The sequence below is a fragment of the Melopsittacus undulatus genome, chromosome 11 (assembly GCF_012275295.1).
Source record: "Melopsittacus undulatus isolate bMelUnd1 chromosome 11, bMelUnd1.mat.Z, whole genome shotgun sequence".
NCBI lineage: Eukaryota > Metazoa > Chordata > Aves > Psittaciformes > Psittaculidae > Melopsittacus > Melopsittacus undulatus.
Window position 1 is genome coordinate 5619008 of NC_047537.1, and position 500397 is coordinate 6119404.

Here is a 500397-nt window from a genome sequence, read left to right on the forward strand (position 1 = left end):
CCAAAGGAGTGATGCAGATCAGCCAATGAGCAGCTTCCCTTGCCGCCAGCGCTTGGCCAGTCAGCTGGCGCGGGGGGCTGAGGCAGGGGCTTGGTGACCGGTACAATGGCGGCCGCTGCCCCCACAGCCCCGCTCCGGGCCCACAGGCAGCAGTGCCCATGACGAGCCCTCCTCACCCGGCCTGGCAGCGGCGGTGTGGGGCTGGTGCTGGAGGAGCTGCTTCGTCCCCCTCACCCGCTGGCAGTGAAAGAACAAAATGCCCTTGTGTCCTGTCACCCTTTAAAGGGGGTTGTTTGAAGAGAATCTTTCATTTTATAAACGGTGTTACCACACGATAGGATTCTTGCGTAGCTTAAGCCCGTTTCTTAACACACAGGTGATGATTTTCAATTTATAACCTCTCCAAAAATGAAAATGCCCTTTTTTTATCCTTTTTTTAATAGTCACATCTCCTTTATAGCTTTGTGAAGATCCAGAGATGTGCACACGTGAAAATGCTGAAGTAAAGTCCTGGCAGAAAAAAAAGTACACCCTTCAAAAGGCATTGCAAAGACCAGGCACCACCTGGTCTGAAGGTAACAACCTTTTGTCCCCTCTCCAACTAACTTTGACCACTGCAATCAGACACTTTGAAGACCAAATTGAAATCAATGCGAGCCCAGAGGGTAATACTTACCTGAGGAGCCCAAACCACCAGAACACAAACTGCAGCACTCTACAAGTGAGATCCAGGAGCAGCATCGCACAGGAAAGGTTGCAGAAGGCAAATTCACCTTTACGTGAGCACATCAAATGGTTTTATAAAGTAAAACTTATGGGGTGTTCCTGTCAGAATAATAGGCAAGAGCAGCACAAGTGATGAATATAAGGGGGTGCCTTTAATCTGTATATGTCAGGAAAGGGTTTCTATCCCCTAACACATTCACGCAAACAGGGAGAAAACTCCTTTTCCTGCAGTTGTAAAATACCTTATTTTAGATAGCAATGATGAATATGTCCCATTAATTCCAACAGGTTCTTCACAGCTGACACATTTCCCCCCATTGCAGGAACTAAAATAGCAAGAAAGTCTTATTATTTGGAGAGAAAGAGCAAATATTTACTGCAGAAGTGGAGTTCGTTGCAGCAGGCTGCTGCGAGGTAGCATGAGTGATTTGCTGCTTTCATAGTCGAGTTAAATAAATCTCCTCCTTCCCAAGCTATTGAATATAGAGTTATGCTGGCAGAGTGGATTACATTTGATCTATGTACCATGACAAGTACTGAAAATTGTGGGCTTCATTGCTATATTCACCCACTCCTTCCTGAACAGAAGAAGAAAGTGTCAATACACAGCGCAGCCTTTGCTCTGTTCCTTCAGCATAAGAAAGCACAAAGCTGCTGTAGGAGATGGAATGAATATACAGTCTGACACCATGGAAACCGAGACAAACTCCTTTTAACTCTTCCAACCAACGTTCAGGGTGTGGCACGAGACAGAAACCTTCCTATTCATGAAGGTTTTATTTGCATATAGCCTAGTTCATGACAGACTTGCACTAATGCTAACTGGGACTGGTTTGTATTAAGTGTATGGATGGAATCTTAATCGCTGTGGAAGCAAGGAGCCTGCCTGCTTCAGTCTGGTTTCTGCACCATTCGAAAAGGAAAGTATTTAAACACGCTATGATTGAGATGAGTTTCCTGCGTTGCTTAGCAGATGGGCACCTCTGATACCAGCCCACAGGCTTTAGCTGGGTTTCTTTCACACCACTTAGGAGGCTGGTAAGAATGCTACAAGAACTTGGACAGTGTTGAAGAGATTCTGCTCCTCGCTAGGATTTCTGTTATCACTTTATCAGAGCCTGCTGGCCTGCCCACATCACACCCAAACACAACTGAACCGCCACAGAGCCAGAAACAGCTCAGAAATGAAAGCCTAGCATTCAACCACTGCTCAACATGAAATGAACTGTCTTGGTTTAGAACCTGCTTCATCCAGACTTGTCTTCACCAGAAGCAGCAAGAGTCCCCATGCAAACAAACCCCACAGACCAAGAAAACCTACGTTTAGCACATTGACTCCAGGAAGAGTGAGCCTTGTTTGAAACCATCACTAACACCAGAAATGTCACACAACTGCCACCTAAATCAGCAACCAGAGACCAAGTTTCTAGCCAAGTTTTGCCAGGGAATTTAGAAACAAAAGCCACACTCATGAAGGAAAGTTTTATTTGACATGGAATGCCCACAGCCTAAGATTAAAGGTATTTAAAAAAACAGCTGCAAAGAAAAAAAAGAAAGCAGCAAAACAAGAGATTTGTACACCTTCAGGAAATCAAGCAAAAATAGGCACAAGTTTACATTCATTAGTTTCAGATACAGCAAAGGAATGTTCTACTGAAGAGGGGTGATATCCTGCTTTCCCATTTCCTTCTATGAGACAGCACAGGTCCTGCTCTTCAAAGACATTATAGTCCTGTAGATAACAAGGCAGATTTTTCTTCTTAGTTATTAATGTATTTGTGCTTTAAGGATCATAAAGACCCTCCTAGAGCCATTTGGTGCAGTCTCTATATACATGCTAAAGCACCGAGGGTGTACTTTAACCACTGGTGAAGCTTGTTACAACCCCCACATAATAAACAAAAACCATGCATATCTGAAGGTCTGTTGAAGCATCAGAAACTACTGAAGGATTTTATTTCATAGCTGCAAAGCCACTTCAAATCCTGATCAGTGTTAAAATCGTGCAAGGGTCAGCCCAGAATGATTTAACTCCTTGAGAATAAGGGTTCATTATAAAAAAGGTAAATGTTTATCTCTAGAGATTCTGCCTGAATGCCTATCTCATCTGCTACTAACACTGAAGAATTGCCTTTACTAAACAGAGTATGCCAGGGAGAGGATTTCCTTGTGAACTCTTACAAAGCCAGAGAGCAGGAGGTCATCACCTTTTACTCTATCCTGCAAACCTGAGTATGTGGTTGCCATTTGGGCCAAGCCCTGCTCTTGCTGGGATCAGTGGAAGCAGCCCAAGTCTCTGCTCATGGTTACATCCAAAGGAGCTGAAGGCAGCAGGTCACTGATCACCACCCCTCAGGTCAGGGAGAGCCTCTTCCATGGGAACAGTTCCTCTGACTGCACTGATCTCAACAGTATCCTTCAGGAGGCTGCAAACACCTTTTTCTCAGGCTACACAGGGATTAGGGAGGGAGAAAGAGCAGCAATGAAACAGCAGGGACAGGCAGGGCGTGCAGAGTTTAACATCCTCCCATGTAAAGAGAAAATCAGTGTGTCTCTGCAGACATACACTCAAGAAGCTGCAGAGGTTCTCAGGGAAGACTCTTTACCTTCTCTGGAAGGGCAGTGTACCCTATTTGCAATAAGAGCTAAGGAAAAGCATAAAGCTGTAAAAATCACTGTCTTTCTTCCATTTAATTGATTGTGAATTTACAATTTCTTAGCTTAAAAAGCTGCAGTGCAAGTTAGTGTTGCTTCATGGGACCCTGTTTCACTGCCCTTTTCCCACCACAGTGTGAAAAGACCAAAGTCCACACAGCCAGTGTTGTTCTCTGTACACAACATGCTGCCTCATGCACTGAGGCCAAAAGACACTCAAAGTAGCAAATAAATACACATAAAACAACTCTAAAAATGAGAAATTAACAGCATTGATTCTTTAGAATTACAATCCGTATTATTACATTAATCTTCACATTTTAGCATCTTTTTAACCATTATACAAAGCTGCTGAAGCTACTCGTTCTTCTAAGCCAGCCACACAAGAGCACAAAGTACTATAAACTGCCCCCCCCAGGTAACTTGCTTTCAGAATAAAACACATTTTTGAATCACATTTACACAGAGCAGGTGTGTCATGCGAACACAACATCCACTGTTCCTTCTCTCACGTCACGCTGCCAGTAGCAAAACACCTCAGAGACCTTTCCTAGATTCAATTGCTGCCTCTTAAATCCTCCTCATAATAGCTTATTTCATGCAGCCCCACTTGGGTCAGCTGCTCCTCACCTCTGCCTCAGCACTGTCTTGTTTACGGCATTAATCTGGTCTTCAGGATAAGCCACATCAGTCTGGAGTGCTTATAAAGCAACAGATGTTACATGCTCTACACTTACCCTCTTGCAAGCATCTCAGGAGCATTTATCTACTCTTTTGACTTCCTCCTGTTTACTTTTTCCCTGCTTACCTCCTTCCTGCTTTTACCAGCAGGACCCTTTTACATTAGATATCCTAGGAGGAAGACAGAAGACATTTGTATTCTCCAAGCCCATGCACTGACTTGCTACTCACATGGAATCTCCAGATTCTTACATTTTTTGGTTCCCCTTATAAAGACATGGCTAGATAACACTTATGCCTTTTACCTAGAACAGACAGAAGGGATAACTAATCAGGTCTGGAGAACAAACAATGAAGCCCATATTTTTTGTGAAAGTTCTCATTTTCTTCTCCCTGAATACCTCCTTGTTCTGAGGCTGGGACTTGGAGCTGTCTGTGGATTAAACCAGGAGAAAGCACAGGCTGGACCTTCGACCTTCATCCGCAGCACTGCATTCAGAGAGGATGCAGTAAATCACTAAACCTCACACAAGCCAGGACTCCACAAGTCCAGCACGCAACACTGGTGCTATCCTATGCTGGCATCCAACTCGGCACACATCCCAGAGCAGCAAGATTTCAGGTGCTGGCTATGCATTCAGGATCACATCATTTGAGAAGAGCCTGTCCCAGCATTACAAGGGCACACATACACATTCATTTGATCTATACCTAAAACCATGCTATGTTTCTTAGGACTGACAGACTATCGTGACTCATTTCCTCTCCACCAGCTTGATCCCAGCTCTCCAGCTGCCTGCACACATAACCCCTTTCATACATCACATCCACCATCTACAGCTCTTACTACATTGTACATGAAGGAATAAGCAGCACAGTACATCAGTTCCCTCTGCTTGTGTACACCCCACACCTCCTACCTAGCAAAACCTGCTAATGGCTCATTCTGAAACACAGCAAGGCACTTTGATGGACATTAAAGACTTTGTGCATGCACAGGCAGAATGCAAGTCCATCCCTTCCTCACAATATCTTGCCTTAGGGGCAAACAGACCTCAGCAGTTTCCTAAGGGAGGATGACCACGGCACAGAGCCTGTCATCTGGCCTGCAAACAGCAGCAACATCGAGGGAACAGACCAACTTCCTTAGAGCTTCAGACTTGTTACAGAAGTCTGCATTTTACTTCAGTGCTTTACAGAAGTATTTCTTCCTCCTTGGGAAAGAAACCTTTGCTAGTCACATTGCATGTATTAAAACACCTACAGGTAAAAATCAGCAGTAATGTCTGTAGCAACACAGCAGAGAAGAACAATAATTAAAACCCCAAAGCAAATAAAGCCTCTTTGAGAAGCTAATGGTCAAGTGCAGAATTTACCAATGATGTTCCTGTTCCCACACACAACCGTAAACATCAGGGATTACCTCCCAGAGAACACACAGGTGAATGGGTGTGTGTATGTTGCCCCTATCCAAGGGAATTGTGCAAAAATCTGGGCCCAGGCAGTTCATGGTTCATATGACACGTTAAAAATAACAAGAACAGACAGGTGGAACAAACAAGAAATTCAAACCATAAGCTGGCAAGTGGTCCTGGATCCATCCCAGCAAACACTACCGGCTACACAAAGCAGAAGGTCCCACCAGGTTGCTGTGTGTGAAGTCTCGCTGCCACCACAGCACATTGCAGGTAGTTTTATCCATCTCTGGAAGGAGAAAGGTCCTTGTACAAAACTGTTTTCCTCCCCTGACAGATCAGATGAGCTCCTTCAGCGGCTCATTTTCACCAGGAAGCATGCCGTTCATCTCCGGGGAAGTCTCAGTGCCCAGATATCCCAAGAGGATCTCACTGCGCCGCCGCGAGAGCTGCAGAATGTCTTCTGCCAGCGACTGCACTGTTGTGTATCTCACGTTGTCCAAATCAAACATGTCCTTTAGGTATTGTACTATCTGGTGCTGCAAAGGCAAAGGAAGGTTTAGAGTAACGAGATCTCCCCCCACCTGCCACACAAGCTCTGGGGCACCCAACACAAGGAGGACATGGACCTGTTAGACCAAGTCCAGAGGAGGCCATGAAGATGCTCAGAGGTCTGCAGCACCTCTCCTATAGAGAACAGGCTGAGAGAGCTGGGGTTGTTCAGCCTAGAGAAGAGAAGGCTTTGGGGAGACCTTAAAGCAGCCTTCCAATACCTAAACAGTGCCTACAAGAAATCTGGAGAGGAACTTTCGACAGTTTCAAAGAGGCAGGACAAGGGGGAATGGCTTTAAGATGAAAGAGAGGAGCTTTAGATTAGGTATTAGGCAGAAGCTCTTCCCTTTGAGGGTTCTGAGGTGCTGGCACAGGGTGCCCAGAGAAGCTGTGGCTGCCCCATCCCTGGCAGTGCTCAAGGCCAGGTTGGACACAGGGGCTTGGAGCAACCTGCTCCGGTGAAAGGTGTCCCTGCCTGTGGCAGGGGGTTGGAACTGGATCAGCTTTAAAGGTTCCTTCCAACTAAAACCAATCTGTGATTCTATAACCTCACATTTTCACTATCAGTTATGGTAAATTGTGCTGTGGGACTCTTGCCAACCCAAATTCAGTGACCTGCATCTCAAAAAAAGTGATTTCTAGAAGGCTTTTGTACAGAGCCAAGTTTCTCTAATGCCAAATCAGTCATCAAAAGCACACATCTGCAGCCTTAGGACAGGGGACAGCAGGAGTCCCACAACAAAATTAGGTACAAAAAAGCCACCTTACCTTGAAGAAACTGCAGACTTCAGATAGCTGCTGCTTGGGCCCCAGAAAACCAAAGGCTAGAACAGGACTGACATGCTCCGATACGGAGTAGAAATGAGAGATAAAACCATCTGGTACCTGTCACAAGGAAAGGAAGAGTTCTTCATGCTCAGAATTAGCAGCTTATTCCATATCAGCTACCAAATTCCCTACCAGAAAACACCATGCTGCAATAACTGTAGTTAAGAGCTACTTAAAAACATCTCTTCCTGCAGGATTACATTTATCTTTCAGAACCCTTAAATGATGACTGGAGCTTTCTGTCTTCATGTTGCTAAACTACCATTACAGGAGGAAAACAAACAGAAGAAAATCTGGACCAAGCCAGGAAAGGGCATGTAAATATCCAAGACAGAGCTACTGCATGGCAGCAGCAATACAACTCTCAACGCTCTCATTTCAGTTTGTACCATCTCATCAGGCAAACCTTGTACCAGCTGGCTGTGGGATAGGAGTTGAAAACTTGCCAGAGGCCACAGACCCTGTGGCAGAACTGAGGTTGTGAAGTTGCAGCTTCCTGTTCCACAGGTCCATGAACTCATCTGCTGTGAAACTTCAGAAAGCCACAGATTTAAGGGAAATAAGTCAAGTAAAAGCTACTCAGCAATCAGTGCTGAGAAGCAAAGAAGTGCAGGAGTCATTCATTCCAGCACAGAAACTAAAATTCAAGCGCAGCCCCTTGTTGCTTGGTGCCTGTGACCATTCCTATGGTATTGTGAGCAGGGAGAGGGAACACAGACAGGAAACGTTATCTTTTGAATCCTCACATTAAGAAAATGGGAGTATAAGCTCTGGCTGATTCAGTAAAATACTGGCATGGCAATACTGGAGCAACAACCACACGACCCGAGCGCTCTAAAGCATCACAGAGAATGTGATTCAGTCTTACACCCCTTTAGTTTTGTATTTTGTCAAGAGTTGGGTGTTTGCAGCTTCAAATACATTTGATTCTTTCCCTTTTCATTTTACTTACCATCAGAAGCCTCCTTTTGGCTTTCAGAACTGACCAGCAGGCAGTTGCTAGAGCCTGTGATTAACAGAGAGAGAGACCATCTCAACCAAGCAGATTTAACCACTCCAAGAAAAGCCAAAGTATAACCTGATTTGGCTACCAAACCCCCCAGCATGCAGACTGGAAGCAGACAGCTGTTGAAAGGTGCCTCCCCACCACTCTATGAAACTAATCAGTCTTAAATACACAGCTAGAGGCATAGTGAAAAGCACTGTCACTGGAGCCACAGGATCTGCTGAGGTACCACCAGAATTAATGGCCAAGTGCACAAACCACACACGGTTTTCCCTACTTTTGGATTTTCTCATTTTCATCCACAAAAACATGCATTGTCATCATTTAGCATCACTGATAAGAGCCATTAGAGAAGTACATCTATTGGAGCTTTCAAAATAGGGAAAGCTTTCCTGTAAACAGTTTACATGTACAAGATCGCTGTTTAGAGCTTCAGGAAAGCATGGTATTTCTAAGGAGAGAATTCAGCTCAGCCAGGACAGCTGAGGTTCTACTCTTACCTAACATTGGCCCTGTAATCTCACACTCAGCACAAGTTTAAACCCTGTTTACTCACTGTCTCCTTGAAGCTGTCAGAGAGCCAGCGGTTGCGCAGCACAGCCAGCACAGAGGAGGGGGGGTTCTCCAGATCCTCAAAAGCATCCATGAGGATGAAGTCCAGCACAATATCAAAGAAACTCATGCACACCACCTGTCAGAGAGAAGAACAGTCTGTAAAGGGAACAGGGTTAAAGAAAAGAGATGGACTTTACTATTTGGTTTGAAATAACAAAATGCAATGAGCCGAAGCACACAATGTAATAGTATTTCAGCAGCGGTTCCTTCACTCCTGGGTTGCTCCTACATATCCATTATCTTCCAACTCCTCTGCAAGTTTGTAGAGATAATGTCTTTTACCAACCCCTCTTCCCTCCAGCTCCAGCTGAGTGGTCGGCCAGGTCTCTTGCTTCAGTGCATAATGCAGCATCTCCTCGTAGCTTTCCAGAAAAGCTTTGGGATTCTGGGAGAGCAGGGAAACAAAGCACTTCAGAAGGTACAACAGCTATGTAGGCACCAAAGTTTGTCTACTCTATTTTGAGCTTACATCAACACAAATGCATGTGACTTCATAAAGCTTTTAGCCAAAACACTCTTTATGCAGAAAGAGATCATTTACTTCTAGGATGTGTGGATGGCCCCAGGCTCAGCTGTGGCTCAAAGCACCTACACACCTACACTGCTCCACTTTCTAGTAGCTAAAGACCTGTCACCTATATGAAACTGAGCCACTAAGGGACTAATCCTGTGCAAGCAACAATCTCCCTGTTCAGGGGGTGACCAAGAGACTAAGCCAGCAATCTCAACTGCTACATGATATATACTGCTACAAAACCTGATGCAAAGGTTTTATTATCTCTTCCCTTCCCAATATCACTCAAGATGATGCCATTGCTGTTGCACACACTGTACCCTCTCCAGTGAGGCACAGCATCAAATTCTGGATAGGAGATGCACAGAACAGCTCTTTCCAGAGAATTTGGTTAAACAAGATTAAAAGCACAGGTATTTATCACTAGTCACCAGCATACAGATGAAAGTTTTCTTCTTCCAACACACTGTTCAAACTCTGGTTGGGATGGAGGAACAAGTGTCTCTGTGCTCACGATGTAGCTTAGCTGTTATATAGACTTCTTACCTTCTCAGCTTTTGTCATCAGTCCTATCACCATTTGTTTTCCAACCTCCCCAAAAAACAATTGATTGCTTTCATCCTCCAGCAGCTCCTGCAAAGGGAACAGAAGAAGTCTCATGTGAGCACATACACCTACATGAATTCTGAGCTGGGATCAAGAAAGGACACGACATGAAGCAGTGAATGCTGCAGACACTGTATCATCAACCTTTAATAAGCTGGAGTGCAGAAAACAAAACTGCTCTCTCCAGGAAGAGAGTTAAAAATCAGGCTGAAAGACTGGAAGACATAAAAAGGGAGGCACAGGGGCCACAGCCTGGCAGTGGGGCCAGGGTTCAAAAGCTGCCTTTCAGGCTCTAGGTATACATTGCCAGGAAAAGGATTGTGGTAAGGAGACAGAAATCATCCTGCCCCACCTCAGAGGTTTGACTGCAGCCCAGTGAAAAGCTCTTAAGTAAGAGCACCAGCTTCTGGGCAGCTCTGAAATTCCCAGATCTTTGATTCCCAGAACTAAGTTGACATCAGCAGCTACATAACCACTGCTCTCCAGGCCAAACTGCTCAGGATGGGATTGCTTAATTCCCCTGCAGAATTAAGCAAAGGAAGCTTAGGTTGCTGCTTTGATTTGCTTTAGAGAGGCAAAGCCTTCACCCCTGTGCTGGCGGAGGAGAACACACTGCTGACAGGAGCCATTCTCACCTGGAAGGCCTGCCTGACGCAGTGCAGCTTTGCCAGGAAATCCTGGTCACTGTAGCAGCCAAGGAGCTCTGTCCTAGAGGAAAAGGAGAAGGACTGCATAAATTCCAGCTCTCCTGATGTCTGTGCTCATATCAACTACAATCCCCAAAGCAAAAAGTAAACCCCCAGTCTGTGCCTAGGAGAAAGTAACAACATTCCCTTTGTACAGCTCCCTGGGGGAGCAGAGCACCTCTGCAAAGGCTGTTACAGCACAGGATTCTGCCCTACCAGCCTCCCACAACACTCACATCTCCCATTACTAATTTCCTGGGACAATCACTCTTTCTTAACCTGTGTCCTAAAATCTGGGGCTACTCCCCTGGGAAGCCTGAATGAGCAGAAAGGATGCTCAGAGTTTCTGACCACACAGGGTTATTCTGGTTAAAGAGCTGCTCAGAGGCAAATGATGTATTCACACTACTCAAAGGAGCCTCGACACAAACACCCACAACTCCAGCTGTGTTCACCTCAGTGTCCGGCACGCAACCTTCCCTTCTTTCACTAACTGCAAAGCTTCTTCATATGCTGCTACTGGCTTAGAGAGGTGGAATGGCATTTCCTCAAAGTGGAGAGAGTCAAAGAGCTGTAGAGGTGGCAAGAGACATGGGAAGAACAAAATGATCTCATTAATATTTGCACATACTCAGAGCCTGCACACAAGCACGATGTGCCTTCCTCAGCCAGCAATTTCATGCCAATTCTGCCAATTATTTCATGCAAAATACTTCTTTTCCCACCAGTTTCAAAGCTGTCCCAGCTCTGACAGCTCAATATCCCCTAAAATTCAGGTAATCAAGCCACATTACATTAGATTTACAGTACTTCCCTGTTATGGCAGGTTTTCTAGAATAGATAGGAGGATGACACAGAAATGCCAGTTGGAAAGGGCTGCCCCATGCCCCTAACTAAAAAGGGTTTTCCTAACGTCCATCAGGAACTTCCCAGCTTGGGGCTGTTGCTCCATGTTTTATCATTTTCCTCTACCAAGATGCATTTGGCTCCTTCATGGCTCGCCTCCAAGTAGCTGGACTGTGACACAGCTGAAACTTCAGTCACCTCTGCTGCAGAGAAGAAGGAGTCATCCGAGGCTGAGCTGTCTTCATCATCCGTCCGCAGCCGCAGTGACCCATCCGTTAATGGAAGCATTAAAGTCTTCTCTGAAGGAAAGAAAGAAGCTGCATGTGTGGGAGGTTATGAATTACCATGCCTCTTAGCTCCTGTGCTGTCCCTCTCCCCCACCTCACAAACAGCCCTTTGCCTAGCTTACAGAAAAGCCATACATCCAGATGGAAACTGGCCCTTCCGTGCATTTCCAACCCAGCTCCCATACCCAGGTCCAGCAGCATGCTGTCTGAGGGAAGCGAAGACCCAAACTCTTCCTGGAGGTGGTAGGCTCGGTGCAAGAGGGATTCCAGCTTCTCGGCGAACTCCCTTTTCTGGGACTCCTCCTTGAACACACAGAAAAGCCACCCTCAGTTAGCCAGGGCAGACATGGACAGACAGCACAGACATGGCAGGAAGCTGTCAGGAAAATGGGATTTGCAGTTTGCAAATTAAATGATCAAAAAACAAAGAAAGAAACAAGAGAGGACTCCTTAATCCTACAGTGCAGCTAATAACGCAAGCAGAGGGAAGTTTCTACACAGCCTGTTCAAGCCATCTGGCTTTTTAGCTTGGCAATTCCATTTTCCTGTTAGGAAAAGGAAGAAAGGACTTAAGAACTTTAACCTGCCATCCAGAATAACAGGTATTTTAACGAGTTATGTCTCACTGAGCTCTCATGACTTGTGATTTTAGCCTAGTTTCAAGAGGGAATTGCGCCAGAAAAGCTGTGTTGAATACAAGAGAGGATCCAGGACTGTACAACTGACTAAGAGTCCTTGGATTAAGATGCTAGGCATAAGCAAACTTGACTGTAAGCAGCACAGGAGGATAAAGAAGAAAAAGGAGAAAAGTAAGACTTGCCTTCATGGCCCTGTGTCTGCATGAGTATCGCACCCAGATGACAGAAGCATTAACAAGAAGCGTGAAATCTATTTTGATAATGAACCAACTGGTTTTAAGTCAGCTTTAGAAATACCTTATAGGACTCTTCAAAGAGAGACAACAAGAGAATCCAGATTTGACTTAGATAAATATTATCCAGCACAAAAGACAAACATCTCGCATGCTTCCTACACCTGGAACTCTTTTTGCCAGCAAGAACTGGAGAGTTGGGAGTTTCACAGTCCTGAGCTACAGCTGCACTTCTGAGCTTCATGGTTGTCACTAAGCCATTCTAGTTTGGATCTCCTCTTATCAGAGGTCTTCCCTGCATAGAAGGTGCTGTCCTAAAGTACTGGGGTTCATAGCTGTAACTGAACAAGTTACACACCTCCCTACCCCTCCTGCTTACTTAACTCCTTCCGAATTCCCGCTCTGCCTTACTCATGCAGTCAGATGGCCTCTTATTCTCCACCCAGCTCCCTAGCAAGTGATAGCTACGATCATGATCACCACTTTCAAATGCACTCAAAAGCTGCAGACACAACACTGTCACACAAAAGCTATTCCCTCCTCTCGGATGCTGTATCGTTACAGCCTTTCCTACCGCAGCCTCTGCTGCTGGAGGACTTGCCTGACAGTGACTGACACCGTGCTGGAGGGTGGGTAGAAAAGCTGGTGAATGAGGGGGCGAGACTTATTAAAAAGAAAAAGACATTAAAAACACCCACTCTCATTGCATAAAGAAGCTGCAGCTACAGACAGGTCTTAAACAGAGTCTGGCCCAACTCTACCCTTCATTTGCTCTTCTTTAACCTCCTACTAACTTACTGCTTCCAGCAAAGAGGCTGCCATTCAGCATGCTCCCCAGCAAGGGAAAAGTGAGGACCTACCTCTGAGATGGTCTCAGATATGCTCTCTTGCTGTTTCTTGCTGTCCCAGGGCACAGGAGTGCTGGTACTAGCACTGTCCCTCTGCCTGATGGTCAGTGCCTGCTCCCACTTCTGCAGGGCCTCCTCAAACAGCTCCATGCCTGGTAATGCAACCAAATACAAGCTGTTGAGCCTCAGGCCACTTGAGACTAAAGCAATACAGCATGAGTATTTGCTCTTTCAGACAATACAGTGAAAAGGGAAGTTCTCCTCAACTGGTAAGAAAGAATAAATGTCTTCTATTTCTTTCCCTTGTAACTGCTAATCCAAATTAAGCTGTATTTAAGAACATTCCCAAACTGGTTAAAACATCAGCCATGTTACTTTTAAAGTACTGTTCACTACACAAGGTGATCCTGTTGCTCAAGCACAGTATTTTGGAAATAAATTATTCCCTGAGAAATGTTTCTTTAGGAGAAGATGGGATTTTTGTAACTAACAAGTGATGGAGTTTAAGCTCAGAATGGGATAGAGTTTCCTATTAGAGAGCTGCTGATGCTGTGTCAATTTGCATGCTGTTTTGAATGACAGTGATAAACATCCCCCCCAGGGCAATGCTACCCTTGTGCCTCTTTACCTTGAATGTAGAGGCTTTCTGCACTGGAATCACCAATGGCTCCAGCATCTCCCATCACCTGGGCCTCCCACATCCCCGCTGATGCTGGTATTGGACTTGAGGAATTGACTGCTACCATCTGCAGGAAGGGAGAAGAGAGCAGCAAACACCTTTTGCATTCTCTCCAGGGGTAGCAACGTTCAGACCACACAAACATCACCACCAGTTATTTAGTCCATTCCCCCATGCCCCCCTGTACTAGTTCTCCCTGCCCTGGGAAGGGGAAGGCATCAAGGGTTACCAGCCCCTTCCTGCTTGGGTTAACACTACACTGTCAACTGTGACAGCCCCACCATGCTGACAGTGGAGGCAAGGTGAGAAGTTCTCCCCTTCTCCACCCAGCACCACAGGGGGGTCTTGGGAAGCACAGGAAGTTGTGTGGGAATTACCTTCCCAAGCAATTTACACTGAAGCCTCATTAGGAAACCAAGTACAAAGGGAAGCACTAGCAGGAGAGTACTGATGGAGGTGACAGCCTGAGAAAGCTCCAAAGTAGTCACAACAAAGGCATAAGGATTTTGCTAGGAAGTTCATGGCAGCTCCAGGTATCCATACACAAAACACTGGAAGTGGAAGGGAAGTGACCACAGTCCAAACAACAGAACAGGTTACCAGCAGGAATACAGCTGAGGGCTTTGGCCAGGGGGATCCTCACTCTCCTCTTTGTAACCAAAGCTTCTCCTGGGACAGCCAAGCACTAAGAGCTATACAGCAAACTGTCACCTTTCTCCAGTTTCATACTAGCTCATAAATGTCTTTTAAAGTCCCACCCAATAAAGTGCTGGGTTCAGACACCATCAATGACCAGTGCTTTCATACGGCTCAGAAAAAGGTGTCCAAATGTGAGTCTGATTGTAGAAAAAAACCCTACTGTAATAATCTGATCACTGACTTCTTGCCCTGCCTCTGCTGGTTGATCTCTGGAGTGTTAATAAATCACCTCGAGATCCAGAACTGCAAATCATCAGTTCACTGCTGCTGACTTACTTATTAGACGGCAAAGAAGAACCCCAGAAAGCAGATGAGAGGCAGAAACTGCAGCTGTGCGAAGGATGAGCTGTTTCTCCATCAACTAACATGAAAGCAGTGAGTACAGTGTCACAGACACTCAGCTCCCACATCACGGAGGGGATACGGGAACAGATCCCTCTCTGTGTCAATATCCCCACCCATGCACCAGCAGTGAAAAAGGGGTTTAGGCAGCTCTTTATCTAAAGAGAAACTGACTTCAAGGATACAAATCCTGGACGGCATCTGTGGGAAGGGAGAAGCCGCAGGGGAATTAAATGGATGTGAGAGTCCCCAAAGGGAGAGGGAGGCCAGAGCTGGACACAGCTTGGTGCTGACTGACACGTCCCATCATGTCCCAGTTATTCCATGACAATTCCAGTGCACACTCATCGCTGGGCCGACACTGCCGCCTGCTGGAGACACACTGTACCCAGCACAGAGCTTGGCAGCTTTCTGCTGCTTTAACTGGGAAGAACAAGTTAAAACCCAGCAATGCCTGGGTGGGGGGGACTGCAATAAATCACAGTGCACAAAGCTGCAGAGGTTCACTTGGGCTGCCTGATGCTCCAACAGCAGCACACAAGGCTTTGGGCAATGGAGATATAAAACGGGTCTTGAAATCACAAATGCTCCCCAGTAATTTTGTGTCTGATCTCACAAGAGGTGGATACAAGCAGCGATGTCATCTCCTGCCTGGTTATGCCTGAATTACCTGTATTTAAAGGCTGCTTTTGGCTTTGGAGGAGGTAGAACGCCTGGGCTGTGTTCTCACCCTGCGCTGTTTCCTGAACAGAACTATCAGACTTCAGTAGTTACCTTGGTTTTAACAACCAAGCAACCTGTGAGCAGCCACAGGAGGGGAAAATGCTGTTCTGATTTCATGCAGGCAACTCCAGACAATCACTGCAACGTTAATATCAGAACTCACCCTACAATTAGGCTGTAACCTGTCCTGCTCCAAGAGCCTTGGCATTATCCATGGGCCAGCCCAAGCCCAAGGACTTGGTGCCCTTGTTACAGGTAGGTGCACCCACATCTCCCATCTTACCGAGGTGATGCTGTGGGAAGAACTGGAATGTTTGCTGGGCTCAATGGAGGAAATCCCGCTGAGTGTGTCATTGCTCTTGCTGCCAGGACTCTGCACTCTCCTGCTGGAGTATCCTGCAAGGAAAGGTCTCATAAACCCAGGATTTTTAGGCTGAATTCACTGCAGCTGTGAACAGAGAGGGGAACATTGCCCTGGGAAGTGTGATTGTGAATGGGCAAAGCAGCATCCAATACATAGAAATAAGTCAAGGATCTCCTGCATGCTCTATTTTGCCCTGAGACATTAATAAAGCTGTTATCAGTGGGGATCCGAGGCTGAGGAATTAACGTTTATTCACCACTCATGGACAGCAGGAGGCAAGTGGGAAGCATCAAGAAGGAACTCCTCCAGCTTCCCTCAGGCCAGGCAGAGCACAGATGGCCCTCCTCTGGTTCTTATTAAAACTGTTAAGATATTTTCATGTTTCACAAAACAAATACTTAATCCCGCAAGTGCTTTGCTGAGGACTTGAGTCAGTCTTGCCCCCCATAATCAATACAATCAGGTGCAGGAGCTGCCTCAGAGCTGGATGAACTCACAACTCCCCAGTCTGCCCGAGGCCAACTTCCCCTCTATCATCCCGACCTCACCAGTGTGGCTGCACAAGGGACCCCTGGGTCAGGCCTCATATTGGCATCACCAAGATCAATACATAACCAGGTCACTGTGTGCCCTGGGCTGTTACTGGCAGGGGCACACAGCATAACAGGTCCACGGTCTTCCTATAGGAAGAGGGATGGAAACTGCAGACCTTGGTGAAAACCTCAGTGTCACTTTTGTCTTGCTTCTTTCAAAGCAAGGGCTTTGAGCTCAGGGTCTTTCCCTTTCCTGCACTAACCCTATGTTCATGGCACTGTGCTTCAGGCTTCCAATTTCATTCTGCATTGATGGACTGTACAAACAGCTTCACTTTCCTCTCCCCCATCACTCCCTGTACACCCTCTTTGCTCCCTCACAAAAGGCTTTTGGGGGCATTTCCCTTTATGCAAGGCCAACCTTTCTTCACAGAGGAAACCCTTCTGGTTGGCAAGATGGGCACCGTGATCCCGCCAGGCTTAAAGCCACACTTCTCTGGAGCAATCTGCTTCTTTCGACGCCGACGCCGCTTCAGCTGATGAGCTGCAAGAGCCAACGCAACTGTCCCGAGAGCTGTAGCAAACAGCACCTTACGCAGGCCTGGAGAGAGCCGCAGCTGAGAGAAGACAGACTTTAAACACAAAAGATACGAAAGAGCAACAATGAAAAACCAATTCCACCACCCTTGGTTTATGTTCAAAGCAGTTTTAAATGTAAACACCTTTGGCATTCCCCCTCCCACCTGCAAAACACAGCCCCTGCTACACAACTAAGACTTAGCAGGGGAGAAACTGTGGAGCATCACTTTGACAGAGCCTGGAGAACTTGGTCTCAATCTTCATTACTAAAACACACTGCATATTTGCACATAGCCTGTAAGAGATGCAGTCCAGGCTATCCAAATTCAGCTCTGAAACCCTGGTATGTAGCTCAGCTTTATTGCTCCAAGTGTTGTGTTACAAGTGGGAAATACATTACTCTTCTCTAAAACAAAAGTCTTTTTCTAGTACCTCTGATGAAGAGAAGGGTTGAATCCATGCATTCTCCCAGGGAGGGATGTGGGAAACCCTTCTATCCCCCCTCCAAGCTCACCAACAGCAGATCTCCCACCACCCCAACTCTCTATGCAGCTCTTACCAACCCTCAAACCACCCAGGTCCCTCAGCATCACCCTGTCATGCCTCTGTTCCTCACAACTATCACAAAGAAAACCCAAGGAATGAGACAGAAAAACCCTTCCCACTTACTGTACCTGCCCAAATGTGGTGTAAACAAACACGGGGATCTCTGCCACAGTCATTGCCAAGGCCTGGATGATGGACATTCCCTCTGTCCTTCTAAATGCCATGTCTGCACAAAGATGCTGGCACCTCCAGGAGCCAGCAAGGGGAAGGGTACTTGTTGTGGATGCTGCGTGAGCTGCTCACAAAGAAATCCAAGTTTCCTCTGACACCTGGCTCAAAGTCCTGGGTTCAGCCTTCATCCAGCAATGCTCCTCCTGCAGGAAGAGGAAAATCAGGTGAGTGAAGGGAACACACAGCCTGCACCTCCTTGTACTGCAGTTCACAAACCAGATACCACATTGGAACAGCAGTGCCACTAAAGCCAAGCAGATCCAAAGCATCTTCTCACCACCACCAGCAGCAATGGCTTTGCTTGTCCTACCAACCACGGGGGCAGGCTCCTACACTGCTCTGTAGCAGCAGCGGCCTCGGATTTGATGGCTGCCAGAGGTTTCTACATGCACCAGAACCGGTAGCGTGTGGTTGGAGGGATTTTGTTTGCAGCACCATTATAAAAGAATACATATAAATAGATTACAAATAATCACGGCTGTTTTCATGGTCAAAAATCTGCTTTTGTAGCTTTCTGTGCACCGCAGACCTGCTCAAGAGCCAGCACCAAAGGTGTTTGCTCCAGAGGTTTCAACACCGAATTTACCCAGTGTAGCTGGGGAAGAGACACATGCTTCACATCAAGCGCAGAGCTACAGAAACTGAAACCTCATCTTTTAAACACCACAATGTTACAAACCCTTTGGCCCCGCTCTCTGCCAGGCCACACTGCTCTTAACCTCATGTGCAGCCAACACCGGGCTCTGGTGTCCCCCTGCACCCCCAGGCTAAACCCACCCGTGGTGTTCCAGCTGCATGAGGACCCCCCCGCTCCTGCCTGCCCGCAGGCAGGTAACCCCTCTGGGAGACGCTAGGAAATAGTCTCAAGGTGGCCGGAGCCGCAGGGCCCGCACATGAGTGATGCGTTCTCCTCACAAGGTTAAACCCAACGCTTTGGCCAGCGCAGGGATGCAGGCAGTGAGGTGCAGGCGGTTCGGGTACAGGAACACCCCGGGGGGGTTACGCCTGGCTGGGGAGCCCACGCTGCAAGGACCCGAGGCAACGCCTCTGCCTGGGGCACCGCTCCGCACCGGGGGCTCTCATGCCGAGGCCCTGTGGGAGCGGTGAACCCCCCGGCCAGGCAACCCGGGCCATGCGAACGGGAGTCCCCGGCCCTTCGCACCCCGGCAGCGTCCCGCACACGTGCAGCCCGTGGGCTCCCGCACCTCAGGCCGCCCCCAGGCCCGACTTCCACTGCAGGGGTCCCCGGCTCCGCTTCTCCCCCCCCCCCCACTCCCCAGCGATGGGGGGGCCCTACGGGTCCCCGGAGCCCTTGCGGCCGGTACCACTCACCGCGGCGGGGGGGAGAGGCGCGCGGCCCCACTCGGCGCCCTCTCCCCGCGCTGCGCGCCATGGCCGCGGAAGGGCAGCGTCTCCTTCCCCCGCTCCGCAGCCTACCCTGGAAGGGGCAGCACCGCCCACCGGCACCCGTCCAGCCAATAAGAGTGGAGAACCGCCTGCCTGCTCACCAATCAGAACGCATCCCACGGACCAGCTCGAGGATGAGTGCGGCTGAGCAGCGAGGGGAAGGGGCGGGGAGGCGGAGCCAGCGCCCATTGGTCAGCGGATGACAGCTCCCCCCGCTGCCGCGCTCGGCTTAAAGGGGCCGCGGCCCCATCTCGCCCCCCGGCCCGCTGAGGCGCTCCCAGGGGAAGCCAGGCACCGACGGATCCGCTCCGGTTCGGCTGTCCCGTCCATCCGCAGTGCCGCCGGCCCGCTCTGCTGGAGCAGCTCCGGTGAAGGCCCCTCCGGTGACACGAGTCCCTTTTAAGAGTCCGCGGAGCGGCTCCAGGAGGACATCGATCGGGGCTATAAAGGGCGGAGGCGCGGCGGCCTCGGTGACAGCGGGGGCGCGGCGGAGGCGGCGGCAGGGACCGGAGCCGCCATGGACTTCAACGTGAAGAAGCTGGCGTCGGACGCGGGGGTCTTCTTCTCCCGAGCCATGCAGGTGAGCGGGCTGGGCCGTAACGCGTCGCCATGGGCCCCGGGGCTCCGGGCCTGCCCCGGCCGCAGCCGGGAGAGGCCGGGGAATGAGCCTGGTGCCGGGTAGGTCTGAGCCACAGCATCAGCAACGTGAGCGGTGCTGCGTGATCGTGGGGCGGCTGCTGTGGGAAAGGTGGATGAGAAGAGCCCCAGAGAGGCTGGTAACCTGTGGGGTGTGGAGGGGACGTTGTTGTGCTTATGGTCAAGCTTATGTTGTAAAGAGCTGTTGTTAGCTGTTCCCAGGCCCATGGGGGCTGTTGCCTTGGGTAAGGGCATGTGGCAGAGGTGGCCTTGAGGGGGTCTGCACCGCAGCACCCTGCCCGAACACAGTGCTGTAAAGTGATAGGAAGGAGCTGCTGAGGCTGAGCAAGCAGTGTCTGTCTCAGTAGGGTAATGTGGCATCAGGCCTGTCCCTCACCAGCAAGATCAGGAGCTCCTGGGGGATGCAGAGACCTCCTGGAGCTGTGAAGAAATAAGCTTATCCATGAGGAGCAAAGCAGAAGGTGATGGGATGTAGTGGCTGAGCCTGCTTCTTGGGCACAACAACTGGAAAACCGCTCCTGGCTGGGCAGGAGAGCAGAGAGACCAGAGCTCGTTGGGATCCTGCCTGCAAAGTGAACTCCCCCCAGTGACTCCGGGACTGGGCTGTTGCTACTCGTTGTAGAAGACAACGCTGTTGTGTGGGGGTTGATAAACAGAGCAGCGTTGTCTTGTTCCAAACCTTCTGCGCAGCGGAGTCATTCCGGCTCTTTTAGGAACCCAGTAAACAGATATCACCTCCCGCGACCGTGCGATGAGTCATGTGTTATGAACAAGAGAGATATTAACTACAGGTGCAAAAGAGGGAGCAGATGGAAAGCTTGAAGATGCTGTTCTCATGTAAATGACCCTGGTTGCAGGAGAAAGAAAGAAACAAGAAATCTTATGTTAAGCCTTGTTGTAAATCTCTGATAAGTGGTTTTTAGCTGCAAGGCGTAGGAAGGAGACAGGCATGAGCACAGTGTCTGCACGCAGTGATTCCAGAGAAAGGAGGCGTTTATAAATAGTGGCTGCTGCCTGCGACACCTACTCCACATAATCTCGTATATGAATATTCATACGTCTCATTACAGTAGTAATTTCTTGGAACAAAATGGGCACTGGGACTTGTGGACAGCATTCAGGTGTTTGTGTGAGGAGGGGAGACCGCAAGGAAAGGGTTACTGAGGCTGAAAACCACCTTCTGAAATGTAATCGTGGGGGGGATTTGGCCTGTTTGGGCTGTCCCCATGGAGTCCTGGTGTGGGTGAGCGCTGCCCTGTCTATACCAAGAGCCACAAGTGACAGTTGGGGTCTGTGGTTAGCAGTAAGGATTGGGTTTATAGCACTCCTCAACACAGCAGATCCTCCAGGAGGGGAATAAGTCCTGCCTAGAATAAGCTTCCTTTTCTGTAGCATTGGAGATGCTTTCTTCAGCTCCAGGCATTTAACAAAGTGATGTTTTACTGGAACTGCAGCGACTGGGAGATAAATGGACTGGCCATTACGTGCTGTGCTGCTCAGACAGCATTAGCTCCTGCTGTCTGGCTGAGATGTCTGACCAACACGGAAGAGCTGAACCCCGACTGAAGAAGGGCTTTAACGTTGCTCAGCGAAGGGGAAGGGGTGGTCAGCACACCACTTCTGGGGTGGCTTCCCAAAGGCTGAGGGCAGGAGCAGTCCTGGTTTCAACCCTATCAAATACAACCTAATGTATGTTCCAGATGAAGTATTTTGGGCTAGGCTTGACCTCTCTCATGCCAAAACACTAACTCAGAAACCTACTGCTGCCTTTACATGGCTCTTCCTAGCTCAAGCAGCAGTTAGCAGGACACCTACCTGAGGAGAAGCTGGGCAGCTTCCTGGGTGGGCAATCCTGTCCTCATCTCCAGCAGGAGCACAACAGAGGTGGCTGTGGCAAAAGCCGTGTGGTATCTCCCCAAAGCTGTATAAGACCTGTCTTAGCAGGCCTGTGTACACAGCTCTGACCAGACAATGTTCTGTGGCTATCATGGCATCTCTTATAATCTCCTTCAGAAAAGCAAAGCAGGGAGTAAAAGCTGGGCTAGGAAGGTGGTGGTCAGCTTTGCTACCCTGGGAGTAAAGAACAAGATTAATAAGCTTCTAGGCTTGGGCAGCTGCAAGGATATAGAGCTTTTGTAGGGTTCAGCATCTCCCTTGAGGTTGTAACTGTACTGGCACACAGCCTGTACAGTTCAATCACAGCCATCAAGTTGCGTCCTCAAATGGGATGCAGCACCTGCAGACAGGCTTCAAACAGGTCATCTCCTCTTCACTGAAGAGGAATAAGGCCTTTCTGTGTGACCAGATGCACCTTCCAGGTATCAGTAAGTGGTCTGATCCCAAACCTCTGTGCCAACAGCTCCAGCTTCCCTACAGAGCTGGCATCCCTCCTTCCAAAGGTAACACTGGATGTCTCTGTTCTAGACAGGCTGAAAGCCAGGCTCTCTCTGGGATGTCTGGAAATAATTGTAGGTGTCTGTCTTTTGTCATTTCTCATATAAACTGGCTCTGGGTGAAATTGCCCAAGCGTGAGTACAGCTTTTGGGTGCTTATCCCACTGCTAATGTAATTACTACCAGCAGCTAGAGGTTGACTCTATCTCAAAGCTCCTGCAGACAGACTCCCACATCTCCCTGAACTCTGGTGATAAAATAGACTTTATTATCTATAATAGATAAAAGAGACTCTGCTGACCTTACTGCGGTTGATACCTTGGTTGCTGGACATGTTAAGAGAGCAACGGGTGACTTAAGTAGAAGGGTTTTAAGGCAAGAGGTACAAGACAGAGCATGTTTCCATTTGAAACGCACCTATGAATCTGTGAGGGCAGTTGTAATGGGTCTGGCTGAGATGGAGTTAACTTCCCCATAGCAGCTCTCATGGTACTGTGTGTTGGTAGCTAGAAGGGTGTTGATAACAGCAGTGTTTTGGCTACAGCTGAGGAGTGCTAGCACAGCATCCAGGCTGCCTCTCCAACATTCCCCCTCACCAACAGGCTGGGAGTAGATAAGATCCTGGGGAAGGGTATAGCCAGAACAGCAGACCCCAGCTAACCAAAGGGATATTCCATACCATATGATGTCTGCTCAGCAATCTAAGCTAAGAGAAAAGAGGGGCATTGGTTATTTATGATGTTTGTCTTCTGGAGCAACTACCCTATGTCCCAGGAAGTGGCCAGCCATGGCCTGCTGGTGGGAAGTACATGATCAGATCTCTTGTTTTCCTTTGCTTCTGCACATGACCTCTGATTTTGCTTTATCAAACTCCCTTTTATCTTGCTATACAAGGGGTTTTCCCATCTTATTTTCTTCCCCCCTGCCCTGCTGAAGAGGTGAGTGACAGAGGAGTGTGGTGGGCACCTGGAACCCAGAGAAGGTAAACCCACCACAGCAGTATCTTCTTCCTCTCCTAAATGTCTTGCTCATGAGTTAAAGCAAGCTGGCCTGTTTACAGCTTCCTTCTGTCCTCTAGCACAGTTTCACTTGGCTCACAGCCTAGCTCTCCTGACTCCTGGTGACCAAAGACTTGAAGCATGTTCTGTATCCTGTCCAGAGCTGCTGAAATTCAGGTAGTTTTGAGATGCTGTCTGTGTGGCTGTGGCTTCTGTACAAGGTGGGAGGTAGATTTGCCTCAGCTAATTCTGTCATGCCTCTGATCACCCAAAGAACAAATGTTACCATAGCCTGGGCTATGTCTGGGGGCTTCAGAAATCCCAACAGCCCAAATCTGCTGGCAGATGCAGGAGACTCTTCGTGGTTTAAGACTCCTGGTCCTGGTTTGATCTTTGTGATTTAAAGTGGAAAATCATAAGTAACATCCACCTGGAACATTACTGAGGATGCTGCATTGCAAGGGCCTGAACCCTGCCACCAGATCCTCTGCAAGGGGGCTGCAGCTACCCTGGCAGAGGTCACATACAGCCTGGGCCAGCTGGAGGGGACAGGGATGGAAAAATCACACAAGCCTGGAAGAGACACGAGTTGATTTGTGCTGCATTGTGCAAAGCAGCTGTGGTGTTGGCATAGCTCAGTGGGAGCACTGGGGTTTTATTGCGCTCGCTTTTATGGGGATTTTAGCAAAGAAAACAATTCATGTGCTATTCTATAGCCTAATCTTGATGGTTAGGCTGTATGTGAATGTAGCACTAGGGATACTGGCAGAGCCTTTTTGATGATGTAGCTGTAGCTACAGAGGGACCCATCGAGTTCAGCTCTACTTGCTGACCCTCCTCCTGATGTGCCACTAGTGTCTCTATCAACTCTCTTAGGGAAAGGGGAGTTGTGAATGCAGGCAGCTGCCCTAACTGCAGCCCAGCACGGTCTTGTTTCTCTTGGGGCTGTCACCCAAGTGCTGCTCAGCCTGCTTGCCCTCATGGGCCTTGATAATGCGTCCAGCATTCGTGCTGGCCAGCCAAGCCTCCCAGAGGAAACCCAACCTTTGGCTGAATTATTGATGCCCTGGAATGCAGCAGTTCTCTTCCTGGAGAGCCAGAGTGGCACTTGACAAAAGGCTGCTCTGCATTATTAATCATGTCACCAGCTTCCCTGCAGAGCCACGGGGCTGGCGCTCAGCTGGGTCAGCTGCAGGGACACTTCCTGCAGGGCAGGATCACTGGAGCCTCTGGGCACTGGTATGTGATCCCAGGATGCAGATCCTGGAACTGGTTCAGGGCAGGGCTGGTGATCTATCAGGTTCTGGAAAACAACTGTAGTAGTTCTGCTACAGCAGGATGGAGTTGCTCAGTGTTCTCCCCAGACATTGCAGTTGGATGCGCTCTGCCTGCCTCTCTCCCAGGTGGATATGCACCAAGTCAACTGGATAAAACCAAATAACGCTCCCATTTGTAGCAGTCTGGAGTATTCAGTGCTGCAGAAGACAGTGATGCCTTTAGGAAAACACTTCTAATCTGTCTTTCAACAGTCAGGAGGCTGAGTATGTGTGGGATTAGTTCATCTGTGCTGCTGCATCTCTTGGCCTCACAGTGAAATCTTATGTCTGTTCAATGGGAAGGAGGAACAATGAAATCTGTGTTATGAAAACAAATTCCTGGGAATAAAAATCCTTCATGGGGGAGTTCTTCTGGAAGTGTTTGAGTAGCCAGACTTCATAAACTGCTGTTGTTCTACCCTGCTTTGCACTGAGAACACTGACTTGGGCAGCCAGTTAAGAGGGGATCAGCAGCTGAGACCTGTTGCTATCTGAAAGCTCAGATCCCCACTTCCATCAGACAAGAACCAGCTCATAACAAGGGGGTGTGACTTCCCTGTCATCTCCTTTGCTGGCTGTGTTTTCCTGAGACCTTTCACCTGTTCTCACTGCACACTGCCAAAGGTGGTCCTGCTCTCCCCTGTACCTGATGCCATATCCCCAGCAGTGCTGTGAAGTTGGGTGAGATCTTTGATCCGTCTAAGTCACATTTGAGGCCAAGTTGAGCCGAATCAGTGGCTTCCTGTGCACAGACAAGACCAAAGTGTGCTGCAGAGGACTAGAGCACCTGCAGCAGCCTGCAGTGAGAGGTACCAACTGCCCCAGGCTGGGCAGGGCTCTGCAGCACAGCTGATTCCTGGGCAGGGGTCAGGGAGAGACATCAAGGGAATTAAGTGTAAATGGAGTAACAGCCTCCCCTGCCCTTGCACCCACTTCATGACATTCATGCCCTGCTTCCCTCCAGCTGAAAGCCTGAATAAGGAATTGTTTTCTGGTCTGACCCTTTGGAGCCACAGGCTGTAGCTGAGACTCTGCCCATCCTCCACTTCTGGCATAGCCCCCAGGCTTGCAGTGATTGTGGCGCATGTCCTCAGCATTGCAAGACAAACACATTTATTGCCTATCTTGAGATAAGAACTGAGTTTGAGTCCTGGCTGATGCCTGGCCAAGTGCTGTGCAAGTTGTTCCACTGCACTAGGTGAAGGGGTAGGTTACACAAAAGAGCTGCAAAGGACATTGATGCTTGGAGATGCTGCTTGTGAATAGAGCAAAGGATCCCAGAGCTGGAGTGATTCAAGAGGCTGGCAGTAGCACTGGGGATGCTGGAGGGCCTCAGCAGTGATCTGACTGCAGCAATGCTGTAAGAAGCTAACTAAATTCAGCTGATAAGAAACTAGGTTTAGGCTTGACAGCCCCAGGGCAGATGCTGGTGCAGGATGATGCTGAACTGCAGGAAGAAGAGCTGGACTTGAAAGTGAGATGAGATCTGAAAAAGCTGTCTGGGAAAGGGGGGCAAGAGAGGCTGTTATGCTTGCATCAAAGAGTTATAGCTCTTAAACAGATGACTCGAGAATTGATGCCAAATACCTGGGAAGTCCCAGTTTGCTGCATGGCAGTGACTCAGCCCAGCCTGGCAGAGTCGGAAAACAGCCCTGGGCTTCCAACAGCGACAGAGGAAGAGAGCCCCAGCCGCTCACACATGGCTGATGGTCCTCAAAGACAATCATAGACATTAGGTACAATGCAGCACAAACACCCTCTCACCTTGAATCTGCTTCTAGCCATGTCCAGCAGTAACCATGGGGGCAAGACTGGGCTGAAATTAAGCACTAGTAACCAAGGGCTACTGATGCTGAGGAAGTGAGCAGTAAAGCGATGCCTGATCATGTATGGCTGCGACTCCTCCATCCCCACTGGGCTGCAGGAGGGAGTGTGACTGTCCTTGCACATCAGTATGTGTCACCACAGACATCTGGCAAAGCACTTCACTGGCTCTAGCTGGAATCTCACCCAAACAGGTCACTGTGTAAACATACCTGCAGGGCTTGTATATCTCTGACATCTAGGAACATTTGCACAGGGCTGGTAACAGGACTCCTAAGGGCTGGTTGCTTGCCTCCCGTGCTGGTTCTGGGCTTGCTCCTTATCTCATTTTGTTCCCAGCATTGTACTGGATGTGCACTGGGCTGTTGGGCAGCCAGAGCTTGGCAGAAAGCCATTCAGGAGGCAGCAGACACCAGACTGAAACCCCGTGAAGAGAGCATCTCCTCAGAGCTGTGGGATAAGGGAGGGGAGAGAAGGTACAAGTGGAAGCTCAGACAGGAGTTGTATTTCATCTAAGTTTCTCTTGGCACCCTAGTGTACCAGATATTTTATAGTACCACATCCTGGTAACTCAACAGTGGTAGCAGAAGCCAGCAACAAGGGTCAAAAGGACAACTGCAACCTCAGCTGTCCAAAGGGATCTTTTGGGATGATCCAACAAGATGCTGGTTCTGTCAAAACCAGGAATTATGCTTAAAGACACACTAAGGTTGGCATCTTCACTGAGAGAAGCAAGTGGAAAGTGGGGCTGGGATGAGAGGGAGCAGGCCCTTCTGTCAAACATCCCCCAAGGAAGCAATGGGGGGTGTCCAGGCCACCTGATGCTGCACCTCCAGACTGACCAACCTGCTTGTGTCAGGTGCCACTGCCCAGGATGTGAACACTGAAGCCTTGCACAGCCTGCTTCTCCCTGCTGTGGAATTTCAACTCAAAAGGAATCACAGAGGGAGGGAGGGAGAATCCATTGCCAGTATGAATCCAGGTGCTAAGAGAAGCCAGACATCGTTCTATTCCTCTCAGTACCCTGCCTCAGAGCATGTCCTAGGGGAAGAGTCACTTGCTAGAAGTATTATCTAAATCCTGAGCTTGAGCCTCTTTAAACGCCAGATGCTGAGGTTGCAGCTCACTGCCAGCAAGGTAGGAGAGCTGGGATGCACTGCTCAGACCCTGCAGTGGGATGGCTGTTAGAAGGCACTCACAGGCCCTGTAACAAAACCAGGTGTACATGCTTGTCCGATAAGATGAGAAGAAAGCTTGACTCCCAAGGTGGTAATGACATCCCCAATCCTGTTGGGTTTGCAGGACATAGAGCTGATTAGGAAGAGGTGAAGGGAGATGGCCCCTTCCCTTACATGAAGGATGTCTGTTGCTCTTCTGCATTTGGTTCTTCACATTTTAAATGGATTCCTCACAACTAGAGTATTTTTGTACCAGAGCTTATTAAAAGTTACTGATTCTGGAGCACCTCTCAACCCTGCACTCTGTTTTTAGCTCAATCCTTCTTCCACTCTTGGGCAGAATTTGTTCTCTCCCCATGAAAGAGGCCTAGGAATAAAGAATGACACCTTGAAGGCCTTTTAGCTCTACTCTAGGATAAATGCATGAGACAGAAGAAGCTTCAGTGTCTCTTAATAGTCCTGTAGCACACTGCTGGTTTGCTTTAGTAGAACAGACCTAACAACTGCCTCCTTGTCGCAGTTTACTGAAGAAAAGCTGGGTCAGGCTGAGAAGACTGAACTAGATGCCCACTTTGAAAACCTTATGGCCAGGGCAGACTGCACAAAGAACTGGACAGAGAAGATCTTGCGTCAGACTGAAGTTCTGCTACAGCCAAACCTTAGTAAGTTTAGTTTCTTTTAATGCTTGAAGGACAACTGCCACTTACAGGTGTTAAAGACGTCCTCTGGCAGAGAGCCCTCCTGCACTGAGTTTGGGTGGGTTGGAAGGGACACCTTGTCCTGGTGCTTGCTATCCAGTGCATTACTGAGGCTTGTATGGGGGGGGCTACCCTGAATGCCAGCTCTGGGGGTCCCTCCTTCATCCTCCATCCTGTAACCACCAGTGGTATCCTCATTCCAGGTGCCAGAGTAGAAGAATTCCTCTATGAGAAGCTTGACAGGAAGGTGCCTTCCCGGGTCACCAACGGGGAGCTGCTGGCACAGTACATGACAGAAGCAGCTAATGACTTTGGGCCAGGGACACCTTATGGTAAGTTAGCCCTTCCTGAGGGAGCATCCCCTTGGCTGTTTTGGGTTAAGACACCTGCAGCATGCCTCTTGAAGGGGGAACAGTGGCCTGCTACCCCCTATGGCAACCTGCCTGTTAGTGTCAAAGCTGAGGCCAGAGAAGGGTCTTCTCTAGCACAGAAGCAAACAGCCCATCTGGAGTAGGAAGTCAACACTTACTCTACAGCAAAGCATGCTCCATGCTGTGTGGGGAAGGGGTTCTCCCCATTCTCAATACTCAAGTCTGGCAGAGCTAGCAAAGAAGTAAAGACACATGGATCCAGGGTAGGTAATGGAACTGCTTACGGAACACAAACTATTCTGTGCTATTTCTATGGCTTTTAAAGCAGCCTGGACAGAGAATTGCAGTGAATGGCTTTAGCTTTGAGCAGTTTAAGTATATCTTGAACTGAGGTGGTATCCATTTGCAGAGTTCCTATAGGCTCTGAACAGGAGAACCAGCCTTTAACTGTGTCCTATAAGTGGAGCATGTAAATCTTTCTCCAGCAGAAAGAGAACAGGAAAATAGACTTGAAAAGGTTGGTGCTTGTCTACAAGGCTCAGCAAGCCCCTTCCTGACCACACAGAGCATCTTTCTGTTCTTAAATCCTAACAGTTGGCCCTTTCTGAAGGAATTTGGTACTCCTTTGAGCAGTAGACATGTACAGAAGACCTTAAATTCCATCTGTCCTTGCCTCTGCCATGAGCTTTGTTACTGCTCTCCAAATCGATAGCTGTTCAATAGCCAGTTCTGTTACAGGCAGACCAGCTGTAACTGCACCTACAGCCAGCACTGCCTCATCAACTCATTCTTTCTGCTCTGGTGCTTTTTAATTTGCTGTTCTGTTCCTGGGCCTCTTTTATGAGGCAAACAGCATTCATTCTGTGCAAGCAGGTGGAGCAGTAAAAGGACATCAGTGGAGTTAGTGCCTCAGTAGATAGATAATATCAAAGCTGCCTTGCAAGCAGCTGGGAAGAGGCCTCAAGCTAAAAGCAGACTGTAGGCAGGGCTGAAGCTGGTGTGCTACAGGCATGGTCACCTTGCCCAGGCAGGATACACTGTGCCTTTGACCCCCAACGCTGGTGGCTTTGGATGAGTTGGCTGAAGCCAACACAATGTGAATGAATTCTCATGGAGTTGAGGTCTCCTGTTATTGCAGGGAAGACTTTGATAAAAGTTGGAGAGACTCAAAGGCGCTTAGGTGCAGCGGAACGGGACTTCATCCAGTCTGCATCCATCAACTTCCTGACCCCCCTGCGTAACTTCCTGGAAGGGGACTGGCGAACCATAACTGTAAGTGTGCAGCAGGGAAGGTTTCAGCTCACTGGACATGAGAAGGGTGGGGGGAGAGGGAAACAGCACTGGAAGAATTTTCCTTCCCTATAGGAAGGGACTTTCTACCTCTCCCCTTAAAGAATGCAAGGATGGGGGAATACCAGTGCTGGATCTCCTTGGGGTTCCCTCTGTGGCAGGGAAGGGTTGCCAGTTGGTGTGCATGAGGAAGGTAATTCCTTTCCTGACTCCTGCACCTTAGAGAGCACCATCCACCCATAGTCTGCCCTATTCCCAGGAAGCAAGCCTGTATCCCTGGCAGCCAGGCTCAGAACCCCTGCTAGTGAGATGAACATAGCAGATGCTTCTTTCTCTCTAGCATTTTTTAGAAGGAAACAGATTCCTAGATGTTACCTTGTCCCCTTCCTTCCCCAAAAGCTCCTAAGTCTGCTCTTACCCATTTTCTATCCCTTCCAGAAAGAGAGGAGGACCCTCCAGAACTGCCGCTTAGACCTGGATGCCTGCAAAGCCAGGTTGAAGAAAGCCAAAGCTGCCGAGGCCAAAGCAGCGGTAACTGTCTCCCTCCTTCCCCTCTCTGTCCTTTTGGCCCAGGGCTTGGCTCACATGGACAAAATTAGGCTGCTCCATCATGTCCTGGCTCTGCAGGCATGGGGGGGCAAGGAATTCCTTGTCTAGTGCACAACGGAATTGCAAGCAGGAACCATGGACCTGTCCATGAGATGTCCTCCCTTGGGGGAGCTGCTGAAACAAATAGTTGAGCTTCCAGAGTCTGGAAAGTTCTATTTGACACAGGTTTCTGCCTCCTGACTGATAGCGATTGCTGGATGATTTGTGCTAGTAACTAAGGGCTGCATCTTCTGAGGACTAAGTTTTCCTGGGGATCTTAAAGCAAGCCAAGAGAGTGCTGAGCTGGGAAGTGTGCAAGGGAAATACCTGCTGAGGCTCTGCAGCAGCCCCAGGCCTTCACATGAGTTAGGATTCTGCCAACTCAGTCTTCCGCAGGCAGGAGTGCTGCAGGAGCCTATGAGGCATGGCCAGGGGTCAGAATAGCCACCAAGAGGTCCTTCCTTCAGCCTCTGCATTCAATTCATTGTGCTGTTGAGTTCCAGGCTAGTCCTGTCCTCTATCTTTGGGACACCATGGCAAGTAAACTACCAAAGGTCCCAGGTCAGAGCAGTGCAGAAGGGGCTGGTAAATCAGTCAGTGCCACTGTCCACAGGCCTGAGCAATGGGGGCAAGCACTGCAAAGTGCCTTTCTGAGGCTGACACCACCTCAGGGTGTTCCTGAGCCTAAAGCATCTCCTAAGTTTGGCTCTTCCTGGGCAGGGGCGGTGTAGAGGAGGCAGAGAGGATGTAGCTGGGCACTGCTGGGTTCCCTGGAGGACCCTGTTGAAGCAGCTTGCCATCCCATAGTGCTCTGGCTGTTGGCACAAGGACATGCCAAGTTCTGCTTCTAGCCTGGGGCCAGGAGCTCAGCTACCAAACATGCAATCAGAGTAGGCAGGAATCCGTGTCAGTCTCTGGGATAGCAGCCTAGGAGCCCTGCCAGGAACCTGTTTCGTAGCCATCTGCTCAGCTGGGCCTCTGGCCCTGCAGCTCCCTGCAGGACCAGTTCCCAGGTGTTTTCCCCTTTCTCCAGCTCTAATTGCACACATGCCATATGGGGAAGCTGCGCTAGGCTCAGCAGCCTCCATGAGCAGATCTAACAGGGTGCTTAGGCCTCTGTGGGGAAAACACCAAATGAAGCTTTGGGTGAATAAAAGTCATAGCTGCCCTTTTAAAAGAAGAAAAGCTTCAGTCAGGTCACTCAGATACATTGAAGGTAACTTCAGGGATCACAGATTCCCTTCTGAAGTGCCCCCAGTCTCAGTGGTGACCACTACTTTATCTTAAGCTCTAATCAGAGCAGGAATTCAGATACCTCCTGTACTTCCTCCGATGTCACCCCTACATGAAGTGATCCCAAGGCCTCTCACCTGCACCCAAACCCTTGGGTGAAGGACTTCTCTGGAAAAGAAAAGCATAGTTTCCCACTGGATCTGCAGGGCTGGGGTGCCCCAAGCAGGATCAGACTCACTCCAGGCTTTCCAAGGTGTTTCAGCCACTCTACTTTGAAGCAGATATGACACAACAGAAGATAACCTCAGCTGCTGTTGTGGGCACCCATATCCTACCCAGCCTAGCTTAAATGTGGGGTCCCTGGCTGCTTCACTTAACTGCTAGAGGACAAGGCATAGGTAGAACACAGCAGGGGACAACTGCTGCCTCTGCTTCAGGCACATGAACTCATCTTTAGAGCACAGCAGTTCCCTGTGCCACACCTCTCCATTCAAGCTGGCCTCAAGTAGGGCACCTCTCCCAGCTCACCACTCTCTTGCTGCTCTTCCCCTCTGTAGTGCAAACTTGCATTCCCACAGCTTCTGTGTCGTGACTGACCCTCCATGTGTGCTGCTGCCCAGGCCTGTGAGCTGCTCTGTGGGTGTCTGGGCTTGTGCCTTTCCTTTGGACTCTGTGCTTTGTCCTTCCTGTTGATGCTGTTTTGTTCACTAACCTTTTTGTTTTGTTTCTTTGTGATTTGCTCAGTGTGAGGGAGATGTGAGTATTGACTGTGCTAACAGTGCTGTGATGGGTTGGTTTTCTTTGCCACCTCTCATTGTCTCTTTCCTATTTTAAATGAAAATTCCTATCTCCCTTATCTCATTGGGACTGGCCCTGGAGCATGTACTGAGTGTGATCAGGGCTGTGGCTGCCTGGGGAGGATGCTCCAGAAAGATGGGAGAATCCATCAGCTGCTTGCAGCCCCTCTGGAGCATGCACTGGTTCCATCACCACTGCTTGCAAGCAGTGCTCAAGAGAGGCAGAGGCTCCCATTAAAGACCCACTCGAGCTCCTCTGGCTGCAAGCAGGAGGAGGTTGGGCTGGGGAGCAAGTCCCTTCCCTGGAAGGGAGGCAGCCAGAGACAATGACAGGCAGGTTGAACTGGTTGTGGTGCTGTTCTGTCCTCCTGGCTCTAGGGCTTTGCCCATTTTCCCCATTACAAGAGTGAAAAGGGGGGGGAGGTGGATCCCTTTTGACCACTGCTTGCAAATAACAACTTCTCCATGCACAGGCGTGCAAGAGCAGCTTGCCTCCTTCATCCCATGTGCTGTGACTAGTTGTGGGACTCCCTGGAGACCAGGGAATGGGAGGAGATGGCTCTTAACCTTAAAAGACAAAGCCTAAGAAGCTATTCCTGTGAAAGATCTCTTCTCCCCACAGGGAGGAGCCAAGCCTACTTGCTGTGCTGGCCTCAAATCTCACTGGTACATTTTTCTCCCTGTATTCAGGTTTGACTTGTAATAGGAATCCTCCTTATTCCTTCCTCCAGCCATCCCCAAACCTTCCAGATGGTTTACAAAAGCTCTCCTCTTGTTGGGACTGCCTGAGTGCTCTGCCACACACTGCTCACTCATCCCAGCAAGCTGCTTGGGGCCCAGCAAACCGGGTCAGGGGGTATAAGTAGATGTGGGTGAGCTGCAAAGAGATTAACCTGGGAGAGGAAACATGGGGCCTGAGAGCATTAAAACATAGCTGAGTTACAGCTGGATTGTGTGCCAGCCTTGCAGCCCAACCACTGCAGGTAAAGGCTGCGCAAGGAGGATACCCTGATCCATAGAACCAGTGCAATGGTCTTGATGTAAGCTAGCTCACTGGCTTATCTTTTTGGGTAATGCTACAGCCAAAGGCCATCCTAGGAGGAGGCCTAGCCTTAGCTTAGCTGAATAGAGACCATGTTATGTGCTGGTTAGTGAGCCCACACCTGCCTGCAAGGGGACTGGATCCCTTATGTTCCCAAGGAGAAAAACTTCCAGAGTGCTTAAGTCTTCTTGCCCCAGGGCAGAGGTTTAGCTATGGAGAAGGTGGCTTGAAGGTTTTCTGACCTCCAAGATGAAAACTTACGCTACCTTTGGCAACAGCAAGGCTTTGGCCTGGATCTGCTTTGGCTAAGCCTTGCCCCTTACTGAAAACAGCAGATCTGGTAGTAGGAAACATGCCCAGAGGCTTGGGGAGAGTAAGAACAAGATGTTTGTTTAACAGGCACTGTGGAAAGGATGCTCTGGGGGTAATAAACATGCTCACCTTAAGGATAAGGCCCTGCACAGGGACACTTCTAGGACAGTGGGTGGGAAGCATGGGGAAGGAAGGTCCTGCCCACTGGACTGAGCCAACATGACATAAGCAGCCTGCTGGCTGCAAGGGAAGGGGAAACACATCTGAGGTTGTGCTGTCCCATGTCCACTCCAAGTGGCTGCTGTACAAGCAGATAGCTGTAAGGGCAGGCAGTTTTAACAGCAGAAATACCTGCTGGCTGAGTGACTGCATGAGCCAGTCCACCTCCTCTTGCATAAGCCTGGCTTCCACACACCACTGCCCAGACTGCTGGGACACCTCCCTCCTCCATCCATAAGAACTTGAGCTAAGCTCCCAGCACAGACAGGAGAAAGATACTGGTCCCTTCTGTCGTCCATTGCCCGAGTGACTCCTGTGGCCTCCTGTGACTTGTATATGAAACTCTATTCCCCCACTAGGCTGTGCCTGACTTTCAGGAGACTAGACCTCGTAATTACGTTCTCTCCGCCAGCGCCTCAGCGGTAAGATTGCCTCCCCATAGATGTTGCCTCTCCAAACTCTTCCTGCCCCTCTCTCCACCTGACTTACAAATCAGACCCAATGCTCTGCTGTTTTCAACATTTTAATGTGACATGGGCTGCCCAGGCTTCCCCTGACTCCACCTGAAGGATGCACATCACCCCCCGAGGGGTGCGTGGTCAAGGCCTGGCACTTTCCCTCCTTGGTTTGCTTCCCAGTTTCTCTGCCAATCCTTTCCTATGTTTCTAGTGTGGATATTCTGATTTTATTGCTAGTAGAGAAATTGAAAGGAAAAAACCTCAAAGGTGAGCCTCTGTGGGTGGCTGCAGCTGTACACAGGCAATGTACATGCTTGACATCCTGATCAGTACTTGGAGGCTTTGTGTCTGGTCAAGAGAAGCAAAGGTGGAGGAATCTCTCTGCCACCCCTCATGTCAGAAACACAGTCTGACAGCTTGGACTTGCCTACTCTGCATAGAGAGGTCATTTTTTTTCCTTTCATCTTGGGGCCTGTTGGTGGCTGTTCTGCAGGCAGATGCTCTGGGGGTGGAGGAACAGCCCATTGCATCTCTACTGTGTTGCACTGAATGGTTGTGGTCAATTGACTTTCCGTGCTGTGTTCATAGCTCCCCATTGCACAATGTCACATTGCTCCTTAAAATGTTGAAAACTGATCATCTTGCTTCCTAAATAGCATTCATAACAACACTGATGCCTGGTCATAGAGTAATCTGGGGGTGGAAGGGCTGGGAAGTGGGATCTATAGGGAAAAAAAAGGATAGCCCAAGCCTTCTACAAACAAAAACATCATGGAAACAAGTTGGGTTTGGTTGATGGGAAACTCTTCCCATTTGAAGAAAGAGGTAGGTCTGAGCTGATAGCATCAGTGTTAGTTCCCAGGGGGATCTGACCTGACCTTCTTGGAGAGTGATGCTGGGATCAGAAATAGCTTTGCACTGTAGCTAGAAAACTATTTCCATAGTAACAGACCTGGTGATAGGATTCCTTAGGAAGAAGCTGGTACTGGTGATTCTGTAGTAGTTGCTCAGCTTTTATCTACTACAGCAACTAGCAGTGAGCCTGTGGTGCTGGCTTCCCCCTTGGAAAGGTTTGTTCCAAGGACAGCAGAATAATGGACTAAAACTGATCTCCAGGAGAACTGGAGGAGAGAAACTGGGCTTTCCTGCCTCTGAATAGCTCTGATTGGACCAGGGTATCCTGATCATTCCCAGAGGCTTTCTAAAGCAGACCTGAAGGCAAGCATTTGCATAATACAACTCAGCATCTTGCTGAGCACCCAGATGCTCAGCAGAACATGTCCAGTCCTCACCACACTGGGAGCTGCTCTGCTTTTGCTGTATTGCAGAGTTGTTCTAGGGAGCAGATGCTAAGTACAGTAACACAACAGATGAAGTAGATTTTTGTGGGGGTTCTAAGCCCATAGGTGTTGACCCTGCCACATCTGTGCCTAGTTCAGTGGTCCCCCTTCAGAGCTCTGCTAGAGAAGCTCTGACAGCAGCAATGATGATACAGGGCAGCTAGAGCAGGGCTTCAGGAAACAGGCTTGCTCTAGGTGAGCAGCCAGCACTGACCTTCATCACTGTTGATGGTTGCAGAGCAAGGCCTTGCACCATGAATCTGCTGTGGTCCTTGTGGCTTCCATACCATCTGTTTCAGAGGTTGCAGTTGGTGGTTAAGTGCCACCTGAACTCCAGCCTGGAATAACAATTGGCATCTCTAGTTAGCAAACATGTGCTGAGCCCAGGCTGCTCCCCAGCTCCATGCAGGCAGCACCACTGTGCAAGCAGCTCTCTAATCCCAGCACTCACACCCCGAGGGGTCAGGCACCATGAAGGTAGGAGCTCTTCATACTCTTGCTCTGCTTCTCTTCCAGGCCAGAGTCCTTGTGCTGCTTTAGTCTCGGTGTGTACTGGCAATATAGAGCAGTGCTTGCTGCTCAGCTTGCTGTTGAGCTCTGCTCCTTTCTGGAGGAAGGGATGGCTTCCTATGCCCAGGTAACAGCTTTGTCTCAGAGGAGAAGACAGGTCAGCTCTCCCCTGGACCATATGCCCTCTACAGGGCTTTGATTGGGATTCTAAAGTGATGTTGGGTTTTGGAAAGCTGGATAACATGGTGCTTTGGCTTCTTCCCCTCCCATAACAGGAGAGATTAGATGGAATTAGATCCATCTGCATACAAGCACCTCCCTTGTTTGTATGTGTGGGAGGCTGAGGAACCATTTCTCCTCTCTCCCACACTGACCTTTTGGTTTTGTGTAATGTTTACATGGGCAGCATGAACCTCAATATCCCTTTTTCTCAGACCCTGCCACTTCCATGTGATGTGCTCCTAGGAATGATTCCAAGAACAACACATTGAGTACCTTAAAGAGGGTTCCTCTGGCTTGAGCTGGGGTGGAGGAAGAGGGGTGCAGATCATGGCCTTTTCTGCTCCCTGGGCTGCTTGGGTCACACAGTGCCTTAGTCCAGGGACAGAGCTGGGCAAAGCTGCCCCAGAGCAGCACAGGGGCAGGGCTGGGGATCACACAGCAAGGCCAATAGAAGAGAAACAAATCTGGCTATGAAGTCAGGTTACTGCAGGGATTAAATGGGCCTGAAATGGCCTCAGTACCATCCTCAGCCTCCAAGGAGGCAGACCTGTGGTTGGAGTGAATGGTTCCCATTGCCCCTATAGTAAACCTTGCTCCAAAAACACAAGGAGGTGCCTGCAGAGGCCTTGTACCAGAGCAGCAGCTCAAGCTAGGACCTGCCTACAGAGATCTCCCCACCATCTGCCTTCCAGAGCCCTTAGCCGGAGAAGGGGAAGGGATTTGTGTCCCCATGGCTGGGATTGCCCAGGCACTATTTAAACCAGCTCCCCATTTGCAGTAACAAAACATCCTCCTAAAGCTCCGAGCAAACACCCAGCCTCAGAGCACCGAGTGCTCCACAGAAACACCCTCTGATAACAAGGGGACCAGCCAAAAGGATTCTACTCTGCTAAGAGGAGATGCCATTGGGGGTACATACCATGGAACAGGAGCTAACAGCAAGCTGAGGAGCCAGGTGTAACATCTTCCTCCTTCACCAGCATGGGCAGCTCCCGCAGCTCCTCCTTATACTGGCTGGTGAAGTCATCTCCTCCCCTGGAGCTACCACAGCCCACCTGAGGCAGCTGATGGTGAACAAACCTCTACAGGGTTCAGCTGGGAGACGTTGGGTTTACACAGATCATGTTCCCCCTCTGGCACCACAGCATCCAGTACAAGGCTCCCATGTGCCTGCAGTGCATTTCAGCCATGCCGTGGTGAACATCCCTGATGTGCAATGGTGACGTTAGAGGGTGAAGCTGAGGTCCTCAGAGACCATCTCCCCCAGCCCCACTGATGTGGGTGTTGCTGGTGTGCTCCCAGTTGATCCAGGCTGATTCATGTTGTCAGAGCCAAGGGAGCAGTTGTCTGCTGAGGAAAGGCCAAGCCAAGGACCTCTGGGAAGGATCAATGTGTTTTTCTATCTCTTCTCTCCCTTTCCCATTGCTGTGTGTAACTTCTGTTGTCAACTGTTTCACGTCCTGGAGCCAGATCCCAGCAAGCAGCTGGCAGTGTTGTGCTGCCCCAGATGTGCCCCCATGGGTAAGGAGAGGAGGAGGGAGTAGCGTAATGTTGTGCCTGTCTCAAAGGCAGCATCCTGCTGCTTCTTCCTCCTTGCTGTACCTAAACACACCTGTTGGTAGCACAGATTTGGCTGGATTATGATCCCATTCACCTCAGCTCTCTGGACCAGCGGGTGAGGAACACTGGCCTCTGTCTGCCTTGAGCTCCTGGCATCTCCCAGGCCCTGTCTGTGGGCTCAAGCAGCTCACTTGCCTCTCACAATCCTAAAGGAAGGGCTGTGCTCAACACCAACCCCTGCAGGCTGCAGCAGAATTGCTCTTCAGAGGGCTCTGCTGCTTGATCCTGCTGGAGCCCTCTGAGAGCAGCTGCTGTGACAGCCCTGCAGGGAGCATCCTGCGCTGGCTCTGGTGGTGTGGACTCGGTCCCCCATCATAAAACTGAGCTCAGGGATGCAGGAGTGAGGGGAAGGGGCATCAATGTGGCAGCTGCTGCTGGGTGAAGGGCGAGCTTGTCCTGGAGTTGGCTCCTGTGTCCACGGAGCATCCTTCCCCATTGGTGTTAATGCCGAGTGCTTCCCGACGTCTCCAACACTGATCTCCTTTCCTGTTGCTCTGTGGCCCCTACAGCTTTGGAGCGACGAGGTGGAAAAAGTAAGTACCCAGCGCCAAGTACTTGTGCTCGAAGCTTCCGGGGGTGATGCTGGGTTCAGGGGTGGGGGTGCTGTGGACTCCTTCCCTGCGTGCAGCAGGATCAGTGGGATGTTCCTGTCATCAGCCCCATCCTGCTCCTGCAGCCCTATGGTTCAGTGCAGCAGTGACTTGGGAAGAGCCTGCTCTGTGGGCTGGTGGTGGTACCCAGTGTGAGAGCAGCCTGGGTGGGTGTGTGTGTGAGAAGAGGCAGCTCTGAGGACCCTGCACCGGTGTCACAGAGCAGAGGTGACTGATGCGCTGTGACTCAGCTCTGCTCACAAAGGCCCTGCCCGCTCCAGTTTTGCATGTGCCATGAATCAGCCTCTGGTAGCCCCTTGCCTGTGTGTTCTGGGGTCCGAGCAGGAGCTCTGAGCAGAGCTGAAGCAAGGACAGAGGCATCCCATGAGCTGCCAAAGGGAGCAGTTCTGTCAGGGCAGGGGGGAGGTTTGGAGCCTCTCGTGGGTTGTGTCTGCCTGGGTGAGCTGTGCTGACCCTGCTGAGCTGAGCCATGGGGGCAGAGTCCCAGCCCCTGTGTTCTGGGCTCTGCATGGGGGGTGAGGCTTGTCCATGGAGATGGATGGAGGGCTGTTAGCGGACTGGAGCCCAGGGTGAGCTCTGTGTGCAGCTCCAGCATGGTGTGGAGCTTCCAGAGCCACCTTCTGGGATCCCATTGCCTTTCCTACCTCAAACAACCCCGGCTGATGGTAGCCTGAAGCCTGAGCTGTGAGGTGTAGATGGCATGTTCCTGCATGCTGTGCATGACAGCAACCCCAGCTCATCTGCACCTGAAATCCTTCAGTCCCTCAAACAAACAAGCTGACTAAGCATGAAGGCTCTGTTCCTCTCTCTGTCCTGGTTGGATAGACCTATGTCAGTAAGCGTCAATGTCCTCCATGTCTTGGAGGAGCACAAGGCTGTGACCTCCAGGCCACAGACCACTGCTGCCTTTATGGGAAACTACGTCCTACAACTGCTCAGAGCTGGCAGGGAGAGGGTCACATCCAGGCAGTGCCAAGTGGAACTGGGTCTGCCTGACACAAGTTTCAAATAGCTCTGCTGCCACTGGAGTCAGGAATCTCTTGGTGCTTAGGAAGGCATTGCACTGGTATTGCACTGGCATTCCCCGCTACATTCCACCTTCTCCTTTAAATAATCCCTTTCATCCAGAGGATGCAAGAAAATAGATCAGTTGTAGCTTAAAATAGACGAATCTGATTAAAAAGCAGTGAAAGCATTTCTTTGTTCTCACTTAGCTGTACCCTGGTAGCGCTGCTGACAGATGAGGGATGCCATGGGCAGCAGCAGCTCCTCCAGCCTGCTCTGCTGAGCAGGCTGGGTCTCCTCTGGGGTGCCCAGCGATGGGACCACTGCTCTGAGAGCACCAGCCTGGCTGCATTAATGCTCTGGGGTCCGTTCCAGAGTAGCTGCTTCTTCCAGTAAGCTGTGGCTGAGTGAGCATCACTTCTGTGCTTGGGTCCCTGCACAGATTGAGGGGGACCTGGCCTGTTCCTCTTGGTGTTACAGAGCGATGCATGCCAGAGAGAGCACTGCCTGCTTGTCACCTCTGGCAGCGGGAGGAGAGAGCAGGCACCAGAGCTCCTGATGGCTCCAACACTTCTGGAGCTCTGCTCTTTGCAAGGCTTCCCCTGGGTGTTCTGGCACTGCAGAACTGCCCCAGGGTAAATGTGCTGCTTGGTGATGGGAGACACAAGTTCTGTCTGGTACAGTCTCCAGGATCAATCTGTCTGAATTCCCAATGTCTGCTGCATAGCTGCCTTCTGTCAACCATTGTTCAGTTCCTCCTAGCTCAGCATAAGCAACTAGCTTCAAAGGAGAGCCTTGGTTAGTGGTTGGATTGGGATGTTCATCTCCATTACAGAGAGATCCAGTAATAGCAATTTGGTAAATGCTCCCTGGCCTCAGCCTCTGCTTTGTGGTGATCAAGAGGGTACCAGCAAAAGCTGCACCTTCCTGTGCCCATAGGCTTAGAAAGAGGGGGTTAAAAGCACAGGTGCTGGCATGGGACTGACTTTCCACATACCCCAGCATTAACAGGGCCCCTCCTTGTGGGAGTAGGGGCTTCCTGGATGCATCAGTCTTGAGCTGCACTGATCCAATGCAGGATCAAGCAGGAATCAAGGCAAAGCACAGCCAGAGGCCTCTGGGATCCTCACCCAGGTCATGATGCTCAGTGTCAGAGGTGCAGGTGGGCCCTGCTGGGCCAGCAGCACACTTGTCTCAGTGCAAAGGGGGGTTGGAGAGGAGGAGGTGGCTGTTCCCCTCTGCAAGAGGCAGAACAGGGTCCTTGCCTTGTGCTGTCTTGAGCACCCGGTCCTGTTTTGCAGGCAGAGCACGAGCTGAGGCTCACACAGACCGAGTTTGATCGTCAGGCAGAGGTGACACGGCTGCTCCTGGAGGGCATCAGCAGCACACACGTGAGTAACAGGGGGTGATGGAGACTACAGGGACTCTTGGCTCCTTCCTAGAAGGAAGCCAAGAGGATCCTGGAGCCCTGCACTGGGAGCAGAGGTAGGAGAGGTCCTAAGTTTGGATGCTACCTCCTCATAAGAACTGGAATGCTCAAACTAGAAACACAATGAAGCAGGCACAGGCAGTGCCACTGTGGCATCTGCAGTTCTGTGGTCCTCAAAATGCTCCCAAGCCAGAAAAACCTTGTTCTGTCCCTAGAGCTGGGAATTAGGCACAGGGACATGGCTGCAGTGCCAGGAGCAGCCTCCTCTCCAAGATCCCCCAGTGCCTATGCAACATTCCCAGACTTAGATTATTGTATTCAAGCAAAACCAAGTCACTCTTTTAAATACTGGCCTGCAGGAGTTTGCTTCCCTTGGGGCAGGCGGGAGCTGCAGGAAGAGTTCCTGTGCCTGGCAACCAGACTCAGAGCCCAAACTCCTTCTCCCTCCAGGTGAATCACCTTCGCTGTCTCCATGAGTTTGTGGAGTCTCAGACCAACTACTACGCTCAGTGCTACCAGTACATGCTGGACCTGCAGAAGCAACTGGGCAGGTGAGACGAGAAATAGCTTTTACTTCTCTGAGGGTTACCCCCAGCTCTGGCCTCCTTCCCCATCTCACATCACAGAAGTTACAAACCCCCTCCAAGCTCTTCCAGAGCTTCTGAGCACACAGACTGGAGGCCAATCCTGGCACTACTGCATCGAGAGCAGACTTTGCCATTGGATTCATCTGGGGTTTGTACATTCATCTCTCATGGTGGCCATGAGAGTTTGAACATCCTTCCTCTAAATTAGTTAAATCACAGGGGAGCAGATTCCTGTTGCCAAGCAGCAAGCCTGAGCATGCTCAGCTGCAGCAGGAGCCAGGTCTGTGCTGCTGGCTGCACATCCCATGGGCACAGCAGGGATGTTTTGTCTGTTACCTGTCTCATCAGCCTGACCCAGGAGGGGCTGTTGTTGCCTCTGTGTGATCACTCACTACTCCTGTTCCATTCTTTTCCATGCTGCCAGCTCCAAAGGAGAAATGTAAGTAAGATGTTGCACACAATGACCTCTAAGAGCTCTCCAGTCACCCTTCACCTTATTGCAAAGGCTGGAGCTGCATTCCCCTAGTGCAGAGTGGGTAAATGAGATCAATGAGACTGAGCTCCGTTGCTGACTCTCTCCAGCTGTGCCATCCAGTTTAACAGCAACAATGAGGGACAAGCAGACTAAACAGATAGCACAGAGCATGTGAGAGCAGGGCAAGGACACAGCACCATGGAGCAGTAAAGCAGCCACAGAGCCTGCTTTAGTGCCACACTTCAATCTCATACTCTGCAAGTTGGTGCCAGTCCTGTAAGAGGACACTGGCATCAACATAAACAAATACATTATCTGTTGCATGGCCTCAGCACCTGAGAAGTGCATTTCCCCACTCGAAGGGCAGCATGGATACAGTGCAGGTGGAGCTCTTGAGCATCATCTCTGCACTGGAACCACCACAAGCAGCTCGCTCTTGGCTCCTCATCCTGGAGCCTCACTGAACTCTCCTTCTCCTGTGTCAGATTTTCAGGCACGTTCGTAGGCAATGCAGAATCCACCTCTCCTCCCGCAGCCACTGCCTCTCCTCCGGCTGCTGCTGCCACCCTCCCTGCTGTGCCCACCATCCCCGTTGTGCCCACCATTGTTGGGGTGCCCAGTGCCGTGGCAGAGGGGGTGCTGAACCCAAATGAAGTCAAGCCTCCAGCCAGCGGCACACGGAAAGCCAGAGTCCTCTATGACTATGAAGCAGCTGACAGCACCGAGCTGGCGCTCCTTGCAGATGAGGTTGGTAATTTCCCTTTGGGTTCAGTGTTGCTGTAACTGTTTAACAGCCCCTTTGTGTGCTCAGCATGGTCTTGGTTACTTTTCCTGCCCCTAAGCCCCATTTTATGGTCTTGATCCACTGAGTTGCAGTGAGCTCAAGGCTGTCTGCTATCAAACAATGTCACCTCAATAGCTCCTTTATTCCTATTGCAGTGCAGCTGTAGCGAGCTAACCAACTACCCCAATACTTAGTCTCTTCATTGGCACCCTCAAATGCAGCTTCCTTACCTGAGAGCTGCCAACAGGTCCAGGGAAGGGGCACTGGTGCCTGCTGAATGAGCTTCAGGAGTTGCTGTTCTCTGAGCATCCACCTGGCTGAACTCAGCTCTCTCAGCAGTCAGGTCCTGTCTAACGCTGTCTTCTCTCCCCAGATGATCACTGTGTACAGCCTGCCAGGCATGGATCCAGACTGGCTCATAGGGGAAAGAGGGAACCAGAAAGGGAAAGTTCCTGTCACTTACTTGGAACTGTTAAGTTAAATGTTTCCAGGAAGAAGAATGTACAAGCAGAATGCACCCCTCATCTCCTGGCACTCCTAATGCGGACTTCTTCATCTGAGACCATTGCTCTCTTCAGGGTTGATGCTTCATTGCTAGTATGGGAATTGTGGGAAAGGAGTGGTAGAACTGTTACAGTAAGGTTTTGGGAAGGGGCTGGTGGCACCCAGGACTGGATTCATTCACTACCAGTGCAGCTGCTTTGGGGTTAGTCTTGATGGTGCAAGATTCCTTGATCTCTTGTTTCTTTTCCTGCCCTACCCCAGTGTCATTTATCATAGTGGCTTTCCCAGGGCGAGCAAGCTGTACCCCTCAGCTCATGGAGTTTCAGTTACACTTCCCTTGTGCCTGGTGTGGGTTTAGCGCCTGTCTGCCCCTCCTGTCCTCCTTCAGCAGTACAATTCCCCAAGTCAAACCATCAAGCATTCCAGTGGGAAGTGTCCCACACCAACCCCCTGATGGTCCTAGCTCTTAAGGCAAGGAAGCTGAATTTAAGAGCCCATTAAACACATCCACCTTGCTCAAGTGGGAGAACAGGATCATGAGGCTCTCCAAGAGCTATGCTTACTGTTGTGGTGCCTGATGGCTTTCATCCAGAACTGGCCAGTGAAGCTGGGAGTTTCTTGTGGAGACAAGCCTAATAACATAGGGCCTGTATGTCAGACATCAAACCTCAGTGCAAGGGACCATGCATCTTGCTTGCATTTCCTCTGAGAAACTGCTCACGGATTGCAAAGAGTTTACAAGCTTTTTTACAAGCTTTGCTCCCTGTGGTGCTTGTCCAGGCTTTTTCTTTCAGTGCATCTGGTCCAGGCATGTTTTAGCCTGACTTTATTTCCCTCTGGATCACTGATTTCAGTAACGCTTTCCCTCCCATCACAGCAGTGAACAGACTTGGTGCATCCTAGGACAGAAAGGGACAGTCCCACTTGCTGTTATCTCCAACCACGAGCTACTCTTGGCCATACACACACTAACCAAGCCAGGCTGCCCGTGGTGGTTTAGCTCTGAGGGAGTGCTCAGGTGTGTATGCCTTTTAATCCTATAATGAGCTTTTGAGCTAGAGCTCACCTTCAGGACTCCTGCTGCTGTGTATCTGGTTTGCCCCTCAAGCTGGATGGAAGAGAATCTCACCTGCACCAAGCGCTCTGTTCACAGCCCTCCCCTCGGTGTGACAGAACTCACTTTGCTTGTTGATTGACTTTTGCACTTTCCCCAATGGTATCGTGACCACTCTGATGTAACAGGGCACCGAGCACCTCTTGGGGGGGGGCTTATGGGTTTCAGCACTTATTTGCCAATAAACAACCTGCCTGAGCTCCTGCCTCAGTGTCTGCTGCGGGGTCAGGCCTGTCCCTGCTCTCCAAGCAAGGGGTGCAAGGGTGGGAGCAGTGCCCTTCTGCTACCCCAGCCCTGGGAGCTGCTCATCCTTCCTGTCCCAGCTGGAACTCTCAGCACGGTGCTCATGTCTTGTAGTTCCCTTCCCAGATGATGCAGCTCTGTTGTTCTACATACTCGGGAGCAATGGCTCCTCCTTAACCTGAAGAAAAGCAGAGCAGCAGCATGGCTTTATGTGCTGCGAGACTGGAAATGCTGTTCTAGAGCTAACAGGCTTTGTTGGTGCTATGGAAACTAGCTCAAAAATCGTAAAGCCTTGTCCCTAGCACCCAGCTCGGAGAGAACTCCTGGGGAAAGCAGCTGTTGAAGGGCTCTGCAGTGCAGCAATGGTGTGCAGGTTTTCCAGGTAAGCTCAGATGGAAGGAAGGTTCATTTACATTTCATTTACAATTTACATTTGGATTGTACAACTTTGTTAGTTTTACAATTGCCCTGATTACAGCTGCCACAGTTCTGTTCCCCTTCCAGCTTCCAGTGTCTGTGCCTTTCCTTAGGCCAGTGACATCCCCCTTTCCATGTCACTCATCTTGGGTTGTTAAAGAGGAGGAACAGTTAAAACCAGCTTCAGCTCAATGATGCAGGAAATGGTGTCTCTTCCCTCAGAACAGCCAGCGGGAATGCTGCTCCTGGCACCAGCACTCCCTTCCCTCTCCATTAGCAAACAGCACATCTGTTCCTACTCCTAATGGGCTCTCTACAACAAGCTTACGCTCCTGTGCTGCTCATTGCAGTTCAGGGTGAGCTACCCTTGGCCAAAGCTGTTCCATGCCCCTCTGTGGCTGCGGGGCAGTAAAGGTACAGCTCAGGGCTGAACTGCTGCTGTCTGAAGTGAAGCTGCAGCTCTAAAACACAGCTGTAACCAACAGCATCCACTGCTGTCATCTGGTGCCAAGGACCTGCCTTAAACTCTCACTCTAGTGCATGAGGAAGTAGCTAAAATAATGTAGCACTTCTCCCTAAACTCATTCTGTTCTTGTTGCACACTGACAGAGATCAGCACACCCTGACTTCAAAAGCTGTAACAGAAGGGAAGATGCCTACCACAGCTGTAACAGCCCTAAGCAACACTGAACTTGCTTACGTGTCCTGGATTCCAGCTTTACTTCCCCTCCCCATTGCTACCTGGCACCAGTTTGCTACCTCCTCTGCCCTGTTCTTCACCTTCAAACCTCCACGTTCACACTGGGAGCTCCCCTGGGGCAGAATGTGTTCTAGGTTCCAGGTAACCCCACCTGAACACCGTCAGCCTTAGCCCTGTAGCAACACCTCCCTCACTGGCCCGTGCAGGTGTTGGAAGATAATCAAACCCCTCTCCTACTTTAAGACCACTTTGCTCCAGCCACCTCATTCAGAGATCTTCAAAGCCTGCAGGGCAAGTGAAAGCAGATCAAACACATGTACCAGAACATTGCCATCACTTTAGCTCACAACAGATACCAAAGTCAAAGCAAAATAAGCTCATTTGCTTCCTCTAGTCTCTTAAAACCACTGAGATTAAAAGGTTCTGACTGGTGAAGCAACTGAGTGTCTCTTTAGGAATGAGCTGGTGGGTCACCGGCTCACAGCTACATGGAAATGGGATTTCTTACCTTAGAAAAGCCTTAGATTTCAGGCTTTGTTTTAAGCAATAATCACTGACCTTCTATTACTGCCTCCATCACATGTTGGGCCTTAGAACCTTGAAGAGTTTGTTGATCTATTGAGAGCTACAACAGGATGATTCAACTCCCCTGTGGACAGTGTCTTCTAGCTTGAGCTTGTGCCTTCCCCTGCTGCTGCAACAGGCACAGGAGCACCTTGGACCTGACCACAGTGTAATCTGTGTGCATCGGCTACCCCACTGTGTGCAGGAGTATCTTATAGTGATGCTCCTTTAAAACATCCCCAACATGAGAGTGAGAAGGGAATGGGTATGGGAAAGCCACAGGAATCAACCTTTGCTTATAAATGACTTAGAGAGGTACCTAGATTGTCACCCCCAAGCCACAACTCACCCCACTATTAGCTGGGACTTCAGCCAGCAGAACTGCTACACAGAAGCTGCAGAATTGCTCCAACTGAAAGCCACGAATCCAGCTGCTGTCTATAAACGTTTTAATATCAGTATAAATAGGGCACAGTTACAAAAAAACTGCAAGACTGGAGCAATGGAATTGTGCCTTAAAAACTGTGGAGTGAGGCCTTGCTCTTCCAAAACACACAACACACAGCCCGCAGGGGGAAGGGGAGGCGTGAGCACACATACACCATCCTGCCGTGACCCATTCCATATAAAAATAGCAGTAGAAAGATGGTCTCTGAATTGCTGGCTGATCCCTTGGCTGTGCCTCAGCCAGGCTCTGGCTGGGAGAGGCAGACTGCACCTTGTGGTAAGAGCAGAGCTAAAGCCCAGCAGAGAGTTCGTCTCCTCTCCCCATCCAGCCCCAACCTTCCCAGCTGAGGTACAAGCTATAAAAATAAAGGTTTTGAGTGCTCAGCCCTTGCCCCCAGCTCAGCAGCTGGAGCGGGCAGGCTGCGCACATCCTGACCCCAAAGCTCTTGCCTTTCCTTACATTCACTCTGCTACTGGATCTCAAGAGTTCAATGGGATCTCGCTGCTGCTGTTACAGCTCCGTTTCCAGCCTCCCTCCCTCACCCAGTCCTTGTTACGAGCTCTCTGCCAGAGGTGCTGCCGTCTGTGGTGGATGTGAATCGTTCTGCTGCAAGTCCTGACGAGGGAGGCAGGGGCAGGACTGCATCTATCTCTGCACGTGCCGGACAAAGGCCTGTACGAGCTGAATCAAAGGCTCCTGCCCTTCAGGACCCAGCTTGGAGGAGGATTTGCCTTGGGGAGAGGGTAGGACCCCGCTGGCGGGGGAAGAGGGACCACCCCGGCGGAAGTAACGGGACAGGCTGGAGAGCAGAGTACTCTGGAAGCAGAAGCACAGAGCAAATGAGCCTCTATGAGACACAGGCCCCCTCCCTCCCCAGGATGCCCCAAGCCATTACATGGGCAGCCAAAGACAACCTTCTCCCACCGATCCCATTGACACTGAACAGGGAGTAAGGAGGGTCCAAGCTGCTCTCACCAGCTCAGAGCTGAGCTCCTGTTTCATGCGCTGCTTATCACGGGGATGCACCGCTGGGTCTCTCAAGTACCGAACAGCCTGGGAGATGAGCAGGTAGAAACAGTTCTCCATTGTAAACATGAGCAGAGACCTGTGCAAAGAAACACACGAGCAGGAGCCCAAAAGGTCAGCACACTCTGGTTGCGTGGTCAAATACTCTTAATTCTTCATACGCTGGGTACATAGGAGGGAACAGTTCCTGTTCGTTCCTCTCAAACGCTGGCCATCAGGGAAAGCTGACTAAAATCTGCTGGTAAGTAAGCATCAACCAACTCTTTATCTACATGTTCAGTGGCTGACTTAGGATGGGATGTGTGGCTTCACACACCCTCCCCCCAAAATACCCTACTTGCTTTGGGGAGCTTCTGATGGGTTAGCTAAGCTCCTTGGAGTCAGAGTGAGAAGCTCTGAAGCTACACAAATGCCTCTAAACCTCAGTTCTGACCCGAGGAGCATTAAGTTTTGTTTCTTGGCTATGACTAAATCAAAGAGCTAAAAACTTACTTGAGGGTTTTGGTTCCCTCTTGCATATTCAGCCCTGCAGCCTGAGGGAAAGGTTCCTTCTTCTTATCCAGCTCGGAGGAAAAGAAGATCGGCGTTAGAAACAGGAGATACGAAAGAAGGAATACTCCTACCCTTCAAAGCTCAATGAGCACTCTGAGATCACTGCAACTGCTGTGCTCTCTCAGACAGAGAAATGGCCAGTACCTCTCCCAGCATGTTAAGGGCCACGTTGACTGTGGCAAGGAGGGTCCCAAAGGAAGGTGCAACATCGGAATCAAAGGCTGGTGTGGTGAAACTCAAAACGAAGAGCATGTTGTACTCAGCAAGGTCCAGAGACTGTGGAGAAAGGAAAGAGGAGGGAGTGACCTTTGAGGTCATGAGTATGCTCTTGTCATGGTGTTGGCATGGTAACAGGGATACCCAGACCCTGCATCCTGCTTTTTGTATGGAGAACTAGCAGCACCGAGATAATTTCCCAGATCTCAGGTAAAGAGCAGCAGAGTGTGCTGTACAGCAGTGCTCAGTCAGACTGAATGGCTCTCCTCACACAGATGAACCTTCTCCAGGTCCCAAGCCATACAGTAATGACTGGTTCCAGATTGTTTCCAAACACCAGGCATATGTGCCTACAAGCACAGAAAATGAAGTTAACTGCCTGTTAGCAAAGAGAAGGCTTAAACCTTCCTTTTCTGAACTTGGAGAGCAGGCACTGGGTCACACTGACACAGGAGGATAACAGGAGGACGTCTCTTCAGAGTGGCACCCTGAGGATACAAGTTGTTAGCCTGCGTTATCAGGCTGCAAGGTCACACAAACACAGCATCGTGCAGATCACACAAAAGCTCAGCCAAGCCTTCCTTCCACACTGATCAGTGCCTGATTCCTAAGGAAAACACCTTGTGTCCTGCTCTGTCCTCACTACACACACCCAGAACATCACCTGAATTGCTGGGAACTCCCCCCTTCAGGGAACAGCTCCTCTCCTCTTTCCCTACCTGATCAAGGAGGATCTGGCAGACATCAGGGGTGAAATGGCGCAGGGCAGCAAGACACTTGCTGAGGATCTTCAAGAGGCTGTACTGCACTGTTAGCAGTGCTTTCTGCTCTGCTGCCTCTGACTCAGGGCTCGGGTGTTTGGAGGGAGCTTGGGGGTTTCGCTGCACTCGTGGGGTCACACTTGCTGGAAGGGAATCACCATTTTTTGTCTGTGGAGAGAAAAAAAACCCCAAAGTCTTCAAAATCTTGACTACAAAAATAATTATTTTGCACTAAGATGAATACTTCAAGGGGAAAAAAGTGCTGTGAACAAAAGGAATGTGGGAATAAGGCACCCGAAGTTCTGTCACTTGCTGGAGGCACAAAGATCTACACTTAGTGTGCGCTGGGGGAGGCTCTGCATTGCAGGGAGGCAGCTGCAGAGGCTATTTAGATTCCACGTCCTGGAAAAAGCATTTCTAATCAACACAGCAATTTCAGCAATGCTGAAATAACACATTATGAGAGCAATGCATCCTCTCCACCCCGTGAATCTCAGGATTCCCCAAGAATAAGAGCTCTTTCTCTTGAACAAATTAAATCAGATCAAGGACACCAGCTCAACAGTAGCTTAATTAATGGCACTACAGAGTACTACAGCAATGCACCCTTCTTACTGCAGTGTAGGCAGCTCTGAAATGGTAACAGCACCATTCAAACACTGGTTGCTGCTTCTCTAGGACTGGTTTTACATAGTCCAGCGTTTTTCAAGTCCAGACTGCTCTTTGCACACGAGAAATGCAAATCCTCACTCCTGATGATTGTCAATAATCTCCACTGGGATTACTGACAGTCAATTCAATAGCCAAGAGCCTGGATACCGAGTAGTATTTGCCTTTTAACCAGGTGCATGAGCATGCAACACTCCTGATGTACAGTTTGGTTCATGGTCCCCGTCCTCACCTGCAGGTAATGCTGGAGCATTTTGCGGCTGTGCAGGAGGGAGGTACAGGCTTGGCATAGGTAACACAGATTCACCTGGAATAAATAAGGGAGAAAGCTCATAAAAACTCAAAGCCCATCTGTTCTCTGCCACAGAAAATCCACTTAAACAGAACACTGTGATCATAAAGGATCAATGCAGCGTCTTGATTTCCTGATACTGAGAACTGAGACTAAGCCATTGAATTCCCCAAGCTATCATTTCCCCAGCCCCCACAGTCATCTTTCCTCACTCAATTCAGACAAGGTACTGACAGAACAGACATCTAAATATTAACCTCAGCAACAGTTCCTGCTAAGAGCAGTAACAAAAAGGTGATAAAGGGCCATTTTCTCTTAACACATCCACACTCCTGCACCCCAAGGCAATGTATGATCTACAGCAATATCCTCATTCCCACCTGCGTGTCCTTCATAAGCTGTGGCAGGTGGAAATGCCATTCCTTTGTGAAATTTGAGAGCTGAAGAATGAACCCAACAGTGTGATCAGCCTCTTCCAGGCAGGCCAAGCTCTGCACTGTCCGCACTGCATTGAGGCACTGAAGAGGAGAGAGAAGGAAATCAGGGCAATGAGAGTTAAATCACAAAACTCCCATTCCTTCCTCTAGAAGAGAAAGCTGAAGATGCAAAGGATCTGCCCTTAGGGACAGAGAACACATTCATGAAAGTGGCTGCACAGGACATGGATCAGAATCACAGAACTTAAAATTCTTAGTCAGAGGTCAACGCACTTCACACTCTGTGAAATGAGGAGAGAGCTGCTTCTCTAGGGAGCATGTTCATAAACAGGACTCTTCAGCACATCTGCACTGACACAACCTGCTATTTGCTGACTCAAAGGGTGACTGTACCCTGGCAGTGTTCAAGGCCAGGTTGGATGAAGCCTTGGGTGATATGGTTTAGTGTGAGGAGTCCCTCCCCATGGCAGGGGGGTTGGAACTGGGTGATCTTAAGGTCCTTTCCAACCCTAACTATTCTATGATTCTATGACCACAGCATTCTCATAATCTAAGCAAGGCTGAGCTGAAGCCACCTTCAAAAACAGCTCCTATTCTTTTCTCTCCAGAACAGCCAGACACAAGGTGAGTTCCCATCAAACTCCCACGTCTCTCACTGTGTTGAGCAGGCCTATGAAACACTTATAGCAAAGTTCATCTCAACAGGGTGAACAGATGGTGACTGCCCAGCTCTCACAAGTACCATAACAATCATCCCTGCCTGACCGCATGGCCTGGATATTCCATCCTCCTCCCACTCCTGAACTATTTCCCCTCTAACCCTTTCTGAGGCAGGAACCTCTTTTCAATGCTTCTGCACTTTCTGACACGTTCTCACTGCTGTTGCAACACAGAAGCCAAGTGAACCACCCCAGAGGAAGGACGTGATGTACCTGAAGAATCCTCTCTTGATGGACACCAACAAAGTCCAGTGCTTCCGTCAGGAAGTTGTATCTGAGTGTTTTAAGGAGGCGTTCCATCAGTGACATGGAGAGACGATAGACCCCAGGCCAGGAGGGGGCATCCAGAGACTTGCGTGAGGCAGATGTCTGAACAGAGCACATACAAAGGTACGTGACTGACTTACACTGTGCCCAGGGTGGCACTTGCCACACACCCTCCACACCACCTTAGCAGTCTCTAGGGGTGGCTGCTCCAACCACCAGCAAGGCAGGGCATGGCAAGCTCTCCTGGCACATCCCCACACAAAAGGATGGAGCACCCACCTGAATGGCTCCATTAGTGCTGAGCTGGTACACGCTAAGCAGGGGCAGGCAGACACTCTGTGTGACACCAGCTCCAGCCACAGCTGCTGCTCCCTGCAAGGCACACAACCAACTGCTGTTAAAATGCAACCGTACCTCTGCTCTCTGAGACTAGAGACTTATTTTGCATTAGATAGTTCTGCTTCCATCTACACACACTTGTGTGTTGGTAACAATTCAGTATCCAGAAAAGCAATGTTATTCTTACAGTAAAATCTAACCTGCACAACTGCACTGTGAATTCCATCTCCATACCACTTGGTTTGGTACATACATAATCTTTGGAAAGGGCTGGCTCTGGGATGCCCTGGCTTTTACCTAAAGCTGAATTTGTAATCAAAAAATAAGGCTTTATTGCAACTAATGAGAAAGCAGGATCCAATACTTAATGCTGCTTTAACCAGAGTGGCATAATTTGCATTGTGAAGAACACATTCAGTGAAAGCTCCTGCTCTAAATTACAGGTCTTCCATCCAGGACATCCCATTATCAAGAACAAGGCTAACAAAGCACACACACACACAGGACCTACTGCTTGCAGCCTGTAAAAAAACCCTTTATCTACACATCATTATCCAGCTGAATTGCAAACAGAACAACAAGCTATATGGTTCCTATTAAAAATGTATGGCTATATGCCCTCATTTTCACTGCATCTCTCACCTGTTGAGTCCTTGCTAAGGCCAGCAGTAAATGTAATGAGGCCTCTGTGAAGTGCAGGTTTTGTTTAACTCTCAGGCTGATCTCCAACGCAGCAAAGATAGTGGGAAGCACAGGGACTTTCCTAGTAATCTGCAGCCAGTAGTCTCCATCATCATCAACCTCACAGAGCTCTTTAGCCAGATGCAGACCCAGAACACACACCTGCTGTGACAACCAAAGGACAAGGAGGTATAAGCTTGAAATGGGTACCAAGAAAATCTTGAAAGCATTTACTAATGCAACCTAAAGTTCAATCATATTCAGAATCATAAATTAAAGGACCTGATATCCCTCACAGGCAGCAGGCTGCAAGGGAAAGTTATTCCAAATATGGAGCTTTTGTCTAGAGAAGAAACATGACTGCAAAGCAGCTGAAAGCTCCTTTACCCCATCTCGCTGGTCTTTGTGTTTAACTCGAGAAGAGTCATCTGTTTCCATGCTGTCCTTGTCATCTGTGGCATCTCCCAAGGTCAGGCTGTGTCGAGTCTGATCGAAGAGCGCAATGACCTCATCTTGGAGTGTTTCACACACACTCAGCACCAGCTGGGAGTACTGTGGGATCTCGTTCACTGTGACACACAGAGAACAGACCACAGTTAACACACAATCCTGGTACTCAGGGCTCCAGTTTAACTGGTAACATCACCAGGCCACATTTCTTGGAGTTAGTATTTATCCCGTTTTCACTTCAAAACCTACAAAACAGAATGCGAGGAGCTGTGACTAAGTTAAATGATTAAGTCTAGGAGTAGGTACTAAGGGGTTAGATGCCCATCTGGCTAACAAGAACATGTGGTTTTACCAAGAAATCATATAAACTCGTGACATCTCAAAGCACAAATCAAGCACTACCATGGACAGAATACTCCGTAACTCCTCACTACAGTATTTCCTACCCACTTCTCCAGATTGCTGGTACTGGCCCATGCAGACTGGGTGCAGTGTATACTCATTGTGTCCATATAAATATCACATTCTTATCAAAACCATTATAATAAATTGCACCACCTTTTACCAGCATGACTGGAAACTCAAATTCAACAAAGAAAAACATTTAGAAGGAACCCAACCCTTCACTTTCTCTTCACTATCTAAAACATGTGGGCTTGCAGGCCCCAAGCAGTGGGTCCAGGAATACAAAGGAAGGTGAACTGATATATTCTCAGCACCACAGTTGCCTTTGTATGGCTTTCAATTCTAAACCTCATATCTTGCTAAAATGAGTTATAAGAAGTAAGTAAAAAGCAGAGAAGTCCCATAGGTTGGTGACTATATCCAGCATCCTTTACTCCTACTAACACCATGTATGTCTTTATCGTAGAAACACCAGAGTGTTAGGCTGTATTCAGCCCTGGCAGCCCTAGTCTTGACACCTGTACACACACCACCTCACCTTTCATCTCCTTCATTTGCAGAACAGTGGTAAGAGCTGAGAACACTTTGGCTTTGGTTTTCTCCATCATCTGCTGATCTGCCTGGAGCACCCCCTCCAGAATCTGCGTCAAGGAGTTTATGATTTTATCCACAGATCCCAGCTCGCTGACAACAAAAAGTAAGAGCTCTTCAGATCAGACAAGATCCCTCAGTAAATTCATCACTTGACTGAGCTGTGTGGATCATAATTTATATGATCCACACAAATAAAAGCAGCTCTCCAAGTTAAGTCACCGCCTGAATCTCACTAAAGACATTCCACAGCACAGTGAGAATACAGGACTATCTAAAAAGGCTTTTCTGATATACTTTTCACCAGCAAACAAAAGCCAAACCATAAATGTATTGCTACAAGAGATTTCAGCAACAACCCACAGACATGAGCCATCCATAGAGAATTCTATGATAAGGCTCCAGTTTCCTCCCCAGTCACTGAAGGAATCTCTCTAGAGCAAAACACTTCAATACCATCTCCCAAGTTTTTATATTGAGCAGTGACAAATAACTGTAGAAACAAAATACCTACCTCTTCCACTGTTTGAGCAGGATCAGAAGAAGGGTGCATAGCATAGACCCCAGCTGCAGACAGGATACTGACGTGGGAACTAGGAGCTACAAAGAAATACTACAAGAGTTACAGTCACAGTAGTTATGTGTAACAACACTTCAGAAATCCTCAGCCCAAGCACCACCACCAAATGACCAGGTTTGTTCTTCAGCAGCTACCAGCATTGAAGGAAGCAGAGTCAGGGTCACTCAGTGATGACAAGAATGGCCCAAATTAAAACTGTGTAATTTATAAGATTTATGAGAAGCTCATCAATTCAGAGCCTTTGTTTCAGCCCAAATTCACAAGATCTAAAATAACCCCACTATGGCAAGCAGCTGCAGAAGCAGAATTCCTCATGGTACAGAGAAGATGAGCAACTGGGAAATAAAAGAACTGACAGGAAGTGCCACCTACCAAAACTCTGGTGCCATTTAGCACATCCAGAAACAATTGCTGATGAACTCCAGAATCAGTCAGGTGCATTATATCTGCCTAAAATCCACAGAAACAGAGATCAGTCAAACACCACAAAAGATGCAACTTGTTAGCACTCTAACATCAGCCTGCTGGTTTCATTTGTTACTTTAAAAAGGCACTAAATTTATAGCTGCTGGAGGATGCGGTTTTACAGAAATCACTGAAGTACAACAGTAACAGCTGACAAGAAGTCAGCAATGACTGATGTCCCTAATGGTGCATCCCCACCTCACTCAGATCAGCAAAATCTCTTCGGGATTCCAGAATTACTTAGCATTGGTATTCAAATTATTTATTACCTCCTTTCTCTGCTCAGAAAGACAACATGCTTGTTTTGAGCATACAGCAAAACACCACCTACTTTACCCTCTCGTATCATGCTTATAGCAACTTGTGTTGTAAACATATATACAACAAAACAGGAAGAGAAACCATGAGCTCTTCATTAGGGTTTAGCTGGCCCTAAGAAGTTGATATCATCTAATTCAAAAGGTCAGTTTCAGTTTACAATGAGAGACAAAAGGTAGTTCTTACGTGGCTCGTAGAGATTATGAGCAGCATCCGCCAGGCTGAGATGAGCATCTGATACTCTGTCACGAAGGCACAGCTGCTGCCCTCTGTCTCTGCCACATGATCTGCCAGTAACTTCACATACTCTGACCAGTAGGCAAAGCGCTTTTTGGTGGAGAAGTTCTTCAACGTGTCCTTCAGGGACTGATCCAGGGAGCCCCTGACCAAAACCAAGGCAAGAGGAAAAGTTACCTTCACTTATTCTTTAGTCAGAAAATACACATAGGAAAGCCAAGGACACAGCTCGCAAGTGAAGGTTATTCCACATTAGACCTGCGCAGGAAATCCCACTTTTTTGCATTAAATGTGAAGGAAAAACATGATCCCTGAAGAAAATCTGTGATTTATTTTTTTTTCAGTGGAGATTTTAGGCAATCCTGACTTTCCAACATTTTAAAGGGCAGTTCTGTTCAGTAAAACAAAATGAGTGCGAGAAAACTACTAAGATGTTATTCAGCAGTCACTATGAGGGGTACTTAGCTTAGCTTATCATTAGTTTTAAGAAACACTGTATATTCTCATCCCAGGATACAAGGAAAACACTAATACAAACATTCTCAGCTACAGGCTGCAGAAAGACTGTAACATCTCTTCTGCAAGTGGCAACTGCAAGAATCTTAAATATATGTCTGCAGTTTGCTTATATATCACTGTTTCTCCCACATTTTTACAGGATTACATGTACTTTGTCCCTCAAAACCTGCATGGTCTATTGAGATTTAATATACACAGTTTAGGTAAAATACAGGGATGAAGGAGAGACTACCAAAGACTCACTTGACAACATAGTAGATCTCCAAACAGATTATTTTCATGATTAAGGCACAGGTATCCAAGACACTGAGCTATAAAGACAAAAAGAAAAGCAAAATATGAACACCAAGCACCCTGCAAAGCCAGAAAGCCTTCACTTCCTCTCCTGCTTGTCTTTAAACCACTTAGAATCATAGAATAGTTAGGGTTGGAAAGGACCTTAAGATCATCTAGTTCCAACCCCCCTGCCATGGGCAGGGACACCTCACACTAAACCATATAACCCAAGGCTTCATCCAACCTGGCCTTGAACACTGTCAGGGATGGAGCATTCACAACCTCCCTGGGCAACCCATTCCAGTACCTCACCACCCTCACAGTAAAGAATTTCTTCCTTATATCCAATCTAAACCTCTGTTAAGTTTCAACCCGTTACCCCTTGTCCTATCACTACAGTCCCTAATGAGGAGTCCCTCACCAGCCTCCACTTGATCACACCTGCTCTTAGAAAACTGCAAGCAGAGAAAAAAGCCTCATATACCACGTAGAAACTTCTGAGAAGGACACAACTGCCTCCACTTGTCTGGAGGTAACTCACCTCTGATGATTCTGAAGGCGGAGGGAGGGTCCCAAAGAGGGGATTAGTTAAATTTTCCCAAAACTTTGGCCTAAAAGATACATAGAGAAGTAACATCAGTTCTCCCCTCCATGCCACGTGCTTAGCAGCATTTTGACTTACATGAGTTTATATAGCTTTTTATAAAAGAAACAGAAGGAAACACATTTGCTCCTGAACGCACACATAAGGGCTTCCTGAGAGATTAAGTTCAAAGCCCACACACTGCACAGACTTACAAAGCACACAAAACCCAAGAGGTAAATGTCCCTGCAAAGTCTGATGAACCAAAGAAAATGTGTTTTAGGAAAAAAGACAGGAAAATGCATTGTAGAAAACCAACTCACTTTGTCCTCAGCACCAGCATGGCGCTGTCGCGACGGTCTTGCCACAGAGCATGCAGGAAGGCAATAGCAGCACGGTGCAAGAGGGGAGGACACCAGTACCTCTCCTGTTGTTTGGTATCTATCAGTTGTAACACTACTTGGAGGCAACTCCACTCCCCTAAGCTGAATTCCTAAAGCAAAAGGAAACAAGAGAGGTTACATCACCACAGAACCACTATGTAGGCACCTACTGAAGCAGAATGTGCTTGATTCCACTTGCACAATACACTGAGAAATAAATCTTGCCTACATGATGCTATCATATGTTTTGTATATGACTATAAGGAATGTAATCATACATAGGGGAGTAAGAAGTTAGCTAAGCTATGATTTCATATGACCAAGTGCCTTCAAAAGGTCCCAGCTCAAGAGGACCTTGAACCATGAAGCACCAAAGTGGGTATTCTGGAAAACTGATACTGTCCATTGTACCTCAATCTTCAGCTTTCTCCCTGACTGGCCATTGCCAGAGTGAAAACTGGGCCACAGGGATCTTTGGTCTGACCCAGCAGATGTTCTTATGTTAACGCAGTATCTGCCTTGAAATACTGAGGAATTCCTACCTTTGACCCATCACTGCCATCCTTCACTTCCAAGTTCAGGAAGAGCTCGATGAGCCCAGGTTGTGTCTCCACTGCAACGGTGAGGAACTCCAGTATCATGACCTTAATACGCATGTCCTCCATCTTGCTCTGCAGGTGGATGAGGAAGGCATCACGGATGGCAGCAGCATCACTACCGAGGCAGGCATAAACAGACATGGGAGCAACCTGCAAAAGGAAAGCAACATCAGAAATAACCAAACTCTCCAGGGTGCTTCTTGTCCATATCAAAGGTGATTTTCATTTCAAATTGGAGCTCCAAAATATTTGGTATTCAATCTATGAACACAGGTGAGGGAACTCAAAACTAAGCTGTTGTTGTTAAGCAGGAAGGAACCTACAAAGTGATCCAAATTGTCCTCTTTGGCAATTCTGTTCTATCCCTCACCTGTTCCTCAAGGGTTATGACAATACAGCATAAAACAAAGAGGAAAATAAGGTTTGGAATAATGTTTCCTGAAATAAATAAACCCAGAGCTGGATTTGCATGCCCTAATAAAACTGCAAACACATACTCACAAGTTTAGTAGCTGAAAAGAGCAAATTAAGGGACAAAGCTGAAAGATCCCAATAATAACTTAAATAGGACACTCTTCTTAGTAAGATGCTAGAGTTCCAGTTAAGAAGGTGCAGAAATTGTATTGAAGAGTGTGACTTGAGACTGTTGCTCAAAAAAGTGGAAAGAGATCAACTGGAAGTGCAAATTCTTTATAGAAAACACCCCACTAATGTGAAGCCTCTCAGTGAGATGCTGGGTGACTTCTGAAATGATCTTGAAATAATTTCAGTGATGGGATCAGCCACTGAAAGGCACTGAAGGGCAAAGCAGCAACTGTGTGAGTCTCATCTTACCGTAGCCAGCCGTTTGAGCAGTTGGATGGCCAGGCGTGGAAGCGCAGGGTCATGCCTGTGGTAGATGTATTTGGCCAAGACCGCAATAAGATTGTTTCCATGAGCACCTGGAGAGAATGCAATTAAAATCAAAGAGAAGAGAATGTAGCAGGATGTAACTATTTACCAAATAATGATCTCCACAGCAGAAAGTGAGAACCAAGTCAGGCTTCCAACATTACAAAGCAGTAAACAAGCCATATCTGCTTAATACTTTAGAAGCTGTCCCAGAGGAGAAGAATGCCCTTAGAGGAGGGAGAACAAGCTTTCTCCCGTCACTATAAACCTCTTTCTGGAACCTCGAAATTTTAACTACTGTTTGTAATGAGACACACACTGACTACATTGAAATTACACGGAAGCATAGCTGCCCAGGCTGTCCCCAGTGAAGAATACCTACCGTGCTGAGTAAGTGCCTGTTCTAACGGAGATACCACGCTAGACGGGGGTTTCAACCTGATGACATTATTGGTAACTGAGAACGCCAGTTTAACTGTTTGGATGAGCAGCTGACCGTGGCCTTGTGACTCATCACTGTTCACAAAGAGAAACCAAAGTGAGCAACTGTTGACAACCAACATTTTGTTATTCACACAACACTGGAAGAGGAAGCCCTATGCTCTGTCAGTCAGGGTTGTGAGACGTTTGTATTCAGCCACATCACCACGTACAGGCTGCTGAAATACAAACCCTCACATATCCCCAAAAAACAGTGGATACCCAACCCCAAGTTTTCAGCACCAAATATGACAAAGAGCCTGAGCCTGTTTATTGCCATGGGGGCTTTTTTTCCCCCTTTTTAGGATACACAGATTTAAAATGTACAAAGACGGAGGGAGAAACATTTACAGAAACAATCTCACTGAAATTATAGCAAACCAAAACTGGATGGAGAGACAAAACTGATGGGTTGGGCTTTTTTTTTTTCCTATGATTTTCCTTATCAGCTAAATATTCTCGGGAGACACTGAAGCCAAGGCTTCTGAGACAGGTCTCACTTTCTTCTCAGCAAATCTGGACTCTTTCCAGACTTGTTTTGAAAGAGAAAACCATCAGACTTCATCAGAAACAACGTGCCTGCAAGTTTGGCTGGCTATGTGTCAAGTAAAATTGGCCAGGAAAAGAGAACAGAGGAAAGGAATGAGAATCAACCATAGCTAAAGCAGATCAAGCCTTCAGAAAGCCACATAAGGAAGTGAAGGTGCTCAACACTGAAGTTACCTTCTATACTTCCAGAGTACTTCAAGCCACCTTCAGAACCATCCTGAATAGACTGCTCATCCCTACCACTTCCAAATTACAGTTCAAGCTGTATTACGATTTATTCATGACCACAGTGTGATTTGAACTCTGGCATTACCCAAAGACACAGAACTACTAATACTGGCTCTAATTCTCTTGCTTCTAATTCATCTTATAAACTTGAGTTCAAGTGAATTCTGTATTAAAAAACTGTAACTGCACACAAACCTTTAACAACTGAGCACATTTACACCCACCAGCAGCTCCAAATGGCATTTAGAAATAGAAAACTACTGCATGAAATGGAGAGTGTACAGCAAAGAGTACATACAGACCTGGAACAAACAAGGCTTGTTCCTCAGGCTGTACACAGGCAGGCTGCAATGGCTTGCTGCTACACTGATCCCTTGTTAAATGCATCCAGTCAAAGCTACATTTCAAATATGATTTGCTTCTTTCCTCACACTACAGAATTGAAACACACAACTCACCTGTTACACTGGGAGGTCATTACCATATCAATAGTGTCCACACCAATTCCCATGATGTTAATGACAGCTTGCCCTGCTTCAGTGTTGGCCAGGCTGAAGATGCACAGGGACTGAAGGCTGGGGGCATTGCTGTGAGACACAAACAGCACAGGACATATCACTAGGAGCACTTGCAGTATTTTACCACACGGCACTTGGAAAACTACCACAAAGTAACCTCTCAATCTCTACACCCCCATTGACCCCTACTTTATTGTCCTCCTTTTCTTCAGAGAGCACACACCAAATAGGAAAGTGGATGGCAGTGTCTCAGGAAATCTATTTATTACTTTCTCTCTCTTCATCAGGTATTCTAGAAACCAATGTGGCTTTCTCTGTCTTCAGTCTTTTTCTACCCTTCCTGTATTTGGTAACCCAGAAAAGAGCTGAAACCAGCACTGCACAACTGTTAACAGTTCACTCCTCTACGTTTGCATTCAAAACCTGAAACAAAGTGATAGTGATTCCTGCACTGCAAGCCAGGCTAGCTCAGGTCTGAAATCCATCACTTGCCTTACCTACTGCGAGGATCCATTTCAGGGCACAAATTCAGTATAGCATGGATCAACTGCAGAATCAGGCACCCTAAAACAGAGATGAAATGGACTACTGAGGTTTTGGGAAGATCTGCTGCCTAGTTCCTACTATTTTCATGCACATCACAGTATCTAGCAATACTGTTAGATGTACAAATACTAATGTTAGATGTACAAAGCAAATCCCAAATGGCTGCTAGGAAAGGTATGATGAAAAAACGAAGGAAAAATTCACACATTCTGTCTGGGAAGGCAGAAGACCCTTTTCATCCCCTCCTCCTCCTTCTGCCTGTCCCCACCCCTCCCAGTATCCTCACCAATTTTCTCCCTCACTCCATGAGAGTTGTAACGCCATTTGTGGTAATTTGGTAACATCTCCTTCAGGACAAACACAATGCAGGGCACGAGTCCTTGGCTCTGGGTGCTACCAAGTTGTCCCTAGGAGAAACAGAAATGTTATGGTCCCATTTCTCATTCAGAAGAAACCTTCTGCAGGAAGATATGCCATATGTCTTTGAAGTGTGAGAAATCAAGCATGGGGACATAGATTCACAAGTGACTTATATTATCTTGTAGATCAAATGAATCCAAACAGGGTTTTTGGAAGAATCAGACTGCAGAGAAAACCCACAGAGTAGCACAGAAGGAAGTGTCAACCAATGATCCCTTCACAGAGACTGGCTGAACAGGAGATGGATCTCAGGCACGGCTGTATTTCACCTTCCTATTGTAACAGCTTATAAATGATTTCCCATACAGGCCATTCCAGAAGCACTCACCCGGACAAGAGTTGTTATCAGGTTCAGGAAGGAGATGGTAACGTTGTACTCGCCCTGAGGTTGTTCTATGCTCATCAGTAGGTTTCCATAGGCCCCAGCATTCATTCCCTCTGCACTGTGATATGAGCAAGAGAGTTTAATGAACAGCAGGATTCTGAGTGAGACATATCAGATATTTCAAACTGGCAGAAAGTTCTTATGACATGTTAGGAATAGGTTGCACACCAAAAAGAGACAGTGGAAGGGGTGATGAATACCTAATAACATGATTCATACTGGACACTGGATTGGCAACAAATGGCAAGAAACCCGTATGGTGAAGGTCAGTCCAAACCTGCAAGAGAATAAGTACAGCTATTCCCTCTCATTCACATATATACATCCACTAGTTCTCAAACCCACAAACCCAGAAGGTCATCTCCTCACCTTGGCTGGCATGCGAGCAGCCAGTACTGTCAAACAATTGACACAAGAAGCAATAACATCCACAGGGGGAGAGATGACAGTTGTTAGCCTACAGAAGAGAAACAGTGTCAATCAAATGCACTGTAGTCTAGCATATATACTGTTTTGTTAACCAAAAAAGCTTCTCTCACCGAGGTACATATGTATAAAACCTAAGCAGGTAAATACAGACACCAAAGTCTGCACTTTCAGTCTAGACTTGCTACCTCCCCCTCACACCTGAGTCAGACAAATTTACTGCAACAGACAAAGCTGGCAAGACAGCACTGTCACAGCAAACAGTAATTATGCAGCAGCACATCAACTCCCAGGCAGTTAATGCTAGAGAAGAGTTAATAAGTACAACTGTTTTAACACCTGGAAGTTACTGCTCTAATGATATGTTTTATTCCCCTTTCATGTCAATATAGCTACTAATAAAATATGCCTTTAAATGGATAAATTGCACAACATTCAGGAAAGAAGAGGCCATTCTGCTGCATCAAAGCATTAAACAGTGTGTAGCCACAACAGCCTTGAGAACTGAACACCAGTCTTGGGGAGCTCCAGCACTGACACTTCTTACAAAGCTCTTGGCAAAATGAGTAATGAACCATTCTTCCAGCTCACTTTATCTTCTCAGGTGTCAGTAACTTCATGCCAGTTGGTGACTTACCTCTGCAGGAGCATGTAAATTCGTGACGTGATGGGCAGAAGGCAATCTGCTATTGATACATCAGTGCTGATGACTTTATGAACCAGGTCAATTATTGGCTTGACCCTCTGGCAATGCTGAATCACATCTGGGTAGAGAAAACTAACACTAGAATGCAAAATCATCCTTAAGCAGAAATCAGCTCTGGAACAATGCACATTAACCTCATCACACAGCCCTATGAGCATTCCCCATGCCAAAACCCATTTATTTTATCTAAACTTTTCCCTCACCTAAAATTTATCTCATCTTTGCCTTTCACAGTGAATTATACAGTATTGTAATAATAATTAAGAAGTCAGGTTTCTGGGCAAGTATTTAATGCTCTTTTGAAAGTATTCAGAACTGTTCAATCCTACTATTAACCCCAAATTGATACCAATTAATAATTACTTCTTCTCTTTTATACTCCAAACCTATATTACCTGCTGTCGATACAACATGAAGCAGCATCTCAATCTCACAGGTAAACAGTGTCCAGCTGCTGTAGGAATACTCCCATCGTACCATATAAGCCCTATCATCCAGCACCACTTGGCCCACTGTTCCCTGAGGTATCCGCAGGTTTGTTTGACCCAGTCCTTAGGATTGAAGAAGCAGGTGAAATACAGTCACAAATTTACCCATGGATTATATCCCAATTTCCCCATAGTATTTCCATTAGAAAAGGTTAAGTGTTTACCAAGAGGATAGAGGAGCTTTGGAGTCTGTCTGCGCCAAAGCGTGCCATCTTCATGAGAGATCACATCCGGAGGTTTATGCTTGTACAGTTCCATGTAGAAGGACATTTTATCCAGGAAACTGTATACCTGTGTGCAGAGAGAGCTTAAACAATACAGCCAAGGAGCTGGACCTTAAAAATTAATCAACCAGGCCATTTCCAGGAATAGGCAAGTTCTCTTGGCTTGTACAATACCTTTCTAACACATGAATCATTACTAGACAGCCCACATGTCCAGACATATCTCATCTAGTGAATCAGGAACTTCTTATGAGTAAAGTAAAACCTGAAAAACTAGGCAGCAATTTAACCTTCATAAGTAAAGTTTTCCAGCAGCCTGCAACAGCACAGAACTAAAAAGTATTCCTGACCACTGTTCTTTGACAAAAGCTTAATGTCTGTAAAACAGCAGTTGAGATAAGCACATGTGATGGAAAGAATCACACAGCATTATCACACAGCATGGTATCCCTGTCCTGAAATACATATTCTCCTGAACACCAAGAGAGATCCTGTACCTTTTTTGCAGTAGATTTATCAGACACAAGGGCTTGGAGCAGCTGAAGGAGAGGAGTAAGCTGAATGGGAAACAATCCACACACGCTGTCCAGGATAATACCCAGACCTGCAGTAGGTTCCTGGTGGTGAAAACAGAAAACAAGTATCGTATCACTAAAAAGAAATGCTAAAATGGTCTCAGTAGAGCATAAGGAAACAGTTCTTTTTTAAGTCGTACATTTCACATTAATCATGCACAAAAGCATCACTCCAGTCCTTGAACAGACTAAAGCACGAGGCAGTGTGCAAGTATAAGGCAGGAAGTAAGACTGTAACGCATTACATATCCTAATTCTGTGGCAACAGAAAAATAAGCATGATGCTTTTGCCAGCAGTTAGTTCAATCTTTGCAATCCCAGCCCTGGTTTCAGCTATCACCTATATTAAAACTTGCTCCAGTATCCTTCAAGAGTAAAGCCAAGTCTGTACCTAAAAGGCAGGAAAGGGCAAAAGTAAATCAAAGACAGAAACAAATGAACACTAGCTCCTCAGGCCCTCCTAGAAACTAAATGTTCCTTTCCTAAAGAGGATCTTTTATTGAGTTTCACTTATAAGAAAGGTGGGTCAAAGAAGTTGCCAACAAACTCACCGTCTTCCAGAATAGCTGAGGGATGCTGGTAACTGTCAGAACTTCACATGCAACATCAATTATATCCTTCAAAAGAAGAGAGGATGGAGAAAAGAAGTTACTTTACACATGGGAATTTCATCCCAATCGAGCTCTGGCACATCTTTGGAATTTAAGTTTCCATGTTTACCAGCCAAGATGTAACCACCTCCTCTAGTCAAAATAGAAAGGAACACCCAACATATCCAAACCCAGAAGATTCCACCTGCCTAAAGCCATCCATCATGAGTGGACTGGCCAGGACAAGTATGTCCACTATGTTTGCAAAGGGCAGATGATGTCTTCTCAAACTTGGAAATGGAGTATGGATTATTTCCATTGCTTTGGAAATAACACATCCACAATTAGTTTCAAACCCATAGGACTTTAAGTGCAAGATATGCTCTTTCATTATTAATCAACCAGTCTGCAGAGGTGTTTACTAGGTTTGCATGGTGTAAATGCAGCAGGAAAACCAGCAAAACACTCTTCTAGATCTAACTCACAAAGTTTGCAGTCTCAAATGCAGGATTATGATTTAACAAAGGCAGTTAGCATCAGTTATGACAGGTTATTTTAAATTAGGTAACAGAGGCAATGAGCCTTGCATGCTTACCTGCTGATTGCCCAATGTATGCAATTCCAGTGATGTCAGGACAAAGGAAGTAAGTCCATAAATACACAAGCAAGCAGTGCTGGTGGCACACTGGAAAGAAAGAATACACACTCAGTGTTCATGGATGTCAAAAGGATTTGCTTTCACTGGTTTCTACCTATAAAATAGTTTTCTCTCATACATGGTATTGTCTAATGAGACCATATACAGAGAAAATAGTGCAGAGTTAAGTCATCTAATACTCAAAACGCACAATGGCAGCACACTAGAGAGGCAAATCAACCAATGTGATGAAATGCAGTCTATTCTGCTCAAAAGAGAGGTAGTTCCTCAACTTCCAGAAGCTTTTTCTTATTCTTTGGGCGTAAAAATCTGTTTCATTTCCAGTTGAGTTCTGATCTTCACTGAAAGAAGATGTAAAACCTGCTTTACTGCAGAGTCTGCTTCAAACCAGATTTACTTCAAAAGAACATTGGTTCAAAATCATCCACTTCCCATCAGACCTTTACATCAATAGCAGTTAAAAACCTTCAAGAGCTTACATATAGATTCTAAGAAACTCACATTCTTCCCCCCACTGTTCAGTGATCGCAGAAGCTTTGTCAGATACTGGAAAACATTCAGCTGGATGGCAGTGCTGCCCATTCTTCTGATAACATTTGTTGACTCCTCTGGGTTTAGAGTGTGACGGAGCAGAGCCCAGGCCAAAAGCACAGGAGCATGATGTGAGACATCCCCTAACTGCAGCAGCTGATTGTCCATCTCCTGCACAGACAGGACAAAAGCAACATAACTGAGATCTTCTGAAAGAAGTTCATACTTCACAAGAATACAGCTCATTGCATCTTCTTGCTGACTGTCACCATTCCCTTGCAGATAATTACTGCACACATGCAACTGACTAAATTATATACCTGCAGCCATGGTTTGTTTTCCTGAACAGTTTAATGCCTTACAGTTAGTCTAAACTTAGCTGTTCTCTGTCCTAAAAGCACAGACAGTGTAGATTCTTTGCTTCATTCCCATCTGGAAGTGTCACAATCCTTATTTCTTTGTACACATCTGTTTTTAGAGAAAGGCCCAGGATAACCAAGGAAGTATAAGGGGAGAGGAATTAATTTTGTTCTTATTTGCCCCAGAGTGTTATGCAGATGCTGGTTCCTACACTTGGTCAGCAAACTGAAGGATCGGAAACTTACAGACATACTCTTCACACAGCACTGCTTGGGTAATCACAGCACATTCTGTATCGTTAGGCCAGACAAGGGGTTACTCTGACAGTGCTTTACCTGGTGGATGCACTTATTCGCTAATTTGTGCCTGTCAGTCCTGCCATCCAAAGCACGCTTATGGAGGGAGTCGATTTCCATGCCTTCCACCAGAATAAGAGCACTAAAGTAGCTACAAACAGGAGAAGAATAAAAGCAAGGAGGTCAGAAACTTTATTGAAGAATTTTTATTTCTTTTTATTGATAAGTGGTCAAAACCCAACCTGTACTTTGCTTTTGTTCAGCTGTTCTTTAAAGCAGAAAGAAATTACATGAGATTAACAGCAGGTAATCCAAATGTCTTGAAATTCTAGCATATGACTGATTACAATCTTCAGAACTACCATTTCATGTTGAAAAGACAAAGAAAAGGTCACTGAAATTTGAGGATAGCTTTTCCCCCTTTGTAACTCTCTGACACCTGGCAGAGTTTTCATTCTCCTTGGCTATGACTTGACTTGTATTGCATGCAGCAAAATGAAGACACTGCTGCCATTTGTAAGCAAACCCATCAAAGCTTGACCTGAGACAACACCGTTTACAACAGAGGTCAGGGAGGGCTAGCCTCCATGTAGGCAGCAGGCAGAGTACCAGCACAGGACTGTCTTCACTGCCATTCTTACAAGAAGCAAGATTATATACTAAAGTGAATGTACAGATACCTCTCTACTTCACAGTCACATCTTCACTTTGCCACAAACCTCCAAGGTGACCAGAAAAGCTATTTTGCCTTCATCACAATAAGCTTAGCTTGAAATAGTGGTTATTTTAAGAGGCAGCAGCAAGAATTATAAATGCTTTTTTTCCCCCTGAGGAAAACAATTATTTTGCTCTGTACTCACCCACAAATACACAGGATACTTACCCGATGCGATCCACCAGGTGATCCATGCTCTCGTCTACCAAATGTCTGTTGGTTTGTCTAGTGCCAAATCCCTGTTCTTTGAACTTCTTTGCAAATGCCAGAAGATCATCAGGTGACATCTCAAAGTATGCATGGTAGAGGAAGATGACTTCCAGGAGCATGGCCTGTTCACGGAGGCATTGCACAAACCAACGGGAGACCTGGCGTTCTGTCTGCACAAGGAAAAGTTCTACCATCACATGCTGAAGGTCACAGGTCAAGCAGTTGGAAACTGAGAAGTGTTGAAGGATTTCAATGGCTTGTGTAGCCAGCAATTAGTATGAGTGGCAGAGAAGGCCACTGTAAATACAGTGTGCTGATGCAGAGAGATTGTGGACAACTACACATAAATGGATCTGTTAGCTATCAATGGATTTATTACAAGGAACAAGATGTGCCATGCAAGTGTTTCTGAGCAAAAGTGTGTTCTGTTAGAAAAATCTTAGGTTTCTTGGACCAAGAGAAACATCATTTTTAACTGGATCTGCACATACACACTTTCCAATACACTATATAGAAGACTATAATAGTTAGGGTAGGAAAGGACCTCAAGATCATCTAGTTCCAACCCCCCTGTTATGGGCAGGGACACCTCACACTAAACCATATAATACCAATAATAGCAAGAAATAAAATACCATGAGATTTCCATGTGTTTCCCATGTAGGAGCTTCTGCTTTGTACAGTGCTTCAAACTGTTTCCAGTAATTAGGAACTAGTTCCTTGCCCAACTTTTCAACACACTGGAAGTATTGAGCCTTGAATAAACCAATAGATAAATTAACTTCTCACATGCACAGTCAACTGTCTTTTACAATCACAAGTGCACAAGGTTACTCTACTCACCATGTAAGGGTGCCTCTCATCCTGAAAATAAGTGAGTAGTTGGAGGACACAGCGCAGAATGCAGATCCTCTCATCATAGTAATAGTCAGCAAGCTGTGAATATATAGTGTCATTAGTAACAATTTGGTACTGTGTTTAACACTTTCCTCCCCCATACACTGCCAAGGCCTTCATCACAAGAACACAGAGTGCCCAAACATTACTACAGGTGGAGTTTCAACTAAGCAGTTTTTAAGTTACTGGGGTGGGGAAAATACTCAATTAGCTTTACAGAACTCAATATAACATGCCCATAGGGACACAGCTGTAATTACACTGCTAAGTGAGAAAACTTGCAAAAGAAAGGGAAAAAGACAGAGACAGATGATGTCTCCTCCTCATCCCAATTGTCCTCTGTCAGATATGATCAGTGGTCACCATTTCAGAGTTACCACTTCAGACAGTAACATATATATCTACAATCTTTGGAAAACTTGGGAGCATACATTTGCCCAGCTAAATTCCTGATATTAAGCCTAAAATCTTCTTTCTGTAGCAACTATTAACACTGTTCAGATCAATCAAAGCATTTTCTAAAACTTGTTCCTTAAAGAAGGAATACTTCAATTATTCTAAGATTTTCTGGATCCATACAAACAAGTTGGTTCTCTGGCAACAGATCTTTTCAACAGATACAAATGGAAATGACTAACCTTCAACATCAGAGCCTGACTCTGCCTTTCATCCTGAGAAACTGTCTGTAAGCAAAACATGAAAGAACAGAGAAATATTTAAATACCTACTGACAAAATAGATATTCACAAAGAAAAGGACTGAAATACACAAAAGCCAATTTTTCTTTCACTTTCTTTTGGGAAGATAGATTCCAAAAGCACAAAGCCAAAACACACACTTTTAACAACACATTTATGCTTCATCTTCACTCTCCTCCACAATCTGTAGCTTTCCTGTGTTCCTGTAATAGAGAGAGGAGCTGAGTTCCTGCAGAGAGATTCAAGCAGGTACTAGAAAAGTAAGTTCTGGATATCTCCTATGACATTTCCTTAGAGCAGCACTGGAGCATTGTAGGTTCAGAGAAGAAAAGCTACAAAGGCATTTCCAAATCAGAACTCAGACTCACGTATGACCGTGTGCATCAACAAACTACTGGTATTAAGGAAAGATGTGGATTAAGTAGGACATAAATGGGAGCTACGGACCGGCAGGGAGTCCCTTGCTCCTCTATAATCTTCTTGGAGATAACACTGTAACAAACGCACGCTCTGCTCTTCATCCAGACCCTGGAAAAACAGAAGGAAAATAGAGATTCTCTGAAATAGATAAAAGGCAACTGAATTCGTTCAAGATAAAGATTATCTCCAAATATTCAGGCAGCTCTTCTCTTCAAAACAAGTAATTTCCAAAACATGCCAAAAGACAATATCTGTACCAGGCAAATACTTTAGTCACACTTCTGCTTAAAGCAATATAGAAAAGCTTTGATGTCACTTAGATGTAGCCAGTTTAACTTCAGAAAAAGGAGCATAACTTTCATTTAAATAAAGGTACCACCTTTATTCAACATCAAGAGGATGATTTAAATATCAGAATCCTACTAACAATGCATTCCAAGAGCAGGGATAAAAAACATAACCAGACAGCACCTTTACTCACCAAAAACTTGCTGGCTCTCAGGCCCAGCTCTTTCAGTGGAGCACTTACAGTTTTATCAGCTTTCACTTTTTCTGCTGAGGATGTGCTAAAGAAAAAAAAAAAAGAAATTTTAGTCACTAAAATTGCAGCAATGCCAAGAAATGCTCCCAGTTTTACCAGTTCCCAGTTTTACCAGTTCCCAGTTTTACCAGTTCCCAGTTTTACCAGTTCCCAGTTTAACCAGTTTAAACTGGACATTTGCTTTTTCCTCAATGGCCTTTCGATATTTGATACACAGTATTTTGTAACCTTCCCACCACATAAAACTCAGCATTGTTCACAATCTTATTACTATAATAAATGCAGGCTATATTAATTCGATCTTTTCCAATGAGGGACTCTGGATATCCTTTCGGGATGACTGAGTGTCAAGAGGAGTCACTTCTCCACAGGCTGCACACTTGCACATGATAGCAGCTCAGCAAGGGTACAGGTTAAGAGCTACCTAACAGGAATAATGACAGCAGAAACTTGCTGGTACTTCTTTCTGGTCTGTATTTCATGCCCCAGACTGTTACGGAGTTAAGTGCTTTCTCTTGTTACTCCTCTCCTGAAATCTCAAGTCATGCAAGAGGGCAACAATCTACTTTTATGTAATCAGAAAAAAATATTCCACATGTTCCCCATTTTTGAGGTTAATTCCTAAAATCAGGCAATCACTATACCTTGGAAGCTTATAGTATGAAAGTCCCTCTGACAATCTCTGCAGGTGGTTGTTCAACTCTGACTCAATCTGTGCCTAAAACAAAGAGAGAACCAGATACTACTGAACAGCTTCCTCAATGTACATTATTGAGAATCAGATCTGTTAAATTTAAGTGAAGCAAAGAAATTCCACCACCACAAAGAGACAGGAACAACACAAGACAAGCATCTATGATTCAGACTGATTCAAGGTGCATAACTGCACCAGGCAGCTCACTGCCTTGCCTAATCCCAGGAAGGGAGAGGAAATAGGAGGCAATGGATTCAGAAATATCTGGATCTCCAACCTCTGGGCAAATTCTTCAAAGAACAGGCTCCATCCCTGAAAACAAAGAAGGAAGCTGTACCATTCATCAACAGCCCAGGCCAGCCAGTCTTGTCTCAGCTCCAGAAAGGGAACCACTTTTTCACACACACCCTTCCAGGTAGGTCATGAAATAGCTATACACAAGGAGTGGAAGAATCAACAAGTAGCAAAGATTGAGGACAAAACTTGCACTAAGGAAGAGAGGGAAGCAGCAAAGCATATTTTCACTGGTATCCAAAGAGAAGTACAAGTGATGTATTTGGCCACAGAGTCTATTCAGTGATGGGCAAAGCTGCTTAGCACAGCAAGGACTTACTGGTTCTCTTAAAGATGATTTACCCAGAAGAACTCTCCATAATTGTCTGCTGCTCCTGCAAACAAAGGGAAAAGTTGGAGTATTTGAATGATGAGCACTGGTTCAAGCTTCCATTCAACTTACACCTTTTCAAAGCTGCAGCTACCTCAGAGCACATCACGCTGCAAGATAAGATACAACAAAAAGTATTTAAGGAACATTATTGTGAATGCCCCATCCATGGCAATATTCAAGGCCAGGTTGGATGGAGCCCTGGGTGCCATGGTTTAGTGTGAGGTGTCCCTGCCCATGGCAGAGGGTTGGAACTGGATGAACTTAAGGTGCTTTCCAACCTAAGCCATTCTATGAGTCTATGATTAGTTTTTACCTGACCAGTTTCAGATGCCCTGAGAAAACCCAGGAAAGATCCAAAGAAGGCAACAACTGATACAGCAAGGCTTGCAAACTTGTATCAAATCATGTGTGCTGCATATCAAAGCTCAATTTGATTTTGCTAGTTGGACATCTGAGGTTAGTAAGAAGAAACCTAATGAAAGTACAGAGCAATATTTGATTCAGTTACATTCAATGCCTTCCTCCAAACAAATTCTTTCATAACAGTTTCATCCTTCACTCTAAGTGCAACATAAAACTGGGTGAAGTGAAAGATTCCAACACCTTCACACAAGGTAGAATGATTTGCTACAGATCTGATTTACCCTTGAGTCCTGTTTCTCCCTGAGCACTCCACAGAAAAGCCAACCTGCCCTATGAGGTATGACAAACCAAATCCTGGCACACAGATCCAAAGGAGTCTCCTGCAACACCTCTAAAAGACGTTTGCCAAGAAAAAGAGCATTTCAGGAATTCAGACAAATGATGACTTGTCAGCAACACACCACATGTCAGAGCTAAACCCAGCTCCCCAGGCAGAGACTGTCTAAGAAAGCACGATCCCTCAGTAACTTTATTTATAGAACACCATCATCAGAATAACTGACTGTGGCAGTGAGAGGCATCTGCAGCGTGTGACACATGGTGCCACCTAACTGCATGCCAAGACCTATGGTTTCTAGTGCACCTATCAACATAACTTGGACCTAGTTCCTCGACAGTCGGGCGCAGCTCCCCGTGCAGGAGCTAAGTAACCTCTCTGGGCTCGGTCAGGCACCAGCTGCGGGTGCAGCCTCACAGCCCACACACAGAACCCAAAAGCTATAGGGTTTTGCCAAGAGAAGACCTGAGCACCAGCCCTGTGAAGCCAACCCTCCACTTGTCATCCCTCTTACCCTCTGCTGGGAATTAAACAGACTGGGATGTGCGGCCAGTTCACTTATTAGCCTCCAGCCAAGGAAGGAAAGCTCTTCCTATGTGATCACATCTAACTGTGGTGTTCTTGTCCCAATTAGGGCTTACGGATACTCATTTAATAAAACTCACGGCTCTAGGGACGCTACAATAACCATCCAGAAAGTGCTCAAGACAAACGTGACCACTGAAAGTGATCAATGAACCGGGATTCATTGAATCGCTTCACTATACACCTTCCCACTTTCAGACCTGTGCAGTTGTCCGCAAGGTGAAAACCACCCCTGAACGCTCCGCTCTTCACGAGCGCAGCTCCGGGAGGTGTGGGGAGCCCTGACCCCCCCTCCGGCACCGGAGCCCACACCGGGACTCAGCCCCACAGACACAACCGCTCTCACAGTCGCTCTATGGCAGGTTCCATCTTGCAGGGCACTGGGAGCGAGGCCGGAACCGCGGAGCAGCCGCTGCTCCCTGGGGCCGCCTCAGCGAGGGGCGTGGCCCCGCTGCCGTTACCGCTCCCGCCGCCCCCCCCCCCGGCCCCGCCGGCCGGGCCCCGCCCCCCCCCCAGCCCCGCCACAGCCGCCGCGGCCCGCACCTCGCGCGCGGCGCGCCCGCCGCCATCTTCGCTCCGTTCTCACGTGACACCGCCGCGCGAAACCGCCGTCGCCTCCTCCCTCCGCGGCGCCGCTCTGCCCTCCCGCCCCCTCCGCGGCGGGTTGGGTCATGTGACAGGCGGCAGAGCCAAGATGGCTGCGTCCTGCGAGGTGGGTGCGCTGTCGGACTCCGGGCGGCGGTCGGGGCAGGCCGCAGGTCCTCGGCGGGGCCTGGGGCTCACCCGGGCGGCGGCTCCGACACCCTCGGGGGGGGTTACGGCCGCTGTCCCCGCTTGGCTCCGCCGCGGCTTCTCAGCTGCGAAGGGTGGGCTGGGGGATGTGCGGCTGAGGGGAGAGGAGGGCGAGGAAGGACAGGGCAAAGGGAGCCCGCGGCGCTGCGAGCACACGGGGAGGAGAGGAAGGACACAGGGAAGAAAGGGAGGAGGCAAGTGCTGCAACGAGGGGGGAGGCTGCTGGGGGTTTGGGATCACGTCAATGCCCGTTGCAGCCGGCATGCGAATAACGGAACAGGCAGAACACACTTAGTCCGGCTTGAAATTGAGATAGTGAGTCCCGTTCGATGTCTGAGTGCGATAGTGCTGAGGTGCTTCACGCTACCTAAGGAGGGGGTGGAGGAGAGAACTGCAATAGGTAAATTAAATAATTCAGCAGTGAAATACATTGTGTTGCAAACTCTCAGGTCAGCAGCTTTTGAACCTGCTGCATTAGAGGAGGAGACTTGCGTTTCGTATAGTGAAATTCATCCTTGTCTTATAGCCGAGCTGGCAGGGTGCCTGCTGGGGGAAGCTGTCATGTATCATTATTGATGCAAGAGCTGGGTTGCAACTTAAAGTTGCCAGACTGAGTGGGAGATCATTTTCAGTCTGACTGGCATGTAGTATTTACCCTGCTTCTTCTCAAATAACCCTTAAGCTTCTCGCTCCCCTGGGCTCAGAAACGACAACTGGGACCCAAAATCCATTATTGGTTGTCAGTAGATATTGCCCAAGCCAGTTCTGTTTCATTAATTATGTGATTAATTCTTCTCTCATGCTGTTTAAAAATTAATTGTGATGGCAAAAAGATTACATTTGGCCTGATCTAGCTGCATAGCAACAGTAAACATAATGAAGTCGTTTGGCAAGAAAGTATTTCACGCTATACACATGAGGATGCCAGAAAACTATCTATTAATAATTTAGAGTTTTTAGTACAAAGTCATAAATAACCAAACACTCCAGACACACACTGTCTCTTTGACTGTTCAAATTTTAATAGTTACCCAGTAATAGTACTTCTAAAATCTCTCAGATCAGATTTATAACCTGGTGACACCATTCAACACTGAATGAAACTCACACAAGAACTTCAAATAAACTTCCAGCCTTCCATGAAGGAGCTAATCTCTGATTTAGCCTATCTTGGCAGTTCTGGTAACAGATCAAAGTTAGATAAAGTATGCCCTTTGACAATGACTTTGCTTTTCATCACTGTGATGTTTTCTACTTCTGTTGTAAACACCATGCAGCATTGTAAAACACCTGCTGCAGTAGTGGAATTGTTCAATCATAACACTAGAGGCAGAAGAAGAAGTACACAGGAGTTTTTGCACAGCAGTGGAAGGAGAAATAGTTAGTAAAAGGAAGAACACTCTGTAAAAGTACTGGCAAAAGTATGTACAAAATTAGGTTCTAAAACTACCTTTAAACTTTCAACTATATTTCAGATTCACACCATCATAATGAAGCCTCCTGGGTATGGTTATGGCTTCACAGCACAATTCAGAGACACTGCAACAGAAACATTTAAAACTATCTGAATAGCCCAGCGTTCAGTGTTCATTTCTGTTACTTTAGGCTGACTTCTCTGGTTTTGGGGGGCAGATACCAGTTTTGGCTGAGCCATTACCTGTCTTTCTTAGCCTCTGTGTTGACAGTTGACACAGAAGCTCAATTTAAATGGACAGTTAAGAACAAAACAGCTGTGCAAAAGCTTTAGTTTTCCTAGTAATTTCTTCAATTGTGTGTTTTTTGTTGTTGATAGGGATTGCAGTAACATGAAAAGGAATTCTTCCTAATGGACAACTACTGAACAGATTGGGACTCCTGAGAAAGATTTTGACAGCTTGAGCCACATTGGGCTGGAATCATGTTAAAGAAGCCAGTGCTGGTGGAATCCCTGATCGTGTTCATCATCGTTCTCTTTGTGCATGCAGTGGTGTGGGACCGGTATTCCTGGTGCGCCGTCGCTCTCGCCATCCAGGCCTTTTATGTCCAGTTCAAATGGGACCGTCTGCTCCAGCTGGGTGGGGCTGTATTCCAGTTCCGTACAGCAGCAAACAGTGGCCTCCTGCCAGCTAGCATGGTCATCCCCTTGCTGGGGATAGTGATGAAGGAGAGGTGCAAGGCTGCTGGCATTGTGTACTTTGAACGCTTTGGCATAGTTGTGGCTTCCACTGGCATGCTGGTTGCTCTCTTCCTGTCAGTAATAGCGGTTGGCATCACAAAACCTGTGCCAACCAACACTTGCATACTTACTGGTATTGCTGGCAGTATAATTATCTATACCATGAAGCACTCTTTGACTGTTTCAGAAGTGATAGAGGTCCTAGAAGTGCTGCTAATTTTTGTCTACCTCAGTATGATCTTGCTGTACTTGTTGCCTCGATGTTTTACGCCTGGAGAAGCATTGCTGGTTCTTGGAGGTGTAAGTTTTGTTCTCAATCAGCTCATTAAACGCTCACTGAATGTAGTGGAGGGCAGAGGTGATCCCATAGACTTTTTCCTTCTGGTAGCAGTTGTTGGAGTTGTTCTTCTTGGGCTTTTTTTCACTGTGCTCTTCATTTTCATGGATTCGGGTACATGGATCTCCTCCATGTTTTTCCACATGATGACAGCAGTGCTAGGCTTAGGGGTCATCATGCCTTGGCTGTACCGACTGATCCAGAGGAACCCTTTGTTCTGGCTACTCCAGTTTCTGTTTCAGACACAGACAAGAGTTTACCTTCTTGTATACTGGACCTTTTTGGCTGCTTCAGCATGTGGCATAGTTTTTTACCAGAATGCTAAGAGATCATCTGAATCTAAAAAACACCAGGCCTCGACCATAACCAGGAAATATTTCCATTTCATTGTTGTAGCTACTTATGTTCCTGGACTAATTTATGACTGCCAGCTTCTCTACGTTGCTGCAGTACTGTGTCTGGCAGTGTTTATCTTCTTGGAGTATATTCGGTACTTCAGGATCAAGCCATTTGGCCAAACCCTTAGGCATCTGTTGTCTCTCTTCTTGGATGAAAGAGACAGTGGACCTCTGATCTTGACTCATATTTATCTCCTCCTTGGTATGTCCCTCCCAGTATGGTTGTTTCCCAGAGCTTGTGCTCCTAAAGGTACCTTGTCCGGGGCGGGAGCACTGGTCCCCTACTCTGGGGTGCTGGCAGTAGGGGTAGGAGACACTATTGCCTCTGTTTTTGGCAGTACAATGGGGGAAATCAAATGGCCAGGAACAAAGAAGACCTTTGAAGGGACAATGACATCTATTTTTGCTCAGATCATTGCTGTGGCTCTTATTCTGATCTTTGACAGTAATGTGAATCTGAACTCCAGCTATGCCTGGATTTTGGCATCTGTGAGCTTAGTTTCTCTTTTAGAAGCTTATACGACCCAAATTGATAATCTTTTGTTGCCTCTCTACCTCCAGATAATGTTTATGGCATAGAAGTGCTTCCAGGAACAGAGGTTTCTCCCTTTCTAAAGAGAAGTGGTAATAGAATATGCACTGTAATGAGAACTCAAAGCTGATCTGAACACTGTTTCTGATACAGCAGATAAAACTGTTAAAAACAGAAATGATGGACCAATTTTAAATAAAGGCTGTGGTTTGATCTAGGTTTATTGCCTTTAAAACAGCATGAGCTGCTTTGTGTTGCCACCAGAACACAAACATGACAGACAAAAATAGCATGTGTGTTTAATAATCCAATTTAGGTTTCTTCTGGATGCCCAGAGGAAAAGGAAGTAGAGGAAGAAGAGGTAAGTCAATTAGAGGAACAAAGAAAGTAAGGAATAAGCAAACCTCTCAGGTGCTGCCACCTCTGTACTGTATCAGAATCAAAACATTTTGCTGTACTGAGTCCTGCTGTCTTGTATTACTGAACATGTGAATTCCTTCCTTCTGTCTAAGCATGATTTAAAGCATGTGTTATAACAAGGGTGGCCACACAGAGCGAGTACAACTGTCCCAATGTATCCAGTCACCATCAACAAGAGCCACACTAGTGCACTGCAATGCACGAACACAACTTCAAACTCAGTAGCTGTAATAGCTGAGTTTATCCAGGGTGGGTGGGGAGGTTTGAGAATGCAAGTGACTGTTTATTCCAATAAGTACTAACAAGAGGGTTGCAGTTTTAGCCCTGGCGGTTTACGCAACAAGAAGAATGTTATATCTTTAGCAAGATTTTAATGTCTCAATTCATTTGGATTAATATTCAATGAGGGGAGGAGAACTAAGCCAAGTCACAGATGAAAACTAATCACACATTGATCACAATAGCAGAAAACCTGTTAAAATCAATAAACTTTTCTAATGCTATTGAAGTTTTCTACTTTGCACATTTTTTCTGCTGAGTGTTTCATCATTTATAAAAATGCTTCTATCAACAAATTGAGTAAAGCCATTTAATTAAAATTGTAATTCCCATTTTATGGCCAAAAAAACCCATTCATTTTTATGTATTAAACACTTCTGTACCAACAATCTTAGTTCACCAAGCATCCATTAGAACAGAACACAGCAGCACATGCCCTCCCTGCCTTTCTGCTTCCCCTGAGAAGGATCCAAGCAGAAGATTTGCATTCCAGTATTCTTGTTTGAAGGATGACGTTAACTTCTGACACTTCTTTTATTCACTTTTGGGAACAGTTTTGTGGGAGTCCAACATACCTCACACAATAGTGTCCTGCAGTCCTAACCCTGAGACTGTGTCTTGAGTGAGAATAGGACTGGGGTGGAGTGAAAGCAGTCCTCTGGGCCAGCAAAATATGCCCCAGGATCTCATACTGTGTTTGTCCCTGCAATAAGCCAGGACTCAAACAGCTGAAAGGCAGCATTGACCAATATAACATCTCCCTGAGCTCTTGAGATTCTATATGGCTTTTCCTGAGGATGTCAAAAGATTCTTCAGAGTTGGTTTTGGTTAATAACACATAATTTCAACATGATTCTTTTAAGAACTGTAGGGTTTTTAATCAACACACCCAGAGATCCAACACTCAGCTACAGTTTACTAGGAATACTTAGAAGATTGATTATAGAAGCAGACTTCTTATTTCATTTTGCCCACAATAGGATTATTTTTAATCACTGTTATTCAAACAATAGGACAAAGACCTAAGGATAAAAATCAGCCGTCTTCACATGACACGTTCACCTGCATTGCTGGGATTGACACAGCAAAGAATTGCACTAGACAAGCTCTTGACCTCAACAGAAAGGAATACAGAGTGTCTGCAAGAAGAAATACTTAACTGGTCCCAGTCAAGGTGCAGTGGTCTTTAATGGTCTATTCTCAACACTGAAGAGGTTTCCTTACCAAAAGAACTGGGTGCCTATGCTTATACTAATAGGGCTCATACTGCAGTAGAAACTTGTCTAATGCAGGGGTATTTGGCCATGTCATGGTTCCTTGTTCTGAGAAGAGGATAAATTAATCTCAAGAGCTGACCTAGTGAAAGGTGTATTTAAAAGGAACGAATGATCAGAAAGGAATATTGATCAGCTATTGTCTCCAAAAGCCAATCACTAGCTTCAAGTGTAGAGCGATGGAAAAGGCAGTTCAGGAGTCGGCTGGAGCCTGGGAAGTAAGGAAGAGGTAAAAACAAAACTTCAGAGATTGTTCCAGTTCTGTGGATGTGAAATCAATGCTGAGATACTGCCAACAGAAACTATGACATGCAAAACCACCAGTAAGTTTATCCTGGCTGTTGCATTGAAAAAGCTCTAGTTTCCTCAGCTGCTTGTTGGGATGGTGACCTTACCAGTTCTCTTTGCTCCAGCTGGTGTCTTTGGCTTCCATCACATGGAAGGTGAATGCGTGGCGAGAAGACTCTGAGCTGTTCGGTTCACTCTTATGGACAACTTCACCGTGGATGAGAATGAGTCCTCCTGTTTGAAAGAAACATCTGTATTGCTCTTTTTCACATTGAGAGTGCTAACTTTAAAATACAAGGGAAGTTGCAAGTGTTAAAATACATTTTTAGCTCTCTTATTTCTTGAGCTGTAAAGCAGATGTGTTTGGGGGTTGTTTGTACCTTTACTTATAGGCAGAGGTGTGAACTGGTTGTCATCATAGGCTGGATCTGAACCTACAAACTCTACACACGTTGAGCTACCTGAAGCTGCACGGACCATTCTCCGGGTAATTCCTCCTGCAAATCCACAGAATGAGCAAACACACATAAAAATTAAACAGCTGGCTATATTCTGCCCAGCAAGGAACACTAGCTGTGGTTTCTCTTGGCAATGATAGGAACATTATCACAGTATATTCAGTCTTTTGCTTAGTAACTTGGGTGGGTTTTTTCATCAAGCAAAGATACAGAATTTTCCAGCTGTGGCAGAAACTGATGAAACAATTCCCTTTTTGCCTTTCTAGCTCTTTCTGTGCATTGCAACACAGCACTTTAAGAACATAAATAGTTATACACTTCAGCAAAGCCAACCTTTTGTCCATTTTTCTTTTCTGTAAGAGCATAAATTGCAATCAGAGCACAGTTGACTCCAGAATTTATGAGGGAGGAGTACCTTAAGGTTAAGAGCATTATGATTACTGAGTAAATGCTTAAGTGAGCAATAGTTTAAAGCTCATTAGTGTGCCCTAGAGGCAGTGAAAAACAGAAAACTGTGCTTATGATCCAACAGTGGTCACACACACAGAGCAACAACCACCAGTCACAACCACCAGTACACAAGTCTGTGCTGTCTGGTTTTGTGTGTGTTCCCCTAGGACACTGACTGTTCTCCAATGGCTTCGATGGTATCCAAGTGATCCTTGCATAGACTTGAAGGCTTTCCTTGTTCACTGAAATTCAGACCAATATTTGACAGTTGTGTGTGTGTAAGAGCATTTTTATCCCCATTACATAGGGTGTAAGGACTAAACAGTTTTGTAAGGGGGGACGGGGCAGAAAGAATGATTTCTCAGTGTATCCCTACTCTGGAGGGCAAAAGGAAGATTATTACCATTTGCAGTCCAGATCAAACTTGATGAACTACAATCAAAATTGAGGACAGAGCACCAACATATTGCAATGACCTGTTTTACTACAGGGAAAAAGCCCAGTAATGTAAAGAAGGTCTTAACCTAAAGTCTTAACATTCAGTGGCCTGGTAGGTGAAAAGATACAGGAGCCTCACCTTAACAGATTCTGGCTTAAATAAATGATCAGGATGACTCCTTCCTTTCCCAGTGCCCTGATTTCTTTGTTTCTGGGTTAGATATCAATTTAAAACTAAACAGTGTCAGGCACGTGCAGCACCCTTTTTTGACTAAAAAAATACTGTTATATTAGACTCATCTGGTGGACTAGTAGGCAAGAGCAAAGTGAAGCAGCTCATAACCTGCTGATAAACGTGGCTGTAGATTTGACAACAGCACAGGAGATCTTTGTCGTAAATAAAGTTGTTCTTTTGACAAACAAGGACATCATGTGCTTCTGCAGGCACTGTGCAATGCAGAGAACACAACACAGTCTGTGTCACTCTCCACTCTTTAGCAAGGAGATGGCATGTGTTTCCCAGCACACACCAAAGGCTACAACTCTTACTGGTGTGAGAGCCAGGAATGAACCACAAGCATCCATTCTCCTGCGTGGCATCCTCCAGGGCGATCCAGAACCCCAGGATCCTGCCCAGGGGCTCTGTGTACAGGAAGGTGGCATCCTGGTGTGGTGTCACTGCAACAAGAGACAGGCATTAGAGTCCTTTAATGCCTGAGGAATTCAGTGCCATTAGAAGGACAACAGGCTTGCATCCCCCTGAATTCTTGACCTACCCCTGCCCACCCATCTATCATACACATTAAGTCTATCATAGAAATACCACTTTTCAGCCTGTTGGAAATGTAAAAGTAGCTCTTTGTTCAAGTTGCATACAATGTGGAAACATTTCTGTAAAACATGGATGCTTTTTAATCACTGTAATAAGATTTGGACCACAAACCTCACAGGCTTAACCCTGATTCTGAGCATTTTTCCTAGTAATATTATTTTCCTAAAGCAGTATTATCTTCAGTGTGATATAGAGACAATACAACTCTTACCTTCACCACCAATGCCAGGTTGCTGCAAGGAAAGAAAGATGATGTGTGAAGAGTTTCACAGCTTCCCACCTAACAGGGTCTTACTTCTTGAGTGACAAGACAACTTGAATTACCATACCTTGAAGATATACATGCTTTGCACAACTACTGGTCTCTCAAGGCCTAATTTTCTTCCCAATTCCTGCAAGAAAACTTTCCAAGATTTACATTTGCTGTTTCCTGCACACTTTAAAGCCTTCTTCTTTCAAGATATTTACATTTTCTTTCACAGACAAAATTGCTATCCTTGGGAGTCGAGAAAATTCACTGCTCCATAATTTATTCCCCCTCCCAGACCATTCTAGTTAACAGTAACAGCTCACCTGCACCTTGGAGGAGTGGGTGACTTGCTTGAAGACAGGATCATAAGCATGTAAAGCTGAGGGGAAATAAAAGTCTCATACTGAAGATTTCATTAACTGAAGGGACTTGGCAGCTAACAGTGGATGTGTTGCAGGGCTGACAGCCAAGTGAGACAAAGTGCAGCCAGCAACTTTCATCCCTCCTAAGAGTTGTTATACATGGCTTATCACACCTAAGGTGGTATGACACTTGTAGAGTTCTACAATCTACTTTAAAGACCAAGGATATGATCACTCACTGGCCACAAACTGCAACCATCTAAGAATAGTATATAGCAGTGAATAAAACCTGAACGTTATGTGATTAAGCATTACATTATGCAAATTCTAACATGACAACTAGTATATATGACCCTGAGGGTGAATTCACCTTTTAAAAACACAGTTCTTAAAACCTACCAAAGAAAGTAATTACTATAAAAAAGAACTAAGGCTCAGCTTTGATGCCCTTTAACCCTTGTAGCTCACAGGTCAGAGCTGTTTGCATATAGATGCTTGTTACAGCCCAGCTGTGACAAAACCATCAAGCAAAACCTTGGGATCATGCCTCCATCTCATCCCAATCGTATTTGCCATAAGGACACAGAAGTGGGTCCAGCAGGGGCTGCTCCTGAGCAAGGGATGAGACCGGCCTCAATCAAATGCAGTCATTACAGAAAATAAGTCTAGAGAAGCCTTTTGAATGGTTAAGTTGCTGAGTCAGCATCTACAGTTGTTCTCAGTTCCCCTGGGGAAAAGCTGAAGTGTAAGAGAATGGCAGGGGCTGGGAAGGGGAGAGTGGTTTTTTCTGAGAAAACCACAGAACCAAGAACTCTCAGTGCTGAATTTCCAAGTTCAGTCACGTTTAATCTGTTTGTGCATTAGGAGATGCGTGAGTTCTGCTCTCATTTTCCAGGTACTGTTCGAAAACAAAAAGGGATCAGAACAGACGTTCAGTAGTAGGGAGAGAGGAAGTAGGTTAAACTGAAACCAGTAAGGGTAAAGAAAAGGTTCTGGTGACACCAAAGGAAGGAGGACAGCTTCAGCCTTGACAACCCACCACTGCACAGGACACAGAAGACAGTTTGATCTGTACTGAATGTGACAGTCTTAGTAAATCTTTTAGAGCAATGTCTTACATAAAAGAGACAAGGGCTGAAGTCCAAACTTTCACGTGTCAGTGACCCTGAGCTATGCACAGCTGAAAAATCTCTTAAAGGAGTTTTCCTGAAAAGGATCATAACAGGATATCTTTAAGTCTTTTGACAGCAGAGAGAGAGGGGCAACACAGAGAATTACAGAGACAGTGACAGAGTGATGTGGGGAAAAGCAGAGTGACATGCAGAAATCACACTGGAGAATTTAATGCAGAAATAGAGTAAAACAGCCCTGGGCTGCAAAGACAGGAGCTGCGTGGCAACAATGGTAAGAGGAGAGTGAAGTTTGTGGTGTTTGATGCAGTTGTTCCCAGGAGGCACAAAGAGGCAACAGAAGAACAGAAGAGGGAAGTCACTTCCATGCTCAGAAAGGTTTTAGCTCATATGGCCAGGGTTATTTATAGAGAGTAGGTCTGGAGAAAGCATCATATCTGAAAACCACTTCCCTCTTCTCTGTCCCTCTCAGAACCCCAACCTTTAAACATACCATGGCCAATCTTGCTGACAGATTTCTCCTTTGGAATCAGAAAGTTACCTATGAAACAAAAGTAGAATTTAACATTGTTTGCAGAGCAGGAATCATCCCTAGAGCTGGAGACTGGCCCCAAGCCCTCACTCCAGCTTGTGTTCCCTCCCTGTGGCTAACAGGGCTTACCTTTCTCATCCAAAACACCTTTCTCAAAGAAGAATCTAATCTTGTCTCCACTGGTTAGGAAATAATCCGAGCTACCCTGCCAGGGATGAGAGCCCAGTAAAGACAGTGTTCTTGTAAAAACACAAACAAGCCTTCGATCAAAGCATTTATACTCACCTGCATCTTCATCCCATCAAGATGCAGCATAAACAAAGCACAGTCAATAAGATCACTCATAAAAAGGCTTACCACAATGCTAAATGTCTTGGCATTGATTAGGACTTTACAATAACCTCTCACATAGAGGCTACCCTTGTTTTTCTTTTGCTGGCTGCCTGGAAAAGAGACTATTTTCTGTCAGCAAAACAAATACAAAGTGATCTGTGAGAGCTGCATGTGGCTACAGGGGCAGTAGTTGTGAGGGCTGGAAGCACACATCCTCCCCTCCTTTGCCATCCAGTAAGTTCATCACCAAATATATAGAAATCAGGAGAGTAAACGTCTCCCCCAGTGTTACATTCAGTTAGAAGAAGGAGTCCTGTTCCCCCACAGTGAATCCTGAGCAGCAGTTGGCCTCTTCCCTTCTTTTTTTCCAGTGCTCCAATGGGGACTGCCCTACCCTTCTCGGTACCTGTGCCTGGAGCTGCTCCTTTTCCTTGGTGGAGAACTCAGTGCGGCAGTGTGGTGGCACTTCCATCTCCGCTATGATTCTCTGAATCTGGTTCCTCATGCTGTCACACTCCTCTGTGGTAAAGAAATGCTCTAGGACAAGGAAGCCATCCTCATGGAACTGGAAGAGATGGGGTGACTACTTTCCTCCTGAGCGTACTGGAGAAGCAGCACAGAGCAAGAGAAAACAGTTCTGTCTCTTTGTTGTGCCTCAGCTCAGTGTGAAAACCAACCCAACTTCAGCCCTGCAGCTGCACAATATGCTTTTAAGTTTCAGTTTCAGGAGGGGTTTCTATTGTAAAAAAGATTGTTCACTACCAGATTCAGATTCTATAGAGTTAAGAACAACTTATCTCGGCTCCTCAGTTCACAAAGCAGAGAAGGCATCATGGCTAGAGCCATTGTGGTTTAAGATGTGTAGCCAGCAACTATTAACTTACAACACCTGCTAGCACGAACAGAGCAGTCACACCTGTATGCCAAATAAGATTCCTTTACAAGCTGGAAAGTATTGTTTTCTCTAAGGGAATAATCCCTGGGTAATTTCTCATGGTTGACTACACAGTGCCTTACAAAACAAAGTGAACTCTGTTGGCATTACTGTTTCTTTATATAGAATACCCTGGAGATTATCCTTTGACAGGCAGATTTCGAGTTCATGCCTGAGAGCTGAGCAGCAGACAGCAGGGCACAAGAGAGATTCCTCCAAGACCTCTGTGGGACAAGCTGCCCTCTGGAAGAGCCTGGATCCATGGCAGGGTCCTCACACATTCAAAGTGGATGTAATGCAAGAAGCTGAGAAGAATATAGTGTGTTTGTAAAGCAGATCTTTGCTAGACCTGACCACAGGTTAACTAGGAATGACCATATCTTACAGGTATTGTCATCTGCCTGCACTACAGACACGCTCCTTCCCCAGGGTGTTGTCCTTACCTTCTGGATCTGATGCTGGCTTACAAATGCCATCAGGGGCAGAGGCTCCCAGGATCCCACCAGCAAACCACAATACCACCAGGCTCTGCAGGGCTGACTCCCCGCCTCTTCACGTGATCCTTGTCCCAGCATGTGATAAAAGCAAGCACTGGGCAGCCAGGCTGTTGCGCAGCCAGCGGAGCTGCCTCTCAAGGAATTCTGTCCCATCTCCGACTGTTCCTGGTGGGGACTTTTGGGGTTGCAGAGTTTTGCTTTGGCTCTTGGTGCTGACATGAAGTGCAAACAGATTTTGCTCAGATGCAATCATAAACTTGATTCACTTCTTAACTCCAAAGGGGAATCATTTAACAAATACAGCAGTTACAATGGTAAATACAGTGGTAAAATAACATAAAGGAGGTAAAATAAGATTCAAGTGGGATGAAAAGAGTTAAAAGGCTTTAACCACATTTAAAGTAGCAATTCAGGCTCCTTACAGAGTCCTTTTTTGCTCGGCCAGGGAGTCCTGCCTGCGCTTAAGCATGCTGAACCTAAGAGGGATTCCAGCAAGCCAAGAGATGACAAGTGTCAGCCCAAAGGGTGTTAAAGAGCTCTGACTGAGGGTCTGACGGCACTCTCAGGGGATATCTCTGCTATCTTCACTCACAGCCGCTCTCTGGCCATTTACACCTTCACTTGCTCAGTTCACTCTCCTGCAGCTCCAAATGTGCATGTAAATCAGTAAACCCAAAGCCACAGCTCAAACCAGAGAAAACGCAGAAGTTAGGTTTAAAACGCAGAGGGAAGAGCAGATGCCAGCCCAGCGGTGGCGCTCCCCACCAACACATCCTTCCCATGGCACAGGAATCCATGGGGAGGATTTTTCTCTCCAGAGAAAAGTACCTTTGGCTTTTGCAGGAAATGCAAAAAAACCCCATTATTTAAGCAGCACTCCACAATACAATAACATCATGGGGGCAGGTTTAGGCATCACTCGTCTAGCCAGAAGAAAACACAGCAAAATGGAGTGCAAAATGCACATGGGAAGGTGTTTACTTCCAAATACATTTGCAAGCACCTGAAAATCCATCTTAGAGATGTTGCTCGAAAAAAACAATTCTCTCTTCTGTGAGGGTAACAGCTCCAGATAAAAATCCCTCAATATCTTGTTCAAGTATTTATCCTTCACACACACACACCCCCTGGAAGGGGAATTCAGTGTTTTCACTGGAAAAGCTCTGGTTTTGAGCATGTACAGTCTGTTCCCAAGCTTTTCTCTGCACACAAGAGGATATGAATTGGGTAGTTTAAAAGACAACATTTTGCCAGGGACTTTGATCACCAGGCTACAAACGTGGAAAGGACACAAACAGCTTCCTCCTCCTTCCTGTTAACAGACTCCCACCAACTCATGGAGCCAAAATGGTTTTTTGGGAAGACATGTAACCAGTGGAAAAGAACCCTGCCTGTAAGTCAGTTTGGTGAGCACCCACCTCACCCCTTACTGGGATGTAGCAACCCTGGGGAAACATGCCTTCTACACACACTCCCGTGCCACTCCTTGGTCCCTCTTCTTTACCTCTGTCATTCATCATGTACTTCTCATGCCCTGGCATTTCTTTTTCCAGCAATTTAGCACGTCATCTTCTCCACTCCCCAGCTTACACACACGATGATTTCAGAAGCTGATTCAGCTCACATGCAGTGACAACCACAGCTTTCCTGTTCTATGGATTGCTTTGAGCAAATCAAACAGCAGATTGCAGCATGCAATGCAGCAAGTACCAGAAAACAACTGACTACATACACCAGGAAAGGCAACCCATTTCAGTTACAGGAACACTCATCAGTGTTTGTCCTTAGGAGTCCTCCAGATCTTCACACAACTCCATACATGTTCCTATTTTGAGGCTCAGAATTACATTTTCAGCAAGAGGAAAACCACCCCCACCATATAATGCCCAAAAAAAGTCAAAGCAAAGGATGTCACCTTTGTAAATACCTTCTCTTCCAGTAAGTTCAAACAAGGAAGGTAGAAAATTCTTGGACAAAGCTAGGAAATGGCCCCTTTTTCCTTCCCCTTGGAGAGCTCTTTTGCAGACCAGTTAAACAACATTTTCGCCTGCCAGCTCCACAAGAAAACTGCACTTCGAGCAAAATCCATTTGAGGCTGACAAAGCCCATCCCATGTCTGTATGAAAGGTACAGGAGCCAGTGACACGTGGAACATGGACAACCCTGCAGCAAAGCGCAAGTGTTCCAAATACCCTTTTGACTAATACCCTAATTTCCTCCTCAGTAAGTGTTCTTATTGACACCACTTGGAGCCAAGCCAGCTTGCCAGTTCAGGCAGCTCAGCACTCTCACTGAAACTGCTGCTGCTGGAGCTGCCAGGGTTATTAGGTGAGGAAAACTTTCAGTTAAGTTTCTTGTCACCTCTCCTGAAGCCTTTGATACCATTGGCAACAAGGGACAGAACACTAAATGAGAAACAAGGAGCACGGGAACTATAATTAGTATTTAATTGTGATAAATAGCTTATTAGTATTTAAAATTGCATAGATACTTGAATGCTTTTGGGTTTCCTTCACGTTATCAGAAGCCTCAGAAATGCAGTAATTTTCCATCAAGAGAATTCTCACTTCCATCCACAGGTAAAACCAAGACAGCTACTTAAAAAAGTCAGCAAGGTAAAAAGCTTACCATGAATAGGAATAGAGGGCTTTACCAGAACAAACCTAAGTATAGTTCCAGCTGCCCCTATTGCATCTTTACTCTATGCTTTTTAGTAAGCTACATAGAAAATTTGGAATTATCAGTGTTAAAAGTCTTTTTGCAACAACAACAGATGAGTTCTTCACCCTTGTACTCCTTCCCTATCACTGTATTTAAGCCCTGCAAAAACCAGTGTTCTTTGATGATACCTTTCATTCTTTCCTTTTGCTCAGCTACTCAAAGAGGTGGTAAATCCTTTGCTGAAAGGAACTGCAGTCCAAGTGAGCCTTAGATGACAAAAAGCATTTTGTCCTTTCCTTTCTTGGTACAGTCCTGTCAAGCATTTCATTAAAACACATCAGTGCAGCATCACAGACCACCACCTTCCACCCATCTCACAGCCTGCTCACACTTTTTGTCCCTGAAGTGGGGCCAATGTCACTGTGGTCAAGTAGTCTCAGACAAAGGAAACACGTGAAGCCAAAACACAAGAGACATACCTTTGCATACAGTCAATGAGCTGCACAGAAACTCAAAACTGCCTTTGAAAGTTAAAGGCTGATTCTCTGTACCACATCATGGACATGCTCAATCAGGAAAGATGCTCTCTGCCAGCATTTTCAGTTGAAGTAGTGCGTGGGGGTAGGCAGACAGCTAGGAAACACTCTTAAGTAATTTGTTACCAGTAGTTGGCTGAAGACAATTTTTATGGCAACAGGCAGTTTTCTCCATTGATTTCAGTCCCTCTCCCTTTCCTAAGGAAGAAGAGCACAATATGCATTTCAAAAACCCAACTGAGCTTCTATAGGACTTCAGACAACACTCAAAAGTATCTTACATTGGGCAACATGAACTGTTTTAGCCATTTGTTAAAGTGATGGTGAAATATGTAAGGCAGTCCAGGCTTGTCACTGAGCAGGACCTCCTGCTGCGCATCTACTTTCTGCTGATTCATAAAGGAACATTATAATCCACAAGGACTCATACAATGAGTAAAAACACCCAACAATCCTACAGAATAGCTGGAATTATTAACATGTCTTCTGAAAGGCAAGATCATGGAAAGACAAATGCCTTTGCAGATAGAAAACTTAAAAGAAAGCAGACATAAAAGGAAAATGCAAATGAAAAAGTAAAACTTTTATTCTGTTAAAGTGTCCAGTCTTACAAGTCTTTCAGAGAACACAATAGCAGCCTTCAGTGCTCAAGGTGGAGGTGCTGTTGATCAGCTGCCCAAACAATCCCACACACAAAGTGAATGTCATGATTCTGAAATGTTACATCAAGTTGCGGGTCTCGGATGCCAAACCACAACCCTGCTCATGCATTTACAAAATGGGAGTGAACAATGTTTAAGCCATGAGTAGTGTCTTAAATGGACACATTTGTCAGCTATAGAAGATGACTCAGGCTCATTAGCCCCCTTCTCATTAAGTCTCCTCTAGAAATATTTCCCCTTTGTTCAATAAAATTCCTTTAAAGGAGACTGAGAGGGAGGAAGTGAAGGGCAAGCCCAGAAATCCTAAGTTAAGCCTTTCTTTGTGTGAATTCACCTTTGCTGCTGGGGGTCCAGCAATTAAAGTACAGCTACTTTTGAAACAGGATTTCATGGCAGAGATACCTGGAGGATTTCATGCTGCAGAAGCATTTAAGACTAACCTGCCACTGCAGCTGGAGGGATGAAGGGAGATAGGTCTGAGTCAAGCCATACTCTAGTGCAGACCCCAGCTCTGCTTCAAGCCCTGTAAGAATGCAGGTAGGACAGAAAAGAGTTTGCTTTGGCACATACTCAGTGAAACTACAGGATCCATTCTGTGGTCAAACAGTGGGGAAAAGAATTTCCTTTTAAAATGCAAAGAGAAAAAAAGAAGCGAAGTTCAAGCACCAGTTGTACTAGTTACCATTCAAACAGCCTTACCTTAGGTAACATTTTGAAGTAGGTGACTACTGTTTATGAAAAGACAACACTTTTTGTTAGGGAGAAGTCAGGCCAAAAGTTAGGAAATCTCTCCACAGTTGAGAGAAAAAGGAGAGGGAAGAGCCGGCTTCAGGCAGGGACTAGTCGAAATGCACTTGAAGGAGCCAGTACCTCTGTGGATAGGTTACATTAATGTCTCCCTAGACAAGGCACAGCTATTAATGAGGAAGAAAAGTTACTCCTCCTCTGAAGGACGACTAAAATGTTAACCATCCAAAGAACTCAAACCATGAGAGTCCCTTTCCAAAGGAGACAAAAGGTAAGGAAAGGAAACTATGTCACAGCTGCTGAATCAATAATAGTTGTAATTTCTTTCCATACACCTCATCTTCTGAAAAGGATGTGTTATTGTTCTCAGAATTCCTAGAATCATTTGTTAGAGAGAAATAAAAAGTAAAGAGGACCTCAGTGTGGTTGAGCAACAGAAAGCCACTTAATACTATTTATGGTAATAAACACCAAAAACTTGAAGTGAGCTAAATGGTGTATAAATGGTAATTAACATAAAAAATGAGGTAGGATATTACTGGGAAGTGATAATTCATATGGAAGAAACCACATCATGAAAGATACCTGTAACCGTTCAGACTGGCAGAGAAAATTCCTTCCAGCTGCTGAATTAACTGGGGACCACATAATAAAAGCAGAAAATAAGCTTAAGCAAAGAACAACTTCAGCTAATATTTCAGTGCATAGTTTTAGAGATTTAACACTTTTACTAGGTTTGGTATTCTCTGCCTTTCAGCTAGCTCAAAATAATTAGTTGCTATTTATTACTTTTGGGGATATTTAGCAGGAAGAATAGAATTCCATTTTATTAACCTTCAGTCCTAACATGGGATGATCATGCTTGTGATCTACAGGGGCTCCAAGAACTCCAAGAACTCATTCAGCTCAGAAGTGCTATTAAGGAAACAGTTGGTTTTAATTCAAGTTGTTGTCTGGTTTAGCAGCTAATAAATAATGTGGTTTGCTAGAACTAGAGTGCTTTGAAAAGGCTGTCAGAAGAACAAGACACTGACCAGACAGTTGATTGTCTGCTAAAGTTGGAACATTTTCCCTACACACAGATCAGTGTCAGAAATGAAACCCCTAAACTTCAGTTTGATGGAAACTTAAAGGAAAAAACATAATATACACTGATTGGATACTTGCAAGTGAGGAAGGATTGTTGATGCGAGTTCATCCCTCAAAGACTGAACAATCCAGATGTATGGGAAGCAGATGACTCACTCTGCTGTGGGTTGTTTTGCAGCAGTCCTGAGCAGTAAACACATTCAGGACCTCACGGTTTAGACCCTATCCTTGAAGTTTTAAAGCTTCTTCCATCTTATGAGACTGATATGCTGGAATCTGTATCTATTTGAGGGAAGACCAAGAAGAACATATCAGGAGTAAGTAATACATATTGCTGTCTTGCAGAGCAGCCATGGATTTGTGTGCCACCCAATACAGGAAGTTATGAGCCTGCTCATCCCAATTTTGCCACACAGGAAGCTGTCTCTAGCTTTAGCAGCCATGACTGAAAAAACTGAGCTTGGAATATTGTAAGAGCAGCAAAAAGCTAGTGTTTTCATGCATGCTCAGTGCTGGCTTGTCTTACAATTGCTTTGCAGACCTCAGGCGTAGGGCAGTCTACACAGCAAGCAGCAGCAGTATAGCTCTGTTATTTGATCAGAAGAGATGGTCTCTCACTTCTAGCAGAATAGCCTGTTGTCCACTTGTCCTGTGGACATACATGGCAGTTCAGGAGGCTTGCAAGCTTCTAAAAGCAGTGCAGCAGACTTTCAGGAGCTGCTTATAGAAGCTTCTAATCTAGCTGTGTAAAGTTTAGTTTGTATAACTAAGACCACACCTGGAATCAAGAGTCAATGCATTTATCTATTATCTAGACATACAGAAGAATGTCTGCTCCTGTAAGCTAGGGGAAAATCCTGTGAAGTGCTTTGCCCTTCCTAGTGTCCTGCCTAGTGTAAAACACATTTTGTAAACTAGTTACCCAGTAGTCTTGAATACTTTCAAGAGGAGAGTTCAAGCCTCTATTCAGTAGCCATTACTCTCCAGCCCTATCTTTTGTCACAGAGAACCAGGAGGAGGGAAGATGTTTCCTTCACCATCCAAACAGCCCCAACACCCACCAGAAGGAACTGGCTGGAAAACAGTAGCACTGTAGTTAAGCCTGATGCCATTCCTGGTTTATTTCAGAAGCGCTAAGCCCATCTAGCAATTTCTGTCCTCCCTGTTGATCCAAAATGCTCATGCAAATAGAACAGGTACAATCCAATAAGCATCAGCATCAATACTTCCCCATCCTTTCAGCAGTGGCCCCATCTCTAACACAATTTCAAGACGCTAACCCTGTTAGAAACAAAAAGAGCTTTTACAGTACCCTGCCTCCCAGATACATAGATTCAATTATATTTTTCCCTGGCCTGTTTAAACTTCTCATAATGAATGGACTAAGGAAAGCAAAATTTACATCTTTCTTAAAAGCAGTTTTATAAACAGATCTTCTGGATTTTAATGTAGCTTTATTTAAGCATCTGAACATCAACAAATCCAGAACCCAGTTAACATTGTTCATGGTTTCAGCATGTTTTGTATATATATATATATATTTCATATCTTACATCTGATGAAGAAAGCCACAGTGTGCCTTATTGCCCCAGCATTCAAGGGATCACCACAATTTGCCAAGCCAGGGCACTTGCTGGCAGCTTGTCCAGGAGCCACTCTGGAGATGGCTGCAGTTTCCCCCCTTTTGTACACACAGGAGGCCTCCAAACTTCTCGTGCCTCAGCTTGCAGCACTCCACCTTGGAGCCAACCTGTTGTTCTGATGCAGAGTATTACAACCAGGACCTGCAAGTCCATGAGCCTCCTCTTCCTTCTGATGGAAAAGAGCAGACTTACGGTGTATTGTAGGCACACCTTAACCACTCCACCTTAAGGACATGATTATCAGTAGCTATTACAAGTTATCTACCTCTGCAAGTGCAGAAGCTTGGGGGTTTTTTTGGTCAGACAATACCAAACAGGTCAGACTTGTTTCAATAAAGACTGCTCTGTCCCAGGGATCTAGAAGAGCTCAGCCCACAGAGGATTCTCATACCACTCCTTAACACTTCAGGGAATGAAAAGGGGAAGAAATAGGAGGGCAGGTTTCTTTTCCAGCACCAGGTTCAATCAGCATTAGCCTCTTATTTAGGCCAAGAGATGTCATAGGACCTGACAGCTGTTGAAGTGAGGAAGACAACAATAAAGAACAATCAAGCAGATCTGTAGACTGCATTAATGAAAAACACTGGCAAAGCCTCTAACAACTTCAGAGGAGGAAGAGGGGGCAAGAGGTGCAGAGAAACCTGGGTGTCCCTCTTTACTAACACCACCAACCCCAGGAGAGACCCCAGCACACTGGCCAGTCCTATGTTCATATTTGATATGTGACAAAATACCAGGAATTTAAAAGTAGCTTAAAAACCTTAAAAGCCAGGTCCTGAAGCAACTCAGTGCTCTGGGGAGAACAGATCAGACAGTCCAACTGCTTTTTACCCAGATCTTCTCCCACTTGCACTATAACCATCCACTTCAGAACAGGATAAAGCTCTGGAATTATGTCAGTTAGTGCCTCCAGCACATCAGCTGAAGAATGGAGCATGATCCACTCATCAGCACAAGTGACTTGAAAGTGTTAAAATAGTGCAATCTTACATTTAAGATGGAGTTTGGGGTGTCTGGTTCCTTCTCCAGAGGCAAAGGAGAAGGTGGGGAGTGCAAAGGGGAAAGAATCCATTAAAAAAAAAAGAAAGAAAAAGAAAAAAGAAAAAAGAAAATATCCTGCATTCAAGCTCATGTCCAAGTGAAACTTAGCCCCCAAATCCTAATGCCAGCATCAAGATCAAGTGAGCTGTCTGCATCCCATTCCACCCCACTGCAGGGCCTCACTGACTGAATCATTGAGTCAGAAGGGGACAGTACCAAGTGTCACAGAGATGGAGGTTCAGGAGGTTTCCTAATCTCTTGATCTTTGCTTGCAAGACACTGAACACTCAGTCCCTGACATGTATAAGCCCTATCTAGACCAATGCAGCAATCCCCACATTTCATTTTCTCCTCCATTCAAAGGTCATTTCTTCTCAACAGCATCATCCACCTCATCCCACTTCCTGTCCAGAAGAACACCTCCTGTTCCCACTGGCCTTTGCTCAGAGGCCAACTAATCTGTCTTGATCCTCATCCTGATCCCAAGCTTCCCCCATCCTGCATCTGAGGCAAGAAGCAGCCTCAGAGTCATGTTTATTCAGGGACTCCTTGGCTAGTCTGGTAGCGATCAGAGGGGAGAAAGGGAAGGATCTGGGGAAAAGGGGACTGGAATGGCCTTTTGTTTCCTTCTAGTTGGTCAGAGGCTTTTCCCTTTTTTTCAGGGGTTCAAGCTTGCTCTTTGTCTGCCCTCCACAGACGCTCTTTGACTTCCAAGGGCAGTGTGTTGAACAGGTCCTCCTCTACCACAAGCCCACTACGTTTCAGCAGAGGACATTCTCCCAGCTCCACAGGCAGGCACTCCAAGCGGTTCCCTCGTAGTTCTATCTGTGACAGGTTTGTCAGCTCTCCAACCCGGGATGGAAGTGACTGCAACACATTGTTTCCCAGGTTCAATGTTCTCAGCTTCCTGCACTGGAACAGCTCTGGTGGGAGACTCTCAATCTGGAAAAAATCAAATCAATCAATCAATCAATCATAGGCAAAGTCACGAGCAAAAGACATGCCCATGAAAGACCCAGAAGCCCATGCAAAGCTTAAGGTTTACAGAGCACTTGGTTTTGATCATCCACTTCTCCCTCAAGTGAGCTCCTGCTTTCAACTATCAGGACTGTTCCTACACCATGTCACTACACCATGACTGTACAGATTCCTCTTTCAGACACTGCATTACAGATCACCAATGATGGTGGATAAAGCAGAAGACATCACTAAGGACAGAACTAGACAACCAGAAACCTGCTCACAGCTGGCTGATACTGTCACATGCTCTTTCCATCCCAAACCCTTTATACCATTATTAGATTGTAGCTCCTTTGCTTTAAACAGCCATAGCACATTATACTGAACACTGGATTTAGTCAGGGCTCTTAGTTTGGCTGTAATAACAACAAAGGCTACATGGGTACAATCTCCAGGCCCTGAGAACTGGGACTATTCTTCCATCATTTCTTTCAGGCTTTGAAATGTTGCAAAGCTCCAAAGGGGTCTTTTTCACAAAATGCAACAAAAACCCACGAGGGCACCACCACCTTCCTGTATGCATGAGTCACTAATTTAGTAAGGCTTATTTTAATAATCCAATCCTCCCAAAGAATTTCTAGGAAAACAATATGGTTTAACCAACACCAGACTAGAAGCTACATGTAGCAATTCAGTATTCTCCCCTTAATTCCAAGTCTCAACTTGGAGGCTATCATTTGCCTTTAAATGCAACCATGTCCTTTTTAAAGACTTAAATTACACATGATATCATTCAGGGCTAAATTAGACTGTAATGAGTTCTGAATGAGATGGACTGCAAGGAAAAGCCAAAATGAAACCAGACCAATGAAAGACATTTCAATTCAGTCATTGTTACTGTTACTGTTGAGTGTTTTGCAAATAGCAACATGCAATCAAATGATCACAGACTCTTGAAAATAATGGTGTTATTTACGGGACAAGTATTGGTTTAGGAAGGAAGCAACGTGCTATAATACAGCCTGCTTCCCAGAATGGTACACACCAGTACCAGCCAACTACAGAGGTCTCTATTTGCTAAGACTGCTGACAGAGGAAAGGACATTGGCAATGCCAGTCCTACCAGTGCTGGCGTTTCTTGCTGTCACCGTTTACTGTAAGCAACCAGGCTGCTAGAGCCACTCGGCAATTGTGGCACCTGCTTAACTGTTTAACTGGGTCCTCACCCCCTTCTGCTTCAGAACAGACTGGAGAGAAGGCTGCTGCAGCCTTCCTGTTGCATTAGCATCTTTTTCAGAAATGGGTGGTGCCACACACTATGCTGCAGAAAATGGAGATGCCTCTAACTCCTTTCATCCAAGAGATGCTCCACCCCAAAACTGCAGAGGATACACTGCAGATTAACCCTCAAAAAAACTCTGCAATGAAGGTTGCCAGAAGATAAATGGTACAGAATTGCCTGCATTCTGAACAGTATCTTAAGAATCTTTAAGACTCCCTCATCTTCGGTTAATGCCATCCTCAGAAACTGCCCCTTCTCAGCCCCACTTGTCCCGGGAAAGCAGTTTGGTTTTTTACTTAATAGGAAACCATGTGTGCATACCAGGAAGTTTACCAGAGCTTCAGGCACCCATACAAACAAAGGCACAGTCATCCAGTGTGTTAGTGCTGGGAAAGCCAAGTGAGCAGTTATTAGACTGGGATAGCCAAATGGCTGCTGCTTGTCTGACACTACTTTTCAGGGGTGTAACACAGAACTGAACTTCCAGACACTAACTTCAAAACGTTGGTTGGAGTTTTAGTAACTCTGTAACACTGAACTGCATTAACAATTAAATCCCTCATCTGAGAGCATTTCCCCTGTGAAAAGCCAATTCATACTGCAGCTGCTCCGTCTGCCTCTTACAGGCAATTTGACAATGTTCAGTTACTAATACACCTTGCCAACACCACTAAGGATGTTGATATATGGCAGTGAAAATCAGGACTGCTCCAGGACAATTCTATTGCATGTTCCCAGAAGAACCCAAAAGCCACTAATTAGATCTGTCTGTAATTTGCAGTTACATTACAGCCTTTTGCAACTCCAGGTGGTAATAAACTCCAAGAGAAAAAGAGCCTCCCAGGAATTTGCAGTCAGAATGAATAAAAGCTTTGACAAGCCAGTCAGCTCAGAACATCTGTGCAAGTCACAGAGTGACCTCTGTGATATACATGGTAAATGAAGTCTCCTTAATCCCAAACACAGGCAAAGATTCAGGAAAAAACACGGGTACAGTTTACTTTAAGCAAATAAACACCCTCCAACACAGGTCAAGAAATAACTTGTGGTCATCAGGCAGCATAGCACACTTGGTCATCCCCTCTAACCTGCCCTGTGCTTAGACAGTTAAGGCTCAGACTTAACCTATCTGGGATTACACAAGAAAATCCACAGCCATCATGCTGAGGCACAGCTTATTATACTTCCTGCCTTCTGCAAAATCAAGGAATTGCCACAATTGACACACATCCTGATAAACCTGGTTTAGCTCAATCTGCCTCTAAGAAGGACACTGCAGAAGCTTGTTTTGCTCTCTCCAAAGTCACATTAAGTCACACACATACTGCCCTAGATGGCTGATGCCACGGTGTATGTACATGGCTGAAGTACGTTGGCTCAACTGCCTAGTTCTAGATTGACTACAGTTTCTAAGATCTCCATTTTAAACCCAAAACTGATGTCAGTCTAGAGACTACAAGCTTCCAACTGCAGAGGAACAACTGACAGCCACGATTTCCAAAGTCTCCAAAGGCACTTCAAAGAAATGCTACGGGAGCAAGGGCTGCTCAAAGACCCTGGGGTTATTTGCAATGTTTTGCCTTAGATAAACCCCTCAGAAAGAAACAAAAGCTTGAGAATTTAAATAGAATAGCAGTGCCAGGAGGATTTCACACAGCATTGCAGCATGTTTAAACACACAGGTAACAAGTGCCAGAGTTGCTTTTACTCACACAGGAGCACTCAGCTCCTTGCTCACTCACCCTGTTGGCCGTCACAGCCAGATTCTGCAGGTTTTGGAGAAGTCCAACATCTGGTGGTATAAAAGTCAAGTTGTTGTGGCTGAGATCCAAATAGCGAAGTTTCCGGCAATAGAAGAGCTGGGTGGGGATCTTCTCTATCTTGTTACGGTTCAGGTAAAGGCGTTCTAAGTTGGTTAGGTTGCCTATCTGCATGGGGATGTAGGCAATGTGGTTGTACCACAATTTAAGGCAAGTGAGACGATGTAAGTGCTGGAAGCTGATGATTTCCTCAATGGTCTTTAGGTTATTGTCCTTCAGGTCTATCTCCTGCAGATTGTGGAGGCTAAAGATAGAGTGAGGAATGCGTTCCAAGTCACAACGGATCAGCTCAAGCTCTGTCAAGTTGACCATTTTCTTAAGGCTGTTGAGAACAATAAGCTTGGTGCCTTCATTGTTGATGGAAAGCTTCTGAAGATGTACACCAACATCTGTCACCACCTGCGGCAGCTTGGTGAGGTTACTCTTCAACCTCAACACCTTCAGCCTCTTCAGTTCCCTCAAGCCATCTATCACAATGTACCGGTTGTTTTCAGCACTCAGATTCCCTGTCAAATGAAGCTCCTCTAGTGTCTTCAGGCTATAGATCCAAAGAGGAATCTCCTTAATGTCTGTGAACTTGATGTGGAGAGATTTCAAATTCTCCCTTAAGAAGGCAAGTGCTGGAGCCTCAATTTTGGCAGCTGTGTGGTAGAGCCACAGTTCCTTAAGGCTGGTGAGCTGAGCAATGCTTGGGGGAATAGTGACATCAGGGATAAGCTCCAGCTTCAAGACCTCTAATTCAATGAGGTCAAAAACTGTGTCAGGGATGCCACTCAACATGAAAAGATGCAGTTCCAGTTTATCCTGGGAGTTCTTGGTGATCCTCTGGCGCAGCTTCTCCAAAGTCCACTCATTGTTGAGGTTCAGCTGCCGCAGTTTGTTCTCACTCACCTCTGACAGAAAGACAGCAAAGCGCTTGGAGTAGAGGGGGTCATACTGATCAATCAGATGGAGCATAAAAGCAAAGTCATTTTTCACATCAGGGATGTCACTGTAACTGCTCTCCTCCCGGATGGACTCAAAGGAGTATTTCTTGAGCGATCTCCTCAACATCCACCAGAGTGTGTACATACAGATCAAGCCATAGAATATCACCAGGCTGATGTAGAAAGAGGCCAGAATCTTGAAGAGCGTGGCCAAAGGATGAGCACAGCGGTACATCCTGTAGCCAGTCAAGCTCTCAATGTCCACTTTACAGTCAACATCAAAGGTTATGTTGTTAACATAGTAAACAGTATAGCAGATGATCAGAATGAACTTGATCACTTTGATGATGGTCTGTCTCATGTACAGGCGATAAACTATATCTCCCTCTTCCACATGCGTGCGGAACTTCTTCACTTTCTCAAAGAGTGCTTTAGCCTGTTCACCCTCCTTCTTGTCTAAGACACCAGTCTCAGATCGGTCCACAATCCCTTGCTCAATTCGAGACTTTGTTCTCTGCAGCATGGGAACGGTGGCTTCCACATCCTCACTGACTGTGGAGGATTTCTTGTCCATTGAGCCATTCATTTTCCCAAATGCTGGCTTGGTATCACTCTCTTCCACCACTGTCTCAGATAATGCCCTTGTTGTCCATGGAGAGTCAAAACACTTAAGCAAAATAGACACAAAGTGCTCCAGCTTGGAGCTGGTCCTTGGGAATTTGAACCAGAAGTTGCTACATGCCAGAAATATGAGAGTATGTAGCAGCACCAGGTAAGGAAAATACTTGGCAAACCAGTGAAGACGGTTTTCATAACACACCGCATCCACATAGTTATACTGGTGCCGGTCCAAATCGTATCGTATCCCCGTGGGCCCTATATCAGTAGAGGGAACAAGACTAGAGTTATAGTAGGTACGCTCTGGGGTTGCAGCTGTCCAGCCTCTGACCGAGTCATTGCAAGTGTCTTTGGTAATCCATTTACAGGGCAGACAAATCATTTTGTCCTGGGTGACCTGAAGTGTTCCTCCAAACACTGCAATCATCAGCATCACTATGGAGATGTAGTCGGTGAAGACGTCCCACCATGGCTTCAAGATGCGGTATGCGGGCTGAGTATCAGCAAAGTAGCGCAATTCAGTGACTGGAATCATGATTCACCTGAAAGGAAATCAGAAGCAGCATTACAAGCTTGAACTGTTTTGTTCTGCTTTTCAAGAGAGCATCCAGAAAATCATGGTAAGTGCTGGCACAGCAAGACTGGAATTAGATGAGACCCAATTTCAAGTCACTTAGAGACAAATAAATGAGGCTTCTTGCGAGTAATTTGTTACAGCCAAGGGTGGTTTGTTGCTGTCTTCCCTGACAGATGAATTGTCTCAAAACATCAGAACTGGTACTTATCAGTCTGTGAGGCAAGACATCCACACTTAGAGAAAAGCTCATAGGACAGACTTAAGCTACCTTGGCCAGACCAGTATTTGATAGTTTTCTAGTTTTTTATCTAGGGATTTTATTTCAGGGATGAAGGAGTTTGCCAACACTGATAGAAGTGATAAAAGAGCTAGAAAATAAGTCTGTATGTGTGTGGTTCTCAAACTCCAGGGGCAAGGAAGAGCATTTACTTGCAATAGGTGTATTTCCTAGAACCACTTCACTGGTGCAACTCAACATTACACTGAAAAGGGAACAAAGTTGCCTGATATGACTTTTCCTTCCATGTAAGTAGTTTTGGCTTTCCTCCTTTGCATTCTCCAAGGAAAAACTAGTTACATGTCCTCTGACAGATTCAGTACTGAAATCCTGACAGCTGCTCTTTGCCTTATTTACTTCAGAATTAGAGGAAAGGGGACACAGACTTGAAAAAAATTGACTTCCCTGACCAACCACTCCCACCCTGAGATCATCTCAGCTGGGATTTAAGTGTCAAAGGAAATCAAAAGGTTCTGGGAAGCAGAGGCCTTCTGGCAGTGCTTGTTCTGTCCTTCAGACTTTCAGATGAAACCAAGCACATTGTTCAGCAAGCCAGAGAAAGCCCAGAAGCCAGACTGATCCATGGATAACTGGGCTCACAAAATTCCCCTACCTGACAGGCAACATAAGCAAAGAACATGAAGTCATGATAACTTGTTCTAACGATAGTGAAAAAGAGGTAATACTTACTTCATACTTACATCATACTTACTAACAAAGTTTAGAAGTAGGACAACATTCAATCATGTTTCCCCAACCCACAAGATATCATTTGTACAGAGAGTGTCAACAAGTCCTGGGGATTCTGGAGGGTTGACAGCAGCTTTCTACATAGCACTGGATGGGAGAAAGCTTCCTCTAACAATTTCCTACACCACCTACTTTGGTAGAAATTCAAGTTTGCACATAAAATGAACTTCCAGCACAGAACTACAAAGGAAGCCCTACCTAATATGAACTCAAAAAGCACCACATTCCCCAGAGACACTAAATACAGAACTGCAGTCCCTGGTTTGCTGCTTACAACAATGAGTGGTAAAATGCCAGATTTGACCTAGTGCTACTTGCTAAGGCTGCAAGCAACTAGAGGTGGTAGATTGAAAGACAACAGTGATCTCTGAAGTAGTGTTTGCCCTTCTGCCCATCCAGTTCCAACACTACATTAACCCAAAAGACAGACTGGGGTAACTCGACAAGCAAATTATTACTTTGGGGTTTTTTTGGAGTAAGGAATTGAGAGGGGAAAAGGCATTACCTGTTCTAGCACCTCAGAAAAACAAGCAGAATAGCAAATCTACTGATTTATCAACCAGTGAACAACAAACAACAAACCTGGTACAAGATGCAGAAACAAGGGATGAAAATGGCCATAAACAGCACTGTCAGAAGAAACTACTGTCCCGGCTGCAGAGCACTAGTGAGGTGGCTGGCATGTCTCTGCAGAACAGATTGCATTGAGTAGATTAGGGCAGGAGGATTTACACATTCACAAGGAGAGGGAAGAACAGGCAAAACTTCTGAACAGCACCTGAGTAGCGAGAATAGGAGGAGCAAAGATGTTCAGGGTACCCCTTCAAGTCCTGATGCTTGTTTGCTGCAAGCCATGCCCCAGCTTCCTTCTCTGAATACCTCCACCTCAGGGAGAAGAGAATCTATTTGCAAGATACACTTGAGAAGATCTGCCTGTGCATACTACAGAAATACTGATTTCAGGATAAACAGTACAGCCCCTGCACTCCAGAACACTGCAAATGAAGTCAGCAGTTAAACAGTTTCCTGAATTTCAGCTCCTGGTGACATACATCTCCTTAGTTTGTCTACACAGACAAGAAAATTCAAAGTCAGAACCCATTTCATATCTGTGTCTTTTGCAGGAGAGTTTAAAGCTCTGACATATGCCTTTAATCAATACTGACAGCAGCTCTTCAGAGGCACCAAACCAGGTGCTTTCTTGTGTGTGCACTTTGTTTTGTTAAGACCCTATTACATCGGGCTAGGAAAACAAGACAATTCATAGAGAAACTAGGAAGTTCAGCTACTGGAAAGTTTCAGAGCCAGGGGAAGATCACTGACATACTGCCGGACTACAAGGAAAAACAAACAAGACAAGAACAACTTGCCCTCTCTGTCACCCTCTGCATCCCTCTCACCATAACCAGACTGAGGGAGCAGAGTCCCACACTTCTACAGTCCAAATAAGAGAAAGCCTGGAGAGCTTTGCAAAAAGGCTACTGCAGTTATCTGCTGGAACAGTTAACTTTGATATGGCTTAGCTTCTGAAATCCAACTGTGCTTGCAGGTCAGCATGGTTTCAGCTTCACCAGACTCATAACCCAGGGGAGGCTTTGAGAGCAGAGGTCTTGCAATGCAGGACCTTAAGGCTCCATGAGAATCCAACCGCAGTCTCCCAGCAAGTACACATCTTTCTTACACACTCTTGCCAGATATGATGGAAAGCTTTTGTAGTGACTCCTTCTAAACTACATCTAAGAGGTAACAAATGCTTCCATACCATCTACTGCCCTCCATAAACACTGTGCAAGATCCTCTTTTGAGGAACACGCAGTGAAAACACCAATGTTGTTTGTAAAAACTGGTCCCTATTTAAACAACTCCTTACTCCTCCTCCTCCACACTGATGAAGAAAATACATGTATATTTATCTCTTTCCTCCTCCCTCCAGAACTTCATCACTCTTGGGAGGGAAACTTCTGCAGGAATTGTCAAGGACTTTCATAGTTACTCCTAGAAGCAACTGAAATAGAGAAGATCTCTTCAGGAATTGGATCTCTTCAGGACTTGAGCCGTAGTGCTGGGTTGCTAGTTTTGTCCAATCCAGGAAATGCCTGATTTCTTTTCACAAGAAATCAACCTTGTGCTTACTTTGATTTGTATCTCAAGATAGCTAGGAAGGAAACCAGACAGAAACCAGCACAGCAAGCTCCCCAATTCTATTTAATAGTTGCATGGGTAGGAAATTTTCCTTTGCATTGTGGAACTCCAAGACAGCTAAAAAAAAAATAAAGTCATCCAAGAGTCCCATGATGGTCTAGTACAGCTCAGTGTCAGCACTTAAACCCCGGTAGGGTGGAGCAGGAAATCTGCCTTCCACTAACAATGACAGGGTCACTGGAAGAAGAAAGGGATATTCACATCAAAGTCCCCACTCCTGCTGGTAACAGTGGAGACCCTGTTCAAGTCCCAAAAAAAGAACAATTAAACTGGGGCCACTTCTACAGAAGCTGGAATTTGCCATGTCTGCCCTAGTCCCAGAATCTGCAATAAAAAGGAAAACTGCCCACCAAAAACTTAAGAAGGCAGGTGGGAAAGTTGTATCCTTCCTCATCCAGATTTCCCATGCATGCAATTCATTTCTAGATCCTGAAAGACTGCTCTTCATCAAAATGCAAACGTCATCTTGATTTTGTGGACACCATTTTGCAATCATTTTAGAATGTGATTCTTGTTGCAACACTCTCCCTTCTGGATTAGAGCAAGCAGTTTTGCTAATGGGGCTGATGACAACATCAGACTCACTGCAAGAAGTCAAATTCTCAGGTGCCATCTCTGTCACTTGACACTATCCTGCATGGTGGGATTCTTCCCATCAAGTGTGCAGTTCTGGTGTCCTCAACATCAAAAGGACATGCAGCTGTTGGAACAAGTCCAGAGGAGGCCACGAGGATGATCAGGGGACTGGAGCACCTCCCATATGAAGACAGGCTGAGAAAGTTGGGGCTGTTCAGCCTGGAGAAGAGAAGGCTGCACGGAGACCTCAGAGCAGCCTTCCAGTATCTGAAGGGGGCCTACAGGGATGCTGGTGAGGGACTATTCATTAGGGACTGTAGTGATAGGACAAGGCATAACGGGTTGAAACTTAAACAGCAGAGGCTTAGACTGGATATAAGGAAGAAATTCTTTACTGTTAGGGTAGTGAGGCACTGGAATGGGTTGCCCATGGAGGTAGTGAATGCTCCATCCCTGGCAGTGTTCAAGGCCAGGTTGGATGAAGCCTTGGGTGATATGGTTTAATGTGAGGTGTCCCTGCCCATGGCAGGGGGGTTGGAACTGGATGATCTTCAGGTTCTTTCCAACCCTAACTATTCTATGATTCTATGACTGTGATCCCAACCACTATACAGAAACCAAGCAGGTAGCTGGAACACAGACTCTCCCAACAAGCACAAAGGCAGCAGAACAGAACAATTTACATGGAGGATATCATTCTGGCATACAACTAGGAATAAACCTTGCATGAAGAGAGCTGGCCAAGAATAAAGTTACTTTCCTTGTGACCAAGACCAGACCAAGCTCCACAGGACCAGAAGGCATACTGCAGAGGATCCAAGCTTCTGCTTGAACTCAGGAGTTGAACTCCAGCATGCTTTGTCAGCAGGGAAGTGTTTACAGTGACAAAGCTTCATTTGCTAAGATACTTCTGTCACGCAGCCTCAGTAAAGGTGGAGCACATGAACTGAGTGAACAATTTCATGGACAGGAACAGATGTAACTGTAAAAGAAGTATGGTGCCAGAACAATCATGATGAAGAAGGATCCAAGGTCTTCCTTGTACACCTCATGTTGCAGAACTTCTCAGCTGGTGCTCAGAAACAGGCAATTTACTTATGATACAGTCAACTGTTGCATGGAAGGCATCAATACTTAGATTTTGAAAGAGTGCTTTGTTCAAGTTTAAAGGCAAGTTGATTTCACAAAATTTGCATAAGCTGACAGGAACATCCCTGCCTAACCTCCTGTCAACTTATCAGGAGCATAAGGAAGCTTTCCAAAGGTATAATTAAACAGGCAGACTTTAGGTATCACACAGAGGGGGAAATAAAACAGTATTAAAGTGTTTGTCTCAGAGGGGTTTCAGCTTCTGCATTCCACAGTACTCTCCCAGCTACCAAACAGTCCCTGAGCAGTCCCTCACATCCAAGAAATTACTTTATCTTCGAGGGTTTCACCTAAACCAAAGCAGCAGTACTTCAAGCACTGTAATTCGTACCAAATATAAAAAAAACGTTAAATAAACCCATCCTTTATAGCAGCAACATCCGAGATTGTACAGGGAAAGATCTGTATGCCAAAGCTTCATTATCATATAGCATGATCAATGCAGCCTAAATAAATATGCTCCTGAAATCTCTGCACATTCTATGTATAGATACTAAATACCTCTTCAATCCCTGAAGATTCACCTGCATCCAGGTCTACATCCCACCATAAACTCCTATTGCCTGATGACCATCCCTGCCTTAGCCTGCTGGGTACCCACCTACAACGTGCAGCTCAGCCTCACCATTAATGCTGAACAGGCTGATACAACTGAAGAAACAGCAGTTTCAGACTTACATAACCAGCCTGCCAAATCTACCCAGACTTCAGCCAACCATAAACATCACCAAGTACTAATCCTATGTTTTACTAGACACACCTGGAGGAGAAAGATAATCATGCATGTTAGAAGAACAGGGACATTCTGAGCACACCACACCTAAATACTAAAGCCGGTCAGAAACAAGATTACACGTATCTGTCTGACAGAGACATCATAAAGCAACATGTACCTTACTAGATAAAGGCTGAGAGAGCCAAGAGTATGAATGCCTTCCACAAATCTTAGGACCCCTGTGATAGTTACCAAGTTTAAGGTACTAACAGAATAACTGCTGCAGGAGCAAACATCCTCCAATTTGGAGGATTCCTCTATATCCTAAACCATCCAACCTAAACAAGTGAAGATTGACTTCTTGACAGACATCTGGCTTAGTGCTTGAAATCCTGCCTGCAACAGCTGGCCAGCATATCCAGCTAGGGGCAAAGTGAACAGAAACAACATTACTGTTCTGTTTCACTGGCTAGTTTGTCAGCTTGACTCATCACTTGCTGAATACTTTAATCAGCCTCCTTCTTTCTGTTGGCCATCCTGTTACTAATGGAGCTACTGGCAAAATAGGACTACGCGCAAGATCTCATAACATGCACAAGAATTTCAGTTTCCAGCCTTGCTTCCAGGACCTTCCCAAAATCAGGGAAGTCCTCCTCACCTTTAGAGGCATGCAGCTTTCAAGTGAGGCAGTGTCATAATACAGCTTTAGACAAGTAGACATGGATGTTGGAGGTAGACATTTTGTGTTGGATCTTGCAACTCTTTAGCTTCCACTACACATACTCTTAATTTTCATTGGATTTCCCTCTAAGGTTGGGGACTGCAAAGCAGAAGTCAAGCACTGCTATGGTAATTTCTTACCTCTCAGAAGCACAGAGAATGAGGGAGTTGTTCATGTGCTGACAGCATCGGAGGTAGATAACAGCATCAAGGTTTTTCTTTCCCTTAAGACTATAGCCCTGATTATTGACGAGCTACAACACGTTGCAGGACGTTTTCAACAGAACAGAGCTTCCCTCCCCAGCATGCTGCCACCTGAAATCCTAAAGAAGGGCAGGACACAGAGCTCTTTGTTCAAAAACCAGGAAATACAAGAGCTTTACTGGTCAGAAGTGGGACTGGGAATTTGTGTCTCCACAGCCATGTTTATTACACACAGAATTAAAAGGAAAAAACATGAGGCTGAAACAGAACTGCTTTCAGGCACCCCTCAGAAAACTTTCCAAGCACAAGGACAGCCACGTGATCAATTAGAAAAGTCCAAGACATGAGGTGGAAAACCTCAAGTGATTTTGTCCTTGCTGTTTAGAAATAAACAGCAGTGAAGCCAGATGCCAAATCCCTGACCAACCAACCGTTATCACTACATCAGGCCCTTTCTGCACTAAAAATACATAAATAAATCCCTTGTGGGACTACACATTTTCCGAGATAGAGAAGTGAAGATGTGAAGTTCAAAGGGTCATTTACCACTTAGACTAGTGGATAAAGCTGTGGAACAGCAGCTGCCAAGCTTATGCTGTTCATTTGGTGGAACAACCAGTGAACTCAACACTGAGAGCCAGATAAGTTGGTTTGCACACAACCATCTAGCAGGTGTTGGTTCATTCAGCCCTTCAAGCCACAAGATACATAAGATGAAGTGAACTGACTGAGTCACATCTTTACTCATGAAAAAGAATAATCCACTTACATTATGGATAGTGCTTTATCATCTTTAATCCAGCTACCTATTATTTGACTTTTTCTGTCAGATTCAAGACAGACATTCTTAACAGCCTAGTGCAATAGCTTCTGTTTGCCATCACACCAGCAAGCATGTCCTAACAGGCACAGGGAAGAACATCTGCACTATCACAACAATCCATGCTGGAGATCTGGCATGACCTGCCACATTTTTTGACTTCTGACATTATTTTGCCCCAGCTGCACAGAACTGTACATGGTCTGAATTTACCAGCATCACTGACAATTGGAGCAGGGGCTTTATGTCAGTGTCATACAGCTATGTAAATTTAAATGCTATCAGATGACTTGCAACAGTGATACAAAACAGAGGAAAATGTCTGTGTCAGCTGTTAAATTATGAATGTACAGGGTCACAGGCTTCTATCCAAAATTCATTTTCTCTTTGCCATTATAAAGATGCTTCAAGGACAGAGCTATGGAGCTTGTCTTGGAGAAGCACAACTGCCTTATTTCAACAGGACACTATGAAACACTCCCTTGTACTGACTAATGCAAGTAATTGAATTAATTTTATTAGTAACTACTTAAGATACAGACAGCAACAGCGTTAACTTGTAACAACCAGACCTCAGAGGCTGCAGGAGAGAGCTCTTGAGCATTTAATTCCAGCATTGGGAAGTCATACAGGAAAATGTAACCAACTATTTTCAGATAAAGACAAATGGTGGACAGAGCAGAGCTTTGATGTATCTAACAGACTAAGAAATCAAGACACTAGATTCAAAGTGAACTAAAACTTTTGAGGATCTCAACTAATGACAGACTGTCACAACATGCACAAATCCACGGGTGTTACCACAGCTGTTTTCAAGCTCAAAGAAATGAGCCAGTTAAGATGAAAGAAGACACAGATAAGAGCAAAGCAAGATAAACAAGACATCAGCTATCAGCACAATTATATTTAGCTTCAATCTGAAGAAAGAAAATGAATAAGCCCCTATTCACATATTCACCAGACCCTTTAAGCCTTGCCTTGGGAACCACAAGCTTCAAAACAGGGACTGTGACTCTCAGCTGACAACATTTTCTGACTATATTAGTTGATTAATAATGGACAGGCCATCTAACCTCTCACCACCAAGATCTTATAAAACCCCAAATTCTAAAGGAGAACCTGTTAACTAACCCAGTACACACCTTCACTGTGCACAAAGGCAGACTGCAGCTAGAGAAGCAGCTTGCAAACATGTCACAAGAGGAGCTTTGTGAATAGCTATGGTAATTTTATAGTAAATATTAACAATGTGACGTACAAAGGAGAAGGAAGCACTATTATATCAACAGGGAGGTCATGACTGAATAGCTTTAGTTTCAAATGCAGTTTCATAGCAGCAGGAGGGGCACCAGCTACATCAACTGGATTTCAATCCCAATACAAAATACATGTGCCACATCAACAGTTTAAGGAAAAAGCTGCTTGGAAGCATTCAAGATATACTCTTTGAAGCACAAAGACTGTTGAATGCCTATTCAGTATTAGTGTACACATCCTAACCTAAGGCTATTTCTGAAGACTGTTGAAAAAAATGCTCAGAGGAAGCTCACCACATCACAGCTAAATACATTAATTTTTAATCATTACCAAAAACATAGTTCTGCACACACAAACCCCATTAAGGAGCCTCACACCAAACTCCTAAACCCTTCTCCTCCATGCTCCACCACCTCTCACCTGACATTGCAGCTCCATTTTCCTAGACACTGGTTAGGCTCAATTTAAAAGGAAATGAAACTCACTTGTGCTGTTAAGTACTGAACAAAATCCTTCTTTAGAATGGGAAGAATTACAATGAAGGCCTCTGAGAAGCCTGCTCCAATCCCAAAACAATAACATAATATCCATTCGACCTCCACTGCTTATTTAAAAGCATTCAGTAAGTCAACACTGGAATGTTTCAGCCACTCCACATTTCAAACATGGAAATACTAGCTTCCAACACATGGCTTCGAGTATACTTTAAGGAAATGTTTATGTATATCATCTTTGAGCTACATGAATAAAGCTAGGGCTTCCAAATACCATGAGAGGATCAGTGTGAAAAACAAATCTGTGAACTGCCCGAACACTAACCAGAACATCAGACAAGTCTTAGGGATACTTGCGTTCTGGAAGCGACATGCTGCACAGCTAGCTGATCAGAACATGGCAAATCTGGAGAGCATTTCTCCTCTTGAAAATAAGCACAGAATTGTGCAATACTTTTCATCACCATCCTAGGGAACGTGATGAAGGAAGAGAGTTTCTTTTAACTAGTTTCTGTCATTGCCTAATTGACACTCATGTGGATGACTCTCCAGCATGCTCCTGAGAGGTCACTGTGAAAGACTGCCTAGGATACACTTATACAGCAACAAAAACACCACCCTGCAGGAAACAGAAAAGCTCCTACACCAAGCTGAACAGTTGTTGCTACTTCTCAGCTACATTCCTTTTAGACAGCAGTCCCCAAACCATTTATTGGACAGCCTTCATTTACCATTTAGTTACATAGGGTTTATGTAGGCAAGAGTTAGATGTATGGGTGAATATGTAACAGTTACATTTACTTTGGACAACACCCAACTTCTTTTTCATTCTCAAGCTGACGAAGAGCTCACAGAACTTAATTAGCACATCACCACTCTCTCCATATCACCCTCTGATCAACCACCTTTCCTTCTTGCTCCTTATCAGTCATCTCATCATTGCCCTGTACTCTGCAACTAGGTTTAAGTAGTATCCTGGTCATTTTTTTGGCCTTACCACTCCAGAGGTGGCCTGTAGCCCTTACCTTGCAGCTGGGTTCTGCTATCTGCACTTCAGTTCTCTGTGCTGGACATGGATGATATTCCTGTGTGCTGAATCCTGAGCGGGTGCTGAACCGTTGCATTCCCCACACGCCATGGGAACAGCTTCCCTGAAATGAAATGGAGACTGTCAGCAAAGAAGAGGGAATCAAGTTTACAGAGGGACCATGTCATGTAAAAGCTTGGTAAAGGCTATCTAAGAAGCAAGGAACAACTCAAGAGGGTCACCAGGAGACTCCCTGATACCTGACAGATGGTGAGAGCTCTAACAGCTAAGTAAAACTCATAGGAAGGAATCTTTTTGGAGTAACAGATGTCATTCCAAAACGAGTTACCAAAAAGCAGGTGTTAAAGACCCAGCCAAAGGAGATGCTGACTATTCATGTTATAACTAAGACTAAACTAGTACAGATAGACAAACCTTCTGGAAGAACAATTTCTTTTAGATAGCAAAAAGGATGAATGGTTTTACTATTTCCTACTCTGAAAAGCCTGATTTTTTAATGTTACCATCGGGAGTACTTGAAAATGTAGCTCATGTTCCTAACCATTCTGGATTCAAGCAACTGTCCCCTTTCCCTCTCAACACACATCCACCAACACATATCCTTTTAAAGTGGCAGCAGTTTAGCACCACCATCAAGAATTACAACAGCTTTTTTTTCCCCTTCTTGCTTCCTGAATGTAAGCACAGGGCATGGGAAAACTGACAAGGGAGCAGCCCGGAGCTCCAAGGGATCTCTCAAGCGTCCATCCTCCTATCTATGGAGGAAAGGACTGCAGAACATCAGCATTTTGTCAACAATGGAGAAACGGAAAGGAAGAAAAATCACTGGGGAAAGAAACCCACCTCAATACTGGTGAAGATGCTCAAGACGACATGCCTCCTGATCCCAGAGTTACCATTAGGGCTGACAGATTCTGAAGCAGCACTGTCATACTCAAAGCTATTTTAGCGGTGACAGACTGCTGCAAAGGAAGCGTTTAAGGGAGAGGACTCTCTGACCTTCTCCCCCAGCTCCTCTGAGGGCCTCAGCACCAGCCCGAAGCCCAAACAGCCCAGCACCACCCGCCAGCCCCACCTGCCCACAAGCCTGCCACACCACCTCACACTTCCAGAAGTGGAAAAGACATCCTCTGTAAGAGACACATTAAAACCCTGCCAGCTTCCCTCCCCGGCACCGCTCCCAGGCATAACGAAAGGACTTCACCCGGTTGCCGGAGCTCGAAGGTGCCCTGAGAGGACACTCAGCACACGGGACAGCCCAGCCTCGCCCCACAGACTCGGAGGAACCCACCTACCCCCAGCCCCGGCTTGGCCGCCGGCTGCCCCTCCGCCTGACAGGGCACGGATGGCGGCGACAAGGAGGGAAGGAATGACTGCCACTTAGTCAGCAAATCCTCCCCTCCGGCGCTGAGGGGGCAGCGCTCAGGCCCCTCCGGCCGCTGCCGTCCCCTCAGGGCTGCGCCCCTCACCACCACCAGACCCCGGCCACAGCCCTGGTACCGCGGGGTCCGGTTCCCCTCACAGCCGGCCCAAGGGGGGAACTCACCCTCACCGCCCGCCTGCCCGCACCGGGGCCGCAGCCCCCGCCACCCGCTCGCACCCACCTGGCCGCAGCAGCCCCCACCCTCCCTCACGCCGGCTCCGGCTCCTTTTGTTCGGCCCTGACCGCACCGCGGCGGCCACACCCCGGAACTGACCTCACCCACCCGCCATGGCAGTATCTGCCCGTCCCGCTGCTGCTACAGAGGAGGGAAGCAACCCGCCGCCATGTTGGGAGCGGGCATGACGAGCACGAACCGCCATCTTTGTGCAGGGCGGCATTTATGGTGGCGGGGGTTAGTGAAGGGAGACAGGGGCGGGGTGGGGAAAGTGAGGGCGCGGCCGCCATCTTGGTGCAGGGCAGCGCGCAAGATGGTGGGCGTCTTAAAGGAGCCTCAGAGCCGAGCAGGAGGAGGGGAAGGTGGCATCGAGATTTGCAATCCAGAATTGATTATTTTTTTTGTCAAAAAGTCCACATTTACCTCATTATTAAAGTTTATGGCTCACTCATGATCAAGCCTTGTGAAGCCACGTTTGGAGTACTGTGACCAGCTCCGGGCTCCTCAGTTCAAGACAGACAAGGAACTAGTGGAGAGGGTCCAGTGATCACCACAAGGATAATCAGGGATCTGAAGCACCTCTCTTATGTGAAGAGATTGCGGGAGCTGGGCCTGGTCAGTCTAGAGAAGACTGAGAGGGGATCTCGTAAATGCATATAAATACCTCAAAGGCAGGTGCCAGGAGGATGGTGCCAGACTTTGGTCACAGTAGTGCCTGGTGACAGAACGAGTAGCAAAGGCCATAAACTAAACCCCAGGAAGTTTCACCTCAACATGAGTAAGAACTTCTCTACATTAGGGCACTGAACAGGCTGCCTGGGGGGTTATGGAGTCTCCCTCTCTGGAGACATCCCAAACCCACCTGGACACATCCCTGTGTAACCTGCTCTGAGTGTCCCTGCTTTGGCAGGGGGATTGGACTAGATGATCTCCAGAGGTCCTTTCCAACCCTAACAATTCCATGAACCTGTGATTTAATGTAATGCCACATACAGCAACACTGTTCGACAGTCCGCGTGCTGAGGGATGGCAGCCTCTTGTCCCTCAGGAAGAACAGGGAGGAAAGCCAGGCCTGCTTTAGGCCCTGATCCAAGCTGTGTCACCACTGTGAGAACAGAGAAGGGTAAGAAGCCATAGCTGCCATGCCCTGTGCAGGAGGAGGGATGATGCCAAGCCCAGGCTCAACCACCTGGTGCCCCTCTCACACACCCACAGCAGCACAACACTCAGATGGACACCTGGTTCCCACTCTTCAAACCAGCAAGCATTAACCAAGAACACGGGAATCGTTCATATTTAGAGGTGTGGCAAACATGGTCCAGGCTGGTGGAGGAAATGTGGTAAACGTCTCACTGGATACCTCAGGAAACAGCATCAACACCAAGGGTAGGTAACAATAAAAGAATGAAAATCATGTCAGTTGTAGCTCTTACCACTGGTTCCTCAAGGACCACCCTCTGGGACGTTTCTGAAGTGGAATATTTTGAAACCCCTGTTCCATTTCTCTACCAACAGCTCACTGAACAAAGGCCACTGAGAAATACAGCACCAGGAATAGCAACACCGGTGTGTTAGGAGGCTATATCCAACAGCAGTTCTGTGGTATCTGGAAAGAGCAGACTGATTCACCGCTGCTTTTTTGCCTCTGGCTGACTCATTGGGAGATACTGGGCATAACTCTTTTAAAAATTCATAAAGGATGGTTCAAAGGCATTCATTATAATTTCATTAGCGTACACGAGGCAGTCCTGAGGGGTTAAGTGCAGTGAATCCTAACTTGTGTGCAGCAGTGATCACAGTGACAGTAAAATAAGCGTATCTCTGGCTTTCTAGGAATGTTATAGGTCTTAGCATCCTCCTGTAGCCATAGGCACAAGACCTGTAACAGAGGAGATGTGATCCTCCCTGCCAGCAGACAGTGGTTTAGACACTCACCAGTGTGATAGCTAGATTTAAAAAAGCAAATATCAATAAGAAGACTTGTTCATGTCTAGATGCAGTTGTTAAATTAAAATGCCCTGAAGACAGAGAAGGCCCTATTTTCCCTTGCGTTTTACTCAAGAAGGTTGGATGTGTGTTTTTCCACACTGGCCACTTGCGTATTATCCAGCAATTCCTGCTGGATTAAGGTGAAGTTACGTGTTACAGTTGCACCAATATAAAGGCCAAAAACCAGGGAGGGTGCAAGGTTGGCAGGGGAGCGGGCAAAGAAAGCATAGTGAGGGCATCAGGAGGGAGAGGATAAATGGCATTGAGCTATTAGATGGCTCAGAATGTGCCGTGTACACTCTTACAGAAGCAAACACAAGGGTTTTTTTCCATCTGTTTCAGTGTTTAACAGGAGTTTAGAAAACAAACAGTTCCTATCTCAGACATTCCCTCCTGCTTAGTCAGGGCAGGGATGCTGTAAATCCAGTGGCTGGACACCGGGTTAGGATTTGTGGACCTTTGGCACAGCGGATGTCAGCCACTTCCTTTCCCTGTGGCTCACTTTTTCCTACTGTGAAAGGGAGACAGCAATTACTCACTCAGGAGACCTACATGACCTGATTCATCACTGCCTGTCACAAAAGGAAGAAGGAAGCTGAAAGGACAATTTGCTCTCTACACCTCCTTGCAGCAATTACCACCTCTCGTGACTGATGGAGAATTCAGCTCCTGCATCCGTGCGCTGTAATCCCGTTCTGCGGCTGCTGTCTCCTGCTCACCCACAGCCCAGCGGTTAGACAATGCTGCAGGACCCTGCTTTAGGCTGTATCATGACAGTAGGTGATTATCCCCTGATGAACGTAACACTGATGCCTTCACCTTCTGTGCTGTGAGCCATTCTCTTCTCCAATTATATTAAGTCTGCAGGATGGAATATTTGAGAGGTTTAACTGACTTTAAAATTCATTCTTCAAAATGACTGAAGGCTTCACTCAAAGGGAAATTCCCTGTCATTGCCATGCCAAAGCAATTACGGCTCTACCACAAAAATTATCCCACTATAATTAAGCCGGTATGAGCTTCCATCAGAACAATATCCTGGAATGTTTTCCCAAGCAGCCAAAATCCTCTGTCAGCTCTGGTTCCAAGCCTCTGGGAGGAAAGGATCTGCTCCCAAAAGCCCTTTTCTTCCTCACCCTGGTGACTCAGAGAGCAACCCAAGATTTGCTTTTCCCCGGTACGAGTTTTCCTATCGGAGCTTTGTAGCTCGACTGGTACCTTCCTGCAGCCTCCCCGACTCCTCCCAGGAAGTCCCAGCTACGGATGAAGCATTTCAGAGGCAGGGAGAGGGCAGCATGTGTGGAAAGGCAGCCTGGGCGGCTGTGTCAGACTTCCAGAGCGTCAGGCAGCATGGCCCAGCTTGATTGATGTAAGTTGGTTTTACCCCCCTCCCCCCATCCCTCTGGGAGCTGCCCTGCACCTACATGTGTGTGCTTGCTGGCTATTGCTGCTGCATTCACCATGTGTAGCGCCCCATGGTGTGATGGGTTCAGGGGTGCCCTTGTCCCCAAAGCCTTGTGGGTGCATCTGCAAGCAGGAGGGCTGGTTCAGCACAGTGGAGGTGTTTGGGGAGCACTGTGACAGAGTTGGTGCCTGCAGGCTGGAGGGTGGGAGGAGAGGAGTGACCAGTCCCTGCAGTGACCTTTCAGCTGTCACCTCCGAAATCCTTAGTGTGCTCTGTCCTGGGCACCTGCCAGGGTTCCCCAGATCCCTTGCAGGGCATGTATGTACAGCACAGCCTGAAATGGCCAACCTTGTGGGTGGCTCTCTGAGCTTTTCCCAGGCTTTTTGTGCAGCTGACCCACTCTGAAACGTTCTCCAGGCCTGGGGAGGAAAGGCAGAGTCCTCTGCCCTCACCCTGCTCAGCTGCTCCCACTGGCAACAGCACTGTAACTCTGGTGATGCCTCTAGCTCTTTGCAGGAGCCTCGAGCACATCTCTTACAGCAGCTTTGTAGTTTTACGTAGTCTGTTGAAGCCCTTTTTACTGCCAAGCTTTCATTTTGTCACCTGCAGGGTTAGCCCCTCATTTCAGTACTTTGCATCCCAAAGCAGTGCCCCCCACATCTCAGTGCCCATCCCTGACATGCTACTGTCCTGCACGCAGGGACAAGGTGGATATTTCACAGTCATGAGCAATAGTATGCTGTGGCTTCTGGTTTTCCATTAATTGTGCTGGACCTGCCTTGTCCCGAGGTCCACAGAGTGTTTGCTTTACCCCTGCAGCTGTGGAGTGCTTCTCACCCCTCTGCTTTGTGTCTGGGGGAAATGCAGGTCCGTGCCCACAGGAGTGAGACAGCAGGAGCCGTGGCATGCTCCGGAGAGCGAGATCGTCCCTGCGTCACTTCTTGCTGGAGAGAAAGAGCAGCACTGGATATAGCTCCTGCTTCAGTGAGGTATTGAATGCCCAGCAGCACTGTTTCTGGCTGGCAGCCTGGTCCCTGGCTTGGGCTGCAGTGGTGTGGAGCCCAGGGGAGCTCACTGCCCAGGAGCCAGTCTTGGCAGTGATGGCAGGTAGGGCACACCAGAATAAGCCACACTGGTGCAATCTCTGTACCTGGTAGGCTGTTTAAAGGTAATATCTATAAGCAAGAAAATCTCCTTCATACCGAAGAAAGCTCATTATTTGTGGGGTTGCCTTGTCTCACAGTCTCTTCTACTAAAGCCCCTTGGGTTGCAAAGGACTTGGGAAATAACAGTATCCCTCTCGGAGATACAAATGTGCAGAGTCAGGAAACCACATGCAGCAGGGAGTCAGTGGTGGAAGGTTGTGGCCCTTAAGTCTTCTAGGTTTTTACTCACCTATCCTGTCTGGCTGACAGGCAAATTGGAGCTGAAGAAACACATCATTCGGTTTGGGAAGCAGAGCAGGCTGAAAGAGATTTGGGGGCTGTGTGGTCCCAAGAATGTTGCTCTCTAGCCTGATGGGCAGCCACCCTTGGCAGCATCATGCAGGCTGGGGACAGGATGGGAAAGACATCAAAAGAAGAAAGTATTTGTCATTTTCCTTCCTGTAAGGGCTGGAGTAAACAAGGCCTTTCTTCAGAACCAGGAATTTCTAGGCTTAAAGCACCCTCTTTGCACTGACACCATCACACTTGCCAATGCTGTTTTCTGACCTGTGACCAGCAACAGCCCCACCACAAGAGAGCAGGGCTGGAGCTGTTAATATTTCACCTTTTTCATTTAAGTTGGAAGTTTTACTTCCTGAGCCATGAATCCTTCTACTCCCACCAGAATCAGCTCAGGCACTGGGTCTTACTGACCATAATATCCATGAGCTTGTGCAGGTAAAGAGCAAAGCAGGGAACAGAGGGAGAGAAGTAAGGAGGCAGTGACTTCTCCTCACGCTTGGCTGCCTGCCTGGCACCACAGGGGAGCACAGAGTCCACCCAGTGCCCTCTGAAACACAGGCCTCCTCAGCAAGGTATTTACAAAGGTCCTTAGTGAGGGCTGACACTGTATAAAAGTCTAAAGTCCTCAACACAAGACAGTTTTGGGCCACTTCTCAAATTCTGGTGCAGCCCTCTGGGAACAGCAGAGGTGAGCAGGTAAGTGAAGAATTACTGCTACAGCCGAGCCTGGGGAGGGGGCTGAACTGGTATCCCCACCACCACCTTGGCACAGCAGAGCATAGACCCATCCCCTCACATCTCAGCTGCTTTCACATGCCCTCTTCAGTCTTATTCAAATGTATTTTACTTGCTGGTGGTGATGATTGTTTTCTTGGCTTATTGCTTCAGAGACATCCCCCTTGCATCCCCACGCTGGCTTTTTTTGGTGCATTGAGCATCATTTGTCTCTGGTCTGCAGTCCCTTTGCTGTCTGGTTACCTTTTTCCTGCACCATTAAGTTAGTAAATTCTGCCTCTGCCTCTTTTCATCATCCTCACAATAATTCCCCATCAAGCACTCTGACTTTCTCCCACTTCCAGCTTATCCAACTGGAAGAAGGGTTTTGCTCTCAATGTTTCCTGCTGTCCTTCTCACCCCCCCAGCCATGACGCATGTGGAAATTAGGTACCAGTCAGGTGAATGGCACCTTGGTGTCTCTGTACATCAGACAGATCATGTGCTGTGCTCTCCACTTGCCCATACCCACTTGCTGCCTGGTTTTGCCATTAACTTTAGAAGCAAAAGCCAGCACATCATTTAGGATCTGTAGCAACTCCCTTCACCAAGCACTCCAGCAGAACAAGGAGTAAATATTTCTGCTACTCTGTAGAAAAATATGGAATAAAAGAAGTTTGCTCTTTAGGAAAAGGGGATATTTTGTGGCCTGTAGAGAATAAGACAAGAGATGCTATGGAAAGCCTGAGGTCTGGGGTCATTGGCCTGGCAGTGACAATATGGCCAAGCTCATCTGACACAAATGAAAATGAGGTTTCAGGCATTGCCTGCTCCCCAGTGAGTGTACACACACTTCTTTTGTTCATCTGTTTTTTCAATTCTTGTTGAAACTTGTCAATGAAACCTCCTCCTCTGCCAGTTCTCGTCTGCTTGATCTTTCATTAAAAGTGTGTGAAGCTGTTTCCAGAACCCACTGCAGCATCATTTACTGCTCTAAGGTCAGTCAGCAGCAGCCCATGAAGCAATACTAAAAGGACACACCTTCTATTAGGAAAAACCTACCTGGGGAGGCCATGTCCCCTTCACATGTGGCCCCATTGCCATTAGGAAAAAGCTTAAACTCTTTTTTTGTCTCCCTTTGCAGTCAAAAATGTCAAGGCCAGTGCAATCTCAGAGGCTGGAGGGAATTGATAAGAATATCTGGTGAGTTAAGAGACTATCTGGTTTACCCTGATGGTAGATGTAGTTTTAGGCAGCTTAACAACAGACAGAAACTGCCACAGCCACACAGCACAGAGCAGCAGTCTCCCTCAGCTGCTTTGCATTTGTTCAGTTTGTACCAGGCTCAGTTCTGTACCTTCTGCTCACACTTTATGCCATATCAGGTGCTCTGCATCATCCTGCAGGAAGGCAATTGGGAGCACCTTGCAGTGCACTGCACTCATCCAGCCCATCCATCAAAATGATCCCAGCAGCACCAAATCTGAGCCAAGGGGTTGCAGCACACTGGCTGCAGCCTGGCATCTGCTTCAAGCCCATCCTAGGGCACTGCAAAGAGACAGGCAAGTGAAGGGATGCTGAAATGAGGTTCCCAGCCTGCCAGGCACAATATGCTATTTGGAAAGCCATGTGCTTGAAGAATAGATTTAAATGATCTTTCCCCAAAGTCCAGCTGTGCCTGGTTTCAAACTGCACAATGCCATTGAGCTGGCTTCTTTTTGAGACTAGTGCTGAGTTCAGGCTGCCTTTCCCTTTGCAGAGGCCTTCATGGTGTCTAGCTGCTAAATTTTGCACAACTGGCATGAGCTTGAAAACCTCCAAGTCCTGTGTGTGGTGTGAGGCTTCAGCTGCAGCCACACACCCAGACAGCACAATGGCTGTTTCCTTCAAGAACATATTAAAACCACTCCTCATTGCAATAGCGTTTCAACCTCAGTTTAATTGAAACAGGTCTGAAATGACCTGTGCTTGATCCTGTCCACCTGTGAGCAGCAGGATGGCTCTGCAGGAGGGATGCCAGTCTCACTCACTTCCAAAGGGATACTGGCAAGCAGAGCTGGTGCCAGTGCACTGCCCGGACCCTCTGTCAATACTTGTCTTTCTCTCCCTTTTTCTCTCCAGGGTGGAGTTTGTAAAACTGGCTGCCACCTACTCCACAGTGAACCTGGGCCAGGGCTTCCCTGACTTCCCTCCACCGGCCTTTCTGAAGGAGGCGTTAGTGACAGCCCTCAGCGGGGAGAACAGCATGCTGCACCAGTACACCCGTGCCTTTGTGTGTGGACAGACCCCTTCCTCAGCCATATCCCCTCAGTTCCTCTTAGCCTTGGCTGCTTCAGGGCTTATCACGCAGCAGTACACAGGGCAAACCACATGAGGCAAAACATGCATCCAGCCTCAGCTCAAGTGCCCTGCACCCAGGCTGTAAAACCCTGCTTTACCAGGGTGTTTCAAGCAGCCAGGATGGAAGATGCCCTGCACATTCAGTCACTGGGTGCTTGGCCCCTTTCCATGGGCTCTTCCATATTTCAGGAGGTTTCTGCAACTCAAGTCCCACCCATCTTCTCTCCCCACAGGGACACCCACCTCTGGTGAAGGTCCTAGCCCAGTTTTTTGGGAAGCTGCTTGGACAGGACCTGGATCCTATGACCAATGTGATGGTGACTGTTGGGGCATACCAGGCCCTTTTCTGCTGCTTCCAGGCTTTTGTTGATGAAGGCGATGAGGTAACCCAAGATTTGGGCTTGTACCAGCAGTCTTCCCTCAGCAGAGCCCTTCCTGGCTTTGGGTCTGCCAGCAGCTGCAAACTGGTTTTCATTGTCCTTTTCCAAAGCAGAAATGGGTTTCTCCCCATTCTCCAGTATTTGAGCTTCTAAAGGAAAAAATTACCTGCTGCATAGCACTGTCTCATTTCTGCATAAGGCAGAATAACCCTTTTGCCCTAAGTGGTGGTGTTCTTCCCTGACACTTGCCCACAGGCAATACAGATTCTCCATTACAGCAGTTCACTGATTAACATTTCCTGTACCCCCACTGCTGTCTGTACTCATTGTCTGAGCAATGACATATCCCTTCCTTCCAGGTGATAATTATTGAGCCCTTCTTTGACTGCTATGAGCCGATGGTGACAATGGCTGGTGGGACACCGGTGTTTGTCCCACTGAGACCGGTGAGTGGGACGGAGCAAAGCTGAGGAGGGAAGAGTCACAGTAAAGTGAGCAAAGAGATGAGAGGTAAGCAAAGCACAGAGGTAGCAAAGCAAGCCAAGATTCCCCTCTGTTCTCTCTAGAAAGCTCCAGAAAATGGAAAAATGATGTCTAGTGCAGACTGGAAGCTGGACTCGGCTGAACTGGCTTCTAAATTCAATGAACGGACAAAAGCCATTGTCCTGAACTCACCCAACAACCCTCTGGGCAAGGTAATACCTCTGGCCTTGCTGTGGCTGGCCCTGAAAGCTGCTGGGCTGCTACAGCTCACCCAGCCACGTTTGTAGTGGCTCAATCTTCCTTGACACAAGGGAAATGGGTGCTTTGGGAGCCCCACATTCTGCACTCACTATTCTGCTGGTTTTAAGCCCAATCTTTTGTGCCAGCATGGCTTTGCCCTGTTAGCCCATTGCAGCCAGCTCCTGCCCACCCAGGCTTGGGAGAAGGCAGGGACAGGCAGGGGCTCAGAAATGTTCCTGCTGCATCCTTGCTCCATTCCCTGCCTGCTGCAGGTATTCAGCCGAGAGGAGCTGGGACTCATTGCAGACCTGTGTGTGAAGCATGATGTCCTGTGCATCAGTGATGAGGTGTACGAGTGGCTGGTCTATGACGGGAAGCAGCACATCCGCATCGGTAGGGAGAACAGCTTGGCTGAGCCTGGCATCTTCGCTGGGTCTCTGGGGAAGGCTCTGGTGATTTAGCTGGGGTGCCTGCATGTACAGCTCTGCTGGGAATGTATCCCCAGTAGAGGAATTTTGCTGCACTTCAGTCTCAGCCTCCCAGCCAGGTCTAGCCCTGACTTCCAGAGCTAGTCAGAGGAAACAGAGAGGTACCTTCACAGCACAAGATCTAGAGCAAAGAGCCTTTGGCTCCAGTGAAACTGAAACTTTTCCTATACTTTGTAAAAACACATTTTTCTGAGTTTCTCTAGTTTTGGGACATCCTTTTCAGCATGATTTCAGAGGCCTGTTCTTCCTGTTGCAGTCACATGCAATCACCTTGTTGCAGGGTGGTGGTGCTTGGCATATTTGGGAACCCCTGGGGCTGGGTACATGTGTGTGAACACAGTTACAAAGAACTGCTCTTGAGAAGCCAGACTGTCTGCTTGGATGTGCTTTGAGGCTCATCCAGATGAAGGATGTGCTGTGATCAGAGGCCACCATGGTTATGGTAGTTAAAGAGCTCTCACCCTGTCGTTAATGTAGCTCAGCAGCGAGCATGCTCAGCGCTGCCATTGGAGTTTCTCTCTTGTTTCATTGCCAGCCAGCTTGCCAGGGATGTGGGATCGCACAGTGATCATTGGGAGTGCTGGGAAGACCTTCAGTGCCACTGGTTGGAAGGTGAGTTCCCTCGTGCAGCACCTCATTGTGTCCCTATCCCTGTCCCTTTGCTACAGGGCATGAGTCCTATTGCCATAGCATGGCACTGGGGACCCTGCTGCCACACACTCAGCTTTGATCCTCAGAATCTGAAAGTACTAAAGCTGCTTGATGATAACCCTGGTTGGAAAATACAGTGAAGCCAGTGCAGGCAAATAAAGGGGAGCCCAAGCAGGTACCCAGAGACTTACTACCTTCCTCCTCCATTCCTGGCTGCAGGTAGGCTGGACAGTGGGACCCAACAGGCTGCTGCAGCACATCCGTACCGTGCACCAAAACTCAGTGTACCACTGTGCCACAGCTGCCCAGGTAAGGCAGATCCCTGCAATTCCAAACCACTGAAGCTAGGGTGAGAGAGGGTCCTTCTGCCCACAGCTGACCTCAAAGGCACAGAGAGGTGGTGCACAGTGCCACGGAAAAGCTCCTTCCCCTCTCCCTGCAGTTGTTCCATGTCTGGCAGGAAGGGGAGAGCCCAGCTCACCTGAGGTATAGTCCTTATCTTGCAATGACAAATCTAAGGGGCCATTTGAAGGTGCTGGAGGCAGAGAGCTCCCTAATCACCTGTGAATTGCATTGGAGCATAGATTCCTCTCCCAAGCAAGTCTTGACCATCTTCCCATTGGTTACTGGCTCCTATCTCCTTACAGGAGGCTGTGGCTCAGGGTTTCCAGAGGGAGCTCATGCTCTATGGGAAACCAGACAGCTACTTTGTCCAACTGCCCAAGGAGCTGCAGAAGAAGAGAGATCAGTTGGTCCAGAGCCTGGATGCTGCAGGGATGAAACCCATCATCCCCGAGGGCACCTACTTCTTGTTGGCAGACATCTCCAACTTCAGTGAGTCACCTGCAGGTTTGCTCAGGCAGGACTGAGTGCAGGGTCCAGCTCGGAGCGGTACCATTAGCAGGGACAAGAACCTACATAAACCACCACCAAAGCAAGGATGGACAACAGCAACCCCATCCAAGCTCCCAGAAGCTGTGGGTTTGAGGGTTGCCTATAGCACCTGGCAGTAGCCCCAGCCTTTGTGCTGCTGTGCTTCTCCTACAGAATCTGATGTCCCTGATGTCCCTAATTCTGATGAGCCCTACGACTCCAGATTTGCAAAGTGGATGGTCAAGAACAAGGTAAATGCATCTGGCCCCTTCCACTGTGTGCTCTCCTTGCTGGAAGCACAGCACACCACCACTGCCGGGTCTGGCAGCTCATGGCAAGGGGTGTCTGCAGTGAATAAACTGGGGCATGGCAGGCTGCATGCCAGCTCACGAGTAGTAATCTCAGATCCATGTTTCCCTTTCCTAGGGACTTGCTGCCATTCCACTCTCTGCTTTCTACTGTGGGGCCCACAAGAACAACTACAGCCATTTCATCCGGTTCTGCTTCGCAAAGGTGAGATGTGTGGCAGGTGAGATTAGGAGTAATAATCAGAGATGGTTTAATGATGTAAATGCCAAGAAGAGATGGAAAGTGCCTTGAGTATTAGAGCCTGAGCATAGCACCATGGCCTGCCTGACCCCCTCCTGCAGATACATGAGCCGAGCCAGGGCAGCATCCTACATTTCTTGGTCAAGACAGTCTTCTGGGTGCCTGTTTAACTGCCCAGAGGCTATGCCTGCCCCAGAGATGGCTGTGCCTATCTCATACTGAACATGCAGCATTTGCAGTGTTCCAGTATGAGAAAGTGATTCTTATATGAATGATGACTGCAGTGAAGGGAAAGGGGATTTGGCTGGAAACCACTGCCTGAACCTGTGGTATTTGTTTAGGAGGAAGCTACACTGAAAGCAGCAAATGACATATTGCAGAAATGGAAACAGGAGAAAACCAGCTCCTGAGTGCACTGAGAGAGAACCAGGCTCTCCTTGGCCCTCACCTGCCCCAACTGCTTTTCCTTCCTCTTACTTCGGTTGGCTCCATACTTTGATATGTTCTTATTGTCCACATTTTCTGTCAGACATATGGGCAGAGATCTGACAGGCCCAGGGTCTGGGGGACACTTGCTGTCACTGTGAGATGATTGCACTGTTACTGTAAGAAGCAAGTCTTTGTGTGCCCTGACAGTAAAACATCAAATGATGTTTTTCTTAAGTTTAAAGACTTTGCTGATCAGTTCTGGGCTCCTGGGGGCTTTTCCACCACCAAATTCTGAAAAGGCATCTCAGGACCTACCTTTAAGGCCATGCTGGGGCCTTACCATGTACCCCAGGGCACAGGACACCATTTCCACCAGCACCACGTTCCCATGGGATAATGCAGTATCACCACTCATCAGTAGGTTGATTCCTATGATCCTGAAAATTATAAACCCAGTGAAATGCTGTTTCCTAGAATTAACATTATTTAGTTTTCCCATTATTCTTTTCTGTGCATCTCTGGGAAAGCTGAGATGGGTCACTGGTTACTCCCAGGGAAACAGGCTTTCATAAGTAGCCTGGCTACTGCCAAACCTTCCCTGTGCCTCCCCCAGACTACTCCTGGCACTGTCAGGGCTCAGCAGCATCATCCAGGCTGATGAACGCACGCAGTGGCTGGGGAGGATGGGTACAGAGGCCTTGGGCTGCTCCTGTTGCTGGTGGCCCCCACAGCCTCCCACCCACCAGACTGATGAGCCATGGGGTAACATGAGCAGCATTTTGTAAGGTCATTCTTGCATCATTGTCGATTTCAACCTGGATAAAGATGTAAACCAGCGTCATCCATCATGCAACAGACTGTGCAATAAGTATTTGTAGCAGTTAAATTATTAAAGCAGAATTACTGCAATTACTGAAGAGTCAATGGCTCTGTAATGATCACAGGGCTGACGCAGCCCTCCTGGAGAGCTGCCGTCACGCGTGCTACATCCACATTGCATCCTATGGTGGTGGCTGCTCATCCCACACTGGCCGGCGGGTAGTGGCTCCACAGGTTTTGTGTTGGGGTGCAGCTGGTGGCCCTGATCCCCTGGGAGCAGGAGAAGGCAAACACCCACCTGCCTTCAGCCGGAGACGAGGTAACATAACCCATCCTGTCTGCACGGCCTGGATGGGTGAGGGTGCTGCTGAAGGCCCTTTTGCACCCATATACCTGTCAAATGCTGGGAGCTACAACCCCTAGAACAGACGAAGAGCCGTGACATACAACACCCCGTACGCTTGGGCTCCTGCTCTAAGCCATGGCACCCCCGGCAAGGGGCAGGGTCCATCTCCCCATCCTTTGCAGATGAGGGTGTCCGGATGCCCCCGGGTCCCCCCTTCCCCCACAGAATAGAACAATTTCCGCTCAGCCCCACTGCGCCCGCCGGCGGCTTAAACACCGCCCCAAGCCTGGCCCCTGAATCACGTGACACCGGCATCCTCCCCTAGTGGGCGGGCACTGGCGCCCTCCAACCAATCAGCACCGCGGGGGGTGGAGCACGGCCGGGGAGGGAGGCAGAACATGGCGGACGGCAGCGGTGCGGCCAAGCGGCCCCGAGGCGTGCAGGTGGGGCGGGGGGAGCGGGGTTGGCCCGGTCACCGCCGGCCCGGTCACCGCGGGGGGCCCGGGGGGAGCCCGGCGGTGACGGCCGCGTCTGTGTCCGCAGGCCGAGGACCGGAGGGTGGACTGGCGGCGGTGGAAGCAGGAGAGTGAGTCCGGCCTCGTGTGGGGGCTGCGGGTCGGGATCCCTCGCACCGGGAGCCCCTCGGGCCTGCCCCGGCGGCCCCGGCGCTCTGCTTGCAGCGAGGCGATGTTTGTGCGTTCCAGGGAAAGCCGAGAAGAAGAAATGGAAGGAAATGAAGCTGCTGAAGAAGCTGGAGAAGCAGCGGATGCGGGAGCTGGAGGAGAAACGGGCCGAGGAGCGAGAGGAGCAGCAGGAGGACAGAGGTGATGCTGCCGGGACCCATGGGGAGGCGTGGGTTGAAAGGGCTGAGAGAGCTCGGTCAGTCAGCTGTGGGGATAGATCTGCTCACCAGGCATGAGCCCGATGCACTGAGAAACCTTTACTAAGGGCAAACCTGTGATTAAGGAACAGAAGTTGCTTCCCCCCCCCCAGTAACCAGAACACTGCCTGGAGCCGTCACCCTATGGCTCTCCTCCGCTCCCCAGGGCGGCACTACACGCTGAGCGTGGCCCTGCCGGGCTCCATCCTCAACAACGCGCAGTCGCTGGAGCTGCGGACATACCTCGCGGGACAGATTGCTCGGGCCTGTGCCATCTTCTGCGTGGACGAGATCGTGGTGTTCGACGAGCACGGAGAAGATGTGAAGTAAGATCCGTTGTGCAGGAGGAGCTTTGTGTCAGTGCCAAATGGAAGGAGATACATGGCCTGTAGAGAGGGGTCCAAACGTGATCTGGTGGCAGGCTCTGCCTCTGGAGCAGCCCTTTCATAAGGAGCTGGTTTCAGGTTAAGGAGCAAGGATGGATCCTCTGCAGACCTGACCCATCTCACACTGAGCTCAGGAGCTGCTTTCTTTCACTTACAGGAGCGTGGAGGGGGACTTTGAAGGAATTGGAAGGAGAGGCAAGGCTTGTGTGCAGCTGGCTCGGATCCTGCAGTACTTGGAGTGCCCTCAGTAAGTTCCCCATAGCTGAACTGATCAGACCTGACTGCTGTGGGTGCCTCATGTAAGAGGCTATGGGAGCAGGAGGCAAATCCTGTTTATAATGTCTAATTATACAGGAACACAGGAGCTCATTGCTTCACATGTCTGGTTCAGGAGTTCAATTAAAAGAGCAATGACTGCAGGCTTAGAACCTGCATGATGGAGGTTACATCTGGGACTTGAGGGAGCCAAACAAGCTCTTCTCTGTACTCAGCTCCTTTAAGGCAGAAAGGACTAGAACTGAAGCTGAGATTCAATAGAAAGGCTGGGTTTACATTTCAACCTTCTCTCCCAAACAGGTACTTGAGGAAATCCTTTTTCCCAAAGCATGAGGATCTGCAGTTTGCAGGTAATGATTCACTTGTGTCCTGCCCCAGCTGCTGGCTCCCTCTTCCTGAGCTCTTCTCATTTTACATGGAATACACAGAACTGAGTAACTCTTATCCAGTTCAGAGCGCAGGCTGTGATGTGCTGGACCAGAGAGGGAGGGGGTAGCAGAGCAGTTGTACTTACCCTTCTCTTTGCTTTCTTGTGCTGCTTTAGGGCTGCTCAACCCCCTGGACAGCCCCCACCACATGCGGGTGGATGAGGACTCGGAATACCGGGAAGGTGTGGTGTTGGATCGGCCAACCAAGGCGGGCAGAGGCTCTTTTGTTAACTGTGGGATGAGGAAGGTGTGTGTTACCCCCGGAGCCCAGAACCATTTCCCCTGTGTCTCTGGCAGACTTGAAGGAGGCAGGGTGGGTACTGTGGGTTTCTGAAGGCCATGCTGGACTCGCACAGGGTTTAATGCTCGTTGCCATCTTGTCCTTTCTGGCTCCTCAGTGTTTGTAGCTTCCCAAGTTCTGGCAGGTTTGCCTGTTCAGCACTTAATTGCTTCACTGCTGGAGCACTTTGAGCAGTAACATAGGCCTCAGACTGCTGACCAGGGCACCCTGAGCCTGCTCTGCACTGCATGAGCCACACAGTCCCTGACTGCAGAGCTCCTCATTGCAGCCCCAGGCCAGAATAGACCTTGCTGAGAGGGCTCCCTTCCTTCCCCACCTTTCCCAGTACCTCCAGCCATGCCTGATGCTGATCCTGACTGTCACTGCAGGAGGTGCAGATCGACAAACAGCTGAACCCTGGCCTGCGAGTCACTGTGCGCCTGGAGGAGCCCCAGAAACCAGGTAATCCCCTGCTCCATTAGCACCTGTGAGCTGCAGTCCTGAAGGAGTTGGTCCCTTCCACACCAGCTTCGTATCACTGGTGTCTGAAGGTACCAAACAGCTCTGCATGTTCCTTTGCTCCACACAGTTTTAATAACCCCCTTACCACACCTCCCTGGTGAGCTGGAAAGAGCTATCAGCTCTTTCACCAGTAATAAACAGCCCAAACATACTTGCAGAATGCACTCAGAAGGGTGGCTCTTTGCTCTACACCGAGTCAGTGCCTTGCTCCAGGAGAAACTGCTGTGTGTGGCTGCTCACATCCAGCCCTCACTGAAGGTGCTGATCTCTGCTTCCCTTTCAGAAGCTAAAGTGCGGAAAGGCACCGTGGTGTCCTCACAGCACCCTCGGACGGTCTCGGGCTTGTACTGGGGTTACAGCGTCCGCCTTGCCTCCTGCCTGAGTGAGTATCTGCAGGGATTGCCTGCTCTCAGTCCTGTCACATGTAAAGGCTGAAGCCAGGGGCATGAATCACCCCACTCACCCCCCAGTCTGCCCTGTACCTCCACACACCATTGCTCCAGATGTCCACATTGTAGCAGTGGTGCTCTCCATCTCCAGCCACTGCATCTGCATTTCCACTGTAACTGCCTCCCATTTACTCACATCAAAGCCAGCGGTGACATCTGAGCCCTGCAGAATCCTTTTCCTGTCTTCTGGTTGATTAGACCCCTAGGAATATCATAAGCTGTTAGGGATGGAATTGTTCCTGGCACCCGTTTGAGCTTTGAGGAAAGGTGCTGCAGCTGAGAAGGGTGCCAGACACTCCTGCAGCGAGGGAACTGTCAGCAAGAATCATTCTTCTGTCTCCTCATGCACTGAAAAGCAATTCCTTCTGCTGCCACCCATGGAGTGCTCCAGCCTGTCCAGAAGGCATAGAGCAAGAGAACCACACAAATAGCCCCATATTGTGTCTGTGTCCCAGGTGCTGTGTTTTCAGAGTGCCCATTCAAGGAAGGCTACGATCTCTCCATCGGGACCTCAGAGCGGGGCAGCTCCGTGGATGAGGCCACTCTCCCTTCCTTCAGGTTTGTGTCCTGCCCTCTTGGCCCCACTCAAGCCTGCAGTGAGGCCTGGTGCAGGCAGCAGAGCTGCACTGTGGTCTTGGTGTTCTCCCAGATGGGAATGCTCCTAGATACAAGAGCAGGACTCACCTGCAAGTTCCATCCTGTGCTCTGCTGCTCCCTTTTACACCAAGGCATGTTCCTTTGCATTGCATAGCACTGTACCCAATGGGAAGTACCCAAGGATAAGGCCAATTCCTTTCCTGTTTCTCTAGAGTTGGTAGAAGGGACAGTCACATTGGTGAAGTGCTGCGGGGCTTTGTTAGGGTGGCAGCTGTATTGGGAATCATCAGCAGGGACACAGTTCCCTGCTGCAGCAGCATGGGCTCAAACACAGACCCACATACTTGAGCAAAAGAAATGAGTATTTCTTGCAGATCGAGTTAAGAGAACTGCTTATGTGAAGCTAATTCTTAATCCACTCAAAGCATCTCACTTGGTGCAGGGGTAAGAGCCAATCTCCCCTCTCACCCTGCCCTTCTGCTCTCCCCTAGACATGCCCTTGTCGTGTTTGGAGGTCTGGAGGGCTTGGAAGCTGGGGTTGACGTGGACCCAAACCTGGAGGTCACTGACCCCAGCGTCCTGTTTGACTTCTACCTGAACACGTGTCCCAGCCAGGGCAGCAGAACCATCCGGACAGAGGTAGGGCAGGTGGCAGTGGTGTGGTGGGGTCAGGGCCTGTGGGCACAGAGCAGTGACATGGCCCACGTGGTGCTCCCCATGGTGGCACCTCCGCTTGCCTGGTGCTCCTCAGGGTGAGCTGACCCCCGGCTCTGTTCCAGGAAGCTCTGCTCATCTCCCTGTCTGCGCTGAGGCCCCACATTGATGAGGCTGTGAAGACACCAGTGCCAGCTGAGGGCAGGGAAACCACAGACCCTGCTGGCAGCTGAGGACCGCCTGGGGCAGAGGCTGTTGAGATGTGGGGTGCTGGGCATGTCACTCTGAGAGCCTGCGGGGGAGCCAAGGCACCGTGACTGAAGCTGGAGGTGCTGCTGTTGGGAGCAGCAAGTCTGCATCCTCCTACCTGTAGGGTCCTACCAAGGGCTGGTTGCTGCCCTTCCACAGCTGAGAGGAGCCTGGCAGCAGGATCTCAGCCATTCAGACATCTGGGGTGGGGAATAAAGCAATATGGAACCTCAGCTGCCTCGAAGTCCATGCGTGAGTGTCTTGGTGTAGAGGATGGGCACTCAGTGTCCAGAGCTCCTGCATGCTCAGTGCCTCTGGGGCCCTGTGGCCCTCACACTTAAAGGAAGGCAAAACTTAACCCCTATGCCAGGAAGCTGTTCCTGTCTCAGCCTGACTTCCCCCCATCCTTTCAGCTCAAGGCTTCATCCTTCCCAACAGCAGGAAGGGCTGCAGCTTCAGTTGGATCTCAGTGCTAAAGCATGTCAGCACAGCTCATTACAGTTTGGCTCCATCTGCGAGGCCTTAAAGCTCTGCCTACAGTGAGCTCAAACAGGAAAGCAGCTGGAAAAGTTGGCTCTGTCCTCCCCTCCTCCTGCTGAGATCCTTGGACCTTTGGTGAGAGCAGATAAGAAACAACCAATACTGTGGGTGTTCAAAGCTTTACTGCTAAAAACATCTGACAGAAAACAATCATAATCCTTTGGCCACAGAAAGGCAGGAACCTCTCCCTTCCTCCCCTGCATCCATCTTGCTCCTGTCCTTCCCTGCTAAATAGCAGCAATGGAGTAACTTCCTTTTGTGCCTCAATGAGCCACACACAGGAGTAACCTCTGTACTGCAGCTCAGGGGCAAGCTCTAGAGCCCTGCTGCAGGACCTGCCCTGCAGCCTGGCTGCGTGTGCACATTTGTTACCTGCAAGGAGGGGAAGGGTAAAGGGAACATTGGTTTCATTTTCGTTTCCCACATTTAAAACTGCACAAGGAACTACTATTCCTGTGTAGATGTGACTGCCGCCAGTCCCTTCCCCAGGAGTACCTGCATGTGCTTAGCTGGGGTTCAATGCTTGCTTCCAGCTGTGATGGCTTTCAAGTGACTTGTTCTCTTCAAGATGTTTGGGACAAAGAGGAGCCCTGAGGCTCGCTCAATGCTCTCAATGGGGACCAGAAACCGTTCCAGGGGGATTTTGTCATCCACAGGGCTGTTGGGCATCACATAGGAGCGCAGCTCAATCTCCCCACTCTCCTTTTCCAAGATGAGCACCTTGAAGAAGTGGGTGGGAACAGCCACGTTGTTCTTCCCAATCACCTGGTACTTGACGTACATCTTCCCATCAGCCTCCATCCTGCATCAACAGCAACATCCCTGCGTTACCTCCTAGTCTGGTGCCACATCCCCCTCCCTCAGCACCCCACCAACCCTTCAAAGTAAGCCCCCACCCCATGGGGCACAGAGCAACCTGAAACAGAGCCTACATGAGGTGAGGCTGCGCTGCATGAGCACTGCTCTGCCCCAACCCCTTCCTGCTGTCTCAGCCCTTCCAAGCTGTTTCCTGCCTCTAAAGAGATGTCAGCATCAGACAGCTGCTCCTTAGCACTGTGTGAAGATCTCTGCAAACAAAGTCACGCTTTGAAGTGGAGAAATACCCCAGAAAATAAAACCTTGGAGCTTTAATCTGCAGGGAACGGGGCTGCAGTTTCCTCTGTTAATATAATAATCTATTACTTGGATTATTAAGGACTGCAAAGAGAAGGGACTTGGTGATGTTGTAGCTCAAGAAACCCATCAACTGCATGGGAAATAATACAAACTGATCCCGAAAGTACCTGCTGAGCAGGGCCTTAGGGAGCAGCTGGGAGGCTGCACCCCTCCCTTAGGCTCTGTCCTTGCCCAGCACAACAGATCCCAGCTCAGACCTTGTGCTTACCTGGGCAGGAAAAGGGGTCCTGTGCAGACATAGACGTTCTTGTTGTTCCTCGCCAAGCTCCTGCTGTACTTCTCAAGGTTATTCCAGGCATTCTGGTTCAAATGAGGATTCTAGAGACACAGCCAAGTGACAGGGACAGCGGTCAGTGCTGGGGAGCATCCTCTGTTCAGTGTGTAAAACACCTCAGCATCCCGAGCACCTTCCCGAGATCTCCACCATCACTCCCACTTGGGAAGCCGCAGACAGTGAGGTCCTGGTTTGCACACCCAGGAACAGCCCCGCTCGCCTCAGCCCACCCTTTCCCAAGCATCCTTCCGCCTGTTTAACCGAGCTCCTGGCCTGAGGGAAGCGGGCACAGGGGCTGCAGTATCCCCGAGCGGAACCACGGCAGCACCGAGAGACTTCGGTCCCTCCGGACCCAGACCCCCCCAGGACCCCCCTCTGCCCGCCCCGCTCCGCAGGGAAGAGCGCCCGGAAGCGGTTCCCAGCCCGGAGCAGCGCCTGCCCTTGAGCCCGGAGCGGGTCCCACCTGCGGGGCGATGTTGCTGAGGTAGAACGTGTCCCTCATGGCCTTCTGGCTCCACTTGTGGTTGGCGGCGGCCGCCAGGTGCCCGCGGTCGAAGCCGCTGCCGCGGTAGTCGGCGTTGGTGGCTCGGTGGTACTCGTGCACCGAGTCGTCCTCCTGGAAGTCGCAGGCGGAGCGCTCCGAGGCCCCGCTCAGGGTGTCCCGGTTGAGCTGCTCGATGACCCAGAGCGCGCTGCGGCTCCGCGGGTCATAGCACAGCACGTATGACTCCCGGCTCCGCAGCTGCGCCAGCCCCGGCAGCCCGTACTTGGTCAGCTCCGCGCCCGGCAGCGCGGGCGGCCCGGCCGCTGCCACCGCCGGTACCACGGGCAGGCGGCCCAGCAGCCCCTCGGCCGCATCGGGCCCGGCCTGGCGCCGGCTGAGGGCCGCCCCCAGCCCCGCGCCCAGCGCAAGCGCGGCCCCCGGCAGCAGCCACCGGCTCCGCAGCATGGCTGCCCCTGAGCCTGCGATCGACGCTTAAAGGGGCCGCGGCTTCCTATGGACGGTATCATCCGGCACGGGAGCGCCGCCCCTTTAAGGCGCTGCCCTCGGGGACACCGCGACCCCGGGGCTCACCGGCGGCGATGGAACCGAGAGCGGCGTGCGGGGGAACGGCATCGAAGCGGAGCCGAGAGCGGAGCTCCCCGAGGCAGCGTCCGCGCCTGCAGCAGCGAGAACCCCGAGCTCGGCACCAGCCCCAGGTGTCTGCACAAAGGCACCCGGTTAGGTGAAGGAAGCGTTATAAAAACAGCGTTCAAAAGGAAGGGTAAAAGATGGAGGGCCCTCTGCAGCCGGCTCTGGCCCTTTCTGACAGGGTTGCTCCTTTCTGACAGGGAAAGGGCAGGTTGGAAGAGTGCTCCAGACAGCTACAACTCACTGACATTCATCCAGGGAAATGCTTTCCCAAACACCCAAAGCAACCCCAGGCCTTCATTCCGCTCACTGCCAACGTGTATTTAGGTCACATAATGCAAACTCCAATCAATGCTCTGCTTGAGCACCACCAACAACATCTCCAGCATCCTGCTGGTTCTACCCTCCCTGCCGAAGCCTCAAGGATTCCCAAAGCCTGACTGCAGCAGGTGCAGGCAGAGCAGGCAGAACTCCTCCAGGGTGCGCTCATCCCTCCCCACATCCCTCTTTTCCCACCCAGGTGAGGGTGGGTTCCGCTGCCTGGCCGCAGTCCTGCCTGCGAGGAGCACAGAACGAGAGCTATTGAAACATCTTGTTTAGGCCCCTATGAAACAAGGGGGCCCCAAGGCACCCCAGATTAACGTCTCCCATCCCAAAGAACTGCTGCTTCAGCCAACCCCCTGCTCCTGCAGCAGATCAGGACTGGAATGAATCAGAAGTGGAAGCACCTCAAGGGTGGAGTTGTTGTTAGTTGGCCACAAAAGCAAGGAACCGGTAAATACCACCCGACCTCAACAACAGCAAAACATCACTAGAAGCCTTTGAGAAATGAAGCCAGGAGGAGATGCAAAAGCTGGTAACAAGTTAAGACTTTGTTTTCTCCACTCAGAAAACCAGGTTTTGTTCTTAAAGAAAGGAGAAAGGCTTGGAATAAGGAACTGGATGTCCCAAGACATTGAAAAGTACAGCTCCTTTCAACAGTCTTACCACACAGGAGGGGACAAGGAGGATTATAAAACAACTTTTCATGTAAGGTCCAGCCTCTCTGGGAGTATCAAAGTTGTTACAAGTGCTCCCCAAAGAAGTCCTTAATCAGTCCTCCATCAGTTGAATCCATAGCCTGGATAAAGCTAGAGAATTCATCCAAAAGAACCTTTCCAGCAGCCAAAGCTCTCATCGCATCCCATTAAACCACTGCAGACTCCTTTTAAAAGCATGTACCATCACCCCTAAGCTCTTCAACACCTAGGAAAGGAGAAGACAGCACAATACCAGTACCCAGCCAGCCACCTACATCTACACCTCCCCAGTGTCTTCCTCTAGGTCAGCCTCAGGGACCAGATGCTGCTCTGAAAACATCAGAAGTTCATCTCCAAATAATGCTTTAATCCCGATTTGCTTGCAGCCTTCTCAGGTTATTTTAAGGAGACTTCTAGTTGTTCAGAGCAGGAACCCTCAAGGATGACCCTGTTAGTGAGAGAATACAGTGTAAGGGACCCCTGCCCTTGCCAGGGCAACCTGAAATGGACAGGCCAAGTATTCAGGGAGGTGAGAGCAGAGCTTGTGTGTGCAAAAACACAATGTGAGAAACAGAATGGGAGAAAGCAACAGCACATTTAGAGCATTTCTGAGGCAGAAGTGTTTGGAGGGGGTCAAATTTTGCCTAAAGCTTGACCTTTTCGTTCTACATTTGTGCCTGTCACCTAGCTCTTTGGCCACATGAGGTCTGACTGCTGGCCCCTCTAGTGTGGGCTACCTATGAGCTGAGACCATGAGACCCCCTGGAATAGCTCAGCAATACAAGGCAGAAAGATCCATCCAGTGGTTAGAGCAGGCAGGATGCTTCATCACACAGCTGTGCTGGCCTATTGGTTCCATATTTCTTGGAGGAAAACTCTACCTTCTAAGAAAGAAGTGCAGCAGAGAGGGATAGTGTTAGCCATAGGTATTAATTACAGATTGTTTTAAGTCTTCAGTTGCTTTTGCTCCACCACAGCAGCAACACTGGGCTGCCACAGGGTTACTTGAGCATCTCCTCAAGAGGCAGAGCTTGCTTACAGATTGCCAGTAAGAACAGAGGTACGTGCATCAGCCTGTCCCCCAGCCTCCCCACACACCTCTGTGACAATTATAGGAGCCTGTAAAGAACTGGCCTTCAGTGAAGGAAATAACACCAGTATAAAAGCTGCAGGCTGACAGCATCCCTCCTGCTAGGGCAATTCTAGGCCATCAGCAGCTTAAGCAGATCTTACAAAGACTGACCTTTAACAAATCAATACCCATAAATACCAAAACCTGCAGTGTCAAACAGCTATGCAGAGGTGAGGCAGCACAGCACGGAAAGGAAGGGGAAAGCACGCTGGATTAGTGTTCACTCAAGAGCTTCTGCTCCACCCAGGCACTCGGGTGCTGGCAGTTTCTCCCTCCAAGGATTAGAGTTTCTGATCAGCTCAACATTCCTACAGGTTAGCAGCTCTCTCCATGGTTTGTCTCAGTCGCTGTTCACCTCCTCCACTGTACTGGAAATGCAGTAGTTTCCCCTCTCAAGAGGGACCAGTGTCCAGCTCAGGACTGTGACTCCACCAGGACCTCGTGTGATGCCTGTATGTCTACTGGATTACACCAGGAAAGCACTCTTACTTGTAGCTCAGACCTGTACCATGTCTCTTCCTGGCAAGATGTACTGTGAGACAATATCAAGGTCCCTGTGACCAGAGCTTCTGCAGGGTAATATTATGCAAGCCACTGAGGCAGAACAGCCCAGTGCCATGCCTGTATAAGACTCTATATACATCTGTCTTCATTGCACATGTCTAGATGCCCATTTCTTGTGTTTCAGAATCCGGATTGTAGCTGGATATGCTCCAGTTCAGAGCCAGGAAAGCAGCACAAAGCCTCCCTGCAGCAACATGCTCCTGCTCTAAGGCTGTGCATAATAAGGCTTGAGTTCAAACTGCACTTGACTCATCAGTTAAAACCACCACAGTCTGGCTGTCAAGGAGACCGTGTTGATAAGGCGATTCTGGATTCAGGCAGTTTCAGTGCATGAAGCCACCAGCTGTAATTGTGTCCTCCCATCTTAGCACATCAAGGTCCCTTTCGAAGGCAAAGGGGTCCAAACTGCAGGATGCCAGGTGACAATTACCAAAACCTGATGCAATCTTCTTCTTTACACACCCCAGGGATGGCCAAGCACAGACACAAGGGAGAAGAATCCAGAAGCTACTTGAATGGCAGGAGGTGTGATTTCATTGGAGTACATTCTATTCACAGGAGGAAGATCCTTCTATACTCACTCACCAAAATCCACTGGACCCTGCCTGTCCCTTCCCAATCAGGAGTTACTCCATGCATTACTTCTATGATACAGGAGTCCATCCCTTCAGGGATATGCAGACAGGTGGCTTCTTTCTCCTCAAACTTAAAAGTCATAAAAAAGATACAAAGAACTGCTTTTGGCAGCACAGAAAAAAATCTGGAGTGCAGGACCCAAGTAGATGGGGAAGCAATCAGTCCTTGACCTAATAAATAGAGTAGGAGGAAGTCTTCAAGATGGCCAGTAGCCCAAACATGAAACCTGAAGTCCTGCAGAGACCCCAGGGAGCTTTAATGCTCTGTGCTGTATGGGGGCATCTCCTGGGATCTGCTGCCACACAGTTTCTGTGACACCTTTTGTTAGGCTCATGGACTATTTGGAATCTTGAAGTTCTTTTGCCTTCTTCAAAATCAGATGAACATCAGAGATAGGATAATCCTGTGTCAAGGAAACAAAGTGATGTAAGTGACTGCCCAGCATTTCTGGTACCCATTGTTTCACTTAAGTAGGACAAACCTTGGCAAGAGCATTTTGGGCCCATTATAACATATAATGCCTTGTTGTTACCCTCTTAACAGCTAATAGTTCCCTGTTTTATAACTGATCAAGCTCAATACCCTTCAAGAAGGTTTTGTTTGTTTTCCTTTTAATTTGTCCTCCAAGGGTACAGCAAGCTGGCCTGCTACAAGGACTATCTTCATGCCAGAAAGTTTTATCAAAGCCAGTATCTTGCACAGCCCAAAGCAAGAACTGGCAGAAACAAAGATCTCCTACTGTGCAGTGCAGGTGTTTTCAACCTTGGCTTCTCACAGAGCTCAGAAGTAAACAAAAGCCTCTGGCCAACAAATTTAGCATTGTCATGTAGAGTTTCACATCTTTGCTTCCATCTTTTGGGAACCAAAAGGAACCTCTAATCTATGATAATTTCTCTGTAGGACAGAATGAGTGCACAAGCAAAAGATTAGCACTTCCAGTAATGAGCATGTTGTGAGACTCCTCAAGATTTTTCTGCATGCAAATATCAGCAATCTGTATTTCTTTTCAGCCAGGCAAACCCTCCCTCACACCATCATCCTCTCACAGGACTACTTTAAGACTCTAAATTGACACCTATGCCCACTATATTCAATCCTTACCTGTAGCAGCCTCATGTTCAGAGTGAAGTCTCCTTCCAGCAACTGATCCCGGATTAGTCTGAAAGATGGAAATTATTCCAGCTACTTCTGACTCCACAAAGGAACTTTAAGGACAGATCACACTGTGCCCTTACAGGGGCTTTCGAAAACACTTCTGCTACCATTATGAACAGTGACTATCACCTATTCACCGGCTGACTTAACATACAGCTATGGAAGACTCCTGGATCCACAGATTTAGGTAAAGGGAGAGAATAGCAGGAATGCTACCAATATACTTACGTCAACATGGCACAACAGACGAGAAGAAGAAAATCGAAGCGCTTGTCGTCAGCAAAGAGGGAGTCCCAGATGCGGATGACATCTGGCAGCAAGAACTCTTGGGACAAGAGCAGCGTCAGCCAGCGGAAGGCAAAGAACTGGGGTTTGATGTTCTGTTCTTGCTGTCAGACATGCATCAGGCAAACAATGAATATGTGCCCCCAGCCAGACCCCTACAAGTAAGAGATGCAACCCATGTTTCCATCCCCATCTCCACCCTGGTATTGCTCTAAGCTGAGAACTCACCCCGCAACATCAGCAAACCCACTGCCTCCTTGAAGGCTTTCACATTCAAGACAGAGAGAGGTTTTCAATGTAGCCATGCCCCATGTCTACAGCCAAGCCAGAAAATGCTCCTCTGACCACAACATGAGGCAGAGGAAGCTTTTCTTCCTAAAGGCACCAGTTGTGTTAGTTCCGTTAAACTTGCCAAGTAATTCCCATTTGAACAGCATTTTATCTGCAAAGCCACAACCCTCCCCCTCTAGCAGAGCACTGTTTTGTCAGGATTTCCTCTCCTTCCCAGAAGCCCTGTATTTAGCAAAAGTTTTACTATTCACAAAAAGAAACAAGGATGGAACAGAGTTCACACTGATGGTCACTAAAGCCTAGTGTAAACACTTCCTGCCTGAAGCTTTCTTGTTTTCTACTGTTAAATCCCAGGGACTGTAGGTTTAATCAAGATCAAATAAGTTCATGATCCTGCTGATATTTTTAAGGACCAGCTCTGCACAGCCAAGGTCAGCTCCTGACAGCCAAATAGAAAGAGTTTATTTTTTCCCCACTGAATCAGTCAACACTGTGGATCATGTCACTGCGTTGACAAAGCATCTTTTGGACTGTAAAAGAAATATATCCTGGTTTTTCTCTACAGGCAAAAGAGATCAAAATGTGAACTGGTGAAGGCTGGAGTAAAAAGAACAGCTCTCCCTTCCAAATTCTCCTTGGGCTTTCACACCAAATGGACAATATGACCTGAAGATGTTTTCAACAAAAGCTGCCTTCTACTTATCTCACACTAAGGCACTCAGGGAACATTGGATAAAGGAGAATGATAGAATTAGGTAGGTGAGAGGGTCCAGCTTGCTGGATTTCACTTCTGGAATGAGCTCCATGCAGTCTAAGTTAGTGCTATCAGGGCAGTGTGGGCATAGACCGAGGGCTGGTTTTTGTTGGAACCCTACCACCAAATTCATGTTTTGTGTATAAGTAGAAGAGAGTAAAGACTCCAGCAACGCCTCCCAGGGATCATGGCCAAGTCACTTTGGACTCACAGCTGGCAGCTCTGCAACAACTATTGTTTGCATTCAGTCAGGCAGGGGAGGAAAGCTGTGTCAGCTCGCTCTAGGCTTACTCCAAGGAGAGGTTGTTTTGGCTCATAGATAAGGGTCTCCATGCCTTATAGGCAAAGCCCTTCCCACACTCTCTCAGCCTTTCTGTTCAAGCACAGTAACAGTTTAACACAATTGGTTGATATTTAAATGTCCTAGTGAGCTCCACTCCCCACATTCCAACCAAGACTCAGAGAATCACTTAGCTCCTCACAAGTTTCAAATACAGCTCCACATCTTTTTCCTTCAGGGTGGAGTAGACCTTCTCCATTTTGTAGGTAATACCACACTGAGAATCATCCAGGCTCTTAATGAAGTTGTCCCGAATTTCAGCCATTAGATTGGTAAAGCAGAAAAATGTGTCTGCTTCAGCATGTTCTGGAAAAAGAATTGATTAAAAAAACCCCATAGAATCACAGGGGAATAAAGGAAGCAGCACTGACAAAGCACACAGAAATATTCTTGCTCCATAACCTGGCAGCTGTAATGGACTTAAGTAGCAGATCCCACAAGATCTTGGCTTGCTTGGTTTGGGACAAGACAAGATACTTCTTTTTTTATCCCCAACTGGAAATGTCTACAGAGCCACTGCAGATTCAGACCCTGTATGTAACACAAGGTCTTCGTGACACTGGCTCACAAACCAGTTATCTATGCCTAAGAACATCATCTGCTCTCCCCACCATCAGCCCAGGCCCTCAGTGCTCCTGTGAAGTGATGGGCAAAGTACTCCCATTCTATTCTTATCAGTTGTTTTAACAGTCTCATTCCCAAAGCAGTTCTTTATGTAGAGGGCACACAGTACAACAGCCACTACCGAACAGACAAGTCTCTCACCTTTCCATTCACTATTAGGATCTGTAGCAAAGGTGTAGTAAAGAGGCCCCACAATTTCATTCATCCCTTGCACATATGCTATCCCGGGGTTCAGCTTGGCATAGATGAACAGGATTCGCTCCACCACTTCCCAGTGAGCTTCACAGCCATTGGGCAGAACTTCGTACTCACTCAGAGCATTAGGTGTTGTTTTAAGAGGGGAGCTCACCTGAAAGCAAGATGAGACTGGGGCTGACTCAGGATAACCAGCTGGCACAGACATGTGACAAGCTTGGCTTTTAATATACATTGGCCCCCAGAAGGCTTTGGCAGCTTATACCAAGCAGGGAAGTGTTCACATAAACCAAGACAAGCAACTTGGGAAGCACAAAGGCAGTGAAGTCCTAGAGCTGGGTACCCCTGAAGAACAATGCAATCTGTGCAGCAACAGAGAGCTCCCCTCAATCATTGCACCACCTGATCCCATGCAGCAAGAAGCCACAGCAATTCCACTTCTTTGTTAGTAGAATGAGGAAAAGCATAGATCTGTTGTGGTAACAAGCCACCTTCCCCAACAGCATGTGGCACTTGTGCTGTAAGGCTCAGGAAAGAGACAACATGTATTTCAGAAGATTCAGCTCCAATAAATTACCCCTCCAGTGTTTTGTTCCCATACAGAAAGACACATATCAAGCATAAAATAGTTAAATTTTTCTGCAACTCCAACTTTCTCCGGGAGTCAGGAAAAAATAATCTTTAACATTAAATACACCTGTAATTCCTTACTGTCAGGCACATCAACTGGTTCTGCAAAGCTGTCCAGCCACCAGAACACACAGTGCCTGCTGGGGTATTTGTGTAATTGCACTGCACAAGCAGAGAGAAAAACTGCCCTCCCTTATCAGCTAAGATGCTTTGCTCCCTGGACAGCCTCCCCGTATCTCACATTTGTGACCCCGCTGCGGTTCCGTGCCACCGTCTGGGACTTGAGTGTCGTCTGCTCCACCCGCTTGCGCAGTGTCTCAAACTCATTCTGGGGGTCCAGGATTAAAAGGCAGGGGTAGTCTGTTGGGCGCTGGAAGAAAGCCATGTCAGGGTACAGCCTCCTAGGATGGACACAGAAGGAAAGCAGGCATAAGAAAAGGAAGTCTGAGCCCCACGAGGCTGGGTTTAATATTAAACTTTGTTTTCAAAGTACAATGTGTTAACCAAAGCACTGGGGTTCAGAGACCTGAGTCATTGTTCCTCACACACCTGACATCTTTATCTATCTGGAGAAGCACTTCGTTATCCTTGAAGTAAGTATTCCATCGGCTGTCAGGATTTGGATTGAGGGGCTGAAGAAACAAACAACAGAACAAGCACATTTCATGTGTATCTGAAACCTCAGTAAATACCCAGTGATTGAACATTCCTGCTGTCCCTCTGTCATATAGCATCAGCACATTCTTAACACATCAGGTTTAACTTTTCACTAGCTGTGTTTAATGTTCTTCACACAGTTTGCAGGGAGTGGACTAGAGCTTGTGAAACAAGTGGGCATGCAGGTTCACTTACAGAGGCAGAAGCCAACATTTCCAATCGCTTTGAACCTGTCTCTTAATGACTTTGTTCCAAAATCACACTCCCTGTCCCCTTGCAGGAGATGGTCTTTGTAGCTAGGCTGAGTTACCCACCCATTACTTGGGCACTGGGGTTAGTAGTTACAAACATTCCTCTATCTCAGTTCCAAGAAGGCTGATTAAACATCACTATCATGGCCAAGAAAAAGGAAATACGTATTACTATGAACAACCTTTCCTGTACCTGACCAGTTTTGCAATACAAGAAGCACAGATAACAACAAAACAAGAAGATTCAAAGATCACTGTAACCTGCCAGAGTTTACAGACATTAGTTTTACAGCACCAAGGCCTCCAGAGATGACAGCCACACAGATGACTGCACGCTAGCAGAGAAGTTAATGTTCAAGACTGGTCATGGAAGCGCTTGTATCTTTTTACAGTCTCTTCTGATCAGTCACCTAATTCCCCCCCCCCACACATACACTGTTCAGAGCTTTCAGAGAAGGAAAAGGCCAAGGGATGCAGGAGATGGGTCACTAAAACAAAAGCCAAGCAGCAGAACTAGGAGTGAGTCTCCTACCTTCCATGCCACAGCCCAACTTGCCTCTCCTGTCACTTTCATATCCTCTGTTCAGATTATCTGCTCTGAGGCCACCATGAACCTGACTTCCCAGGAGAGTGTTTTTTTGCCAGAGGTACGTCTTGTGAGCCTCTCCCTGGGAGACCCTAGAGCAGCTAGCCCCAGAAGAGGCTAGAAGGGACATGCATAGCTGAAAACAGCTCTCTTCAGAACTATTGCTGCTTTGCCAGTAATTCACACAGAAGGCTACTAAGACACAAGTGCCAGGCTGGTACTTAGGAGCAGTCTCTCCTGTTTTTAGCAAGGCAAACCAGTTGAGAACAGAGCCAAAACCAGCCCAGTGGTCCAGAACCCAGAACAACTGTTTATAACACTGAGTAGTTTTCTGCAGCACAAAGGCTTAACAACACTTACATGATCTTCTAAGGTCACATCTTCCCTTGAAACACCCAGGTTGGCTTTGGCAATCCCAGGCTGGATAATCATTTCCTTGAGGAACTGGGAATACAGATCCCTTTAGAGGAAAAGAGGAAGTTGCAATGAAGCAGAAGATTACGTCAGTGAAGCACCAGACTGAGGTCAAACAGATCTCTCTGTGCCACTCTGCTCAGCCAGAGGGCATTTGATTTTCTCTTCAGTTGAGTTTAGCTGAAGAGATCAATCCACCCATCAGTCCACAGAACAGCACATTCCACACAAGAACAATTCTTTCTGTGAAGGTACTTAATTATTTAAGGAACTATTCTCCTTCTCTGCAGATATCTTTAGAAACAAAGGGGCAAGCAGCAACGTTCTCACCTCTGTTTCTTCAGCAAAGAGCTCCATAAGGCTTTCTCTAAAGGGAGGTAGTTCAGGAGTATCTGTACAGAAGACAGACAGGCACAGAAATAAGTGTTTGGAGACCGAGCTGCTGTTATACCTGAGAGATGAGCAAACCAAACACAGTGGCTACAACTGGCTCTTTGAAAACATTGTCAGCTTTCTCCAGAAAGCCCAATACTTTGCCAAGAAACAGCCAAGGATATTTCAGGGACTGGTTTTCAACACAGACCCATCTGTAGGGTTGATCAATAGCTAACCTGACCAAAATGCACTCCTAGCTTAATACTGAGAGCTGTTCTCATGCAAAAGAGCCGACAGCTGCTTTCTGTCATCCAAAGCGATGGCAGCCCTGTGTCAGTAAATGCTGCTGTGAGTGTGTCAGCGCTGAGCTCCACAAATTACTCTTGATTTTTGTGGTTTTTCAGCTCTAGATTGCTTCGTTCATAATTGCAAGCACCAACAAAACACTTTGTGTACTTCAGCAACCCAATGCCCCACTCACATGAAACAGAAGCACCCCAAGCAAAACCCACCTTCCAGCACAGGCAGCGCAGCCCACCATCAAAGGGAATTCCTGTGGAACATCAGGCAAAGAGACAGCTCCGTTAACCCCGGTCTGCTGGCGGCGGTTTGCTGATGCCACCACGCAAACAGGCCAAGGCAGCACCTTCCCTTCCCGGGGGGCAAGAAGTTTCCACAGGGACGCGATGGGGCTTTACACGGTGCCCCACTGCCGGGGCCTCCCACGGGGTTGGGAGCAGAACGATGGGGACGCGCAGGTGACGGCCAGAAGCGATGGAACCCACAAGTACCTCAGCGAAAGGGAAGGGAGGGTTTGCCTGGAAGTCTGTGGCTGTGTTCAGAGGCCGGGTGGGGACCGCTGCGGCCTGACTGGAGCTTGGGCTTGGAAACACACCTACAGCCGCGGTTTGCAACCCCCGCCGCCTCACGCTGGCGATGGGAGCCGGTTAACTCGCGGTAGCTGAGGGAGCCATCACCCACCACACACTCTGGGGCCTGACAACCCGTTCCGAGCCCCGCGGGGACGGCTCCAGCCCCGGGCCACCACCGGAGGGACCCTCCCCAAGGCTGAGGCCGTGCCCTCGCCCCCCTCCCCCGGCCGGGCCGCTCACCGCTGAAGCACAGGTCGCGAAGCTTGGCCAACGCCACCGTGGGTTCGCCGAGCACCTCCTGGAAGTCCGCGATCCTGAGGGAAACGGAGCCACAGCCGCTATAACGCGTGCTACAGACACCCCCCCCGGGCACCCACCGACCCCACAGCCCCGGCAGGGGCAGAGCCCCGACACACACCTGCTCCTGTGCAACCGCGACATGGCGGCCCCCGCTCCCTCGGCCCGCGCGCCGCATAAGCGCTCCGGCTGGAAACCCTGCCCGCGGGGGGGGGGGGTGGGACCGGGACACACCACACCCCCGACCCCTCCCACCGCCCCACGGTGCTCCCGCCCATGTGGGGAGGGGCCGTGACCGTGAGCCCTGAGCCCCGCCCCGCGGCGCGATCGTGCCCGGGGCTCCGGGTGCCCCCGGCGGTCCCGGTTCCCCCAGCGGGCAGCGGCTTTGCCGCGGGCCGTGCCCTCTCACAAGGCCCAGTGGGCAGGGCTGAGGTCCCGTCCCTGCGGTGTCAGCCCCAGAAACGACCCCGTGGGCAGGTGCTGAGGTACCGAGGTCAAAGCTCGGTGCCCGTGTCCCGGTTGACGCACGAGGAACCCCCGGACGGCCTCAGCCACACGGGGCAGTGGGGACCGGGGAGCCCCGGGCCGCAGCCGCCACTGTCCCGTGTGGTGACGCCCCCGCGCTCACGCCATGCAGCGGCGCAGTGATGTCACCGCAGTGCGTGCCGCTGCCGTGACGTCCTCACCGTCGCGCCCCGTGAGGTCACGGTGCGTGAGGCAGAGCCGGGGCTGCCCGGGCACCGGAGGGCACGGCCCGAGCGTTCCGGGCTGGCCGCGGTTTCCGGGAGGGGAAACCGGCGGCGCTTCCGGCACGGGAGGTCCCGGCTGGCGGAAGTGACGCCGGGGTTTGTTGACAGCGGAGGCCGCGGCGGGGGGAGTGGGCCCCAGCTGAACGCGGACACCCCCGTGCCCGCCCCGGGAGCGGCCCCGGGCCGAGCCGCGGCTCCCGCCGCCGTTCACCGGCCGCGCCGGGGCCTGGCGCCAGGTGAGTGCCGGCGTCCCCCTCCCCAGCCCGACCCGCGGGGCTCCCCCCGCCGGGGACACGGGGCCTGCTCGGCGAGGCGGCGCCGACCCACGCGGAACCGCCGCCCCCGGCAGCGCCGACCGGTGCCCCCCGGAGAGGCTCCCGACCTCTCCCCGGGACCGTGGGGGCAGCCGGGGCCTGGGCCGCGGCAGCCGGTCCGGGACGAGCCCCGGCGCTGCTGGAGAGGTGACCTCTTGTGCTCGGCAAGGGAAGGTCGCCCCACGGAGCGGGGCCGGCGCCCCGAATCGGGGAGCGAGGGAGGTTTGGGTTGGCGACCTGCCCGCGGACGAGTCAAGGGGCTCCTAGGGCTGTCAGAGCCCATTGCACCCAAGGAGTGGGAACCCCAGGGGTTCCAAGGGTGTCCTCCTGGGCAGGTGACCTTTTGGAAAGAGAACCCGTGCTGTGATTCAGGGAGCTGAAGGAGCATCTTTACTGCAGGCAGGTACAAAGATCAACATGTTTCTCAGCTAGCATGAGTCGTCTCATTTACAGTGTCAGTCTTGGCAGGCTGACAGGTTTGGGAATCGCAGGCTTTGCTGGGCCATGGAATAGTTCAGCCTACTCCTGCTTCAGTTTCGCTGCTGTAAGAAAGGGATGGTATTTCCCCACGCAAACTGTGATGACCCATCCATTAATGAAATCTCAGTGATTTACAGCTGCAAGACGCCAGCTAAAATGACAGTGCGGTTTTCATTCAAGGTGTAACCTGTGCCAAATTCTGCACTTACATTATATTTGTTATTCTAAAGTCACTGCGATCACTTCCTGTCAGTGCATATTGTTTGCCCTCTCCTTGGACAAATCCCTGATGCTGGAAAAGTCGCTTTGCAATCATTTTTGTAGCAGCAGCAGCACAAACGTTATGTTGTTGGCGTGCAGCCATGGTGAGTCAGGCTTGGCTTGGGCAGCTGCCTGGAGAGAGACTGGGAGAGAAGATAAGTCTGGAGTCCAAGGTAGAGGATATTGGCATGAGCAGCCCCAGGAGTGCCAGGAGCAGTCCCAAGGCTCTGCCTGAAGTGCCGTAACAATGAGGATGAAGCCGACACATAAGCAATATTTGCCAGATTTGCTGGCTGGGCCTGGAAGGTTGGTGGTGGAAGAGAGTGAAGCTGCATGTGCTGCAGCTTCCTTTGGGTCTGTAAATGATGGGAGGGTGGTGATGCTCCGCAGCGAGGGCTAGTTGTGTCTATATGTCTTTATATCTCCTGCATCTCCAGTGGACCCAATTCCTTCATGCATTAAGATGGAGGCAAACCTATTGGAAAAATAAATTGGAAAAATCCTGGCAGCTGTAGTTCTGGTCACGTTTTGGTTCTTGTACTTGAATTTTCAGCATCTTTAACAGTTCTGTCTTTGACCCTTCAAAACCACACGTGCAGTAGGCAGCTCATTGCCCATCGTTGAAAGTGCTGGTGACAGTGTGCTGGGCTGGCAGCGTGCTGCTCTGTTGCCTGGGGAAAAGCTGCCTGAGAATAATGATTAAATGTTAATTTGTCAGCAGCTCTAGTTCATTTGCTTTTATCAACAAGTTAGGTTTAGAACTATAGACACTATTGATCAGGGCAGCTATGGACACTTCCATTTCCCCCTGCCCATATGTCATGTCTTGAGTCTGATGAGGGAAAGGCTGGCTTGTACTGTGCCCCATACAGAAGGTCACAGCAGGAGCTCTGGGTAGTGCTCAGATATCCATAATAAATCACGAGGATGAATGCATTTCTTTGGTGTTATTTTCCTGGGATGCTTTAACCACTTGTCTTTATATCCACCTTCCATGTGGGATTTTGTTGGTGGGTCACATGGAGCTCAGAAGTTAAAGGGCAGCTGATTTCTCCAGGGCTGGGATCAACCAGCTACATTGTGCTGGTCTCAGCAGAGAGGGAATAGAGGATTGTCAAAGCCACAGGAAGGCAATCCTTGCCCTTTAGTGCTTAAAGCTGCTTGGACAAGTCCCAAGCACTGGCTGTTTCCAGCTGCACGTGATAATAGATTGTCAATGGGAATCTGTTTTCGAGTTCTCTGGCCATCGGTAGTAAACAGTGGAAGAACAGTGGCTGCAGGGACCTCCTGTCTGATGGCACAAGGGGAACTGGTAGGGATAGCAGAACACGTTTCCCGGCTGGTTCAGATCTTCCTGTTGATCTTGCCTTTCTGGAAAGATTCTCTCAAGCAAGCTCCAGGCAAAATCTGCGAGGGACTCGTTCTGGAGGTGAAGCAGATTCATCTCCAACACAGACACAGCAGAGAACACAGGACAAGTTCCTCCCACCTGCATTTCCATAGCCAGGACCTCGCAGCCCATGAGATGATGCTCTGCACCCCGTGGTCCATTTCATCCTTGACTTCTCCCTGATTTAACTACAAAGGAGGGGGTGCTGGATTAGGCATTTCCTTCTTTTTCAAAGATGAAGACCAAACACTTCCCTCATTTATTTTTTGTACCACATGAATCTCAAAAGGTCTCCAAGCTATTAAGGCACCCTGGAGAAGTCACAGTTTTATGTTATTGTGAACCCAGCTCAGGACTCTGACCCAGCAGAGCAGGATACACCCTTCAAACTGTCTATAATCAGGCTGTTAAGTACAGTTTCTGTGATTGCTGGTTTTGGGTTTTTTTTAGCCCAGTATCTGCTTTTGCTTTTCTCTCTTAAGCCAAAACAAGAAGAGAACCTGAGATCTGCACTGGAAAGGCTGTTGTAAACTGTAGGTCAGAACAAGTGGCTCAGAAATAGTTTGGGATTGGAACATGAACCTGCTGGTTGCCTGCAAATAGAGTTCCCAAAAATGCTTACAGGAAGGAGAAACTATAGATCAAATTCAGGTAAAGCCAAAAGGCAGTTCAAGCTCAGTACCAGGCTTCTCCCTGTGCTGGGTTAATTCCTTGGCCAGATCTTTGTCCCTGACATTGAAGCACGCCCTCAGAAAAAGAATTAATGAAACTGAGTAGGAAGGAAGAAAAGAGCTTTGATTTCCAACTTGTGCTGCATCCATGTTTGCATGGAAATCCATTCTGCAGGGAGGGATCAGAAGGCTGGTAGCCCAGGCTGCCAGGCAGGCTCAGTCAGAGCTGTGTTCTTATCATCCAGAGAGACCATTTGGTGCCTGAATTCCAAAGATTACCTCATCCACAGCCTTGACTGATCCTTTTTTTGGGTGTCATCACCAGGCAGAGCTGAACAGAGCATCTGAAAGTGAGGAGGGAAGGTGCCTGATCCAGCCCAGATGCCTCTGGGGATATGGACTGAGGTGAGAAAAAGGAATTAAACTCTTCTGTCTTGTACTGATAGTGCAGGAAGAAGGAAAGAGCAAACAAGTGCAGGGAGATAACAGACACAGGTTTTACATTAAAAATAAACATTTCAACAGTTTTTGCATGCCCATGGAAATATATAGAAGTCCCATTAGGGTTGTTTCTAATGTGATTTGACTCTTCGGTCTTCAGTCACTTCTGCTAAACACCTCCAGAGCTCCAGCAAGCCCTTCTCCAGTGCCACTGAGTGAGGCTTCTTATTTCAAATAAGAAGTGAGACAGGAATAGCTTCCCCCAGTTGTTTTCCTCCTCATCTTTCTTCATCCTGTACTAAAAATGAAGGACAAAAGTGTCCTTTCCAGGTTAGTCACTCATACTTTTTTTGGTGACAGATTTGGAACAGTTTGAGCGAGTGTGTCCCAGTTTGCTGGATGTGTAGATGTCCAACATGTGCATAAACCTGGCTTTACATTACAAAGAGACGCCAAACCAGTCTGTATGTTTTCCTTTGGTTTCTAATCCACTTCACAGTCTAGTTCAAGGACTTGCATGAAGCTTCTGGCTTGAGAGAAACATGCAGCTTGAACATGAAATTTGACTTTGAATGGTGACAAACAATTACAGGCACAAGATATGGAGCCATACTTCTGTTGGCATCATCCCAACAGTAGCTTTTCTTCTGGTTTATCCAGCTCACTCAGAAGGAAATGAAGCAGTGTGGTTTCTTCCACTTCCTTTTCAGAGGGCCTTGTCAGCCAGATAACCCCTGCAATAAGAAAACCATTTTCTTGCTGTGTAGCCTCATTTCCAAACTTGGTTTGTGTTAACTCATTCCTGCAGTGTCCCCTGGGGGTAGGGATACCAAGGAATTAAGGGCATACTGCCAGAGAGGCCAAAATGCAGCAGGTTCTTTTGAGGTCAGCAAGTGATGGGCTGTAAATACAACGATCAACATCCTGCTGGTACAACAGCTTTGCAGGACACCTGCCGATGTGCCTTTCTCATGCATCTTTTTCTCCCTTCTGTTCATAGTTGTCCTGATGCCCCTGTAAATTCATCCTGGAACTTCATTTGAGGAAAGGATCTCCTGACTCAAAAGCTTCCTTCTGCTCTTCCCCTTCCCATAACTTCCCTCAAGATGGCATCCGATAGCCCTGAGTCACTGATGGCCCTGTGCACTGATTACTGCCTTCGCAACCTGGAGGGGACTCTCTGCTACCTGCTGGACAATGAAACTCTCCGGCTCCATCCTGACATATTCTTGCCAAGCGAGATTTGTGACAAGCTTGTCAATGAGTATGTTTCAGGCCTGTGGAGAAGCTGGTTTGGGAAGGAGCCCAAAGGGAATGGAGGGTGTAGTTCTCTGAAAAGAGTGATGGGAAAGGGTTGCAAAAAAAGGAAGAATTCATAGGGCTGGGGTGGTTTCCAATTGATGCTCATATTGGAAATAAGGAGCTGCATTGATTTGAGCAGGAAGTGTCCCCAAGGGTTATTGTACTGCTGTGCATCATTCTAGTTTCTGTGGTAGTCACCGTTTCCACATAAGTAAACCCAGAGTGAAACAGTTCCTGCTCCTTCCAAGAACATCAGTAATGAAGGAGCCTTCCCATTTCCCACCACTGAAGCATTACAGCTCTCTCATATCAAAGAAATAAGAGTGCAAAGTGCTAACAGATGTTAAATTTTAAGGCTGCTGCTCCCACAGCTTTACAAAGCAACCTATTTCCAGGGATTCATATAATTTGGCTGTCGCAGTCTCTCCTGGCTGAACTCCTATCCTCAAAGTCTGGCAGAGAACTTTGGCCATCTAATGTTCTGAATCATGAAAAAATAACCAAATTACTATCATTAAACAGCTATTGGGGAAAAACCCTGGAGTCTGGGCTTGCCAGAATCCAGTCTGATCACTCACACATTTGAGCATGCCTGAGATTTTCCTAAGGATCATTAGTTCTGTGCAAGACGTAACAGGCCAGCTCCCATTGCCCCAAAGGCTGAAGATCAGGAGGGGACTCTGCATGTGCTTATGCCCTTGCTCATATTTTCTTGTAACCAGGGAAGGTGCTAGAGCTGAGGCTGAGCCTTTGTGTCATACTGTGCTAACACCATTGCCCAAATACAGGTACGTGGAGCTGGTGAAGACAGACAGCATCTTTGAACCCCATGAGAGTTTCTTCACCCTGTTCTCAGATCCCCGGAGCACCAGGCTAGCTCGGATCCACTTGCGGGAACATATTGTGCAGGACCAGGACCTGGAGGCCATCAGGAAGCAGGTATTGTACTGACAGTCTCCAGCTGCCACTTTGTATGGCAGCATTGCTGCAAGGGCACCAGCTAGAATACCAGGCACCCAGAAATTCCCAAGACTCCATCCTTCACTGTCCAAATCTTACTTGGGAAACTCAGCTTCTCCCTTCTCATCTCCCAGAGCCACTGTATGGGATGGGGTAGGAATACTGGTCAAATTAGGCAATATATGGTCTCAGGCTTTTCCAGCGGGAGGTGGTGCAGCAAACTATTTCTACCTGTGAAATAGTTCTAACTTTGATTTCCCATCTTCCAGGATCTTGTTGAGCTTTACCTGACTAACTGTGAGAAGCTGACAGCCAAGAGCCTACAAACGTTGGTGAGCTTCAGCCACACACTTATCTCCCTTAGCCTCTTTGGCTGCTGCAATATCTTCTATGAGGAGGAGAACCCTGGAGGCTGTGAAGATGACTGTTTGGTGAACCCAACTCGCCAGGTCTTGGTGAAGGACTTTACTTTTGAAGGCTTCAGCCGCTTGCGCTTCCTGAACCTGGGCCGCTTGATCGAGGGGGTAAATGTGGAGACATTGCTTCGGCCTTTGGCCTCCCTTGCAGCTCTTGATCTCTCTGGGATCCAGCTGAATGATGTGGGATTTCTGACCCAGTGGAAGGACAGTCTGGTTTCCTTAGTGCTTTACAACATGGACCTTTCAGAGGAGCACATCCAGGTGATCGCACAGCTTCGCAAGCTCAGGTCAGCACATCCGTTCTTCCTTGTTTATCCTTTTCCCACTGATAGGGAAAGCTCATTTAGGTGCTAACAATTTAGAGAGCCACCCACTGCTGGTTGCAAGTTGTAAACCCTCATGCGAACAGGCTTGCTCAGTGGCTCACTACATATATCTGACATGTCTAAAGCCAGCCTGCATTTTGCTTGTCACTTAGCAGAAATTCCTCTTAGAAAACCAAAAACCAACACACACCCCTCAAAAAAAACCTTATGCAGCAAAGAAAGAATAAACTAAACCAACCACTTCCCACTCAAATAAAACCCAACAGCTGAATACCTGAGAGATGGCAAAAAAAATTACTGTTGATGTGTAGACAAGCTACTATAGCGATAATCACACTGTGAAACTCAGTCCTCCAAACTGCTTGTCAAACAGGAATGTCCAAAATTTAAGCCTAACTGAGATAAACCTAGGAAAAACTCTGAGCTCAGGCTGTCTGCTGTACCGTGTGAAAGCACACCGCCTGGATGGTGCAACCAGGGAACAAGCAGTGTAAATAAATAGGCACTCCTGACCCCACAATGTTGGCAGTGAAAGGACTTCCTGAAACAGAGCCGAGACAATTGCTGTTCAATTGCAGTGGTGTTAAGAAATGGAGCCAGGACTTTCCAAGCCAAAGAGAAGGGTCATAGTATGCGTGTGAAGGATGCTCTGCAATGGCTTTAGTATCGTCTCTACTGAGTACAGACACTAGGGGGTACCACATTAACACATGACCTGGAATCTCAGGGAGCCTCCTGGATAACATTTTATAAATCCAAGAACTTTTAACTCCCAGTGACTTGAAATTAAATTTACTTTATAACACGTGGAAAAGAGTTTTGTGAGTGAGATGTTGGCTCCTGTCTTATAAAAAAGTCTCTCCCAAGGGTCTCAGGTACTGCTACCCTGTCCTATAAGGGACCCCACCAGCATATGATGGCTTGTCAGTCTGTCCCACCACTCCACATAGCATCAGGGTTTCCCCAGAGCTTAAGCATTTAAATAGCTGAATAAAATCAGGGCAGTGTAATAGCCTGGGGTGATAAAAATGCAAGACTGGGGAAGCAGACAAAAACTGTGTGACAATTTGTGGGATGAGGCAACATGTTTGAGGATGCAAAGATCCTCTGGTGCATTATAGTCACCAGGCAGAAATGCTCAGGTGGCTGCTGGGATGGAGTTTGGGAAAGGCAGCTCCTGAGCCTGGAGCAATTTCCGTTGTGATGTGTGGCCAGATAATTCATTGTGCTCTATTCTGAGTAGACCTCTACCAGATATCTGTGTGCTTCAGTTAGACAGGGCCAGATCCTGTTGCCAGCTCCCACACAGCCACATTCCTGTATCCTGTGAAGGAAATTATAGTAGTAAAAGATAAATAAAAAATATAATACTCACCCTTGGCTTGTCATCTTCCTCTGGCAGAGAGGCAGAAGCCACAGCCAATGCTTTCCGGGCGCTGAGATGCTCTCTGTCATTTGCAGGCACTTGGATATCTCCCGAGACCATCTGTCCAGTTACTACAAATTCAAGCTGACCCGGCGGGTTCTAAACCTGTTTGTGGAAAATTTGGTAAACCTCACATCGCTCGATATCTCAGGGCACACCATGCTGGAGAACTGCACTATCCCAAGCATGGAGGAGAAGATGGGCCAGACAAGGTAAGCAAACAGCAATTACTGAGGTCTGCTAGCGTAGATAGACCAGTCAAAATCAAACTGAATTAAGAACAGTTTCCTCTAGGTTTCCAGATTCTGGAGATCTAGTTAATACTAAAAAGCAGGATATAACTCTTGCTAGATTCCCCATAACAGTAAAGGCTGGTACGTGAAGCAGCTGTGATTCCTGTATGTGACACATATAAGGACTTTAAGAGTAATAAAGAACTCATCCTATCTTCCTGCCATGCATATCTGAAGAAGTATTTCAGTTCTTTGCCACACACATTTTCCAGGGATCTCTTGCAGTATTTTATACTTTTCCTGAAAGTAACCCAAACCCCTTTAATACACATTTTCCGTACATGACATTCTTACCCTCACTTGACATTCAGACTTTTCTGAGACAAAACATTTCTACACTGAGTCATTATATCAGTGTTCATAGGAGGGCTGAGTGGTTTAGAACTCAGAATCTAAAGGTATATTTTCAGATTTGACCTGGATACTGAGCAGATCAACCTTTGAGGATCCTGGTGCACCTCAGTAGAGGCATACCCAGATGTCTGGTCTTCCAGATCAGCCAAGAACTCTGCCTGCCTATACCCCAAGCACTTACTGAACAAAAGCAAATGAGTGGGACAGTACTGGCTCCACCAGAGCTGATGAAGAAATAGTGGCTTTTGGTCGCTAAGGAACATGGTCCCTTCCAATCCATACCAGTCTGCGATTGTATGACATGCAATCCAGTTTGTAAATACCTTGGATTAGCAAAATCCACAGCCCTTTTCTAAGAGGAAACATTCACCCCAGCTAGTGAATTTCCAGGACAATTTCTACCTGGGAAAGCTGCATTCTGTCTGCATGAATTCTTACTGCTGTTTCTGTTCAACACATTTAGCCCTTCACTCAGTCATCTGGAATGAATGTCTGGTGTTACATTCAGGAGCAGCTGGCTTATGTAGCTATTATCACTCTGGTTATGTAGCAGTACAGTCAGAGTGACTGCAGAGCAGATAAGTGTTTCTATGGCAGGAGACACCTGAAGAAACATGGTACCAACATGAGTGATCTCTATTTTTTCCTGTCAGTATTGAGCCAGCAAAGAGCAGCATCGCTCCCTTCCGGGGTCTGAAACGACCGCTCCAGTTCTTGGGTCTTTTTGAAACATCTCTCTGCCGCCTGACGCATATTCCAGCCTACAAGGTAATGAGGCCACAATAATACTGGCAGTAGAAGCTTGGTAGAATTTGAAAGGACATAAAAATGGAATTCTTCAGGTCTCATGTGTGACAACTGAGCTCTGATCTTTCAGTAGGTTCTTAATAAAGCAAGACCTGTACCCCATATGGTTTTTAGAAGGGTTAAAAAATATGTCTCTTAAAGAAGAGCATGAAAGAATCATCCTGCCTGATAAACCAGGATGTTTGTGACTAAGGTAAAAGAATTTAAGACAATAGGAGTCTTACTTGTGAATATCATCATGCCCCAAAGGTCCCATTTCTTTTTCACCTGGGCTGAGAAGTGATTCAACCTCTTTGCTGTCATCCTGGGCCCAGTCCTATCAGCAGGGCAGAGGAAAATGGTACCCTTTGGCCTTTCAGAGTTCCCTTCACATGTTGGTCTTACTCCTTCATAAATTATGCCTTTTGTTCCTCCCAGGTGAGTGGAGACAAGAACGAAGAGCAAGTCCTGAATGCAATTGAGGCTTACACTGAACACCGGCCAGAAATCACATCCCGGGCCATCAACCTCCTTTTTGACATAGCCCGTATCGAACGCTGCAGCCAACTGCTGCGAGCCCTTCAGGTAAGCTCCATGCTAGCATTTACCTCACCATAACAAGGGAAATTTTGCAACCCCAGTCTTTTCTTGACCCTGAGACACCATATCAGGCCACTTTGGAGAAAGTTCCAGTCATGCAGTGAAACTGGGTACCTTCAATTCACAAGCATGTTCCACAATGCCTGGGCCACACATTCCTTGCAGGCTTGTAACAGTCACTCCAAGACTCAGCAGCAAGTCAGTGGCACTGAAACTTCATGTTGCTTCTCTGCAGCTGGTGATCACAGCCCTCAAGTGCCACAAGGATGACAAGAACATCCAGGTGACAGGCAGTGCAGCACTGTTCTACTTGACCAACTCCGAGTATCGCATGGAGCAGAGCGTAAAGCTGCGGCGCCAGGTCATCCAGGTGGTGCTGAATGGCATGGAGTCCTACCAGGAAGTCACAGTAAGAGCAGTCCTGTCTCCTTCAGCTCCCATAGTCCCCTTTCCTGTATTAGGATCTGGGATTATTTTCTGGTGTTAGCATCTGGGTCTTCTGAGCCTCCAGGATGTGAACCAAGGCAGACACCAGAGAAGCTACTGCCCAGATCTGCTGCTTGCCTTCACTCAATGATGGGCATTACCTGCAGGGTGCTCCTTATCGTAGATTCATAGAATGGTTTGAGTTGGAAGTGACCTTAAAGATCATCCCATTCCAACCCCCTTGCCATGTGATATTCTCCAGGACAAGGGGAAGACAGTAATGATAGCAAGTCTCCTTCTTATCTGATGGTAGAGGTGTTTAAAAGGGTGTATATGACACACAGCATAGAAATCCAGCACTGACTGTGGGGTGAAAAGGGTGTAGGCGTTGGGGGTGTTGAGCCAACAGAAAGAAACATTATCCCAGTACACTGTATCAGAAGCTGGCTGACATTATAATGCCACTGGACTGCAGAATGGGGACTGCTGCATAGAGAGTTCACAGGCAGCAAGGAAAGGGCTTGAAAGTGATGGGCATTGGGTGACTGTATGGTCCTGTGAGACTACGTTGTAGTCAAGCAAGAAGATGGCTTCAGTTCCAAGCAGCAAGGAAACATGAGGTGATGGGGTTCATGTTTTCATAGCCACTTAGCCCAGCATTTGCTTCCTTCTGACCCAGGTACAGCGGAACTGCTGCCTGACACTGTGCAACTTCAGCATTCCTGAGGAACTGGAGTTCCAGTATCGCCGGGTCAATGAGCTGCTGCTGAACATCCTCAACCAGAGCCGGCAGGATGAGTCCATCCAGCGCATCGCTGTGCACCTCTGTAATGCTCTGGTCTGCCAGGTGGACAATGATCATAAAGAAGCTGTGGGCAAGATGGGGTTTGTCATGGTTGGTATGGTCCCATGGTGCCTACTTATCCTTAACCCAGGCTACCACAATTCTCTTGCAGCAGTCCACCAAATAAATGCATGAGCCAGTGATCCAGCCTTGCAGTATCACAGGAGGAAACTAGTGTCCTATGAATGATAACCTTTCCTGGCCTATCCCTACTTGCCTACGAGCACTGGATGGGATCTGCTTAGATACAAGCAATCTATGAGAGCAGGAAAGCAATATAACCTCTTTATCATATCATATAATTTCCAGAATGAAAATGATACCTTCTGACTAGCTCCTTCTGCATCTTCATGAGTTTGCATTATCTTCCCAACTCATATCAACCCATCTACCTTACACCTTTTCAAAGAGCTGCAGAAGCTACTGCTTTGGTGCAGTTATATCACATTCTAGACTTTGTAATACAGATCAAAACTGACTTGACTGCAAATTCAACAGCTCAGGGACTACGCCACAGTTTAGTTCTGTCAATACCTGCAACATTGAACATAACCACATCCCACGTGTTTAAAGAAAGAGATACCAAGTAGGTTCTCTACAGAGGATCAAAATTGCACATGCGTGCAAATTGGCTGTAGCCAGCCCTGCAGTACTACAGCAGTTAATTTTAGCTCTGTGGTTCTGGAACTGTTTCTCACTCTTCCCCTTCCTCTGCCCACAGACAATGCTGAAGTTGATTCAGAAGAAGTTGGCTGATAAAACGGTGAGTGTTTCCCCCAGAACATACACATACAGTGTTTTCTCTCCAGTCTGACTTGGGCATGGAGATCAGCCCAAAGCACCAGCTCAGCTTCATTAACAAACACAAGGTATTTCAGTTGATGCTGCAGAATTTCCTGTCCCAGAGGGCAGGAGAATGTGACAAAAAACCCACTTGCTGATAAGTTGAAAATGAATAACAAGGTTTTCTTACCTCTGGAGTCATCTAAGGTGATACCAGAGAGGAAACACAAGGAGTTGGTTTGCACTGGGCACACACATCAGCAAAGCTCTGTTTCAGTTCCTTTCTCTTCTGCTCTGTAGTGTGATCAGGTGATGGAGTTCTCCTGGAGTGCCCTCTGGAACATCACTGATGAGACTCCCGATAACTGCGAGATGTTCCTTAACTACAGTGGCATGAAACTGTTCTTAGAGTGCTTGAAAGTGAGTACATCTGGTTCCTTCCAAAGGAATGCTGACATCAGCAGTAGAGATGCAGGTGCCTGGGCAGGATCCCTGGCTATGCTCATCTATAAGCAGTACTTCCTATATTGCACAAACAGAAAAGAAAAAGCTTGCATATTTTCTTCTTCTCACATCTACCCAACCAACCATAAGAAGAATAGAGACACTTACACCCATCTTCCTCTTTCCCCATCCTGTGTGCAGTCCCCCTTAAGCAGAGCAGCATTGAATCATTTCACATGTATCTGTAACACTAGAGATCCATTTGGGCATCTGCTAAGAGCCATTGCTGACTCCCTAAAAGTACTCAGTCCTTTCTAGACATACTGTACAATCTTTCTTCCAGGTTGCATGTTCTCAGCACCACCATAACTCCACTTTGTATAATCCTGTTCTTTGCTTGCGTAGGAGTTCCCAGAGAAGCAGGAGCTACACCGGAACATGTTGGGCCTCCTGGGCAATGTAGCAGAGGTGAAGGAGCTCCGCCCCCAGCTCATGACCTCCCAGTTCATCAGTGTGTTCAGGTGAGTGCCTTGCTAACAAACTGCTGGGCTGGAGTAGAGTGAATGCTCTGGAGCTCTTCTCCTGGGTCACCTGGAGACTTTTAAACCTTTGGTGTGTCAGCTTCTGAATAATCTCTTCTTCCTTGTCAGTAACTTGCTGGAAAGCAAAGCAGATGGGATTGAGGTATCCTATAATGCCTGTGGTGTGCTCTCCCATATCATGTTTGATGGTCCAGAGGCTTGGGGTATATGTGAGCCCCACCGAGAGGAAGTTGTAAAGAGGATGTGGGCAGCAATCCAAAGCTGGGATATCAACTCCAGGAGAAATATCAATTACAGGTGAGGAATAGCAACGTTTGACCTGCTCCCCCTAGGAGCCAGGATTGTCACAGGAAGCAAACACAACAGAGAGGAGGGAAGAGGTACAACCCAGCAGGGAGGCTCTGTTGAGAATAAAGGAGAAGGATCCTCAGGGACATACTCTGTAGTGAGGGTTTTACACCTTCCTTTGAAATGTGTTACACAAGCTGCTGAAATTAAGACACCTGGCCTGGCACTTCCTATGAGAGAAGTGTGGGAGCCCAAAAGAGTTTCTCCTGTGTGTTTCTGGTGAAATTACATAGCCCAGGAAACATGATCTGTTTGTCTGGGACTGCTTAAGTATTTTTCTGCTAGGCTGTTGTCATTTGTGCCTTCTTAAAGTCTGTTTGCTTCTGAAAGTCACATGGATTGCTGTTAGCTTTCACTGTTCTCTGGGAGACACAGTTCCCAGAAATCCCTTCAAGGGTTAATACAACTGGTAGAATCCTCCAAAGTCCTTCCTGTAAGAGGGTATCAGGTACTCTGAATTGCCTTTAGTGCCTGGCAGGGATCCAGAACAAATGGCATTCCAATGCCTGCTCTACAGTATCAACACATTATTGTGGTCAGAAAAACCACAGCAACTACTGCATGCAAGCAGCCCCTCTACAGATCAGTGCTGGTGAGCTTCAGCTGTTGTGAGGAAATAACTCACAGAGGATAGAAATCAGGTCTTGCAGCTATTTATCCAGGCAGCATGTTTATGCTAAAGAAGTAGAGCCTGTAAGCCAGCCAGTATTGCCATGTGACACAGACCTCATCATCAATGCCAGAATCTTTGACATGCCAGTGGATTTATTGCTATGGTGTCTGTGAACACCCAAGTTTTTGTTGCTTGAAGTATCAGGAGTGCTGACAGAAGCAGCTCTTGGTATTTCTAACAACTTCTGCGATATTTCTGTGCAGGTCTTTTGAACCAATCCTTCGACTTCTTCCACAAGGGATCTCCCCAGTCAGCCAGCACTGGGCTACCTGGGCACTGTATAACCTGGTCTCTGTCTACCGTAAGTTCCCTTTTTGAAATCACATCCACTGCACTGGAAGAGCTGAGGGTTTGGATCTGAGCTTGTTAGAAAAGGTCTTCCCACTTCAGTGATGTCAGTAGAGAGAACAGTCTTTGAATGATGCAGGAATGTCCAGGCAGAACAAAGCCAAACAAGAAACAATGAGACTTAGTGTGTAGGAAATTCCTTCAATATTTCGATCCTTCTGGTCATGCTCTTACATTCTCAGCCATTTTTTGTCTGTTGTTTTGCACCTCTAGCAGGCTAGCTCCATGATAAAGAAGTTTTATATGTTCTTGGGCCACAGGTTTTCCCTTTCCCTCCTGCCACCCTTTTACTACTTTTGTGAAGGTTCACAATGACCAGTTTTATTCTTTTCTCTGCAGCTGACAAGTACTGCCCACTGCTGATCAAAGAAGGTGGGATCCCTCTTCTGAAGGACATGATTAAAATGGCCTCAGCACGGCAAGAGACCAAGGAAATGGCCCGGTAGGAAACCAGTGTGCTACTATCAGACATTCACTTTAGCTAGGCTTTTTTCTTCCACATCAAGTAAGGCTACCAAAGAATGGCCTATATTGATGTGTGCGAGGGGCAAGAAGTGAACACAAGAGAAGGGTAGGGGAAAGAGGATGAAAACAGAAGACTAGAGAGGTGTTTGTAGATGGGAAATACACACAGATTGTACCAGGCAAATTTGTTATAGGAGTGGCTTGTCAGACAGTGGAGCCCCAGAGCTAATAGCATCTCTTACACCAATGGTCTCCAGCCGTCACTACTCACCATACTTGTGTGGGCTCCATGTATCCAGAATCATGCATGGATCTGGCCACTGAACTTCCAAAGGGAGGAACTGGGAGCTCTGAGCTACATTTGTGGAGTACACTGGGTTTGACACAGATGTTGTTTGATGGGTAGCCTAGAAGAGACTGCCTGCTGCAAATCATACACATTACATAGAGATGGAGTTGTGGGACAGCAGTGTAAGAACTGTCCCACAACTGTCATGCAATAAGCTTTAAACTAAACCCTCTCTCCCTGTCCTTTTTTTTATCCATAGGAAAGTTATAGAGCACTGCAGTAACTTTAAGGAGGAGAACATGGACACTTCCAGATAGAGGCAATCCTCTAACGCCTCATGCCAGCACTGTATCCAGCTTCTCTCTAATTCACTGTATATAGGGAGGACTCTTTCTTACCAACACACCTGTTGGAAGGAAACTTTATGTGTGTGTGTGAGACCCTCAGTAGATGAAGGTGAACTGGGGAGGGGGGGGAGGGACTTTTTGCACAACAAAATGCTTTCCTTAAATTAGTCGACTTTTTTTTGTTATGAAGTTTCAGGTTGAAGTTCTGTGTGTATGATTTCTGTACAAAAAGAAAACGACAAAAAAAAGCAAAGACAACTACACTATGTATCTTTTAACCTTTTTATTTTAGACCACACAGAGCCTCAGATGACCATGAGCTTGAAGACCTACTTGTGTGATCACTAGTGTGACGTTTTTATTTCCCTCTTTTTAGAAAATTCCCTTTTGCTGTATTGCATGAGGTCCTGTCATGTCTGCAAGAACACCAGTCCCGAATTGGCACTGGCTGCTCAGTGGGGCTGCAGGCAGCAATGAGTTACTTATTTGGTTAGAGATGTTGGGGGACACAGTATCAGAGAATTATAGTAAAAGAACAGACCTTTGTAGTGTTAATTATAAAGGGAGGAAATGAAGATCTTTCAAGTTAATTCACTCCCTTAAGGGTTTTTACAGAAGACTCACATTAATGGAAGCATTGCTAACTGTATGTGGGTCATTCGAAGTAAAACATTCCCATTAAAGTCAAGAGGCCTGGTTTGTCCCCTCTGGCAGTACAGTGGGATCTGCCAGCCCAGCTAGCCTCAAGACCAGGAATGACCAGTAAAACCATTTAGATATTCTTGACTACACAGAGCTTTTCTCTCTAAGGGAGCCTGTGCAACAAGGAACAAGGTTTGTTCACAAAGGGCTACACATCTTCATTCAGGTCCTTCACCACCTTTTTACTTCTGTTCTGTTTTATAGGGAAGGGCTACAAATGCCAGAGACAGTATTTCCGCTCTGCATGATAAGATCTACTAGTCCAGAGTGGTATGAACCACTTGTGCAAGTCCTAGTAATGTACTGGAGCTCTGCTCTCCCTCAGTCTGCATCAGTGCAAGTTATCTCCCTTTATAGGAAGCTTACTGCAGCACAGAGGGTGTAACTGGAGGTGCCAAACAACCCTCCAGAGACTGGAGAGTCTCCAGGCACCCTAAGGAGAATAGTCCCATGAAATAGCACCTCTTGTTGCACCCCAACATATTTCTCCTATTCTGGGAAGCAGAAGGCTCTATCCTTACCTGACTATCACTTACCAGCGCAGTCCCGCTCGCATCAGCAGCATTATTCCAACTGATACAGTGTAGGTGAGAGGAGAGTCCCGCTGAGGTTGTCTTCACCCAGCAGGCTCTGTATCTCTAAAGGCTCAAGAAACCACAGGCTGAGGCTTGTCTTGCAGCTGGGCACTCAACAACACACTCAACAAAGGGCAATCTCTGACTAGAGCCTTCCGCTTGCCACAGTTCTCTCATGAATCTTCTCTTAGGAAAGATTCAGGAAAGAGCCCATGTCTGGCAGCAGTAAGAGGAGGCCACAGCCACACATGTTCAGACATTTCAGGCCTCAGCACAGTAACCTTCGCTGCTCTCTTCCCTTGTATACATTGCTCTCAGATTTGACTCGCTGCTATGAGGTTCTTCTAATGCTCAGAGTTAATGTTGTCATTGCTGAGCACGTTATAGACAGATCCTAGATACACAAACTGACACTTTAAATGACACAACACAGCTGCCCTGGACAGGTTTACTTTTTCTGCCAATATGGTGTTATTCAATGTCTTTTTAACCATACGTCATTTGTTTTGGTATTGTGAGATCTGTACTTTTTTCTTTTAAGTATTTTTCAAACTTATATATATTTTTGTGTCACTTTGGAATTGTTTTCATATGGTTTGCAAAACTTGACAAATTATACTTTGTTTTTTTGCATTTGTTTGAATGAAATGTATTTTCCTCTCTGTCATTCCTGTTCCCCAAGGATTTGTGTCCCTGTGAGCTTTGAGACAGGGAAGCTTATTTCAAGGTCTGTTTTCTGTGTAACATTTACTAATCTTCCTTCTAGATGCAAACCTAAGAGGGGAGTCAGGCTTTGCTCATTCTCCATTTAGTGCTGCTGACCTTCTGAAGTTGCTTCATGTGACAGTGCCACCCACTAAGCCTTCCTCCTTTCTAATGCCCATATAGTGAAAGCTCCTACCATTAAAGTCTTGAATCACTTGACAAAACCCGTGGAGATTAATGGAGTCAGGTCAGGCTGACAGAAAAGCTTAGTTTTCTGAATTCTGCCACTGAGCCCAGGGGAAGGGGGAGGTGTAACTGCTCTGTAATAGCCAGCGACACATAAGATTTTGAGTCAGGCCACCAGCAAAATAAGTTCCTGAGATAGCATTTTAAATGAAATAGCATCCCTGTTATAGTCAGGTGAGCTTTGGCTACAAGCTTCCATGTCTTCAAGCCAAAGGACTTTGTGAGATGAAAAACAACATTTCCCTTTCAGTAAGGAGGAAAGGAGAGAAAGGTATCCTCTGAATAGCTGAGCATAATCCAAGAATTCCTAGAATTGGAAGTTTAAAACTAGTTTGTACCTCAGTTTTTCTAACTGAAAGCACAGGAGCTGTTGCACCCTGGGCATATTGCATGTACCATGATCCAAAAGCACTTTTTGGAGGCAAAGAGGTGTTAATTACTCAGGGCAGAACAGGGTAATTATCTGCAGCCATCACACCAATATTCTGTAAAGGATGGGAGGGCAAAGTGGCTGATTTTTTTATGAAGGTCTAATGTAAAAGAGAAAGTTGCATACCCTGAAATGTTTGACTGTTAGAGAAGCCTCTCAGGCCTTCTGGCTTTGCTGGAGCAAAGGAATGAACCTGGAGACTTCAACTCCATGCAGAATTACAGAGCCAAGAACCAACCCTGCCTAGAAAACTAGAACAAAATCTCTGTCAAATGAGAATTCAGCTGCAGAGAAGTTCACAGTGTGTAAACATGTGGCAGAGGAGCTCCTCATGCTCTGTAGCTGTTGTCCTGTTCTGCCTATTCTTCATGTTCTCACTACATTTCCTTTAATATTCAGAAGCATGGCAAACAGAGCACAAACACAACTCAGTAGCTCTCTGCAGAGACAATGCCATCAAAGGAACCCTCTACCTTGATTGTATGTAGTTTCTATCCCGGTTGGAGGATGCCTTCATGGTTCAGTAGCCCAAGTCAATGACTTGGCCAAGTCAAAGTCCTCAACATGCAGAGTGTCAAGTGTCTGCTGTTTTCTCTGCAATAGATAAGAAAGCAAATTAGTGGGCAGCCTTCCACAAGTGCTTCCATTTTACAGGATCTGTGGGAGGAACTGCTTATAAGGATTGGCATCTACTTGTAGAAAGTTGAGCACTCAGCAGCACTTTCTTATTTAGTCCAAGCCAAGAGAGTTTAGCCCTGATTCTTGTGGCAATTAGTAACATTGCAGATAATTCATCTGCCCCATCTGTATGATGGCTGCTATCACCTTGCACCTGCTAGATGAAATGATCTGTTCAGCACAATCCTATCCAGCTTATCCCTTTGGTTGGAGTTCTGCTGCAGGCACTTTAGTCTCTATGAAAGATAAGGGGAAAGAAAAGTCTTGGAGCTCTGAGCTTAGTCCCCTCTCATCACTTGAACGCAATAATTACCCACAGGAGAAGAGCTGTATGGGCACTGCATTCAGGCATTGCTCCATAGAAATGACTTTTTCTTGAGACTGTGTAGGGAGGAGCTGCAGCAGCTCAGGTGTTAGAGGGGAGCTTGTGCTAGAAAAAGAGAATTAAAAGTAGGGAAATAGCTGGTCTCCACAACAGCCATCTGTAAGAAGCATAGAGGGTAACAGTAGTCAGGAATGGATGAAAAGCAACATGGGGGCTGAATGAGAAGACAGCACTTAAAAGGAATGAGGGAGATCTGCTGACCTGAAACACTTCTTTAGCAGACTATGTTTTGATTTCATCAAATTGTCACTGGTTCTCTCTCTAATTCTTTTCTTGTTTAAAAAGAAAAAAAATTTTTAAGCTAACCAAATGTGTATTTCCTTGTTTTGCTTCAAGAAAGTAACCTCAGTTATAATGAGCAAGTGTCTGCTTTTACTCTATCCATTGACCTGCCTGATGTTGAAAGGCCTGGTTCAAATGTTTGTACATGGTGAAACCAAGCAAAAAAATAATAATGCACAACTGTTGCTTCCTTACAATTCTGAATGAATTAACTTTTCTGTTGTATCCATTGGATACCCGCTGTGTATTAAACCTAGTGCTTAACAATGTCTTCTTCTTTTGGTCTATGAATGTGGTTCATTTAGGTATGTTACTGCTCCATTTGCTGTCATGTGTTTAATTGCAAATGAAAGGAACTGCCATGTGTTGATGATGCAGTTCAGTGCCTTTTCCTTTCATCACTCCAAGGGTACAATAACTGTTTGTCCATAGAAAACAGGCATGGAGGGAGTATTGTTATGAAATACGGGAGAGAAGGAAAAAAATCAGAACAATATTTGTCCGTGCATATTGCCTCTGAACTCTGGAACAGATTTGTGGCTTGCATTCCACAGCCTAAGCTTTGTAAGTGGGCAGAAGCTGAGTACTTAAGACTGCGACTTAAAACAATCAATCAGCTTTAAGGCTGGTGTGAATTTCTTCTTATGGCTCTGGTCCTGCAAGGGATCAACTACCAGTTAATTCAATGGTCAATGTAAACTCTAAAGGATCACACTCTGGCTGGCTGAAGGAGGAATCATGTGAAACTGAACTGCCTCTGGAAGCTGATAACGTACCATGTTGTAAGAGTAGAAAGAGATGCTTCCAGCTTCCAGGAGCATGAAATTCCTACCTGGAATGCCGCAAGAACCTAGATTCTCCACTCAAACTGACTAGTAGAGACTTTCTGGAGCTAAGCCTGATTTCAACTGGTCATTTAGGTTGAAACCCTTAAGGCAGAGGTGAGCTCTGATCTCTGTAAGCCAGAACTCTAACATGCACCAAATTGTTTTAATCACAAAGAGAGAGAATACATTCCTTAGGACAGAGCTTTCTAGAACATAAGAATGTTTCTACTTTCAAGTGGGTAATATTGTTACTACGCAAACTGCCTTCACTATGCTTTAAAATTTTCACCTCTCTGCAAAGAACAGAAAGACGCTACCCACCTTCTCTTGGTGTTTGTAGATGGAGCCTGATGGTGCTGTTCTGAGCTTCCTACTGTTTTGCAAGGTTTCCTTTGCAACTCAAGGAAGGGAAAGGTTTTCAGGATATTTAAAGCAGGCAGAGAGTAGCAGGGCCACCTCACATACAAAGTGAGGTTTGACAAGCCCTGATGCAGTCTATGAGGTGTCTGAGGGAGGATTTTTGTATGGTTTGCATTTACCTAGAACAAAAAAAGAAAGCAAAAGGATTTGAATGACTGTTGGAAATGTAAACTACGTTTTTCATTAACATTTCAACACAGCTGTCTTGCCTAAACCATTTTAAGCCAGGTGCTTTCCTGGAATCAGCAGGTGGCCACTGACTCAAAAAGACCAAATCAAGAATACCCCCCTTGTGGTCAAACAATACCAAGGAGTCTGATAGGTTTTAAGTTTAAATGTGCAAATAATGTGATTTTTCTCTCAAAAATTTTACTGGGAAAGAAGGTAACAACCTCAGCAAGATAGATCTGCATTAAAACTGAAGAGTTTATGGAGAAAAATCCTGATTTCAGAACTTCTAGAGGCATGTGATGAGATTCATCTTCATATGTACATTTAAGCTATCATCTTTGCTTTCCTTACTGTTAGCAAGAGATTAAAACCAACACATCTGGGGTGCAATTCAGCTGCTTTCAGATGAGATGGACCATTCTCTAGACAAGCTGGCTTCCCTCTGTTGCTGTCAGGTGAGTCTGCAGACATAGGAATTTAGATCTGCTCCCACCCCAGCAGCCTCCTGCTGAAAGTACGACAAACATTTTACCAGCTAAATGCATTAATCCAGGGAGAACCTCTGTGTTTCTTCCTAGGGGATAGAAATCAACGCGTGAAATAAAGTGGCACGACCAGAGTTCACCCAGACAGCCCCTTGACCCCTTGCCTTTGAGCAGCACACCTCTGTGAGCCTCCTTCTATTGCTCCTATCTGCATCGAGCAGTGTTTGCCTCGGGTTTAACTGTGAGTGCAGGGGAGTTCAAGCAGCGTCACTGCCCTCAAGGGCAGGCCCTGCGCTCCTCGTAGTACTTACAGTCACAACACCCGGCTGGGGACAGAGGGACTGCGCGGATCCCGGGGTTCAGGGTGGGAGGACAGGAGCGAAGGGAGCTGAAGGAGGTGGAGGGCCAGAGTACAGGCCTGTGAGGGGAAGGAAGGCGGCCGGGAGGCTGCAAGTGCAAGGGGGAGGAAACAGACCCTGCTTCCCATTCAGGGGAGCCGAGTTCGAGGTGCCGGTAACGGCCCAGGCCACCTCAGAGCACGCTGGGAGGACAGCACCGGCTCCGCAGCGGAGGCCCGGTCCTCGGGGCAGTGCCTGCCGCAGGCACCGCCCTCGGGAGCCGCCCGCCCGTCCGGGCCTGCGGGCGCCATGGGAGCCGGGCGGCTGTGGGTGCGGGTGGCACACACGGCCCTCAGCAGTGCAATGGCGCTGGGGCTGCTCCTGCACCGCACAGGTGAGGCGGGGCCGCCGCGGCCCTCCCGTAGCCGGGCCCGGGGCGCTGCCGGCCGAGGGCTGGGCCAGGCCCGCCCCTGAGCGGAGGAGGCTGCGGCCTGGGCTCGGGCTGCGCCCGGGGGTGTGTGGGTGTTCTCTGCCCTGCCTCGGTCTCTGGGCCCTCGGGCGGCCCTGAGGGCAGAGAGGAACCCGTGGAGCTCTCGGGAGCCCCTACCGTTACGGGCCTGTTCCATTCCTCCTCCCGTAGGGGTGCGGGAAGCCTTTGTTAAGGGCAGAGAGAAGAGCCCTAAAGGGTTCACAAGGAAGCTCTGCTCTCCTTTTCAGATCTGCAAAAGCAAGAGGAGCGCGGGGAGCTGCTGCAGCCGCTGATCTTCCTGTCGCTGGTTTTGTGCTCGATCCTGCTGTACTTCAGGGTGTCTCTCATGGACCCAGGTTTTGTTAAGGCTGAAGAAGAAGAGAAGGTATAGCACTTCGTGAATTGAAGAAAGTGGTGAGGCTGTAACATCTATAGGCTTTTCTTTTGTTTCCTCACTCTATTAGCTAAGAACAATGTTTCTGTTGCACTTGGCTTAAAGGAAACATACATGGACCACTGGGGATCAGGATGGATAGTGTCCAAATCATATTCTGTGACAGCAGTAGGGTTCATAGGCTGTAGGTGTGTCTTTTACACCACATCCCGGTTCTAAATGCACTGTGCCATTTGAGCACAAGTACTCTCACATCAGAGGCTGCAGTACTCTACGGAATGTATACATGATCTGGTTTATGCAAACTACTGCTAAGTGGTACAAGTGCAAAAAACCAAATGGCAGGCTTGGAAGAAAGTGTTCTCTGCAGCTCTGTTGAACTGTGTATAGATTTGTTGGCCTCTCAGCAGACATGTACAAGTTACAATAAAGTAAAAAAGATGCAAAGTTTCAGTAACAGAGATAGTCCTACAAATCATGTAGGACAAAAGCATTGTAGGTTTTAATCATTCATCATTGAAGTACATGTTGGCTGTGCTAAGAATAAGTAGCACTGCTTATATTGAAAAGATACCATTATTGTGTTTGAAAGCAAAGTCGAACCTTGTTTTTGTCCTGAAGCATAGCCTCGGGATCAGTGTGGTATCTCACCCACAGTTATTTCTGCCTGTGAGAACATTCTTTTGATGGTTACAGTAGCCTGTTTTCTCTCTCTGTACCTTAACTGTCTGCAGCTCCTGTAGGGACTTGAAGAAATTACTGTTTAACCTTCTTAAAGACAGAGAGAACCAGCACTGCTTAACTATTAACTAAAAGGATACAGACAGCTCAGTCATGCCACAGCAGCAGCACACAAAGCCTCCTTAGTCTCTTTCTCTTTTTTTTTGCAGGCAGACGAGTGAAGAGCAAAGCGTGGTCATACCCCTGGATCCAAGTAATGTTAAGCTGCGGCGCTGTGGTTACTGCATGGTGAAGGTAGGTGTTCATGGGGAAAGCAGGCATTTGTAACACACTAGAAGAGGACGGGATGAGCAATTCTCAAGCTTACGTGTTTTGGCAACCTCTTTGTTCAGCAGGTGTTGCTTTTGTACCATTGCTGCTCACTGCTCAGCGGTTTGGAGGCATGGCAGATCTGATTGATTCTATCAAACGGTCACCTTTCTGCTGAAAAACAGAAAAAATAAACACAACAAGCAAATTGAATTCCAATACAGTTCTGAATTGCAGTGATCCAAAGGAACTGTGTAGCTAAAGATGTAGTCATAGACATTGGCATGTGTGCTGGTTTTCCAAGGCTGAAACAATTCCCTGCTGGCTTACAGAAACAAGGGTCTTCTTTTGCAACATTCTTACTGCCATGTCAGTCAGACCTTACAGTATTGTCAAACAGGTTATTTCGAAGATACTGTGATAAAGGCAGCCAAGCATGACATACAAAAACTGTTGCTATCTCTATTGTTTGGAGACCTAAACACAGCAAAACGTTAGTCTGAGTTGTAAAAGACAGCATGAAGGAAAAATTAGAGCAATTAGATTAGCTCTTAAAATAGTTTGCCTAAAGCCTAGAAAGGCCTGTTTTCACAGTGATGCTTATCAGTTTAATAAAGTCAAGCATTAACCTAGCTTCCATGAATTCCTGAAGAATATCTACCAGGAGAAGTGAGCTTATTACAAGAGGAAAAACTGTCAAGACCCAATTCCCCAGTGCCTTGGGGAACAAATCCTAGGGGGTACTACTTTCATATTCCCTATTCCTAGCACTCGAGTCACTTTCTTGTATGTGTCTTGTGTTCCCCCCAGAAGCAGAGACATTGCAGTCCCATAAGAACATCCCATCCCTGCCCACTTTATTCTACAGTTGTGGTCCTAGCTTTCCACATCAATCCTGAATAAACTGATCAGCTCTAGCTCCCTCTGTTACACACTGAACTTCCTGTAAATAAGTAGATTAAAAAAAAACAGAAAGTATAGCTAGAAGTAGTATGGGAGAATAATTTAATTTGGAACTCACTCATTTGGATCTTTACCAGGGAGATCACAATCCCCTTTAGTTGTCTTAACAGTGTATGTTGTGATGTTATCTCAAAAAAGAGTGCTTCTGGGACAGCACTGCTGTGGAGGAAGGGAGTTTTGCATGATATTCTCTTCTAGCACACTAGCACAACCACAGGAACAGGCGACTGCTAGTGGTTTTCTTCTGTGTTTGTTGGTTTGTGTTTTGCAGCAGCCGATGCGAGCCAGGCACTGCCAGCTGTGCCAGCACTGCGTGCGGCGCTACGACCATCACTGTCCCTGGATTGAGAACTGCATAGGAGAAAAGAATCACCCCTTCTTTATAGTCTACCTGAGCGTGCAGCTTGTCGTGCTGCTGTGGGGAGGTCAGGTTGCTTGGTAAGGCCTTGAGGCAGCAGTCTAACCTCTGAGATGGCTAAATGTTCTGAGGCTCCTAGAGTCCCACTGAAGGGGTTATGGAGAGCAAAGCATTAATTGTAGGCTTTGGATGTTCACCCTCTTTTGCACCCTGGAGCCCTCTAATCTGCCAAGGGACAACACAGCTAAGCAGTAGTTGGCAGCATCTGATAATTTAGGTTTCATATTCATCATTAAGATTTAATTACCAGAATTCATAGCAGTACAAAAGCTGATTTTGCTTAAATTACTCTAATAAGACCTGGGTTTACAAATCCAAGTACTGGAAACACCAACAGGGTTTCAGCCTGTTCAGAAGTTAACCAAAGATGATTGTCTCAGCTGTCAGGGGAACCAGTATCTTTTAAACTTCTTAGATACTAAGTCACTATTGGTGCAGTCTCTTAAGAGTTTATTAACTCTTAAGTAACAGTATATTAACAGTATAATTATAACAGTATATTAACTCTCTGTAGAACACGATTATCAGGAGTTCAGTAGTTATGAACCAACTTATATGTTCCATCAAGGTCGCTTGGCTTATGGAACTAGCTCAACATTTTTAACCATGAATTTATTGCTGTTTGAATTGACAGGTCAGGCCTGTACTTTGAACTGTCCTGGGAGTGGCTGAATCACAACATTTTCCTCCTCACATCCTTTCTCCTGATAGTTGTATTCACCATTGTTGTTGTGCTGCTGCTCATTTCACACCTCTATCTGATCTCATGCAACACTACCACCTGGGAATTCATGTCACATCATCGCATCTCCTACCTGCGACACTCTGAGTTGGAGAATCCCTTTGACCAAGGGGTCATCCTCAATCTCTGGAGATTCTTCTGTTCGTGCCACCTGACTGCATGGGAGAAAATCTATTTTCACAGGAACAATGAGCCTGTCTAGTCACAGCAGCACCTACCTAGTAGAGGGCCAACACATTTCCTGGGTAAAGCTTTGCTAATGCAATTGCTGCTCTTGCCTTCGATGGAACTTCAGTACATCATGAACTGTGCAGCTTATTCCACAACCTGTTCATCCTGCAGATTACACTTCAAGGATAAGTCAGAGTTATTTTTTTTTTACATATGAATAACACTGTTAAGTACTGGTTCTGGGAAGGGCAGCAGAGCTGAGTTCTGGATGGAGCAAAGGTCTCCCTTTAAATTTACTTCCTTTTGTAACTGCATCCATATCTCCCCAGAAGAGACAAATGAACAGTGTGATCATCCACATTCACTTCCCCAAAGCTTTCCTCTTCTTTTGCTGCCAAGGAACAGCAATTACAGCCAAAAACAGCCAGGATCAATATAATTCCTGTGGCCTTTCTTCAGCCTAGTTCTCACTGGGAGAACTGCAGTGCCTTTTGTCAGTAGTGTTAGGCACGTGATAGAAATACTTGAGTCAATATTTGGACAGTCAAAGGCAAATTTCATTTTGACCACATGCCTCAACTTAATGTTTTTTTACAAAGATCTGAGGCTTGAAGAGTGTTAATGTGCATGAGAAACTGCTGTAGAACAGTACATTCAGATTAAGAGATAATTAGCCTGTACTTTTTGATGCCCTGACCAGCTTCCTGAGGGCTTTTTCTCTAAGCTGATGGTGCTGCTAACAACTCACAGACTATTTTTGAATCAACTCAGCAAAGAATGATACCAACATACTTACATACAGAATTCTTTCTGCAGATAACTTCATGCTCAGGCCTTTACTGTAGCTTGTGGGGAAAGAATCAGTAGCAGAGGTGGGTACTTCTTGTCTAGCTCCTGTAACACTGTTGGCAATATTACTACCTCAACATATTAATAAAAATTTATAAAAGAATACCAAGTTTCAGTGCAAGAGGAAAGATTGTAGGTCCTGTGTGTTTCACTGCAGTGAAGGAGTGCTGATTGACAGCCTTTTAGGATAGCAGCAAGCTTACTTGTGTTCCAGTAGAATAAAAGGTCAGACTTCCATAATGTACTAAAGAAAGTATGGGATGACCAATTTTAGCTTTAAAAGTAGAAAAGGCTGTGGTGTGAAGTTTAGTCCTGAGCCTTTTCTGTAAGAAAAACCCCAACAAACCAAAACCAACAACAAAAACAAGCAGCAAAATAGACTTTAACATTAAAATAATTTTGTGCCTTAATTGCCTTGGCTCAGGAAATGCACCAGCTCAAGAGCACATCTCGTGAGCTGGTAGAATGCACTCAGGATTTAAAGGTGATGAGCACTCATGGAAGGACAGTGTAATCACTAACACAGCATGGTAGTCACTAACACAGCATGATAGTCCAAAGGCAGAACAGCATCTCTTTTTTTACTAACTCCAATGCTTCTGATCTGTTTCCAGTCTGGTTAGTTCAGGGTAGAAACTCTTATCAGAGGGAAATCAGAACACTAAGAATTATTTTCATAACAATGGCACATCATCCAGAGAACATCCTGCAGTTTGTGTCAGTGTGGCTCATTGGCCACATCACAATCTCTGGTTCTTCAGGTATCAGTCAGATAAAAGCTCCTCAGCAGATACCACAACTCAGAACACACGGTTTCGCTCTGCTTGGTAATTCTTTTTAGAATGCAACAGGATGGTAATTTACTGTCTTTTTTACTGGATTAAAAAATTAAATATGCCATTTTTGGTTATGCCTCCTTCTTTGAAGCCAAGTTCTAGATTTCACTGTGCTAACAATCCACTTTACTGATCACTTTAGAAAGGCTTTGACCTTAAGAAAAGTCACAAAACACACTGTAGGGGCCAACAGCAAGCCAGGCAGTACTGTTCAAACAAAGGGCAGGAAAATGCATATCCTGCTTTAAAAGGGTCATTAGACTGCAAGGCAGAGCAGGAGGATGAAGGATATTTGAACACGGGGATTTCAGATGCAGTTATAATTGGCTCTGAAAAGATTAAATCTATATTCAGCATGAATTACCTGTTTTGTACAAACATAGCTCTTACCTCTCTGAATTCTTGACCAGCCTTGGCGTAACAGTGACTCTTGATCAGCCTTGACGTGACAACTTACTACCTGCACTGAGCCTTATGTCCATATACAGTACAATCACATTGCTTCAACTTCTACCTCTGTTGGAGACAAACTGAAAGAATAATAGCTGTGTGTTCCCTGTTTGTGATCAATACGATGCTTCATTTCTAGATACTCTTGTGCTACTTTTTTTTTGCCCAACAAGCTAATATTATGAATTTAAGAGGAAAAAAGTATCTTACCAAGCATAATTACAACACATGTTACCAGGCAAAGAAAATCACCTTTAACTTACTGATTTTCCAGTATTCACCCTGTAATTATTTGACTATCCCAACAAAAGATACAGGATACCTATTGATAACATCTGTGGAGAGACAATTTGACTACAGTCATTCGTCTGTGACAGTGGATGACACCATGCAACATGTACACAGACAACTTGATTGAGAAGGAGGGAGGGAGGAAGGAAGGAAGGAAATGCTACTATTAACGTTTACAGAGAAAAACAAAAGCCTGCCTGTTGGACAGCGTATGGTTAGCCCTGACCTGAAACGTTCAGCTAACACAAAGGAGATGAAAAGCTGAAATTTCATTATAAGGAATGGTTTATTTTCAAGAATAAAATGTGCAAAGCTGTGGCTTGTGCATATCATTAAAAACAATATTTGAGATTTAGCATCCTCAAAAAAGTAGAAAGAGACTCATTTTCCTCGAGATAAATCACTCGGATCATTGTCAAACCCAAACATCATTGTCTTGGTTGTGCTAAAATCCAGTCCTTCTCTGGCACACACATAATTAGGAGTGGGGATGATCTTAAAATCACTACAAAGAGGTAATGCTGTATGTATCTTTTCTAGACAACAGTTGAGAAGTGTCCATTCCCTCTGCTACTATGCAACTTAAAAAAGCTGTGCTACTTACTTAGGCTTTTTGTGAAGAGTAACCTGGGTTGCAGAGATTATTTGATTTCATTAAATTAAGTCCATCTTAAATTCCACATTTCCATCTATATTTAATGGCAGCAAAAGATATATCCAGTCAGAGTCTAATTGCTCCTTAAAAATAACTGACATCCAGTATCCCTCCAGCAAAGGAGTCTGAAAAAAACCCACAGCAGGTTAACTCAGCTTGTGGGTCGCTCTCATCCCAGGGTCATCAGCACAACTACCAGATCTAGTAGATCTGTTGACTTTTCCATTGCTCACGCCAAGTCCTCTGCTCCCTCTCTCAAGGTGGTAACAATCTGTTCATGTTTTTTATAGCTCAAGAGTCAAACATCTAAAAGGTGTCTGGAGACAAAGTCAAAGTCCTTGAAGACATTCTGCTCCTTACGGGTTAGGAGAGCAACATCCTCTGGAGGAGTAAGGATGGGCTTTTGTGATGTAAACTCTTCATCAAAGTTGCTAATGTCAGTTGGGTCTCTTAGAGTGGGCACAAAAGGGGGCTTCAGAGTCCTGGCCAACAAGGCATCCCAATTAATTCCCTGTAAGAGAAGGAAGTGAACAGACCAAATTGACATTAAGATTATTTATGAAATGAGATGTTTATGGCTCACAAGGTAGGTGTATTTGTACCTAGAAGCAGCACAATCAGAAATAAACCACTTCTGGGAGCTTCCAGATCCCAGAATACACTCCTGGGAGATGTAATTTCAAACATGAAACACATTCTGGAATAGAGCACCGAGGTGCAATAGAAGCTACAACTAAAATCTCACTGATGACTAATAGGAAATATGCCTCCATACCAACAGAAAGTATATCACTCTCAGCTCAAGCACAAGAGATGAGGAGGAGGGATAAAGTGAGTTCCTACCTTAAAAAAGGCCTGGATTTTAATCTCTTCTGCATCTTTTTCCCCTGCTCCCAGTCTACGTTCTGGACATTTCCGAAGAAGCTGCAGGAAATATCAGGTCAAAATTAAACACTGGGAACAAAGGTGGACAGAAATCATATTCCAGAGAATAAAAAAAAAAAGAAAGGAGATGGACTGATCCCTCAGTATCTTCTCATTGTCACTTTGCAGCAAGGTCATAAATCTGCTAGTAATAGCTCAGACCATCTCATCTTAATTGTGAAGCCCTGACTACTGGGTTACATTTAAAAACTGAATGACTCTGACATTCCTGCCCTTGAATCAACACTTTTCCGTGTCAGACTTGGCAGCAATAGCCCTCAGTACGAAGTCTGCTTAGTCATCCTTAGACAGAAGAATAACATTCATGTAAAGGGAAGGAAAGGAAAAATATGTGTAAATGTGAAATGTTTCCTTAGTCTGTGTAGGCAGCTCCAGATTACACACACAAATGTTATCCAGTCCTAATAGAATCCCTCTGGATCCACTTCCACAATAAAGGCAAATTCCTCAGGCTCTCAGCAACCCATCAAGTCCATTACCTTCCGGATTATCGAAAGTGCCTCAGATGAAAGGAATCGTGGATACCGGACTTCATCATTGACAATGCTGTCAAAGACTTCCTCCTCATCGTCTCCAGGGAATGGTGACTGCAATTAGGACATCTGATTATTCAATCCACATAGCACCCATTCCTCACTATTAAATAGGGATGAGAAGAGCACACAACTGTATGAAATAGCGTTTGGCAAGCACTATGAATGAGTAAAATGTAATTTAAGTACTAACAGTTGACTGCATTCAGCAAAGTGTTATCTTACGTGATTGGGTGCTATTGCCACAAGCCTGCTTAGGGAGGTCCTCCTAAAGAAAGGTCTTACCTCACCAACAAGCATCTCATAAATGAGCACACCCAATCCCCACCAGTCTACTGCCCGAGTGTATGAGATGTCTGTCAGGACTTCTGGAGCCAGAAATTCAGGGGTGCCACAGAAGGTGTTTGTGCGGTCCCCAAAACCTATTCCTGTAGGAAAAGAACACTTGTAAAACCCAGCACACATTACTAAATGGATCACGTGCAGCCTCACCTTCTGGAAGCCACAGTTTATCACTGATAATCTAATGTTGTTAACCAGGCAAAGGTTCTCTTTAATGTCTGTAAACAGCAATAGCAGGTATGAAACCTGAGGCCCTAGACAACTCCAAATAAGAAATTTACAGACAATGCTTAAAGAAGCAGAAAAACAAGGCAATTCCCTGCAGATTCCATTGCTCAGTTACTCAAGTACACATTTTGTAGCATCCTATATTCTGGTGCCTTTGAACAAACAAACACATTGTAAACTCCTTTGTAAGTTTCCTGAAGATGAAAGGACAAAGTTCGCTTTCCAAGTTCATCATGGCCAGACAGGTCAGGGTGTTTTGTTGTTTGGTTTGTTGGGGTTTTTTGGTCTTGGTGGGTTTTATTTTGTTTTTAAGATGGGGATCAATGCAAGTTACACAGGACCACCTCAGTATCTGTATTTGCAAACAAACTACTGCAGCCCAGACCCTAAACTGGTTCTAATGGTTCAATTTCAGCTTCACCAATGTCACTCACCTTCCTTACACAATCCAAAATCTGCAATCTTCACAAATCCTTCAGCATCTAAAAGCAGATTATCCAATTTCAGGTCCCTAAAGGTAAATGAGAGGAAAGAAAATGGATGATGTCCTAGGGTTGCCAACCAACATCTTTTTTTGCACAAGAGGTGGAAGCTAGATGTTAATAAAGTCAAATTTAAACTGAGCAAAGTCTACCTTTGTTTTAAATCATGTATTATTTCAAAGATTTCCCTTAAGTTATTGATGTTTTCCTCTTAATGAAAGGCTCACAAAACAGTTTGGAGCTGGGTGGGGCTTATTAATCTGGAAAAGAGCACCCCACAACAGCATGACACAGTACTTGACTATGACAGTAAAAAGGAAAGAAGTGACTTACAGGTGCCCCCCAGAATGTATTGACATGTCAGAGAGGATTAATCACCTGCAACATGTCAGATGAATAGCCTCTAGATGACTTTCTTTACTTTAAACACGATGAACATGCTGATAGCAGCAGGCCATGGGGAAAACAAAGACAGACAGAAAGATTAGAGACCCTAGAAAGATAGTGAGCTCCAGACAGGAAAAATCAACTTTCAAGTTGCTGGACTGTCTTATTCATGAATTTTTGCTTCTTTACCTATAAACAATTTTCTTCTCATGCAAGAACTGGAGCCCCAAGACTACGCAGGCTGTGTAAAACCTAAAAGAGAGGAATAGTTATCAGGAAATATATATGAGAATCAAGTTAAAAATGTTTAGTGCCTGGAAACTAGACTAATTGTAACTCACTGTGCCACGTGCTCTGGAAAGACATCTTCATGAATGCGCATCATAAGATCACCACCTGGAGTATACTCCATCACGAAACAAGCATGATGAGGTGTCTGGAAACATGCAAACATGTTCACCAGGAATGGATGACCAGAAGAATTGACCACTTCAAATATTCGCTTCTCACAGTTCAAGCTGCCAGGATTCAAAGAATGAAAACGTCAGTGTTAAAACCTGGCAGAAAAGCCTGTTCTGAGAAAGACAGGATGAAGAAGGAAATTGTTACAGCTTAAGTCAGAGAAATAAAAAGTGAGGGGTAATAAAATATTTATCTTATATCCTTCCAAATCTTCAGTCTTACAATGTTCTTCAGGTATTATTCCACCAGAAGGCAGAAAGCAGCACTGTTATAAGTTTCCTTACTCAAGCCCTAAGGTCATATTTAACTTTAACAATGCCACGACCAGTACACATAAAACCTACTAGCATTTGATTACAGGTGTGTAAATGTACCCTCTGGCAATAGTACCATCTCTAAACCAAGCTTACCTATCGATTTCATCTCTCCTAATAATATCTTTTTTCTTCAGGGCTTTGATAGCATACAGCTTCCCAGTTGCCTTGTATTGAGCCAGCAGTACCTGAAAGACAACAGAAAAGCTTTACTTCAAACAAATCTGTTATTTCCTTATTGCATTACTTTGACTGTCTGGAGTGGATAGAAATAGTTTGTGTCAATAGGAGTCATTCTCAACACCAAGCTCAAGTAACTCCAAAAATTTAGCACTTTTTTCCTGCTCCTTGTACTGAAACAGTCTAGAAGGATGTTGGTGTAAGTTATATTCTTTAAACAAACAGTAGTATCACAGCTGGTGCAGTGCTTCATGAGCACCTCAGAGCTCTCACAGAAAGCAACTATGCACACAGATTTTGAGAACAGAGCTATTCTATTAGTGACCACCATGAAAAACAAAGGAATGGTAATGGCGTGCTTTATGAAATGACTCTCAGGATAGTTTTCTTCAGGCTTTGAAACCACAGATCTTCAGGAATTTTGACTGGTAACAAGTTATCATCTGCTTGTGTGGTTGGCCTGGGTTTGTTTTGTACATCTGTGCTGCAACAAATCTCTTCTATACTGCAACATTTCTATTTGGACTCTGAGGCAAAGGCCGCTCTTCAGAGCCACAGTCCCTCTGCTCTCTTTCACAAAGTGTACACTTCTGTATTACCTTCCCAAAGTGACCACGTCCCAACATAGCAATACAGTGAAAATCCTCAAGCTGAACTGTCCTCTTCCTGCAGACAAACACAGAATTGCTGAGACAATAACCAAAACATGCACAGATAACTAAAGAGTACATACTTCTGTTAGGTGAAGAAGCTCTATATAGCAAAATGGAAAGCAAACAGCTGCATCAACCACTCCTTGTCTAAGATGAAATCTTGAAAACTTAGGCTTGCTGTGTTCTGCCACTGAAAAAAGTAGCAGGTAACCACAAGGAAACTGCTCTCAGTGGCAACAGTCTAACTTGATCTCTGCTGGCAACAGGAGCAACAATTCCCACTCTCCAAAGCTTGCTTTCTCTGTTACTTTCCATAATAGGATTAGTTCCCCTCCACCCCCATCCTTGAAGTAGTAAAATTCAATTTTGCCTTCACTTCTTTCAGCAGGCTCAACAGCAATTGTGTTAATCAGACATGAGCATGTGTATCAAGTGCTAGTAGGATAAGGGCATAAGAAAAAAAGGTCTCTCTCAAGAACTGGAAATGAAACATGGTGAGACAACAGATATAAGATGTTGCTAGAAAAATCGAAGCTGAATAAAGAGATGCTGTGTCAGCCACAAGGTGTTACCAGGGAAACTCAGACTGCAGAACTGCTTGGAAATAATAATTAAAAAACCCCCAACAAACAACCCACATCCTAAACACCCTAGTCCAGGATCATCTTTACATGGCAGCAGATACTCTGGGACACCTCCAGTCAGTGAAACAAAAAGCAAAGTGTCTACCCATGAAGGACTCAAATCCCTCCTCAGCCTTCTCAGAGGGAAAGTAGGCAGGTACCTGACATAGTTTTGAAGATGGGACCCCTCAAAATTGATGATGAAATTATGAAGATAATTCTATGATCTGAACTCTAAGATCAGCTTTGATAGATTTTGCTATTTATGCTTTTTTGGTCAGTATTTGTTCAACAATAATAATTATTTTTTTATTTGTCCTGGTTTTGGTATATTTACTGCTGTGTGCTGTTGTCCTGTACAAATTGTGTAGATATAACTGCCATAGACTATAAACAACTTACTGGTTTATACCTCCCTACGTAATGAAATACAGTGTATCTTGCATATCAATAGAAACAGAAGTGTGAGCGACAGCAAAAGTGGTTCTGAAATTCATTACTTAGAACACAGATATTTTTAAATATACCACACCATAAAACTTCAAACAAGGAAGCACTTGAAGATAGGTAAGTGTCTACTCAAATAATCTATTACACTCTAGTGTACAGTCTATCATCACTAGGCTAAATGCTGGGGTTCAAAAGCAGATGAGTCACATTTGGACAAGTTCAGAGCAGACTTTTCATGGTACTGTCTATACTCAGCACTAAGAGGCTGCTGCTGAGAAACCAAAACAGACCTTGAGCTGAATTTTAGACTGCATGCTCAAACATTTCAGTCCAGTGCCTCTTTAACCTGTGACCCAAGACAGCCCATGCTGTCCACAGTTACCTTGGAGATGCTGGGACTGTTATAGCAGAGCTGCAGGACTTCTCTTCAACATGCAGCCTCTTCAGACACTAGGAACAGAAAGGAAAGGACAGAATCTGGAATCATCAAGTCAGATCTGAACATCCACATCCAAATTTTCTCCTCTGTCATGAATCAGCATAACCACAGACAAGTTCTTGCAGTTGGTCATCCCCTCTGCTCAGAGGGAAGCAGCATGAAAACAGATTATCAACAGTCACACATAACACGTGTGATATTTTTTTATAGGCTCAAACCCTTTCAAGTAAGTGCTTTTATAAGTCTGGGATAAAACATTTCCTTTCTAGGAAAAAAAGACATTTCCTGTCCCAGGAAGAGTCATAATGATCAAACAATGCAGCTTCCTCTATCACCAAAGGCAAATAAGAAAGGGTAAGATGTGGTAGAACACAGGTAATTAACCATTACACTACTCAAAACAATTTTCCTGCTCCTTCCTGCCAGAAAAATAGAGCTCTTCTTGGGTTTGCCCAGTTTCTTTAATAACAAAGAACTCCATCTGGTCCTAAAAGCCTGCCTACCTTCCTTCCCCACCTTCTCGCTGCACTCTTGCTCTGAACTCCCAGTTTAATTTTTGTAAAGACTCCATGCCAAAACAGCTCACTGGATTCTGAATCCCTGGAGATCAGCCAGCTAATGAGGAGATGCCTGTCTAAAGTACAGTTGATTTCTCCAGTAAGAAACAAATAAGAAGAACTGGGCATTGAAAGAATCACAGCCAATAAAAGGTCTCCCTGTTAGCCCTGATGATTACCGGAGAATCTGCAGGAGATGGGGCTGATTCTTTGGAGTTGGCCATTTGGAACAGGCGTGGAGGCTTAGGTGGTGCTCCATCAGCAAATGTGAGCTTAGCCGCAGGAAAGTCACTGCATTTGCAAGACAAAATTAAAGGAGATTGCCTTAGAACAGAACACCATACAGACACATCCTTTCTGTATTAATTCAGCCCAACACACTGGACAACAGGACTCTCTGATTCACATCGCAAGTCTGTGAGGTATCAAGAGTTATGTTCTCCTAATAAATGAAGCTGGTAAGTTGGTGATGGTTAAACTCACATCCAACGGCTCTCTGATGCTATAAAAATCAATTAAACAGAGGTACATAGAAATAAATCACTATGATAAAGAATTTAAAGGAAGCCTTGATTTCAACAGCAATACAGTGGTTGCTTTTTTTTTTTTTTAGCTTTTCTATGTCTTGTGAATCAGCAGTAACAGTGTTTATACATACTACGTACCTTCTATGCGATGTACCTTCTGAGTGCTCTATTATGTCAGTGGTTGCAGTACACTTAGCCTCATGAAGGAAGAGTGCACTTTTTACTACAACAATCACATCGTGATCTTGCCTGGAGTTCAGTTACTGTACTGGTAAAGATACTTTATAAGTGCAATTTTTTTCCATTACAGCATAAAACCAATACACCTTTATTTGTATATAAAGTAACTTTTGAAATCTGCTTTTGGTTACGTTTGAGTTTTGGGGTTTTCTTCCCCCTTTTCTGTTTTTTTGCTGTTGTTTTCTTTCGTTTTGTTGTTTTTTTGTGTTTGTTTTGGGGTGTTTTATTTTGTACCATCACAGTGTTTACTTATCACCACTTGCCCACAGATCTCACTGCAGACGAAAAGAAAGCTGTTGAAGTCCCACTGGCTCTGGAACACACTGCTTGTTAGGAGAGCAGTTCTGGAAATCAGACCAAGTGCTAACAATAAGTCAGAGCAACCCACGATGTACTGAACACCCCACTAAAATTACATAATTTCAGGCAGCACTTAAAATCCTCAGATACATTTTTTGGATCAATATCTTCCTCCACCTTAGTAAGATGCAACCAAAGTTTACGATCTATCCTACACCCGTTTCAGAGTGTCATCCAGCAACACTCAGAACATGACTTACCTACTCAATTTGGACATTGGATCAACATGACTTTGTGGGGGAACTGGAGAAAAATCTGTGTCAATGGGATCATGGAGTGGGGGACTCAGGGTGCCCATGGAACTACACGGAGGGAGGAAACTCATCATCAGGCGACCCCAAGCAGCAACATTTATGTTCATTTGAGGAGCTCGGAGAAATTCTTTCCCTGGAGGAGTCAGAGTCAAAACACCAGTGATTTAACAACACACAAATTACAATCTCATGTACTGTTAAATTATTGTTTTCACCCAAACACCCGTGGGTTATTCAAAAAGGGATCCCATCTCAGGGAGAATGGGCTTTTTCCCCCCCCGGAAGAAAGATTAGTAATGATGATGATATAGATCTACTGTTTCACTTAAGTTCAGTTCCACAGAACATCTTAACAATCCTCAAGTAGAAACTGCATGAAACATAAAAACCCTTATTTTAAGTCAGGTTTTCTTCTATTTCAACACTGTATTTTAATTAGGCAGCTTGCTAACAGAAAGTTTCTGAAATTGCCTTAAAAAGAGTCAAACATTTGGAATGTTTTTGTTATTTTTACTACTTCCTGAATAATATAATATAAAATCTCATTTATCCCCACTGCCAGGAGTTCTCAGTATGTAAAGTCTTACCTTATTCAGCTTCACATGAAAGAATTTGCAGACAAAGAAGAAAGTATGCAAGTTATTCCAGTCCCTAAACCATTAATCTGAGATGCCAGCTCTAAAGACTTGACAATCAGTAGCCTGCTCATGATACAGTCTTCTATAATTCAGAGTTTTCCTGAAAACCTTCCAAACTCTGTTCATCAGTAACAGCATTACTGGTTAAATTAGCACAGCTTGAATCCGTGATCTTGCTAAGGAGGCTGTTAAATAACTAGTAATTATATCTTCCTCACAACGTTAATTATGAGTAGAAACACCACAACAATTATCACATTACACAGCCAGGCTGCCTACATGTTTTGTGATTGAACAAACTTTGCCATTCTAATAAGCCAACCTACTTACACACAGGAATCCGCAAGCATTTTAGTGTCTTGCAAACTCAGTGGGATAGGAGGGTACACCAGCCTGCTTGTGCAAACCCCTGTCCTCACCTACAAACCCTATGTAGTAAGCACTCAGCTCTCCAGCAGCTTACCTTTCTGTTTGGGGAAGATGCGTTTCTGTCGCTGCAGTTTTGGCTTTCTCTCAATGACAGGATTACAGAACATCACCTGGCAGAGAAGCAAAGAGGATTTGTCAGGATTTTTCATTTACACCGTGAACACAGACCTTCACACGTGCCTGCCCTCTCATCAAATTCTCCATTCATATCTGTTCGATAAGTCAGGAGTCAATTACATAGGCTCCAGACTGTGTTATTCTAGCTTCACCCTCTAAACATCTGTTACTTTAGCAATGGTTTTAGATGCTGGAATTTTCTGCTACCTGAAAGCAGAAAAAAACCCAGACAAATTCATATCCCAAACATCATTAATCTAATTTGTAAAGCCATGCATAAAGAACACATCCATTTGTAGGGTAAAATAAGTATTAGTCCATGGCAAAGAAGTAAAAACCAAAACACCAAAACCAACACCCACAAAACCATAAAACCCAGATTTGCCTCCTCTCCTGCCTTCTTTGGTACATGAGGTCAAGATCTCCTGCTTTTGGAGAGATAACCACAGGAACTTTCATCACAACACAAAGGAGAAAGTACTGTGGCTTTTAAGGGATTACCTGCATAATCTCTTCATTGATGGCACTTGAAACTATTAACCTCAGAAAGATGATAAAATAGCATACCCAGAGGGAATGTAGGTCTCTGATTCTACAGCCTCTGTGATTCAATTCTGACCATGAAGCCATATGTTTAATTAAAGTGTCACCAATGACTCACAATGAAAGCAAATAAAATCGAACAGATTTCACAGCACACACACATATAATTACAGCGGAGCAGTTGAGGAGTCACTCCAGGCTATGGCATATACACATCTATTAAATCACGTTGCTCCTTATACAGAAAAGGATTTCAGGTGTCATTATACTCTTCTAGATTATTGCTTCTTCCATCCATTGTATCCTGGGTTAAACAACTGCTTTCAGGGCAAGCACCCTAAGCAGAGTTCTCTTAAAAAGAAACAAAGCTTATACCTCTGCAAAAAGCATTCCTTGGGGTTCCAGTGGGAGGCACATCCCATGACGTTTGTTATCCAGAAAATCATCCAAACGTAAAAACTTCACTGCACAAAGTTCTCTCCAGTCTCTCCAGTAAATGGCAATTTCTAGCTCACGAGACTGATGGGATGGATGAGTGGCAAGGGAAAGGAAAAAAAAGGCAGGAGAGAGTTACATACTACTCCATGCTCTGGCAATGGCATACACATGCTGCTGTTAAAAGTAAATAAGTAAAATCAGTAAACTAAACAGTATGCATAAGAATCTTCTTTAATACTTGTTTCCTACTTTCTCTGTTGTTTCCACACCTTAATTACAGACCCTCTGAAGATGGTTGTCTTGGCTCCCAATTTCAGAAATCCCTGTGAGAGCCACTTTGCTGATAACTGAAGTAAAACTGTTCAGATAAGGAGAGAAGGACAACAGATGCTGTTCAGGCTGAACCTCTGCCAGAGATGCACTGCCTTCAGGGGAAGGCTAAGATAACTGGTGCAGAAAAGGACATGGGGACAGCAGCAATGCAGACCTCACTCAAGTGGAATGGCAGCTAAACAAGCAAATCAGGCAAGGTGAAATGGAAAAACAAACACCACAAGGAATCTAGGGCAGACTTACCCGGTCCAGCTCAATGACAAAGCTCTGGTCCCATGCCTGATTATTAACTGGTCCCCAGTTTGTTTGGCCAACCACTTTATTGTCCACTTTGAGAACAGCAAGAACCTCATCTAAACAAAGGAGAAAACATGGACTATAATATTTTACCACAGAAAACTTCCCATGCTCAAGGCAAATATCCCAAACAACTGCAATTTCTAGAAGAGCAGAGGGAGGACCAGGTAAAATGCAATTAACTCTTAGCTTTGCAGAAAACAGGTATCTTGTAATTACACTTGCACGAGGCTAATCAATACCATGATGAGAAGACCCCATATGCCACTCAGTTCAGGAGGGAACCCCATACTCACTACATGGCTCTTCATTCCGCAGGTACTTCCCTGCAACACTACGGCCATGGATACCCAGGCCAACTCTTGTTCGGGAAAGGGATCTCAAATCACTTGGGCTGCCACAGATAGGAGAAGAACTAGTCATTCGGGAACGTCCTGGAACATTTTCCAATAGATCCTGACATCCCATTAGTCTCACTTCCAATGTTCCTGAGGAATTTGAGGAGAGTAAAGAATATTATTACTATTAAATCTTCACATTCATCCCAATTTTGTGTAATATAAAAGATAAAATTATTCCAGTCAGCCTTGTCCTCAAGAAGGGTCTGAGAATTTCTCAGATTCATGGTTTCTTGGTTTATAGCTCAAATCTACCCCAGATTAAGGGATTGCAAATCCATATGATTAAAAAGCTCTGCCTGGCCTAGAAGACATAAATCCAGTCCCTAGAAAATCCCCATGTAGCAAAATGCAGTACAATAATGAAAATAAATGCAATTATTTTTTCCCCTCTATTCTCCTCACAAACAACATGCCATGCAGGACTCATGTACCTGTAAGGGCTGTAGGTTTGACAACTGAAGTTGGTTGGATGCTGCCATGTTGAGCTCCCAGGGAGGAAGTATTTACTAGTTCCTGCTTGATGAGTGCTCTTTTTGGATGATCAGGAGAAAGCTCACTAAGCTGACGTTCCAAGGACAAGCGCAGCAGGTCAATCTTCTGAGAGGACTCTTGCAAACGACCCTGAGCCTGGCAATATGAAGGAGAACAGAATACAGGCATCATACAGCCCTAGTCCAGGTACTATGAATCCTTTTGAACTACTAAAGCAAGCTGCCAACCCAGACCAGATAACACCTTACTAATAAAGGAAAAAGACTAAATATTTTCCTACAGATCCTGATCACACCCCTCAGTGTCACTTCTGAAGGAATGTTATTCCTAGAAGGGAAAGTGATCCCAGTTTGTTCTCAGAGAGACAGGAAATACCAGATTAATAACTCTAGATTAACTCCATTCATTCATGCTATATCACTGATGTTGAAGCACCATGAAAGCACCCTCTCAGGAAAGACTGAATAAGTGCTTACCTCAGCCAAAAACTTTCGGTCCTGTACCCGACTCCCTCCCAGGATCTTCAGCACGTTTTTGGCCCCCTCAGCTACAGCAGCTTCAATGCGCAGATGATGTCTCAGCTCCTCAATACGCAGCTCCAAAGCACTGATGGTGCTCCCCATCCTCACTGGCAATTTGGGAGATAAAATATGGCAAGGATGAGAACTGACTGAGCACTGTGGATCTTAAGGCTTTGGCTGCATCTGTTCTGGGCTGTTATCAGTTACTTAAAACACCCTACCTGCTGGATCCACTGGGTCTTCCATCCCTCCTGCTGACTGAGATACTTTCCCAATGTGCATGCGGATTATCTCTATCTTTGTCTTGCTGTCCTGAAGCATCTGCTGAGCTGTAGCCAGCAGCTTCCGCTCCTGCCAAAAAGAAAGCATAGGCAGAGAGGGAGCCCCGCTCATTAAGAATGGATTGCAGTGAGGTGTTCACATATGAGGATGAGGTGATACCTTCAAGAAGGGTCATAAATGATTCTGAAATAGCATACAATAAGCAGTTATGTAAAGGAGATACCTCCGAGGATCAAGGACTTTGAGATCACTATCTCCATTTTTAGAGGGAAAGGACAGGTCAAGGTGATGTCCAGTTATAATACTAAATCTTGCAGTCACTGAGACTAGTGATTCACTGGTTAACTGCGCTTACACTGTTTTGTGAACAGAGGTTTTTAACAAATAAGATTATCACACCCTCTACACTGCTGGTCTGGATAAATTAAGCTTCATAATAAACTTGGAATTTATTGGTTTTTTAATGTGTCTTTTAAATATTTTAATTTGTCTTTTAAATAAGGTTATAGCAAACTCAAACATCCAGTAATTATAGGTTGGAGTAAGTCCTTGGCAAATGAAACATGCATCATTCACTCCCTTTTTGATTCCTGCTAAATTCTTGAAATCTGTACCATGTTGCAGTAAGTCTAATGCAAAGTTACAGTATTGGTTGTCCTGTGCTGTAATGTGACATGCTGTCACTATGCTGGGAACCAAAATGCAGAGATAGGATTCAGCCAAGAAGCTTTACAAATTAATTTCTTCCACACACCAATTAGCAGAGAGTTTTTATGTATGTATTTTAAACACACATTTCAAACCAAAAAATCCATATTCTCAAATGGTTGCTTATTCCTGTTTACCTTGGATGTTGAATACATTTGGATCATGTTTTCAGCTCCCTGTTTTACTTTCATTTCAACATGCAGCTGCTTTTTCAGAGCTTCAACCTTCCTTGCCATGGGGTCTGGGTTTCTTTCCCAGAGACAAGGATCTGGAGACACTGATCCATCTGCACAAACAATACAATCAATACCATTAGTCATATTATCTTGTGTCATTTCACTGGGTTATTGATGGGTGTCTCTATGAAATAAGGTTAGGCTATAAAAGAAAGTACAAAAAAGTCTTGTCCACAAAATTGACTGCAAAACACTCTTTCAAATGAAAAATCAATATTTCTTAGTTCATCAATGAATCCGTTCTCACAAGCACTCTTTGAACTTTTTATACTCATTCATCCTGTCAGATACTTGGCTGATCAACTGCCCAGAAACTCTGTTCAAATCTCTTCAATTCCACCTGCAACCTATGCCTGAATATTACCTGTATCCAGCACTCAGCTGGTCTTCTCCCTATATTGATCTCTCATGTTGCCTTCTTTCACTTTTATTGCCCCATACTCAACTTTTTACTGCACAAATAATTTCGTCAGCTACATACAACAGAAGAAATTCTTACTACTTTTGAGCCCTCAGCAGAAAAATACATCAATTCAATATATATAAATATGAAGCACTATAAGAGAATTTTCCTGTCAATCATAACCCAAGCCCTACCTGTCTTAGTCTCCTCTTTGTCTGTTATTACAATCCTTGCATTAAGCTCCTGAAGGTCCCAATGCAGTTGCTCCAGTTTTCTGTTGGAAGATTTCAGCACATGCTCTATATGAACAAGATTCTTTCTGTCTGTTGTCGCTTTGCGCAGGTTTTCTGCTCCCTCTTTAATCTTCAGTTCTTTCTGGATAGCACGGCGAAGCAATTCCTTCTCACCCTCCAGTTTTTGCTGGAAGCCTGGATCCATTAAGTTCACACCATTGCTCAGCTGCAAGAGACAGCTGCCCTGTAATCAAGCCAATAGGATTTCAGAGATAACCCACTTCAACCATTTTTATGGTATAGCAATACCCTCATAACATTCCACTACTCCATTTCATTTAGAAACTGGTTCAAACAAATTCTTACGCCAAACTTTTCAGCAAATTTCCAACAAGACCAGACCTACACTTAAATTGCAGAGGACAGAACACAACTTTTATCTTAACATGCCTTAATTTCATTTTAAACCATACTGGAGAAAAACCTTCACATTGTCTCCCTGTTATTTAAAGTCCACACACATCTTTGCTCTTCAAGTATCAAAGCCCAGCCAATGTTTGCTCTTGTTCTGATCACCATTCCCTTTTACTAATATGATGTAGTAGATACAGATTTTTATGTGGATGTGTCTTGATGCTGACTGCTCAAAGACACATCCCAACTAACCCATTACAGCTTTCTAGGCACATCACAAGCATGTGTTAACTCTTGGCTGTTAGGCATGAAGAAATAAAATGTAAAACCTACAGCTGTTTCTACAAATGAACAAGCAACAGAGTAGGCTTAACTTTCTGCTGTCTCTCCAAGGTGAGCCAATTGTTGTCTCAGTCTCTATTCTGTGATTTACAGGCAGTAAAGCCACTTAGAAACATGGACTATTTTGACTTGCATTAGTAATATTCAAGCTTGATCTACACCATTTTCAGCACTGCTTGTTCTAGTCATGTATCATCAGCTCTGGACAGAGATGCTCTGTTTGCAGGCTGTGGACATACACAGTACAGGCAGCAGCAGCAGAGGTGTATCTTACCACATAAACACTGGACTCACACCAGAGCTGTGAAAGCTTTATCCATGAGGATGCTACTTAAAACTGTAACAGATCCAAGCAAGACATTGTTTCTCTCTTCAACAGGAAGAGTGCCTTTAAGGCATTCAAAACAATACATATATTAATAACCTAACATTAATGATTCAGCATACTCCCTGCTCAAATGCAAAAGCAATGGTTGTCAAGCTCTACTACACTGACTGAATGCCACACAGCAGGTCAGTGACTGAAGACAGAACTCAGGAATCCCAACTTGCTTTCACACTCCTTAGTCGGTTGACCACATTTCCAACAATAAACCACACTGGTTTTGTGTTACTCAGGTACAATACTGCACTTTAGGAGTGTGCTGTGCATTCAAAGCTGAAGCCATTCACACAGAAACAATTATTTAATCAAAGACCCAACCAAACATCCTCCATCAGTTTTTGCTGATTTCAGTCTAACAGCAAAATAAAGAAGAAGGAAAAAAAACATCTATTTTAAAGCTGGCTTAGAACCAAGTTGGGTCTGCAGGAGATACACAATAGCCAAAACAGGAGTTGCTCAGTTTGGTAACAAAAACGTTCAGATTAACATCCTGATTCCAGGAAGTTCTCGCCCAATTAATAAAGCCAGGAACTATAAGCCAGAGCTTTGATAAACATCCAAAGTTTTGTGAGGAAGAACTTGAATCATGGAGTTCCTGAGTCACAGGCAACCTTTACCAGCTCCGAGTTGAAAAATCAGTAAGCTCTTTATCCAGTCTGTAGCAAGTGACTAAAAGGAGTCCATTTGGCTGCAACTCTCATTTAAATCATTAGAAAAAAACATAGAGATCTCTTTTCTATCCAAACTATGCAAATGGATGTAAGCAATCCATCCCCTGGATCTGCTCAGAGCAACAGAATGAGTAGTGGTGCAAGTGTAATACCAATGAAGGGAGCTGAATACAGAGACCTGTGTATTGATTCAGAGAACAGGTATAGTCTGGGCAGTTTTGGGGTCAGTTTTCCTCCACATCACTCTCTGCCAAAAGCTCTTATGAATACTGGTTAATGCACCATGCTATTTTTATAAATATATTTAGAATGTAAGCATGGCATGTTTTCACAGAATCCTGGAATGGTTTGGCTTGGAAATGACCTTCAGCTCATCTAGTTCCAACCCCCTGCCATGGGCAGGGACTTTTTAAGGAGGATGGAAAAGCTGAATTTGTATTTGGATTGATCTATTTTGCATTCTGACTCAGGAATTTCGGTGGGGTAGCAGGAGACTGCCCCAGCCCATGCTGCAGCTGTTCTTGGGCTCCCTACAAAGCTAAGTCCTTCAGGATAAATCTTCAACACAATCACAAAACGCATTTACAACTTGCAGAGAAATATCCAAGCAGGCTCAAATAAACTCACTTTTGGTACTTGTAGTAGGGCTGCCACAACTCACCCAGGGCTTCCGCTAGGCTCCTAGCACTGAAGTGTCTACACTGCTTCCTAACTGGCAGAAATAGCAGCAGTATCAAAGTTGCACTTAGTCCTTGAGATTGCAGCCTGGGAGGATCCCATCCCCTTAGCGGTTATGCCCAGTTTGACAATAAGCTTCACCTGCACAAAGCCCAGAGCAGACCTGGGTCTTAACAGTTTCACACAGAAACTGATTTACGTTTGATTGAAACTATTCAAATAAGAAAGCTCACATGTGTTCACCAAGGCGCTGAAAATCACATCCTTCAGGGCAACTTTGTGCTGTAGGGAAAAGGCCAGTGTGGGGCACACTCATGCTGGCCACATTCACTCTTTACAAGAAAAAAGTCACTTGCAATCCCCTCTGGAGCCATTCAGCTCCCTTCCCAACTCCAATCAGTGCAAGGGTGGAGAGCAGCGAGAGGGGGAGAACCCAGTCTTTTGTGCCGCTCTCTCCATCCCATCTTTCCCAGATTAGGCTTGAAACGCCTCAAGGGATCAGGGCAGGGCACCTCGGGCACTGCGCCGAGCTTATTCCAGAGCTGGATGTTTATGGGAGCCCGGCGGCCCCCCCAGCCCCCCGCTGACCCACACCTCCCCGATGCCGGGGCAGGGACTCCCGCAGCGGGCACCACCCTGGCCCGAACCCCGCTCCTCTGAGGCGGCCAGGGACGTGTTTAGGGGATCCCACCCGCTCCGCACGGCTGAGGGGACAGCGGGAAGCCCGCTCCCGCCACCGCCGCTCCCTCCCTGTCTGCCCGGGGCCGGGGGGCTTCCGGAGGGCAGGAAAGATGGAGGAGACCCCCGAAAGGGATAGGAGACCCCATAAGGATGGAGGCGGCCGCCCAGCATGGGGAAGCCCCCTCACCTCAGGCCACCCGCCATAAGACCCCCCCCCTCCTTGCGCTCACCTGCGGGGTCCCCGCCGCCATTGCTCCGTGCGGCACCGCCAACAGCCGGCACTTTTCAAACTGCAGCCCTCCCGGGGCGCGGCCGGCGCCGGCCAGCGCCCTCTCGTGGGTGCGGGCCCGGGGGAGCTGCCCGGGCCAGGCCGGACCGCAGGGAGCAGGAGCCGCCCTTCCCCACACGCCGCCCTGGCCGGAGGCCGCCCCGCTGCCTCCCCCGCCCTGAGGGGAAATGCGCAGCCGGGAGCGGGCGGGAGCGAGGCGCGGCGGGCCGGGCGCTGAGGGCACTGAGGTACCTGCCGCTCTGGCCGGGACAGCAGCTCCGTCGAGTCGCCCTGCTGGGAAGGAGAGGATTTAGGGGCTTCGTTCCATGTAGGTACAGAAATGGTGGGTTCGCGATGGAGGGGCCGTACAGGGACATACACAGCGGCAGATATCCTTATCCGGATATCGGGCTTTGATCACTTGTAGACACCTCTGGGTGCTGTGAGGAAAAATTCCTGTGGCTGGGCCCAGCTTGCTGTGCTGAGGATATCGGGTGGTTTCCAATTGGAGTTCTCCACATTGACTCCTAACTGGTGTCTGTTGGTAGAGGAACAAGCAAACGGCGCCTCTTCTCTAGCCAGGATGCTCCCCTGGAACCGGGACATTCCCTGGTGTCACTGCTGGTTTTTGCCTAACTGCCCCTTTACGTGTGGTATCTGGTGTTTCAGCTGAATACTGGAGCAAGAAAAGAACCCAAATCCATTGGCAATGCTGGCAGTAATCCCCCAGCTATCACAAGGGACACCCCACTATGCTGTCTTGCAGGACTGATTTACAGTGTGTCATAATGCTTAAAACAAGTCACAGATACTTAGTGCTTTCAGGTGGGGCAGACCACCACTTGTAAGATCCCTTCTCAGCAGTTTTACGTAATGTTATTATTGCACTAAAATGCTTGGTTTTGGGCCTGGAGCAAGGCACAGCTTTGAGGCAGAAGGCATTTGGAGGTTTCAGCATTCCCACAATCAAGTTTAGAAAGATTAATAAACAGAAATGGTTTCCTTTTATTTAATTAGAATAGGTTTTTTCTATCATAAGCATTTTGTAAATGATCTGCAAGTGAATAATTAGGAAATCAGCAGAAATTTAACTGTCTTAACTGAGTTGAATTAATAAAGCCTTAAACTTCTATAAAACCTTTGATCATGCTCTTGTTGTTAATAAAGCAAGTGCATTAGATTAATATAAACCCTTTGGAACCTATTGCTATTTGTAACATGGCCCAGGCTCTGTTTAGTGTTTAAGGAATTATTATGATTAGGCTGTATATTCATTGAAAGTACTGGAAAGGGGAAAGTAAAAGCTGGTAGGTGTGGGTTGAAGCCCAGGACAGGGACACGACCATCCCTCCAGCAGACTGGGCTTGTCCCAGCAGCCAGGATTCAGGTTGTATTTGTCTTGGGCTGAAGGAGAGATTTGGGGTTGTGGCTGCAGAGACCATTTTGCTGCTCTCGGGGTTCACGGGAGGGCTTCCCCATCTTTCCTTCAGGTCTTGTGCCCCCCAGGTGAGGCAGGGGAGCCCTGCCCTCCACCAAACCATCCAGAGGAGATAGGACATGTGCAGCACAAGCTTGTGGATGAATTGCATTTGGCAAGCATTAAAAGGCAGAAGCACTGGGAAAGGATGCCCTTACTTCCTAAAGTCCTTTGCCAAGTCTCCCATTTTATGCTCCTTCCTGGCCCTTCAGGAGGGGACTGGTGCTACAGCCCATGTTGGGTGCCGCAGAAACCCACCCTCCCTCCCTGTATGAGCTTGGAGAAAAAGGACTAGCTGAGGACCCAGGAGAGCAGAAGTTAGGTCTTACAGGGATCCCTCCACCAGAGTACATTCACTCAGAGAAGGTGATGATAAGAAGTCTTAGAAGTTTCCATTTTTAATGCAGCAGAGGGAGAGCAAAAGATTAAAGCATACATCTGATCCCCAGAGGAAGCAAGCATCATGTTCAAGTCACTTGTGACCTCTCATCACTCTTATCACACTGGGCATCTGGTATCTTTAAAGAAGGAATCGCTATCAGCCTGACCCATGAAAGATGATGCTGAGTTTGGGACTAGTAACTGATTTGAAAAAGACTCTTGGAAATTGTAACATCAAGTAACAGTTGAATGTACTTTAATTCCTTCAAACAGAAGGATATCTTGAAGGTACATCAGAGAAATTATTTGATTTCAGTCTTTTCAAAGAAAAAAAAAAACCCCATGGCTTCAAAATTCAGGAACAATATCCAATAAACAAAGTACTATGGTTGTGCACCTGGTTTAGTGTGGTACAAAGAGAAGCTTACAGATTCAAATGATGGCATAAATGACTGAGCAATCCATTCAGATAATGCTTGTTTACAGGGACAAAAACCATCTTGACAAGTATGAATAAGCACACAGATCATCTGTTTAAAAAAAAACCCAAACCTTTTTAACTGTATTTACACACACATGGATGTATTTTCTTTCCTTTGACACTAGAAATTACAGACAAAAGATTCCAGTTTATACCAATTAAACTTCAAACAAAAATAGTCTTTCAAGTCATTCAAGTCATACAGCCCCACAACAGTAGTTTCATTCTTTTTTAAACTGCTGCCAACTCTATATTCTAACTCTGGAAATTCAGGCCAAAAAGGCTGAATTCAGTTTCCACCTGTGACAGATTTCAATTGGCAGCATTAACGGGATGTGAGGAGCTCAAAGAGCAGTGGGGAATTAATGAAATACAGACATGTAATAAGAATGAATCTCTCACTCTTATGCAAGGTGAAAGTCTTTAAATGCTCATTATATGCATATACAAATTAAATGAAGTAAAAATGGATACCCATTACACATTCAGCCAAATTAGACATTAAGTGAACAGTCAGAGCACATGATGGCCATCTGTAGTATTTCTTCAGCATTGCAGAGAAATGTGCTAATCCCTACTCATGTCTTCCATTGCTAGAAAAAAATTACACTTAAATAATGGTTTATTCTTTTAGCACATTAGTTTACTCTTTAGCCATTGTCAGGAGTAAAACCTTAAGTTTCTCAAGCAATTCAGTATTATCAGTACAGTAGCAAGAGTGTTTTGGAAACCTCTAAATCCTAAATAGACAATCTGAGAAGAAAAACCTCAGAAGTACTATTTCATTATCCAGACTACTGATTTCTTGTTCATGGATTTGAATTTACAGAACCTGAAGCTTTGATTACTTTCCAGTTTTTAGAGGTTTTCTGCTAGTAACCAACAGGGGTGTAACAATGGTACAATATTTTTCCTAAAGCATGAAAAAGACCAGGAAAAGGTGATTTTCCTTGAAAAGCTACAGTTAGGACTACATAACAATTAAGTAACATGGCATCATGGCAAGAAATACCACATCGACGCTCTATCACAACAGCAAATGGTTTCCAATCTCAAAACAAAAAAATCAAAAAAGAATTAAAACTGAAGAGACTTCATCAGTTTGGTTCCTTCTCTCTCTAGATGCTAAGAAACCATTCCTGATTAACATATTTACCCTGCAAGCAGGATCAGGGCAGAAGCTTTTGTTGAGATGGACTAAAGTAAATGGTTGCCTTATTTTTGCATTGCTCACATGCAGACTGGATGTTTTATTGTCTCAGATAACTGGATTAAATTCAAGCTGGACCAGACACTTACAGAATGTTTCCCCCACATGTTATTTGGGCATGTCTTAAACAGAGATTGATTTTGTTCTAAGTGTATTTAAGTATCAAAAATGCCGAATTTAACGACAGCAAATTCTGTGAGGAAAAGGAATCAGAGAATATAACAGCAAGTCTTCCCAGAAGACAGTCTTTTCTACACATCCAAAGAGAACTAGCTGTTTGAATTTTAGATTAGCTGATACAACATTTTCTTTTAAATATTTCAAAAGCACAGCATGTTAAAACAACTTTCATTACACTTTGTGGAATATCAGTACCAACAACCTCTATGCGAAATTGTTACAAGCTACTCAAATGCAGTCTCTTTAACATGAGGAAGAGTACAGTAGATCTAAAGCACATATACATGCTGCTACCAAGGAAAGAAAGCAGTCGAGTAGCAACTTTTACACAAGCTTTGCTAAGAATCTCGCTTTTTGAAATAGCCCCAAAATTAGTTTGCACTTAAGATTTTCAACTGAAAAGATTCACAAAACCACCCAAATCTCATTATAAGACCCCTTGATCTTTTATTCTGAGCTTGCATGGAATCTCTATGCAAACCGATTTACTGGAGATACAATGCTGCAAGCTACTGCTTCAGATAGTTAATAATAAAGTGGTTTTTCCTCTTGCAAAACACAGATATAAACCTCTGTCTTCACACAAGACATACGCACCCACAGCCCTGTCTTACAAAGTTTGGCAATTCAAAGAACTGGAGTGTGCAGCAGTAACTATCAAACGAAACATTTCACAAGTATTCAAATAGTGGCAATGCAATGAACTGCTCATCAGTCCACACAACCACAAGGTTGCATTAACCTGCATCAATACTGACCAAATGCCCCCCAAAATGCCAAGAAACTACAAAACAAGCTCAAAACAGGTTATTAAAACTGTTTCTTTCAGTGAAGACCAACCAGTCCCTTTGTGTACACATTTAGTTTTATTGTAACAAAGCAACTTGTACACTTTAACGTTTAAAACTGAGCATCTTTCTTTCCTTTCCAGTGAAACAAAAAAAAAAAGAGAAAAAAAAGAATTTAAAAATAAACAAGAACAAAATTACAATAGAGAAATGTCAATTCCAAATAAGATCCTACAGGTTCTGCTGATTCTCCATCAAGTGGCAGGGCTCAAAGTCATCATTAGGAGAAGATTTTATTTTAAAAGTGTCATCTTAAACTGCAAGGATGTTTGTTAAACATCACAATTAAACATGCCAAAGGAGAAGAAGCCATGTTGTCAAAATGCCCACGTAACCCACCCCAACATCTGAAACCCACCCAGCTCACCTTCTAGAACCCCAGTTTTTTATTTTATTTATTTATTTTTTTTAGCTTTTCTTTTTTTTTTAAACAAGAGAGAGTAGACAGATACATGTTGGTAAATGCTAACTGTCCATATTCACATAGAGACACAGTGTAATCTCTGAGCCCAATATACAGAGAAAGAAGGAAAAAAGCTAGATTCTATGCACTACTACACAGGGGCCTAGCACTCTTCAGCTTCCAGCAGAGTGAAGGGAGCAGAAGGTTTTCTTTTTTCCCACAGAACATGGTGTGTTGATTCCATAAACAGTTTTTTTGTTTTGAGACAGAAAGGGATAAAAATGAACTTGAAACAGAAACTGGTAGATTCTTTTCCACTGTATTCTGCTCAAGGTATTTCCCCCCCAAAATAAAGTGTGAACCATGGTGTAGAGGAGAGAAAAAGAGACCTCAAGAGAACAAGGCGACTGAGCACAAGAAAAAAAAGACAGCAACTTGCTCCCAGGGACTGGATTAAAATTAAAAAGGTAAAAAGGGGGTTTGGAATCCATCAGTGTTCAATTAGTCATCTTCTCCTTCATCCTCCTGTTGAAAGATAAGCAACAATTAAACAAATCTAGTCACTAATCTTCACAGAGCACGAATTTACCAATGCAGTAACCACAACTGTTCTACTGCCCTACAGATTACAGTCCTACAGTGTTACTCATAGTATGCTGTTTGATGATTACTCTTTCCCTCTTCACTAAGGAGTAGTAACACTTGCTGTGATCACCCACCTACACAGAAATAAGTTAATAACTGGATGTCCCAGTGAAAGAAACACCAGGTCTGGACTTACAACCACTACAAACACATAGATTTAACATTTACAAGGTGAAGGGGTCTTTGTTTTCCCACCCCTAGTTTTAAACTCTAAAGAGTAATACATTTCAGATATATTAGTGCTAAATTTCAGGTTAAATGTAGCACTTCCAGATGCAAAATCCTAGGTTAAGTAATAATTCTGGTGCCCACAACAACTATGTTCCAAGGTGAATATTTTTTAGCTGCTGAAGCTCAGAGACACCGCACCCAAATATGAGAAACAAAGACATTCTAAACTTGAAGTTATCAACCCCCTGAATGCTGTCCCTCAAATACCACTTGCTACTAAAGGAAATTTCTAATTCCTGAGCCCAACAGAGAACTTTTCCTAAGCTGCTCAGAAGCAGAAATAAACCAAAGGTGGGAGGATGACAGAACTGGATGCACCAACAAAAGCTATTTACAAGTAAAGCCTGGCTAGAATGTACACCAAGAATTTTGTTATGCTCACATCCTAGTTCTTCTAAAGCATCTCCATTACAAATTTACTAAAACTACTTGTTTTCACTGTCATATGCACAAGCGTAAGTACACTGAAATATAATACACTGAAATAATTCAGTGAAATCATTCCACAAATTAAGGTAGTAAATATGCCTGGATTCTCTCCTCCAAACTCCTTGTCAGTAATGGTACAAAAAAATGACTCAGTATTCTGACCAGATCCCTCTTAAGTTTCTTTAGATTCTCAAACACCAGAGCTAGATGGTGTAAGGGGTAATATTACTCACCTCTCCTTCCTCTCCCTCATCATCGTCTTCATCTTCCTCCCCCTCATCTTCATCTCCTTCTTCATCAATATCCTCTAATCCTTCTTCCTCTTCATCATCATCATCATCCTCTTCTCCCTCCCCTTCCTCATCATCCATATCAGGAACCTTAAAGACACATATATACCATTAACTACAGTGATCAAATTCACTTACATGGTGCTATTACGGGTATGGATCAAGAGCTCCATGCTGTACTTACCAAGTAGTACTGCAATGGATTTGGCCAGATGTCATCCTTGATGACTTCTCCTAGCTCATCAGCCCCTGCATCAGAGTGGTCAGTGAACCAGGTGAAAAAGCTTTCTGGCTCTTCATGCTGCCTCTTCCTACTGGCTTTGTTCTGTGTCTGGCTTGACCGTTTTGTCAGATCCTGAAAAGTTAAGAAGTTCCATTAAGAAGTGGTCTTTACATGGCTTTTTTTTTAAATAAGCACCATTTATAAATGTACTTATGTAAAAAGCCACAAGAAGTCGCTTATTACTCCCTCTTTCAGGAATAGGTCTTTAAGAAACATCTGCAACTCAAACAACTCACAGAAAGACACTGTATTTCTCATGAGAAAACAGCAGAACCGCCTGTTCCTTCCAATGACCTCCACAGAACTATTGAAAACTCGCAAGATCTTGCATTTGATTTATGTTCCTCTATCACAGGGAAGCACAAGTCTGACAAGTGTTTAATGACATAATGGCTAAACGCTATGACTACTACACAATTTAAGGAACACTCAGTCTCCACACCTCTATCTCAAGTTAAAGACAGAGCTTAAAGAACTGCCTAGCCTTCTTATGCTAAGATTTCTTGCTTTGAAGTCTTCAGGCCATTCTTTGTAGAAAGTGAAGAGACAAGAAAGCCCCACACAAACCCCTAAAGCAAATTGCCAGAAGAACATACATGGCTCCTGCATCTACCCAAGTTTCATAAGTCTGCAACAATCTTTTTGTGGAGATTGAAAATTCCTATCTGCTATTTAAATTCAGTCTTTCTTCAATCATCTAAATCCAAACTTCTAGTACTTGTTTCCTTGATAGAATCACAACATTTATAGGTTAAGACTGTTTAATGAAGAAGGATACCAGAATTTACAGTGATTTTGTAGTATGTTGTAAAGATCACTCGGCTAGTTTGTACTGGGCTATAACTTCTGGTACAAGAGGCAGAGTTCTAGTTCTCAAAGGTTAAGCTTTCATCTCAGTCTGAGGGTGACAAAACAAGCAGTGACTTAACTGCAACCCTCAGTTCTGCTTTTAAGGACTCAGTTCACAATCTTCAGAATAACATGAAAGTGTTCATAACTGTTACAAAAACTACAGCAGATTAATCACATTTGAGTAGTGGATGGATGAAAGGTATGGTCACATCATTGTGCGTCTGCAACTTCTACAAAGATGCAGTGTCTCTAAATGAAACTGAGAAAACAGAATAAATTCAAATCATATACCACTATCTGACCTGCCATAATCCTGCTAGTTTTGGAATTCCTTATTTAACAGTTTTCTTAAGCAAACAACAAAACACATCTAGATTCATGCCAGAGAGAGACAAGCTAATGCAATTGTAATCTCTCCATCTGGTCATACTTGTACTTTCACTGCTCAGCTGAGCAAGAGAATTGACAACAGATCTCACATCAATGGGGTATTCCAAACCCTGCAAGATAGGCATGCACTATGTATGCAGAGAAGTTGCAATGGATTGAGAGTGGAAGAAAGGGAGGACAAGGCATCTTCCAATACAGAACTAGTCACGGGAACATGTGTGATGGCATCACACAGAGGAGCAATCGTCTCTCCTAGATACATACCTTCCCAGATTTCCATTTGATCTCAGTTGATTTTGAAGAAGGGTCTCCACTTTCATTGAGGTGAAACTCTTTGGAGAGAACTTTATTTTCAAAGTACGGATTCTCATCAAAATACTGCGGAGTTGAAAGCAAAGACTTAGAACCCACATCATGTAAATACATGTGCCAAGTCCTAGGACTTAGCACAACCTAGTACTAACTGGGTAACTGAAGAGATTAAGTTAAAAACTACAACCCAATATGCAGGTACGTAAAAACCAGCACAAAAATCATAAATGAAGGAATTCTTTACTTACAAAATCTATTCTGTAACCTGATTTGATGTCTTCAAATTCTGTCACCTCAACTCTGGTCAAATAATGCAGTGCTTCCTCATCTTCTTCTCCCAGCAGTGCAGATACTAAAAACAGAATTAGGTATCCCACGTTAACAAAGCTATGAAAGGTGTATCATGGGGATCATGCAGGTGAAATAGAGGGAATTGACAGAAAGAAAGATTTAAAACACAGCACATCTGTCCAAGCCAACTTCTTGCCGCCCACTGTTTGCAAATTACCAGCCAAGACACTATTAGCATTTATGTGATTTATATTTGCTAAGGTCAAACCATGGCATTTGCTTGTTGTAGTGCAATTTTAAGAAGCAAGAAAAGTTCTACATGCATCTACCCTTCTCCCAAATAGATTTTCACACGTCATTCACCAACTTACAAGCAGTCTACCAACACTTTTGTAGAAAGTCAGTTTATAGTCAGGAGCTCACCTCCAATTTAAAAATTAGCAAAACCACTAAAACTAGGACCTTTTTTTTTTTTAGTTCTTTTTCTTAAAGGAAAATGCAGGAAACTTATCATTTGAAATGCAGAAAGAAAACCACCACAGGATTTTAGTGACCAAGATGCTCCTCTGAGAAACAAGTGTAAGAAATAAAAAGCTTCTAAAATGCACTCTAGGACAACGGAGGAAGTGTTTGCGTATGGAACAGGCTTCTGTTTAAATATACGTCCAGCAACAATTCTAGAAAACCCTGAAGAGCTGCAAGACGTAATCAGCAAGAACACACTGCATTTACTGAAAAAGAGGGCCTTTAAGAATATACCTTGTGGGTGGTTGACAAATGTTGTTACCCAGAAGTTTGGGATTTTGGCGATCAATTCTGACCTCTTCTGGAAGAATGGCTGGCGGAGTTTGTTGTATTTCTGTTCTACTTTCAAAATTTCCTCACTGGCTTGTTCATTCAGTCTGTAAAGAGAAAGAGCCACATTAAAACACAAGAGTGAGAAATGAATTTTAAAGCCACATCAGCAGTAGTTAGCCAATAAAACTGACCAGGTTTGATTAGACTAGTTTGCCATATTCAACAGATGAGGCATCTAAAACAAAAAACAGAGGCCTAAGCCCATAATGACTATTCAGAAGCACACTACCATAAGCAATTTCACTGATCTTAATGAAACATTCCTAATACATCCTATGTTCTGCAGCATTACATGAGGGACAGACCCTTATTCGTGCAAAGCAGTTTTTACCTCTTAAAGATTTTGATTGCAAAAGACCTAAACACAGATAACACATAACACTATCACCTGCTCTTTTTAAGTTTTGGGCAAGCAAGCTCCAGCAAAGCAATTCTGCACTGACAGAAGTAACATCTGAAGGTGAAACACCTAATTGGGTTTGGCTCCAAAAAAGAGCCTTGATAATGCAACAGTTTCACATGGCTAGAGCCTCAATGGTCACCTGCAGTCTTTGCAGGACAATGTGCATGGAGCTACAATTCAGGCAAATAGCAACACTGAACCCACAGAGTTTTGGCACATGGAACTTATAATTCAGTGCTGCTTTCCATGCAAATGAATATCTAAGTTTTTAAACATATAATAAAACTTAACTTTTCAAACAAGTTTTTGGTTCCACTTACACACATAAAAACACTTTTGCAAAAGAGCATACACAAGAACTTGAAAGCCCAACAGAAAATAAATTTCTAGTACCAAAAATATCACAATACATTTTAAGTTTTAAGCTCAAGGTCTACCTTTTAAAATATCTGAAATAAAACAAGACCCCAGGATACTTCTTCAATTCTTTTATCACATACAAACACCTCATATCTATTGAAGTCACCACAAAAGTGTATCTTGGCAGAATTTAAACACAGTGAGAACTACCACTGAGTAGGTTTCTTTACTAAATATTTTGACTTTTGAAAGTTACACTTTCATTTCTACTAAAACATTCATTGTAAAAGCTTGCTCATCGTTACCTGTCTATTTCATTCTGTACTTCATCAATGTGTTCGATTGCTTCCTGTTGCTCTTTTTCTGAAAGAAACAAACAAAAATGCATCAAAATCCCTTCATTCAAGCCTCACACATCACCAGGGGTTTTGCTTAAGTCCTTTTCTAGTAAGGTACTTCTGAATTACATGGATATTTCTACTAAATGTCATAAGTATTACACGGACTTAAAGCTTCAGCTACTTCCAGGGTGCGCACTACAGCTGAAGCACAGAAAAGTTTGACGAAACAGCAGTCACAGAGTTCACCCTTCGAAATCCCAGTTCACATTCCCCTACACGGCTTTACAACTCAGCTTCAATGAGTTGATCATGACGCATAAATAACAATTTCATTTAAAAGCTTTGAGCTGTATCTGCTAAGACAAATCTATTTGAAAGAACGTTAAATAATTAAGAGAGTCCAGAAAATCAACAGAAAGGGAACAAGCCGCCTTCCAAAAAATTACAAAAACGCTCGACAGGACTGTTACAAGCAAAAACCCCTTCAAAGCCGCCGTTACCGGGATTTTCTCACGGCAACATCCCCTCCACAGAGCCTGGCAGAACTCCGCGTTTCAGGAGCCCTGTTTACCTATCGCGCTGGAGATGAATGACCGGCCGCGGGAAACCGCGGGAGCGGTGCAGCACGCTCATTCCTCCCCTGTTAAGTATCCCGCGCGGCTCAGCCCGCGTTAGGGGACAGCTCTCCCGGTGGACGCTCTGCTTCCCCCTCCCCACGGCGGAGCAGCGGCCGCGGATGGAAAGCACGTGTATGACCGGCGCTGGCAGCGGGCGCCGCACCGCAGGGAGCGACGGCGGGTTTGATGGAAGGAGGAAGGAGAGCGCTGCGCCCTTCCCGCGGCGGCGGCCGCCGGGAGGAAACCCACGGCGCGGCGACCTTTAAAAATCCCTGAGCTGCCGCGAACCGCACGTGGGGCCGGCGCAGGCGGCTCCATCGCCGCCCGAGCACCGCGTGGCTCCCCGGGCGGGCAGGCCCCGCTCCATCCCCGCGCGGCGGGGCAGCACCACGCGGCCGCGGCGGCGCGGGGACCAGGAGGCGGCGAAGCATCATGGCGGCGACGGCGGAGCACAATGAGGCTCCGCGGATGCTGCTCCGGGAGGGGGGGCGGGGGGGTCCCGCTGCTCCGCCAAGGCCGCAGCGCCCCCCGCCCGGCCCCGCCTGCGCCCGTGGGGAAGGAGGCCGGGCCGGGGAGCGGAGACAAAAGGGCGCTAACATGGCCTCCTCCTGCCGCTGCTGGGGCCTGCACATCCGCCCGGCCGACCCCGCGCTCTTCCCGCCTCCGGCCCGGCCGCGGCCCGTGTGGCTGGGGAAAATGGCGGTCGGTGCGGCGCGGTGCGAGGCGGAGGCCGCGACGGCTGCCGCCATTCCCTTCCCGCCCCCGGCGCAGCCTCACCTGAGGTCTCGTCGGCCCCATCGTGGTTGGAGTTCAGCTCCTTCTTACTGACTTTGGCCGCCGGCGCCGACATGTTGGTGGCTGCGGAGCGGAGCGCGGAGGGAGGGGGGCTGTAACGGGACTGAGCAGGGGGGAGGGGAGGGGGGCCGGGCACAGACTCCTCCTGCTACTGCTGCCACCGCCGCTCTGGCTCCCTCCGCCGCCGCCGGGGCGCTCCGGCCTCCTCCGCCCGGACCTGGGGCTCCCAGAGAGCAGGGGGCGGCAGCGGCACTCGCTCTGCCTCACGCTCTCCACAGCCAGCACCACCACCGCCGCCTCCTCCTGCTGCTGCTGCTGGCGAGGGGCGGGCAGCGCGGCGCGCATGCGCAAGAACCCCCCCTTCAGGGCACTGGGGGGGGGAGGGAGTACGGCGGCCGCAACGCGCAGGCGCACCAAGCCCCCCTCTGGGGCACTAGGCAGCAGGCGGCAAGACGCGCAGGCGCGCTACGCTCCCCTCCGAGAGTGAGGATGAGAGCGCCGCTCCGCGCACGCGTGAACACCGCCTCCTCGCCGCGGGCGGCCAGCGCGCAGCCGCAGAGGTTAGCTCTTTGGCCCCGCCCCCGCCGACCACCCCATGCCGGGGGCCCATTGGCTGCGCCGGGCGGCCTCGGAGGGAGCGGGAGGGGCGGGGCTCGGAGCGGAGACACAGGACGGCGGGAGAGGCGGGAGAAGGGCGGGGGCGCGCGCGCGCGCGCACAGGTGTGCATGGCGCGCGGGGACGAGGGGAGTGTGAGGCGCATGCGCGCCGCGCTCCGTGCCCGCGCGCGTCTCCTCAGGGCCGCCCAGTGAGGGGAGGCGGACGGAGACGGGAAACGGGGCGAGGGTAAAACGGGGAGTTTGGGAGCAGCGATCTCCAAATGGGGGATCCCGAAATGGCTGCTGAGGGCAGCAGTTGCGCTGCCTGAGGTGGCCTCAGCACCAGCCTCAACGCCTCGAGAGGCAACGTGAGGTGAGGTCGCTTTTCCACAGGGACATGGCGATCCCCCGACCTCCCTGAGCCGAGGCACGACCCAAAGCAAGAACTTCAGAGGTTACGTTTTAAGAGCACAGAGGCCCTGTCAGTCACATGCGGCTATTGTGGGAGCACAGCTCTAGAAGGTCATGGAGCCCAGCCGCCTGCCAGCACACCTGCCACTGCCCTAAGAGCAAGCAGACTTTAAATAACCCTTTTTGTCCCTTTCCTGTCCACCTGTCATGGAAGAGCTCATTGCAGCTTCACAGCTACAGATAGCACTGCTTTGCTCTTAAAGTAACAGCTGAGCCACTCTTTTCTATAAAAATACACAGTGTATCATTGACAGATGAGTATTACAATGCAGACAAGGCTAAGAAACAAGTAGAACTTTGATGGAGTAGGAGCTTGCCTTTTGTGTCTGCTTTCCAGTCATACAAGACTACCATATCCTCCCTGCTTGCTTCCTTTTTTGTCTCTTCAAGTTGCCCCTTCCAATGGACTTACTCAACAAGGCTGGGATTAGTTTCTGCTTCCGCAAAGGTCTTAAGGTCTTCTGATGCCCACTGTCACCTGCTGCTTCCAAATCCCAATTGCTTTCAAATCCCAGTGGCTTTTTCTTTTGTATTCCCAGCTGTCACTTCCTACCAGCAATGTCCTTGCTTCCACAGCCACTACAACGGCTGCTGCATGTCCACAATTTGAATTGAGCTTCCCTGTGCACACAGCAGGACAGAGGAGCTGCCATCCTCTGCTTTCCATACAGCAATGAACTCCCAACTGCTGGGAACAAAGGTAAGCAAAGGATCATAACTTTATAAATGCAAGATTAAAAAATCCTTCCCAAGAAAGATGCCAAAGGCCTTCCCAAAGCCCATCACAGTGAGAGAACGTCTCTCATACTCTGTCTGCATCACCCAAGATCAAATAATATGGGTATCTTCACATTCAGATCAGGTAAGCTCGTGTGTGTAGCTCGTTTTTTCTTCCTTCCGTTTCCCTTGAATCTCTACTATGCAGTTGTATTTGTGTGATTTATTTTTCTTCTTTCTTCACCTGTAATTTACTGTTATATTGTATTGCTCTAGATTAGAAGGTCTATAATTTGAAAGTAAGGGCCATAAGTTTGAAAGTTAGCTCCAAGCAGGCACATGATCCAAGCAGCATCTGCCTGCTCCCTATTAGAATCCCTTGTTTAGGCTAAAAGACTAAGTATTCCTGAAGTACGGTATTGAGGTGACCTAGTAAAGTCAAATAATCATTAATTTTCATTGCTGTACATTCCATGTACATTTGCTGTACATTGCTGTACATTTCCATGATCTGTGTATTATACCCTAAACCTAGCTATTATCAAGACTATATATTAATTATATATATAAAAATATTAAAATTAAAACTTTCAAGAGAGATTTGTGACACAAAATATAAACTTATGCTTCCACATGAAAAGAGAAAGCAAAGACTTTGATTTTTTGGAGGAAGTAGTGTTCTTTCACATAGTTACTTTCCTTTTTGGTTGCTTTATTCCTTCAGTGCTGGTGATGTGCTGGTCCCAGCTTCCTAATAAACCTTTTGTCCTAACTCCTTCTCCTGGAAAAGCTATGTCAACATCAAGACATCTTCTCTGATTGTACATCCTTTAGCTCCAGCTGACCAGGTACTATTGCTTTAACAGCCTGTCCTTTCTGCCTCACTTAGACTGTTGCACTGCCGCCTAACTTCTGGGTATGTGTAGTAAAAGGTCTCAAAACAACAGGTGTTTCGATGGTTCTGGGGTTTGACTCAAGGAACGTGACAGCAATTCATGGAAGGATGACCTCTCTGTGCTCTCCTTGCTTTATAGAACAATGAAGTAAAACTGAGCAATTGAGTTAGAGTTGTTGAGCCTGAGGAGGGATGGAACAGAGATTAAGTGATTTACTGTTTTGTTCTTGTTGCATTGTTAACAAGTACACTCAGGAGGAATAGAACTGTTTGTGAAGAAACAACTCTCAACTCAGTCTCAAACTGTTTCTCTGTGTAGGTATCCCAAGCCCATGTGGTTTCTTTACAAGGGAAGGAAAATGTTACCTGGGTGGTATAAAGTCTTGTTGTGACATGAGTTACCTGCTGTTAAATAAGCTTTTCAGAAATTACATATGATGCTTAGACCTAATATATAACTGTATTTAATATCCCTGATACTATTAAAAAAAACCTACCAAAATGAGATGTTTAATTGATAAATATTCAGTTATTTCCCTCCAGTTCTTTCAAATGTTTTTCATTATCTGTAGCTAACCTCTAGGGCAGTTTTAGTCCTTGAATAATGGTTAAAATGTACAGTTATAATCCTGTGATATAGGGGGGGTGTGAATATATTTAGAGAAGATGATGTCCTTATCTTCTTGCAAGACCTTTCTCAGCTTTGATTAGGTCAGGTGTAATAGAACAGTAACTTTTTTTTTTCTGGACTATACTATCCAAGTAGCTATGCTGCCTATATCAGAAATAGTTCTTTTCCCTCTACTACACAGTTCGCATTCCTGCTTTGGTTTGCACTTCAGGTTGCACAGTTCAAGTTACAAAACCATACTGTATGTGGCATCTTTCAGACTCAGCACGAGTACTCTGGCATTGACACGTAAGAGTGTTTGATCTTTGCAGCCGCCTGATGGCAATGACTTAGTCAGACATGAAAATGTATGTTAGTTTTCCTTTATATATACTTGGGATATGTGGGGCATTTGGCAGCAGCTGATAATGATTAGTGGCCTTACAATTTGCATACAGTGTAGCAGTAACTGCACATTTTTCTCAAGAATTGAATAAACAGAGCTGCTTTGTAAAGATAGTCTCATATTTAAGCCTTGATGTGATAGTTCAGTTTTCCCAAGACTTCTTTCCTTTGTTAGGTATGTTACTACAAGACAGAGACATAATTGGCAATAATCCTTCGTTTCTGGAATGTCAAGCTGGCTGTATATTGTAAACATATCCCCCCAGTTTGGCAACTGAAATCAGAAAATGTGCTAAATCCTCTCAAATACAATGCAATGATGCATGAAAAAGAAAGGGAGTACATTTCCTTCTACGTATTTCTGCACTACAAATTTGGCATACATCATATCATGCAAGTCAGTCTAATTAATGACAACTTCCACTTTTATAGCCTTCCATCCCAATGAATCTTATAGCCTTTACAGAAATTATTGTACAGAAATATAAACCAAGGATCATTTTACCACTGCTGAAATGCAACAAGCTGCTTAACAATTGTACATCTAAGCTGGGAGCTTGCTCTTCCACAGAGAATGCAGACTTAGGCTCTGTATTAGGAACAAAGATGGAGTGCAGGACCAAATTTTTTAGCCTATATGAAAGCTTTTAAATGACGGAGTACACCTGTGAGCTGAAGGCTGCACAACATCTCGAGCACACATAAGCTTGTACTTGATAGTAAAGTCTGACTGGCATATCAGAGCTTACCCTAAGCAGCAGGCAGAGCTGCTTTGCTGCATGTAATCACTTTGACAGGCCCCAGGAATTGCTGAGTCTCCATGACCCTCGAAAGACAGTTTGGCACATATATTAAACAGACAAATACCTCTCCTCCAGCTGTTTATCCATCTCCACTGGCCACAGACCTTCCCAGTTGAGCACTCACATTGGAACTGAGTGGTTAGATAATGACAGAATAATCTTCCACGTGTCCTCACAGTTGTTGCAGTTTAAACCCTCGGATGAAAATATTTCTGGGCAGATAACTGCCTTTGAAGCAGGATGGTGGTTCAGCAACACAAACAACAGGCAGTGACTAATAGAGTTGAAGAAATCCAGTGATTCTGTTTGGATTTATTCTTTTCTTCCTTTGGTAAAGTTCCCATTAGACAGTTGCTAAACCTGATTTTTACTTTTTCTTATACAAACATTTTTAACTTACCAGAGCACTTGCTTGTCATCTGTGAAGAACTGGATGGTCATGTAACACTTTTGCTCATTCCCAGATACTACAGACAAAGATGCAGTCAGAAGATTCTTAAAGCTCTTAAATTCAATGAAATCCAAGACACCTGAACATGAGACACGAGCCTTTCAGATAAGTGGGTACTTAAGAATGTTTTTCTTCTCTTTTTCACCTGAGGTGTAGAATTGTAAATTTTGTAGGGAACCAAACTGATCTGTGCCTTCAGAATATTAGGGGAAGTTATTTACTGGAAAATTAAGTTATATTCTGCATTATGGAATTAAGAGTCCCTGCCCAAAGAGGGGACTGGAGGAGTTTTCTGCCCTCTTTGATTTTCACTCAGATTTTATTTCTCAGACATTGATGTCTTGTTACTTGGCTTAGCTGGAGCCCTGTGGCTATTAACTACTGATCAACTGTGCCAACACACACATGTATAGCTGCTATCACAAATCCAGAATGCCGGAATTGTAGTTTGTAAAAGGAAAACTGTTTAAATATCAACTTGTCCAGGTGTGCTGCTACCACTTCCAGATGTGAATATCTCCTCTTGCCTGAGTTCACAATCCAAAGGTAGGATCTGAAATGAACAGCAGCTTTGTTTGAAAACATGTATTAGCACATGCAAACGTGTCTTTTCACTATCTGCAACACCTGCAGGGCGTTACAAGAGCAGATATTTAGATTTTCGTGGTGCATTCACAGGAGTGGATGTTCAAAAGCTATCCATACAGATACAAATTCTTTAGTTTTGCAAGTCAGTATTAAAGCCTGCATTGAACCAAGCTTAATACAGCTACAGCTTCAGAGAAACTGTCTGAAAAACAAGATAATTATTTGAAATCATCTGGTCATTAAATCAGGTATGGTAGTGTTTATGTTTGATGCTTCATTTTACTACATACCTGATATATTTACTACATACCTGCCTAATGAAAACTCTAACCAGAAGTTCATGGGAAAACTGACTAATCACAAGAAGTATTCCTGTGTAGAAAGATATATCACAAATAAATAAAGACATTTTCAAACTGGAATACTACAGTATTTATACTTGGAATTATTCTGGAATAGCTCTGCCAATGAATTTTTTTTTATGTAGAAGGTCCTGAAATAATTCACAGGGGAAGTAGCTACTGTCTATTCAGTGCTGCTCTGTCTAAAGAAAGGCTGTAATTTCCTTACAGCTAGGGCAGAAGCTCTGGTGCTAGACAGTCTTTCTAATGAGACAAGAGATACGGATAGAAATTTGGGACAGTTACAGTGTTATAAATGTAAATGAATGCTGAATTGAAGTTTTAGGATAAACATTGAGGGTAGAGCACTGCTGAGGACTAGGAAAAACTGTACTTTCTGTTTCTGTGGGTTCTCCTGCAAGGCAACTTCCAGATGATCCTCCCCCTCTTCACTCATGGGAGCAGCATTTCTACAAGATTTATAAATGTTTGCTTTCCAGGATTTTAACTCTGGCCAATTCCCAAAACTCTTATTTCTCATCTTCTCAGGAGTTCTCCAGCAGGAAAACTCTTGCTGAATCCTAGACAACGTTGAGTAACACTTGAAGATTTAGTCCCTCAGGAATAGCAGTAGAGTTTTACACTATGTGTATTCCATCCATTGTCTTATTACCAAGTGGCAGCTGGTTTTGTGGGAATCATTAAAAACTTCCCTTGGTATGTAGAGTACCATTGATACTTGAATGCAGGGAGAACAACCTCTGTTTCTATCCAGAAAATATTAGATGAAAATAAACAGTGAAGAGCCAGTATGTTATTTGCAGTTCTGCAGTTTCAAGTTGGCATTGCTCAAACATTTGCAGAATGTGTCTTGAGTAGGAGTATAGTGACAGAAAAGGTGAAACAAAAGAGAGGAAAATATGTATGGAACTATTATATACAGGTTTTGCTATAATAATACATTGTACACACTATTCCTTTCACCTGAGAATGTCAAAGCTCATCAAAACATCCAGATAAATATTAAAAGCTCTGTGAGGAAAGCAATTATTTTATTGGTAGGTTAACCGAATGTCAGTCATTCAGACTTATTCCTCATTAGAGCCTAAACAGAACTCAAGAATAGATTTAGTCTCCAACTTCAGCTACAGAAAATGCTGCGCGAGTTGCCAACAATGAAGATCTGCAAGTGGAATTTGGTTAATTGTGTCAATCTGTAGGAACACTTATTATTTTTTGGTATTATAATAGGTCTGGGAATCCCAAGAGTTCTGAGAGTGTGATCCCTTTGTGCAAGGTACTGTCTGAACACAAAGGTGGTTCTGGTTTGGAGGAATTTAAAGTCTTTCAGGACATAGTTTGACAAACTATGTTTTAATGGAAGTTCCTACTTACACATTCCCCAGCACACATTCCTTCCCTCTTCTCCTTCACACTGTCCCTGAACTGTGCCAGTGCAGGGTTGAGGTTTTTTGTAGCCTCATGTTAAATTGAATCAGGAAACTGATTTCAATTAGAAGTAGTCCCCATAAACCCCATTTATTTTTAACTCAGATGAGTGCTCAGATCTGCTGCCCTGATGCAGATGCACGAACAATGACACAAAGAAAGAAGGTCCCTTGAAGGCAGGAATGAACAAGGATAGGGTAAGGAACATGTTTAAGTCTTACTTACTTACAAGAGGCATTTGTCAAACTGTACCCTTACCATGACATGGTTGCAGTTGTAACTGGTGCGAGAAACAGCAATTTTGTTGTTTTCTTGGTAAATTTTGTTTAAATTAACACAAGCAAGTGAAACATATCAATACAAAACAGCAGCTCTGCCACCTCAGGTGACACAATGTGAATTTTTTCAGACTACGATTTGAGATCATTGGCAAAAAGTCATCCTTCCCCTTTAGGATTCAAAAATGACATCTCTCAGAAGTACACGAAGGAAATAACCTTTAAATTCCATGTTTGTTTTCACAGTGGTATGGCTGGAAAATAATTTAATCTGCCTTTGCAAAGGGGGTTGGAGAGGGTATAAAACAAAGTAGAGACCATTTCCCTCCCTCCGCAGTCGTACATCTATTATCTGACTCACCACTTGTGGGACTCCTTCTGGCAGCACTGCTTTTATTGAAAATTCAAGCATGTGAAAATATTGTCTATTTTCAGGTTACTTTGTTCACTGTTTCGTTCAGGTCACTATTTCCTTCCTTTAGAGGTCTGGAACTGAACATTCAGTAAGTGCTGGATATTGCAGTTCTTAAGCCTTGTGAGAAGGACCAGCACAGTGGAAAGGAAGGGGGGAGGGAGGGGAAGGGAGAAATGAAAGGGGAGGAGAGTCCATATCTGAAGAGAGACTCCAGACTAGAGAAATTTTACTGACATCCATTCAGTTTCCAGCAGGGTCTCCTTCAAGGGCTTTTACTGAGATCCAAAGGCCCTTGCAATTCACAGAGGCATTTACATGCAACATTGCCCTCTGGGAGCTAAGGTATAACTGTACTCCTGGATAATAATAACAAAGAATACTACCAGACTCCTATTGAAATGTCAGCTAGGCACTGCTGTTGTAGAGGGTAACAAAGAGATGCTAATATAATTAATTATGAAGCCTCAGTACCCTCATTAACACATCTTTAGTGCCTGGATCTTTGAAAATCAGCTGTGTAAAGTGACTGTCAGAGTTAATTCCTTATAAATTGCCTCCTGTCACATCTCAGCACTGCAGCAAGTTCAGGCCTTATTGATGCTAAGAAATCTGTTAGGGCTTTTTTTCTCCCAGCACCAATGCAGTTATACTGGCGTTATTAAAGTTACAAGTTGTTGCAGAAGGAGGAGTTTGTGAAGCCAGAATAGAGCAGAATAAAAATGCCTTTACCAATCCAGCTTCCACAATTGGTAGCATAAACAGGAAAAAGTTTCTATCAATTACATGGAAAACTAAGGACAAGAGAAAAACAGGAATGAAAGGTATCACATCATTTGGCATTAAAATGTTTCCGGACCCTATTTTTTCAATTTGAGGATCGCAGCCAGTTTGCAGCTCTCCCTCCTCCTCCTGCCTTTACTACAGCTTTCAGCTCCAGGCCTCATTCCAGTGCATCCTCCCTCCCTCCCTCCCCACCACTCCCGCTTACAAATATATATTTCAATAGACTTAGGCTACAGGGGGTTCCAAAACCAGCATGTAATTGGTGCAATTGTCTTTTACACTTCTCCACAGAGAGACACATTCATGCCTTCTTAAGCCCTGTTTTGTCATGTTTTCATTCCTCCTTTTTTTGTTTAAGTCAGACTGGCATCCATACTTGTGTTGGGAACCCTACATACACACTACTGGAAGGAGTTACACAAGCTGGCTGCATTGGTGGTTCATTCTCTTATTTCTGAGCACCAGACTACTACACTCTCATTGTGAAAGATAAAGGTGCCACCTTACAGAGGCGATAAAAAATGATCATTACAAATCACTTGGCATTTTCTGCAGCAGTCAAAACACTCACAATGACATATCTAATTTGTCTATACAAGAGAGTCTGCTTCCCTTAATCTTCATGTGCTTTGGAGAAGATGATAATCTTTTCTGCAGTGCATAATTTTGTAAGTTATCTCTGTGTGTTTGTATAATGTGCTCCAGGATCCTTTGGGTTCAGTGTTATACTTGGGATAAGAGAGCAATCAAAATAGGATAGTTTGATTTGCCATTTCAGAAGTGGCTTTCATACCAAGTATAAGATGCTTTTGCTGGTGTGGCTACACAGCAATACGCAAACCCTAAATGGAGGGGAATAAAAGGAGTCCTTGCAGATTTGTCTTACTATGTTAGCTAACATGGCAGAAACACTGTTTTATTCTCCACTCTTCAATCACATATCCACACCCTAGTAAAGCTACGATGTATGTACTGATCATTCATAGAAATAATGTAGAAGAAATTAAAGTAGCATGCTTGAAATGGAATACATAGATTTCTGAAAAGCCATCAAGAACTATCATGCACATTCTGCTTGTTTGACATAACTACAAGCCTGATGGTACAGAGTGGAATGGAGCTACTTATTTCTCAATGTCCTATTTTGGACACTTCTGCAAAGGATAACCAGTTCTACTGAGATGAGTAATACCTGTGCAGTGCTTTTTGAGAGAGCCAACTGCTTTATACATGTCAATTAACATTCCAACAGCTGTTTGAGGTACTGATGTACAGAACAGATAAGTAATTTTTAGCCATACATAGTTACTGAATATTGGATTAATTTAAGGGATCTCACAGTTTTCTTCCATGTTGTCAGCAATGCAAAGAGTCAGCTACCTTTTAAGAGTGGCATGCCAGATTGTACTTTCATTTCTGAGATGAGATGGTGTGCATGCTGGTACCAACTCAGCAGGAACTAGAGGCTGCTGGGGAGAGAGAGACGCTGCCAGTCACCTTACTGACAGCATCAAGTCTCTGTCCAAGGCAGAGGCTCCCAGCTGCCACTGAGTTCAGAGCACCATGACAGCCAGGAACTGGGATCCAGAGCCTTTCACAGATGCCTCCTCTGATATGCCACAGCACTTGGTCCTGCGCCAGCTCTTGCTTGCCATTCAAAAGCCACCAGCACGGTGTCTTTGCACCCCTGTGGTGGTAGCCTGCTGCCACCTGCCACAAAGCAAGCTTTCCCTGGGCTCCTTCCCATTTGGGTTACTACCCTTGACTAAAATCTTTGCATTATTATTAATGAATATGGAATAGGCAATACCTGTATAGTGCAAGAAATCATACCTGTGATATTTAAGTAAGGATCCCTTCACTCTAATTCTACAAAGCATAATAGATCTGTGACTTTAGCGGAGATGGATTCTTTTTATAATGTACCATGTCTCTAAGTGTATCAGAACTTCAGAAATGAGGCAACATGTTTTCTGCCTAAATTGAAAGTAGTTTTCAAAGCAAATAGGGCACAGCATTTGGAGGGACTTCTGGGACTGGGGACAGGGAAAAGGAGGTCAAAAATTAGAGGAAATGCATAAGCCCTTTACAAATGGCACTGGAGGATTCACACTGAGTCCACACAAGGACCTGAACCTTCATAAAGCTACTCAGCATCTAGTAGACTACATAGACACTATGTCCTCAACACTAAACAGCTGCAGTGACCTTTCTTCCATTCATTTTAGTGAATGTGGAAGTACCTGATGGTTTAAAATCCACAAATCTCTGACAAAAGAAACAGCACATGTACTTTAGCAGTGTGTCCACAAAATATGTGTTAGGTATGGCTGAAATACCACACTGCAATTTAGGAACTTGAGTCCTGTTCTTTCTTCTGCCATACATTCCCAGCATGATTCAGCAAGTCATCTAACCCTTCCAACTGGAGTTTTCCCTGTCAGAAAGGGTTTTCCTTTCTCCACCTTGCAGAGCACTAGCAAGGGTAAAATAAACAGGTGGTATATTCCAAACATGAGATGAGGAACATCACAGGTAACGTTGCAGATAAACAGACTCCAGTCAATTCAGTACTTCTTGCTCTTGCTTTTGAACTCCAAAATTACCACCTACGGTAGTGCAATGTGGTGCTGCTGTCATTAAAACATTTCAAGAACGAGCTATACCAGACTATTGATGGAACTAAAGAGGTGTCCTTTTAAATACTGCTGCAGATGGTAGGGGTTTCCCAGTTATTTGCCTTTCGGGTAGTATCTCCATTTTTTTCTTTAGGGATATTTCCATTTAATGCAGACCTCCATTCCTCAGTGAGACCAACTTCTACATGCGTAGAGGAAAGAAAACTCAAGCAAATGACACTCAGCATCTACTTCAAAACTAAACAGTATGGGAGTAACCAGCCAGGCATTATCTAGACCCAAATAACAAGCACAAAATGTCAGTTCAAACTCTACACTGCATACCTGGGTTAATTCAAAGGCAATGCAGCTATCGACCAAGACCTCAGCCAAACCCCATTTATAATGCTAGGCAGTTCAGTAGTGCACAGGGTTGAAATGAACCAGGGAAACATAATTGGAGCTTGCTGGTTATACTAATCTTATCCTAGTTAGGAAGACAAGTAAGTTCTTTGATACAAACCTGCTTTATTTTTTTAAGAGTTTTGTTGTGCAGCTATTTTGTTATTAATAAAGGAGAATATGTAAAAAGTGCTGTCCCTTTGAGGAGAGCCATCAATCTGATCCCATTTCAAACCCCACAGTGCCAAACTAAACCTCCACGAGCTCTTTCTCATGGCCCGACACTCCATCTGTGTTTGAACCATGCATGTTGTTTTCTTCGTCCTTACTTGCACGTGTTTGGGGTGGCAGGAATGAAAGGCAAGGTGTAAAAGGGGAAGGCTCAGATATGTCTCTGGTTTGGGGTACGAACTGCTGTTTCGGCTGTCTGGAGCCTCAACAGAGCTCGGTTGTTTCATTTATCACGAACAGAGGGCAGCTGCTGCACCCACTAGTGGGTGAATTTTTACTGACCTGTAGCTTAGACTTGTTTTGCTCCAAGTCCTAGAAATCAAAGCCTCAGTCGGTGTGTGCAGGGATTGTATCTGTCCTGTTTCTGGCACTTTCTCCCCAGTGCTTCTTCCCACATTGCTTTCTCTTTACCTTTGTCTTCTCTTGTTCTTGTTTGTTTTCTGATGCTGATTTGCTCCATTATGTGAAAGTGAAAACTGATTAATACTTTGTCTCATGAAGCACAAAGAAGAAAAGGCACAGATCAGCACTGCAGTAACAGCTGCTTTAGAGGGACTTAACAGCTTCAGGCTACTAACAACCTTCCCTGATTAGCCCTCATTTTACCTTATTTCCAATGTAGTGTTACTATAAGAAAACAAAGATTTCTACTTATCTGATACTGCAATGACAGAAAGAAAAAGGAAATATGATTTATTGAAATACTGTTGATATATTAAAACCCCAGAAAATCAAGAGATACTGGAATAAAGAAAGATTAAAATGCAGTTACTTAGAACAGTCATTTTTTTGAGCAGTTTGCTCATTTCTCAGAGCTCTTTGCTCCTCTCTCATCCTCAGGGAAGGAAAAGTCCAGACATGCACCACATTATAGGGAACTTGCACTACATTTGCAGTAACTTTGCATATTACTGCTGAAGAAAATGTTGATTTAGTTTTGGTCTGTTTCACATATTCAGTTCCAATTTTCTTATCTCTTTGCCATCTCAAAACTCCACCAACATTCTCCTTAAATTCCCTCTGTCAAGTTATTTAAAGTTTTTCAATTGCTGTTTGTGCTTAGCATTTTTATGATGCAGACCGTATATAAATTCACACTTGTAATATTTACTCTCCCACCAAACAGTAATATTCCTTGGCAGTTCTAATCATACCAATTAACTTAGTGATGACTTAAAATCATCTATTTATAGATGATAAATCTTAAACATTAAGATCCTCTTGAAAAACCCACTCTACTATTGGGCTCAAGTATTTAGTATCAGTTATTCAACAAAGTATATGCAGATTAGAATTTACTTCCTGCATTTATTTGCAGAAGAAAAACTCATTCAACAATAGTCACTTTATGAACTGCTGAATTTGAATGGAAAATACATTTTTTTCATTAAGGAATAGATTATCTTGTCACTGGTTTGTGCCTTCAAGCTGATCTCATAAAATATAGGCATTTCCCAATAAGTGCTATACTAGGATTTCACCAACAATAGCAGCAGAGCACTGGTTTATGATACAGCGGTTGAGTTCCTAAATGAATACACTGAGGCAGAACATCAAGTATTTTCTCCAGAGGAGGGTCTGGAATCCTGCTGTCACAAAACCAGTGCATTGTTTCCAATATTCTTTTAAAGCTGCTTTGTAAATGGATGTTTACAAGAAGGTGGAAAGAGAAAACTGAATGAGAAATAAAGATGGTAAAGTTGTCTCAAACTCAGGCCTACAGACACTTGGTTGAAAATATGTGTTTTTTCAGATGTTTCACTTGTGTTAGAATTGGTACAAAAGGCAGAGTATGCTTTCAGTGTTGTAATTCACATACTAACATTCTTGTTCTTAGCAGTGCTACGGAGCATTGTCAAGGTCCACACAAACCAAAGCAGGATCACAGGATTGAGATCTGTTGGCTTCAGTTCCATCAGGACCTATATGCCTTGCTTCTGAAGGAGGTACCACTTAACCTTTCCACTTCAGTTTCACTGTCTGTAATAGCTCCTTTATCATGAGTTTTAGTGACCCTTATTTCACAATTACTTGTGGAGTACTTCAGATTCCTCACAGCTGCAGCGCTCAGCTCTGACACGGGATTCACATGTGCTAAAGCAGCGCTGTGTCTGTTCCCACAAGCGCCTACTCTGTATCCTGTAATCCCAGTTTTTACATAGAGGCCAAACTCCCTCCCAGCAACAGCAGCAGTAAAGCTGCCGAAGTTAGCTCGTCTGTGCCTGCTTATGCGAGGGCTAAATTTAGCCCGTGTGTTCATCGTTTTTGTCCCAGTGCAGTTACAATTAGAAGGAACCCTTAAGCACAGTCATACCCATTAGGAATAATTACTTAAGGAGGCTGTGACACCACTAAACGTTTCTTGCAGACACAAGCAGCACAAGTGTCATCAGGCTGTACCCACACCGACAGGCAGATGTTGGACCAGATACCTACACCTCCCAGCTCTGGCAACCCTGCTGGCGTGCAGCGAGCTCGCAGTGATGTTACATAGTGCAAAGCACCGTAATTCTTTCCTCCAACCCAACAGACGTAAAAAGGAACTCGATACGCACCAGGCTTCACACACACAGCTTGACTCCCCTACCCCATTTCCTCAACTGTATACGCTAACCCAAGCTGCGCCCTGAACCCGGTGCTTTTATGGTTACTGACAATTCCTCCTCCGGAGGGCGGGCGGCTCCGTAGTGGAGCCCCAGGCCTGTTTCCGAGCCGCACCCAGCGACCGACACCCGCGGCCGCACCGCCGGCCACCGAGCCCCAGGCTGCTGCTCACACCGCAGCCATCTCATACCCCCTCCACCCCGCGGCCTCTCCCCGTCTAGCCTTTGTCGCCCCCCAACTCCCGTCGCCATCTTAACTCCTGGCAGCCCCCGCGCCCTCCCGCCAGCGCTGCCACTTATGCCCGTGGCGGCGTGGCTGTACCAACCGGGGCTCAGCATGGATATGGCTGGGGTGGCCGAAGGGGAGAGAGAACGAGAACCCCCGGCCGGCATTAACAACGTGGCGGCTGAGGCGCCCGCCGGTGCCAGCCCGTACCCCACATGGAGCCCTGCCCTTCCCCAACATGGCATCCGCCCGCCTCAGCTTACCGCTTGCACGCCGGCCGCCCTGTCGCCCAGGTTAACGTCATCTCTCCGCGCCTCACCCGTTTCCATGGTAACGGCAGAGCGGGCGGTGGGAGCGCGCTGGGCCGCGGCCCCCTCTCGCCGCCATGTTCACAGACGCCTCCGCGCCCGGTGCTGATGTGGAGTCGCTGTGGAGGAGCGCCCGGAGCGGCCGCTGCGAGGCGGTGAGACCCAGGGAGAGACCCGGAGGGACCCCCGGGGGCCTCGGGCCGCGCTCTTATACCGGCCCGAGCGGCCAGGTTGGGGACAGCTGCGCTTTTCCCCCACCCTGAAGGGGGGGCCTTGCCCCCCGGTGAAGGCCCCCCCCCGAGGTTGTGCTGCTCCAGCTCGGAGCAGAAGGAAACCTTCCCCTCAGGTGTTCACATCCACACCCTCTGCAGCGTTTTACTAATTTAGGGCCTTTATATTAATTGGCAAAGAAACAGGTGCAGCAGCCACAAAATGGGTACCCTGGGAGCAGATAACGCTGTGCTTGCCGTCATGTTTGCCGTTTCTTCTAGAGGCTTGTGTCCCCTTTGCTTTCCTTCACCCTCCCCATTCTATGCTGTAGAGCACGCGGCCCAAATTTGACTGGCACGCAGGTATCCCTGCCTCAGATCAGATCGTGTGAAGGTCACAAATGCATCACCAACACCCAGACAGTTACACAGGTGCCCTCCTGTTAGCTGTGAGCCAGAGGTGTGCAAACATGCTGGGGTATCTCTGGAGTGCCAAAAAGGGGAAGATGCTTTGAATGTTTTGTGCAGTGCTCTTTATTTGTGTTTGCATTAGAGACTCTGTCTTCTTTTACTAGAAAAGCTGCCAGACTAGGAAAATTTCAACGGTGGAAGCTGCAGCTCAGTCTCACACCAGCCGAGACGCCAGTGTGCAGACAGAGCAAAGTCAAGATGTTCCCTGTGACTTCCAGCAAAAGGTCCAGGTAGATTACACTGGCCTTCAGTCATTCCTGCAGAGAGTGGAGGACACTGTTATCAAAGAGCTAAAGAAGAACTGGGAAAGCCGTGCCTTTGATGGCTTTGAAGTGAACTGGACAGATCAGAATGAAACGGTAAGTTGGCAGAAGTCAGGCCCTTGGCGTTACCCCAGCAGAACCGGTTGCAGTGGCTCTAACTCGTTAGTTCTGTTTCTGACAGCTGTGATTGTGCTTGCCAGATTCTAATCATTAGTCATTACTGGATGGTTTTCTTCCCACCTGCTCGTGGCCTGGCCTGGTAAAGCTGTTCTTCCTGCTAGTGACTGTGCTTTGTGAGAATGAAGCCTGCACTTGGTGTAGGCTTGTCCTCACCTTCCAGCAGCCCCTTTAGAGCATGCCAGGCAAGCAGGTATCTAGAAACGGTTGCAACCAGTGATTTGGCAACTCTTCCTGCATAAGTTATATTTGTGGAGTGTATGGTGCTCAAGAGTGGAAGCAATTTGTATCAGTCAGTGCGTGTCGGGACCATCGTTTTCAACCCATCGCTTGTGAAGCAAGTGCTAGGCTCATACCTGGGGGCTGTTATAAATCCTTATAGCACAGCTTTCCAGAGCTGTGGTGCAGCCCCTGAAGTGTGTGCCCTTTGAGAGTAGTTACAAGGTGAGTTAGGTAGGGTCAGGTTTTGTGTGGGACTTTTTTCCCAGTAGGAATTCCACAACTTTTCCACATGTATCCTGTGCTGCTTGGGCAGAGGGGAAGCCAGCAGTGTGCAGGGGTGTGCACAGGTCCCATTTCTCTGCTTCAGTGCTTGAACTCGATCTCTTCCAGGTGTTGTGTTTGCATACATTGTCATACCCAGAGGCTCAGGAGCAAAACCTGCAGGTTACCAGCGTCTCATGGAATGCAACTGGATCCGTTGTTGCATGTTCATATGGCCGGTGAGTACCTGACTGGATTGAGAGTGCAGCAGAGGTTGAGCTGGCTTTTAAGGTTGACCTGAGTTTTAAGTATGGTCACTTTCTCTGCATTTCTAAACTGTATATATATATATATATATATATACACTTTATGCAAGTTAAATAATTCATATTCAAAGAAACAATATCTCAGGGCAGTCTTAAATGACAGCTTTTATTCTGCCTTCCCCCTGCCCCCAAAATGGATGCACATACTCTCACTGGTTTATTTCTAGATAGATTCTGTTCGGAAAGAAAATGTAGAGAGCAGATGCACTTGCAAATGTGTGTAGGTGAGGTTTGGAAGTACGTGCTTATCTTCACTGAAGATCCTGTTGTTTTAATGTGGTCTCTCAGCACCCGGCTGAACCTGGCACCTGTTCACGCGTGCGCCTGATGCCACGGATGTGTGCTAACACACACTTCAGGATTTCTGACATGAGGGTTGGAAAAACATTCATCGAATCCAGTGAATGCCCACAGCAGCTTCTCCTTTCTATGCCCGGCTGCTGCCCTCATTAGTATTTTATTCCACTGCCATTTCTTAGATTGAAAGCCCCAGCAAAAAGGGTATCCACGAGGGAATGCATAGGGAAGAATAAAACAGGGCAGACCTGTATGTTACTTGCTCCTTCTGCTCTCCTAGGCTGCAGCTGTTTTCAAATGAGAATGTGGTGTCTGTGTCTGTGGTTACCCTCAGTACAATTCCCTTCTACAAACTCCTACAGTCTCTGTGAATTTGTGTAAACTTGTAGTGTCTACAACACTCTTTAATAAGGAGCTTCACAGCTCAACTACCCATTGGATGAAATTTGCACCTTTTATTTGAGCATATCTCTTCCAATAAAAGAATTAGGAGCATCAGCTAAAGGCAGCAGAAGTCAGGCTCAAAATCATTGCTTCCTGTCCCAACCACTGACTGTTCTGTAGGTCTCTGTCCTCTGTATCATCTTGGAGCAAGAAGGGACATCACAGGGGTCAGGTTGGTGCTGGTGGCAGAAATCCATGGAACATTTAGCAAGTGTGCAAGGCATGAACTGGATAGATATAAAACAAAGGAAGTAGCTGGGGGCTGTCAGAATCCCAGAGTAACACTTCATGATCCACTTGTGGCAAACAAGTACAAAGGGCATGGGACTGGATTGAATTCTAGAGCTGGGGTGTGCAGCACGATTTGTGCAGGGTCACCAGCACCATTTGGTGGTTGTGAAGAATGTTCTCTGTTTCTGCGGAGGCACCTGGGCTTCAAATCATGCTGCTTCTCTCAGGCCAGCCAAGGGTCCTGTGAGCCCTCCAGGTAAGGTACTGTCTATCTCAGTGTATTCCTAGACCCTGGAGCTTTGGGTGCTCCTTTAGAGGAGATGTGGTTTGCAACGCAGCCAGTTTGCAGATCAGCAGCCATTCAGTCTCTTTAGATTTTCATTCCCAGATACTCACAGCAACTTTCTATATGAATCCTTTATATTGTTCCCATTATTTGAACAGTCAGTAGGTCTTGGAATAGTGAAACATATCCGAGATTTACTTGCTGGCACTTTGTAAGTACACTGACATATACTGTATGTATACAAGCCTGCAGAGAGCTTCCATCACCTCATGATCCCCTCTCCTCAGTTTTCCTTCAAGCCACAAAGCAGAAGATGTAAATGCCCAATGGACACCAGGTACTGGATCCTCTGTGGAGCAGACAAGGCGAGACACAGCTTTCTCTTCTTCAGGTTGGACGATGGGGATTGGAGCACAGAAAAATCCTATGTTTGTACCTGGAATCTGTACAGAAGAGGGTTGAACCCAAAGCACCCTGACCTAGTGGTGGATGTTCCCAGCTCTGTCATGTGCCTGGCTTTCCACCCTTCCCAGCCTTCGCTGATAGCTGGTGGGTTGCTCTGACTCTGAAATGCACCCTCATTTCCTGCAGCTTGAATCATTTTCTTCCTCTCTCTCAGCTTCGTTTGCGCATTTGTTGTGAGCTCTCTGACCTCAGTGTTCCACCTTTGTCCTTTCAGGTGGCCTCTTCAGCGGGGAGCTGGTGGTGTGGGACACCAGCAGAACAGAGGACCCGGTGATCTTGAGGACAGGGATGACGGATGACACTCACACAGATCCAGTCTATCAGGTAACAGAACAGCTACAGCAGACAGGGCTGGGGCAGACGAACAGTCCCATGACTGTTTCACCCCTTCAGTTCCTGTCCAGAGCCAGGCTGCTGGTTCAGTGGTTACATTCTCTTTTGGTTGGCTGTTTTCCCCCAAATCCAGCTACTGAAACAGGCATTTGCTGAATTTGACAACTTACCCTGTAAAAAAGAACTTCTCACTATCCAGGGCAAACAAGGAGTTGGCTTGTTCCTGTGCTGCAACTCTTTCCTGATGCAGATGCAGCCACCACTTACGATCAGCAAAGTGTTGCTGATCCTTATTTGGAAGCTTAAAGCTACACCCTTTAAGGGTGCCAGAGTCTCTCTTCCTGATGCTTTTCATCCCTCTGGGGTCCTGTGACTGGGCAGTCTGTGTTATTTTCATATCTCAAAGTCAGGAAAATGCTGCTTATGGCTGGGTGGAAGTGCTGTAAACGCCATGTCTCAGAAGCGATGGCAGATGAACCACAGACGCTGCAATACCTCGTGCAGCCCTCAACACCCAAACACATTTATATCCTAGCACTCCCATCCCTGGGCCAGCTCCCAGTAGCAGCTGGGTTGGTACCAGGATCACCGAGTGCTGCTGGGCTCTGCTCCCATGTCATCCTGAGTGGGGAGGGGTTAGGGGACTGCCAAGCAGGGGCTGCACCACTCTGCTGCTCCCTCATCCTGAGCTCACGGTGTTTGGAACAGGTGAACTGGTTGCCTGATGCCAAGCACAGAAACCAGTCCCGGCTGCTGAGTGTGTCAACGGACGGGAAGATCCTGGTGTGGAGGGAGGAGGGAGACGGGCGGCTGGTCCTGGCTGAAGGCTTCGCCTTGGTGGCACAGCAGATCCCTCGTACCTCTTGGCTGAAGAAGGTGAGTTCAGCGGTTCAGGAAGGGCTGATCTTACAAACCCACTCCTAATGCTAGAGCCCATGTGGCAGAGCTCACATCCCACGTGGGAAGGGCCAGGAAAAGCCTCTTGTGAACAGGTGCACTAACCCTTGATCCCTGTCTCCTTTCGCATACCGGAATCACTCCTTGGAAGTCTGACAACAGGTGTGGTTTTGCCATGCTCTAAAGGAAAGCTGCTGGGATGGAGGAAGAGAACTTGCTTGTAATTACATTAATTGACATGAATCCCCTTGTAGGAGGGTTCTGCAGAGGTTAAAGGCTGAGCAGTGCTACAGATGTGGTGGCTGGTACCAGCTGTGCTGCTCCAGCTGCAGCTGTGTTCACTGGTGGCCCCGGCTCTCACAGCAGCTTTGTTTCTTCTCCCAGGTCGCCTGTGGAGAGGCAGCGGTCGGTGTCACCTCACTGTCTTTCTCCCACTTCGATCCCCGGGTGTTCGTGGTGGGTGTGGAAGGTGGTTACCCCCTGCAGTGCTGCATGGCTGCAGTGACACCAGCTCTGCACTGCACAGGCAGCTCTGTGCCGCTGCGGGCACCGGCAGAACTCGCCTTCTCCCCACACGGCGGCCCCGTGTACTCCGTGAGCTGCTCCCCCTTCCACAGGCAAGTGCTGGGCATTGACACTGGTGCTGCACCTCAGGCACGGTTACTGCCTGGCTCTAAACACCCAGTTTTCAGGTAGCCCCAGGGGCTGGGAGTGTGTGTCCAGCAGCAAAGAGTTTATTCCAAACACCTCAGATAAGCTCCCCTCTGTCAGGTTAAAGCCATGACCCCTTGTCCTGTCCCTACATGCCCTTGTCAAAAGTCCCTCTCCAGCTTTCTTGTAAGTGTTCTGCCCATCAGAAATCTTACTGGTACCTGCCTGCATTTGAATCTCCCATCTCTGCCTGCAGTTCACCCACCATCCGTACGAGAGGCCCCACACCATGTTTCTATGAAATGTGCTGACAGTGCTGGTTTGCATCTAATTTGCAGGAGACAAACGTGACTCCAACAAAGCCCATCCCTGGCTCAGCACTTCTCAGGCCTCTGGGCCACACAAACCCTCATTAAACTTAATTGAGGGCAGTGACAAAGCCGCATCTCCACAGCCCAGGCTGCGGTTTGGAATCACTGCTTCAGGCAAAGCAGTAATACTGGCCAAGGTCACACTCCTTGACTGATCTTTAGTCTGTATCTTTAAGCAGTAAAGCAAAGTAAGTTGTTTCCTGTTCCTCCCTCCCCCAGGAACCTCTTCCTGAGCTGTGGGACTGACGGACAGGTCCACCTGCACTCCATGCTGCAGACACAACCCCTCATTTCCCTTCAGTTATCAAAGAAATACCTGTTCTGTGTACGCTGGTCTCCAGTCCGACCGCTCGTCTTCGCGGCTGCATCGGGTGACGGCAAGTACCTGCAGGAGCTTGATCTTAGGAAACTGGGATGGTGCTGGGTATTAATTAGTCCAAGTCAGCTGTATTGATGACACTGCCCAGGAGCAGACAGCAGGGACCCTGTCTGCACTGCAGTATCATTGCACTGGGTAACGTTTAACTCTTGCCAAGACTACATCGGTCACAGTTATGTTTCACTTTCGATGTATCTCTTTTGCTGCTGCCCCAACCACTCAACGGGTGTAACATGGTGAGATCACCCTCCTACAGCTGACTTTGGTCTTCCTTGGTTTTCATGTTTGCTTCTAGAGCAAATGATTTAAACAGGAACTTTTTCCTTAGCAAATTGCCCGAGTCCTGGGTTAAGGAACAGGGATGTGGCATCACTTGGCTGCCTGGTTTCAGGTCTCTGAGAGCAGAACAAATCCACACTGTCTTGCAGTGATGTCAGCTGCCTGTCACAGCCCAGATACCATCAGAGGGAAGGGAAATGGGTTAAAGAGAACAACTCTGAGCTCCAGCCTGGGTAACTACTCTGCTGTTCAATACAGTGACCACTACTGTTAAGCTGCAGTAACTGTTTTACAGGAGAGGTGCACCTGTTTGACTTCGAGAGGAGCTCACAGAAGCCGGCTGTATCCATGAAGCAGACTGCAGGCAAACACCCCGTGTACTGTTTGGAATTCAACATGAAGCAAACTCATCTCCTGGCCGCAGGGGACGCCACTGGAGCCATCAAAATCTGGCAGCTCAGTTCAGACTTCACTGAGCAGCGACCCAGGGAAGTGACACATCTGGAGCAGCTGGCAAGTGAGAGCACAGACTGAGGTGGCAGCACAGCCACCTGTGACAAGCCTGGTACTTCTCTGCCTCCATAAGTGTTCCACTCACCTCTTCCACAGCACTGACCTAAGAAACACTTTGCAATGACAGTGGGAGTTTCATCCATGCATCAGTTAAACTCTCATTGAACCATGAAACACAGGCTGCTGTGGTTCGACCAGTAACTTTTATTGAAGCACACTGCACCATGTTTTGTTTTCCCTAAGAGTTTTAAGCTAAGCAGTTTAAGGTTACATCATAAAGTAACACTGATTATTGTAGAGCACGAAGAGAGAGAGAGACACATGCAGAGCTACAGTCAGCAAACGTGAGCGTGTCCTTCGCATCTTTTGGTACTAGTGGGGGGTTTTCCGATCAATTCACAAAGAGTGAACGTGTGAATTCTATGTAGTCGTAGGCAGAAGGAAGTTCTCTGCCTTTGCCGTCCATGTAGGGCTTCATGTGAGAGATGCAGTAATCGGCTTGTTCCCGGGTCAGGTTCTGAAAGACACAAACATAGAGGTGGAGACGAATGCTGGGGCTGCGGAGGGGCGGTCACAGAGCCGGCCCGTTCCCAGCAGCACAGGGCTAGGGGTGTGGAACTACACCCAGCCTGGAAATGCACTGGCTGCTGGCACAGTTGGCTGAGGTTGGAAGGTCTGACCTGTGCTTCCCACCAAAGAACACAGAGCAGGTAACTGATACGAGGAAGTAGTGAAACCTCTTTGTTTCTCTGCCAGCTGGTGGGTTCAGACAGGAAAAACCTGCTGTCCTGGCAGGGGAGTGAGAGGGAGGAGATGTTCCTACCGTCTGAGCTTAGCCTTAAGTTTCTCCTTTGCAACACTGGAGAAACATCTCCCTCTAGACTCCACAGTGATGAAGAGAGAGTGTCAGTCTCTGAGGACAGTGAACACTCTCAGGCTTAAAGCGGCTCTTGTTTTACTCAGCCTCAGTAGTTCTTTGGCAGTTAAAGCTTTTCCTGTTCCCCTCAGAGCCAGGAAAGCAGGTAAGGGCCATCACCATCATCCCTGCTTTTGCTGCAGAGGGCACACACCTTGGCAGGTTCAGAGCAAACACACCAGTGACTTGAACCTCCAAGCAACCGGCACCCATCTTTGTTAACAACTCACAAACACAAGCCCTCCATCCTCCCTCGCCACTGGGCCACAACCAGCACATACTTGGTAGAGCTCCTCCTTGGTCACATAGGGCTTCCCCTCTGAGCTGAGGGCACGGAAAGCGCTCTCGATCTCCTCGCTGGACTTCACGTTCTCTGTTTCCCTGCTGATCATGAAGGCCATGTACTCCTGCAGTGAGACGTGTCCATCCCTGCCAAGGGAACACAGCGTGAGCCCTGCTGCCCATCAACGCACAAAGCACAGCACTTCCGTACCCACCTGAGGGGTCTTGGCTTTTCTGGGAGGAGCCTTAATGCAGGGGAGCATCAAGACCACATCATTTTCTACAGTAAGTACCTGTTGGGATCGACAGTGTCAAGAATTGCCTCGAATTCTGGGTCTGGCTCTCCTTCCTCAACCATGGGCAGGTCGTAGCCGAGAGAGCGCAAGCAAGACTTAAACTCCTGGTGGTTAAGTCGTCCAGATTTGTCCTTGTCAAAGTGCCTAAAAACATAAAACCAGAGCTCACATTTTTAAGTGTCCATTGGTGAGTATCAAAAGCTATAAAGTGGGTTGAAAACCAGAAGAAATTACAACTAGTCCACTGTTCTGGACAACTGCGCTTGAATCCATCAATAGTTCTTTCTCACGTGCACCAAAAGTAAGCACAGATTCTTGCTTTGCTTAAAAAGCATCCAAAAATGTCTGTATTCCCAGCTAGAATTCCCTGGCACTCCCGTTCCTGCCCCCGTGCCCAGGAGAGGCTCTGTCTCTGGAGGCTCTCGCCATCTGGCACCCATCAGAGCAGCTCAGCTCAAACTGGGGCAGACAACAAAGGAGCTGGAAACAGCTCAGTCAGAGAACCCCATGAACAGGAGCCATCCACATGCCAAGAAGCCTCTTGCAAGTGTTCCTCTGCACTCACTTGAACATCATGCTGAACTCCTTGAGGGCCTCCTCCGTCACTCCAGTTGTGTTTCTGAAAAGGAAGAAGCAAAACTGGTGAACAGCTCCTGAACTGCAGAACTCTGCTGGTGTCCACCTGCCCCAAGCCAGTGGCTGCATCAGAAGGCGAGGACAAGGAGCCAACAGTACATTACAGTACCACAGTTCAACAGAATCAATCCATTCCTCTTAAGATCCTGTTGTTGCTAATGGCCAACAGGAACTATTTCCAAAACTCCTAACTTCATCCCTCCGAGGACAGCCAGGAGATGGTGGGGATTTATAACCTCCCTACATCTGTAAGAGGATACAACTGCTAGCACAGACTGTCCAAGGCTTGTTTTTAGACATGGGCAGATGTCTCACATCTTCTATCGCCCCCCAAACCCAACACACACACGAGCCAGGCAATACCGAGCTTGGATTTGCTGTTCCAGGTTGTGCTGCATTCTCATGCCCAGCTGGTCAAGCTGGTCCCACTGCTGGGCCAGCCCCACGGTGCTGTGTTCTGTGTATTTGTTGTCCAAGATCAGTGCCTCTTCCATGGCTGCTCCAAGGTCCTCAATCTTCTTCAGTTGGCTTCTCATAGCTCGGATCTCCTGGTGCTTGCGCTGTTGGGAAGGAAGAGGAGAGAAATCAAGTAGCACACCCCCCCTTAAAAGGTTGGACATAGGCTGGCAGGAGAGGGAGGGCTCTATTCTTTTTCTGGTGGGATTATATATATGTATACTGGGATTTGTAACATCCTACTCAACAACGTTCCTCCTTGTGCACACTATTAGAAAACCACTCCTTGAGCCAAAACCCTCTGACTGGGAAACATGCTGGAAACACTGGATCCTCCCTGCCCCTGTGCTGCTCATTAATGAAAACAGAACAAAAAGGAAAATAGCATCAGTGTTGCTTTTCTGGTTGTCATCAGACATCAGGTATGTGAATAGATAATCCCAAAGGTCCCCTCAGTACTCAGAATGTGAGCAGTCCCTTAGGATTTTACCATGGAATGACATTCATTTCCAGTCCCACCCCAATTCCACATTTTCGCATCACTTACTTTAGTAGCTTCCAACTGTGATTCTAATGTTCCTGATTCCTCCACCATGCATGACCTAAACACAAAATCACAGTGAGAGAATGCACTTACCCCAGAAAAAATGGCAAGTGGGGCTTGAAATTAACAGTCCTTCCTTGAAAATAAAGACCCTGACAGCAGTGTTGTTCTCCTGTAGATATTTAAACACTGGTTTTGTGTTTTGTTCTGACTCATCCTGTTTCGGACAGACATGTGTTTGATTTTTATCTCTTTCTATAGTTAATTTCTAGCCCCATTTAAAGGCAACACCACCAGCAGCCACACTTCATGCCAGATCCAAAGCACCCGCTTTACTAGACCTAATGAAATTAGGACCTTGGTGCAGTCCCACCCCACTCCCCCGTGCCCAGCACACACACACACACAACCAACTACAGGTGATACCCTGGAGATGGGCTATGCTTGCCAGTGGGGTACAGAGGCTCTACAGAGGGATGTTACATGAGGATAAAATGGGGGGTAAAGATGTTGAAAACTACTGGTTTGGTGTAAAGGTTAATCCTAGCATGGCACAATCACTGCAGGAAGCCACAGACCTCCCCTACCCTGCAGGGGCTGGGGGACAGTTGCCCTTCCCACCCCCACTGTGATGCACCCAGAGAAACTGAGGCATGGTCACTCTTCTACAGCTGATTTCCACACTGAGCTTCTAGGCAAGCCACAGCCCCTGTAGCAGCAGATAAAACACCACACTGTGGTGGTCTGAAGATCTGTTACATATGGACTGGCTATGGGAAGCCTCTGGATGCTGCTTTCCCCCCAACCAAGATCCTAAGAATCCTTCAAGCAGCAGTGGTTTAACAATCCCTGCCCTTCCAACACATAGGGTGAGAGTTCACACTGAACGACCTGTGCATGGACAGCAAGCCTGGGTGCTGTCTCCTCTGACTCTGTGGTATATAAGTTCCTAAAACTTGAGTAGCTTGTATTTAAGTCACTAAACCGGGGGTTTTCATCCCCACTGAGGTTTATCCTCCTACACACCTTTAAGCTTCTTGAGGGAGATTTCAAGTGCTGAATCACTCTGTAGCAATGAATATGTACCAAGTATCTGGGGGTTTCTCACCACAGGGTTAAGCTCAGGTTCAATGCACATCTAAACAGATGAAGCGCACGCGCAGAACCCTGAGCAGGAAGCTGGGAACCACCCATGGAGAGAGTCAACAGGGAAACAAACCTCCAAGCATCTCTAAGCCGTGAGTTAGTTGGAAGGAAAGCGAGCCTTGGAATTAAAGAGTGCATTTGAAAACCAAAGTGAGGTAAGAAAATAAGAGGAAAAAAACCTTCCAGATAGATCATCCCCAACTTCATACTGATAGACACGAATGACACGACGATATGCTATGCTAGTCAAAGAAAAGAAACCAGGTAAATTCCTTAGAAAGATGGAAGAAAGAGCAAAGGAAAGAACACACTGAAACACGGCCACTGCAGCAGAGCCACACTCCAAGCCAGCACCACCTTGCAGCAAACACAAGCAAGTGCTTTAGGAAGGGAAATTACTCAAATGCTGGTTGCACACACACAAAAAGAATGTGTTCTTTTTGTGCAAGTCACAAGGACCGAGTCTCACTAAGGGACAAGTTGAAGCCCTGCGGTTAACTCCTCTACACGTTCTTAAAGGCATTTATTCTTTCTGATCTCTGCTTGGGGCAGTGGAGATGTACACACAGCAACACCCATCTTGAAACTCCTCTGAGGCTCTGCCTTCCCTCTTGCCAAGGAAGGCTAAGCACAGCCAGTGCCTCTTTGAGCTAAATCCGTGGTTTTAATCTATTCAGGCAGAATTAAGGACAGTCAGCCTGGCATATCAGCAGCCTTCTGATAATGTGTTCAACAAAAGAGCCTGGCATGGTGATCTCGAACTCTGACCCTATGTCTTTCAGTAAATGGCTCCTTTCTGCTGGCTTGTTCTTGGACACCAGAACTCATCTACAATACTGCTTCACAAAGGAGCAGGGAATTCAGCATCCGTTCCAGGAAAATCTGCTCGGTGCCATTAAACTGTACAACAAAAATGGGGTAAATGATTTTTATCTGGCGGATCACAAGACACTGGGATCATTTCAGAGCAAATAAGCAGCAGTTATCTGCAAAGATTCCACCCTTTTATTATGAAAAGGCATCTCTCTCCATGTGAAAGGCTCTCTCACCCTACACAGGGCTGACACACAGGCCCCTGCTCCAGGCCCAGACATCATTTGTTGGCATTTTTTACATGATGTCTTACTACAAAGCTGCCATTGTGCTTTTAATACTGAGGAAATGTAAATGGTCAGACTCACTCACAGAGGGCTTGGCAGTCCAAAGACATTTAAAGATCTTGTGTCCTTTCCACTACTTGACAAATGACCAGCATGCATCCCTCCTCAGGAATTATTCCCTTGGACACAAAATGGACTTAAACCTGCCAGCATCAAACTGCCCTCAAAGCCAGGCATGCCTGTGGGTCCTGTTGAAAGGCTCTGATTTCTCCTATCAAGGATTTAATCTTTGGGGAGTTAAGTGGTAGTTTAAAAAATGAGCAGTTTCTATTTGCATACTACAGAGTTTTAAGATACATAATTTCAGTAAAGCCTCTTCATCAGAATCTTCCCTTCTCCTTACTGAAACCAGTCAATACTTCAGAGCTTTAATTGTTCTGAGAACAGTTGCAATGGAAAAGTTTATTTCAGTGATTCAAGATTCAGAGGAATGCTGGAAAACTAGGAATGTCAGCTCTTTTCCAAAGGTAGACTAGTCTATGTCCTCACACACCTCATTAGATTAAGTCTTTTCTTGTACAAGACCTCAGAGAGCACAAAAACAAAAGCTGGGACCTGCATGGTATGCCAGTGGCTTACCATGGAAGTAATTTCTTCTTCTTTTGAGTAGGAAATCATCGCATTTCTACTGGTTTATACTAAATCTAACCCAAAATCTCATTTCCTGTGTGTGCATCTCAGCCAGATTGCTCTTTTCAAATAAAAGGGTTTCAGCACAGCTTTCACAAGCAATGTAATGACAGAAGGAAGCACACAGACGGAGCAGAACACACCACCAAACATTTAAAGATATAAAATTCAATACTAACCCATCTAGCAGGTATGTCCTGTAGAATGTGAAGATCCAAACATCAGGCAGCAGGACAGAGACAAGACAGTAAGAGAGGGACAGAGGTTTGGGTGGGAAGCAAACATCAACAAGTTAGAAATCATCTCTGAATTTCATTATTTCATGAAGACAGAACTATTTGTAAACAGAGAGACAGAGGATCACAGGATTACATGGAAACAGAACTCACCTCCTCTGAACACAACCAGAGGGTGTCAGAACCGGCCAACAGCTCTGTCTGAGCACTGTTACTGTTGTTTACTAGAAACATGCTCTTCAGTTCACTGCTATTCTCGACCCTGAGATTGTTCTATTTCTGACACAGTTGCTACATCTTTACTCCCTCTCCCTAGGCAAGGGTATTACCAGACAGCATCCTGGGCAAGTGACAGAAGTAGATTAAGCTTTTTTTCACAGCTTCTTTCTCTACTGGAATTCTCATGAGGTTTCTACTATATCTTCAGTACAAAAGAAGCACTGACAGAAATGCCACTGGCACTTCAGTCTGCTTTGAGCTATTTATTCTGCTGTGCTGCAGATTACTTCAGGAGTAACTGGAGAAGAGTGAAATCCTGGATAACTGGAATTACTGCAGGAAAATTAATTCAGAAGCAGAAACATTGGTGTTTCAGGGCTTTCTCTTCCCTGTGGTTAACAGCCTCCCTCAAATCCCAACTGCAGGAAATGAACAAGCCCTGAATAGCTGTTTTTCAGCAAGAGGTATTTACAACTTAGAACAAAAAGATGGTTACACATATTAGCTGAGGAATCTCTAAGGGCAGCTCCCAGGAAGACAAACTATACCTGGTCTCCTGAATCCACTGATGGAAAGCATTAGCATGCTGAGCAAATTCCTGGCGTAATTTGTCGTTTTCTTCCTGCCTTCTCTGTTCCTTCTGCAGTTCCAATTCCCGCTCCTGAGAAATGAACAACAGTAATTTCAAGCAAAGAAATAACATGATTGTCCTTGGCCTGTAATGAAAAGCAAAAGCTCAGAGCTGCAGACTGAGTGCTCCAGCAGTGTCCTGGGTATCTAAAGAGAATCATCTAAGATGACAACATAGAATGTTCCTACTTAAGTCTTGACAATTGGAACTGAACCAGCAGTTATTTTTCTGCACAGTATGGATGTTAAACTTACTTTATAGCTAGGAAATGAGGTACATCTGCTTTGTCTTTGAAAGACCACAGGTGGAAGACCATGAAACCAACTGACAACAGCACAAGTTTATAGCTAATGGAAATCTTTCTTTGCTCACAAATCTCAAGATATTTCCAACTGTGGAGACAAACTCTTGTACTGATTATCCTGGAGGAAAACTTAAAGGGAAGACTTGAAAGGTTGTAACCTATGAAAAGAGTCCTTCTCTCTGACTTGCCTTGATAATTTTCTGCAGGTTCCTCCAGGTTTCTTCAAGAGCCTCCATAGTAAACCAAGTGTATGGGTTGGAGGCTACACGGAAGCTCTTGATCTGGCGATCGAGCTCTGCCAGCTGGTTGAAGTCAGCCTGGGCAGAGCTAAGTGAAGAGCGGAAAGCATCGTGAGCTTCTCTCAGTGCTTTGATCTCCTCCAGCGAGTTACAGCGCACAGGATCTGTCAGGTCCTCTTCAGCATTCTCAAACCAACTGTTGAAGGCAGATGCCTTCTTTGCAAAAGTCAGGAACAGATCCTCAACCTTAGAAAGAGAAAACAAAGCGGTTCAGTTATGTGGTAATGCAAATGTTCTATACGAGTTGATCTGGAATTAACATGCATCAGTTACAGTTTAACTTTATTCCTTATTTCTTCCAAACACCTACAAAATTCTTATGGTAAGTCTCCAGGACTGTTAAAATCATTAGCTACAAATGACAAAGCTACACAAGCTGCAAGCGTGATGTATTTGTTACAGAGAACAATCAGATGTTTGTAGCCCCATGGTTGATTGCTCACCTTTCTGAAATGCTCCTGAGCCTCCAAGAGTTTCTTCTTCCTGGCAGCAGAATTGGCAAGTAGCTGATTCCACCGTTTCATCAGGGAAGCGTGCCGAGCCTCGATGGCCTTTGACTGGATGTGTTTGGCTGCTAGTAGCTGGTCTTTCAGAGCTGTGATGTTTGCAATTCCCTCCTGCTGGAAAGCCTGAAGTCCAGCATCAAAAGTTTCCTGAAGCATTGAAGGAATATTTCAGATTGTGCTTTATTTAACCATTCCAATATCCTGCATATATTTCAAACATAAGTACTAGATCTGTGTGTATTATAGAGGAGTTCTGTCCTTTCCATCATTTACAGGGTGGGAGCAGCATTAGCACTAACCTGTTTGGTGAGTAGTGTTTGCACAGAAGAGAGGTCACGTCCATAATCATCTGTCTTCAGACTGTTTTCTTTCTCACCTGGAAAATGAAACAAATGTAGTAAAAAACACTCCCTGTATTCCAATCAGGTTACCATCAAAGCATAAATCAGTACAGCACTGCTGATTACTCTGCTGATTAGGTCTGCTTGTTACAACAGCAACTGAAAAGCTATTTGAGGTCTCTTGAAACAAAGGAGTATTCTGGTTTCTTTGTGCCAGACTACTGTGCTCCATATAGGACATACCTATCCATGACTCCACTACATCTGCTTTCCAGTTGAACTGCAGGAAGGCAGAGTTCTCATCCAATTTGGCTTTCCTCTGAGCTGCCGCTTTCTCCAGATCTGACACTTTGCCTTTGAGGCCCTTCATCTTGGCTGTAATGTTCTCCACATGGTGATTGTTCTACATGACAGGAGAAAAAAAAAATGCATCCCCTATGATGTTCAGGTCATTCAAGGCATCCAGTAAGCTCATGACAGAGCAAGGGCTTCAGCTGAAAGATTTTGTCCAAGAAATAGCTTTGAAAGCACTTTATACCCACAGCTTATTCAGCTGCACAAAATGAGTAAAAAGCACTTTTCAAAGAGATGACAAATCAGTCCTCAGAGAAGAGCAGGTCTACTTTGACACAAAGATGCCCCTGGTAGCAGTTGAAGGTTTTTCTTTACCAGTTTATGCTCACCTTTTTAATGAGATCCTCTCCATTAGCACAAACATCGTTCACTCTGTCTTTGTGGACAGTGAAATCAGTCTCGAATGCTTCGTGCTTTTTCAGCAAGCCCTGCAAACACGACACAGGAACTTCTTAAAACCATTTCTCACCACTTTTTTAAAATCATTTTTGCAAAAGCTCCTTTATTGTTATGTATCAGCTAACAGAAACTATTCCTCTTAGCTGGTTGGCACAACTTGCTGGCTTTCCGTGCACAAAAGAAGTCTGATACTCACTTCCCATGCAACTTCAGCCATTTGATTTAACCAGGATCACTCATCAGCAGTCAAGATGCAAAGCTACACCAAACTGCAAGTCATTTTTACACGAAATAACGTATTTGGGATTCTTTTATGAAGTTAATTCAAAAGGAACCAACAATAACCTCTGAATTGTAAAGACAGTTAAAGAAAAGATTTGTTAAGCTCTGACAACAATGCAATAAGAACAATGACAAGCTGATAACTTTCTCCATACCTGGATAGCAGCAAGTGTGTCTCCATAATCCTCACTGGCTACCAGGGTCATTTTCTCATTTATCCAGGCTTCTTCTTCCTCAACATTTGCTACAAACTGCTGATACTCCAGAGACTCCTCCAGACGCTGGCCCCTGTATGGGGACAGGTAAAGTTAGTCACTGTGTTACTTTATAGCTTTTAGACAGAAGACATAAAAACAAATTACAGCAGCAGAACACCTAGGAACCAGTAAATCCAGCTATTACAAGTCCATGTAACTGTTCTCATTGATACTGAATTTTACAAAGACATCTCACACACCTTGCAGCTGCCAACTGCTTTAACTCTTTCCAGTGATCCACAAACTGAGCCAGTCTCTGCTGTATCTCCTCCTTTCCAATTGTGTTATCATCTGAAAGCTTCTTACCAGTGTCTAGAACACCCTGCAAAAGCAGAGAAACATACAATTAATGGAACATCACTTCTCTTCTTATGCATTCTATTTGAATTACAGCAAACCTCTGCCTGGCTTTCATATTTGTCAGCAGCAAGAAACATGCCATTTACAGATAAATCTGTCAGGGAGAGAGGCACTTACCTGGATAGCAGGTTCATGGGCAGCTAATTCTGCTTCTAAGCGCTTGTGTTTCTTCCTGAGGTTCTGCACACCGGTCAGGTCTCTGCCATAGTCCTCTGAGCTCACCAATAGTTTCTTCTCTCTAAATTCAGGAGAGAAGGAAGACAAAAATTAAAGGTTAGCTCTATAGGTCAAACCTGACAAAAGGAAAAAAAACCAACTCAGCAATCTCTCTAGAATACATACTTCAAACTGAAAAAATGAGTTTTTGGTAGGAGATTTCCCAAAAAGACTAGAATCATATTTCAGTTATCTGGTCCAGGTCTAAACAGCATTACTCTTTCCAGTACAGAGCTTTCCTTCTCAGGGTTTGAGCAAAGCAAAACCTAGATAAGAAGTCTCACCCAAGTAAGTGCTGAAGCCATTTTGAATACAGTTTTCCCTGAATGGGGGCAAATGTGATTTCTTGCAGAGACACATTCCTGTAGCACTGGCGCATTATAAATCCACACTACAAATGCTGTTAGCAAGCTGGCAGTAAGCACATGTCCCATGCCAGAGCCTAGAACTTCTGAAATACATACTTGATCCAGGACTCCTCATCATCCATATCCCGGAAAAACTGGTGCAAGCGGTGGGACTCGTTCAGCTTTGCTCGGCGGGCAGATGCCATGCTCTTGATCCTCTGAAAGCGCCCATTAATGGTCTCACGCTTATCCTTGACTTGGGATGTATCAAAAGCACTGCTGGTCATCAAACTGTCAGCCTGGCTGTTCAGGTCCTTCAGACGATCCTGGAAAAAGAGGTGAAAATGTGTGTGAATTGCCTGGACTTCATTTGTGTTTGTTATGTCAGTATAAAAATCACAAATCTGATTGCTGGGCAGAGGCACATTTTTTACTAAGGAAATGTGTTTCAACAAGTGTATGACCACAGCCTGTAGTGAAGTGGTATCTGTAGAATTTGCTGGTTACTATGATGTATCTTCCAAAACTAAAAGAGAAAGCAATACCTCATGAGCAGATATATCAGCTTCCAGTAACTGGTGTTTCTTCAAAAGGTTGTTAACTGATGCCAAGTCCTTCCCATAATCTTCAGATGCCAACAAAGCTTCCACCTGTGGGTGGGGATGGAGAACAAGTTGTGTTTTCACAAAACCCTTGAAATTACAATGTCTTTTAAACTGTCCAAATTAATTTTCTTCTCAATATTCTACAGTGTGGATAAACCTTTGCCTCATCATCTGTTTAATTCCTAACAGATTCTAAGCTTCTTATATATGCTTCATCTAAACTTACTGTTTATAAATATTAACATAAGAACATCCACAAGATTAAATTTTAGTCGCAATAAAGATCCTTCCACAATAAATCCAGACTTGCTCAAAGGTGGACTGTGCTCCACAAAATCTAACAGCAAAGGGAATCAAAAGTTAGAAGAACAGGTCTTGCAAGTAAATAATCTAAATCTCAGCTACCTCTGAAAGCCAGAAATCGAAGTCCTTGATTCCAGTATTGAAATTCTGTTGCTTATTGGCTTCTTTCAGTTTCTGACTCTTCTCTGCTGATTTCTGGACCAGGAACTGCCACTGGTCAGCCAGGGCAGCTAGACGTGCCTGTTAGAACATAGAAAAGGTAAATGCTGCAACCTGAAAACTGAATTTCTGATGAATGCAAAACCAGAATAATGCATATGTTTGGCTGTTGATTCCAGACAGGCAAATGACACAGTCACTGTTTCATTCTGCCTGGCTATAATTCAGTTCAACTCTTACATCCTCGTCATTGATCAGAAAACTCTCACCCTTGAGAACAAAGCAGATTGATTACCCTGATTTCTACCGCTGAACTGAAATACAAAAGCTTCTATAAAACAAAATCTGGTTGAGGGACAATTATCCACACACTTCTCAAAGCAAAAACGAAGCAAATCTTCTAAGACTTTTATTTACCTTCACAGCATCCTCACTGCCAGCACATGCTCCTCTTTCGATCAAAGAGTTCCCCATATCAATGACTCCACGGATCCGATCTGCATTGGCATGGAGCTCAGCTTCAAAGGCTTGGTGCTTCTGGTGCTTACTCTGAGTTAGACAAAAACAGAACTGTTGGAGACTGGACAAAGGGCTCCTAAATTGTTCTCATGGGTCGAGAGGGCAGCATGAGTTCCTGACATAAAGAGGTTTGTATATAGCTTGATCTAAGGAAGTTCTCTCTCTCAGTAAGAACACTAACTGTTCACTCATACAGTAACTCTTGTTGATCTGAGCAATCACCAAGCTTTTGACCTAGCAAAATTGTCAGTGAGTTGATATATAACTTGGACAACATCCATCTGCATTTTACAGATGCCCAAGCAATGTTCCTGCATTACACTTAGCTGTTAAGTGAAGCTTTCCCGTTTTTACTGTCATCACCCTTGAAAAGCAGTGACAGCACATACCCTAAGCAGAAGCACAGTTCATCATCCTTTTTACTCCTATAGTAATTCCACAAATTTTGTTTCCCTTCCTAGTCTTAGAATGGTTTGGGTTGGAAAGGACCTTAAGATCATTTAGTTCCAGCCCCCCTGCCATGGGTTATCTACAGGTAATGAACACAAACCACTGCTGCAGCCTGTCTGCTTTCTGCAGTTTTGATATTAGCCCAAGTCATCCATGGCCACATTATATATTAAAATAATGATTTAACAATCAAAACCCTCTATAAAAATAACTGAATTATTTGAGTTTTTCTCTGCTGAGTTGAGAGTACCATGAGAACAACAGGAGCCTTGGTGTGGGAGGAAGTATGCAGTTATCTCTCATATATACATGATCCATCCACCCACCAGGAAGATAACAATAGCACAAAAATGCCAAGACAGAATTTACAAGTATTAACTGGAAGTGCTAGTAACATTGGACATGGGGATACAATGCCCTGAGAGAATGGAATGAAAGGAATTGTTAGCTTAAAAATAAAAGATGGAAAATACTATAGCGCCAGCATGAGAAATTCTGCATGAACTGCTTTAGTTTGGGAACTGATAATCCTGAATGCTGATATTATAAAAACATCCTTCAAAGCAAGATTTACCAACATGTAAAACTCAATTAAAAAGCTGCCAATTGCATATCTTCACATAATTACGACAACAAACAAATCCCAGACAAGCCTTTTTGGTTTAACATAAAATTACCAGCTTTTTCAACTAAGAAAAAGCAATAATGTACTACAGCCTGAAGTGACAAATGATGATGCCTTCCTTTCTTCCTCATTAGCTTCCCCGCTCTTTGTTCTGTTTTATCCTTCCATGTGTCCTCATTTACTCCATTTCTTGGATTCCTACAAGTCCTGCCAGCTTTCCAGCTGGCACATCTTTTTCTGGAGTGTTCCTTCTGTACCATTCCCTTCTAATGCTACTGCTGTCAATCATTTTATTGAACCTCCCATCTTGAGTATTTGATTCTACAAAGGCAAGCTAACAGAGCTGGCATTATGCCATGTGTCAAATCATCACTGCTGAAGATTCAGACAGGAGGATGATGGGCTCAATAGGCAAATTTCTGAGAAAAGAGGATAGAAACACATTTTTTTTTCTCTGGGCTAACTGCTAAAAGACCCAAATGCAAAATGAATTCAACAGATCATGCAGAACACCTGCAAAATGAATACAGAAATAAACGATGCTGAATAGGCATTAAGAAAAAGCCGCACCCGTGACATGGAGACCAATAGCTGTACCTGGATGGAGGTCAAGAGCTAACAGAAAACAAAGAGATTGCATGAACTGATGGATGGAGCGACAGACTGCAACCAGACCTTGTGCTCACACATAAGCTATACAAAGAAAACAAATCCACATACCAGGGCTAGTCCAAACTACTTACCAGCAGTTTGGAAAGCTATAAAACAGATTGAGAGAAGTAGTTCAGTGCATTCATACTACTTCATAAACCAGTATCAGAACATAAGAGGTAACTTTAAGTATTATTCCTTTACACTGAAAAATAGATGAGACTTCATAGACCCAAAAACTCCATTTCCTTATTATCTAGATGCTGGGAAAAAAGACAGAATAGCTCCAGGGTTTCTTCAGGAAACTTGCTGCTGCAGATACCCCATATCTTATTCATTACATGCATCAGTAATTACCAAGTGAGCTCTATTCTGGGTCTGCTTTCATGCATAATGTAACTTCCATTTTCTCCTTGTTAAACAGACACCATGTCCAACATGCTCTATTATTCTGTTATCACTGAACAAGAACTCCTGAGAAATATTTTTCAGAGCATTGCTTTGCAAAGTTCAAAATCACATTTTGATTTTTCAGCTGAGAATCATATTCACCTGGATATTTGTGGGATCCTTATATGACTCATCACTCGCAGTCTGGAGCTTTTCACTGATCCAAGCTTCTATTTCATCCACATCACGACTGAACTGCTGGAGTGTTTGAGACTCTCCTAGCTTTGACCTCTTTTCAATCATTTGAGCTTTCAGACGCAGCCACCTGTATGCAATTACATACATATGTTGAACGAAGAACCAGGGTTGCACACAGCATCACATTCAACAGCTACAAACTGTTGCCAAAGAGCGTTCTCTCTCAGTCAGTATCTGCACCCCATCTCACACGGCAATACTGACCTGTCCAGAACCTCATTGCGTCTGTTAGCAATGACTCCTTTTGCATAATGATCAGCAGAGATCAACTGGTCGGCAAAAGATTGTAAGACAGCAATTTTCTCTTCCTATTAAAAACAGAAGCCACAAATTAAAACTGTGGTTCCTTAAAGTCAAGTGGTGGGCAGGGTCTGGAACAGAACAAGGCTTTCTTTTCTTGTTTCAAGATGGATTTACAGAAATACCTGCCACTCCTACACTGTTTGTAGGCAGTGAAACATTCTTATCTGCATCAGCTGCTTCTAAACTTCTGCAGCAGATCTGAAATGGCTAAGTATTTAGAACTGAATTTTAGAAGAACAGATGGTGATAACTTCTTTTGCTAATAATCTGCATAAGAAAAATTAAACTATTTTCCCCTTTCTTCAGCTACACTCCTCACCTGGACATTGATTGCCTTATCAAAATCTTCATGTTTCTTGATGAGTGCCTCCACACTGTCTAAGGAGTCTCCTTTATCTTCTGTATTGAGGAAAGCCTCTCTGGCAGCCATCCAGTTTTCAGCTTGCTCACAGTCTCGATGGAACAACTAGGGAGAAAAAACCCCAAAGCCTGAGAAAGGCAGACCCACAGCACTGCTCATCACTATGAAAGAAGAAACTTTCTCAGGGAAGGAGGAATTTTTTTCCCTTTTCAAGTGCAGCAGAGTACCTGTAGTTCCAGACACTGGTCTAGCATCATTCTGCGCTGGACCCAGGCCTTCTCTAGGTCTGTCCGTTCTTGATCTAGAGTATCCAGTTTCTCCTTGATCTCTGGGCTGGCATAGTGCCCATGTGCCAGAAGCTGTTGTCCAAACTGTTCAAATGCCTGGAAAGTGCCAGCCCTTGCATCGATTTCAGTGCGGTGTTCCTGAAAGGTACAGAGATGCGTTACCAAACAGATGGCAGAGCTGGAACTAATCTATTTTTGGAACTCTAGATGCGTAAGTGTCAGGAAAAGAAACATTTATTGATTTTTGGTATACACTTTTCTTTCACGTACCTGATGCCTTTCCAGCAAAGCTTCAGCTCCAGTCACATCCTTTGCAAGTTCATCTGAGGAGACCAGGCCCCGGATTCCATTGATCCAAGACATAAGGTCCCTGGGAACACACATTAATAGAAAATTTTTCCTTCCCTCCATGGAAGTAAGTCAGAACAGGGAAAACAGTCCTTTTTGGACACACACACACACCCCCTGGAAATACTCCTGTAGAACAATAAGCCATATATACTTCACTAATAACATACCAGACAGACAGACTGGGGGAGAAGGGGAATAGCATCTTAACCTGAAGTCACTGAGGAATCGCTGCAGGTCATGAGAATCTCCAAGCTTCTCTTTGCGCTGGTCAGCACGTTTTCCCAGACTGCTCCAAGCCTGATTCAACTCGGTACATTTTTCTTGGAGATCTTCAGCAGATTCTGGATGTGACTGGATCAGGCGCTGGGCAGTTTCACCAAGAGAATTCACCTAGAATCAGAGACAGGGAAATGAACACAACAAAGACAAAAAGAATGTTTTCTATGGTTCAATCATGTCTGCTAGATAAGAAGAACGCTTTTGGCTTTGTCTTCCTCACAGTCCTACCTTGTCTCCCAGAGCTGCCAAGTCTCTCTCAAAGCCTTCATGTTTGCGCTGCAGAGCCTGCACGCTGGCCAAGTCGTGTCCATAGTTGTCTGTATTTAATGCTTGATTCTTCTCCTCTATCCATTCTTTTGTTTCATCAGCATCTCTGATTTGAGTGAAAGGAAGGCAAAAAGAGAATTAAACTGGAGGTCATACTAGGAACCTCTGATACCATGCAGAGAACCAGAAAAGCTCACGTCATTAATGGCTCTATTAAGTTATTTCACAAGATGACACAAGTGAACTTTGGTGAAACAGGACAGCAGTCCAGACCTCCCAAGCCCACAGCAATTCCATGCTTTCATGTTAACAAGTCTGCCTTTTTTTCCTAGGAAGACTATAAAGAATTCTCGTGGGACCACTGGTGGCCTAACTTCCACTGAACAAACTGGGGATTGATGTATGATTTGTTTAGCATTGGTCCCACCACAAAATCAGCTAGGTTGGAAAAGACTTTTAAGATCATTGTTAGCCCAGGACCGTCAAGCCCACCATTAAGCATGTCACTAAGGGCAAAGTGATCTCTCCGCATGCTTGCCCCTCATGATTTCCAGTCATAGCCGCCCTTCATAATTGCCCACACTATATGGCTGCTGCCCCTACCCCTCATGGCTGCCCCTCGTTTTCCCTCAAGATCTCCTGTGATGGCCACCCCTGCTCTCACCTCATGATCTCCCCTCATAACTGCCCCACTCTCCCCTCATGATCTTCCTTCATGGCTGCCTGTGCTCACCCCTCGTGATCTCCCCTCACCTCTCATGGCTGCCTCTCCTGTCCCCTCACCCCTCATGGCCACCCTGCTCTCCCCCCTCATGACCGCCTCACCTCTTCCCCTCATGATCTTCCCTTCATGGCTGCCCCTGCTCTCCCCTCACAATCTCCTCTCATCCCTCATGGCTGCCCCTGCTCTCCCCTCACGATCTCCTCTCACCCCTTATGGCCACCCCTGCTCTCCCCTCATGATCCCCTTTCACCCCTCATGTCAGCCCCTGCTCTCCCCTCACGATCTCCTCTCCCTCTCCTGCTGTGCCCTGGCACCGGCGCCATGCTTTAGGACTCTCACGTCTGTAAAGTGCTTTGTCTGTGAAGCCCAGTGAGCTCACCTGTGGAACCTCTGCACCTCATGGGCACTGCCCAAGAGCTGGCTCCGCTCCTCCGCCAGCTGCTGCAGAGCTCTCCAGCGTTCATTCAGCTCCTGCAAACAAAGCAGCCCCATGGACACTGCAGACTCTGCTGCCAACGCCCGAGGCTCCCTTCATCTCCCCTCTTCATTTCAGGGTTTGAGGCTACTGACAGCAGTACTGGAAGGCTGACTGAAGCAGCCACGCTCTCCTCCTTTACAGTAAATCAGCTTCAACAAGCAGTCAATAAGATGGTCACCACTGGCCTTTCACCTGACTATCAATAAGATAGCCAAGACTGCTGAACGCTACTGTATTCTGCTCAGTTCCAGAAGAATGCACAAATTCAGGTACCCTCACTAAATATGTTTCAGGGTTTCCCCTGAGATGTAAACCCAAATGATTTTATGTATATAAGATACTGATGTAACCTGAGAAGCAAATGCTGCCTATTTGTCATTGACAGCAAAGGCTGTCAATGCTTCTTTCGATTAAGTTGATTCAGAAGGGTTTATAAGGGGTAATAAAAGACAAAAACTTCTATGATTCTAAGGGGAGGGTAACAAATGTTCTCCACTTTAAAATCTGCTCAGAAAAAGCTGGATTATTACCTTGATCGAGTTAAAGGTTGCCACTGTGTGTACCATCAAACGTGCCGACTGTATGGAAAAGGCAGAAGTAAAAAAATGCAGCATTAAAGTCAACTCCAAGCAACTGGAGCAAAATCAGACTGAAAACTCCTTAAAAGTCCGTAATTATTTGGCCTAGGTCAAAACTAGACTTTGTAAAATGTCAGTCTACAAACTGCAGGAAGAAAGAAACACCCTAGATTTTACAGGTTTACTGAAAACTGTTGATTCTTCGTGTTTTTGAAGAGGAGCAAACCATAGGAAAATCAATACAAGTCAATTACAAAAGCAACTAAGAACAATTAACTGCAATACCAAAGGTATTATATAGATCAGAGTAAGAATAGTTAGAAATTCACAATTGATTACTATGCTGCTAGTGTAAATAGAAACAAAACAATAGTCTTAATATGGGCAAGGAAGAGGAAAATTTAAAGGCAACATTCAGTGAGTGAATTAGACCCGCAGCTCTTAGCCATGGGAAAGGAAAAGTATATTACCACCCAAATGGTTTGACTCTTGGCTGAGTTTGTAACAAAAATCAGCTTAACAGTGAATTCAGATATTTTTAGAACATAATGAAAACTGGTGAAGGCTTATCAGAAAAATGACAACCAGTTCTCTACAACACACAATCTACTTTTCTGACAGTGATTCATTACTTCCAAAATTCATCCCCTTGCAGATACACATACAGAAAAACTTTGCTAAGTTACTATCTGACTCTTAGGAGTCAATACACACACGAACACCCTGTGCAAGAAGAAAACTAACTAAGAAGATCACCAATTCTTGCTGACATGGCTGCATTTTCTACAATGCTGTCAAAATATTGCACTTATCTGGTTTTCCCCACATTCCCACAGCTTCAAAGATGTACAAGCAGCTTTAAGCCTAACAGGGTGATGTAAGACATGAAACATGGGAATGAAATACTACAGAAAAGCACAATGTTGGATAGTGTCTAAGATACTGAAGATATTTTTGTGCATCAGCGGGTGACAGCTATTCTATTGTAAGCCATTAATGAATGGAGAAAGGCTTCTAGCTATCATAGAAAATGAGCTAGAGATGAATAATGGAAGACAAAGATACTGCTATACACACACAACATATTCCTTACTAAAGGAATATTGGTATAAATGGCTTTGACTTTCAGGAATAAAAACATTTCTTTCTGCTCACTACATAAAGAAAGAACTCACGCTAAGCGAACAGGGACTATTGCGCATCTAGTGGCCATGTAACACCTAAAAATGTTGGTATAAAAACCGCAATCAGTCAAGCTCAAAACCAAATGGAGTTCTGCAGCAGAGGTAAAAAAAAGGACTGTTGGCAATTTCTATGGCTACAGAATACTACTGGAAACCTATCTCAGTTATTCTCATTGTCATATCTGCAACTGGAGGGAGAGCTGACACTCACTTCACTATGCCTACATGGCTTTTATTTTTCAAATGAAGAGTACTATGTGACATCTCTATATAGTGAGAGAATTTGTGTGCAGGCATATGAAGGTGAGCTCCTGCTGAATGCCTAAACTTTTGTAACATGCTTGTTGAAGCAAGCAAACAAAGTGAAATCAAAGTCACTAACCCTAAATCAACACTTGCTGACACTAGGTCACCATTAAAATCACTTTGTCAACAGTCTTAAAAAGGGGAGGGAATTAAAAAAGGAAAAGAAAAAGAGAGGAAAAGAGGGCCTATGAGAAGGTGTATGGTCTAAAAAGATGATGCGCTGTACTTTTTCTTTTACTTCCCTCTTGTATGCTAAGTAATGACACCTACCTTCCAAGGAGAGGCTGTCTTAGAATCAGTTTCATCCTGTTTGAAAATGTGAAGAAACAACTTTAAATAGGAAGCAAAATCTCAAAGATTTTTAGCATATTCTGATACTTTTTAAGTTCTCCACATTCTTAACAAAGTAAATCTATTTCTAAAAGTAAGTATTTTGCACAATTTGGAGTTATCTTCCTCTGCATCGATTGTGATGTGGGGCAAGACATTCAGGAAATAAAGGGATCAAAGATAAGACAATCTTTTTATGTCCTTTCAAAGTCATTGAGTTCCTTTATGGAAATGAGCTACAATTATGGCTGAACTTCTACTTGTACATCCCAAACCTGTTCTAATTCACACCATCTCAGAAATTAACACTTACCCTGGGCATACCATAGACCTCCTGCAAAGGAAAAAGGACAAACAGAAACAACTTGTTATTTTCTAATGGAAAGAAAATCTGCTTTTGAAAAAGGGAAGACAGCAGGAGATACGCTTCCACCCTTCTACAAATTGGTTACCAGTGTGTCATTAAGCCAAACAGTGCTTGCACAACTAAACAGGTAGCAGAAATGAGTTTGAGTACTCAACCACCTACTGCAGCGCATCGTCTTAGAGCTCAGCAAATAAACAATAATTATTTATAATAGCACAAGTATGTGAAAAGCTGGCAAAAAAATAGGTTATTTAAAAAGCCCCCTCAAAACAGAAAACCCAACAAATCCCCTCCATTGTAAGTTGAGCTCTGTTTTCTTTTTTGTGCACTGCACCACTTTTCCTGCTAATAAAGGCTGAAATTTCAGATTTTAGAGCCCTTTCGTTCTTAAAATAGGGAAAAATACAACCTCTAAGTCATGCAATTTGTTATAGCACTATTTGGAAATAAACAGTTTAAAGGGTGCCCCTGTGATGGCCACACTAAACAGCAGGCATTAAATATCTCTGGTTAGAATACCAGTATTACCAGATCAGTTGACAGAGATGATACAGATGAACAGCTAGAACCACGCAATGACACACCAAGCAGAAGACAACAGACAAATGGAAGAAAGTCTTGTGCTTCTCAAGAGGATTAGACTAAGGCAAAGAAAAAGTGGACCTGTTGCTGTACTGCTTGCACTTCATCTGCCATCAACCCTTCTGACTCCAGGTCATGCGCAACCTTGTTGATGTCCTTCAGACGTGACTCATTAGCTTTTAAATCCTGCACAGGAGAGTAAAATATCAGAACATTTGCACAAGCAAAACATGTGGAACAAGTTGGCACAACAGGGGTGCCAAAAAGTACTTGGTTTATAAACAGCAGGAATTCAGCAGGCTTGACCTTGACAGTCACCACTGAATATATAATGCATGAGAGCCTGCACCAAGAAACCCTGGCTGCCAACACCAGGCATCAACACATTAAAGAAACTCACTGCCAGAGTTCTCCATACACAGACTTAATGAAACAATCAGGACTTGAGTACATTTTAAACTGCCAGGTATACATTACCACCACCATGAAGATCAAAAGCTATTATCCCTATTACTGCATGAATTAGCTAAGAGCCAACATAAAAAGTGATTTTAATATGACACTTAAATACTTTCAGCCAGACTGATACAGAGCTTTCTGTAAAGAAGAAAGGGAACTTGGTTAAAAAAAGCAGTAGTAGAGAACTTGTAATTAAATTCTAACAGGCAACAGATTCTAATTTCAACCATTAGCTTGATTTAAAAGAACCCAAACCTATAACTGCTATCATCTTCTCACCTACAATAAAAGGCTGGCTCAAGTTAGCTAACTTTCAAGCTGTAAACATGGTAGCATCTACAGGATTGTCTTTTCAAATGTGTAAGGTCAGGCATCTTTGCATTTCAGTGCTCAGTATCTTATAAAAGTGGGTAGAATAAATACATCTGCCCAACCAATTCTTCCCTATCTCAAGCAAATAAAATAAATAAATAAATAAACCCCCACCTAGTACTGCAAACACTGGGAGATAAAAAAAGCAAGCTGAAAGCCTACAAGCATTCTGAAGCACAGAAGGATGTTTTTCTCATCTTGGGAAAAAACGAACAGATGGAAACTAAAATGGATCTTTCCTTTCAACAAAGACTTAACCAAAGGTTATGCTTTATACAAAATGAAATTCCTCCAGAGCTTGGCCAATTCTATATATGAGTGTTCTGAAAGAGAACTTCCAGTCCTCTGGGAGGTGTGAAGCATGTAGCAACCTGGAGACTATAACCAAACTGAAGAATTTTGAATGTGGAATTCTCTCTATCATCATAAAAGAAAACATATATGTCTTCTTATTTCCAATCAAAGTTATGTTTCCTTCTCAACAATGAAGGATTATCAGAGATATATCATCAGAAAACCTGATGGGAGAGGGCAAAACTAACACACCCATTATGCATCACTACAACACACCTTCTGAAAATCATCAAACTTCTTCTGTAGCACCTCCACCTGCTCCAGATCAGCACCCACTTCCTCACTTGTGAGAGCAGCTTCCTTCTCATTGATCCACTGTTGAAGCTCATTGGCTTCACGGAAAAGCATGAATTTTTTGCAGCTTTTTTCCAGCATGCCTTTCCGCTTTTCTCCCAGCTCAAGAAGAGAGTGATACCTGGAACAAGCAGAAAAGGGAAGTGTGGGCAGATTAAAGTGAGCAGAGTCACAGTAATTTACCAAGTACTGGTCTCATCAGAGATGTGGGAAATCCCTGCAGTCTACACAGTTCTTGTACAGAATGATCTGCTTGTACATAGGTGGATGTAAACTGTATGTGTCTCTCCTCTATATGGATGTGCACACCAAAATGAGATCTTCCACATGCAACACTTCACTGGGTAAAAGCAAACCCAAATCACAGCTGAGGTCAGGATAGGCTCTCAAGCTACAGCAGCACTGCAGTGCAGGAATGGCTCCATAGGTCTTGCTTTACAAGAGGTATTTCCCTATAATACGTCAAGTTTGCTATTAAATCATTAAAATCCACTACCTCCCAGCTTTTGGACATAAATGTTTCACCTAGCCATTATTCATTGCAAAATCTGCTGAATATTCTTTAAAAGGTATCCTTTTTTTGATAACACAACTACATTAAACTGGAAAACCATGAAACTCATTTCATATACACCGTTTTTATACATGTGGAATTCCCAACATCATGAGTGAAATAACTTCTCATTTACGTTAGAATAAATGCAAAGTAAAACCTCTAAAAATGTTTAAATTGAAGAGACAAATAAACCTCAAAAGAGCAGTCAATGTTTTAAAACCACATGAAAACCAGTGACTCCTCTTTAATTCCTGACAACCAGCTAAATACAGAGGATCCATCCTACAAGACCTTTCCCCAGCTATTGCTGAATAAAAGCCAATAGCTTTAGTCATTGGTACTGCATTACATATTTCTTCAGCAATGCATAATGCTTGTTTTTAAAGAACCTGCATGCAGAAAAGCCACATCCATTCTTACTCCTACCCTGTTTTAAGTTTCCTGGAAGATGAGATATTCTGGCTGCATCTGGATGGCTTTTTATATCCTCCATCAGACTGCACATTGGTCTACTACAGTGATTAACAGCAGCACCTGATTCTCATTATTAAGGCATGAAGATACTCATTTTGGTGTTATTAAATCAAATAATAGAAGACACTGCTGAGACACCTACAGGAGCCTCAAATGGGGAAAGGGTAGCCCTATAATGTTTTCATTTCCCACGCTGGAGCACAGAGGCTAACACCAAGCAATTACACCTCCCAGCTTGAATGATGCAGCATTTTCCTGGCAAGTAACTCAGAGAGGACAAAGTCTGTTGAAGAAAATCCTCGATACCCTGGGCTGTAATGTCTACATGTCAACCTGATAATCAACTCTTTCCATGGAAGCAGCAATTTTGTGGTCTCCTGCCTACCCTGGTTTAAGACTGGATAGAATGGAACTAAGAATCTTTTGTATTAGGTTTGAATAGCAATATCTTACCCTGACTTGAGGAAAACCCTGTTTTGAAGCCTGCCCTAACTGCAGATGTTTGCCTCAGTTTTAGATATTAAATACTTGTGAAGCTCATAGAGGATCTAGAGCAAAATTCCTTTAGAAGCAGACTTTACCTCAAAGCTGCTTTAACACTTCAGAGATTAACATAATACTTTCCCTTCTGATCCTCAAGAAATACATTCCCTATGAAAAGGCTGCGAGGCACAGCTGATGAACACCACTGCTCTGAATCTCCCAGCAATTTCCAAGACTCACAACACAAACTTGGTATTTTTTCAGGAGACATGAGCACAAGTTTGAAAATTAAGTTACTGTTATAATAAAACCCAATCTTCCTATGTAAATAAACTAATGCTTTTGGATTACTCAGCATGTAATTTTATACAATAAACTAGGATAACTCCACCCTTTCCAAGCTCTAAGACATTCATATGTGATGAAACACTTCATGTATATATATTATGTATATAACAAACTAGTATTTCTGTCTGCACCTCAGAAAAGAGATGTTTGTTTTTTTAAGAGAACAGTCTAGGTATCACTAAAGCCTCATCTGGTAAGCAAAATCAGCATAATGGAAAACAACATCAACCCATTTAGCAGCACAGAGGTGATCAACAAGATAAGCAGCTGGCTGGCTGGGTGGCTATAAAGAACACATACCATGACACTCATCTACACTAAAACAATCCAGATCACAATTGCTTCCTTTATGTCTCTTTGGAGCAGCTTTCCCAAAGAAATAAACAAAGGAGAATGAACAGTGACAGTATGGAGACAGCATGGTTTAGAAAGGGCTAATCCTACTCACAGTTCTTCGACCTGTTTCATACGCAGAGATACACTGCCGACTTCCTTAGTTATAAGAGTCCTGCACAGACAGAGGGAGCACAGCAAATGCATGCAAAAAATTAGTCAGATTAACAAAAATAATGAAAGCAGCAGCTCCATCCATGGGTTGTCTGTGGTAGGAGATGGTTAAGAGTTCACATTTAAATGGAGAAAATTAGGTGTCATTCAGAAGCAAACAAAGCAAATAAGACCAGGAGTACAATTCACATAAGGAAACCTCAGCAGTACAGTGCAACTCTCTCTATAAGGTCTCCTCATTTCCTGATCATTGTGCCATGCGGTTGTAGACTAAAAGAGTGCCCCCCTCTCCTTGGCTCTAAAATATGGAACCCCTGTTGTAGTTCTTAAAAGCAGCATGAAAATCCACAGAGAAAACTACACATTATTAAAATCCTGAGTAATGTGTCAGTTTTCCAGCATCCTTTCTTCTCACTGGTACAAGCTTTTTGCTTTTCAATTCTAGAGTTAAAGGCAGTTATTATTGTATGTCATTGTAATAACTGGTGACTCAAAACAAGTGAGTGGGAAGATATCTCATGCAGAATGACAGCATAGCTGTGCAAACAGATGGGAGTATGTGTAAAACTTTCAGCTTTGGCTTCCAAGTGGCTTGATAAGATGAGCCAGTAGCTCACAGCTATCACCCACAGCCCTTGCTTGCACTAATCTCTAGTTACCATGTGCTTTAAGGAGGGCATTACCAAGCAGCCACATAGCCTTCTCTATTTGCAATGGCATGTTCCTCAAAAAGGAGGGGACACTTTTTAGCCCATAAAGGCACAACATTTCAGGAACACAAGTAATGAGCTAGCATCAAAGAAGTCACAGCTCCTGAGGAGGTCACCTCCAGAGGCAGCCCTGTATAGGGAGGGCACTGTACTTCATGAAACCAAATTTAAGAAAGCTTTTCAAAACAGATCAAACATTAAGAAGTGACAATTACAAATACAAGAGCTGCTTAGGACAGATATAACTCACAAACAAGTTTTAAGTTGTTAAGTACAACAACAAAAGGAACACAAAATACTGAAGTCAGACAGCAAGTTGAGCTCTAGTGTCATGAGTTTTACAGTTAAAAAATGTGAAAAGCAGTAGGAAAATTTAGAATAGGAATAAAATGACTGAATATGGTGCCCTGGTAAAGAAGCCAATTGTTTTGCTCCAATTAATTACTCCCTAGTGTAACAGGCGGCAACCTCAGCTTCTGGCATATGTGAGGCAACGGCCAAGCCAGCAAATGCTGAATAGGTGTCATATATCATCGGTTAAATCTTACTGGTTGTCAATTTGCTCCTGTCGCAATGCTATGCTGCCCTGCTCTTCCAGGAGATTCTCTCGGGATGCAGATTGGGCAGGATCCAGTTTTTTCACATAGGCAGCTGGTACAAATCCCTGACGGTCATTAACTTCCACCTTCCACCAGTCCTGGAAAGAAAAAACCCCAAAATGACCACTAAACCAGTGATGCTCCCAACAGTTTGCTCTTTTTATGGAGATCATTTCAAACAGTTTCTTGAAGACACCTATTTGTTACCTTCCACATCCCCCCTTGTGTTGGTCAAAAATTCCACAACAATAGGAAAATAAGTTTTCTGACAGACACATGCCCTAGAACAGATGTTGTTTACCTGACTTGGAAGCTATAGAGGAGTCATGAGAATGAACTGAAGAGGTATGGTAAAGCACTGAAAGGGAGCAGGGATTACACATGCAAATTCTTTAACTTCTTTAAATGCCCTTTTTAATAAGACAAAACCAAAAGAACCCCAAAACACACTCTGCAGAGCACACAACCCCAAGTGAGCCAAGCAGCTCAGCAAAAACCAGAAGGCAAGAGTGTACCTTGTTAGTGCTGTTGAGTAAGGTGAGGATATCTCCCTTTTTCATAGTCACCTCCCGAGGACTCTTCTCTTGGTAATCATAGAGTGCCAGAACAAGCTCTTTTCCAGTTTCATCATCAGTGGGAGCAACTTGTTGCTAACAAAGAAGGAGCACAAGAAAAATGAGTTGTTCCATGTTTATGACAACCAATTGTAGTTGTCCTAAGAGCCTTAGGTAAAGCTACTGTAATGTCTTAAAATTATTCCTGTTGAAACAAATGCAGATAGGCTTAGCTGAGGTGCTGTCTGGGCTCAAACCTTGAAAACCACATTACACTGTCTTCTTGTGAGGCAACACAGCTGTCTGTTATAATTATAAAAACAGACCACTAATTCCTTTGAGAAAACCAAGTACAGTCTGCAACAGGTTCTCAAAACCAACTGTTATTAGGCTTTGTCTTTACCTTTTGCTGACCCAAGAATTTCAGCAACATGATTAGCATCTTTCCTTACCCTGCATGACTGGGCCTGTTCCCTTAACGCCTGTATACTACTGCCGTAAGCAGAAAGATCAGACATCAAAGCTTCATGTTTCTTCAGAAGAGCCTGAAAGTGAAAGACAAAAACAACATGTACACCATTTTACAAATACCTCTTTGCTTAAAATATATACTTTGGCTCCATACACAGGGAATGTGGGTTTTTCAGAGCTGCCAGTCCTGTGACTCTCATGAGAATAACTACTTCTATTTATTCAGTCTAGATAGTGCTCCAAATGCTTCTGGTGCTTTTGCTCTACCTTATCTCAGAAACATTCCTTTGTTCTGACCAGGAATACCACGTATCATGCTGGAAATAGTGTTAAGTTCGAAAGTATGCCTTTAGACTGCACTTCAATTTGATGACCTGTCAGTCAGCAGTGTCTGGCATGTCGGGTTTGACTGCAGAATGACACTAGGAAAATAACTCTAGACAAAAAATTACTTCCAGAGCAATGAACTACTAAGAACCAGACTCATACTGAAATGCAACATATGAAGAATTTGCTGACATTAGTCTCGTTATACTTTACCAAAACCAAGCAAAAAAACCCCTATAAAAGAGCTGATACAAAGTAAATGGTAAGTTTCTTCACAACTGATTGAATACACTGAACAGGAAAATCTCATGTACACTACTGAAAACACAGGGAAACCTGTCATCTTTTGATTCAGAGCCAAAATTCAGCTTGATGCAAGAGTCTTCTGCCATTTGTTGTATGAATCTCAAAATCAGCAGCACTCATTTTTTTTACCACTGGACAAATCCTCGTTGTGTTTATGCAAAACAGATTCAAACAATCTCAAATACCTCAGCAGAGTCTTCATCTTTTCCATAGTCTGTACTGCCTACAATGGGCTCCTTTTCCCTCATCCAGGATTCTGCCTCATTAGCATCAGCAAAGTACTGCTGAGCTTGCAGGGAATCCTCTAGGTCTTGTCGACGTTGAGATGCTTTAGCTTTCAGTGAGTCCCACTTTTGGTTTAGCTCATTCAGTTTGATTTTCACATCCTCAGCTGCAAAATGTCCTATGTAACAGAAGGAGAGGGAACTGAAGGTTACCTATACTTCTTGGAAGTCACAGAAACTAGACCCATTTAAACCTACATAGCCTATTCTGCTTAGAATAATGAAAGCACAACTCAGCTTGTCTTTTTGCCTTAAGACTGCAAAACACTGTTCCTGTCAATCAAGCTGTACTAGGAACATTTGAATCATTCTAAACCAGACAAGCCACATCATAATATTTCTTCGCAGTGATACAACACAAAAGGCCACCTTTTTCCAGTGGCAGAGTTTTGGCAGCAAACAAATCTTATTTCAGACCAGCACTCTGAATCCTGGAATCAGGGCATTTGAGTAATCTGGTGTTAAGAACACCCAGTTAGAAATAAAGATGCCTACTTATTTAAAAGCAGAAGTAACTCGCACTGTCTTTGTGGAGGATTCTCTCTCACATCATGACTATGTATCTCTGATATAAGCCTTTAATAGACTTAAAAATAGAGACTAAATAGCATCGGCACAAAGGTGCTGAATACAGGGATCATATGTGCCTGTCAAGAGCAGATGCACATCTGTGAAAATCATGACAGGTTCCTATCAAGGAATCTAGTTTTTGGTTGAAGGATGACCAGAAGTTCATCCCGCCAGCAGGTATCTGGATAAAAACAGGCAGTGATCCTTAACCATACAGGACCAAAGTCCAGTATTAAGATTTTTGGATTTCTGAAAGAGGAGTTAAAACCACTGAGACGTACCCTCTTCAACCATAGCATTTCCCTTCTGTGTGACTGCTTTAATGCGGGGCTCATGGCCTGCAATTTCTGCCTGCAAAGCCTGGTGCTTCTTTAGCAGATTCTGGACACCAATTAGGTCTTTGCCTGAAAGAAAGAAAACAATTCATCAGCTCGTTCTGGGTCATTAACCAAAAATGTCAAGGCAGCTGCAACCAGCCTTAGACAACTTGCACAGTAAGTGCTATCACATGAAGACAGAGCACTGAAAACCACTACCCATTCAAATTTTAGAAGTAATATAACAGTTAAAGAACCATGGGTGATGGCAAATCTGGAGCTCCAGGCAATGGTAATTACCATAAATGTTTCAGAAATTTCTAGGGAATCTTCTGTAAAAAGACAGATTATAACAGAGCAATTTTGTCACCGAAATCCTGCAGATACCAGGATGGACCAACCTCGGTTTGTCGAAGCTGCAATGGGTTCTTTTTCCCTAATCCAGGTCTCTTCATCCTCAATGTCACGGAAGAGCTGTTGCAGGCGAAGAGAATCTGCAAGTTTCTGCTTTCGAGCTACCATAGGATCCTTCAGAGCTTCATAACGAGCTACTAAAGCTTCTTGCTTCTTCTTGATATTGTCAGCATCAAAGTGCCCAGCATCCTGGAACTGGCGTGCTTGGATGGTAATGCCATCTATACGATCCTAAAATTAACCCAGCAATAGCACTATGTCAGGATATCTCTAAGATGGCTGCAGTGACAGTAAATATTTCCAGGTCTAAGTAAGTTATCTTGTGACAGAAGAAAAGAACTTCAGCTGCATGCTGCCAGTGCAATCATTTTGGTGATAATTAGACCCCAGATAATATTCAATGTTATGTAAATGCAATTGGTTTCAGTCTGTCAATTTCATAAAATAAAAGATTCTTGAAGTTACATTAACCTTACAGATGTGCTTCTCTACACAAACCATTTCTCAATTGTTAGCAATTAACTGGCAATTCCAGTTGTGGAAAGCCACATTTTGTTGATTTTCTTGCTGTGGATTTAATTCCCCTAAAAGATCATCGCAAACGAAGGAACCATTTGTTGTAAAGTGCTATATTTCAAAACTGATCCATTCTCCCTCCTCTTCCATTTCTTAGAGCTATAATGAAAACAAAGTGAACAAGAATAAGCTGTTTGAAAATGGAGAGTAAGGGAGAATTATTTCCTGTGCAATGCACAGCACATCATTTTAAGTTGATATTCACAGCACAAAACAATGCTGTGCTGTCAACAGCTCAGAGTATGGAATCATTTTCCTTTTTCAGAAGCTTGTTTTTGTCAAAGGCTCAAAGATATTGCTCTTAGAGACATACATTTATGTTTCAGTTCAATTCTGATAAATAAGCTGTAAAGCCCAAAGCTATAAAATTCATGGCAATCCAGACCTGCTAAGGCCTCTGGAGTGAGTATTTCTGAGTGAGGAAATCTGAAAGGACAAGAAAAATTATTTCCCTTTACCTGATGGGCAGCAACATCTGCCTCTAGCAGGGCGTGTTTCTTCTGAAGATTCTGCACATTAGTAAGGTCTTTTCCATAATCATCAGAAGCCAAGTGTCCCTCTACTTCATACAGCCACAGCTCAATGTCTTCCACATTGCGATTAAACTGCTGCTGTTGATTGGCTTCACGCAGTTTTATACCTGACCGAGGCAGAGTGGCAAGAGGAAAAAGTGACTTATGGTTTCCACTTCATTTAACTCCCTTCCTGTCTTCTCCCAGCTAAACCCTCTAGCAAAAGAACTGGCCATATTCTTCTGAGCAAGTCGTACCTTTGAGTTCAGTGGCCTCCAGAAGCTTTTTCCACAAGCTGATAACTTCATTCATGCGAGCTGCCACTTCGTCAGATGCGTAGTGATTGACATCTATCAACTTCTGGCCAGCTTTCTCCAGTGCATCAATACGACTCTGATTAGCAGAAAGCTCTGCTTCAAAAGCCTGATGTTTCTGAACTTTACCTTGCAAGTTTGATGGATCCTACAGATGAAGAAAGAAAAGAACCTTTCAGTCCAAAATTAGTATCTATAGGTCTCTGAAGAACTTTAAAATAGAGTACACTCATTTACATGCCAAGATATTGCCAGAGGATTTGGTGCCAAAAATATGCCTAAATCAGAACAGTTAGGCTGTTCACAATAAGCATGATTACAGCATGATGGGAAAATCCCGCTTGGGGTCAGGGAGAAATCATAGCTCCTTCTGTTGCCATTAATACTGCCTACTATCAGCAACATTTTGGCTGACATTGCTTCATATCATTAGGCTGATTATATTAAGCCTGGTACTGCCTTAAAACAACTCCAACATTTGTCTTTGTGTTTACCTTATATGCCTCATCTGTTGCAGTTTTCATTTTTTCATTAACCCAACTCTTCAACTCATCAGAGTCTCGGAAGAACTGCTGCAGATGGAAGGAATCTGCCAGCTGAGCACGGCGGTACATGGCTCTTTCATGAAGGGCATTTCGGCGGCTCAGCAGCTGAAATGGAAGAAGTAAAGGTTTAAAGGTTTTTAAATCCTTCAAGCTTGCAAGAACCACCACTGTATTGTACTTTTGTGAGAGCTCAGCTCTATTTGCTGCCATGTACTGCAGTCATAACATTTAAAATAATAAAATTATGATTTGAAGTCTAGAGTACAAATGTGTTTTAGATACTTACAGCATCTCTGCGTGTAGCAACATCATCCATGGCATAGTGGTTATTCTGAATCAATTTAGTAGCAAACTCATCTAAGGCCTAAAGAGAAAACATGTTTCCATTTACTTGGTGTAATACACATTGTTAGTGCAAGTTTAGTTAGTAGATTAGTTCTCAAAGGTTTATCACAGTAAAACTAACAAAACCCCATTCAGATAGCATTGTTATACCCTTCTTTATGTGTACCATCATCTTACACGTGGAAGAAAGCAGATTTTGACAAATCTTCATCCACACGTGTGCTGGCATGATACGCAAGCACTGGGTTACCCAGCTCTCTGAAGCAGCAATCAAGCCCTATCCTGTCTTTTCCACTATTTTCCATTTTAGAGATACTACACATAATTTAGAGATAATACATCCCACACAACAGTGGATCATCCTACAGAGCAAACCTCATACTCCTCTGTCATTCTCCAGCAGTGTCTCCTCCCCAGGCAACAAATTCACTTGTTTTATTTCTTGCCCATTTAGTGATCATCTAATGTAAATGTCTTACTGTGATTTTCTCCTCTTGGGCACTTAGGGATTTCTCAAAGTCTTCATGCTTCTTTAGAAGAGCTTCCACACTATCCAGAGAATCACCAAGGTCTTCATTTAGAAGAAATGCCTGAAATCAGGAAATAAACACATTTTTATGTTTCCATGCTCAGCTGCTCTAAGTCAGCTCAAGCAGTGTCAGTGACATTGAGAAGTAAAGGATGATATATTGGGATAGTGTTCTCTGTATGCCTCTAACAGGCTCTGAATAATTCTTTTTAGCTTGCTATTCAAACATCATTTTACAAGAGTTAACATACACAAAAGCAAACTCAAGCCAACTTGTCACAACAGCTAAAACATTAGATGGAAACAGTCATTGTAGCAGCTGGGGCAGTCAGATAAATAACTCTGCACAGCACCCTGCTCCCTAGTGCATGCTTAGTGGCAGTCACTCCACCCATAAAATAATTGTTTTAAGTCTACAGACTTAAGGCTAAGACTTGAAATGAAAATCAACGTTATCTGGAGATTAGTGACAAAGATGTGCACTCACTTCTTGTTTGCTCATCCAGTTGTCAACTTGTTCAGTATCTCTGTAGAAAAGCTGCAAGTCCATGCACTGCTCATACTGTTGCCTGCGAAGTTCCCATAGTTCTAGCAAGGCAGATCTTTCATCGGAGAGGATGGTCAGCTAATGGATTGGGAAGAGGAATATAGAATAGTTTTATGTAACAGATTGGTTCATTTCTATCACAACATAAAGTCGTGACTCTAAAAAAGTGGTTTAACACCAGACTGGGAATGATCTCCTGTGTATAGAATCCTTCTATTACTGACAGCATCATCCTCACATAGGGTGAGCCTTTTGTTAATTTATCAAGCTTGAACAGTGGCTACAACTTTCTGACTTCAGCCAGAAACCTTTTCCAAATTACTTCTACAGAGAAACATTTAATGGACAATCACACCTTTTGACTGCAGACCTATTTGTAAGAGAAGCTCTTGAATTTTTCCAGGAGCTCTTGCTCTCAACTCACCTTTTCTTTAACTTCATCAGAAGCATAATGCCCAGCAGCAAGCAAAGCCTGGCCAGACTCATCAGCAGATTTGAAGCTGTCTTCATGGGCATCAATTTCTCCCTATGAAAGGGGACATGAATAAGCTGTTACCAAAATTTATCTTGGAATAGTGTCAGAATATGAAAACTGCTATTGAAAATAACACAGAGACAACAGTCTGGACACCTGAATGATAAACCTTAAGCTATCTTTAACTACATTACCTTAACGGAAAACTAGAATGAAATGTACCACCTTACAGTGCAGATAAGTATAAATTCATGTGTTGAAATAAAACTAAAGGTTGATTTGAAGCTGCCTTCTTTCTGCTTACTTATTCCTCATGATGGAGAGCTAAACCAGTCATTAGCCCAAATTACTGCTATCACCTCTGATTTTTAATGAAATATTATCACAAGCATTCTTAAATACTTATTTATTAATGTATATCTACTATTGAGAAACAAAGTAAAAACATTAAATCAGGACAGCCATCTCGTACTGTGTTAGTTGCCTGATCAAAGGATTCTGGTGATACAAGATCAGCAGTTCTGACTCAGAGACTGTGACAGACATACAGATCAGCTATTGAAGGTTGCTGACTGGATTTGGCTGTGTAGCCACTGTACCTTGTGTTCCTGATGTCTGTCTAGAAGAGCTTCTGCTCCAGCGACGTCATTGGCAAGTTCATCAGCGTTTATGAGCGCCTTCATCTCAGTCACCCAGCTGGTGAGGTCTCGGAAGTCAGCAAGAAAGCGCTGCAGCCTTAGGAGAGCATAATGAAAAATGGTTGGGAATAATTTGCTTGCATTGTTTCTCCATCCTTACCCCACAGAAGGTGTTACAAACATAAAGCTGTTCCTCAGAAAGAAAACAATACCAATTCACAGTCGGAATATTAAGTAACTAAATATGCTCTCCATCAAAAAATAAACCTTTTATAGATAGAAAAAGGTATGCTCAAAATCAATTTCTCAAAGACATGTTTTACATATAACTTATCAAAGTAAAAGGAACATTCGTGACTACAAGCCTGTATGTTGAAGACAACAGAAACCAAAAGGCAGCTCTCCAGCAAAGCATTTAAAGGTAGCGCACGGACTGCTTGTCACAATCATAACAGTGTGGGGTGCAGACTGACAGAAAGCTTCAGCTGCACATGCCTCAGCCTTAAAACAACAAGCGAATCAACTCTCAAATTCCTTTCAGCATGCCTGTAAGTTATTTGGCACATGCTTATCAGCAAAAGTGATCCGTTTGTTTCCCTTTCACATTTGCTGCTAATTGATGTGAAGAGATTATGACAAGGAAGGCAAAGGAAAAAATTATTATTGTGTGAGTCTCCACCACCATAAATCTTGCATCATGGGAAGGAGCAAACAGCAGAAAAACAAAACCAAGAAGGGTGGAAACTAACCACAAGATTATGTTAAGTTTCTTTTTAGTGTGGCTTCTCAAGAGTGATCTATAGGATTGTGTTTCATAGACAGCCAGGCTTGTGTAGAAACAAGACTGGATGGAGACAAATCCCACAGCAACAAAGCAAATGTCACAGAAACAGGTACTTCATTTGGCTGAGGACAATCCATCAAACAATAATCTTCACTGAGAATCGTAACAACTTCATCATGAACAGATTTGTAATACATGTATTAAAACAAAGCCACATTACTTCAAGTGGCAGATACCAACTCAGATGGGGGAAAATAGAAAATCAAACATCCTAAAACATCTAGGTGCCTCTTTATATAATTAATCTGCATCCAGAGAATGACCTAATGCTATACATATTTGTCATCTATTACTTCTACTACAAGAAGTTATTGTAAAATATAATTTGGTGAACAAAACTGCTTCTGAAAACACCAGAACCATCCCAAAATGTTGGAAATGGCATCCCTTTTTTCTCTTCCCAAGAGCATTCTGTCAAATCCAACTGAGGAAGAAAGGTCATTTCAGCATGACAGCATTCCTACCTGTAGGAGTCATTAAGGCGAGCATGCCTTTCTGCTGCCAGAGTTCGGATCTGTTCCCAGTTGGCAATCAGCTCCTCCCGTTTCACTTGAATTTGAGAGGCATTTATTGGGTGAGACTGCTGCAAACGGTCAGCTTCTGCACAAAGGGCTTTAACCTAAACCAGGTCACAAGCAGTGAGTAAGCTTCTAGCCTCTTACAGGCAGCTTACTTCATATAAATTGTAGGTAAAAATGCATCCTGCATGGGTACCTTATCTTCAAGAGCTGCAAGATCTCTCTCCAGGCCTTCATGCTTACGCAACAACGCCTGCACACTGGCAAGGTCTCTGCCAAAATCATCTGAGGCCATCAACTGCCCTTTCTCCTTAATCCAGCTGATTGTTTCATCCACATCCCTTCAAAACAAAGCACAAATTGAGAACAGTCTATCTTGTACGGAAAAGGGAAGAAAGCAGGATGTTTTCCTGTACATATGCCAGGAGTACTGGGAGAGACACCACAGTCATCCCTTGAAAAAACTGGACTTCAAAAACCTCAAACCCCCTTGAAGTGTATTGACAGCTGTTCTTCAGATGGTGTCATCAGATACAAGCAAGGAATTATAGCACTACTGAGCACCACCGCCTAGTAGGTACATTTCCCACTCCGGACCTTCTTCCAACTTGGTAACAGCAAATCTCAAAATCCTGTAGATGGGGATGAGCATAGCAAGACAATGTCTAGAGACCTCCGAGAACAATTGGACCAACATCCAGCTGACAACAAAAACCTTTTAAGGCTCATCTAGGACGGAACTGGAGGGAAAAGCCCTCAGAGGAAAGGGAAGCAGAACTGCCAAGTGTTGAACAGCTAAATCAGAATGACTATTCTAAGGCAATTCTAGAGCAACAATGCCCTCATTCAACAAGTCCTAAGGAAGAATAAAGCAAAACCGTAACAGACAACAGTAGCTCTTCTCATACTACTGGATGAAGCTGAATGCCTCATTAAACATCCACACAAGCGTTACATCACTTCAGCAGATCCAGCCAAGATAATACCTGTTAAAGCGCTGAACTTCAGCTGCCCCAAAGAGTTTTCCTTGTCTCTGAAGGGCAAGTCCCTTCAGACGCTGCCAGCTTGCATTTACTTCATCCTGCTTGGACTTTATCAGTTCCTCTTCAGGGTGCTGTTCCTAGCAAGCAAAGGAAAAATGGTCTTTTCCCATGTTCTGTGGTTTTATCCATTGACAAAACCCTGAGATACCGCTGCTTGCAAGAAATCAATTTATCATTACAATTCTTGCCAGATGATCACTCAATTCAGTAACTTCCCTCAAGCCCCACTGTGTAAACATTCAATGCTCCTGTAGTAGTTCCCTATGTACTAATTAGTCAATGGAAAGAGGGCTGTAAACACCATCTCTTTTTTTCCTGGAAAGCAGTACTTCCTGCCCTGTCTCCATCCTTGATCATGTCCAGGTAACACACCAGAAGAGATGTTAATCCTGGTTATCCAAGGGAAACACATTTAACCCCAAATACAAGTTCTTTGACTAAGCACTATTCCCCACATTTTCAGGAACATTCTCAGCTGGGGCAGTTAAAACTGTTAGGCAGAAGAATGTGAATCAAATGACCACCATTAAGACGGCCAAGTATCTTGGCACATGCAGAGTAAAGCTTAACAATCAGCCACCAAGCCAGAGGGAATACAGAGCAAGTTGCAGACAAAGCTTGTTGTGTTACACCAGACCTGCCAGAAGAGATTTTCAACATACATTAATGTTTACCTGGATAAGTTTGCCAGCAAACTGGTTCACTTCATTTACTCTTTCCTCATGAGCTGCCAGGTCTGTCTGGAACTCTTCAAACTTCTTCTGCAAAACTTCAACGTGCTCTAAATCCTGCCCGAGTTCTTCTGAGGTCACTATCGCTTCCTAGAATATTGAGGAAAAAAAAGCAAATGTCAGTATATCCTATGGGAAATCACTACTGAAATGAGGAAGGAAACTGTTCTAATTTTGAGTAGGTCAAAGAGCTAAAATCAGTGCATTTAAAGGTGGTTTTAAAACTGCAAAGTTTCCTCTGCTAATTCCACTCCTCCCCCCAACACCTGTCCATTACTGCAGCAAACAAGCAAGACCACTAAGGGTATTAGTTTTTCATCTTGCTTGTTCTTACTAATTTTTCAAGTTACTGAATATAATCAATTCTTCTATCCTAAGTTTTCTGTTCTGTGCATGATGATCTCTACTACAACCTAAATTACTGAAAGAAAATATACACAGAAAAAACCCATACTTTTTAAGGTACAAAATAACTGCCCAGGTTATTGTGGACCAGAACTCGATTACATTTTTAGACTGTTTATCAGCATTTGCTTCCAACTCCAGATGAAAAGTGCACCATCATATTCAGTAACAGTTAAGCAGTGTTTACAGTTTGAACCCACAGTGACACAAAATAGCAAACCATCATTAAGAAAACCTCTATGATCATTTGTGGCTTTTTTCTTCTTGATAGTGTGGTTTGTGGTCAGTTTCCTCAGAGTTCAAAGAATCAAGAGCCAACAGTTCTCCTGCAGCTCATGTCCTTACAATGAATATCTAAAGATATTCCAGCCATTAAGTAATTACATACATACTGCTTGCTGGCTGGGCTGGCTACTTTCTAGAACTGATCATTTAGAACATTTATAAAACACATTTGCTTTTACATGTTGCGTATTTCCCTTACAGGAAACCTGAATTTGATTACAATGAGAAATATGAAGGTCTCCTCAAAGCAAAGAATTCATGTTTAACTATGCTTTCCTCCATGCAGGCTTCCTCTTAGCTCAGTACCTTGTTTTGTGGCTGCAAAAGAACACATAGCAGCTGGCATGCCTACTGCTTATGCAATATAAATAAGCTAAATAAAATGTACAGGTGCTTTTAAAAGCTTTCTTTGACTACCCAAACTCCAGCAACTATACAGTGATAGACAAATTCCACACAAACACATCACATTTCACACACCAAAGGCAGGTAATAATATACCTTGTCATTGATCCAGTCCAAGACATCTTCGCATTCACGTAAGTACTGCACCAGCTTCTGTGCTTGCAACAATTTGACTCCCTTCTCTCTCATCTTTTCCAACAGCAGTTCCCATAGTCGATGCAGCTCCTGCAGCCGAGTCTAGAACAATAGAATGTTGTTATTAAAATCCTGTATCAGAGAAGATCAGATTTATTTCCTTCCTGACCTTAACAGATGATGATTTTTTCCCTGGAACAATACTTGCCAATCCTCAGTTTAGACACAGGGTGGACAAACGTAGTAAGTTTCATCTGCAGTCATTAGTTTTCAAATGATGTAAAGTGATCTAAACAACTCTACATTAGAAATTACTGAATATTTACACACTTGTTCATAATTAATGAAGCTATCAAATAGTTACATTTACAAAACTACGAGTTAAACATTTTGAGACCAAATTTGATTTAAATTCTATGCTGGCATGAAGTCAGACCAAAAATATGTTGCTGTCCCCTTCAAATGTTCAGTTTTCTATATGGAATTCAACCCCCAAAAAATGAATGTTGTGCTCATTTTCATATTGATTTTTATTTAAGATGACACATTTTGTTTCCAGCCAACCTTGTGCCACTTCACAGTACTTTAACCCTTCTGTCTTAGCACTAATCACTTAATATATTTAGCCAACATTGTTAAGTAACATAACACTGAAATACCAGGAGCAATTATCAGCTTTAATATTGAGTCTCTCTTTGGCTGCACCCCTGCCTTTCAAAACTGTTGGGAGCAACAGTAAGTTTTATAGACAATTAAAAAGAAAAACCACACTCCCACACAGACACACAACTTGCAAAACAGGAAAGTATCTGCTCCACCCATCATCTATAACGCTTTGCTCATCGAGAATTGAAACTTGAAAGTCATGCTGGAGAAGCGTTTGAACATCGAGCATGGGTGGATACCCATTTAATCCACTCAGTTAGGTAGGTTTCCAGAGGGTAAAGAGCTCACACTACTCAGTTTCCTAGCACTGCACAAGAGGATAGGGCAAATCATCAACCAAGGAAGAAAGGAGATACTGCAGAAAGAAGTTGCACAGCACTGCAAGAAGTTTCACCTACTCGGATGTGGGACCCAACTTGAGTAGCTGTTACTATTGGGCGCTGTGCAGTCCGGTACGGTGTGAAAGACTGAACCATTAAAAGGCAAATTACCACCCCAAACACAACACAAATGACTTTCACTGCAGCTATGACACACTATTAACATCATCCAACTGCAAAGCATTGCCCCCTCCTCCCCCCCCATTTGGAGTAAAGATTAGAGATTCGTTGTGATCATATAAAATAAGCATTACCTTAGCGGAGTTTTATTAATGTATTAAAAGTAATACCAGGTTTTCTTGGTTACCATATCTTCTTAGTTATAATGAAATGATGAACATGTAAGTTTGATAATCGCTACGAAAACATTACAAGGGTTCTCCTTTTAAAAAGCTGTTACAGCTTATGTCTAAACCTTATAAAGGAAAATGCTTTGAACAACGTCTTTGCATTAAATTAAAATGCAGCCACAACCAACATGGAAATGAGCTGATGTCCAGAAACAGCAGCTTTTAACAAAATGAGTCCTAGAAGAAGCAGCTGGTATGCAGAATAAATGTTTATTGGTGGGGTATGCACATGTATGTGTGCATGCACACACAGAATGGTTTGGGTTGGAAAGGATCTTAAGATCATCCAGTTCCAACCCCTTGCCATGGGCAGGGACACCTCACACTAGACCACAGTGCCCAAGGTCTTGGGGGGAGTAAGAGAAAAAACACTAATACAGCCAGAGGAAAATGAGAATACATAAGAGAAGGAGTAAAAGATACCCAGCAAGTCATTACCTAAACCTTACAGTTTGCTCAGACTTTTTATAACATTGATAATCACTCAAATACTGTCAAATGTAAACCTATCTAGCACAGCAGCAAAGATATGACAACTACATTTGTCATCATATTAGAGTTTGGGAGATTTAGAGAGAAATTAAGAAACAACAGCCTATCTCAGCAAAGGACTTAAAGCAAGCTTAGTGCTTATTACTGAGGAAGCAGCTGTCCAACGAGATGTGTGCTGCCAAATAAACAGAGCAGACAGAGCACTGTACTTGAAGCTCATAGGAAAAGCCATGGAACACAAATTCAAAGAGCCTCAAATGTGTGGGCAGTACAACTTCAGCAAAAAGTAAAGATCACAGAGACCTGATCTGAGCCAGAGCAACAGAAATTGCACATCTGAAGTTTACTGCTATGGTTACTTGTATTACTTGGAATGACTATTGCAGAAGATGAAAATGCTCTACATCAGCAAAAAATTGAGTGGTCAACACCCCTGACATCAGGCCTTGTGAATCTGATACTTCTTGATCTTGTGTCATTTTAGAAAGAACCACAAATACAATTAATTATTTGCCTTGTGACTTTCAACACATCTTTGAATTACTGATGATTTTGCATTCCAAGTTCCTGGGCTCCAGATGCAGACAGTTCATCTCAGAACTGGATCCAAGAATAGATATGAGCTGGGTGCCCATGAAAGAGAAAAGTCAGCTTTACAAATACAAATTCTCTTATGATTTCTCTAACCAATCACCTGTGTAATTTTTAGAAGTGTTTTAGAATGCAGAGTTATCTGTGCAATCTGCTCTAAGAGGCAAAAAAAAAGAAGTTTTAAAACTCACTCTTATGGTTTCAGATGCAAAATGGCCTTCATTGATCATCTGATTTCCAGTCTCATCCAGTTTAACGATGGCCCCTGAATTGGCCTGAACCTCAGCTTCAAAGGCTTGGTGCTTCTGCAGCTTCCCCTACAAGTAAAACATCAAAGAATACAACAGATCTGGTGCATGGTCCTCCTCCACATTTCCCAGCATCAAGCATATTTAGTGTATTTTACACATATTCACTATCAACAACCAACCAGCAAAACAGCACAGCAGGAATCATTGCTGTATCATGTGTTTCACGGCTGGATTCAAACATCCCAATTTTAGTTACTTCACTGCGTTTGCTCTTGAAACTGCAGTGTTCAGACACCTGCTAGTTCTACTAGCTATTTTTTACATCTTTTTAGGGGAAACAATAAAAGTTAATTCATGTTTATTCACAAAGTGTCCAACAAATTCTAGGTTAAACAGAGCTGGTTCTACACTACACTGCATTAAGTAACTTTTCCTATGCTGATTCAGCATCTAATCATTACTAGAAATACTCCAATTATACCAGCAAAGGGGCCAGGCTTTTGAAGAACACTTTGGAAGGCTGTGGGTATTTGCATTCATCTCTCTTCACTGCTCGCAGATCAAGTTACATTTCTGTGTTTGTTCTATCCCAGCTGACCTGGTACGCCCCAAAGTTTGTAGTACAGGAAACATAAGATGGCAGCAGGACTTGCCTGTAAATTGCTCGGGTCTTTGTAATTTTCATCAGATGCTATCTGCAGTTTCTCTTGGATCCATTTTTCAAGCTCATCTGCATCACGCTGGAAAAACTGGAATCGATAGGAATCTTCAAGTTTTTGGCGCCTTAGAGAAGATAGTTCCTTGAACCTGTGGTAACGGTCCAAAACTTGTTGACGCCTTTCTTGGATATCTTCTGCTGTTTCCAGCACTTTCACACCACTTGGATCCATTTTCTGAAAGCCAAAAACAACACATTTTGTTTGCATTCTATAACAAAGGAAGGGCAGGAGGAGATCCAGGACAGAAAAGCCTGCTTTTTTCAGACTTGTTTGTGGTTTACTCACAGTCTTACTGTGTATGTGCAGACAAGTATTACACACTTAAATAAAAGCACACTTCTAGCAGAAAATAATAGGAAAGGAATATTTACAAAGATACTTAGCATCTTCTGGAAAAATATGGCTGCAGTCATATAAAGGCCGTGCCACCTTAAACCGCAGCATGCAAGTCTAATACAAACGTGTTTCTGTGCATACACATATATATGTAGATGGGTAGACATAAAAGGTTTCTTGCACAATATGTACTATCTCAAAACGTTTAAAAAAGTCAATATAAGTAAGCTAAAGAACACTAATGTTGCTTTAAACAGCAGCTAACTGGTCCACATGTATCTATCTATATGATACATACACACACATCCATGTGTGTGTGATGGTTCTCCTCTCTGTTCTCTCAATTAAAACATTACAAACCCATCCTGCCACTCCCTACATTAACTTTTCAAAAGCCAATACAGAGGCTCATGAGGCCTCATAGATCTGACCTTAGACAAGTCACTCAAGGAGCATTTCATTAGGAAGTGACCCTGCTCTGACCGCTTCAACCAAAAATCCTCATACATCACATTATATATTAAACCCTGTTATTGTTACCACAGACAGCAAAGAACTGACTGCTCTGCTTTATTTCCTTTCTATTAAGAGTGGGGTAACCTTTAATTTTCAGTCCCTAACCTTCATAAAAGCAATTTTTCAATAGGAGACCTGTGCATTAGACCAGAATGGTAACAAAAGTAAAAAAATAGGATCATAATTCTCATCAGTTTGGGTATTTACCCATTTATTTGACAGCTCACTCTGTGTATCAAGAAGCTGCTGCAACAAACACCTTGTGGACAATTCTGTAATTAACGGTTTGATGTACTAGTGTTTACACAAATAGCTCACTTCATGCTTTTATTATAAATCCTGTAAGCATCGAGCTAGATGTACTTCTCATCAATGTTATCAAGGATTGGGAAGAAAGAGAGACAACAACTGCATACTAAAAGACATGGGCAATCTCTTAAAATACATTGTTAAATATTAAAATGTTATTTAATAATTAGTCAGACACATGCTTTACTTCTACATGCATCTTGCATAATTGTATGAGAAACACCACAGGATGGAAAGCAATCTATATGGTAGCATTTTCTGTTTGGTTTCCAAGTGCTTGCAAAGAGACCAGCTGACAGAAAGGAACATATGGGGGCGAATTCACACATTCCTGAGCTCTCTTCCAAGAGTCCCACCCTGCAACAGGACAGCCATTTCAGCAGCAATCGCTGCGCCCATGAACTCTGAGCCCCAACTGCATTGCGGCAGTTTAAGGAAGGAAAAGTCAGCTTTGCTTTCCCATCCAGGCCTGTTGTCAACAGAGGGGAAGGGAGAGAAAACAACCCCATCTATGTAGGCTGTGGGATGTAAATGAAGCCCAGGTTTCACCTGGCAGTGGTACCAGGGGCTCCATCTGATTAGAGTTATCTGAGTATTAAAAGATCAAACCTCCCAACATAACTTGAGCTCAACAACCGATCTGTTTCCCTGAGAAAGCTGTGGGTTTGAGCACTCTTTCAAACAGCATTTTCCCAAGAAGAGAGCAAGTTATTGCTAAAAAACTTCCTTTCCTGCACTGACACACTGCGTTTGAATTCCAACAGTGCTTCTTTTAAACTGAATTGTGTTCAGTGACTCAAAAGGTACTGCAGGATGGTGGCCCGTCTCACTGCTTATTCTGGTTATGAATATGCCCAGGAGAAAATGAAATCCTAGCTCACCTTTGGAACACTGTCCAGTCTTTTGTTGTCAACTTGTATTTCAGTATTAGTAATAATATCCACAGCCCAAGTGATTTTAAATCTCTTTAAACCATTATTTACATGATTAAATTATGTGACTAGTCACATTATTTAAATTACAATTTAAATTAATTCTACATCTTTAAAAACCAAATAGGAGACCTGCTGTAATGTAGCCTGGTGGCTGGTTTGCCTCTCATGACTCATGCAATCTGGCTCATCTTTTTGCTGGAATTCGTTAAAAGAAAGGCTCCTTTTGTAGCTCCAGTAAGTCGAGCTAGTCAATTGTAAAAGAAGTGCTTTGGTCTAGCAATAATAGACTGTTCTTTCCTGCAGCAGATCAGCTGACGTCAGCAAGTCTGTGCTCTGCCAGAGCCCGATCAGCACTCACTGGGGAGCTCTGAACTCAAAAGTCATCGGTGCTGCAGAACGATGCAGTCTACCTCCGATGGCTTCACGCTCCAACTGCGGCACACTCCCCCTTGAATACTAAGCAGTCCTCCAAGATGTTTCTAAACCCTCTTGGTTCAACTGCACCATCTGAAGGCATCTGGGGTACAGTTCTTTATCCCCAGCTAGACAGCTGCCGACAAGAAGCTGCACTTTGTTTTTAACGTGAAAAACAACAACTTACACTGGGCTGTGGGCAAGTGCCCAGTCCCGACCCCAGATAACCGGCAGAGACAGCATTCCCATCGCCGCTGCCTCCGGCCCCTCCCAGCACTGCCTGCGCTGGCTGATAAGGTCAGGCACAGGGGAACCTTCCCGGCAGGAGGGACAGCACCAGCCTTCCAGGCAGCCAAGACAGGCGTCATCGCAAACACATCCCCAAACCAGCCCATCTGAACTGTGCCGAAGGCATCCACTGCCGTACTTCTGCGCTGGAAGACTAACTTTAGAAAGGCACTTGTAGGCTTAGGACTAACTGAAAAATAATCAGAAATGACCGCACCATCGTGCTGGTATTTTTTCCAGAAAAAAAAAGAAGAAAAGAAATCAATAAAAAGTAGTAAATTTGAGACAAAAAAAAAAACAACAAAACCCAACCAAACAAAAAAGAACAAGCTTACTACTCTTATCCTTCAATCTAAAATAATCAGCCTTCTCCAGACAATATAAAGTACACTCAAAAGTGCATGGGAATACACAAGTGCAGGTATTTATAGCCACCGCAGTGCAACAGCCATGATGTCAGCAACACCATTCAAGTTGGGGAACAGCGGTATCGAGGTGGGTTAAGCAGGAATTACAGTGGTGCCACCAGGGCAGACACACACAAGAGCTGTCAGCATTTCCCTCACCAAAACATGTTTTCAGGGATTTAAAACGTCGAATCTCAAATACATTCAATGCTGTATGCAAGACTTTAGCATACTTTTAAAACCAATTAGATGAAGCGTAAAGAATTCAACTCTCTAAAAAGCAGTCAGGTATCAGTATGTAAAGATGCAGTAAAATAACGAGTTTCTCTTAAGCCAAGTTCTGATCTGTGTTACATATATTCAGCATACGTGACCCTGGTCGTAGTCTGCAAGAGAAGCACTTTATCAAACACTCCCTGCTTTCCACGTATGCACACAAACAGCTTGATGCAATTGTTTGTGTTCATCAATAGTATATACCATAAGTCAAAAGAACATTTAACTGATCTTGGCTACTCCCTCCTAGGGAATGGGAATGAGTTGCTGAGCTTTCTTCTGTAAGCAAAAACAAAAACAGAGTTCTAACATTGGATGTGAAAACAACCTTCAAAAGGAAAGGACGGGGAGGGGGGGAAACAGTGTATTTATTTCCATCCTTCATTTCCCCCATTCAGCTCCCTCAAAATACTCAGGAAGCAGCAAAAAACAATGTCTGTCTTGAACACAAAAGCACCATGACTTCCTAGTTCAGTGTTATGTTATGTACCAGAACTGCAGGGAAAAAGAGAAACCTTCTGGAAAGTATGCACAGCGCTGGGTCCTGTGAAGGAAACTACATGAGCATATGTTGTTACAAAGAAGGAACTAAAGGATGTCAAATCATATATCCTGTACTAGAGACTTAAAACACTACTGAGACAAAATGAATGCCCTGTGCTTTGGTTTGTTATGAATTTACATCTATAAAATGAAGGCATTTTAAGGGTGGACTATGTGCAGCAGAACCTTGTGCCCAAATACCCCTGGTTATTGTTACGGGAAGGTCACCTCCAACCTCTGCGAATTCCAAACCAGAGAAACGGGGCAAGCGCTGCAGTACAAAAATCCAAGAAGTCACTGCTCAATGGCACAGGCTCACACAGACTGACTGCAGCACAGGTACGAGTCAGACGAGCCCCAGAATTCAAGTAGGTGGTACAGGGACACAAGAAATAAGCTCTAAAACTAAAATGAAAGGTGAATTCTGTCTGAGGTAAAGCAGGCTGCAAAGTCAGTGATTTAGGCTGATTAGAGGGTTCCTGCACAGCCTTAGCCAGGCACTGTTGGAATATGGAAGACGATTAAAGACCTGCTCATTTTTAGGCATTTAAGTCTTGAAATTTTAACTGCACTATTCAAATAGGAGCAGAATTTCCTATCTGCATTTGGTGCCTTTGTAAGGGTTTCTTTGGCTTTGCATTTAATATCACCACAGACCTTTGATAAAACTATGCAGAGCTGGCAAGGACTGCACTCTGCTGAGACTCCAGAGAAACTCCCTTGACTGCATTGCAGGAATGCAGAGTTTACAGGTAATGTGATCTTATATAATTAACCCCAGCCTTTTCCAACCCCCTTTTGTTATCTTTCCATTGTAATATGAATTGCAGTATAAACATTTACATTACTATCCTTTCCAAATTAAACCTAGTTGCTTGTGTTGCCCAGTTGAAGGCTGGTCCCTACATCCTATTTATTTTACCACCAACTGGACAAAACCCAACAGAGAATATAAACAGTAACACCAAAAAATACAAAGGATTATAAATTCATGCAAGTGGATGGAACAGGAATGAAATCCAACTGCAGCTGTGGAATATTCCCCAATGTAAATCTTTTCACGGTTGCTCTGTAGAGGTTTTAAGTAAAAAGATACCACTCAATTACTTTTTAAAGCAAAAATTAATCCACATCAAAACCCAACCAGACTGAACTAGATGAAATGTTCACACGTCATGCATCACAGACAGAAATGAGGAAACTCGAAGTGTTAAAGGCAGATCAGACTCGACAGTGAGGTGCAAATAAAGCACCTGCTGTACAGAACAAAAACAGGGCTTTGTTACAAACAGGTCACTGCAATACATACAGGCAAAGTATGGCAATGACACTTCATGCATGATGTAAAAATACCTGGACTTTGACTTTACGAAACGATGACAACATGATGAAGGAATGTAGAGTCTAAAAGGGAGGGGGAAATCAAGATAACATTCAACTAATGACTAGCATGAGGATATGGTTTAATTGTTTTCTCTTTTTCCCCTGACATCCACAGTCTGTCACAGCACACGTTTCATACTTCCCTTCTGGTTCCTTGCCACATACAATTTGGCATTATTGTTATGTGAACAGACCTTCCCATGCAAAAACAGGTTATAAATATCAACTGAAAAGTGAATTTATTTGGTATGTACTAACCTTTCCAGTCAGTTAAAAAACCCAACAAAGCAAAACCTATCATAACCTGAAGGTCAAAACAAAGTAAAGAGAGTTATCTGGAACTGGCAAACGATGCTTCTTGCTATGGCATGATCAAGTGTGGTGGCTTAATTTAAAGACATAAGCTCAATAAGGAGGTTTTGAACACAAGTATCAATAAAGATGTTTATTTTCAACTACCACTGGAAAAAAGGACTAGTAGCAGTTTGCAACAGAAGGTATTTTTGAGATGGCTGATGATGCAGCCGCTCAGTGCATCTCCCCACTCCATTTCTAGCTGAACATTCACTCCCTTGCCTCCCCTAATCTTACATTTTCCCCATGAGAGCACTGCGATCACTGCAAGAGCTCAGGGCCAACTGCAGTTATGTGCCTTTGTGCCTGCCGAAGCCACTGCATATCTGGCGTGGCATTTGCATAGCTTAACACGTATCAGTTGCAGGAGCAAGGAGGCAGCGCGCAGCTCCGCTTGATCCATGGTGAGCTACGGGAGCACAATGCTGGACTCTGCTTGGCAACCTCCATCAGCGGCATCTGCAGCCTGCTCCACCCCATTCTTCCGCTGCCTACACTCCAGGGGCAGATGGCAAAACCAAACTCCCACACTAGACTAATACACAGCAGAGAAAAGGGAGGAATTCATATTATTTCCTCCCAATGCAGAGGAAGCAATTAGTTGCCCCCAGTAGGCAATGTATTTAGGAATAGAACAAATACAATCACATAAATACATTCAGTAGACAAAAATAAGGCAGCAAAGATACTAAGTCATTTGCATTAATTTGCTAAGGTTCACTATAAATGTAATAGTTCTGAATTAGCAATGTCAGACCATGAGGGACCACCCTGTCGCAAGAGATTTAATGTTTCTCCTGTCCTTCTAACAAGTAGGAGAAAGAAGTGCTAAAAACATTCAAAAGCCAGTTTTTGTCATTCAACATTTTTGTTATTAAAAAATAAAGCCAAATATATTTGCTCACTTCATGCACTACAGATCTCATAGAAGCAGAACATCTACATCTGACCTTAAAATGCAATTTCTATTTCAATAGCCAATTGATACATATATATTTTATATATAAAAATATTTAAAATACATATATATATATTGTTTCCTCAATAGGAATGGAAATAAACTACTTCTTGGGAACAATGTAACCTGTTCTCTTGGTTTAAGTATATCCGCAGCTTAACAATTCCATTACCACAGTTGCAGCTCCTGCACACAACGTAGCAGAAAGCATCTCATTTTCAACCTTTTGTTCCTTCTTTTTCTCTGCACAATTTCTAAGTACGGGCAAATGAAGATTTCATGGAAGAACCCATTGCTCGTTGCATTTAAATGCATACAAATCACACAGTGGGATTTGCTACCTTGTTTTGAACAAATCTGAATCCCTGACAGAGGCCTTTCAGTGGATACAGTCATCAGAATCTTCTGGCACTTTGTGGAAAACAAAATGCCAAAAGGAAATGGATTATCTGTTTTCCAGAAGGATACAGAACCATTTCAGGCTGAGCAGCATTTCTGGCTTTGTCTTTTTTCCCCTCCTAATGTGTTCTGTTCATTCACCATCTCCAGACAACTGCTCTCCAGAACCTATTTAAATATGTATGAAAGACTGCTCAAGAGTCACGTACCTTTTAGACTGGAACACGTATCTGGTTTATGGTAAAATACCTACTAAAACCCTAGAACAGTTAATATGGATCTGCTGAAAACACATACAGTGATAAATGCTTTGGCTTTTCCTTAAATATTAGGGCAAATGATTACACTGGTGCTACATATTTATGATATAGCACTGTAGATTTATGTCAGTGTAAGCAGGTAAGGTGTATTCAGGCAACAAATTGAGAAACAATTGACTGTCATTAATTTATATTAAATTAAAAGGGGGAGAGAGGCAGAAATCCTGATTCTTTCATGAAAGAAACCGTAGTGCTTGCCCTATATACGAAAATGACATCTATGAAAGGAACACAGCTTGGGAGGATTTCTTTTAAACGTCTTCCTGCTTGGGCAGACAGCTCTGATGTGCGAGCAATGTATATGCTCCTCGTTTTAGAGGCATCCTAGCTCCTTGAGGAATGGGCTCTCCATTGAACACCCAGCCCTTCTTTTCTCCTCTCCCCTCACCCAGACTCTGCACTGCATCTCCTGACCTTGGCCAGGGCTGGTGATGGCTGAGGAAGCCATTGCTGTGCACTGAATCCCCTCCGCCGATGGAGCAGCTCCGGGTTCTCCATCTCCGCCCGGGATTCCTCCTCAGGGCGGCGGCGGGGCTTTACCGCAACCCCCCCGGGCAGGGGCGCAGGGAAGGGCGCGGGCCCCTCGCTCTACCTCAGGGACGGTCACCGCTGTCCCCGCGATCCCTCCGCCTGTTTACCCCTCCCCAGGGCGCTGAATGAGATTCCAGCCGCGGGTCGGGGCTGCCCGAGGCGGATCCCGCCGCTCCCTGACCGCCTGCCCTTTATCCGCGCCGCGCCCGAGCCCGTTCCCCCGCCCTCTCCTCCCTTCGCTCCCCTCCCCCGAGAGACCCCGGGCTCCGCCGCGGCCTGGCTCTGCGCCCGCGGTACCACCCCCCTCACGGCGGGAGGGCGAGAGCAGGGCCGGCCTCAGGCTGCCCCACGGCTGAGGGGAGCGCACACCCATACACCTGCCCCGCAGCGGCGGAACGGCTGCGGGGGCCTCTGTGTACCCGAGTGGGGCCGGATGAAGGCGAGCGCGGCTCCCCCCCCTCCACGCCGCCTCACCGGGCCGGGCAGCAGCACTGCCCCCGCCCGCCGCCTCACCCGCTCGGTGCGCAGCGTCCCCTCCTCCGGCTCCGCGCCCTCCGCTACGGACGCGGCGCGCCGCCTGCGCCCGCCCTTTTATAAGGCGGCCCGGAGGTGACGTCAGCGCCGCAGAACGGTCCGACCCGGCCAACGGAAAGAGCCGAAAGACTTCGGCATTAATCGGGAGCTGGGGGCGAACTGCGGGAGCGGCGCATGCGCGGAGGCAACCGAGGAGATCCGGAAAACACCGAGCGGTGCCGGAAAGAGCCGAAGGGTGGGGCCGGGTGGGCGCAGGGTGTTCGTCCGCGTAGCGGTGCTGCGGCTCGGGGGCTGTGGCTGTCGCCTCGTCGCGACACGAGCAAAGTACAGGGTTGCATTGGGAACCAGTTAAGATACCTATGCAGCGTGGCAACAGCAGTGGTATCTGCGCCCTCTTCCTCAGCCAAGGGCTGTTTGGGCTCTCACGGGCCCGAGCAGTGCGGAGGAAAGGTTTTACAATTCAAATCAACAACACAGACACCAAGAAGCAGCCTCATTAGTTTCGTGTTATTAACAAATTAGGCTTTGGAAGCAGAGTGCAGTGCCACAAAGCAGCATGTCAAGGACACAGCATCAAGATGCTGCAGGCGCTTGTCAAGAGAAATCTATTTTTGAGAAGCTGATGCATAAATTCAAAGGAAAATGAGGCTTTAGTGCAAAATGGATGTTCAAAATAGACACAGCAAAGGAGTTCTACTCTGATCTCTTTAGAAATAAGAAATTAAAGAGTCCTGGTAAGGCAGCAAGAATTTGATGGGATCAAAGAAGCGAGTGGGTTTGAGTGATTTTCGAGCTAATAACACTTTCTTTAATGAAAGTACTTAAATGGCAAAAGCACACTTGCAGTGCCATTGCATCACAACCCATGGGACTGCCTGGAACTATTGTCTCCAAGGAAGAGTATGACTCACGGCGATTTCAACGCATCTCGCCCTGAATGCACAGCATTTTCACAGCCGAGATGCTCTCCTTTGTCCTATTCGCTACAAATAGCACAGGAACATACCAGGAATACATGCACAAAGACCTTACTTGCACTGCACCTTCACAGCACCGAATGGCTAACACTGAAAAGTGCTCAAACAACAAAAACCAGAAGAGCATAATACAAGGCAACCATCAGTTCAAGCAGGAGATGCAACCTTAAGCTACATCTAAAAATAAGTATTGATTTATTATGATCCCTTTGAAGTGCACTCGTTCAATAAGATTTTATCAGTGTTTTTGACATAGTAGGTATCTGGATGCCCTTTACCGAGGCAGAAAAGGAAACCGTGCTTGTTACTCATAAAATATGTACTTATATACCCCCACAAATGTTGGAAGACCCTAATACCTGTCAGCAGAAAAAAAAAGAAAGTCATTGTACGCAAGATACACATCATCAGATTGCTCCTTGTGTTTTGGCACAGGCAGACAATTGTTTCTAACAGACAGTATCAATTACTATCTTGGCAAAGTGAATCTCCCAACATCATTGTACAGCTGCAAGATGTAATTAAAACATCTCCACTTGGTATAAAACCTGAACATTTTCAAGTGTACTAATGAAAGTTGTATTGCTTCAGTGTTATCTGGTACAAGGATACTGGAAGGAGAGTTCCTGTACCCCAGAATAGTCACCGGTAACATTAGTCTAAAGAATTCCAGAGTCAGTTCATAAAATATATAAGCCAAATACAAATCTAAGTGCTTTGCAGTCAATTTTAAAGCCAAGGTTAAAGGCTTTAAAGGCCTGAATTCCAAAGTACATGTTACAGCCTTTTCTCAGAAATCTCTAGAGCTGTATAAAAATCAGATTCTCAGATGGCTTCAATTGTGCTTTCTACAGCCTCAAGTTGTGCTGCCTCCAAGAATAACAAACCTGATCTGGTAAAAAGAATGATTTTAACCTGCAACAGTATATCCTGCAGAAAATAACACACTGCTTTCTAGAACCCAGAAGCAAATCCTGTCATCTTAGAGGACACCAAATAGCTCAAGGTCAGTGCACTGTAAGTCAGAAAAGTCACCCATCACTGCTCTCCAGTAATCACCAAGAAGCTGTAGCTTTTCTTGACTATCCCTAATAGAAAAACATCATTGCCCCCCTATAGAAAAAAAAATAGGATCAGATTCAGATTAAAAGGAAAAACCAAACTTTAATATTAATTCAAACATTTCTACAATGAGCTATTGGTACAAAAGTATTACAGTACAAAAAATACTATTATTATTAATAAGGAAGAAATTAATTTACATAGAGAACCCTTATAAAATGTACCTTAGGGAACCCAAGCATGCCACATCCCCCACAAATGATGGCAGAACATCAGCCTAAGTGCTGGAGTGAATGCACCATTTCTCCACCTTTTAAAATAAGAAAAGCACTTCTTAGCTTCCATCCGCCTGATGAATAACAGGCACAGAATTTGTGTTGTTTCAGGAACTCTGCTCTTCCCCCATGAAGTTACCATTGTACATTCAGACTTTTTAAAACCATAAGTCTGCCTCTCTTAAATCAGGAGTAATCCCTCTTGGGGTGAAGTTACATTCAAGAGAGGTGTCAGTACTGCCAGGCCAAATGCCTTCAATCTCACTGTAGTTTTAGGATGTGGTCAAGACAAACATGATACAAGTACATCAGCATAATCAAAACTGAATCATAAAAGACAAGACATAATAAATACAAAAATTAAGTTCTAACAGTAATTTTGAGGCTGATTACTCCGTTAGGAGTTCATAAAGCTGTGAGGTATTTTCACTTCCATCATCAGAACAGCACTGTGCCAATTTTCAGGGTCTTTTATCTCTGAAGCCCAGAGGTCATCAGGATACTCTACTTAAAACATCTTCCACTTGTTTAAACATATGAACAAAGACTCCTCAATTTTCCATAATTTGCCATACAAAACCTTGCCAAAAAACAAAGAATTTCCAATTTTTTTGCAACAAATGAAACACAAGTTTTGATGAAGTAAGTCTTGATGAAGGTTGATGGAATATTTCCTCCTCATTCCTCTGTATACAGAATAATTCTGCCTTTACTTATAAACAGGAAGCCAGGTCTGAAAGCACCGACATCCAGGGGGAAATAAACATAATCTGATTTATGATCTCCAAAAGGAAGACTGCAGAGCGCCCTTTGGTAACGGAACCTCCTTCTTCTGGAGACATTCCTGGTGGGAAAAGACAAAGAAGGAAGAAATGTGGGTCTTAGTTTGCTGTCTCTTCTCAGGAATTTTGACAGATTTCACTGCACACAATCAAAGCACTGCTAATGCACCAAAATTCATTTTTTAATGAAAGTACAAGCTCTGAAGGTCTCATATTTTAATATCATAATCTAAGTCAATACAGAACAATTTAAATCAAGTATTTTGCAGGTTTGTAAGCCTTCTTAAAGAAAAGATGCAGAAATGCTCAACAAATGCTACAGAGAGCAGATCAAACTGTCTCCTTCCACATGTATCTGATCAGGGCAAGAGATAAAACCAAGCAAACCACTGATAAAAAATAGCTGTTACAGAAATGACTCAGCAGAATCCTCCTCAGCATACACCTCTGCTCTTACTGCAGCCAAGCTCGCAGAACTTCACTTATGAATAAACCACATTTTCTCAGAGAAAAACGAGATATGAGGTAAAGCAGCAAGATGTTTGACATCGTAACTGTCATTAAGGCAATGCAGTAACTGAGACGTTTCCAAAGAGGGGTTACATCATAGTGACAGGTCTGGACTGTCAGGAATGCTGCAAGCAGCGCTGGCCTCATTAGCAAAATGATGCAGCTATCAAGCAAACAGAGAAAAAACCCACAACCAAAACACTTGAAAACTAAATTAAAAACCCACTTCTTTACCTCCAAGAACTGCCTGAGACGCGTCAAAGAGCCCATCTCTCTAGAGCTGGTAATGGCTTCAATTCTGCAGAAAGAACAGCACATTTCAAAATCCACTTAAAAAGTTGGGTTTGATTTACGAGTGGATATGGGGGTGAATGGTAGAAGTTGGAAAAGATGAAGGAGTCACTTAAGAGCAAACACAAAGTAAAAACCAAGGACTATCTCACTTTCCTAAGCACAGATACCATACCTTGGGCAATAGTCGTCTCGGATAAGCAACATAATTTTCCAGAACTGAACCTGATACTGTTGCATGAGAGCATTGCCACAAACCTGTGGTACAGAAATCCACAAAGATAAGGTTCAGAGTTGCATTTCAGACTAGCAGGACACTTTCACTGAGCCTGTTCACTATCAGCCACTTCATATTTCAACCAGACATTTACAGAAATGTACCTACACCTACAATAAAACAAGCAAATCCTCTAAATGCCATTAATGCTGCCACAATCACCTTTTCTTGGTGACTGAGTGGTAGCCACTGATACCAATCTTATGTTATTCTTCCTCTCACTCCAGTCTCCCTCCAAAAACACCATTCCCTATTACCATTTGCTAGAATATATTGTGGTAATTTCCCCACTTTTATTACTGCAATGTGGATTCATAAGCTTTCTTCATTCAGTTTACAGAAGAAATGTTCCTCAACTTTCACCACTACTAACCGAATCCTCACTTCACTTTTGTCATTTCCACTTTTACAAAGTCCATTAGAATGCATGTGATAAGCAGAGAAGCTGCTTGTGTTCAACAGTGTCTCCCCAACTTCAACCTTTAGCTTTGGCTTTATCTAGCACAGGCCTATATCCTAGGACATAGTATAAACATACATCAGGCTCTATCCTTTTCAGCCTGAAAAACCCATTCTGTTTTACGAACTAATTCAGGTTGACGGCCACAGGGCCATACTGCATTATACAAACCGATGCCAAGTGCTCAGCAGACCTTATTCTTACAGGACCATGCATAAAATACCAAAAACCTTAAATGGAACCAAATAAAACAACAGAAGGTGCATGTGTATAAACTTTTGGTTTTAAATCACTCTACTCCAAAGCTGCATTTGCAAGAACATAGAAATATTCACATTCCTTTCTGAAGGAATGACAAATTGGAAACATCTGCTGTTAAAAATTCACACTGAACCTCAGCTTGGCAATGCCTTCAGAAACTAAAATGGCACCAATTTAGCTATCAGCAGTCTGCACCACTTACCTCCAGAAAATCATAAAGAAGTGTAGCTGTCACATCTGCCAGAGGCTCCATGTTCAACATCTGAGCAAGCCAGCGCCATCCGTGGTATAGCCCATGAGGATGTGGCTATAAAGCAACAAAAAAACTACAAGCTACCCATCACTTGTTTTATGACCTGCAAAACACTATTATCAAACCAAGCAGCATAATCAACACAGACCATCTCCCTCCAGATATATTATGAGCTGGTTTAAGTTCAGCACACCTTCACTACTAATCAAGTTTACAATACATTTACTAGATTCTTGGGATAGTAATGCCATACACACATACCCCTTGTTTGTTTCCATGAGGCCACTGGACCTGAATAATAGCAGCATAAAGACAAATCAGTCCTGACATCCGTTTAAGAAAACGATCTTGCTCTTCCACCTTAGAATCGTTAACTTGATATCCAAGCATCCTAAGTATGAGAAAATGTTGCATTAGTTGTATTAGTACTGCAAAACACATTCACTTGAGTCCCTGCAGTTCTCAGCTTACTTTAAGTCAACTGACTGAGAGTAGGGATATGCCAAAACCACACAAGAATTACTGCAGAGGCTGATCATGACCCTCAGAATCACATGTACCGCTATTTTATACCATGTAGAATATTTAGGTTCTGAACTGGATATCTCAATTCCAATCAAGCTATGGCTATCAACTGCTCTTTGAGAAGGATGAGGAAGAAGCAGCAAAAGGTAACTTCCAAAGCTGAAGGACACAGCGTCCTTCAGGAAACAGGGTCAGGGGAGCCACACACTTGTGTGTTAATCTCCAGAGTCTATGCTAGCGCATCACAGTTCCCATGTAATCCAGGATGGGAGAAAGCGGAGTTCACTCATAAAAACACAGTCTTCACCCTTGCAGGGTTCATCTGCAGAAGTCCAGTTATAAACTTACTTCTGATATTCTTCCATAGAAGTCCCCTCTTTCAATGCAGGGTAAAAGGGCACAGCATAGGGGCACTTTTTGTGCAGATGAGCTAAAAAGAGGTCTCCAACTCGAGGGTGCATTTCCCAGATTCCTGAGGCCACCACAGCAATTGGGAAAGCTGCGTCACGGTGAGAAGATACTTCTTCTTCTCCTTGACTCTGGAGAGGGGAAAGGAAAGTCAGTCTCCAAACCCTTCAAACTACTTCTCAGACAAAAAAAAAATCCTCTTTCTTTGTGTAATTTGTCTCTACTAAAGGATCCCAATGCTTCCATGTTTCCTTTCTTTTTGTTGTTCCTCCCAATTCTGGCAAGGTTTTGAGTATATATACAGCTTTGTGGTAGATCATAAATAAACTATCAACCAGTTCTCCACTAACACTCTACCTAACTAGATCAGAGTATGTAACGTTTAAGCTTGGGATTTAAAATAGGAGAGATGAAACAGAGATGGGAGGGAAAGAGAAACTAAGTTCTCACTTGTTTTTAATCCAAATGATGCTTTCTCTAATCAATATGAACATTAATACATGCAAACTAAACACCTAGTAATCTTGTTCTTAACAGTTGAAGACAGAGGACAGTGTCCCAAAGAACCTTTCAAAGCACCAGCTCTATCTTTGCCACCCCAATATAGAACATTTCCTCACCACAAATTTCCCCGCAAGTTTGTAATAAACAAAATCCAGCCCCTGTGGATGCTGAGTCACTGATACAGATCTCCCTCCAGTCTGAACAGTCTTCCCAGAGAGCAGGTTATTGATCTTGTCAAATACCTCTCTCAGCTGAGAGCCTGCAAATGTATCAGGAATGTATAGAGACAGAATATTAGGAAAGAGCAGACAAGCCTGGACCAGACCACATTAACTTAACAAAAAATTAGACCTACATCCTGAAGGGCAAGGCACCTCAAACTGCATGTTTGCTACATCTGATTAAAGAAACTTAATCATGATGAAGCAAGATGCCTCTGAGGGAAGCAACAAACCTTCAAAACATAAGCAAACACTGTGCTGCAAAGACCTGGATTGTATGCAAGCAGCTTTCTGCTGTAGGGATGATGATAGAAACATTAGGTATGTTGTGTTCTATTAAAGGCAGAAGGCATTTCAGTTGGATTGGGTTTTTGGTGTTTTCCTGACCTGCAATTCTAGAGATCTGGCTCACAGGGATCGTAGCTGCTTTCTGCAAGTCTGTTTTTATCTTCTTAACCTGCAGAACAAACAAACAACTTTAAAAACCTTTACAGACAAGTAAAGTACTACGATAGTTTGGTTGAGCAGGCTGTTTACAGAGGCTGCCAAGTTAAAATTATTATTATTTGTTAACTAAAGCTGTCATATTCCCCCTAGAAATGAAGATAATCATTCTTCAGCAGTATTAATCATATTCATACCTCACTGTTGTCTTTGCAGTTGTTGAGTTCACTGAAAGCAGCAACACACTGCTCAGCAGCATCTTGAAGCTGCTGGTACCACTGCATGGTACTTTCTTCTGCCTTAACTTGAAGTCCTGGTAAAATTAAGCAGAAGACTAAGAAAGACCCAAACCTCTAGAAAACCTTAAGAAAACTTAGAAAAGAAAATGCAAGGAACTAAGAGCTGCAGGAGTGGTTTTTTCCCAGAATTTAGCTTAGAAAGTGCCATGGTTTAACATAAATGGACTACAGGTTTACTAAGCCGAAGTCCTTCTTCAGCTTAGTAGCTTATAGATGCAGGACATCAGGTCTTAACTTAGGAAGAAGCCATTTCAGTGATCTGTCCTTGTATGTTTTATTGTACTATGCACAACCCATCTACACTGGCACCATGTTATTCTTTAATATTCCAATATATGGCATATGGTCTAGGAAAGCAGGTTTTGCTTCAGTTAATACAGTCAATTTATGCTGCATCCATTTCATCTCACAGGTTTGCCATCAGTGGTCCTATACCCATTTTGCTAGTTGGGCTAAAAGTAAAGGCTATGAGAAGGTATGCTGTCCCAACAGTAAGATTCCAAAGTAGTATTTAAACTAAGTGCATAAGGAGGGAAAGGGGGAAACAAAAATCCTAACCAACCTTCCTTCTGCTGCTTTCCCCCAGCCTGCTGTGCAGGGGCAGGAGTCTGAGCATTCATCTGCCCTTTGTTCAGTAACTCTTTCTGCTTTTGTTTTGCTTCCTCTTCATCTCTCCTCCTTTTTTCTTCCACAGCTGCAGCAATTTCTTGCTGCATGCTGGATATCAACCCTCGCATCTCCTGCAGCGCTCGTTCAGTATTGGCCACATCTGCTTGAGTAGGGAAACCTTTCTGTCAAGAAACAGAGGAGGTACATACAGCATCAAACTTTGCTCTGCTATCCATAGACCAACAGCAAGAGCAAGGAGCCTTTGAAGCATCAGCCTTCAGATCATTGGGAGCTAACCACACATTTCATCCTCTGGTGAAAATACCATTTTCTCCTTTACCTGTACATAACACTGGTCATAATATCTGTGAATAATGTTAGTGTACGACTAGATCTCACAAGATCTTGAACAACAGAAATTAACAACACGCTCTGACAAGTGTAAGGGATGTCCAATGCAGAACTTCAACAGCTTTCTCTGTGACAAGCTAGAACAGAGAACTAGCTTTCTCCTATTTTATTTCTCCATTGTATCCCACCTTTAAAGAAACAAGTTTGCAAGGAAACTGAGTTCCTGCACAAAGGCTGACAAGTACAGGAGAATCATCATGTATTTAACAATTTATGAACCACCTCACTTCCAAGATTGTCTCAAAAGGGAACTTCACAGCATCAAGAATTTACAGTACTTGAATACTGAATCCTTCTCCTGTAGAAATCTTCATGCATTTTTATAAGCCATTTTCAAGAGAACAGCTGAAGTGCCATAGGAAAGAATTCTCCTTTTAAATCAGATGCTTAATATAAGTATCTAAAAGCATTTCTGTGACATCTTGTTTAGCAGCCTCATAACAAGCTGCCTTTAAGACAACAGCAGGAAGCTTTATGAAGGAATGACAATCAACATTAGAAACAACTCTAGAGCCTCTACCTCACTTGTGGTGCGGATGAGTCCTGACACCAGCCCACAGATCTGGTTGCCACGATTACTGTATGCAGAAAGATCAATTCTTGGCAAGTCTTTGTGTTTGTAATTGGGATCAATCTGCTGGTTAAGCTGCAGCACTTCCTCCTGGATGGAATAAAGGCGACGCAATCTTTCCTGGCCCTCTTCCTTACGCTGACGCTCCAGCTCCTCCTGACGCTGCCTCTGCTGCTCTGCCTCACGCAGTTTGAGGTTTAATACCTGGGGAGAGAAAGACCCAAGAGACATAAAATACTTTAAAAAACTCCAGTTTTACAGCTCCTTCCTGATCTGATGTCTCCAGTTTTACAGGTCCTTCCTGCTCCTACAACACATGTGCTTTTAACCGCATTTCCACAACAATGCAGCAGGTGCCTAGGACAGCACCAGAAAACACAGTCCCACTTCAGGGGTGCATGTAAATACAAACAAATCAATTGGTCTTTCCAGTTCCCACTAAGTAGTCACAATCTCATATGAAAGACAACTCTTAGAAGTCTCAGACCTTTGCTCTGTGGCGATGTTCTTCCTTCAACTTCTCTTGCTGTCCTTGAGCCTCCTTTGAGCTACAATACACAAAGACAGAAAAACTCTATTCAAGACATGCACAAGACAAAATACAAACACACAGCAAGCTACTTTTAAAATAAGACAAGCTAGAGGAACTTTAACTGTCACAAATACAGCCTTTTTCTAACCAATGAAACCTCAACAGTAGCCAAAGATCTATTCTGGAAAACAAATAGTACCAGGATAGTTAACATAAATAAAGCAGCAGGTGAGATTTTCAAGCACAAAGTGATCAGCATAGAATTGTCAGGCACAAGAATTAAGCCTTACATTGATTACACGCTATAGCACTTTAAGGATACCAGAGCTAATCTCACCTCTTCTCCATTATTTCTTGCAAATCTTGGAATTCCTGATGCTGCTTTAGCTCCTTCAGTTCATCAAAGCGCTTCAGTTGTTCACTGGCCAGGTCATACACTGCCCTCACCATCTGCTCTTGCTGCTCCTGCCGTTGCCTCAGCCCCTCCTGCAGATTGCAGAGGTGCCACAAGAACCACAATAGAATGATCACAGGAATTTAGATAGAAGAAAATACAAATTAAATTAGCCAAAGTCATTCAACATTTAGGATAACTTTAACCAGCGCACTGCTATACGTGGTTACGTAGCTCTCTTGTGATTCATATAGACCCTTTTCTTCTTTTACCTTTCCTTTCAGCCTGTGCATCTCCTCATACATCTGGATACAGCCTTCGACTTCTGTAACTTTAGATGGAAGAACTGCTCGGTAGAACTCTTGATCCGTTTCCAGCAGACTGCGGTCATCATTTCCCTGTGTGGCCAGCACAAAGCAGAATCAATGTCAGCAACTCCTGAAGGAAACCAAACAAATCAAGTCTCCTAAACTGCACATTATTTGCAGAGAAACAGGCAAAGGAGTTAATCAGTGCACGTTTAGAGTGGTTAGATACCCCAGGAGCACAGCTGCACCACCTGGAGTGTCCTCCGTCATGTACACAAGGTTGGGATAAGTACTTTTCCCAACCATAAAAATTGGGAGTAGATACCAAAAGCCTATAGGACATTCATGAAGGCCAAGTGTCACCTAGCAGGCTTGACAGGCTCCCCATGTTCTGTTAACACTGAGTGAAGGTGTTACACTATCAGAAGTCAAGACAGGTTCATACTTTGAATCACGCTTCAGAAGGAGTCTTCAGACTCTTACAACTCTTATCAGATCTTGCAGCTTCATTAAAATGATTTCCTCACAATATATTTCTCAAATCTAAATGGAGCCAAGATGATGCAAAACTTTGCTGCTCAGTTTCATTGTTATGTGGTGAAGTCATTTAATGCATAGCAACAGATACTTGTATTTGTTTTCTTTCCAGGTACTTTATCAACTTCATTACCTCCACAACTCAGCTGCTCATTCCCCAGCTTCCTACCCTATTGCCTTGCAAGAGAGCTGTAACACCTCTAAGTTGCTTAGAGACTCCAGAGAACCCAAATGGATGAATCCCATACTGCTAATCCATATAATTATACAGCTCCAACTACATTTTCTTTAGTTATGATAAAAAAGGGAGTTTCCTCCTGGCCTACTATGAAACACTATGAAAACCTTGTCCATACCAATTTTATCATCAACCGTTAAGCCTTAGTTGAAACGAAGCCCATTTTCCCTCACAGATTTACAGAGCACAAACCAACCTTTACCCAGCAATTTATGGCAGCCACCTTGCTCACATACGGATTACAATCAGAGCTACCTTTGTTTCACTTGGTGCTGTAGACGAAAGTGGTGAAAGGCCCTGTTTGCCAGCAGAGGTGATCTCCAGAGATGACCGTTTTGTGACAGGAGTGGATTCTTCAGGTGTTGAACTTCCAGAGGGTGCCATTTCTTGGTCTGATTGTGCAGTCACTCTGTCCAAGACCCAGCCGGAATAAGGGGACAGCTCAAGAGGAGTCAAACATCCTTCCAAGATATCCTAGAGAGAAAACAGCTTCTGTGAAGGCAAAACTGTGAGGGTGCTGAGGCGCTGGCACAGGGTGCCCAGAGAAGCTGTGGCTGCCCCATCCCTGGCAGTGTTCAAGGCCAGGTGGGATGGGACTTGGAGGAACCTGGTCTGGTGCAAGGTGTCCCTGCCCATGACAGGCGGTTGGAACTGGACCATCTTTAGGATCCCTTCCAACCCAAACCAGTTGTGAAACACATCGAGAAAGCAATGAAACACTAACACTGAACACATCTGCACAAGTCGCCAGATGCTTTATGACAGCTCAGTTCCATCCTTTACCCATCTCTCCTGCTCGTCAACACCTCTTCCAGGCTCTCTTAGTTGTGCAGGGCCACTACACTGGAACCTCCTCCCTGAACCCCGCCAGGTTTGAACAGTACAAGGGAGCCAGAACCCGACCTGCTGCAGGGGAGCAGAGGGGCCCAGCCCTGATGCAGTGAGCAGCAGAGACCCCACAAGGGCGAGTTAACTACTTCAAGCCCTGCCATGAAACCGATCGATAACCTCTGGGACGAGTCACGGATCCCCCTCAGCCACCCACCGTACATACAGCCCCTCTGTGGGGGTCCCGCCGCCCGCCAGGAGCGGGCCCTCACCTCATCCTGCAGCCAGTGCGGGCAGTACCTCAGCCTGCCCTTGCTGGAGGCGCGCAGAGCGGCCAGCGTGTCCCAGCGGAGCTGCCGCGGCTCCATAGTGACGAGCGGCTCCATGGCGGCCCCGCTCCAGTGCGGCCGGCAACGGCCTCGCTCCGCCCTTCCGCTTCCGCGAGCGCCTCTGAGGAGCGGCACGTAGCGGCAGTGACTGCCCCCTGGCGGGCAGGCGGGGCCTTGCTCCCCGCGCCGTGACGGAGGATCGGAGTTCGAGTCCCGGGGCGGGCGGCTCCTCGGGTCGGCGGTGGGGATGTGGTGTGGGGCACGGAGCTGATTTTGCCCTTAGTTCGTGTTTTCCGGCGGAGGAGCCCCCGGAGGAAGGCCTGCAGGGTGGCCTGTGCTGCAGCATTCACATCCTGGGTTGCTGGGGCTGGGAGAGGCCACCAACTACGTGCAAAGGAGCCATTTGCCTGCACCAACAGTCCTGGAACGTGTTTGTGTTCCCACAACATGGGCCAGAAGACCCTTAAATACAGCAGGATGAAGAGGAAATGCCCAACGTTACCAATTCAAATGTAGTTTATTGCTTGTTCTACCAGAGCACCTTTAGGTTTTTGAAAGTGTTAAATACACACACAATTACAGAACTGTCGAAAAAAATTAACTTCACACAGCTTGACAGCAAATACTGATCATGAGCACATCGCACATAAATAGGACTTAAAAAAGGAGCTAAACATAGTTTTGAACTTTGTCCCCATAAGAACCATTCACTGGAAAGAACAGGACACCAGAGAGCATATGAATCTTAGGGACTTCACACATGGAAGACCTGATTTTCCAGGGGAAGATGCAGACTAGGTTGATAAAGGAGTTGAGTATCCAAAGCTGCTCTTTAATTGGCTTAAGAGCAAATCAGTATTTCATGCACACCCTGAACTCACGTGGTATTCACATCACTGAAGTGCCACTAAGGTTAAACCACAACCTTTCGTTTGAAGTCAGATGGTTTTGGCTCAGTCCTGGGGATATTCAGGATGAGGAAATCAGGGCAAGAGGAGTAAAGCAACAGCAGCATCACACGCAGAAAAAAAGGTGAGGCTCAGGGAGTGAAAAAAAACCCAAACCCAAATCGTTATTTCTGGTACAAAACTGTTCACAAACACTGTGGCTGTTGAGGAAATAACCTCTTAGAAGTGTAGAGCTCAGGCACTTCAGTTATTTTCAGCTTCACACTTCTGGTGGGTGAACTCTCTCCCACCATCTTGTCACCCAGTGCAGCAATACAATGTTCAATAGTTTAAAAAAAATATAAACACCCCCCCCCCCCAAGATAAAGAACCCCACATGATCTCCCTGATGAACAGAATGAAAAACAAAGCATGAGAAGGAAAGGAGCTGTTATAAACATCAACACACTCAACAAACCGCTGACAGGTTTTAAGAGCTGAAACCATCAGAACTTTGCAGGATGAAAAGGACCTTTTCCATCATGTGCAAAAAAATCTGGGTTTGGGGCACAGTTTATGGTGTGATGGCAACCTCATCTATTGCTGATATCCTACATTTATGATATATGTCACCATCACTTTATCATCCCATGCTGCAAGGAAAATAGGAAGATGTCTCCTGACAGCAACCCTGAAATGCCAACCTACTTTCTAACATATGGCTTTGAAACAGGGCTCCTTTTGTGCTTAAAAGCAGAGGTTCAAGGAGAGCATTGCCCTCATGGAGAAGAACGAGAGTGGCTGAGGGAGCCCAGCAAGGCACTTTCTCCAAACACATTGGCATAAGAAGACTTGAGGAACTGGACATAGTTTTGCATGCTGCGGTTGGTGCTCTCTGACTGTTCCAACCGATCCTTTAAGTCCTGCAGATGGCTTTCATAGCGGTGCTCTGCCTGCATAAAGAAGCACAAAACACAAGCTGAAAGACAGCAACATTCATCTCATTCCTGTTAAAACTAAAGCTGTTCATCCTAAAGTGCTGAAGACAGCAAGAATTAGTACAGCAGTAGATGACATTACCATAGACGGTGCTATGATATTTATAACCTCTTTTGCTCATTTCCGACTCCATTCAGCACCCACTGATCAAACCAGGAGACAATGTGGCTGATCAGCTGAGCATTTAAAACTGATTAGCTATAGTTATGAGGAATTAAACACACTCTGCTCTGAAAAGCTACTTGCCCTGATCTATGTACCAACCCAATTTCAAGTAAAACTCAAGCAGCAGAAGAAATAGGACATGATGAAAGATTCCCCTTCTTTCCAATAGAAGAGAAATTGCATTCTCTCTCAGATAACCAAGCACAGTAAATGAAGTTGATATCTGCTTGTGACAGCTGATGTAAACCTTATTTGAATACAAAGGTCTGATTCTTTTCTTACAATCACATAGTTTGGAGCAAGTTCATGCACATCATTGCTATAAGGAAATTAAAGTCCTCATTCTTGAATCAGTGACCTAACAGACATGTCATGCCACACATCTGGCAAGGTCACATACAACAGCATGTCATATTCAGACACACATCTGCGTGACTTGCAGTATATCCATAGGACTTTGGTTTACAGACTTCAGTTGGTGCCCAGGATACAACCAGCACAGCGAGAATATCCATTGCAGGTCACTCACATCATCTTTGCTCCGACGCAATTGGTTCATTTCTGTTTTATTCCTACTCAGCTGGGTCTCCAAATCCAACATCTTGGACTGGGCCGCCCTCTCTCTTGCCATTGCTCGTTCTCGGGTTTGTTCCACCTACACATGCCAACCAAACAACTCTCTTAAAGGATTGTCTATTGCAGTACAATTTTTTCTACCCCATTGCCCACAAAAGCCCAAGAAAGTTTAACTTCAAGGAGGAAAGGACACATCCTCATTCATAAGCAGCAGTCTTGTGCTTTCAGCTTTTGGTTGCAAACTGGAGCATGGAGTTCAGGTTTTTCAATGGCTTAACTGGTGACAAACAATACCAGTACATTTTATTATCTGTATTTCACTGAACTTGATGATTTTAATGAATTTGGTCATAGGCTGAGGAGTATTTCCAGCATCCTTGCTCTTCTCCTTTTACAGGCTGGGCAGTTTTGGGCAAATTCACAAACCCAAGAGGTTACTTACTTGTCTTTTGGCATCCTCAATGGCCATCTCCAGCTGACGTGCCAAGGAGCTACACTCCCGGGTCTTCTCGTCTAGCCGCAGCTGGCACTGGTGGATCGACTCCTCCCGTTTTGCTATGACCTGAAGGAATTCTATGTTCTGGGCACTCGTTGACTCTAGTTTTCTAGGTTAAGACAATAACGTAAGGAAACCTATTCATTTTAAATGGAGTGTGTTCTACTCTGCCTTTTTGTCAGGATCTGGCTAGTCTGGGAATAGATTCCATTTCTCCTTGAAAGTTGAGAGCCCCAGGAAGCAATTCTCCATTTCTCAAATACAGGATTCCAAAGACTGAAGGACAGAGAGAGTACCCACATACCTGCATTTTCCCACACATTATCACTAAAAGAAATTAATAAACACGGGTAAAATTACTGGAACATGTCATAACCTCAAAATTGTCATGCTAAAATGGACAAGGAGCTGGTTTATGTGCTGTGTAAAATATTATCCTAACAAAACATTCATAACACGTGCTGCAAAAACATATAACTCTCCAGTGGACAACTACTGATTCCAGATCCTTCTGGGATAAACAAACACAGAATCCTGGAGGCACATAAGGGACTGGAACAAGACTGAACATGTTCAATCCCCTGAAAAAAAACAATGGGAAGAAGATGGAAATGAAAGGTTAAGAGGGCAAGAAAGCCTAATATTTCTAACCTTTCTAGCTCTTCCACTTTCAAGGTGAGCTGCTTTTTGTCCTCCTGGGCAGAATGACACCTCTCTCGTGTCACCTCCATTTTGTCCCCCTGGAGCTCAATCTAAAAATTACAGTGAGTAATTACTTCACAGAGTAGTCACTAACACACACAGGACCAACCACCTAAAATAGATGCAGTCTGCCCGAAGGAAACATGCTCAATTCAGAATTTCTGGAGAATGCCAGAAAAGGAAGATCAGACAGAAAAGCAAAGCACTAAACATCCCTTTTGCTGGTGCTTCCAGTTAATGTTTGGAAAGGTAGGAGAAAGTTCTTTCATATTGCAAATGAAAAGCCAGGTCTGTGAACACTTGCATGCAGAGCAGCCGCCTGTAAGCATAGCAAAGCAGACACATTAAAAGCAGCCCACATACATGACAGCAGCCCACAAAGGCATTAGAGCCTGAAATACCAGGAAGGTTATAATTCCAAGCTAATCAGAGTAAAGCAGTTACATTGTGAGATCATTTGCTGAGTCTTGAGGCATGGCTGTAGAAGTCATGCCTGTTGTAATTGTCCTGCAACACCTATAGAATCCTCCTGGGGACAAAACACAGGGACAGGGAAAACAACCTGAAATCAGGGTGAGAAAGCAAGGCTGGGGTAGCACTATCAGCAGAAAAGCACAAAAGGGAAAGCTGACAAGGTGATGGAAGTAGCAGAAGCAAGTGTTGGCATTAGCAAGTGTTGAAACTGCTGTTATTCAAGACACAGTAAGTGCACACCAGGGAATGAGGGAGCTTTCAAGTAGTCAGGAATGCCACTAGCTACGCCGCTAACTTCTCGCACAAAGACATAGCACACACCTTTATTTTGCAGTGCACGTTTAATCTTTTCAGAAAGAGATGAGAACAGAGATGAAGATTGAACCTTCCTGCGACTGGAAATTCGTCTTGGTCTCAGACATCTGGAAAGCAGAGATGCTGGTAATTTCTGCCGTCCCTTACCTGCTGCTGAAGATTTGAAATTTGGACAGACAGTTCAGCATTCTTCTTCTCGGAATTCTTAAGTTGCTCTCTATATTCTGCTATCTGTGATTCTTTCATCTTGAGGATCTCAGGCAGCTTCTCCATTTCAGCAAGTCTGCTCTGCAGCTGCTTGTATGACTATAAACAAAGGAGACAAAGAGAATGTGAGGAATCTTCAAATGTTCTTAAGGTCAAGACTAAAAACATTTCTGAACTTCAGTGAAGCTTTGTTGGAATGTGACCTTGGTGACAATGTGTGGGTATCTGGCCAGTGTTGGAGTTTGAAGCCTAAGGTCTTCTAGTCCAAAAGGCTTTCTCTTAGGATTTGGCATTCCCCATGGATGGAGTGAGAATGAGTATTTTGGATCATGAGCTTCTATTTTACTAGAAGTACAAGCTCCTTCTGTGAGGAGAGCTGCTCTGCATCAAACAATGTGTGACCTAGCCAGCCCACTGTTCTAAACCACTTGTTCTGCAGCAAAGGACACAGGAAGCAATTTAAACACCTCTGAAGAACACCATATAGTCAAGAAGCAGCTGCTAAATGTTCAATAAATTTTGCAGAATGAACAAGTCCTGAGAAAAACTAATGGAAAAGGCAAACTCAAGCCTTTTATTTCCTCTTCACAGCCATTTTTCACTACATTCAGAACAGTAAGATCCATGAATGTATACAACCTATCAGTCTTTAGAGGAATAGTTACCAGATCCATCAGGTTATTCTTTTCTTCCTTTAGTGTCTCGTTCTCTTTACCAAACTTCTCCAGTTTTGCTGCAGCATCTTCTGCTTCCTTTTGATTCTTCAATACCTGGACATTAAAAAAAAAACCCACATACTTTATCTGCCAAGTATAGTGCTCAAGGATCAGCAACAAGTTTCTTACCACACCAGCCACCACCCCAGGACTCTTATCTGAAAGTTCACTTTCTGCTACCTGGATAATCTGGGCTTCCTACCAGATGTTTTTCCCTTTTGCCTTACCTTCCTACAGTCACAATATCCAAAATCCTTCCAAAATCGCAGCCAAGGAACACTACTTGCCACACTAGGAGGCAGAAATAAAGCATCTCACTATTTTTCTTTACCTTTTGAAAAAGAGTTTGGGAAAGTGAAATATTAAAACTATTCTGTTGTTTTTCATTAATCAAGATCTCTGTTATGGGAGCCAGCTCTTCCTAATGACTAAGTCATCAGCACATGGTGAGGAAGGCAAATCTTGCACACTTTGACATATAGCACATGGCAGTCTGGATGCTGCCAGCTGACAAAAAGTCAGGCTAATAGAGACAAATCAACCAAAACCATATCAAACTGCAGTGTCCTCCAAGAGCAAGTAAAGGGTTAAGGTGTTATAAGCCACAACAGTAAAGGGAGGAAACATGTCATTGCAAGGGCTGCAGGTTTTGGTAAGATGCCTACCTGTGATTTGTAGTTTTCAATCATCCCTTCATAGTTTTTGACAGATATTCGCAGCTGCTGCACTTCAGCCTGTGCTTGCTTCAGCTTTTCCTCCAGTGAGGTCATACTAGCCTGAAAATAGAACACATTTGGAAGTAACTGTCACACTAAGCTGTGTAGACTAAGAAAAAAGGCTTTTGTCAAGTGTAAGTCGGCAAAACTTTCCAGGCTTCAGTAGGTTGCCAAATTCACATCAACAGAGCAGAGAGGTTTGGGATAGATGTGTAGTCTTTCCATTTGCCTGAATAAGCTGTGCTACTTGGATTAGGGCTACTCCTTATTTGGATCAATACCTGGCTTCCCAAGAAGATAACGATGTAGGTTACCTACAAGATCACCAGTGGTAAGAGAAGACAGAAGAAATGTACCAGCCACTTTCTGTTTTATTCTTGAAATTACCATTCTCCCTGCATGAGCTACAGTTGGTTGTTCTCTGGCCAGCAGTATGAAGATGTAAAGACAAGATGCAAGAATCCAGCTGGAAGAAGCAGTGCTTGGATTGGAGATCCTCTTAACCAAAACATGAAAGAAACACAGTCCTCACAGAATGTACATTTCCTTTATGTCTCTTCCCAACACGCTTGTCCTGTTACACTCAGGTTATGGAGAAACTGGTTTGAAAGTGAACGGGAGTGATGGATGCAATGGAACTCTGTGGTCAGAACCCAAGCAACTTGTTGTAATGCCTCCCTTTTTTCCCCCCTAGCATTTCAGCTTCAAACCCCTAGAATCACTGACCTTTTGTCTTTCATTCTCCATTTTTAAATTAGAGGTCTCTGAACTCTGTCGATGCACTTTATCCGGCACCACATCTCTGACATCCCGCACCTTGTCCTCCTGAGTTGCCTGCTCTTCCAGAATGTCTGCAAGACGACTGCCATACAGAAAGAAAATCAATTCTTAAGTGGCAAGAAAGAATAAGGCTCCTAACCCTTAAACATTAGCTTCAGAAACAAGGCTTTTTCCTATCCCTTCATCTTCCTCCTCCATGTATGCACACCTATCTTCTGTACTGTTTTACTACCTCAATCTTAGCTTGCTGGAAATTAACTTGAGTTGTCCCCTCAGAGCTCAAATGCATTGTCTTCAAGATACACAGGGTGAAGAGGTACCTTTCTCTTGCCTCATAACTAACTTTTTTTTTCCTGCAGCAACAACTGTACTGCAGCAATAACATTACATTTATTGACTTCACAACAAAATAGACAGGAGCTACACTGCCTCTCTCTTCTAATCCCTTCAAGTTTCTCAAACAGATCTCAAAAGAAAAATAACCTTAATCCTTTCAAAACATTACAAAATTGCAAAGGAATGGGGTTTTAAGGGTCAGCAAACCCTTAAAAAGTCTGCCTTTGCTGTGTCAAATCAGCAGCAGAAGCCACAATGTGATCTTGCTCTCTCTCTTCCCAAACTCTGCTCTAGCCCTTAGGCAGTGCTGGTTTTGCTTGGCTATTTACAGGCAATCCAATGAAATCATTTAATTTAATGGTATTATTCAATTCAGTTACATTATCCTTGAACTCAGAACACATCCCCATTCGTGCTTGTTACTCTACACTAGTTTTATTTTAACCTGGTCAGTGTAACAATCTCCAGTTCGAGGTCAGTCTTGTCCTTTATTGCTCTATCGTGGCGGTTCTTCCAGGTCTCCAGACTAGACAGCACCTCAGCAACATACTCATCCTATCAACCAAAAGAAATACAGGAAGAAAAGACCAAGGGTGACAAAAATGTCACTGGATATGGGATATGCAGATAATATAAGGCATGGCGAAAACGCTACTAGGGGCTCTTGTCCCTGGGATTCAAAAAACAAGGGACAGCCAAAAAAAATAAGTAGTGTAAAATCAATGTCCCCTTCTGGTTTGTCCCAGTCCCAAACTTTCCTACTTTTCCTGGATATCCTTTAGCCATTTTTCCAATAGGAAATTCCACTATGCCTCTAAGTCTTTTTACTTTCCTGCTCTAACTCCATTCAGAGTTTTCAGTCAAAATAGCAAGGCTTTATTTTACTGTGTTTTTTTCAACTTTCAGATGGTTCTAAAGAATCAGGTGAAAAATCAGATCTGCTAACTTAGTATTATCTAAGTTATGGCAAGTCCTAAGTTAAGGACATGCAGCAGATACAGTGACAGTTGAGAAAACTGGTTTTGTTCTAAACTTAGCATAAATGGGCCAAGGCAACAAGACAGAAATAAATCTCATTAGTTGAAAGCAGAGACTCTCCCCAGGGTTGCTACTAGAAGTCAAAAGCTTAGATGCATGATTTGAAATGAGGTCTCTTCTCCTGTATTATCAGGTACCTTTTCTGATAGCTGGGCAGCCAGTTGCGCTCTATACTCTGCACTCCGCTCTGCCCACTCTTTCTGTGCACGGAGGGCTTTCTTCAGGGCCTCTTTGTCACGTTCTGCCTTCTGCTTTACTTCTTTCAGCTGTTTCATGATACGTTCCATCTCTGCCTTATGCTGAGCTTCAGCATGCTCCAGATTCTGCAAGAAGGAATACACCATATGGAATAATGCCCTTACATCTGCATACCCAAAGCAGCAACTAATTTCCAAGAGCTGTTGGAGAGAGCTGGTTATAACCCCCCAGCTTTCAGCCTGGAGATTCTTGCAATGAGGTTTCACCTACACAATCCTGTCCTAATACTGAAAGACATGTCAGCATGACCTATCTGGCTAATAGAAGGAACACTTTATAAAACCTAACAGTCTCAGATTTCTTCATTGAAGGATCTCCAGGCACCTCCTCTTTCCTCAGATGGACCCTCATGGCTCTTCTACTCCAACAAAATGGGGAACAAATAAATAGCCATTTATTTTAAATCAGATGTGAATGACTGTCCTGAAGGATTTGTACTAGGGCAAAATATCCTTCATGTGGCATGTCTTAAACTACATTCCCCTTTAAATTACTAAACAGAGGAACAGGATGGAATTTGACATCAGGAACCAACAGGACCTTAAACAGAAAGGCAACTCAGTGATAAGCCCAAGCAAAGAGAATACTACCAATCCTTGTGACAGATGTCTTATTAGCACAATATGGAATCCACTACTGTGTAGAAACTGGTTTTATAACTAAGCCAGTCATCTGAACCCTTAAAAAAGTAATTTTCTGCAAATCCAAATTCATAGTTTGGACTATCTGTAGTTCTGCAGAACTCAAAGGTGGAATAGGGAGGAGAAAATGGAAAAGGAAACTACCTTTCCTGCCTGTACGAGATTGGCAAGACCCTCCATTTCTTTTTCTTTCTCCTGAAGCTTCATCTGAAGTTGCTGGGAAAACAAACACCACTTAGATGTTAAGTAACAAACACATTTAGGTTGGAAAGATGGAGGAAAAGGGGTGTAACAGTCTCCCTCGCAGCTCTGATTCATGGCACTCTCTGGTATCCACAGCAACTGAAAAACAGGCTGCATTCTCCTCAAACAGAAAGCAGAAGGGGTACAAACACTTGTGTAACAAGGCATAATGTACTCAGTCAAGAACAAGGACCTGAGAGGATTGTATACCCCACAGGTTAAAAAAGGGCATTACCGGTCTCACAGCAAATTTTATAACTTCATGCAATGTAAGAACTCTTTTCTCAGTTTACAGATAAGGAGACTAACCAAAACTGGCACCAGATCACTCACTCAAGTGACAGCAACAGACACAGAAAGCTTCCCCACTTTGTACTTTTCACAAAATCACAGTATCATTTAAGTTAGAGAAGATCTTTGTTTTTAAGACCCTAACCATTAACCCAGCACTGCCAAGTAAGTCCCTAAACCATGACCCTAAGGGCCACATCTACATATCTTTTAAATGCCTCCAGGGATGTGACACTACCACTTCCCTGGGCAACATGTTTTAATGTTTCACAACCCTTTTGGCAAAGAAATTTTCCTAATATCCCATCTAAATCTCCCCTGGTGCAGCTTGAGGCCATTCCCTCTTGGGTACAGGCAAAAGATGATCATTTCCCCTTCAATTACGGGGTTTCATTCTGCTGCTCATCCCTATCTTCCAGCTTAGGGGCATGGGTACCCTGAGAACTGGTCTTACTATTAAAGACTGAGGCAAAAAAGACATTAAGTTCCTCAGCCTTTTCCTCATCCTTTGCCACTAGGTTTCTCCCCTGTATCCAATAAAGGAGGGAGATTCTCCTTAGCTTTCCTTTTGTTGCTTATGTATTTATAGAAACATTTTTTATTGCTTTTTATGACAGTTCCAGATTAAGTTCTAGTTGGGCTTTGGCCATTCTAACTTTCTCACTCAACCCTTTCGTCACTGTCACTAAGCTCTAGACAACCAAAACACACAGACATACCCCACCACCTCTTCTTCCTTGCCTATCTCTTCTAAAGAGTTACAGCCATCCATTGCTGCACTCCAGTTGTCCATGCTTCTGTGACGACAATGGTGTCCTGGCTTTCCTGCTGCACAATGACTTCCAGCTCCTCCTGTGTGTTGCCCATGCATTGGTGTAGACACACTTCAGTTGGACTACTGATCCTGCTGCCTTTTTGGGTGTAGAAGCTCTAATTCCTACATGACCATTCTCAGGCTCTTCTGTGGTTCCTAACGCAAACTTGTGCATTTGCTGCCACATATATCTCCATCCTCTACCTCCTCTGAGATGGCACAACAAAGGACCTTGCTAGCACACTGTTCCTCAAACATCGGTTTTATCCCTTTCTCCTTCAAATCTAGTTTAATGCTCTTTCAATGAGCCCTGCTAACTCCCATGCAAAGATCCTTCTTCCCCTTTGAGACAGGCCTGTTGCCAGCAGGCCTGGTGTCGTGTGAACCAACCCATGACCCAAACCCCCAAAATTCTGCTGGTGACACCAGGCTCGGAGCTCTGTTAGCTATCTCTGGAGATAACATGATAACCATATAGAAACAAGAAGATAATTTCCAAACAGAAAAATCCTATCCTAAGCATAAGGGGCATTTATTTCTGCAGTAGGTATTTTTTCCTCTCCCACCCCCAGAGTTTTCTTTTTAAAGAAACATGTAGTATAATTATTGCTTTGTACATTCAGTACTATGAGAAAAGGTAAGCAAAATCATAGAATCACAGACTGGCTTGGGTTTGAAAGAACCTTAAGATCATCTAGTTCCAACCCCAGCCATGGCCATGGACACCTCACACTAGACCATGTTGCCCAAGGCTTTGTCTAGCCCAGCCTTGAGCACTGCCAGGGATGGAGCATTTACCACTTCTTTGGGCAACCTGTGCCTCAGCACCCTCACAATCATTTGTTCTGAAACATAAGGACAAGCTTAAGTTCTTTTATATAGCTGAATGCTGTAAATCCTAATGGCGCTCTTCATGAAGATCTCACCTATGTTATCCCTATTCTAAGCCCCTATATTTCAAGGGCTATGAAAGAAAAAGCAAAACAAAAACCCAAAACCAAACAGCTTGTGGTTTGCTTACCACATTCTCTGCATCCGAGTCAGACAGCCTTTTCAGAAGTATTTTTTGCCGCACCATTAACTTCTGAGCATCCTTCTACAAAAGAAATACATAAGATCTATGTATTACTAACAAGTTACTAACTAAAAAGTCAGTTATAGACAGTTGCTTTAAATGGAACTGGGCAAGTCAACGCTTTGTTCCCAGTTGCAGCAGCAATTCTCAGAAGATATCCAGAAACACCAAATAAAATATAAAAATAAATATAAAATATTAACTACAGAAAGAATAGCAAATGCACTTCTGTATTGCTCTTAAAAGCAATACAGAATTGTTCTGTACAAGCAGGACAGAACTGTTTACAATCTCTCTGTTACTGCTCTTAGAGCCTACAAAAATATGGTTCTGAATATCCTTAGGCTCCTATTAGCTAAGGTCACATCTAGTCCTCAGATGTCAGCCAATGCAACAGTAGCAGTAACATTTCACACTAGCACAAGCAGCTGTATCCAGAAGAGAGAGCTGGCAACACAGTAATGCCTATTCCTTTGAACATAGTCACTTAGATGCTCTAACATCCTCGCAGCAGAAAAATCAGCCTTCTTCTATGAAGTAGGTAGGGATAAAACCCAACAAAAATCCGAAAAGTCCTACCCATCCATTATGACACAGGGACAACAGCAGAGCTGGGAAAAAGCATTCAAAGGTCTCAAATTGCATCTCAGCCCACAAGATGACATAGCCTCCTGTAATCTGCCAAGTTCAAGCACACAGCACTGCTCACCTCCTTGCTGTGCTGCTCTTTGAGAAGCTGTCGCAGCTTCTGGTTGGTTTCTTCAAAGGTGGTCAATTTCTGGAGCAGAAGTTCTTTTTGCCTTGTCAGTGCGTTAATGTCTGAGCTGCTCATGTGCTTCTCCTAGAGAACAGTAAAAAAAGGGAAAAGAATTATTCACATTGAGCGTGTGAAGCTGATACAAGCACGAGCAGTGCAATGGTGAGCACCATGTATGCAGAAGGTGATTGGATGCTGCAAGTACCCCACTTCCAAACAAAACTAACAAATGCCTCCACTTTCCCAGAGAAACAATTGTTACATTACATTTTTAAGACAGCCATTTAACAGGACGATATAGCAAAGCCAAGAACAAAACCAGACAACACCTACAATGTTGAGTCTCCCAATTGTATTTTCCAGGTCACGGATCTGCCTGGCTGCTGCTGATGCATCCCTTTCTGCCTCACTCAGCTTGGACAACAAACACTCCTTCTCATGCTGCAGGTACTTCTTCTCTAGTCTGTAATGAGAATTCAGCCATCAGAGAAACAAGACGCTTTGGCGACTCTACCAGCCACTACTGATATACATTTGGTTTGATTAAGAAATACCCTATGATTCAGTCCTTTCAGTGGCTATAGCCTCTAGCTTTCAGTTTCATGTTTATTCATTTGTTGTTCTACCAATATCATCACAATTCAAACAGCATCTGTTAAACTTCAAAATATTAATTGCAAAGCTAGGATGACCCTCCTGTAGGTCACACAAGCCAACAGCTCTCAGGTTCCTCTCAAGAGTAGTTTTTTCTATTCCAGTATCATCCTATAACCCTTCTCTGCAGGTATTGCCATTGAAGTTCCCCTTCTAAAAGGTGACCAAAAAAACCCCAAGAACAGCAGTTCTTAAGCGGCACTGCAACCCAACATACAAACTACAACATTAAATAACGTTAGCAATAAAGGAGGTATTGCCCTGTAAATACCACTACTTGGAGTAACAATGAAAAAATGGAGCTGTCTTACATAGTCAGGTCTTTCTCTTCCCTTATGCGCTCCATATTGTGCCTGAGCAGTGTATTCTCATGCTCCGTTTCTACCAGCTCTTGTGTGACTTCGTTTAGTTGTTCTTTCTGCTCCTGCAGGAGACGCTTTGTCAGTTCCTTGTGTTTTTCTTTTTCCTGCAGCTTGGCCTGATGAAAATATTTAAATAGTATGTAAGACAAAGTAGATGCTTTTAAAGCGATACACAGAACCACATCTCAAACCACTGAATCAGCTATTGAGCTGCAAACATCAGAGGATCAGGCTTTTTCTTGCATTTTTTTTCCTTCCCCCACTCCCCTTCCCCCTAGGTATTTCCAGGTTGTTTGGATGCACAAAGAGCATAATTCAGCTATTGCCTTGAAGTACTTCCCATCCCACAAACACAGGGAAGATGCAAACATCTTGATTTTAAGTCATAGACCAAAAACTTGTCATCAGCCACAAGACATGTGAAAGGCCTCAAACATGGCAGGAAAGGAGCTCTGGTGGCAGTTCACACACTGGAAACGGCTCCCATTGCTCTACTATTGCTTTGGGAGATCCATGGAACTGGATGAAATCAACCTAAACAGTCCCTAGCATTTTGTTTCCATCTACCTGTTCTGTAGCAGCATAGTGTCACTGCTGTTAGTGTGACTGGAGTTGTGTACATAATACTTGAAGGCTGAATGGGGCTCAGAAGTTGGCTACTGCTCCCCATGAATGACACATGTACCCCATTTGGCAGTTAAGAGTGCTATAGACAGTAAAGATGTGAAAGAACAGAGAACATAGAGGGGGCTTGAACCATTGCACCAGGCTTGGATTTTCATTTTTGCAGCAAAAAGTCACTGCAGATTCCCTGGCTTGCACAAAATCAAAGCTAACAAAATTCATGTGATCTTACATCATGGATTTAAGTGACACCACCAAACATTTAGATTCAATTAACTTACTGAAAGTATCAAAGTGAACATCATAGTTTTAAGTAAAATAATACTACTTCAGATGTGTTACCCTCAGTGTTAACTCAAAGCTAAAAATACAGGTTGTGCCCACCATCACGCATCTGGGAACATCTCCTACCCATTTTTTAAGTGGTGTCAAGTACATAAGATGCTACTTATCTGGAAAACACAACATCAGTGGGTTGCACATTTTTAAACCGAATAAGAGGAAACAATCTTGTTAAGTGGATTATTTGACACTGAAACAGCAACATACTGTATTTTTCACCTCTGGGAATAACCAGTTTTCTGACTTTGGGCTTGTGCAGAAGACAGATTATTCAGAAACAGAAGCACAGCAACACCTTATTAAACAGATAAGGTTTTACAATGTTTCATAGTAGGGCTTAGTGAATTTCTCATTAGGATAGTTCAGCTTTTCTAAACAACTTTAAACGAGTTACCAATGGCCTGGGTAGTCTTCTATAGCACCAAGACTTGACCCCAGCCTCCTCCATCTCCTCACCTCCTTCATCATTCCCACTGCATTTATGAGGCTATTTATCTTCTTTTCATGTTCATTCATTCTGCAGCAAACGTCATCCTCCTCATCTGCAGAGAGGTCACTCAGGTGCAACATTGATATAGTTTTGTCTGAATCTGGAGGTGCAACTTCTAGGCGGTGAGCTGGGCCCTAGTAGAAAATACCAGAAAGTCATAAACAGGATCCTAACCGTAACTCTGCCAAACACAGAGACCAGGTTGTATCATTGCAACAAGGCTGGTAGAGAAAAACAACTTGTGAACATTCTTTTATTTCCATCTGGGAAAGGCCAAGAATGCATAAAGACTTGAACAGAAAAAGAAGAAAAAGTAATGGAAGTTTAAGTTCTCATCTAGGAAAAGCCAGGAATACAAAAGGAAAAACTATCAACCCACAAGAAAGAAAACACAGTTCATAAAAACTCCATGCTTTGGAAGAGACTAAGAACAGCAGCACCTCACTGTGCCTCTAGATGACATCTTAATGGGGACTAATAAAGCTACAATAAACAAAGATATTTGTCTGGCTTCTAAAGGCAGAAAGGCATGCTATGGGCATAGACTAATAATTAATTTCCTATTTTTCTGTATTAAAAAGTGAAAAAGATTTATAGAAGACACAATGGGTGGTAGATGACAGTAGCCTTCTTTCAGATCAGCACAGCTCCCTCGCTAGAACATCAACTCTCTTCAACCTCAGACAGACCTTTAAAAGTTTTAAGGTTTTAAAGAGCAAACTCAGCCATACCTCCCATTTGCAGGTGGGCTCCCGGACAGATGTTTTGCCTGGGGGTACCCAGGGGGCTTTCGTTTTCACCCGAACACTTCGACACACATTCACAGTATCCCCCTTCACTTTCTGCTTGTGCTTTTGCTGAAAGAAAAGAGAAGATATAATAAATCACAGTCTTTTAAAGAACCATTTCCAATTTTTAGTGCTGCAAAGCCAAATAAAAGATGATTCATACAAAAATATCACGGTGTTATTCATGATACATCACGTAAGACTGGCCAGCAGCCATCAGAGGAAGCTAAAACCAGCCTGGAGAAAAGGTTATTGCACATTCAGCTGACAGTATGTTCTTGTCTATCATGAAGCAGCTCTGTGATATCCCTGGGATACCTGCACCTGTGATGTGATAAGAGCCTTACCCAGCAGGCCAGGGTGGGAGACTTGGGAGGGAAGAAAGTCTTTTCTGTATGGAGATGCACAAGAAAATGCCACAATGTGACCCATTGATGCGAAGAAGGAACAACCTGAGAGATCCCTTCTCCATTCCGAGTTTGTATCACAAAAGAGCAGATACATCATGTGATAAGAGTACTATCAGAGAAAATTAAGAACAGTGCACTGTGATTGGTCCTGAAAAGCTTCCGAAGTGTTTTTGATGCTTTGTAGTCAACTAATAGATGGGCATTTATTTGTATTGAAGTGCTCTGACTGAAAGGAAGTTCAAGTGGTTTTGCACAATTCTGACTTTCAGAGAAAAATCAGATGTTCTAAATATTCCCTACAGGCAATTAACTAGTAAGAATCATTGATTTCACTGTCAGGCCCTACCCCATTATGATATGCACCATTAGCAACAAACACAAAATTATCAGAGGACTTAGAACGGGATGGCTGCACCTAAGGAAGAACAAGCATCACCTTTACATAAACATCCAACTGCAAAAGAGGACAGGTGACAGCTTGAAACTCAACTTCAGTCTTGCCTTCAGACTGCTGTGGATAAGGCTATGAAGAGATTTTCTTTGCTGCACAGAGCAGCAGACCGAGAAGGTGCTTAATGCCAGAAGATAGTTTGAATCCAGACTCTTTTCCCTAAGCACATTCATTTTAATACAATCAAGATGGTATCTGAAACACCTAAATATGACCTTCCCCCAAACCTTTCATACAAAAATAAGGATGAAGCCAAAGTAAAATCATTATCAAGACACAAATCCAGGAAATAAAAGGAAAAAATATATTCCCCAATTTATATCACATTGGAAGCAACATCCCTCACAAATATACATGTGAACATGAAAAACACATTCTAGATCAGACTTAAATCACCTTAAACATAAAATGCATCACTGAAAATTCACCACTGAACACAAATTCAAGTCTTACACTTCAAACACAACAGTAAAACAGACCTTGAAGATGGTTTGGTGCTTCTAGGACCGTTCACCTTCCTCTTTGTAACCCTTACAAACACGTGGCTACACACTCCTACCTGGCATTGTGCAGATGTGGTTTTCTGACCCTTTTTAATATGGACATGGACAGGGGTGTTTTCATCCACATGGACGTGCAAAGGGGGAGATGAGGAACGGTTCTTCATGGCTCTTCTCCCACAAACGGGAAAGGGCAAGACAATGAAAGGAAACCTGTGGATAAGGAAACTGGAAATAACAACATTTCCCTCTGTGCCAGAAAGCAACAATGGCCAGCCTTGGTAAAAGTTTGAGCTTTCAGTAGCATCTGCCATTTTGAATTGCACACTATTTCACTGCAAACCTGGGATTAATACAAATAATTTCTCTGCTGCCAGTATTTTCTGCTTTGAACATTGCTATTAAAGACCAAATACAGTTGGATTGATAGCAGGTGTAAGAGTCATTGGAGTTCAAAGTCTTTGAGCAAGCAAGCAAATCAACGTTCCAGTAACCAGCACCATCTGATTATGAAGAGAAATTTGAAGGGAGAAGAGAAGCATTCATTTAACAGTTTGCTTAAGGAAAAAATCAACAAGAGACCATCAGATCCTTCCATCCTAGAGCCCTGACCCTGTAAACTCTTTCATACAAGCTTTAAGGGTCTTTTTAAGCTAAACAAAAGCTTAAAAGCTATTGGATCACAGTATTTAAACTTTAATCTCCAGAAGAAGAGCACAACCTCAACCAATACCCAACACAAGATGAAAAAGCCTAGAGATGCAAGATTAAAGCCTCTATCTTTGAGCTCGATGGTTTGGGTGAGGTAACGGTATGATGCAATTGCAAATACTACGGAAGTCCACCAGCAGCACTAACCTGATTCTGGCAGAAAGGGGTTTTTGCAAGGTAAATTACTTACACTTATTGAAACGGTTTTGGATCTTCTGGACAGTGCGTTCTGTGCAGAAACTGAAGTCATTTCATCGTTGATGCATGACGGACACCTGATATACAAGTAATAAAATGACCACTAATAAGAAAAGGTGTCAAATTCTAAGCATCCTCCTCTTTTCAATTTAAGGCTCAAACACATCAAGTGTACAGACCCAAACAACAGCGGTTGCTGTGTCCTGGCTTCCTCTGACAAGCATGGGATGAAGGAAGGACAAAGACTTTAATTCCTTACATAGTGATAATGAAACTTGGCTTAAAAAGTGCAAATGTTATTACATGACGGCCTTGCTCAAACAGTTACAAACCTTCAAACTCTAACTGCAATTTTAAACCAGTTTAATATGGGAACAGGTTTGAACAGTTCTAGGGCATGCATACATCCCCTCCCAAACCCCACACACTCCCCAAATTCTGTCATCATCAACAAATTCTGCGAAACTGCATGGAAACATTGATGGTTTAGGTTTATACTGTTGTGCAGGCCAAAGAGATACATCTGAATTAGCACTCATGCTGAAGGAAACCCAGCACCACAAAGACTCAGCTATAACACGAGCATCTTCTGGCTGGGAGGACTTGAAGAAATGGGAGTGCAGGAGAAGGGATGTCCAAAGGACTAATGCTTGCTGGGGAGGGATGGAGTACAGCTGTTGGAGTGCTGGTATATCAGGCTTAGTTAGCTGACCTTACGTTAACACTCCTCCATAATGTTAGAAGTCAAGTCACACTTCTTAATGTGGTAGAACAGGATTTTTACAACACTTATACCAGACTAGAACTGAGATCACTCTTTATAGCTCATTGCTTAATTTACCAACTTGCTGCAATTCATGTAATAAACTACTCTAAATAAACCTATTACTATTGCATCTAGTTTTAAGCAGGATGCGTTTAAAACAAAACACACCTGTATATCACATCAGAGTAATGAAGATTAAAGAGGGGAAGAGAGATAGATCCCCAGCTTCTAGCTATGAACGACTCCAAACACCACTGGGCACTTTGATCTTGTTTTCAAGAGAAGGGTTAAACTCTCCCCAGGCCCACATGTGAGCATGGGTTAATGCACTGACTGAGAACTTGCAGAGCTTTCGAATCCCAGATTGGTTTGTGTTAGAAAGGACCTTAAAGCTCCTCCAGCCCCAACCTCCTGCCATGGGCAGGGACCCCTTTCACTGGAGCAGCTGCTCCAAGCCCCTGTGTCCGATCTGGCCTTGAGCACTGCTAGGGATGGGGCAGCCACAGCTTCTCTGGGCACCCTGTGCCAGCGCCTCAGCACCCTCACAGGGAAGAACTTGCTAAGATCTAACGACCACAAGTGAAATAGAAAAGCAGTCACCAGCTTTCCCTAACAACTGGGTTTATTTCAGAAGTTTAAGCAACTTCCCCTGCCATCTCCGGAGGCTCTTCAGACAATCTCTGTCTGCCTCAGGCTGGCAGGGCCCTATCCCGGGCTCAGTCTCCCCCTCCAAGCAGGTTCAGCTCCCAGCTCAGGGCAGTGCTCTCCCCAGAACAGGCTGAGAAGCCTGCAGGATGGGCACCACCCCCGAGCAGCCCGTCCCAACGCCCCCCTCGCTACAAACCACGTTTTCCTTTACACATTCAAAGTCGCCCGTTGGTTCCCGTTTTCCTGCGGCGGAAAGGACCCCCCTCAGGCGGGCAGGAGGACCCTCCCGGGTGCCCGCCCCACCGGCCCCTCACCAGGAATCACCGCACGGGGTCCGCTGCCGCCTCAGGAGGTCTCCGCCGGCGGCGGGGAGGTGGCCGGAGGCGCTGTTGCCATAGGAACCCCTCAGGCGAGCCGGGCCGGGCGGAGCGAGCCCGCAGCAGGTGCCACAGCCGCCGCCGCAGCACTTCCGGGTCCGCCGCCGCATCGCCGATCCCGGCTCTCCCATTGGCAGATTCAAACCCTCCACGTGACCAGCCCGCCGCCGCACGCGTCACAACGCCCCGCCCCAACAACGGGCCCCGTCGCCATAGTGACAGGAAGCGGCCCGAGGGGACGGGCCTAGCCCGGAGCTCCTCCAGCGGCAGCCCCCCGAGGTTAGGTCCCTGTGCCCCCGGGGGGGGCCAAGCCATCACCGAAGGGCTCGGAGCAGGCTCATGCAGTTGTGTTAAAACTGCATCACTCGCTGTGGTGTCCATACTGTGGGATGCAGGTTTCAGTACAAGACAGCTTTAACACAAATACAGCAAGTCACAGAGCAGCAACCCCGCTGGGTTTTACTGTAAACATCATTTTGGTCTATGCCAGCGCATAACTGGGCTTGAAACTAGTCTCACATTCAAATAAAAGTAAAAAATACAACAACCAACCCAACAAAAGCCCCAAAACCCTATGACAACCTTTGCTGTTACACCTCCATCCCAGCAGAGCCCAGATGTATTACAGACCAACTTCAGCTGCACCCAGAAAGTCTCAACAAAGCAGCTTCCCAAAACCTGCCCTTTCTCCTGGGAAAACAGGACAGTACCAAGGCAAAACTCAAGGCTTGGGCTTTGTAAAGGAGCCTGAACCATCTCATACTAGGACAAACATCCTACCACAGCTCAGGAGAATTGTACATTATCTGCTGAGACAGCTCCTAACCCCACTGGTACAACAGCAAATCCTTTGCTACTCTCGCACAGCACAAACACCTACATTGGAGTTTGCTCCTAATCCTTCTTTTTTCCAGAAAAAGAATAAACTGATTTCCCCAACTGATTCTAATCTTTTGAGCACCAGCTCTGCATCAGTGCTTGCTGTGTAGGATGTGCTTTCCAGGTACAGTAAGAACTCACAGATCCCAGAGGCACACATTAAAGCCAGCCTTTATCCTTGCAGACTGTACAGCATCAAGTACCAAAAGAACCGTTTACATGGAAGAGCAAAAGCAGCAGTGACCGTGTCACAGGAAGGATGCCTCCCCCAGCACCCTGGATTCCTCCAGTTCCCTCAGCACTGGGCTTACAAGATTCTATTGCAGGAAATTGTCACTTAAATATAAGTATCCAGTGTCTCAGTCAGGAAAACACTTCCAGGTGAGCAGCAGAAGAGAGCCCAAAGCAAAAGCTGCTCAGACCCATCACATCCGCTGTGGCTATAACACTCGCTAGCAGAGTCTTGCTTTTACAGTAGCCTGCTCCAATGGGTCTCACCTAAGGGAAGCCTATTTGCTGCATTCTTCAGAGCTTCTCCTTTCCAGCAGCATTCATCTTGCCTGTTCCCCTCCTTCTAAACACCATGTTCAAGCATACACAGCTGGATCCCTCCTGCTCACTGCGACTTGATATTCTAAGCGGGACAGTCTCTGTGCCTCCGTGTCAGTCCTTAGGTGCCATCAGTCCTTTCAACTCCTTAAAGATAAATGTTGTTCCGTCTAAAGTATTTTTTTACCATGCAAGTGCTTCAGGAAGGCAGCTGCAGCTGGCATCAGAATGCAACGGCAGCTTTTTGAATGGCTTCTTCCATGCGCTCGTACCAAGGCTGAATCTTGGTGTGAACCATCATGTCATCAAAGGCTTCCAGCCCTTCCATGACTCGGAGGACCCCATACACCGCCTGCAGCAGAGCAAAAAGAGCAGACCACCACCAGAGAGTCAGTGGAGAACAGCTCAGCAGCCTGGCCAGTAAGGCTCTTTCCCCATCTTGCCATCTACTCCACCACTCCAATTAGCAGAGAAGATGGAAGGGCAGAAAGGTAGTTAGGAATATACATGTTTTTTCATGAGGAACAGCAGAAATGTATGGAAAGGTCAGGATCTACATGTAGTTCTGGGGCAAAAGTTCATCCCACCACTGCATCAAGCCCTGTTGTGAAATGATTCCGCAGAAAACAGCTGATGCAGGGGATGAATCCCGCTCCAGCCCACACTGCTGCCCGCAAAGGGCACCCCAGCAGCACTGAGTTCGGTAAAACCCATGCAGGTGTGAGGCTTTATTCAGCAGCACACAAGCCAGAGCCATGTCCTGGCTTGTAACCTGCTTTTATCATGCTTCCACGTTAACAGCAACATCCACCTGCAGATGGGAACTGCATCTTAGGAAACATTTTTCTGGAGGAAAACAACTAATATGATCCTACATAATCCAAGTCCCCTTCATGTGAGAATCGTATTACTGCACAGAGGATGTCAACATTCATCTCACCCAACCCACCTTCTCTACCTGTATTTAATTATTTCACACACGTGAGTAACTGAGTAATGTGTAATACACCAAAGAATAAAGGGAGGAATTAACCCCTTACCAAGTCAGCAAGGTTCGGCTGGTTTCCACCCATGAACAGTCGATGTTTGCCAACAGCTTTAACCCACTCATTAACTGCTTCGTACAAGTCTTCTCGGACATCATCTTGAAGGTGATGTCTGGATAAGGAAAAGAACTAGTTTGAAGACACTAATTTGTTTCTTTAACCTTTTATCATCTCTCATCTTATGGGGCTGGTCCTTGCCTGGGAATCAGGAAGGTATCCAAGAGTGAAGGGGGCAGCCAGTGATGAGTGGAGGGGTTCAGCACCTCCAGTTAAAGCAATACACTGCTACTCACATTGGATTAAATGGCTTGGTTTAAAACTCTGAGGTTCTGCCCTTTTGGGGCTCACAGCTAAGGAGGTTAAGGAGCTATATTCCTCTCATGTGCTCAGTGATACAAACCTTTTCTTCAGCCTCTTGCTGACGAAGAACATGGCAATAGCCCCCACGTACTTGGCAAACAAACCCTCCATGGTGCCAAACTTCCCCTCACGGACAATGTAATCAAAAGATGCCAACGCTTCTCTGGGGGTCCGGTAAACGTTGGGGGAGATGAGGTGAACAAGCCAATCATCTGCCCATTTTCTCCACTTCATTTCTTCCCTGCAAGCATTCAAGAGAAAGAAACTTTCAGTGAATGAGATACAGATTTCAGGTCTACAGGAGGGAGAATGACAGCAGGACTGGGCAGAGGTTCTGACAAGGAAAAAGGTATGGAAAACTCCTGCCCAGCCCAGTACTCTGGTGACCTCTCTGAAACACACTCAGGATCATCACCTTTGGCAAGAATCCTCCAATCTTAACTAAAAGTAAGACTAAGATAGAGCTTCTCCTCCCAACATGAGAACTAAAGCAGAAAGAGAAACCAGTCCTCCATAGCATTCCCCTGTGACATAAATGAAAGGCCAAGAAGGGAATTGGAAGCAGCTGAACAGTAGCATGACCATGATGGTGGTAACTAGGCCATCTAACAGCACTGTTACACAAGAAAGAGCAAAGCACTCTAACTACCGAGGTCTTAAACACTAATTGCATGTGACAGGATTTGTCACCACCAGTGGGATTTTACATCCACATCATCCCTGAAGCACGTAAGGAAGAGGCTGTAACCTTTCCTGGAACTTAAGGGCACTCACACTCTCACTTCTTTGACAGGATAGATACGCTTTGTCTCCTTCTCATCCAGCATGAGCCAGTATTTATTCCCATACTCAAATACCTCCTTTCCCTGCTCGGACACAGTCTTCATAGGAGGGTAAAAGGACACAATCTCCTCTAAGCTATTCCTCCTGTGGATAGAAACACAGTTAGTGCCGATTTGGCTGCTGCGAAACTGAGCAAGAGCAAAGGACAGTTTGAAAAATACACACTTTAAAATATATTATTCTGAAAATAAGACCACAAGGTTCCAAATTCTATTTAAAACAAGTTTTGAAAAGAGACTGGAACAGCCACTTGCTAATAATTATTATTAGCATACATACCTTTGGGTCAGTTTTTTTTGCAGGCATAAAACTTCCTGCCATTTACAAGTGACCTAAAGGCCACAGACACAGCATTTCCATTTCATTCTAGATGCTAGAACTGCCTAATTGTAAGCTTAGTTCCAGGACTAACTTCAGTCCATGTTCAAATAGGTTTTGTGCAAAGAGTAACAAAGCAAAGGTGAAAAAGTAGTTCTGGCAGGTAAAAGCTTTGCTTTCCTGCATACACATCACAACATAACAGGTATCACCCACACTATCACAGCTCAGCTGGGTCAAACACCTGGAACTTCAGAGGTCATAGTGAGCAAGACACTTAGGAGCAACTTCTAAATCTCTACTCCTCAAGGGCCATTCACACTCAACTCTTCTCCCATCTCCCCTTCTTCTTACTTGGAAATCAGATAGGTCTTTATTGCACTGATGATCACCGAAGAATCATTCAATTGCTGAAAAACAGAATTAAAACAAACTTGTTTTAAAAGACGTTGGTGAAATTGAAAAGGAAAGTCTTCAAAACCTTGCCCCCTGCATGCTGAGGCTCCAGGTCACTACTTGCAGCCCCTTTCCCTGTCATGTATATCCATAGCAGTCCCTGCACATCTAAAGGCAGCCCTACATGCACATCTCTTCTGTGACTGTTTCACAGCATCACCTCAAATTTGCCTTTCATTAGATAAGCTGAATCTTGAGTGTTCTTGAGATGTCATTCTTTTCCCTCAAGACACAAGCAATTCCTGTTACAACTGGAACAAATTACATGTCCTGCATAAGAGTTGATAGAAGCTAGATAATCACTGTGTTACAGTCACTACACAAACATCCTTCATAAGAAAAAGCAACAATAAACTCAGTAAGTCCAAGGCATAGGAAGCCATGAAGCAAGAAGCAAGTCTTAGGCTCTGAAGAGGACAAAAGATGATCTAAAGATTGCACTGCATGCGAGAAACCTGAGAGACATGACACAGACAAAGCCTCCAAACCACTGCTTGTGGGGAAATCAAGCTTCAACTTAGTAAGACTTACCAGAGGGCTTCCAGCGTTGGCGAGCAGGATAGGCACCTTTCTGTAGGAAGAGAATTTGATCTCTTTCCTCATTATCGGGTTCACTTCCACAATTTCATAGGGCAGGCCATGATAATCAAGAAAAGCACGGACTTTGCTGCAGAAAGGACATGTTTTATACTGGTAGAGAGTGAGCTGCAGGCTCCCTGCAGGCAGCTGGGGAAGGAAGAGACCAGAAACTTCTGTTTGCTACTAAAACCAGAAATACTACCTCCCTTCAAATCTTATTTTTCTCATAGTCACGGACATTGAGTTTCAACATCTGAGCATCACAGTATCTTCACTTTGAAACACTTTCTTCAAATGGCATCACTATTGGTTCTATTGCAACCAACTATCTGGGTTTTAGTCTAAATAACTTACTTAATCTGTTGGCAACTCCTACTCAGAGCCAAGGGAAAAACCAATAAACAACACTAAGTTAAATCCAGTTTACCCTTCTATATGCAACTGTGAAATTAAAGAAAAACATAGGAACACCTTAATAATCTGTAAATCCAAACCAGAAAGGCCTCTTTAATGCATATTTTTATCCCCCCCACAAACCCATCTGTTGAGGTCACAAGGTGGGGAGAGCATAAGGAGAGTTTGCTGTTTATTTCAGCATCTGCCCAAGTTCAGGCTCCTGGGACTACCAACCTGTGGACAACTATGATAAGGTGGGAGACCTCAGGGCAGCACACACTGCAAGGCATCAGGTGGGGGGTTTCCCAACGCCACTACATTTCAGCCATGCCAAAGACATGATAGAACAACTGCAGCCACAAAATCTGACTTGGTTGGCTTGGAAGGGACCTTAAAGCTCACCCAGCTCCAACCCTTTCCACTCTAGCAGCTTGCTCCAAGCCCCTGTGCCCAACCCGGCCTTGAACACTGCCAGGAATGGGGCAGCCACAGCTTCTCTGGGCACCCTGTGCCAGCGCCTCAGCACCCTCACAGGGAAGAGCTTCTTCCTAAGAGCTCATCTCAGTCTCCCCTCTTTCATCTCACTGTGCAACTTATTTGGTTACACAACCCTCCGTGGGTGCTGGGTAAGGCACCAACAGGCAAAGCTGCTTCCCATCCCCAGCAGCCTTCCACTTCCCGACAGGAATTCCCTGCAGTCCCTCAACGAGAGCTCTGCCAGGGCCACCTTCAGTTTTAGGCGGAGCAGAAAGAGCCGCTCGCTCCGCACACCAGAACCCCCCCGCGCCCCACGGAAGCTCTTCCCTCAGGGACCCACGGCCGGGCTCGGCGGCGAGGGCAGCGCAGGGGAACGCCGCGGGGAGGGACCGGAGAACGGGGCCCGCGGGACGGGGGGAGCCGCCTCAGTTACCTCAGCGGCCGAGTGCTCCCGCAAGCGCTGCCGCGCCGCCAGGTAAAGGCCGGCCCCGCCGCCCAGCGCGAAGGCAGCGCCCAGCAGCAGGCGGCCTCCCCCCCTGCCGCCGCCCGCCCCGGCCGCAGCTCCGTAGGCCCGGCATGGGGCCCGCAGCCACCAGGGCGACAGCAGCGCGGCGGCCCTCCGAGTCCTGCCGGCAGCCGCCATCTTCCCGGCACGGCAAGGGCGGGCACTGGGGGGGGCTTAAAGGGACCGCTCCGCCCCGACATGGCGGAGCCGCGCTGAGGTGGAGGCACCAGGGCGGGTGGGATGGTGGGTTCCTTGCCGTGGTTGTAGAACCCGGGTCGGCCGAGAAGGCACCTAAAACGGGAATGGGATGGGATGTGTTCTCTGAGAGCATATCCTCCCTCTGGGCAGCACGGTACCACAGTGTGAGCTGGAAGTCTTCACAAGAGCGCTTTGTACTGAAAGTCATAATCATTTTTGTTAAAGCGTGGTTATGTCTATTAGTTAATTCAAATTCCTCTATACTGTGTCCAACACAGCAGCATGCAGTGGGGTTACCCCACAGAAAGGAGAAGAGCTGGCTGTGGTGTTAAATAAGGACATAACCTTCTTTGCCCCAAATACCCATTTAGTAGCAGGGTCCTCAAACTGGGTTTATCTCCTGAGTGCTGCTTGAATTGCTCTAATTGCAAGTTATTTTCATCCCAGTGACATCAGGATGAGAAAACCACACAGCAATTGGATCTCCTGGGGGTGCCATGTATGAGCGGGACCGGGCCAAAGACAAGGAAGGACACAGCACATTGCAGCCATTGCCTCAGGGTACAGGGGGTGTGGAGGTGACCTGAGGGGATGAAGCAGAGCTGGTGCCACAGCTGCAGGAGTGTTCAGCAGCAAAGCCCTCGCTGCTGCAGCCTCAGCACCCGTGGGGCAGCCCTGGAGCTCCTCATGGCGGAGGTGCAGCTTGTTCATATGGATGTCTTGGGAAGGAAGGGCTGGGTGCAGATAGTGGCCTCTGAGGGCAGCTTCGGTGGGTGCCCAAGTCACAGCCATAGAATCAACTGGGATGGAAAAGCTCTTTTAAGATGTCTGCTCCCCAGCCCTGCCGAGGCCACCCCTGCCCCATGGCACTGAGGCCTCGTCTCCACAGTGTGCACACCTGCAGGGCCGGTGCCTGCAGCCCTGCCCTGGGCAGCCTGTTCCAATGCCTGAGCACCCTCTGGGGCAGGAATTGTTCCTCAGCTCCATCTAAACCTGCCCTGGTGCAGCTTGAGGCCCTTTCTGTTGTCCTGTCATTAACCGTGTGCTATGGCTGGGATGGCCCTGGGATGGGGATGCAGACACCACAGTGCAAGGGCACAGCCTGGCACTGGGGACGGTTTTGGGGTGAAAACCTTAAGAATTGAAGAACCCCGCCCGCCGCTCCCGCCCGCGCCCCCCGCCCCGCCCGCTAACCACAGGTTTTACCCCCGCGCCGGCCGGGCCTGCGTGACGCGCACGGCGCCGAGCTCTCCCATTGGCTACCGCCCTTGCGGGCGCAGGGCCGCGCCGTGCGGGCGGTGCCGGCCTTGGGCCGCGGTGTCGCCGCGGGATGTCGGGGCCCAACGCGGAGCCGCAGGTGCCGGCGGGCGACGGCGGCGACGGGGACGGGGACAGCGACAGCTTCGGGGAGGAAGGTGCGTGGCGGCGGCCCCGGGGCAGCCCCCCCCGGTGGAGCCGGGTGCCGCGGGGTCAGGGCCCCCGTAACGTGCTGCTGCCTCAGGTGGGAGCGGCGCTGGGCCGGTCCCTGCCCGGCAGTGGGGCACTGAGCTCCTGCAGCGCTGGGGTGTGCGTTTGCCTTCCCTGTGATCCGTTTATCCCGTGCTATAGCGGGTGCGTGTGACCGAGAAGGATGCGTTACGTGCGCAGAGCTGGGAAGAGCGGTTGGGTTGGTGAGGCTGAAATCCAGCACGTCTCGACCCTTATCATAGGATGAGCGTGCCCAGAGCACATCCTCCTCTTCCTCCTCGCCTTCTCTGTTGGCTCCAAGCAGTGCTCCAGGCAGGCACTGCGTGTGTCATCTTGGCTCTTGCTGCCAGGGTGGAGAGGAGCCAGCCCCAGCCGGTGAGGTGTGGGCTTGTCCTACCCACACTTCCCTGTCCTGCAGCTCACAAGCCTCACAAACATCAGCCTGCGGTCACAGCTCAATGCCCATCTCCCTGAACATGTTCAGCCCGCGTGGCTTCAGAGAGGAACACGAGACTGGCTCCTGAGTAATGTGTCAGATTTATCTTGTCTTTTCACTCTGGTTTGTTATTCTTTAGGATTGTGTGAATATCGCTCAGAGCAATCCAAAAGCAAGTGTTTCATCACAGTAGCACAGCTATCTCCAGCTGATTAACAGTGCTAATACACATCACTGATTGTACCCAGGATGATGGTTCTGCACTTGAATCACGTGCTGTGAATAGGAAGCTGTACCCAGAGAACCATCTGTCAGGGTCACACCGGATGAGTTCAGTTCTAATCTGAAGGACCCAAAGCCTTACTGATGCATGAAAATCCTGCAGCTGAACCCTGTGCCCCACATTTCAGAAGTAACAGTGCCTCCAGCAACACCCTTGGGTTCATCCCTGCTCATGCCACGGCAATGGCTGCGCCGTGTTGGTAGCCTGAGCCCAGCCAGGCACTTGCAAAGCACATTCCAGCCTGGGAGCCTCACACAGGTAATTAACAGAACGTTAATGTTTCACCACAGTGCCAGAATGTCTCCACCACCAGGAAAGATGAGCCCTAAGGCAGCTAAAGAACCTCACTTGGGATTTCTATGGTGCTGTTAAAGTGTGGATTGCTGCACGCTAGCACTCAGCTATTTATATGCGAGATCAGAGGCTGCTACATACACTAACAGGGGGTTGGGGCTGCCCAGGTACCTTGCCTCAGACCTTGGTACCAGTCCTCCAGCTGATCAGGAAACACAACACACAGAGGATTCAGTTGCATTTTACTTCACCCACCCGCTGGCAGATCAGGCACAGCCAAACTGCTGTGGGTGTGTTTTGCAGAGCTCTTGCTGCTGTCCCTGGCTGCAGTGACAATATACTTACATTGTTCAGTCTCATTTCCTTTCCTTTTAGAATATGCAGCAATAAACTCCATGCTGGACCAGATCAACTCCTGCTTGGATCACCTGGAGGAGAAGAATGATTACCTACATGCCTGCTTGAAAGAGCTGCTGGAGTCCAACCGCCAGACACGTCTGGAGTTCCAGCAGCAGAGTGAGCAGCAGAATGTGGAAGCTGATGTGCAGGGACTGCAGCCTCCCAAATAGTGTCTGGCCCCAAACTCAGTATTGCTGAGGGAACTGGTCACTGATTTAAACTTAAAACTTGAAGTACCTTATGCCTGTAACTTGTTCCTTCCTGTGCTTGTGTCCTGCCATTCACCTCCATGTTCTGTTTTCCTTTAGCTGTGTGACAGGTGCAGAAGCACACAGGTGGATGCAGGAGAGCTGGTTCTTTCTGATCCCCAACTTGGTTAAAGCTGGATGTAAAAGGAAACCTGATGCCATGCAGGTTGTTTGAGCAGGTCCCTCTTCACAACGAGGAAAAATGATCTCTGCTCTTTTAGACCATTAAGTCCAAGCAAGGACTGTTACAGCTCTAGCATCTTCCCTCAAAAAGCACATAAGGCAAGGGCTGTCCTGACTCCAGGCTTGCCCCTAAGTGTAACGCTGGTGACAGACTTAGAGAGGGAGGTTTGGAGAGGCCAGCTCCTGCCTTAAAACTACAGCTTTTCCATTATTCACATTAACTGGGATGTCCAAAAGGTTGGCTGATGGTCCCAGGCCACCAGATACTTCTGTGCCATTCCAAACATATAAGCCAAGCCACTGCGATGATGTTTTGACTGGTATAATTGGAAGCTACCTAACTCCTTAAGCTGTCATTAAGAACTCAGGTGATAAAGAGAATCAGAGCAGCTCAGTTAGTTCCCATCACTGCATGAACTGTGCAGAGCAGTGACAAGACCTGCCCGTGGGCTGCTCCCTGTACATTTTGGCAGGAGTATGTATGAGCATCCTGGTCTGAAACTGCAGTCTTGCCAGAATGGCTTGGGGCCAGCACTGCAAAACAATTCTTACTGTTCTACTTCTGTAGAATTGGAGTTTGTTTTGAAAGTTAAAGAAGTTATTTATAAGAAATCTGTTTTATTAAAATCAGTTTGAAATAAGATTTGTTCCTAAGAGCTTTTACTATGAGAACAGACTGTATTAGGCCTTGTAGCATTAACAGAGGACCGAGATGCATTCTTGCCCAGCTCAGGACACAGTGCATGCCTAAGAGTGTGCATCTCTGAAAGGAAAGTGTTCTGAGAAGCAGAACTGGGCAAACAGTCTTCCAAGAGATAAACTTTTCCTCTGCCTGGAAAGGAAATGAGAGGAACTACAAAGAATCACTAATAAGTCTGCATCCATCTGCTTCATGGACTTTGTCCCCCATGACAATCTCATTTCCAGGTTCAACAATCAAAGCCTCAGTTCTTCCACACAGTTGCTGTATCTCAATTGTACAATAACCAACACCATCCTGTATTAGACACGCTAAAGCCAGGCTTCTTTTATTCTTAAAATAAAAACAGCAGTAAAGTTGAAGGTTTTTCCTCTATTAAAAGACTCAGAAAATAAACATTTCCAGTAAATATCATATGTAAAGGGCTCTCCCTTTAAGGCCACTCTATCTGGGTTTGCGCCTAGAAGAGCGTCTGCACCCAGCAGAGGTAAGACCAGCTGTCTCACCTCTGGCTAGGGAGGAAGGCTCTGCCTCTGCCTCATTCTGTGCTAAACCCCATCCACTCCCCAGATCCTGGCAGTCGTCTGTGCCTTCCCTTTGCCTGGCTGCATTGGCTTCCTCCTCCTCACACACGGTGGATGCCCACAACTCCCCTACGGCGCGGTTCTCCTCAGGGAGCGGCCAGTCGGCACTAGTGGTAGTGGACTTGGGCTCTTCCTGTAGGCTCTCTTCGTCTACAACCATGATTCCACACACACCATCAGTCACACTGGCCAGGCCTTTGCCCTCTGCTACAGAGGTGGCCAGTTCACCCTTACCCTCCAGAGACCTTGGAGCTTGTTCCTGCAGGGCTGACAGCTCTGTGCCCCCTTTCTCTATTCCACGATCATCATTCATTTTCTTGCTGGTATCTGCTGCTGGAGCAGGAGGCTGTTTTGGATCATCCAGCAATTGGGAGCTGGAGCCCTGGGAATGCAAAGGAGCCTCGGGGTAGGCAGCTGTGGCACGATGCCTCGCTGCCTTGTATCTCTGCAAAAACAAACAAACCAATATGAGAGACAAACCCAGCTCAGGCACTGCAGCAAGTGGCAGCTGGTCCAGGAAAACCTGTACAAAAACAGTGGTGAGCAGCAGCTACAATCTGCAGGGGCACGACTTGTTTCAGCAGCTTTCCTGGCCTGGCTGCTGAGGCTTTCGAGCAGAGAAGGGTCGGCTCCTGTGAGGAAAAGTGGCAATATTAACAACTGCAATCCCTCTCACATTACTGAGTGCTGAGCGAGTGCATGGCAGACCCCTGGCTCCCCAGCCAAAAAAAAACCCATGTTTTGGCAACGCTTAATCTTAGTCAGACTCAGGATTTTATAGATAGAACAGTGCAAGTGGCAGCTCTTGCTTCAGCTACTGCCAGGATGTAACTCTGGACGTGTTCCCTGGATACATGAGGCACTGCCCTCTGCTATAGCGGAGTGATTTAATGTTCATCAGCCAAAGCAAGACTTCAGTTAAAAGCTTAAGGTTTTTCCACTCTGTTGATACAATCTGTGCACTCAGTGAAACTGTTGACAGGAACACTAAGATACAAAGAATATCTTCTTGTTACAGGGCACTGAGGTTCTCTACCGAAGAAAGGTAAGCATCTCATTGATAAGATGGCTCATTTGCACTTGCTACCACAAAGAACTAGTAAAGGTCTGTAAGAAGATTAAAATGGCCCACAGCCATTTGCAAGACTGGATTTCAGAAAGACAGCAATTCTGTGCAACCATCCAACATGCAGCAGGAATCAGGTCTTCAAGACCCAGCGTATGAGCTGAAGAATAAACCAATAATCTTTTCCTCAGCAGTTCCCTCCACAATCAATTCACTTTCAGCTTTCTGCTTAACAGGTCCCTTGAACTGGCACTGGAATTAGACCTGACAATTTAGCAGTGCTACCATAGTTTGCAGTGTGGAATTACAGCACAGCAGACAGGCAGCTTCACATTGTAATTCAGTTTATCACTGCAGGCTTGTTCCTTCTCTGTCCTCAAATAGTGGGTTATGCACGAAATCATAATGTATTGGAATTAGATCAGTCGAGTCATGTTGTAGCCAAACTAAACCAGATACAAGCACGTCAACTTGTTTCCAGAGTGATGCTGTGAACTGCTTCACCAGCAGACAATTCTCTGCTTTGAAACCCTCTGCTACTCAGATGAGAGTACCCCAGAAACTAGCAACGATTTAACTCAGACTGTGAGAACCCCAAGGCACCCAGGAATAATCATTACCTGCCTGCAGGTATTTAAGGTTGAACTCTTTGTCATAAATAATCCCTCCAGGTCACTCTGGCATCCATATGAAGAGCATCTGATTTCAGCTCTAAGTGGGCCAAAAGGGAGGCAGAACACACTGCTGCTGCAGTTTCACTCTAAGCTGATCTAAAATAAGCCAGGAAGACTGCAAGGCCGATTCCTTCTTCCCTGAAATGTCTTACTGCAGGAGTGGGAGAGGATGAGCAACCATGAAGGAACAGCTGTGGTCTTCTCCTGGTATTTGCCATTCCAAATCTACTGCTCTAAGTTCTGGCTTCTGCAGCACCCACCCCTTACTGGAGGCAGGGACTGTTGACTAAGAATAGTTAACCTGCCTGAAGACTAGAAGAAAAACATGAAGTTTGGGGGGTGTGGGGTGTGTTTGTTTCTTAAAACACTACCAAAAGTTGGTAGGGAAGCACATTGACTTTTGTTGGAGCAGGTTTTGAGTGCAGGCAGAGGACAAAGTCAGTGTGGGAGCCTCCCTCCTTGCACAGGCAAGCGGCAGTGGTCATGGGAGAGGGCAGCAGAGTCCTCCCTGGCAGTGGTCATGGAAGAGGGCAGAGGCAGTGCAAGCCCTGTGTACCCACCACAAGGCCCCTCACCCCCTGGCAAGTCAAGAAGGACAGAACGATGGAGGCAGATTCCAGGCCAGCCCAGTAGGAAAAGCTTCTACAAAAGCAGCAAGGGGCAATAGGGCTCATTTAGGTGGAGCCAGTAAAGCAAAGGAACAGCATCAGTTGGCAGAGCTTTGTGCTGAGGAGTTTCTAGGAAAGGGTAGCAGACAGACAGACAGACTCAATTCCTGTTGCAGGCTGACCCTGGGGACCAAATGGATTCTCACCAGCTCATAGCTTCTATCACATAAAGAGTCTGTAATGTTAAATTTCCAGATATCTAAGGTGAGGATCTGATTTTACCAGCCTCCTTCACGGATGAATCACACCCACAATTTTGGCTACTGGAGCTGTTCCTGCAGTATCACAGGCAAAGATGCATTATGTACAAGCTTTCTTTACAAGGAACAGCCCCTCTCTCTTGTTCTTTCCCCATCTAGACCCACCTGTAATCTCTCTAACAAAGAGGCCTAGACTGAATGATAGACTCCACAGGTTCAGCAAACAGAGCAGACACTCTGAGGAAGATTTCCAGCCAGAAATGGGCAACAAGATGACAGCAGCAGTAGCTGGGAAGCGGGACTGGACTGCTTTTAGATCTACAGGGGTGATGGGAGACAAACACAGAGCACACCAGGAGAAATCTATGGCACAGTGGACACCAAGGATGATGGGAATGAACTGAAGACAAGACAGCTAACGTGGTGGATTGGCTGAAGAGACACGCACGGGGGTTAACAAATGCCAGGCCATGCAATCGCCAAAGGGTCTAACCTGAAAGTTCTCAAAATGCATCAGGGACTTGCAGTGTGCGAGCCGGGCAGCAGAGTCGCTATGGTAGAATTTGTGACACAGCCTGCAGAGGTAACCTGCGACGGGGACCAGAAAATCCAGGCCTGTGAAACGGGAGGGGAAGGGAAATCACAGATCACATTGAATGGAACTCAAATAATGAAAGCATGTTAAAAGGGAGAAGAAAAGTGGAAAGCTTTGCTTCTGTTAATCGGGGAGTTGCAAGACGACTTGCTGAATATCTCATCTTACCATGGAATGGCTGTGTGGTAGATATTCAGAGAGAAATCTGGCTGCCAGAGCAAAGTAACTACACAGAGCATTAAAGTGGGGGGGAAAGGAAAAAAAGAATACAATGGAAAACTACAGAGAACATGTGATCTAATGTAATGGGATCAAACCAAGCAGAAGACAGCAGGCGCGCAAGAGGAACACGCAGAGAACATTCACAGCATGAATCATTATTCCATCTGCCACACGATAGTGGAAGGTTACAGCGATATGGAAGATTGGTGTAAACAGAGCTCTCCTTGGGCACAAAACAGCCTCTGCAGAGCTGCCCTCCTCACAACACCAGTGGCCGTTAGAGGTTTCAAGTCAGAATTGCTTGCAGGGTGGGGATCAGGGACAGCCATCTGGAGGCAACACTGCCCACCAGTCCAGCAACATGTCTGAGTAAGTGCTAGGTGGAGCGTGGGGGTTCTGAAGCAGGGGAAACATGCACAGTTTGGGCTCTAGCAGAGAGCTTGATACTGTCAGTACTGCTCAGTATCTCTGTACAAGCTGCATTTCTGTTGGAAAGCATTCCAGTCAATATGCTTCCAGGCTCCATCTTTCCAGAGCATCTCTCATTTGCTACCTACTTTCTTTCCTGCCCTACTTGTCCATTTCCTACCTTAGTAAGGAACCTGGCTCTCATCCTTTCTTCTTCAAAGCAAAAGGCTGCTGACAAACATCAATCACATCCTTATGATTTATCACACAGTAATAAAGCAACGCTTGGCTCTTTCTCCAGGCAGCAGTGACCTCCACCAATCCAATGCAAATGCTGAAGCACCGTGGCCCAAGAAGTTATTACAGCAGTAGGTAGAGATCATCCTCTCTTACAGATACAGTGTGTGGCACTCTGTGGGCCTGTGTTCTTAACTCTGCTTGCTTACCATAGGCTGTGTCTGGACAATACTTCTCGCTTCCTTCGTAATCCTCCAAAGACACTTCCTTCAGCCCAGTCTGGAAACCAAAAGAACATTAGTGCCTACTGTATCTATGCCAATTCCCTTCCTGGCCTTTTCTGGTAAGCTTAGGAGCAAAACAGGATTCACATACCAGAGACAGAGTTGCACAGCATCTGGTTAGGGCCAGATACCAACCCCAGTGTCAGCAGGCCACTCCATTACAAGGGTTAAAAACACCCCTTGCACTCCAAGCCTGAAGTAGCTTAGCCATGTACCTCCTTCTTGCAACTGCTCTCTACTTGGAAAATCCTTATCAAGATAAACTTCCACACATACGTTATGCTATGAGACCCAAGTACTGTGGGGCCATTCAAAGAGACTATGTCAGTGCCTGTCAGAAAGTCTTTCCCTTAAAAAAACATTGCTTATGCTCCTCAACAACATGATAATGTTTGAAGACACCAGCAGGAGCTGTAGAGCACAGCAGAAACACCCTCCTGTATCCCACAGGTAGTGTCTGATTCTCCTTTGCATTCTCCTATGCTCCAGAAGAACCCCAGAGCCCTCTCACTCTCCTGCTGCAGGATACAAACTCAACTGGACTCTCGAAACCTGGAGCTCAACAAGCCAAGATCAATGAACTCACAGGATCCCACAGCAGATTCTCAGACAGGTCATTCCTTCTCCTTTCATATGGCATACCTGCTTAGCAGCAGAATCCTCATTCTCTATCAGCACTACATCAAGGTCTTCCTCCTCACCAGCTGCCCCCTCCTCCTCCTCTTCTTCATCATCATCGTCTTCAAAACAGCCAACAGCATCCACAGTGATCAACTCCTCTGAATCTTCTGGGCTGCCCAACTCCTTCTCTCCTAGTCTCACCTGTCATTATACAGAAAAGAAAGGTCAGATCAAGTTTGCACTCTTCATTTAACCAAAGACCCAGATTCTGAACAGACGGCATGTGATGAGTAGAAGTGACTGCAAGAGAGGCACAATCTACCTCATTTCTAGAGACAACTAACTCATTGTCCCTTTTTTACTCCATTTCTTTAAGCTCTAACAATTGAAGTCCAGCAAAAGATGAAAACTAAAACAGGGTTGAAGAACTGCCTGTCTTCTTTTCATCCCTTCAGTAGTCAGGGAAGCAGAAAGTTAACCTGCTCTACAGTGTAGCTGCCTCCAGTCCTGCACAGCTCTCCGCTCAGGCAGGATTACCTCTTTGGCTTTCTGCTTGTGCTCAGCGGACTTCATATGCTCCACAAACTTGCGAGGGGTCTTGAAGTGGCGGCTGCAGACAGTGCAGAAGGGACGAAGAGAGCGTTTGGCCAGCTAAGGAAAGGACAATTCATTAAGTCACAAGAGAAACACTTTACAGACTGCCCATCAATTCCTCCATTCAATTGATTAGGTAAGTATGAGAGGCCATTTTTATTGAGAAATATCAAGAGTTATAAACTAGAGGTGCTTCAGGCTGTATTGACACAACTGGAAGCTCCAGCAGTGCCAATGCTCAGAGGCAAGAGGCAGCATGGCAGTGCCCTTCAACAGTGAGGATGTTACTGGCAGAATTTTACATGCATCTCTCCACTCCAATTGCTCTTCCTTTGCTGCCTGGGGAGCAGGAGATGCTAGACACTTCCACTCAATCCCCAGGAAAGGTCAGTGCACAGATAAAATCCATGCTGTGGTTGTTACCTTGTGTTCTTGGGTCCTGCGATGTTTGATGAGATCCCCCGTGAAGTGTATCTGACAAGTGTTACACCATCGCTGCTGGGTCTCTCTGAAAGTGAGAACAGATATATCCGTAAGTCACACTTCTATGGAATACTGCAATTTGCAATCTGTTCCTGGCATTGTTTTCCCCAGCATTCCTATCTTTACAGGCTCGGATTTATCTTCTCCCCTTCCCACCCACTTATATAGGTTACTTTATCTCATGCTGACAGAAAGGCACCAGTTAAAACAAGACTCCAAATGGATCTACTGTATTAAAAACTACACAGCAGGTCAAAGTCAACCCTGGTATCCTTCAGCAGGAAGAAAGTTGCCTGAAGAAGAAGATTAAGGCTCCTGAAACTAGAAGGATTTTGTATCTTACCGAGACAACAGGGGCAACCTAGCACAGTGAGGAATTTCAGGTCCACATTCAGAGTGAGGTTTCTAGTGCAAACCAACACTTACCCATCTTTTTCTGCTAGTGCCTTCTGCTCCTTCACCATGGGCAGGAGTGAAACAAAACAAACATTGCTCATGTGCTGGATCTCCCCAAGTCTCTGCTGGTGCTGAATTCCAGCCATGTGGGATTGGAAATTCTGAGAGAGAGGAGAAAACGCCATTTATATGTATTCAAAATACAGAAAATAATAGGCATGAGCTATGCTTTCCATTCTCTTGACTGCTCTTTAACAATGAAGTGGTATAAAAGCTTAAGAGCACGGCTGCCTGTGGATCCACCCACATTGCTCTCAAGCAGGTTGCTTGCCAGCTCTGCAAAAGAGGTTTATTTTATCTGCGTGCTTGTCTTTATTTTGTATGCTCTTTGTTCCTAAAGCATAAGCTCTTGTTAACAAGCCTCCTGCTGCACCTCCCCAGAGCAGCAGGCCATGTAATTCACTTCTCTTGACCACCTATATCCCAGCCAGACCTGTGGATTTTTACCTGCTGACTGCAGCAGTTGGTCTTGCAGATGTAACAGTAGAATTTAAGGACTGATTCAGGGTTGGGATCAGCTGTGCCCACCTCACAGGTCCAGTGGCCTGGCTTCAGAGCTGTTGTACTGATAGCCCTGCTCTCACTGCTCTGCTGGATAGTCACTTTCAATGAACCTCCAGAGCTCAACACCTGCCAAAAGAAGAAGTCAAGATTAAGTCCAGTCTCTCAGTAGAAGACGCTAAAAATCAGACCAGCTGCTTGTATGTGACCTAAGCTCTCTACCCCTAATGAAAATGTATTTGAGCTTGAAACCACAGGAGGATGGATCAGAGAGACTCTTGTACACACTCCTCAATGCTGCTAAATCAGCAATCCCTGTGTCACAGCACCAGGTCTATTAGTACAGATGGTTGTTCCTACAGCCTCTGCGGATACTGTATGACCCAGCCTCTGGAGACTGGAGCAACAACAGTGTGTTGGTAAGGAACACAATCAGTTTATGTTTCTCCACTGCAGAACTAAAGGCAACTCAGCACCACATCTGATGGAGTAAGAAACTCAAACAAGGGCAGGATGATACGCATTATCACATCAATAAATGTCTCCAGTTAAGGATGTCTATCAAAAGTCTGATTCACACCATAGGTTCAATCTTTACTTACAGATTTACACAGCTTAAGAACCTGGTTTAACATCTAGCATGTGGGCAACATATTTCATGCAAGACTCTCAAGGTTTGCTGGCTTAACCTCTGTCTCATTTTTCCAAGCTGCCTTTGAAAAGCACAGACTCCCACTATCTGCTCACACCTGCTGCAATGGCAAGTCCCACAGCAGCTCCCACCTTTTCACCTGATTTCTTTCTACACCTGCTCTCCTGCAGCATAAAAGATATATTCAGCTATGGCTCTCAATACATATATTTTTCAGTGGTTCTTTCAATTCAATTTCCACCTTTCCAGATGAATACTGAAATCTTAACAAACCCCAACACCACAAACAGCCAGCAGTGGGTAAGGTACAGCCTAGCAGAGGTACAAAAGCAGCAAGTCAGAGCAGACTGTTCACTAATTACAGACATATTATGCCTTATTGCCAGGGACAACAGCTTACAGCAGGAGACAGAGCTCCAGACGTGGGTGCCATCTGGTTCCCAGTGGCAACGGGCTTCTCTGGGATGGAGGAGGAGGTTTTACGTTCTGCACCACCCCTGCACAGAGTGGTGTCTACTCACCTCAGGAGCCTTTGGTTCCTCAGAGAATTTCCTCTCCTTAGAAAGATCTTCACCTGTGTACTCCTTTGCATTGTCTGTACCTAAGAAGAGACAGTCATTTTAGCTGCCTTAAATCAAAACAGCAATGACATTAAAAACAAAGCAGCAGGTGAATGAAGCCAGGGAGCTTTTCTCACAGCACTGCTGGCCATGAGCCCAGTTCACAAACCTTTCTCAACAAAAACCCCTTATTGAAGAGGGAAATTTCCCATCTTTTGCATTTCATAGGCATCAGGTTTTTTGGACTATGTTTGGATGTGATTCCTAGGTTTTTTCCTCCTTTCCCCATCCTGTATCACTGGAGGAAAGACACTTCCAACAAGACCCACTGATCTACAGATGCAGCTCTGTCAAGGAGTCCCCGAAAAGTACAAGTCATGGTGCTTACCATCAGCTCGGACACGGGTGCTTGACACTCCTGCTTCCCTGCTGTCTGTGTCATCCTCTAATGCAGACTCCTCAGTCACACTTCAAGGATATCAAGAAAATAACCTTATTCACCATGTTACAGACAGAAGACACACCAAGACACAGGCTAGGGTCTAAACTACTACACACTCCCCACTAAATAAGCTACTGGCAGTGGTATTTCAGGCAAGGATTTGGGAAAATAACACAATGAATGGGAAGCATTCTAGAACAGCTTCAGGAAGTGCAGCCAAACAAATCTGGACAAGAAAGTTACCACTTTTTGGATCACTTTGGAACTTTGGATTTTTTTGATCACTGCCCTCTCCCACCAGAGGCCTGCAGGGAAATAAGTTCACAGAGGAAATATTCTTAACAAGAGCTTCAAGAGCTCATTCCTGTCTGACCTGCAGGGAAACTGCAATACCCAGACAGTATTCAAGGCTGCTCTGTGCAGAAGGAAACAGAGACCTGTCAAAACTGAATGGTTTCACAGTGGTGTCTTACAGGGTTTTCATCATCACTGCCTGCTCTATTTGTACCAGTTGTATTTCATTCCAGAGGCCCTACAGTTCTGCTTGTGAGGGAAGTGGAACTGTACCATATGCAAATCAAAAGGACTTTGTTTTACTGGGTACTGGTGAACTGCTAAGGAGAAAACAGATTTCAAGGGCACTGCTGAGACTAAACAGTTGGCTTCCATAGAGCACAAAGTGTACTTTACAGTATCCTTCTCCATTCCCTATTTTTCCATCAGGGCTAGCACATTTCACTATGGCTTGAATGTCTTCCCTCTGAGGCTGTCTTGATATTCCACCCGCTGGTGTCCTTCTGCCAACATGGAGCAGCATGTTCTGCACAAGCAAGAGTGCAGACTCCGCAGGTAACTGCATCCAGTGATCCAAACACATACATTCCCATAACTTATGGGATTGATAAGTGACAATGTAACTGGGTTACACAGCTATAAATATGCAGCAAGGTTTGGGCAGTGCAACCACAAAGCAAACAAGAGTGGCTGGCATTAACATTATTTGTCAAGTGCTGCCAGCAGGCTCAACACTACACCACACACAGATGGTGAGCACTTCAGGGCAGGGGTTTGCAGTCTAAACTGCAAATCTAAGGAGCAATCTAAGGGAGCAAAAGGCATCATAAGCATGATCTAAGGAGGAAATAGTATTCTATGGATACTTGTCAGGCCATGCTAGAAGAGGATGTTCAAGAAGGATTTGAAGATGATTGCTTTCTGTACTGGAATGAGGATGTTGTTCCAGGTATACAGATGGTACATAGGAGAAAAGGCAGAAGAGGGAAAAAACCTGAAATGAAGAAGGAGGCTGGTATTCCTGGCCAAAGGGAAATGGAACAATGAAGCACAAACCAAAAAGGTGTGGACATGGATGGGGGAATGCCCTTCTCATCCGTGAAGGGCAATACAGAACAGTAAGCTATTTTTTTCCAGAGATCTGTTCATTGGAAGTAAACAAAAACACTTAAAAAAAAAGCTAAGGAATCATCTATTCTAATTAAATATCAGCCATAATAGATGCATCAAATCTGGCAGTCCCTATCTACTGCTTAGGAAAGGCTTTTCCTAATAGCAGGCTTGCTGCAGTGAGAGCTGCCATGCCTCAGACTTGAGTCTTTTTCCAGTGCATGGAACAGGACTTTGATTAATACCCTACTAAATATTAATGTAATTAAAATTAAATTAGCTTTGGCAAACAGATTAACAAAGCACACGCTCAAATGCATTCGACTTTGCTTTAATTGAATTTATTCACTTTCTTGCTAATCAGAGCCCCTAATTGACAACAGTCCCTGCTCACATAATATTTACCACTCTCTGATGTTTTACATGATGAAGGTAACATCTGAACATCAAAGTAATCCTGGAATATTCTCCCTAAAGCTAGCCATTAATCTCTAATCTGCAGACAGGAAACCGGGAGGTGAAGAAACTTGTCCAAAAGCACACAGTGCATTGTTAACAGCGACGATAAGAGGCCCCAGGAGTCCTGACTCACAGCCATTAACATATGTTGAGGAATTCTCGAATCAATGCCTCCAGATATCTGTATTCACTCCCTCCTTTTCTCCCTCCGCACCAGTTTAGGGCGACAGCTCCGGGAGAGGTGCGGCGCTGTGCAGATGGCACCAGGAGCTGCCGTCCCACTAGATGGCAATGCAGCCCTGGCTGTCCCTGCCTGCACCCGCTGGGAGGCAGGGGAGCCAAGCCGGGCCTGATGGGCAGGCTGCTGCCCGCTGCGCAGCCCTTGCGGGTAATAGGATTGCCTTTGTCTATTTTTACCCAGCAGACAGGGGTACTGGCAAGAGAATCTTTGCAGGAGGGATGCAGAATTCAGCGCTCATGGATACAGGCTTCAATACGAGGGAGCATTGAGTCCTTTCCCTTTCTCATTCCTCAAAATGAACTACCTTCTCCTACAGCTACTGCAACAGAATATATTCCAAGGCTTTTCCTCTCACTGATACACAGCTGCTCATTTCTCTTTCTGACATTTAGAGAAATATATCAGGATAGAAAAGAACCTTTCTGCTTCTTACAAGAATCCTGGCAGGAGAATATATGAGCGAACTCCACTTTGTTGCACATTTACATGAGCTGCAGCTCTTATTTTTCATTCCCATAGCTGGATCAACCCCAGCAGAGACCTTGCAACATGCTGGATCTCAGACTGAGATTGAATTGTCCATGAGCATCTGAAACACCTCCTACATGCCAGACATCAGGCCAGTACAGTACAGCCCTAATCATTAGGAAATAAGATCAGACAATAATTCTAAGCCCAGCAACTATTTCAGTACCCCAATTCAATAAATACCTCTTCAGTCTTTTTGCTGCAGGCTCAGTGTTCAACACAGATTCTATTGGAGTTCTTGGCTCTGCAGGAAGACAGAAGGAGATCTCCTTAGCAAAGCAGACCATGCCACCCTGAGCATGTTCTCTAACTGAATGGCCAATGCCAATAAAGCTCTGTTAGAGCAAATACTACACACTTGCTTATTCTGAATTTGAGAATGGTAGTGACACGGATAGATAATGAATGACCTGAGAGATTTGAGGTGAATTGCAGATGTCACTGGATGAGCTGTCATCCAGAAAAAAATCTGTATTTATGTCTACTAAGTGGGTTTTAGTCCTATACCTAAAGTGACAAGAGCCCCAGTCATAGGAACATTAATATAAACCAAGGTGGCAGATCTGTCTGACAGCAACCATTTAATCAGGTAATTTTCACCACTGCACATACGCTGCTCATGACCTTGCATACACCTGAATTTCTAGATTAGGCATTCTTCAGCCAGAAATAACATCCCCACATCCATATTGTATCTGACACCGGAAAAGATTCAGTGCCAGAGTTTGCTCTGAACCCGAGTACAAGTACTCTTTCAACTCATCATTTCCTTAGCATGTTGACTGCAACTGGTTCTGCATCATGCGTTTGACACTATGAGATGGGGAGTTCATCATGGGTAAGGCAATGAGGAAGGTTCTACTTCAAAGCAGGTTTTTTCTCCCCCATCTTAAATGGTGCTCACTTTCAAAGCGACTTCTGAGAGGCTTACATGCAAGGGATATGGAAATAAGTTATAAAACCTAAAAATATCCAAGGAAAAAGGATATATGAAGCACATATATCCTTAGAGGACTCACAGGCAGTTTAAGTATTTACAGTTAGAGAGAAATGCAGCTGATTAAGACTAAAGTCATTCCCAGCCTTTGCTGCAGGAACAGCCGAAAGCAGTTTATGCCTACAAGCATTTGTTTCACTGCAGGCTCCCCCTTACCTGTGGAGCGTGAGAAGTTGTTCCGCTCTGACCCTGCCCGCACTCCCTCTGGGATTTCCATTTTCTCATCACCTTGTAACTGAGATGAAGAACCAGGATCTAACTCCCGCTTCCTGTCAGGCATCCTATGGAAGTCCTGCAATGGGCAAAGAGTCATTGCCAGCTCTTGGTCCTTCCTCAAACCCAACATACTGCCCCAAGCACCAGAGTTTTACTGGGAGGGGCAGTAACAGGAATTCCAGCACACAGGAATGGAAGGAATAGATGGCTTACACTGACATTTCTCCAGTGTTTTAAGTAGGAACTGTAGGAGACCCAGCTGCTTGCAGAGTAGGGTCACTTTAGAGGGGCTCTGGCAAGGGGTGCATGGGCAGGGAAAAAGAATAGTTCAAAACAATCCCCCTTCTTTTTGACTCTGGAGAAAGGACAGTCCAAGAATGGAAGTCTGCCTTTCTCCACTACATCTTATTGACATAACAGAACCAACTGTGCAAAAGCTAACCTAAGAGGAGGGAAGTAGTGGTCAATTCATCCAAGAACCATTTCCAGGACACAAAAGAGGTCTTAATGGTGGAAAGTGAGAAAGGTTTTCACAAAAAAAAGCCCTACAGATCTTACAAAATCCACAAGAATAAATATGATCCTGATCTCAAAAAAAAGGGAAAATAGCCCAAAGGGGCAGAGTGGCGTGTCCACGGTAGGAGCAAGTCATTTGGGAACAACAAACTGCTTTGGAAGGCTAATGGAGCAGAACTCTGGCCTCTGGGAAAAGCAAAGCACTCACCCAGGATTTCTCCTATTGCAATTGCTTTGAAGTTGGCATTTCTAAAGGATCCTTTTATATCTCAGGTGTAAACTGTTCTGCTATGAGGAATTGTCTCTCTTGGGCAAGAAGTGACAAGAAACCTTCCCATCATAAATGTAAATATGGACCACAAGAACCTTAAAGATGGACTCATTTCTGCATTTCTGTGTTAGCAGCGTGGTGCTAAATGCAGTTTTCATTGTAAGGCTCTTTCCCTGCTCTTTTATTCTCCACCTAATACAGTCAACTGCTGGAAGTGCAAAAGGAGCACAAAGCTCCTCAACAGCTGGAAATTGGAAGCCCACCTTGCGAAAATTCCGGTTCTGCCGCTGGAAGGGGAGGTTGGGGTTGGGGAAGCCCATTCGAGGCTTTAAGGAGACCCCAACAGGTGGTGGCCCCAGGAGGGAATGCCTTGTAGCCTGAGGGAAGAACTGCTGCAGTGCTGGTGCCGTCATGTTAAATCCACGCAGGTTTCCTAGAAAGGCAAGCACACAGCACATCACCACCTTGCAGGGTGCAAGAGGAGAACATCCTTCACCTGTACAAGCAGGAGGCAGAGAGGAGAAAGGCTCCTCCACCCAAGACCCTTCACTGAGCACTGTATGGGTGCTCCATGCTCTTCAGCACACACAGAACAATTTGATGCGATAGCAACCATTACTATGTTTCAGGCTATTGAGTTATAATTGTCACTGCAGGCTAAGATCATTAGAGCAATTACTGGATCTGAACACACTGGCACTTGTGTTTGCCACAAACAAGGTCTCATTTTACACAAATTCTCTATAGAAAAGGAAAATTAATCGCACATTTGTGCAGCTGGCAGCTCACACCAGAATACGGATGCTGTTTAACAGATGACAGTGACAGTGTTTCATTTAAGACAACACTGGATTCCTCAAACAAAAGATTCCCTGGTCTTCTCTGCCACCTGGTTGTCATATAAGCTCAACATGGCAACCTCAACTCTCAACACTTGAGACTCTGCCATTTCCAGTTCTAATGCTCTGCTTCCTGTTAGCTCTGTCAGCATCCACAGATTATTAACTAAGTCTCAACAATTCCTTGGGAAGGCAGTCCTTGCTATCCTCATTTCAGGGGTGAGGGAAGGGAAGTGCCCAGATGCTTCAGCTACACCCCCAGAAGCTGTCCACCACTCTGGGAATCCGGATTTACACTGCAACTTTTCCCCCCTCTCACTTGAATTAATACACACTCTGCCTTTTCAGCAGCTGCCAAAACAGGGCAGGAAAGTTTGGAGACAGGCACCCAAAATCTGAAAAACCACTGCTTAAAGCCTGCAACACAATAGGAAGCATTCCCTCATGTTTGTCTTCAAAAGTAATCTAATCTTTTATTACTTACCATAAATAATATCTTACTGTAACAGACATAGCTGTATTTAAAAACAGTATCTGTAAGGTAAGAAATCATTCTCCTCTCTGTTTAGTAGCTTCCAAGAACCACACATCCATTTCAACTTGAAGTATTTATCTTTTCCTATTCCCATTGCTGAAGCCACACAGCCAATTAATTATTGATGCTGATGTTTTCCAGGTACAGAAGTACTCCAGCATCAGATATTCTTACATGTAAGCCAAACCTGAATGACCAGAAATATTCAGATCCTTAAGAAGGGCCACACTGGACACTGCAACCATATTACCTGTTACCTGTGGCTACCTGGTGTAGACTATTGAATGAGAAGCCACAACTCAGCTCAGAGGTGAAAACAGGAACAAGTGCCTGTAGAGTGTTCATTAGCATACCTTATCCTGCTTTTGTATCTAATTTGCCTCAGGTCCTTGGTGCAGTAAGAGACTTTGCTTCAGGGAAAAGGTCCAACTATGCTAACATCAAACATATCTGATAGGAGTGTGGCTGACTGAAGCAGAGTCAGACTTTTTTCCTATCACAAATATGTATATATATATATATCCCAATCTTCAGAGCATGGCATGGCACTGCCCATTTCCCTACAACCTGAGGGAGATCTGTAGAGAGCCGCTGGAGTCACTAGAGAGCCCTCTCATTTAAATGGGCAAGAGAGAATAAAAGGGGAGGTAACGACATGCAGAATAAATCTATTGTCTTCACATCTGGGCATGATTCACAGGCAAGATAAAAACTGCAGGCATTAATCTCAACTGTGCACTTTTAAACTATCCCAGGTACTGATTTTCTGTGTTGAAAAGGACTGGCAGGCTAAGACATGAGCAAAAGTAAAACCAGCTCCATTCCTGGTATCTTTAGTAGCAATTAAAGGCAGCTTCACACATCTATTTTGAAAACAGCACATCTGGCAAAATGAAATCCACTTGTGGAAACACAGTGATGGAAGAACAGTGATATTATCCACCACACAAACGACAGCCATTTCAGAGACTGGGAATTTTACATGACACCTGAAACCTGAACCGTTTTTCACCACAATATACTTAATTTGTTTGTACTGCATAAAGTTTGGGCAGAGAAAAGCATCTACAGCAAACCAGGTTAGTGTGCATGTAACAGACAACAAAATAAATGCTTTTAACTTTCCTACCAAGAAAGACAAGCAAATATTTTATATAAATATATTGATGAAAAAATACTGGCTCAAGTGAGTTTAAGAGGGAAGTCACATAGTTAATATCTAACCTGATACCTTCTAGTGCTATTCCCAGTTGAGAACACATGGGATTTTCAACTGAAGAACCTTTGTGCTATGGACTATGGACAGAAAACCCCAAGAGATGACAAATGGAACTGCCAAATACAAGGACTGCAATGGTTCAGCAAGAAATAGCCACACTCTGGTTTCAGTCCATGAAGGATGATTAAATAGCTCCAGTAAGGAAGCGTCTCCCATAACGACAGTACCTTGCATCTGCTGCATGAGTAAGGCCCGCTGAAGCATAGGATTGGCATTGAGCAGTGATGGTTGGTTTGTTGCCCGTAAGCTCAGCATCTGTTGCTGTTGTGGTGGTGGCAAACCCCTGGAAAAGAAGCATTAATCATAAGAACCCAGTAAAAGCTGTACCCTTCAATTCCAGGCACCTCACAAGTGTAAAACAGAGGAGCAAAGAACATCTGACACACTGATTACATGCACAAAAAGATAACCACACACTGGCCCTGTATCCTCTTTCCTCCACACTCTGCTGGAATTTCCAAAGCTGACAGATTGTCTCTCAAGGAATCTGAGGTCAGAGAGAACTCCTTTAGCACCAAGCCCACATAAAGCCTCTCAAGCAGCATAAAAAAAGCCCAGGAGCTGACTGCAGTTCTACAGAATTATGCAGCAACTCATCAGGAGAAAGGAGTGATCTAGATCAGGGGCCACATTTAACACAACAACAGAAAAGAAGTTCTAAAAAGCAGAGTTTTCTCAGCAGCTTAAAGCACGTTCTGCCTAAAATCAATGCCCCCCACACGGAGCCAGACAGGTCATAACTGTAAATGGTGCCCCCTAACTGCAAGAACCACATGGGAAAAGAAAGCAGGGCCTTGATATTTAAACCATGAGGAGGAAGGAGGGAGCGGAGGACTCTTCACTTCTAAGGAGGGTGGAGCAGACACGAAAAGTCTGAAGAAACAGGCAGGCACTTCTTCAGGCAATAGCAAGGTCAGGCCCACCTCTAAGCACAACTGCTGACACAGCTGAATCTGTCAGGGCTGGAAAGAGGTACAAACACGGATCGAAATAGAGATGCTGGCTGAAAAACCCTCTTAGCAGAATTTACAGCAGCTCATCTTCACGTTTGCTGCTCTAGATTGTTCTAGGCGCTGAGCTATTTATACCAGAAAAATCATACTTTTAAAGGTGTAAGATGCAGCCATGCTATCAGCAGCCAGCCCCATGCTGGTATTTTAAGGGCAACTTTACAGCATACAACATATGTTAATGGTTAAATGATTTAGAGGTTGTGTTTCCAGCAGAACAGAAAGATTCCCACATTTACCTGAGACAGATGCCTTATAATAATAATAATTACATTCGATTAAATAAGAAATCCTTTTTTCCTCAAATTCACATCCCACTGATTTGAATGTTAAAGATAACTGCAAATAAACGCATAATTTCTGAGAATATGTGCTCCTTCTACAAATCTCGGCTCATCAGGGGCAGCAATTCCTATCCAAGACAGCCGATTTTTAGAAACCCCTGGTTCCTTCCCTCTTTATTTCTGGCAGAGAGCATTTGTCTTTTAACAAACCAACCATGATTTTCTCCATCCCCCGCTGCCCCTCAGCGCTCTGTCACATCCTCAGCACCCGTGCCACCGCACAAATAAGTTCACTAACGTCAGCCAGGCCAGGAGACCCATCCAGAGAGAGACAATAAACAAGTAGCTCCAGCTCGGTAATGAAATAACGAAGTGTTTGTCTCTTCAGGGTGGCTCCGTTCGGTGCACACAAGTGTTTCTGCTGGATAAGGCGTTTTCCCCCAAGCCCTGGCCCGCTGCGGGGGAGACACCCGGCCCCAGAGCATCCCCGCACACAAAATGCTCTGCCCGGAGCCACCGTAAGCGCCCTCGGGGGACCCCGCGGCAGGAGCGGCACCACCGGGACACGGGAGGAAACGGCGAGCGGACCCACATCCCAGCCTTCCGCACCCTCCTGGCACTAACCCCCCCACACCGCCTCCCCTCCGGCCACCCGCTCCAGGCCTCCAGCCCCTCGGCTCTGCCCCGATCGAGGCCTACGCCCCCGTCCGCCGGCCCCCGCCTCCCTTTGTCGCCTTCCCCGGTCAGGGGAGGGCAGCCCCGCCGCGGCTTTCACGGGGACAGAGGGAAGGGAGGCGGAGGAGCGCGGTTCTCCCCGGACAGGCCCAAGATCCCCGGCCTCGCGTAGCGGCGCTTACCGGCCTCCCTGCTGCGCCGGAGGGGGGTGGTGGTGCTGCTGCTGCTGCTGCTGGAGGAGGTGCTGGAGCTGCAGCAGCTGCTGCTGGAACTGCTGCTGGTTGAACATGTCTGGGGAGCCCCGAGCGGGGCGAGCCTGAGACAAAACACGGGAGGGCGAGGGAGGCACCGGCTGCGGGGCTGGCGCGTATCAGCCCAGCAGCCATTGAGCACGGGAGCCGCCGCCGCTGCCGCCCATTCATTCACTGAGCCGATCCCCCCGTGCCTCCTCCTCCTCCTTCCCCCCGGGGTCATCGCAAGCAGCAGCCCGTGGAGGAGGTTTCCAAACCCCACCTCCCAGATCCGCTCCCACCCTCCCCGCGGCGCTGCCGGACCGGGGCCCGCGGCTCCTTCCCGTCCCCGCCGCACTCACAGCGCAGCCCGCGGCAATCACCGCTCCCCGCCGGCCGCCTCCATCTTCCCTCTGGGAACAATACCCACCTGCCGGCCCCAGGCAGCTCCTCCGGCGGGGCTGGGGCACCCGGCGGCCCCGCGAGGCTCAGGGTCACCCCCGGAGCCGCGGCTCAGGGCTCCCCAACCTGCAACACCCCCGTTTCTCATCCCCCCCACAGCAGCAGGAGTGAGGTCCCTGGTCCCTCGAGAGGGCTGGGAGGGGATGGACACCATCTGTCCGGGGCTGGGCAGGGGGAATGTAATAAATGGCTGAGGAGGGGGGAGCAGATGGCATCCAACAGCGTGAGGTTTTCTGCTCTTTGTTTTGTTTCTTAAATAGTCCAGGGGCATCTTTGGTAACCATCTTGCTGAGAAGATGGGGAAAAAACCCAACCCTGAACAGAGCCTCTGGCTCTCTGCTGTGGCCACATCTTGGCAATCCTGCCATGATAACGTGGGAGAAAACCAGGGACATTTACAATATTGCCCTGTGTTGAGATGACTTTTCTAGCAGGTCCATCCTTTAGGGGGAAAGAGGAGAGAGTCTGCAGCAAAACCTTTTCTGCAGCAGTTGGTTTCTGTAAGTGAATTCATTTTAAGGTATTTAGTACACACAGCCTCTGTATGGACATACACTGTGACTCATTTCTTCTTATATTAAACCTAGAAAGGGTAATGATGCATTTCTGCTCTTGGCCACTCCAGAGAATCCACCCTGAAATGATTTACTTTATCTTCTTATTGTTCACACAAATAAAGACTACTTGATTAAAGGTCTCAGAATTGATTGTTAGCTAAGGTATCATAAGCTGAACACAGTTACTGGTGATACAGTTAGCATTAATAATTTTCAATGCAGCAGCATATGTTGATTTTTCCTTTGGGCCTTTTTATACCATCCTGAGTTTACAATAATCAATTTGGAGATGACCATCCATATCAAGCAGTGTTAATGAGCAGAGTCCCTTACTCACAGCTGTCTGCACACAGAGGAAATGCTCTCCTGTTAAGCTGGAAAGCTTAAGTAACATTCCAGGGCATACAAACGTATATACAGAAGAGGCCATGAAGATGGTCCAAGGGTTGGAGCATCTCCCCTATGAAGATAGGCTGAGAGAGCTGGGCTGGTTCAGCCTGTAGAAGAGAAGGCTCCAGAGAGACCTTAGAGCAGCTCCAGTGCCTAAAGGGGCTACAAAAAAACCTGGGGAGGGGCTTTGGATAAGGGCCTGTAGGGACAGGACAAGGAGCAATGGCTTTAAACTGACAGAGGGGAGATTTATATTAGATACTAAGAAGTTCTTCTCTCCAAATGTGCTGAGGCACTGGCACAGGGTGCCCAGAGAAGCTGTGGCTGCCCCATCCCTGGCAGTGCTCAAGGCCAGGTTGGACACAGGGGCTTGGAGCAAGCTGCTCCAGTGGAAGGGGTCCCTGCCCGTGGCAGGGGTTGGAACTGGATGAGCTTTAAGGTCCTTTCCAACCCAAACCAGCCCAGGATTCTGTATGTAACATTTGTAAATTTACAAAGCACCATGTCAATGAGATGTGAATAACGAAGTCTGCAGGGTTTCTACTGTTAGATATTCTGACATAGTCTAGAGGCTCCCCACAAAGACTGGTCTTTCCTCTGTGAGGTCCTATATACAAGTTATTCAGCCTGAACTGACGGACAAAAAGCCTACAGTAAAATATGTGCTGCATTGAACACAAATCTGGATGTGGATTTAGGCCCATGCATGCACAATGCAAGTCAGGAGTAGGGCTGTAGGAGGTGAAGACACATGCTGCTTTATCAACCTACAATCCAAAGCCTGATCTTCAGACATGCCTCTATGTGCCAGACAAACATCCCACCTACCAAAGATGGTTTAACTGAATCCAGAAGGTTCCAGATTCAGTTAATCACACTGTTCAGTTTGAAAGTCATGCAGAGATAGAAGGTAACAGTGCAGAAAACTGGCCCAGGATCCTTTCTTTCATTAGAGGCAATAACAGTGTGTCTTACACTGACAGTACTTACGTACCATTGGCGCCCACAGAGCACTGGTCCACAGACCTTGACCTCCCATCTTCTGACAGCTTTTTTTTTCCTGCAAGGAACATTTCTCTTTCAATTACTAAGCAATTTACTCTTTAATAAACAATGGTAAATACACATCATTTGAATACATGGAACCTTAAAAACAGTGCTACAGTAGGGTCAACATCATCAGTCAATATAACCTCATCACTAGACAAAACTTGGGTCTCACTGACAACAGGAGTGAATGAAAGAGTGAAAGTTCAAGGTAAGAAAATGACCTAGAAATTAGCCTGCAATAGAGTTATCAGCAGAGTTGTTGGACCATCACTGTAAAGCAACCTGCACTATGACACTATATAATTACATCAAGGTTATGAAATTTCTTACAGACAAGAGGACAGACCATACAAATGCTCTTTATTTAGAAGCTGGATTGCATTATATAGCCAAGGTTTGCAAGGCTGTATGAATTTGTTCCAGGGACCAGATCAGGTAGACGGATAACCAAAGATCGCTAGCTCCGAGCACATGCGCAGTTATATGTTTTCATTTTGGCTTTGGAAAAGACTTGGTATGAAACCTTTGAAGCCACATAGCTTCTGAAAATCCACATGCTTCTTGGTGACAGCACCAGGATACTGCGGTGCCCAAAATTTCCTCTGCAATCCGCAAGGATAGCGGTATTACTCATCCATTTCACTAGGATATAACTAGCTCTCACCATAATGTCTTTAAACCTCCCAAACTCTTCATAGCATATGGAGCTTTAAAGAACTTTTCCCTCCTGCTTTTGGGGCTTCTCTGTTGACAGATAACTGGTCAGGTTTCATCAGACCTGCTCTCAGCAGCTGATATTGATTACTAGAATTCCATTGTTTTCCCTGTCACTTTTCTCTGGAGGAAGGTTGCATCCACACATGTGAAAGCAGCAGCACACAACATTGCAAAGCAAAATGATGTGTGCGTTCAAGGACATCTGCACTCAGTCTTTGTTCTATTGCTTTAAAAACCTATTTCAAGTATTTCCTAATTGGCAGAACAGACTCAGGACATAAACTGAGATACTGGTTTTACACCCATTTTGCCACATGGTCAATCAACTTCTATCAGTGGTTTTCAGTCTCACAAGGTTAAATATATTCCAGGAGCTATTTTGTATCATCTCACTGGATGTGGAAAGCACAGAGAACTCAGCTTTGTTGCTAGTAAAATGTTATTTTAAGCTCACATCATGTGCAGATCCCTTTGCTGATGGACTGTATTCAGTTTCTTTTTTCTCATGTGTATTCTGGCTTTTGTGGAGCCACACTAAAGATAAACCTGGTCCAGTGTCTCATGCACTACATTTACCACCTTTTACCTCTTTCTGAGGGATTTGCAGACCAGTTCAGCAAATTTCCTGTTTCAGAACATAAGAGAAGGAAGCATTTCACTGTGTTTTTACAAAGGAAAGCTTTAGATTTAAAAATCAGAAGTTAAAGGCTGCTTTTCTTTCGGGTAGCTTTTCCAACCAATAGGAACATTAGATATCAACTTTTAATTTCTGAGCAACTGGTATCACAAGAGATCAATGATGCTATTATCTGTATACTGTAGTATAGATAGTAGCAATTAAGTACCTATAAAATAGATACTTGAATTGTTTTTATCTCTATAGGCAGCTGTACATAGTCATGTAAGAGGCTAATTTTAAATTGTTTCACTGCTTGTCAGCTGTAGAATGTATTCTCTACTGTTAGTGACAGCTCTGGCCCAGATTGTTTGTGGAACTGCCTATAAATATGCAATTTAAATTCTTACCTGTCTTTATAGACATCTTTTAGGAACATCCACTTCCTGACCCACTGTGACACATTCTGAGCACTCACAGCTCTACCTGGAGTCAGCAGAAAGAGTTTGCAGGTAACCAGGAGAATCATAAGCTGATGGCATTCCACGTTTTTGCCTCTTTTTTCTCTGAGGACTAAAAGTGTTCTTTTGGCAAGGGCGAGGAATGAGGGCCAGAATCCAGCACTCAAGTGCCTATTTCTAATTATGCCAACTAAACTGGGAGTTCTATTTGCATGAGGTGACAAAATCAGTGTACAAAACTGTCCTTATGTTGATAGCCATACATAGAAACACATGCAGTTATGCCCACATTCATTTTTAGGGATTCACATTAAAGCACATCCAGAAATATTTATAGTGTCTTGGGAGGGGGAACCTCTCATCCTTATTAGTTTTCTTTGCTCACATCTTAAGTTCTTCTACCAAAGTAGAAAGAAATAGATTTTTCCTGTCCACACCAGTTTATAAAATTGTTTTTTATTTCAAAAGACACTGCAGTTTTTCAGTATTTCCCATGAAGGATAATCACACAGTTGGTGTTCCTCTTATAACTGCTACATGCTGCTCCATAAGTGACAGTGGGAGGTATTATAAAATCAAAAGGCTTATTTGCTGCTGACATCCTTGCAACTCAGTTTCTTGCAGGAGAGAAAATGGAAGATTTTAGGAACGATTCTGAGCGCCTGCAGTTCTCATTTTCATCAGTAGGAGGTGTAGGTTTATAAAGCTTCTTGGAAACAAAGCGTCTGTCTCAGATCTCGAGTTTGGGTCTCTCTGGGTTCGGTGATTACAATTGCTGCAGAAGCAGTTAGACTCCACAATAATAATGAGTTCTTGTAGGGGTAATGCTACAGGCATTTCACTGCAGTCTTATTTGCTTATGAGCATCTCTGCAAGGCAGGGAAAGCAGGAGCACAATTTGTGCATCTCAGTTTTACACCAGCATCAATCTGATGATAAGTCTACATAAAGTTTGCAAGTATTTCTGCATATTTTTACCAGTTCCTTTTCTTCCTTTCTTGTCTGCTTGGAGAGCACCCTGTTAGCTGTCCAATCCCTCCAAGTACACTTTTGCCCTGAGACCATAGTCAGACTAAGGACCCCCTAATACCCACCCCAAGAACCACATTTCACAAACAACTAAGCACAATTTCCACAGAAAAATAAAACCAAATAATATCATGAAAGAATACATGCAAAGAGGAGAAGGCACGAGCCGTTCTGTTGTACCAGCTCTTTAACTGGCAACATAAACTTCCTTTCTTTCTCTCTGTAGCCATAAATATTTGCTGTTGACACACTGTACTTGCACAGGTCTTTCATGAAACTTTCTCAAAACAAATGGATTAGTTTAGTTTTTTTCAGAAAATGGTATAAACCTGAAGGATTATTTCTGGACTGAAGTAAGCTCATCCAGAAAAACACCTCCATAGAGTGCTAAATAAGAGTAGAATACAATACAGGTTAATGTTTCTATTGTTAGGAAAGCATTGCTACCACAGTCAAATATAGTAGTTTTTGTGGAATAGATCCATAGGGTGGGGTATGGGGGCAAGAATAGCAAAACCATCAAATTTTTATGTACTAGCTAAGCAGTTAATGCTGTTCAGGAGCAGCAAGAGCAGGGCTACTCCCCAGTGGAAAAGAAGCAAGGGGTATTGCTAAGCAGTGTTCAACTCCACAAAATCCAAGGGAGACAAGCAGGACAGACCAAAGATAACGGCTGATTCAACAGAAAATCCAGATCCTAAGGCAACAGCATGGCAACAAGACAGGTCCAAGGTTAAGCAGAGGTACAAACCTGCAGATGAAGATTAGCGCTAGTGATCTCCAGGCAAATCTATAGCAATACGCCAGAGTTAGTCAGCCTACAAACTGAAATCAGAATTAAAGATGCCATAGGCACATAGGACCACAAACCAAGCCAGAAACCAGCACTGTCCCGTAATTCATCAAGAGCTATTGGCCCAGGGCTGAGCTTAAATACAGCTCCTGGGCCTACAGATGTGTGGAGAAGTCCCAGGTGAGGCTAGTCATGGCCATTAAGGCTTATTAGTACAACTCTTAACATTATGTGAGATGAGTGCAGTGATATAGCTGGTCATTTTTTTTCTATATTGAAAGCAGAGCTGTGTGGGTGAACTTCAGGTTTTGGTAACCTCTATGAAAAAAAAAAGACAGTTTTCTTCTTATAGTTCTTCAAATAAAACTTCAAAGATCCTTGTAGCCTGAAGTTCCCTGACCATGAGCTGTGATCCAGGGAGGAAAGTAACATCATTTTTCAAGCCTTTGATACTCTTCACTGTTCTTTTTGTGTTGATCTCCAGTGAGGAACAGCTATCAATTTTTGAAGGAAAAAAACAAAGGTTCCTTCAACCTGAATTATCAGAATGGCTGCACATATGCTTAAAGACACAGTCTATGTTGAGTTTCTTAAGCTTGCATCTTGAGACTTATTGGGCAATTTGCTGAGAGGAAAAAATAGCATCAACAACCCACGTATGCTCTGCAATGGTGTTACCCCTACAGATGGAGCTGCTCCCTTCCTCTCCTTCAGTGTTCTTACCTGCACACTGGTGATGTTTTCAGAACACCTTTCTTGGGCATATTCACTGATGCAGTGAGGCAAGTCAACCCCCCCGTGGTAGCTCCACTCTCTCTGTATGCCCAGGTAGGTATTTTTGCATGGATTACATTTGATGGACGTCTGTGAAATCTTCTTTGGAATCGTCATAACTCAAAAGTTGCTGTTAAAAACCAAAACATAGAGCTCCAAATCTGTTGCAGTTTTTGTTATTCCTTTCCCCCACCACCCCCAACTCTCTCTGAGCTGTGAACAAGAGCACTGGGTAGCACGAACTGAGGGGTGTTTGAAATGCAGTGTTCCCCATCCTCCTGAGTCACCGATAGCCATCAGCTGCTTTTCTGAGCACTTGTTTTCACTGCTGTATTTTCACATCAAATACTGCCTCACATTATATTCTTAAGACCCTAGCCCTTTTAAAAACACAAAATCAGTTTCCTTCTTATTGTAGACAACTGATTTTTAAACAAAGTACAGAAAAGGAAGCACTTGTTTGCTTTTCTGCAATACAAACACAGCAACAACATCTACTGTTTTGTAGCTATAAACAGAAATTGATGCATTTCTCATCCACTTTTGAATGGGGATGAAGCAGCAGAAGCTCAATAGATGTCTTGTAAACATCCAGTTCAATCCTATCAAGTGGTTTTGGTATTCTGACAATTCTGTGAGTGCTGTCCTGACACAAAGCCCTCCACTGCAGGTGGGTTAATGAGCTTCATAGGTTCTGAGAGCAAACTGCACCAAGCGAATATGGGTGCAAAGACCAGACTGTGTGGGTGTAGTAACCAAACCATACAGGCACATTGACCAAATCATAGAATCCCAGACTGGTTTGGGTTGGAAGGGACCTTAAAGCTCATCCAGTTCCAACCCCTGCCACGAGCGGAGACACCTTCCACTGGAGCAGCTTGCTCCAAGCCCCATCCAATCATACCTGTGTGTTGACTGTGCTGCATAGATATAGACTGAACTCTGCAGGGACAGTGACCGAGTTTGGCAGGCCCATGGATGGTAACCAAGCACACACACTGACTGGGCCATACTGGTGCATCAACCAGGGCCGTACCAGTGTGTCAATCAGCCACGGCACCACACCAACCCCGAGGCCTGCGGACAGCCTGTGTTGCTCTGGTGTCGGGAGAAGCGAGCAGGTCCGATCCGGGTGCCATAGCTGCCCTCACAGGGCTGCCCCTGCCACCTCAGCCCGCCCGGACTACAACTCCCAGCATGCAGCGCGGCGCCGGCGCTCTTAATGCCCTCTGGCGGCGGCGCGGGGCTGTCTGCAGGCGGGGCGGGCTGAGCCAAACCGAGCGGAGCCGAGCCGAGCCCGGGCGGCGTCGAGCGGGGCGAGGGGTGCGAGCGGTGCCGGTGCCCACCGGCCGGGGCGGCGAGGGCTGGGACTGCCGCCGGTGAGGGTGTGGGGAAGGCAGCGGTGTGAGTTCGCCTGTGTGAAGTAACCGGTGCCGCGCCGCAGCCATGGGGAACCGCGGGATGGAGGATCTCATCCCGCTGGTCAACCGGCTGCAGGACGCCTTCGCCGCCATCGGGCAGAACGCCAACCTCGACCTGCCGCAGATCGCCGTGGTGGGGGGGCAGAGCGCCGGCAAGAGCTCCGTGCTGGAGAATTTCGTCGGGAGGTAAGAGAGAAACGGGGGACCCTGGGGAGCCCCGGCGCGCTCGGGCTTGTGGGGGGGCACGGGCACGGGCATGGGCATGGGCAAAGCCCCCCGAGGGGCAGCGCGGGCAGAGCCGCCTCAGCGGCAGTGCGGTGTGTGGGGAGCACGGGGTGCGGGCAGAGCCCCACACGCTCCGGCGGTGCGGGCAGTGCGGCTCGCTCGGTGCATGTGCACTGCGGTAACGGGGCAGCGCTGCAGGACGCCCGGGCGCTGCGGTGCAGGGGCAGGGAGGGAGCGTTGGGGGCTCCCCGTTTGTGGGGGGGGGATCTCCGCAGCGGGGTCTTCCCGCATTTGCAGCACCTTCGCAGTGTCGTGTGTGTGTTCCCCCCCCGCCGTTACATAACGGGAGGGGATTGATGTGTCAAGTGGGAATCAGCCCCATCCCCTCCCCGGCTCGGTGCGGGGCTGCCGGGCTGGGGTATCCCCTCGGCGGGGTCTGGTACATGGATGTTGTCATTAGGAATGGAGGGAGGAAGCTGCGGTGGGGGGTGGTGGTGGTGTGTAAGTTTAATCTGCTCCATCCTCCTCCCGCAGCCCTGCCTCGCTGTCCTCCATAGCGGATGCCATGTCAGGAGCTGCAGGGAAGCTATAGGAAGGACGGGGTTATTTCTCTTCTATATGCTCAAATCCCCGCGTGCTACCATTTTGTGACAGGCAATATACTGATGCTTTCCCTTCATGTGACCTTCGCATTCATCATCTGCAACTTGAGTCAATGGCAGCCCGTATCTGTGCCAGTGCAGACACACAACACCTGAGGAGGGAAGGGGGGTGTTCCTCACCTTGGTGCTGGCCTCGTTAATTAATGGTATTCAGTGATATCCAGGTTTTACTTATCGAGGTGTTTTGTTATGCTATGAGGGGCACATGGGTTGCTGGTGACTTGCCTGAGAAGCTGTGACTGCTGTGATACCTGGTCAGATCCTTGTGTGTTTTCCCCCTTCCAACAAACTGCTTATGTGACCACATCTGCTGGGTATTTTTCCCCCACCCCTGCTTTTCCTTTTAAGCTGTTTGCTGCCAGGTGGCTTACAAAGGTTTTCTACTGTTGGAAGGGTCTGTGGTGTGTATGAATTGCTTGTTTACCTGCAAGTAGCCTCGAATTCTGGACTTGTGCAACCATAGCCTTAGGCGTTGAGTGCAGGATGTGCTGTGTGTAGTGGAAAGGCAGCACAGGGATTGTATCTGGTGCACAGAAAGCATTGTCAGAATAAGATTACTGTTTTTCTTTGCTATAGATATGCATTCAAAGAGTTTGGGATCCTTTCTAGCTAACTTCCAGCAGTCCAAGAGGTATCCCCCAGGGATGCTGGGAATCATGCCAAGGGAAGGACATTGCAGGAACAATTTATTGAGCCTCACTCAGGTCATAGAGTGTCCACTTACTTGTCCATAGACACAGGAAGAAAATAACAATTCCTACCACCAAAGGGAAAAGCTTGCTGTGCTGTAGCTTTCTAAGAAGGGGGAAATGGGTCTCTTGAAGTACGTGAGCAAAACAGGTTCACCTGTTGGCTCTGCTGTTTTCATGCTTTCGAAGCACTGGCAGCCTCCTCTCGTAAATCCTTTCTAGAGCATCTATGCAGTCAGTGCTGCAGTGGCGTAATATGTACTGTGTGGCTGTCAGGCCAGAGGAGGGTTTGTGGAAGGGCAGTCAGAGCATCGGGCTTTGCTGCCCCTGTCTTTCCGACTAAGCAAACAGAAGGGAATAGGTTAATCCTTGCTGTGTCTCCACTGCTCCAACTGAGAACTGGGGATTTTGTCTGGTCTGGTGGAAAAGGGAATGAATTCAAATTGTTTTCAGTCTCGTTCTGATGACTGCTGTCCCAGGAGAACTTGTGACCTCACTGTGTTCCATCAGCAGCAAGTTATAGTGCTGTGGCTTTTAGAAAATGAAATAATGAAGGGTCCCCTGAGCAGAAGCTGAGACCTGTCTGTAGAAAAGCATTTACAGGAAATAATTGGAGTGGGAATGGGAGATACGTCAGAGTGAAGAGGTCTTTCTCCATTTGATACCCTTGAGTGCTGGCTGGTTTAGAGATTGGTAACTTGAGACATCTTACCACAGAATGTATGTGTATCTGCTGCAAAACCCAGTTGTGTTATAACAATGTTGGGGCCCTGCTATATAGTGTGTAGTTTCTCTTCTTTCTGTGTGGGTATTGGAAACCACGATAAGGAGCTATGGAATAATATCCAGAATAACCAATGTAATTGTGAGAGGGGTTCTTGTCTTGTCTGAATAGGCATCAGAAGGAATAGTGTGTAGACCTACTGTGTACAAATACAACTATTGCTGTAGTGTGGATATGACATATGTCACTGCTCCAGCTTGATACCAGGATGGTGGTGCAGCTATTGCTCAGCAGCTGCTGACTGCACAGTGAATGTGAGTGCTGATGAGTTTCTCTCTGAGTGGATGGGAATGTGCAAGGACAAATGCTGATACAGTTGGTACTGACTGCTGTGCTCCATGGGGACACTTCAGTAGAGGGGATGGTTTCCTTGCTCAATACCTGCAGGGCTCCTTTTGAATTGCCATCAAGCCATGTTCATTCCGCAGGGCAGTACACTTGCCCCCACTGCCAGACCTGGCCTGTGGCAATGCAGTATTTCAGTTTGGGGCTGGTGCTGGCACCTTGCACTGTATCCCACGCATGCCTGAAACCTCTCTGCACAGAGGGATGCTGACTGCAATCAATATGTAGTTACATGTCTTACCAAGCAAATCTTTATTCTCTTCCTGAATGTGATGCCTTAGTGGTTACTACTAATTGCTCTTCCAGTGTCACTTACTCTGCTGTTAACAGATTATCCAACAGTGCAGAGCCTGTATTTATAATACCAGATGTCAGTGTGGCTGCTATGTGTGCTTTTGCTGCCGGAGACTCAGCATGGTGACGGGGATACCAGCTGATGGTGTTTAAAATCACTGAAGAGACAAGAGCAGCCACATAGAAGCCAGACAGGTGACACATCTCTTGTAGGCTGGTTTGTCCTGGGCCCCAGAACTGGAAGGAAGGTTAATTGGGTCAGGTCCAGGTGTTTCCTGTTGGTGTGGTTATAACTCAGGTTGGGAGGGCCCTCGGGGGTCATTTAGTCTATTCTTGTGGTGTTGTTACTTCCCTGCTACCCTCTTTCTTTAATTAGAAGGTCTTAGGGCAGGCACCAGTGCCAGCCAAATTGCTCTGATAAAACAAAGTGTGTGGGATTGCTAATTTGACTTGAGAGCCCAAAGGACTGAGAAGGGGGGGGATGTATGAGACATCCCTCAAAGCTGTTCTACAAGCACTCATGTTCATGCTACTCTTATTTTACCATTTGAAAACTAACAAATATAAGCCAGGTTGAACAGGGTTTGGAGCAACCTAGTCTAGTGGAAGGCGTCCCTGTCTGTGGCAGGGAGCTGGAACTGGATAATCTTTTAAGATCCCTTCCAACCCAAAGCATTCAATGATTCTTTGAAGTGTGTGTTTTGTTTGGTTTTTGTTTGTTTTGTTTTAAATTCTAAGAGCTGAGTGCTGTTACACAAATCTTTGGGTTTGTGGGAGTATTACTGTTATCTCTGCTTTACAAAAGGCAAACCCAAGGGTTGTGTTAAAATGGCTGTGTAAATGCACCTTGTGGTCTTGTTTGCTGATCTAAGGAAGTGCACTGCTTCAGCCCTGCAGGGACAGTTGCATTGCTCTTCATGGAGAAAACAAGGCACCTCTGGCTTCTGGAGAACAGATGGTTTAAGGGGGCTGCTGAGGAGGCAATGACTAAGGACTGGGAATAGTAGGTGGAAGGACTTGAATGGAGATGAAACCAACTTGTTTATGTCAGGGGAGCAAAGCAGTGCCAAAGGTATGGGAAGTGAATCAGCATTTACTTGACCCCAGGCTTGAACATTACCCCAAAAAACATTCTTTCTTGGGAGCCTTTTTTGTCCCAAACCAAATAGGGTCCCTTAGGAGTCTGTCATTGGACTCTGATGGTATATGCTGGATTAGTTGATGTTTGTTTGTTATGTGGAAGGAAACTGACCTAAACTCAATTGTGTTGTATTAACTTAGTCTCTCCTAGCAAACTGATATTTCAGTGGAGGTAAAGAAGCAGGTAAAATGCAGCATTGCAATGCCTGTAGCAGTGGTAAGGGTAAAGACCTGTTAAGCTTGGTACTTGTGCTACAGGAATTGCCTTGACAAAACCAGGCAAGGACCAGGCAGTGTGTGCTGCAACTGTGGTTTTGCCTTAGCATCATATACTGAAAATGCAGAGCCAGATCTTGAAGTCACAGGGATTAGTTTGGCTTCAGGCATAATAACTTGTTATAGCAACTTATTTTTGTATCTCAGTCTTCCCCAGTCATGTAGAGATACACCCCCAAGATATAGTGAGGGAATGTTGCCTTTGATAACACGTACTTTGCTTTGCATGGGAAGCTTCCCCAGCAGAATACCTCCAGAAACCAACAGCAGTATTTAGCAACTATCTAGAAGTAAAAGATCCTATAGGGATGCATGTGGTGTTATAGGTACTTGGCCTCTTCAGATACTCTTGGAAAACTGTTTTGTCACTCATCTTTGTGCTTTAAAGCTGCTCAAGCTTCTGCTTTAGTACATGCTTGGAGTGCCCATGAAGAGAATTGAAGGTTTAAGTCTTCCAAAAGTCATAGCTATGTTATGTATAGATTGAGGATGTCTGTTGCACTGGGGATGCTGTGTGTCAATGCAGTATTGTAGTGGCAGATTTAGGTAAGAAGATAGACTCACTAATTTGTGAGTCAGCTCTGGCCACAGAAAGGCTCCTTAAATATTATTCTTCTGTTTTATTATTTTGATCTGCTTTGAAATGCAGTTGCATGCCTGAAGTGTGAGCAGAGAGTAATTGCAAGTCATGGACCTTTAGTTGTTTTATGATAAACACATCTGTGAGCTGACCAAATCCTGTGGTGCATTTACAGGTTAAAGACACAATCATGGCTTGGGAACTGACTTATGCAGGGTTGCAGAGGATGGTGGAAGAGCCAGGAGTAGGATTCTGCTCTTTAGAGAAACAGATTGTGGTCAAATAATAGTCCTTCAAATGACAGCAAGATTTTGGTCTTCAGTGAAGAAAATACCTATTTTTCACTTCTGATTAATTGAGGAAGGAGGAGAATCTGGACCACTGGGGGAGGTGAATAATGTGGTACAGCAGACACAAGATAAGGTAATTTACCTTAAGAGAAATCTCTAAGGAAACACTGGTGGGATGAGGAATGCTAGGAGGAGATACATAACAAATTTAAAACATGGAGTAACATGGATGACTGTGAGGGAGGAAAACCATGTCTCAGAATCTCAATGTCTGTAGATGCAGCAGCAGTGTCTGCCTGTATTTGTCCTATGACTACTTGCTTTACTGTTATATGGGATGGCTCAAATAAATACAAGTCTAATATCTGTTCTACTTGGAGCAGTGGTTGGATGTTCTCTGCAGATCTATCTGTCTGACTCTATTCTTCAGCTTAACTCTATAGTGATGATCTCATACTTCTGGTAACTGCCCACTAGCTTTATATTCACATGGAAGAGATCCTTATGGCATGTTTCAGATCATATCAGAATTTACCCACGGAAAGGAAACTGGCTTTTATCTCCACTTTGGAAGCTGATGCTCAGTATTATGCAATTGGGGTTCTATTCTTAAAGGCTCCTGATTGTTTTCAGAAGCCAAAGTTCAATACCTAGTTGGGGGTGCCAAGCCAAGTCCTTGAACCTATGTTCTCCAGATGCTCTGAGCAGGCAGAACTCTGCTAGACTTAAATAGAAGGTGTGGGAGTCTGCAGCACCTCCTACTGAGGCAGCTTCTGAAAATGTTATTCTAAGGCAGGAAGCTAATCCCCTTCCTGAGCTGGTGAGTTACTGAATGTCCCTACTTTGAACTTCAAGTTTGAGCCTGTTTATACAAGTGTGAGTAAAAATTCTTCAGTGTGAGGATTTCTTGGCATCTTTAAAATGAAACTTTTTGAGGAGAAATGGAAGAATTTGACAATTTAGCTGAAGTTAATCAAGAAAATGGTTCTTCTTGTGTTCTAGCTGCTGGGGTGAAACTCATTATGATGCCTTCAGCAGTGAGTTTATTAGACAAGAGCAAACCCATGTGTGCTCCACCCATGTGAGCCAAGAGTCAGATGTTTGTTTCAGGCAGTGCATTTGAGTGGCAAAACAAGGTTTACTGAAGAGGTGGCAGGCAGTCACCTAGAAGCATATGGTGTTCAGCCAGTATGCCCAATGTGAAACTGCCTTTGAGGTGGCATCTGTGAAAGGAAAGTTACTGGTATTATGCAGGGGGTGAAAGTGGTTCCTTGATATACCACCAAAAAAACTTTGGGTTAAGACTTTCCTTCTTGGACTCACAGATCTGTAACCGTATGAGTCAGAGTAGTGCTGGTTGGGAGGAGAGCTGAAATGAAATCTAGTTCAGAATAAAAAGAAATCTAGTCATGTGTGAGAGGAAGACAGCTCGCTGATGGAACAGCTTTTCGTTCCTCTTGAAACTTACCTTTCCTGATCTCAGACCTGGTTTTGCACATCCTGATGGTGAAAGCTCAAGGTAAAGAAATACTGTGTCTAACAGGCAGATGGGCATGTTCAGCCTCATGATAGAGTTCTGTTCTCAGCTCTGAAACTAATTTACTTTGCGACTAAGTTTCTTTTATACCACATTGTCCATCTGTAGAAAAGAGAGGTTATTTATGTCATGGAGGTGTGTATCATGAATAGATGCTTGAAATAACACTAGAAAAGGTTAACTGTAAAGCAGGAAACTTTCTCCTAACAGCAAATGAAAGCTGTAAGGGTGGCACAGTGATGTCTGCCTCAGCCCTCAAAACCTGTCTTCTCTCTATAAGTGGTGTGCCAAGAGCTTTAGTTGTTCATGCAGCTTTGTTTGATGATTACTCAGGTCTGCTCTGCAGAGTTTGGGACTGAGGCAGCCACCTTTGGCTGTTGGCATAGATCAGATACTGGATTTGAGGAGTCATGGTATTCTTAGAAAGCATTGGGAAATAAGAAACTGCACTAGATGAGCTGGTAGCACTTCCATTTTTGAGCAGAGCCTTTCCAAGCAGGGATGGGTATCACAGCCTTATAGAGTGAACCCAAGGGTTTGTTCCTGCTGACTTGAAACACTCAGATGGTCTGGTTGGACTGCAAGCAGGGCTGGTTCTGAAAAGCTCCAAGAAGCTATTTGTCCTTTACATTTCTCTGTGATCCTTCTAAAGCATGCATCACGCTTGGTTTTTGAGTGAATTGGTGAAGTTTAGTCATGGCAATTGGTTGTCTTGCTCAGGACTAGCTGCTGTAAATATTGGGGTGGTTGGGAATAGAGGATTGAGGCAACATCTCAGTGTTTACTGAGGAGCAGGCAAGCGTGTGCATCAAAACATAGTGACTGGCAACCGAGAGCACAATGTTAGAGATTTAAACGATTAAACTTTGTGCTTATGTCCATCTTCTTGTTTTCAAAGTCTTGTTAGTGAAAACTTGAATAACAAATAAATGTAAAGTGGCTCAGTAGTTTTCCTAAATCATCTTACACAGATGGACAGACAGACAGTGAAGTTGTTGACTATTGCTTCCTCTATGACCTTCAAGCTTGTCACAGCTCCTAGGCTGGAGCTGACTGTAATAGAGTTCTTTTCTTCAAGACACAGTAGAGGAAGAGTGAGCCCAGAGTCTGAGATCTAACAGTGTCTCTGATTGTTCTGTGCCATGTTAGATGCTCTGAAAGCTTTGGCAGCCCCAGCCACAACCAAATGGAAGTGAGATGGTGCTTCTGTCCCTGGTCAGTAGCTTCTTGCAGCTCAACACAAGATGCTTTTGGGAGCATCTTGGAAGCAGACGTTATGCAAGCTCCTCAAGCTGTGTCTTGCTGACTGGAAGCAAACTTGCCAACTTCTGCCACTTTTCTGCAAGTCTTGTGACTTGTGTGGCTTTTCTTAGAGCCGTGGCCACAGCAATTCAGCTAACGGGAGCTTTGGTAGTGAAACCAGCAATTTCTAACATGGATATTTGAGGGTATATTTTTTTCTTTAAATGATGCTGTCTCTGTAAATGCTCAAGTATAAAGAATCCAGAAACTTCTAAGACCTGTGTTGTCAACTTTTCCCTTCCTAAAAATCAGAGCTCAGTCCTAAAACTATAAGCTCTGGTAAAATACTTGTTTTAGGCATAATGAATAATAAATTACACAAAATGAGGTTTTGGAATAAACCCTGTACCTCACTTGTGACTGAGATGGGAATTGAACTCGAGTCTCTGGTGGTAAAAATACCATTTTAATAATTTATTGCCTCAGCAGACCCATTTAACAGTCCCTTTCCTGTTTTTTATGGCTTTAGGTTCCATAGTTGCAGCTGTGTTGAAGGGTGAAGAGTTAATACTACTGTAAGAACCATGAGAATTGCTGAGATCCTGTCTTGATGCAAGAGTAGCCACTGTAGTACATGGGATGCCTGAGAGGACATAGCTGGTATTTTGGCTGCAGAGCCAGGCAGTGTTGCTGTGGAGCTGTGTAAAAGCTGAGCAGCCATAGTTTGGAGCAGTTTTTCAGCTGCCTTTAAACTCAAAGCATCAGTGGGCAGAAATCGGCAGATGCTGAGTAGTCACTTCTCAACATCTGCAAATATTTTTATAGCAGAACTGTTACCCTCGAGAGCATTACAAAAACTATTATTTTTGCCTTTTTTTCCTTTGAGACCAGAGATCCAGGGATGGGGGAGGCTGTGCTGAATTCCTGAGAAAAGGAAAGAGGTACCCAAGTAAAAGATACTGCAGTCTTAGTTCCTTCTCTTTGCTTTACTGCCACTTTTGCATGTATAAATGTAAAGTTATGTGGGATTTGGCTCAGTTCTCTGACCCTTACAGTTTTTATGCTGGTATTTAGCTCTACTAACTTGCTTATGATTTACTCTCAACTTACGCTGCTGTGGGTCAGGATGGGGCCCACTGATTCTAATACACGTGTTGGGTTTTCTCTCTTTCAGGCTGCTGTGATCTCTTGAGTAATCTCTTGCTATTTCTTAAGCTGATTGTGCTTTTACTTTTAATAGAAGCTCCCCTATGAATAGCTGGGAATTGTCTAAGTGTGGTGGTGGCCTCAAGAGGAGATCTGTCGCAGTGGGGTTATAGCTGGAGGTAAGGAGGAGACTGGAACACCAAAACGCGGAATACCCTCAGGGATTGGTGCATGACATGTGTCACACTGCAGAGCTGGTGCTGCAGCTCCAGTGCTGAAGCTCAGGTCACCTCTTCTACATCAGTGCAACTCTCAGCAGAGATCCCAGCAGTATTCTTCTTCCCTCTGGGTTGTCCTACTTTGATGTTCCTGTTCTAAGCATTACTCTGTTCATGCCTTTTCATTCAAGATGTGTTTGTTATGCCAGGCCTGCAAACTACCCAGCACTCCAAACCCATCTTAGAGAAAGGGATCTATTTCCTGAATGAATTTGTATAGACTATTTATTGAAAGAATGATATTTAAAGAATACTTACTGCAAAAGAACAAGTGAAGCAGCACATTATCACTTGATATTTTGCCATCTTCTGTTTGGACAAAATTGAATTCAAGCCAGATACCTGGACAGGCAAAAGCAAATGTTGTTAGAAGTGTATTGGTTTGAAGGGGTGAAGGGAAAATACCAGGGGAAGGAAACACCCTTTACCTGTGAGAAACAGGGAAAGGAATGGAAGACTGGAGACTCTGGCCTGATTATCTAAGTCATTATGCCACAATTTTGCTGTAGATTTGGAGTGCCCATTAATAGGCAACACTAATTTTGACCATTATCTGCTTTCTGTATTTAAGCCCTTGAAAGCTGTCCATGAAGACGTAGGCTCCCTTAGAAATGCTGTAGATGTGTATCTGGAATAAACATGTCCTTTTGTCATCTCCTATGGTCAATGCCACTCTTGACCAGAGGAAAATATTCCCTGGGATGTGAGGTGTGTGGTTGGTCAAAAGTAGTTGGGCAGACACACTGGAACCAGCTAGGAGGTCAAATGCTCTTGTCTTCTGGGACTATTGATCCAGCTTTCATTTGGGTATAATGGAGATGTCCTGTGTGGGTTTTGAAGTAGAGTTTAATGCCTCTGACTTTGCACTAGAGGTGTTGAGTAGTCATGTGCTGTTTTTATTTCAAGGGCTGAAGCAGCAGTGCCTCTGCACTGTGTTTCCAGCCAGGGTTATCCTAATTATATCTAAAACTGCGGAGGTGCAGTGCATCGCCAGAAGCCTGGCACTGTGCCTGCATACTTATCTAGGCAGGGAGAGAGAAGCTGGCATCTGAAATTCCCTCTGCAGGACAACCATACACCTGGGACAGTTTGATCAGGATGCCGGCGTGCAGCATAACTCAGTTACCCCTGAACAGAACTCTGGCCTGTTGGAGGGAAATAGCCTACGTCCCAGTCTACAACACTGCATCTTACCACTGACCCAACATAAGTTATCAGGGTACATGCATTCAGTTTTATAAACTCACCACCCATGTCTGGCCACTCATAGCACATCGTGGCTAGAGGTGTTACCTCCGTTCCTCATACAGCTTCCTCTTGGGTTTGTATTAGTGGGCTCAAAGTGATTTGGCCTTTCCCAGTGAACTCTTTCAGTTGTCTGGACCCTTTATGGCATTCAAGCTCTGGGGAGACTGTTGCCTTTTCTAGCCCACAGGGCTGTCTGGGAGGACAGGAAGTGTCATACTGCACTGATGGAATGTGCCTTGAGCTACATTTGTTCTTCTCTTGGGTCTTGCAGCAAATACCACGACTCCAGAGGTGATGGAGTTTTGATGAGAAATCTAAGCTGACAGTTACCATGAGTGTTTGGTGTCTTTAAGTTTGGCGTTGTACCTGGCTTCCTTCTCTGAAGGAGAGAAGGGCAACAATGGGGATAACCCCCTTTTAATCTAGAGTCTCTATGTGATGAATAGCTGGACTATGTTACTGCTGCACAGTTAGAGGTATCCCTGAACACAGGAGAGCTTTTACTGCTGGACAACCCTTATTCTAGACTCACTGCAGCCTGACTCCGGAGAGCTAGGACAGATTAAGACACTGTTGGTGGGAAATAGCAAGGTCAGCCTGTTGCTCATGGGTCTTAGTGTATGTTAATCCTAGGGTGTTATTGTGGCTGTGCCTTCCCATCAGTCATTCCCAGTGTTTGTATACAGCTTACCCTTTTGTTTTCCCCCAGCTCAAGCTGCAGGTGCTGTACAGGTTGTGGTTTTCAGGGCTTCAACCCTTCTGTTATGTATGGCAAAGGCAGGATTTGTCTGTCGGTTTGTTTGTGCCAAAGAAGAGCTGTGTTACTGCAGTATTATGACAGATCAGTGCAGCTTGAGAACGAGACAAGCAAAGATGCTGGGTCATGGGTTTACCTTTATGGCTGTAACTAACTGTGCTTCTCCACTACAGCCATCAGGACTGGACTAATTTGGTGCTTTAGGGTGTTGAGGAGACTGCCTGGAAGTTGCAGGAAGATTCTGCAGATACAAATCTATGTGACATTTTTTTGCCAGGGCATCATCCTTTAGAAGGAGCAGAAGGAAAGCTTGCTCTCATGCTGATGGTGAAAAGTCAGCAAGGGAAATAGAAAGATCTGGTTTACAACTTCTGGGGTAGAGAATACATCATGCCAGTGCAGCATTTCTTACACCTGTGTCTCTGGAAGCCTCTGGACCCAGGCAGTGCTGTTGATTTTCCCTGGAATCCTGGTACTGCCACCCAGATCTGGTGTTATGTTTGTGTATTAAAAGTGAACACAGCCACGTTTTCCTGGGATTGTACTTCCTGAAATCAAAGCTGCATTTTCCACAAACATGTAATCCTTAATCCTTATTGCTGCATCCATTTGGGACCCAGCAAGCTGCTTATTTCCTTGAGTTCCCAATGCTGTCACATAGAATCAGTGCTGTGTTACTCTTTACCTTGATATCCCAAGGCAGTAAGCAAGAGCCAGGACTTCATTCTTCATTACCCAAAAGATGCCAGAGGAAGCTGCACAGCAGCAGTGCTGCAATTTTCCACTCTCTCCAGACTCTTTCCTCCCCCAGCAGTGCAGCCCAGAGTCAATGCAGCATTGCTATAATGGGCAGTGACTTTTTGAGATCAGGCAGTGCACTGGAGGCTCTACCACTCTGGATAATCCTCTGCAGTGAAATGCAGAGTTCCAAACAAGAAAATCCCTTCACAGTTGTTATCTGCAAAAGTACCAGCAGGAAATTGGCTCACAAGTGCCCTTGAGGAGTTGGAGTGCTTTCCTTTCCCATTTGTGGTCTACGTCCTCATGTGTTCTGGGCTAACCCATCTGCAGGGAGGGATCTGGCACATAAGTCAAGCCTCAAAATGGAGGAGGGAAAGGATATTTCCAATTAATTCTTTCATAGCAGAGATGAACTGAAGCAAATGACATCTTGTGTAGGGTGGTTTTGTATGCCAGGAGTACCTCTTATTTCTCCTATAAACTCTTGACTTACAGCTTTAGTGACTTGCTTAAAATCTCTCAGCCTTAGCAGCTTGGGGCTGGTGCACAGCAGTGAGGGATGCAGGAGCTGTGTGGACATCAAACTGATTTGTTTCTATGGAGACAAGTAGATTTCGCCATGCTGTAGGGAATTGGGAGGGGAATTACCCCCCTGGGCCTGGTTTGGGCTTTCAGACTGGGTTGGCTGCATTGCAGTTATAGAGCAGCAGCCCATGAAGGGATTATGTGTCTAGTCAGTGATAGGGAAAGAAGCACGTGGATCCAATCTGGTCCCATTGCAGGCTTCCTCAGTGGGGATGACACAAGGCCCTGTTGTTGTCTGCCAGGATTCCCAGGATCACAGTCACCATGGCACTTAAAAGCAAAGGATTTAACCTTGATCACTCAGCCAGAAAGGAGGCCTATGACTGTGTATCCTGCCCTCACGTTCTGGTTAGGAAGGCTAAGGTGCTAAGCTGTGTTCCTACTTAAGCATACCTTCTAGGCAAGACCTGAGACTTCTTTGTGGTGTCTGCAAGGACTGAGGGCAGCTAAGATCTTTCAAACAGGCTTCAAGTGTTGCTTGCTGATGAAACAACTATTCCCTTTTACATTTGGTGTACAGCTTTCAGAGGGTTCCAGCACCTGAAGTCCTGGGGCTGATTTTGAAGCCTGTCTTTCTAAAATGAAAATTAATCTCATGAAATCAGAGAAGAAATCAAAGCATGAATATGGATACTGATCAAATCAGGTTAAAATAAGAACAGTGTCATAGAATCACAGATTGGATTGGGTTAGAAAGGACCTTAAAGGTGATTCAGTTCCAATCCCCTGCCAAAGGCAGGGACACCTTCCACTAGACCAGGTTGCTCTAAGGCTCATCCAGCCTGGCCTTGGACACTGCCAGGGGTGGTCTGTAGTACTAAGTCTGGATGGACACCAGATCCTGGTGCTGGTTCTTCAGAAGGGCTGACCGACAGCTCTGTATTACAGACTCATGTGCTTGAGAGGCCCCAGCAATAACTCTGGGAGGGAAACCTGAGATTCCTAGATAAAAGGAAAGCAAACCATGAAAAACTGTCAAAACTGGTAACACCTTTGTGTGTCTGAGCCTCTTCCCAAGGTAATTCCTTGTCTTCTTCCCCTTCTACAAGTAGAGCCTATAAATGTAGCATGGCAGCTATGTAACCTTCTCTAATGGAGAGAAATTCCAGTTGCTCAGCTTCTGTCTCCCCTTACTCTATTCAGGGACTTCAGTCCATGTTCTGTAAACTGAGTCAGGGATGGAGTGCAGCTGTAGCAGAAATTCTTCTTTATGCCTTGTAATGCAGCCAGAGATGATCAGATGTGGTAACCCTTGGTTGTAGGTTTGTGCATCAAGAATGTAGCAGCAACATCTCTGCCTTATTTCAGGTGATCTAAATAGATCCATAGCACACCTCAAAAGTCAGGCCAGGTCCTGCTATAAGGTCTACCAAGCATAAAGCTGGTAGACTGCTCTAGCCATATGGAAATCCCTGGGGCAAACTCTTGGCTGTGCTGCTTTACTCTGTGAGCTGGCAGACACAGAGGCCATTAAATGAAAGTGTAATACCTCAAGTGTAAGAATCCTTTTGACCTCATTGGATGTCTTTTGCCCTGTGGAACAGTACAGCCATGAAGCTCTGCAGTTCTGCATCAGATTAACTTGTGCGCAGAGGCTTTAGTGCAGCCATGACTTGGCATAATGCACACAGCTGTCTTCCAGACTTCTGGAGTGTGAAAGAGAAAAATCAGCCCAAAGGATTCAAATAAAAAGAAATATAGAGAAACCTCTTATCTTATCCCACTGCTGAGACCTGCATAGAGGCATATGCAGGAGAGGGGCTGAAATAGGAAGGAGATGCGGAAAGAGGGAATGAGAAGCACTGACTGCAGTGGCTCTTGGGAACCAGTCTGTACAGTCAGAGATAAGCCAGAAAAGCAGAATCTAGTGAGCTCTGGGAGGGATAGGGGGGATGAGAGCTGTTTCTGAGCAAGTATTTGTGCAGAAACTGCTCTGCACTTTCCTTTTCGCTGTAGCAGCGTTTGCAAAGGTGCTGCAGGCTGGAGTCTGAGTATGGCCACTGCAGCTGATGTACCAGTGATGTGAAAGAGCATTGCACATATCTCCTTTCTAGTTGTCTGACCCCCTTCAGCCCACACTTGGCTCCACAAATGTGTTCTGAGTGGAGGAAACACATTTTTTGATTAACACTTTTGATGTTCAAGGCATTTGGGTCCTCCCAGAAACCCACAGGAACACATAAATGTGACAGTGCATTTTGGTAACAAAAGGCTTATCCGGTTCTGTGGGAAAGAGAAGGTTTATGCTTTACCAGAAATTACTAAGAAGGTGACACAGGGCACAGACTGTCACCTCTGTATATCCAGGTCAGTGGCCAAGTAATTGTGCTGTATCCTATGATAAGACAAGCCCTGTGGCTGAGGTGGGAGCTCATTCAGCTGCTGTGTCTCCATGGCACATCATTTAGTCCCAAATGTCACTGAAACAAACCTCACCATTATGTGTGTTCACGAGGAGCTGGCCTTGACTCGCCAGACTTGCTGTCTGTAGGCTTCCAAACAGCCAGCCCTGCACTTTTCTGTGGAGCTGGATTCCCTTGGAGGGGGCAGTATCCTGAAAGGTTTCTTGTCTTTTTGGCAAAGCCTGTGATGTGGGGTCATGATGGCTTTTGGAATGTTGCCTTTTGTAGTAAATGTAGATGTTTAATGTGGCTTTATTTAATTCATATGTTAACTCTGTGTATGCTACTTTGGGTTAGGTGAGAGCACAGTATGGGGGAAAAGATGCTCTGGAATATATGTCATGGTCAGTTGTAAAAGAGACAGAGGAAATGAAACAGATGATTCTTAAGAGTTAGTGTTAGTTCTGGAGCAGTGTGTGTGTGAACAGGTAATAAAGCCTATTTCTATAGTTTTTTATTACAGTGAATTAGCATAACTCTTGTCCTTTCATGTTTGAAGACCACAGTGCCCCTGTCTCTGTTAATAAAGGTATCATAGACAGCGTACCCCTCATCTTTGCTGGGTACCCATGCTGGTGTTAACTGCAGTGCTGTGGTGCTGTGCAAGAGAATAGAAGAACTCAAGGCAGATGGGAATAGAAAGGTGCAAGCTTCAGAAATTACTTTCTAGTTCACGATCTGTGCCCTCTAACACTTGTTTGCAAGTTACCCAGTCAAATGCTATAAATTACTCCAGCTTACATTGGCATTTGTGCTTTGTCCTGCTCAGACAGCACCTATGAAGTTTGGAAGAGAGTCTCTAGGAGCTCACCTTCTGTATGGCAGAACTCCCAACCTTGAGATGAGGTTTGCTTGGCCTTTCTTGGTTACTGCTCTAGGTTGCTGCACTGGGGACAAATGGCTAGGTGCTGGCGATGCTATCTGAATGCCAGACCAGCTTACCAAAGAAGTGTTCCAAGCCAGCACAATAGTGTTGACCTCCCTTTGAGCTGCTGTAAGTAGGAACTCAAGGTACAAGGCAGTGGGAAGCCTTCTGCTGAATTGCATTGTTTCTGATAACATGTATATTATGATGACACTCATGAACTATTGCCTGTCTTTATTTTTCACGATTGTATTCTTGTATAATGCATCATTGTACACAATAATATTGCCAGTATGCTGGAATGTGGTGTACTTACAATAGATCTTTAGTTCTATATGTATCCATTGTGTGACCAGTGCCAATTACAGCCTAAGAAATACTATACCAAGTGCTTATGGAATTGCTTTCTTTCACTGTGGATCAAGACAAGACACACGGTTTTGCTGTGGAGATTGGTAGGTAAATAACACTTATCCACTGGCTTAAACTTCTCTGAGTTTAAGAGTGTTAACCTCAATGGGAAGAAATGTGGCTTCCTGGGAATGAGATTGACCACAGGACTGAATCTGAAGAACTGGTATCCTAAGGGCAGAGAAAAACAGAATAGCAAGTTGATGGGTGCTATTGTTCATAATGCACCTGCTTTTAAATGCTTGCTCTTCACGTTGGCCTGTCTGGCTTTTGTGTTTGAGAAGCGCTTTGATTCAGGGAGGATAAGACCTCACAGAGGCCACAAAGTCAGCAGGAGAGTCTCAATCTGTAACACAGTCCTTGTGTTGACCTACTGGGTGACAGGAAAGAACAAATTTTCCCTCTTGTCCTGTGTCCAAGTTCCAGAATTGCTTACAAATGTACTTGTGTGTCACTTGAGCGATGAGATCAGGAAGGTGCTCTCAAGGGCCGTTTCTGCATCAGGCTTTTAGCTTCTGGTAGAGCTAGATGATGTCTGTTATGAAGGAGCACTGAACTTGAGTAAGTGTCTAAGTGGAAAGCTTCTGCTGTTTGAGGTGTTTGTTTTAGTCCATAAGGTTAACAGTAATAGTTTCTGACCATGCAGGTTTTGTATGGTTAATGTGTTGCATAGGTGCCAGCCTGTGTTTCAAAGATTCATTCAAGTCATACATGCTGGAGTAAGAATATGTTTGAAAACATAGCTGCTGTGCTCTGAGATTAAGTGTTCTTCAGAGATGTATATAAGCCATTCATAGAATGCAGCTTTTATGAGGATGGGATCCTTGCCAATCAGTGCGAGGATCAGAAGAGTCATAAAGGTACCAATACCCACAAATTGTCTTGGGATTCCTGTAATGCTCTGTGCCGTCATGAGCTCATGAAGAACTCTGTGTGTGAATGATCAACTACAAGAACTGGCAGATGAAGTGAAGATAGTTCTATGCTTAAGCAGGAGCAGGTCCAAACTTTGCAAGCATATAGTAAAATCCGTAAGGATAGGAATTGTATTCCTTGCTGTGTATTGGCATAGTGCTTTGTGCAGTGCAGTTCTGGTTGAATTGCTGTCCCTGGGCACCACCAGAACACAGGAAATGAATAGTAGATTGAAGAAACCAAACAGCCATGTGGAATTGCGGAGGCTGTGTGAATCTTAATTTTTCTGAAATGAATATACTCCAAACTGGGAATTAATCACAGCCCTTAATGTCCCATTTGTCTGTAGATGTTTAAGAAGAAATCAAATGGAAATGAAATTATCAGATGGTGATGTTCACTCTTCTGTTCTTTAGAACTACTTTTATGTCTTCATAAGCTGTTGGTTTGCCTTTTTAATTGAGGCTTTGCGTTCTCCAGTGCATTCTAATCCAAGAATCTCAAAAGACTGACAAACAATAACTGCAGGGATGCTGTATTGGTATATCCAGACTAGTCCTAGATTGGTGCTTCAAAGCCCTGTATAAACAGCTTTACAAACCTTCCGGCTCCCTTGGGGGGCAGGAAAGTAAGTGGTGGTAGAAGTGTTTGGTCTGTCTTCCATTTAGAACAAGAGAAGGTACCAAGGACTCAGTTCTGTTCTTGGCTGCCAATGTCTTTAATTACAACTCCAGTGAAAACTTAAATTATGCATGAAAAAGCTCTGTCAAAGTCCTTTCAGAAATACAGATTACCAGTGAATGGTAAAAGGGCAAAACCCCTCAGTTCTGCAGTACAAGGGGTAAATTATTTGTGAGGCTCAATAAACCAGGGGTAAAATTAGTATAAAACTGATTTTTATACTCCATTATATTCTTCATTATAAAACACAGTGTAGGAGTCCTCACTACTGGTCCTGTGAACTGCCAGATGCCTCTGGGTTTCCCTGTGGGTATCATATCTATGTATCTTTCTGGTTTGATCTTGAGCTCTTGCTGGGTTGAGAGCGGGGCTTGTAAGAATGCATTTGTGGTGCCACAGAAAGGATTGCAGTAACCCCTCTTGTCCACTCATACTGAAGGTCTAGAATATATGACCAAAAAGAAAGTGCTTCAGATTATGCAGATCTCATATCTGCGTTAATGCTGTTTCCTTTCACGGGTGTGTATAGATAAAATTACGTTTAGTTTTCAATGTGTTCCATACATATTTAGTATTCATAACATTCAATATGTTGAATTATACAAGCAGTTTCCTTCCTTCTCCATACAACATACGTTGAATTATACAAGCAGTTTGTCAATCTCCTGTGTTTTATAAATGGTCTAGTGGGAAAAGTCTTTGGCCCATGTTACCTTTTAACTTCTCGTCCTTTGGACTGTGCAACTCAGTAAATGAGCTCTGAAACTTGTTTCTAGAGCAAATGTGCTTTTTCTGTCATTAACAGCACCTTCTTGTTCTGTAGGGCTCCAAGTTATCTTATGCATGGAAGTTCTTTGTACAGAGTGTTTGGCTTTAATTTAAAACACTAGTAAAGAAATCCAAAGTCCCCAGTGCCCTGCTCACAAATGTGTTATTGCATGGTTATCGATTGCCTTACTGTGTTTCCAATGGGTTTGGGTTTTGTTTGGATGTTGTTCTACAGTAACTGTTAGATTGCTTGCAGTTCCTCAAATAATTTGTTTTTACTATTGCACTACTAATGCAGCTTTCAGACTAAATCTGTGCTTTAATGCAGCTCTGCATACTAAAATAGAAATAAGACTAGAAGGGATGATGAGATTGGGTTTGCCCTGAGGTAGCTAGTCGAGAGCATGTGTAAGCATTTTGGGAGTGAGCAATGCAAAATGGAACAATAAATGCCTTTTCAGGTCACTTCCCTCCTGCAACTTTTCCCAGCCTGAAGCCCCATCGGGATTTGCATCCTTGGTTCTTTTTGTTGCCTTGATTTAGGAAAGGAGATCACTGCTTAGACCAAACACGTACCTAGCTCAATGTCTTCTCTCTGACAATAGTTAATAAAAGATGTGTGAGACATGTATAAATAAGGCTTCCAATATCATGATAGGAAATTTTGAGTCAATAGCTAATCAAGAAAGATACAAGCAAGTTAAGTATTTATATTCCCTGAATACAGCTGCTCTGTTTTAGCTGCCATTTTGCTGTGTCTTCTGCAAAAAGCCTTGCCTGAAGAACTGGCACAGGGGTATTCCTGCTTAAAAGCATAGGAAACCAAATGCCATGCCACTTCTGTGTGTTACAATAAAACAAGTAAATTTCAGTTTTTAAGAATCAAAGTGGAGAAGGAAACCAGGGGGTTTGTGTCCTCAAACCGAATTGAACATATTTCAGATGCAAAGTCTTGAGTAGTGATGTATGGAATGAGATTGCTTTTGGTATCATGCTAGAGGCTGCCTTGTCTTACAAGGAGAATCCCTGCTATCCTTGTTGTGCCAGCACTTGGAGCCCTATGGTGTGTTGTCTTCGAAGCTCTATTCCATCTATTTCCTCTGCCAGTCTTGCTACTGTGCATATGTGCTGGAGCTGAGGAAGCTGCTCCCGTCTGCCCAAGTCACCTGGCATATGGTGGTTCTTACCTTGTCTTGTTGTTTCCCTGATTCTAGCTTAATTTCATCCTTTTGTGTGTGGAGATTTTTTCCACCTGTCTCCCAAGAGGACTCCAAACTTGTGCTGAGCATGTTGTCCATTCTGCACATGCTCTGCTGTTGTAGTTCCACTTGCACAAGCAGTTAGTTATGCCTGCTGCAAGAGGGCAGGCAAGACTCCCATGCACTGCCTTCTGCTTGGTGCCCAGCTAGCTTGTCACAGTGTTTACTAAACCATACTTTTTAGTGTCTGATTTGAAAGGCTAGAGTAGGAGGAGGAATTTGTCCAAAATGTAGAAGGAAAGAAATTGAAGAGTAGGAAATAATATGGGGTGGTACTGCATCAACTGTGGGTTTTTATAGAGCTTTCTATCTGCAGCTCCTAATAGGAGTCAAGTACAGAGAAAATGAAGTTGAACTGCATGGGCCTCCCAATAGCATGGGGATAAGAATGCACATTCACTTACTGATATTAGGGGTCAGATTGCACATATTTTCACTCAGAGCTAAAGCAGCAGCACTAAGGTTATTCATTTAGGTGATTAAATTTGTCTAATGGATTGGTTGTCTTGCCTTCTGTGAGGATTTAGTGTTTTCTCCTTGCAATAGCCCGGGAACTACTTCAGTTAATGCAGGAAATTGGATAGCTTCTTTATATAATGCAGGACCCCAGGTGCCACACAGGCTTTTCTTGTGCCTTTGTCTTGAGTTTTTGCCTTAGTAGCTGTGACAAGGACAGCAGAGAAATCAGGATTTTGGTTAAAGCAGAAAGCCTCAGGAAATCATGGAGCACAACATGAGTGGAATCTTAATCCCTGGAGAGCTCATGCTTGTAAATGCAGGTGGTGCTTTTCCTACACTAGAGCAGGATTTGATACTGCAAGTTGGAGATCAATAACTGAAGTGTGCTCAAAGTGCTTGGCTTTGGTAAAAGCAAAGGAGAACTTGTTGGCTGTGGTTGCAAAGTCAGCATTTGGAGAAGGATAGCAAAGGGTTTCCTTCCTTTGAAATGTCTTGAAGTACACAAAAACTCAGGATTCTTATGAATATAGAAGGAAGCTGCTATTGCTTTTGCCTTGGCAATACTTACGTTTCGAGTAGTTAGCCAAGAGAAACCCTGGGTAGAGGCAAGCCTTTGGCTGCTCTTTATTCTTTAAGATGTGTCATATGGTGCTTGCATGCTGGAGCAATGTGGCGTCTTCTGAAGCCCCAAAGGGCAGGGGATGGGGGATTTTGTTGTAGTTTGGGTAACTGTATCTTGTTAAAAGGAGCCACATTGGTTTTGGGGCTCTGCTTCAACTTTTCTTTCTAATAAAAGAGATTATTTTTTCCCAAGCTGCATTAAATGAGCTTGTTGGTTAACTTGGAATTCCATCTGAAGGAGCTACGGCTGTTGCAGGATTAGAAGGAATGTGCTGTGAGTATAAACTGCATCAAAACAAGCTCACATCCTCCTTGAGGAGGGGCACTTGGTTTTTAGTGCCTTAAACTGGTTTTTGGGAGTGAGACTCCGTGTTGGAATCTACGTACGCTTGTGGAGGCAGAGCAGCTGTGAAAAGGGAAGGAAGCAATCATTCACTCATTGGAAACTTCCTGGTTCATTTCAGGGATTTTCTGCCACGTGGATCTGGCATCGTAACCAGGCGCCCACTGGTCCTGCAGCTGGTAAATGCGAGCACAGGTAAGTGAGCACCTTCCCTGCGTATCCAGCTGGATTGCTGTCTAAGGAAGGTCTTATTTGATCAATGGCACTGCTCAGTGTGTGTGTTTGTGAAACAAATTAGGATTTTCCCCAGTGAAAATGGCCTGCGGGTTGTTTTCAGTTGTACCTGTGCAATGTATGATGCATGAAGCGTTCAGAAGCGAAACGCTTCTTGGGGTTTTTTGTTCTGGCTTCTTAGGCAAGGCTCCATGCCTACACTTATCACAACTGTCCTTTGCAGCTGTGACTGAGTTGTAAGGCCTAAGAGCAGATCACCCTGCTGATAATCAGCTGAAATAAGGGGGTGAGATGACTTAATGTCCTGAAAACCCCAGTGTGAGAATGCTGGGATGTGCAGAAGGAAGGCTGCAGAGCTGTGGCTGCTGTTCTGGGCAGTTCACTGATTTTGCTACTTACTTGCAGCATATTTTCATTACCATTCCCCCTAAGATCTCATCCAGGAGATGGCAAATGAATGTTTCAAGGTGCTTTTCCTCTTGTCAGGCAAACTTGATCTATGCACAACAGTCCTCCTGTCTTGTAAAGACACAATTTGACTTTTAGGAGGTTTTGAAATGGAAACAGAGGGTTCTTGGATTTGTTAGCCTAGTCAAGGACTGACACACAAAACAACCCCAACCAGCAGCCAGCTCAGAACCATGTCAAGAGGAGGTTTGAGGTGTTTTACTTTTGAGTCTGTTCTCATGATATAAAGAGACTGTTATTTACACCAGCACTTCAAAACAGAGCTAGTCCAAACTTTTCTGTACCAAGATACCTCCCATGGGAGCTGTGGAAGTCACTGCTGCAGGTAGGTGCATGCTAAGATTGTTTTGTATTACCAGAGAAGGTCTTGGGTTATTACTTGAATGAAAACAAGTGAGGATCCATGTCTGCTGAGACAGAAGCTGAATTGTGAAGGTGTCGGGCTCAACTGAGTTCTCTGATGTTGATCAGATAATGTGACTGCAGTGCTAACCTGCAGGTCGTAGGGGGAAAGGCTGTAGTCAGATTTCATCCTTTCAAGTGTGGTTTGTTTTGTTTTGCTTGGGGACATGATGTTTTCATTACACTCTGAGTGTTCCTCTAACCCTGGTGACTATTTCTGACTCTCTGCTTCTGTTTAAATAGAATATGGTGAGTTCCTACACTGCAAAGGAAAGAAATTCACTGATTTTGAGGAGGTCCGTTTGGAGATTGAGGCTGAAACAGATCGTGTTACTGGCTCCAACAAAGGGATTTCCCCTGTGCCCATCAATCTTCGAGTCTACTCTCCCCATGGTGAGTCCTAATGCAGCATCTGAGTCAGCAGATAGATGAGGTAGGCTGGTGCTTTGTCACGAAGCAGACATAGAGCAGAGGTGAAGTGGGGAGTGTGCTTGGTTTTGACTTTAATTTCCATGTGCTGGGCCATGCTATGTCAAACCATTAGCTCTGGACATACTGCTAAAAGAGGTTTGTCTGCCAGCTCAAGGATCTGACTGCTGGCAGGAACAACTGATATCTATGCAGAAGGTTTTTCCTGAGGTTTTTCTTTTCCATCAGTATGGGCATTCCATTGAAAAGCTGCTGTCTGATACTGCTTTATGGGGCAAATAAATGGAACAACAAATAAAAGAGAAATGAGGAGAGCAGCTTTCTTGAAGAGCACTTCTGTTTGCATGTAAATATGTACCTTGTGGTGTTCTTTCTGGGTAGTGCCTATGTCAAATGCTGCTGATTTCAGTGCCATCTCTTTAAATGTGAGCAATTCTCTGGGCATTTTGGACGGCAGCAGCTCAGTGCTGTGTGTTTTCTCTCAACAAGACAAAGTTGTAGGGCTGCACATTGTAGTCCTGCAGGAGAAGGCCCAGCTGACTTTGAAGGAACCTCCCTTGAATAAGCATGGCAGGACTGAGTTCCCCAATACTGGGGACAACTCTTAATGTGTGGAACCAATCCTTCTGACTCTCTAGACTTTGTTACAAAGTGGAGAAAAACCCCTGTACTGTTGTTCCTTACTGTTCAGTATCGTGTATATGGAAGGACTTTGAGGACAGTTTTCCTGATCAGCGTGGAAACAAGTAATTTGAAAGGAAAGGTGATGACATTGACAATCACAACTAGAAACAATAGCAACAAGATTTTACTGAGCAGTAACAGAATTACAAAGCTGTGTGCATCTGTTATGCCTGTGATATATTTGAGACACTAAAGCTACAGGTGTTTACTTGTAGACCAGAACATGCTTATCTCAACACTCCCTTGTGCTGTCTTCTGTTTCCTATGTCTAGTCCTGAACCTGACCTTGGTGGATCTACCGGGTATGACCAAAGTCCCAGTAGGGGACCAGCCCCCTGACATTGAGTTTCAGATCCGAGATATGCTCATGCAGTTTGTCACCAAAGAGAATTGCCTCATCCTGGCAGTATCTCCAGCCAACTCTGATTTGGCCAATTCTGATGCTCTGAAGATTGCAAAGGAGGTGGATCCTCAAGGTAAGTATCTCTTGTTTAAGATGACATTACTAAATAGTAGCCTGATTTTTCCCTTTACCTTTTGGTTGTGATTAGCTCAGTAGCTATGAGCTCTTGTCTGTTGTCTTGGGTTGTACCTTCACCAGCACACATTCTTCTGAGAGGTGGCAATGTGAGTAGTCAGCTTGGGCAGCCTGTAAGCTCTGTAAGCAGAGGAAAATATTAAGTTGTTTGCTTGATAAAGTGTGTCTCTGTTTCCCTAGGGCAACGCACTATTGGAGTCATCACTAAGCTGGATCTTATGGATGAAGGCACTGATGCACGAGATGTATTAGAAAATAAATTGCTTCCACTTCGTAGAGGTATGCTTCCTCATGTGCATGATTTCCTTCCTCTGTTTTCCCTGTGTGAAGTGTCCCGGCCTCATCCTCTTCCTTCAATGCATCCTCTTCCTGCAGTATCTGTCACAACTTGTGGTTAAAGTCAGGGACTGGACTGCTGATAGGAACTCTTTAGGTATTTGTACTTAAATATGTAGTCCTAGCAGAAGCACAACCTTATGGTCTTATCTTTACTTTCCCTTTGCTTTTACTAAGGCAAGCTGCAAAAAAGATGGAACTCTTGTCTAAAAGACTCCTCATCTTTTATCTAGAATGCAATTGCTACAGTGTATCAGATGAAGTAATCTTGCACTGTGGTACGTGCTGTGTTAGCCATAGTGAAGTACCTATCCTAAGGATTTTAGTGAAAGTCTCAAATGAATGAGGTATGCTTTGTGGCTGGGGGAGAACTTAATAAATAAGCTAATTCTCAGTTGCACAGTCATCTTTGTACTGAATCCCTCACCATTAGAGCCTGGGCCATTCAGAGGAAATCCTAGTTTGAAACTCTTCCAATTAGTTCCTGATAACATGCTGCTACTAGAATTCCCCTGTTGCAGTGCTGCCAGCTGGGTAACTTCCTTCTTAGTCTGAGTCCCATTTGCATTCTCATCCTTGCAACCATTTGATCTCTTACAGGTTACATTGGTGTAGTGAACAGAAGTCAGAAGGACATAGATGGCAAAAAGGACATTCAGGCAGCTCTGGCTGCAGAGAGGAAATTCTTTCTCTCCCACCCAGCCTACAGACACATGGCTGATCGCATGGGAACCCCCTACCTGCAGAAAGTATTGAACCAGGTACTGGCAACTGCTGCCCACTATGTCATAGGAACGGGCATCAGGGCTCTTCTCAGATAGAGGTGCCTGACGTGTATAAATATTGATATACAGTGAAAACCATAAGGTCAATTACAGAGCTTACACACCAGAGGCAGAGCGCTGCTTTATCCTCTCATCAACACTGGTGCAAAATCAGTAGTTGGCACACCTGCACTATCAGAATGGAAGGTCTTTCTGGTTAAGCTCAAAGATGCCTTCTAAACTTCTAGTGGTCTCTGTATCTAACAGTAAGCTGCAAAGATTGATTTTAAATATGATACTTGTAGTCATTTTCTCATCTATTAAGGCTGTCTTGTCTCCTGTCTTATACAGTAGCAGCTTATTTTTGCTTTCCTCTCTGCTCCCGTGAAATGCTTCCTTAGGTGAAGAATTGCATTGTTCTTTTTCCTCCTTATTTAAATAATCATCTTTCAACTGGAATTTTCTACAGCTGTGCTCTGTAGAAACCCTCTTATTAGAACCTTATCAGTGGTTTTGGCTCCTGCCTTGCCTTGTAGTGTTTGTTGTAAAAGGGTTTAACCACCACCTTTGGTGTCAGTGGTTTGCTAATCTGAAGATGGGATAGTCTTTACCTGTATTAGCTAATGCTAATACTTGCATGTGAAACTTACTCTTGAGGTGGAGACAGCAGGCCTATATGAATGGGAGCTTTGTACCAGACTAGAAGGTAAAATGAAGGTGATGAATAGAGGGGTACAGTAGGTACTATGCTGGAGAGGCAGGATAGACACAGCTCGTAACTGGTATCTGTCCTGGGATAGACTTACTAGGACCACTCAGAAGGATTGAGCACAGAAGAGAGGAGCATTCTTCCTTTGTGGTGTGGAGGTAGCAAACTCTTTCCAGTAACCACCCAGAACTTTATTATCATCTTCAACCTTTCTCTTGTGTAGCAATTGACCAACCACATCCGTGACACCCTGCCAGGGCTGCGCAACAAGCTCCAAAGCCAGCTTCTCTCCATTGAGAAGGAGGTAGAGGAGTACAAGAACTTTCGCCCTGATGACCCTGCTCGCAAGACCAAAGCTCTGCTTCAGTAAGTGGCCCCAGTGGCAAGTCCCTCCCTGGAGATGACTGCTCAGCCATCACTTCCATTTAATGCCTTGTGCTTTCTTTCAGGATGGTCCAGCAGTTTGCTGTGGACTTTGAAAAACGCATTGAAGGCTCTGGAGACCAAATTGATACCTACGAGCTGTCAGGAGGAGCTAGGATTAACCGCATCTTCCATGAGCGTTTCCCCTTTGAGCTGGTGAAGGTACTGTTGCCCTGTGCTGCTGAGATCCACTCTCATCTTGCCTGTTTTACCTCTTCTCTCTCCTTACTTCTGTTGGTATCTTTCATCTGTCTTTCCCTTTTGAATACTTTGATATTCCCTTTAGCACTGTTTTTACTGATTTTTGTCTCCTTTATTAGAGCCTTCTTACAGTTCTGATCTTTCCCTCGGTCCCTATCCTTGTGACAGAGCTTAATGTTCTCTTAAATTATGATATTTATTTGTCTTAATTTCTAAATGCTAAATTAAATGTGCTAAATAACTTTAGCACAAACAACAGTAAATCAGTGAGTAAATGTTCTTGCAGGTTTGTTGTGTCAAAGCTACTTTGACTGATTTCACATAGTATGAGTGGTGCTGAAACTTGTACTTCCTTGATCCTGAGCACCAAACTAGAGTTGCCCTAATAAAATATGCAAGAAGCTGGAAAGAGCATGTAGATATGCCTGGGATGACTTCTGTTTATTCCCTATCAATGGTCTAGAGGTGAGAACAGTGGAGAAACTGTTCTACTGTCATAACAGTTAAAGAGGATTTTAATTGAATTATAGTTTCTTTGAATGGCAAAGTGCACTAACCTGATCAGATTTGTCTGCATTTTGCTTCCTTTTCTTCATCTGAATAAGACTGGGCCTTTTTAGGTGGAATACAAGAATCTGCCTTGTATTAGATAGTCCATTTTTGTATGTGAATTGTGAATCTGGTGTTCACTGAAAAATACATCTGCCAAGACGTATCTTGGAAGGCAAAACTGTGTTTTAGAAAGCAATCTAGCACCTCAGTGAGTTCGCTTTATCTTGGTAAAGCTCCTTGAGAGCTGCTGGGGCTTGTTATCTGTAAATATAGGCCCTCAGCTATTTGTATTTGTCCAGCATGTCTGCACTGGCAATAGAAGCTTCGGGGCTGGACTCTGTGTCCAACACTTAGGCTAATATCTCATCTGTCACATGACAGTGCTGGCGTGGGACATCTTCTCTTGTTGTGGATCCTGGGGTTGCGTAAATAAGTGTCAGACAGTTTCTGATCAAATCCTCTTTTGGTGCAGATGGAGTTTGATGAGAAGGAGCTGCGACGGGAGATTAGCTATGCCATCAAGAACATCCATGGTATCAGGCATGTATCATGCGCTAGGCAGACCATTGGCTGCATAGCCTTGTAAATACCTCTAGACCTTCTGAATGGAGTTGAAGACTTCAGAGGTACGGTAGGTCAGCCAAAGGGGAGGGATAACCTCCTTGGACCACCCCAGTAGTTTGAATCTGGGAGTAGGAACAATCATCCAAGTCAGTTTACTTTCTCTTCCCATGTGAGAGTCGCAGAAGGCTAAAAGGTAAAATTGCCTTGGTGATGAGGTTTTCACCCTCCTTCTTGTGTCTTGACATAAAGAATAGAAAGAGGGATACAAGTCTACACTATTCTTTCATATAGTTAAAACTAAAATGTCCTGATGGCTGAGGTGAAATGGTGGTCTGGCCATGGCTGTCCAGCTGGGAGCAGTTTGTGCCTTCAGAATCTGCTTCCTGTGAGGTGCCAAGCATCCCCCATTTTCCATGGACTCCAGGCCGGGTTTGTCCAAGGGGATGTGACGTTCACTCCCAGCCCCATGTGCCAGGTTTCAGTGATGGTGGTGCCTGCTCCAAGATGTGTGTGTAACGCTGTGACATTCTCCTTGCCCCTTGTTCCCCCCTGCCTTCTCTTGTCCCCATCCTGGGTGTTTAGAACCGGTCTCTTCACACCCGACATGGCCTTTGAGACCATTGTGAAAAAGCAGGTGAAGAAGATTAAAGAACCTTGCCTGAAATGCGTGGACATGGTCATTTCGGAGTTAATCAATACTGTTAGACAGTGCACCAAGAAGGTAACCAGAGGCAGCATGGAGTTGGCACCTTCCACCCGCTCGCTGGCTGTGGCGCAGCATTGTGACCTGGGCAGGGACTTGCCTGCAGCCACACTCGGTGTTTCTAACCACCTCCTCAGCATGACTAGACCTGAGTGGTACCAGCCTGGAGCAATCCAGCCAACAAGCCAAACAGGAAGGGAAGTGCTGTGGGACATGGGCCATGGCCCTGTTCCCTGCCTTTTTGAGCTGAGGGGTGCTGGAGTATCCCTGCTACCCCTCTGTAGCGTAACTCCTAATTCCTTTTAAAACCAAGGGTATTTTTTTTGTGGCCACATTTGACTTTAAATTTAGTATCTGGGTTTATTTTCCAAGGCAGAAACTGGTGTTTAAATATTGTCCCCTCTATTTTTGTGTGAGAGTGTTAATCCCAAACTAGCCTTTGGATGCTTCTGGGGACAAGTATGGGGCTGAACTTCAGAGGCTGCAGCAGTTACAGCTGTGGGCTGTATAGCAGGGAACCATTCCTGTGATGTTTGGCTTGGTTTCTGGTTGGCTTGGTCCATACCCTGTTCTGGAAGAGCAGCACATGGCTGAGAAGAAGCAAGTTTAAAATGTCCATCAGTCTCTGTGGTCCTCCTAATATCAGAGAGAGGGGCTCAGGTTTTGTTCTTTGGGATCCATACTGGTATTTGTTGGGGCTGAGGGAGGGAACCTGCCTCGATTCTCCCCTTTGGATATGGCAGTTCTTGTTTTGTTGTGGTTGGGGTTGAAAGGTAGCAAGATGACTTGTGCCATTCCTCTCAGCCATGGCTTGCTGCTTCAGGCAGGGCTGGGTGCTGGTGGAAAGGCACCTCAGTTAGGATGATGATATGGGCACTGGAGACTGAAATCGCCACTGGCTATTAAGGTGCAGGTAAATGGGCATTGCAGGAGGTGTCTGGAGAGTCTGACACCCTGTCTCTGCAAGGGTGGGAAAAGGTGCCCAAGTGGTGATCCTTGCCATTGCTCAGAGGAATGCCTAGTCCTTAGGGCCAAGAGCCTCTACAGAAGGGCTCAGGCAAGCAGGCACGTGCTTTGCACCCCAGGACAGACTGGGAAAGCAAAGTGGATGCAGTGAGAGTGCTCAGGTTTCTAGAGTGCTGGAGGAGCTTCCTTTTTCCTTCCTGCTGTCATCTCCTGGGGTGTGTGACTGTGGGGAGCACCCAGAAAATTGCCATTAGAGCCTGGCGACAGGTAAGCACAGGCCCTCAGGCTGCCAAGTATCCAGAGTCGCCTGCTAACTGGATCAGAAGGGCCCTCCTTTTTCATGCCCTCTGAAGCTTCTCTTGATTTGTTCTCCATTCCTCAGTTGCTATTACAAATCTCCCATTCATTCTTTCTCTTTGCATCCTTCCTTCCATTTTCCATATTTTTTTTCCACTCTTCCTTTTTGTTTCCTCTTTTACTGTTAATTTCAGAATAGACCATCTGTTCTGACAGCACAGGTTCCTCAAGTGATCAGGTGGTGGGTAGCAGGGTGGGAAATAAGGCATGGGAAGAAGCCACAGGGATGGGGGGAAGTGTCACAGATTCAGGATTAAAACATTCCGTTTTAGCTCAGCTCTTACTGCAATGAATTTGATGGTTTTCCTCAGTGCTAGTGTGTGCTCTAGTAGCCATGGCTACAGATTTGTATTTGAAGAAAGAAAATACTGTGATTCAGGTATGTTCAGGTACTGGAAGCAACTGATTTATTAAAGATATTTGGTTTTGTGCAGGGCCCTCCATGTCTGCTGGGGAAAACAGGTATTATTGAGCTTAGCAGGGCAAGTGCATTAGTAGGAAACTGTCGCTGAGTCAGAGGATGTGAATGTTGGTAATGCCCTTGCTTTGCTCAAAAGAGGCATTGTTGGCACCTTGAGAGAGGCCCTTGGGTGAAGCTGAATCCTGTAACACATTCCAGCTCTTCGCTGCTTGGAAGAGCAGCTAGTTGTAGGTATTATAATAGTTGTTGGTCTTACAAAAACTAGTTGTAGGTCTTATAATATGTGCTGGGGAGTGTTTTAATAGTGGTGTTGCTTGGGGTGTTATCAGAGAGATGTGAAAGATGACAAACAAGTAACTTGGTCTGTGTAAGGAAGAGCATCTTGGTAGAAACTCTAAAGTGATAAAGTTGTGCTGAAAAACTCCTTTGGATACAATAGTCTTGAATTAATCTTGGCCATATTTTAGTAATTTTAGTTTCTGTGGACTTTCTGCCTTTTCATAGTGGAACCATTGTGAATACAGGCCACTGGGTATCAGTGGAAATTAATGCTTCCTTATAAACCTCAACAGGCCTGTATTGGTCTGATGCTACAGCTTCACTGGGGCAGAATGGATGCTTTATATAGCTGTGGATGCCCTGTAGGATGTTTGCATTTGCCTAAGTAACTGGGTACATCTGTTCTGAAGAAGTTAATATTGCAGGGAAGGTGAGAGAAATGAAATGAAATATGCTCAATAAGTGGAGCAGGTTGAATCCCTGCAACTGAAAGCCATCAATTCAGTTCAGTTCTGCTACAGCAAGATGTGACAGACCTTAACAAGTCTTAATTGGGATCCTCTTCTGGCTTCCTGCAGCTGGAATAAGGGAAACATGAAGGGGAGATAACTGTGGTGGGAGGGGAAGGGGAATTCCTGAAGCAAAGGGAAATGAGACCAGGTGAACCTCTAGAAGAGAGGCAGTAGCTCACTGGCAAGCAGCTTTGTCTTAAAATCCAAAGAAGCTTTCCTTCAGGAGATCACTTGACCCCTGGGGGGTTCCATCCATTCATCTTGCACTTGACAGCTCACCATTTCACTGGCCCAGCTGCTCCTACCACATTCCCCTTTGCCACTTCCATTTGCCTGTAGACTCTCCTGATACTTGGCAGTGCGCAGGCCCCATAGCAATGCTCACCTGGTTCAATAAACTAATGGAATGAACCAAAAATCTCACTTCTCATTTTGCCTTGTGTTTTCTCTCTTTTCCCCCTCCTTCCTTCTCTTTCTTCCTCCTTCCCACTCTTTCTCTGCTTTGCTTTCTTCTTCCTCGTTGCTTCCTCCCACCCTGCCCCTGCCATGCAGAACGGGTCTCTTCACGCCTGACCTCGCTTTTGAAGCCATAGTGAAAAAGCAGGTGCAGAAGTTGAAGGAGCCGAGTCTGAAGTGTGTGGATATGGTAGTGAGTGAGCTCACATCCACCATCAGAAAGTGTAGCGAAAAGGTAAAGAAACAAAACACGCAAAGCAAGCCTGCTCCTTTCCCACACACTTCCATGCGCTTTCTCCACACGCACCCCTGGGAACTCCAGTAAACCTAGAGAGAGAAAATGGGTATAAAGATGTAGCTGAAGGAAAACAGCAACCTGCAGGTGTAAGAGCAGTTTAAAAGCAGGCCAAGAGAAGTGAGCATCAGCTGCTGGGCTCTTTAGCTGAGAAGTGAGCTGGGATCTAGTGGATTACTCCAGCATACACTTTCCCTCTGCCTGGCTCTGTAGTATACATCTCTTTGTAAGTCCCGTTTCTGGGCCGCTGCCTGCACATTTGGAATGTCTTGGTTTTTGTGGACCCCCTTAAAAAGTCCAGATACTGCAGAAAAAGGTAAAATGCCAGAAAAGAGCTCACATCCCCCAGCATGAATGGTCTGCAGGTTTCAGCTTGTCTGCAGAGCTGCGTTAAGCACTAGTGTATACAAAACAACAGTCAGGTTTTGAGGTGCAAGATGTTCTGCAAGAGATAGTCAACAGAAGGTGACTGTCCCAAAAGGCTTTGGGAAGAGCTTTTCCAGGCATTACACCCTCTGCATCATTCTCCTGCTGATCTCTCACTCCATGAACTATGCTCAGTTGGAGGCAGTGTGGATACTTCTTGTATGCTGTGAAGCACAGGAGGTGAAGCCTTAGGCAAGGAGGGGGCAGCAGTAGGTGGAGAGGGAAGCTGCCCCAAGTGATGTGGAAGGTGTTAAATACTGCTTCGAGGCTGGGGCAGGAGTGGGCTTGTTTCCCAGGCTGGTTTCCTCCAGGAGAGGGCACCACATGCCTCCGTAAAGGAAAAAAGGCAGTTGTGGCAATTGGTGTTAAACACACCAGTGAGGAGCCAGAGACATCTGTGGCACAAGAGGAGTATGCTCTGGAAGCTGAGTTGGAAAGAGCTGTTTCATGGGTTATTTTAGGACTTGAAAATTACAGTTCCCTTCTTCCAGGGTTGCAGCCAGACTCACCAGTGTATACCCCTAAGTTGGGAAGGAGGGGAAGATAAGAACTGATATGAGTTCAGAGTGAAGGCAAAAGCTGAGCTCATAAGGTCTGGTTGTATGTAGGAATACAGTGCTCATCACTGCTTCTGTTAAGGGGGTGACATCTTTGACATGCCCTGAGCTCTGCACAGTCTATCTCTTGATGAGTCCTGCTGTTGCCAGATTGTGAGGGCTGATGTGGTGAGGCAGAGTAACCCCTTTCCAGGCTGTTTCTCTTTATTTGATGGGTTTGGTTGTTGACAGTGTTTTCTGTATCTGGCTGGAGATGTCTGCTGTGGGTGGGGAGGGAGAAGGCTCATGAAACCCCCAAGGGTGTTGAATTCCAGTTTCTCTGTTGGACGATGTCTTTAGAACAGCTGGATACCCAACTTGCGCTGTGGATTTTAACCTGTGATATGGTGGAGGACCACATGAGGATGTTCCAAGGTGATGCAACCAAGGAAGGTGACAGTACCAGTAACACTCTAAGAGACTAATAGCTGTAATAAAAGGCAGAGAGGCCAGAGAAGTAAATGTTTGAGGTGTGAAATAACTGTCTGAATGGAAATATGTAGCAACAGTACTGGAAAATGGAAGAAAAGCAGTAGTAGTGCTTAGAGTCAAATATCTACATGTATTAGTAAGGTTAATCTTGCCTGTATCTCCCCCTGAAAGAGTAGAAGGGAACTGTCACAGACCATTTTAGGATAGCATCCAGCCTGATGTGGGGTCTGATAGCATAAGGTAGTACCACCCCAGGGACATTAGTCAATTTGCAATATTTATCTTGCATGTTGTAGCCCTGCTTGATGTGGATAAGAGCATGTGCTATTTAGGGAAGACACCTGGAAAAGGCTACATGAGGACTGATGCTAATTGTAAGGTAATACCCAGCCTGCTGTGGTGTGGACTGATGCTGCCTTTCAGATGGCAAAATCAAACCTATAAGCTCACTGGTAGCCTTGCAAGGCTTCTTAGAAGGAAGATCACTTGGGCCAAGACCTCTTGAATTAGCTTAACAGTCCTGTAGCCTTGGTTTGCTGCTGACCTGAACTATTGTGTGTTGTGTGGTGTCACAATTATTTCATTTCACCCCCGATGGTGAGGAAATCTTTGTATGTGCAGCTGATAAAGGTGCATTGATGGAATAATATGAGGCTATCAATAAAGAACATGGAGGGTGGCAAAATATATCTGTTGTCTACAGAAGTACAGCTTTCCTGTGTGAAAAGAGATTTGCAGTTAACTATTAGACAAAATTGAGAGCTGAAGAGAAGGTAGCCATTGACAGCTGTTCTCTGGCCTGATTCTGAGCTTCCTCCAGTTGGTTAAATGGAGAGGAGCTCCAAAATCAGCAAAAAGCTGGTGTAAGATGTAAGACCTTACATTTAAGAGGATAACGTTCTAGCTAGTGTTTTTCCAAAAGCAGGAACCTTCTGTGCCAGACTGCACTGCAGCATCTCACAAGTGCAGGAAGATCTTGCAAGTCAGCAGCCTTCAGCTAAAGGTTGCTCTTTGGTGTGCTGGCAAGGTCTCCTGCAATCTGCAAAGAGGGGGAACTAAGGAACATTGGGACAAATTGGTCAAAGAGGGCTGTAAGCTTGTAGTTTGATTAAACAGGCAAATGCAGCTAAAACAGGACTGAAAACCCACTTGAGCTGGGACATGATCCCGGGCTGACAGACTTAACCCCTTGAAGGGTCGCCTGCTCTCCTGTCTTTCAGAGTCATGGCATTTCTGGGTGCTGTTTGTTCTGCTGGTGATAACTCCCTGCCCCTCTGTGCCCTATTGCATGTTCCCTGGTGGTGTGACATCCTGTGGCTGCCTGTGTCCTCTTCCCTTGCCCACCCTTGCTTCTCCTGTGCATGCTTGGGGTTGCAAGCTCCTGCATGGGGACTGATGCTACTGATTTATTTTTGCACATGAACGTTGCTGGATTTGGACCTGGGTTTGGAGTAAACCCCAACTTGGTTTGCACTTTGTGGGCATTTGTACCGGTTGGGAGTGGGGTGGGAGGGGGAAGGTTTGGTGTGGTTTTTATTTGACTTTTTTATTTAATTTGAAGCAAAGAAGCTGAGATTTACTTAGAGGTTTTCCAACTTCCTGTTTTTGTTTGACATAACTTGCCCATCTATCCATTGCCAACCCCCAAAGGAAACAGGAAGCTTTGCCTGTGTGTCTCTGAAGCAACCAGCTGCCTAAACCGTCAAGATCATGGAGAACACCCAGTTTGTGCTTTCAAGACAAGGTGGTGGTGGGGAACACCAATTCCATTTGTTTTTTCCTGCCTCTGTAGGGTCATTGGTGTCCAAAATAAATCACACATCTCAAAATAGGCAGTGTCAAAGCTAGGGCTCAGTGTCACTTCCAGGCTATTGCGATTTACTTGACTGCAAAAGTGCTGGGAAGGTTTGAGACCATCTATAACCAGATGTTAGCAATATTGATAGTTAATGTCAGATCTGGCTTTCAGGAGTGATGCTGCACACTTTGGGCCAGTTCCTTCTAACATCTAACTGCTTCTGTATACAGAACAAAAAGCCAAACGAGTTTAAGAAGCTCCTCTCATGTAAATTGAAGGAACAAAACAAATGCACTATAGATTATAGGCAGATTCTCATCTTCTTTATATATCCTCCCCTAAAGGGGGTATAAAAGACTGATATTAGGAAATGCTGTTTGACATTATAGTCAAATTGGAGGTAATATTAGGGAAAAAATGGGGGAAATTGTTTGGTGGGGATAGGAAAAGTGAGGAAGAACAGGCTGGGTCTGGAGGATTAATCTCATTTGCCTATACTGAGCCTGACCTGAGAAGCATACAGTTACTGCTACTGAAATCACTAGAGGCTTATGAATGTAGGCAGGTAGATAGGTGCTCTGTGAAACCCAGAGGGCTTTAAGGATGCTGATTCTGGCAGTGTCTCATGTATGATCTCCCTAGATAGTTCTTCTTTTGAACCACAGCTCATAATGTCTTTCTACTTCTCTTTCTGGGCAGGGAAGCAGGAGGATTTCCTCCTCAGTAACGTGGCAAAAACTGTGGTATAGGTGTGATGTGAATACAGACCTCAGCTATGTAATCCTGCCCCAACACACGGGGAGAGCAGGTAGAAGCAGCTGAATGCCTAGAGCAGTGTTTCTTGAAAACATGTACCCTTGAATTGGTCAGATCCTGTCTCTGCTTGCAGGTGTTGGAGAGGGCCAGATGCTTTCACACAGAGCCTTAGCAAGTGGGGATTGAAATCCACTTCATTTCCCAGGGTGACTTTTCATAGTATTTAGCAGGTTATAGCAACAGACCATTCACCTCCTTAGCCTACTACAGTGAGAGCTTACATCTAGGGTTTATCAAGTATGGTCATGCCAGGAAGAGAGGGGTGAGTTTGGATCAGGCCTCCAGTAAGGCAGGAAGGTTGCTGCAAGAATGCAAAGGTTTTTTCCTGAAGCCCAAACCAAGAGGGGAATGAACTTTGCTCCCAGCAGACTTCCAGGAACTTGGAAAACTTTTCTGCAAGTCCAGCTTCCTAGAGCTTCCCTTGAAAATACCTGATTGCAGGTGTATGTATGCATGCATGTATGTGGGGGGCTGCTCCCCACTTCATACCTCCCTTTCCCATGTGCACGTGTTTTCTCTCTCCTGCAGCTCAGCCAATACCCTCATCTGCGTGAGGAGATGGAGAGGATTGTCACGACTCACATCCGTGAGAGAGAAGGCAGGACCAAAGATCAGGTAGGGGATCAGGGGTGTGTATAAGAGGGGGGATTGGGGGTGTGGAATGGGGGCACCTTTGAAGGGCCAGTCTAGGCTAGAGGGGCTTGAGTCAAGTAGTGCCTGGCTGCAGAAGGTAATCAGGTGAACAATGCACAGGGCTCTGTGCCTGACTATTAGCAGTGCAGATCACTGATGTCTGTCTTGCTCTGTGCCTCTCTTTGGCAGGTCATGCTTCTCATAGACATTGAGCTGGCTTACATGAACACAAACCATGAGGACTTCATTGGCTTTGCCAAGTAAGCACCCACAGCCTATTGCTTCCTCTTGTCTGTATGTGTTTCCTGAGTCTCTGTCCTAATAGCTGCTCCAATAAATGGGTTGCAAAAGCCCTGGCGCAGATGCTGTGGTCTCAAAGTATGGCTCAGCTCTCAGTATTGCTTGGTTTTCAGTGTCTCTGTATTACAAGGCTGGGAAAAAGAACAGGAATTTAAGAGAATTATGGTTGTCATGGAGAAAGAAGCAGAAGCTGTGGAGGGTTAGTGACCCCAGTGTGGTTCAGGTGGGGGTGTGATGAGTTGACCATGCTGAGAGAGCAGATGGAAATAGATTGGGTTATCAACCTTGGAATCCAGTGGTGAGGTGCATGAACTCACTGTAGCAGCAATCTGATGGGAGTAGGATTCAGGTGATGAAGAGCCTGGGGGGTTTTGAATGACTCTGCTGTTGTTTGCAGTGCTCAGCAGAGGAGCAGCCAAATGAGCAAGAAGAAGGCAGCTGGCAACCAGGTAGGCCAAGTTCCATCTCCTTCACTGCTGCAAAAAGGGCATGTTTGCTACCTGGAAGCTACCAGGTAGACAAGTGCTGGGCTGGATGCAGCAGTGCTCTAAGTTGGTTTTTTTATTCCTCAAAATTCCATTTATACCTGGAAAATACTGGTTTAGACTCACTGCAGTCAGGAAGAACCCAGCATGTAGCAGCGATGGAGGGCAAGTATTGTAGAGAGAAATGATGTTTGATCATCAGGCTCTGGTCTTGCTTTTTCTGGTAGAAATCCCTACTGATGTGTAAATCCCTGTTAGTTTAGCCCCTTCACTAGCTGTGCTCACTCCTCTCTTGAAGTGAGGGGTACAGAACACTAGGTGTGAACTATTGAAACACAGAATTGTCTTTTCTAGTTGCCTTTCCCACCAGTGGTACCTACTTTCTAGAAAGGGATTTCAAGAGAGCTTATGGATTCTGTTCTGGAAAACTTCACTGGAAGTACTTAAATCTCTGTATGGGGAGACAAAGGGTGATTATAGCCATGGTTGCACAGAGTATGTATGAGAACACACTCATGGGAGAAGACAGCAGCGGAGGGGAGGAGTTCCCTTATTCCCTCTGGAACTGTAAGGAATTAGGGAACTCAGCTGAAGACGATTGAAAAGGGGCTAATGATACTTTCTCCCAGATTTGCTGGGGATATGGCACGGCTGTCTAGGCTAGAAGATCTTGTACAAACACAGTCTTACGAGCAGCTTCATGGAGAATGGAAGCAAATGCTTTTGTTCAGTCCTTTTAAAAATACTCATTCATGATGTCCATCTTCTTTATAACACGTTTGACCACCTTTCCCTGCACATAAACATGTAGACAGTTTCAGTACTGTTGGTGGGCAGGTAGGTGAGCAGGTTGGGCTGGCCAACCATCCATTCCATGGGATCTTGGAGCAGCTGTAAGGAACCCCATCCTCTGCAGTACAACCGGCAGAAGAGCTGAGTGTAAAAGAGTGCAAAGGGCAAACTCTGGATGTACCTATAAAGCGCTTTGGCTTTCCCATTAGCAGACTTTATTTTGGGATGGGGGTTGCTTTTGTTAACATCTGGGGTAAAAAAATTGGTATCAGCTTCCAGTTTATTTTATTTTTGAGCCTCTCCTCCTGCTCCAGCTTTCCTAGTAACAATCTCTCCTCTCTTTGCTCCTCTCCTGCTCTCTGCTCTGCTGCTGTTGCTATGGTTCCCCTTTGCAGGATGAGATCCTGGTGAGTAGAAGGCCACTCAGCAGGGTGTGCTAATGAACATTAATGTTGCATCTGGGAAGGCAAGAACAGTGCATAAGCAAATTATTCCCTCTGCTGCTGAATGGGGAGAGGAGGGCAGCTGGCACTAGACACAGGTGAAGCAGAAATGAGGTTGGAAGGTTGTATGTTGAGGAAGAGCTCAGAACTGCTGGTACATCTTGTGAGTGGGTGGAGATGAAAAGCAGAAATCCACGGATGTGTGGTTCTGTTTCACTGCCCCCTCCTGTCCATAGAGAGAATAGGACTACCTCGAGCTTAACAGTAGGTATGAGATGAAGATCCAATGCCCCTTATCCTTTATAGGATAAGTTGACAATTAAAAGGACTGTACCTCTGTGGTAGGCTGCTCACACAGTGCGACTTGCTACTATACAGTGCAGTTGCATCTTTTATTTCAAAGCCAGGTTGTTTTCACCTAGCACATCCATACAATAAGGTACATACACAATGCATGCAGATGCTTTTGGGTGTTAACAGTGCAGCAATACATAAGAAAATGAATGCATTTAAGCTGATGCATATTTGCATTTGATTACTGCATGTGTGAGGCTCTAAACCAACACTTGGTGAACCAGAGTTTCCTAGAGAGGAAACCTGGCTAATTTACAGACCAAACCTTAAAGGACCTTGTTTTGCCCTAAATTAATATGACTACTCCAATACTTGGCTATGCAGAAGTACAGGGTACTAATTCCAGATGCACCGTTTTGTTCTGTTAATACTTAGTGTCTCCTTTTTACTAAACTCAGTTCTTTCTGGGTCGCTCGCCCATCTCTTCTTACCCCAACCCCTGAGTTGAGCGAAGCACTCCACAAGCTCAGTGTGCCCAAAGGTGTGCTGGCATCCTGCTTTTCTCTAGGCATGGCCTTTTCTGGGTGTGTTGCTGTGATCTGGTGTTTGTAGGTTTTGCCAGTATCTGAGGCACTCTTGATGCACTTCTTCCTGCATCTCTTTCCTCTTGGCAGAGGGTATAATGCACAGCACTGCCAGGCTCCTTCCTGCGTCCTTTTTATACTATTCCTGGCCCTTTTAAGGTGAAGACCTTCACTGGCCAGTTGAGTGGGGGGCTCTTCTGGCAGCAGCAGAGAGCATGGTGTTCCTTGTCTTTCCATACTACTCTGTGTGTAGGGTTACCCTCTGATATTTCCTCTGTCACCTAAAGCCAGGCTTTTAGGGCACGTGTTAATGCTTACTGCTTCTGCCCCCATAGGTCATCCGAAAGGGCTGGCTCACTATCAACAACATTGGGATCATGAAGGGTGGCTCCAAGGAGTATTGGTTTGTCCTGACAGCAGAGAACCTCTCCTGGTACAAGGATGATGAGGTGAGTAGCACAGCTTGAATCTTGTGCATCTAATGAGCATAAGACCTTCAGTTTGCTGAGTGTTACAGATGTATCTCCTCAGTACTGTCTGCAGCTTGTGACACAAGCTGGAACTATCCTTGGGGCAGGCTCTGTGGTCTCAGCACTGCTGAGCATTTTTCAATTGATGTGAATGTGGCTTTTTTGATGCACAAGGAGTAACATCTGTACTGGCTCAGCAGAAGGTTGACAGACACTTGGAATGAATTTGACCTTTGTCTTGCTGTGGCAGCTGCTATTAAGGGTGTGATGGGTTAGTTCCAAGATTTGGTGTGTGTTAGTGTTTTGGGGATAGCTGTGATGAGTTTCCTGGAGGAGTATGGCAGAGGTTTTAATGCATCTCTCCTGGTCACAAGAAAGCAAGCATCTCCTTTCTCAGTATAGCAACAGGAGCTATGGAGCTAAAGCTGCAGCTCATATGCTGGCTTCTCTTGACTTAGAGCAATTACTTGCCCTCTCCAGGATTCAGTTGTTAAACCTGCAAAGCAGGAATGTCTTTCTTTAATGTTTCTATATTGAACATGCCATTAATGCATTATGTGTAAAATTGTCGGAGTTGTCAATGGTTAGAATACTGCTGATATAAAGTACAGAGATGTGTGGAATATCACTGAGAGGAACATACCAGTATCCCTGATATTTAGGGGTTTCAAGCAACTATACAATGTGCTGTGGGGTTTTTGTGCTCTAGTGGGAGATTACTTAAGCAGACAGAGTTGTCCCAACAGAAGTTATCATTGTCAACAGTGTGCTGCTTCCTGTGCCAGACAAAGGTAGATAATTGTCTCTTCTGATGACTTTGAAAAGAGACAGAATAGCTGGATGGTTTTGGTAAGAACATGATCAAAGGGGTTAGTCCTACTCAATGTGCTTGGGGGATTAAAAATATCTGGTATGATTTAGTCATGCTTTCTGAATTGATGGTGGTTTTTTGATTGTAAATGAAGAATCTGCTCTGCCTCTTATTGTGGTTTGTGTCCCTCAGGTGTTCTGAGGCACACATTAATGTGCCTGGGAGCTGCAGCTAGTCCTAGCTTCTTGTCTAGTTCCTATCAGTGGGCCTGTCTCATTCTCAGCAGGTGGAAATGATGACAAACCCAGTGATGAATCAGCCTCTAAATATCACTTTCTGCATGGAGACTGCTGCTGTGCTGCTATGGATGAGCAGGCAGTGATTTCCTAATTAAAGAACCAGGCACTGAAATGTCTTTCACTCAATTGGTGTGTCTCTGCTATAAGACCCTTGCCCTTTTATTCAAATCTGCTTGGGGAGGCTTTACTTTCCTTTAGGTTTGCATATGCAGGTCGAGTTGGTTATAAACATCAAGTAGTTTAATCAAAGCCAGCTGCCACATCTGCATTACAGACATGATCAGAACTCCCTGTCGTTCCCTGGGGAGTGGGAGGGAGGGAGGGCTGCAGTGGGGATGTATAAACTGTTGATAGATTCCAGTTGCTTGGGATGGGGATTAGACCTCCCTTCCCTCCTGAGGGAGGGCAGCCTTGGGGGTCAACAGCAACTGGAGGTCTGCACTGTTTCCTTTCTGCATAGCAAGAGGTAGAGCTGCCTAATGAAAACAGTTCCCTGCCAGCCTCAGTCCCTTAAACACCAGAGGACCAGTGCTGATGAGGTCTGAGCTGCCTCTGAGAAAGGAGTCTTTGTCTTCAGTGGAGTGGGAGCAGGGGGGAAAGGGAAGCATGGTTTTACTTGCTTCCTCCCCATGTTCAACTCCTTGATCACTGGCTGTTGTGAGGGAGAAAGGAAGCAACTTTCACCTGGGCTCCAGTCATTTTAGGCTAAAAGTTGGTGCATTTGAAGGGCAGCTTGGAGAGCTTTTGAGGATGCAGATTCCCATCCCAAACCTCAGCCCTGCACAGAGTCAGCTCCATCCTGAAGAGCTGTACACAGTGCATGGTGCCCTTTCAGAGTTACCTTTGCATGTCTGCCCTAGAGCTTTCCTTCTCCACCAGTTCAGGAGGACCCATGTCCTCTACAGCTCCTGAGACATTCTTGTGTGGTTTTTAAAGGCTGTACACCATGATCTTTCTTCACTTAAGCTCTGGGAGGAAGGGGGGAGGCTTTGTCTGCTCCACCCTGCACTTCTGTGGGCTCTCTTGTCCCAGTTCCCCTGTGCTATGGCAGCTTTCCAGTGGGAATGAAGAGGGAGGTGAATCCATCTGGTGTGGATGGAAGTGCTGGTGGCAGAGCTGTGGGTGATGATGGGGAAAGAAGCAGGGTGAGGTGTGTGGTAGGTGAAGGCTAGGCTAGCACCCCTGTGGGGGGATTGGGGGCACAGCCTCTCCCTGCCCTGTTTCGCAAGCCAGGACCCAGAGCCTGTGGAATGAAGACATCTGGACCCCATTAGTGAAATACCAGTCTTTCCGCAGTGCTGGCTTGTTTTTCTTCTGCCTCTGAAGAAAGGAACTGAAACTCAAAATGTCTTAAAGGGCCCAGCATTACATGTTAGCAGGGATATGTGGCTGTGGATGCTCTGGAGGGGCCTGAAGGAGTGTGCTGGGGATAATGGGAGGGGAAGGAAAGAGCAGACCAGGCGGGGGTGGAAAGTTGGCTCCCCACTCTGCCTCGCTGCCAAGAGCATGTGTGTGTGCTCCTGGGCTCTGTTTGTCTTCCTGTCTCCTTCCAATGAGTCAAGCGCTGGCCCCATGGAGTGTGGCCCCACAGAAAGCTGGCCTCCCAAGACCTGGAGATCCTCCTGAGGTACCTGCACCTCCTGAACCCTGTGGGATCACGCTGCAGCCAGCAGTGGGAAGGAGAGATGGGGAGGAGCCTGCTCTGGCTGTTGGCAATATAGAGTGAGATTTCCTTTGCTCAGAGAGGCCACAGGGTCCCCAGGGCTGCAGCACAGCACACAGGATAGCTGCTCAGCAAGCTCCATAGTGGACACAATACAAGAAGCTGATTTGAACAGTCCTTCTGCCTGAATTCCTTACGAAATGCACAGTGCCCACTTCTCTGCCAGGCTTTCCTGCCTGCTGGAAATGAGGGTCTGTGAGCTGGGCTAGAGCTGCTGCTGCTGGGGACCTTGTAGGCAAGATGCAATGAGCACTGTGCTCAGCGGTTCCTATTAGTAAAGCTTACTGCCTGCTGGAGGGGACCCCTGCATCGTCTGCTCTGCAAGGGTGACTGTACCTGTTGGAGTGACTGTGCTGGAGTGTTTGCCCAGCTGGGTAGGTGGATATACCTGCTGGTTCCTTTGGGAGTTTGTGTGAATGTACAGTACAGATGGGACCTTCTGTCCTTACTCAGGTAAATCACATACTAGAAGGCTGGGACTCGTAAGACCAGGTGACTACATGAGAAGAATATGGCCTTATTTGCTTCTGTAAAAGTATGTGTTGCATGCAGTGTCAGAGCATTTGAGTCCTGTGCCTGGGCACAGGGGTTTAAGTACTTTCAGGTGCATGGGGGATGCTTCTTTATACATCATGTTGATTCCTGCTGCAACAGCTGTGCTTGAGCTCTTTGATTTCTTGGTCTTCATACCTTATCTTTTGCTTGAAGCACAAGGGTATTCTGTCCTGGGGAAGATGTGACCTTACTGGCAGACACCAGATAGCTGCTCACTCTGTACCTGTCCATGTGCTGTGCCCCATTCTAGCTTAAAAATAAATACCTTGATCAATACTGAGATTGTTTCCCCACCTCACACACACATACACCACCACCCCCCAACAGTCTGTGTCCTTGAGGCCCAGCTTGGCTGGCAGAAATCCTTTTGTCTTTGCTCTGATGCTCACAAATGATCAGAAACTTGCTGATGGGTCTGGCTGCAGCCAGGGGTTTGCAGGAGCAGGTCTGCTCCAAAGCTCTTCCTCCCCTCCTTTCACACTCCTCTTAGGTGCTCTCTGGAACGTGTTCCTTCTCTTTGCATCCTCTGTGGAGCTCTTTCATTCATTCACTCACTATTTTCACAAGTGCATATTTTCCCATGGATAATATCTTAATCAGTCCTCACTTACACTTTCACTGTTTCTCTTCTTTCTTTTCCAGACAAACGCCAAAGCAAACACAACTTCCAGAGCATCCAAACCTTCACCTTTCAATCCTTCGTGACTTGAAATCCTTCTTTCTATTAATGACCAGCTTTCTTTTAAGATGTGAAATCCCCATTCTCCAATTGCTTTTCTGTGCTTGATCCTACCTTCTCAGGTAGCAAAGCACAGTGTGGTTGTAACTCCCACGTGTCTATCTCTGCATTCTATGGCAAAGTTCAGCATGTGAAGCACAAGCCACCCTCAACACAGCTACCCTGGGACAAGTGCATGGAACTGAAAGAAATGAGGGGATGAAAGAGAGATGGAGGGAGGAAGGGGAGGGTTGTGAGCAGGCTGGTTGGACAGGCAGGTAAAAGTGATGATCAAGCATGGCTCCAAAGGGTTATATCCTCCCAGGCTGAGGGATGAGTGGACTTTGCATGCAGCTATGCCCGCAGCCCACCCTCTCCAAGCAAGTCCCTCTGCCGTGCAGGTGATGCCGTCCCCGTGCAGCACTGGCAGTGTGAGGTGTATCCCAGCACAGCCTAACCAATGTGCAGACTACTGTACAATCTCGTAGTCCTGAACAGGTAGTCTGAACACTGGGCAGACGGAGTGGAGCCTCTGCAATCTGCTCTCCGGCTATCAGCAGCTCCATTAGTCCTTTTCCCCATCCATGCTTTTGGGATGGGGTTTTGGGGGCAGAGATGGGGTAAAAGAAAGTCCAAGTCGTCACTGAAAAAACATCCACTTCTGGCAGCTGGGAAGAAGAAATGATGCTGTCTGCAGGTTTCCACTTTGGAGCAAGCTACCAAGCTCCTTCCTCTTCCAGTGCTGGTGTCAGGCTGGTACCTGGTTTCCACCTGGGATATGCTGCACCTATATAGAAAGAGAGGAAAAAGAAAAGTCAATTACTGTTGTTTGAGGAGGAAATGCTGTGAAGTTTTGGCTGTCACCCAGGTGTGCAGAACTTGTTGCTTCATTCAACTTCTCTTCTTCCTTATGGAGCTGTGTGGGAGGATTCCCAGGCCCCATGCACCCTCACCTCCTTCTGCCCCATTCTGTCCTGATGTCCGGAGCAAAGCTCAAACAGGACCAACCTTTGCTTCCCAAAAGGGTCCTTTGACCCACCTTGGCCCATTGCCCTTGCAGCTCACCTCCAACTACTTGCAGGAGCAAATCTGCATCCCCTCTTTTACTCCCCACCCCCCATATCTGGCATTGCTGAGCTTCCCTCCCTCCTTCCTCTGGTTTTTGCTCCCTCCCTTCTTGCTCCCCTTCTGTCCTTCTGCCTCAATTGACGTGGCAGTGGAAAGCTAACTAGACTCGAGGGAGGAGCTTGCTGGCTGCTGGGAAGGCCGGAGGTTGGCAGGAAGTGAGCGGGCTGACGGATGGGGTTGCGCGGGGGGAAAGGAAGGTTCCCTACCCCGCATGGAAACTTGAGGAATGCTGTCGCTTTCTGTGGTGCTTGGCTCCCATGTAACGATTCCAGATGTGAGCCTTAGCCCGTGCGGTTTGCTCCTTCTCTGCCTTAGCGCTGCAGGGATAAAGAGGGCTTTATGTATGCCGCATGCCTGCCTTCCAGGATCCCCTTCTCCTTTGGGCATCCTGATGGACAGCTAGGATCTGTGGCCGAGGACATGAATGCCCAAAGCTCCCACTCTGGCTCTAGCAATACACTGGGGAAGGGAAACCAACCCTCTCCTTTTCCCAGAGCTGTGCAACACTTTGCATGCATGTGGTACTTCACCTCATCAAAGCAAGTCATCTACTCAAGGGCCGTTCATCCCTGCCACAGGGGATGGTGTAGGGAGAAATGCCTGTTTGTCCTTGGCAAAGGCTGGTGAGCATTGCTGTGACCTTACAGAGGTCGTTGCAGTGGAGTTTTGGGCACTGTAGCCTCTCCGAAGTGACTCAGTTTCTGCTTTGGTTTCTCATCTGCCTTCTGATGGCTTCCTAGGGTTGCACTTGGTGTGCAGATTGAGCCACACAGCTATTTCAGCTGATGTAAATAGTCTTTGCTTTGTGCAGGTGAGTTGATTACCATCGTTGTGCTTACTAAGCCAGCAGTGCTGGCTGTGATTAATCACATGAGGCCAGGCCTGGTATCTACAGAGCTTTTGAAGTAAATCAGCTTAAAATCTTAGTGTGTATTGTTTAAGTTTAAACCGATGCAGCTTTCTGATGTAAACAACCCATTGCAGCTGCTTGCAGCAGTGATCGCAGTGTGCTTGGTTAACTGTGCTCTGAGGGTAAAAGTGGTGCAGGTGGGCTGGGGTTTAGAAAGCTGGCCTCAAGGTGCGTGTGTGTTTTGGGATGACCTGGGCTTCCTGGAAGAATCACAGCTTAGAAATACAGCTCTTCTGATGTGCGTTTGCTTTGCAAAGTCAGGCAGAATGTGGTCAGTAATGGGGGGTAGTTCAACTTAAAATGTACCTTCAGTACTGCTTTCAAATACTGCAGGTTTTCAGAGGCTTCTTCCCAATACTCTTGTAGTGTACATGCATTTGTGCAGTGTGTTATCATCAATTATGATGTTAATGTGTTTCCATTTGAGTGGAGTTTGATTACCGGAGTTCCCAAAGTGCTGTGCATGTGTTTAATACAAACAGTCCGGCTGAACCTCCCTTCATCTCTGGGGCAGGTTTGTTTACAAGAAGTGCTTTGTCTTACAAGAAGGAAAGGAGATTAAGAGGTTCAAACAGGATGAATTTCTCCTCATTACACATGGCCACCAGTTGAAACAATGGCAATGCTCTTTCTCCCATATCCACAGCATGTTGTCTCTGTGCGAAAGGTGTTTGTCATAACAGCGACAGGGAAACCTTTAATTAGTTTATTTGTGCTCCAAAAGCAAACTGAGACCTGATAATTCTGCCAATTACTTTCTTGTATTGCCAGTGCCAATTTCCAACCTTAGGGGAGCCCACACATGCATCTGTCAGCTTTACTTTACATATATCCAAGAGGAGGAAAACGTAACTTGCGGTTGAGGCAGCCCAAGGAATGGAGGAGACGCTTTCAGTCAGGCTGGCTTGCTGCCTGCTGGATTTTGGGAACCTCTCATAGGTTATTACCTATAAGATAGCAACATATAACTGAAATGATAGTGCAGCCCATTGCTGTCTCTGACCAAAACCAATCTCAGAATTCAGCCACCATCAGGGATGTGTGGCCACAATATGGATATTGCAACATCAGGCTGCAACTGCATCATCCCTCTTTTTTTTTCCCTTCCAGCTATTGTGTTTCTTGCCCCACAGTTGGAATGGCTGATGGATCCTGGTCTCCTCCTTGCCATGTGTATTTTCTTTCTATGGTAGATGCAAAGTACAGAGCCATCTGGCTGTATCTGCACTGTGCTGGGGGCGGGGGAGTAATCCTCTGGCACTTATCCTGCCTGTGCAAGTAGCTTGCAGTCATCTTTCTGCAGTTCTCCATGCAAGCAGTGTGGCTACCATTGGGAACAGCAGCCCTGATTATGGGTAGATAGCTCTGTGCCTGCTTCAATCCCTAACACTGAGCATCCATGTTCTGTTTATTACAACCAATCTAAATGCTTCTGCCACTTCACTACCTCTCCTTGGCCTCATGGCTCTACAGATTAACTCACAGCCAGCATGCACATTTTATACAACACATACTCTGCTGCTGAAAGAGGGTTTTTTTCTCCTTATAGATGAAGGGAGCTATCTTACGAGGAATGTAAGCCTCTTGGGATCAGACTGAGGGCTTTTAATATAGTATTTCACAAACCACTTTCCCATTTCGATATGTGCTGGCTCTGCTTTCTCTCCCCTCCTCCAAGTCTGGAAAACTAGAGAGAGAGAAGCCCTTTTCCCCTCTTGGCCAGGATGCTGTTCAGCCATAGCACATACTGCCAGATTGCTAACATATGGGCAGAGGGCTCAGCCAAAGTTTTGAGAGGCTCAGCCCTTGGCAGCTCATTCCACACTTTCCTGTCTCTACATTCAGGAAATGAAGTCAGAATGTTGATATAAAACAGGCTGGGTTGAAAACTGAGAAGCTGGAAATACTGAAGTGGGGGGCTGGTTAGGGGGAGGTGTGGGGAGACGGAGAGCCCCAGGGGCTTGTGTCAGTGTGCATTGCCCTGCAGCATGTGTGAGCTGGGGGTTCTTGCCTTGGGCCAGTGTCTTCCTTTTGACTGTGGTATTTAATGCTGGCAGACAAACGCATGCATCTTCCCTCTGGTGTATGGAAAGATCAGCATGAGGAGATGCTGTTGTCTTGATCACGTGGCAGCATTTATGCAAGAGCTTGGAAAGGGGGAAAGTTGAAACTCTGGCAAAGAGCATGTATTTCCATATCTGGGACATGGGATTCCCTTACCTTTTGCTGCCTTTATCTTCCCCTGAAGAATGACTGCATTGCTAGGTTTCCATGGAATAATATGGTTCTAATGTTGAAGCCGTCTGAGAAAAATCATTGTACATCAGTTTATTTCTTGTACTAGCCCAGAGACACTGGGGTGGATGCAGGGCCATTGAGGCAAGGGAGGCTGTGGCAGGCATGGTCTGACTTGCACAGGGACTTACCAGTCAGTGTGCTTCCCTTCTAGGTCACTAGTTCCATCTACACCAGCATAATAATACTCCAAAGTAACAGAAAGCTGGAAACTGTTTGTGGCTTACAGAACCTGATCTGGCTCTGAGCCCACTACCTGGCTGACAGATGTCCCAGCACAAAAGCTCTTGCCCACCAGACTGGGGAACCACAGTAAAATATCCTGGGAAATTTGCTTGGAAAAGTTCTCCTGCTTTCATAGCTTGGCATTTGTGGGAGAGAATAGAGAGTTTGATAGGTACCCAAGAGATCTCTTCTGGTTTCTAGGTGCTGGCTTCTGGGGTAATCTTGTTGCTTAACTTTTGGAATGAACTTGTCTAATTTGATCTTCAGGCTGTGTGTGAACTGTGTAGTGGCTGCTATCCTTAGCAAACTCAAGTTTGTTTAACTGAAACTGAAGAGGATGTTAGGCTGGGTGGATATCTGAGCTCAGCAGCTTTGTCATCCTTATCTGCTGCTCTGCCCTGTCTCTCTTTCCTAGCCGATCTCTGCTCACTGACCATCTTTGTTTTCTGTTCTTGTTTCCCCTGAGAGCAATCGTGTTTTGTTGCTTCCAGCCAAGAAAGGTCTACAAACACACAAGATGCTCACAAGGGGACAGTCACACATGCATGCTTGCGCACAGAAGTATGCTGTTTCTATTTCAGTCTTGGATAGCTGCATTCTGCTTTTAGGAGACCAGTGTGATGGCTCCCTCTCTTGTTATGTTGGGGTATAATACCCAGCTGGAACAAGATGTTCCAAATGGGGACCTTAAGTCAAACTCACTTCTGTTAATTTGCTGTAGATCAGATTTGAGCAGGGAGAATGATTCTCCCTTAGCTTCTGGGTGTTAAATGCGAACATAACCTCAGGTTTGCTTGTTAAAGATGGTATCTAGGATCAGAGATGTTGAGGTTTGGTTTTGGATGCCTTGTTCTGTGTTTAGTTGTTGGTCTCATAAGAACCAGACTGGAGGGTTGTGGGTGCAGTTATTCTGGAAAACAGATCCCTTAAAGCAATCTGAATCTGGTCACTAAAACTTCAGGCTCTGGGTTTGAGCATTCACCCAGCAGCAAACTGCCTGTACTGCTGCAGCTTCTAATCATCTGAAGCATGAGATTTTCATTAGTGGGCATGGTTATTGATTTATGTTCTTTTTCCAACACGGGAGGCCTTGAGGTAACCTTACAATAACCTGTGTTCTTATAGCCAGACTTGCTCTTTGATCTTTGGGTGTATATTTATTATTGCTTAATACTGTAAGAGGGTTTGCAGTAATCAATAGTGTAGGACAGTGATAGGATGAAATGAGAAAGTCGTCTGCTCTTCTGAAGAGGTGAATTTAAGTTGATGCCGTCTGTATCTGGGTCAAACCAGCTTCTCTATCACATACCTGGCTTTTCTTGAACCTGGATATAGGCTTGTAATGATCATAAGTAAAACACGGAGGTGTCAACAGTGAGGCTGTGAGGGCTGGTTGCCCCTTCTCTGACCAGCAGCCGCTTCCCCCTGTTTATACTGTCCTGAGGATGGAGGTATCAAGTGGCTGGTGCTGACTGATCCCTTGCTGGGAAGAGTGAGGGCCTTGGTGGTGATCTATAACCTGGTGAATTGGGTCATGCCACACTGCTGCCTGCTCCTGAAGGAGTTAATGGGCCTGGGTTCTTAGGTAACATCACGAAAGCAGTCAGGAAGGACAAGAGAAAACAGGTCCCCTTTTCTCACAGATTAAACAGACCTGGTGAATTGAGTGCCCTGGTGATGTGGGGTTGTGTTGTTGACAGATTCCTCTATGCTGGCAGAGTAGAGGCTTTGCTGGAGCAGTGAGTGATTTGTTACTGATTCCCTTTTCAGGAGAAAGAGAAGAAGTACATGTTACCAGTGGATAACTTGAAGCTGCGAGATGTTGAGAAGGGGTTCATGTCCAGCAAGCACATCTTTGCTCTCTTCAACACTGAACAGAGGTATGCTCACATCTCAACATGCCAAGCTGTTGAAGATAGGAACAGGATATATGTAATATTAGGTAGGAGGAATAGATGTGTTGGGATAGCTCTCCAGGATATCTCTTAAGGATAGCTATTTTTGGAGGAGATGAGGGGATCTCTTTTGAAAGAAGAATAAGTCTGACTGCATTCCTTCTGATCTCATATGTATGTACTGTTTTTCATCACCAGCGCATGGCCTGCAGGGTGACCCTAGCCTTCACCTATTTGGTGTGGTTACCTGGGTCTGGCTGGAATATGTATTGATAATCAATGTTCTTATTGAGTGACTAGGGAAAGCCATAGGAGATGGGGGACCCAGCAGTAGGCAGAATTGAAACAAGAATCTTATTCACACCAAGTTGAAACACACAGCTGATCTAGGGGCAGTCCCTTCCCTTTTGCAAGGTCATGATGAGGATACTAGCAAGGAGCTAAGTGTCTCTGCCTTAGTCCAGGAAGCTTCTACAAGGCTGTGAAGATTCCCTGGTCATTGATGTCTTTGTTAAATGGGGCAAATATCTGATATGCAATGGAGAAGAATAAAATGTTTGTCTCTTTAGGAATGTTTACAAGGACTACCGGCAGCTGGAGCTGGCCTGTGAGACCCAGGAGGAGGTGGATAGCTGGAAGGCTTCCTTCCTTCGTGCAGGAGTCTACCCAGAGCGTGTTGGGGTAAGTTACAGCCAGAACTATGGGATCAGAAGGAACACGGCATGTATCTTATGAAGGATAGCTGCATCGTCCTCTTGTGTTACAAATAAGGTTGTGAAGGCTTTGTCTCTTTATTAAACTGGGGATCTTTTGGAACAAAACTGTTGAAGTTTTTGGTGTGTCCTGGTGCTTCCTTTAAGGAAGCTTGGGATAAAGTAGTAGGTAGCTTCAGAGGGAGGATAAAGTAGGCAAAGACTGCCTTGAATAAGCCCTTCTAGCTCTCTTGCTTTGTGGACATTGAATTCCCAATCTAAGGAGGACATTTAACTACCTGACTACTAAGTGATATATGCTGAGTTACCATTCCTTCGAGAAACACTCTACAGCCCTGGTAAGAACTTCTGGCTTAGTAGTAATTGTTCTCCTGTTCCTTCTGTCACCCAGTTAGAGAGGGATGTTCCCTGAAGTTTTATTTTGCTTGGTAGATACATTAATATACTATTTTAGCAAGGCCCCTTATCTCTTCCGTTAGCCTTGTCCCGTAACACTTGCTGTCAGCATTGTACTCTGCTTTAAAAGTACATTCTCTGGAATTGGGGTGTATGTTCCTGTTCAAAGCCTTTGTGCTCTCTGAGAGGAAGCTGCTATTAATAGTTGTCCCATTAGAAAAGTGATAATTGCTTCTCTTTTTGTATTTGTTGCTTCTAATAGACTACTTGCATTCATCTTTCCTGTTACACTTGAAGATTGTGGGGTTTGCCTTAAAGTAGTTCCTGACAAATTGATGTGATATTAAATATAAGAGGATTAGGGACAGGACTTTAACAGTGACATGACTTCAGATTGGCTTTGAACCAGAACGGGCCTCTTAAACACATCCTGGTAAAGGACATGTGCCATCTATTGGTGTGCAAAAGGAATGGTTTGACTTAAGAACGCTGATTGCTAGCATGACTGTCTCAAAACTCTATGTAACAAAGAACAAGGGGGTGTTGTAGGTAAGTAAATTGCTCTGTGTTGCTGATAATCTGATTCACTTGATGTGCATCCCGTTTTGATTTTCAGTGTACTTAACCATTAACTTATGCCTCTTCCAGGGTAATCCAGGGATGTGTGTGTTTTAGTGGGGTTGAGCTTTGCTGTGATGGGATCTTCTCCAAATTGAGACCAATTAAAAGTCTTTTGTTTTTTTGTCCCTTTTTGTTTTAATTTTTTCCCACCTCTGCTCAAACTGGCCTGCCAGGACAAGGACAAAGTAAGTCTGACCCTCCCTGCCTGCGGTGCCCGCTGGGGATCCCACTTGTTTTTTACCTTTTGTCACATGAGAGGCATTTGCTTCTTCTCCCTCTTTGTGCCTTCTGTTGGATTCCTGCTGCTTGTTTCTGTTCTTGGCTTGAATTTTCCTTTTTTTCTTGTTATTCCTCCCTTTTTGTACCACTTCTGAATCTTAGTGCAAACTTTTGGGGGTTTTTTGACCCTTGTTTTTTTTAAGTTGCCCTGTTTGACATCCACTTCCTTTTCTTTGTTTCTCACTGAGACCTTGTGTTCCTTCATTATGTAAGATCTTCCAAGGAAAAGCTCAAATGAACAAAAATTTGCCCTTTCTCCTGTATTTTGTTCCCCAAACCAAAAGATAAGGAACTGCTGCAAAACCTTCAGACTGGGATGGTTCTTACAAGAAAGGGTTTTCTGTATAAAGGCAGGGTTGGTTTGTTGTTTTACTTTTAATAAGCATTGAGAAAGAGCAGTCTTACATACTTTGCTGCTTCAAAATTGATCCCCAGTGGAAGAGCCTTGGCAATTGCTTGCTGTCAAACAGCACAGTCCAGGTTTTCCCTTACAGAGAGCTAAACAAAGCATTTCAGGCAGACAGAGATTCATGTGCTTGGTGTGAAAGAAAAGCTAATTGACTTACGATGGAGAATTTGCAATTAAAGTGATCAGGAAGGGTTTCTAGGTTATTCCATCTACTGTGGTCTCACTGAGACAAGCAGTTATTTCACCTCTGTATCTGTTTTCTCATTTGTATAATGAGGATAATGGTGCAGTGTGTCAGAGCCTGGGAGGCTTAATTTATGGTGAGTGATTCTCAGGACTAAACTGAATGTGAGGATGGAAAAGGCAGCTCAGATGAAGAACATTTCAGGAAGCTCTAAGCATTAAAGGCAAAAATACAGCTTTGAGCATTCACTAGAGCCATAACCTGTGAATGTTGGTCAAGAGTCCCTGTTGCCTTTCACCTTTATGTAGTAACTTTCTACCAAGAGAGCAGCTTTATTGTTCAAGCTCCTCAGATCCAAGGTGGTCTGTACAAGCTGAGCTCTGCATTGACAATCACAGCTCAAAATGTAAGCTTAAGCTTTATTTATTGCATGCGCTTCCTGCGTGTTCCCTTTATTTTCTCTTACCTCTCCTGAAAAACCAATTTTGTGTTACAATTGAAGCACCAATTTGTTTCTTGTTTTCTCTGCAGGCCAGTGAAGCAGAGGAGAATGGATCAGACAGTTTCATGCACTCCATGGATCCTCAGCTGGAGAGACAAGTGGAAACGATCAGGAACCTGGTGGATTCCTACATGGCAATTGTCAACAAAACCATCCGAGACCTCATGCCGAAGACAATCATGCACCTCATGATAAACAATGTACTTATCACATGGTGGTCAGTGGAGGTGGGGAGACACAGAGAAGGGGAAAAACAGGGAGAGAAAGAATGAAGAAAAATGGAAGGCAGCTTGGAAGGAGGAAGAGGTGGGAGAGAACGGAATGTTGTGGGGAAGAGAGTGAAAACTGTTTCCCTCTTTGTGCTTATTTACAGACCAAGGACTTCATCCATTCAGAGCTGCTGGCAAACCTGTATTCCTGTGGTGACCAAAATACCCTGATGGAGGAATCAGCAGAGCAGGCTCAGCGACGTGACGAGATGCTGCGCATGTTCCATGCCCTGAAAGAGGCCCTCAACATCATCGGGGACATCAACACCAGCACCATCAGCACCCCAATGCCCCCACCGGTGGACGACTCTTGGCTGCAGGTGCAGAGCGTACCATCTGGACGCAGGTACCAGAGGCTCAGGGGGAGAGCCCCACAGACCTGCCTGATGCCTCTTCAGTGGCTAGCTGGGGCCTCCTACTGAGACAGGGAGTCCTCCTCTTGTCCTCTTCTCCCTGTGGATGAAGAATTCTGGGTATTTGTGTTGGGAGGCTCCTAGGCTTTGGAAGCTACATAGGACTGCTACATCTTTAGAGGATGCTAAGGGTTCTGAACCCTTAGGTTACATAGGGCCTGAAGTAGCTTTGAAGGCAACCTGATGGTCCTCGAAAGGGTGGTACATAAAGTGGCGTGAAACTAACGAAGGAACACTGAAGGTGGCATATGGGGACCTGCTGGTGAGAGAGGGATCTCAGGCCTGTTGTTGCAGTTGAATTTCTTCTGTTTGCTTGCCAGGTCCCCTACGTCCAGCCCCACGCCACAGAGGAGAGCTCCTGCAGTGCCACCCGCCAGACCTGGGTCTCGAGGCCCAGCTCCTGGACCACCTCCTGCTGGTGGGTCCACGCTGGGTGGTGCACCCCCTGTGCCCTCCAGGCCGGGGGCCTCTCCTGATCCCTTTGGGCCCCCACCTCAGGTTCCTTCTCGGCCTAATCGTGCTCCTCCTGGTGTTCCCAGGTAAGTCCTGAAACGCTGCTCCATGCAGGTGGGATATGTCTGGTTTTGGGGTAACAGTCTTAACAGCATTTAGCCTGCCTGGGCCATAGAAGGAGAGTGGAGTGCATGGTGTGGGTACAGTCTTTGGATATTTGAACTGGGTCCATAGGCAGGAGCATTGTTTTCCACTGAGATCTCATTATACAGATGAGGCATTGCCAAAGCAGCTCTCAGGAACAGGGCAGCCTCTTCTCTGTTCAAATCTCTGTGCAGATAATGGGGGAAGAGGACCTTGTACCCAAGGGCTTTATTAAAGCAATCATAGCAATGCCTCTGCTCACAAGTAGATGTTCACAAGAAAAATCGCAGGACTGGAGTGACAGTTTCCCTCTGTGTAGGGCTCCCAAAGTGTGAAGTTGCCCCTTTTCTCCTGGCCCAGAGTTCTTCAAGGTGAGTTGGAGACCTTTAAGTTGTTCGGTTGTTTTTTGGCTAGGAGAATGTTGCAGTATCACTGGCAGATAAATGGATATTTATTTTTTTAGCCTTTTTTTATTGCTTTTGTAATCAACTTGAACATTTTCCAGTCTAGAGCATTAAAATCATGCAGCTTTTCTTTCCTGCTGGGAAACTCAGTTCCTTTCCTGTTCAGTCACTTCAAGCACACTTCAATATAGTAATAATGTTGTGTACACTTCCTAAGCACACGTTCTGAACAGGACTTAGGAAATAGTCTGGAACAGGGAATGCTTCTATGTTGGGTACTTGGCCTCCCTGTGAGAAGGTAATTGCAGAGTAAAGAATGAATATAATCAGCAACACCTCAATGGCATGCCAGAGGGAACAATTCCCTTGTGGAAAATACTCCCTCTCTAGTGAGTGCTGGTGGCACATGCCTGAAGCTTTGCCATTTTTGGTGGAAACACCCAGCCTGTCAATGGGCACTGACAGTATATGGCAGAGGCAGTTCATACTTCCTCCTATTGTTAGTGCCCCAGCTCATACTTGGTGCTGCCTGTTTAGAGGGGGCATATTCTCTGCCAGGCTGTATCCAGCCCAGAGGTGGCTGAGTCCATATTGATTATAAGCCTTGTTATTGATTATAACCTCCGTTTCTGACTTTGGTGTGTGCAAATGGTTTTACTTTCTTGGTGCCTCTGCCCCCAGTCCTTCCTATGCACCTTGATGCAGCTCCCACAGTCACTTGTCCACACATGCCTCCGTGTTGCCACAGGGACTCCAGTCCTGCTGGTGGCACCTATAGATGTCAGCATGCTTCTATTGTGTATTTTGGCTCTTGCTTCTTGTGACCCTGCTTTTCCATCTAGTGTTACTTTGTGGTTTTATTTTTAGTGTACTTATGCTTCTTTCTGTCTCCATCTTTCTCCTTTCACTCAGTTTCATTTCTTCACTCATGAAAAATATTCTATATACCTGATAGTCACAATAGGATTCCCCAAACGGGCTGAAATGAATTGGCCTCTCTTTTTGAAGAGATCTGTCATATTCTACCTTAATGTCTCTTCTGCCATTTGCATGAGGGTTTAATTGAAGGTAGGGAACAGTTACTGAAGCAGAGAAAGAAAGTGTTTCATACTGAACCAAGCAATCCCTTGCTTTAGGAGAGATGGTAGGTTGGATTGCATGTTACTCCTGATCTGGAGTTGAGAATGTAATTCCAGAAGCTGTGAAGTGATGCTCATTCCCTGATCCCCATCTCTGATTCTTCCAGTTGTTCATAGACTCCTCCGGATCCTGATACCAGCTTGTCATTTGAGTTCACTGATGAATGGAGAATTTCCAATGACAAGGGACTCTTTCTCTTCCTCTCCTGTATATAGAATAAGAAAGTTCCCTGCTAGCACTTGGACTCAGGTCCTTCTGACATGGGTGAACGAATGCCATCTCCATTGTTGCTTTTTTTAATACTCATCTTTTCCCTTGCTAACCAGGCTATGCTGTTGTGTGAGAGGAACAAAGCTCTTGTAGATGGAACGAGTGGGCTTTGCTGTAGGAGTTGGTGTTGTGTAGTGAACTGCAAGTGTGTGGTGGTGGCTGGATGTGCTTTGTGTGTATGCACACACCCATGTAGAAATGTGGCAGGTTTTGTGTCTCCAGTTTGTTTGAGCATCTGATTTTATGAATGATGAACTTAGATGAGTGTCACTGTACTTCTTCCTCAAACATAACTGTAGACACATGCTTTCACATATAAACACCACATGGCCCATTTTCTTGCACAGGAAGGTTTTCTTGCATATGATTAAGGACATATAAAACATTGCCATCATGCCTGTGTACTTAGCATTTATTCAGTCTATTATGGAAGTCCATATTGCCAAATACGTACAGAGCTGAAGCAATATAAGGTCCTGACTGGGTGCGATTAAAGGCTGTATGAGGACTACATGCCTATTGGAGCTATGCAGAGGATTTGCTCTGGGAAAGAAAAGTCTGAAAATACTCCTCCATTTAGGCTCTTCAGGTTAAAACAGTTCAGCAGAAACTAGCTCAATAGAAAAGGTGAAAGAGCTTTGGCAAACTCAAAGAAGAAGGGAGAATGTTAAAGTGAGAATGCTTGAACTGTTGGAAAAACCTGTTGAAGGCATTAATGGGTTCACCATTCTTTGGTACATCTAAGGAAAGAAATGCAAGTGATCAGCATCACTGTAAGCATAATATAGCTTTGACTTGAATTATTCAGGATGTTGGAGTGGCTGATCTCATGATTTGTAATGTCCAAAATATAAGCCTTCACCTGCTTCTTCCCTTTTTGGGTAGTGCTCAGGACTGCATCTCCCTCTTTCCTGAGCTGTGTGTTTCAACTCTAGCATTTAATACAATCAAAGACAAGTTAAGCTACCTGTGCTGAGACCTAGATATCCTGTTGGTTCAGCAGGTGTGAGCATCAGCCTGGATGTGTGAGTGGACTTGGTGGGTGAGTGAGGAATGGCCAGCGGATGTGCAGACAGCTTCATGCACCCCTGTGCACAGCAGGGTTCTGGATGCATGCAAAGATGAGGCTGTGGTTGTGTGTCAAGTCCTGACCAGCAGCACATGCCGATGCTGTCTTCTGCAGGGAGATGTGCGAATGTGTGTCTGTGCATGCATGTGTCTCTGTTCTACGTTCCTGACAGTCTGTGTGGCCTCTGCCTTGAACTGTCTGAACTGCCATGTTGATTTCATGTTGTCTTTCAGAATCACTATCAGTGACCCCTGAGGACTGGCAGCCACGGTACGTTTTGCACTCTCCCTGCAATGCATGAGTCATTGTGTCCCATCCTCCATTACTTCGCTCTGCAGCTCTGCTGCCTAGTTCTTGTGTTAGTAACAGAGTCCCTTGTCCAATGAACCACCTCTGCCAGGATCTCATGAAGGGAGGAGTCTTGAACAGAAAAACTGTCTGATCAGAGTCAGAGCAGCTGCTTGAGCTGCAGTAGCTGGGAAAGCCTCAGTACCTGATTGAAGGTCACTAGATGACCCCTGGTGGGATGGGGGAATGAGCTCTGGCATAAGGTCTAAACTGTGTGTATCTCATTTGCCTTATATGCACACTGACTGGAAGATGAGCTGAGGGAGCTCTGATTTGGTATGTCAGTTCTGTTAGAATCAAGATTGAGACTCGGGGAGTTAGTTCAGACTCCTCTTCTTATATTCCATTGTCTGGTTGGAGGAGTCCTCCCATCATCCCTGTGCTCCCAGTGCTCATGGAAGGCAGGAGTTATGGTCATTAATATCAGGACTTCCATGTCTGAGTACAAGGTAACTCTGACATTGAATGTTCCCCGTAATCCTTGTGTCCTATCACAATTAGAAGCAAACTCCCTTTTGCTTGTTCTCCATTTGACCCTTTTACCTTCCAGGTTACTCTTCTGCTTCCATTCAAACTGCCTTCTCTCCTCTGCCTTTTGCCCCTGTGAGAGTTAGGCTTTAGTGATCCCTGTCCCCCAAACACTGCCTGTCCTGCCTGTTTCCTTTTCCTGTTTCTCCCTGCATCTTGCAGCATTGTACTTGTTCAGTGATGTAGCAGGGCACTTGGGCAGGCTCATGCATACTGCACTGGCCCAAAAACTCTTCCTTGTCCTGTTAATGCTGAAGAGTGGGGCTGTGCAAATTCTTCAGGGACAGAGAGGCCAGAACAGAGCAGGTGTGGGAGGTCTTGGGCCCCTTCTGCCTTTCTCTGTGGATGTTTTTTCTTGAAGTGAAAGGTTCAAGCGGGGCACAGCAGCATCTCCTATAGATTCCCTTGCTGCTGGCTGTGGCAGAGAGAACTAGGGGTAGCAGTGTGGGCTGAAGTACTATCTTAATAGGAATAGTGAAAGACCAAGCCCTTGTTCCAGAGTTCACAGCTAGCCCCCGTCTTGCAGCAGGTTGGTGTCTGTTACTGCTGCATGTGACTGCAGTTAGAGCTGAGAGGTGCCACATCCCATCAAACCAATGCAGTGATTGCTCAGTGATTGACATCTCTGAGGACGTCATCCGTCAGCCCTCCTCACTGATGACACACTGCAGAGGTGCTGGGAGCAATCAGCAGTTTCCTCCAATACTCTGCCTACTGCAGGCATCCCTGACAGCCCTAGAGACATGCATCTTGGTGAAGAACCTCAGAGGAGAGGCTTGCTGTTGTCTGTACCTCATTCTGGGACTCGCTGTTATGGGGCGTTCTGTTCTAAATCTGGCATCAAGAGCACCAAGGAAATAAAAGTTAAAAACCAAAACAACACCAAAAGAGCCAAACCACCCCCAAAATACCACCCAAATCCTTCTGAAGTCCGAGGGAATAAATGTCATGTTTTACCATCTCTATTAGGTCCTTATCAGCAGAGCTCCCTATTAGCCCATTGCTTCCTAGGTATGATGAACACAGCATGTGGGTATACCAAGACTGACTTCAAAGGACATGACAGTCACTATAACTGGTCTCCTCAGGCTCCTCCCAGGACTTAGGTCTTACTTCCCAGGACTAGAGACTGCTGCAGGCTTCCCCATGAGCAAACCTTTGTCCCTTGTCCCAGCTGAGTAAAGGGACTTTTCAGTGACATTAAAAGGCCTTGGCTAATAATGCAGTGAGACAAACTGAAGCATTTTGGGTGTAAATGAACTTCTCTGTTCATTTCAACCTTTAGCAACCTTAGCAGGCAGATTCTGCAGGTGTCTCCAGAAAAGCTGAGCACAGGCAAAACCTGTAACTTTAAAAAGTGGGAGCCCTTCCCCCTAAAAGCCTCTGAGTGTCTGCAAAACTCAGTCACAGCACGTTATGAAAAAGCAGCTCATCTACCTGGGAATTACTTGTGCTCCTTTCAGCCCTGTTTATTCTGATAGGGTCAAGTGGTCTCTCTTGCCAGAACACATCACATAGTCCAGTGATTTCAAGCATCCTTTTCATGTAAATCCACAGAGACTGTTAGAACAACCTGTCCAGACTCCTGAAATGCAAATAGTCCTTCTCAAAAACTGCCTTTTAACACATGGGACAGTGCAACAACATCTCATTAAAGGATGAGCTAGAGTTTTGTTGGGTTTTAATTTGAGTGCTATACCTGTTCCAATGAGGGTAGTAGCCATCGGTTGGTATAGCTGCAGTTACACCAGGAGCACCCTCTAGAGATACTGCAGAGATGCCACGTCATGAAAATGAGTATCAAGATTCCCCAGCTGTAATATCTCATTGATTCTGGGAGATGGTGTCATTTCAGCATCCTTCTGAGGTGGTTGTGATTTCCAGGTTAGCTCAATCCCATCCTTAATTGCTGTACAGGAGCAGTAACTTGATTGGCAGGTTGACAGCAGGGTCTTGTAGTTGCTATTGACATTTCCAGCCAAGGAAATAACATTTGCAGAATGTTTTGCTGTCTGAAGCTTTTTCTTATGTATCATTTTCCAAGGCAAGGAACAAGTGGTTGTAATTGTTTTGAGATTTGGGGCTTAATAGATATGGAGCAATAAGTTCTGCTGAGGTCTAATAAACAGGACTGTAGAGTAGCTGTGGTTCATTTGCTACGATGAGGGAGCTTGCCCCGATTTATAGGAGCAGAGCTCCTCTGGTATCAGCATGATTAGATTTGCAGTCAGTGCAAAACAAGATTTCTGTACCTCAGAGGACTGTATTGGTGCAAATACCCTTCTCTGCCTCTCTTCCTCTTCTCCCCTCCTTTCCCTCAGGCCCTTTGTTAAGGAAAGATCATGATTTCCAGCAGGCAGTTGATTCTCTGTAATCTAAATTAAAGCTTGTCAGTGTGGAATTGTTTTGGCATTAATTCTGGAACACTGATTCTGTGTGATCAGTGCAAATACTTCTCTATTTGGGCTGCATCCTGTTATATTTGCTCTTTGCATTTCAGGCTGTTTGGATTGTAAAACTACTCTGGCTTGATACTGAGCAATTTAATTATTATAATGATACACTATCATGATGCTGTTGAGGTTGCAGACACCGCAGGGAGTATGCTTTGAAGGAGGAACATAGATTAGACTCAGTGACTTACAGAACACTTTTAAGCTGTAAACTGTAGTCTGTCTGAAGTGATCTTCTGAGGAATGACTTGGAACAGCAGGGGTGTTGTCTTGTGTTTTCCCCAGTTCCTTACAGGAAGGAGATCCTAGAATACTTAATCTATGCAGAGAGCAGACACTTGCATTGCTTCCCACTTAACAAGCTAAAGGACCAGCAAAAGAGCTGAAACAGAATGGAGTAGCAATGGCCGAATTTCCTTTTCTTTAAGAAGAAGCTGCAATTGCTGAGCACCAGAACTAGAGAAGTGGAAGCATCAAGCTTGCCCCAAGCATCAGTGTCATGTATTGGAATAGGGAATCTCAGGCTTGCAGTAGCCTCAAGGGTAGGGGTAGAAGGTGCTCCACCAAACCAGCCAAGAACCTCTGACAGCAGCGTGTCTCAGAGGGCCCCATCCATGCTGTGTGACTGTCATGTGCTTGATACAGGAGCTCACTGTTGTCCATGCTTCTCAACACTCATTCCAGAGCCACTGCACTCACTGGTAATAAACCTCTGCACTTCCAGATTCCAGAGGGAGAGCAGGAATGGCTTTCCAGCAGATCGCTTTACTGCTGATCCATGCTGTGCAGAAAGGCCAGCGTGAGACCTGATACAAACCTGCAAGTCTCCTTTGTGGAGCTGCATCTGGTACTTTGTGCCTTGAGTTTTATTCTCTTGCTGGCTCAGGCGAGGTGGAGAAGCATGAGTGATTGTGACTGCGATTGCTGTGCTAACCACGGTGTGTGTTCTCTTGTTTTTGTTTTCTGCTTTTTCACAACAGAAGGGGCCCTGCCTCACCTACTCGACCTACCATAATCCGACCGGCTGAACCGTCCCTCTTAGATTTATAACTCGAGGCTGTAGACAGCTGGCGACGAATGCCGTGCTGGCGGCTGCCCCATCCCACCCTCCCTTCCACAGCCACAGTCACTCCTCTCATCCATCCCACATCTCTGCCTCCCACCGCCCCTTCCTGGTGTGTCGTAAAACACTAGCCTAGTGATTGAGCTCTTCGTCTTCACTCGTGCGTCCTGTATTGCTTTGTGAGCATAGAGTAGCCTTCATTCAGTGGCATGGATCCCTGAAGTACACGGGCTCCTTGGAGAGATCAGCCGCAGGGACATCCTTAAGTCCAAGTGGTGGCTGTCCGTCCATCTGCCTGGTCTAGCCTGGATAAGTGTCCTGCCTGCATCAGTTAGCTGTAGCACCCGGGACTGATCTATAGCTATTTTCTTGTAGTTAAGACTAAAGTGTGACTTAGAAGAACAATACTATCAAAACATGTGACACCGTTAGGAACAGATTCAATGTCCTGTGTATTAGTTTGACTTCTAAGGTGCAAAAATTCATGTTGGGAACAGTGCAATCAACCTTCTATCCGAGTGAGGCAGGGAAAACAAGGAAAGGGGGGAATTCAGTGGATCGGCATAGTCCTGCTAGAGTGAAGGCTGAGATAGCGCACACACCTCAGCGGGCAGGGGGCACATGGACCTGCTCACACTCGGCTCCCTTAGAGCTGGGGCAATCCTGCTGGTGATGCAGTGCTTTAGCATCATCACTTTTGGCTGACTTTCCTGAAGCCAGCAGGGAGAGGGGAATAGATCTGCTGCTCCCCCCTTGCAAATGGACAGCCAAATGTTTTCAGGGAGTTTTGCTGTGTAATGTTTTGTTCAAGATCTTTCTGCTTTGGATAAGCACATCTTCCAGTGTGGTTTGGGTACTGTGGTGACTTCTTCCGTAGCCTTTTCTTCTTGCATGTGGATGGTACGTGTTTGGGGAAACTTGTAACCGTTGTTGACCGCAACTCATCTTCTTAAGGTTTGGTTTCTACTTTTCATGCTACATGTATTAAAAAATACTTGAGAATTAAAGATATATCAACCCTGTCCATCTCAGATGTCATGTCTCTACCAGAGCTGAATGAGCCATTTGTGTTGCAGGCTTTCACCAAGGCCTGATTCAGATTTAACTTACCTCCATTTCAGTGCTATTACTCTGTTGTGGATCCTCTGTTGTTGTGATGCCAGTTCCTTTCTGTATTTTAACTATTGTTTTACTACTTCTCCCCCTTTTTCCTTCCCTTTTTCCTTTGTTTTCCTTGTCTTTACCCTCCAGCCGGCCGGGTAAGGCCAGTCCCTCCCGCCCGGAGAGCCCAAAACCACCATTTGACATGTAGGCCTGCTCCCTCTGAGACTCTTTGCCTGCCTCTTAGCTGTTCTGTCCTGGAATGGTCTGACTCGAATCTCACCCATGGCTTGTTCTGTTTGTATTTTGTGACACACACACATCAGCTGTGATTGTAGTAAAACTGGTTTCTTCATTTTCTTTCTTCCCAGCTGCTTAAAGGAGTTAAACAAGTATATTGTAGTAATGAGAACCATATCTTTACTGTTATAAATATCTATAAATATATATATATAAGATGAAAAATCTATCTATGTCCAGGTGTTTAAAGCCATTTGTGCTTCCATGTGGATTTTAGGAAATACTTAAGTAGGGAAAGAATATCTATATACATATATATATACACTTACATGCAAAAAGCTAACCAAATCCTAATGTTGAGTTTTTGAGCCGATTGTTAAATTCTCTGCTGTGTGCAGTTGGGTTATTGTATTACCCCAGACTTGTGGGTGAACTGTCTCAGTGCTGGTAGTAGCTGTGATGCAGTTTGTGATCTACCTGTCACTCTTGTTTATTGAATGAAATAAACTATCATTTCTGTATAATGAAGGTCTCTGACTAGAATAAAACCATCTCTCTTTCTCTTGCTCTTTCTCTGGGTGCTTTTCAAACTGTGTTTAATTATAACCTAATCTTTTCATCCCGTAGACCTTAAAAAGCTGTACATGCAAGCAGGTGCTGTCACTGGTAGGGAAGGTGGAGCAGATCTGCATCAATCACTGAGGAGCTGCAGTAGTGAAACACCTTGTCAGACATGGAAGTTAAGTTATACAGGAAAAAGCATGGAGGTGCTTCAGTGACTGGACATACAGAAGGTGGGAGTCTTGCACACAATTGCTTGGTTCTTACAAGGGTGGTCTTGCCAAGGCTGTTTGTGTGGCACGGCAAGCAGGTGTTCAGTTGTAGTTTCTAGTCTGACACGTAGCCAACTCCTAATGGGAAGTTGCTTTTAGGCTGAAGTAGGATTTCTCCCCACTACAGACTGGGTAAACCTGTTCCTGCTGTCTCCATACCAAAAGCGTGAGTGCTATGGGGTTTGGATCACGGTTGCTGCTTCTCACAGCAGCAGTCATGTTTCTCCATAATTCCTGAACCTGGTACTGCCATCCCAACAATTGCAGTGGGTTCCTTAAGGCCTGTGTCCTGGGGCTCCAGCACTACATCTGCAGGAAGAGACCAGGAGCTTTGGGGCTGCTGACTTAAATCAGTGTAATACTGATTCAGCCTGATTTGACCCTGAGTGATCCTGGCTACAGCTGCTGTGGTACTTGCGGAATCTCCCTAGCAAGACTTGTAATGAGCTAAAACTCCTCTGGAAGGTTTTATTCATAGTAGGTACTAGTGGGTTGAGGGGAATTCTAATGATTCCTTCCTCTGTGTGTTCAGGCTGTCTCTTTCTTGCCTGTTTTTATGGGTTGCAACCTCAGCTTCCCTGCAACTGAGGCACACTAACCAGTGCTTGTCCTACCTTGTCCTATTTCTTTCCTCACTGGAACTGCTCCATCTATCCCTGGTGTTACATACAGAGTTGTTCCTAACTAATATTCTGTTTCTGAAACCAAAACTGTATTTATGCCAGTTAACTATTAGAGCCTTATTGTGCAAAACTAGAAACCTTTACTGGTTGTCAAAGGTGAAGTATTGTACTGATCTGAATTCCAGCTACCTTTCCCAGACAAGAGCAGCTTGTGTCCATTGATTCAGCAGTGTCCTGTTCCCTGTTCTTCAGTGCTTTATGGCCTTTAAGAAGCATTTTCCTCCTTTTTCTCACCTCAGAGGGGCAGAAGCAGTTCACCTGCTCCAATTTAAGACTAGTGGGTGTCAGCTGAACAGTAGTTCTGCTCTTAGTTCACTTCAAGTCAAGGTGTGGTCAGGGAAACACTCCTGAAGAGAACAGTGTGAAAACTGAATCTGAAATGCTGGCCAAGAGAAACATCTTGGGCTTGTCAGCACTTTGGCTACAGAACAACACTCATGAAAGCTCAGTGAAAAGGGGCATCAATGCCAGGGCAGGGTTGTGGGTTTTTACCAAGAATTCATTCTTCACTGGTTTTTCCTGGCCAGATTTCAAGGGGATCTGTGCAAAAGCAACCTCGTGCCCAGCTGAGGAAGTGTGTTCAGAAAGCAGATTGCTTACATGATTAAATGACCTGTGCAAGAGACCCACAGCCCTTCCTCACTGGTCTTGTTTCTTTCCCCCTACTACAGTAGAACACGCAATAAACAGTTATTCCATTTGCAGCAATGCTCTGTATTAAGTCATAGCTCTACCTCCATTAGTTGTGGTACAGATTTATGAATAACCTGAGCAGGCCTCAACACTGCAGAAGGCTCAGTCTCTCTCCAAGGAATATACAGCATTTTACAGGGATAGACTATGGACAGAGACCCACAGCCAGGAGCATGGAGCCCACATCACTTCTGCTGTCCTAGTAACAGACACCACTAATGCCATTCACATGAAAGGAGTTCAAAAACCAGCATCCATCTTCCCCCTGCAGGGAAGGGTGTGTTGTTCTGTGAATGCTTTTTCAGTTGTGTATGGAAACAGCAGGATGAACCATTTGGAAAGACAAACTGTACCGTGCTGGACAACTCCAAAAACCACGTTCCTGTGCTTCCCTCTCATGGACAGGTTAACAGGGACAAGGTGTGTGCTTGCCCAGACATGCAGTGCTGGTGGGTCCCTTAAACCTCCTTTGCAATATTCCTTGAAACTCCATTTCTGGAACCAACCTGACTAAGGAACAGGCAGTTCCTGCCTGGGAGGCAGATGCAGTTGCAAGATATCCACTTGTACACACAGGGCACTGGCTTTGCTGCTGCTTCAGGGCTTCCTTCTCCTCTGTGGTTTGTTTGCTCTTTAGACTTATGTCTAGAGCTTCAAGGCAGTGGCCAGTCATCCTGCTATTGCTGATGTATGTCCCAGGTACTTAAACAAGTGCCACAGGAGCATTCCACCCACTTAATGCACTCCTTACCCAACTGCGAGAAGAGGAAAGTTAAGGGATGGAGAAGCAGAACTCCTGGAGTCCAGAAATTCAAAACAAAGCATGTTTATTAAGTGGCTTCCTTTTACTTATTTCTCCCATTTTTAAAATAAATAAAACCTTCAGACACATACAAGTGAAACACATCCTTCAAAGTGCAGTTACATTTCCACCCCACTCCCAAGAATCACATAAAGCTTTGTCAAGTAACCAAAAAGACTCAAAAGGCAACCCTGGGCCCTCACCCTAGCACTGGAAACAGCCAGGAGCCTCTACCTGTTGGCTGTTCAAGGCTGGTTTCAAATACAGTTGCAAGAGGCAGGCTGCAGAAGAAAGAGGGAAGTTTAAGATACATAGTATGAAACAGAAATAACCTGTTTGAAGTCCAAAGAGTTCATTACCAGAATAAGTTAGTTACTTTGGGAGCCCTGGAAGGGACTAGGCTGATGACAGTCATGAGTGATGGATCAGAACCGCTGCTGTGAAGCTGGCTGCTGGCACCAGAGTCCAGCACAAGGGATTCAGTCATTTGCCCCAAGTCATGGAAGCCCCTTTCCCCGGCCAAGTGCCAGCACCAGCTGCCTCCCAAGGTTAGTTTGAGCTCCAAGCACACCAAGTAACAGAAGAAAGGGAAGATGAGGGCTGATGCTCAAGTTCTGGCTGATGCAATCCCTCTTTTCCTGATGTCTTTAAGTATCTGTTCTGACCAAGGGCACTGAGCAGAGGTATGGGCACGTACAAGTCAGTTAAGTCCTTTCAGGCTCATAGAAAACTGCTGTAAGGTTTAGCACCTCTTAAACTACCATGATTTTGACCTCATCGTTCTCATCCGCACGGTAGAAGAAGGGGATGCAGGGGTTCTCCAGCAGGGAGCTCAGCCTCTCCTGAGGGTTCTGGATTTCTCTGAGAAGCTGCATGATCTGCTTTGCAGTGGAGTCCTCCTGGCTTGGCTGAGCAGCTTTACTGTCAATGGGGGAGAAACCGGATTGATGCAGAACCGCAGCTTCTTGTTCCATTTCATCTGATAAATTCACGTCTCGTAGCCCTGTAGGAAACACAGACAAGGCAGGAAGCTCTTCCCATCTGTGTCCAACACTAGGACCTCAGGTTGTTCCACTTTACCCAGCTTGTCCTGGCTGCACCTTACCTTCTCCATCAGTAGCGTTCAGTTCAATGCGCCTCTCCACTGGCGATACACCTTCAGTCTGGCTCGCCAACAGCTCTGGGTTTTGAGCAGCTGCTACATACTTGCTGTACCATTCATTTCTTTCCCTGACCACACGCATCACTAAGTCCTGTAGTTCCAGCAGTTTCACCTGTACCAAAGGAAAAGAAAGCCTATGAAACATGCACACGAACACTACTACAGTTTGTAGTCTTGCCTCTGTCACAGAATAAGTAGCTTCCAAGTTAAAGCCAGCTGAAGAACAGAGGACTGTGCAAGCACTCCCTAGGCCTGCCCTGCTTAGAGTAGTGCTATAGAAAAAGATTCCTTGCCTTCATCTCTTCCTTATCCTGAGCCAATCTGCTGATATACTCTTCCTTCTCCTGGTGTCGCTGTTTGAGGATAGCCCTTTGACTCTGGTACAATGCTATGTACTCCCCTGGAATACAAGGGAAGCATAAGGAGTGTTAGCAAGATTTGGGTACAAGCCTTACCCTAAGTACAGAATTCTGTGATATGGGGATCCAGACTAGTCAGGCAGCAAGAGAGACATGAACTGATTGGTAGTTGGAGGGCTCCAGCTCTAAAGGCTGCTGGGGAATTCCTCCTCCCCAAATACCTAACACACCAAGGAAGCTTTAGCTTGTGCTGGTGCTGCCTAAACATACCAATGGTGTCTGTTTCGCCAGAGAGCTGGATGCAGCGATGCTCCAACTCCTCCAGCCGCTCCTTCATGTCAGCCTTCTCGTGCATCAGGTCTGTGAAGCGGAACTGAACACACAAATCGGTATCAATCACCTCAACTGCTCACATACAGAGAATCTGTGTTAGAGACAACACCCTCCCTTCAGGCTGCTCTGAGCCTAGGGGACAAATCCCACTGCTTTTGCTCCTTTTTAGCATCGAACTGGAGACAAGTTGTAGAGAGGGTAGAGCTAGAGAAGGGGTAAAACAGCACCTCTGCATTTCAGGTAGCAGAAGGGCTGCTGGAACAAAGAGCCTTTTAACCTTCTCATTGCTGGGACAGCACAGCTCTGGTCAGGCTCAGTGCCAAGACTGCAGAGCAGCTGCTTCAGCCCAGTACAGTGAAGATACTCAGTTTGGTTTTCAGTGATTGCTTTAGAAGGTCACAGGTCAGTGTCAGGTCTGGAGATGAGGTGGGGAGAGGAGTTACTACTGAAGCTTACCTGCATGAGACCAGCAGTGAGCAGCATTTCAGGAAGTAGCTTATTATTATGGCATATCTGCTACTTATTCCCCTGAAACTTGTCTGTGTGTAAGAGTCTGACACTGGATCAAAGACTCACTGAGGAGCACAGCAGGGCTGGAAGAGGAGACCCTTTGCTTACCTGTAGTTTCTCCATGGCAGTTTTCAAAGCCTCGTGAACCTCCACTGGAACAGTATCCATAGCAAAACCTAGGACGGACATGTGGAATTTACAGTTCCTCCTTGGACACGAGGCACTCACAAAGCCTGGAGCTCTGTTGCAGTGAGGCAGCTGGCCAAGGCACGCCTCGGTGTTCACACTGTCCCCACATACTTACTTCCACCCAGCGGGACGTGATGTTGCTGCTCCTGCCTGAGAGCTGCTATTTGCTGCAGGAGGCCTCTGCACTGCTGCCTCTGAGCAGCCAGCTGCTGCCTCAGATCTTCTCGCTCCTTCTCCACTTGGGACATGGTCGATGTCAAGAAATCGACCTGCAAAGAATCCCAGATCATGCATGGCAGCGCTCCTCCCGTGTGAAGCATGATCAGCAGAGCAGCTCAGGACAAGCACAGTAACAGTTGACCCCATTTTATTTATGGGTATGAAACCAAAGTACTAAGTGACTTCCCTGGAGCTAAATCAGCAACAACTACTGCAGTCTTTGTCATTCCCATGTAGTACCAATATGCAGGTTAAACACCAGCTGCCATGAAGACACGTGTTTGATCACAGTCTTTTCCAAATATGACTCTATTTTATGTTCAACACTATTTCCAAATGCCTTCCAGACTAAAGAGAACATCATCATCATCATCACACAGCTACTCTGCCAGCTGAGTTGTCTCAGAATTAAAGCCACTGCCAAACTTCCAACCTCTCTTGCAAGGATGCTGCAGAAGTCTTGGGGTTGTTGCTACTATGCACAAGGAGCTGTTAAACTTCCTCATTACTGTGCCTCAGCTGGAAGGGATCACAGCTGATAAACAGCCTGCTCCATGCACCCAATGGAACCTCTCTTCTGCCTCCTTTTCTAGATGTTTGTGTAGAACTAAACCCAAAGGCTTTTCTGCCCATTAGGACTCACCATTTCTTCATGGCTTTCAAACTTCTCTGGGATCACAAATGAAGATTTGGGGATTTCTTCGGTCATTTCTTCACTTTCAACTCCATCTCCTGTGAAGGAGAAAGTAAACAAGGAGGTAATAACCCAGGGAGCTCAGCTCTATCTCCTCCCTGAAGACCAGCTGCAGCTACTCACCCTCTAACCGGTGCAAAATCCTGCCATCCAGGTCTGCTGCTAACTGACTGATCTGGGCCTGCAGCTCCTTGTTTTCCTTAGCTACAGCTTCCAGATTTTCCTGCAAGAGAGAAGGAGGTCACTGAAGCTTACACAAGCCAGACTCTGAACAGACACTGCATCTTCAGGCAGCAACACCACACACACAAAAGCAGTGCTTCTGCTCCAGACATTTATCAGTCCACCTGTATTATACAGGATGTAACCACAGAACAGCCCAGGTTGGAAGGGACTGCAAAAGATCATCTGGTCCAACCTTCCCCGTAATGAATACTTAATGTAATTAAGCATGTTTCCTCCCATCTTTTTCCACTTCCCCTTTTCACTGTTACCTTGGTCTGCTGCAGCTCCTTCAGGTGCATTTCCACTGTCACCTTCCCCTGAACCTCCTCATGCTGTAGCCGATCCATAAGCTGTGTCTGGAGCAAGTACTGTTTGTGTAGTTCCTCCTTCTCAGCAGACAGCTGCTGGTAGGCCACAGTGTACTGCTGTAAGTGGCTGTAGTAGAGGTCCCGCTGCTCCTGCAGACCCTGAGCCTCCTGTGTTTTCAGCTCCAGCTAACAAAACAACACAAATCCATCACATCAAACCATTTCTGCCAGAAAAAGCTGATCCGTGTGACATGTGCAAACTGTCAACAGTGCCCCAGAGCCACCAACCAGGCAGGCAGCCACCATCTGCCCCACACACTGGTCCCCCACATCAGACAGCAGACGACATGGGAGGCTCCCAGCTTGATCCTTACAATCCCGATTTCCACCCTTCCATCAAAGTCTGGGAAGTTGCCAGCAGTTTGCATAAACCACTGCAGTACCTGCCCTGCCATCCCCGCCTGTCCCTTACCGTCTCTTTGAGGTCTCCCAGGTTCTCCTGCAGCTGCCCAAGCTTCTTGGCCAGCTCTTTCTTTACATGTTGCTCTGACTGTAGGGCACTGGTAATCTCCATGTTTTCATTTGTCTGCAAGACAAACACCACTGTATAAAGAAGCCACCGCAACCACCATAAACACACACGCTCAATAAACCACGTTCATTCCCAGTACAACAGGGAGCCACCCCCTGAGTTACTGAGTGTAACTGAGGGCCATAAACGGACTGTTCAGTACAGTAAGTAACTTACAGAAAGGTTCAGAAGATGGGAGGAGAGTGAGGGAAGAGCCAGGGGAATGGGTGCTGGGATGGTGCCAAGAGGAGGCCTGGCACATCACACAGCCTGTCAGCTCCAAACAGATGGGTTGTATGAATATCCCAAAGAGAGCAACAGACAATCAAAACCAAGAAGAGTTCAGAAGAAGCTAAAGAAAAAGCAGCTAGACCATGTGTCAGCTTGCCAGGGCCCCAAAGGGAATAGGAATGACAGCAGCAGGAGGGAAGACTGCTGAGAACTTCTTTATGGGCAAATGCAGGGAACAGAAAACGGGAATCTTCAATGGTGAAAGCACAGGAGGAATACTGAGGGAAAGAAACAGCCTGACTGCCAGGGGATGAGGGGGAGAAGGAAACTGCTCTGGACAAAGATACTGGTTCATTTGCCAAAGCACCTGAGGGAGTAAGGAATGACAGGGAACCTCCTGGCATGGGAATATATATCACAGAAGATGGAGCATCCATAGTCTCAGAGGACAAGAGATGGATAACGCTTCTGCCAGGTTTCTACATCTGTGCTTCACCAGTGAGGGAAGCAGCAGGAAGAGATGCAGAGAAGAGACGTACCAGTTTGACAAACCCATTCTGCAGCTCAGCCAGCTGCTCCTTCAGGTCCCGATTCTGGCTCAGTGCCCTGCTGATGGTGGCCTTGTCACTCTGCATGTCCTCCAGGATCTGCTGCCTGTCCACAGACTCCTCGTTGTAGCGCTGCACAGCCTTCTCAAGCTCCAGCAGCCGCTCCTCCTGCTCCCTGTTGAGGTGGCTCAGCTGCTCATTGTCCCGGACCTGGGCCTGGTACTGCCCATGCAGTTCCTCCTTCTCTTGCTGCAGCCGCTGGATCTCTTCCTGAAGACTCAGCTCAGCTGCTGTGGGCCTCTCTGGTGAGGAAGGTTCAGTATCCATGGGCTTAACTGCTATGGAAATGGAATCAAAAGCAGCTCTATCAAAGGGCTAAATCCCTGTGTAATACACATCACTATTACATACACAAACCATACCCCAACTTATAGGGCTCTATGACTCAGAAAGTATTAACCACTGTACCCAATCCTCACTGCAGGGCATCGACGGGAACAAAGGAGCAAAACTACTCCAAAACCAAGCACAGCATCCTGCTGACTCCCTCACAGCCCTAGCAAGAGCATCCTGCCAGCATCCTTCCTTCCCAAACTCCTGAGCCAGAGAAGCTGACAGTACAGTCAGGCAGATCCTAAAGACACGAACAGTCATTAGCTGAAGTAGTTCACTTGCTGTTTGCTAGGATGGAACTTTCAGGCTTTCAGCTGCCTTCACATTTTCAGACCTACTTGTATCTCATGCACAGAGGGGACAGTTAACCAGCTGGCACTCTGCAATGTGAAGCCCCACTTTGGAAGCCCTACCTGATTTGCTCAACAGCTCTGTCACATTGGCTTCCAGCTCCCGAATTTGGGCCATATGCTTCTCCTTCTCCTCTGCCATTGTGTGAACCTGCAAGGCAACAATGTTCATGATGCTTTAGTCCTGTCTGTGTTTGTCAAAAGCAGTTGTGATGCTGCCCCTGATGTTACCTGCTCAGAGAGCTGCTGTACCCGCTGCTGCCAAATGCTCTGCTCCTCCTTCAGTTTCTCTACATACTGATCTCTTTCTGCCTGGAGCTGCTGAAGAGACTCCGAGAGCTGTTCAAAACAAAGTAAAACACAAAGAAAACTGCATTAACCAAATAAATTAGGCAGTGACTGCTTAAGGGATAAAGCCTGAGGAACCAAGTGTTAATGCAAAGCTCAGGCTTCATCCCTTAAGTAGACAATCCCTGTGAATCCTCTGCCACACAAATTTCATTGAAGGTTTGGACCATATTTAATATAAACCTCTTACCTGAGCAACCTGGGCTTCCAGGCTTGCCTTCTCCTCCAGTGCCATCTGCAAGTGCTGGTTTGCATCCAGACTTCCTGCCTGACTTGAGAACTGCCAAAAAAGGCCACAAAGTTAGGGCAAAATATTAATACTCAGTTTCTGCTTTGCCTTTCCCCTGACAGTAACCTGCTACATGATCCATGCTGGAACCTGTTACAGGCCTTTAAAGTGCTCCAACTCACAGTGAAGCTCAATGAAAGAATAAGCAGGAATTAAAATCATAAAGCTTAGGTTTTAGCCCTGTTAAACCAGACTTAACTGGGCAGCTCCTTCCTACCAGTTTTATACTTAACTCTTTTTAATTAAGAAAATAGGCTTTAATCCAACAATTGGGCTCAGAACCTTTGTGCATATCAAAGAGTCTGTATTACACAGTCAGATCAGACAGTATAAAAGCCAGTGACCTTAAAAGTTGTCAAACATGTCAGGAACTCAAAGCCAATGTCTGGAACATGCCAGTGGACTCAGCAGCAAGGCTGGCTCAGCTGACATACAGTACCCTGAAGAGCAGCACTTGGCTTTATTTCAAGGGTAACTTAGGCCACTGTCTGGGGAAAAAATAAAAGCCCTTTCTTCCCTTGCAGACTCACCTTAGCAGCAGGCTGCTCTCTGAACTGCCACCAGCTGGCCTCATGCATTCATTCCCTTTCTAACTGGCTGCTTCTCTTAACTTTCCCCAGCTGACCTTCAAGTTGCCATTGTCCAATTCACCTTATTCTGCTAGGCAGGTACAGACACCACCCCTACTCAACTGGTTCCTCAATGAAACAGCAACAGCTGAGTAACCAAAATGCTGAATAGATCCAAGCAGGAAAGGTCACCTTGTTTTCACGCTTCTGTTCGATCACCTTCTCATATTCTATATCATTCTTTTTAGCAGACCACTACTGCAATATCTCTCAAGCTACTCCTTCAGCTCCTTAGAATACAGACTTTCTGTTCCTCAGAGGCCTTGCTGAAAGCCTTTTACTAAGAGGATGTTTACTAAGATGTGTGCTTTTACTAGAGGATGTTTTTACTAAGATGAGATTTTGTACCTTCTTTTAAAAACCAGACTTAAGTCTTGTCTCCACTGTCAGAAACAAGATCTTACCGTGATTACAGTGATCTACCCTCCCATCCCAGAAGTACTGTGGTTACCTGTTGAATCATCAGTTCAGCCATTTCCAGTTTCTTATGCAAATCCTCCATATCCAGCTTCATAGCTGAGTTCTTGGAAATCAGTGAGTGAACTTGCTCTGACAGCTCCGAATTCTGCTGCTTTATTTCCTCACTACTTTTGCTGAAACAAGCAAACACAATATTAAAGTGGCATCATTCTGTGTACTATGACTCTGCTGATGTCCATGTCATCAATTTACAATCATTTTTCATAGCAGTTAAGAGTCATAGGAACATCCTATCTAATGACTTCTTAAATGAAGTTCCCACTTGTGCTCCATGCCCCTTGTTATGTTTTGTGGCTCTACTGTGTAGTGTTACTCTGCAGCTAAGAGCAGAATGGACTTACCTTTGTTTGTACAGTTCCAGCTTCAGGTTGTCTCGCTCCTTCACCAACTCTTTGTTATGCTGAAGAAAAAATGAATTACTGATTCATGTCCAGACTTTAGCCACTTAGATAACTTCGTTTCACCTTTAGAAGTTCAGCTCAAGTGGAAAAGGTCATAACTTTGGCAAAATCCTCATATCAAATTTGCTTAGAACCTCCCGAGTTTGTCAGGAATAAGTCTACTCGGTCCTTCCAAATGTGATGAGGATAAATGAACCTGAGGTTATTTCTGCAAGCTTCTGCATTAATATCAATAGTAAAGTGTCTGCTTGATGGAGACCCTCCTGGCACAAGGTCTCAGTGAGGCTTTTGTTGTGTGGAGCTGGTGGGACTAATGAAGTAAGGTATCACATCTGATAACAGCAACTGGGCCATATGATTAGTGGTCACAAAAACCTGCATGAAGTTTGCCTTGATCATGGAGAGTGCAGGGCTGTACAAGTTTAATTTCTGCCTCTTCTCCAAGCAGGGATGACAGACTTTGCAGTAGTGTAATGACAAGCAAATAGCCAAAGGTAGAACTGCTGCTTAAGCATAAACAGAGGTGACTCTTACCTTCTCTGACTGTTTTTGCTGCATAGAGATGGAGGACAAAGTACGTTCCAGCTCCGATACCCTCTGGCGAGATGAATGTAAACGAGCAGCAAGGCTTTCAGCTTCTCCTGAACAAGTCAGAGCAGAGTCAGTTGAGACTAGATCACAAAGAGCTCTTTGGAACTGGCTGAACAGCATCTTCTACTTTGTCAACAAACTCTTAAGGCAGCACAGAGCTTTGCAAATCAGTGGACCTGGTTCCACTCCTGGCTCTACAGGTGATTCAAAGGCAGCTCTGGGCAGCAAGGTTCTCTGAATGCCTTCCTCACTTTTAGAGGAAGATAATGAAACTTCCATTGCAGAACAATAGATAACATGCCATTTTGGGGGGGGGGAGGGGGTCCTAATAGAATAAACTACTCAAATCTAGTTCAGAATGAAAGGCTTGGGTAAAACCTACATTAACATGACAGCTGTGTGGAAGGATGGGCAGGGAGAAGGGAACTAAGTTTTAAAAGCAACAGAAGTCATAAAGGAACAGTCTGGGGTAGTCATCAGGCCCAAACAGGGCTGACAAGGCTTTAGTGATGCACAAAAGAACCTCAACTGCCATGGGCTCAACATGCTCCCATCTGGGGGCAGCCATGATGACAGAAGCAGTGATGGTGCCAACTATTGCTCATTAAGGAGTGCTGTGAGCTGCCTGCCAGCAGCTCTCACGCCTGGGACTTGACATCCACAGTTTCAGCACCAGCACGAGCTGGAGCACTCACACTCAATTACCTGATTTCTGCCGTGCTGCTTGCTGAGTATGTCCAAGGGCTGTCTGCAACTCAGACTTCTCAGAAACCAGAATTCCAATTGTCTGGATATGAACCTTTAGGAAAGAAGAATCAGCTCAGTGCAAAGCTTCTTTGCTTGTAACTGCAACATCATGGTTGCCACAAAAGGATAATTCAGTAAAGGTAAAGAACTCTTGCAGTTAAGCACAGTCTGGCTGACTGACTCTCCCACTTTTCCTGAAGGAATGGACTCATGGCTCCCAGCATAAAGACCATGAGTGGTCAGTAATGCAGAAAACAGCAGAAGCCAGGTAATATTACTGTAATAAAGGCTCTGTCTTACCTGGAGCTGTTCCCTCAGTGCTGCTTGCTCCTTAGAAAACTTCTGTTCAAACTCCTTCTTTTCCTGTAGAAACAAACACACAAGCAGTTAACCCTTGTTGGTTTATGTCAGACTAAAAAAGCAGTGACTCACTGGTAGTACTTCCAGCATCTAAATGATACCAGGATTTCTAAAGACATGCTTCAGTCTTCCATCATTTGAACTACTTCATTATTTATCCACCCTGGAACAGCGATGACAGCATAGCGCAGTCACTGCTGGCACAACTGCGGCAGTGTCTGGAATGCAAGCTCTTGGCACAGACCTAAACTGTGGTTTGCTGCCTCCACTGTGCTCCTCCAATGCTTGAGCTTTTAAAGATGAGCTTTTGTCAAAATAAGAACAGTACCTGCCAGGCCTAACTTGTGAAGTCAAAATATTCAACCTTATGCTACAGATGAAACTGGATGTAACGGAAGATGAGATGACACACACGTGTGCCACACTTCACTGTGCTTTTTACTCCTCACAGAAACAGACACCTATTTCTGTATGTACCCAAAAATAGGACACACTTTACCTTCTCCAGCTGATTCACTGCTTCTTCGTTCTGCTGTTTCTATGGAAGACAATTGATGTATTAAGAGCAAATATTCTCAGATTGCTGGAACACATTTTCACTTTAATGAAGTAGGACACATGCCCAATGCATACAAACAGAATTTCCATTATGCTTTCTGTACAGACTGGGAACATCACCTTGGCTAAAAAAGTAACAGATTTGGGGCTCCCTTCACTAAGACACTTTATATGCCAGGTATGTTTTTCATTGCTCAGTATATTACTACAGTTCTACTCCAACAGCACTACTGAAACGCCTGTACGTTTATATCTGAGCATCCACCAACTTCAGTTAAACTTGCATCCCGCATAGATGCAATTCATCATAGTAATCCTGTTGTATTATGGTGATCGCCAAAATGCTAAGAAAAAAAACTAAACCCAAACAAAAAACCCCACTTTTTCTCCTTTAGTTTTGAGTCTTTAGACCTTTATCCCACTTCAACTGGTCTTTGAGTCACACAGAGCCATGCTTACAGTGGCAGGCTTCTGCCAAAGGTGGTACAAGAGAGCACTGAAGCCAAATGTAAGGAAAAGAGTTAATTCTCTCCTATTTCAACCTCATGGGTGAAGTATTTAGAGGTTTGATGACCACACATAGTGCATCTTGAGATATGAAGTGAAGGAGCCCAAAGCAGCAGCTGCCTGCCCAGGCGGCCACACAAACTGTGCTGCTGTGTTTGCTGCTGTTGTCCCCCTGGCAGTTCTCACAGATGCCTCATAAGTAACTACAGAATTGGTACTTTCTTCCCTTCCCACAGAAGCAACATTGGCCAAACAGCTTCTTTACTGCTACCACTTCAGTGAATTTTGAAACATGACTGCAGATGGAAGGGTGACGAGTTAAGAGGGTTTGGTTCTAGCAATGCCCATGCACAACACAAGCAAGGAAAAGCAAAGGCCCTACATCATTCAGGCAAACAAGGAGAATCTTGGGTGGGCAATGCACTATACCAGGTATCTCTGCAGCCCAGCTAAAAGACAAAAAGAAGCAATGGAACAAAAATAACACGAAACCAAAAATAAACCAAGAGTGCTCATGGGGTACACTGGGAAATGCTGAGCTTCCCGAAAAGTGTAGTTGGGAGGAAGAAAATGGGGAAAAGCTCTTTTCATACCATACAAGTCCATTGAGCTGCATTTCTTGCAGTGTTAAAGCCCAAAGCTGAAAAGCAGCAGCAGGAACCCATGCAGGCCACAGGACAAAGCAGTTCAGTCATCGTGCCAAGGGAAGCTGAGGATATGATCAGCAACCAGCCCCAGGCTCTCTCTTAGACCTATTGCTGCCATTCTGCTGATAAATTCAGAACAGCATCACCACCTGCAGAAACAGGTTTCCCCACTGCTGCCAGCACCAGAATTCAGTACTTCAGGGATTTGGACGAGAAATCTCTAGTTTATCAGGATGCTTTGGTCTAAGCACTTTGTTCCTTACAAAATGCTGTGTAAGCAGCTTTCCCTGTGGCACCATGAGAGAACCCATAACCTTGCAGACACCCAGAGAGCAGGGAGGAGCAGCAAAGACAATGGCAAACTGGTGGGTTGGATTGTTTCTTACCAATTCCTCTATCTTTGTAACGAGCTGTTTGTTAGTTAGATTGCTGGAATCCAGGGCTACTGCCAGCTCCTGGTAACGTGTCTGACGGGCACATGCACACACAGGAAAGAGGAAGGAGCAGAAAAGGAGGAGGGGAGGAAAAAAGCAATCATTAAAAAGGACAGAAAAATAAATCATTATCACACTTTGGTATTTTTATCCATTTCTGCTGAGGCTTCACTTTGACATAAAAGCCAATCAAAAGTGAGAACTGTGGTTGCAAGGAAGGTGAATCATCCCCAGTCCCCAAACTGCAAACACCTCCAGTACCCATCTCTTACTGTAGATCACAACTACCCGATTACAGCACAGGCCCACACTTGACAATGATGTCTGTGAAGTGTGCAGTCAGGTCTCAATAGCACTGCTCTAAGTACAGAGTCACAATAAGAGATCAAAAGTAGCAAATAAGAAGGAAGAAGAGAAAAGATAAACTGAGAAGAACTTACTTCCATTTCCTTAATGTTTGTGGAAGAAACCGCACTTTCACCATTCACATACGATGTAGACTAAAAGCAAACCAGTCAAGTAAGTCAGTTTTATTCCTCTAGGCAAAGAATCACTACTATCACAGTAATACTTCTTATAGCACCTTTCCCTTCATATTACCACACACAGGCACAGAAAACATATTTTCCTAGCTAAGGACACAAGCAGCCTCCCCCTGTGACAAGCTGATATGAATTATGCAGATTGAATTCAAATTCTTTTCTACTGAATCAAGAATACCTCTTTCCATGAATACATACTGTTCATTCATCCCACTCTGGCTTTTCTTCCTACTGCTGAAACTTTACATTCCTAAAACAGGATTTTTTGCTTCTCAATGCTTAAATCTGATACTGTTTAGCAGGATGACTGAACACACCTCTGAGCTTGAAGAGTGTTTTCTTGAGCTGACTGCTCAAAGCTCCACAACAAACATCAATAGAATTAATAGGACAAATGGATCAAATGAGGCCATACCTGAGAAACGAGGCCATTGAGCTGTTCTGACAACTGCCGGAGACTTTCTGTTGAGGAGAAAGACCTGGGAACAAGGAAATGAAATGAAAGGGTTTCCCAGAGAACAGCCCAAATCATGTCAGCACTGGGGAGCAATCAGACCTTAATGTGTTGGGGCCCTGTTGCCAAACTGATAAAACACACACAGTTACTCACCTGTTCTCATCCAAAGCATTTTTATGATCCTCAGTGTCATGAATCTGTGGATTAAAACACAAAAACTTACAAGCCTGTAAAAGAAGATGGGAGTCACACTCATGAATGTGTCACTAACACCTGATTACATCTGGGCTCAGGTTCCATGGTACCTGTAATTACTGCTTCCCAAAGGAAGATGAACTTCAAACCACCAACTCAGTCCTGGCTTACACATAATGACCGAGTGGTGTGAGCCTGGCTTTCTTGGAACAGAGGAACTTCAGTGTTCCAGGCTCTATGTTGGCTGTTACTATTTATCAGCATAATCAACACTTTGCTTTGCTAGAAAAACCTTCAACTGCATCTTTAAGTAGTGAAAGGAAACACAGATTGGGCTGACTGGAGACCTTCTGTCTTATTAAGGCTACTTTCTGCTAATGAAATAGGAGAGAACAGGAAGGAAAACAGCTTTGGAAGCTGCAGGGGCATGTGTGTGCTAGTACTCTCTCTGCTCTCATAGACGGATGACGATGAGATGGGGAGTGCAGGATGTAGTATTTTTAACAGCAGAAAATCTAAGCTAGGCATGTCATATTTATGAAGATCATCCTCCTCAAAACAAGAAGTGGTATTTCTAACCATGGCTCAGTGGCAATAGTCAGGGTAATTCACAAACCTGTGTCAGCTGCATGCTCCCAGGAGCAGGCAGAACAGAACCACAACTAGGCAGGCTGTTGCTGTTAGATAGCACAGGGACATCGGTAGCAAGCTGTTCAGCATTACGAGTGGCAACATCACTGTCAAAGTATGCCTGTCACAAAACACATACAGGAATTACAGCCTTCATGCACAGTGAACAAAACCACACGTGAACACGTCACCTTGTGATCTGCCTGTGACAACTAGACAGATGTGAGCCATCAACCATTAGGAAACATGTGGAAGGGAATCTGTGTTCTCCCCAGAGCAAAGAGGTGACTACATCAACCCACAAACACTGTCCTAGACGTGAGCCCTCTCAGAGCCTGTGTCCCATAATCAAACTCCTTTAACACAGGCAATAATATTCCCCAGGTCTAAGTTCACACACTAGATTTACTGCAAAGGATCCCCCAAAAAGCAAGCCAGATGGCTGTCACTCTGCCTTGACAAGCACTGCCTTCAGGATGCGTCTGGGGAAAACACGGATCACTGTATGCAGATTGAGATGGGAAAGAACAGGTTAGTGACTACCTGGAAACTAGGTTGGTCAAACTCAAAGGCTCTGTCTCAAGCTCAGTTCTAAACCACAAGTTTAGAAGCAGGACATTTCTGAACAGGTCAAAGTCGGTGTGGCTGGGAGCAGGTGCCTGGGGCCCTGCTGGAGCTATGAATCCCATGACTACAAGAATCTAAATGGAAAAGGAAGAGCCAAAAACCTATTTCTGGACAGCGATGCAAGTTCTCATCCAACCTTCGTGGGAGGATGAAGAGGATCTGATGACACTCTACCAAGCCAAACTGGACTATTTCTTCTACCTTGTACAATATCAGAGAGCTATAAAGGCTGCCTAAAACATGCACAGATGTTTTATGGCACCTAGATGTTTTATTTCATCAGCCAGCTCTGCTAAGTCATCATTAAAAACCCTACAAAGCAAATGAGATAATCTTGTAACACTCAGCTCCACCAAAACACTGCAGCTCTCTGCAACTCCATCTGAATGAATTCCCTCTTACTTCGGTCACTCCCTTCTTGGCACTTCACAGGAGACACGAAAGCTCTCTCTTGGCATTCCTTGTTTACCTGCTCAGCACTTCACTCACAAACCAAGCAGCAAGAGGAATACAGGAACAGCAAAGACATTTAGTGAGATTTAATGAAAGCAATGAGCTGAAAGATTGCAGAGGGCAACAAACAGAATTCTCCCCATTTCCTTCCAGAAGGACAGGTCCTCGTGCTCTCAAGGAGCAATATATGTGAGGTGCTTGCAGGAAGGTCAGGAATTCCCTTACTTCTTCCAGCCATGGATTACTTCACCTTTATTGGTTCAGACACTTCTCAACATATAAGATCAGGTGAACAGGAGGAACCCCTTCCTCAGTACATCTCAAGTTCTGTTGACCAAGACATTGTTTTAGCTTAATGCTTCAACCAGTAACATGCCTTGACCACAAGAACTCCTTCCTCCACAAGAAGCAGTTCAGAAATAATTCCTTCAAAAAGCCCCAAACTATTGGAGCAGCTGAATTTGTTGGAAACAAGGAAGAGCAGGCAGCAAGAGACTAAATCATGCATTGTGAGGTTCTGTAATGTCGAAGAAGTTAGTAATTCTGCTCAGCTTAGCATATAGTAGGATCCATTTGCTTTCACACAAAGGCTCCTATTTTGCTGGGTTTTCTGTGTTTCACAGCCAAGAGAGCTCAAGTGGGTGAGATGGGAGGTCTCTGCCTCTCATTAAGACACCAATGGCAGCAGCAGCTCAGATGCTAACAGCGGCTTTTCTACCCTATTAGCATCAAGTGAGTTTCTGAACAGCATTTTCCTGACTCAGGGTTTTTACAAGACAACAACTGGAAGGAGAAATCCTTCTTTCATTCCATACTGCAGTTAGACATTACTTTCCAAATTACTCCTAAATCCACAAATTCCATAATAGCCAATCAGATACAATATATCTTGCCCTGATAAGGGGGGTGGGGGGAGAGAATGGGAAAACAAGAATGAATAGAAGTACTAAACCCTCCAACAGCAGAACAGGACTAAAGCTGCAGACACTGGAAGGCCACCTCGGCAGCAGCACAGGACCACCCGTCTCCATCTCACCCTCCAACGTGAAACAAGACCCTGAGATACGACTTAAAAGAGTATTAACTGAGAGCAGTTCCCCATGACATGAGTGACAATGCAATCAAAACATGCTTGGTGCTGCCAGACAGGCACATCCAGCACCCTCAAAGCTGGCAAGGTGTCTGCACATCACTCATCCTACACAAGCAAGCTCTAGTTGGAAGAACTTCCTGCGGTTCACTATGTGTTGGACAGAGGAGCTGCTGTGTTGTCAGAGACAAAGGGATACAAAGGCAATTCAGAGCTAACTCCATTCCATCCTGCAGGTTTCACAGTTTGACTTCCCTGAGTTTCTATCACAAATGGAGCCTTATTTAAATAAACTGAAAAGAGGTTGGGTTTTTTAAAAGCTGTTTATATAGGTCTGCTCCTGAACACATTTCTGTTCTCACTCATGTACTGCCCTTTCCTCTGGAGAAGCCTGGGAACGTGAGGACGCTAAAGCCTGCAAATACTTGACCTGAGGTATCTGACTTCCTGCCTAACCATATTTAAACCCGTGGTCCTTGCCAGACTGTACATAAGCTGTGCAGGTTTCACTGCCTGTCTTAAAACGGGTTGGCTGGAATAACTAGGAAGTTTTCCCTGGGCAGCTGCTTTGCCTGGAGATGAGCAGAAACATGCCCTTCAGAAACAAGGCTTTAGGAAAGAAAGCAATGACACATGGAATGGGTGCAATGCAGACTAAGAAACCACCACCTCTTCCTTAGTTTATTGCCTCACCCCCAATTCCTGGTTCTCCTCAAAGCTCAGCTGTCTCAAGGAAGAGTTTTTGACAAGGTTCACATGTTCAGTTTGACCCAAACCAGAAGGAAACAAGCACGAGCAATGGAAATGCATGGTAATGAAGAGCTCCATGTTAATGAAAACAGCAACAAAACTCAAGCAACTGACGGTCAGGACAAGGCTCCATCCAAAGAACTTGAGGTCAGTGTAAACAGAACCCGAAGCATGCAGTAGGGAGAGGGAGTGACTGCGAGGGACACGAGCACTGCCTCACCTTCCTCTTGTCCAATGAGGGTATGGCTACCCCATTGGAGCGGTTAAGGTCTGACACCAGCACCTTCAGAATGTTCTGAATCTAAAGGAGGTGAAAGAAAAGGGATAAGAGAAATGGCTCAGCAAAGGACAGAGAGAAAACGTCAATCAAAGGCAGGCAAAGAAACCAGCATCCTCCATCGGAGCATGCACCTCGAAACAGCAGCTCTGTGACCGCATCAGACACCGCTTCAGCACATACCCTGACTAGTGTGTACCTTCCTGGAGAGGAATTTGCCAACTGCTGTCGTGCTGTAGCACCCTGGCCACACAGGCACCGGCACCATTCACCTATCACACCCCCATAACCATTTCCCAGCCCCAGTCATGTCGTTAGGAAAGACCAAGGAGGTGGGACATGATCTGGGAGAAGGGATGAGCACTCACATTCTCCGGGGGCTGCTGGTCGTCAATGGGGGGAGTCTCTGGTCGACTGTCTTCTTTAGTTTTGCGCTTTTTCTTAGTCCCTGCGGTTGCTCCGGGGTTGTTCTTTTGCTGATATTCCTTAAGCTGTGAGAAAAAGGAATACTCTGAAGTCCAGACAGAATTACACCTTCTAGAAGGTCAAAAAAAGCCCCCAACCCAAACTCCACTGGGTGAAAAGACAAATCCAGTGTAAGGAGAAATGCTCTTTAATGGGTCGAAAAAGACACGTCCAGAGAAGCCTGAAGCAAGAATGAACGTGATGGGGTTATGACAGTGGCTCTGAGTTGTAAATGTTCAACTTCTGTACACAGCTAACGATATTGTTGGGAAACAACGTGATACTGCAACTAAAAGGAAATTCAAATATATATATACTTGGGGGGGGATTAGGGTTATAACTAGGAGTAATAAGCAAAAATGTAACTGGACAACTAATCCTGAAAGCAAAGTGAGAAAGCAGGGTCTGGGAGCAAGACCTTCCACTCTATCAAGGACTTCAGGAAGGAAATGACAACCCCACGGGCAGATAACACATGGACACAGACATTGCAACACCAGAATGAAGGGAAAAGCAATCTGCAGCCGGGTTTTGAATCCTATCGCCTGCACCACACTGATAAAGCCGGAACGTGGATCCTGCTGCGTCTGACGGCATTTGGGGTGTGTTATTGCACACCTAAGCCCCAAACGCAGCTTATGTAAACACCCCATTGGCCCCAGCCCCCTGCCGCCTCTGGCAACCCCTGTCCCCGCTGCCAGGCCGGTGTCGAGGTGGAATAAAGGGGAAGGATCCCATTATTGGGAGGATCTCAAAATGGAAGCCTCAAGTGCTCCAGGACACTTGAGCATTCCTGTGACTTTGACACAGGCGCATCCCGCGGGGACGGACGGGGCCGAGCCCTGGGGGGGGGCGGAAATAAGGGGAAAATAAGGGAAAATAATGGAAAACAGGGGGGATGGAGGGAAAAGGGAAGGAGCAGGGAGAGAAGGGGCAGGTAGGGATCAACCACCGCACCGCAGGCCCGGCCTCCCCCCGGCCACCTCCCCCGGGCTGCGGGCGGACACCGCGGGGGCTCCCGGCAGCTCCAGCGCGGCTCGGCCCGGAGCAGGCCCAAACCCGTGCCCCTCGGGGGGAGGCCGGGCCCGGCTCGTTCCGGCGGCTCCGATCCGCGCTGTGCCCATAGACCCCGTCCGCCTCCTGCCCTCCCCGTCCCGTCCCGTCCCTCGCCGCTCCCTCACCTTCTTCTTGGCCGCCGCCAGCCTGCTCTGCCTGCTGCCGTCCGCCATGTCCGCCCCGCGCCCGGGCCACGTCAGCCGCGGCGGGGAGCGGCGGAGGCGGCCGCCAGGCTCCGCCCCGGCCCGGCCCGAGCTGCGGCCGGAGCGGCCTCACCGGAGCTCGGCCATGGGGGCCGGAGCGCGGAGCTCCCCGGGGTGCGTGCGGCACCGTGTCCGGTACCCGCGGTGTGCGGTGCCCGGCCCCGCTGCCGGTGACGCTCCGCGTCCCTGCGGTGACTCAGTTGCCCTGGGCAAGCGCCGGGTGCAGGGCAACTGGGCAGGAGTGTCCTGCAGAGCCGCGTGGTTCTCAGTGGCTGTGCATTGCTGGGATGCCCCAGCCCTGCCTTTGAAGTCTTAGCCAGCGCAGGCGGGTGGGGCCCGCGGGTGTTTGATCCCATTCCCAAGCTCTTTGACTTTCCAAGTGTGGCAACTGCAGTGTTTGGTTTGTGTGGTCAGCACAGGGAATCGGATATGGTGCTGCTGGCCCCTGGCACTGCGCAAGGAAGCTGTGGGAAGGAGCCTCCTCCAGCACTGCTCCAGGAGTCATGGAATCATAGGATTCCAGGTCAGAAAGGTCGAACCTTTCTGGGCAAAACATGTGCCAGCACAGAGCCATAAAACGGTTTGGGTTGGAAAGGACCTTAAAAGCATCCAGTTCCAACCCCCTGCATGTTGTCCACCTGAACACTGGGTGTCCAGTGTGGCCCTTCTCTGGACCCTTTCCAGCCTGCCCACATCATACAGCGGGGACCAAAACTGAGCACAGTTTCCAGGTATGGGCACACAAGCGCTGAGCAGAGTGGGACAATGACAGCTTTATCTCTGCTGGTGATGTTCTTGATGTCCCCAAGCATCCCATTGCCTTCCCTTGCCACAGCCGCTTGCTGTTCTCTCCTCGGTGAGTCCCATAAGGCTCTTGTCCGTCCGCCCCGCAGCGTGGCCGGGCTCCCGTGACCCCATCCCGGCTGCAGCCCCGCAGCCGTCGGGGGCACGAACCACGGCCAGGCCGTGTGGGGGAGAACGGGACTACACCTCCCAGCATGCCCCGCGGCAGCGGCGGGACTGCGGCTCCCGTAGGAACGGTGGGACTACAATTCCCGGCGTGCTCCGCGGCAGCGGGAGGACTACAACTCCCAGCATGCCCCACGGCGGCAGCGGGAGGACTACAGGTCCCAGCATGCCCCACGGCGGCAGCGGAACTACGAGTCCCAGAATGCCCTGCGGTACCCGGTGCGGCGGCAGGCAGCAGCCGTGGCCGAGCTGGTTTCACCGAGAGCAGGCCGCAGCCCGGCCCCGCCGCCGCGGGCCCCGCTCAGGAGGTAGGAGCCGGTAGGATCCGGTCACAGCCGGTCACCGTCGCCCGTTCCCCCTTCCCCTCACTGCGCCGCGCTGAGCCGGTGTCCGGTCTCTGACGTGCGTCCCCTCTGCTTTGCCAGGGCCTCCGGTGGCGGCGGGCGGAGCGGCGCTGCCGGCTTCAAGTCACCGGTGAGTCCCCGCCCGCGCTGGGGGTGGGCTGAGAGAGCTGGGCTGGGGCAGCCTGGAGAAGGGAAGGCTCCTGAAGGGGAGACCTGAGAGCAGCTCCAGTGCCTAAAGGGGCTGCAGGAAACCTGGAGAGGGGCTTGGGACAAGGGCCTGTAGGGACAGGCCAAGGGGAATGGCTTGAACCTGCCCGAGGGGAGACTGAGCTGAGCTCTTAGGCAGAAGCTGTTCCCTGTGAGGGTGCTGAGGCACTGGAACAGGGTGCCCAGAGAAGCTGTGGCTGCCCCATCCCTGGCAGTGTTCAAGGCCAGGTTGGACACAGGGGCTTGGAGCAACCTGATACAGTGGAAAAGTGTCCCTGCCCATGGCAGGGGTTGGAGCTGGAGCTTTAAGGTCCTTTCCAAACCAACCCAGTCTGGGATTCCATGAATACCACGTGGAGCAGGCGAATATTGCCAAACAAGTAAATATTTTACCAGTTCCCCTCCCCTCCCTGCCCAGGAGGTGTTTTATCCCTTTTTTAACTTCGCTCCTATGACACATCAAGTATTATCTGATTAGTGCCCAGCACCCAGCATCTTATCCAGGGCTGAGTTGGTGTTAAATGACCTCTGTGCTCCACAGATCCCATCTCCAAGGCCCTGCCAACCTAACAGAGATAACAACGAATCCCTCCAGTATGAAATCGAAGAGCTGAAGCAGAAGGACCTTGCTCTGGACCAGGAAATTGCACAATTATTATCCGAGTATGTCCTTGCCAAGCTCTGTGTTCACTCTGATGCCTCCTTTGTTTTGAAACACAACCTGATGCGGGGCTTAGAGCTGACCTCTTGTGAGCCTGGCTTTATCCTGGTGCTTTACAGTGCTGGATATGGTGTGAATTTGATTTATGGGGCCTGTTAAAGGCACGAGGGAATTCTTTCTGCTGTATCTGGTGAAGCAAAGCAAGTTTGACCGGGAGCTTGCGTAAGAGGGTTTTAACTTTACCCCAGATGCTGCTGAGGTAATTTATGTGGAAACTGGGAATGGGTAATTTTAACCATGAGGATGACACAACCCTGGGAAAGCTTGTTCCTGTGGGAATTACAATGGAGATGATGAATTGCATGACCTGCTGGATTTATCCCAGATAAAACTGTTTCCTTTCCTGTTCCATCTTGATCAAGGGTCCACTTATTTTGTGCCTGAGGCGAGTGGGTTAAGCCTTCATATCAAGAAGCTGAGGTGTTTTCCAGGCAAACAAGTGGCCTGTAGAAGGCTTTGGCCTGATGGGTGCTGCATTACAGGGTAGTGCAACTGTGTTATTGTGGTTTCTGACGACGCACTGTGGCAGCTGCTTATTAGCAACTGGGTTGAGATAAAATTGCTGCTTGGTTTGAAAGAGAGGAGGGAGCCTCTGGGGTGTTGGGTGCAAAGGAGTGAGATTTTCAAAGATAACAGGTAGAGCATAGAATGGGAATGGTAGAACAGAGATTGTTCCAAAAGCTGTTTTATCCTCGAGGTTAAACAGATCTTCATTCCTTTCCCTAGCTGTAGGTTAGAGACAAGCACGGCTTGGGGTCACCACTGCCTGTTCCTGTTCCTGCTCGATTTTGGGTGGGTTTATTCTTCTAAGTCTTGATGTGGCCAAAACGCCTCAAATTGAAAATCTGCTCATTTACAGCTTGCACCAACTGAACTTGCTGCCTTCAGGCTCTGCTTTTGGCTTGAACACCTCAAACCCCCTCGCTGTGCTGCAGCAGGAATCCTTCTGTGTCATTTTGACCTTTTTGGTTTTATCATTACAGAGGCTACAGCCTGGAGGAACTGGAGAAGCACATCTCTCTGCTCCATGAGTATAACGATATTAAAGATGCTGGGCAGATGCTGCTGGGCAAACTGGGTGAGGAAGGGGAAAGCTATTGAAGAACTTTATGGTGTTTTCATATAGACAGAGAGAAGCTGCTGGGTTCTTTGCTGCGGGAGGCTCTGTGGGACACAGCTACTGGGATGCAAACAACTTTTCTGACCTGATCTCTGCTTAATGAAAGCAATGGTGTTTCCTTCTTTTCTAGCTGTTATCCGAGGGGTTACTACAAAGCAGCTGTACCCTGAGTATGATCTGGAGCTTAGTGACTAGTATTGAACCTCAAGACTGCCACGTCCTGCAGAAATGACTGTTACTGAGCTCTTATGCTTTGTTGTATTGGTTTAGAACAGACATAAGGTGGCCTTGGAAGTATGTATGTAGAGTTGCAACAGAGTATGGGTTAACAGCATTCCTTCCAAGAAGCATTGGAACATGAAAGTTGTTGAATATATCAGCTGTTTCCTGCTTGTGGGAAAGGGATGTAGGGCTTTGGGTAAGTTGTCTACTGCCTGATTAACAGTATTTCTTTATGGAGAAGGTTGTCATTCCAGGTGGTTATGTTAAGACTATTCCCATGAAGTCTTTGCTTCTCTACTGCATCCAGCAGCTATTTGGTTACCGGAAGTATAGGGGAAGTGAGGGCACACATGTGCAATGTAATAGTTGCTTTGAAAGACAAGAGAAAGCCCTCAGAAGTAGGAAGAATTCTGATGTGGTTTGGTTTATGATCCAATCTGGGTAACTCTGGGTGTTCTGTATTATTTACTCTGGTATCTAGAGGTTCTGTATCATTTCTGTAGCAAATGGCAAAATGTGAAGTTGTGTTGAACTGTCTGAATAAAGCAGCTATCACATTCCTCAGTAATTCACTGTAAAAGCCTATAAACCATTGCATGAACTGGGAACAAATCCTTCAGCTGTATTCTGAGACATCTGTAACATCCATTATACAAGTGTTTTCTGAGGACTCTTAATGGAGCCAGCGTGGCAGCACTACCCAGCAATGGGTAGGTGCAGAATTAGTCTCTTCTAAATGCAGACTCACTGTGGAAATGAGAGGTGCCCTAAACACAGAATGTACCTGGAGAGCAGGAGTGTTTCAATGTCAGGTTTAGGATTGACGGTGACTGCACAGCCTAAATTTGGCTGCGTTGGGCAGTTCCAGGTGGTGGAGCACCCTGCTGACTGCAGAGCTGGTGTCCCTTTTTCACTCAAGCTTGATGCCCATTTCTACTTTCAAAGACTTTCTAACCAGTAAGTGTCCCCCCTGCTCTCTTGCTGCAGTCTCTGCTCCTTATTTCCACATTTAAATCAAACGAATCTGTCATCAATTCTGTGCTTGGAAACCAGGAAACAGTCACAAGGCTGCTGCTGAGAACAGATAATTGTCTCTGTGCTCTTGGTTCTGGACCAGGCACAGAAGCATCACTGACAAGTATCTTGTTTTGCCACAAAAGCTGTGGGGAGGGGTCTGAAGCAGAGGATGGACAAAGCCTGTGTCTCCTGGGATGTATTCCAGCAAATCCAGCTGTGCTTCTCTGGAGGGTTTTTACTGTGTCTATGTAAGAACACTCTCACGGGTACAGGTATCTCCTTCCCACCATAACCCCTCCCTTGCTAAGCGTTTTAGGAGTAGTTTTAAGGGGAGGAATAATGTCACAAGGCAGCCAGGACTGGGAAATGCTCTCTTTGTTCTCAAAATGCCCACTGCTGTTCTGGCTGGTATCTTGTGTGTGGAAGAACCAGTTTAGCCTGGAGTGTTCCAACCCAAATATTGGTCTGGCAATGGCACACCCAACTGGGAGTGTGGTTTATTTGCAGTGGGATGTGTGTACACAAATTCCTTCTGTTAGTGTTAGGTGTAAGCCATGGGGGATGAAGTATTCTCCATTACCAAAGTGGCTGAAGGGTATGTAAAGACTGAGAAGTCCATGTTTTCTTCCCCTCCTTGTAGGAGCACAAGGATTTGGGGCTGTTCAGCCTGGAGAAGGCTGTGTGGGGACCTCATAGCAACCTTTCAGTATCTGAAGGGGGACTATAGGAATACTGGGGAGGGATTCTTCATTAGGGTCTGTAGTGACAGGACAAGGGGTTCAGACTTAAACAGGGGAAGTTTAGACTGGTTGTAAGGAAGAAATTCTTTACTGTGAGGGTGGTGAGGCACTGGAATGGGTTGCCCAGGGAGGTTGTGAATGCTCCATCCCTGGCAGTGTTCAAGGCCAGGTTGGACAGAGCCTTGGGTGATATGGTTTAGTGTGAGGTGTCCCTGCCCATGGCAGGGGGTTGGAACTGGATGATCTTACGGTCCTTTCCAAGCCGAACTATTCTATGATTCTATGATTCAGACTTGCAGCTGTAGCTGTGTAAGTGCCTGGCTCCAGAGTGCACACTTCTGCAGGGATGGGTTTAAGCTTCACTTAGCACAAGGCAGTTGCCCATGGAAGGTGCCCTGATCCCAGCTCATCCATAGATGATGAATGGTTACAGAACCAGTGAGCTAAGAGCAAGCTGCCCTTGGGGAGTCCTATGGTTCTGTGCCACGTGGTGGCACCTACGCTCCACAACTGCTCTGTGCAGAGCAAGGAAACCTGGAGCTGAAAGATTCAGGGTCTAAGTTAATGACTCCTGGGGTGCTCCAGGACAGGACTGTGCACACAGGTTCTTCATCATGACTCCCTTTATTGCTCCTCCCAAAGTTACCTCTTGTACCTTAGTGGCTCTCATCTGGAGGATGGAATAATGCTGGGCTTTGTCCTAATGCAGGAGAAGGAACAGAACAAATCATCTTCTGTTTTTATAAATACATCTCCGCACTCGCTAATTGTCATCTGGAAGAATATTGAGTGTATTGAGTGCAGTCTGAATTGTAACTTCAGTTTTAACTTGAATTTAGAAAGTATTTCTGCTAAGTCAGAGCCAGCTGTAATGAGCTAAGAGAACAAGTGGTATTACAGAGCTTGCAGAGCTCCACTGAAGGGCAGTACATGCTGTCTGCATGGAGCTGCTGTGGAGCAGGGTACCAGAGACCTCTGAACACCCTTGGTTCTCTGGGGAGGGGGGAAAAGCATCCTCTTTTTTAATGAGTCAGTGTGCTCATGGATGAGTAGAGCCAAGAACCAGCCTCTTCCCCTTTATCCTCCCATTTTGGGCACTTTCAGTTTTATTTCTTGTGTATCTCACACATCCATCCCTATCACAAGGCATTTTCCCATCACTCACGCCTACTCTGGATATAACCATTTCCTTGCATTGCTTTGTGTAAGCTGCATTTCCTCCAGCACATCCCTCTTCAATGAACTCTTCAATGTCTGAAAGCAGGGCTTATAGAAAGAGAATGCTTTAGGATAACAGAGGGAAAACAAAGTGGGTAAGTTCTGCTGCTCGCTGCAAGGAACAAACAAATCTGTGCAATCAAGTGACTGCAGCTCTCCAAGGCGCTATTTCCTGCTGCTAAACAATTTGGGGATGGGGTTTGATATCCATTAGCAACCTCATGTTCCCGAAGTCACCAGGAATCTTGGCACAGCTCACTCCTGTTAATGAACTGTTTGCAAGGCTGTAAGAAAACAACACAGCCTGTCACTGGAAAACTGCCTCCCTGCTTCAAGTCAGCTCAAGGAAAAGGGTGGAAGTGAACTGCAATTAACCTCCTTCCTACTGCTGTCCATCACCCTGTCAGCGTGCAGCTGAGTTACTGTGCTCCAGAGATTGCTTGTGGATGTTCCCTGCATCACACGCACTCAGCTGTCTGCAGCGCCGGCCGTCCCCACGTCCAGCTGAGGAAGGTCACTGCCATCCTCATGGCCCAACGTTCTCTCTATCTCTGCTTGCACCTTGAACTGACAGCTCCAAATCGCATTGCATATATTCTGCAGGTTCCACTGGCTCCTCAGCAGAGCATCATCCAGCGTGAAGACACCATCGCGTGTCCTGCGCACTTGTGTGCACACCGCAGACGACTTCAGCTCCAGGCCAATCTCATGAACCATCTTCCGGAGGTACTGCTGGGTCTCGTGCAAGCAGTGGATTTCTAGAGGGACAGAGGTTCCTTCAGAAGCAGGAAAAGTGTTGGCAAACTCAGACCTTGTCTGTTAATGCAGACATCAATCACAGTCATGCTGAAGAACTGGTTTGGTAGAAGAGGCTGGTTAAGATACAGCACAGGGGGACTGTGATTTTCTGGAATACTTCAGGGTGTCCTAACCCCCACCAAAGTGAACGTTTTAGAAACAAAGCCATAGATACAGGAGTCATGTAGAAATTGAGGCATTTCAAAGGGGTAAGAAAAGGTACCTTTTTAATAAGCCAATTTGTGAGTAGGAGACTGGCTGCAGCAAAGCAAACCCTGCTTTAAAAACCAAACCAAACCAATCCAGCACTAATGCACTGCACTGAACCATTGGGATAAGGAAGAATTTTGTTTCAGGAATAAGAAGCTCAAATTTTACTGATTTATTTGCTATAACACATACCCAGGCTTCCCCATTATATATATTCAGTACCTACCTAGCTGGAATTCTGGAGGTGCAAACTGGAGGCATCGGACTGCTGTGATTATGGGAGGGCTTTTCCCCATGGGGCGAATCAAGCCTTTGACAGCCAGCTCGTAGGCCTCTTGTGTTTTCATATCAATGTTAGAATACCTGCAACAAGACACAAAGGGAGCAGCACTGACACTGAGCACTTCTATTTGATGGGACTCGAAAACATCCCCAGCCCAATAAAGCAGAGCTGCAGATTTTATTCTTACATCTGTGTGTTGAGGTTTTGCACACATCCTAATGGTGCCTGTACTGAAACAGTGTAGCACAGCTGGAGAGGGAGGTACTGGGTCAAGTCTACAAGACATTTGTGTACCCACTGATGCGGCTAATGGGTCCTAAAATAGCTGGACATTCAGGATACAATAGGGACACTTAACTGTGACCTCTCACCACAGTACAGAGCACTCTGTACTCTCTGTTCCTGTCTAGCACTCCAACCTTTAAAGGCTTTGATTATGGCAAACAAGATCATCTCATTTGTTTTAAGGACCAGCAAATGGCAGTTGGATGAGGTCAGCTGCATTTCCCCACTGGATACATACATCAGCAGGGCCTTATGATTTGCTCCTTGAATGACAGCTAGAATCCGTTCCAGCTTCTCCCTTGTGATATGATCTGCAAATAGAAAGGTAGAAAGGAATCTCAATTATACCTCCAGAAACTGGGAAGAGCCAGGGGATGGAATGTGCCATCAGGGTATGGCTGCTCCTTCTGCAGGCATCAAACCAAGCTGATGTGGCTTTAGCAGAGTCACTTCTGGCTGCACCATGGGGATGCACAGAGCAGCAGTGCTTGACCACAGAGGCAGGAATCATTTTCTTTAACAGATTTCAAGACCTTGGCTCCAGTTTTTCTTATCAGGTGTTGAAGAGTTTCACTCGACAGCTTCTAACCCCTATCTCTGAGTGTGATTTATGGAGAGATCCAGGTCCCACGCACTCCAGCAGCAACCACTGTGCTCAGGACTCATCCTGGCCTTTGTGTTGTGGCTGTATTTACAAACAGGTGGACTAACACCTCACCCTGCACGTGGGCTGCATGTGAATGTAATGCCCAGAAAGCAGGTAAGCCTTCAGCACTGTAATTTCCTGGTTAAATACCCTGCAGGCAGCACGCTGTTTGGTGCTCGGATTTTGGTCGTTTTAAAACCACATCAGTTCAGTTCCTTACCAAACGTTGTCTTCTCCACCAGCTTCCCTGTGTCCGAGAAGTCATCAGTGGCTTTGCCGAACAGCCCACCAACAGTGTAAGCCTTGAAGGAAGGCAAAGAGTGCAAGTGATCACAGAAATACCCCAAGTTAGTGAGCAGCAATACTGTGCCATGCTGCTGTGAGGGGGTGCAGGCTACAGCAGCGTCACACACACAGACTGCAGCATCCTCTGCTCGTGTGCAGATGCTCACGTGAAGGATGAAGTTCTGGACCCTGAAAAGCTCTCAAAAGCATTGATGGGTTTGAGTCTCAAAGCAGAAGGTCCAAAGGCCCAGCTGGGCCCTGGGGCAGGAATCAAGTGTGTGACTGCACTTGGGTATCTGAGGCTGCTAAGAGCCAACACTTACCCTGCTCAGGTGGCAGTTGTACAGGTCAGTGAGCAGCTTGTTCCCTTCGCCTATGCCAAGAACTGAAACACAGAAGATGGGAACCCATTGTTCAGCCACATGGGAAGTTACTGATGAGCATTCCCACAGCGCTGTTAGGGTCACACTCTTCTGCCCACCCTGGTCAGGGCCACATCTCAGAAGTCCCATCTCAGCCGCGCAACCAGCCCCCAGTTACCGCCTGGCATTAAAGCTACAAGGCTGTGACCAGGGCTCTTCCCTTGCCCCAGAACCTTCCCCCTTCAGCACGAACACCCAGTGACACCGTTTCAGGTGGGGTTAAGCGGCAGGAGCTTGGTGCCCCCCCAGCAGAACCCCATGCACAGGGGGAAGGGGTCGCTCCCATCTCCTGCCATTGCTGGGGTCTTGGGGGATCTTCCATGTTTGAGCATAGCGCCTTGGGGCCGGGGGTACCGCAGAGCCGCGGCCGCCTCCTCCCCACACGCACACCCATCACCTCGCAATGCTCGAGGACGGGACCCACCGAACACTCCCGACGCCTTCACGTCCAACCGGTGCCCGGCTCCCATCTTCAGCCTCCTGAACCGCGGGCCTCGCACTGCAACGGACACGGCGTCAGAGGCGGGCACCGCCGGGCTCCCCCCGCACCCCCCCGGGGCCGAGGCCCCGCTTACCGAGGGGGTGCTGGGCCAGCACCGGCACCATGGTGGGCACCAGCTCGGTGGTGCCGTCGCGGCCCGGGGCCGGCAGGAACCGGACGCGCTGCGGCAGGGGGCGGCCGGGGCCCGCGTTCAGCTCTGCAAGGGAAGGACTCGGTCAGGGGCAGCCGGTAACCGGTAACGGAGGGGGGGGGGGTCCCTCCGCCGGTGCCCACCGCTCAGCAGCCGCGTCTCCAGCGCGGCCCGGACGCGGGTCCACGCCACCCCCGCCGGTTTGTACACGGCGAACAGCCCCGCGGGAACCGCCATTGCGCTGCCCGCCCCGCCCCGTCCGGGCAGCACCGACGGGAGCTTCCGGGCGGGGGTGGTGCCGGTGCCGGTGATGGTGCTGCTGCTGCTGCGGGCGGCGGTGCGGACCCCGCTGCTGCGGGCGGGTTCCGGTGCCCCAGGCAAGTGCCCCCCCCCCCCCCCTCCGGTCCTGTGCCCCGGGGGTGTCCGGGCCGGGTCCTCACTCCCGCTCCCTGCAGGCAGCGCCGGTGTGAGCCGCAGTGAGCCGCGGGCACGGCACGGACACGGGCAGCAGCAGCAGCAGCAGCAGGAGAGGTGCTACCGGCTGTACCCCGGGCACATCCCCACCAGCCCGCTGCAGAAGGCGCTGCTGGCCGCCGGCTCGGCCGCCATGGCTCTGTATGACCCCTACAGGCACGGTGAGCACAGCCGGGGAGCTCCTTCCTCCCAGCGCCCTTGGTAACGTCCAGCGAATGCTGCCCCGGGTACCTGCGTGCTCTGTGCTCCTGCTGCTGTTGGGTGAGGCATTCACTAATGCAGCAAGCACAGAGAGGGGCTGAGGGACCCCGAACACCCCCCAGTGATCTCCTGACTCCCTACGGTGCCACCCAGCCCCGTCTCATTCCTTCTCGGTCCCCCCACGCCTGCTCCTGCATCCTTCCATGCAGGTGGCACCATGGCAGAACCCCCCCCCGAGGCTGAAGATCCACAGTTTGTGGGTCCCTGCTTGGCCGCAGCCTGCTCCTGGCCCCATTCCCCATTCATTGCCCCATTCCTTCACCTGGCAGCCGGGGGCAAGGGGCTGTTGTGAAACCAGCTCTTGGGTCACTGTCTGCTCTCTCTTTCAGACATGGTGGCAGTGCTGGGGGAGACCACAGGCTGCCTGGCCCTGCCCAACCTGCGCGACAAGATGAGACATCACCCCGAAGGTTACCGCATCCTCCAGTGCGTCCCTTGCATCCCTCCTGGCCCTGTGGGTTGTGGTGGGGAGGGAGACACGAGGCCCAGCACGTTCCTTGGGGCCTGTGAAGGGCGAGCACAGGAGCTGGGCAGCTCTGAGCCTCCAGTTGTTTTACTCCATCACAAGAGCCCTGTGGCAATGTGAGGCTGAGAGCAGCAGCAGCAGCCGCTGGGCCCAGCCCTGTTCCACACTGTCTGTTCTGCTTCACTGCTGGAACTGACAGGTGCCAGCACAGGAGATGCAGCAGCAGGCGCAGGGGAGGATTCAATGGATGCTGAAGCACTGATAAACCCACCACATCCATGGGTTTCTCTCCTGTGCCTGCTGCTGCATCTCTGCTTCCAATACTTCATCTCCACTGGGCTGCCTCCTCCTCAGACACCTCCCTGCTTTCTTCCCTGGTGCCTGCAGCATCTCCCCAGGATACGAGGCCACTTCTTCCTTGTTAAGACTTGATCACTTCTGTTTCCATGTGCAGGGACCTGTTGAGTGCAGCAGGGCTGAGGGCCAGGAGCGACTTCATGAGCCTCTTATTAACCAAAACCCTACTGCTGTTTGCTCACCTCTCCCTGCTCCTCATTACGTATCAAGCCTGTTGCTTGTGTAGCTTTTGGGATGTCCCATTGGGATGCAGGGGCTGGGGAAAAGCTGCCTTTTGCCCTGTGTTTGTGCAGAGCAGCCTGATCCTGGCTCCGGTCACTGACCCAGCAAAGCACCTGGAGCACCAGGATGGGGCTGGGACCCAGAGAGAGGGGACAGCAAAGGCACCAAGGGCTGGGGAGAGAAATCCCCCCTGCCCCTTGCCCTGTGTTGCTCCTTTGAAGCCCTGGCTGCTTTGCAGGGACACCGAAGGGCTCTGCTCCCTGCTGGCTGCTCTGGGGGCTGTGTCTGGCCAGCAGGGAGGTTTCAGTGCAGAGGGCTCCGGTGTTTCCCAACCGGAGTTGTTGCAGGGGTGCAAGGTGGAAGCTCTTTTATTGCCCAGGCTTCGGACAGAGCCTTTAAGCAGTTTGTGTGCCAGCCTCAGCAGCAGGGTAAGGACAGTGCTGTCCCTGCAGTGAGGATCCATGTGAGGAAGGGCAGACGCAGGCAACAGGGTTTCCAGGGGCTCCTGTTCTCCAGGCCCAGGATGTGAGGTCATTGAGCTGTGGTTTGTTTCCAGGGAGCGTCCCCGCATCCGACTCTCCACGCTGGACGTGTCCCGGCTGCGGGGGCTGCCGGATGGGTCCCTGGGCCGGGAATACATCCGCTTCTTGGAGGACAATGTGAGTGTGGGGATCGGAGGGTGCCGAGGGCTGCACTGGGTCCCTGGGAGCACAGATTCACTTTAGAGGGAGGTGGGAGCAATGGAGGAACCTGTGGGGAGCCCTCCAGGAGTGAGGGACTGGGAGACGGGATGGATGCTGGTGTCGGATGATGCTGCATTTGTCACCAAGGAGCAGTCCTTGGGTTTTGTCGACGTAAATGATGCTTCCTCCCTTTAATGGAGACTGGGAGTTGTGCTGATGGAGGGAGCCACTGATGATGATGATGATGATGATGGTGGTGATGATAATGGTGATAACAAGAGAGATAAAACCCAGCAAGTGATGCAAATGAAAACCAATTGCTCACCACCAACCGATGCCCACAGCCTGCTCAGTACCCAGTTTATGTTCCAACCATGACAGTGTATGGTGTGGAATATCCCTTGAATCAGCTGGGATCAACTGTCCCAGCTGTGTCCTTTGTGCCTCCTCAGCCTCCTCACTGTCAGGGCAGCGAGAGAAGCTGAAAAGTCCTTGACTTAGTATAAACACTGCACAGCAACAACTAACCCATCAGGGGGTTAGCAGGGTTCTTGTGATCCTAAACCCGAACCACAGCACTGCACCTGCTGCTGGAAAATTAACTCAACCTCAGCCCAAACCAAGCCAGACTTGAGGTTTGGAAGGGGCTGGATTGGACCTCTTTGGATTTGCAGAAGGTGTCTCCAGACACCCGGATGCCAGCCAAGTTTGTGGATGATGAAGAACTGGCGTACGTGATACAGCGGTACCGAGAGGTCCATGACATGATGCACACCCTCCTGGGCATGCCGACCAACATGCTGGGTGAGCAGCAAGGGGCTCAGAGCGCTGCAGGGCTGGACCCCACGGTGGTGCAGGGAGGAGTGGGGCAGGCTGGGCTGGTCGGGCTCCTCAGTCTCAGCCCCATGTGGTGCGTGAGGAGGTTTGGCCCCACAGCGCGGTGCCCCACTGTTTCTGTGCTGACTGACAGGCCATGGGATACGCTCAGCCCAAGCCCGAGGTGCTGTTGGTGGGTGTTTGCTGCCTGGCAGGGCGGCTGACACAGGGCGGGGGGACCCCGTTTCGCAAGCTGTGGTTGAAGGCAGAAGCTGGGGTTCGGGGTTGTTCCTGCTCTGCACAGCACCGTGTCCTTTGCCCTCGTTTTGCTCTGACTCAGGGGCAAGTTGCAAGCCAAGCCTTGCTGGTGCCTGTGGGAGCTGGCACGTCAGGGCTCCCACGCAGGCTGTGCCTGAGCCCTGGCAGTGTTTGGAAAGATCTGTCCTGTGCAAGGGACAGGGAGAGTCATGTGTGGGATCAGGATGCAGCTACTGCATTGCTAAAGATCTGTAGGGAGCCCAGAGGTGTTTCCCAAGCTCATGGGACATGGATGAGGCCCTCAGTGCCATGGGTTAATGGTGGCCTTGGCAGTGCTGGGGTAAAGGTTGAACTCGATGATCTTAAAGGTCTTTTCCATCCTGGTTGATTCTGTGGTTCTATGGCTGCAGGATGCTGCTCCCCTCCCTCTTTGGTGGGTGATGCACAGCAGTGCTCATCCTGGCACAGGATGAAGCCATGGGCAGGCTTGGGAAGCATTCCCAAGTCCTGCCATGGAGACAGAGGGTATGGGTGTGTGGCCACCCTCGGGAAGGGGCAGGTGGTGCAGCCTGGGCCGCAGGACCCCATGGCCCTGGCTGGCCCTTGCCCCTGGTGCCCTGCTCACAGCCTCTCTGCTCCCTCCCAGGCGAGGTGGTGGTGAAGTGGTTCGAAGCCATCCAGACGGGGCTGCCCATGTGTGTCCTGGGAGCAGCGTTCGGCCCCATCCACCTCAGCGCACGGTAGGCACTGACCGGTGGGGATGCTGCCAGCCTGGGTGATGCTTCCCGGTGTCCTTTGGGGATGCAAAGGGGACACTGCTGAGGCTGCAGGGGGGAGTCCGTCAGGGATTCTCTTGTTCCCATGGCCCAGTGACAGCAGGAGCACGGCGCTGGCAGAGCCTGGTGCTTCATCTGCTTCCAGCACTGCCTCTCTTGTGCTGGGAGGGGCAATGCCCAGGCCTGGCTGCCCTTGGCTGGGCAGGTATTCAGGGCCCCCAGGACCCTCACCACCCTGATGGCCATTCCCTGCCTGGTGGCCCAGCAGAGTTTGGGGATTGCAGAACCTGAGTTCTGGTCTTGGGTTTGCTGCTGACTGTAACCTTCCTGGCACAATGTCCTGTCCAGTGCCTTAAGTTAAGCAGGATGGGACCTGGGACACATGGGTTTGGCTTCTGTCCACACTGAGGAATTGGAGGAGGGAATCCACACCAGAACATGGAAATCAGCGCTGTCACCTCCTGTTTCGTTTGCTCCAGGAAGCTGCAGGTCCTGGCCACCGAGCTGGTTCCCTGGGCGATCCGGAGCGGGCGCAACGCCAGCTGCATCCTGAACGTGTACTACGAGCAGCGCTGGGAGCAGCCTGTGGAATCCCTGCGGGAGGAGATCGGCATCTTCCCTCCGCCGGCTGTGCGAGTGTGAGAGCTCAAGTACGGGGAGGGGACCGGGGATCCCTGCGGGCAGACAGCACAGTCCCTGCGGGCTCCATCTCCTGCCCAGCAGCACAGCGTGGCTCAGATTCCAGCCACATGGACCCAAGGGCTGAGGTTCCCTTGCCAAGAGGCCAAGTGACAAAACTTGCCTCTGTTTTTTGCTGCTGGTGACTCAGTGGAGGGATGCATGGCAAGGCTGCGTTGGTTCCCATGGCAGCAGTGCTCAGGTACCAACGTTGGCATGGGGATGGAACAGAGCTGGTTTGCAGCACACTGCAGCAATGCCTTGTCCTTCTGCAGCCCCAGGGCTCTGTAGGTACATCTCTTCTTCCACTTCCCCTGGGAAGATACAGGCTTAAAGTCTTGGGGCTGCCCTGGGCTGGAGCTAAAGCAGTGATTTACAGAGCAGCCCAGGGGCAGGTTTGATGTGTGCAATAGGGACATCCCATCTTTTGCTGGTGCCTAACTGGTATCCTGATGTGCCTCATGCCTTGGAGATCAGGCAGTGTAATTGCATGCCCACAGGAACAGGCAGGGAAATACGTTTGGATATTATCCCTGCTGGATTGGCTGTTCAAGAGCTGATCCTGATCTGCCATGTCCCCCTATAGTCATCCTCCCCCTCCATCAGAAATGCTGAAATCCACGTGCTTGTGCTGGGTTTTCAGTAGGAATCGTCCCTTCCTTGGCCAACAAAATGATGTGCTTGGGAATAAGGAGCTGAATCCTGAGAGTGCAGAAACGGCGGCTGCTTGTGCAGTCAGGGAGCTGAGTGCTGTCTGGGTTCATTAAACACGGCTGCAGCAGCAGAGCGCAGAGCTGTGGGATGCGAGGGCACGGAGCCACACAGCCGAGGGCTCTGTACGTGTGGGTTTGCTGTCGAAACTCCATCTTGCTTAATAAAAGCCAGTGTGGAGCTTGTGGTTCCGTACTCGTCTCCTTCCACCCCATCTCCCTTTCTCAGGGGAGATGTGATGTGCAACCTCACCCCTTTCTGGCTCCAGCAGAGTCTGCTGTTTGTCTGCGGTGGTGGGTGATGGCTTGGGTGCATGGCTGCACCAATGGGGATGGGACACAGGATGGGCTGTGGGGAAGCATCTTTCCAGCTGGGGCAGGAGCAGGGGCTGACTGCAGCCAGGGGTTTGCTCCCTCCCAGGAGGATGAGAAGGGGCAAAACTCCTGGGTTTAAGTGCAGGCACTGGGATACAGGGGCTTGCTTCCTTCCTGTACCCCCAATTCCCTCTTTTCACCTCCTTCCATCCCTGTCCCGTCCCCCTCCCCCCAGATTTGTGTTTGCCTCCAAAACCAGGTTCATACCTTTATTGGCCTCTGGAGTTGTTTCAAGCAGATCATAAAGGATCTCATATAAACACATCCTTCAGCTGCTGGTGAAGCACAGCGTGGTGCTTGTCCTATTGCACTGGTGGAGGTGAAACAACTGGTTAGCCCTAAACCAACCCGGAAACGTGCTGTTCTGCAGCAGATGCACGTCAGAGCTTTGGGGTGATCAAACCGAAGGGCAGCAAAGCTTCGCTGCTTCCAGAAGCCAGGAGCAGCAAAGGCAGCCCAGGAAACGATGCCTGAGAGAGGGTTTTGCTGCACTCGGGGTTCATGCAGCCCTCGCGCAGCCGCGGGTGCTGGTGACGGGTGCCAGCGTCAGCAATGGCACAGCATGTAAATGGGACTGCGTCTGCTCAGCCCCAGCGCTTCACGGCTCCCGTTTGCCGCAGCCGTCGCTTGTCGAGCCTGCCGAAGGAAGGCAGAGGGGGAGGACGGGGTTTGGGAGGCTGGACACAAGCCATGTGAAAGCGCCGCTCTGGGGAGGGATGCGTTCGCTGTGGACACGCAGCAGCTCCATCACCGCCGCCAGCAGTGGTGGGTGCCGGCGCTGCGGGACCCGTTTTGGGGATAACAATAATAACGGGAGAGGCGGCGGTGACGCTGCTCAACACACGGACCCCCCCGCATCGATGCGCAGCACCTATGGATAACCGGGAGCGCCGTGCCCAGAGCTCCTCTCCCGCTGCACCACCCGCCGGTTCCACCTCCCCCGGGCCTGCTGCAGCCACGGAACCCGGAGACCGCTCCCCGGGGCCCGGCGGCAAAACGCGACTCTGGTGGGACTCGAACCCACAACCTTTGAATGACTCCCCTCTCACTCGCTAGAAGTCCAATGCGCTATCCATTGCGCCACAGAGCCGTCCGTGTGCGCGCTGCCCTCGCCGCCTCCTCCTGCCGCGCCGCCCCGCGCCCCGCCCCCCCAGCCCCGGGCGGGACTACAGCTCCCGGCAGGCAGCGCGGCCAGCCCCGCCCCGCGCCGTGCCGCAGCGGCGGGCGGGCCCGCTCCCGGTGCAGGTTGCCGGGCCGCAGCGGAGCGCCCGGAGCCCGGTAAGAGCGCGGTGCGGGTCTGACCCCTTCCTCCTCCCGACGCCTCCCGCAGCCGCTCCGCTCCCACGCGGCGGCCGCGCTGCCTCCCGACGGCCGCTCGGGCGGCGCCGCCGCGGCCCACGGTGTCCCCGTGAGGAGCCGCGGCCCTGCGGGCGGTACCGGAGCCCTTCAGAGCCCCGGGTTCCTCGTCAGGCGACGTGGGCCCGGTCCGCAGCGGGCTGCGGGGCTCCCCCACGGGCTCTGCCGGGGCCTGGCCGGGGCTGGGGGAGCAGGGACCCGGTGTGGGGCCCGCATGAGCCTCCCGGTCCTGCAGCCCCCATCGGATGGGGTGGGGGGTGAGGCAGGACCGGGTCCCTCCCGTTTGCCCTTCCCCGCGGGCGGAGGGCTCATCCCCATCACCGTGCCCGGCACAAGCCGGGGGACGGTTACCGCCCATCTGCTGGGGCTGGAGAGGTGCCCCCGGAGGCTTCTTGGGTCCTGTGCCCGTCACTCCCCGCCTTGGGCTCCCCGGAGCCTCCTCACTGTGCCCGCGGGCGGTGGATCCCTGCGGTTTGCGTTGTGCCCGCTGGAGCTCCGGGCAGGTCTTTAATTGTGCCTGTGCTGATGCAGGCAGACAAGTGCCGAATCGCTAACGGGGGGCAGGGCCCTGCGGTAACACCGGTTATCCGGTAACGTCTCGCCGCCGATCTCTCGGTGTTGCGCCGGTTATCTCCTGGCGGGAGGCACCGGGCACGCCGGTGAGAGGCGCAGATGTGAGAGCAGGATAACGAGGGCCTGTCTGGGCCCGTCTTGCCTTCCAGTGGGAGATTAAGCCCACATGGAGCGTGGCTCCCCCGCTGCTGGCTCTGTGGGAGCGCGTAAGGAAGGGCTGAGGTGCAGCACTTCGATGGGATCTATGAGATGCTCTGTTTCACCACAGGGAGAGGCCCCGGGGCCCTGCCCCTGTGATGCTGTGGGGCTGTGTTGTGGGACCTCAGGCCTGGGGGTGTTTGGTGGGGAGGTGATGGGGGCTATGGGTGGCCCCACGTGGCAGCAGCATTCTGTGCTGTGGTGCTGGTGCTGAGCCACACACGTGACATGCCAGGGCACGGGGACCACGTGGCACTGCCTCGGCTCCCACCCACCGGCACCTCCTGCCCAAGGCACCGGGGCTGCCCCGCACCCGGGTGGGATCTGCACGGGGGAAGCCACAAGTGTGGCTCCAGGCACCGGCTTCAGAGAGTGAATCCACCTTCAGAGGGGAAGGGAAATGACGTTGAGGGTTTCCTTCCTCTTCGGTTGGCGTCCATGCCAGGAGGGACCCGGTTTATGGAGGAGCCCTCGCGCTGTGACGGTCACATTGCTGGCACTTGCCCCTGCCCGATGCTGGCACCTGAACAGAGCCTTTGCTAGGTCGTGGTCTCCTGCGAGTGTCAGAGCCACAGCTGGGGGTGTTCGGGGTGGACAGAGGTACCGGTTTGGGGGGATGTGTATCAGAGACTCAGATGTGTATCAGAGGGGATGTGTATGAGAGGGGATGTGTATCAGAGCTGTTATACGCGGGGCATGGGGTGGGGGTCTGGGATGCTCCCGGCAGCAGTGACAGCCCTTGTTCTGCCCTGGTCACAGCTTGTCTGTGCCTGGCTTCGTCCCCAGCCTGCTCTGGTGGCGGCTCCAGCAGAGCTGCTCGCTGATACGAGGCCTTGCAAGCACAAGCAGAGCTCAAAGGACCAAGTTCCTGTGCTGGGAAGCGTGCAAAGCTGTGCTCTCCCAGCACCCATGCAGGAGAGCTGGTGCTGGGGAGACTTGGGATAGGGAAGAATTCGGAGCCAGGCTGGGAGTGATGGGCTGAGCCAGCCCTGCCTGGCGTCACCCTGCTGCCTTCCAAACATCTGTACAAGGTCTCCTGCCATGGCTCTGCTCCTGCATCCATGAAGTGACTTCATCCTGCAGCTCACAGTGCTGGGGCGCAGCTGTGCCCCCAGCTGGTGTGCAGGATGTGGCTCTCCAGGTGGGAACGGCTGGGCTCTCATCTGGCACAAGCAGTGTGATGCTGGCAGCTGCACTGGAGGCCATCCCCAGGCCCCAGTGAACGTCTGTGGGAGCTCTGTGCTGCCGGGTTGTGTCCTCACTGCCAGGAGGAGCCATGACTCAGGGACCTCATCCAGGAAACTGGAGGCTGGGGATGAATCCCCTGCCCATGGGTTTGTTAACATCCAGGGCCTGTGGGTTGATGGCCGTGGTTTCTCTCCCACAGGCCACGATGCTGCGCCTGGCTGCCTTCGCAGCGCTGCTGCTGTTCTTCAGGGTCAGTCTGGAGCTGTCCTGGGTCCAGGCCATCCCTGCTCTCTTCATCTTCTACCTGGGATCCGGTGGATGGGACTTCTTCCTCATATTCATCAAGACCATACGAAGGGATGTCCAGTAGGTGTCCTGCCTGGGATGGCCCCAGCCATCCACCCTGCCCATGGCCCACTGCTCTGCCCCAGTGTATGTGTGAGCACAGCCTCCAGGTCCTTGCAGAGCCCTGGGTTTCTGCTGGCACCTGGCCTAGCTGGAAGGAGATCTGCCTCTGCCATGGCCAAAGTCTGGGGCAGACTTTGCAGGAAGGATGGATTTCAGCTGAGCTCTGAGGTCTGGTGCCTGTCCTTGTACTTCACCCTGTCCCTAAAGCTGCTGGCGTGGCACCAAGGGCCTGGGCAGGGTTGGTTCTGAGTTGGTTCCAGGCTGTGCCAGCTCCTGGCAAGGGTGTGTGGGAAGGGAGCGGCAGCACCTCTTGGAGAGCACTTGAGGCTCAAAGATGCCCTTTTGATTGGGGACGTCCCTGTTTGCAGCCATCCAAAACACATCACTCCCTCTTCATCAGTTCCTGGCTATGAGCATCTACGCAGATGAGCTCTGCCTTTGTCCTTGCTGCTCAGGGGAGCACCCAGAGTAGGGCCTGGAGCAGTGCTGGGCTGTCGCAGCTCATGTGAAGGTCCTCACACCGTGCTGGCTTTGCTGGAGGCAATGGTTTGCAGGGCTCACTGAGCAGCTGCCCTCTCGCTCCTCTTCCTTTGGCAGCACGGGGCTGGTCCTGCTGCGTGTGAAGTGCCAGGTATGGAAGCACGTGCGGGAGAAGAACACGATCGCCAAGATCTTCCAGAAGACAGCAAGCAAATACCCGGAGAAGACGGCGCTGATCTTCCAAGGCACGGGCGAGAGCTGGACCTTCCGGCAGCTGGATGAGTACTCCAACAGGGTGGCCAACTTCTTCTACAGCCAAGGCTTCCGCTCGGGCGATGTGGTGGCTCTCTTCATGGAGTCCCGCAATCAGTACGTGGGGCTGTGGCTCGGCTTGGCCAAGATCGGGGTGGAAACGGCTCTTGTGAATTCCCACCTGCGCATGGAGGCCTTGCTGCACTGCGTCACCATCTCCAACTCCAAGGCTGTGGTGTTCGGGGTGGAGATGATGGAAGGTGAGGGGCAGGCACATATATCCGGGGTGCTTGGGACTGGAGAGTGGCTGTGGTTTTAGTGTTCCTTTCCTGACCACCACAGAGCAGGGGTTTGGAAGAGGGTGGACAGTTGAATTATCCAGGAATGGGATCTGTTGTTGGTCCTTTGGATAGTGGGCAGGATCTGGAGCTCAGTGCTGGCTGACTCCCAACCAGCTATTCCAGGTGTGAGGATCCTTCCCTGTGCCTCTCAGATCCGTTCCCTGCATGGAGTCCTGGGCTGGGCTCCCCTTGCTCTCCATAGCTGTCAGCCACATCCCTGCTGCTCGGCTCCAGCTCCTCATGCATTTCAGCCCACGCCTCTGAGGTTGATAATGTCAACAGACCTCTTGGCACCAAAGAGGTTTTGGCTGGGGAGAGGTGGGGAACAGGATCTTCTGGTCCCTGAAGAGACCTGGGCTGTGACCGCAGCATCTGTTAATGATGGGAACGACACCCACCTGGGGTGGATGTCAGCCCTTTGGGGTCCCAGCTGAGCACAGCGAGGGTGCTGCTGCCTGGGGCTGTCTGCGAGGGCAGGGGTCTCGGTGCTGTAACCACCCTGTGGTCCTCCTCCATCTCTCCTATTTGCTTCCTCAGCAATGCAGGAGGTGCAGCCTTCCCTGGAGAAATCCATCCATCTCTACTGGTCTGGGGAAGGGAGCTCGGAGCCTGCGCTTCCTGGTGCGAAACACCTGGACCCCCTCCTGCAGATGGCCCAGAAGCACCAGCCCACCCCCCCTGATAAGGGCTTTCTTGGTACGTGGTCAGCTCTTGGGGGCCAAGCTCGTGGTGGTGTCCTTGTGGATCAGCCAGTTACAGCTCTGACAGGAATGTCTGCTTGGGGTGCCCATGGCAGATGTCTGGGATGGGTCTTGCTCTGGTGTCTGTATCCTGTCATGCCCTCCATGTGTCCATTGGACCTGATCTGCCCAGGGTGACCCTGTATGTTCTTGGTGCTGTCACATAAAGTTCTGGCTCAGCAGGCACGAGCAGAGTGTAGAAATCTGCCTTGTGCCCCCCTCCAAGTTCAGCCAGCTCCTAGATGGGGTCTGTGACCTTGTCTCCTCATTGCTCTCCAGATAAACTCTTCTACATCTACACCTCTGGCACAACGGGGCTGCCCAAGGCTGCCATTGTGGTGAACTGCCGGTAAGAGCATGGGCTTCAGGGGCTGCAGGGGGGATGGGGCTGAGCTCTGCCCTGTTGCAGCACAGCACCTCTGGCCCTGCTGCTGATGTGCCTCTTTCTTCACCCTCCACCCCAGGTACTTCCGCATGTCCAGTCTGGTTTTCTACGGTTTCCGCATGAGGTCTGATGATGTGATGTACGACTGCCTCCCGCTGTACCACGCTGCAGGTACCTGTGCCATGGCTCCATGGCTGGCTGCCCCGCTCAGGCTGCTGCAGCAGCAGCCTCCAACTGATTGCTGCTGGCAGTGTCTGAACAAAGCTTCCTGCTTTTTCCCTGGGAGCCAAGAATCGATCTGGCTGACCTTTGGATTGGGGAGTGAAAGGGGAGGTGGTGTCATCCTAGCTCCTAGGCTGGCTTTCTAGCTGCTCCTTATTGCTGCTCCCCATGGAAAGTCAAGGGAAGGGAACACAAGTGTCTGCCTCACTGACTGAGACCTGCTGGGATGTCTAGGTGCCAAGTGCTGCCCCACATCTCACTGCCACCCATCTCCTCCCCAGTACCTGTGGTCCTGGGGGCTTTGGCGAGGTTGAGCATCCATCAGAGTGTGGCATCCACCTTGTCCTGCTGGGCCTCTCCCTGGGTGGGCTGGGCTGGACATGTCTGGGGACTGAGGGCTCCTCTGGCTGCCTCTCCGCAGGGAACATCGTGGGGATCGGGCAGTGCCTGCTGCAGGGCATGACCATTGTCATCCGCAAGAAGTTCTCGGCCTCACACTTTTGGGAGGACTGTGTCAAATACAACTGCACGGTGAGGCCGTGGGGCCAGCAGGGAGTGGGGAGTGGAGCATCTCTGCCATGCTGGGGACGGGGGAGGCCTGGACCAGCTCCACTTGTCCATCTCAAACCACCTTCCTTGGCTGTTGGTCCCATCTGGGGTGTTAACTCCATGTGTTGAAGCCCTTCCCATGCTTCAGCATTAGCCAGGAGGTCTTGGGCATGTTTGTGGCAGAGGGCTCCCAGTGAGCGTTTCCCCTCCATCCCCCCAGATTGTGCAGTACATTGGGGAGATCTGCCGCTACCTGCTCAACCAGCCCTACCAGGAGGCAGAGCGGCAGCACCGGGTGCGCATGGCGCTGGGCAACGGCCTGCGGGCATCCATCTGGAGGGAGTTCATGGCCCGCTTCGGCATCGCCCAGGTAGCAGAGTTCTATGGGGCCACCGAGTGCAACTGCAGCCTGGGGAACTTCGATAACAACGTAAGGCCCCACAGCCCTCCCCATGACCCACAGGGTGCCCGCTGGCCTGGGCAGGGCTGGAAACCCTGCTCCTGGTGTCTTGCTCCAGGAGGCTCAGGGTGGGTTGCTCTCCCTTTGAAGGGGTTTGGGTGTTGTTGTGTGTTGCCAGCTCACCAGTATCCTGGATGTGTGTGGGCAGCAGTCGCAGGCGGCAGAGATGTCCTCGCTACCCACAGCTCTGAGCTCTTCCTGTTCTAGGTTGGGTCGTGCGGCTTCAACAGCAGGATCCTACCAGGTGTGTACCCCATCGGCTTGGTGAAGGTGGATGAAGACACCATGGAGCTGATCCGGGGACCAGACGGTGTCTGTATCCGCTGCAAACCAGGTGAGGCAGCTACAGGGACAGATCTCAGCCCTGTTCCAAGCCTTCCCTGTTGGTTCAAGACAATTTACCTGGCTCTGTGTCTCTGCTCAGTTAAACCCCACCAACCCCATTGGACACACTCCTTGCTTGGGTACAGGCAGTTGTGCCTCCCTTCATCCACTCTTCCCTCCCTGCAGGGGAGCCGGGGCAGCTGGTGGGCCGCATTGTCAAGAGCAACCCCTTTCAGCACTTCGATGGCTACCTGAATAAGTCAGCCACCAACAAGAAGATCGCCAGGGATGTGCTTGCAAAAGGGGACACTGCCTATCTCACAGGTGAGGCAAGCAGGGCCCTTCTGGCCACTGAGAGCAAGGAGAAGGGTACCTGGATGCATGTGGGGCTGTTCCAGGCTAAGGGCACTGCCCTGAGATGCACCAGGGTTGCTTTAAACCCTTTTGACACCTGATTTCTTGCTTATTCCTCCCTTTCCTACAGGGGATGTTCTGGTGATGGACAAATACGGCTACATGTACTTCCGGGACCGCACCGGGGACACATTCCGCTGGAAGGGGGAGAACGTCTCCACCACAGAGGTGGAGGGGACACTGAGCCACATCCTCAACCTGACAGACGTGGTGGTTTATGGGGTGGAGATCCCAGGTAGCTGAGAGGGAAGAGGACAACCAGGGGAGGCAGGCAGGCCTTTGGCACTTGACTGTGAGCGTGTCCTGCACGTCCAGCCAGGCTCCTGTGGGCAAGATGGGGAGAGGTCACTGGGGATGTGCCCATCAGGAACCAAAGGGTTCCCTCCCTGTCTGAAGTTTTTAGTTTGGAAGGACCCTGTGGCCTTTCTGGACTGGCTGCAAGTGCCTCCTGTGGGAGGAGGTGACCGTGACTGTGGGGTGTTACTGACAGCCTTAGCCATAGGGTGCTGACACAGCCGGTGACACAGCTGGATGTGCCAGCACTTCGGGACAAAGCAGGGTCTGTGCCAGAGGCCTTGTTGGTACGGGGCAGATGGAGATGATGCTCTAAGAACAGTGTGTCTGAGTGTTCTCCCTTCTGTGCCGCTTAGGGATTGAAGGGAAGGCAGGAATGGCAGCCATCGCCGACCCGGAGAACTCCTGTGACCTCGAGAGCTTTGCCAGCAAGCTGAAGAAGGCGCTGCCGCTGTACGCGCGCCCTGTCTTCCTGCGGTTCCTGGACAAAGTCTCCAAGACAAGTGAGCCAAAGCATGTGCATTCCCATCGGACACGGAGCTGTGGGAGCCTGGGAGGGGAAACTGGTTATGGAGACCAGTCTGTGGTGGTGTCAGGATGCTCCTCTGGTGGTTTGGAGGCGCAAGGCTGGGTTTGATGAGGGTGTCCAGGCAGTGATTCCTCATTCCTCCCTCTCTCCAGGCACTTACAAGTTCCAGAAGGTGGAGCTCCGGAAGCAGGGCTTTGACCCCGCGGTGGTGAAGGACAGGTTGTACTTCCTGGACTCCAGGCAAGGTCGCTACCTGCCGCTGGACCAGGCAGCGTTCGACAGGATCCAGTCGGGACAGCAGAAGCTGTAACCGGTGGGGCTCAAGCAAGGCACCTCCCCGAATCCTGCTGGGGAGAGGGGGGCAAGGCAGGCACAGGGGAAGGAAAGGTTCAAGGAGTGATACAAAGGCATGCTAGAGATTTTATTTGACGTGTTTTACAGATAATGGTTTGGGGGGATACAGGGGGACCGAGGGGAGAGGGATGGTTCCATACCAAAGCATAGACTCATTATGGCTTTATTTTCTACTTGGTACAGTGGTGGTGGTCCCGTGCCATGGGAGGGGCAGGCCCCTGGCCAGTTCAGGAGGAGTGGGGTGCCCCTGCCATTCCACTTTGCTTTTCCTCTCTTTCCCTCCCTTTTCCTGCCTGCAGCAAACTTCCTTGTGAAGGCCATGAAGGGACCAGTGCTGGGCTCTTTTCCCCACTCCTCCACCAAGCAGCCAGCTCCTCCTTGGCACAGGGCCCCCGATGGCAGAGGGAAGCTGGGTGCCAGGCACAACCCCTGCCCCTTTGTCGTGTTTCTACTGTGAATCAGGGGAGCAGGGTAGTGCTGGGCTCGGGAGAGGGACAGGGATGAGTTTCTGCCATGCCTTGCCCTCTCCTGGGGGTGACATTTCTATATTTCACAATCACACGCACATTCTGTTCTATTATATATATATATATTATACACGCTGACTTATTATGTTTTTTTCATTCTTAATTTATTGTCTGTACTTTTGAATGTGTCCTGGGTTTGTGCAGTAGGTGGAGGAATAGCCCAGACCTGACCTCTCTTGGAGAGCCCTTTTCTCTCACAGGGAGATGGGCCACTCATCTGGGACTGATTCTCCTCTTCCAGCGTGGATGCAGCTGTGTGTGTCCTTGTGGCCTTGCTCCATAGTGAAGGACATGAGCGAACCCCACTCTCTTGTGGACACCTCTCTGGGTCTTTTACTTCCACCTTTCGTGGATGCAGCTTTGTTTCGTGCACCCTTTTCCTTGCAGAAAGCAGGTGGGAAAGCGGGAACGAAGGGTCTGGTTTTGCCTTTGCTTAGATGCACTCAGCACCGTGGAGCAGCTCTTGGGGCTTTTTCTGCTGGTTGATGTCTATGCCCTGCACGTGGGAAGCGACTTGCCATGGGGAGAGAGCATCCTCGTCTCTGCCAGAGATGCTCTGCATCCCTTCCCGCAAGAGCCCTCCCTGTCTCCAGTGCAGGAGGTGGTCCCCAAAGTGAAATGTCCATGTTAAACACCTGACTGTGCTACGTGAGCTCCCCGTGTTGTGTCTGATATGAAGCAGCCTTAGCAGCGGTGCCCGGTTCCAGGCCTCGAGGACCATGCAGAAACGTCTGTTCCAGAAAAAACTCTGGGTTGGGGTTTACTGTTCTTCCCCCCCCTCCTTTAACGATTTGGTTTTGTGCTTTTAGCAGGGTTACTCCTTACAATGACGTCTGTGTTTTGTGAGGGCAGGGTGTGCCTGCTCTTCCAGCTGTGTTTCCACACCAACGTACCTGCCTGCCCCAGTCTGTCCTGTCCTCACAATTAAATGCGAGTATGGGCTATGCTGGAGTTTCCTACCTCTTCCTTGCGCAGTCCTGCTCTGTGTGGGGAGGTGAGGGATTGTGCTCATTTGGGAACTGGGACCTGCCGCTCCGGAGCACAACCTCCCTGTGGGGATGTTCGCTCATCTCGGAGCAGGGGGAAGCAAGCCCCTTGCTGCTGCATTTGATGACTGTGTGATAACCAGCTCTTGCTGAGACCCTCTCCCCACATCCTTCCACTGACTTCCCACTTCCCCTTTATCCTGTCCTGTTTGTCCTGGCCCACTCCTCCCTGTTTACCATGGCCTGACTGGCTCCTTCATACCTCTCCTGTTCTCTTTCCTTTTCCTGCTGCTTCTGTCTGTGTTTTGGCCACATTTAACCTCCCAGCTCATTTCTGCCTTCATAGACAAGTTTTCTGGTGCCCATTCCCCTTCCCTTGCTACCAGAATCATCTTTTAGACCCTCTTCATCCAACCCTAGGATGGGAGAAACCGGCTCCTGTGTGGCCTGTGGGTACCAGGGAGAAATGTGTTGCATGAGGCTGGGTGAAGCGTGGTGCCTGGTGAGAGACACCATGGGAAAAGTGCTGGAAATCTGCATCCATTTTATACCAGATGCACTTCCAGGCATGTTAGAATTGATGCCTTCTCCAGCATCTCTAAGCTAAAAGCTTCAATTTTAGCCACTGGATGCAGTGACTGTGGGCAAGAGCCATCTCAGAGCTGCATCTGTCCTCTTCTGCAGCCAGTTCCAGCTCAGTCTAGGTGAGGACAAGGAGCATGGAGTGGTGGAGCAGCATGGTCCAATACTGCTCCTGGAATGATGCAGCTCTTGGGACAGCCTCTGTGCCAAAGCATCACCCAGCTTGGTGGAAAACAGCCGTGTCCCCATGGCCCTGCAGTGCCCGAGGGCTCAGCCTTCAAACGAGGTGGCTTTGGCACTGGGGGTTATAGAGGGGGGCTGCGACCTCTGCGGATGCTCCAGTCCCACCTTTGGATGCTGTTCCTCCCGCAGCCACCAGTGGAGGGCAGGCTGGGCTTAGCAAACGGCTTCCCTCAGGAGAACCTCTTGAGGAGCTCCCTGAAGGGGGTCAGAGCCCTGGGAAGGGTTGGGTTTCCCACCCTGAGGCAGGTCAGGGCCTGTCTGAGGAGCAGAGCAAGTTTTGGGTGCAGATGATGGTGCTGGGTGTGCGGCCAGCAGCAATCCCATGCACTGGTGTTCCTCTGGTGAAGACTCAGCAGCACCAAGGGACCTCCTTGTGCTGAGCATCAACAACCCAAACTGCCCAGCATCACCCAGCTCTGCTAAAGGGAAGGGGTGAGAGCTTGGCCTCCCCAAAATCAGCCTTGGGGTTGTTGTGTGGACATGGATGAAGTGGTACAGGAGGATATGGGAGCACTTTGCTTCCTTCCTGGAAGAGGTGGCTGTGCTGTGCTGCACACAGAGCTGCTCTGAAGGATGAGGGGCACAGGGCAGGGCCCAGAGTTGTGTTTTATCTGTCTGAGAGCTGGTTAGGGTGAAAAAGCCAAGCAAATCCTGCGTTCAGGATCTGCAAACAGCTTTGGAAGCTTACAGAAGTATGGGTTAGGGTTAGGTCCAAGTGGAGACCAGCTTGTAGTGTTGGGGTTTGGAGATGGGTGGGGATTGTAAGCACAACTGAGGCCTGTGAAAGGAGCAGGATTTAGCCCTTGCTGGTACTGACATAACCAAGGGGCTAGGGCCTGGCTGGAGCATAGCAAGGAGCTCAGCGCAGGCCCCATGTTACCGGTCATAGTTACAGGGTGCAGGCAAGAGGAGCAGGATGTGGCCCCTCAAGGTGAGAGCTCCTGTTCTGGGGAGATGGGAGGTGCTGAACAACTGGGACACAGCTCAGCAAACCACATGGAAGGCTGTGATACACGGCCTTTGACAGAGGAGACCTGCAGAGCTCAGTGGTACCCATGCAGCACGGTGCTGTGCTGCAGGGCTGGGATGTGTGCATGGGCACAGCTCTGCACTGATCTCCCAAGGAGAGGGGAGCCCCATGGAGGTGTGCTGGTAGCTGTGAGGTGATGCTGACATTCCTGTGGCATCGGCAGGGTTAAAAGTAGCATCTCTGGTCCCTGCTGGAGATGTGCCTGGGGACAATTCCCTGTTTTCCCTGTGTTTGTCCATACTGAGGAGGGTTGTGTGTACTTGGCAGTGCCTGAGCCTCCCTGCACAACCCAGCCACAGCAATTAGAGTTTTCCTGCTGTCAGCTTTGGGTTGAAACCCCGGGGCCTTTTTAATGTCCCAGCTCCTCTGGATAAATGAAGCCTTGGTGCAAGCATCCCTGCAGCTCTCAGGCCAGCAAAGCAAGCGCAGGACTGAGCCTGGGATCAATGCTGGGACAAACCCCTTCCAGCAGAGAAGGGTTTGGACAGAAGCAGCCAGTGCTTGCTCGTGCTCTGTTCCTTTCTCATTTCTTTGTATTGGTGAGATTTTAAGGAAGAAGCTGCTTGAATCTTTTTCCTATGATTAGAGACACCTTGAGAGACTTTTGTCTCTCCTTTGATCAGTGTGCTCGTCTGGCTCAGCAGCTGCACTCACATAAAAGCACTATGGATAAAGTACGAGGTATTGTTCTTTTTTAATTAAACTACTTTAAAAGCTGTTTGCATGAGGTTAAGGAAACATCAGGATCCTTTCCTGGGTTATTATTAGCCTATTAATTTACGCAAAGCCTAAGAGCTTTACAAACCAAACGTACTTTTCACCATGGAGATGGCTGCTTCTCCCAGACTCCGCATCCTGGACAATGACAGGAATACCAAGGAAAACAAGGCTGAAACTTCCTTTCTGCTCAGCCAGGCCCTGTTTGATGTGAAGACCTGGGGTTTGTTGTAGCTTAAAGGTAGGCAGAGGGGATGCAAAGGGCTCGGGACCTTTCTGGGTGAAATTTATGCTGAGCAAGTCCATGAGAGTGTTTAACAGCACAACCCTCCAGCCTCCTCCTTGGTGTGCTGCTTCCCAGACAATGACAGCCACTCCTCTGCACACTGAGCTAGCTTTGCCTTTAAGCAGTGGCAAGGAAGTATTCTACCCTAAAGAAGGGCCTATCCTTTAGGAATGGAAATATGTGATTCCCATCAGTGGTTCCAGTAGAACCAGGAGTAGGGCCAGGGACAGCTTTTTCCCTTTCGGTTTGAAGGGACAGGGGATTGTACCAAAATGATGGTGTGCAGGGAGTGCCTGCACCTCATCATCCTGGGAAGGGATGGGATCTTCCCTCTGTAAAGCAGGGAGGCTTCGCTAGGGAAGGAAGTGTCTTCAGGGCTGTTGATCAGCACAGGATGCTTGGGCCATGCAGCAGTGTGAGGCTTGGGAGCAGGGGATGGGACCTGCTCTGCTCTTTTCAAGCCTTGCCTGTCTTGTGACAAATCCCAGAATAACCCAGGCTTTGGCCTTTCCTCCTGCCACCCATAGGCACAAATGATGCCAGGCAAGGCTCTGGGACAGACCATGCAGTACAGACCAGCAATCACAAGAGAAAGCAATTCTGTGGAGGCTGGGACATCCTCCTGCTCAGGAAGGGGATCTGGCCTGGATGTCCCCAGATCCCTTCAATAAACAATCCCAGGCTTGTGAAGTGGGATGTGACCCCCGCATCCTCCTCCTCCTTATGGCACTGCCATCCAATGGCCCCAGCCTCAAGGCTGTGGAGCAGCCCTTCCTTAGGGATGCCAGCATCTTCCCAGCCAGAGCAGGAGTCAGGGCTCGGTCCTGGGCACTTCCAACCCCCTGCACAGCCCAGCACTGTGCCAGCAGGGCCGGGGCAGTGACAGTGGTGAGAGCCTTCCTCCTGGCCCTTGGCCATCCAAGTGGCCTCCAGCCTGTCCGCAGGAAGAGGCTAACAGCGGTCGGGTGAGCCCCCTCCTCAGCTTTGAGTATCACTTTCAGCTATTCTGAAGGTTAAACGCCTGTTTAGAGCTCCCTATTGACGGCAGAGCCGGGGGTGCAGCATTGTGCAGGCGCCCTCCCGCTTTGTCTGCCCGCTTTCAGGGATGCCCTGAATGGGAAGCGGCCCCCCCGGCCCAGCACCCCGGCAGAAGGGCCGGCTCCTGGGGGAGAGCCGCTTCCTCCCGCCCTTAATGACATTCAGGCCTCCATCGGTTCAGCTCCCGCTTTCTTTCTGCTGCAGTTTAACCCGGGCACAGAGGCCGGGCTCCATCTTACTGATCTCTGCTTGACACCCAATTACCACATGAATGGGAGAGAAAGGCTGCAAAAGGCTTTAACTCCCACTGACCCTCCTTCCCCTCTGCCTGCTCCCCCCCTTCTCCCCATCCTACCCCCTCAGCGGAGGGAGTTCAAAACTGAGACGGGGGAAATCAAACAAAGCCCCGAGCAAGGAAACCCATTGTCACCGCCTCCGCCATGGCTCCCCTTGCACCAGCCATTGTTCGCCGGGCACTTTGCCTTGCTGTGTGGAAGGATGCGAGCAGCTGTTGGTGCATTCCCCTGATGTTTTATGGAGAAATAATGGAATCGTCAGCTCGGGGCTCTCGGATAAAGCGTTTCCTCGTAGCGCTGGGCCTTGTTGTGTTTATAAACCGTGTTATCCTCTAAAACACGGTGGAGACCTCAAGAGTCTCCTCTAGAGTAAACCCTCTGAGGGGAGATGGAGGCATGGCCCTCTCCTGTGTGCAAACAGCAGGGTTAAAACCAAAGCCAGGGCTGAGACAAAAGGAATTAACCCCTCCTTATTGCCAGGCGCAGTTTCCAACCTGTTCCTTTGTTTGGCACAGTTGGCTTTGCCAGAGCATCCTGCTCAGCTGCTGTATAACCAGGGTGAACACCACAGTGCCCGGTCCTGCCCGGTGCCATTCCGTGCTTGGGACTGAGTGAGGGATCCTCCATGGACAATTGGGTATAAATAGAGGAGTTTAGCTTCAGTAAAGCACAGTGGCACATCCTTGGGTTTGAATGAGAAGATGGCACGTTACAGCAAACCGTACCCGGAGCACGCGTTCACAGCTGGATCTTTGTCTTCACCTCGATTTGCTTTATGTACCTGTTTATCAATCACCATTCATGTTTACAGCACTCAGAAACAACAAGGGCAGCATTACTCAAGGAGGTTATGTGCTTGTTCTCTCCATCCCCAAGCATATGCCAGAGAATTGGGGATGCTCTGATTTCCAGTATGGAGATGGGACTCGCTCCTTTCCCAAGCACAGGATGTCCATAAGAACATCCCCTACATTGCATGTGCTTGCTGACTATTTCCAGGGCAATTGCTAACAGTAACCAGCTTGAATGAGCCAGACTGGTATTTATGATTACTGTTTTCCTTTTACATTTCTTTTTTTTTTGGTTTTTTTTTTCAGTACTAGCACTAAATCTGTAATATTTTGTTGCATTTCTGTAACTCAGGAATTGAGATTCCTTTTATGAGCCAGGTCTCCTATTATTTGGCCTCATAAACGATACCTGGAAGCAAGAAGAATAGCTCATATAAAACCATAACTGCAAACACTGATCTGGAGCCCACATTACCAGATCCTCTGTATAGAGTGCTGCAGTCATTTCTGAAGTAAGGTTTCGGTCTGAGCCTTCTTTCCTCAGCCAGTTTCCAGCACCACCAGTTCCATATCCTCCAAGATCCTCAAAACCTGCCTTTGGGATTTAGAGACGTTTCAAATCCAGCTGGAATTCTGTGGATGAAGACCACGGTCAACAGCCTCACGTCACCCCGGCAGCGATGGCAGCATTCATCTGTGCTGGGGACCGGCCTTTCCTGGGGCCCAGCCTGCAGAATGATCTCCTCTGAGAACAAAAGGCCATTACAAACACCACCACCTTCTGCTCTCAGGGTTAGTTGTACTCTGACCCCCGTTAGCATAAACCAAGAGCAATCTGTCTGTGGAAATTTACGTCCCTTACACATAACGCACCGGGTGTATGCTGTATATATCACATAGCTACGTGCCCATGTGCAGACAGAAGTGTATATGCTAACGCACAGAGGGAGGGCTCAGGGGTGCAGCCCAGCACAGCTCCATGCTGAGGGGGGCCAAGAGCACCATCACAGCCCCAGCTGTCACTGCCATGGCTGCATGGCGCCCGGGTCCACGCTTCCCCCTCTGGGGACAGGAGGGGAAACCAAACAGGGAACAGATGTGAGCCGTGCTGCTTAACGCCAAGCAGGACACGCCATCTCCATGGCGGTGACAGGGCCACACATTTAAATGAGGCTGGGTTTGTGCAGCCTTTGTGCAGCTCTGCCCCATCGCTGGCAGTGCTCAAGGCCAGGTTGGACACAGGGGCTTGGAGCAGCTGCTCCAGTGGAAGGGGTCCCTGCCCGTGGATGAGCTTTAAGGTCCCTTCAACCCAAACCCAGAGAGACCACCGTGAGGCCGCATCTCAGCGGGCACGGGCAGCCCTTCCAGCAGCGCTAGAGAGGAGCCTGAGCCTGCCCTGACCCCGCTGCGGACTCCCCTCAGGCCAGCCGCCATCGCGCTCCCCGGTACAACCCATTAGGCCCCACGCTCCCCCCGACAGCCGTTGCCAGGCAACGCGGCGCGGCCGGAAGCCGGCGTGGTGCTTCCGGCGCGGCCCGCGCGCGCCGTCCCCGCCGCTGCCAAGATGGCGGCGCCCGTGTCGCTGCAGGTGGAGTTCGGGTGAGCGCGGGCGGCGGCGGCGGGGCCTGGGGAGGCAGCGGGGACCGGGGACCCAACGGGGACCGGGGAGGGGGGGGCTGCAACGGGCCCGTTTGTGAGGCGGAGCGGGTGTGCAGTGCGGCCTGTGCGGCCGCCACCAGCCTGTCCGGGCCCGCGGGTGGCGGTGCGGCCGCTGCCGGGGAGCCGGGCCGGGGCACGGGCTGCGCCGCGGCGGTTTCCCTGCCCTATGGCTCTGAAGGGAGGCGGCGACACGGCCTCGCCTGCGGCTGTGAGCGTCTTGTACCAGCGCTTTCCTTTCTCCCCTTCCAACTTTCTGCTTTCTTTAATAATTAAAACGATTTATTAAAACCTTCCACTCGTTTTTCGGCTATTCTTCCTCTGTATTTCTCTGTGTCTGGGTACGTGTGTGCTCGCTTCGTGTCTCAGGTTATTTCAGGGCAAAACAGCCTTTGTAGCGTTTCGGGTTTCAGGTCTTGGCTGCCGTAGGATCCGCCTTGCTCCCCAGCGCTGGCGCTGGGAAGTTCAAGTGTTTGCAGTGGAAGCCAGTGCATATTTGTGGCAATACTCGTGTTATTTTCGTTAAAGCCTCCTTTTAACAGCAGCTAAAAGGCTGCTCTTTATTCGCTTTTTCCCACCCTTTCACAACACAGAAACGCCATAACCCCTCAAATGCTCTTCTCCTTAAGAATCCTTTCCTCAGTCTTTCCCACTTCCAGCTGCAGGAGCTCTCCTAATTTTTCCCAGAAGAGTGAGATGCATTTTTGCTCCCTTTGGAAATGCATAAATGAGCTCTCTATGTAGGAATCGCAGCTGAGGTCCCCACGGCTCGCGCATTACAGAAGGACCTTATCTTGCAATCTACATTTCCCGCTGTAACAAAGCGTGACCTTGTTTTCGTGACATCAAAAAATGTTTTTCATATAATCCTTGTCACTTGTCCCCTCGCATGAATCCCCCTCGTGCTCATAATCAACGCTTCAATTGCCACATAGCTATTTTTTGTGTGAGCTGGGGGAAGGACACCAACAGAGTGCTCTTTAGGAGACTCACTGCATATAAGTAATGCTGCCGAGGGCATAACAAGGCTTCCGTTGTGCTCTTCCATTGCAGAGCCAAGGAAACCTAGTGGGGCATTTTGAGATATTGGATTTAAAGGAGCTTTGGAACGTTTGGGTGTCTCTTTTATTGATAATTTGGTGGGGATTCTTTAGTTTAAATACTTCTCTATCTTGTGCTGCTTCCCAAGGGATGCAAGGCACCAATAAGTTTCCAGACAGTAACTTCCTAAGGTTACCTTTCTAAATTAATCAGTGTTTGAAGCTGGAAGAACGTTTTGCCACAATTATAAGCCTTTTGAAATCAGCTTGATCATTTTTCAACCTCAGTTGAGTATCAGATGAGTTGAGGATTTTGGGAGCTTCCTAATTGTTAAAGCTTTGGCCATCCTGCTCAGTCTAGAGTGAAGAGTTTGTTCTATCTGCTTCTATGTCCCGTATCTTAAAAGTAGCACTCATGTTTATTATCCGTGGCCTTACTCATATGATAAAGTTTTACAATCTAAGGCTGAGTTTGTGCTGTGGCCTCACAATATCAGGAAAACTAATTGATGTTTGTAAAGCCCCAAGTTTCAACAGTTGCTCTTTGGGCAGAAAAGGGATGTTTTGAGGAGCTCCTGAGCCTGTGAGTTGCAGTTCCAAACAATGAAGGATTTTGTTGGAACAGCCTAAAGGAGATGAGGTACCTGGTCCCAGTTTAAATCCCATTCTTTCGAGGTCCTCCTGTACTTCCAGCCCCTGCATGTTTTGCTCACCCCAGAGGCCATCAGTGAGTTATCTGAGGCTGATCCCTCGGTACATTCTGACTGTCAGACGAGGGATGTTCGTCAGGTTGTTCAGTGGAGGATTGTGTGTTTGTTTATTCATTTTCACTTATCATCGTTGTCATTTGCTTCTCCCACTCAAGTCCCTCCCGAGAGGGAATGTTCTGTAGCAAGCAGATCAAGAGGAGGTTGCCAGGGCTCAGGGATGCTGGCTCTGGTTGCTGCGTAACCTCCTGTGAGTCATTTCCTCTCTGTTCACAAGTGGAAATAGGGGATTATTTAGAAGGATGCTGCAGTTCTGTTAAAGGCCTCGAGGCTTGTGGCTATAAAAGGTGCTGGGGACGAGAGATGTGGGATGTCATGTGGTGGCTGTAATGCTGTTTGGGCTGCAGCAGTGCCGACAGCTGGAGGCGTTAGGCTGGATGCTGCGTGGCCATTTGTTAGCGCATTGAACTGGGAACCATCTTCCTGTTCTGCTGGGATGATGCCTGGCACCGTGGGGTTCTGGCCCTCAACAGAGCCTCCTGTGGGAGCTGGCGATGGGAGATGGCAACTTCCCCTATGAACGTGTGGTTTGCAAGAGGAGGAGAAAGACAAAGAGAATCCTGTGCTAAATATAGGCTGTGTCATTTGTTTTCTCCGTTTTGGCATCTATGTAAATCGCCTCTTTTGTACTGTCTTCCTTTTGACAATAAAGCAAAATCTCAGTGGTTCATTGTTTTTATTTCAGAGGTGGTGCAGAATTCATGTTCGATGGTGTCAAAAAGCATCAGGTGACTTTGCCCTGTCAACCAGAGCCTTGTGAGTATCAGAACCTGTTGGATAACTTGAAAGAATGACAACAAATTAAACAAAGCTGGTTTGTACGGCAGTTTCATGAGTTGGCAACAAGAACTGATGTATTTTAAAAGCACTTTCAGGCATGCTGTGGATCACATAGCTTGGCAGAAAACAGTCCTCAAAGTATATACCAAGCAGAAAGAGTCGGAGCATCTTTCCTCTCCTTAAGCACTTGTGTTTTGCCTTAAGACTTTTTCCTCTTTCCTCCTGGATAGACAACAGCTTCTGATTGCTTCCATCAACTCTACATTTGCCTTGCTTGAAAGCACCAATAACCTCTTCTCTCTGCTTTTTTTCTTGCCTATCCTGGGGTTTTCAAGAGAGATATAAGTGTGTGTGTGTGTGTATGTAGTGAATAGATACATGGGGGTGTGTATAGCAGTGTAACATAAATGCATTTCATCTACTAATTGAACTTACAAGTATATGTGCTTGTTCTATATTAACTATGCAGTTGAAAATGGCAAAGCTAACACTTGAATGTGATGCTGAACATCCTGTCTATAGCCTTCCCTTCAATAGAGAACAGGACTTGAGTGTCCCAGTGATAAACAGTCATCATTTCAGGTTTGCAATTTGGAGTATCAGTACTGAGAAGTGCTGTACTAGCTCTCTTGTTTCTCCTTATGCGTGTACATACTTCAGTTGGAACATAATTTTGCCTCAGGTATGCTTTGAATTCTCCCAGCTAGAGAGCAATGCTTTGTGCTATTTGAGAGTGGGATTATAAAGCAAAATAATGCAAAGCATTGGGGAATGTTAACAACTAATATCTCATGAATGGCTAATACTGTAATATATGTGCTGTGAACATTCAGGCTTGAAATCTTCTTGCCATGCCTGGAAGTAATTAGAGATCGGTAGAAGCGCTTTTGATGCTTGGACATAAGTATGTGTAATTCAGACATAATAGGAGCACTGGAATAGTGTGTTATCTTGTGGTTAAGACAGGGACTAGGGATCCAGAAACATGACCTGATACTGATTTGCTTTGTGAGTTTAGTCGTGTTGCTTAACTTTCCCCTGTTGCTAGTGAAGTAACAGTGCTCCTTTCATGTATCGCAAGAGAGTTCAGCGTGAAATTCCAGCACTGTTCAAGCACTTAAGATCCCAAAATGGAAAGTAGTAAAGAAATGCCAAAACACTCATTTAGTGGGTTTATAAACTTCAGGGCTAGAGCATAATTTTCTTCAATGTTCTGCAAATTTAAAATCCCCACTGATATGCATCAAGGCATTGGTGGAGTTCAGATCACAATCAGATCCTCAGAAAGATGGGGTTATTACTTGAGATGTTTATTTCTGCCAGGGGAAGAGGGGAATTAATATCAAAGCATGAATCTTCCAGCCCGATGGTTGTCAGTGGTGCAGTTGTATGTGGCCTAATCCATTCCCACTTGAAATTGAAAGACTTCTGCAGACTTCACTAGGAGCTGGGTTTATCTTAAAGGATAAATCTTTCCCTGAAGATCTGGCTCAGTCTCAGGGTTAGAACTCATGATTTGCAGTGGCTCATTCTAGGTTGATCTAACACATTATTGCTCCCAGCTTTTCAGGCTGCCTGTATCAGGAGCGGCAGCCTCCTGTTTTCATGTGCATTGAGTGACAGGGAGGTTTCATCTTTTGGGTTGAGTTGTGAAGCTTCTGCTACAGTGACGTTTACACCCAGTACAGGGGTGGTGTTGATGTCTGATATCTGGAGACACTCCTCGAAGTATTTCCAGATGGGAATTATGTTGTAGTGGTGAGGAGTCAGTAGAATCACATCAGAAACATGTGCATAAGGAATTTGGTAAATTCCTGCAATTTTACATTGTTCCTAATACCAGGTATTTTCCTCATTCACACTAAGAAAGATTAATTCACCTCTCTCTGGGTAAATAAAGATATATGTACTATGTTCCCTGCTGCCCTCGTGCAGCCAGAGTGACTATGGTTAGAGAAGTAAACCAGCTCAGTTACACATGGTGTATCCTGTTGCTTACCTTACCCCCTACATCCATCACTTAATACTCTGGGGAAAGAGCCGTAGTATGAGCAGTACTTGAAGACCTGTACTTCTAACCCCATTTTAACTGATTTCATTAGCCATCAGGCTTATTTTGGGCCATTTTGGCCTCTCTTACCTACACTTCTTCTCTTTCTAGGTTATTTTTGTCTTTGTCCTCTTTTTTGCAGAGCAGTTCCTTCTCTCTGGGACATTGGGCCCAGCTGTATTTTAATTGTTTAGGCATTTTTATAACTGTCCCAGAGGTGATGGGAGGTAGAAAATTATATGAGGAAATATTGACATGGATAAACCAAGCTGTGCTCCATAGCTGGCAAGGGCAATGTTCTCTGAGTGATAATAATGTTGGACAAATTCTTACGTGGTTGTTTTCTTTACTCCTGGTCACAGGCACTAGGTGGAAAGTAGGTGAGTTCCAGCTCCAGTTAACTTTTACAAGAAGATTTGGTTCTCTGTCCTTTTCTGAGGCGTGGAGATGGGCTCCTGGAGGGATTCGGAAAGGCAGGAGGAAGGAAGCTGCAAATGGGACAAGAACAAACCACAAGGGGTACAGCCGTGTGGTGGGACCTATTTTTATTATCCATGGGGCTTTTTGTATCCTATCCTAACACCAGGAAGAGAGCAGGTCTGTATTTCCAGAGCAGAGCTAGCTTAGCCTACATGGTGAGGTTTTGAAGTAGAAACTGACAGAGGTGTGATCCATGGCACTGGGAGACAGATTGACATGAACCATGCTTTGTGCTGGACGGTGTCATCTTTTAGAGTAGTTGCAGAAAGAAGGCCTCAAGTTAAACAAGAGTCTTGTCCCAAATTGCTGGCTATTTTGATGATCTCATTGATAAATTTGTTAGAGGATCTAAAGGCATTATGCCCTGTTGGTTTATTCTGCATAAAGACTGTGTGTGTGGGAGAAAGCTGAGGGAATAGTGGTATTTGTCACATGGAGAGAGGATTAAATTGGCAGGGAAATCAACTTTATTTGCAAGCATCTAAGAAGCTATTAGAGACAATGGAGCATAAAAGAGAGAAACCCTAAATTAAAAACTGAAAATGTATTTGGCAGCCTCATCCTGAAATAAGCCACAGTAATTTAAGCAAGTGCTCCAGTAATCAAATAGGTCATTGTATGACTGCTCTGCAAGCGATGCCGGAGCTCCTTCCTCCATCTCGCTGGGACACACAGTGGTGGATTTGTCTATGGCCAAGTGAGTTGCATGGAGGCTGTTGGAAGGGTAGGAAGTCCGTGGCATTGTTTAACCCTTGTAGCCAGTTCAGGTTTAGCTCAGCAGCATCATACTGATGAAGAGGGTTTACAAAACCTCTCTGCTGTGCTACCTGCTGGGTGCTGCATCCAGAGGTTGGGGCTGGTTGTAGAATCTCTGGCAGTTGTGCTGCTCAGCTGCTGATTGCAGGCCTTTGAATTCCAATAATTCCAGTGATGGGACTTGTGTTTTGGAGTGGCAGTGACCAGTTGCAGCAACGATCACTTGGACCTGGAGTAGTGCAGAATTCACTGTGTGTTTTGGCATTTACGAGTCTGGAAGGATACATTTTTAATCAGTGTCATTTGGTAATTGTTTGTGGTTTCTCTTTACCAAAACCCCGGGGAAAAGCCTGTTGCTAATATTTATCACTTTTTTTAAGAGGAAAAATTATCTGCCAAGTGCTGCTTACGTTAAATCACTGTAGAGAAAGTGTGGTCTGCTCCTCAAGAGCTTTGCTTTTCTGGGGGCCTTGTTCCACACAGCATGGAGGGAGTTGGGGGCATTCAGCTTCTCAGAGAAGAGCCTGGGGATCTCAGGAGATCAGACCTGTGTTACAGGCAGAGTGGCTTAAAACATACACCATGGCCTTGTGGTCAGAGTTGACTGGGTGCCGTGCCAAAACAAGGTGTAAAATCAAGAGAACTGGCTGGCATTACTTGTATGTAAATGCCCAGTGCTATTGGTAGGTAGTATGCTGCAGTTATTAATATTCTGGAATGCTTTTATTGCTCTGTTTATTATTCCTAACATTTTAGAACTTGCTCCAAAGAGAGAATAAAAACGTGTTTGGTGATGCAGCTTATTAGAATAATAACAAAAAAACATAGCCCTATGGAACTTCACGCAGTCGCATCTTTAACCACAGTGCATGGTGCTCACAGGTTTCAAAGGAGTCTGGGACTGTTCCTTGACTTGTGCATCTCTCTTAGGCAGAGTATATATATTTTTGGCAAGGAAAAGGCACTCAGGGGGATGCTCAGGGCTGATCAACCTCAGCTCTGGATCCTGGCTGCTCTTTCCAGTGAGCAGCCACGTTTGCACCACCAGAAGCCTGGTGGGATGCTGCTGTGGGCTGCCACCACCACTGTGATCGAGTGGTCCCTGCTGTGCTTGCAGTCATGGTGTGGGACTCGGCACTGGGTCCCTGTCCCAGCTTCTGTGCAAGGCAAGAGTCCTTCAGAGAGAACAGAGAAGCAGCCGTCTGCCCTCACCAGAGCAGTGCCAGCACTCACCCAGGAGGCCTTGGAGCCATGTTACCAGCTCGGCTCATCCCAACCCCTTGTGGAAAGAGCTTCCCAGGCATCCAAACCCCAGATCCCTGGGATAACAAAGCCTGGCTGTTCCACCCTCCTTCCCAGCCACTGTATTGCAGTGCGGACACCTAGCAGGATAACCTTTCTGCGCCGGCACACTCCCCCCTGCCCTGCTCTGCCTTTTCTCTCGGTGGGATTTGCTGTGCTGACAGCACTGTTCAGAGGGTGGCAGCGGAACAGGGCTGGGGAGGAGGATCCGGGCCCTTTAAACCGCTTAGCATGCGGTTCACACGGCTCCGGGCCAGCTGTTCCTTTCTCCTCCTGCCCTCACTCGCAGGAGTTGTTTGCTGAGCTCAGAGCTCCTGTGCAAAATTGCTTTTCAAAAGAGCCACTTTCTGCTTAATTAAACAATGAGCCGCCGTCCCTCTGCACATCTGTAAAGCTCCCTCTGCAGCCCCTTTATCCCACAAACTGCTCCATTCTTACCTCCATTCACTTGTAAATCTTACCCCCCTTCTCCTCCACCCTGATCATCTCACTGGCCCTTTCTTTTCCCCTTTCAAGTAAGACTGAGGGGGCTTGGAGTATCTGTGGGGGTGGCTGGGTTGGGTGGGCAGGAATCGGTTTAATGGTGCTTGCCCTATATGAAAGTCTAATAATAGCAAAGCAGAGCTGAGCCTGAAAGTGAGAGGTGAGGGTTGGACGCTGCACGATTTCTGTATGTAGAGCAATAAAATCACAGGAGTTCGTGAGCCGAGACATTGACTCATCCTGCAGCCAGAGGGGACACCAGCCACCCGGCAGGCTGCAAGGGGGGCAAAGGATTGACTGGAAGGCGCTTTCTGATCCAGCTGGCAATGCCAGGGAGAGCCCAGCCCAAGGGATTCCCTCGGCCAGGCTGCGTGTGGGGCAGTGCCAGGCTGCCAGGGAATCCCTCTGCACGCTGGCAGCAGCAGCCACCTGCCTCTGGGGTCTCGCATCAGCTCTGTTGTAGCAGGGAGAAGGTTTTCCTTTTCCACCCTCGCTGTGTGCACACAGGCACAAAACCCGGGAGCTGGGGATATAGGAGAGGAGGGAAATGTGAGTCCTGATGTGTTTTGGCAAAGCTCTGTGCCCATGGGTAGTAATGCAATCTCCGAATTGTCTTCCTGAGCAGCTCAGGAAAAAATTAACCAGCACTATTCAAGGTTAAACAGGATAAATGAATGGAAAAGTGATGAGGTGGGCTATCTCCTTTATCATTGGGAAGGACAGATTATAGCCAGGGTGACGCAATATCATCTAGCAAAGATTGATAGGGAGGAACGAAGAAATGGGAGTTTGGTGCATTAGCAGAAGATTTCTGACTGCAAAAACTATCTGACCGTGGCACAGTCTCCTTGGGGTTTGGTAGCAGGTCTACATTGCTCAAGCATCTTGAAATCAGAGTGGGAAAGGTTTGGGATGGTCTTTTGTTGGGAATTATTCTGCAGTGACAGAGGGAGAAAATCGCAGGACCTGTTAATGGGGTATTATTTGTAGGGTCTGCAATTCCCAATCTGGAATCTTTCCTTTGACAATTTGGAATGAGAGGCAAGACCCTGGGCCAGCAGTAGTGATCTGTGATCCTAATGAAAAGAGACAGTTTGGTGCAGTGGCATTTATTTGGGAGCCTGAAGTGACAATAGCGTTGGGTGTTACGGGATTAGATGCTCTGACTTTGGAAATGAGTAGGGATTAGGTTTACCCTGAGAATCAGCTCAGAGCTGCTTTTTCTGTCACAGGAGCTCATGGATCTGGAGGCTTGCTGCTGGCTGGCGAGTGGGATTGGAGATCCCTTGAGCTTGTGTTCTCCTACCAGTAACCTGTGGGGAGTGGAGGATCCCAAAGCAGCTCCTCTGTAGTTCATGAGTGTTGTGATTCAAACCTCAGGGCTGGGTAATGGCTGGGATCTGAGTCTTCACTGCTAACAGGAGAGGGCTGTGAAAGACCTCTGAGATCCCGTCCCCTTTTCTGGGCACAAGCAAACGAAGAGCAGCGTTGCTCTTATAGCTGAGAAGTGAGAGGAAGATGTCACAACACAGTTACAAATTAGAGAAGCCAAGACCTTGGTGTTGGTTTGGGGCTGGCAAGAACGGGTAAGAGCAATGATTGGGATTCTCTTACGTCTGGCTGTAGTTATCCCCTGATTTTTTTCCCTGGCACTTAAATCACTGCCCACTCCAGTGCATGGCAGGTTTGGCTTGTGCACTTGTCAGGGAAAATGGATGTTGCACTTGCTGCAGAATCTTGCCTCGCTGCTCGCTCTGTGTAGTAGCGAACCCATTTGCCTGTGACTCCATTTATATCAGCTATTCCAGGTCTTCTTCTGCAGTTTATGGCACACCATCATCTGCTTCAGCGAATGATTTGCATATCAGATGGGAGGCTGGAAGAGCCTGAAGGATCCCTTAGGTCAGGTTTTGTAACAAGCTCTTTTAGAGAGCAGATTCCTGGAGGATTCAATAGCAGAGGAGACGCGCACCTCGATGGGCAGCAGGTATTGGGAGCTGGTTCATCTGTTTTAAAACCGAGCTGCTTCAGGCCAGGAAAAGGAGCATACAAATTGTCTTTCCATACATTTCCATGCAGGCAGGGGGAATAATGGCAGAGGAGCTGCAGGGAAGGGGCTTTGTCATGGTTACAGGCCGGTGGCTGAGAATGTGGGTGGAGCGGCGCTCGTCCAGAGTTAGTGACCTCAGCAAATTGGAGCTCAGCCATGGTCAGTATGATAAATGATCTTATTCTGGGTCAAAGAAATGGTACCCCACAGGGAGCTATCCGCAAGGGAAAGCGCTGTGCTCTTGCAGCACTGACCCCTTAGTGACCAGTGCTGCATATATCTTGTTTATTACGGACCAGAAGGGAATTTTCCATGGTTCAGCCTTTATAGGGCTCCCCTATTTCACACTTCTGCAGCCAAGGCAAGAAGATGGGTGTAATTACCTCCTCTGGGTGCTCTTCGAGGCGCTGTGTGCTTTGTGCAGGTTTTTACGTGCATTTCAAGACAAGGGCCACGGAGGTGTTTGGTCACTGCATGTGTGAGTCTGTCAGTGACCTGTGCAGCTCCCTGGGAGCTCAGAGCCCATCCTTGCCAACTGGGGTAATGGTTGCACAAAATCCTCTCGTGTTTCTGCACATTTATCAGTTCAGTGTGAGATCCTTCTGGTGCAGCACCCAGCTTGGTGTTTCTTATTCAAGGTTTCCCTCTGCACACACCAAGTGTCCTCTTTGCTGATGAATCCGTCAGGCCTGGGAGCTTTTATTGAGCTAGGGGAGATCTATGGATTCCAGCCCTGGGTTTGAGGGTGCAGATGAACCCAGGCTCTTATTGCAGGCAGTGCTAAAATGGAGTCGTAGCTGTATTTCTCTTGCAGAGGAAGCTCAGCAGATTCTTCATCGAGGAGCACTTGGGGTAATGCAGAAGATCAGGCCTTGGAGGATAGGCAAGAGGACAGAGCAGACTGTGCCGTGCTGTCTGCCACAACCAGGAGTGGTTGTGATGCAGCTGGGCTGCAAATGAGCCGAGGCTGTTGGGTTTTGTATGCACGCTCGCTGCAGATCCTGCATCCTGCCCGCTTGCGTGACAAGCCAATGACTCCGTGGCACTGCAAGCACACACTTGGTTTCCCTGTTCCGCTGCCTGCTTTGCTCTATGTGTGTATCGTGGATTCGAGCTCCCATCTGTGTGCTTGAACTAAAGCAGTGTTCTCAAACGTTTGCTGGGTTTCTTTATTTTGGTTTCCTAAGGACCTTTAGGTTATTTTTCCTGGGAAGCTGCAGAGGTTTGAGGTGCTCTGAGCACAGGCAGCAGAAGCTGTCTCTGTATACAAGTAACACAGGGATTTCCTACCATGTGCTTCAGTCCCTCCTTTGCAGTTTGAGACTGTTTCAGCTTCCTTGGCTGGTTCTTGCCTCTCTGCTGATGCTGCCAGTGGTTAATGATAGAGTGGGTTTTTGGTGTGGATGTTTGTTTGCTGTGGATGAAACGGAGCAAGCTACCAAAAGGATTTCACTGAGACCACACTGCAGTGATAAAAACGTGGTGTTACTGTGATTTGCTGCCTTTGAGCTGGAGATGGGGGAGTGAAATGCTGTGTGTTGTCTCAGAGTGCACCTGAACCTCACTCCTGACCCAAAGAGCTGGCTGCTTTTGCAGCCGAATGGCAGTACATGTAGTACAACTGTGCTCCTGCAAACAGCCACTGCCTCTGTTTTGCGATGGGGACCAGATTCTAAGCAACACGAGTGTGAAATTGCCATGGTTTAACCTGTCAGTAGATGTGGTGCCTGAGCAGGTTGAGATTTAATTCCTCCCTTATATGTCGTTTGTGGAGGACCTGCTGGTTTGCACAGCAAATCCTCAACCCAGGGGGCTGGAAACCTGTTAGACCCATAGTGTAGTATCAGAAAGAAAATGTCTTAGGAATGCTATGTATGTCAACTGCAAGAGATAAGCAGTTGTGCTATAATTTACCTCTTATTATTTCCATCATGATATCGCAGAGAGTCCTGAGCTGTTGATCAGGACTGCTATTCGAGGCACTGAGCTGCAAGATGGCTTCTCCCCAGACCCCTTGCAATGGAAGTAATCTTGTTCCTTTTCAATATCTTCCTTGTGGGAGATGATTTTGGTGTGGCTCTGGTCATTTTTGATCCTTTATAATTGATTTGTTCTAGTTAGATTGGTGTATAGAACATAGAGACATGGAGGGGGGGTGGAATTCATTGCTGAGAAAGCAGCTGATGAAAGTATTATATCTAAAGGTTGGCTTTGGACAAGGGGGTCTTATTTTTTGTGGCTGTTTGGAGCGGGGAAGCTGCAGGCAGGCACAGGGGTATCGGGTCTTGGGTTCTTCAGTACGTGTGTAGGGAGGAATAAATGAATGTAGGCTCAGGTGGGGCTGAAATGAACATTTATTATGGAGGGAGTAGGGGTGAGTCTTGCAGCTCAGCCTCGAATAAATCAGTCCTCTCTCCATCCAGGCTGCTTCTAGGTGGCTGTCTTTTATCCAGCTGGTGCAGCGTGGTTCTGTTTAAATGATCTCTCCTGAAAGGTCCCAGAGGAAAGGGGCTGCTTATTCCCCGCGAGGAGAATGGTATCTGGCACAGCTCATTGTTGTGTGCCCTGCTGCAAGTGCATAAATATGAAACAGCTCGCGGGTGCTGCTGCGCTGGGGTCCCCTTTGTGCCCCCCTCCTTCTCCTGAGGGCTCCTCTCCCATCTTCCTCTCTGCCTTTCATTGCTTGGTGATGGAGAGCAGGAGCCACTTGGGTGTGAGATCCTGAGGGCTTTGCATTGCAGCAGTGGGGTTCAGGGGAAGGTGGGTATGGTTAACTGCTGTTCTGGTGGCTAGCTGACCACCGGGCTGTACATACACCTTCTGAGCAGCCCCAGTGCACGTCGCTAGGAAAGCAGCAGCAAATGGTCTGGTTTGTGCTCTTAACTCATTACAAGGGAGCTGTGGGTTGGCCCCAGGCAGGTGATCCAGCCTGACGGGCGGTTTTAAGGCACAAAGCAGGTCTTTTTGCCCTGATCGGAGTGATGGAGTGCTCAATGCAGTGCTCAGAGGCAGCGATACCTGTTGTGCTCCCAGCAGCCCTGCAGTGGTGTGCCAGGGGGAAAGCTGCCATCCAGAGACACCCATGCTCTGGCAAACAGGGAGGGGATGCAAAGGGAATCTCAGAGCATCCTCCTCCGCTTTACCTTGGGAAAAGAGGACCCCATCTGCTGCAGATGGACCCATCCCCATTGCCTGGTTGATGTGCACCCACCTACACCAGATTTATCCCTGGTGTGGCAGAAGTGGTGGGGTAACATTATCCAGAAGAAGCCCAGCTCTGCTCTGTAGCATCCATAATCCCATAGAATCTTGGGATAAGGCAAGGGCTGAGTCAAGCCACTACACACACATTTGATTTTGCTGGCTATGAAGCAAATACAGAAGGAATAGTACACAGAGCTTGAGTTTAGCTTAGAGAGCCATGTGTGGAAAGGCTCCCTGTGACTACATCAAGAAACACGTGAGGCAGACCTGGAAACCCATCCAGACATCCCTGCTCCTCCTGTGAGCAGGGCTCCAGCCCTCACTGGTGCATTTGTGCCTTCAAAAAGCTTCCTCACGCCTGGAAAACAAACAAAACTCTTTGGGGGCTTTCAAAGGGCTGTTTAAAGGAGCCCCGGGAGAATAACTGATTGTGGATTCAGAATGATGAAGTGGTTTGTGGAACAGTGAAATATAGAGGCAAATGCAGGAGAACTCCACATTGCAATTTGTCAGCATCTCTACACCCTGTAACGCATTATTCCCCCCCCAGCTCGTCACTTCTCACCTCTCCAATAGGAAATTAACTGATGCTATCACTAAAGAAATTGTTTTTGCCTCACAAAGTAAAATTGATACTATAAAAACCCGCCAGCAGTGTCTCCTCCTCCTTTTACATGAAGACAAATCCTTCCTGTCACCTACTGAAATGGAAAGATAAAGGCTGAGCTTTAATAAAGAACCTATAAGCACAAAGTATAGAGGGAGGGAGCACCATGGCAGCAGGTGGGATGCTGAGGAATGTTCCAAGTGTTCAGAATACAACTACTGTGGCAAGTGCTTGTGTGTGTGTTCAATGCACGGTTGTGGGCATCCTGTGCCCCAGAACTCATCTTGCCAAGGGTTCGTGCTGGTTTTGGTACCCATAGTGTCTGCCTTTACTCCTTTCAGGTTCTTAGGCTCATTTGTATGGACTTTAAACACACAGAGAGGTAACAATCAATGTGTTAGGTGATAATGCAACAAGGAGGATATGGGATGTGCCAGTCTCCTGCTGCACAGTGCTTCTGCATCCATTCTTTGTGGGGTGCATTTTCTGCTGCCAAACCATGGAGTTTGGGGCAGAGCCCTCAGCTCCTTCGAGGCAGAGCTGCCTGTTAGGTACTGCTAAAGGGGCAATCCCATTGAGTGGGCTCTTTGAGTGCAGGTTTGCAGCTATCCCCTTCCATCCTGCATGTTCCTCATCTCCTCTTTTGTGGATAAACAAGCACTTTGTTCTGGCATCAGCTCGGGGCTGTCAGCCAGTTTGTAAACTGCTGTCCTTTCTCCTTTCAGGGGATATCAGAAACCTGCTGCAGTGGATCAAAGAGAACCTGCTGAAAGAACGACCAGAATTATTTATGCAAGGGGAATCTGTGTAAGTACAGCTCTTCTGAATCCTCCTTGTGGTGTTCTGTTCATCTCCACTGGTTGGGATGCGTTTTCCCTGTTGGTTTGAAGCAGCAAGTTAATGGCAATGAAAAGAAGGGATTTGCTAAAGTGATGGTGGGAGGTGTCCTACACTGCACTGTTCCACAGAGACCCTCTTCTGCAGCCCTCAGCCCAGCTCTTTAAACCCTAAGTGTGAAACAGAGCCACATATACTTCCTCTCTGTTGTCACCTGGAGCAGCATAGTGCATGTATCCTCAATCCGGGAGTTCTAACAGGTCTGACCATTCCCTGCTGACATCACTGGCACTGAGGCAGTCACTCGGAGAAATGCCAACAAATATTCCTTCTGGGAAATGTATTTTTATTGTCAAAATGGGGCCGACCTCGTGGAGGGGTGAGGGGGGAAGAGGAAAAAGCCAAGAGAAATGGAGCAGAGTGAGCTGTGCTGCGGGGTGGCGCTGGGGCTGCTGAGCATTCCACATGGATCTGTGTGAGCTGAAGCGTGTGCCAGGTCCCCTGGTAACAGGAGAGACAACTGCAGGACACTGAAGATCAAAGAGGGGGGAATCCCTTTGCTCAGAATCGGGCTGAGAGTGGATCCCTGGGTGTTTAGTGCCTGTGGTAGGGGCACTGGGATGGCTTTTCCTGCCTTCACATCGAGCTCTCTGTGCTCGACTGGAGTGCGTGGGTTTTAATTACCTGGCTTTCCTACATCGAAGGGCAATGTAGTCATCTCGGAGCATCCTCAGGAATGGTGCATTTTGATTCAAATGAGCTTTGGGATTGCTCCTGCCTCCCCTTTATTTGATCTAGAAAGGGCACAGACTGTACCTGTTTCCACCTCCGTGCTTTTTCTCTTTGGCTTTGCAAGCAGTCAGCTTGTGATCTGTGCTCTAACATCCCTTGTTCTTAACGAGTTGTGTCGCTTTTTAGCAGCCCTGTATCCTAATTATTTCCCTCTGTTCTGCAGGAGGCCAGGAATTCTGGTGCTCATCAACGACGCAGACTGGGAGCTAATGGTCTGTACCCCTTCACTTTGACTTTCTTTGTGGAAAATCTTATCTGTTGTGTGGTTGATCTCAGAGAAGCTCTTTCTGATTTCTTGCCCCAAGCAAAGCATCTCCTATTTGAAGGGGAAGGGGCAGGCTGGGATCTCTTTCCCTGCATTGTGCTGGGGCTGTTCAGAAGCCTGGAGCCTTTCTCTGCCGTGCTGAGGCTCATCAGCCAGGCAGTGTTTCCTGAAGAGAGATCCCCCCCCCCCGTTTTCTCTGGCCTTTGGCTGCAGGCAGGTCTCCCCCATACATGGGGTAACAGCATAGTGGGTACCAGGCAGCTCCACAGCCCCAAGCAAGCCACCTTCACCAGGGCAAGGTGCAGTGAAGCCCTGGGGAGATCTCTGCTCAAACAGGCAACTGGTAAATATCTTCCCTCTTCAGCCCACTGTTGTGCTCAGACAACAAACAGCCACCAACCATTGTCCTGCCTCAGGCAACCACCACTTCTGTCAAAACCCTGGTCCAGGAAGCGGTGTGGGATAATGAACATCAGTTCCTCTGATCTCTCACCTTTGCTTCCCTTAGGATGAAAACATCAGCCTATCCCCTTCTGCTGTCCCTAATGCTCACCATTGCTTTACGAGCTGTTTTCTCTTTACAGCCAGGATTTGGAAATGCCGTTTCAACCATTTCTCATGTTTTTCCCTTGGCCTGCAGGGTGAGCTGGATTATAAACTCCAGGACCAGGATACTGTGCATTTCATCTCAACACTGCATGGTGGGTGAACTCCTGGAAGAACAAGAGGATGCAAATCCAAATCCCTGAGCAAAAAATACCCCAAACAAAAACCTAAACCCAAAACGTGTCTTGAACTGCTTGTGCCCGATCTCTGCATCTTCCCACTGCCTTCATTCATTACTAGACATCAAATAAAGCCCTGCCAGCACGCGGCCTGCTCTCCATCACAACAGCATCCGTCTTTTGGTCCTCATTTCACCTCTCCTGACTGCACTTCAAGGTACCCTAAAGAGCAGAGAGCACCTGCAGCATGTGGGACTTTGGTTTTCCATGGTGGGAGGAAGAAGGGTGCTGAACCTCGAGTAGGATAACGTGTCTTTGCAGGCAGTGAGGTGTGCTGGGGGATTGTACCTGCTCTGGGGCAGGGCTGGGGTGCCTCTGCCTTGGTGCTGGGAACTGGGGTTCTTTTAACACAATACCTGGTACAGTTTGTGCATCGGCCACAGGAAGGGCAGTGAAATACAAGGAGACAAAAGGTTACTAGTTTATCTGTGAGGTAGCAGACATTACAGCTCCAGAGCCCTCTGTAGTGACTTTCCACTCGTAGTATTTATTTAGGGGAAATAGGAGTAAAACAGGCTTTTTTTAGGGTGTTTTTCTTATGCCTTAAACCTCTTTCATACCTGAGCTGATGCAGAGTGAAGTCCTAACCCAGGAACAATATCAATCTATAACCATTTGGTTAGAGGGGAAACAAACCCATCCCTGGCCTGAGACAGCACAGTGATAAGGGCAGCAAATTATCTTCCTGTCACTGTGATGGACAGAATTGATCAGCGTGCGCTGTGCTCTGGGCAGGCTGCTGCAGCCTGGCTGGGGAGGGACTGGGGCTGGAGATGCCAGACCCTGAAAGAAAGTCAGTGGCTTTTAACCCTTTCCATCAGTGGAGGGGAAGGCTTCTTACTGCATGATCCAAGGAAGTCCTGTGAGCGGGTGTGCATGGCTCTGCCTGGGCACGGATGCTGTTGGCTTCCAGAAGTTTCCTTGGGCAGCCGGGAGGCCACGGTGAGAGCAGAGGGAAGGGGCACCAACAGGGCTGTGCTGTGCGAGCTTCTGTTGGTGTCCAGCCAGGGTTATCCTTCCTGTGCTGCCCTTACCCTGCTCACCGACCTCTCAATGGTCCCAGCAGCGGCAATCCCAGGGCTGCCGTAAGCTCAGCCAGCACATCCCAGAGCTGATGGGTACCATGCACTGCTCACCCCGGCCTCCATCCCCAGGAGCTGCGGAGGAGGAGGAGGGTAGCAGTGAGCAGTGCAGTGCTTGGGCAGCTTGGCCTGAGACCCCAAGTGCTCCATGCAAGGAGCCCTTCCCACCCTGCCTGACGCAGGAATTACTGTGCCGAAGGAATGCCGTAGAGTGAGTCCCTGTCTGCCTCCTCCGGTGACTCCTCTCTCACGTTTACCCCACTGTACCCTAATAACAGCACCCAGGATGCTGCTGCATCTGAGAAGCCCTAACTTCAAACCCGCTGCTGGTGACAAACCGAGATTCAGCCTTTTCCAAATCCAACCACAGCGACTTGAGTCCAGCTTGTGCCGCTTGTAAATGACACGCACAGGCCAAAGGCTCTTCTCTGTTCCGAGTTCTCGGCCCTCAGCTTTGCTGGGCCGGGGCAGTAGAGGGGAGATTCCAAGTCATGGAAGGAGCTGGCTGAAAAACAACGAACCTGCGTGGAGCACGGCTTGAATCGACTGAAACCCAAGCGGGTAAAGGGAGGTTCATCTCCAGTGCTGCAGCCGGCCCTGGCTCTACACCGCGGTTTGCCTTAGGCTGAGCTTCTCCATCCTTTTCCCCCCAGCTGTTTGCTCACGACAGGATCAGTTCCATCCTTGGGGGTGTTATTCCTCTTGCCGGTGCAGGTAGACCCAGATGGCTTAGCTCCTGCTGTAGTAAAAGCTGCCAATCACTGCTATAAAAAAATAGCTAGAAATGGGAAGATGAGGGATGCCGGGGAGGAGGGGAGAGTGGCACAGCAGAACCCTGTAACACAAACCCCAAAAAGTTTCTGAAATAAAATAAATCAAAGCCTTTTTAAGCCATTCTCTGTCTCCAGCTTTGTCCTAGATAGGCTCTTGGTGAAATTTCGCTCGGATCTTGTAATGCTTCCCTCCTCCTCCCGGGTTTCCTTGGCAGCCCCGGCCGAGGCGCTTGGCTTGCAGAGCCAGAAAGCCTCTCTATGGAAAGCCTTCCTCTCTGGAAAGCCTTCTCTTCATTGAAAGCCTCTTCTCCATCGCCGGGGCCGCCGCAGCCTCTTGGCTTCGCTCCGGCCCTGTCCCCTCTCAGCCTGGCCGCTCAGTGCGGCCCCGTCCCCGCGTCCCTCGGCCGGGGGAGCCGGGCCTGGGCCGCTCTCCGCCGGTACCCGGGCTGCGGGGACGGGTCCCTGCTCGGCGGAGACCGGAGCGGCCTCCGTGTGCCCGGGGTGAGCCAGGGCTGCGTCGGCAGCAGCAGGAGGAGGATGAGGATGATGATGATCAGGGTGTCCCGGTGCAGAGGGGTCCCCGCCGCGCCCCAAGGGCCGAAATACGTTGAATAAAATGAAACCGCGATTTCAAAACGATGGATAAATAAATCGCAGGAGGAAAACCGGGGCTGGAGCCGCAGGGCCGGGCCCCGCGCTCGGCTCCGGCCCCTCGGTCCCTGCCCGGTCCCGGTGAGGACCCGGCCGGTATTTGACGCAGTCGGATTCCCCCACGCCACCGGTGTTTCATTTCCTTGAAACCCTCGCTAAGGCTTCCCCGGGCTTGCAGATACCGGTTACCTTGCCGTGCCCGAGCCCGGGGGGCTCCGTCCTTTCTCCGCCGCCCCAACGCATCCTCCCGGAGCCCGGCCGGTGGAGTCGGAACCTCTGCTACAGATGTCCAGACACAATTCTTGGTTCGTACGGCTCCATCGCACAAGAATTGCGTTTGGACAATCAGGAGCGGAGATTCCCATCCCGGGCTCGCGGGATCTTCCAAAGGGGATTCCGGCTGGAGCCTGGAAAACAAGGACACACGGGCACCGAGCCGGCCGCCCGCCGTCGCCCGCAGCATCACCCCGGTCCCCCTCTTCTCTGGTGGCCCCCGGCTCCGCGGAGCCGCTGCTCCGGCCTCAACAAGTTTGTAGCGCAGCCTCAGCGCTTCGCATCCCGGTTTCGATTTGATGGCACCGCGAGGGGTTTAATTTATCAACTCGTTTGTTACCCCTCCGGAAAAGAAATAGTGAAAAAAAAAAACCAACAAAACCGCCTTAATAAATAATAATAATAAAAGAAAATAAAAGAAAAAATCAAAGGGGAAAAAATAATCAAAAGGGAAAGAAAGAGGAAAAAAGGGAAAAGGAAGAAAAGCAGAGAACGAAAGCAGCGGGCAGAGCCGCCGGGCAGCCCCGGGGCGCGGGGCTCGGGGCCGCGCTGGCCGCCGCTCGGTGCCTGGGGCTCGGCGGGACGATGCGGGCACAGCCCCCGGCTCGGCGCTGCGGAGAATTAACCGATTCCAAGCGGATCGTCCTCAAAATTCGGGCACTTTGGAAAATCGCCGGAATTTGTAAATGCCCGGCTGGGGGGGGGAGGGAATTGATAATAATAATAATAATTACAAAATCAAAGGAAAAAGAAGAAAAATCCAGGCTTGTCCCCCAGCCCCTTCTCACCAACCGGCTCCCACGAAGTTGGGAGCAGATCCCCCCTCTCCAGCCAGGGAAAATCCCAGCCCGCTGCCGGCGCTCCCCCCCCCTCCCGTCGCTGCCGGCGGCCGCTCCGCTGCGCCGCGGGGCCGGGCCGTGGCCGGTGCCCCCCGGGGGAGCCGTGGGGGCCGGGGCCGGGCGAGCGGCGGCTCCGCTGCTGCCCGAAGCGCCCGGCGGGGCTCCGAGTTTCCACGGGGCGCGGAAGGTGCGGGGCGGAGCGGGCGGTCCCCGGCGGTGGGGCCGCGGCTGCACCTGCCGCCGGCTGCCCGGGCCCCGAGAGCCGCCCCGGAGCTGCCCCTCTTCCTCCACGCCGTATCCAGCCGGGAGGGTCCCGAATCCGCCCGGGAGGGATGCGCACACCGGGGCTCTGCGGGCTGCGCCGGGGCCGGGCAGGGCTTTTAGTTGAACGGCACAACAATAAATGTGTTGCAGAGCCGGCGAGAAAAGAATGGGGATGACCTTCAATTGGTACTGGATTTGAATAACACCACGGGGTGATAAATGCCCATTGTGTTTTAGGAGTAATGAATCTCCACTGTCTCTATAGCACAGAAACAGCAGCTGCAACCTGGAGCCAGCCATCTCTTAAAGACACAGCTCCCAAACCCCACAGCCCGGCCCGGCTCGGCCCGGAGCCCCCGCATCCTCCCGGGGCCGCTGCTCGGGTGCGCGGGGGGCGCCAGGCCCCGTGGGGGGTCGGGGTTGGCTCCACTCGGGGTCCATGGGGTCCCCCCCTGAGGGATGGGGATGGGGTCCCCTCAAACCCCCCCTGGTTCTCCATTGGGGATGCCGGTGCTGCTGCGGCGGGGGTGGCCGTGGGGTGTCCCCCGTGGGGTAGGGGTTCACCTACACCCCCCTTCGGCAGGGAAAGTGCCGGGGATAAACAACGCTCATTGTCTTCCCCCAGTGATGATAACGGACCCGCGGGGCTGGCAGCTGCGGGCTCCGGCCGGGGGAGCGGGGGCATCGCCTGGGGCTCCCCGGCCCAGGACCCCCAGCCCCGGCCTGCCGCTGGCCCCTGCCTTCACCCCAGCGCTGTCACTGGGGTCCCTGAGCAGAAGCGGGAGCCCGGGGGGTTATAGGGGCTGCAGGGGGGTCTCCATGTCCCTCCTCACACAGGGCCTGGACGAGTGCGGGGTGGGATCGATGGTGCTGGGGGAGAAGCCCCCGAAGCTGCAGGGATGCTCAGAGCTGCGGGGTGACCCCAGCCCTGTCCCTGCCCTCAGCAGTGCCTGGGCAGGGGACACCAGGGAGGGTGCCAGCCCCTGGTGAGCAGAGACCAGCGGGGCAGGGGGGCTGCGAGCGGGGGCTGCGCATCCCCGGCCATGGGAGGCTTTGCCCTGGCTGCAGAGGCTCGAAGGGGTCCCCAGCCCTGACCACGGCACCTTCCTCTGCAGGGCTCCCGCACCTCCCCACCGGTGCTGGCAGCGATGGACCTGCTTCCTAAGTGTGGAAAGCAACGGAAAGGCAGCATCAAACAGAGAGAGAAGAGCAGCAGCAGCAGCGATGAAGGCCCCTGCGTGGGGCCGCAGCACGGCCGGGGCCTTCATGTCTTTTAGGGGAGCAGGGACCATCAGAGGGACCGCTCCACTTGGCATTGTTTTAATCCTGGACCTGCCTTTTAACTGCCTTTAATGCCTAAAGCTCCCCCTTCTCCTCTTTATATTTTGGAAGTCTCTTTCCCAAATCTCGGCCGAGTTAATGAAGTTATGTGATCCCATAAATGTGAATTGTCCAAACTTCTCCTCTCCTGCTTCCACACCCCCCCCTTCTTCTTCGTCTTCTCTTTTCTATCTCTCTCCTCCTTGCTGCTTTCTGCTCCACTTGTAATAAAGAAAATATCTTGGCTGGTCTTAGCCAGTTGCTTGGCAACCTCCATAGAAAAAAAGAGAACAGAATGTAACCAATCCCGAGACAACCGAAAGATTTTGGTGACATGTGACCCCTCGGAAAAGGGCAGCCTTAAACTGTCCCTTCTGTCCTTTGCTCCTGACCATTAGGGTCCCTCTTCCCCCCCCTCCGCAGCTCCTTACACCAATAAATATGGATTAGTGAAATACTTTTTCCCACACTGATGAAAAGCCAGGATTGATCTTTCCACCTCCTTTATCCCCCAACCTGACAAGTTTCTAAACAAAATTAAGAGGGAAGAGGCGAAAGGAGCCATCCCGGCTTGAGCGGATGGATCCTGCCCTCCATAGGGATAGGGGGGGGGTCCCCACCAGGGCGCTGGCGCCGGGGATGCCCCTTGCACAGCATCAGTGGGTTAGGAACTGAAATGGAGTTTTATGACCCAAAAAAAAGGGGGGGAAATGAAGCTGTGGCCCAGCCCTGCGTGTCCTGGGGGACCCATCCTGCAAACTGCACTTTGTCCTGTTAAAAAAGGAGAGAAAACACAGAAAAAAAGCCACAGTATGATGTCATTGGCTTCCTGGAGCATCGCGATGGAGCCCCTCCACCTGCTGCTGGAGCAGAGCTGGGGCCCGAGCTCCAGCACTGTGGTCATCCTCATACAGTGGTCATCATCATACAGTGAGCATCCTCATAGTGAGCATCCTCACACGCCGGTCCATGACCAGGCTCCTGCCCTCCCCCCGGCTCTCCTCTTTCCCAAGCTCCCATAGCGGTGAATGCCTCTTTCAACCCCTCTTCCCAAAAAAGCATCACCTTTGCCAGCTCCTTCCTCCCGGCAGCTGCCAGGAAAAAACACAAGAATTAGGGCAAGGAGAGGGAGTGAGGCTAAAACCAATGATTTCCTTTCCAGCTCCGGATCGAGCGTCCAGCACCGGCAGAAAAATATCCCTCCTGTAAATATAATCCTTTCTCCATGCAGGCTCCGAGCCCCTCAGCACCGGGACACTCGGCTCGGCAGTGGAGGACACTGTAAGTTGGGTGTTTGCTTAAGCAACTTCATGGCTTTTTGGGGGGGTATTGCTGTAGTTTGGGGCTGAGCCCCCCCAGGGGATAGAGGAGGAGGGTTGGGGCAGGGGGCAGTTGGAAAGAGGGGGTTTTGGGGTGCAGGGTAGGGTGGATGTGGTGCGGTGCCAATCCTGGTGGTGGCGGGTGGTGCTGGGCGCCGGCGGCCCCGGGGTGCACAAAGCCCCTTTGATGGATCACAGAGGAGCTGCTCTTCCCTCGTCCAGTCTTTGGCCCTGGGACCGGAGAGGGGGACCCTGGCCATGAGCACCCCAGGAGGGATGATGCAGGGGGCTCAGCTCTGGGCCTCCCTGTACCCTGGGATGGGCCTGATCTGAACCCTATGGTGCCCACAGCCCCCTGGGATGGGCTGGTCCATGGCCAGCCCCATGGGTGTGGGGAGCTGGGGGTGCCCCATCCATTCCACATGGGGACAGGGACTTGTTCCTTGCCACCACGGGTGATGGTGACACCAGTGAAGCCATCAGATCCTGGTCCTCAAGTAGAGGCCTGTGGAAGGGGGTGGGATGGAGAGTATGGTGGGATACAGTGGTACCCAGTGGGACCAAATGGAACCCAATGGGACCAAATGGAACCCAATGGGACCCAGTGGGCCCTGGCTGCCCTGCACTGAGGCCGGCTGGCCGTGCACAATACCACGGCCCTGCTCCTGAGCCGCCGCCGAAGCCCCTTTCCCAGCGCCGAGCGCCTTTGTCTCGCCTTTGTGATGGAAAGAGCCCCCCCTCCTAAATCACGGCCCTGACACCCCCATTGTCTCCTTCCCAGGGAGGTTTGAAACTCTTCCCCCCCCTTCTCCCGAGGTCAGGAATGTGGCCGGTTGCTATTGGGACGGAGGAGCAGGGCTGGGTGGGGGGCTGCGGGGTCACAGCGGCTCCGCGGGTCAACCCGAAAACAAAACCCTTTGAAATACCTACTCTCCATCACTGCCAACATTGTCCCTGCCAGCGGGGGCCTGGCACGGCCCCTCCAGCCCGGCCGCTGCCCACCCCAGCGGTCAGCATGGGGGGGGGACACAGAAGGGTATTGTGCCGAAGGGGACAGCTTTGTCTTTGGTCACAGCTGTCCTGGGTTGGGACCGGGACCGACCGTCAGCATCGCTGAGGGGAGAGGAGGGAGGCATGGAGGGGATGGGAGCCCATGGGTCAGTGTGCTGGGTGGGATCCGTCCCATTGAGGGACCCCTCTGTCCCCGGTGGGGATGGGGAATGGTCTCTGCTGTCCTGCTTGTTCCTGGTGTCTCCATGCCCAGTGTTGGGTCTGGCTCCTGCCTCAGTTTCCCCTTGCTGAGGCATCTCTGTGCTTGCCCCAAAGTTAAGGGTGTCTGGGGTCCTTTTGACACCCAGAGCTGGGTCACGCTGGCTCTGGGCACCGCTGGCTCTGATGCCAACAGGCACGGTCCAGCCTGGGCAGAAAAGGGACCATTCTGGTGCTGAGCTGGTTGTGCCACATGCAGGGATCAGGGCTTAGCTTGAAGGTGACTCCAAGCACAGCAGTGCCTTGCAAGTAGAGCAGAGCATCCTTCATCCCCCAGCTCTCTGATCCCAACAGGGATCCCAGAGGAGGCTTCTCCCTCTGGGATGTTCACAGCCCACCAGGAACACCCCAATGAGCAGAGGGGGAGGGCAGATGCATCCCAGTGGGTCCCAGTGCTGGAGACGTGTCTCTGCCCCATTTACAGTGCCACGGATGTCCCCATCTCCATCAGCTGGGATGGGGATGCTGCTCCTGCTGGCCTCCAGCTCCTCTGCCAGCACACCTCTTGGGTGGGCCAAGATCTCCCCCGGTGGCCATAATCCCCTCGAGGATGGCCCAAATCCCCCCAAGATGCCCCAAATCCCCCTGGATTTTTCCAGATGGGAAGATCCATAGTTCTTGCCTGCGGAAGCAGCCTGATGAGGAGGAAAGCAGTGAGGCGCCTGCAACGAGATGGGTTTAACAGAGACCTGGAAGGAAAACCCAGCTGGGAGGGGAGCGCTGAGTTACCCAACAGCTGGAGGGAGGCGAAAACAGCTGGAATAGCTGGAATGGCTCAGGATGAGGGGCTGCAGGACAGGGAGCATTGTGGGGTTATGGGCACTGGGTCCAGGTGGGCTCTGTGGGTTCTGTGCCTCAGTTTCCCCACCTGGGGACTGGGCTGGGGCTGCGATGCTGGATGAGGTAGTGCAGTGTGTGGAGGGGATGGTGTCACTCAGGCAGTGCCATAGCATGGGAATGGGGACCCCTGGGGACACTACGGACCTGGGCAGCCCCGGCATTGCTTGTTCTTGTGAAATAAGCTTAAAGGTTGTTGGTGGCCAGGAGAGTTGTCCCTGTCTATGCACATAGACACAGGATCACTGCAGTTATAGATACACAGAAGCATCTTTATACATTTGCTTTATGCAACCAAGCCTTTTAGAGCAGAGAAATGAAGACGTTTCAGGAATCTGGAGCTTTCCGAAGCTTGAAAAGCGAATTCCAAGTTGGTGGTGGAGAGAAGCAGGAGGTGGCCAAAACCTCAACCCTGCATCCAAAAGCAATTCTTTCCCTTTATAAAAAGAGGGAATAATCCTGATGTAGATGCTGTGTGGGCTCCAGGGGGATGGGAAGGTGATTTTCCAGGTGGGATGCTCTCGGGCTTGACTTTAGCTCTGTGTTACAGGTATCACCATGGGTGTATGGAACCCCATGGGGACACCGTGGGCACTGTGGGGACCTGCCACCTGCCTGCCAGCCCTGCTCCTGGGACACGGGAGCTGCCACAGCCATGGGCGAGCAGAGTGATGGGATGGAGGTGCTGAGCCGAGAGGGTCACCCTGAGCACCACACAATGGTAACCTCCATATCCCGCTTCCCTCCGAGCTTGCTGGTGGGGTGCTTCCCATTGCATGGCCAAAGTACAGGGTCACAGCGAGCTCTGAGCCCATCTGTGCACCACACGTTGTGCCTGCCTGTGCCTCAGTTTCCCCATGTCAGTGTCACTGGTGGCATCTCCTTTCTCTGCCTGCCTCAGGGTGGTGGAGCTGTGGACAGGGCAGCCCTGTCCCGATCCTGTTCCCAAGCCCATGGCCAAGGAGTGTTGGTGTGTCCAGGAATGGTGGCTGAACCATGCCAGGCCAGGGATGCTGCATCCCTGTGCAGAGGACAGCAGGGCAGAGCACACAAGGAGGGGGAATTGCTGGCAGTGGTTTTACTCTCGCTCACAGAGCAGCATCCCAGGGCTGGCCCCAGCCTGGATCAGGGCACATCCAGGCTCAGGTCCCTCCTGTCCCCGTGTGATGCTGAGTATCAAGGGCTCTGCAGTTTCATCCCTGCCTGTAGGCTGGGACCTGCTCTGCTTGGCCTCTCTGGAACCCGGACCTTGAAAATCCAGCACTGAAATCCCTCTGTGCCCTTCCCAGGGACTGAGGGCAGGGCTGTGAGCCCCAGGAGAGGATCCAGGGATGGGCGGATGTGGGAATGTGGGGACATAAGGATGTGGGGACACAGGGATGTGGGGACACAGGGATGTGGGGATGTGGCGATGCAGGGGCCAAGGGCTGCAGGGATGAACGGGGCAGGGCCGGAGGGATGCGGGCACAGGGGGTTCAGACCCTGCCCCCCGAGCCCCGCTCTCCCCACACCGCACCAGGAGGTGGCAGCAGCGGCCGCAGCAGGGCCGCTCTGCGGGTGGGGCGGTGCGGGGGGGGTGTCCCTGCGGGAAGGGGCCGGACCAGAGCTCCGCGGCATCCCCCGGGTTAATCCCTGCCCTGCGGAGCGGAGCGGGGCCGTTCCCGGCCGGGGGGTCCGGGCACGGGGGGCTCCGGTTCCTGCTCCCTCCCGCAGCTCCTCCGCAGCACGGGGAGCGCTCAGCGGCCCTGGCACGGAGCCTGTCCCTGGAATGCTGGTCCGGGCTGCGCTGTAAGCAGCTTCCTTCCCCCCCCTCCCGCAGGGCTCCCCGTTTCCCCCCACTCCCTTTGTTGCTTCTTTCAGGTGCTGCTGCATCCTCCATCCCCCGCCTGTTGCACCCAGCTGGGGTCTTCCCGCAGGTCCCCAGGGCACTGGGGAATGTGCGGATCCATCGGGAGCATCCCCCCAGCCCGACCCTTGTCCCGCTGCCGGTGGGTGCAGGTCTGGGCCATGCATGGCACAGGGGCCTCCCCAGCACCGCAGAGCCACCGCATCAACGGGTGCCCTGCACCCCGGGGTGCTCTTGTTCCGCAGGACGAGGCCTCCTCCCGGAGCTCTATTTAGGGACTGGGTGGTTCACCCGCGGTTGTGGCCAAACGTCCCACAGGCCCCAGGCCTTTGGACACGTTGCAGGCACCCCTGGGGGGGGTGCACATGGTCAGACACAGGCGGGCCCGGTGGGGACAAGGTTGGTGGGGTGTGCTTGTGATGGGGGGAGAGCTGTGAGCTCATCCGGCCACGGCTCACCCTGGCCACAAACTCCTTCCAGCCGCCAGCCCCCCTGGCCATGAGACCCCCATGGCCATGAGACCCCCATAGCCATGAGCCACTCACCCTCCTGCCCACCCATCCACTGCCCCTGCCATGCTGGGCACAGCAGGACCCGGAGCTGTCAGGGGGCACACGGGGATGCCCAGGAGCACTTTGGCACTAGGGGGGCACTGCGGGTACACTGTGGGTACACTGGGGGACACTGGGGTACACTGGGGGTACCCTCACACCCCCCCCCATGGGCTCTGCGGGTTTTTGACCGATATCAGCTTTATTTAATGAAACCCGACCCAAACCCGCCCCCGGGGCTCGTGGCGGGGCCGGGCCAAGGGGCGGGGGGGGCTGCGCTGAGCGCGGCGGGTCTCAGCCCGCCCCTTCCCCGCCCGCCGCCGCCATGGGGCCGCTCTGCTCCCTGCTGCTGGTGCTGGTGCTGGGCATGGGCACCGGTACCGGTACTGACACCGGTACTGACACCGGTACCGGGTCCGGGCCTGCCCCGCCGCGGGTGGTGCTCGCCCTCCTGGCCCGCAACGCGCAGCACTCACTGCCGCACTGCCTGGGAGCGCTGGAGCGCTTGGACTACCCCGCAGGGAGCATCGCCCTGTGGTGAGGGACCGGGGGGGGCCCGGGGAGGAAGGGAATGGGGGGGATAGGGGGAGCCGGGGTCATGGGAATCAGGTAACGGGGAACCCCGGGGATGGGGTGAGAGCGGGGGAAGGGGGTGATGGGGAATGGGGGGGGGGGGGTAATGGGAGGAATGGGGAGCAGTGGCTGGTGGGGACCCAAAGGGCGATGTAGGGGAGGGAGTTGGGAGCTGGGGAGAGGGGGACGACTCGGGGTGGCCTTGGAGTAACGGGGGCCTGGGTGAGGGGAACAGAGAACTGGGAGGACGGGATTCTGGGTGGGAATGGGGGCTCCAGGAGGAGCAGGGACCCTGGTGGTGACATCCCCCAGCCCCGAGGAGTGAGGAACGGCTCTGCCCCGGCTGTGGGACCCAGCAGGGACCCGAGAGGGGCTGGCGCTGCCCCACAAGGAGGGGACAGGGCCCCACCTTTCCCTGCTGAAGCTGTGGGGCTGGTGGGGTTCTTCCCCAATGGCACCCCCTAAACCCCCTTTTACAATGCGGGGGTGTCTGGAAGCAGCCGCTGTCCCTTCTCTGTGTCCCTGCTCCGCTGCTGCCGTCTGAGCTCCTTGGAAGCTTTCTGTTTGGGGGGGTCCGGGGCTGTTGGGGAGCAGAGCCCCTGGGCAAAGGGGCCTTTGAGGGCGGGACAGGTCCTGCCTTGTCCCCTGTGTCCCAGGGAGTCCCTGTGACACCAGTGCAGGAGGGGGGCAGCCCTGGGGCTCTTTGACAGGTCTGGACAAGATGGGCACTTGGGGTCTGCCCCACTGCAATGTGGGGCTCAGCTCTGTTTGTGTCGGGGTCTCTGTGGGCATCACTGTGAGGTTGGGTGGGAGAGCAGCGGATGGTGGCTGCACGTGGCAAGGGAAGGCTTGGGAAGGGCTGGGAAGGGGGTTGCTGCTTGTTGGGGTCTTTTCTGTGTCTGATGGTGCTGTGGGGTACAGGGATCGGAGGTGATGCTGCTGTTTGTGCTGGGCAGCCACAGGGGCTGCTTTGGGCTGCAGGGATGAGGGTGAGAGCTCCAGCACCAGGCAGGAATGACCCATTCCTGCTCCTGTTCCTGCCAGCGCAGCCGCTGTCCCTCCAAATTACACGTTACGTTCCCAAGCGATTCCGTCACCGGCTCGGCCTCCTCTCCCCAGGGCAGCTCCAAGTGCAGGAGGAGCTGTGCTTGTTCCTTGGGGTCCCCAGTGCCTGATGTCCTGTCTGCAGGTGTGCGACAGACCACAACTCGGACAACACGACAGCGATGCTGCAGGAGTGGCTGGGAGCTGTGGGCAGCCAATACCACTCGGTGGCATGGAAGGCGCAGGAGGAGCCCAGGTGAGGCTGGGGGAGAGCTGACCCCATTCCCTACCATGGGATGCAGGCACAGGTGGAGCTGGGGTATGCGCTGAGCCTGTGTTCCCGGTGCATGGGGTCAATCTCTGCCTCCCCCCATCCAGCTCCTACCCCGACGAGCTCGGACCCAAGCACTGGAGCGATCAGCGCTATGCAAACCTGATGAGGCTGAAGCAGGAGGCTCTCACCTATGCCCGGGAGCAGCGAGCAGACTACATCCTGGTAAGGGCTATGGGGCACCATGGGGCGGGGGCCGATGTGGGCATCCCCACACCTCCAAGACCTGCGCTGTTCCCCCAGTTTGTGGACACCGACAGCATCCTGACCAACAACCAGACCCTCAGGTTCCTCATGGCACAGAACAAGTCGGTGGTGGCCCCAATGCTGGACTCACAGACCTTCTACTCCAACTTCTGGTGCGGCATCACACCCCAGGTACAGCCCTACAGAGCCACGGGGAAGGGGACCCCCAATGGTGGCAGTGCCCCCATCACACCGTGTGCCGCAGGGGTACTACCGCCGCACGGCTGACTACTTCCCCACCAAGAACCGGCAGCGGTTGGGCTGCTTCCCTGTCCCCATGGTCTATGGCACCTTCCTCATCGACCTGCGGAAGGAGGAGACGTCACGGTTGGCTTTCTACCCACCGCATCCCAACTACACCTGGGCCTTCGACGACATCATTGTCTTTGCATACTCCTGCCAGGCGGCTGGTGGGGACTGGGGGTGCTGGGGCAGGGCAGGGGGTGCTGGGGGGGCTGTGGTGCTCACCCATCACATGTGGCAGGTGCCGATGTCCATGTGTGCAACCAGCAGCGTTTCGGCTACATCAATGTCCCTGTGAAGGCTCATCAGACACAGGAGGATGAACGTGCCAACTTCGTGCATCTCACACTGGAGGCTATGGGTGAGCATCCGTGGGTGAGCATCCATGGGTGAGCATCCCTGGGTGAGCATCCGTGGGTGAGCATCCTTGGGTGAGCATCCATGGGTGAGCATCCATGGGTGAGCATCCCTGGGTGAGCATCCCTGGGTGGTGGGGTCCTGACAGGGACCTGGTTCCTGGTCAGGGATGTCTGGCTCCAGACACCCAAGGGGTGTCCCCTCTCTCCGCAGTGGATGGCCCCCCCATGCAGCGCTCCAGGCACATCTCCCTCCTCCCCAGGCCACTCACAAAAATGGGCTTTGATGAAGTAAGTGCCCAAAGGACCCCCCATGTCCCCATGTCTGTCCCTCTCTGGCAAAGCCAACCGCAGGTTCAGCCAAACCCCTTGTCCACTGCTCCTTGGGACAACGTGGCCCCTTGTTGGTGTCTCCTCTTCCTCCCCAGATCTTCCTCATCAACCTGGTGCGGCGGCTGGACCGGCGCCGGCGGATGCTGGCATCCCTGCGGGAGCTGGGGATTGCCCCACGCGTGGTGGATGCTGTGGATGGGAGGTGACCACGAGGGGACACATCCCTGCTCTGCCACCTCCCGTTGTCACCATGGGGTGACCTGGGGGGGGATCACCCCTTTGCTGATGCAGCCTTCGCCTTGCAGTGCCCTCAACAGCAGCGACATCAAGGTGCTGGGGGTGGACTTGCTCCCTGGTTACTACGACCCCTTCTCCGGGCGCACGCTCACCAAGGGTGAGGTCGGCTGCTTCCTCAGCCACTACAACATCTGGAAGGAGGTACAGGGACACGAGGGGCTCCCTAAGAGTGTGGGGCAGGGACCTCATGAGCATCACCTGCGGGACTGAAGGAGATGTGGGGTGATTGGACCTAGCATGATGCTGGGGGGGTTTCCCCTCTGCCCCCTCCCCACAGATCACATCCCGGCGGCTGGAGCGCTCGGTGGTGTTTGAGGATGACGTCCGCTTCGAGGCTGCCTTCCCAGCACGGCTGCAGCGCCTCATGGAGGAGCTGGATGGGGCCCAGCGGGACTGGGACCTCATGTGGGTGATGGGGACACGGGGGAGGCAGGATGGGGGTCCCCAGGGGTGGGTCTCCCAGCTCAATGCTCCCCCCCCTGCAGCTACCTGGGGAGGAAGCAGGTGAATGCAGAGGATGAGGAGCCCGTGCAGGGTGTGCGGAACCTGGTGGTGGCCGGGTACTCATACTGGACACTGGCCTATGCCATCACCCGCCGTGGGGCACAGAAGCTGCTGGATGCTGAGCCCCTGTCCAAGATGCTGCCGGTGGATGAGTTCCTGCCCATCATGTACGACAGGCACCCCAAGTAAGGAGTGTGGGGTGCGATGGAGAGCTGTGGGGCACTGATGGAGAGCCATGGGGCACTGATGGAGAGCCATGGAGTGCTCGCCATGTGTTTCTTCTCAGCCATCACCCGTCCCCCCCCGCTCCAGTGTTACTCATGCTGGAGGAAAACATCTGCAGCATGAGCTCATTCCCCCCCAGCCGCCGCTGGAAAATGGCCCCCATCCAGCACAGGGATGGGATGGAGCTGGGGCTCGGGTTTGGTGCTGCACAGAGGCCTTGGACCATGGCAATGGGGGAGCAGCCGCTTGCACCCCGGTACTGGGGGTTATGTGGTTTCCCTGCCCCTGGCTGTGGGTTTCAGCCCCATCTTGGGGCACCTCCTGTGCCTGGGGGCAGTTTGGGGGTGGTGAGTGCTGCTGGTGTCCTGGGCACAGAGGGGTGGGAATACAGAGCAGAACAGAGGGATCGGGTGTGTGAGGGAGGCTGGAGGTGCATGGAGGGGTGGATTAGAGCTGTGGATGGGAGCCAGGAGCAGCCGGGTGCTCCATGCTTGCCTGTGGGATTGCCAGAGAACCCCTTCATGCCCAGGCTGGCCCCATGGCTCTGGGGCTGTTCCCATCCCCTCCATGGTGTGCCTGCAGGCAGCAGCAGCACAGGCAGATCCCAGACCCCATCCCTGTTTGCCCATGTCCCTCCCCATCACCAGCCCCACAGCTGTGCCTTCCCTGTGTGCTCAGTGGGCTTTTCCCAGCCCTTTTCCTCCCCTGACCATGCTTTTTGAGCCAATCCCTGCTCCCGGCTCCTCTTTCCCCAGTGAGGATTACAAGCGGCACTTCTCCCCCCGGGACCTGCTGGTGTTCTCGGCTCATCCCCTCTTGGTTTATCCCACCCACTACGCTGGGGAAAGCAACTGGCTGAGCGACACCGAGACCTCCACCATCTGGGATGACGATGCCAAGAAGACGGAATGGGCTGGTTCACACAAGACCCTGAGGGACCCGAGGGGTGGTACCAGTTACCTCCGCTCCACCGCCCGCGATGAGCTCTGATGGTGAGGGAGGCACTGGGATGGGAATGGGGATGGAGTGGTTGGGAAGCATCTCCCTGCGTTCGGATGCGTCCCAGATGTTTGGTTTCATCATGTGGCAGCAGCTCTGCCCATCACAAAGTACTGGGAAACAGGCGAGACCTTTTCCAGGCGGGGGAAGGGATGGGGGTGCTGGGCTGGAGGGGACCAGGTCCTGATGCTCCCCTCAAGTGATGCAGGAACAACCTCCTGCAGGTCACCCTCCTATGGAGGGAGCTGGGGGCATCTGCAGGGAAGGCTTCACCCCCTCACTGCAGGGCTGTGCCTCAGCAGCACCAGGGTTAACCCGGATCAGACGTTCCCTGCTTGTGTTGGCAGCAGCTCCTGCCCTGGAGCAGCCAGACTGGGGGAGGCTGGAACCAGCCCCCCTGCCTGTGGTGCTGCCCTGACCGCTCCTGTCCATGTCCTCACTTCGCAGGGATGGATCCTGACCCAGCCGGGAGCACCAATGGCCTCATCCTGCCCGGGAGCTGCTGCCGGAGCCACCTCAGGGCTCTGCACATCTGGAGGTGCGGAACCCACCCCAGGCAGGATTTGCTCCATGGAGACCCCTTCCCAATGGAGGGCCTGGGAGCACTGTGAGGACATGATTCCAGGTGATGCCAACGCTGCTGTCTCCCAGTTTGGACATTGGGGAGTGTTTCTGGGGCTGGGGGCTGGCTCCCATGGGGGCACATGTGGCCTCCTGCTGCTGAGCGGGCTCGTCCCTTGCCTGTGCCATGGGGAGGATTAAAGCAGGCTATGTGAGCTCTGCCCCCATGTAATGTCAATGGGGTCACCTTGGTGTTCCCCTGCCTGGGAATTGCTTTGGGAATGAATGTAATGGGGAAAGGGAGGCAGAAGGAGGCTGGAGCTCTCCCTGGGGGTGAGGGTGGCAGCTCCACAGAGCTGGGCTCTCCATGGGAACGCCGATCGAAACGATCTCCATCACTGGCACCAGGCACTTGGGACTGGAAACCTGAATCAGGCTGAGCCCTGGGCTGCAGCTCCGGCATCTGTCACCTTCGAGGCCAGCTCTGCAGGAGGGTGTTCGCTTGCCAAGGCTTGTTTGGTGCTAACCAGCTCCGCAGCAGGAGCTGTGCGGCTGGGAACAGGGGTTGCTGGCCTGGAGGAGCAGCTTCCTTAAGGACACTGCAGCAAGGCATGGGCTGGGTGTGCTGGGGGCTGTGAGCTCCCCACCCGGCCCCTGGACATGCTGGGGTTCACCCCTCTTCTCCCCACACCTTGATAGGGAGGTGATGGAGCACTGGGGGGGAAGCCTCAGTAGCCAAGACCCAAGGCGGGCAATTCGAGACCATCAAATGTGATGCATGAGAACATCCCTGGGGGCAGGTGAAACAGGTACAGCAGGGACCTCCGGAAGGAAAACCAGCTCCAGATGACATTGGACCCGGAGATCTGCATGGATCCCGTGGAAAATGGGGAGGAGGTGGCCACATGCATGTCCTGCAAACCACAGGGACCCAGCCAGGACATGTGTCCTGCTTGTCCCCTGGTCACAGGTAGCCTCAAAGCTACGGGAGGAGCTGCCTGTGCTATGTGTGGCCTGGAAAGGGTTCCAGTGTCCATTGGGATGCAGGTGAGGAATTCAGTGCAGCCACAGGATGGGCAGCATGTACGGGCAGAGCCCAGGGCTTTGGGACACGGTGGTGATAATGAGTTGCTCCTTCCACATGAGACCTGTAACAGGTGGATGAGGAGGAGCAGGAGCTCCAGTTGGAAGCTCCAAGGGTTTGGTTCCAAACCACCTACCTCAGAACCTATGACTGCAGCCCTGGGACCTGCTGCAGCAATGATGAAATCCCAAGCAACTCATGTTTGCTGTGGTTTCTCAACAAAGCCCAGACAGTCTGGACCGTGTGGAAGTCGCTCCCATCACTTTCCACTGGAAGGTTCCCTCCAGCCTGTGCTGGTGGAACAGGGCTGGGACCATGGAATGGAGCCGCAGAGCCAGGGATGGCCCCAGCTCTGAAGGCAGCACAGAGAGAGGCTGGAGCAGGGAGCCAGGGATGAGGGGTTCGAGGTCTGTGGGACCAGCACTGATTCACCCCACAGCACCCAGTCCATGGGGTCCTTGGGGCTCACATCAGCCCCTGTCCCCTGCGGGTGCTGTGCCCTGCAGGATGTGCTCCAGCAGCCAGGTCACTGCCTTGGCCAGGCCCTGCTCCAGCCTCTCCTGCTCCACGGTGCTGAATGGAGCTGGGCACCAGCACCGCATCCCCCGGCCGCCCGATGCCAACCTCAGCAGGGTCATCTCCTGGGGAGGAAGAGGGAGATGAAGGGGCTCAGGGAGGCAAGGGGACAATGCTGGGAATGGGGCTGGCAGGGGGGGAGCAGCTCCTTGTGTTTTCCAGGTGGATTTGGGTGTTTGCTCCAAGAAACATGATGTTGGAAGAGGTTTGGCTGTGCTGAGCCAAGCTCCCAGGCTCCTGCCAGGCCTGGCAGAGCCGCTCCAGATGATTGTTTCCATGTCCTTCACTGCAGCCAAGCTGACATCAGCCCTTGGGGAAGCAGAGGGAAGGAGGGGAGAGGGAAAAGGGAGAGAGGAACGGGAGCAGGGGCTTGTCTGGGGGGAGAGGAACGGGGGCACAAGGAGCCATGCACTGAGGTGGGGGCAGGAGGGATCTCCTTCCACCCAGGGCCACTCACATTGAGTGCAAAGCACTGATGCAGGATTGGACCCCGTTGGGATAGAAGGAGAAAACCAATGTTAAAGACACCCCCCAGCATGATCCTGGGGTCTCTTGTTGCGTGGGGAATGAGGGAATGGTCCCAGCTGGGGACTGTGGTGCCCATGTGTGTTCTGCAGCCTGGGGCTGGCTGGGAGCAGCCAGGATGGAGGGAAGGGAACAGCTGGGATGGAGGGATGGGAACAGCCGGGATGGAGGGATGGGAACAGTTGGGATGGA

At 46.9% G+C, this 500397-nt stretch overlaps 29 protein-coding genes and 1 non-coding gene across 52 annotated transcripts; 14 read left to right on the forward strand and 16 right to left on the reverse strand.

Annotated features, from left to right (window-relative positions):
* Positions 1 to 2194: 2194 nt before the first annotated feature.
* Positions 2195 to 19271, reverse strand: MIGA2 (mitoguardin 2). 2 transcript variants are annotated; one of them, XM_031046483.2, is made up of 16 exons: positions 19165 to 19271; positions 17730 to 17975; positions 16898 to 17093; positions 15863 to 15975; positions 13765 to 13882; positions 13149 to 13288; positions 11603 to 11720; positions 11329 to 11429; positions 10740 to 10855; positions 10234 to 10306; positions 9539 to 9625; positions 8765 to 8863; positions 8420 to 8554; positions 7810 to 7863; positions 6798 to 6914; positions 2195 to 6016 (listed from the first exon to the last, which is right to left on the reverse strand). In XM_031046483.2, exons 2-16 carry the CDS (start codon positions 17823 to 17825, stop codon positions 5816 to 5818), a joined length of 1764 nt encoding a protein of 587 aa, XP_030902343.2. In that variant the 5' UTR covers positions 17826 to 17975; positions 19165 to 19271; the 3' UTR covers positions 2195 to 5815. The 2 variants fall into 2 exon arrangements, with proteins under 2 accessions (XP_030902343.2, XP_005146280.2); XM_005146223.3 differs by having other exon boundaries at positions 16898 to 17108.
* A 360-nt stretch (positions 19272 to 19631) lies between these two features.
* SH3GLB2 (SH3 domain containing GRB2 like, endophilin B2) lies at positions 19632 to 45013 on the forward strand. Of its 2 annotated transcripts, XM_034067413.1 has the most exons (11): positions 19634 to 19819; positions 28126 to 28267; positions 28507 to 28635; positions 29813 to 29946; positions 30403 to 30495; positions 34515 to 34577; positions 38815 to 38838; positions 41223 to 41312; positions 41801 to 41901; positions 42898 to 43159; positions 43570 to 45013. In XM_034067413.1, the coding sequence occupies exons 1-11, from the start codon at positions 19757 to 19759 to the stop codon at positions 43675 to 43677; spliced, it is 1209 nt and encodes a 402-aa protein (XP_033923304.1). In that variant the 5' UTR covers positions 19634 to 19756; the 3' UTR covers positions 43678 to 45013. The 2 variants fall into 2 exon arrangements, with proteins under 2 accessions (XP_005146279.2, XP_033923304.1); XM_005146222.4 differs by lacking the exons at positions 34515 to 34577; positions 38815 to 38838 and having other exon boundaries at positions 19632 to 19819.
* Positions 45014 to 47170: 2157 nt separating this feature from the next.
* NUP188 (nucleoporin 188) lies at positions 47171 to 74160 on the reverse strand. Of its 2 annotated transcripts, none has more exons than XM_034067337.1 (44): positions 74093 to 74160; positions 72211 to 72265; positions 71548 to 71621; positions 70844 to 70928; positions 70390 to 70470; positions 69883 to 69927; positions 69191 to 69283; positions 68983 to 69102; positions 68306 to 68517; positions 67462 to 67573; positions 66737 to 66937; positions 66173 to 66262; positions 65539 to 65604; positions 64910 to 65029; positions 64353 to 64479; positions 64096 to 64251; positions 63632 to 63758; positions 62938 to 63025; positions 62769 to 62845; positions 62512 to 62626; positions 62050 to 62170; positions 61715 to 61781; positions 61158 to 61286; positions 59825 to 59958; positions 59386 to 59492; positions 58495 to 58701; positions 57893 to 58062; positions 57528 to 57597; positions 56954 to 57021; positions 56141 to 56336; positions 55544 to 55621; positions 55106 to 55191; positions 54539 to 54684; positions 53533 to 53714; positions 53107 to 53307; positions 52405 to 52497; positions 52072 to 52227; positions 51083 to 51220; positions 50643 to 50717; positions 49700 to 49909; positions 48909 to 49040; positions 48705 to 48775; positions 48162 to 48291; positions 47171 to 48002 (listed from the first exon to the last, which is right to left on the reverse strand). In XM_034067337.1, the coding sequence occupies exons 1-44, from the start codon at positions 74116 to 74118 to the stop codon at positions 47832 to 47834; spliced, it is 5208 nt and encodes a 1735-aa protein (XP_033923228.1). In that variant the 5' UTR covers positions 74119 to 74160; the 3' UTR covers positions 47171 to 47831. The 2 variants fall into 2 exon arrangements, with proteins under 2 accessions (XP_033923228.1, XP_033923227.1); XM_034067336.1 differs by having other exon boundaries at positions 53107 to 53310.
* DOLK (dolichol kinase) lies at positions 74120 to 78686 on the forward strand. Its single transcript, XM_034067338.1, has 2 exons — positions 74120 to 74261; positions 76134 to 78686. The coding sequence occupies exon 2, from the start codon at positions 76239 to 76241 to the stop codon at positions 77808 to 77810; it is 1572 nt and encodes a 523-aa protein (XP_033923229.1). The 5' UTR covers positions 74120 to 74261; positions 76134 to 76238; the 3' UTR covers positions 77811 to 78686.
* Positions 78687 to 79275: 589 nt separating this feature from the next.
* Positions 79276 to 86340, reverse strand: PHYHD1 (phytanoyl-CoA dioxygenase domain containing 1). Its single transcript, XM_005146217.3, has 11 exons — positions 86187 to 86340; positions 85216 to 85374; positions 84606 to 84681; positions 84438 to 84485; positions 82776 to 82831; positions 82532 to 82594; positions 82414 to 82435; positions 81920 to 82048; positions 80405 to 80521; positions 80132 to 80258; positions 79276 to 79947 (listed from the first exon to the last, which is right to left on the reverse strand). Exons 1-11 carry the CDS (start codon positions 86316 to 86318, stop codon positions 79902 to 79904), a joined length of 975 nt encoding a protein of 324 aa, XP_005146274.2. The 5' UTR covers positions 86319 to 86340; the 3' UTR covers positions 79276 to 79901.
* A 5399-nt stretch (positions 86341 to 91739) lies between these two features.
* LRRC8A (leucine rich repeat containing 8 VRAC subunit A) lies at positions 91740 to 112680 on the reverse strand. 2 transcript variants are annotated; one of them, XM_005146215.3, is made up of 4 exons: positions 112619 to 112680; positions 110992 to 111117; positions 98604 to 100767; positions 91740 to 95561 (listed from the first exon to the last, which is right to left on the reverse strand). In XM_005146215.3, the coding sequence occupies exons 3-4, from the start codon at positions 100758 to 100760 to the stop codon at positions 95286 to 95288; spliced, it is 2433 nt and encodes an 810-aa protein (XP_005146272.1). In that variant the 5' UTR covers positions 100761 to 100767; positions 110992 to 111117; positions 112619 to 112680; the 3' UTR covers positions 91740 to 95285. The 2 variants fall into 2 exon arrangements, with proteins under 2 accessions (XP_005146272.1, XP_030902334.1); XM_031046474.2 differs by lacking the exon at positions 112619 to 112680 and adding an exon at positions 111858 to 111963.
* Positions 112681 to 115806: 3126 nt separating this feature from the next.
* KYAT1 (kynurenine aminotransferase 1) lies at positions 115807 to 125492 on the forward strand. The gene is made up of 14 exons (XM_005146214.3): positions 115807 to 115970; positions 116874 to 116995; positions 119313 to 119371; positions 120290 to 120440; positions 120742 to 120891; positions 121248 to 121334; positions 121455 to 121583; positions 121884 to 122004; positions 122635 to 122711; positions 122970 to 123059; positions 123398 to 123584; positions 123798 to 123874; positions 124050 to 124136; positions 124514 to 125492. The coding sequence occupies exons 2-14, from the start codon at positions 116912 to 116914 to the stop codon at positions 124580 to 124582; spliced, it is 1368 nt and encodes a 455-aa protein (XP_005146271.2). The 5' UTR covers positions 115807 to 115970; positions 116874 to 116911; the 3' UTR covers positions 124583 to 125492.
* A 662-nt stretch (positions 125493 to 126154) lies between these two features.
* Positions 126155 to 130720, forward strand: SPOUT1 (SPOUT domain containing methyltransferase 1). Its single transcript, XM_005146322.3, has 12 exons — positions 126155 to 126209; positions 126310 to 126352; positions 126471 to 126590; positions 126813 to 126972; positions 127190 to 127279; positions 127609 to 127658; positions 127853 to 127983; positions 128406 to 128478; positions 128822 to 128920; positions 129443 to 129545; positions 130076 to 130223; positions 130364 to 130720. Exons 1-12 carry the CDS (start codon positions 126165 to 126167, stop codon positions 130469 to 130471), a joined length of 1170 nt encoding a protein of 389 aa, XP_005146379.2. The 5' UTR covers positions 126155 to 126164; the 3' UTR covers positions 130472 to 130720.
* Positions 130721 to 131130: 410 nt separating this feature from the next.
* ENDOG (endonuclease G) lies at positions 131131 to 133773 on the reverse strand. Its single transcript, XM_034067952.1, has 3 exons — positions 132941 to 133773; positions 132412 to 132521; positions 131131 to 131829 (listed from the first exon to the last, which is right to left on the reverse strand). The coding sequence occupies exons 1-3, from the start codon at positions 133424 to 133426 to the stop codon at positions 131544 to 131546; spliced, it is 882 nt and encodes a 293-aa protein (XP_033923843.1). The 5' UTR covers positions 133427 to 133773; the 3' UTR covers positions 131131 to 131543.
* Positions 133774 to 134463: 690 nt separating this feature from the next.
* Positions 134464 to 145474, reverse strand: TBC1D13 (TBC1 domain family member 13). 2 transcript variants are annotated; one of them, XM_034067955.1, is made up of 12 exons: positions 145373 to 145474; positions 144630 to 144703; positions 144030 to 144070; positions 143473 to 143534; positions 143089 to 143188; positions 141784 to 141866; positions 141476 to 141635; positions 140551 to 140758; positions 139928 to 140091; positions 138344 to 138504; positions 138062 to 138119; positions 134464 to 137363 (listed from the first exon to the last, which is right to left on the reverse strand). In XM_034067955.1, exons 5-12 carry the CDS (start codon positions 143158 to 143160, stop codon positions 137298 to 137300), a joined length of 972 nt encoding a protein of 323 aa, XP_033923846.1. In that variant the 5' UTR covers positions 143161 to 143188; positions 143473 to 143534; positions 144030 to 144070; positions 144630 to 144703; positions 145373 to 145474; the 3' UTR covers positions 134464 to 137297. The 2 variants fall into 2 exon arrangements, with proteins under 2 accessions (XP_033923846.1, XP_033923845.1); XM_034067954.1 differs by lacking the exon at positions 145373 to 145474 and adding an exon at positions 144808 to 144894.
* ZER1 (zyg-11 related cell cycle regulator) lies at positions 145397 to 165237 on the forward strand. The gene is made up of 16 exons (XM_034067953.1): positions 145397 to 145671; positions 149993 to 150256; positions 151083 to 151233; positions 151524 to 151960; positions 153461 to 153637; positions 154726 to 154840; positions 155297 to 155443; positions 155694 to 155867; positions 156564 to 156779; positions 157450 to 157491; positions 157812 to 157931; positions 158361 to 158476; positions 158606 to 158794; positions 159722 to 159819; positions 160206 to 160308; positions 160880 to 165237. The coding sequence occupies exons 2-16, from the start codon at positions 150099 to 150101 to the stop codon at positions 160935 to 160937; spliced, it is 2301 nt and encodes a 766-aa protein (XP_033923844.1). The 5' UTR covers positions 145397 to 145671; positions 149993 to 150098; the 3' UTR covers positions 160938 to 165237.
* Positions 165238 to 167495: 2258 nt separating this feature from the next.
* On the forward strand, positions 167496 to 173082 carry ZDHHC12 (zinc finger DHHC-type palmitoyltransferase 12). Its single transcript, XM_034067294.1, is given in 5 exon segments — positions 167496 to 167605; positions 167929 to 168091; positions 168974 to 169049; positions 170299 to 170465; positions 171080 to 173082. Coding segments are annotated over 5 exon segments (801 nt in total). The 5' UTR covers positions 167496 to 167520; the 3' UTR covers positions 171390 to 173082.
* A 969-nt stretch (positions 173083 to 174051) lies between these two features.
* PKN3 (protein kinase N3) lies at positions 174052 to 192012 on the reverse strand. Of its 2 annotated transcripts, XM_034067914.1 has the most exons (22): positions 191888 to 191908; positions 188448 to 188730; positions 187752 to 187900; positions 186846 to 186975; positions 186580 to 186731; positions 186043 to 186238; positions 185507 to 185698; positions 185157 to 185266; positions 184518 to 184661; positions 183517 to 183592; positions 182362 to 182548; positions 181214 to 181325; positions 180421 to 180488; positions 178912 to 178978; positions 178229 to 178320; positions 177698 to 177874; positions 177546 to 177608; positions 176922 to 176998; positions 176203 to 176345; positions 175864 to 175971; positions 175283 to 175363; positions 174052 to 174950 (listed from the first exon to the last, which is right to left on the reverse strand). In XM_034067914.1, the coding sequence occupies exons 1-22, from the start codon at positions 191906 to 191908 to the stop codon at positions 174738 to 174740; spliced, it is 2841 nt and encodes a 946-aa protein (XP_033923805.1). In that variant the 3' UTR covers positions 174052 to 174737. The 2 variants fall into 2 exon arrangements, 1 of the variants encoding a protein (XP_033923805.1); XR_004550140.1 differs by lacking the exon at positions 174052 to 174950 and having other exon boundaries at positions 175324 to 175363; positions 175864 to 175986; positions 191888 to 192012.
* A 4489-nt stretch (positions 192013 to 196501) lies between these two features.
* SET (SET nuclear proto-oncogene) lies at positions 196502 to 204334 on the reverse strand. Its single transcript, XM_034067418.1, has 8 exons — positions 203985 to 204334; positions 202555 to 202612; positions 201388 to 201530; positions 200586 to 200689; positions 200290 to 200403; positions 198685 to 198855; positions 198444 to 198590; positions 196502 to 197430 (listed from the first exon to the last, which is right to left on the reverse strand). The coding sequence occupies exons 1-8, from the start codon at positions 204055 to 204057 to the stop codon at positions 197407 to 197409; spliced, it is 834 nt and encodes a 277-aa protein (XP_033923309.1). The 5' UTR covers positions 204058 to 204334; the 3' UTR covers positions 196502 to 197406.
* A 14886-nt stretch (positions 204335 to 219220) lies between these two features.
* DYNC2I2 (dynein 2 intermediate chain 2) lies at positions 219221 to 226604 on the forward strand. Its single transcript, XM_005146211.3, has 9 exons — positions 219221 to 219348; positions 219978 to 220232; positions 220926 to 221035; positions 222772 to 222929; positions 223060 to 223169; positions 223887 to 224054; positions 224460 to 224692; positions 225317 to 225474; positions 226051 to 226604. Exons 1-9 carry the CDS (start codon positions 219271 to 219273, stop codon positions 226287 to 226289), a joined length of 1509 nt encoding a protein of 502 aa, XP_005146268.2. The 5' UTR covers positions 219221 to 219270; the 3' UTR covers positions 226290 to 226604.
* On the reverse strand, positions 226453 to 268311 carry SPTAN1 (spectrin alpha, non-erythrocytic 1). 4 transcript variants are annotated; one of them, XM_034067372.1, is made up of 56 exons: positions 268072 to 268311; positions 267359 to 267484; positions 264650 to 264790; positions 263402 to 263548; positions 262671 to 262804; positions 261881 to 262025; positions 261631 to 261785; positions 260284 to 260419; positions 259634 to 259735; positions 259150 to 259287; positions 258613 to 258723; positions 258075 to 258152; positions 257738 to 257893; positions 257187 to 257391; positions 256876 to 257057; positions 255829 to 256072; positions 255392 to 255514; positions 254442 to 254659; positions 253605 to 253697; positions 253114 to 253248; positions 252548 to 252696; positions 251231 to 251290; positions 248844 to 249042; positions 247524 to 247628; positions 246807 to 246827; positions 246434 to 246469; positions 244626 to 244673; positions 243997 to 244088; positions 242855 to 242999; positions 242556 to 242737; positions 242267 to 242366; positions 241937 to 242134; positions 241668 to 241814; positions 241250 to 241353; positions 240950 to 241112; positions 240490 to 240504; positions 238570 to 238701; positions 238096 to 238233; positions 237631 to 237735; positions 237203 to 237411; positions 236640 to 236760; positions 236363 to 236484; positions 236061 to 236193; positions 235554 to 235652; positions 235114 to 235273; positions 234829 to 234905; positions 234467 to 234676; positions 233913 to 234209; positions 233338 to 233450; positions 232514 to 232531; positions 229402 to 229456; positions 228762 to 228958; positions 228328 to 228381; positions 227760 to 227906; positions 227466 to 227613; positions 226453 to 226785 (listed from the first exon to the last, which is right to left on the reverse strand). In XM_034067372.1, the coding sequence occupies exons 1-56, from the start codon at positions 268306 to 268308 to the stop codon at positions 226660 to 226662; spliced, it is 7431 nt and encodes a 2476-aa protein (XP_033923263.1). In that variant the 5' UTR covers positions 268309 to 268311; the 3' UTR covers positions 226453 to 226659. The 4 variants fall into 4 exon arrangements, with proteins under 4 accessions (XP_033923263.1, XP_033923265.1, XP_033923264.1 ...); XM_034067374.1 differs by lacking the exon at positions 251231 to 251290 and having other exon boundaries at positions 226458 to 226785; XM_034067373.1 differs by lacking the exon at positions 240490 to 240504 and having other exon boundaries at positions 226458 to 226785.
* A 10450-nt stretch (positions 268312 to 278761) lies between these two features.
* Positions 278762 to 289028, reverse strand: GLE1 (GLE1 RNA export mediator). Its single transcript, XM_031046412.2, has 16 exons — positions 288890 to 289028; positions 288045 to 288263; positions 286979 to 287104; positions 286650 to 286798; positions 286268 to 286328; positions 285730 to 285984; positions 284752 to 284980; positions 284088 to 284203; positions 283834 to 283903; positions 283342 to 283484; positions 282662 to 282852; positions 282050 to 282179; positions 281738 to 281842; positions 280713 to 280795; positions 280481 to 280544; positions 278762 to 279798 (listed from the first exon to the last, which is right to left on the reverse strand). The coding sequence occupies exons 1-16, from the start codon at positions 289001 to 289003 to the stop codon at positions 279730 to 279732; spliced, it is 2124 nt and encodes a 707-aa protein (XP_030902272.2). The 5' UTR covers positions 289004 to 289028; the 3' UTR covers positions 278762 to 279729.
* A 416-nt stretch (positions 289029 to 289444) lies between these two features.
* Positions 289445 to 308884, reverse strand: ODF2 (outer dense fiber of sperm tails 2). Of its 4 annotated transcripts, none has more exons than XM_034067363.1 (19): positions 308691 to 308884; positions 306955 to 307039; positions 304636 to 304761; positions 303871 to 304038; positions 302398 to 302564; positions 301766 to 301895; positions 301385 to 301516; positions 300622 to 300696; positions 298397 to 298468; positions 297491 to 297676; positions 296761 to 296870; positions 295926 to 296061; positions 295149 to 295259; positions 294433 to 294537; positions 293708 to 293866; positions 292721 to 292821; positions 292016 to 292178; positions 291527 to 291652; positions 289445 to 290786 (listed from the first exon to the last, which is right to left on the reverse strand). In XM_034067363.1, the coding sequence occupies exons 1-19, from the start codon at positions 308882 to 308884 to the stop codon at positions 290613 to 290615; spliced, it is 2520 nt and encodes an 839-aa protein (XP_033923254.1). In that variant the 3' UTR covers positions 289445 to 290612. The 4 variants fall into 4 exon arrangements, with proteins under 4 accessions (XP_033923254.1, XP_030902376.2, XP_030902377.2 ...); XM_031046516.2 differs by lacking the exon at positions 308691 to 308884 and adding an exon at positions 306113 to 306266 and having other exon boundaries at positions 306955 to 307040; XM_031046517.2 differs by lacking the exon at positions 308691 to 308884 and adding an exon at positions 306113 to 306281 and having other exon boundaries at positions 306955 to 307023.
* Positions 308885 to 309778: 894 nt separating this feature from the next.
* PTGES2 (prostaglandin E synthase 2) lies at positions 309779 to 315304 on the reverse strand. Its single transcript, XM_034067959.1, has 7 exons — positions 315090 to 315304; positions 313736 to 313930; positions 313103 to 313158; positions 312362 to 312514; positions 311628 to 311828; positions 311222 to 311339; positions 309779 to 310533 (listed from the first exon to the last, which is right to left on the reverse strand). Exons 1-7 carry the CDS (start codon positions 315297 to 315299, stop codon positions 310405 to 310407), a joined length of 1062 nt encoding a protein of 353 aa, XP_033923850.1. The 5' UTR covers positions 315300 to 315304; the 3' UTR covers positions 309779 to 310404.
* A 1338-nt stretch (positions 315305 to 316642) lies between these two features.
* On the forward strand, positions 316643 to 319731 carry BBLN (bublin coiled coil protein). Its single transcript, XM_005146313.3, has 2 exons — positions 316643 to 316774; positions 318215 to 319731. The coding sequence occupies exons 1-2, from the start codon at positions 316690 to 316692 to the stop codon at positions 318406 to 318408; spliced, it is 279 nt and encodes a 92-aa protein (XP_005146370.2). The 5' UTR covers positions 316643 to 316689; the 3' UTR covers positions 318409 to 319731.
* On the reverse strand, positions 319670 to 338344 carry CIZ1 (CDKN1A interacting zinc finger protein 1). 3 transcript variants are annotated; one of them, XM_031046500.2, is made up of 16 exons: positions 338053 to 338344; positions 336069 to 336184; positions 333512 to 333681; positions 332402 to 332537; positions 331432 to 331492; positions 328563 to 328642; positions 328136 to 328215; positions 326909 to 327091; positions 326432 to 326562; positions 325946 to 326030; positions 325466 to 325579; positions 324950 to 325129; positions 324233 to 324302; positions 323055 to 323176; positions 320199 to 320398; positions 319670 to 320103 (listed from the first exon to the last, which is right to left on the reverse strand). In XM_031046500.2, exons 1-16 carry the CDS (start codon positions 338157 to 338159, stop codon positions 320061 to 320063), a joined length of 1878 nt encoding a protein of 625 aa, XP_030902360.2. In that variant the 5' UTR covers positions 338160 to 338344; the 3' UTR covers positions 319670 to 320060. The 3 variants fall into 3 exon arrangements, with proteins under 3 accessions (XP_030902360.2, XP_030902359.2, XP_030902358.2); XM_031046499.2 differs by having other exon boundaries at positions 320188 to 320398; XM_031046498.2 differs by having other exon boundaries at positions 319670 to 320398.
* A 7920-nt stretch (positions 338345 to 346264) lies between these two features.
* On the forward strand, positions 346265 to 410359 carry DNM1 (dynamin 1). Of its 4 annotated transcripts, none has more exons than XR_004080196.2 (22): positions 346265 to 346556; positions 368035 to 368108; positions 369261 to 369410; positions 370403 to 370606; positions 370849 to 370947; positions 371605 to 371765; positions 372701 to 372843; positions 372927 to 373062; positions 374126 to 374193; positions 374800 to 374938; positions 382803 to 382889; positions 383097 to 383167; positions 383605 to 383656; positions 386141 to 386254; positions 396710 to 396819; positions 397404 to 397515; positions 398738 to 398749; positions 399968 to 400138; positions 400312 to 400527; positions 400941 to 401159; positions 401537 to 401588; positions 408410 to 408465. XR_004080196.2 is itself a non-coding variant. In XM_031046469.2 (22 exons), the coding sequence occupies exons 1-21, from the start codon at positions 346396 to 346398 to the stop codon at positions 401550 to 401552; spliced, it is 2541 nt and encodes an 846-aa protein (XP_030902329.1). In that variant the 3' UTR covers positions 401553 to 401588; positions 408410 to 410359. The 4 variants fall into 4 exon arrangements, 2 of the variants coding, with proteins under 2 accessions (XP_030902329.1, XP_030902326.1); XM_031046469.2 differs by having other exon boundaries at positions 346396 to 346556; positions 400312 to 400553; positions 408410 to 410359; XR_004080195.2 differs by lacking the exon at positions 401537 to 401588 and having other exon boundaries at positions 408410 to 410359.
* A 2485-nt stretch (positions 410360 to 412844) lies between these two features.
* On the reverse strand, positions 412845 to 431745 carry GOLGA2 (golgin A2). Of its 5 annotated transcripts, none has more exons than XM_034067386.1 (28): positions 431595 to 431745; positions 430317 to 430439; positions 429892 to 429972; positions 426738 to 426872; positions 426080 to 426123; positions 425885 to 425948; positions 425368 to 425427; positions 424880 to 424960; positions 423281 to 423319; positions 422722 to 422784; positions 422380 to 422473; positions 421618 to 421724; positions 421024 to 421082; positions 420654 to 420795; positions 419475 to 419564; positions 419168 to 419275; positions 419000 to 419087; positions 418185 to 418528; positions 417316 to 417429; positions 416805 to 417029; positions 416434 to 416533; positions 416260 to 416348; positions 415513 to 415666; positions 415317 to 415384; positions 414636 to 414738; positions 414300 to 414406; positions 413950 to 414118; positions 412845 to 413847 (listed from the first exon to the last, which is right to left on the reverse strand). In XM_034067386.1, exons 1-28 carry the CDS (start codon positions 431640 to 431642, stop codon positions 413597 to 413599), a joined length of 3150 nt encoding a protein of 1049 aa, XP_033923277.1. In that variant the 5' UTR covers positions 431643 to 431745; the 3' UTR covers positions 412845 to 413596. The 5 variants fall into 5 exon arrangements, with proteins under 5 accessions (XP_033923277.1, XP_033923276.1, XP_033923278.1 ...); XM_034067385.1 differs by having other exon boundaries at positions 418185 to 418531; XM_034067387.1 differs by lacking the exon at positions 429892 to 429972 and having other exon boundaries at positions 418185 to 418531.
* Positions 431641 to 435823, forward strand: SWI5 (SWI5 homologous recombination repair protein). Its single transcript, XM_034067737.1, has 6 exons — positions 431641 to 431892; positions 432708 to 432949; positions 433067 to 433115; positions 433734 to 433855; positions 434897 to 434991; positions 435164 to 435823. The coding sequence occupies exons 1-6, from the start codon at positions 431641 to 431643 to the stop codon at positions 435226 to 435228; spliced, it is 825 nt and encodes a 274-aa protein (XP_033923628.1). The 3' UTR covers positions 435229 to 435823.
* A 2265-nt stretch (positions 435824 to 438088) lies between these two features.
* TRUB2 (TruB pseudouridine synthase family member 2) lies at positions 438089 to 442083 on the reverse strand. The gene is made up of 8 exons (XM_034067497.1): positions 441935 to 442083; positions 441735 to 441857; positions 441584 to 441658; positions 441061 to 441122; positions 440673 to 440754; positions 440045 to 440117; positions 439465 to 439601; positions 438089 to 438988 (listed from the first exon to the last, which is right to left on the reverse strand). The coding sequence occupies exons 1-8, from the start codon at positions 442026 to 442028 to the stop codon at positions 438699 to 438701; spliced, it is 936 nt and encodes a 311-aa protein (XP_033923388.1). The 5' UTR covers positions 442029 to 442083; the 3' UTR covers positions 438089 to 438698.
* COQ4 (coenzyme Q4) lies at positions 442041 to 447673 on the forward strand. Of its 2 annotated transcripts, XM_034067499.1 has the most exons (7): positions 442041 to 442168; positions 442247 to 442426; positions 442856 to 442952; positions 444128 to 444230; positions 444929 to 445058; positions 445975 to 446068; positions 446584 to 446746. In XM_034067499.1, the coding sequence occupies exons 1-7, from the start codon at positions 442102 to 442104 to the stop codon at positions 446744 to 446746; spliced, it is 834 nt and encodes a 277-aa protein (XP_033923390.1). In that variant the 5' UTR covers positions 442041 to 442101. The 2 variants fall into 2 exon arrangements, with proteins under 2 accessions (XP_033923390.1, XP_033923389.1); XM_034067498.1 differs by having other exon boundaries at positions 442102 to 442426; positions 446584 to 447673.
* Positions 447674 to 448866: 1193 nt separating this feature from the next.
* TRNAR-UCU (transfer RNA arginine (anticodon UCU)) lies at positions 448867 to 448957 on the reverse strand. Its single transcript is given in 2 exon segments — positions 448867 to 448902; positions 448921 to 448957. It is a non-coding gene; the product is annotated as a tRNA-Arg (tRNA).
* Positions 448958 to 449068: 111 nt separating this feature from the next.
* On the forward strand, positions 449069 to 458407 carry SLC27A4 (solute carrier family 27 member 4). Its single transcript, XM_034067505.1, has 13 exons — positions 449069 to 449145; positions 451382 to 451548; positions 452188 to 452582; positions 453201 to 453359; positions 453683 to 453752; positions 453868 to 453959; positions 454432 to 454541; positions 454780 to 454989; positions 455227 to 455353; positions 455530 to 455667; positions 455828 to 455992; positions 456408 to 456554; positions 456733 to 458407. Exons 2-13 carry the CDS (start codon positions 451388 to 451390, stop codon positions 456888 to 456890), a joined length of 1932 nt encoding a protein of 643 aa, XP_033923396.1. The 5' UTR covers positions 449069 to 449145; positions 451382 to 451387; the 3' UTR covers positions 456891 to 458407.
* Positions 458408 to 464940: 6533 nt separating this feature from the next.
* URM1 (ubiquitin related modifier 1) lies at positions 464941 to 481393 on the forward strand. Its single transcript, XM_034067934.1, has 5 exons — positions 464941 to 465029; positions 467579 to 467649; positions 479331 to 479412; positions 480398 to 480446; positions 481140 to 481393. The coding sequence occupies exons 1-5, from the start codon at positions 464995 to 464997 to the stop codon at positions 481206 to 481208; spliced, it is 306 nt and encodes a 101-aa protein (XP_033923825.1). The 5' UTR covers positions 464941 to 464994; the 3' UTR covers positions 481209 to 481393.
* Positions 481394 to 492624: 11231 nt separating this feature from the next.
* CERCAM (cerebral endothelial cell adhesion molecule) lies at positions 492625 to 498235 on the forward strand. Its single transcript, XM_034067937.1, has 13 exons — positions 492625 to 492845; positions 494071 to 494181; positions 494304 to 494421; positions 494500 to 494634; positions 494708 to 494912; positions 494987 to 495106; positions 495316 to 495392; positions 495530 to 495636; positions 495740 to 495872; positions 496009 to 496136; positions 496217 to 496420; positions 497216 to 497452; positions 497907 to 498235. The coding sequence occupies exons 1-12, from the start codon at positions 492634 to 492636 to the stop codon at positions 497448 to 497450; spliced, it is 1785 nt and encodes a 594-aa protein (XP_033923828.1). The 5' UTR covers positions 492625 to 492633; the 3' UTR covers positions 497451 to 497452; positions 497907 to 498235.
* Positions 498236 to 500397: the final 2162 nt, after the last annotated feature.

Coding starts and splice junctions, on each gene's coding strand:
- MIGA2 (XM_005146223.3), bottom strand. CDS start 17,825: ATGGCATTTAGAAGGACAGAGGGAATGTCCATCATCCAGGCCTTGGCA. Junction 11,430..11,602: donor CAGCATGCTGCTGGACCTGG/GTATGGGAGCTG, acceptor TCTTTCCTTCAG/AGAAGACTTTAATGCTTCCA. Junction 9,626..10,233: donor GCGTCAGGCAGGCCTTCCAG/GTGAGAATGGCT, acceptor TTCCCTTTGCAG/GAGCTGCTGGAGGATGAAAG.
- COQ4 (XM_034067498.1), top strand. CDS start 442,102: ATGGTGCTGCTGCTGCTGCGGGCGGCGGTGCGGACCCCGCTGCTGCGG. Junction 444,231..444,928: donor TCCGCTTCTTGGAGGACAAT/GTGAGTGTGGGG, acceptor TTGGATTTGCAG/AAGGTGTCTCCAGACACCCG. Junction 445,059..445,974: donor CATGCCGACCAACATGCTGG/GTGAGCAGCAAG, acceptor GCTCCCTCCCAG/GCGAGGTGGTGGTGAAGTGG.
- DYNC2I2 (XM_005146211.3), top strand. CDS start 219,271: ATGTTCACAGACGCCTCCGCGCCCGGTGCTGATGTGGAGTCGCTGTGG. Junction 222,930..223,059: donor CCAGCCTTCGCTGATAGCTG/GTGGGTTGCTCT, acceptor TTGTCCTTTCAG/GTGGCCTCTTCAGCGGGGAG. Junction 224,055..224,459: donor GTACCTCTTGGCTGAAGAAG/GTGAGTTCAGCG, acceptor TTCTTCTCCCAG/GTCGCCTGTGGAGAGGCAGC.
- DOLK (XM_034067338.1), top strand. CDS start 76,239: ATGTTAAAGAAGCCAGTGCTGGTGGAATCCCTGATCGTGTTCATCATC.
- SET (XM_034067418.1), bottom strand. CDS start 204,057: ATGTCGGCGCCGGCGGCCAAAGTCAGTAAGAAGGAGCTGAACTCCAAC. Junction 201,531..202,554: donor GTACAGAATGAAATAGACAG/GTAACGATGAGC, acceptor TTCTCTTTACAG/ACTGAATGAACAAGCCAGTG. Junction 200,404..200,585: donor CAGGTTACAGAATAGATTTT/GTAAGTAAAGAA, acceptor TCAACTCCGCAG/TATTTTGATGAGAATCCGTA.
- GLE1 (XM_031046412.2), bottom strand. CDS start 289,003: ATGGAGCCGCTCGTCACTATGGAGCCGCGGCAGCTCCGCTGGGACACG. Junction 285,985..286,267: donor AACATCGCCACAGAGCAAAG/GTCTGAGACTTC, acceptor TTCTCTCCCCAG/GTATTAAACCTCAAACTGCG. Junction 282,180..282,661: donor TCTATGGAAGAATATCAGAA/GTAAGTTTATAA, acceptor TCTCATACTTAG/GATGCTTGGATATCAAGTTA.
- GOLGA2 (XM_034067385.1), bottom strand. CDS start 431,642: ATGGCGGACGGCAGCAGGCAGAGCAGGCTGGCGGCGGCCAAGAAGAAG. Junction 418,532..418,999: donor AGAGCTGTTGAGCAAATCAG/GTAGGGCTTCCA, acceptor CCATTTCCATAG/CAGTTAAGCCCATGGATACT. Junction 415,667..416,259: donor TTGAAAGCCATGAAGAAATG/GTGAGTCCTAAT, acceptor GATTCTTTGCAG/GTCGATTTCTTGACATCGAC.
- TRUB2 (XM_034067497.1), bottom strand. CDS start 442,028: ATGGCGGTTCCCGCGGGGCTGTTCGCCGTGTACAAACCGGCGGGGGTG. Junction 441,123..441,583: donor GAAGGCGTCGGGAGTGTTCG/GTGGGTCCCGTC, acceptor TCTGTGTTTCAG/TTCTTGGCATAGGCGAAGGG. Junction 439,602..440,044: donor AATCATAAGGCCCTGCTGAT/GTATGTATCCAG, acceptor GTCTTGTTGCAG/GTATTCTAACATTGATATGA.
- NUP188 (XM_034067336.1), bottom strand. CDS start 74,118: ATGGCGGCGGGCGCGCCGCGCGCGAG. Junction 71,622..72,210: donor AATCATCTTTAAGAGAACCA/GTAAGTCCTTGC, acceptor TCTTTGTTTTAG/GCACAGATTGAGTCAGAGTT. Junction 57,598..57,892: donor ATGCTGGTGCTGAGGACAAA/GTGAGTTGGTTT, acceptor TGTATCTTTTAG/GCCAAAGTTTTGGGAAAATT.
- DNM1 (XM_031046466.2), top strand. CDS start 346,396: ATGGGGAACCGCGGGATGGAGGATCTCATCCCGCTGGTCAACCGGCTG. Junction 368,109..369,260: donor GCTGGTAAATGCGAGCACAG/GTAAGTGAGCAC, acceptor CTGTTTAAATAG/AATATGGTGAGTTCCTACAC. Junction 400,139..400,311: donor TGCACCTCATGATAAACAAT/GTACTTATCACA, acceptor GCTTATTTACAG/ACCAAGGACTTCATCCATTC.
- PTGES2 (XM_034067959.1), bottom strand. CDS start 315,299: ATGGCGGCTGCCGGCAGGACTCGGAGGGCCGCCGCGCTGCTGTCGCCC. Junction 313,931..315,089: donor GGGAGCACTCGGCCGCTGAG/GTAACTGAGGCG, acceptor TTCCTTCCCCAG/CTGCCTGCAGGGAGCCTGCA. Junction 312,515..313,102: donor AAGACCTATCTGATTTCCAA/GTAAGAAGAAGG, acceptor TTCTATCCACAG/GAGGAATAGCTTAGAGGAGA.
- KYAT1 (XM_005146214.3), top strand. CDS start 116,912: ATGCTCCGGAGAGCGAGATCGTCCCTGCGTCACTTCTTGCTGGAGAGA. Junction 123,585..123,797: donor GGCAGACATCTCCAACTTCA/GTGAGTCACCTG, acceptor CTTCTCCTACAG/AATCTGATGTCCCTGATGTC. Junction 123,875..124,049: donor AGTGGATGGTCAAGAACAAG/GTAAATGCATCT, acceptor TCCCTTTCCTAG/GGACTTGCTGCCATTCCACT.
- SLC27A4 (XM_034067505.1), top strand. CDS start 451,388: ATGCTGCGCCTGGCTGCCTTCGCAGCGCTGCTGCTGTTCTTCAGGGTC. Junction 451,549..452,187: donor ACCATACGAAGGGATGTCCA/GTAGGTGTCCTG, acceptor TTCCTTTGGCAG/CACGGGGCTGGTCCTGCTGC. Junction 455,993..456,407: donor TTATGGGGTGGAGATCCCAG/GTAGCTGAGAGG, acceptor TGTGCCGCTTAG/GGATTGAAGGGAAGGCAGGA.
- TBC1D13 (XM_034067954.1), bottom strand. CDS start 144,830: ATGTCGCGGTTGCACAGGAGCAG. Junction 144,704..144,807: donor TCGCGGTTGCACAGGAGCAG/GTGTGTGTCGGG, acceptor CGTTTCCCTCAG/GATCGCGGACTTCCAGGAGG. Junction 140,092..140,550: donor TCCTAATAGTGAATGGAAAG/GTGAGAGACTTG, acceptor TTCTTTTTCCAG/AACATGCTGAAGCAGACACA.
- ENDOG (XM_034067952.1), bottom strand. CDS start 133,426: ATGCTGCGGAGCCGGTGGCTGCTGCCGGGGGCCGCGCTTGCGCTGGGC. Junction 132,522..132,940: donor TCAGCAACATCGCCCCGCAG/GTGGGACCCGCT, acceptor CTGTGTCTCTAG/AATCCTCATTTGAACCAGAA. Junction 131,830..132,411: donor GGACCCCTTTTCCTGCCCAG/GTAAGCACAAGG, acceptor CTGTTGATGCAG/GATGGAGGCTGATGGGAAGA.
- ODF2 (XM_034067363.1), bottom strand. CDS start 308,884: ATGGGAGAGCCGGGATCGGCGATGCGGCGGCGGACCCGGAAGTGCTGC. Junction 307,040..308,690: donor ACCCCGTGCGGTGATTCCTG/GTGAGGGGCCGG, acceptor CTTGTATATCAG/GTGTCCGTCATGCATCAACG. Junction 297,677..298,396: donor ATCTCGTACAGGCAGGAAAG/GTAGTTTCCTTT, acceptor TCCTTCTTGCAG/AATCTGGAGCATGCTGAAGC.
- URM1 (XM_034067934.1), top strand. CDS start 464,995: ATGGCGGCGCCCGTGTCGCTGCAGGTGGAGTTCGG. Junction 467,650..479,330: donor GCCCTGTCAACCAGAGCCTT/GTGAGTATCAGA, acceptor TTCTCCTTTCAG/GGGATATCAGAAACCTGCTG. Junction 480,447..481,139: donor ACGCAGACTGGGAGCTAATG/GTCTGTACCCCT, acceptor CTTGGCCTGCAG/GGTGAGCTGGATTATAAACT.
- LRRC8A (XM_005146215.3), bottom strand. CDS start 100,760: ATGATTCCAGTCACTGAATTGCGCTACTTTGCTGATACTCAGCCCGCA. Junction 95,562..98,603: donor TGGCTGTGACGGCCAACAGG/GTGAGTGAGCAA, acceptor GATTTTTTCCAG/ATTGAGAGTCTCCCACCAGA.
- SWI5 (XM_034067737.1), top strand. CDS start 431,641: ATGTCCGCCCCGCGCCCGGGCCACGTCAGCCGCGGCGGGGAGCGGCGG. Junction 433,116..433,733: donor CTGCCGGCTTCAAGTCACCG/GTGAGTCCCCGC, acceptor TGTGCTCCACAG/ATCCCATCTCCAAGGCCCTG. Junction 433,856..434,896: donor ATTGCACAATTATTATCCGA/GTATGTCCTTGC, acceptor TTATCATTACAG/AGGCTACAGCCTGGAGGAAC.
- BBLN (XM_005146313.3), top strand. CDS start 316,690: ATGTCGGGGCCCAACGCGGAGCCGCAGGTGCCGGCGGGCGACGGCGGC. Junction 316,775..318,214: donor CGACAGCTTCGGGGAGGAAG/GTGCGTGGCGGC, acceptor CTTTCCTTTTAG/AATATGCAGCAATAAACTCC.
- SPTAN1 (XM_034067372.1), bottom strand. CDS start 268,308: ATGGATCCAAGTGGTGTGAAAGTGCTGGAAACAGCAGAAGATATCCAA. Junction 257,392..257,737: donor CAACAGATGAGGCATATAAG/GTAAACACAAAG, acceptor CTTCATCTGTAG/GATCCATCAAACTTGCAAGG. Junction 227,614..227,759: donor GACACTGTCGATCCCAACAG/GTACTTACTGTA, acceptor TTCCCTTGGCAG/GGATGGACACGTCTCACTGC.
- SPOUT1 (XM_005146322.3), top strand. CDS start 126,165: ATGGCGGACGGCAGCGGTGCGGCCAAGCGGCCCCGAGGCGTGCAG. Junction 127,984..128,405: donor TTAACTGTGGGATGAGGAAG/GTGTGTGTTACC, acceptor CTGTCACTGCAG/GAGGTGCAGATCGACAAACA. Junction 130,224..130,363: donor GCAGAACCATCCGGACAGAG/GTAGGGCAGGTG, acceptor GCTCTGTTCCAG/GAAGCTCTGCTCATCTCCCT.
- PHYHD1 (XM_005146217.3), bottom strand. CDS start 86,318: ATGCTGGGACAAGGATCACGTGAAGAGGCGGGGAGTCAGCCCTGCAGA. Junction 85,375..86,186: donor GCCAGCATCAGATCCAGAAG/GTAAGGACAACA, acceptor CATCTCTTCCAG/TTCCATGAGGATGGCTTCCT. Junction 79,948..80,131: donor AGCTGGAGCAAAGAGAACTG/GTAAGGTCACCA, acceptor CTTACTTCCCAG/GCTCCAGCCGACTCCTGAAC.
- CERCAM (XM_034067937.1), top strand. CDS start 492,634: ATGGGGCCGCTCTGCTCCCTGCTGCTGGTGCTGGTGCTGGGCATGGGC. Junction 494,913..494,986: donor ATACTCCTGCCAGGCGGCTG/GTGGGGACTGGG, acceptor CACATGTGGCAG/GTGCCGATGTCCATGTGTGC. Junction 495,393..495,529: donor CAAAAATGGGCTTTGATGAA/GTAAGTGCCCAA, acceptor CTTCCTCCCCAG/ATCTTCCTCATCAACCTGGT.
- ZER1 (XM_034067953.1), top strand. CDS start 150,099: ATGGCATCCGATAGCCCTGAGTCACTGATGGCCCTGTGCACTGATTAC. Junction 150,257..151,082: donor TGTGACAAGCTTGTCAATGA/GTATGTTTCAGG, acceptor GCCCAAATACAG/GTACGTGGAGCTGGTGAAGA. Junction 156,780..157,449: donor GCAAGATGGGGTTTGTCATG/GTTGGTATGGTC, acceptor CTCTGCCCACAG/ACAATGCTGAAGTTGATTCA.
- SH3GLB2 (XM_034067413.1), top strand. CDS start 19,757: ATGGACTTCAACGTGAAGAAGCTGGCGTCGGACGCGGGGGTCTTCTTC. Junction 19,820..28,125: donor TCTTCTCCCGAGCCATGCAG/GTGAGCGGGCTG, acceptor TCCTTGTCGCAG/TTTACTGAAGAAAAGCTGGG. Junction 38,839..41,222: donor GGAGCGACGAGGTGGAAAAA/GTAAGTACCCAG, acceptor CCTGTTTTGCAG/GCAGAGCACGAGCTGAGGCT.
- CIZ1 (XM_031046498.2), bottom strand. CDS start 338,159: ATGTTCAACCAGCAGCAGTTCCAGCAGCAGCTGCTGCAGCTCCAGCAC. Junction 326,563..326,908: donor CCAACTGCTGCAGTCAGCAG/GTAAAAATCCAC, acceptor CCTCTCTCTCAG/AATTTCCAATCCCACATGGC. Junction 323,177..324,232: donor TTGTCCAGACACAGCCTATG/GTAAGCAAGCAG, acceptor CCCGTTTCACAG/GCCTGGATTTTCTGGTCCCC.
- PKN3 (XM_034067914.1), bottom strand. CDS start 191,908: ATGGCGGCGGGGACCCCGCAG. Junction 187,901..188,447: donor CAAAGAGGAGACTAAGACAG/GTAGGGCTTGGG, acceptor TTGTTTGTGCAG/ATGGATCAGTGTCTCCAGAT. Junction 186,732..186,845: donor AGACCCAGTGGATCCAGCAG/GTAGGGTGTTTT, acceptor CCAAATTGCCAG/TGAGGATGGGGAGCACCATC.